The 576,716-nt window shown below is 43.2% G+C and overlaps 1 protein-coding gene across 1 annotated transcript; it reads left to right on the top strand.

Moving 5' to 3' along the window:
• Positions 1 to 164,112: 164,112 nt before the first annotated feature.
• NPFFR2 (neuropeptide FF receptor 2) lies at positions 164,113 to 435,821 on the top strand. The gene is made up of 4 exons (XM_077476443.1): positions 164,113 to 164,633; positions 390,573 to 390,898; positions 408,325 to 408,424; positions 434,689 to 435,821. Exons 2-4 carry the CDS (start codon positions 390,580 to 390,582, stop codon positions 435,545 to 435,547), a joined length of 1,278 nt encoding a protein of 425 aa, XP_077332569.1. The 5' UTR covers positions 164,113 to 164,633; positions 390,573 to 390,579; the 3' UTR covers positions 435,548 to 435,821.
• The last annotated feature ends 140,895 nt before the right edge of the window (positions 435,822 to 576,716 follow it).

Raw genomic sequence — 576,716 nt, 5'->3', positions numbered from 1 at the left:
ACCTGTCAGGAGTAGGGATGAGCTTGATGCTCCAGTCCAATTTGGACATTTTCACTTAAGGGTATACTCACTTTTGTTGCCAGCAGTTTAGACATTAATGGCTTTGTGTTGAGTTATTTTGAGGGGACAGTAAATTGACACTGTGAGCCCTTGTACACACGCTCGGACATTCCGATGGACAATGTCCGATAGGACCGTGTTGTCGGATAATCCGACAGTGTGTGGGCTCCATCGGACTGTTTCCGTCGGAATACGTGACGGACCAAGTTTGGCCGCGTACACACGCGCGGACTGTTGGCCCAACTTTGTCCGTCCGAGGCCGCGTACACACGGGCGGACTGTTCGCCCAACCTTGTCCGCTGAACAGTGTTTGGGCGGACAGTCCGCTCGTGTGTGGGCTTTCAGCGGACAGTTTCAGCGGACAGTTGGACGGACAAAGTCTTTCGGAAATTCCGAAAAACTGTCCGCTGAAACTGTGTTTGAGCGAACAGTCCGTCCGTGTGTAGGCTACTTTCGAAATGAGCAAACTGTTCCCGCTCGGAAAGTCCGCCCATTTCGAGCGCGTGTACAGGTAGGCGGGGCCCGCGAAGTAGACGTCGTGGGCTCCGCCGCCTGGAATGGGCTTAAAGGGGAACCCCAACGCCGAAAAAAATCGGCGTGGGGGTTCCCCCAAAGTCCACACCAGACCCTTGTCCGAGCACGCTACCCGGCCGGCCAGGAAAGGGGGGCGAGCGAGCGCGCCCCCCCTCCTGAGCCGTACCAGGCCGCGTGGCCCCCCCACCCCAAAGCACCTTGTCCCCATGTTGATGAGGACAAGGGCCTCTTCCCGACAACCCTGGCCGTTGGTTGTCGGGGTCTGCGGGCGGGGGGCTTATCGGAATCCGGGAGCACCCTTTAAGAAGGGGGCCCCCGGATACCGGCCCCCCACCCTATGTGAATGAGTATGGGGTACAATGTACCCCTACCCATTCACCTGTGAAATAAAGTACAAAAAAAAACACAACACAGGGAAAAAATATTTTATTGCACAGCTCCGGGGGTCTTCCGTCTTCGGGGGTCTTCTCGCCGGACTCCTCCGCTATCTGTGTGTAGCTCTTTTACTAGCGGAGGAGCCCGGCTTTCTTCCTCCCCGCCGCCGGCCTCTTCTCCCGACTTCGGGGGTCTTGTCCCCCTCTTCGGTTCTTCTGCCGGGCCACCGCGCCTTCTTGTAGCTCTTTTGCAGGCGGTGGCCCGGTCTTCTGTCGCCGCTGCCTTCCGTTCTTCTGTCGCCGCCTTCGGTTCTTCTGCCGGGCCACCGCGCCTTCTTGTAGCTCTTTTACAGGCGGTGGCCCGGTCTTCTGTCGCCGCTGTCGTCGCCGCCGTCGCCGCCTTCCGTTCTTGTTCTTCTTCTTGTTCTTCTTCTTCTTCTCCTGGAGATGTTGACTCGACGAGCTCTCCGGCCGGAATGCCAGAGCCGCGCTGTGCGGTCACTTATATAGTGACAATGGGGCGGTGTCACATGGTATATGTCACATGGGTTGGTCACATGGTGACCCCGCCCCCTTACGATGTCATAGTCCCCATGTGACATCAACCCATGTGACCAACCCATGTGACATATACCATATGACACCGCCCCATTGTCACTATATAAGTGACCGCACAGCGCGGCTCTGGCATTCCGGCCGGAGAGCTCGTCGAGTCAACATCTCCAGGAGAAGAAGAAGAAGAACAAGAAGAAGAACAAGAACGGAAGGCGGCGGCGGCGGCGGCGGCGACGACAGCGGCGACAGAAGACCGGGCCACCGCCTGTAAAAGAGCTACAAGAAGGCGCGGTGGCCCGGCAGAAGAACCGAAGGCGGCGACAGAAGAACGGAAGGCAGCGGCGACAGAAGACCGGGCCACCGCCTGCAAAAGAGCTACAAGAAGGCGCGGTGGCCCGGCAGAAGAACCGAAGAGGGGGACAAGACCCCCGAAGTCGGGAGAAGAGGCCGGCGGCGGGGAGGAAGAAAGCCGGACTCCTCCGCTAGTAAAAGAGCTACACACAGATAGCGGAGGAGTCCGGCGAGAAGACCCCCGAAGACGGAAGACCCCCGGAGCTGTGCAATAAAATATTTTTTCCCTGTGTTGTGTTTTTTTTTGTACTTTATTTCACAGGTGAATGGGTAGGGGTACATTGTACCCCATACTCATTCACATAGGGTGGGGGGCCGGTATCCGGGGGCCCCCTTATTAAAGGGGGCTCCCGGATTCCGATAAGCCCCCCGCCCGCAGACCCTGACAACCAACGGCCAGGGTTGTCGGGAAGAGGCCCTTGTCCTCATCAACATGGGGACAAGGTGCTTTGGGGTGGTGGGGCCGCGCGGCCCCCCCTTCCCCAAGGCACCCCCCATGTTGAGGGCACGCTGCCTGGTACGGCTCAGGAGGGGGGGCGCGCTCGCTCGCCCCCCTTTCCTGGCCGGCCGGGTAGCGTGCTCGGACAAGGGTCTGGTGTGGACTTTGGGGGAACCCCCACGCCGATTTTTTTCGGCGTTGGGGTTCCCCTTTAAGCCCATTCCAGGCGGCGGAGCCCGCGACGTCTCCTTCACGGGCCCCGCCTACCTGTACACGCGCTCGAAATGGGCGGATTTGCCTCCTCCTTACGTGGGCGAGTCCGTTCATTTCAAAAGTTGAGCGAACTGTTTGGCAAACAGTTCGCTGAAACAGTCCGCTCGTGTGTGGGCAAGTCCGCTCATGCAAATTTTGAGCGGACTGTTTGCCGAAACTGTTTGACGAACAAGGTTGGGCAAACAGTCCGCGCGTGTGTACGCGGCCCAACAGTTTGAGCGAACAGTCCGCTCAAACTTAGCATGGACGGACATGGCCACACACGACAAACGAACAGTTTGCTGAAACCGTGCGCGATGACGTGAACGGCACGTACGACGGGACGCAAAATACGACGTCCTATACACTGCATTATAACTTTCGGCTTGAAAATCCTTTCTGAGCATGCGCGGAACTTAGTTTGACGAACAAGCTTACACACGGGCGGACTGTTCGTTGAAACAAGGTTTCAGCGGACAGTTTTTCGGAATTTCCGTAAAACCTTGTCCGTCCAACTGTCCGCTGAAACTGTCCGCTGAAAGCCCACACACGAGCGGACTGTCCGCCCAAACACTGTTCAGCGGACAAGGTTGGGCCAACAGTCCGCGCGTGTGTACGCGGCCTTTGAGAGCTTGGCTATAAAATTTTCTGACAACATGATCCGTTCACGTCAGTTCCAATCGTGTGTAGCCTAGTCCGACGGACAAGGTGCCACGCATGCTCACAATAAAATTCTGAGACGGAAGCGCTCGGTCAGGTAAAACTACCACTCGTAATCGATATAGCACATTCGTCACACTACAATGTTAAAAATTCTTTCATGCAGCGCATTCTCTTTTTCTTTACAATGCTACAAGAATGAAGTTGTTTTGCTGCTCATATTCACACACACTTCTCCCAAACTTATTTCTTTATTCTTTTTACTCATTTCATCAATAAAATATTTTAATTCGTCACATCTCCCCAATCTTTTTTTTTGTTTTTTGTTTTTTATAATTTTGTGGTTGTTTTTTTAATCAACATCTCTTTTTTGAAAGTTTGCTCATCTTTTTTTTTTTTTGTGTGTTTTGGGTGTCAACTTACCACAACACCATTATTATCTTTTTAATTTATTGTTTTCTTTTTTAATCTACAGGAGGTTGTTTGGTGTTGGTGCCTTTGTTATTAATTTGACTTTGTATTTTTGAAATGTACCTGCCTACTCACACATAAACTGTCCTTTTTTAAGTAAAACACATACACAAGTATTTCTTCAACCAAAAAAAAACCTTTATTTAGGTGTCAGTAACAAATAAACAGGAAGGCAACGCTGAAGAAACTGGTCAATTTGGCGAAGCCTTTGGCCCCCAGGGCAGACATGAACTAATTTGAAAATGCAAAATTGGTGGCCTGAAGACTACATATCTCAGGGAGAGCAGTCTGGTCCAGAAGTCCAAGAGATCAGGAAGAGCAGATGACATCTATGTCCCCAGGCTGTGGTCCTAAAAGAGGCTGCATCTTCTGTCAGACCAGACTGAACCCAGGCCATCACTCTCTGGTCTTCCTTGGGCATTCCCTCCAGGCTTCCTTCCAGGCTGTGGCTCGGCTCCTGTAGTTGTGGCAGGAGGTGGAGGAGGAGGGCAATGGTCAACCTCCCGGCTGCCACTTGCCACAGTCTCCCTCCGGCTGAGGTCTTCCTGTGTATGAAAATGGGACATAGTTTTAGTTTTTTGGTCATCAATCACACAATTTTGTGCTCATGACTGTTGCAAATTGAATGTTACCAAATAGAACAGACTAGCATTCTGAGCCCAGCATTTTTCATTCTTGTCCCAATCATTTTTGGTCACTACTGTCTATTGATATGTAAACCACTTTGTTAAATCACAACTTACTGATCAATAATAACATCTAGTTAACATCATTAAATGTACAACAAGAAATATGTTCAATGCTATACCTGTCTAAAGCTGGGCCCCTCCACATGTTGTTGCTTGGAAGGCCCAGGTTGGACATCGGAAGCCTCAGCTGGGGGTGAAGGAAGCCTGGAAGGAAGACTGGAGAGTGGTGGCCTGGGTTCCCCCTGGTCTGCCATAAAATGCAGCCTCTCGTAGTACAACATCCTGGGGAAATAAATGTGATCTGGATCTCCTGATGGCCTATATAGAAGCAGTATAGGCTAGTGATGTACCAAATTAAAAATTGTACCTTCGTTTGCACGATCGGCGTGTCAGCTCCTCACTCTGCTCACAGATCGTACGTACGACACATACGTGTTGCGTTTTATATACAGTGCGCGTGCATGAAACTCCGCCCACCCCTGACGTTCTTTCTAGACTATTCCCCGCCCCTTTTCTTTCAGCGCAGTGGGGAGAGCACATGGCGGAGACACAGCAGGTGTGCAATAATAGTTCCACTAACGAGGAGGAGGGCGAGGAAAGCCCACAGCCTGAAACGTCCCGATCCTGTAGGAGAAGATTTAAGGCCTCAAATATGTCTTTTGGAGAGAGGTTGGAGATGGTGGACATATTGAAGAAGAACGACTATGATGGGAAGTATGGACCTTACCCAAACCCAAATATCAGAAAGGCCAAGATCATGACTAAAGTTGTGAAGAGTCTTCAGAAGAATTTTGGGGTACGACAATCCAAGGATCAACTGAGAAAACGCTGGTCAGACCTGAAACTGAGGGAGCACGATCAGTACAGAAGGATCAAGCGAGTTCTTTAAAAAAAGTAAGTAGTTGTCATGTGTTCATATTATTATTATTGCTTGCATACTGCTCCATGTGCTTTGATTTAATGTTGTACAGTTTAAAATGGCCACTTTCATGTTCATGGGTTCATTCGTTCGTACTAAACATTGTTCGTTAGCTCAGTCCAAAAACCATGTTTTCCCAAATTGCACTTCACTACATTTGTTCACACTACAGGTAAGTATTGCAGTTTTTGAAAGTGTCAAAAATAATGTTTTCACCTTTGAACTCTGCCAAAAAAAAAACAATTGTACAACACTTCCAAGCAATGTTTCATATTCCTATTTCTGCCCTCTGTATACCAAGTATTCCTTTTTTACATTCTCATAGGGGAGAGAAGACTCGGGACGTCTGAGGACACCAGGGACCCCACACCTCCCAAAGAATGGGAAAATACCAACACCAGAAGCAGAGGAGGAGAGGGAAGGAGAGATTATTGAAGTTGGCCAAATTGTCACCACAACAGGTGAGTGTCAGAGACCACAGCTTCTGGTAAGCTAATCAATGTATGTCTGCATATTTATAATACATGGTGTGTGTTTTTTTTTTAGGTGATGTGGAAGAAGAATCACATTTTACCAGTGAAAGTGCCCAGATCCTCATTGGGGAGATAATGGGATGCAATCGCGATTTAGAGAATATACAGAAAAACATCAATGATGTTCAACAAAAAATGAAGAACATCATTGATGTTTTGGGGAGAGTCTGAAACACCCCAAACTAGCTAGCATAGTTTTTACATTTTCTAAAACACTTTTATATTTTAAAAAAATGCAAATTTGGAAGATGCACACAGTGTGTCAACATGTACTATCTCCCATCATGGGGGATCAATGTACGTGCTTTGTGGGTGCATCCCCTTCCTTGCTACTAAAGTGGCTGAGATGAAGGGGTTGCACCCCCAAAACATGTACATTGATACCCCATGATGGGAGATAGCACATGTTGACATTAGGCATGGGATCAGGAGTAAACTGGCCACTTTTTGATTCTCAATTTGTGTGCATCTTCCAAATTTGGCTATTCCAGGGGTGACACCCCATCCAATGAAGGCAATATCAGCACAGTTTGTACATACTCATGTCTGATATTGTCTTCACTTTTCAAATTTGAACTGTAAGTTCCTCTGTTCTGTATGTTATGCTTTGATACATGCCTGCTTAAACAAAAACGCCAAGTTATAAAAATGTTACCCAAAATAATGTTTTCTATACACCAAATATGATGGTTTGTTGTAAACCCCTTTTCTAAATGCACATGTGAATGTGCTTTGTGTAAAAAGTGAAATTATCAACAATGTGTGGCTTCCTTTTTCAATGCGCAAAAGCAATATTTGTAGTAAAGTTGTTGTTTTCTGTGGCAATGGGTGTTATTTACTAAAGGCAAATCCACTTTGCACTCCAAGTGCAGTTTTTCAGGTGTACTTCTGCAGTGCACTTGTAGTGCATAGTGGATGTGCCTTTAGTAAATAACACCCACAGAGATGTTTAAATTTCCCCAATCACGCCATTTTCATGACCCCACATATTTCTGCCATGGTGCTGAAAATTAGCAATATTTTTGTCAGTAATGCACCACATACATTATCAACAAAAACAAGATGTGTGTGTGTAGCAGACTCACAACATAATAAGATTATCTGAAGAAGAGCCTGTCACCTCATCTTGCTTAGAACTTGGGTTTGCACTGTTGTTAAAAAAGGCCCAAAAAAAAGCCAGCAAAAATACTTATGAGACACCTAAAACAAAGCCAAGCAGTAAATGAAAACAAAGATTATTGTAGTTTCAAAGAAAAATGTATTAAAATAATGCCTCTCAGACATTGTCTGGCATATCAATGGCCCCCCTACCCACAAAGTACTTCATGTATTGGTTTCTGACCTCACGGGCGCTTTGGGGGGGCAAGCCAGGGCGAGCAGATTCAAGGGCCATGAGGTTGACATTTTTCGTCAAGTCTGCATCTGGGCCAACTGAGACCACATAGTTTGAGGAATGTTTTTTCAAAAAATTGTGCAGAACACAGCAGGCAAGCACAATGTGATTTAGTTTATATTCTGCCATGTGTATTGGCATCAAAAATAGGTGGAACCGGCTGGCCAGTATTCCAAAAGTGTTCTCCACGACTCTTCTGGCTGTGGCCAGCCGCACATTAAAGATCCTCTGATCTGGGGTGAGGGTCCTCATCGGGAAAGGCCACATCAGGTGGTTTGCCAGAGCAAACGCCTCATCCACGACTAAAACAAATGGGAGTTCTTCTACATTCTCCTCTGGAGGTGGCAAGCCCAGACTGCCACTCTGGAGACTGAATGAATGAATGAATGAAATACTTATATAGCGCACAATGCGAACTGAATCGCCTCTAGGCGCTGTGGCGAGCTTTGATCATCTGCTAAAAGAGGAAGGTCTTGAGTTTTTTCCTAAAAGCCAGGTGATTTTCTTCCAGGCGGATGTTTATTGGTAGAGCATTCCATAGCCGAGGCCCTTGGACAGCGAATCTCCGATCCCCCTTGGATTTATACCGGGCTTTGGGCACGAGGAGGAGGTTTTTGTTGGCTGATCGAAGACTGCGGTTTGGTGTGTAATGATTTATTTTCTCCATTAGGTATTGCGGAGCTTCTCTATGCACGCATTTGTGGGTGAGGCAAAGGGTCTTGAACGTGATCCGATTTTTTACGGTTAGCCAATGTAAGCTCCTCAGTGAAGGAGAAATGGATTCCCAGGGTTTTTTTCCTGTTATCAGCCTTGCCGCCGTGTTTTGGATCAGTTGTAATCGCGCAAGTTGATATTGTGGTAATCCTATGTAAAGCGAGTTTGCGTAGTCCAGTCGTGAATTAATGATTGTTCCAACTACCACTGCTTTGTCATTCTTTGGGATAAAAGGGATGAGTCTGCGAAGCATGCACAGCAGATGGTGAGATCGACTGACTACTGCTCCTATTTGCGCATCCATTGACATTTGTGCGTCTAAAATAACCCCGAGACTCTTGGCTTTGGTCTTTGGGGAGATAGTCTGCCCAAAGACGGTTGGTGGAGACCAGGAGGTTTTGGTTGCGGGCTTATGATTTGGGTGTAAGATAAGAAGCTCTGTCTTTGATTGGTTCAGCTGGAGGGAGTTGGTGGTCATCCAGTCCTCTATTGATTTGAGGCAGTTTTCAAGTTGTTGTTGGTGATCTTTTTTTCCATTGATCCGGAAATAAAGTTGCGTGTCGTCAGCGTAAGAGTGGAAGCAGAGATCTGAGCATCTGATGATTTGAAGGAGTGGGCGAATGTAAATGTTGAAGAGAACGGGTGACAACGGAGAGCCTTGAGGGACTCCGCAGGTGACTGCCCGAGTTTCGGAGAGGAATTTTCCTAGTTTCACTGTCTGTGACCGATTTCCTAGGAAGGACGCGAACCAATGGAGATCTATGTCTTGGACTCCGGCTACTTCTGTGAGGCGGACGAGTAGAGTATTGTGATCTACTGTATCAAACGCTGCACTTAGGTCTAGCAGTACGAGGAGACACGGCTCTCCGTCATCTGCCGCTTCGAGGGCGTCATCCCAAATCTTGAGGAGAGCTGTTTCTGTTCCATGACCCGGGCGGAAGCCTGATTGCAGCGGGTCCAGGAGTTTGTGAGTATCCAGGTGAAGTTGTAGCTGATGTACTACAGCTTTCTCCATGATCTTAGAAATGGTGTTGAGGCTTGTAATTGGCCTACGGTTGTTTGGATCCTGAGGGTCCAGGTTTGGTTTCTTGAGTAGAGGTTTGACGATGCCTTGTTTGAGGATGCTGGGAACAATTCCTTCGTGGAATGATCGGTTTATGAGGTGGGTTATGGTTGGAGCCACAATGTCGGAGCATTCTTTCAGTAGTTTTGTGGGGATGATGTCAATAGGTGAGGTACTGTCACGCAGTTTATTAATGATGTTTTTTGCGGTGTCTACGGTAATTGGGGATAGTGAAAATTTTGGCGGTTGCGGTATGTTGGTGCGGACATCCTCTTTATGTATTTGCTGGCTGAGGTCGGATGTTTTCTTCTGACAAATTGTTTCCCTGATGGTTTTGACTTTATCGATGAAAAAATCTGACAGTTTGTCACAGTAATCCTGGGATTCGCTTTCTGGGGGTTCTAGGCACACCGGATTCATTGATTGATTAACCAGTTTAAACAGTTCCCGTGGTTGGTTTGCGGCCGTTGAGATTGTATATGAGAAGTGATCCTTTTTGGCTTTGAAGATTGCTTTCCGATAATTCTCTGTCAGACCTTTGTAGTTAAATAGGTTTTCCTCGGTGGGATTTCTTCTCCATGTTCTTTCCGCTCTTCTGCGTTCTTGCTTTAGTACGGAGAGGGAGCTATTAAACCATCCAGCATTTTTCTTCCTGATGAGAGCCCTGCGTTTTGGTGCTACCGAGTCTGCTGATTGCAGTAATGCCTTGTTCAGGGAGTTGAGTGTTTCCTCCGTAGAGTGGTTTAAGGTTATTGTAGATATTTTTTTGGACAGAGTGGTTTTGAAGGCTTCGGAGTACAGTTTTTTATGCGATCTGGTCCAGTGCGTTGTTACAGGTTTCTGTTTTGCGTTGGTGATGTTGGTAGTGATTTTGAATTTGATGGCGTGGTGATCCGTCCATGGCAGAGTTATGTTGTCGCATATGTTGACGTCGATGTTCTGTTTGAAAATGAGGTCCAGGGTGTGTCCTGACCCATGCGTGGGAGTCTTTATCAGTTGCTGTAGACCCAGTTCTTCTAGTTGATTGATGCAGGCAGTCGCGATGGGGTCTTTAGGCTCATTTGCCCAAAGGTTGAAATCTCAGAGTGCCAGGAAATTTTTGAATTTTAGGGTGTGCATTGCAAAGATTTCCGTGAGGGGTGAAAGAAGATTGGACTTTGGTCCCGGTGGTCTGTAGCACAGTAGAATATGAGTGGTGTCATGGGGTGTTGGTTGAAAATGTAGCGTCAGGGTTTCCATAAAAGACACTGGGTTCTGAGATGATGGTTTAGTGAGATCCAGGTGACCTTTAAAGATCACTGCTAGGCCTCCTCCTTTTTTCCCTATCCGGTGTTCGGTTAGGATCCTGTAGTTTTCCGGCACCAATTCGGTGAGGATGGTGTTGCAGTCAGAGGTTAACCAGCTTTCGGTGATGAAGAGACAATCTACATTGTTCTCGATGATGAAGTCGTGTACTTCCAGTCTATGTTTGACTGCAGACCTGGCGTTAATCAAGGCGCAATCTAATTGTAGTGGTCGAGTAGATGTCTTCCTGTGGTTGGGAGCTGCTTGTCGTCCGGTTTTTAATAGTTGTTCTCTTTGAAGTATTTTTTGTATGGAAGATGGCAATGTGGTGTTGATGTTCCTTAGTCTGTGCAGAACTTCAGCTGAGTATTTGAAGTAGCACATGGTTTGTGGATGCTGTTGATGGTACTATGGGCCTAAGATGATGATCCTGATCAGGGTATTGATCCTGAGGTGGGGCTAGGTATCAGACTTGCCGCCGTGCTTGAGGCTATTAGCGCGCAAGTTGATCAGGGGATGCCTATATGGATGCGGAAGGAGTTGTTGTATTCGGTTGCTGGCTATTCCAGCTGCCTTTACTTAAGGTGGAGGTCTCCGCTTAGAAAAGAAGTCTGGCTGTGATCTGGAATAGTCGTCCTAGGATAGCGTAAAAAATGGAAAGGAGGCCCGAGGTAGGGGTATGCTAACCTATGGTTGTTCCAGAGGAAGGCAAAAAACCCCCTGACAGTAGCAGCCAAATGCACCAGTGGGGCAAAAATTCCTTCCTGATCCCCGTAGGCGGTCGGACAGAGTCCCTGGAACAATCACTGGGGGGGGGGGGGGAGTGGAGGTGCGAGCTTACCTGGCTGCGGTTGTCCCCTTAAAACACTCTGATCCGTTGAATCTGGCTTGCTGTCAGCCTGACATTTCTGGAAAGCTGTCTGGTTGCCCCTTGCAGTGGGATCTTTAAAATGGAGTGGAGGATGGATGTAGGATAGAGGTTAGAGACTCCTGTCTTAACTCCTGTTTTCAACTCCTGGTTATTAACTCTCCAGTTGAATTCCGTCTGTGCAAACACTCCACCATCTGACATCCGGCCATTTTGCCCCACGTCCACATAAAGGAAGTCATAGGTCGCTGACACCACCGCCAACATCACGATACTATTAGACCCCTTGTAATTATAATAGTACGACCCCGAGTTGGGGGGTGGGATGATGCGGACATGTTTCCCATCAATTGCACCTCCACAATTGGGAAAGTCCCAACGGCTGGCAAAGTGGGAGGCCACAGTCTGCCATTCCTGTGGCGTTGAAGGAAACTGTGGAGTGAAACACGAAAAAAAATTGTAATTTTGCACATCAACATTGCAAGCAGATTAGACACAAACATTTTTGGACAATATCAGTATAACATTTTGGCAAATGAGTATTTAAAGCCTAAAAGTATAAGGTCCCCTTATCAGATTCATCACCCCCCATCCCCCCATCTGATGGGCCATTGCAAAAAATGAGGGGGGGTGTTTTGGACATGTAACCCTCTCCACTTCATTGAGAGCTGAATGCATAAATAATGTGTGATATTTTGGCCAGCCCCTCCTTACTTACACTATTGGCAGCCCACTGGACAGGTAAGAAGTGTCATAATACAAAAAAAAGGAACAAATGGAAGCACATTTTGACATTCTGCTATTACCTATCAAGATAATAATAGAAGAAAAAAAAAACTTTAAACTGTTGCATTTGAAAGTATTAAGGCAGGCCCTTGCACTACATGCTTTGGTGAATTCATCCATAAATCTGACCAGAAAAAAGGTAGGTATAGTGTGTATTGGGTTTGGCAAAGTCAGCAGATAGAGGATTGCTATCAGCTGACCTAGCAGTTGGGGGGAGGGGGGGGTCCTAATGAGTTTGGCCCAACCAAAAAAAAAAATTTCTGGCACTCTGCATGAATTTAAGCACACACATAACATTTGTACACATTTTATGGGGTGTTTAGGGGAAAGCAATACTACGGAGCTGACAAAATACATTGCTGAGTGACTAGACTATAGGTTTATGGGCCCAGAAGAGCATGCTGGGGAAGTTAGTAAAGGCTAATATGTATAAAGGACAAAAAAGGAACTTGAAAAGCTTCCAGCATGCATGAGGACAAATGAGCACAGCATATCAATTAGAGCATATTCCAATCATGGTAATTAGGAAATGAGGAAAGAAATCCAATACATTAGCAATACATTAGCAATCATTAAATACATAGAATACATAGAATGGGATGTTAAAGGAGAAAACTTATCTTCATATAGTCCTTCTGCAGGACCTGAATGATGGCAGAACAGGTCTCTGGAATAATGATCCCCAGAGTCTGGGGGGAGATGCCTGTGGAGAACTTCAGGTCCTGAAGGCTTCTCCCTGTAACCAAGTAGCGCAATGTGGCGATGAGCCTCTGCTCCGTAGTGATGGCTTGCCGCATGCAGGTATCCTGCCTGCTGATATAAAGGGGACAGCAAAGCCAGCAGGCGGTGAAAAACGGGGTCCATCATCCGGAGATAATTCCTGAAATCATCAGGATTATTCTCCCGGGTCTCATAAAGCAAAGGCATGTGCGAGAACTGGAATGAAAAAGGGGAAAAAATGCGCTACGGAATACAAATGGTATTAGACGGAAGCTGCAATTCAAATGTACACCAAAAATACACCAAACAGAAATAGAAAAAAGAAAGAACTGCGCTAACCATAAATGCCCAAGGTGAGTAGGGTATGTATATGTGCCAGACCCACAATATGGGTCTTAGTATCTTAATGTCTCTAAGGCCACCTCCAAACTATAGTGCATACCGATGTATATACAAATAAATACAATTAAATACAAAAACAGAACATGAATACGTGTCAATAATGTGAATTCCCCAAACACAATATGAATATATAAGACTCTGTGCATATACCCCCAAAAGGTCAAAAAAAAAAAAAATAATTAGTATGGAAAACAATATGTTTGAAATTGTTTTACATAGAATGAACTATTAAAAAATATTCACAGACACTCTATATAATGTCCATATAATCATATGCCAAAAGTTAATGATAAATGTCCATATGGTAAATGAACACCGGTGAAGAAAAACTTCAAAAAGCTGAATTAAGAGTGCACAAATTAAGAATCTTCTCCAAAAATGTAATGTGCTTTTCCCATCACCGAATGAGTGAATTGGCTCCTTACCAGATCCAAGCGACCCCCCGTTACAGAGGGTCACCACAGGCGAAAACAGTCAAAGGATATCCAGATAGTAGTTCCACCTCAGGCGATCCCGAATCTTTCACGCAATAGGGTTATGGCTGTTAATCCACATATCACTCCCAACTCAACGTGGTATCACATAGGGAAAAACATAGGCTCCAGATAGTGTAAAACCAATGATTTTAATTGACAAAAACGAACGTGTACACTTACATAAAAGACTTTAAAAGCAGGTTCAAAACAAAAGCGTGCACCGGCCGGATACACGCCAACGCAGAGACCAACCCGTCCTTCCTGGTCCAAAAAGAACGAACACGACTAGGGGTGACGTCGACACGTTCGCACCGCCCTACGCGTTTCGTAATAATTTACGTCGTCCAGGGGCACGGGCGGCGTGCGACGTCACCCCTTTTATAACCAACAACTTAACCAAGCCTCGCTTTGGGTCAGCGGCCATCTTAGATATCGCATAAGCGTTAGGAGTCAATGACTATAAGCCAAGCCTCGCTCTCAATCACGTACGTCAGATGTACGTGTCCGCAACGAACGCCCTATGGTTGTGGACCATGCCTCGTTCTCATACGAACGTCATATGGACATAAACCAAGCCTCACTTCCAGGTAATAACTCTATTGGAAGAGAGACGTGGCAAGTGCCCCCATTTTAAAATACCCTTTCTATGTCCAGAGACAGGGCATAGTATAGGTCACACAGGAGGGTAAATTAAAACGGAAAGATCAGTAAAATGAAGAATAATAATAAAATATAATAAAATAAACTAAAATAGAGATACACTAAAAATTATGCATTTCTTAATGTATTCACATGTCCAGCAAATTCGATTAAGAAATGGAGCTGATATAGACATGTATTTCGAATTCTTTACTAACTCGCGTATTCCCCAGGGATTAGCCTAGGGTATCCCAAACAGATGTCGAGAAATGCAATTAAACATGAATCCCCAAATCCAGAGGGCCGCCTAACCCAAAGCTAGGCCTGCCATCCAAAATGGGGCCAAAAAAAGAAGAGAAAAAACAAGAATATGTTCTACAATAATATGTACCAAATTAAACAGCAAGAAAAGAGGTACAATGGAATAGTATTTTACAGTAACTAATGCAGGAACCATGGTAAAAAGGCATTATATCAAACAGGTCACCTCAAGAATTATTAATAAAGGCATTTACATCGGTGTCCACATTAAGGCCAAACGGAACATATGTTTTTAATTTATGAATCCAGGCCATTTCAAGTTTGGATATTTCCCTAACCAAGGACCCTCCCCTCCAGTGGGGTCTATATTTGTCTAAACCGACAAAAAGGGTGCCTGATGGGTCTCTCTTATGTGTTTGGTCATAATGTCTGGACACAGGGTGTTTATCAAACCCACGTCTGATGTTACCTATATGTTCGTTCAGCCTGACGCGAAGTGCCCTCTTGGTCCGCCCTATATACTGGAGGCCACAGGGGCACTGTAAAAGGTAAACCACAGCCTCCGAGGAGCAAGTAATAAAAGACTCTATTTCGTATGTCCTAGTGGTGCTTGAGGATACGATGCTAGAAATCTTAGAGCCCCTATGTGAATTCAAGGTGCAAACCTGACAGTTCTTACATTTATAGTAACCAATTAGATTTTGAAAAAAACATCTATTAGACCTAGGTGGGTCTTGTACGCTGGGGGCAATCTTGCTTCCCAGTGAAGAGGCCCCTTTAAAAATTATTTGAGGTTTAACAGGTAAAATTGGATTCAAAACGTGGTCACTAATGAGTAAGTGCCAATGCTTTTGAATCAAATTTCTCACACCGCCATGTTGGACTGAAAAAGTCGTGACAAACGGTACACCACCCTGTGTATTAGCCCTAACACTTTGTCTATCTGCCAATAGTGAAGATCTATCTCTAGTCCGGGCAGTCTTCATGGTTGCATCAAGGGAAACGGGATCATATCCCTTTTCCAAAAATCTGCCTGCCAGAATCGCTGCCTGTTCATCATATTTTGCAATATCCGAACAGTTCCGTCTGAGGCGTAAAAATTGCCCCAGGGGAACAGCCTTTAGCCAAGGTTGAAAATGGCAACTGTCGGTAGGGATGTACGAGTTCCTATCGGTGGATTTAAAATATGTAGATGTGATAAACTCATCTCCAACCCTCCTGATGTTGAGATCAAGAAAATTGACCTCATCCTGGCTAGCCTCAAAACTAAATTTGATCCCTCTGTTGTTCTCGTTTAGACTGGCCATGAACGACCGCAAGTCTGGCTCTGTTCCATCCCAAAGGAGGAGGACATCATCGATATACCTTGCCCACAGGACTATCTCAGACCTTCTAGGGGCATCGATGACGTCCTCCTCCCATTTGGTCATGAAGAGGTTGGCCAAACTGGGGGCATATTTTGCCCCCATGGCCACGCCCCTGTCCTGGCGATAAAATTGCTGGTCAAACCAGAAATAGTTGTGTCCGGCCGCATATTCCAGGAGTTCTATTAGGAAATCAATCTGAGGTGAGGGAAGACCCGACCCCCTCTCTAGGAATAGTCTCACTGCCTCCACTCCTAAAGAGTGGGGGATGATGGTGTATAATGAATTAACATCTGCCGTGACCAACCAAAGGCCTTCTCCAGGGGTGATACCGGACAAAAGATTAATTATATGTTTAGTGTCTTTGACATATGACGGGACCTTTTGGACCAAAGGTTGCAAATAGTGGTCTATATATTTGCCCACCCGGGACGTCACCGAGTCAATACCACTGACAATGGGTCGCCCCGGGGGGCAAACTTGATTCTTGTGTAGCTTCGGGAGGTAGTAGATAACAGGTGTACGGGGGGCACAAGGTATCAAAAACAGTTTTTCTTTTTCATTTAAAATGCCCCTCCGATGACCTCCCTCCGCAATCCTACCCAGTTCCTTCTTGTACTTGTCCACTGGGTCCCGGTTAAGGATAGTGTATGTTTCCCTATCCTCCAAGATGCGGTACATCTCTTTCATGTAATCGCATCGGTCTAGTACCACGATCCCCCCCCCTTTATCGGCAGGTCTAATGACCAAGGACTTGTTGTTACACAAAGTGTCTAAGCCCATCTCCAAGTCTCTACACATTTTAACTTTCTTCACCCTGATATCCTCCAGGTCACGTAGTACCACATCCCTAAATACCTTGATACTGGGTGCAAGGGATCCTGGAGGATTGAAGAGGGACGCATTTGAAAGGTTGGAGTGTTGAAACTTCGTTATTCTCGTAGTATTCTCTCTGATGGGGTTACCCAACATGTACCGTTTTATATTCAATTTGCGGACAAATTTATGTACGTCCATATAAGTTTGAAACTTGCTCAGACATCTGGGTGGAGCAAATTTCAAACCTTTGTCGAGTATTTTGGTTTCAGAAGCCGCGAGTTCCTGTTTGCTTAGGTTAAAAATTCCAGTTCCTATGGCCTCTTTCTTTTTTGTTGATTGGGCTCGCCTCCCCCCTCTAACCCCTCTCTTTGTTCGACGGACCTTTTCAGGCCTCTGTTGTCCCTGGGAAAAAAATGTTGGCTATTATTCCCACTGGTGTGGGGCCCTCCCTCATAGGCGGGCTGTTGGTATCCTTGTCTATATCCTGGACTCCCCTGGACATAGGAATTAGGATGCCGTCTAGGGTCCGCCCCCCAATTCCCTCCTGCTCGGCCCGATCCCCTGGGGGTCTCAGAGTCAGAGAGGGGAAAAAAACGATTTTGAATGGGGACATTATACTTATAATTCCTATCGTCTCTATTCTGATAGGGGAGATTCTCTTGGCGAGGACCCTGAGTCCAATCTGGGGGCCCATAGGTCCCCGAGTGGCTAGGTCGCCCTGTCCTCGGAGAAGAAGGTGCTCGGTAAGGGTACGGCCCATTCAACTTGGGGCCTTTCTTGGGGATTCTCTGTTGAGGAGCTCCCACATGTTGATTCCTAGTCTGGTTTGGAGTCTTTTGATTGTTCACAGGTCTCCTAAAACCATAACTGGTGCCGGGATTAGGTTGGGTGTTGTTCGGGGGTGGTTGTGCGGGGTTGCCTCCCACTGCGCCCAGTGAATTCAGTTGTTGTGATGTGTCCATCTGGACCTCCACCACCTCTTCCAAATCTAAATCCCTCTGCCAAGAAAAAAACATCCCAGTGTTGTAATCCTCCTTATCCCTATTGTATTTTCGTTTTTTCTTAATTTTCTGATCTTTTTCTTCTTTTTCAAGCACCTTCAACAGGTTCTTGGAACATTCCCTATACTCCTCACTATCCCTGAGGGGTAATAGGGAATCCCTAATGGCCTTAATCTCTATATCTAATCGGGCTGCTTTCTCGCTCTTTTTTTGAGCTAAAAAGCGTAATAAACTCACCCCTGATTCATTAAAATACCTATACCAGCCTTCTAAATCCGGTTCCCTGTGTCCAGACATTATGACCAAACACATAAGAGAGACCCATCAGGCACCCTTTTTGTCGGTTTAGACAAATATAGACCCCACTGGAGGGGAGGGTCCTTGGTTAGGGAAATATCCAAACTTGAAATGGCCTGGATTCATAAATTAAAAACATATGTTCCGTTTGGCCTTAATGTGGACACCGATGTAAATGCCTTTATTAATAATTCTTGAGGTGACCTGTTTGATATAATGCCTTTTTACCATGGTTCCTGCATTAGTTACTGTAAAATACTATTCCATTGTACCTCTTTTCTTGCTGTTTAATTTGGTACATATTATTGTAGAACATATTCTTGTTTTTTCTCTTCTTTTTTTGGCCCCATTTTGGATGGCAGGCCTAGCTTTGGGTTAGGCGGCCCTCTGGATTTGGGGATTCATGTTTAATTGCATTTCTCGACATCTGTTTGTGATACCCTAGGCTAATCCCTGGGGAATACGCGAGTTAGTAAAGAATTCGAAATACATGTCTATATCAGCTCCATTTCTTAATCGAATTTGCTGGACATGTGAATACATTAAGAAATGCATAATTTTTAGTGTATCTCTATTTTAGTTTATTTTATTATATTTTATTATTATTCTTCATTTTACTGATCTTTCCGTTTTAATTTACCCTCCTGTGTGACCTATACTATGCCCTGTCTCTGGACATAGAAAGGGTATTTTAAAATGGGGGCACTTGCCACGTCTCTCTTCCAATAGAGTTATTACCTGGAAGTGAGGCTTGGTTTATGTCCATATGACGTTCGTATGGGAACGAGGCATGGTCCACAACCATAGGGCGTTCGTTGCGGACACGTACATCTGATGTACGTGATTGAGAGCGAGGCTTGGCTTATAGTCATTGACTCCTAACGCTTATGCGATATCTAAGATGGCCGCTGACCCAAAGCGAGGCTTGGTTAAGTTGTTGGTTATAAAAGGGGTGACGTCGCACGCCGCCCGTGCCCCTGGACGACGTAAATTATTACGAAACGCGTAGGGCGGTGCGAACATGTCAACGTCACCCCTAGTCGTGTTCGTTCTTTTTGGACCAGGAAGGACGGGTTGGTCTCTGCGTTGGCGTGTATCCAGCCGGTGCACGCTTTTGTTTTGAACCTGCTTTTAAAGTCTTTTATGTAAGTGTACACGTTCGTTTTTGTCAATTAAAATCATTGGTTTTACACTATCTGGAGCCTATGTTTTTCCCTATGTGATACCACGTTGAGTTGGGAGTGATATGTGGATTAACAGCCATAACCCTATTGCGTGAAAGATTCGGGATCGCCTGAGGTGGAACTACTATCTGGATATCCTTTGACTGTTTTCGCCTGTGGTGACCCTCTGTAACGGGGGGTCGCTTGGATCTGGTAAGGAGCCAATTCACTCATTCGGTGATGGGAAAAGCACATTACATTTTTGGAGAAGATTCTTAATTTGTGCACTCTTAATTCAGCTTTTTGAAGTTTTTCTTCACCGGTGTTCATTTACCATATGGACATTTATCATTAACTTTTGGCATATGATTATATGGACATTATATAGAGTGTCTGTGAATATTTTTTAATAGTTCATTCTATGTAAAACAATTTCAAACATATTGTTTTCCATACTAATTTTTTTTTTTTTTTTTTTTTTTGACCTTTTGGGGGTATATGCACAGAGTCTTATATATTCATATTGTGTTTGGGGAATTCACATTATTGACACGTATTCATGTTCTGTTTTTGTATTTAATTGTATTTATTTGTATATACATCGGTATGCACTATAGTTTGGAGGTGGCCTTAGAGACATTAAGATACTAAGACCCATATTGTGGGTCTGGCACATATACATACCCTACTCACCTTGGGCATTTATGGTTAGCGCAGTTCTTTCTTTTTTCTATGTGCGAGAACTGGTCACGCTGGTGCAACCAATTCTTGGTCCACAAACGCCTCCTCGTCCTGTTCTTAGACCGGGCTTGTGTCAAAGCTAAAAGCCCAACACCAAGCCCCTGCACAGCACAAACTCTACGACAAGTACGTACACGAGACATGGCTTGAAAATAGTCGGCTGGTCAGAACGGACAACAGAAAGCACTGATAAACAGCAATGCCTGAAAGAAGGACCTGAAAACCAGAAACGAGCAGACAATAAGCAATGAAAATGAAAGCGTACTATACCAAGATATAGTCCACAATGAGCAACAAATGCTAACTGACTACACGCACTGATAAGCAGATATGCACCCACAAGCACTTCTACTAACACACGATAAACATGAGATCAGCAGAAGGAGCCCAAAGGGTGCCGGATGTGGTGCTGAACTTCCCTTTTCTAGTACCGTCGTGCACGGCTTACGTCACCGCATTCTTGGCAACCGGAAATTCCGACAACTTAGTCCGACCGTGTGTATGCAACACCACTTTCGGAATAAATCCGTTGGAATTTATCCAACGGATTTGGTTGTCAGAATTTCCTACCGTGTGTACAAGGGCTTATACAAGCTGTACACTCACTACTTTACATTGTAGCAAAGTGTAATTTCTTCACTGCTGACACATGAAAAGATATAATAAAATATTTACAAAAATGTGAGGGGTGTACTCACTTTTGTGAGATACTGTATTTTCTGGTGTCCGGACCACTTTAAAGATCACTGATAGGCATCTAAGCTCCACTCTCCATTCCGAGATGTTACTTCTATGGGGAAATGCGTCGGGAGGAGACAGGAGCTGTGAAGTCCTTGCGTTCTGTACTTAAAGCGGTTTGGTACCTAAAAATTAAACTTCATATTATTAAAATCACAAGATAGAATACTTACCTAAATGAACCCTGAAAAAAAAAAAAATTCTTTACTTACCTTTTATTTCAGATGTTTCTGCTGACTTCCAGGTTGTCCTCCCGTGGGAGTAGGCGTGGTTATCGTCCTCGCAATGGTCCCTGGGAAATTTCTAAGCTATTTCCCAAGAATCCATGGGGGGACAATGAAATTGCGAAATCTCGTGAGATTTCGTTAGGACGCCGGTCACGTGACGAGGGCGTGTCTGAATTTGCCATTTTTAAAGTGGGCAGGCAGCTGTATCTGCCATTACCACTGCTATCACTGAGCATGCGCGAGATGGAGCGGAGCATGCTGGGAGCCGAGCGTCATCGATATACAGGAAGTAAATGCCTGTGGGCTTCAGACGCCCACACTTAAAATGGAAAACGCCAGAGCACTTTTTTAACCACCTTCAGACCGGACCATTTTGCTGGTAAATGACCAGAGGTCTTTTTACACTTTGGCACTGCGCTGCTTTAACTGGTAATTGCGCGGTCATGCAATGTTGTACCCAAACAAAATTTGCGTCCTTTTCTTCCCACAAATAGAGCTTTCTTTTGATGGTATTTGATTGCCTCTGCGATTTTTATTTTTTGCGATATAAACGTAAAAAGACCGCAAATTTTGAAAAAAAATGATATTTTCTACTTTTTGTTATTAGAAAAATCCAATAAACTCAATTTTAGTCATACATTTAGGCCAAAATGTATTCAGCCACATGTCTTTGGTAAAAAAAAAGTCAATAATTGTATATTTATTGGTTTGCGCAAAAGTTGTCACATCTACAAACTAAGGTACGTTTTCTGGAATTTACGCAGCTTTTAGTTTACGACTGCCTATCTCAGTTCTTGAGGTGCTAAAATGGCAGGGCAGTACAAAACCCCCCCAAATTACCCCATTTTGGAAAGTAGACCCCCTAAGGAAATTGATAAGAGGCATGTTGAGCCCATTGAATATTTTATTTTTTTGCCTCAAGCGATTGAATAATGACAAAAAAAATTTTTTTTTTTTTTTTTTACACAAAGTTGTCACTAAATGATATATTGCTCACACATGCTATGGGCATATGTGAAATGACACCCCAAAATAAATTCTGCTGCTTCTCCTGAGTACGGGGATACCATATATGTGGGACTTTTTGGGAGCCTAGCCGCGTACGGGGCCCCGAAAACCAAGCACCGCCTTCAGGCTTTCTAAGGGCGTAAATTTTTGAGTTCACTTCTCACTACCTATTACAGTTTTGAAGGCCATAAAATGCCAAGATGGCACAAAACCCGCACAAATGACCCCATTTTAGAAAGTAGACACCCCAAGCTATTTGCTGAGAGGCATGTTGAGTTCATGGAATATTTTATATTTTGCCACAAGTTGCGGGAAAATTACAAACTTTTTTTTTTTTTTTTTTTTTTCACAAAGTTGTCACTAAATGATATATTGCTCATGCATGCCATGGGCATATGTGAAATGACACCCCAAAATAAATTCTGCTGCTTCTCCTGAGTACGGGGATACCACATATGTGGGACTTTTTGGGAGCCTAGCCGCGTACGGGGCCCCGAAAACCAAGCACCGCCTTCAGGCTTTCTAAGGGCGTAAATTTTTGAGTTCACTTCTCACTACCTATTACAGTTTTGAAGGCCATAAAATGCCAAGATGGCACAAAACCCCCACAAATGACCCCATTTTAGAAAGTAGACACCCCAAGCTATTTGCTGAGAGGCATGTTGAGTCCATGGAATATTTTATATTTTGCCACAAGTTGCGGGAAAATTACAAACTTTTTTTTTTTTTTTTTTCACAAAGTTGTCACTAAATGATATATTGCTCACGCATGCCATGGGCATATGTGAAATGACACCCCAAAATAAATTCTGCTGCTTCTCCTGAGTACGGGGATACCACATGTGTGGGACTTTTTGGGAGCCTAGCCGCGTACGGGGCCCCGAAAACCAAGCACCGCCTTCAGGCTTTCTAAGGGCGTTACAGTTTTGAAGGCCATAAAATGCCAAGATGGCACAAACCCCCCCCAAATGACCCCATTTTGGAAAGTAGACACCCCTAAATTTAGGGGTACACTAGTGAGACTAGGTAATAAATGGCGGGTGCCCTGAAACTATAAAAAAATAACTAACCAACCAGCGTCACCTGTAACAGTTATATGGTGATCACTGGTGAAAGGGTTAACTAGGGGGCAATCAGGGGGCTTTATGCGGTAGTATATGGGGGTCCCTGGCGCTATAAAAAGCTGCGGCGAACCTAAATACCTACCTGCCTAACTAGCGTCACCTGTGACACTAATACAGCGATCAGAAAAACGATCGCTTATTAGGCTGGGTTCACACTGGAGCGATGCGGGAACGCCACGAATGCGCGGCGGGTTCCCGCATCGCATGCCTCCCGGCGGCAGTTCACACTGCCCTATGCGAACTGCTGGGAGTGTCAGTGAAATGTTAATGACACCCCCAGATCAGTTCGCATATCGCAGTGCGATCTGCAAACTTGGATCGCATGGTGTGAACACCCATGCGATCCGATTCTGCTGCGGACCAAAAAAAGGGTCCCGTGCGAGTTTGCAGCGGGTGCGGCGGGTGCGACACGAATTCAGCCATACTATCTGTATAGCTGAACTCGAATCGCACAGAGATCGGATGTGATTTGCACTGCAGTGCGGTGCGAATCACATCCGTTCTCATAAACCGCTGCAATGTGAACCCAGCCTTAGTGACACTGGCGACGGGGGGTGATCACGGGGTTAAACCTTTATTGGGGGGGTTAGGGGGGTACCTTAGAACTAAAGGGGGCTAACCCTAACTGCCCTAACAGTTATTAGTCACAAATGACACCCGCCGGGTGATCAGGGGGTTAAACCTTTATTAGGTAATAAATGGCGGGTGCCCTGAAACTATAAAAAAATAACTAACCAACCAGCGTCACCTGTAACAGTTATATGGTGATCACTGGTGAAAGGGTTAACTAGGGGGCAATCAGGGGGCTTTATGCGGTAGTATATGGGGGTCCCTGGCGCTATAAAAAGCTGCGGCGAACCTAAATACCTACCTGCCTAACTAGCGTCACCTGTGACACTAATACGGCGATCAGAAAAATGATCGCTTATTAGGCTGGGTTCACACTGGAGCGATGCGGAAACGCCGCAAATCCGCGGCGGGTTCCCGCATCGCATGCCTCCCGGCGGCAGTTCACACTGCCCTATGCGGACTGCTGGGAGTGTCAGTGAAATGTTACTGACACCCCCAGATCAGTTCGCATATCGCAGTGCGATCTGCAAACTCGGATCGCATGGTGTGAACACCCATGCGATCCGATTCTGCTGCGGGCCAAAAAAAGGGTCCCGTGCGAATTTGCGGCGGGTGCGGCGGGTGTGGCGGGTGCGGCGAATGGCTGAACTCGAATCGCACAGAGATCGGATGTGATTTGCACTGCAGTGTGGTGCGAATCACATTCGTTCTCATAAACCGCTGCAATGTGAACCCAGCCTTAGTGACACTGGCGACGGGGGGTGATCACGGGGTTAAACCTTTATTGGGGGGGTTAGGGGGGTACATTAGAACTAAAGGGGGCTAACCCTAACTGCCCTAACAGTTATTACAGTCACAAATGACACCAATGAAAAAAAAAAAAAATGACATTGGTGTCACTGTGACTGGGGGGCAGGGGTAATTGGGGGGGTGATCGGGGGGGTGTGAGTGTGCCTGGCATGTTCTACTGTGTGTGTAGAGTGTTGGTGCAACTCACCGATCCGCTCTCCTCCGTGTCGGAACGAAAAATACCGACACGGAGGAGAGAATACATCACTTCCTCTCCTGTGTTTACATTACAGGAGAGGAAGTGATGTCACGGGGGATTCCTATTCGTCGGGAGCGATCGCGAGGGGGTGGCCATGAATGAATGGCCGCCCCCTCGTCCCGGATCGCTCCCGGACGAAAACCGACCGCCGCAGGCACCGGGCGGGGGCCCGATCGGGCCCCCGACCCGCGGGAGGCAAGGGACGTACATGTACGCCAATATGCCTGCCCGTGCCATGCTGTCGACGTACATCGTCGTGCGGCGGTCGGCAACTGGTTAAAAGTCATCCCGAGGAAAAGAATCGTTGCGCCGGGGGTCAAAAAAACACCGGACGTGGATGCTAAGCGAAGGTAGCAGTCGCCCACCTGTGACACAGGTAAGAAAAAAAAAAAAAAGAGCGGAATCCCGCTTTAACGGTGGAAGCCACGGTCAGACCCCTCTTTCTTGTGCTTGTTTTTAATTTATCTTTTGTAAGTGTCATTTTTATTTTTATCTTTTTTTGGACATACTGCACTGCATCAGTTCCCCCTCCTTTCATACATATACCAAGGTCCGAGATTAAAGGATAGCTAACTTGAGGCTTGTAGTGAGATCTCACATGGATGTGTGGAGGCTGAGGCGTTCATCGTTGAGGTTATAATCTGCCCCTGAACAAGTGCTGCGGTGTAGCTGGATTTGGGTGGATTAAAAAGACCCTTCTATCTCATGCTGTTCATGATCTCCTATAATATAGGCACTGGTGGAGCATGGATGCACCTTATGATTTGAGTATCAGGGACAGAGGGATGGTGGGGGGGGGGGGGTGTGATCTGGGGCAGAGGGATGGTGGTGAGGGGTGGGATCCAGGGCAGAGGGATGGTGGGGGAGAGGGTATCAGGGGCATGGTCAAAGTGGTGGGGAGAATGGAATCAGGGGCAGAGGGATGGTGGGGGGTGGAATCAGGGGCAGAGGGATGGTGGGGGGAAGGGATCAGGAGCAGAGGGATTATGGGGGGTGGAATCAGGGGCAGAGGGATGGTGGGGGGAAGGGATCAGGAGCAGAGGGATTATGGGGGGAGGGATGGGATTAGAAGTGGAGGAATGGGGGTGGGAGCAGGGCAAAGGGATGGTGGGGGAGGGGATCTGGGCAGAGGGATTTCTGGGGGGATGGGTTTAGAGGCAGATGGATGGTTGGGGGGAGGGATCAGGAGCAGAGGGTTGAGTGGGGGGTGGGATCAAGAGTAGGGGGGTGGGATCAGGGGCAAAGGGATGGTGGGGGGAGAGATGGGATGGGATCAGGGGCAGAGGGATTGTTGGGGGAGGGATAGTATCAGGGGCAGAGGGCAGTATTAGTGCTGGTTTCCCACATTAAAGATGGCGCTGCCGGTTTCAAGCGTGCATTACACCACGCTCCGGCATTGAGAATGACAGGGCGCATGCACGAACCGAGTATGCATAGTTTGTACGCAGCCCATTGCAATGAGGAAAATCTTTTTCCCCAGCAAATTAATTTATTTGATTCTATCTCATTATTTCAGGTATTCATGTTTAACTTGCCCAGTTTCAACACAATTTTGATTTATAATGTGTGTCATTAGATTATTGTCCTAATTTGATTGTTCTCTCTTTTTATAGAGGGCACATTATCCTTTTGTTTTCCTTTAGCTACATTAACCAGAGTTCCAGGATGTAAAATCTTATTGATGCCTTTGTATTTTTGATGATATTACCATTATTATTTCAACTCAATCCTATACCTGAAATTCTTTCGTTGGCAACAGGGGTAAGATATTATATGGACCATTACTAATATATTTGAAAATGTTCATGTAACTAACAATATACACATTTATATATTATATTATTATTGATTATTGTATGTTAATTTATGAAGACGTATCCATATCTCCCTATTGCTTTCAGCCCACCAATATAATGTACCTGAACTCCTGAGGAAGCTCAAATGAGCGAAACATGTTGAGTGTTATATTTTGAGTGGTATTTTCGGTGTCAACCAAGTGCTTTGCTCTGTATATGAAAAGTATTGATGTGGATAATTTTATTGTATTGTACATTTTTTGTAATAAATATATTTTTTATGGATATTGATTTAATATCTATGTTATTGTGACATCTTAAAAGTCCCAGGGTTAGTATACCCCACTGTCCCTTGTGTGTTTCTATATATTTGGGATGTGGTGTCTAGTTTGATGTCTCGGCCCTCATTTGTTAAATATGTTCTTTACAGATATACTGTATATACATGTGTGTGTTTCAGTTTGATTTGTTTGAGAAAGAGGCAATTTTTCTTTTTCTTCTTTTAATGTTTACATTTATATTTTATGTTACTCTAATAATATTACATTTGTAACATTTTATAAATAATAAATGTGAATTTGTTAATTTGTTTTCAAAGCCTGTTTCATTTAAAAAAAAAATATTATTGTATTATTTTTATATAAAAACCTTCAAACAAACATATTATTGTCTTTTTCTTTATAAAAACCTTCAAACATATATCAAATACATTTGGAAAATACGTTTTACCAACTTAACCTCCCTGGCAGTATGATTATGTCAGATTTTTGTGTCTCAGAGCTGTACATTGTTTTGCATAGAAATTTGGTGTTTTTTTTTGTAGGCCTGTAATTCTTAGGAATGGCTCATTTAAATCTGTCCAAACAAGAGTCTAGTAGACATTCGGGGTATGATAAAGTTTGAAACACGAAAATATAAATTATAATATAATAAATAACAAAAAATAATAATATAATAATAATAAAATGTATTCAATAATGTAATCAAATAAAAAAATACTGAAATTTGCTCAGTTGCAGAATTGTTGCTGTCGTTACTTTCGTTACTATATATATATGAGATATAAAACTACAAGCAGGACACTGGGCAAAAGGAATGTATGTGAAATAATTTGATACAGTAGACCGTAATCTTACAGATTACATTATTGTATTTGTTATGTTTTTCACTTTTTGAATTTGGCGCCGGGCTCTGTCCCCCTGCATTGTAACACTCGCAGGGAATGGAGCTTGGCACCCAGTACCTCGGGCGAAGGATCTGGCGGATGACACAGCCCACATACACAGCGGGGGAACATCACAGGATATTGGGGACAAGGTAAGAGAAGTAACTGAGTGTGGCTCTGGGTTAACACTTTTGGTAATGATGATTCACCCAAGCCACACTCTGGATTACCACCAGGGAGGTTAAAGGGGCTCTATGCATTAAGGTAAAAAACCTTCTGTAGTGCTGCAGCCCCCCAGCTCACCCCCCCTTTTACTTACCAGAACGCTGTCATCCTCCGGCTGGGAATGAGCACACCACGCGCACCACACGCTCTAGCTGGTGTCTTGTGTCCTGATTAGATAGATTGATAGCAGTGCAGCCATTGGCTCTTGCAGCTGTCAATCAAATCCAATTACGTGGGGCCGAGTCCTGCATTCTGTGTGAATGGACACAAATGGAGGACACTGGAGCACGCCCGCACAGATGTCCACCTTAGGAGAGCTTTTTTCAACATGGACACTCGATGCGGGAAGGAGCCACCAGCGCCGCTGAGGGACCCCAGAAGAGGAGGACCAGGGCCCCTCTGTGCAAAACTAACTGCACAGTGGAGGTGAGCAAGACATGTTTGTTATTTAAAAAAAAAAAACAAGGAATTACAACCCCTAAAAAAGTAACTAAGTAATAGGGCAGCACAGTGGTGTAGTGGTTAGCACCTTTGCCTAGCAGCAAAAGGGTCATTGGTTTGAATCCCAACACTACCTGAATATGAAAAAAGGCAAACAGTAGTGGTGCCCGGTACTAGATTAGGGAATTTTAGCCTGAAGGCCTATAGATTCGAAAGGCACCAGGTTATTAGGTGCTAGGTGTGCTACCACCCAGACTGAAAAGGTGGTGTATAGGGAGCTAATGTGTGTGTTTTATGAGGGAATGGTAGGAAACCCTCATTACTATAGCATAATAGTGTATAGTAATGAGGGTTTCCTACCATTCCCTCATAAAACACGCACATTAGCTCCCTATACACCACCTTTTCAGTCTGGGTGGTAGCACACCTAGCACCTAATAACCTGGTGCCTTTCAAATCTATAGGCCTTCAGGCTAAAATTCCCTAATCTAGTACCGCGCACCACTACTGTTTGCCTTTTTTGATCCTTAATTGGGGTTCAAGCATCCCTTTTTTCAGTGTGTGCAGCGGTACAAAAACTATATTTCTCCCTGATTAGGCGCAGGAATAACTTCTTTACATTTATCTTTACTACCTGAATATGAGTTAGGGATCTTAGATTGAAAGCTCCTTGAGGGCAGAGACTGATGTGAATGTGCATTGTATATGTAACATGCTCCGTAAATTGACAGTGCTATATAAGTGCTTGAAATAAATACATTAATGTATGTGTTTCTAACTTAAACTGGTAAAATGTAGTTGGCTTTACTTGAACCGATAGTCTATAAACTGGAAAAATTTTGTTGGATTTACTTGAACATATTGTCTATAAACTGGAAACATTTAGTTGGGTTTACTTAAAACGATATTCTACAAACTGTAAAAATTTAGTAGAACCAGCACAATATTTTTTACAGTGTACCAATAATAGCCCAATTTTAAAATTTCCCATTTACTGCTTAGGTTTTATATTTCTGGAGAAATCGAATCAACGCTCCAACAAAATTCTCATTTGCTGCTTCACATTCTGTCTTTCAAGTCTCAAGCTTTTGTTTCAATATTTTAACAGCGTATACGATTTTTTTTTTTATGGTTTTGGTGATTTCTAAACTCATGCACATGCAGTTTTTTCTAAATTACCTCTTTTACAGGAAGCTATTGCTGATTAAAAATGGGATGTTGATATTTTATGATTATCATAGCACAATTATGTTTTTACTATGCATTTCTTTCTGATAGCTTGAATCACAAGAATTCAGGAATTTCTTTAGGGAACAAATCTCCACAGCTACTTTGCCGAAAAGCGCATCAACTACTTTTGCTTTATTTATTCAGCTGCACTGTCAGCATAACAAACAATACTGACACATATGATGAGGGGCATTGATTGTTCTGAGATTACCTGATGTTTGTCAAGCTGAACATTTGTTTGGTTCGAGAAAGTATGAGAGAATAATCTAGAGGAAACTCAGTGATTTGTTTTATTATCAGGAGTGTTCTGTCTTCCCTATACATTCAGAGCATACCTATCCTTCCTTAAAATAGACTGCAATTTTAAAAATGACAGGATGGGGAAAACTGGATGATCAAATAAGAAATGTGCATCATTAAAATTTATTAGAGAATAGTAAATCACAGTGATACAGTGCACCGAGCAATTTGGAATAGCAATGTGATATTAGTCATAATAATTTAAAGGTTTAGTTAGCATTTTAAACATTTACATGCAATTTTTCAGCATCTAGTTAGGTTTTATTGTTTTAAGGGCCACACCATTTCTATTCATTTATTTAATAGTAAGGCACAGAACTGCTAGTGTTGGGCAAACAGTTCGGTTCGAGCATGAGTTCAGGCCAAACATTGGCTGTTCACCTGTTCGGTGAACACCCGAATTATTGGAGCGTTCGGCTGTTTATCCCACCTGCAGAGCACCCAACAATGCACTGCGCACCACACAGTGCATTAGAAGGCCTGATTAGCTGAAGCAATGAAGACTTTGTCCAATCAGGGCACAGAACACTGTCAGAGCAATGATTCGAGAAAGTATTGATGACTGTGCCCAATCATGGCTCACTCATCATAGACCCACCCCACACTATAAATTGTTCCTTCTCAGAGCAGTCATTTGCAGTGTGATATTGAAGTGGAGATACTAGTGAGTTAGTTTGCTATTGTAATTCTATTGTGATTTTATTGTGAGTTTTATTGTTTTAAGGGTCACACCATTTCTATTCATTTATTTAATAGTAAGGCACAGAACTGCTAGTGTTGGACGAACACTTCGGTTCGAGCATGAGTTCAGGCCGAACATTGGCTGTTCACCTGTTTGGGGAATACCCGAATTGTCGGAGCGTTCGATTGTTTAGCCCACCTGCTGAGCACCCAACAATGCACTGTGCACCGCACAGTGCATTAGAAGGCCTGATTAGCTGAAGCAATGAAGAGTTTGCCCAATCAGGGCACAGAACACTGTCAGAGCCATGACTGGAGAAAGTATTGATGGCTGTGCCCAATCATGGCTCACTGCTCATAGACCTACCCCACACTATAATCGATTCCTTCCCATAGGGATGAGCTTCGTGTTTGAGTCGAACATACGTTCAACTCGAACATCGGCTGTTCGCCCGTTCGGCGAATTCCGAACGTTATGGGCCGTTCGCACCAAATCCGCGTGGCGCTGACGGCCCACAATGCACTGCGTCATCGCAGTGCATTGCTGGCTCATGATTGGCCAAGCATGCACTGTGACCCTGCATGCTTGGCCAATCACAGCGCCAGCAGCGAGGAGAGCCATGATTGGCCACAGGCAGGATGCCTGTGGCCAATCATAGCTCAGGCTGTGTAGTACACGCCCCACACTATATAAGGCCGCCAGCGCGGCGGCCTTGTGTAGTGTGTTGGCATCTGAAGCAGTTAGTGGGTGTTCTGTGTACCTTCAACACAGTATACACCGATCGTTATCGGCCGATATTAGATCTTGCTCTTCTGTAGTGGTTGTTGTCTGCATGCCCTGACCGCAGTATACACCGCTATATTCACCTCACCTATATAGCTAGTGATCTATCTTTTATAATAGAGCTTGCAGTCAGTAGTGTTAGGAGCTTGTGCGTGCTGTCTGCATGCTCTGTACCCAGTACACACTGCTATATCCACCTACATAGCTCTTCTCTATTTGAGCCCACTTGCCATCTGCAGGAGTTATTGGAAGTTGTGTGTGCCTCCAGAACAGCACAGTATACATCTGTATATACCCCTTTATCTTTGGTTTTCTATAATAAAGGCATCTGCAGGAGTTAGTGGGTGTTTTGTGCCTCCAGCACAATATACACCTGTATCTACCCTTTATTGCTGTTCTCTAATAGAGCCATCTGCAGGGCTTAGTGGGTGTTGTGTGCCTCCAGTACAGTATACCCCTTTATCTCTGGTGTTCTATAACAAAGGCATCTGCAGGAGTTAGTGGGTGTTGTGTGCCTCCAGCACAATATACACTACCCAACTGCTGTTTTACCCAACTCCCTTCAGGCCATTATTATGTCTGGAAGGCCAGCAAGGAGAGGCAGACAGGCGCGAGCCGATAAAAGAGGGCAAGCAGGCTCTGTGTCTAGAGACAACAGTGCTGGTCGTGGACGCGGTGCATTGTCATCAGCACGTGGCCATGGGACACGCTTGTCCTTCTTTTCGGCAGCTGGACATGTTGAACCACAACATGCCAACGACTTGGTAGAGTGGATGACCAAGCCCTCTTCATCCTCCTCATCCTCTCTTACCCAGTCTCAGAGTACTAGCAAAGCAGCTGCCAACGCATCGTCTTCCCTCCTCTCAATGTCATCATCAGTGACTCCTTCCCTAGACCCACCACGTCCTCCTGAGGAGTCTCCTGAACTCTTTGAGCACAGTGTTGGGTACATGCTCCAGGAGGATGCCCAGTGTTTTGTAGGCTCTGATGATGACACTCAGCTAGAGGAAGGCAGTAGCATGAATGCAGAGAGAGGGGATGCTCAAGAAGGAAAGCAATCTGGCAGTCATGTTCCACAAGCTGCAGCATATTGCCAGGTTTGCTACAGCGATGAAGAGGGAGGGGATGATGAGGGCACTGACTCCACGTGGGTGCCTGGTAGGAGAGAGGAGGAGGAGGAGGAGGAGGAGGAGGAGGAGGAGGCACATGTCCAACGAGGCAGGATGCCCTCCGGGGGCCAGCTTAGGGGCAGCACACCGACTGAATCACACCGCAGAGCTCCGCCTGTGCAGGGCACTGCCTCTGCGCGTTATTCTAAAAGTTCTTTGGTGTGGGCCTTTTTTGAGACGAGTGCATCAGATCGCACCGCTGCTATTTGCAACATATGTCTCAAGCGTATCTTGCGTGGCCAAAACATCAGCCGCTTGGGCACCACATGCTTGACCAGACATATGTTAACCTGCCATGCAGCTCGTTGGCAAGCGTACCTCAAAGACCCACACCAAAGAACAAAGCGGACCTCTCCTTGTTCCTCATCAGCTGGCATCTCCAACCCCACTAGACCTTCAGTCCTCTCTGAAACCTGCTCTGAGAGGAATGAAGGTGTAGAATTAGGTGTGTCACAGCCAAGTGCTTCCGGGCACTCTGCTAGCAGTACACCCACGTCCGATTATAGCAGGCAAATGTCCCTGCCCCAGCTGCTGGACCGGCGAAAGAAGTTCACTCCCAGCCATCCACATGCCCAGCGGTTGAATGCTAGCTTGGCTTAATTGCTAGCACTTCAACTGCTGCCTTTTCAGTTGGTAGACTTGGCCCCCTTCCGTGAGTTTGTACAATGTGCGGTTCCTCAGTGGCAGGTCCCCAAACGCCACTTTTTCTCACGGAAGGCGATTCCGGCTCTCTACCGGCATGTGGAAGGCAATGTCCTTGCCTCGCTGGACAGGGCGCATCAGCGGTAAGGTGCATATTACCGCTGACTCATGGTCCAGCAGGCATGGACAGGGACGTTACCTGTCTTTCACGGCCCATTGGGTCACTCTTCTGGCAGCTGGGAAGGATACAGGACAAGGTACAGTAGTGTTGGAGGTTGTTCCGCCACCACGCCTCCAAAATGCTACTATTGGTTGTGACACACCTCTCTCCTCCACCCCCTCCTCTTCTTCTTGCTCCATGGCCTCTTCCAGTGCTCTGTACTCAGAACCAGCGGTGCTCCGTAGGCGTTCCAGGGGCTACGCAAGTACGCAGGCAAAACGATGCCATGCCGTGCTTGCGCTGGTTTGTTTGGGGGACAGGAGCCACACTGGGGCGGATGTTTTGTCAGCTCTGCAGGGGCAGGCCGAGAGGTGGTTGACGCCACGCCAGCTTAAGCCAGGAATGGTGGTTTGCGACAATGGCACCAACCTCCTCTCCGCCCTCCGACAGGGACAACTGACCCATGTGCCCTGTGTAGCTCACGTCTTTAACCTGGTGGTGCAGCGGTTCTTGGGCAGGTACCCCGGCTTACAGGATGTCCTGAAACAGGCCAGGAAAGTCTGTGTGCATTTCCGCCGATCATTTAATGCCTGTGCTCGGCTGACTAAGCTCCAAAAGGAGTTGAACCTTCCCAAGAACCGCCTTATATGTGACATGCCCACCAGGTGGAACTCAACGTTGGCCATGCTGCAGCGGCTGCACACGCAGCAGAGGGCCATCAATGAGTACCTGTGCGACTACGGCACCAGGACAGGGTCAGGGGAGCTCGGTTTTTTCTCACCACGCCAGTGGGGCATGATCAGGGATGCATGCACTGTCCTGTCACCGTTTGAGGAGGCCACAAGGATGGTGAGCAGTGACAGTGCATGCATCAGTGACACTGTACCTCTTGTCCACCTCTTGGAGCATACGCTGCGTGGAATAATGGACAGGGCACTTGAGGCCGAACAGAGGCAGGAAGAGGAGGACTTCCTTGCCTTTCAAGGCCCCCTTTATCCAGACAGTGTTCCTGCTGTGCCACCCATCACACAGGAAGAGGATGAGGAGGAGGAAGAGGAGGAGGAGGATGATTGTGTCAGCATGGAGGTGGAGCCTGGCACTCAGCATCAGCAGCAGCAGTCTCGTAGGGATGATTTACAGTCCCAAGAAACACGTGGACTTGTACGTGGCTGGGAGGAGGTAGCTGCGGATCATGTTGCCCTTAGTGACCCAGAGGACTCCGGACCGAATGCCTCAGCTAACCTACGCTGCATGGCCTCCCTGATCCTGCAAAGCCTACGGAAGGATACTCGTATTCTTCGGATCAAGGAGAGGGACCATTACTGGCTGGCCACTCTCCTTGATCCACGGTACAAGGGTAAGGTTGCCGACCTTATCTTGCCATCGCAGAGGGAGCAGAGGATGAGACATCTCCGGGAGGCCTTGCAGAAAGGTCTGTGCAATGCGTTCCCAGAGACTGGGAGGTTACAAACTCCTGGTCCTGGACAACGTGTTGCTGAGGCATCGGTCAGAAGGAGCGGTGGAGAAGGTGGCCATCTGACTGATGCTTTCAGACAATTTTTTAGTCAGCAGCCCCAAGGCATGATCGGTTCCAGCAACCATCGCCAGCGTCTGATTTACATGGTGCAGGAATACCTAGGGGCAAGGTCAGACTTGGACACCTTTCCCACCGAAAATCCTCTGGCTTACTGGGTCTTGAGGATGGATCACTGGCCAGAGCTTGCACAGTATGCAATTGAGCTACTGGCCTGTCCTGCATCCAGTGTTCTTTCGGAACGCACCTTCAGTGCTGCTGGTGGCTTTGTTACCGATCACAGGGTGCGCCTGTCCACCGAATCAGTTGATCGACTGACCTTCATCAAGATGAATCAGTCTTGGATCACCCACAGCTACCAAGCACCTGAAGCTGATGTAACCGAATAATTTTTTTTGAAATATCACATCCCTTCAAGACTGCCTATGCTGATGCTGAGTGACTGTCCTGTTATGTTGATTGTCTATCCTCTTCCTCCTCCGCTGATATGTTGGAAGAACATTTCTGGTTCTGGGTGATGCCATCAGCCCAATTTTTCTGCCCCTGTTTAACAGGGGCGTTTAATTACAATTTTTGATGCAATGCTTTGCAGCAGGGCTAATTCCTGCAATAAAAATAGAGTATATGGGAGATGTTGCAGTGTGGTGGCACCAGCACCAGTGCCTGAGCGGCCAGCCCAGAGAAGAAAGGGCTAAGCCAGCCCTGACAGTATCAATGCAAAACAACTTTTTAAATTAGCAGTGATTTTGATAATGCTTAAAGTAAAATAATAAAAATGAAATATTCCTTTAAATAGCGTTGCAAGGGCGGGGGGGTCCCCTTAGTCTGCCTGTAAAGTGGCACATCTGAGCCGTGTGTATTACAGTGCTGCAGAAAGATGAAATTTCTAAAGGAAGAATGCCATTTAAAATTGCTTGCAGGTACAGGGAGCCGAGATTTCCATGGAGCCAGTCAGGGCCGCTAAAAGAAATCATGGGGCCCTGTACAGCCTACCTGACAGGGCCCCCTTCAGCTCCACCCCTGGCCCCGCCCATGGTCTCTCCTTCAGCCCCACCCTGTCCCAGCCCCTCCCCAGACCCCACCTTGAAACAAAGTGCAGGTTTGTCTACAAGTGGCACTGTCTGCAGCACATTACGGCATTGGCGGCACTGTCTGTAGCACATTACGGCATTGGCGGCACGGGTGACACTGTCTCTGCAGGCAGCACATGCGTTATGGGCCATAAAGCATGTGCTACCGGCAGACAGTGCCGCCAATGCTGTAACGTGCTGCAAACAGTGCCAGCCGTGACACTAATGGCATAATGCATGTGCTACTTGCTGACAGTGCACCCATGCCGCCAATGACATATTGTGCTGCAGACAGCCATTGGCAGCATGGATGGCACTGTCTCTGCATGCATCACATGCGTTATGACATTAGCGTCATGGGTGGCACTGTCTGCAGCACAATATGGCATTGGCAGCATGGGTGGCACTGTCTGCAGGCAGCACATGTCTTATGGGCCATAACGCATGTGCTACCTGCGGACAGTGCCACCCATGCCACCAATGCCATATTCTGCTGCAGACAGTGCCACCCATGCTGCTAATACCATAATGTATATACGCTGCTGCATCAGTAGTAGATCTTGAATTCCCCCCCCCCCAAGCAAGCACACACCTGTGTCATTTTTAGCTGGGCTCCATGATGAGGCACTTCTTCCCTGATCTTGCTACTGCCTGGACTGGAGTGTCCAGGCAGTAGCAGGATGTCCACAACTGTCCACAAATGATTCCATTCAGATGCGATCATGTCAATGATGCCAGCTACTTATTTTTTGCGTTCTGCCACCGCCGCTCGCCTCACTGGCACTTATCGCAAGAGGAGGGGGAGGAATCACTCCACGGCGCCAAGGGGGACAACACGATAGAGGACGCACTGGCTGGGACTTGAGCCACAGCCAGCATGAAGAGCGGGTGCAGAAGATGTATTATTCCGCACCGGAAATCGAGGGGATCCCTCCCCTGCAGCCACCTAGTTTGCAGATAGCTATCTGCACAAAAAAAAAAAAAGTAAAAATAACCGGGGGGTGGTGGGGGCTATTTGGTTGGTAGTTGAGCCGGATCGGCCATGGCTGGAGGATTTTTTTTTTTTATATTAATTATTTATCTGCTCAGCTTGCCTGGGCCCCCCTGCTGGCTGGGCCCGGTACAACAGGGCCAGTCGTACTGGCCTATCAGCGGCCCTGGAGCCAGTGCTGCTGCAGACTACAAATTCCAGCCGGTTCGAGAGAGAAGAATGCTGGGTGAGGACATAAATAGCCTGGTCCAGTGGAGGAGCTTTTCCTCTTGGGATTACATCCTTCAGCTGAGAGCAGGGACCTGACCGCTCTGGGGGATGTAAGCAGGCGTCGCAGCCGGGATATCAAGTACAGTCTTTAATGAGTGAGCCATACACCTGCAGGAAGATCCACAATTACCAGCTCGCTGTCCCTGAGTGCTTAACAAGGGTCACTCTCATTGTCACCGTTACAGACCCAGCTGAATCCCATTGTCAACAGGTGCATGGCAAGGCACCCTTTACTGGTTGCAGATTCTGTAAGAGCTTGTTCCAGGAGATCCTACTCCCTTGAGTCTTGGCATCATCAGGATTGGTGAGCAGGAAGAAGACTACCATGTGTAAATCTTACAAAAGACACTGCATGCAGGCACCTTTACCCCATCTCTTTACACAAAAGCTTTTAGCAGGAAACAATTTGCATATTGTATCTACTGTATTCAGAATTTGATTATCATATTCTTCACACATTGGGGGTTATTTACGAAAGGCAAATCTACTTTGCATTGCAAGTGCACTTGGAAGTGCAGATGCTCTAAAGTGCAGTCACTCTAAATCAAAGGGGCAGATCTAAAATGAGTGGAAGCTCTGCTGATTTTATCATCCAATCATGTGCAAGCTAAAGCTGTTTTTTATTTTCCTTGCATGTCCCCCTCGGATCTACACCAGCTTTACTTCCAAGTGCACTTGAAAGTTTCAGTGCACTTTCAAGTGCACTTGCAGTTGCAAAGTGGATTTTCCTTTAGTAAATAAACCCCATTGTGTTCTTATAAATTGTGCTGTTTACTTTCTGGGCCCATGGCATCAGGATTTTAAGGGAGCGGCTTGACATAGAAAGGTTTTCTCCTCCCTTTTATACCTGGGGTCATAGGTTCTTCCAGGGCATATTGGTTATTGCCATTTTATGTATTATTCTTTATATACCTGCTAAGAATAAATTTTGTGTAACGTGGAGAAACCGCAGAACCCCTAATAAAAATTAGTGAAAATAAATATGTATAAAAATATATTAAATACTGGGTGATATATATATATATGAAGGCCACTCTGCAAGCATCAGGACACTGCAAGTCTACACTGTCTCCCGGAAGACTGACATACAGTGGATATTTCTTAAAGCAGAATCCATCTTGTGCTCTGCAGGGATATTTGAAATTGCCACTTTTGCCTGAATGATCCCTCCTGTCTGATCTCCGTAATAGAGATCCTACGGTTCTGGTAAGCAGCCATCTGGCATTTTTTATTCTGTGGCTATGGGGTGGGACTGTGTTGTGAGAAGAAATTCAGGTTTGGATCTCATGGCTAAAAATCTACCCATAATCAACCAAAAATTTTTTTTTTAGTTTTGGGTGGATTGTGCTTTAAAACAGATTTATCAACTAACAAAAAATATATATATATATATATAAATATATATATCAACACATGAAGCATAATTAACTATTTTATATAATTATACCAATATATAATATATAATATAATATTTATATATTTTAGTAGGGTACACTGATTATTACTATGTTATATAATATATATATACAAGTGACTGATCTTGTTCTAATCATTGAATAAAATGTTTAATCTTTAACAATACCATATAGTCTAGATCCGTTGATGTGCAACTTGGAAAATAAACATGTTTCCAATATGCCTAAATGATACCATTTGAGGTTTGCTTCAGGTAGTAAGATCAATAAGTAGAAGTATAATTAAAGATGTGCACTTGCTGTCTGTGTTTCTTCAGTCACATTGAAGGTCCCTCTGATGCGCATTATCGCATTGTATTGATTACCAGGATCACATGCTGTGTACAGGACAATGTCCTAGTCACTAAATACACGCATTATTGGAAAAAACACAAAAATAACATACTAAAAGCAAGCCTAACATTAATATTTGCACTGCACATGAATCTCCAGAGCAGCATTGCCATGAAGTATATTTTTTAAGCCAAAAAGTTCTAAGTAGTTTTAAAGTGTATTTCCACCTTTGCAGTCAAATTTGAGAAAGCACCGCTTTATTAAGTGTTATGTTTTCCCATTAGCACAGCATACCAAAAAACAAAAAAATATATATTTATTACCTTTTAGATGTTTCTCAGGAGAAGGTGTCATGGCTGAATGCAAGGATTTTTATTTGTAATTGTATTTTTTTTTTATTTTGCAAAAAAAAAGTTAAACCCGATATAGTTCACAAAACCGTAGTGGAAAATAGTCAATAGTTTGACTTAAGCAAGCAACACAAACAAGCTGAAGAGGGTACATAGGTAATATAGCTTTAGTGCAAGGATTATTAAACATGTCATAGTGAATCTGTCTCAAGGATAGGATGAGTTCATTCTCAATAACACACATTGCAAGAAGCCAAGCTTCCAAACCGTTAACCCTCTATTAGGACACAGAATGTACAAATCTAGTTTACAACTGATAATGAAGTTCGGCTGGCACAGTACAGACAAGGTAAATCTAGCAAACACAGCTCCCCATCACCCTCAAAAACAAAGAGAACTATATAGGATTTTACAGCACTAGATGTTCCAGAATAGAGCCTCTTAAAATGGTAAATTTTTTATAATATGTTTTTAAGTTATGCTATGTGAATGAGACCCCATAACAAAATGAAAGTAGTTATTATCCCAATTTTGAGGCAAGAATTTAATTTTAGTTATAGTAAAGATATACCCTGTTCTTGGCTTTAATCAATTCTAAGCAGACTAGATCACATGGTCATTGGCTATCGATAAATAGATATCTTGTGAAACAAGAGGCTCAAGAGTATATGTGCATAGAAAATAACGAAGGGGCGTGGCTTGGTGCCTGAGGAAGATGGACGCTCGCTTCTAAGCTCTCTCTCCCAGAGGTCCAGCTATCTGTTCATCGGGTATCTATCTCACCGAAAAACATGGGGAGCACACCGCAAAACCCTTCTGGTTTACCCCCCCGTTCGTCCAGGAGCCAAGACGCCCTTATAAACCAACACATACCGGAGATATTCCGCGCGCGGCCTAGAGGAGCGGCGTCTGACTCGCACGCAGCACCGCGCGACGATTCACCTCATGGCAGAGGGCCTAACAGATCCAGAAGCCGGAGCCCACAATCTCAACCCACGGATTCACCGTCGTCTCCATCGCTCAGTCTTGCAGATTTGAAAGCTATGACGGCGGATATCAAGGGAGCACTCGCGGCTGCGGTCTCCGAACTACGCGCGGACTTTCAGTCGATGATCCTAAGGGTGGAAGACATAGAAGACACACAAGCCCGCCATGACACTACTCTTTGCCGATTGCAACAAGTCTCGGAATCCCACGCGGTCCACTTCAGGGACATTAACCGCCACCTGGAAGACCTTGACAACCGTGGAAGAAGACACAACGTTCGAGTACGAGGTCTTCCTGAGTCCGTGGAACCTACACAGCTTGCCCGCTCTGTCACGGCCATTTTCAATGGCCTCTTAGAGAGGCCTCCCGATACGCCTATTGTTCTAGAGCGCATTCATCGAGCCCTACGACCCAGGGGAAGGGATGCTGATCCCCCTAGGGATGTCATATGCTGCATAGCCGATTATATCCTTAAGGAAGAAATTATGCGGAGGGCGAGGAATGGAGGACGGATGATACATCAAGGCGCTGAAATTAAACTTTTCCAAGACCTGTCGGCCATTACTCTACAGAGAAGACGAGAGCTAAAACTCTTGAGAGCCCGCGCTATTCCATACAGATGGAAATTCCCTCTTTGTCTCTCAGTCAACTACAATGGTCACTCGGTTAATCTCAGAGTTCCTGAAGACCTTGATCATTTTTGTAGTACTCTCAATTTGCCCCACGTTGAAGTGCCTGACTGGTACAGTGATTTTCGTCTCCCCGTGTTACGGAGAGCTGACTCCATGGAAGGCATTGCAGAGGCAGGCAACTTTAACATCGGCAGACGCAGGAGGAGCCATCCCCCTGCCTCATCACCGAGAGCTCAAGGCAACGTGCGCAATCTCAGCCCTACAGCCTCACCGGACCACCGAAAGCCCAGGAGATCGTAAAGTCTCTTCTTCATGGAAATCCGTCTCGTTGACACACAACCCCACGAACCTTGTTCTCTGTTTTCCCGGTTACCTGAGTTAAGTGCAGTCCCACATGTAAACTAGAACCTATACTGCTCTGAGGATTTCTACTTCCTTTTTTCATCCGACGACCACTATAGATGTATGAGAAGTCTTGCGGTTTACTGACCTAGAATGTACCCCGGATACACTCGATTAGAGTCTTTTACCACGAATGCTCTCCTGCATCCTCAACGCACTACCTACAGACTCTACTGCACTGCATTGGATTTCGTACGTCAAACCTATAGGTAAGCTGTCTGGCTGGACAATATCTATATCCACGATGCGATCCCTAATAGTTGGTGAACTTACACTTGGACTTTGTCATCATATCCTGCTTAATTTTTTCCTTTTTCCTTTTTCTTTTTGGTGGTGCAGTGCTATCTTACTTTTCCTTTTCTGATTATTGGTATATTATTTTTCAGTTTTTTCCCAAGTTTTCTTGGATCTCTGTATATCTGCTAAACCAACTGCATGATGAGTGTATCCGTTCAGTTTGACATGCTTTATAGATTTTCGTTTACTGTTGTTTGCTTAATAACCTTCTCGTTTGATTTATGCATGAATACCGCATAACACTGTATATTCACTGAATATTTGGCTACGAACACTTGTTCTCTCTGAGGCAACCCTCGCGAGGAGAATCGATCCCACTTCATTCATTGAATATACAGTTAACTTGCACCTCAGTAGGTATGCTCCCAGATCCTGATTACTCGCTCCAAGAGTTGTTATAAAGAATGCCTTCGGTTTTCATGCTTATGTTCTAGTTTGGATTTATAGAGTACGGTATTAAGAACTCACATCCGATCCTTCATAGCTGTATTATGCATCTTCCTGATCAGAAGTGCCTCTCTTCATGATCTCTTTATAGAATCTACCCACTCCCCGTACCTTTACATAACAATATCTCCATTTTCTTCCATGTTTGTGTATTTCCTCTCATGATATCTTTGTCGCCACAAACGAACTAATACCCCTCCTTCTCCCTCCTCGACCTCAAGGGAAATGGAGCATATCCCATCTTTGTCGGGTTACCGAACACTCTCCACCACAGGAATCTCTATGAGATCCATCTGACCTTCACTGGTATTATTTACTGTCGTGAAGTTTCTAATAATACTTCCGGACCCCAGTTGTATTTACACCCCAAAAACCCACTTTTTTTTTTGTTTTTTTGTTTTTTGTCACATACTATCTACAATACACTTACCTTTGATCAGTCCTTCTACTGTCGTATCTGATCCCTCACCTCCCCCCTTCCTCTTTTTTTTCTTTCTTTTTTTCTTTCTTTTTCTTTCCTGTAGTTTCTTATCCTGCCCTTCGCATTCCCTTTCCCAACCCCGTAGGTTTTCTGCTACTCGCCGTCTATTTCTCTGCTAGTCACTTACGATTTCGTTCATCATGCCCTCCCAGCACTCGATACGCACACCACAATTTAGATCTCTCAAGATAGTATCTCTAAATGCGAAAGGTCTTAACACGCCCGAAAAAAGATCTCAACTTCTGGCCCATATGAAATCTATGAAAGCTGATATCATTTTTATTCAGGAAACCCATTTTAGCTCTCAGGCCACGCCTAAATTCTCCAACCTACACTACCCTCAGGGTTATCACTCCACCACTCCGAATTCTAAAACGAAGGGTGTATCCATTCTCATATCCAAGCGGACTCCCTTACAAATTATTGATACCAAGATCGATGATCATGGTAGGTACATTTTTCTTAAGGGCTCAGTACACGACAAACCGATTACATTAGCAAATATATATAGCCCTAATTCGGCACAAGTCCCCTTCTTTAGGTTAATCTCGAACCAACTGGCTACTTTTCAATCAGGTATGCTGATCCTAGGGGGCGACTTTAATGTCCCCCTAGATCCTCTGATTGACACCTCGACCGGTTCCTCTACTCTCCCTTACAGGGCCCTAAAACAAATTAGACTGACGCTACAAGATTTACTTCTCCACGATACTTGGAGAACCCTTCATCCGACCGAAAAAGACTTCACCTTTTATTCTAACCCTCACGACAAATACTCTAGACTGGACTACCTTTTCTTAACCCAGACTGATCTACCCTATCTCAAGCATGCGACTATAGAACCTATGGTCCTGTCGGATCATCACCCTATTTCGATCACTCTGACATTTCCTGAGACTCATGACCACACATATATCTGGAAATTAGATCCAAGTATCCTGACTGACACTATTCACACTTCTCAACTCCGACAATGTCTCACAGATTATTTCACTGAAAACACTACCCCAGATACCTCTTCTGTCACTCAATGGGCAGCTCACAAAACTGTTATCAGAGGGAAACTCATGTCCATTTCTGCTGAGATCAATAGAGAACGAAAACGTCGCCTATCCGATCTTTTCATACGTCTTAGAAAGTTAGAGACAGCACACAAATGTACGCTGGCTGAGCAGACCCTCCACGATTTACAAGCAAATCGTTCCTCCATTAGTGAGGAATTGGGGAAATCTATCCGGAAAAAATATATGCTCTCTCAGAAACTCTTTTACCAGTTCGGCAATAAAAGTGGTAATCTTCTAGCCCAAGCCTTGAAAGCCAAACGGTCGAAGACGATTGTACATTCATTACACACTTCCACAGGTAAAAAACTCACATCGAACGAAGAGATAGCCAAAGAATTCGAATGCTTCTACTCTAACTTATACAATCTTAAAAACTCTGATGTACCCCCCTTAGCTAAACTTCACAGACAACGAACGATGGAGGGATTTTTACACCAATTTTGTCCCAAAATTCAAAACCCAGACATCATATCCTCTCTAGAGGACCCGATTACCCCTTTAGAATGGAAGACCGCTCTTAAGCAGACCAAAACTGGAAAGAGCCCAGGCCCAGATGGACTGCCCGTGGTTTATTACAAAACCTTTTCGGACGTTCTCTTAGATCCCTTCTGTAGAGCCTTCAACTCCATTTCAGACACTACCCCCCTTCATCAGGATATGCTAGAAGCCCATATAGTGGTAATTCCGAAGGGTGACAAAGATCCAACCAAAGCTGAAAATTATAGACCTATCTCACTACTTAATGTTGATTTGAAACTTTTCTCTAAAATTCTTGCTAATAGAATTCTTCCTCTTATCCCTAAACTGATCTCTTGTGACCAAGTCGGATTCGTCCCTGGCCGCGAGGCCCGGGACAATACGATTAAAGCCATTAACTTGCATCACTTAATCAAAACCTCTGGACAAAAAGGTTTGTTCCTTTCCCTTGACGCGGAGAAGGCATTCGATAGGGTAGCATGGGATTACATGCACTGTGTTTTGAAAACCATCGGATTAGGACCTCGCTTTCTCCGCTTTATTGATGCCCTATACATTAACCCGAAAGCGAAAATCAGAGTGAATAATACCTTATTGAATGCCTTCTCCATACGAAACGGGACCAGACAGGGATGTCCCCTGTCCCCTATTCTATATATTCTCACCTTGGAACCTTTCTTAAACAGCTTAAGATGTAACCCAGATATCACTGGAATTAAATCTAAAACAAAAGAATACAAAATCGCAGCGTACGCTGACGACATCTTACTATTTCTCACCAATCCCCTTATAACGATTCCATCCCTTTTAAAAGCATTTAGCTCATTTAATACCTTGTCCAACCTAAAAATTAACTTTAGTAAATCCTATGCCCTCAATATCTCTCTACCCCATGAATTGGCCGAACAATGTAAACTTAACTTCCCATTTCAATGGACAAATGAGACTATTACCTATCTGGGCATACAACTCCCAAGAAATTTAGACGACCTGTACGCTAAAAACTACCTACCCATCCTACATAAGATATTGTTGGACTTAAAACTATGGAACAAACCAATCTTTTTGTGGTTCGGTAGGGCTGCTATCCTCAAAATGAACATCCTCCCTCGCATCCTGTATCTTTTACAAGCCGTCCCGATTAAACTCCCCATAGCTTTTTTTAAATCGTACAAACGAGCATGTACGAATTACTTGTGGAATACGCACAGACCCAGAATTAGCTATCACCAACTCTCCCTACCCAAAGCCAAAGGTGGCATAGGTCTCCCTGACATCGCTAACTACTACAAAGCCACTCATATGACGAGGATAATTGACTGGAACATCCACTCACCTTACAAAGATTGGATTGCTCTAGAAGCTTCGTTCATGGACTCCCCTCTTCGACATCTTCCATGGGTACAGCGCTCACACATGTTCGCTTCGACTAAATCCCATCCTTTAATAGCCCCAACTTTACAATGCTTCTCTACCATATGCGCCCAAAAGGAAATTTCATCTAATCCTGGACCAATGACTCCACTGAAACAGAACCCACTCTTCCCGCCAGGCATGCACGAATCCTTCCTTGTTAAACATTGGACTAACGACCCGATTCTCATTAACTCCTTTTACAACAAAGGAAGACTGCTCACGGCACAACAAATCGCAGAAAACTTACAAATGCCCCCAATCCCCATGTGGACCTACCAACAAATTAGACATTACCTGCAATTCACAAATAAACAAAGTGACTGCACTAGATCCCTGACTCCCTTCGAGAAACTCTGCACCTCACAGACCCCCCTGACTCACCTCGTTTCTACGACTCATTCACTTCTATTTCAAAGTTACAATCCTGGCACTTCGTTGGCTTGCAAGGCTTGGGAGAAAGACCTGGAATCTTCCTTTTCACAGGAAGAATGGGAACGTATCTTTCTACATATTCATAAAGGTTCGCTGAACGTATCAACGCAGGAAAATGGATATAAACTACAATGCCGCTGGTACCGTACTCCTGCTCTGATCCACTCCTGGGATGCAAAGACTCCGGATACATGCTGGAGATGTCACAATCCAGGTGGCACCCTCCTACACTTGTGGTGGCTTTGCTCAGCCATACGTCCTTTCTGGCAGATAATACATAGGAAAATTGAAAAAATTACGAGCTCGACAATACCCTTCTCTCCAGCACTTTTCTTGCTCCATCACGATGCCCACTCTAGCACGCCTTACCGAAAATCTCTCACACTTCACTTAATCAGTGCAGCAAAGCAATGCATCCCAATCTATTGGAAGTCTCCTACCATCCCTTCCATTGCAGAATGGCTTTGTAGAGTTGATAAGATAGCAAACATAGAGGAACTGATCCACATTCATGCTGACACTCCGACGAAGTTTAGCTCCAGATAGGCACCTTGGATGCACTTTCGGACTACTGCTGACTTTCACGACCTGATTCAAAATCCCTCCTGACTAACCTTTGCATATTTAGATACCCGTAATTAGCACCGAGTACCCTCCGGGTTTCCTACCACACGACACCTCAACCGTTCACCCTAAAAGGGTGTTAGTTCGTAGATGGCGAGTAGCAGATCTCCTGAACCCCTGTCTGATTCTTTTACCTAAAGACACAACCTCCCCTCTCTCTGCCCTTTCTCACTCATTCATTATCCCGTCTCTCTTTTACATAGTTCCCTTTCCCCACCCTTCTCTCTACAAGGATACGCATCTCCAGAATAGAAGGTGTAAACCTATAACATCCCCCCTTACCTCCTTCTCGATCTTTCCTTACCTCGACACGTTCCTTGTTGTCACGGTCGGGCAATCCAACTTTAGACCTGTTGATCATAGTACAACTCTACACCTACGCAATCAAACGATCTGATTTTATCTGCATTTGGAATCTCTTCCATAGATTTCTACATATGGTTAACTGTTTACTTAGACCTAAGGTTCCATTCTACATCTACTGTATAATCATATCCAATTTGTTTGTATTATTCTTGCTCAACATGGATTGCCTGTTCTATATATATATATATATATATATGTGTTATTATTCTTCTGTATGATGTATATTGAAAACCAATAAAAACCTTTGGAAAAAAAAAAAAAAGAAAATAACAACACACAAAATATGTTTATAATGTCGCATCTCGCAATTTGAACTGACATGGTATGGTAGGCTGGCAGCCTTTAAAATGAATATTCTAACCTAACTTCTACCCAGTACTTAACAACCCTGCTGAGTATCCTTCATAAATATATGTGAAAAGGGAGGCAAGTAAGGTGTGCCCGCTCGTGTCTCATCAAGCAGAGATCCTTAGGAGGTGCAGGTCTCCCAGATTTGAGGGATTATTACTAGACCAAATGAAACACCATTTTTAATTGGAAGAAGCTCCCTTATGGGTAGATATAGAGTGCACCCTATCACCCACTGGAGACTTGCATATGCTCCTCTTAAGTAAAATGTGGAAGCCCTGGGATCTTAGCCTCCTGCCCTTGCACACGCAAGCATCACTGCAAGCTTGGAGACACTTAGACATATTCCTAGAATACATGATACCTATGATAGATACTAAACCTCTAACTCAGTGTGGACTGAGACCTTTATACCCAAAGTAACATCAAAACCCTGAGAGAGCTGGAAGAGGAAATTAATCTACCCAGATCAGCATTATTCACCAGTATACACATACTACATTTTCTTGCTAAATATTATATTCCTACATTAGTCACACACCCTAAAGTGTGGTGCTTTTACACCTCTGTTGGGCAGAAGGCGAAGGGGATCTCCTTGTTTTTTTTTTTACAACACCTTGCAAAGTAGAGGTATTTTCTGCAAACCTAACACAATGATTAAGTGGGAAAATGATCTTAGCTCTACATTTACCCCTAGCCAATGGTGAGTCACCTTCAATGGTATTACACCCCCTTCAGGATGGCAACATTCTCTTCTTCCTGCTCTCCTCTATGCTGGTGCAATTGTGGCCAGATATGGACTCTATTACACATTTTCTGGGAATGCCCCACCCAGACCAACTTTTAGAGTCAAACAGTCCAACTTATATCCAACTTATATCCACATGCACTGCTCACTTCCCCCTTTCCCGCCTTAGGACCTACTCCATATTGGTACAGACAAGTACCCACAAGCGTATCGATACGTTGTCAATGAGTTGTCATATAAATACACATTGCTCTGTAATTCTCAGACAATGGAAATCACTTTTAGCACCAAACCTCTGCTGAAGCAGTAAGCATAATTCACTTGAACTACACTTATGAGAGGCTATTGGCCATAAAATCATTGTCATATGATGCATTTAGCAAGTTGTGGAGCATATGGACAGATAGAGGTAATCGGTAAAATAGTACTGTTGGTATTATCTTGTAAACTGAGAATTGTGTGCGCATGCGCGAGGCTTCCAAGATGGCCGCGATCATCTAAAGCTCCGCTGCCTCGCGGAACGACGGAACCCCTACCGCACGACACGGCTACCCTTCCGCTTCCCGAGCTATAGGGGCGGACTCCCGAAGTGTTGGGGCACATTTCTGAATGACCGGTGGACTGGCTAAACGCAATCTGGGCCCGTTGTTCGCTTCATTGGACGTGAGGGAGAAATCCAAGATGGCCACCGCAGCACAGCTCCTGTCTCAGGATCACAGATCCGCAGGCACAGTGGATTTCAGGTCAGATACAGACTTTCCTCCTCTCCACGCCACCCCAGGCAACCCCAGGGGTCTCCCCAAGGAAGCCACACCGTCCCCGGCCTCCACGGTCTCTCTGCTGGAACGCACCATCCAGGAGTTCTCCCCCTCCCCAGCGGGGACCTACAGGGTTACCCAGGCCGCCATGGCCCCCCACGAGGCTGCTCATGCAGACCCAGTCTCCCACATGGATGCCCTGTTTGGCAAATTCTCTGAACTATTAGAGAGGGGCCTCTCCCAAACTGCCTTGCAAATCACGGGGGAATTGAAAGCTGATTTTATTAACCTAGGCTCCCGGATCGAAACGATCGAACATAAAATGGAGGATACCATAGCCAGATCCATCCAAAACTCCAGGCACATTTACTCAGTACAGGAGCAATTGGACATAGCCATGGCCCGTATAGATGACCTCGAAAATAGGTCACGCAGATATAACGTCAGAATTCGCGGGCTTCCAGAATCAATAACTGATGTGTCCAGGGCGGTGCAAGACCTCATTCAACAGCTAATCCCTGACATCCCAGCTACTAAGCTTGAACTTGACCGGGTCCATAGAACCCTCGGCCCCCCTAGGAAGGATGGCACCCCGCGAGATGTTCTGGCCAAGCCACATCACTTCTCGGTGAAAGAAGAAGTTATGAAGAGAGCCAGATCCCTGCAACACGTCAATTACCAGGGCCACCAGGTTCAGATCTTTGCGGACCTCTCCCCCTCCACTATACAGAGACGGAGAGCTCTAAAACCCCTCTTGCTTGCAATGTCACAAAAAGACATAAAATACAAATGGGCATTCCCATTTGCGGTCAGGTTCACGGACAAAGGGAAGTCTTTTGCCTTCTCCACTTTCCCCGAGGGGGAAAAGCTCCTCACCAGGCTGAAAATCATTTCTCAAGAAGCTGACATGGACACTTCTAACCCTAGCCAAGGATCCAACAAACGACCCACTCCTAACAGCCCACAATCCCCGTTGTGGACCTCCGGAAGAGCCAAGAAGGTCAAGGATAATGCACCCACCTGAGCAACTTCCAGTCCCATTTTCAGACTCTCCATTCTGTGACTGACCGTCCGAGGTCCTGGAGAGGGCCGGAGGACTGCTCCCCAAACATTGAAAGTTTGGCCCTCCAACCCTTTTTGCCCTCCCCTTGCCTAGGACTTGTGCTACCCTTGTGCTACCCTTCTCCCCATTGCCTCCAATATTCCGGGACGCTATGCAGTACTTCGTCCATCTACTGGACTGCCCGTAACCCCTCATATTTTTTTACATCCCCTCGAAATGGGCCCTAAGGTTGCTTTGAGGATTTCCCAGGGGGCTGCATTCCACAGCACCCCCCCTGGATATACCATCCTACCTTATGCCTAAAGAACAGCATTCATTGTTTAGCCCCAGTGTCTTCTAGACATTTTGTTTAGCCGTGCCTCAAGAAAAATTCCTTTTTTTGTATATTGCTGCTTATATGTTATTGCTATTTAAAGTTGATTTCACAGCTCGGGTAGTTACCCGACTAGGGGTCCCCAGTTCCGCGAGGGACCACATGTGTAACTCTCCCTCCCTCGGCCTATCCCAGGCGTCTGAGGGTCGGGACTTCTGACCTTATGGGTCGGTTGTCTTCATTGTTTTTTCTTGGGATTTCGGGGGGTGTCTCCTGCCCTGATCTCCTCTTTCTCTTCTCAGGAACCCTTTCTTTCCTTGCCCTTTCTCCCCCTCTCTCCCCCCTTGATGGTAAGCTACCCCCGTTGAATGTTTACATGACACTATTTTTTTTCTCCTCAGGTTGGGCTGAGCCAACCCAGTCGACATGGTATCCTGGGAGACAACCTCGGGCCACCGATCCCAATGCCCTTACCAAGAACCCCGCTATGGATTGGGTAAGTGAGGTCGCTTTCAGATGCTGGGCTCCCCCTCTGCTCCATGGCTGATTCACAGGCTGCTAGGCTTAAGATAGCCTCCCATAACATTCAGGGTCTTAATTCCCCCATCAAACGGAGAAAAGCCCTTGATTACTACAAATCCCTGAAACTAGATATAATTCTACTTCAGGAAACCCACCTTCCTATCCGGTATAGTCCCAAGTTCCTACATGCCCACTTCCCTCAGTTCTTCTTAGCCAACGCGGAATCCAAGACCAGGGGGGTAGCCATTTTGATTGCCAAAACATGCAAATTCAATAAAAGTTTTGAAAAAGCGGATCCGGAGGGCAGGTATTTACTTGTAAAGGGCACTGTGGGGGACCAACTTTACTCCTTGGTCTCCTACTACGCCCCGAACACGGGTCAGGCCAAATTCTTCGAATCCCTGCTGCGCACCTTAGCACCTCTTTTAGAGGGAACGGTTATTGTCGGAGGGGACTCTAACGTCGCCTTTGATCAAGGACTTGATAAATCCTCCCCCTCACGTTCCCGCTTAACCAGGCCCACGAAGGCAAGCTTACGGATCGCCAAATTGCTGCACGCTCATGGGTTATCCGATGTCTGGCGGGAATTAAACCCCACAAAGAGAGACTACACTCACTTCTCAGCGCCTCACCAATCATATGCACGCATAGACCACATACTTGTCCCCTCCTCGCTCCTTCCCAGGATGCTCAAAGCCTCCATCACTGACACAGTGATCTCGGATCACTCACTGGTAATTGTGACGGCCCTGGGGGGTTCGAGTGGGAGACACCCTAGGCATTGGAGGCTAAATGAATCCCTCCTTTCGGAGCCATCACGAGTTATGGATCTCGACAAAGCATTGCAGGAATATTTCTCTATTAATGCGACTCCTGATGTCTCCCCCGAAACCCTGTGGGCGGCGCACAAAGCATATATTAGGGGAAAATTCATGCAATTAGGTTCTCAAATAAAACGGGAAAGGCAATCAACCATCCTGAAGCTAGAAGAGGAATACTCTAAACTCAGAGCTCTTCACAAAAAGGACCCCCTCCGCACCCCCACCTCCATACTAGACAAGACTCGCTTAGAACTCAATCTCGCCCTCACCACGAAAGCTGAAAAATCGGTTAGGTGGTCTGGCCACAAATTTTACTCACAGGCGGACAAAATAGGCACACTCCTGGCTAATAGACTCTCCCCTAGAACCAAGCTGAGCACCCTCCCTCGGATCAGAAGCGCAGGACTCCCGCCCACGTCTAATCCGGTCACAGTTCTGAATGCCTTTCAGAACTTTTACACCTCTCTCTACAGTAGCTCCCCACCTCCCAAAGATAACCTCCTTCCAAAGTTTTTGGAGGGACTTCCCATCCCGGCCTTATCGGACGTTCACAAACAAGTTATGGAAGCCCCCTTCCAGGCAGAGGAGATACTGGAAGTCATAAAGGCTCTTAAAAAAAGCTCCGCCCCTGGACCCGACGGTCTTTCGATCCCTTACTATAAAGCCTTTGCCAACACGCTAGCCCCTCACCTGGCCAATCTCGGTAATCATAAAGCTAATGGAGACCCCCTGGATCCCCACCTTAACACGGCGTATATCACGGTCATCCCCAAACCTGGCAAGAACTTGGAAGATGTCAGCAACTACAGACCGATTTCCCTTATTAATAATGATCTCAAAATTCTCACGAAAGTTATGGCCAATAGGTTAGCCTCCTTTATCGGACGCTACGTCCACAAGGACCAAGTTGGTTTTATCCCCGGCAGACAGGGACCTGATCAAATTCGGAGGGCGATTGATATTATCTCCATTTTGCAGTCTAATTGGGAAGGGGGACCCGGACAATCTGGCTTCCTCCTTTCCTTAGATATTCAGAAGGCTTTCGACTCGGTCTCATGGCAGTACATCTTCCAGCTCTTTGACAGGTGGGGATTTGGGGCTCGCTTCCTGGGCTTATTACGGGCCTTATACTCCCAGCCGAGGGCCCAAATTCGAATGCAGGGATACCTCTCTGAGCCAATTCCCATCACCAGGGGGACCAGACAGGGGTGCCCCCTGTCCCCCCTCATATTTGCAATAGCCATTGAAACACTGGCGATCGCAGTCCGCCACAATATGGACATTGGAGGTGTCCAATGCGGTAGTCAAACGCACAAATGTGGACTCTTCGCGGACGACATACTGTTGTTCCTCACTTCCCCCCTCACAACCCTGCCCAACTTATCCCGGGTATTGGACGACTTTGCCAAGGTCTCAGGCTTGAGGGTTAATTACTCCAAGTCTGTGGCGTTGAATATTTCTCTCCCCACCCACCAAGTCCTCTCACTCAAACAATCCTTTCCGTTCCAATGGAGTGACACTGCCATCCAATACTTGGGTATCTCCCTTACACCTAAAATAGAGATGTTGTATGCCCACAATTACCCCAAATTATACAGACAGCTGGAAACTGATCTCTCCTCATGGTCTAAACACGAACTATCCTGGCTTGGCCGGATTAACTCCATAAAAATGACCCTTCTCCCCAAAATCCTCTACTATTTTCGAGCCCTGCCAATACCAGTTCGGAAGGACCACCTTTGCTCTCTGCAAAGCAAAATACTGAAATATATCTGGGGTAATAAGGGATACCGTCTACCGCAAAACACGCTCTTCCTGCACAGACGCAGGGGGGGGTTGGGTCTGCCTAACCTCCACAAATACTACCTTGCAGCTCGCCTAGCCCAACTCTCCTCGATCTACTCCAAATATGAGAAACCGGATTGGCAGTCCATAGAACGCTGTTCGGTACCCTCCTTTACACTGGATTTTCTATTATGGTGCCCGCCCAAAGCCAGGCCGCCCATCATGTCCCCATCCCTATCTCACTCCTGCGCCCTATGGGACGGTCTTCGCAAAGAGCCTTCCCTAGTCTCCACTTTAAGACCCCTTGCTCACATGTTCCGTAATCATGACTTCCCCCCTGGTCTGAACATTGAGGCCTTCAGATGGTGGTTGGACAAGGGACTATACCGGATAGGTCACTTTTTCAATTCCAGGGGTCCGATTTCCCTAGCTTATTGTATCGAACACTTAGAGCTACCAGATACAGAGAGGTTCCGCTTCCAACAAATATCTCACTTCTTGAACTCACTTTGGAAAAACAAACCCCTTCCTCCTTCCTTTACTGAATATGAAGCCTGGTGTGGTAGGATCGGGGAGCAGAGGGGTGGTATTTCAGTGATCTACGCGGCTCTCACTTCCCCAACGGGCAAATCCCCCTATATGACGGCTTGGGAATCTGATCTCCAGACCTCTGGCAGTCTCGAAACCTGGCAGCTGGCCCTAGCCAGATCCTTTCGTGGGATCCAGAACACCTCACTAATGGAGGCTAGCATCAAATTGATAACCAGGTGGTACCTCACTCCAGTAAGGCTAGCCAAAATATATCCCACGGCTAACCCCTTATGTTTCAGGGGGTGCCAACTTCGTGGCTCCATGATCCACATCTGGTGGGAATGCCCTAGACTTCGTTCGTTCTGGACTAAAATCTTCAACTTGATTTACTTAGTCACAGGCTGCCGGGTTCCGAGAACTCCAGAGGTTGCGTTACTCAATACCCCGGTTCCTTTGATGTCTGGTAACATTCAGAAACTAACTTATTTTATCCTATTAGGAGCCAAAATTGCGATTGCCTCCGCATGGAAGCAACCCAAACCCTCCTTCCTCGCAGTTAAGAGGAAGATATCGTGGATAATGTCCCAAGAAAAACTGTCAGGTATTCTGTCAGACACCACACCTAAATTCCGAAAGGTGTGGGACCCTTGGGCCCGTTACATGGGAATCTCTCTGCTGCCTGGGGTACCCCCAGGCTCTCCCCTAGTGACCAGACCTCACCCCTAAAGCGCCCTCTCTTACTTTGAATGCGAAACATTCCCCCGCTATAACCTTCCACCCTTTCAGGACATAGCTTACCTCCCCTTACCCCTCTGTTCTCCTCTTCTCCTCCTCTTTTCTTTTCTCTGTCCTTCTAGTCGTTCTATGTTTTTGGTTTGCTCAACAGAGCTGTAATTGACAGGTTCACCATACAGTCCAATTTAATGTTGCGGTACCCACTGCAGACGGTCCTCCAACTGCTTTATCCCTCTGAGAGGGAGGGGCCTGGGAGGATACTCCCCCATCCTGGCACAGCAAGTTCCCTATTAGGGGTGTCGGGATGGGGGCTCCTGGGAGCTACCCCTAATAGTTCTACTTGGTGGGCTCTCCCGGGGGGGTCACCCTCCGTTTACCTCTTTTTCATGTAGCCCCTCGATGAGGAAGGGCATGCCGACTGTACCCTTTTGATATTGTCTGTCTTTCACTAATGTCTCCTGTTTTCATTACTTACATTGTGACAGCAGGCCCTCCCTGCTGTAGTTAGTTTATGTACTGTTATACGTATGTAAGTGCCTTTACTATAAAATAAAATATTTTGAAAGTAAACTGAGAATTGTATCTTGGAATCTGCACTGTACTATTTACACTGGCTATACCTGTGATAACCATGTACTTTATTATAATCAATAAAAATGTATTGAAAAAAACAAACAAAAAAAAAAACATGTTCATAATGCATTATCACATATTGGGGAGATTTTTCATATTAAAATGTAAATATGGGCAAAATTATAGAAAATCTGTCTATGCATACCTGCCAACTTTGGAACTTGAGAAAGAGGGACACTCAAAATGAAGAAGAGATGCAGTGTGTTTTGCGCCAAAAAGGTTGCACTGAATATCAGATACGACTTAAGGGACTATGGTTAAGTAGAGTCGGAAGCCAAATAATGGGGACAATTTACTAAAACTGGAGCACTCATAATCTGAGGCAGCTGTGCATGGTAGCCAATCAGCTTCTAACTTCGGCCTATTCAATTAAGCTTTGATTTTGCATAATTCAGGTATAGTAACTCTGCCCCATTGTACACACTGTACATAGTCTGCAGTCTTGTACCCACAAAATACTCAATACAAGTACGGTAGTTGTACTCATGATGTAAAATCAGGACAACTTGTCAGTTTTTGTAATAAAACTGCTCTGTAAAGTGTCTAGCATTCCATCTAGATTGTATTGCACTACAGGCAGTCTGCTCAGGTTGTGCTGTGAATGTGCCCACCCAGACTCTGTTGATGTGCTATGCATAGCACCTCTTAGCCCTGTACACACGGTCGGACATTCCGACGGAAAATGTCAGATCGAACTGTGTTGTCAGATAATCCAACCATGTGTGGGCTACATCGGACTGTTTCCGTCGGAATATCCGACCGACAAAGTTTTAGAGCTGGGCTATAAAATTTTCCGACAACATGATCCGATTGGAACTTGTCTGATCATTTGTAGAGAATTCCGATCGGACAAAGGCCATGCATGCTCAGATCAAATTCTTAGACCAAAGCTATTGGCTACTAGCCTGAACGTAGTCCCATCGTAACGAAATAACGTCATCACGTTACGAACGATCAGATTTTCCGACAACTTTGTCCGACCGTGTGTATGCAACACCAGTTTCGGACAAAATCTGACGGATTTTGTTGTCGGAATGTCCGACCGTGTGTTCAAGGGCTAAGGATGGTTCCCAATCAATGGCTCTGCTTTTCTGCTGGTGTGCTGCCTTGTCATTTGAACTTGAAGACACTGGTGGTTTTATTGAAACAATATATACAACTCAAAAAAAGAAGCAAATAATACATCTTCTTAGTCAGAAGGTCATTCCACAAAATGTAGGTATATGTACATTATGATTATGAGATTGCTTGAAGCTGCCATGTTACTTCACCCACTGGTGACATGAAGAAGTGTTTAAATGTATCTCTGATAGCTGCAGCAGTGGTGGAGCCCCTGCTTGCAGTCCACTGTGCTCTTTCAAAATTGAGCATTATAGCTTCTTCAAATTGATTCCCATCACGCTCCCTTACAAAATTGTGGAGAACACATTTTGCTTTGATCTTGGATATGGCATTCTCCATCTTTAAATTCATTGGCGTATGTAGCAAAAGTCTATAGCCAAAACTGCATTCCACCACCCTTCTGCCCCTGGTTAAACGGTAATTGAATAGCCACACATTTAGGTTTTGATTGGAGAATGGCCTCAAGGTGTTTGTCCAGGGAAAATCTCCTCATCTCCTACAAACACATATTGGCGAGGAGGCCCATTTGTTCTGGGTAATGGTGAATTTTCAGGGAGGTCCAGTTCATTGTCACACAATATCTGGCCAAAGATAAGTCAGAGCTGCTCCCATCTGAGCCCATGTAAACATATGTGATGCGGTAGTTAGTATATGCTACTGCCATTAGAACAAAATAAAATCAATTCTTATATCTAAAATATCTACTGCTAGTAGCCACTGGCATCACAATTCTGATGTGCTTGCCATCAATTGCTCCAACACAGTCTGGAAAATTGCAACGATTGCAAAACACTTGGGCAATGTTGGGACCAAATTTCTTTCGTAGGCTTCTGCGTGACTAAGTCCTCTAGCACCTCCCATAAAACTAGACATGTGTCATGTACAATAGTACTGGCCGTGGACTTGCCCACCATGAATTCATAATGTGGACTAGCAAACAAATGTCCAGTTGCAAGGTACATGAAAAGAAAAATAATTTTATCTCATGGTTTATGTTTTGCAGTGGGTTGCTTACAAAGAAGATCGAGGCGCATTTGTGATAGCTTCAGCCGCTATCTCCAAAAACTGAGGGAGGGGAGAAGCAGGTCAGGCGGTCAACGTATAACTTCCTATACTCATGCTAGGGAGCTGGACTTTATAAAGCCCTTAATTGAAATGTGAGAGTAAGAAACATCTAAAATGTTTTGGTAGAAAAAGGGTTATAGGGATTATAACGGTGCCACATATACCAAAGGAAATTATGCAAAACTGATAAAAATATAGAAATTTATTTTATTACATAGAAACAATATACATAAAATATTAAAATAATCTTATAAGCAGAGTAACTATATAGTGTATATACTGGCCAAAGTATCCTTTTATGGAAAATAGTCACTAATGAGTATCATCTCCCTACATGTTTCGCCAACAATGGCTTCCTCTATTATACAAATCACTAGTGCTCAAGGCGGCTCTAATAACAATTGATACACAAAAAAGGATTAATAGTTCATCATAAAATGATTGGGTAATAAAAGCGATTCATATAACGTGGTTCAAGGCTCCTTTCATCCCACAATCCCCACCACATTCACCAAAAGGGACCCCCAAGAGAAGTGCACACCAAAGAGTTCAATTTTGGAGGAGGTTCTGTGTAGCCACAGAAGGCATACAGAGGCCAGGCTACAAAAAAAGTGTGGGGGCGTGGCCTAACTCCGGACGAAGATGGATGCCTAATCCCTGAGCTCCAGCACCCGGGAGAACAATCTACCTCAATCAGGGCTAATCCAAAGCCATCCACACCAGGGATCAGTGGATCGGAGCTCCCCATCGCCTCAGGCACTGATGGAGCATCAGCAGCAGCCGCCAGTTAGCATCCCGGCGATGTTCCGCACGTCGCACGGTGAAGGCCCCAAAGCCGCGGCCTCGCCTAAGACGTCCATGCCGCCCGGCGGCTCCACGACGATCGCGGACACCGCGAACGGAGCGAACGGTCCACAGAGACAAGAATCTCTCCAGCCCCAATCGTTCAGCCTAGCAGACCTTCAGGCCAACCTTCAAGCTATGTCTATGGACATAAAAGCCTCCTTTTCCGCTGCCATCAATGAAATAAGAGCTGACATACAAGGCATAGCAGCAAGAACTGGAGCAATGGAGCAGGCCTCAGCCCATCAGGCAGAAGCAATAAGGCAAGTACAAAAAAACGCTGACATACATCTAAATCACATTATAGATATGCACCGCCGCATTGAAGATTTGGACAATAGGGGGAGGAGACACAATATTAGAATCAGAGGTGTCCCAGAAATGACTGATCAAAACCCAGTAGAGCAGACTGCTGCTGCACTATTTAATGACATCCTTGACAGACCCCCTGACTCCCCTATTGAATTTGAAAGGATCCACAGAGCTCTGCGGCCCAGAGGTAGAGATGATGATCCACCTAGAGACATAATTTGTTGCCTGGTCAATTTCCCTTTGAAGGAAGCGATTCTTAAAAAAGCGAGAGAAAAAGGCAGAATCATCTTTAATGGAAATGACATTAAACTGTACCAAGACCTATCAAATATCACGCTACAGCAACGCAAAGCCTTACGCCCGATCACAGAACAGCTGCGCTCCAGAGGCATTCCATACAGGTGGAAATTCCCCTTTTGCCTATCTGCCACGTGGAGAGGCCACACAGCGCTGTTGCGCACACCAGAAGACCTACAGTCATTTGCCGAAGCTCTGGATCTCCCCAGAATTGAAGTACCGGACTGGTATAGCTCCTTCACACCGAGCGAATCGTGGATAGCGATTTCCAACAACCTCACTCCAAGAACCCAAAGAAATAGAGACCGTCGCCGCAGATCTCCGTCTCCGCACTACAACAGAAGAAATGCCTTCCAAAGAAGCCCCGGAATCTCCCCACCCAGACGCAGAGACCGCATAGATCACCGAGATCACCGAGAACAAATGGACACTTGATCTCATACCCTCCATGATAAGTCAAACCTTTAGAAGTTCTCATAAAATGTGACTTTGCCTACTCTGCGCTTCTAATACCCTATTCAGTTTTCTTTCTTCCTCCGCTCTGCTCTCACCTTTTTTTCTGATCACCTTTTTCCCCTCTGTTTTCTATCTTATAACTCCCTCCCTCCTGCAAAGAAGGACATTTCAAGGAAAACATGGTAAGAGACTTTGTGAGAGGAATGAAGGGCTGGAGAGGGGTCGCGAAAGAGTATGAGGGATACATTTCCTCTATGCCTACCTGCTTTGATCCATACAGACCTGATTTATGTATAGATAATCTCACAAAGTTAGCCCATTAGCACCCTCCACCCCCCCCAGTGTTGACATTTTGAGGCACTATAGTAATGAGCATCTTCTTTACTGTAACATAGTTTTTAAACATCCCTGATCAACCAAGTTGTAGATCACTTAATCATTCTTTAAAGACATGGTGCAACGCCAAGGGAGGAGGGGGGGAAGGGGAGAATAGAGTGGGGAAGAGTAAAAAGTTAGAACTTTAATATTCTTCAAGCTACTTCAATGTTTTAACAGATAGTCTTGTTGTTGCTTTGTTCGTAATTACAATTTGGGGTCAAAGTCACAAAATGCCACTTTTCTGGCTTTCTAAAGTTATCATACTTATTGTTTAGGACACAGCCTACTTGCTAGGCCTTTACATAATATAGAATGTTCGTATGTGTGTGTTCTCAATACTATAGATATGTCTATCTAGGTAATAGAAATGAGTATAAGATGATCAAGATACATGCATTGTTGATGCGGGTTAAAATAGTTTAAAGTTCAGAATTCTTGTAGAGTTGTTATTTATGGCGATACGACTGAGGGAGATCTCCTCCCCCTCAGAAGGTCGACGGTATATATTTTAGTAGTCAGATTGCAACCAATCTTTCACCCTCCTATATTCCGCCAGGAGAGACACATTGTTGGTATACGGTTCTTAGTATGAGGTACACCTGACACTAACCTCTCATAGGTTAGACAAAATGCCTTTTACCAATGGTTAATCAATCACTCCACTAGATTTCTGCAGACACTCGAAATACTTTATTGTCTCTTTCAAGCTATATGTCTTGGTACACCCTCACTGTTTCTGCCCTGTCGTGGCTCTTTGTTTATACATTAAGGGCTAAAATATAGTAACCCACCCATGAAACTTCCTAATGGATAATAGGCCTAATACCACCTACTACCCTGGCCCAGTCTATCAATAAGACGCCCTAATCTAATTAAGCACTATCTCAATTGACTTCTCCCGAGTGCAGGAAGTTATTCCAAAGCAAGAAGAGAAATCTTACAAAGAAAAAAGAAAGAAAGAAACTAATAAGAGAGAAGAGGGAAAACCTCCTTCTTCTTAGTATACCGCTAATCATTTAAGCACTCACAAGCATCCATTGACCCCTGAGTGGTCCCCGTTCTCACACAAAGGGCAACCACCTTTGCTCTTTGAACAAACCGGATCCCTAATAGGGTAGACTAGCAGGTCTATTTCTACCCCCGGTCTAATCCCCTTCACTCATCCCTCCCCCCCACCCCTATCACCCTCTACCCCCCCCCCCCCGTTCTTTTTTTTTTTTTTTTTAAACAATCCCATTCATCTAGAAGTATACACCCAAACTCTAAGATGACTAACTGTAAACAAAATACTACCCCACTAATGATCAAACTTCTCTCGATTAATGCCAAAGGACTTAACATACCTGAAAAAAGGACCAAATTACTCAACGAATTCCACAAACACAAAGCAAATATCATATGTATCCAAGAAACACACTTCAAAACCGAAAAATTCCCAAAACTACAAGACAAAAGATTCCCATATGCCTACCATGCCACAAACCCCGAAGGGAAAACAAAAGGGGTCTCAATTTTGATCTCCAAACAGACAACATTCCAACTCCAAGACTCTATGACTGATCCTGGAGGCAGATTTATATTTTTAAAAGGTAAACTTGGCCATCACCCCATCACTATTGCAAATATATATGCTCCAAACTCTAAACAGGTAGCCTTTTTCCGTAAAATCAAAGACCTTCTAACGACATTCGCGTCTGGTATTCTCATCCTAGGGGGAGACTTTAACATCCCGCTAAACCCCGCAATAGACACCTCGAGTGGAGCATCGAGTCTTCCATATAGAGCATTAAAACAAATTAAAATTCAGCTACAAAACCTTATGCTACACGACTCCTGGAAAACTCTCAATCCCCAAGCCAAGGACTTCACATTCTTTTCCAGCGTTCATCAAAAATATTCAAGAATAGACTACTTCTTTATGACACAATCAGACCTATCCCTCTTGACTAACAGTACTATCGAACCAATGACCATTTCAGACCATCACCCAATCACCATGACTCTAACCTTCCCTGAAAAAAACACTAGCACAAAAACATGGAGACTGAACACCTCCATATTGAAAGATCCCAAAGATATTTCAGATATTTCAGACTTTAACGAAACACTAAAAGATTACTTCGCACGTAATGATAAGAAACCTCATCAATCACACAGTGGGAGGCACACAAATGTGTTATTAGAGGAGAATTTATAAAAAAACTAGCCAAAATAAAGAGAGAAAAACAATCCAAAATAAATTCATTGATAGCGCTTATCCATAATCTTGAAACAACACATAAAAGAACTATTGCAATCTCAACATTTGAGGAGCTTACAAACGCGAGGAAACTACTCGCAGATGAACTAAATATCAAAACCAAAAGGCAATATATCTTAAGACACAAGATATACTATGAGCAAGGAAACAAGAGTGGGAGACTGCTCGCTAAAGCAGTACAAAACAAAAAAATCTCAGCAACAATCCACCAAATAATGGACAAACAAGGCAAATTACAATCCTCGAATGTGGAGATTGCAAAACAATTCGAATTATATTATCAGTCTCTTTATAATATCCCTTCCAATCCCAAGAGTCCGCTAAATTCAGACCTAAGAGCCAACCTTATCCAAGAATTTCTAAGTAAATATAGCCCACCCCGAATATCAGACGATACTGCCCAGAAACTTGAAGAACCGATCTCTGGCACGGAGTTAGACAAAGCTATAAAAGAAATGAAAATAGGGAAAGCCCCAGGCCCTGATGGTTTACCCCTACAATATTACAAGACTTTCATCGACATACTAAAACCTCAATTTCTGAAATCATTTCAATCTCTACACTCCGAGAAACACCCCCCCAAACAACTACTAGAAGCCCATATAACTGTAATACCCAAAGAAGGCAAGGACATCACCCAGGTCACAAACTATAGGCCGATCTCCTTAATTAACGTTGATGTAAAACTGTATGCGAAAATTCTAGCAAACAGAATACTACCTTTACTAACATCCCTAATTACCCTAGACCAAGTGGGCTTTATTCCTGGCAGAGAGGGAAGAGATAACACGACCAAAGCCTTAAACATTAGTCACTGGTTAACTTCAAAACAAAAACAAGGATTCTTTCTCTCCCTCGATGCAGAGAAGGCGTTCGATAGGGTGGCATGGGATTTCATAGACGCAGTATTGAACAATATAGGAATACTACCCCAAATGAGATCTTACATTAATGTACTATATTCCAATCCGACTGCACGAGTTCGTGTAAACAACCACCTATCGAACGCCTTCAATCTACGTAATGGCACCCGACAAGGATGCCCACTCTCCCCACTCCTGTTTGTCCTCACTCTAGAACCACTATTAAATAGAATCAGAGCAAATAATGACATTAAGGGAATAGAAATCCATAATAACACCTACAAAGTTGCAGCATTCGCTGATGATATGCTACTCTTCCTATCGGAACCTCACACATCCTTGCCTAACCTTCTCAAAGACCTGGAACATTTCCATCTTCTCTCCAATCTAAAAATCAACCACTCCAAATCTAACGCTCTTAATATCACTTTGCAGCCAAGCTCTGTAGAACTCTGTAAGAATAATCACCCATTTATCTGGGCTGAAAAGAGCATCACATATTTGGGCATCGAAATCCCCTCGGATTTAAAAAAACTATACCAATTAAACTATATACCCATTCTAAAAGAAACACGAGACGATTTGAGAAGATGGAACGCCCTAAACATCTCGTGGTTTGGCAGGGCCTCGCTAATAAAAATGACAATCTTACCCAGATACCTATACGTCATGCAAACTATCCCCATCAGAGTGCCACTATCCTTTTTTACAGCCTTTCGTAAAGCGTGCTCCATGTTTATATGGAGGGGCAAAAACCCCAGAATAAAGTATGCCAGACTAAACCTCCCTAAACACAAGGGTGGTATAGCTCTCCCTGATCTTAGGAAATACCACCAAGCAACACTCTTATCCTGTATAGTTGACTGGAATATCCATCAAGCTGTTAAGGACTGGGTGACGCTAGAGCAATCTCAGTTCACCTCCCCAATTAAGTCACTCCCGTGGATCCACCCTAAACACCACCCTAATCACATCAAAACGCACCCCCTAGTTGGACCCACGTTAGAAATTTTTCACAACACATTCAAATCCAAAATTCCCACCCCTTGGTATAGCCCTCTCACACCTCTGAGAAATAACCCTGACTTCCCACCAGGACTAGACAGAAACTTTCTTTCACTCAATTGGCCACATAAAGAAATCCTCGCCAAACACTTCTTCAAAAATGGAAAAATACTCTCTAGAGAAGACCTCCATGACACTATAACACCCTTCTAAATACCCCATTGGAACTATATTCAAATTAGACACTTCTTGACCAACAGACAGACAACACATCTTTGGACGAAACCCCTAACGACTGTTGAAGACCTTTGCATGAAGAAAGACCCACATAGACATATTATATCAATCATTTATAACTCACTATTTGAGGGGGCACCAGATTTCTCCATCAAAACATGTGAACATTGGGAAAGAGACCTTGATATCTCAATATCCGAAAAACAATGGGAAAAATTATATACTTACGCACACAAAGGGTCTCTAAATGTAGCTACCCAGGAATGTAGCTATAAAATCTTGTCCAGATGGTATAGGACCCCCTCTATTATACACAAGTTCTCCCCCACATCCTCAGAAAAATGCTGGAGCTGCAAACGAGAAGAGGGCTCGATGCTCCATGTGTGGTGGTCCTGCCCCTTAATCCAGACCTTCTGGATGGAGGTCCATGAAACAATTAACAAAATCTCCTCAGAACACTTGATCTTTAACGCGGCACAATACCTCCTTCACTTGAATGACATCCCCAAGAAAATTTATCTGAAATCACTGCCAATGTTTATGATCAACGCGGCACGTCATTGTATCCCCGTCCACTGGCGCTCCGAGGCCATTCCAACGAAGAAGGAATGGTTTCGGAGAATCAACAACATAGAGCAGATTGAAGAACTTATAAGTATATCTCAGGAAAAAATTACTAAATTCTTTGCAACCTGGCATGCATGGATAGAATATAAAAGCACTCAGGAATATAAATCAATTGTAAACCACTAGAAAATTACTTCTATAAGAGATAAACTCAGACAGAACTGAAACACAGTTTGTAATTATAAGTACTTTTCTCACTGTACTGCTTCCCCCCCCATTCTTTTTTTTTCTTTTTTTTTCTTCTCTTTCCCCATTCTCCCCTTACACCCTTTACCCTTCCCCTCCCCCCACCCCCTATACCTCCCCCCCCTACAATGGGTACAGTTAGCCAAATTACCAGTTGTCCTTCAGTTTTACGACGGAATATTATGCTGATTTGTTCATATATATATATTGTACTATCTACATGAATATTTTTTTTTTTTTATATATAACTGTACTCTACTATTATCACATGTATAATATGCGACAGTATTTGTATGACTACTATGTTATATTTCATGCTCTGGTTCACTCAATAAAATTTGTGAAACAAAAAAAAAAAAAAAAAAAGTGTATATTACAATCAAGAGAGAAAAAAAATCATACCATTGGACAAATATCAGTCCAATATTTCAGGCTAACATAGCCTCTACTACACTTACATAAGCTCTGCTGCAATATGGTGTAGGTACAGGGGCGTCAAATATTGAAACCAAATGATAAGAAAGTGTAGAAAAGTGACACCTTATAAACCACTATTGAAAATAAAAAAGGGGATTGATATATATGAGGTAGTATAGGAAAAAATGGGAATTATACTGGCATGGTGGATCTAAGCCCTTGTACACATGGTCGGAGATTCCGACAACCAAATCCGTCGGAGTAATTCTGACGGATTAATTCCGGAAGAGGTTCGGAAGTGATGTTGCATACACATGGTCGGACTAAGTTGTCAGAAAATCCGATTGTACATAACGTGATGACGTTATTTTGTTACGATGGGACTACGTTCAGGCTAGTAGCCAATAGCTTTGGTCTAGGAATTTGATCTGAGCATGCTTGGCACTTTGTCCGTCGGAGTAGGCTACAAATGATCAGAGTATGTCCGATAGGAGCATTTTGTCGGAAAATTTTACCGGCAAGTTGGAAAACTTGGTCCGTCGGATATTCCGATGGAAAGAGTCCAATGCAGACCACACACAGTCGGAATATCTGACAAAACGGTCCGATAGGAAATATTCCGTCGGAATCTCCGACCATGTGTACAAGGGCTAACACTGTTAATAGACTTACAATGCAATAAAACATGCATGCAAACTTTCCACAGTTACAGTGTTCTCAACTTAGCAATTCACATAAGCTAATAAACTTCTATAATAAATGTATTATAGCCAGACATATTTCCACTTAACACCAAAGTAAAGAAAGAGGGAAAGGAAATGCCCTCACATCAAGAAAAAAGGGTAAATTAAGCCATCTATCACATTCAAAGTACAATCTAAGCTCAGCACTCATTTCAACAGCATAGTCAAGCTAGGCTGTAACTTGGGAAAAGATGTGGTTGATAATTACTCAATATTCATATGGTCTGTAGCAGTGGTCGCCCCCGTTGTCCAGCTGATGGTGTGCTGTACAGGCTGGCCCCATATACCCCCCACTCGGTCAGCATCTAACATCACCGCCCGAGTGCGGACGTAACAGGGCTACCATGCATGTGTTGGGTGAGGTCCTCAGCTCGACTACAAACCCCACAATACAGAGCGACGCAAAAAGTGCAGTCACGGATACATCTGCGTCACGTGATGCAGATCGTCCAATCCAAATGGAGCAGAGGAGACCTAATGCTCCAGATATCTCGCAGCCAGGGATGATAAAGTGGGCAGAGCAGAGTAAAATGATTTACTCATAAGGCCTATGACAAGCCTCCCATTGGATAACGCAGGCAGCCGAAGTAGGCCGATGTCTGAATGGACAGGGGCCTGGGGCATCCACGTGGCCACATGCATTATCCATCATCCTCGAAAAGAACAGTGCAGGGCATCTCAAAAGTCCAAGTGGTAGAGAGGGGAGACAAGTGTCACAGGATAAAAGGGGGAAAAAGGATGATTGGGAAGGGCAGCCCAGAAGTAACCCAACCATTGGGTGCCCATCGTCAACATGAACCACGGTACATGAAGAAAACACGGTAACAGTAATAAAACAGTGAATTAAACATGGATACATAAAATATATATTTATCAAATGGTCTACAGGATTATTCTATAAACTTCTACATATTGCATTGAATTTAGATACAATTCAATTTAGATACATATAACAGAATTCGTCGACCAAACGGAAAAAGTGGGAAGGTATTCCCAGATGTAAAGAAAGAGAGAGAGGAGGGATATGAAGCAAATATCAATGAATTGAATTATAAAAAAAGATTTAAAACGTATGTATTCATTCAGCTCTGGATATGTGGTAGCATCCAGGTTGTGAATCCATTGAGTTTCTAGTTTTAATAGAGTACAATCAATACTGCTACCTCTCAAATGTGTAGGGCCATAAACATGATCATATTGGTGTCACAATTGTGTTGAAGCCCCACATGTCTACTGATGAAAGTGGTCATGAGGCGTTTGTAAATAGGAGTAGTTTGATCTTTTATTTTCTTATAAAAAGGGCATTTAGTCTTTCCTACATAAAAATATCTGCATAGATATTTGGCTAGGTATACAACTCCAACAGTATTACATGTGACTCTATGGATAATGATATGGACCATCAGGAAGAGTCAATTCATGGCTGCTGGAGATATACAGTATCTCACAAAAGTTATTACGCCTCTTACATTTTTGTAAATATTTTATTATATCTTTTCATGTGAGAGCATTGAAGAAATTACACTTTGCTATGATGTAAACTAGTGAGTGTACAGCTTGTATATAAGTGTGAATTTGCTGTCCCCTCAAAATAACTCAACACACAGCCTTAATGTCTAAACTACTGGCAACAAAAGTGAGTACACCTCTAAGTAAAAATGTCCAAATTGGGCCCAAAGTGTCAATATTTTGTGTGGCCATCATTATTTTCCAGCACTGCCTAAACCCTTCTGGGCATGGAGTTCACCAGAGCTTCACAGGTTGACACTGGAGTCCTCTTCCACTCCTCTATGATGACATCCCTGAGCTGGTGGATGTTAGAGACCTTACTCTCCTCCACTTTCCGTTTTAGGATGCCCCACAGACGCTCAATAGGGTTTTAGGTCTGGAGACATGCTTGGCCAGCCCCTTACCTTTACCCTCAGCTTCTTTAGCAAGGCAATGGTCATCTTGGAGGTGTGTTTGGGGTTGTTATCATGTTGGAATACTGCCCTGAGGCCCAGTCACTGAAGGGAGGTGATCATGCTCTGCTTCATTATGTCACAGTACATGTTAACATTCATGGTTTCCTCAATGAACTGTAGCTCCCCAGTTCAGGCAGCACTCATGCAGCCCCAGATCATGACACTCCCACCACCATGCTTGACTGTAGGCAAGACAAACTTGTCTTTGTACTCCTCACCTGGTTGCCGCCACACACACTTGACACCATCTGAACCAAATAAGTTTATCTTGGTCTCATCAGGCAACAGGACATGGTTCCAGTAATCCATGTCCTTAGTCTGCTTGTCTTCAGCAAACTGTTTGCAGATTTTCTTGTGCATGATCTTTAGAAGAGGCTTCCTTCTGGGAAGACAGCCACGCAAACCAATTTGATGCAGAGTGTGGCATATAGTCTGAGCACTGACAGGCTGACCCCCCCACCTCTTCAACTTGTAGCAATGCTGGCAGCACTCTTACATTTATTTCCAAAAGATAACCCCTGGATATGATGCTGAGTATGTGCACTCCACTTCTTTGGTCAACCATGGCGAGGCCTCTTCTGCGTGGAACCTGTCCTGTTAAAACGCTGTATGGTCTTTGCCACCATGCTGCAGCACAGTTACAGGGTCTTGGTAATCTTCTTATAGCCTAGGCCATCTTTATGTAGAGCAACGATTCTTTTTTTCAGATCCTCAGAGAGTTCTTTGCCATGAGGTACCATGTTGAACTTCCAGTGACCAGTATGAGAGAGTGAGAGCGATAACACCAAATTTAACACACCTGCTCCCCATTCACACCTGAGACCTTGTAACACTAACGAGTTACATATAACCAGGGAGGAAAAACGCCTAATTGGGCCCAATTTGGACACTTTCACTTTGGGGTGTATTCACTTATGTTGCCAGCGGTTTAGACATTGGCTGTGTGTTGAGTTATTTTGAAGGGACAGCAAATTCACACTGTTATACAAGCTGTACGCTCATTACTTTACATTGTAGCAAAGTGTAATTTCTTCAGTGTTGTCATATGAAAAGATATAATAAAATATTTACAAAAATGTGAGGGGTGTACTCACTTTTGTGAGATACTGTAAAATGTTTATTTTTCAGCATCTACAATTGTGGGATAATGCTATAAGTAAAAATAGTTTTTTGTTTCGGTACACAGTCTAGCCGGGAGGAGCGCCAAGACAGGAAGGCAGATCAGGAGCAAAGGGGGATGAATCCGCAGGTGAAGACCAGCAAGAAAGAGTGTCCCCGTTTAAGGTTCCTACTATATATATATATATATATATATATATATATATATATATATATATATATATATATATGCACCGATTACTATAGAAATGTCACTGGCAGGGAAGGGGTTAACACTAGGGGCAATCAAGCGCTTAAATGTGTTACCTAGGGAGTGATTCTAATGGTATGGGGATAGGACTGACTTGGGGAGACAAATCGGTATTCCTATATACTGACAGATCCAAGCTCCTGCTCTGTAACAAGCGATCGCGAGTACCCGGCAGACATCGCAGGTGCCGGGCACGCACATCGGTTCCTCTATGACGCGACGCGTGTCCCCTATACCACCGAGAAGCCAAGATAGTCATATGATGCCCACCCAGGATGGGAGATCCCATCTGCGGATGTCATATAATAATGGACGGGTAGAAAGGTGGTTAAAATTTATTTTTCCATTGAGGGAGGGAGGGAGGGAGGTTTCTTTTTTTGTAAAATATATTTGATATATTTTTTTTTTTATAATTTGCGTTGATATTTTAAAATAATATATTTCATAAATTAATTTTTTAATTGGGAGGTGGAGGAGGGAAGGAGGTTTATTATTTGGTTTAAAATTATATATATATATATATATATATATATATATATATATATATATATATATATATATATATATATATATATTTTTTTTCAATTTGTTATTGTGTTTTTGGTAACAAATAATGTATGTATAAATGTGATTTTTCTATGAAAATATTGTATTTGATTTATTTTGTACTACCGTTTTGGAGCCACTTGTTCCAATAGATTTTAAAATTGCTATCCGTGTTGTTTTTTTGTTTTTTTTTCGCTGAATGAAAAAGTTGACTTTTCTTTGTTTAGAAAGTGGAAAAGGATTACACTTAAAAACTTTATAAATGTCCCGGTTAAGATTCACCTTCATCTAGTGTCCTTTTTACTATGATCCTTGAAAACTGAAGTGACCAAAAATTTAAAAATTGGGTGCTGTCCATAGAAAACATAATGAAAAAATTCAGATGGGGACACTAATTATAGTGGTCTTGTGTTCACAAAATAATGATTTGCATTTCCTCACGCTTCATGTGGATAGGAAGTGAAGGTAACTTTACATGGTGGGAGACAGATGTTGAAAAATAAAGTGAAAGTGGTTCTAACCCTCTCTACACTCTCTTTTTCCCCCGACCATGCTAATTTCTTTGACTATAGTAAAGCGCGGCTAGAAAGGGTGCAATTGATCTCACAATTTCAACCTCAAGTTTATCAGTAGTCTTTCAGAGGGTGGAATACTAGCATGTAAGGTCGTGTTCTGATGCTCTATGTGGCTGGAGGCTAAATCCAGCAATTCATCAAAGCTGTCAAAAAAATTTATTACATTTACTTTTGTACAAGAAACTACTACGCCAAATAAACATTTAAGATAGCAAACTGCAAGAGCAAAATATGCTTTGAAAATGTATGTTTATTAGAAAATGTTTTTTTTTTTTCATTGGCATGTGTAGCAAATGTGCATTGATGCCAGTAGCATGTACACAACATGATGAGACATCTTAACCTCACACAATGGTTTAATTCTTAAGGTGAATCCCCATGCCAAAATAAAAAAATATGCGTGAGTCCCCCCTTCATGAGCCATACCAGGCCACATGCCCTCAACATGGCCGGTGGTTGTGGGGGTCTGCAGGCAGGGAGCTCATCGGAATCTGCAAGCCCCCTTTAACAAGGGGGCCCCCAGATCCCATCCCCCATGGGAAGGAGTAAGGGGTACATAGCATCCATACCCATTCACCAATAATGTGTTCAAAGAAATAAAAACAGAATGCAGTTTTTGACAAGTCCTTTATTAAAGCAGAACTCCGGCCAATTTTTTTTTCCATGTCCTTGTTGCTGATCACCTATCTTCGCCAACTTTTCCATCCATATTCTTCTGAGCTCTGTAATAGGCTGCTGAAATATTGCACTTGCACTGAACTTGCTTAAAAACTGTTATTGCCTGCTGACATCCTGTTTGTAAGACCGCTGGCTGCTATCCCTCTCCTAAGCTCAGCCAGCGGTCTGACACACCCCATTGTAGTCCTTTGAAAATTAGCAGGAAAGAAGCAAAGATGTAGTGAGCAGATGGGGTCTCACAGCCCCCAGTCTGTGCCACCGATGGAGGAGGTGTCCTCCTTCTCCTCTGGAGATAGAGGAGGTGTACTCCTTCTCCTCTGGAGATGGAGGAGGTGTCCTCCTTCTCCTCTCTCCTACCTCCTGCCAGCAATCCACCCCCCGCTGCACGACCCCCCCCCCTCTCCCGCATGCTATCTTCCGTGCAGAGCAGGGATTATCAATATAATATATTACTTGTATGACACAGTGGGGATCTCCTGTTGTGTCAAGTATTGTTATATGAGAACACTGATTGCTGATCTCCTGCCCCCTGCCATATAGTTCTGCTTTAAATATGATAAATATCCCCCGGTGATGCTCAACATCAATCATGATGTCTTCCTCCTACTCCACCGATGTCTCCGGTCTTCGGTTGCTCCCCTGTTATCTTCTGTCTCCCCTCCTTCTGTTTTCTTCCTCCATCACTGCCCACCGGTCACCTGGGGGAAAAACAACGCTCATTCACCGATGCTGGCTGCTGTCGTTCTGTGACCTCCTGGGTCTGACACCTTTTTTATAGCTATGGGGAGTGGCTGTGACGTCACCCTCAGACCCTACCCCTTGTGAGTTCATTGAAACAGAATGCCTAGGTCTGTGACATAACAAGGGGCTGGGTCTAAGGGTGATGGCAAAGCACGGCCGCGACCCATCAGTAAATAAGAGCTGACAGGAGATGAAGCTCACAAAGCAGCAACAGCGAGCGTCTATGAAGGAGCAATCATTTTTTTCCCGTAGGGACAGTGGCGGGCGGCAGCAGAGGAATAAAACAGAGGGTATTCTGGCTCCAATTGTTGTGAAGTGATCTATCCCTTGTGAGACCTCTATGCCTGGCCTGTATAAGCAGATATAATCACTGAGGACAATTCTCATCAGATAACTTGAACTCACCAATACCGATTTCCATCCACAGATGCTTTATTCTGAACATCAGATTACAGCAGATGACAGGATACAAAAAGAAGAATAGGTAGTGTTATTATGCAGTCAAAAGATGATATTGTCTGTAGCTTACAATGTAGAATACATGTGCCCTGCTACATGAGGCTTGTTACTCCATTGATGACACAGGAAGTACAAAAACACAGGAAGAAGGGTAGAGCATTACATACAAATGAAGTATGTCATACATAAGGGAAATAAATTTGAGAACACAAGTGCAATACCACAAAAGGTCACTAGATGGCAGCATTTGAACTAAATATAAACTTCAATAGAAAATGGTTAGGAAAACAATATATATATAAATGCTATGCCCAGTTGGGGCATCGCAGAGGGAGCTGATGATCCAGAGGAAGAAGACAGTGGAAGCAGAAACAGGAGCAACCGAAGACCGGTGATAGCGGTGGAGGAAACCAGCAACATCGGCGGAGAAAGAAGACATTGTGATTGACGTTGGTGCTATGTTTTTATTACTGTTTGACACTTTTTTTGGTGAATGGGTAGGGGTACTATGTAACCCATATTCAATCACATGGGGGCAGGATCTGGGGGCCCCTTTTTAACCAGTTCCTGACTGGCACACGACGATGTACGTTGGCAGAATAGCACGGGCTGGAAAACTGGCGTACAGGTACGTCCAGTTGAAATTGCCACCCTGCCATCACGTGCGCGCCGCCGACGGTGCACGCGTCTGGCGGTCGGGACCCCGTGAGTCCGGTCGCAGGTCCTGCGGACTCGATCACCATGGCGATCATCTCACGGGGTGGATGAACGGGGAGATGCCGATGTAAACAGCATCTCCCCATTCTGCCTAGCAACAAGTGACACTGATCTCTGCTCCCTGTGATTGGAGCAGAGATCAGTGTTCACCAGCACACAGCCCAGCCCCCTACAGTTAGTAACACGCCCCTAGGACACACTTAACCCCTACACTGCCACCCCCTGGTTAACCCCTTCACTGCCAGTGTCATTTACACAGGAATCAGTGCATTTGCATAGCACTGATTGCTGTATAAATAACAATGGTCCCAAAAATGTGTCAAAAATGTCCGATATGTCCGCCATAATGTCGCAGTCACAATAAAAATCGCTGATCACCGCCATTACTAGTAAAAAAAATTATTAATAAACATGCCATAAAACTATCCCCTATTTTGTAAACGCTATAAATTTTGCGCAAACCAATCAATAATCACTTATTGCAATTTTTTTTTTACCAAAAATATGTAGAAGAATACGTATCAGCCTAAACTGAGAAAAAAAATATTTTTTTTTAGATATTTTTGGGGGATATTTATTATAGCAAAAAGTAAAAAATAATGTGTTTTTTTCAAAATTGTCACTCTTTTTTTGTTTATAGTGCAAAAAATAAAAACCAGAGGGGTGATCAAATACCACCAAAAGAAAGCTCTATTTGTGGTAAAAAAAGGACGTCAATTTTGTTTGGGAGCCACATTGCATGACCGTGCAACTGTCAGTTAAAACGATGCAGTGCCAAATCGCAAAAAGTGGTCTGGTCTTAAGCCAGCAAAATGGTCCGGTCCGAAAGTAGTTAAAGGGGGCTTCCAGATTTTGATAAGCCTCCTGCCCACAAACCCCTACAACCACCAGCCAGGTTTGTGGAGATGAGGCCCTTGTCCCCATTAACTTCGAGCAAGGTACTTTGGGGTGGAGGGTGTAGACCCCCTGCCCTAAAGCACCCATCCCATGTTGAGGGCATGTGGCCTGGCATAGCTCAGGAGGGGGGTACTCGCTCATCCCCCCTTTCCTGGCCTGCTTTCTCAAATAAGAGTCTGGTATTGATTTTGGGGGGGGGGGATCCCACATCCTTTTTTTAAAAATTTTTAGTGCAGGGTTTCCATTTAAAATCCATACCAGACCTAGGGGTCTAGTATGGATTTGGGAGGGGACCCCACACCATTTAAAAAAAATAAATAAATTGGTGTGGGGTTTCCCCTTAATATCCATACAAGGCCCAAAGGGCCTGGTATCGATTTGGGGGGACCCCACACCATTTTTTTTATAAAAAAAAAAGGATTGTTTTGATTGGTAAAAGGACAAGTCAGACTATCACAAAGTCGTATCCCGTTCATTAAAGTCGGATAAAAGTCAGATTGATGTAAGGCTGAAGTTGCAGGGCAATGTTGGATTAACAGTGTGGTACCAGTGTGAACCTGGCCTAAGACCAGGTTCACACTGGTGCAACATATGCTCCAACTTTGGGACCACATGTTGCATGATGTGTATCATACAATGAGAGTCATCTTAACTGGTCCGATGCAAGTCAGTCCAACTTTGAGGCTGGGTTCACACTGATACTACACGACATACGACTGTCATCCTACTTTGCTCTGCGACATTAGTCCTACATTGGTTCTACATCCATCCAAATTGAATGAACAGGATACTACTTTAAGGCCGGGTTCACACTGGTGCGACACGACACTCATCCTACTTTGGATCTGATTTTGCCCTGTGACTTGATGTCAGAGACGCGTCCGACTTTAATTAACGGCAATCCAACTTGGATCCCCGCCAATACCAGGCACTGTGTTTGTTATGAATCTTGAGGAGGAACTCCACATCAAATTTTAAATAAAAAACTGGCATGGGTTCTCCTCTTGGAGTATACCAGATCCTTCAGTCTGGTATGCTCCTATGTCGTTGGCCCGGTCTTCTCCGTCGTCTTCTTCCCTCCGGTCTTCTTCCAATGTTGACACGCCGCTCTCTCCCAATGTAATGCCATGTGCGCAGTGCGCAACGACTTTTATAGGCATGGGGCCCCTTATGATGACACCACCCGGGGAATGATGGAGTGGTGGGGTCATCACCTGGTTACCAAGCCCCATGCCTATATAAGTCTTTGAGCACCGCGCACACGGCATTACAGCAGGAGAGAGCGTTGTGACAACATCAGAAGAAGAGAAGAGGGAAGAAGACAATTGAGAAGATCGGGCCAACGCTAGCAAAATAGCAGCAAAAGAGCAGAAGATAGCAGAGGAGCCCAGCAGAAGACACCAGAGAGCGAGAGAAGAGGCCGGAGAGCGGAAGAAGAGGCCGGAGAATGCAGAGAAGATCCAGGAGAGAGCAGAAAAGTCTTTTTTTATTGGCACTTTTTCCCCCCAGGTGAATAGGTAGGGGTACGATATACCCCATACTCATTCACATAGGGCCGCAGACCCCAACAACCAATGGCCAGGGTTGTCGGGAAGAGGCCCTTGTCCTCATCAACATGGGGACAAGGTGCTTTGGGGTGGGGGGAGGCCGCAGTATGCCCCCCTGCCCCAAAGCACCCACCCCACCATGTTGAGGGAATGCGGCCTGGTACGGTTCAGGAGGGGGGCTGATCGCTTGTCCCCACCCCTTTCCTGACCGGCCGGGCTGCGAGCTCGGATAAGGGCCTGGTATGCTCTTGGAGGGGGAACTCCCTGGAGTTCCCCCTCAAGATCATCAGAGCACAAGTCGCTTGCCAAAGTTGGATCAGGCTAGACGGCGATCTGACTTTGATCTGACTTTGATCTGACTTCAATGATATTTAATGGGCTGAATAGACATGTGCAGGATGAAAAAAATTGTTTTGTTGTGTTTGGATCCGTTATTTAACTAAATATGCTTTGTTAAATTTGTTGCATTCGTTACATTCATTTTCGGGATTCATTTAATTTCGTATTCGAATTCGAAAATATTCATCCGCATTCGAAAATATTTGACCACATTTGAAAAAAATCTACCAAATTTGAAAAAGTAAACTAGATATATATAACCATTTTTCGAAATTCGAAATTCATATACAATGAAATCGAATTCCAATAGAAAAGATTAGAATAGAATAGAAAATAATAGAAACGAATAGCATAGAAAAACAATAGAACAGAATATAAAAAAAAATAAAAAATATATATATTCTATTCTAATCTTTTCTATTCAAATTCATTCTGTACTAAATTTGAATCTCAGAAGATGGATATATATATATATATATATATATATATATATACACACACACACACACACACACACACATATATATATATATATATATATATATATATATATATATATATATATATATATATATATATAATATATACATAAATTCCTTTTACTGCTGCAGTAATCACCATGTCGGAAGTCACAAGTCAGATGGTTAGGATAAGGATCCTACTTTTACCAGACTTCAATGATATTCAATGGGCTGAAGTAGGACCAAAGTTGGATCAAAGTAGTGCAGGGAGCATTTTCAAAGTCGGACCAACTTATGAGCGACATGAGCTCCCAATGGGGAAGCGTTTGTCGTACAAGTGTGAACTCAGGCTCAGAAAGGTTTCTGCACTACTTTGGTCCATCGTGGGCACAATTTCAGCCCATTATTTTGAAAGCAAGTCAGATCCAAGTCAGATCCAAGTCAGATCATAATTTTAACGGATCTGACTTGTGGAATGGGACTTTTGCTCTGAGGATTTTGAGGGGGAACCCCACACCAAAATTGGAAAAAAAAAAAAAACTGAAAGACCACACCAGTCCATTTGGTCTGGTATGGATTTTGAGGGGAGACCCCCACACAAAAAAAAACGGTGTGGGGTCGCCCCCCCCCCCCCCCCGAAAATCCATACCAGACCCTTACCAGCACGCAGCTTGGCTGTCAGGAATCAGCAGCAAGGAGACCAGACACGTAGCTGCACCCAGAAACTGAGATCAAACAACGTACATATCCTTAAAGTGATATTTATTATTAGCGAAAACACACCAATAAACATACACAGCAACCAGTAAAAACATAAACCACTTAAACAAACAAGAACAAAAATAACTAATAAACCTAACTACTAACTATACAATATATGTACAATATAAGGGACAAAGGCAACAGGGATGCAAGGAAGGGAATCAGGACTGGGTACAAGAGCAGGGAGCAGGAACAAGGTTGAGGGGTGCAGGAAGGATCAGGATACAGGAAGCACAAGGATCTGGTTGCAAGGGGGCAATCAACAGGATAGTGACGCACTGGGGGAAGGGAGGAGCAGCCTTAAATATCCACCTGGCAGCTGAACCCTGGTGTCACTGATCATTCCAGCCTGCTGGCTCTTGGGAGACACCTTCTGGTGGACACTGGAGCTGCAGCAAACAGCCGAGAGCAGCACAGTACCACCAGCAAGTGAACTCAATCCTAACAGACTCCCCCCTTAAGAAGCGGCCTCTGGATGCTCCACAGCCATAGCTGAACCAGTTCATAAAAGACGGTCATCAATTAAATGAGCCCAGACCAAAAGTTCATCATAGGCTGAAGTGCTGAGTTCCAAGCGAAATGCCATAGTGCCAAGATCCATTGATAGGCAAAGTGTTCCACAGCCTGGGTCAGGTGAGCTACTGGGTACTCCACTGCTGGGGTCAAGCAACTGTCTGGGTCTCTTGCTGGCCAGATTCGCTGAGATGTACAGCATTCGGTACTTCAAGGCCCTCAAAACAGCAGGTACCCCTATGCTAGGATTCCACGGGTTATCTGCAAACTTAGCACTGGGGTCATGTGACAATACTATGGCCCAGACACTGAAGTGCCTCGTCATAACCAAGTAGCTTGCCTGGTTTTCAGGACTTGCTCTGCACATCAAAAGCCACTTAGGTCTCTCTGAGGCACCGGTTACCCAACCCGGGTCCCCTAGTTCACTCGGAGCTGTGGCAATGACATCGGGAGAATGGCAAGGCACAGATTGTACTCTGCCATTCCCTGGGAGCTTACCATGACCAGGGCCATGAAGGCAGGTGCAGCTACCAGTTGCCAAGGGTATGTCTGGCCACCAGGCTTTGGCACCATAGGAATAACACACTGCCAGAAGGACTCAACCGAGGCAACCGTCATATGAATCTCAGGCCAAAATGGTGGCCCATATAAGGTATGTAAGGACTTGGAGGAGCAGGCAGACACTGAGCTCACTTTGCATGACAATCCAACTGAGCAGCTCGCATAGAGTCAATAGAACCCAGCAGGGTGGTAGGGAGAAGATATCCAAGATCATCAATGGTAGACTTGTCATTGGATAGCAGACCCTCAGGAGGCAGGCAGGTTGTTGGACAGGAAATCCAGAGGCAGTCTGGGAAGCAGGCAGAGGCACATCAAGCTGGGCAGCAGCACAGGTATTGGCATAGTCCCGCTGGGCAGCAGGCTTTGCAGCAGATGGTAGGTCACCCACGGCAGGCAGCAGCATGGTTGAGGAATGGACACCACCAGAAGGAGGCATCACTATGGAGGACTGGACACCATCAGAAGGCGGCATCAACATGGAGGAGGACTGGACACTAGCAGCAGACAGTGTCAGCATGGAGGAGGACTGGATTACATTGGAAGAAGTCATCAGCATGGAGGACTGGATCACATCAGCAGCAATCATCAGAATGGAGGAGGACTGGATCACATCAGCAGCAGTCATCAGCATGGAGGAGGACTGGGCATCATCAGCAGGCAACATAGAAAGGGGCAGAGTTCTAAGAGCAGGAGAAAATGTTACTTTTTGGGCTTGGATACTGGATTCCTGCATGTAGTTGCATTGTGCTGACCAGAGTGTACTGCTGCTGGGAAGGTAGTAACAATACTGATTAAAATAGAGGGAAGAGTAGCAGAAGTACAGGAATAGGCCTGAAACGTTGCTATGGACAACGGTACTGCAGGGGGAACTTTCAATGGATTGCATACAGAGGAAGTGTGATTACTGGTGGCAGGGTACTGATCTACAGGAAGTAAGGAACACTCAGTAGCAGCAGAGGTTGCTAAGGATAACAGAGGCACAGCTTATTGATCTTAAAAGAATGAAAGGACAGGTTCCCCTTGGGGTTTTCAGGCAGCGACAAGAAGCAGAAATAAATTTGTAAAAATATATTTATTTTATTAGTTCAAAGGCTTAATCGCCGTCATAAATTTAAAATACGGACTCTGGTATATGTTAGTACAGCATATCGATGGGTAAAGGATATATGCAACATTTGGTACAAAGATAGTTACAGGAACAGTTTACAAATACATCAATATTTCAAAAGCTACAAATAGTACCCATGCTACCCCAATGCATTTCCACCTCCAGGGTCTTCTTCGGGGGGGGATAAAACCCAAGCAGAAGGGGTGATTATATCGTATATTCGTATAATAAAAACGTTTTTTAGCCTACAAATTAGCTGATTATTATACCTTATTTCAGTAATATTTACCAGTTCCACCAAACCGTTACTGTTCAACCAGAGACTTTTATTAAAATCTGAAAAAGAAATTAATGCCTTCTCTCGAAGGGTCATCCTGGTACCGCTGCCCTGCTGTTCTAACCCACTTCATCCACCCACCAAACTGGGGGAAAGAAGGGGGGGGGGGGAGAGGAAAATGACTTCACAGGGGCATCGATCGCTGACTTGCAAGAATTTACAGTATCTGGAGTTTATCCAGGGGAACCAGAGGAACAGAAGAGGAGGTTCTTGGCACACCCTAGGTCAGTGATGGCAAACCTTGGCACCCCAGATGTTTTGGAACTACATTTCCCATGATGCTCGGCTACACTGCAGAGTGCATGAGCATCATGGGAAATGTAGTTCCAAAACATCTGGAGTGCCAAGGTTCACCATCACTGCCCTAGGTGGCCACACCTAAAAATAATGAAATATAATAAAATATAAATTAAGTGTCCCACGTCAAGATATTCTAAGTGAATAGATAAAATATTGTGTTACAATATTGTACTATTATATAGGTGCATATATGAATATAAATAAGAAATAGAAAGTGGAAGAAAAGTAATGCTTAGTTGCCCAAATATTATATGTTTATACAAAAGCAATTTAGTAAAAAACTGTGGAGTCACCAGTATGATGATTATCGTTATTGTGAAGTGGTGTTACTATTATTCGTAAATGATTAACAGGAACCAAAATGTGTAGGTTGTGGAAAAAAAAAAAAACTGACACAGGAGTGTGTTTAAACCACTGACCCCATCTGCATATGGTAATGTGACTGTGATAGTATTAGTATAACAAATTTTTATAATCATCATATATTTTTTTTGTAAACATTGTATTCTAATTTACGATTGTATAACACATTTTGTATAATCATCATATCTTTTTTGTAAACATTGTATTCTAATTTACCCCATTGTTGTTAACCTGCCTCATCTATGATGAGTGCTTTTCAGGGGGATGAATGGACCCATCTTATGTTTGGTTACGAGACTGATCTCAAACAAGGTGACCAGGTAGAAACTCAAATTTCTTTATTAATACGTAAATTTACACGTTTATGGGAAAAAATCAAACCTTTCTTAAAAGGTTATACCTCAGGAAAAATGAGCTAAGGCATCAAGATGAGGGATTAAAAAGAAAAATGAAACAATATTAGTGAATGCAAAGAAATATATTCTTTGGTTGAATCTCAAAATGGAGCCATCATGTGGGCTCATCTATTATCCCTCTGTTTTCCCTCTATTTCCCCCTCCCCCTTTTCCGTTTTTTTTTCTTCTCTCTCCCGTCTCCCCTTTTTTCCAGGATCATAATTGAATTTTTACCATAAAAATACCATGGAAGAAGCAGTGGTGGTATCCATTACTCTGACAATATTTCACAATACTAGCAATATATGTATTATATTTATTGAGAGAAGGCACTAATTTCTTTTTCAGATTTTAATAAAAGTCTCTGGTTGAACAGTAACGGTTTGGTGGAACTGGTAAATATTACTGAAATAAGGTATAATAATCAGCTAATTTGTAGGCTAAAAAACTTTTTTATTGAAAGTCTTTTTTCTTTTGACTATTTGCAGAATATACAATATAATCACCCCTTCTGCTTGGGTTTTGCCCCCCCCCCCCCCTGAAGAAGACCCTGGAGGTCGAAATGCATTGGGGTAGCATGGGTGCTATTTGTAGCTTTTGAAATATTGATGTATTTGTAAACTGTTCCTGTACCAAATGTTGCATATATCCTTTACCCATCGATATGCTGTACTAACATATACCAGAGTCCGTATTTTAAATTTATGACGCGATTAAGCCTTTGAACTAATAAAATAAATATATTTTTACAAATTTATTTCTGCTTCTTGTCGCTGCCTGAAAACCCCAAGGGGAACCTGTCCTTTCATTCTTTTTAGAATATTTAGGGGTGTGCAGCCAGCTCGTTATTTTATTTCCATGCACTTTCTCTTTTTTCTTACATTTAGCTTATTGATCTTTAGCAACAGATCTGACTTTATGTGACTCATCTAGCACTGGGGATATGATCTCTGACCAAGATTGTAGCAGAGGGTGAACTAAAGTTAGTTTATCTCTCCCTTAATCACCCCTTCTGCTTGGGTTTTGCCCCCCCCCCCCCTGAAGAAGACCCTGGAGGTCGAAATGCATTGGGGTAGCATGGGTGCTATTTGTAGCTTTTGAAATATTGATGTATTTGTAAACTGTTCCTGTAACTATCTTTGTACCAAATGTTGCATATATCCTTTACCCATCGATATGCTGTACTAACATATACCAGAGTCCGTATTTTAAATTTATGACGCGATTAAGCCTTTGAACTAATAAAATAAATATATTTTTACAAATTTATTTCTGCTTCTTGTCGCTGCCTGAAAACCCCAAGGGGAACCTGTCCTTTCATTCTTTTTAGAATATTTAGGGGTGTGCAGCCAGCTCGTTATTTTATTTCCATGCACTTTCTCTTTTTTCTTACATTTAGCTTATTGATCTTTAGCAACAGATCTGACTTTATGTGACTCATCTAGCACTGGGGATATGATCTCTGACCAAGCTTGTAGCAGAGGGTGAACTAAAGTTAGTTTATCTCTCCCTTGCTCACATTGCTAAACAGTGCACACAGCAATGCAATCCAACCCCACCTGTTAGTGAATAGGCTGAATAATTCTGGAAAAAAAGAACCTGCACAATGTTTCAGCAGCCATCCCAAAAATTTAGCCTGGTGTATAGTAAATAAATGAGTAAAAATATCATGGGTCTGAGAGATACACTGAAATAGTAGCTCAGAACAGACCTGAATAAAGGGTTGCACATTACTAAGGGAAAACCTGCCCTCAATAGCTAAAGCATGTGCTGTCAGAATGCTTCCCAACAGCTCCTCCTCAGTGAGATCCTGCCAAAGTGAACGACTCAAATCTTTATCCCCTACCTATTGGCATAGCGTGGGTTGTCAGTGCCCGGAGCAAGGCAAGTAATTTGCGCCCCTAACTTGCGGACTTTTAGCACTCCCCGAGTCCTGTCCCTTCCCTTCCTACAATAGTACTAACCAACCTAAACTGACCACTACACGGACCATCATACTGTCCACTACACAACACTTACCACTATACTGTCCACTACAATACACTGACTGTCCACTATACAGACCACTACACTACACTGTCCACTATACTGTCCACTATACTACATTGATCACTATACTGTCCACTACATTATACTGTGCACTATACTGACCACTATACTACACTGACCACCATACTGTCCACTACACTGACCACTACATTATACTGTCCACTATACTGACCACTACACTACACTGACCACTATACTGTCCACTACACTGACCCCCATACTACACTGACCACTATACTGTCCAGTACACTACACTGACCACTATACTGTCCACTACACTGTCCCCTACACTATAGTGTACTGTCCACTACACTGAGCACTATACTGTCCACTATACTGACCACTACACTATACTGTCTACTACACTACACTGACCACTATACTGTCCACTACGCTATACTGGCCACTATACTGTCCACTACACTAACCACTATACTGTCCACTACACTGTCTACTACACTGACCACTATTTTGTCCACTACACTACACTGTCCACTACACCACACTGACCACTATACTGACCACTACACTATACTGATCACTATACTGTCCACTACACTATACTGACCACTACAATATCCTACCTACAGTATTCCTATACTGACACTACACTGTGCTGCTCTTCTACTCTCTCTCTCTCTGGCTGCTCCCTCTCCCCAGACCGTGTCCAACCCCCCCGCAATATGCCTCACCTTCTCGTCTTTGTTCTCCATCAGTCCGGAGGGGAGGAGGAGGAGGAGGAGGAGAAGACAGTGACGGCTTACACTCACGATTTCTTGTGTCCCCCGCGCTTCGCCATGTTCAAACTCTGGCGCCCTGTGATTGGGCGTATGGGGTCATGTGTGGCGGCGGGACTGGCCTGTTAACTTTGCTCCTGGAGTCCCGCCTCCCCACATGACCCCAGTCACCCAATCACAGGGTGCCAGAGACTGAACATGTGCAGAGGCGGGACTCCAGGATCTACCACGATCGTGGGTAGGGCGTCAGAGTTTGAACATGGCAGAGCGCAGGGGACACAGCAAAGTAAATTTAGGAGGAGGCAGACAGAATTTTGCCCCCCTAAATGTTGCGCACGCGGCCACGGCCCCCTTCGCACCCCCCACGCTACGCCACTCCCCCTACCGCAAGCTGCAAGCAACATATAACCTTTACTCTCAGCATTCTGACAAAGGCAAAAAAAAGCCAAGTAACTGGATCTCAGTTCCTAAGTGTAGCAGATCTGGTCGTTAGTGGGCATCACTATTACAGTATGTCAGGAATCAGCGGCAACAAGACCAGACAGGTAGCTCATGTAGCTACATGATATGCAACTTGTGCTCCCAGGATATTGAGGGGGGAATCCCACGTCAAAATTGAAAAAATAAAAAATGGCTTGGGGTCGCCCCCAAAATCCATACCAGACCCTTACCTGAGCATGCAGCCCGGCTGTTAAGAATCAGCGGCAAGGAGACTAGACACGTAGCCGCACCCAGAAACTGAGACCAAACAAACAACGTATATATCCTTAACCACTTCAGCACCGGAAGATTTGGCTGCTCAATGATCAGGCCTTTTTTTGTGATACAGCACTGTTTGGGTCACCATTGTTTGGATTGTGGTCCCTTTAAAAGGGACAACAAGAGAGGTAGCTTTGATTGCTCAGGTTAGACGGGTCTGAAAAAAATCAGGGAACAGTCAGCAGCAGGTGTCTTTGATGCATTCTGTGAACCTAGACACAGTGGGGCTGTAACATAGCGCAATTCCCCATTTAGTATTAACATGCCGGCGCACAGGAGGCGGCGATCTGTGCGCTGCTATAGACATGGCGCACGCATTCTTCAACTCAGAATTAAAAGAAGCTGGAAGTGTCAATATTATGGGGGTGATGTGGGTGATGTGAGGAAGTATAGTTATAACTGTCCAAGTAACAAATATGTCCACAATAGAATGGAAAAGTAACTTTCTCTGAGCAAGCTTGCTGCGCCTGCAAATACACTTGGAACGGCGCAAGGTCAATTTATGCTCTGCGCATGAGCATGCGCAAGCAGCATTTGCACATATTCAAGTGCTTTGGTTCACTGCGCCGGCAAAATCTTAGTAAATGTCAAGCCGCGTAGATTCATTTGCATAAGTTGAACAGGCGCACCTCTCAACTTGACTTTTTTTTTGCGCTGGTTCACTTCTATGGTTTTTTTGCACACAGGTCATGTTAGCATTAAGAAAAAAAAAATTAAGAAAAAAATGCGTGGGGGTCCCCTGAAATTCCATACCAGGCCCTTCAGGTCTGGTATGGATATTAAGGGGAACCCCACGCCAAAATTAAAAGGCGTGGGGGTCCCCCTCAAAATCCATACCAGACCCTTATCCGAGCATGCAACCTGGCAGGAAAAGAGGGGGGGCGAGAGACCACCCCCGTCCTCCTGAACCGTACCAGGCCACATGCCCTCAACATTGGAAGGGTGCTTTGGGGTACCCCCCCAAAGCACCTTGTCCCCATGTTGATGAGGACAAGGGCCTCATCCCCACAACCCTGGCCGGTGGTTGTGGGGGTCTGTGGACGGGGGGCTTATGAGAATCTGGAAGCCCCCTTTAACAAGGGGACTCCCAGATCCCGGTCTCCCCCTGTGTCAAATGGTAAGGGGGTAAGTACCCCTACCATTTCACCAAAAAGTGCCAAAAGTGTTAAAAATGACAAGAGACAGTTTTTGACAATTCCTTTATTAAAGTCTTCTTCTTTAATCTTCTTTCTTCTGGTCTTCTTCCTTTCTTCATCCTTCGGTTTCTTTCTCCATCTTCTTCCTCCATCTTCTTCTTCCTCCGATCCTCTGCTTCTTGCTCCGGTGTTCTCGTCCGGCATATTCCTCCACGGCGTCTCTTCTTCATTCTCGGGCCACTCCGCGCAATGGGAGGCTCCCACTGTGTGACGCTTCTCTTCAGAAGAAAGAAGATGAAAGAAGAAGACTTTAGTAAAGGAATTGTCAAAAACGGTCTCTTGTCATTTTTAACACTTTTGTCACTTTTTTGGTGAAATGGTAGGAAGTACCCCCTTACCATTTCAAACATGGGGGAGGCCTGGAACTGGGGGTCCCCTTGTTAAAGGGGGCTTCCAGATTCTGATAAGCCCCCCTGCCCGCAGACCCCCACAACCACCGGCCAGGGTTGTGGGGATGAGGCCCTTGTCCTCATCAACCTGGGGACAAGGTGCTTTGGGGGGACCCCAAAGCAACCTCCCAATGTTGAGGGCATGTGGCCTGGTATGGTTCAGGAGGGGGGGCGCTCTCTTGTCCCCCCTCTTTTCCTGCGGCCTGCCAGGTTGCGTGCTTGGATAAGAGGGTCTGGTATGGATTTTGAGGGGAACCCCCACATCTTTTTTTTTTTTGGACGAGGGGTTCCTGAAGGGCCTGATATGGATCTTGAGGGGGACCCCCACGCCATTTTTTTTTTTTATGTGAGGTTCCCCTTAATATCCATACCAGACCTGAAGGGCCTGGTATGCTCTTGGAGGGGAACCCATGCGTGTCTTTTTTTTATTAAAGTCGCCTGGTCTGGGGGAGACTTAAAGTCGTGTTGTAAGTCGCCCCAAGTCATGTTGTAAGTTGCCCAAGCCTGCCAAAGTTGCGCTGGAAGTCGTGTTGCCCCTGTGTGAATGGACTGTTAATGATACGGTGTGCACTATTATCAATGGGAGATTATTATCACGTGTGCCGGCATATTATCTGCTGCACTTATGCGTGCGCCGGTTCTTACGCTCACTTAATAATTTATCTGGAGCAAAAATGGAGGTATGAACCGGCGCAGCGCATTCATCTTAGCAAATCAGCCCCAGTGTGCTGTGTGCTGCTCTTTGCTAAGACTCTGCATGGCCCTGTGACCTTTTCGGAACCTGAGAGCAGGTAAGAACTGTAAACCCTGTTGTGGGATGTTGTTATTATGGTGGTGAGCCACATTTTTGTTTTGTACTAGATAACCAGAAGTATATAGCATGTTTTGTTTGTTTTATGCTGAGGAAAAGCTACATTGTTTTGCTCTTTGAACAATAACAAGACTGTTTGTAAAAAGTCGGCTGACTGGTGATCCCGGGCTGCCGCATATCACAATATATATATATATATATATATATATATATATATATACACACATACACACACACATAGTATCTCACAAAAGTGAGCACACCCCTCACATTTTTGTAAATATTCTTCTTGCAGAAACACTACATCAAACTTACAAAAAAGACACCAGTGGTCTAAAAAAGGTAGATAACATGTTTACCTTTCCCCCAGCGTCTACCCGCAGAGCCAAGGGGATGGTGACATTATCCAGTACGCGTGGCATGCTATGCCACGCGTACTGGATGTGTGGCATGCTATGCTAGGTGCTAATAGCCAAAACCCCTACCCAGCCCCCTTCTCTACCTTTTGTCCTGCTGTGGCTGTGTTCCAATTCATGCAAATGGGCTGCAAAGGAGTGCACAAGCGAAAAAAGAGCCACTGCTCTTGGAATTGTATATGCACAGATGCTGGTGGCAATGCTTTACTTAACTGATGAATAAGTAACACCTGCCCCCTTATGACTAAAGTACAGCAAGATTTAAATGCCCTACTCTGTCTAGGCATCCCAATGGGTATGCGAACTGGTTTCATTGGGCTACAAGATAGAGTTTCTTTCTTGTCCACCAAACAGATTTTTTCCCTCCAGCACACCTTTGCTCCTGGCTCGCTGGGAAGCCCTGTTAGGGGCAGTAAAAGACGTGCTCCTACGCAGGGTGATAGTGCCTGTTCCAAAGCTGGAAAGGTTTCAGGGATTCTACTCCAATCTGTTTGTAGTCCCCAAAAAGGAAGGGGTACGTCCAATCCTGGACCTAAAAGCCCTCAACTGCTTTGCTGTTCAGGATGGAATCTGTGGTCGCTGCACTCCATCGGGGAACTTCCTGGCGTCTCTGTATATCCAGGATGCATACTTGCGTATACTCATATGCTTCAGGCATCAGAGATTTCTGTGATTTGCAATTGAGGAAGAGCACTAGCAATTTGTGGCTCTCCCTTTTGGCCTGGCGTCAGCACCCTGAGTCTTTACCAAAGTGTTAGCTCCAATTCTAGCGCTGTTAAGGCAACGTGGGATCACAATCGTGGGTTACTGCTGCTGGACTCCGTGGAAGCGAGAGTTTTTCTCCCTTCAGACAAGCTGCAGACTCTCCGAGCCATGGTGAAGTTGTTGATGAACCACAGGTGGTCGTCGCTGCGCTTCTGCATGAGAGTTCTGGGCCTCATGGTAGCCTCCTTCGAGGCGATACCGAACGCCCAATTTCACACCTGAGTATTGCAGAAGGAGATCCTCTACAAATGGAACAAATCTCCATTATCCCTGGATCGTCAGAATCAGATGAGCCAGTTAGTCAGGTATTCTCTTCTCTGGTGGCTGAGGTCTCCGGACCCTTCGGTCCGGGAAATCGTTCCTTCCTCCCTATTGGACGGTGATCTCAACAGACCCCAGCCTGACCAGTTGGGGTGGAGTGCTGGGGGTACAGTCAACCCAGGGCCTTTGGTCCCGGGAAGAATCCCAGCTGCCGTTCAATGTGCTCAAACTTTCGGGCGATCAGGCTATGCCTTTCCACATGGCCAATGAGGCTACAGGGGCGTCTGATCAGGATCCAGTCAGACAACGCCACGGCAGTGGCATATGTCAACCATCAAGAAAGAACAAGGAGCTCAGGGGCAGCACGGGAGGACGCTCACATCCTCCAGTGGGCAAAACGATACGTGTCGGCCCTGTCGGCCATATACATACCGGGCGTAGAAAACTGGCAGATGGACTACCTATGTTGCCTGATGCTGGACCCAGGAGAATGGTCGTTGCATCCGGAGGTATTCAGGCTTCTTTGCCTGCAGTGGGTCACACCAGATGTGGATCTCTTGGCCTCTCGGGTCAATCGAAAGGTGCAGAGGTTTGTGTCCAAGACAAGAGACCCCTGGGTGGACGCGTCAGACGAGTTGGTGGATTCATGGGGGCAGTATCGGCATTTGAGAGGTCCGTATAATCCGTAGTTTCAGAGAAAAGAAAATCATTCAATTTCCAGCTAGGTTTTTGTTTGGGTGGACAGGGAAATTTCAAACTAATTGACACAGGAGTGTGATCCGAAATAGTACTAGTCCCAATATTTGCTAATTTATGGGAAAATTCCTCCAGGGTTTTTTGTTTTTTTGCAGCAAAATTAGTAATTATCAAGAGTAAATAATGTAATATTCTCATGGCAGTTAAAATATGAGCTCAGGAACCATTCCAAATACAAAAGTGCAAACACAAGATTATACACAGCATTACATATCAGAATGTCTGTAGTATAAAATTACTGCTGTGTTTCAACCAGTTTAATCAAGGTCTTCTTCAAAGGGTTGGTTTGCTGTAAAGAAATTACATTTAACATTTCAAGTTTTGAAAAGTAGTTAATGAGTAATTGTGTAAAAAATATATAAATGTAACACATAATTACCAATAGAAGGTGAATTTGGAAAAATCTCCTAACCAGGATTCCTTTAAAATCCGTAAAATGATCTCATATTCCCCGGCCACTCATTACTCTGAGGAGAGATGTCGCTCCACTGAGTACGACTTGCAGGAAGTCATATGTTTAAGCGCCCCCTAGTGAACGTGTGTGGAAAGGGAAAAGGGAAGAAAGTAGAGTGAGATGAAAAAAAGAGTTGTGGGGAAAAAGAAAGAAAAAGTGAAGTGAACCATAAGGAAAATTGGGAGAAAAATAGTGATGCAGGAATGACCTGAATGTGCAAGTATGCTGTGAAAAAATAAGTAAATGGTGCAAATGTGTAAAAAGAAATGTAATGAATAAGAAAGTGTGTGCTGACAGGAAACAATGAGCTACATAATTTTTCCTTAGGATTAAGTTTCACCTGGACATATTGAGATGTCCAGGTGAAACGTAATCCTGAGGGAAAATTATGCAGCACATTGTTCCGCAAGAGCACAGCTTGGGATATTGTGCTGCATGTGGATAGCTTCCACCCAGTACCATTAAAAAACTAAATTCCATATAGACAATACCTACACCTTCGTAGGAATTGCTTGAACTATACCCTTTTAAATGAGGAAGCCAGAAACCTCCAAAGCAGACTATTAGCACGCAGATACAGCTGATTGTGCCTACGGAAAGCATACAACAAAGGTGTTACAAAACCAAGATTTTATTTATTGTTCAAACACAAAGCAAAACATGACTCTAACCTCGATCCACCTAGGATAATCTTGCATTTCTCAAGACAACACAATGCAATTAACCACTACAGATCCGCGCTATTGCCAAATGACGGCATTAGCGCGGACCTACATTTCCGGGACTACGTCTATTGACGTCGTCCCGGTTACGAGCGGCCTGCGCGCCCCCTGAGGGGCGCGCGCGGCGCGCTCTGTGATCGGCGAGTCCGTGAGACTCGCCTGATCACCGATCCGTGTAAGGGGTCGATCCCGACCCCTTATCACGTGATCAGCTGTCAGCCAATGACAGCTGATCATGTGATAGAACGGAGCCGGTAATCGGCTATTATTCCTCCTCGCGCTGACAGCGCGAGGAGAGAAAAAAAAAGCCGATCACCGGCGGCCGTGATCGGGACATCAGTCCCGATCACAGCCATTAATACAAGGGACCACCTGCCACCTGCCTGTGCCCACCTGCCTCCCGCAGTGCCATCCTGAAGTAAAATAAAAGCAAAAGTAAGTGCCCCCCGTCAGTGCCCATAGTGCCCACAGTGCCACCCACAGTGCCACCCACAGTGCCACCCCACAGTGCCACCCACAGTGCCACCCACAGTGCCACCCACAGTGCCACCCAATCTGCCTCAAAGGTGCTGCACCCCAGTGCCGCCCATCAGTGCCCAGCAGTGCCGCCCATCTGTGCCCAGCAGTGCCGCCCATCAGTGCCCAGCAGTGCCACCTATCAGAGCCACCTATCAGTGCCACCTATCAGTGCCCATCAGTCCCATCTATCTGTGGTACCTATCAGTGCCCATCCGTGCCACCCATCCGTGCCACTTATCCGTGCCACCCATCCGTGCCATCTTATCTGTGCCCATCTTTGCCCATCAGTGCCGCCTTATCTGTGCCCATCGGTGCCGCCTTATCTGTGCCTATTAGTGCCGCCTTAACTATGCCTATCAGTGCCCACCGGTGCAGCCTATCAGTGCCCACCAATGCAGCCCATCAGTGCCCACCAATGCAGCCCATCAGTGCCCACCAATGCAGCCTATCAGTGCCGCCTAATCAGCGCACTTCAATGAAGGAGAAAAATGACCCGTTTGCAAAATTTTATAACAAACTATTAAAACATGATTTTTTTTTTTTTTTTTGCATCTTTTTTTGTTTGTTTAGCAAAAAATAAAACTCCGAGCTGTAACTAAATACCACCAAAAGAAAGCTCTATTTGTGGGAAAAAAATGATAAAAATTTCATTTGGGTACAGTGTTGTATGACCGCGTAATTGTCACTCAAAGTGCATCAGCGCTGAAAGCTGAAAATTGGTCTGGGACTGAGGGGGGTTTAAGTGCCCAGTAAGCAAGTGGTTAAAGAGCTAGTCCAAAAACATTGGATCATACTCACGGATGACCCCAGGGTAAACACTTTTGTGTCAACAAATCCCTCAATAACCTATAAACGAGCCACCTTAAGTAAAGACAAACTTGTTCAGAGTGAGTTAAAAAATGAACAAAAAAGGAAGAAACACTGTCCAGCTTTTGGTTCGCTCCCATGTGGACATTGTTCGCACTGTCCCTTCATAAGAAGAGAAAAAGTTTTTGTCTTCTGAATGGGGAAACCTTTAAGCCCTCACACTTTGCCAACTGTCAAACCCGCTGCGTGGTGTATCTCATGGTTTGTGAATGTGGTGCCTATAATATAGGTAAGACCAAACAAGAGTTTTGGTGTCACATGTCCAAGCATGTATATAGCATGTATTTCAAGAACCGCCTTCTCCCGCTTGGTAGACATGCCATGCTTGAACATAATTATAAAGTACCCAAAGTCTCCTTCACTGTACTCGATCAAGTCCATATCTCCAATCGGGGAGGAGATTAGAATAAGATCTTGCTCCAATGGGAGCAAAGATGGATCTTCAGACTACAGACCACTACCTCCCCAGGCCTAAATGAGTCCATATCTTTTGCCCCCTTTTTAAGAGGTTTCTTTCAATGGGAAGACCCATTAAAAGGGTTACACCTCAATACAGGATAAACATCACAAATTGCTTTATCGTGACATCCCTTGTAGTGCAAAGTGGATTTGCCTTTAGTAAATAACCCCCACAGTCTTAGATTTTTTCATATATTTATATAAAATATTAATATAGAATAAAATAATATTATTTTGACATTGTAACACTGTCTTGTACAATTATATGCACATTTAAAGTTTGACATTATGCTCTTCATGGATGTTCTCTTCATTTGCCTTTCAGATCCCTGTGATGCTCCACTGGTCACAGACGTTCCCCGGGTGAGGAGGTTCTCCCTAGACAACTTCCCAGCAAGGAAGGGAGCACTGCAACCTGTGCTCCCAAAATGCTCCACTAGGTGGCGCGGCCACCCTCGGCCATCTGTCAGAGCAGTCTCCTTGCTGGCGGTGTCCCTGATCACTTCTGGACGTGGATATGCTGTATGTGCATGCGCGGTTTCACCGCGAGTTCACGTGACGTCACGAAGTCACATAGTTAAAGCGGAAGGGACGATAGCAATCAGGGATTTCCGCCTTCTGGAATGCCAAAGGAGCCAAACAAGGCATGCTATCTAGGCAGCTGTAACCCCCATGGTGGGCAAGTTAAGAGGGAGGGTGAAAACACCTGTGGCTTATTCCAGGTTACTTCCTAATGCCGCGTACATACACTCTGAATTTTGTTCAGAAAAAGCTCAAGCTTGTCTTGCATACACACGGTCACACCAAGTTCAAACCGCCAAGAGCATGGTGATGTACAACAAAGCAATACGTGCTTTTCAGATCGTTTTACTGCTGTTCAGCTTGTGCTTGTGGGTTTGTATCTGATTTATTTTATTTTATTTTTTTCAAATATTTTTTATTGGGAAATAGATCAATACAAAGGCACATAAAAAAGAAAAATACAGATCCAATGCATTGTTTTGAGATACCGTAAGATAAAAGGTACAATAACAACAAAGACAGGGATAATAAGGTACAACATGGACCAGACTGGATGGATCAGTGTCTTAAACCCTAACAGTTGCAGGTGCTATCAACAGGCTCAAAAAAAAGATCGAAAGCATAGCCTAGAATTATTAAGCCAAGTCCTTGAACAAAAAATAAGGAAGGGGGTAAAACGGGGGGGGGGGGGGGATGGAGGGGGAAAGGGATGGATGAGGTATATAACATTACGCTGAGAAGGGTTCGTTGGTAATATCCAGAGAGAGAGTCCCAGGGAGGAGCTTCGAGAGGACCGAGCCTACGGAGGAAATTTTAGTATCAGAGGGTGTACGACCTGTCGTATGTAAAAGAAAAGTGTTCCAATGCATACTGATCAGTTGGTGACAGAGTCAATGTGATGACCAGTTGCCACCTAGAGATAAATGCTGATTTTCGTTTGACGTGGGTGAAGTCTGTAAGAAGCCTTTCTTTGTACAGTAGAGTAAGAAGTTCTTTGTGGAGTTGTTTGATAGGAGGGCCAAGTGGAGATAGCCAGTGTTGGAGAATAAGACGTCGGGCCAAAAGGAGGCACAGCAGAATCCAGTCCATAGAGGCGCGAGGTGAGGATATCCATTTGGGAGGGGTAATTCCTGGAGGTGCAGACCATGGCAGCAATAGGGGGTCCAAATAACCGAAAAATTAAGAGCAGAGGTTCCTTAGGTAATTTCAGTAGCGTGACATCGAAAATGAAAGCCAAGACCTGGTCCCAGAAGGTAGATATAGTCGGGCAGGACCATAGGCTATAGGCCCTGTGGGCAATCTTCAGCTGTGTTTCCCTCCAAGTTTCATTGAGGGTTAGGTGTAGTACCTTACGTTGCCCGAGCAGAATTTTGTGAACTAGGTCGGGATCCGGAAAGGCTGAAGTCCAGTTTGCAATGGAAGTTGAAGATGTGGGAGGTGATGATCGTTGCAGGAGAGGTTTATATACATCAGAAATGTTGAAACAGTCATCCTGGATCAACTGGCCTAGGAAACTAGGTTGAAATCTTAGAGAGTCCTCTTTGCAGGTTTGTGTAAGAAAGCTGATGTATTGCTGGTAGTAGAAGATATGTGATGGGAGAGAGCGAAGGAATCCACCAGTGCTTGAAAGGGTAATGGTTTGCCCGTGTCTGGGTCACATAAGGATGAGAACAGCGAAAGGCCCCGTTCACGCCAGTCCGAGAAAGGTTTACACTGAAGTCCTGGGAGGAAGCAGGGATTTCCCTGTATCGGCAGATGTAGAGAAACATAGGGAGGAAGCTTGGCCAGTTTCCTGGATTCCTTCCACGCTATTGCCGTATCTCTGAATAAGAGGTTGTGTTGGTGGGGGGGGGGGGGGGGGGACAGATTTCCATCTACCGTGGAGGAGGGCAGTCAGGGAGTAAGGATGTGCCATGGCAGATTCCAGTTCATAGTTAGAATACCTAGATGAGTGAGTGATCCAATCTAAGCTGGTTCTGAGTAGACAAGCTAAGTTATATAGGCGGATATTTGGTAGACTAATACCCCCATTGCCCCTGGGAAGGTGCAGTTTTTTATACGCAATGCGGGGTCGTTTGCCATGCCATAAAAATTTGGAAATAGAAGAGTTTAATGAAGTAACATCTTTGTGCTTTAGTAGTAGCGGAAGAGTTTGCATAGGGTAGAATGATCTGGCAAAGCTGACCATCTTTACCAGGTGGCACCTTCCCATGAGCGAGAGGGGGAGATCCATCCAGTTTGTCAGTTCCTGAGATATCTTGGCCAAGAAGGGAGGGTAATTCAAATGGTACAGCGAAGATAGTAATTTTCCAATTTTAATTCCCAGGTAGGTGATGTAGGAGGGAGCTACGGTGAATATGGATTGGCTAGCCCATGAGGGGGTGGTATGAGTGCCAATAGGTAAGATCTCGCTTTTTGAGTAATTTATACGAAGCCCAGAGCATAGTCTAAACTCATCATAAGTAAGTTTAATGGTGGGTGTGTCTGCAGAGGGGATGGATGAGAAAATAAGAACATCGTCTGCGAAAAGGGATGTGCAAAGTTCTCTATCGCCTATTTTAATACCGTGTAAAGGGCCTATGTGGGACAGGTACCTAGAAAGTGGTTCCAGGGCGATGTTAAAAAGGAGGGGCGATAATGGGCAGCCCTGCCTGGTCCCTTTGTGGAGGTGAAAATTTTGTGAAAGGAGGCCCGCCGCGACAAATTTAGCTGTGGGGGATGTATACATCGAATTGATGAGATGGCAAAAGGGGCCCGAGAACCCCATTTTGGAGAGAGACATGGAGAGCCAATCGAATCTAACGTTATTGAAGGCTTTTTCCGCGTCCAAAGTAATGATGGCATATGTACCATTGGGGTTCTGTCTAGCTGTTTCGAGGGCCAGGAGACTCAAAACACAGGCTTTACCAAAGATTATAATCCCTGGACAAGACCCCACAGCTAACCCTACGAAGATACTGGACTCATTCGCAGAGTTTTACAATAAACTCTACTCACCAACCCCGGCCCCTAATGATCACTCCATAGACGCTTTCCTAAACGGCCTTCCTATCCCACAACTTTCTTCGGACCATAGAGACAGTCTTAAAGCTCCTTTCACAACGGCGGAAGTTTTAGCAGCAATTAAAACCTTAAAACCGGGCTCGGCCCCCGGCCCGGATGGCCTATCTAATCCTTATTACAAAAAGTTTGCCGAAACTTTAGCACCTTATCTTTCTAAATTCTTCAACCATGCCTCGAGGGGAAACGCACTTGATCCCCAGCTAAACGCAGCGCTTATAACTGTCATCCCAAAACCTGATAAAAACCCGGAAGAGGATGGAAATTATCGCCCAATCTCTCTGAATAACTGTGACATTAAAATACTAACCAAAATCCTCGCCACCCGGTTGGCAGACTTCAATAATGCATATGTGCACAGGGATCAGGTGGCTTTCATTCCGGGTAGACAAGGCCCGGATCAGATAAGGAGAACCATAGATATTATGTAAATTCTCCAAACAAACTGGGATGGGGGACCTAAACAATCGGGTATGCTTCTCTCGCTTGACCTACAGAAGTCCTTCGATTCGGTCTCCTGGCCTTATATCTTTGCTATCCTCCGCAAATGGGGCTTTGGACAACGCTTTACTGGCCTAATACAGGCTCTCTACTCTACTCCTACAGCGAGAATCTGAATCCAAGGCTTCTATTCCAAACCCATAGACATAAGACAAGGAACCAGGCAAGGATGTCCATTGTCCCCATTAATTTTCGCGATGGCGATCGAGACCCTTGCTATAGCTATAAGACAAAACCAAGACATAAAAGGGGTGGTTTGCGGATCTCGTGTTCACAAATGTAACCTATTTGCGGATGATATCATGCTATACATCACTTCTCCCATAACTTCCTTGCCCAATCTAAACGTCCTGCTAGATTCCTTCTCCAAGATGTCAGGTCTCCAAGTGAACTACAGTAAATCCCAGGCTCTCAACGTCTCTCTAACTCCCTCCACTGTTGAACTTTTAAAGCAGAACTTCAATTTCCAATGGAACGATTCCTCCATCAGATACCTAGGTATAAACCTCACAGGTAAGATAGAGACTTTATACAGTCATAACTATCCCCCGATGTACCATAAGCTAGAAGCAGATCTGCAGAATTGGACCCAACTTCCCATATCATGGCTGGGCAGGATACACGCTGCCAAAATGACACTATTACCCAGATTACTTTATCTGTTTAGATCCCTACCAATCTCCATTCGTAAGGATCACCTCTCAACCTTCCAAAACAAAATCCTAAAATTCATCTGGGGTAAAAAAGGTTATAGACTAGCCCGCAATATCCTCTTTGCTCATAGGAAGAGAGGTGGATTAGGCCTGCCACATCTGTTCCGCTACTACCAAGAAGCCAGACTAACACAGTTATCCGTAATTGACTCCAAATATGAGAAGCCAGACTGGATCCATATTGAGAATCAGGCAGTCCCCGCTTTTACCCTAGACTTCTTACTGTGGACCCCCCAGAAAAACAGACCCGCTATCTTGTCCCCAACCCTCTCCCACTCATTTAAACTGTGGGATTCCCTGCGCTACTCTGCCTCCTTGGTCTCAACAATTAAACCTTTAACTCATATTTTTAATAATCCTCGCTTCCCTCCAGGATACAATGTACTAGCCTTCAAATGGTGGGTCGATAAGGGCCTTTATAGGATAGGACACTTTTTCACAGCAACAGGACCAATCACCTTACAATTTTGTATCAAGAAACTAAGCCTACCTAAGACCGAAATTTTTCGGTTTCATCAGATTCAACATTTTCTACACTCCCTTTGCAAAGGAGACTCAAACCCCCCGATCTTTACAGAATACGAACTTTGGTGCGGTCAAGCCATGGACCAAAAGGGGGGGATCTCCTTGGTGTACACGTCTCTCACCACCCCCAAAACAAAGGCGCCCTATATGGTTGCTTGGGAAACGGACTTATCTTTTCAATGGCCATTGGACAAATGGCACTCAATGGGGGCTAGATCCTTTCGGGGTCTGCTCAACACAAACCTTATGGAAGCAGGGACAAAAGTACTAACCAGATGGTATTACATGCCAGCCAGAATCACACACATGTTCCCAACAGCCAGTCCTCTCTGCTTCAGGGGCTGCATGCTTACAGGGACAATGTCACATATTTGGTGGGAATGTCCAAGAATTTGCCCCTTTTGGAAGAAAGTTTTTAACCTGATTGAAAGACTGATTGGTGCCAAGGTCCCCAGGACTCCCACGGTGGCTCTTCTTAATGATCCCATGGGGAATCTCTCTAAACCCTCCAGCAGATTAGCCCAATTTGTACTGCTGGGAGCCAAAATCTCCATAGCCAGGCATTGGAAGGAACCAGGGGTTTCTTTTACAATAGCCAAGAAAAAGATTTCCTGGATCATGTCTCAGGAGAGGCTGGCCAGTTTGCTGGAGGACACATCTGACAGGTTCGTAGCCACCTGGGAGCCCTGGGCCCGAGTAATGGGCCTGACCAACTTTCCATATGTATGAACTTCTCTTATTGAACCCGGTGCGAGTAGTGACGCTCTTCCCACCCCTACCCCCCCTCTGTCTCCCCCCCTCTTTCTCTTTCTTTCTCTTTTCTTTCCTCTTGTTCTTACATTTCCTCTCGGTATCTATACTGTGGACTAAGGCTAGCCCGGAAAGGTATATAAGTATCTGTAAACGTCTCTTAGGCAATGTTTGTTGGTTGGCATAAAGAATCTTCTGTGACTTGCTTTAGTTTGCTCCTCCCAGCAGAGGAGCTTCAGATCAGCTCATGGACTGATCAGCTGGCAGATTAGAAGTTCTTTGATACGAGATAGACAATTTCCTTTTATTTATCTTTTTTTATGTTCATAATTTGTGGGCGCCGGACTTCCCCGACACAGTGTGATCCCATTTGGGGTGCCGGGGGTTCTAGGCGGCGACCCGTCTTTCTTTTTTACATCACTCCCAATAGTCATGTCAATCCGTACCAGACATAGTTGGTTTCTTTTCCTGTCATTTTCATTTTCTTTTAACAATACAGCTGCCATACAGTCCTCGATCTGACCTCACCGGTTTATGCTGTTTGCCTATACTTTTTGACATGTTTACCACGTTCTTCATATATATGTGAGACGACATGTTGTCGCTGTCTATTGTATAGACTTTATTTTGAAACAAATAAAAATCTTTGAAAGTAAAAAGTTCAGAGCAAATCGGTTGGAAGGCTTTGCGTTTTTTGGATTCTTCGATGGAATAGTCCGCGAAGATCAATATTTTAATGCCATCAATTTGTAGGGAAGGTGATTGCCAGAATTTTTGAAAAATGAGGGCTTTGTCCGCATAATTAAGATACTTGGCAATGATAGGGCGGGGGGACTGGCGGTCCCCATTGAACGATCCCATACGGTGGGCCCGCTCCACCGTGAAGGGTCCCCTGAGACCCATGGTTTCTGGAATGCATTTAGCGCAGAAGTCATTCAGATTGGCTGTGGGGAGCGACTCAGGAACACCTACGAACCGCAGGTTGGAGCATCTGGATCTGTTCTCCAAATCATCCAATTTTTGGATAATATACTGGTTTGTTTTTTCCTGTGATTGCTCTGCAGCTTGGGATTGATATAATTTGTCTTCCACCTCAGAGACGCGGTGTTCTAATTCGTTTAGCCTGGTTGTATGCTCCGTTAGTTGAGCCTTAATTTGTTTCATCCCAGCATGTACAGCCTTCTCCACGGACGCTGCAATCATGGGGGAATAACAGGGCTGTGACCGCGTGGGCGATGCGGCTAGTATGTCCATCTTCCCCTGGGGAGGGTGACTGAATGTCCCCAGTCTGAGCTGGGGGAGTTGAAAATGCATGCCCAGAGAGTGGGGATGGAGCAGTGGATGCTAGGGATGTAGGGGAGGAGACCCCGCTCACCTCCATGGCTGCGTCTGGAATCTCCGCAGGAGAGGCCTGGGAAACTGGAGTGGAGCAGGCCAAAGCCGGGGGCTCGGTTTGCGGCCGGTCCGGAGGTGCCGCATTGGCCGCATACGAGCGGACTCCCATTTTCTCGATGAAGCGATCCATGGCAGCGGGGGATCGTCGGGAGGCACCCTGAGCCGATTTAGGGGTGTGGGGGCCGCTGAAGCCGGTGTTCGATGCCGGTTTGTGGGACACTGCTGCGGGAGCTAGGAGAGGGCGCAGCTAGCTCATGCGGCGCCGGAACTGGAAGTGTGTATCTGATTTTCAGTGCGTGTAGTCAGTTTGTGTCTGTTTTGTAGAATGTTTCCTTTCCGTTGGTTTCTGATTTTCAGCTCAGTCTTCACAGGCCTTGCTGTTCTTCAGTGCGTTCTGTTAGTTCGTTCTGACCAGCTGACCGTTTTGAAGCCATGTTTGGTTACGTACTCGCCGTAGAGTTCATGTTGTGAGGGGGCTTGGTGTTGGGCTTCTTGCTTTGACCCAAGCCCAGTCCATGAATGGGTGAGGAGAATTGGTTGCTCCAGCATGACCAATTCTCTCATATGCCTTTGCTGTGTGAGATCCAGGAGAATAACCCTTATGATTTCTGTAATTTTCTCTGGATGACGGACCCCATTTTTTCACCGTCTGTTGGCTTTGCTGACCCCTTATATTACGAAGCAGGACACCTGCATGCGGTAAGCCATCACTCCAGAGCAGAGGCTAGTCACCACGTTGCGCTACTTGGCAACAGGGAGAAGTCTACAGGACCTCAAGTTCTCTACAGGCATCGCCTCCCCAGGCTCTGGGGATCATTATTCCAGAGACCTGTCCTGCCATCATTCGGGTCCTGCAGGACTATATTAGGGTAAGTTTTCTCCTTTAACATCACATTCTATGTATTTAACCACTTGCCTACTGGGCACTTAACCCCCCCCCCCCCCCCCAGACCAATTTTTAGCTTTCAGTGCTTTCACGCTTTGAATGACAATTATTCAGTCATGTAATACTGTACCCAAATGAATTTTTTGTCCTTTTTTTCCTACAAATAAAGCTTTCATTTGGTGGTATTTGATCACCCATTAAAAATAACCCAAATTAGTGGATCTTATTTGGTCTTTGTGAAAGTTAGAGAGTCTACAAGCTATGGTGCAAATCATAAAAAATTGATCACACCTGAAGTACTGGTGGCCTATCTCATTTCTTGCGACCTGAACAAGTATAAATGCCTCCCAAATGACCCTTTTTTATAAAGTAGAAAATTTCCTTGAGTTTACTATTGTACTGAGAAAGGGAGGAGACATATGATTACATCCACACTTAGTAATACTAAAATAATACATAATAACACATTTGCCAACACTATATCAGAATAGGACACTTGATTGACGATTTTGATTTCACACCCTAATTTCAGTTACACAGGTACTATTCTTCTTAAAATATTCTCCTTTATCACTTAAAAAAAATAACAAAAAACAAACAATCTCCATTTTTAAGTGCACAATTTTTTATATCAAAGAATGTTTAGTAAGCTCATGTTAATTTATTACCACATAGACCTCCCCCTTGCATTTAATTTGGCATTCCTATTAAAGGAATACTTTTCTTTCAAAACAAAACAAAAAGGGTTATAATAACTTTCAGAAATACATAGACCAGAATATGACTTGCAATCATATCATGTTGTTTTACCTTATCAGGTCTCATCCCACACATTCCTTCCTTGGGAGGGGGGGGGGAGGAATTCTCACAAGTTTCAGGACTAATAACATCAGCATTCCCATTTAATCACACAATGATCTCTCAGATTTTAAATCACTTGCATTTTTCCCATTTTTTCTTTTTACACAACACATGTATAACATTCTCACATTTTCTGTTAGCTCTTATCAACATGTCACTGCTTGTGTTCGTTTTAACTCCCTAATTCTCAAGTTTATTTGCTCTGCTCTGAGATCCCTTGCACCCCATGTTCTATAATCCTTATAATGTGCTTCTGTTTCTCTAGTTCCTATGATTGGAAGGGCAGTCGTAGTGTTTGACCCATCTTCCTTCTCTGGCCACATATAGAATGTTTTATTTGCGCCAAGGCCAACAGTTCTGTTATTCCTTAACCCAGTTTGATTTTGCTTTCATTTATTGTGGTTTTAGATTTTCTAGTTGTGGTCCATTCCTGATCATATATGCATCCTATAACTTAACATCACAATACACTTTGCATCTAGTGTTAAATTATCTATCAGCATAGGTGTGCACAGATGGGGTGCCAGGTGTGCCTGGGCACACCCTAATCACCCTGTACTGTGCAGATTCCCCCTGCTGCCTGGCTGCAAAGAAAGAGACTGGGGAATCTCTGTCCCCAGTACCTTTTTTGGTCTCAAAAGTGAGACATCAGAGGTCTGTTTAGTACACCAAAGCGCCCCAACGGGGTTCCTAGAAAAAAAAAAAAAAAAAAAAAAAGAATAATAATAAAATAGTAAAAAAATAAATAAAACATAAAATATATCCTAAAAAAAATAAGATAAACTACTTACTCCATCTATTGCCCTACTGACACTGTCTACTGCCCTACTGACTTCATCCACTGTCCTACTGCTATATACAGTATGTGTGTTTGAGCGTTGGGGTACACACCCTAATGCAATAGGATGTGCACACCTATGTCTATAGCCTTATGTCCATCCTGTTTAAACAGGTAACTTCCATACTGTATCTTTCTTCCATAAATTCTCTAGCTCTAACCCTGTTCTACCTTAACCATTTATCTAAAAGGTATAGGCGGGACTGTATCTCTGGTTCATATATTCTTTAGCACTCCTCTTGCGCTGAACATTTTCTGAACCTCTTTTACCATTCATTTCCTTACTAAACTTAATGTTCATAACAATTGGTCAGTCTTCTCACGTCTCTACTTGTGCCTCTAAACTAATTTTACATCAGATGTATTCTTTATAGACTGTACCTGCTAACAGCACTATTCTTCCTTTTCTTATCTATAACAGTTTGATGGACAGTGGACATTGATAATAGAACATAAAACCCACCAATCAATACAAGTTGATTAACAGGGGGTAAAATAGGTACCATTGCTCAGAAATAGCCTTATCAATCAAGGCAATCGAATAACTCAAATGTAAGCAAACAAGGGGCTTACCTTGCCGGCTGAGAATCAAAAAGATTGAGGTTCTACTCCTGGCTGACTCACCAAATATATTGGACATTTTATAGATCAGCAACTCTTATCCTGATATTGAACAGTGATTCTAAAGTGAAGCAATATTAAACCCAAAACCAAAAATTTAATTTATTGCACATTATCATGCGTTAGATGTGGTGGCTGCATTCCTTTTCATTTTTTTAATCTTTTTTTCCCTCTCTGTGAATTCAACTGCTCTGGCCAGTAACACACCTTTTTTATTAGAGTGCCTATACCAGTGATGGCGAACCTTGGCACCCCAGATGTTTTGGAACTACATTTCCAATGATGCTCATGCACTCTTCAGTGTAGCTGAGCATCATGGGAAATGTAGTTCCAAAACATCTGGGGTGCCAAGGTTCGCCATCACTGGCCTATACGCTGGATGAAGGAGCGACAAAGACACCATTGGGCAGCAGCATTATCAGTTTGGGGTGGGGGGGGGGGAGTGCACAGATTTAGATACACTAGCAAACTGAAGGCAAACTCCAGCTAATATTTTTTAAGAAGTTACAACATATTTTTTTTCTTTTGATATAAAGGCTTTACATAAATAAATCAGAGATGTTCGTTGTAAGCACCCCTGTCAGTGGTTAAGTGGTTAAGTGGTTTGCCCCAGCCGTCTAAATGGTAAAACAGCTTTTTCCTTTGAAAACAACAACAAGCTTACTGGCTGGATCATCTGGTGAAAATAAAAGAAAGAAAGCATAAAAAATTTAATTATAGCAGGCACCATATCTAAGAATTGGTAAGCTGTAATATAATAAATGTGTGCTTTCGGGTTTAATACTGCAGTAGGGAACAGACACACATATCTTTTTATTACATTTATTTTCCCAAAATGCTGTTAGGTTTATTTGGTGCATGTGAGGTTTTTTTTAAACAATTATTACGTAGGTTCATGCTAATATTAAAATTGTAGGCAATACATAGTCAAGTTAGTTTATTATCATAGTCTTGGGAATGTCCCTCATTTTGGTCTGATATAAAAAAAAATGCCTTATCTAGCTACAAAAAGTGTTTCCCAGTGCTAAACCTTTCATCCAATGTAATAATGTGACCTGACACAACCTAATCAAAGCGGTGGCAAACCTCCATCCCTAATATAGGTTTAAACAAAAAAGGAAAATGAAAGAATGCGACTTTATATGAGGCATGCCACTGAATAAATATCTAGTTTATTTTGATCAGTAAATAGTTTATCAATTCCAAATCAAGTTAAAAAGTATCAATAATCTTTGGTAAAAGACATGATATGCTGTAAATAACAGTTCACTTGTATACACATACAATTATTATACAAAGTAAAATACACCATGATTAGCAGTACAATTTCATAGATCATTCATCCATTAATAATAAACATAAGCAATTGTTCTTAGTGAGCCAAACTTGTCTGGGTTCAAAGTGTACTCAACGTACGTTTCATGGATCACGCCACTTATCAGGAGTAAAATGCTCTTAAATTAAATCTATAACATATATATAAATATATGATACCCTTTAAAAAGAGAACCATCTCTCAAAAAGGGGGGTCTATAACATACAAATGGTCCAATAGCAACGCCCAATCTATATCCAAGGGAAACAAGGGTCCCTTGTTTCCATTTTAAAAAGTTGGGAGGTATGTTAGTTTAATGCCAAGGCTATTGGCTGCAGTGGACAAAGCATGCAAAATAAAGTATATGTATATACAGAGTTTAAAATTTCCTTCACACCCCAATTACTGCTTAACTTGAATTAGCCTTACTAAATCTTGAAATTGAAGGTATCCCCTATCTTCCAAGACATATAATTACTCATATTCTCCTAGCGACTAGACTAACCATACACACCTCCCAACTTTTTGAGAATGGAACGAGGGACATCTATTAGCAAAATTATGTAGGCATAGGACACACCTCCTGTCATGCCCCCTTAAAGGAGAATTATACATTTACTATTCCTTCATATTAGCTATTGAAATTTACAAATGTAGCAATTTCAAAATTGGATGAAAGATTTAGCAACAATTTTTGAAAGATAAAAAGTACATTTTATATACAACTATATCAGACCAAAATGAGGGATAGATGAGGATGAACGAGGGACACACAGGGACTTTGTTCCATATCACGGACAACCCCTCAATATCAGGGACATCTGGGAGCCATAGTGAGGCACTGGAAAACTGCAGATACCCTTCTTTGTACGGATAAGATCAACATAGTACAAACTTATTGTACCTATGAGCTCATGCTAGCCTCTAGCAGAGGAAAACTGATATCTACTGTAACTATGTTGTGACCTTGGGTTACCCAGTATAATTCTGGGCTTGTATTCTGAGACCTGACACAGCGTATTTAAGTCTGCTGCTTTGAGATGATTTCAGTAATATCTTATATTGATTTATTTCTTTATCTGTATTACTGTAAAGTTCAATTAATCATATTGGTCATGCATGCCTTCACGCCCAGGGTGTTTGTGGAGTTAGAAAGTACAAGTTAATTTTCTCTGCTTTTGTACATGTATTGAAATTAAAATGTATTTCAGAGTAGAAAGGGACCCTGACAGAAATTGCGCTGGCACATATAATAGAAAGCAGGTCTTTTTTTAGATGTAAATTAAGGCATATATAAATCTAAAAACAAAATGTAATATTTTGAAACTTACCAGTTCTTAAATGTGGTGGCTGTACCAGTTTTGCTTTTTTTTGGGCGTTTTTTCCTTTATTTGGACCTAGTAATCCAACCAGTAGCACACTTTCTGACTTAGGGTGTCTCCACTCTATGGAGGAGCAATGGAGCCACAACTTTGTTTATCTAGGAAGAGCATAGTATAAATGACTTAAAAGGACCTAAAGTGAACTAAACTCCACCAAACTCACCTTTGCAGTTATGGTCCATTGCCTGCAAGGATCCTCGCTGGTGCTGCCACTCCCACGCATGTATAGAAGTATAGTCATTCCGGTGCAGAGGCACTGTGATTTAATGTAAACTGATCAGCAAATGCGATCCCTTTTAAAGCGGGAGTCCACCGGGACTCCGCGTTTTTTTTTTCTTTTTTTAAAAGCCAGCAGCTACAAATACTGCAGCTGCTGACTTTTAAAATAGTGATACATACCTGTCCAGCGCGCCCGCGATGTCGGCACTCGAAGCCGATCTGTAGGTCGTCTGTCGGGTCCTGCCGCCGCCATCTTGGGTATGGGAATCAGGAAATGGAGCCTTTCGGCTTCATTTCCCGGTTCCCTACTGCGCATGCGCGAATCGCGCTGCGCAATAAGGACGTTCCCCGCTGCCTCTGGGATCTGTGTGTTTCCCAGCAGGCAGCAGGGCACTTGCGGGAAGGGGCGGGCACTTGCGGAAAGGGGCGTAAGTTATGCCCCTTTCCGCAGAGAGCTATCCCGGAAGTGGGTGCAGTTACCTGGATTATCCAGGTAACTGCACCCCCCTCCCCCCTGAAAGGTGCCGATTGTGGCACCGGAGGGGGGAGGGTTCCGATGAGCGGAAGGTCCACTTTAGGGTGGACCTCCGCTTTAAGAAAGTTTGTGCTGACAAAAAGCGTCAGTAGGAGGTCTAGTGGTATGTGTGCCTGTCTGTCAAGGTACTTTGTCAAGTGGAAGAGTTGCCTGTATGGTGACCAGCCTTAAGGTTGTCCACCTGAAGGTGGCTACATGCATAATGCTGATTATATGCTTTGTAAGTATCTCTTCTTTAATAAAACATTTGTTTTTAAGTTATTGCACTATCAAGTTTCTTCTTTGTTTTATTGTGATGGTTGATGTAACACAGGTTTCCGTTAGATGAAGAAAAGAAGAAGGAAGAAGACCAGAAGAAAGAAGATGAAAAAAGACTTTAATAAAGGAATTGTCAAAGACCATCTCCTGTCGGTTTTAACACTTTTTTGTCACTTTTTTGGTGAAATGGAACGGGTTACATTTGTACCCCCTTACCATTTCAAACAGGTGGGGGGCTGGGATCTGGGGGTCCCTTTGTTAACGGGGTCTTCCAGATTCTGTTAAGCCCATCTGCCCGCAGACCCCCACAACCACCGGCCAGGGTTGTGGGGATGAGGCCCTTGTCCCCATCAACATGAGGACATGGTGCTTTGAGACGTCACAGACCCCCAAAGCATCCTCCCAATGTTGAGGGCATGTGGCCTGGTATGGTTCAGGTGGGGGGGGCGCTCTCTCGTCCCCCCTATTTTCCTGCGGCCTGCCAGGTTGCATGCTCAGATAAAGGGTCTGGTATTGATTTTTAGGGGGAGCTCCACACCATTTTTTTTTTTTATTTGGCGTGGAGTTCCCTTTAAAATCCATACCAGGCCTGAAGGGTCTGGTATGGATATTTAGGGGGAACCCCACGTCATTTAAAAAAATTAAAAAATTGACGCGGGTTTTCTCTTAGTATCCATACCAGACCTGAAGGGCCTGGTAATTGAATTTGGGGGAACCCCACGCTTGTTTTTTTTTTATCAATGACTTTCAATTACTTCTCTGTATTATGGGGAGCCGACAATTCATTATAGCCGCAAGTGATTTTAAATTACTTTTTTTCCTTCAGAAATGACACTTTGTGCAGGGACAGTTCTAAGCACAGGAAACATGCGCCCCTTTACAGGCATACTATACACACCCCCAGGTACGAAATTTAAAGGAATATTACACTTTTATTGTTTCACTTTAAGCATTATTAAAATCAGTGCTCCCGAAAAAACTGCGGTTTTAAAACTTTTTTTTGCATTGATACATGTCCCCTGGGGCAGGACCCAGGTCCCCAAACACTTTTTAGGACAATAACTTGCATATTAGCCTTTAAAATTAGCATTTTAGATTTCTCCCATAGACTTCTACAGGGTGTTCCATTGCTTTTCGAATTTGCCGTGAACATCCCAAATTGTTCACTGTTCACTGAATAGGCGAACAGGCAATGTTCAAGCCGAACATGAGTTCGACTCGAACTTGAAGCTCATCCCTCATCCATGCGTCAGAGGGGGGCGGAGTCAGTGGGTGGAGCCGCCCTCCATTATAAAAGAACTGTCAGAAGAAGAGAAGCTTCACACAGCGGGAGCCTCCCATTGCGTGGAGCGGCCCGAGAACCAATAAGAGATGCCGTGGAGGAAGATGCCGGACGAGAACACCAGACCAAGAAGAAGTGGATCGGAGGAAGAAGAGGATCGGAGGAAGAAGAAGATGGAGGAAGAAACCGAAGGATGAAGAAAAGAAGAAGGAAGAAGACCAGAAGAAAGAAGATGAACGAAGACTTTAATAAAGGAATTGTCAAAGACCGTCTCCTGATGTTTTTAACACTTTTTTGTCACTTTTTTGGTGAAATGGTATGGGTACATTTGTACCCCCTTACCATTTCACACAGGGGGGAGGCCAGGATCTGGGGGTCCCCTTGTTAAAGGGGGCTTCCAGATTCCGATAAGTCCCCCACCCGTAGACCCCCACAATCACTGGCCAGGGTTGTGGGGATGAGGCCCTTGTCCTCATCAACATGGGGACAAGGTGCTTTGAGGGGCTACCTCAAAGCACCCTCCCAATGTTGAGGGCATGTGGCTTGGTATGGTTCAGGAGGGGGGGCGCTCTCTTGTCCACCCCTCTTTTCCTGCGGTATGCCAGGTTGCGTGCTCGGATAAGGGTCTGGTATGGATTTTGAGGGGGACCCCCACGCCATTTTTTTTTGGTGCGCGATTCCCCTTAAAATCCATACCAGACCTGAAGGGCCTGGCATGGAATTTCAGGGGACCCCCACTCATTTTTTTTCTTAATTTTTTTTTTCTTAATGCTAATGCTAATGACCTGAGTGCAATGCAAATAAAAAAAAACCCCATAGAAGACGTACAACATTAGAATCCTACTATAGCTTATAGTCAAAATATTTGACCGGGAATGTATGATTGCAGCATCATAAGTGAGTTTCGCTGCTCCGTCGAATCTTCTTTAAACATTCCGACAGACACCATAAGCCTTCAATGACGGATTCAACCGTAATTCATTTGGATTTTTGAACGAATGCTTTTTTTTTAACGAAAAAAGAAAAACAAATTTCGGGAGTAACTAAATAAATTTATTTTTCGCACGAAAACAAAATTCCGAAACTAAATATTTCAGTCTGCACATGTCTACTGTTGCATAGTGTGTGTGGGGGGGACTCTCTCATCTATTTCCTGGCAATTTGCATTCTGGCTAAGAATAGTGTTTCTAGTAAAAATATGTTTAACGCAGTTGTAAACTCTTACAATATACTTTTCAGTACAGGTAAGCCTATAATAAGGCTTACCTGTAGCTATCCTGGATATCTTCTAAACCTGCACGGTTTAGGACAGCATTTCTCAACTGCAGTCCTCCAGGTGCCCCAACAAGTCATGTTTTCAGGCTTTCCATTATTTTGCACAGGTGATTTGATCAGTTTTACTGCCTTAGTAATCACCACAACTGTTTCATCTGAGGGACATTCTAAAAATATTACCTGTTGGGGTGTCTTGAGGACTGGAGTTGAGAAACACTGGTTTAGGAGATATTCCCTTTATCAGCAGGTGCCGACATCATTAGCACATGCTCACTGACGCAATGGCTCGTACATGCTTCAGCTAGTGTGCGATTACCAGCGGCTTCCACGCACATGTAATGTTATTGCAGCTCCGGCCATACACAGCACTGGTGGCTGCGATACCAGGAAGTAACTGTCACAAGCTGGAGCAGTGTACGGAGACCGGGTATGGGTGAGTATTTTATAATGAGCTAGTATGCTATGCATACTAGCTCATTATGCCTTTGTCTTACAGTTTTTTTTGTGGTTTGACAATCACCTTTAGGCTACTTTCACACTGAGATGCTTTACAGGCACTACAGCGCTAAAAATAGCACCTTAAGGAGCCTCTCCTGTCTGAGGGCTTTCACACTGGAGTGGTGCTCTTGCAGGATGGTAAAAAAAATAATTCCTGCAAGCAGCATCTTTGCAGCGCTGTAAGAGAAGTGTATACTCCGCTCCTAAAATGCCCCTCATTAAAATCCATGGAGCAGCGTTTCTTTAGGGGTGCGGTTTTAACCCATTTTTGTCCGCTAGCGGGGGTTAAGAGAGCCTTTAAAAGTAGCAGCGCATTACTGCTGCTGCCCACCCACCCCAGTGTGAAAGTAGCCTAAGTATTTATCACCCTCGGAGAGAGAGAGAGCCCCAATGTACATTAGTGGGGGCCACAGGGTCAGGGGGGAAACCAAACAATTGTGGAGGAACTTGACAACCTGTGACCAGTACCCCTGTATAGACAGGAGCCACTGGGATCACCCCACCTAGGACATGCAGGACTGTGCTCTGGCCTATACCTGGAGAAGCAATGGGATGTTAGATAGGACCTATGGAGGACATAGATGTGTGAGGCAATCAGGTAGCTAGTACCTCCTCTCAGTCCTCATCCATCACATAACCCAGGTCAGGTTTCCAGAGGGGCTTCAGCTGATAGGCAAAAGCACTGGCCATAGGTAGCATGAAGTAGTTATAGAACTGAGAAATAAGTCTTTTAGGGTCCCAACCTGTGATGATGTCTACCGAGAATATTATTTCAAGGTTAGGGATTGAGTCACGGAATTGAGTATTAAGTGCATATTGGAGTGGGAGGTAGTGAAGCAACATACAGTTGGGTATTTAAAAACAGTCTATTAGTGTTTGAAATGATTTAACTGATCCATTAGCTACAAAGTGTGAAAGGTATATAACCCCTTTGTCGATCCACAAACCATGGTTAGGGATGAATGATAGTGCAGACAGATGCAGATTGTTCTACGGTGGCGTATGGGAATGGAATATGGGGGCCTTGCTATGATGCATGACCAACTGCAAAATCTTACAGTGAAGGAATAGCATGTGGCTCCTATTGCCCATTTGAGACACTCTGCAGGTACCACAGAGTAGGATCTGGAATGGACAAACCACCGGGTGAGAAGCCTGGGAGCATACTAGGGTGGAGTAGATTTCCTTGTCATCTTGATTGAGGTAAAAGAAACAGGAGAGTTGGGAAGCAATGTAGTATAGGGATAAGTCCGTTAATGCGGTTCTATCCAGATCAATTGGACACTTCAGAGCTCTCCATGACAGTTTGTGATGGGAGGAGCCCCAGATAAATGTTTTGAGAATAGATTCCATAGATTTAACTATGCATGGTGGGATGATGTAGAGTGGGGCTTGCCAGAAAATGTAACGTAATTTGGGAAGGAGGATCATTTTTACTAGGTTGATTTGTCCCATAACCCCAAGGGGAAGACGGGAACATGATTGTGTTTTGTTTTTTAAGATGTCACATAAGGGTTCGATGTTAAGGTCTATGTAGTCCGTTAGAGATCGGGAGACTTGGACGCCCAGGTATTTGATCTTGCCCGCCCTAACCAAGGGGAGTGTGGCTTGCTCCACTGTGGGGGCACCTAAATCTAGAAGTAGAATTTGGGACTTGGAGACAGGAGAATACCCCAAATTGTTTAATTAGCCACAGAGCAGCCTGAAGTGATGGGCCCACATCTTTCAGATACAGGAGCAGGTCATCAGCATACAGCATAGATGGAGACCCCTGATGTTCAGGTGGGCTCTGAGTGCAATGACAAGGGGTTCTACAGCTATAGCATATAGAAGTGGGGAGAAAGGGCAGCCCCGACATGTGCCGAGGGAAAGAAAAAAGGGATCCAAAAAACTCTACCATTGACCTGGATACGAGCAGTGGGAGCCTTATAGAGGAGTTGGAACCATTTAGTCAATTTTGGGCCAAAGCAAAACCTGCGGAGGTACTCCCACAGGTAGCTCCACTCTACGGAATCAAAACACCCTAGCGGAGTCAAGACTGACCACTACTCTGGACTACTACTAGGCTGATATTGTCGGGATGGGTTTGAAAATTCATAAAGAGCATCCTGAGATTAAACGCTATATTCTTATTGGGCATACATCCGATCTGGTCTGGTCTGGGTTCATTAGGCTAAGGATTACTTTGAGATGCAAGGTTAGGATTTTAGCAAGCATCTTAGCATCTAGTTGCAGGAGAGAAATGAGGCGGTATGACTCAGGGAACACTGGGTCTTCACCCATGGTGAGTGGGAGTGTGGCAGTATCGAAAATGTGGGTATACAACTCACGTAGTTTAGGGATGAGAACCTCCCCAAATTGACTGTAAAACTGAAGAGGAAGCCTATCTGAGCTTCGCGGCTTAGAGAGTGGAAGATGTGCTAGGGCCTCCTCTATGCAGTCCATGGTAATTTAAGTGGAACAATCACTTCCAGTTCCGGCGCCGCATGGAGTGACTGCTCTCCTCCTCGGCTCCCGCATCACGGCCCCCAAATCTGCTATTAAATCCCGCTGAGCGGCCGGGCACCTGCGGAACACCCCCCGGAGGCATCCCACACGATCATGGACCGGTTCCTGGAGAAAACCGGACCGCAAGCACACGCGCCGTCCGTGACCGCGGCGCGGCCGCAAATCGAGGCCCCGGCTTCGGCCTACTCGGCCCCCTTCTCTCCACAACGCGCAGCAGACATGGAGGTGAGCGCTGATACTGTGCCCCCCCCCTCTCCACAAGCACTACCAGCCTCTCCAGCCCCTCCATCACAGAGCAGCCTCTCCACGCAGCCTGCAGGGGACTCCACCACAGAGCGCATTGCCCAGGCCGTGGCCGCACTATTATCCCCCATGATCACGGCATCGGTGGAAAAAGCTGTAAATGCTGGCATGCAGCAGCTCAAGGCCCAAATAGGCGAACACCACACCAGACTGAATGATTTGGAACACCGTCTGTCAGACATAGAGGAAGAACTTTACCAGGCCCAAGCCACGGAACGCTCCCAGGACAGAACAAATCAATATGTTCTACAGAAGCTTGATGACCTGGAAAACAGGGCCAGATGGAGCAACCTGCGATTCGTAGGGATCCCCGAGTCGCTTCAGTCCTCGGAGCTGTCTAACTTCTGCGCGGTGCGCATCCCAGAAGCCCTTGGCCTTCCCGGCCCTTGTACGGTCGAACGCGCACATCGTATGGGTCAACCGGCACCAGAACGCAAGTCACCTAGACCTATCATCGCAAAGTACCTAAACTACTCAGACAAGGCCCTGATCCTGCAGAAATTCAGGCAAGCACGCTCTCTACAGGTCGATGGGATCAAGGTCCTAATCTTTGCCGATTATTCCATCGAGGTTTCCAAGAAAAGAAAGGCATTCCAACAGGTATGCTCGGAACTCTTTAATATGCAACTTAAATTTTCCCTGGCCTTCCCGGCTATTCTTCGCCTAAAGGCCCCGAATGGTGACCAACTATATTTCCAGGACCCCTCTGAAGCCGAAGCTTTTCTCCGCTCCCTACACCAGGGTACACACCCTCACACCCCTTCCAAAGCATCACCGCTCAACCGCGCCCTGGATCAGAGGAGCCCCCGGAAGGACTCACCCAAACGCTTCAGGTCTGCTGCCCCTGATACCCGCCATCGGGACGTCCCTCGTTGATGACATTTCAGCCCTCCTGGATCCATCTCTCCTCACCTTTTAGGTGACCTTCTCGCCAGGTCCGTCAACCTGACATATTTCTGTGAGTTACTATGTTGTTATTTTTTTCCTTTTTCTGTTATCACCCAAGCTTGCTCACGGTCCAGCCTGTTGATACTTGACTACCTCGGCCTTCAGCACTGCCCCCATCCAATGGACACACCATCAGTGATACTGGCTAACTATGTTCTATTTGACGCCCTGGCCTAACTATACCAGGAGTTCCCACCGCTCCTGATCTCGCTGCTCCTTTTTCTTTTTTATCTTGCGGCCACCTGCCTTAGCTTTATTTTTTTTCTATATAATACCGTATTTTTGTTTTTCTTTTTTGTGATAGTGCACTCTGCCTTTCCTTTTATTATTCAGTTTTTTTTTCTCCACCCTTGGGTCCTCATATATGTACTGTTTTACACTAATGTGGGTTTGTTGCTTTATTACGTATGTTTATTACACTGTGCCTTACTCCTCCTGGAATCACTGCGTATGTTTACTGCCGCAACATGGCACGCGCCCTTTTTGGCTCTAGGGGCGTACCCGCACCCTTGCTCGATTTTTCTTTTTTTTTAGACCCATTGCCCGGACGCTCGCGTCCTATACCTTTGGGCCATGCACTGGGGGCTGGCCTACACAGTGACTCCATGCGGAAAAAAGTGAAGTTCTCTCCAGTGTATATGTTTATGTTTTTGTTTATATTTCAATTTGCTCCACTCCTTTACTGCCCCCCTCCCCCTCCTTCCCTCAGTGCCAGTGTCTCCTTCCTGAACATCCTAGTTCCCTTGTCCCACATTACTTCCAGGTCCATTTTCTCCCAGCAACAATTTCTTCTGCCTTGCCCACCGGCTGGCGATTATTTTCTAAAGCCTGCTCATTTCTTCTTCTCGTCACCCCTGACATAAGAATAGTCTCATGGAACGTGAAAGGCCTCAGATCACCCAATAAGAGAATGAAAGTACTCCGACACCTAAAAAGGTTGAAAACAGATATCGCCCTATTGCAGGAAACCCACTTGTCCGCCCCAGATTTTCATCGCATGCGGAAACTCTGGGTCGGCAAAGTCATAGGCTCCGACGCCGTTAGTCGCAAAGCGGGTGTTCTCCTATTAATCCACAAGAACCTCCCGTGCGAGGTGCTGTCCACGCACTCAGATTCCCAGGGCAGGCTCCTCTCGCTCTACGTCCGCTTAGGGACTAAGGAACTAGTGATCACGAATGTTTATGCTCCCAATAACCCTACTAAGACTTTCTATAGTGACTTGACTTCTTGGCTACTCCAGACCTCCCAGACCCCCCATTTAGTCGGCGGTGACTTTAACGACATCTTGCACCATACAGACGACAGGTCCTCCCCCCCACGTCGCAGGGCGACTAGTGCTCCGTCTACTCCCTCCCACTTTGCTTCCACCATGGAATCTCTCCGTCTTCGCGACCTATGGCGTCTATCTCACCCAGCGGACAGGGAATACACCTTTTACTCACACCCCCATAACATGTTCTCGAGAATCGATTATTTCTTTGGCTCTGACGATCTTATACCAAATTTGTCTGAAACTGAAGTGCTCGATATTGCTATCTCTGACCATGCCCCAATCTCTGTTAGTCTTGCTAACTTAGATCTCCCACCTCACCCAAGACTGTGGCGCTTCCCCTCGTATCTCCATGACAACCCAGACTTTCAACATTTCATGGCGAACTCCTGGCGCGAATACTCGGAGGCAAACTCCCCCCATTCGGACTCCCCCAACCTCTTCTGGGATGCCGGCAAGGCGTTCCTCAGAGGTCAGATCATCTCTTATGCCTCCTCCTTCAAAAGGAACGCACTATCCCATTACAAACGGGCTAGTGCGCGACTACATTTAGCCCAAAGGTCCCTCTCTACTAACGACTCCCTTGATAACAGAACCGAATGGCAGGCGGCCAAGAACAGTTTCGACACTTGGGCAAACACACTTGAACAAACTAAAAGATCCCAACTAGACGCGACGCTCCACAAGTTTGGTAACAAGGCGGGCAAGCTACTGGCGAGGCTATGTAAGGGCCCATTCCACCCGACGCACATCACTTCCCTTAGAGACGCTAAGGGTGATGTACAATCTACCCCACAAGCGATTAACAAGGCGATGTTAAACTACTATACGTCCCTCTACGCCCCAGACCCCATAGATAGTACTGCGGCTCGTTCTTTCCTCGATAAGGTATTGTTACCTAAAGTTACCCCTGAACAACTAGAAGCGCTCAATGCCCCCATCTCCCTTGTCGAAGTTTCCTCCACTATTCGTAAACTAACCCCGTCCAAAGCTCCAGGCCCCGACGGGTTTACCAGTAAATTTTATAAAACCCTCTCCTCCATTACAGAACCCACTCTCCTAAAGGTGTACAATGGCATCTGGTCTGGTGGCCCATATCTCCCCTCTGGAAACCAAGCCGTCATCAAACTCTTATCAAAAAAAGGGAAAGACCCGCTTGACCCAGGTTCTTACAGGCCGATCTCCCTTCTCAATCTGGATGTAAAAATCCTTTCCAAGATCATAGCCACGAGATTAGCTGCCATTGTGCCCTCCCTCATACACCCTGCCCAATCTGGCTTTGTGAGAGGCAGAACTGCCACCTTGAACATACGTAAGGTTATGCTTGCTCTGGAACATGCTAAGAACAATCCGAATGGGGACTTTGCTATTATAACTTTAGACGCGGAAAAGGCCTTCGACAATGTCAGTTTTGAATGGCTCTCTATGACTTTATCTGAAATGGGTTTCTCGGGGCATTTCTGCCATCTCATCAAAGCCATGTACTCATCCCCTGCAGCCAAATTAGTCGCGGCTGGAGTTCTCTCCGATGAATTCCTCCTGCATAAAGGCACCCGTCAGGGCTGCCCACTCTCCCCTCTCCTATTTAACATCGCCCTAGAACCTTTATCCAGATACCTGTCCCAATCGGCTCCTCTCCACGGGATTCGTATTGGTCAACACGACCTGCGCACCTCTCTTTTTGCCGATGATGTGCTCATCTTCTCATCAGACCCCGCCTCTGACATGCCCGTTATCAAAGAGGTCTTTGACGTTTTTAGATCATGCTCAGGGCTACGTATAAATTATGGTAAAAGTGAAATCCTCCCGATAGGGTCCTCTCGCAAACCCCCCTGGACACAACATTCTATCTTTTCAATCGCCAACTCACATATCACCTATCTAGGCATTAAAATTGGTAAATTACCTTCCTCCCTTTACCATCTCAATTACCCCCCCCTGATCACGAAAATCTCTCAAGAAATGGTGAACTGGATGGATCTGCCTCTCTCGCTTCTGGGAAGATGACACCTGCTAAAAATGGTTAGCTTTGCCAGGCTATTGTACCCACTTCAAACTATTCCTTTGCTCCTTCTCCACAAGAAATAGGGAGGGGGAGGGAAATAGGATTGGCGCTAAACCCTTTAAAGGTTGGAGACTAAGGTATACAATTAGCAAGAAATTTCCAGCAGGCTGGATAATAAAATAAAAGTAAAATAGATATATGTGTCAATAAGTGTCACCAATTATTGTGTCCTTTAGAGACCATAAGTGTCATACCATATCCTAAATGCATAAATCATTAAACAATTGTAACAGCATAAAATTATATAAAGTGCAAGGTGCTAGTGAATAAATTCTGGTAATTGTGACAAATCTATATAAATGAAAAGTAAAGCTTAGTATATAGAAGAAATATGTATACAAAATATATATATATAAATATAAAAATAAAAATAAAAATATATAAAAAATTGATTTATCTGTTACACGTATCAAGTCCTCATGTAGTGTAACTGTGATGAAAGGTACATATTACATAAGTGGAAAGATACAAAAAGGTGAAAAAATGTGGTAAAATTTAGCAGTAAAAAAAAATAAATAAAAAAATGGAAATAAGAATGATAATTAAAAATATTAAAAAGTTAAAAAGTAGTAAAGAGTGTCCCTCAAAAAGGTGATTATAAATTAGTGGGGTGTCCACTGCGAGTGAAAGTGAAGTAAAGGGTGGAGGAAATTTCAGTTGTTGTTTCCGGTGCTCTGTGGCTATTTTTATGCAGTTGCTCTCACCAGAGTTAAGGCCCCTTCCGGGGTGGATCGACCTTCACAGTATCAGCCACTGTGTAGCTCTCTGGCTGGCCTCTGTTGCAGTTCCGGGAAACCTTCGTTCCTCCGTTCTTATGCCGTGTTAGGTTATATGTAATGAATAAGAGGCATATCCATGGTGCAGTACGTCTTATAAAACTTCGTATTTATTGTATAGGCAAAAATATTACTCACAAACATCCGTTCATATGCTTATATTGAGAAGGAAAGATTCCGTTCGGCTAGCACGCTTTCTGGGTTAGTAGTGTATGCTTCGTGGCCACGCCCTACGCGTTTCGTCATCAAAGACGTCCTCTGGAGCGGCCATTTGCATACACCTTTTCCCCTTTATAGGGTGTAGTGTGTCACCACGCATGTGCGGATAATCCCGCGGCCATTTTAATTGAGGGAATGCCCTCTGTTGGTTTTATACTGAAAATTTAAACTGAAAATTTAAACCACGCATGTGCGGGTAATCCCGCGGCCATTTTACTTGAGGGAATGCCCTCTGAAGATGTAAACATAAATGTAAAAGTATGTATTGCCGGGACACACTATTCCCTAATGTATAAGGGAAAATTAACATTCCAAATATTGCATATAGTTTAAAAACAAAAACAAAAACAAAAAACAAAAACAAACTCCAATTATATGAAATTAGTTAAAACGAAGCGAGACCAATTTAAAATGTACATAATTTAAGTGTAACGAACAAACCTCAATGTTATGATACCGATATGTATTAAAATTATTAATATTAAAATTAAAATTAATATTAAAAATATATTTTATTTATTAGAGATATTCTACCAAAAGTGTGTGTTTGTTACTGGAGGAGGTTATGTGAATATTAAGATTGTGGGAGGAGAGTAAAAAATCTTTAATAGGCTAAAAATATTAGAACTGGAGAAAATAAGATATAATTGGAAAAATATAATTGGTAAAAATTATAATTGGTAAAAAATATGAAAATATAATATCAAAAATATATATATATAAAATATATATAAAAAAGAGTATAAAAAAGAGGGAAATGTATGTGATAATAATAATAGTAGTAATACTGTATTAAGAAGTAGGTTAAAAAGTAGGTTAGGAGAAAATGTTGAAAGGAACCAAACACCAAAATGGTGTGTACTTAGTACTTATTTGTTACGTTAAGGGGATAGTTTGAAGAGAAGGAGGATGGACTATGCTTTTGTAGATTATTTTTTATTCTTTATTGGGAACTTTGAATGAATAACATTCGACCCGTTTGTAAAGTGGATGAAATAGGTCCAGGGTGGGGGTAAACTTAAAGATGGATATAGTGGGAATGAATATACCTTTAGTAAAATTAACAGTTAAAAGATGCAGGTGTTCTAAGATTTATGGTTGAATGTATTACATTCGACCTGTATAGAAAATCAAGTAATTAAACATTAAAAATTAGTTAAAAAGCAATTAAGATCTAAATCGATATTCATTCCTGCAGGATGTAAAGTTTCCATGTTAAAAATCCATCTAGTTTCATTCTGTGAGACTTTTATGGTTTTGTCTTCACCCCTCCAATGACCTTTGATTTTGTCGATTGCGTAAAAAATCATTTGTCTGGGATCCTTATTGTGATAGTCTCTGAAATGCCGTGAGACACTATGTTTGTCAAATCCATTCTTAATGTTTGTAATGTGTTCCCTAATTCTTTCGTGTAGTTCTCGCGTGGTTCTTCCCACATATTGCTTGCGGCAGGGGCATTCTATAACATATGTGACGTGGGTGCTTCTGCAGGAAATAAGTTCTTTTATGGGGAAAGTCCTACCATTGGTAGTAGAGGTGAAAGTGGTGGTTTTCCTATTAGTTTTTCTACTTTTACGGCAGGGGAGACATTGACCGCACTTGAAAAATCCTTTCAAGTGTTTTGCAATCTTTATTTCTCTTGGTGGGTCAATTGTGTTTTTGACCAGTTTATTTCTTAAGTTAGGAGCTTTTCTGTAGATAAAAGAGGGATTATTGGGTAGAAATTGTTTCAGAGTGTCGTCTACTTTCAAAATGGGCCAGTGTTTTTTTATTATTCTTTCTACTTCCTTGTGTTGTCTACTGAAACCCGTGAGGAAAGCTGTCTCTATATTCTTTGTTTTTTTCTTGATTGTTGCATTTTCTAACAGTTTTTTCCTTTCCATTCTTGTTACACTCTCTTTGAGGTTCCGTAACTGTGATTCTTTGTACCCTTTCTTCAAAAATCTTTCAATAATCACTTCGGCTTGTGTATCAAAGTCCTCTCTATTTGTACAGTTTCTATATAATCTCAGGAGTTGCCCTTTGGGTATGTTGCTAATCCAACGTGGATGATGGCAACTTGAGGTGGGTATGTACCCATTCCGATCTGTAGATTTGAAATAAGTCCTTGTACCCAAAGTACCCCCTGATTTAAAAATCTGTAAATCCAGGTAATTGATGCTCCATTCATCCCAGTTTCCTGTGAAAGTAATGTCATATATATTCTGGTTAATTTCCTCTAGAAAAGATTGTAGTTCTGATTGTGTGCCACCCCATATGATGATGATGTCGTCTATGTACCTTTTGTACATTTTAAGGTTTCTTCTCGGTATGCCGTAAATCTGCTCTGCTTCCCAATGGTCCAGGAACAAGTTTGCCACGCTGGGTGCATATTTGGCACCCATGGCTACACCTTTTGTTTGTACATAGTATTTGCCTCTATACCAAAAATGGTTGTGGCTCATTGCGAGATCTAATCCTTCCAATATGTATTCAATCTGTTCTTGCTTGAGTTTGGACTTGCTATGTAGGGCCCACTCTACTCCGTTTAGTCCATCCTTCTGTTTGATGTTCGTATATAAAGAATTCACATCGATTGTTACTAATATGTCCTTCTCTTCGATGTTAATGTTTTGGATATCCTTCAGCAACTGTCTACTGTCCTTTAGGTATGACTTGCCTTCAACCACTAATGGTTGAAGGAATCCATCAATGTAGGCGCCCAGTCTTGAAAATAAAGAATCTATGCCACTCACAATGGGTCTCCCCGGAGGATGTGTTTGATTCTTATGAATCTTTGGGACATAGTATATTACTGGGGTTTTAGGTGCATTGGGTACTAAGTACCTTGCTTCCTTTTTATTCAGTATGCCTTTAGTAAGTCCCTTGTTGACATAGTTGTTCAGCTTCCTATTGTATTCTTCTTTTGGATTTTTCTTCAGTACTTTGTATGTGTCTGGTGTGTTGAGGAGCCTGGTCATCTCTTCTTCATAGTCTGTTTTATTTAGTATGACCAGCCCTCCTCCCTTGTCGGCCGGTCTGATGACTATGTCTTTTTTCTTTTCCAGTTCTTTAATGATCTTCCATATTCCCTTTCCTTTTGTAGTTCTTATTGTCAAGTTCCTTAAATCTTTTTCTACCATCTTCTTAAAAACTTTTATTCCCTCATTCTGTTGTTGGTTGGGGTTAAAAACAGAGTTATTTTTCAATTGGGAGTGTTTAAATTGTAACTCCTCTTTTTCTTTCTTATCCGAGTTCTTGGAAGCAAAAAATTTTTTAATGTTTAATTTTCTAATAAATTTCTGTAAGTCTATAAAAGTTTCAAACTTGTCCAGGTCCTTGTCTGGGGCGAATTTGAGGCCTAGATCCAAGACTCTCAGTTCCTCTTCATTAAAAATGGCTTGGCTTAAATTATAGATGCCTTCTCCTAATACTCTCTCCTTCTTTTTCTTGAGGCCTCCTCTCTTACCTCTCTTTCGCTTTCTCCTGCCCATCTTGGGGGCCTGTATTCCCTCCTCTGGTTTTCTCGATGTTCCGAATATTCCATGTCTTCCCTGGGCACGTTTGATGATCCTGTCCACCTGGGGTTCCAACCGCCATTTCTTCTGGGTTGCCACTGGTATTGGTTTCTTATTGGGTACCGGAATGGTTTCCAACCTCCTCTCGGACCGTATGGGGGGATCCCTGGTGGTCTGTGACCTTGGCCTTGACTCTTATTCATTACATATAACCTAACACGGCATAAGAACGGAGGAACGAAGGTTTCCCGGAACTGCAACAGAGGCCAGCCAGAGAGCTACACAGTGGCTGATACTGTGAAGGTCGATCCACCCCGGAAGGGGCCTTAACTCTGGTGAGAGCAACTGCATAAAAATAGCCACAGAGCACCGGAAACAACAACTGAAATTTCCTCCACCCTTTACTTCACTTTCACTCGCAGTGGACACCCCACTAATTTATAATCACCTTTTTGAGGGACACTCTTTACTACTTTTTAACTTTTTAATATTTTTAATTATCATTCTTATTTCCATTTTATTTTTATTTTTTATTTTTTTTACTGCTAAATTTTACCACATTTTTTCACCTTTTTGTATCTTTCCACTTATGTAATATGTACCTTTCATCACAGTTACACTACGTGAGGACTTGATACGTGTAACAGATAAATCAATTTTTTATATATTTTTATTTTTATTTTTATATTTATATATATATATTTTGTATACATATTTCTTCTATATACTAAGCTTTACTTTTCATTTATATAGATTTGTCACAATTACCAGAATTTATTCACTAGCACCTTGCACTTTATATAATTTTATGCTGTTACAATTGTTTAATGATTTATGCATTTAGGATATGGTATGACACTTATGGTCTCTAAAGGACACAATAATTGGTGACACTTATTGACACATATATCTATTTTACTTTTATTTTATTATCCAGCCTGCTGGAAATTTCTTGCTAATTGTATACCTTAGTCTCCAACCTTTAAAGGGTTTAGCGCCAATCCTATTTCCCCCCCCCCTCCCTATTTCATTTTATTCCTTCCCTTACTGGGTAGGAATTTAAATAGGGGCTGCTCTTACCCAAACCACTATCCATAGCGCGACCTACAAACCCCCTTACCTTCTCCACAAGGACATAAAAATTCTAGAATCAGCTTTTTCCTCCTTTTTATGGAAAGGAAAACGCCCACGCATAGCCCTAAAAAAGTTGCATCTTCCCAGACGCGAGGGGGGTATCAGCCTACCTAATGTAAGACTGTATAACCTGTCATGCTTGCTACGTACTAGTCTGGACTGGATCTCTCAATCCTCCAGATACTCCAACTACTCTCTGGAAGCTGCTATGGTCTCTCCACTCTCATTGGCAGCACTCCTTCACTGCAGGTGGAAGTCAGTACCGTCTCTGTTTCAACACAACCTCCTACTCAGGGACACTGCCATAGCCTGGAGGGAAACCAGAAAATGCCTTAAGCTCCCCCCTTTCATCTCCAGACACCTTCCGATTCAGGGGAACCCTACTTTTTCCCCTGGCCTACTCCACAAACCGTTCCACATCTGGAAAGAGAAGGGCATCATCAATTTTGCCACCATCTGCGATCTTGAATCTGGGCACCCTCTACCCTTTTCTCTTCTGGCTGAAAGGTTCTCCCTCCCGTCAGCTCACGCCTTCCACCACAGGCAATGTGTCAGCTATTTAAAGGATATCTGCAACGATGAACGTAAACGTTTCCCCCTAACCTTCCTGGATCGCCTGCTCAAGGATGATACTTATAAAATTTCTGACATCTACACACCGCTACTCCAGCAGGCCGCTCCTCAACTGACATCCTCATCAGTCGCCAACTGGAAGAAAGACTTCCCTGATCCAGATATAGTGGATAAAATCCTACATGGACTCAACAAAGTTTACCGCCTAACCCCGAACGAGCTCTGGAGAGAAATGCAACTAAAAATTGCCCACAGGGCCTACCTTCCCTTCCTGCCCTCTAAGGCCGACCAGGACAGCACCAAGTGCCCCCTATGTCTTCAGAACAGGCCCTCGCTGGCCCACCGCTTCTGGTCCTGCTCCTTCATCTCTTCCTTCTGGGATCAGATCCTCTCCTACATCTTTAAAGTCACCCTGCTGAAATTGCCAAAGGACCCCCTCCTTCTCATCTTTGGATACTGGGACCCTCTCCTGCTTCCATGGTCTTCCACCACCAACCGTGCGCCCCCAAACGGCGCGCCCTCCAAGCCCCCCCATGTGGACTGGTCTCTGCTGTGCCTTCTCCTTGCCAGGAAATCCATTCTAAAGAGCTGGACTTCTTCTCTCCCACCCTCTGTCGCCCAGACGCAGAAGGAACTCCTTTCACTCCTCTACAAAGATCGCTTCAATACAAACTACAGGGACGAAAAAGCGAAGTCTCGTTTTTATGCGAGATGGCTTCCCTTCATATCTGACTCTCTCCCTCCGGTGGACATCCTCAACTTGGACAACTTCACCTTCTCCTATTTTGGCACTAATCTCCCAACCCCGGGGTTGGTTTCCCCCCAATCTACCACTTGTGCCTCGCCCAGCAGCCAACTAACCCCTGGACCATCTTTCTGAAACCCTCCTACCCTAGGAACTCTACCTGGGAACCCCGTATCCCTCGTCCCCCCCTCCCTTACCTGTTTATTTCTCCTTCATGTATCTGCCTGCTTTCCCCTCTTCACCTCCCTCTCCTCTCTGTGTTTCCTTTTTATTTCTCTTTTTTTTCTGTTCTTTTCTTTTTTTTTTTTTTTTCCTTTCTTTTGATAAATCTGACCTATTACTCCCTTTCCTACGATCTGTTATATTGTTATTTTTGGTAAATGATATTCCTGCTGTTATACATTCATATTACTTTTGCAACTGTCTTTTTATAAGATCCATCCAGTCGCTGTTAGTACGCCGCTCTATCACACTAAATTCACTACTATCCTCTTGGTTTTATGTATTTATGTCTATGGTCTTAGTTTATTACGATACAGTCGCATTCTGCTCCAGTTTTCTTATGCACCTCATCTGCGATGATGGTTCCGAATTCTCGCACTTATTTACTGTTGCATTTGTATTGTTCTCTTTGTCTATTTCTCAATAAATACTCTTTAAAAAAAAAAAAAAAGTGGAACAATCTGAGAGGGAGTCAGCATGGGGACAGCAACATCATGCAGGAATGCAGACAGTTCCCCCTGAGAGTATTGAGATGTGGAGTTGTACAGGTCAGAATAAAAAGTTATGAATTCCCCAGCCACCATGTCAGGGTCTGTACTCTTGGCCCCAGAGGCAGATTGAAGTGTAACCACTGCAGAAATAGTGCCCGACCCTGAGGGTCCGACTGCAAAGTGTGGAGCTGGAATTGTACCGATTTGAATGGCAACTCCGTGGGAATTAGAAGTGAATTGCGCTTGGTATAGCCAGCCTACCCAGGGCTTTAAGAGCCATTTTCATTTAGCATTTAGATGGGTGAGATGGGTCTCCACAAGGACATCACCATCCACCTGTAGGGATTTTAGATGAGAGGGGGTGTTGACCCGTTTGGTGTTAGCACACAGTCCCCTGACATTCCAGGTCATGAGTTTGAGGGAGGCCATGGTAATTGAAGGGGGTGTTATGACATGCAGTCAGACCTGTAGGGAACAGCCAGCAATAAGCCAAAGGTTATGTAGCTGCACATCTGTGTGACAGGCTAGTGTGTTCTAAGAATGTATTATGAACAGTAATAATGTATTAATTACCTACACTCACTCCTATGTCTTAAATGGATACTGCACATAGTGTAATTTCAGGTATCATTAATTATATCTATCACACACTAATCCTAAATAGCTGAATGATTGCATTTTATAAAAGTATACTTCTCAATTTTATTTTCATAACTTATCTGCATACCAATGTAGATATTTTAGTCCAAGACTACTGTGACCCATTGACCTCAAGTGACAGAATCTTATACATTGGACAGTTTTTGTTTTGTTTTGCAACCCGTTCATACTTAGCACTTTCTAATTTGACTTTTGCTGACTTTTTTAGATGTAAAGCACTGTGTGCCTAAAAAAAAAAATGAAACTTCTAATACAGACCGAGAACATTTTGGGGATGCCAAAACATGTGCAATTAATGTACAGTTGTGCTCATAAGTTTACATGCCCTGTCAGAATGTATGATTTCTTGGCTATTTTTCATATTTTTCAGAGAATATGACCGATAACACAAAAAAATTAATTCATAGTTAATAAATGGCTTCAGCCAAACACTATCAATCGTGTTAACTTTTTTTAAACCATAATGGCAACAGAAACGACCCAAACTAACCTGATCAAAAGTTTAAATACCCTGTTGATTTTGGCCTGATAACATGCACACAAGTTGACACAAATGGGTTTGAATGGCTATTAAAGGTAACCATCCTCACCTGTGATCTGTTTGCTTGTAATTAGTGTGCATGCATAAAAGGTCAATGAGTTTCTGAACTCCTGACAGACCCTTGCATCTTTCATCCAGTGCTGCACTGATGTTTCTGAGTCATGGGGAAAGCAAAGGAATCGTCAAAGGATCTGCTGGAAAGAGGTAGTTGAACTGTATAAAATAGGAAAGGGATATAAAAAGATATCCAAGGAATTGAGAATGCCAATCAGCAGTGTTCAAACTCTAATCAAGTGTAAAATGAAAGGTTCTGTTGAAACCAAACCCCGGTCAGGTAGACCAACACAAGTTTCAGCCACAACTGCCAGAAAAATTGTTTGGGATGCAAAGAAAAAGCCACAAATAACTTCAGGTGAAATACAGGACTCTCTGAAAACATGTGGTGTGGCTGTTTCAAGATGCACAACAAGGAGGCACTTGAAAAAAGATGGGCTGCATGGTCGAGTCACCAGAAGAAAGCCATTACTACGCAAAATCCACAAAGTATCCCGCTTACAATATGAACAACAGCATAGAGACAAGCCTCAAACCTTCTGGCACAAAATCATTTTGAGTGATGAGCTTTTTGGCCACAACCATAAACGCTACATTTGGAGAGGAGTCAACAAGGCCTATGATGAAAGGTACACCATTCCTACTTTGAAACACGGAGGTGGATCGCTGATGTTTTGGAGATGTGTGAGCTACAAAAGGCACAGGAAATTTACGCAAAAAAAATGTATGGCAAGATGAATGCAGTATGTTATCAAAAAATACTGGAGGAACATTTGCATTCATCAGCCAAGAAGCTGCGCATGAGACCTACTTGGACATTCCAACATGACAATGTCCAAAACACAAGACCAAGTTGTCCTGTCATTGGCTACATCAGAATAAAGTGAAGGTTCTGGAGTGGCCATCTCAGTCTACTGACCTCAATATCATTGAGCCACTCTCGTTAGATCTCAAAACGTGCAATTCATGCAAGACAGCCCAAGAATTGACAGGAACTGGAGGCTTTTTGCTAAGAGGAATTGGCAGCTTTACTATCTGGGAAGATAAAAGAGCCTCATACACAAATACCACAAAAGACTTCAATCGGTCATTGATGTTAAAGGGGGCAATGCACGGTATTAAGAACTGGGGTATGTAAACTTTTGATCAGGGTCAATTGGGTCGTTTCTGTTGCCATTATGATTTAAAAAGAGTAAACACACATGGCCAAGAAATCATAAATTCTGCCAGGGTATGTAAACTTATAAGCACAACTGTGTAAATATTTCACTATAAATGCAGAACAGCTACATGGCTCTAACAATGTTTTCCACAACCAAGAAAATATACCAACATGTGTCAAAAAATGTATACCACGTAAATATGCACGAAAAAAAAAAACTCATCTAGTGTGCTGAAAAATGTGATTGCAAAATGAATGATGATAGGAAGTGTGTGTGTGTGTGTGTATATATATATATATATATATATATATATATATATATATATATATATATATTATTTATTTATTAAGGGATCGGAGGGGTGGAAAAATCGCATCAGACAGTCCAGTAAAATAAAAAAAATTATATATATATATATATATATATATATATATATATATATATATATATTTTTTTTTATATTTATAATATAAAATAATTTTCAACAAAACATCAAAACAAACAGAAGAAACAACAGGCTTGTCTTGCAATCCAGGTGCACATATAGGAAAAGTTCAGTCTCTGCAGCCACAGGCACGGTGCACAGCTCTAACCAGAGCAACAGTCTTGTATGCAGTCAAGCTCACCCCAGCAGGTACAAAATCCAGCAAAGGACCTTTTCACACAGCGTGCTGCAGTGTCTCTCATTCCTACTCAAACAGTTCTCCCAGCAGGATCAACTCAGAGGCAACAGGTGTCTTTCTAGCATCAAGCTCTGATAGCAACACACCACTTCCTCTCTGACCAGGTGTCTAATAAGCAGGCCTGAAAGGGAAGTACTTGCCCTGTTTTATTAACCCTCTCCAGGCTGACTCTCCACATCCCCCCCCCCCCCTGTTCCAGGCCTGAACAATATACCACAATGGCCAAAGGCCTGGGAAAGGGCATTTATTTTCGCTCTCTCTCAATGCATGCTCCCAAGTCTATGTCCTCTTCCTACTCTGAATCCACTGCAGCTCTAGACCAGATTGCTGCTGTAAACCCAGCATAGTCATTTCTATCCGGTCCCATTAGACAATATACTCCTCTGTGAGGAGCGGTTGCACAAGTTCAGCTCAGTGGCTTCTGGGCCACCTTTTAAACAATGCCAAGTTTTCAAATTCAGCCAGGCAGTCCTCAATGTGGTTGTCCGGTAGCATCGGCAAGCTTGGCCTTCTCAAAGTGCCAACCATGGACTCGGTTCACCCTGAATGCAACAGTCACTCCCAGCCTTGCTAGGATTTCTGTTTTCAGCAGCTTATAGTCCCGTGCTGATTCCATGGCCAAGTCACAGTATACCTGTTGAGGGTCTGCAGTCAGGAAAGGAGCCAGCACATCTACCCAGTCTTTATCAGGCAGACCTTCCCTTGCTACAACCCGCTCAAACATTACTAGGTATGCGTCAACAGTGTCTGTGTTTGTCATCTTTTGCAGGGTTCTCTGCACTGCCTTCCACTGGTCACTCTTTACAGTGGGGTCACCTTTCATCATTTCAGCCTGCTGGGTCATCGTGGTTTGCAGTCCGGCTAGCTGTTCAACCAGTAAGCGGTTTGTTTCCTGTTGCACAGCGACTGCCTGGGCATTAGCCATTGCTAACTGTTTAATTAGCTCCTCCATGGCTTGATCAAAAGACTTCACAGCCTTTGCAGCTTTTCTCCCAGGGGTTGGCCTGCAATGCCTGGGATGGCTTGAACTTGTATTTTTTGTTTACCGGTTGGGGCCATTTTTGAATTACCTCAATCTTATTGGTCTGAGGCTTGACCAATCCCCGGCCAATAACGTATTCAAGGTATTTGGCCTCCTCCAGGCCTATGGCACACCTTTTTGGGTTAGCTGTGGACCTGCTTCCCTAAGGGAATCTACTACTGCTTGTACTTGGGCAGGTGCGATTCCCAATCTGGGCTGTGGATGACCACATCATCCAAATAAGTGACTGCATATGGGCTATGTGGTTTCAAAATTTTGTCCATCATTCGCTGGTATGATGCAGGGCCCCCATGCAGACCAAAAGGCATCTGCTTGTACTGAAATGGGGGAAAGGCAGTCTTCTCCTTGACCGATTCAGTTAGCGATATTTGCCAATAGCCTTTTGTTAGGTCTAGGGTTGTTATCTAGCAAGCATGTCCCAACTTGTCCACGAGTTTGTCGACCTGGAGCATTGGGTAAGCATCGAACTTGGACACATTGTTGAGTTTCCTAAAGTCGTTACAAAACCTAATAGTGCCATTGGGTTTTGGGACCAGCACTATGCGCCTCGACCAATCACTGTGGGACTCTTCTATCACGTCCAACTCTAACAAATGTTTTATTTCTTTGTGACTGCCTCTCGCCTGGCCTCTGAGATTCTATATGGCTTTACATTTACGCAAATCCCAGGTTCCATCACTATATGATGCTGGATCACCTTGGTCAGTCCAGGTAAAAGGGAGAAAAAGTCTCTATTTTTGTGCACATACGCCCTAATGTCACTTTGTTGGTTGAGGGACAGGGAATCTAGTTTTGGGGATGTCAGGTGTCATCGGTAGCCGGGCTCTAGGAGGCAGGGATGCAGCCAGTAAAGTCTCTCTGTCCTTCCAGGGCTTTAAGAGATTCACATGATAAATTTGTTGTGGTTTCCTTTTCCCTGGCTGGTAGACTTTGTAGTTTACCTCCCCTACCATTTTGACAACCTCAAAGGGACCCTGCCACTTGGCTAGGAACTTACTTTCCACCATGGGAACCAGTACCAACACTCTGTCCCCAGGGCTGAAAGTATGGACCTTGGCACCCCGATCATAGACCCTCCTTTGGACCTCCTTGGCTCGCTTCATATGTTCTCGCACCAGGGGCAGGACAGCTACGATTTGATCTTACATCAAGTAGACATGCTCTATGATGCTTGAATATGAGGTGGCCTCTCCTTCCCACATTTCTCCTGCGACATCTGACAGCCCCCTGGGATGCCTATCATACAAGAGCTCAAAGGGGAATATCATGTGGATGCCTGTGGAACCTCTCATATCGTAGCAAAAAAATCCCAATTTGTCCCATCTTTGTTGACCACCTTTTTCAGCATACTTTTCAAAGTTTTATTAAATCTTTCTACAAGACCATCCGTTTGGGGGTGGTAGACAGAAGTACGGAGATGGGAGATTTTGTATAACTTACACAGTTCCTTGGTGACCCTGGACATAAATGGGGTGCCCTGATCGGTTAAGATCTCTTTTGGGATCCCCACTCGACTAAACACCTGGATTAACTCCTTGGCGATAGCCTTAGTGGAGGTGTTACGCAAGGTTATGGCCCCAGGATAGCGCGTTGCAAAGTCCAGGATTGCCAAAATATGCTGGTGACCCCGGGCAGACTTCACAACCGACCCCACCAGGTCCATGCCAATCCTCTCAAAAGGGACCTCGATTATTGGTAAAGGGACAAGGGGACTACGAGAATGGGGCGACGGTGCCACTATTTGGTACCTTAGAGCACGATTCTCAGTACTCTCTGACATCTGCATATTACCCTGGCCTGAAAAATCTTGGGGTGATTCTCTCCCTGGTCTTTTAGATACCGAGATGTCCCCCCATTACATGACCATGGGCCAGGTCTAGCATTACCCTGCAGAAGGATTTGGGAACCAGTAGCTGTTCTACCTCATTCTGTTTGTGTTTTACCACCTGATACAATAAATCGTTTTTAAGGGCCATGTAGGGGAAAGACAGCCCCCCGTTAGGTTCCACTGGTTCCCCATCCACCATCTTAATGTTTTCTCTGGCTCTCATGAGAGTGAAAGGGCACAGTTGCTCGGTACAGAAATCCTCTCTTCTGACCTCTAAGTCGGGTACCACATTCTGGCTACTCTCATTGTCAGGGTCAGAGATGTTCTCCTGTTCGTTACCCTTGAGCTGGGGGCTAGCTTCCAGGTCCTCCAGCTCCCCAGCCAGACAGGGAAAGGAAGCTTCCTTGATCCCCCCAACAGCATCCCCTTACCTTTGGCAAAAGGGTCTGGTGAGAGTTCCCATTCTTCCCCAGCAGGGGGAGCTCTATCTACAAGCCTCCCTTTGCTCTCCCATAAACTCCAAAAATGGGAAAAATCTCTCCCCAATAAAGCTTCATGGAGCAGTGAAGGTACCACCCCCACTGAATGTGTTACACTGCCCCACGGGGCATCAACCTCAGCCACCACTGTCTGGCAGTGCCGAGTGTCCCCATGGATGCAAATGACCACGATAGTACTGGGGTGTAGTTTTGTGGGGTTTACACAATCATTTTTGACTAGGCTCACCACACTACCAGAGTCTAGCAGGGCTGTGAGTGGCTTTCAATCCAATGAAATAACACACATTTTGTTTTTCAATACGACTCTGACATGATGCAGTACATGCATAAAAGGTCAATGAGTTTCTGAACTCCTGACAGACCCTTGCATCTTTCATCCAGTGCTGCACTGATGCTTCTGAGTCATGGGGAAAGCAAAAGAATCGTCAAAGGATCTGCAGGAAAGAGGTAGTTGAACTGTATAAAATAGGAAAGGGATATAAAAAGATATACAAGGAATTGAGAATGCCAATCAGCAGTGTTCAAACTCTAATCAAGTGTAAAATGAAAGGTTCTGTTGAAACCAAACCCCAGTCAGGTAGACCAACACAAGTTTCAGCCACAACTGCCAGAAAAATTGTTTGGGATGCAAAGAAAAAGCCACAAATAACTTCAGGTGAAATACAGGACTCTCTGAAAACATGTGGTGTGGCTGTTTCAAGATGCACAACAAGGAGGCACTTGAAAAAAGATGGGCTGCATGGTCGAGTCACCAGAAGAAAGCCATTACTACGCAAATGCCACAAAGTATCCCGCTTACAATATGAACAACAGCATAGAGACAAGCCTCAAACCTTCTGGCACAAAATCATTTTGAGTGATGAGCTTTTTGGCCACAACCATAAACGCTACATTTGGAGAGGAGTCAACAAGGCCTATGATGAAAGGTACACAATTCCTACTGTGAAACACGGAGGTGGATCGCTGATGTTTTGGAGATGTGTGAGCTACAAAAGGCACAGGAAATTTACGCAAAAAAAATGTATGGCAAGATGAATGCAGTATGTTATCAAAAAATACTGGAGGAACATTTGCATTCATCAGCCAAGAAGCTGCGCATGAGACCTACTTGGACATTCCAACATGACAATGTCCAAAACACAAGACCAAGTTGTCCTGTCATTGGCTACATCAGAATAAAGTGAAGGTTCTGGAGTGGCCATCTCAGTCTACTGACCTCAATATCATTGAGCCACTCTGGGGAGATCTCAAAACGTGCAATTCATGCAAGACAGCCCAAGAATTGACAGGAACTGGAGGCTTTTTGCTAAGAGGAATTGGCAGCTTGCATAGATTCATAATTTATAGGACAGTTTGCAGCAATATGCCCTAACGCATGGCAATGAAAACACTGTATGTGCTCTACGCCCAGTCCTCTTAACAGTCCCAAAGACCTTCCTGGCTTCTTTGGCCAGTCTACAATTCTAGGACCCACAGTCTCATTAGCTGTAACAACAGTCTTATCTAACTTCCCCATGCTCTTGAACCCCGGAACAGTCTTACTAGAATCGCTGGGTGATCTTGCAACCCTAGACACACCAAAGCGAGGCACAGACAAGTTCACCAAGTTCTCAGTAGCATTGTACCTCTCCACTAGGTCCACCAATTGGGTTGCAGTTTTGAGGTCCCCTGTCTGACCCACTTCCTCAGAACAGCAGGGAGCGCACACAGGTACTGGTCCATTACTACACGCTCCACGATCTGAGGGCTTGTCAAGGTCTCTGGCTGCAACCACTTCCTGGTGAGATGGACCAGGTCGAACATTTGAGAATGGGGTGGCCTGTTGCTGGAGTAGGTTCACTGATGCACGAGATGGGCCCAGACTGCCATGGTGACACCCAGGCATGCGAGTATCTCTGTCTTCAGTTTCTCATAGTCCTTGGCCTTATCTGGTTCCAGATCAAAATAGGCCTTTTGAAGTTCTCCTGTCAGAAATGATGCCAACAGACCGGCCCACTGTTTTTTCGGCCATCCTTCGCAGACAGTGTCTCTTTCAAAAGTCGTAAGGTATGCCTCGTCATCATCGGCAGGTGTCATCTTCTGTAGGTGGTGTGAGGCACGTACCAATTTTGATTCCACTGGCACAGGAGGTGCAAACCCCTTTTTCAATTCCACCAGAGCCTCTTCAAACTTCCAGGTCATCTCTTGCTGGGCTGCCTGTTGTGCTGTAGCGGCCTCAGCGACTTGGCAGTTAATCTCCTGCTGGACCACCTGTTTTGGTGGTTGGTTTCCCACTGAGCTGCATTGGCCTGTAGCAGGGCCTTTAACATTTCCTCCATCTTTAGAAATTGCCCGCTGAGTCCACCACGTGTGGGATATTAGCTCCTGGGGATCACCTTTTCTGGAAATTAAGGTCAGCGTGCAGGCAGTTTCTTTAAAATCTGGTGGTTTGCTAGCTTTATTTAGAAGAGGTTTGCAAAGTCATGAAAACAAACAAAAGCAGTAAAGTAAATCTTTGCAATCCAATGCTAAACTAAACAGTAGACTCCTCTCTATACAGTGAGGGGCTGGTCAATGTCATCCACAAAACGTGGTAAAGCAAGCCTTTTTTTTAAATCCAAACAGAGCTACTCTCTCTCAGATTCCCTTCTGAGTCTCAGGCCAGAGCTCTCCTGTGCTCTGTTCCTGCTCATTTAAAGTCCACCTGAGCGTGGACTCAAGTGGACCAAAACATTCGGACCAGAACCAAGCCTGCCTCAGAGGCTGGAAAAACCCAGGCCGGATTCCAGTTCAGTCTGTTACCACCGAACGCATGCGAGGTAAATTATACCGATTATCCATTATCTCACCACGCATACTGTCATAATATATATGTAGGGTAAGTCACCTTCTACGTCTCCGGTTGTATGACAGAGATGGTATCAATGGTGGGCTCCTGTTTATCCACCTTGAATCAATATAAAAAAATTAAAGATTCGATCTCCAATGCAATTACATATACATGTATTATTGATGGCAGTAGGAGCAGCTGTTGCTACTGCCATCAATAATACATGTATATGTAATTGCACTTTAGAATTAAAGGACATTGCATTGGAGATTGAATCCTTTGTTTCATATATATATATATATATATATATATATATATATATATGAAGGCAAGTATGGTGACCTGATTTTATGGGAGTAGCCCGGGGGGTATTTAACCAGCCCGCTCGCCTGTGGTCTTTGTCAGTTTCCTTTGCGCGGTATGACGTCACTAGGCCGACTCTTTGAAACTCATTAGTGTACGTGCGTTCCCGCGTTCGTAGTTTTTCGAGGCTCTCGTTTCCGTTCGCAATTCACATACAACACATCTGGCTTGGCTGTCGCAGGTAGGGTTTTCGGTTGACTTTTCATTTCTCGCATTCTTAGATATCTTGTCAGTCACTAAACCTCGATATCAAACTTAAGAATCATTCGTAAAACCCTACACACAGCCGCAACATCTGCCTATAACTCATAACGTTATCATACCAAACATTTCTTTGTTTTTACGTACCTCACACCGACGCAAAGACACAGCTTCGTTTAAGTGGGTCTCACTGTTTTATGCTCCACAGGCAAATCAATGTCACGTGTGAATTTACTGGACATCCGTGATGCACCGATTAGTTCCGGTGTGCCCCAGTTGTTTTGGGCTCATTTCAGTGCATGCTCCAGAGTCCAGTTCCTTGTCAGTCGCTGTTGCAGCACGACCGATTTGTGCCTCTGTCATGACAAACATTTAATTCACTTCACTGTTACGTATCACACTCCGATTCGAATCCAGTTGCATTCGCGAGGCACTGATTCATCCCGCTATGCCCCAGTTGGCTTGGTCTCATTTCATTCCATGCTCCACAGTTCGACTCGTAGCTTGTTGTCCGACTCATCGTTTATCGCAGTCACTACAGATCGAATCCTTCGTGCATTTTCTATTTTTTTGTAAACACAACTCCACGGGTGTGCGACCTCTGATGCCTGACAAAAAAAAAAACACCCTTCCCTTCTTCGAAGTTCAGCCAGTGTCTCGATTCATTTGTTAAAAACCTTCGCCTCACTGCTACTTCTCCTTATAGTCACGCAATCCGATGCGTGTTGGTTTAGTTTCATACACTTTACAACCGATTCGTACCAGGATTCGTTACATACAGTTACAAAAGTTTCGTATCGGTTTCATTTCATACACGATACAGCCTGATTCAAAATCCAGTCACGTCAGCGGCACAGTGTTTCGTACCGAATTAATTTCGTACTCTCCACGGTCGGATTTATATTGGATTCATTTCATATACTCTACAACCGGTTCATGTCAGATTCATTCCATGCAACTGATTTGTATAGGATTCATTACATTCTTACAACTGGTTCATAACGAATTCATTTCATACACATGTAAGAACAACTTCATGTAATCACTACAAGCACGCATCCATCCACAACTTCTTCCAATCGCTGCAAGCATGCACCCAAGCATAAACTCTCTGCAATCATTGCAAACACATATCCAAGCACAAACTTCTTGCAATCGCTGCAAGCACGCATTCAAGCATAGACTTCTTGCAATCATTGCAACCATGCATTCAAGCATAGACATCTTGCAATAGTTGCAAGCACACATCAAAGTATAAGCTTCTTGCAATAAGTGCAAGCACACATTCAAGCATAAACTTCTTGCAATCGTCGCAGGCAGATGTCCAGGCACAAACGTATTACAATCATTGCTATCACGCAGTTCTGGCTAGCTCAGTAGATTGCTTTAACCGGTTCCCGACCAGCGCACGTCGATGTACGTCGGCAGAATGGCACAGGCAGGCATATTGGCGTACAGGTACGTCCAATCTTCAACGCCGCCTTGCCATCGCTGGCGGCGCGCTCAAGTGCTGGTCGGGACCCCCGTGAGTCCGGTCGCGGGTCCCGCGGACTCGATCGCCGCGGGCATACACGAGATCGTCTCACTGGACGGCTGAATGGAGAAATGTCGTTGTAAACAGCATTTCTCCATTCTGCCTAGCAACTAGTGACACTGATCTCTGCTCCATGTGATTGGAGCAGAGATCAGTGTTCACTAAATGAAAGCCCAAACCCCCACAGTTAGTAACACACCCCTAGGAACACTTAACCCCTACACTGCCACTCTGGTTAACCCCTTCACTGCCAGTGTCATTTACACAGGAATCACTGCATTTATATAGCAGTGATTGCTGCATAACTGACAATGGTCCCAAAAATGTGTCAAAAATGTCCGATGTGTCTGCCATAATGTCGCAGTCACAATAAAAATCGCTGATCGCCGCCATTACTAGTAAAAACAAATAATAATAAAAAATTATTAATAAAAATGCCATAAAACTATCCCTATTTTGTATAACTTTTGTGCAAACCAATCAATAATCGCTTATTGCTATTTTTTTTACCAAAAATACGTAGAAGAATACATATCGGCCTAAACTGAGGGAAAAAAATGTTTTTTTATATATTTTTGGGGGATATTTATTATAACAAAATGTAAAAAATAATGCGTTTTTTTTTCAAAATTGTCGCTCTATTTTTGTTTTTTAGTACAAAAAAAAAACACAGAGGTGATCAAATACCACCAAAAGAAAGCTCTATTTGTGGGAAAAAAAGGACGTCATTTTTGTTTGGGAGCCACGTCGCATGACCGCGCAATTGTCAATTAAAGCGACGCAGTGCCGAATCGCAAAAAGTGGTCTGGTCTTTGACCAGCAAAATGGTCCGGTCTGTAAGTGGTTAAGGAAAGGCCTGGATACTTTCCTAAATGTACATAATATAGCGGGGTACTAATATTTATAGGTGAAGTTGATCCAGGGAAAAATCTGATTGCCTCTCGGGGGATCAAGGAGGAATTTTTTCCCCTGCTGTAGCAAATTGGAGTATGCTTGTTTATGCTGGCTCTATGCTGGTTTTTTTGTCTTCCTCTGGATCAGCTGTGGGTGTAGAATTGGGTATGTTGCATTGTACGATGTTTTATTTATTTAATTTTATGGTTGGACTGGATGGACTGGTGTGTTTTTCCACCTAGCTAACCATGCATCCTACCATAACTTCTTGCAATCTTTGCAAGCACGCCTCCTAGCATAACTCCTTGCAATTGTTGTAAGCACGCATCCAAACATAACTTGTTAATTGTTGCAAGTACAGTATACATTCAAGCACAACTCCTGCAGTCCTCGCAAGCACATTCAGTAATACAAACTTCTCACAGTCACTACGAGCACATCTCCAGTGACACACTCCCTTGCAATCGTTGCAAGCACACATTTAAGCACAACTTTTGCATTTGCGGCGAGGCACGCAACTTAGCATAACTTCTTGCAATTGTTCTTCTTGCAAGCCCATTCCCAGTGGCACACAAACTGGCTACACATCATTTTCAGCGGCACTTATTTGGCCACTTATCTCCAGTGGCATTTTCATATGGGCCGCTCATAATTTCCTGTCTGTATTTGTTCCTTTAGGACAGTTAAGTTCAGCTTCCGTCCTGCACCAGGTATTGTGTTGCCACACGCAGCTGGCTTCTTCTTGTAATACTATCAGGCTATACCTAGCCAGCTTCCAGCATTTCCTATCCTTACAGGACCCGGAGAGCCGTCTGTCTTTATAGCCCATACAGTAAGATCTCCTCTACATGGCATTCAGAAGCATCAGCCCATAGCCAACGGCAAACGCTCACCCATCATAACTGCCATCTTTAGGGACATGTAAAAAATCCTCGCAAATTCTCCAGTCTAGTCATCCAAGTGGCCATCTACCTAGCCCTTTACGGTTTTCTACGGCCTAGCCAATTTATCATTAGTGGCACTGGCAGCTAGGTACTATACAGACACCACCTGACTTTTAAAGACCATTATGTCCTTCAGCTTACAGTCTCCAACTCCAAGACTTCACCCATACACGGGGGCGTACCAAGAAGCGGCTTCAGTCTCTCTCTCCAATGCTCAATTCCGCAATATGGGTCATTCCCCAGGGTCGATCTTTATGTCACGCTTCCTGATCTTCCTTTCCCAGACACACGACCCCTTTCAGATCCTTAATTTAGAAGCGGCCATAGCAGACCTATCAATGTCGGAAGGTTCCGTACTACATGGATCGGTATAACGGTGTTTATACCATATATGTCGCCCCTATCACCCCTGGTAGTGACAGATGCCGCAGCCTCCACAGACTTCGCTGCAATTTTTGGCCACCATTGGTTTACAGGATCATGGCCTCAGAGATACTTCTTCCTCTTCAAGCTATACCCAGTCATGACAGCCGCTCAACTCTGGGGTCATATCAGGACAGTACAGGCCGTGACTTTCACAGCGACAACCAGGGCCGAGGCCGATCTTATTGATGAAGCCAGGTCTGGATCTCTCTCAGTTATGTCCTTCCTGCGCAGGCTGCTGCAATTATCTTGGCAGCACCAGTCTGCCATCTTCCGGGACATGTCTACTATCTTTACTATTTTGCCATTTGGCCTTTCCCCAGCCTGCTCATACAAACAGCCATTTACCTACTACGCATTCTGATGGCCTAGCAAGTTCACCTGCAACAATCCCGCAGGCCAAGTTCTGCGTAGTCGTCACTTGGCTCGCTACCAACACCGTTTCATCCTCCACCTTGCAGTGTTTAAAACCCAACAATCAGGCTCCAGGATAGACATCCATCTCTATAGAACAAACAATGTCTGGTGTCCAGTAGGGATGAGCCGAACACCCCCCGGTTCGGTTCGCACCAGAACTTTCGAACGGACCCCGCGTTCGTAACGAACGTTAGAACCCCATTGAAGTCTATGGGACTCGAACGTTCGAAATGGAAAGTGCTAATTTTAACGGCTGATATGCAAGATACTGTCCTAAAAAGGGTTTGGGGACCTGACTCCTGCCTCAGGGGACATGGGTCAATGCAATAAAAAGTTTTAAAAGCGGCCGTTTTGGCGGGAACACTGATTTTAATGACGATTAAAGTGAAAAAAAAAATGAAATATTCCTTTAAATATGGTGCCTGGGGGGTGTCTGTAGTATGCCTGTGAAGTGCCACGTGTTTCCCGTGTTTAGAACAGTCCCTGCACAAAATGACATTAAACGGAAATAACACCATTTAAAACTGCTTGCGGTTTTAATGTTATATCTGCAATATGGTTGAAAATCATTCAGAAAAATGGCATGGGTAGCCCTCCCTGCCCATTACCAGCCTATTTGGGTCTTGTACGCATATTAAGGGGAACCCCGTACCCATATTAAAAAAAGGAAATGTGTGTGGCCCCCAGGCCCTATATACTCAGAACAGCAGTATACAGGTGGTGCAAACAAGACAGGGACTGTGTAGGTTTGTTGTGTTAAGTTGAATCTGTTTGTAATTTTCAACTGGTACATTTTTAAAGTGTAGCTCCAGTCAAAAAAACTATTTTTAAGCTTTTTGGAAAACATAGGGAAGGGTTATCACCCCTGTATAATTTGTTTTGTCGTCCATCTTTTTTCATCTCACTTGCTGTTGTCTCCTTCCGTTTGCAAGTAGGAGATGTTTGTAAATTGGATGTTTGAAAGTAGGGGCCTGCCCTATATGCTCTGCAGAAATGGCGGAACAAGGTGTTGGTTTTGCCACAACATTGTAAGCCCTCAAAGTGACTCTTGGTGGGCGCTGGAGCGCCCTGCTGTGAACGATTATATCAAGAATTGTAATTACATGCCATTGTTGAACAGTGGTAGAAAAATTGACCTTTGGTGGTTGTGGTGCTGGTGCCACAACACTATAAGTCCTCACCGTTACTCTGGGTGGGCACAGGAAGGGGCCCTCCTGTGAAATATTATATCAAGAATTGTAATTACATGTCCCTGTTAAACAGGGGCAGAAAAATTGGGCCTTAGGCACTGGTGCCATCACACTGCAACCTCTGCCATATACTCTAGTTTTATTGCAGGAATTAGCCCTGCTGCAAAGCATTGCATCAAAAATTGTACTTAAACGCCCCTGTTAAACAGGGGCAGAAAAATTGGGCCTTAGGCACTGGTGCCATCACACTGCAACCTCTGCCATATACTCTAGTTTTATTGCAGGAATTAGCCCTGCTGCAAAGCATTGCACCAAAAATTGTACTTAAACGCCCCTGTTAAACAGGGGCAGAAAAATTGGGCCTTAGGCACTGGTGCCATCACACTGCAACCTCTGCCATATACTCTAGTTTTATTGCAGGAATTAGCCCTGCTGCAAAGCATTGCATCAAAAATTGTACTTAAACGCCCCTGTTAAACAGGGGCAGAAAAATTGGGCCTTAGGCACTGGTGCCATCACACTGCAACCTCTGCCATATACTCTAGTTTTATTGCAGGAATTAGCCCTGCTGCAAAGCATTGCATCAAAAATTGTACTTAAACGCCCCTGTTAAACAGGGGCAGAAAAATTGGGCCTTAGGCACTGGTGCCATCACACTGCAACCTCTGCCATATACTCTAGTTTTATTGCAGGAATTAGCCCTGCTGCAAAGCATTGCATCAAAAATTGTACTTAAACGCCCCTGTTAAACAGGGGCAGAAAAATTGGGCTGCTGGCATCACCCAGAACCAAAAATGTTCTTCCAACATATCAGCGGAGGAGGAAGAGGATAGACAATCAACATAACAGGACAGTCACTCAGCATCAGCATAGGCAGTCTTGAAGGGATGTGGTATTTCAAAAAAAATTATTCGGTTACATCAGCTTCAGGTGCTTGGTAGCTGTGGGTGATCCAAGACTGATTCATCTTGATGAAGGTCAGTCGATCAACTGATTCGGTGGACAGGCGCACCCTGTGATCGGTAACGAAGCCACCAGCAGCACTGAAGGTGCGTTCCGAAAGAACGCTGGATGCAGGACAGGCCAGTAGCTCAATTGCATACTGTGCAAGCTCTGGCCAGTGATCCATCCTCAAGACCCAGTAAGCCAGGGGATTTTCAGTGGGAAAGGTGTCCAAGTCTGACCTTGCCCCTAGGTATTCCTGCACCATGTAAATTAGACGCTGGCGATGGGTGCTGGAACCAATCATACCTTGGGGCTGCGGACTAAAAAATTGTCTGAAAGCATCAGTCAGATGGCCACCTTCTCCACCGCTCCTTCTGACTGATGCCTCAGCAACACGTTGTCCAGGACCAGGAGTTTGTGACCTCCCAGTCTCTGGGAACGCGTTGCACAGAGCTTTCTGCAAGGCCTCCCGGAGATGTCTCATCCTCTGCTCCCTCTGCGATGGCAAGATAAGGTCGGCAACCTTACCCTTGTACCGTGGATCAAGGAGAGTGGCCAGCCAGTAATGGTCCCTCTCCTTGATCCGAAGAATACGAGGATCCTTCCGCAGGCTTTGCAGGATCAGGGAGGCCATGCAGCGTAGGTTAGCTGAGGCATTCGGTCCGGAGTCCTCTGGGTCACTAAGGACAACATGATCCGCAGCTACCTCCTCCCAGCCACGTACAAGTCCACGTGTTTCTTGGGACTGTAAATCATCCCTATAAGACTGCTGCTGCTGCTGATGCTGAGTGCCAGCCTCCACCTCCATGCTGACACAATCATCCTCCTCCTCCTCTCCCTCCTCCTCACCCTCTTCCTGTGTGATGGGTGGCACAGCAGGAACACTGTCTGGATAAAGGGGGCCTTGAGAGGCAAGGAAGTCCTCCTCTTCCTGCCTCTGTTCTGCCTCAAGTGCCCTGTCCATTATTCCACGCAGCGTATGCTCCAAGAGGTGGACAAGAGGTACAGTGTCACTGATGCATGCACTGTCACTGCTCACCATCCTTGTGGCCTCCTCAAACGGTGACAGGACAGTGCATGCATCCCTGATCATGCCCCACTGGCGTGGTGAGAAAAAACCAAGCTCCCCTGACCCTGTCCTGGTGCCGTAGTCGCACAGGTACTCATTGATGGCCCTCTGCTGCGTGTGCAGCCGCTGCAGCATGGCCAATGTTGAGTTCCATCTGGTGGGCATGTCACATATAAGGCGGTTCTTGGGCAGGTTCAACTCCTTTTGGAGCTCAGCCAGCCGAGCACAGGCATTAAATGATCGGCGGAAATGCACACAGACTCTCCTGGCCTGTTTCAGGACATCCTGTAAGCCGGGGTACCTGCCCAAGAACCGCTGCACCACCAGGTTAAGGACGTGAGCTACACAGGGCACATGGGTCAGTTGTCCCTGTCGGAGGGCGGAGAGGAGGTTGGTGCCATTGTCGCAAACCACCATTCCTGGCTTAAGCTGGCGTGGCGTCAACCACCTCTCGGCCTGCCCCTGCAGAGCTGACAAAACATCCGCCCCAGTGTGGCTCCTGTCCCCCAAACAAACCAGCGCAAGCACGGCATGGCATCGTTTTGCCTGCGTACTTGCGTAGCCCCTGCAACGCCTACGGAGCACCGCTGGTTCTGAGGACAGAGCACTGGAAGAGGCCATGGAGGAAGAAGAAGAGGAGGGGGTGGAGGAGAGAGGTGTGTCACAACCAATAGTAGCATTTTGGAGGCGTGGTGGCGGAACAACCTCCAACACTACTGCACCTTGTCCTGCATCCTTCCCAGCAGCCAGAAGAGTGACCCAATGGGCCGTGAAAGACAGGTAACGTCCCTGTCCATGCCTGCTGGACCATGAGTCAGCGGTAATATGCACCTTACTGCTGACCGCCCTGTCCAGCGAGGCAAGGACATTGCCTTCCACATGCCGGTAGAGAGCCGGAATTGCCTTCCGTGAGAAAAAGTGGCGTTTGGGGACCTGCCACTGAGGAACCGCACATTGTACAAACTCACGGAAGGGGGCCGAGTCTACCAACTGAAAAGGCAGCAGTTGAAGTGCTAGCAATTTAGCCAAGCTAGCATTCAACCGCTGGGCATGTGGATGGCTGGGAGTAAATTTCTTCCGCCGGTCCAGCAGCTGGGGCAGGGACATTTGCCTGCTATAATCGGACGTGGATGTACCACTAGCAGAGTTCCCGGAAGCACTTGGCTGTGACACACCTAATTCTACACCTTCATTCCTCTCAGAGCAGGTTTCAGAGAGGACTGAAGGTCTAGTGGGGTTGGAGATGCCAGCTGATGAGGAGCAAGGAGAGGTCCGCTTTGTTCTTTGGTGTGGGTCTTTGAGGTATGCTTGCCAACGAGCTGCATGGCAGGTCAACATATGTCTGGTCAAGCATGTGGTGCCCAAGCGGCTGATGTTTTGGCCACGTGAGATACGCTTGAGACATATGTTGCAAATAGCAGCGGTGCGATCTGATGCACTCGTCTCAAAAAAGGCCCACACCAAAGAACTTTTAGAATAACGCGCAGAGGAAGCGCTCTGCGCAGGCGGAGCTCTGCGGTGTGATTCAGTCGGTGTGCTGCCCCTAAGCTGGCCCCCGGAGGGCATCCTGCCTCGTTGGACATGTGCCTCCTCCTCCTCCTCCTCCTCCTCCCTCCTTCCAGGCACCCACGTGGAGTCAGTGCCCTCATCATCCCCTCCCTCTTCATCGCTGTAGCAAACCTGGCAGTATGCTGCAGCTTGTGGAACATGACTGCCAGATTGCTGTGCTTCTTGAGCATCCTCTCTCTCTGCGCTCACGCTACTGCCTTCCTCTAGCTGAGTGTCATCATCAGAGCCCACCAAACACTGGGCATCCTCCTGGAGCATGTACCCAACACTGTGCTCAAAGAGTTCAGGAGACTCCTCAGGAGGACGTGGTGGGTCTAGGGAAGGAGTCACTGATGATGACATTGAGAGGAGGGACGACGATGTGTTGGCAGCTGCTTTTCTACTACCCTGAGACTGGGTGAGAGAGGATGAGGAGGATGAAGAGGGCTTGGTCATCCACTCTACCAAGTCGTTGGCATGTTGCGGTTCAACATGTCCAGCTGCAGAAAAGAAGGACAAGCATGTCCCATGGCCACGTGCTGATGACAATGCACCGCGTCCACGACCAGCACTGTTGTCTCTAGACACAGAGCCTGCTTGCCCTCTTTTATCGGCTCGCGCCTGTCTGCCTCTCCTTGCTGGCCTTCCAGACATGGTAATGGCCTGAAGGGAGTTGGGTAAAACAGTAGTTGGGTAGTTTATATTGTGCTGGAGGCACACAACACCCACTAACTCCTGCAGATGCCTTTTTTATAGAACAGCAGAGTTAAAGGGGTATATACAGATGTATACTGTGCTGTGCTGGAAGCACACACAACTTCCAATAACTCCTGCAGATGACAATCGGGCCCAAATAGAGAACAGCTATGTAGGTGGATTATAGCGGTATGTACTGGGTACAGAGCACGCACACAGCACGCACTATCTCCTGAGTGACACTACTGACTGCAAGCTCTATTGTTAAAGATGGACCACTAGCTATATAGGTGAGGTGAATATCACGGTGTATACTGCGGTCAGGGCATGCAGACAATAACCAGAAAACAGCAGAGTTAAAGGGGTATATACAGATGTATACTGTGCTGTGCTGGAAGCACACACAACTTCCTATAACTCCTGCAGATGACAATCGGGCCCAAATAGAGAACAGCTATGTAGGTGGATTATAGCGGTATGTACTGGGTACAGAGCACGCACACAGCACGCACTATCTCCTGAGTGACACTACTGACTGCAAGCTCTATTGTTAAAGATGGACCACTAGCTATATAGGTGAGGTGAATATCACGGTGTATACTGCGGTCAGGGCATGCAGACAATAACCAGAAAACAGCAGAGTTAAAGGGGTATATACAGATGTATACTGTGCTGTGCTGGAAGCACACACAACTTCCAATAACTCCTGCAGATGACAATCGGGCCCAAATAGAGAACAGCTATGTAGGTGGATTATAGCGGTATGTACTGGGTACAGAGCACGCACACAGCACGCACTATCTCCTGAGTGACACTACTGACTGCAAGCTCTATTGTTAAAGATGGACCACTAGCTATATAGGTGAGGTGAATATCACGGTGTATACTGCGGTCAGGGCACGCAGACAATAACCAGAAAACAGCAGAGTTAAAGGGGTATATACAGATGTATACTGTGCTGTGCTGGAAGCACACACAACTTCCTATAACTCCTGCAGATGACAATCGGGCCCAAATAGAGAACAGCTATGTAGGTGGATTATAGCGGTATGTACTGGGTACAGAGCACGCACACAGCACGCACTATCTCCTGAGTGACACTACTGACTGCAAGCTCTATTGTTAAAGATGGACCACTAGCTATATAGGTGAGGTGAATATCACGGTGTATACTGCGGTCAGGGCACGCAGACAATAACCAGAAAACAGCAGAGTTAAAGGGGTATATACAGATGTATACTGTGCTGTGCTGGAAGCACACACAACTTCCAATAACTCCTGCAGATGACAATCGGGCTCAAATAGAGAACAGCTATGTAGGTGTATATAGTGGTATGTACTGGGTACAGAGCACGCAGACAGCACGCACTAACACTACTGACTGCAAGCTCTATTATTAAAGCTAGATCACTAGCTATATAGGTGAGGTGAATATAGTGGTGTATACTGCGGTCAGGGCACAGACAGTAACCACTACACAAGAGCAAGATAGTAAATCAGCCAAAAACGATTGGTGTGTAACTGTGTTGAAGGTACACAGAACACCCACTGCTTCAGACGCCAACACACTGCACGAGGCTGCCTTAATGGCGGCCTTATATAGTGTGGGGCATGCACTACACAGCCTGAGCTATGATTGGCCACAGGCAGGATGCCTGTGGCCAACCATGGCTCTCCTCGCTGCTGGCGCTGCGATTGGCCAAGCATGCGGGGTCACAGTGCATGCTTGGCCAATCGTGAGACAGCAATGCATTGCGCCATCGCAGTGCATTGTGGGCCACACGAATTTTGCCGCGAACGGCCCAAACGTTCGGAATTCGGCGAACGCGCGAACGACCGATGTTCGAGTCGAACATGCGTTCGACTCGAACACGAAGCTCATCCCTAGTGTCCAGTAACCATACTCAACCACCTACTGTCACTCCTACCGGAACGCTCAAACTCTAGTCCCCTATTACCTTTTCCATGCAAACCCTTGAGTGCCTGGCAGTTTGTCAAACACATGAGGGTTCTTCTACGCAGCCTACATCTCGTCCCCAGTCAGTACCACGGTCACTCTTTAGTATTGGAGCAGCCTTGGTAGCATCTCAGCATGGGTCCCAGATCACTTTATTAAGAGACTAAGCAGGTGGAACTCTGCCTACCTCGCCCGGTACATCCCTAATCCTCGGGTGGAAATGGCACAAGCATTCACCAAACTTGCTCAATAAATAAAGTTAAAACTAATAAAACTACACCCCTACCTGAATGTTTTTGCCCCCTTATTTTGTTATACCGACCATCAGACCAGGGCACACTTCAGGTCTATTTCATGTTGTAAGTTTTATGGTAAGTCTATTTGTTCATATCCATATCAGCTATAGGGCTTCGACCATAAGTAGGAAGGCCAGTATGGTGGCCTGAATGGGAGGAGCACGGGGGGTATTTAACCAGCTCACTCGCCTGTGGTCTTTGTCGGTTTCCTGTGCGCGGTAAACACCTTCCCATCCCCTTTTCAGGGCTCAAATTAATTTCTCTTCACAAATAGGGTATGCCCCCTTATTTTGGTATACCGACCATCAGACAAGGGCACACTTCAGGCCTATTTCATGTTGTAAGTCTTATGGTAAGTCAATTTTTTCATATCCATATCGGCCATAGGGCTTCGACCATAAATATATATATATATATATATATATATAATGTATATACGAGGGAGAATCTTCCTTCTTATTTTCTACTCCAAAAGGGAATCACACATGTATCCTCTACTGTTCACACTACAGGCAGTCCTCGAGTTACGAACAGGTTAGGGATTGCCTGTTTGTTCTTAAGTCGGATTTGTTCATAATTTGGACACACATGTGCAGAACAGTGTTTTCCAATGTTTTCCGCAGTTTTTCAATGTAATTTTCCACTGTTTTCCGATGTGCCCGCCGGCGCTGCCTGCCGGTCGTAAGTAGGAGTTGTTCGCAACTCGGAGGTTCGTAAATCAGGGACTCCCTGTATATTCTTACCTTCTCTGCTGACCTATGGGTTACATGGGTCAAAACGCGCCTTTTCCTTTATGACATAACACAATTCCAGGATTCAACTCTATCACACTTGCAAAGAAAATGGCTTCTCTCCACTTCTCCTCTGTTCCCTGTTTGTACCTCCCGAAAGTGACTTTTAATAGGACACTTTTATTCTTTCCTTCATCTGCTCAAAAACATAAAAACAATCATAGTGCTTTCTGCTAAAATCATCCAAAGTTTATTAACCACTCGCTTACTGGGCACTTAAACCCCCCTCCTGTCCAGACCAATTTCCAACTTTCAGTGCTGATGTATTTTGAATGACAATTGCATGGTCATACAACGCTGTACCCAAATGAAATTTTTATAATTTTTTTCCCCACAAATAGAGCTTTCTTTGGTGGTATTTGATCACCTCTGCAGCTTTTATTTTTTGTTAAAAAAATGTAAAAAAAAACAATTTTTTTAAATAATTTTTTATATTTTTATATTTTGTTATAAAATTTAGCAAACAGGTAATTTTTCTCCTTCATTGATACAGTATATGCTGATGAGGCGGCACTGATGGGCACCAATAGGTGGCAGTGATGGCCACTGATGGGTGGCAGTTGTGGGCACTGATGGGTGGCAATAATGGGAACTGATTGGCACTGGTTGGTTACACTGATAGGCAGCACTGCTAGGTGGCACTGATTGGCACCACTGGTGGGCATTGATAGGTGGCACTTGTGGGCATTGATAGGCGGCACTGGTGGACACTGTGGGCACTGGCAGATGGCAATGGCAGGTGGTAGTTGCAGGGGGTACTGGTGGGCACAGATGAGGCAGAATTGCCTCGTCCTCTTCAGGACAGATGTTCCTAAGCCGGTGATCAGCTTTTTTTTCTCCTCACATTGTCAGCGTGAGGAGAAAAATAAATGATTACCAAGCTTTTGTTTACATCATGTGATCAGCTGTCATAGGCTAACAGCTGATTACATGGTAAGGGGCCGGGATCAGTGACTCGGTGATCACAGCGCGCAGTGCGCATGCAAAGGGGAGGACATCATATGACGGCCTCCCGGAAATTCAGGTCCACGCTGTGGCAGTCATTTGGCTATAGCGCGGACGCCAAGTGGTTAAAATTCACGTGCTTAAGAATTCACTCACAAGAGATTGAGCACAAAGCTGGTGCACCACAGCATATACACATGCACTGTTCCCTCAAGGGATAACATTTAGCTTGTAGCCATCTGAACAAAGCTGTACTTACTTACTGTCCTGGTGTCCTGACATCAACTGCGTCATGGTCATGTGACTTCCTCGGGGGATACGGAGTGGCGTGACATCCTGTCAGTTTTTATATCCCACATTTTGTTTACTGCATAACCATGGAAACAAATAACTATGCCCTGAACTGTAAAAATAATTTTGCACTTGTATAATTCTTTATTCAAATCCCTCCCTGCCTTTATAAATTTATTAAACACTATAACTCTGTGCAGATTTCATCTGCTTCATACATTTTATACTACAATCCATACAATATTTCAATACCTAATACATATAATAAATCCCCCTAGAAGCATATTAAATACTGTATAAGTTAATAAAGGGTTACTTCACATATAAAAAAGCACTAATAAAAAATTTAATTAAAAGTTAAGTTAAAAATATATATAATTGTTTATATCAAGGAACATATTAACTTTAGCAACACCTTTTGCCTCTTTGAAAAATACCCCATATTTTACCATTAAAAATCACATAAAATACAATGCATGTTTAAGGAGGACTGGAGGACCTCAATTACAAGGAAAGACTACAAACACTAAACTTATTCTCGCTAGAGAAAAGACGCTTGAGAGGAGAAATGATAGCGATTTACAAATACCTCAATGGCGATCCCAGCATAGAAAAAAATCTATTCAGTCTCAAGGAGTGTAAGAGGACATGGGGCCAGACATTGAGATTGGAGGAGAAGCATTTTTGTTTTTTAAATATATATTTATTCAATTTTCGTATAAAAGTATAACATTTGTTTAATCAGGAGTAGTCTGCCAGCAAATGCAACAAAGTAAAATACATAATACGATATAGTAAGCAGGATAAAGCTGCGAGGTTTGGAGCCTACAAACATTCATGAGATAACTACTAAGATAGTATCTGGTCCAACAAGAGTAACTAACTGGTGGTTCTACCAAAGTGGTGTCCTAAGGAGTGGAAGCAAATGAACATTCCACCGGGAAATGGGTATAAAGGTTAATAAAGTTATGAAGAGATAGTGAACATTTCACATCAAATAATGTACTACTTGATCACATAGATTAAGTGGAATGCCTAGGGGAGGGGATATGAAGGGTTAAGGAGTTGTAGGTGTCCTGGATAACTAAGTTTGCCCAGTGTATTAGCAAGGTCTGCACGCAGGTACCAGTTCATATAGTGGAAGGGAGTCATGTGAAAGAGATTTTTTCTGGAGAGAAAGAATGTTCCATGAAGCGACGCCATCTTGTAATAAAGCATTTTAGTAATATAGAATGTTGGGTGCTAGTGTCCAATTTGTCAATGTGAAATAGGGTTAGTTGTGCTTGTTTTGAGGCAGGAAATGGTGGACGCAAGCTTGCATTTTTTCCCTACGGGCTGTCAGAAGTCCAATATGGACCATTGAGGAAGAGAGTCACAGGTAGGCGTTGATGAGGAAGCCTGGGAGGTATCGCACCTGAAAAGGTATAACAAACAGTCCTTAGGTATAAGTAATTGCTGAGTCTTATCAATGTATTTCAACACCTGATCCCAAAAGGTGGGATTGCTTAACAGGTCCATAGTCTGTGGAAAAGGGATGGTCTGGGAGTTGCACACCAAGGGCATGCGGAGAGAGTGGAGTCAATTTTGCTGTGACGAAACGGGAAATATGCTCGATGGGTGATTTTGAACTGGGTTTCTCGCCATGTTTTGCAGATTACCAGAAAGCAGACTTTTTGATACCTCACAAGGATCTTTTCCGATGCGTCTTGGTTGATAAGGATAGATATTCAGGATTTGAAAGGAACAATGTGGTATTTCAAAGCCTGGTAGGTGGTGAGGTTGGAGTATATCTCTGATTTGGAGTACTGGTCCCGATCTATTAGGGCATCAATAAAAGAGCGTTGACAAGAGTTTTTCACTGTCAGGGCAATAAAGATATGGAACTCTCTTCCACAATTGGTGGTGGAAGAGGGGAGTGTTGATATTTTTAAGACTTTTAGATGTGCATCTTAAGGAACACGACATGGGATATGGGAAATAGTTAATAACACTGACACCTACAAAGATTGAACTGTAAGGACTATTGTCTTTATTCAACTTTACCTACTATAATACTATGATGTCAACGTCTATATTCCTTGGGAGGTAATGTCTTTTGTTCATATATTCATCTTGACTCCTTTTGGCCCAATGATTTTAACTTATTGCTCCCCTCCAAATATTATATTTTTCAATACCCCAGAATGTCAATCCCGCTGGGTCCCTATTAGGAACAAGATAGATATGGTTGAACAAATTATGTTTTTTAAAATCCACAGGTATGTTTTTTTTTTTTTTAATATATGCTTTTGTATTCTCTTGGCTAATCTTTTTGTCATACTGATGTACTGTAGCCCACATGGGCATTGTATACCATAGACAACACCTTCGGTCAGACATGTTATACAATCTTTAACCACTTAAGGACCAGGCCTCTTTTTTAGACTTGGTGTTTACATGTTTAAAACATTTTTTTGCTAGAAAATTACTTAGAGCCCCCAAACATAATATATTGTTTTTTTTCTAACACCCTAGAGAATAAAATGGCGTTCATTGCAATACTTTTTTTCACACTGTATTTGGTAAACATCCCTTGTAATAGAAAAAAGCATGACAGGTCCTCTTAAATATGAGATCTGGGGTCAAAAAGTCCTCAGATCTCATATTTGGACTTAAATGCAATAAAAAAAAATGTCATTTGAAAAAATTACATTGAAAAAATGTTCCTTTAAGTGGTATGGGCGGAAGTGACTTTTTGACGTCGCTTCCGCCCTCCTATGGTATAGAGACGAGTGGGAGCCATCTTAGCCTCACTCGTCTCTATACCCAGCAACAAGAAGGACCCGATCTCCGTTGCTTACCGGAGCTGTCGGACATTTTTTTCCGATACGGCACCGCGTTACTTTAGCTGACAATTAAGCAGTCATACCCATATAAAATGTATGTCCTTTTTTCCCACAAATAGAGCTTTCTTTTGGTGGTATTTGATCACCTCTGCAGTTTTTATTTTTTGCGCTACAAACAGTAAAAAAGACCGATAATTTTGAAAAAAAAACAATATTTTTTAATTTCTGCTATAAAACACAGCCCCAAAAAAAATCGAATTTCTTCATCAATTTAGGCCAATTTGTATTCTGCTACATATTTTTGGTAACAAAAAAAAAAAAAGCGTATATTGATTGGTTTGCGCAAAAGTGTCTACAAAAATGGGGGATAGATTTATGGCATTTTTATTATCATTTTTTTACCAGTAATGGCGGTGATCAGTGATTTTTATCAGGACTGCGACATTGCGGCGGACAGATCAGACACCTAACTGACATTTTTTACACTTTTGTGGGAACCAGTGAAATTATTACAGTGATCAGTGCTAACAATATGCACTGCCATTCTACTAATAGCACTGGCAGGGAAAGGATTAACATTAGGAGAGATCAAGAGCTTAACTGTGTTCCCTCAGTGTGTTTATAACTTGTAGGGGGGTGGGCTGCCTGGGACAACACACAGATCTGTCTTTCTGCATAGCAGAAAGACAGGATCTTTATGTGATTCCCTGACAAAACAGAGATCTGCCTTGTTTACTATGGCAGATCCCTATTTTGTCTCTGTGGGGAACGATCGCAGTCGGCTGGCGGACAAAGAGTCCGCTGGACCCGCTGATTAACTCCAACAGTGGCCAATGGGCTAATGGGCGTACGCACACACAGATTGCCAGGTACACCTATGGAGATTTACGCTGAACCAACCTGCCGCAGTATAACGGCTTGTTGGCAAATGGCTAATACAAATGTCTTTCTTCTTTTAAGGCCATTTCACACCATAGAAGTGTGCAGATGCGCTTCAGATGCTTTTCTGCATGCACATTTTTGATGTGTTCCAGTGCATTTTTCATGCGTTTTTGGTGCTTTTTGGTGCAGTCAGGTGCATTTTTTTCTTAACCACTTCAATTCAGGGCACTTATACCCCCTTCCTGGCCAGACCAATTTTCAGCTTTTAGTGCTCTCACACTTTGAATGACAATTACTCAGTCATGCAACACTGTACCAAAGTGTTATTTTTTTTTTCCACACAAATAGAGATATCTTTTGGTGGTATTTAATCACCACAGTTTTTTTTTTTTTTGCAATATACGTAAAAAAAGAGTAAACATTTTGAAAAAAACAAACACTTTTTTTTAGTTTCTATTATAAAATTTTGCAAATAAGTAATTTTTGGTCATAAATTTGGGCCACAATTTATATTTATACATATCTTTGGTAAACAATAACCCAAATTAGTGTTTATTATTTGGTATGAGTGAAAGTTACAGTCTATATGCAATGGTGCAAATCATTAAAAATTTATCACACCTGATGTACTGACGGCCTGTCTTATTTCTTGAGACCCTGAAATGTCAGGACAGCACACACAAATACAACTCAAATTACCCCTTTTTGGAAAGCAGACAGTCCAAGGTATTTAGTAAGAGGTGGTAGGTTTTTTGAAGTTGTATTTTTTAAAACAATTCTTGAGAAAATTAAGATTTTTTTTTTTTTTTTTTACACAAAATTGTCATAACAAGTTATTTATCACACGCGGCATAAGCATACTTCTAATTACACCCAAAAATATATTATACTACTCCTCCTGAGTATGGTGATACCACATGCGTGAGACTTTTTCAATGCCTGGCCACATACAGAGGCCCAACATGCAGGGAGCACCATCAGGCATTCTAGGAGCATAAATTACACATCTAATTTCATTCCTATCTATCACGTTTTTGAAGACCCTGGAGCACCAGGACAGTGGAATTACCCACAAAATTACCCCATTTTGCAAAGTAAACACACCAGCGTATATTCTATGAGGCATAATGAGTCTTTTGAACAAGTTAATTTTTTCCACAAGTTTTTGGAAAATGTGGAAAGAAAATTAAAACTTATTTTTTCTTACACAAAGTTGTCAATTTATACGATTTTTCTAACACATAGCATGTAAATAGCAAAAATTACACCCCAAAACACATTCTGCTACTTGTCCCAAGTATGGGGATACCACATGTGTGAGACTTTTACACAGACTGGCCACATAGAGAGGCCTAACATGCAGGGAGCACCATCAGGCGTTCTAGGAGCATAAATTACACATCTCATTTCCTGATGAGCTATCACACCTTTGAAGGTCCTGGACCACCAGGGTAGTGGAATTACCCACAGAATTACCCCATGTTGGAAAGAAAACATCCCAACTTATATTCTTTGATGCATAATGTGTCTTTTGAACATGTAATTTTTTTCCCAAAAAATTTGGAAAGAAAATGAAAACTTTTTTTGTCAATTTATATGATTTTTCTAACATATAGCATGTACATAGCAAAAATGACACCCCAAAATACATTCTGCTACTCCTCCTGAGTATGGCGATACCACATGTATGAGACTTTTACACAACCTGGCCTGGCCACATAGAGAGGGGTACTCTGGGCTGATGACAGATACTCGGGGTACTCTGATGGGCTGGTGACCGCCAGGTACTCGGGTACTCTGATGGGCTGGGGATAGGTACTTAGGTACTTTGATGGGCTAGTGACAGGTACTTGGGGTACTCTGATGAGCTGTAGATAGGTACTCGGGTACTCTGATGGGCTTATAATAGGCACTCTGGTATTCTGATTGACTGGTGACAGGTATTCGGGTACTGATGGGCTGGTGACAGGTACTGGGGCACTCTGGGCTGTAGACATGTGCGATTAGTTTCGTATGAATCAAAAATTCGTACGAATTTCCGGAAATTCGTACATTCGTACGAATTAGAAATACACATTTTTATGCTTACGAATTTCATACGAAATACGAAATTTCGTTAACAAATTTCAGATCCAAATTTACAGAAACATGATTGGTGTTTTGTTCACCAATCAGAGAAAGTCAGCACAGCACAGGGATGGTGGGAACCCCTCATAATGGACACACAGCAGGTGTACAGACCTGGGAAGTGGGAACTCAGCACAGGGACATAATGCTAAATTCATCATAACGAACATTCGTAATTGTTACGAAAAGTTAACAAACCTAAAAGTTAAAAAAACAGGAAGTCAGCACAGCACAGGGATGTTATTTTAACGAAAAGTTTACGAATCTAATGAAAATTCGTATTTCGTACGAATCCGAATTAAATTTCATACACAAATTACGAAATACAATTTTTTTTCATACGGAACAAAACTAAACACATTTTTGACGACGCCCATGTCTACTGGGCTGGTGACAGGTACTCGGGGTACTTTGATGAGCCGGAGATAGGTACTCTAATGGGCTGATGACTGGTACGCGGGTACTCTGATTTGTTTGTGACAGGTACTCAGGTACTCTGATGGGCTAGTCACAGGTACTCTGGTATTCTGATGAGCTGTTGAAAGGTACTGAGATACTATAATGGGCTGGTGACAGGTACTCTGATGCTGGTGACAGGTACTCTGAGGCTTGTAACAGGTACTCTGATGCTGGTGACAGGTAATCTGTGGCTGGGGACAAGTACTCTGGGGCTGGTGACAGGTACTCTGATGGTGGTGACAGGTACTCTGGAGCTGTTGACAGTTACTCTGATGGGCTGGTGACATGTCCTCTGATGTGCTGGTGACAGGTACTCTGATGAGCTGGTGATAGGTCCTCTTTTTTGGGGGAGGGCAATTGGGGCACATCACTGTAGTGCAGCACATTTTTTAACGCCGATCTCCTTCTCACACACTGAGGAGAATCCGGAAATGGCACTACACCTGCTTGTTGACATTTGTGGCCGGCTGTGAATGGACACAGCCGGTCACATGGTAAAGAGCCAATTTCACTGGCTCTTTACCCTGATCAAGGGACATGCCCCATCTTGCCGCGCTGCGTGCCCCCAGGGGCACTCATGAGCAGCCCGAACGAGAACATCACATGTGCCCGGCTGTGATTGGACATAGCCAATCACGTGGTAAAGAGCAATTTTTATTGGTGCTTTACCCTCATCTGTCATTCACCACACAGAACAGATCGTGTCATGCTCCCCAGACTGACATACACAGGAAACTGAATCCAGGATTGGGGATCCAGGATAGCCCAATCCTAGATTCAGTTTCCTGTGTATGTCAGTCTGGGGAGCATGACACGATCTGTGTGGTGAATGACAGATGACAAAGCCTGTGTGGCAAGGACTTTTTTTTTTGCTGCCACTTGTCTGGGAAAGAGCTGGTTCCTCCAAGACTGTTAGCCAGGGATCTTGTGTTCTAGTTCACCTGCCCTAAAGACATCTGATACAAGAATGAGGAAACCCCCATTGTGACCAATATATGTTGCTATACGCTGTAACCTTACAGCGGTAAGGTAAGGGAACACCCATCTATTTATCCCACGAAAGGGAAAGAAGGAGTGTGGCACTGAATTGCCTGCATGATTTGCACAGCACAATAAGTGGATATGCTTTTTGCCTGAACGCTACGTCAGCAACTTGTTTCACCATGCAGTTCATCCATATTATGTGATTAATTGCTTGGACTTATTGGCACTTAGCACTTTATTTTTACGAATTTGATTCTGAGTTTAATTCTTTTGTTTGACTATTTCATATATATGGTGTGTGCACCAGTCACTTTATTTGTTCATTTTTTGCACTTCAGTTTTTAGCACTTGGTGTTTTATTTTATAGTGTTATTACATGTTTAGCACTATTGCACTTTGATCCACATATGACAAGTTGTTATTGTCATTATTTTATTTTTTGATTTTTTGATATCAGTATAAATTGTTATTAATAGGGCATATATAGCGGACCTACAATAGCTATAATTCATGGTGTAACACTTAATATATTTGGCATTTCCCCACTCATCCCATATTACTATCCCTACCCCCCCCCCCCCTTTTGTTTCCCCCTTTCCTACGCAGCGCAGCACTACCATACACATACGATTCCAAGAATGCGTGTTTGTACTTTCAACTTTTGTGTGACGGATTTGCGTAGTGATCATACGAAAATCTGAAACCGTTGTTCGCCAAAAATTTACTAGCCTGCCAGCCAACATTTGTTGGCTGAAATTTGGACAACAATTGTCAAAAGGAGCATACAAATGGGAAGATTTTAGGACAACAGTCTGTCAACAGACAATTCCCTGCCAACAATGTAGCATGTGTACAAGGCTTAACAGTCATGGCATCTACCACATGTTTAAAAACCTGTTCCCTTGGCCTGCTGGAAGCGCCTATTTATTCGGGAGGAGTCAGGTGATAGGGGTTCTGTGCCACCTGGACGGCTGTCTGGGTGGACGTGTGTCACAAGGCTCCAGGTTGCTAGGCCAGAAGCTTGAGGCCTATCTCAGGAGCACCTGGCTGCTAGGCCATCTGAGGCCTATCCAGGTTTGAGAGAGGCAGCGCAGAGTTGGGGCTTCAGACTGGAAGCCCAACCAAGTTGCAGAGGTTACACTGGATGGGGAGAACTGGATCATTGCCAGAGGTGAGGGAGAAGCAGTTACCACAAGGGACGATCACTCCTGTCACCAGGGAAAGTGATGATCAAGGCCAGAGGTAAAGGGAGGGATAGTCACCAGCACGGGACAGCCATTCCTGTTATCAGAGGCCAGTGTACGGAAGTCTGAAGGAGTACCAACGCAGCCTTTTCACCAGCCAGGAATGGTGAAAAAAGTGGGAAAACTTCTGCACAGTGCCAAGCCAGGGAACCAGTGGGTTAGCGTGAGTGAAGCTTAAGGAGTTTACAGCAGGTTAGCTGTGGAACAGCTCAGAGGATCCAGTGAAGTCTGGGATCTTGAAGTCTAGTGAGGGACCGGAAGCTCAGTGAATGAAGATCTACAGTAAGATACTGTGAGATGTGAGAGAAGATCTATAATGGGTTACTGGGAGTTACGTATATGGATCTCTGTTGACTTTTCAAAGTTCAGTTACCATTGGAGACAGCAGTTCTATAAATACAGTTGCTGCATCCAGCTTAAAGGCCCTCTACCTGTATAGCTGTCTGGCTATTATTTTGTCTCTGAGTCTGCCAATTACTATTGCATCTGCCTAAGAGTGTCCTGGCCCTAACCCTCTCTCCCCCAGTTCTGTTTAAGAGAGACAATAAATCTATTTTTCTTGTATTCAAAACGTGACTGGCCCCCAATCATTCTTTTTTTTTTTTTTTTTTTTTATTAAATTCATACAGAAAGAAAGTACATTGTCACTTGTACATAGTTTTTTTTTCCAAGTTTGTTACAATGCATACGCGGACGCAGCCGCTATCGTATGTAAGGCAGAATAACATCAATCTATGACAATGACAGGAACAGTGAGAACATTTTCCGAACTTTTCTCAACGTCAAGATACTGATCATAATAGTAACATCGATATTGGGAATGGTAGGCGGTGTAGCGGTAGTTGTCTGTATCTTGAACCTTGCATATTATCTAATATATCGCTCGGGATCATCTAATTTCTGTTCGGTAAGTATCCGGTGATGTGTGAGTTTGTGGGGTATGGGGGCAGGTATGTCGGATGAGGGGTATTTCTGTTCCCTCTTCTATATGGGGAAGAAGATGTTATGGGCTTTAAATGTACCCTTTGGATGAGGTTGCATCAGAAAAGGATCAGTAGGGAAGGGAAGTCTGTTGGGGAAACAGACCCTTGCTGTGTGTAATGCTTTCTCACATCATCTCTTGCTGGTTCATGTCAGCATGTATTGTTTAAAGGTATCTGTGGTCGTAAAGTGCATCCAGCATGACCATGTGGCCTTTTAACCTTTCGGGCGTGTCTTTCGTTTGGTGCATAAGGTCCTCCATCGCCATCGTAGTGTTAATGCGTGTAAACCAATCCTTTATGTGAGGTGGGTTTGGGGAGCGCCATCGGAGCGGAATGCACATTCTGGCTGCATTGACCATATACATGGCCAGAGACTTGTAGTAGGTGCGGCTGGATGTCTCGGAATGGTGTAGTAGAAATTGGGCTGGGGACAATTCCAGGGGGTGGGTGGTTACGTCTGTGATTATTTTGTGGACTTCAGACCAGTAAGGTTGTATGATTGGGCATGTCCACCAGATGTGGAGCAGCGTTCCCACTTCACTGTTGTACCTCCAGCAGGTCTGGGGGGTGGATGGGTTAATTAGGTGTAGTTTATAGGGTGTGTGGTACCATCTTGAGGTTATTTTGAAGGCGTTTTCCTGAGTTTGTACATTGACCATTCCCTTGTGGACGAATCTAAATATGTTTTCCCAGTCAGCGTCTGTAATTTCAATTTGAAGGTCTCGCGCCCATTTTTGCCTTTTTTGATCGTTAGCTTGTGTTTGTTCCAAGAATAATAATGAGTAAATGGTTGATATCATATGGCGCTGTGGTTCCTCACTTGAGCATATGGTTTCAAAGGTCGTTAGCGGTCTGGACCACTGTGGTCTGAGTCTGCGTTTATTGAAAAAGTGTCGAATCTGCAGATATGTCCAAAAGGGAAATGATTCTTTTGATGTAAGCGTTGCTAGTTCTGTTTGGGACATAAGGTTATCATTGACAAAGAAATGGTGCGCTCTCACCGTTGGGTGAAGCCAACCATCAGATGGAAAGGAGGGGTGCATGCTGGGTGTGAATTCTGGGTTCCATCTAAGTTGGCACCCAATCATTCTATTGTGCATTACACACACCAAGCCTGCCTAGTAACCCACACTACAAGGAAGGATGTCAGCTCACCCTGACTCTGGGGGTTACCATTAGGCCTTTGGTGGTCGGGGATGCTGCTACACCTATATCAGTTCCTTCACATCCTTCAATCAAACCTTTTCTATCTGCTTCTTAATAAATTATTTTCTATAGCCCTTCTTGATGAAAATCTCCTCAATTCTGGAAGCCTGCTCTAAATAGTCATCTTTTTCTGTGCGTCTCCTAATTTTTAATAGGTGTCCTTTTGAAATATTAGCCAGCCATAAATTAAGATGACAGCTATCATTAGAAATGTAGCTTTTTTATTCATTAGCTTAAGGAATGTAAACGTTTTATTCCTATCTTTATCCACCATAAACTAGAAATACAGAAACATTTTTTTCATGATTCACTTCTCATGTCAGGACAATGTTCTTCTGATTATCAGTAAGACTGGCCATGAACGCATTACTCTTTTCATCCCCTTCCCATATGACTAGAATGTCATCTATAAATATCCAGTACAGCAATAATTGTTACGGTTTTTGTCTAAATACCACCTGATCTTTCCATTGGGCCATAAGTAAATTTGCTACACTCAGTGCAATTTTGGCCCCCATAGCAATTCCTATATTCTCCTTATAGTATTTATCATCGTGCCACAAATATCTATATCTAGCAAAACAATAAACACGCCATGAGACATTTCCTTTGCTTTCCTTCAGTTTTGTAATCCTTTCTGATGCCCATCTCACCGCCCTCTACTGTTTCCTGGCGGTTAATGATGGTATACGACGAGCCTACATCCGATGTTGCTAGAATTATGTCATTTACATGCTCCACTTCTTCTAGTAATTGCAATAGACGTTTAGTATCGCTAAGGCAGGCCTTAGTGTCCTGTATTGTAAGTTGTAAAATTCCATCAATATATTCTTTATGTATGGAACCAATGCTATTTACTATAGGTCAGGGATATGCAATTAGCGGACCTCCAGCTGTTGCAAAACTACAAGTCCCATCATGCCTCTGCCTCTGGGTGTCATGCTTGTGGCTGTTAGATTCTTGCTATGCCTCATGGGACTTGTAGTTCTGCAACAGCTGGAGGTCCGCTAATTGCATATCCCTGCTATAGGTCATCCTGGGGAATGCTCCCTTTCTGTATTTCAAATTAACTGTATAGCATGTGCACTCTTCTTGAGGGTGGGGCTAAATATTTTTCTCCTTTTTTGTTCAATATACCTTTCTTCGCTCCTCTTTTTACTCCAGTTGATTCCTATATTTAGTTGTGAGGTTCCCTCTTAATATTTGGCATTCTCATCACTTACAAATGTATCCATCTCTTTCTTGGAATTCTCCTATGATAATTCTCCTATGATAAAATCAAGATACCCCCACCTTGATCTACGGCACTTATGCTGCACTTATGCTGATAATTACTATATTATTTCTTACTTCAATCTCTTTAATCCCTTTACTTAAATATGTAGGATCCTTTATTTTCCTCACTTGTAGTCTATCCAGATTCTGAATCACCATTTTCCTAAACACTTTCATATGTTTATTGACATTGATTTGTAGATTAAAAATAGATTTATTTTTTTAATGAACTATGTACGATGGAAGTATCTTGGTTTCTCCTTAATCAATTTCCTTCTTAAGTGGTTATCATCATCTATTTTTTTATATGTAAAGCAGACTTTCACTGCATCTGAGCATCGCACACCAAAAACACTATTTCATGTTTGATATTCAAAGCAAACTCTCCCACTCTTCCATGCCTCTATGCTTTATTTTGTTGAGAAATCACTTTTAAAAACAGCCCCTAGCATTTTTGTTAATAGCCATCTTGAATAAGGAAAAAATTGTGTAGCATTTGCTTCCTAGAATCCATCTGCTCTTAACTCAAGCATGCATGCAAGGAGAGTGTGTTTCACTAAGAAACGTAGAAACCCCCTCCTCCTCTCCTCCTCTCCTCCCCTTCTCCCCTTCTGAGGACTCCTGGGGTGTATGACATAATTTGCCTAGGCAACAAAACAGGAAGTAACTAAGGAAATGTTAAAAAAAAAAAAAGGTTTAAAACAAGTAAATATGGTATATATTCCTAACTATTTACTAATGCTGGCAGGATGAGGATTAAAAAATAATCAATGTTTATTGGGAGAGTTCCAGTTTAAATCCCTTACATATTTTTGTATGCCCACATATGTATCAAATGTATTCAGATATTTTACAGAAGCATATTTTAAACCTATGTTCAAGACCTGAAAGAATTATTTTTCTTTAGTTCCATACTACTTAAATTGTAGATACCTTCTTCTAGAACTCTTTTTATTTTGGTGTTTCTTCCCTCCTCTATAACCTCTCCTATTTCTGAGTAACCTTCTTCTGGTTCCGAATCTTATTTGTCAAGATTTTTATTCAGTTCCTTGCTCAGTGCAATTAAATCTGAAAGTTTTTTTTTTTTTATAAGGTTCAAGTCTATACTTATATTCTTTTATTTGTTTCTCTATTTTGGCCAACTTTCTCTGTTTCCTCTCAAGAAGGAAGCAAAACTATTCTTGGCCCTTCCTATTTAAGAAAATTAACTATTCCTCAGCTGATTTGATGGGGTCAAGAAACGAAACCAAAAAAACACTACCTTATGTGCTATTTCTTGAAGTGAGCAAGTTTTTTATAGTCCTTGACCGTATTTTAGTGTCCTTAATAACTATGATTCATCTGCTATCGGGATGATTCTGTACTGACAGCAGAATGTAAATAAAAGAAGGGCTAGTCTGGTATGGATTTTGAGGGGGGCCCACATGACAAAATGAAAAGAAATGGCATGGGTTCCCACTCAAAATCTATACCAGTCTCCAAAGCTCCCTGCTTTTAACGCATGCTTATTACCCACTTGCCGCCCGCCCACCATCAAATGACAGGTGGGGGGTGCGGCTCTCGTTCTGGGTGAACGTCATATGATGGCTTCCCAGAGTTTCCCAGAGCGACCGCTTGGCCACTCCGCGTTGCTAGGACCGGATCTCTGTAAAGAGCTGTGGTTCTTTAACCAAGTGATCGGCTGTGTTCAATCACAGACGGTCACATGTAAACACGGAGATGCCGGTAATCGGCACTCCTTGCCTCACACTGACAGAGTGTGAGGTGATAAGAGCCAATCAGTGGCATATCCTCACAGGGGGACATCTAGGTATGTAATCAGTGCCCTGATTACAATTAAGTGCTCACCACTGCCAACAATCAGTGCCCACAAGTGCCACTAATCAGTGCCCACAAGTGCCAGCAATCAGTAGCCATGCTGGCTATCACTGCTGCTCATCAATCACATCACTGGTGCCCATCAATACCCATTACTGCTGCCCATCAATGCCACCCATCAATGCCCATCAGTGCCCATCAGTGCCACCTATCTGTGACACCTATCTGTGCCCACCAGTTCCACCTATCAGTGCTCATCAGTGCCACATATCAGTGCCACCTGTCAGTGCCCATAAGTCTTCTCATCAGTGCCACTTAATCAGTGTCCATAAGTGCCTTCTCATCAGTGCCCATAAGTGCTGCCTCCTCAGCGCCCATCAGTGAAGGAGAAAAATTACTTATTTACAAAATTTACTAACAGAAAAACTCTCTGAATAGTGTTAGGTACCACAGATACCAGGGTGCCTTGACAAAGCTCTGTGGCTTACGCATGCATTTGCAAATGTGTGCAGACTAAACCCCTGCTTTTAACGCATACTGTTAGACAGGTTTACTTGGTTGTCTGCATGCTGGTTGGTAAGTTAAGCTTGTTTTTCTCCTTGAATTTGTCCTTGGCCTTGTTTATATGTGATATTAGAATTCGCCTATCGGGAGGTACATTCTCTTTGAAAGTGGAGTGGAGTGAGAGCCTAGAGTTGTGTTACTCCATAAAGGGGAAGTCGCATTGTAATCTATTTAACCCATAGGTCAGAAGGCAAGATCTTGAATCGATCGGCAGATATGTGTTTTTTTGCACACTCCCAGCCTCTATACTGAATGGGAGTGTGTGTACTTCAGTAAAGCCGACTGTTGGCTTTCATGTGGAAGTGATACAAGCGACAGTGAAGCCTCCTATCACTTCTGCAACTACAGCTGTGACGTGCTGCCCCCCCTACCTGTGGCCCCAGTACAGTCATGGCGGGTGTCCCTGGGAAGGGTGGCGGGAGCTCAGCGGACCTTTGTCCACTAAGCTTCTCTCCTCTGCACAGACCAGGAAGTGATGAGGAAGTTTCTCTCTTTCTTTCTCATTCTCTCTTGTTCTCTCTTTCACTTCTTTTGCTTGTTTCTCACCCCTCTCTCTCTTCTCTCTGCCCCCTCTCTCTTCACTCTCTCCCCTCTCTCTTTTCTCTCTTCTCTCTCTCTTTTCTCTCTCTCGCTTTTCTCTCTCTCTCTTCTCGTTCTCGCTCTCTCTTCCCGTTCTCTCTCTCTCTTCTCGTTCTCTCTCTTCTCGTTCTTCTCTTCTCATTCTCTCTTTTTCTCTTCTCATTCTCTCTCTCTCTCTCTCTCTCTCTCGCTCTCTCCTAGTTCTCTCTCTCTCTTCTCGTTCTCTCTCTTCTCATTCTCTCTTCTCGTTCTCTCTCTCTCTCTCTCTTCTCGTTCTCTCTCTCGCTTCTCGTTCTCTCTCTCTCTTCTCGTTCTCTCTATCTCTTCTCGTTCTCTCTCTTGCTCTCTTCTCATTCTCTCTCTCTCTCGCTCTCTTCTTGTTCTCTCTCTCTCTCTCTCTTCTCGTTCTCCCTCTCTCTCTCTCTCTTCTCATTCTCTCTCTCTCTCTCTCTTCTCATTCTCTCTCTCTCTCTCTCTCTTCTCGTTCTCTCTCTCTCTTCTCGTTCTCTCTCTCTCTACTCGTTCTCTCTCTCTCTTTCTCTTTTTCTTCTCTCCCCCTCTTCTCTTCTCTCTCTTACGTATATACTGCATATATACAGTATCCCTGATTCTAACAGATCAGGAACAAAGCAGTACATTACCAGTCAGATATAACTGATCCCATGGACCCGTCAGTGCACTATAAGAATTGTATTATATTCAGATCAGCCCCTCGTTCTCTCTCTTTCACTTCTTTCTTTTTTCTCTGACTCCTCACTCCCTCTCTACTCTCTCTCTCTCTCCTCTTTCTCTCTTTCTTTCTCGTTCTCTCTCTCTTTTCTCTCTCTCTTTCACTTCTTTCTTCTCTCTCACTCCCCTTCTCTCACTCCCCCTCTCTCTTCTCTCTCTTTCCACCCTCTCTCTCTTCTCTCTCTCTCCCCATCTCTCTCTACTCTCCCTCTCTCCCCCTCTCTCTCTTCTCTCTCTCTCTCCCTCTCTTCTCTGTCTCTCTTCTCTCTCCCTCTCTCTCTCTTATCTCTCTCTCTCTCCCCCTCTCTCCTCTGTCTCTCTTTCCCCCCTCTCTTCTCTCCCCCTTCCTCTCTTCTCTCTCTCTCCCCTCTCTTCTCTCTCTCCCCTCTCTTCTCTCACCCCTTCTCTCTCTCCCCTCTCTTCTCTCTCTCTCTCCCCTCTCTTCTCTCATTCTCCCCTCCCTTCTCTCTCTCCCCCCTCTCTCTCCCCTCTCTTCTCTCTCTCTCTCTCTCTCTCCCCCCTCTCTTCTCTCTCTCACCCCCTCTCTCTCCCCCTCTCTTCTCTCTCCCCCCTCCTCTCTCTCTCTCTCTCTTCCCTCTCCTCTCTTTCTTCTCCCCCTCTCTTCTCTCTCTCTCCCCCCCTCTCTCTTCTCTCTCTTTCTCTCTTCTCTATTTCTTCTCCCCCCTCTTCTCTCTCTTACACATCTACTACATATATACATTATCCTTGATTCTAGCAGATCAGACACAAAGCAGCACATTACCAGTATGATATAACTGATCCCATGGACCTGTCAGTGCACTATAAGAATTGTATCATATTCAGATCAGCCCCTCATTATAATGTCTTTGCATCGCTGGATTTAGTAGTCAGGCAGGCAGGCAGCTCGTGTTCTTTGTGCAGCCAGTGTGCTGTGACTTGTCCCGTATTAGTATTAGCTGTAGCAGGCAGACAATGGTGTGTCTGGATGTGACAGCTCGGCAGAAGTATATAGTGAGATGTCGCCTGTGTGTGCATGGCCAGTGTCATCCTGATCAGGACTCTAATTATAAGGGGAGGTGCAGTGATGAGGACAGCCCTGATTCTTCACAAAGCAATGACGTGCCTTTTTTCTCATCATCAGCATCCCTCCAACATATAAAAAAAAAGAAGGGAGGTGAAAACGTGCTGATGTGCTATGCTGTGAGTGCCTGCTTCTATTTGGATGATAGGAGCTGCTGGGTCAGCCCGTTGCTCTGGATATAACACCTGCTCCCTCTGCAGCTGACAACCTGGAAGTGTCCTGTGTCAGCCAATCTACTCATCATCCCTAAAGACATCAGCTGGAGCTTTATAACACTTCCAGGACTTGTGTTCTTGGCAGAGCATCTCTGGTTCCTGAGTTCAGGACTTCTCCTCCACTGGTAAGTCTTCCTGCACAAGGGGTATCTAGCTCATAGAGGGACATAAGGGAAACAAACAGCTTTTAACTTCAGCTTCTTCAGTTCAGCTTTGAAAATGATAGCTAGAATTTAATTGGTTGCCATGCACAGTTTTGATAAATCCCCCTCTTTAGTCTTGGATTTCAGCACAGTTTAATTCCAGGAAAGTACTTGAAGCAATGAGTTGCCTGCACTTACTGTCAATCAATAATTAGCTTTATTGACAATCTTGTGGTCCTTATACATACTCTGCATTAATGCCACGTCTGCTTGCACTCTAATGGAGAAGCCCTCTGATGTTTGCAGACACTTTGTTCAGAAAGTGCACTTTATTGTCCTTGAATCTTCATTTTATTCTTTGAAATATTAAAGGGCAAATTGGGAGAATGATGTGTAAATGATGTTTTCTTGTGCTAACATGAGGGGGACCGCTGATGTCTGACACATTCTATTCTGCAGGTTGGCTTTAGAAGTAGGGAAGAGACCTATTTAAGACTATTAGCCAATACAGCTGTTAGGATGTCATAAAGCATTTACATGGTCAGGCAGAGAAGTTTAAGGGATTCTTATTTGATCTAGCAATGCGGTTATCTGCAAGGTATGAAAACCCGACGAAGGGCCAACTTTGCTGGAAGTCCAGTGTTGGATCTGTGATGATAACATAAATGGGATAACATTGGAATAACTGTGATCAACTCTTAGTTTTGTCTTTTGATATTCTGGAATTATTTGAGCACCTAGCGTGTTTCCTCCCATTACTAATAGTACATTACCTGACCACACTGTTTGTATTGCACAGTGATAGCCAATAGCAACTTGTTCAAAATTTACTTTCTCTGCTGTGCAATGGGCAATGATGTCCAAAGTGCAATAGCCCATAGTAACCCATCCAACATCTACTTTCTCTGCAGTGCAATAAGCAATGCTGTCCAAAGTGCAATAGCCCATAGTAACCCATCAGATAATTACTTTCTCTACAGTGCAATAAGCAATGCTGTCCAAAGTATAATAGCCCATAGTAACCCATCAGACATCTACTTTCTCTGCAGTGCATTGAGCAATGATGTCTAACGTGCAATAGCCCATAGCAACTTATTATAAATCTGCTTTCTCTGCAGTGCAATGAGCAATGATGTCCAAAGTGCAATTGCCTAAAGCAACCCATCAGAAATCAAATTCATTTGCAGTGCTATGAACTATGGTGTTCAAAGTGCAAAAAGCAAATGTAACCCATCAGAAATCTACGTTCTCTACAGTGCAATGAGAGATGGTTTACAAAGTGCAACAGCTCATAGCAACCCATCAGAAATCTACTTTCTCCAGAGTGCAATGAGCATTAATTTCCAAAGTTCAATAACCCATCAGAAATTTTCTTTCTCTGCAGTGCAATGAGCAACAATGTTCAAAGTGCAAATGCCCATAGTAACCCATCAGAATTCAACTTTCTTTGCAGTGCAATGACAAGTGGTGATATGCATAGAGGTTTATTTACTAAAGGCAAATAGACTGTGTACTCTGCAAGTGCAGTTGCTCCAGAGCTTAGTAAATGAGGGGAGCTCTGCTACTTTCCTTCATCCAATTTCGTGTAATCGTATCGGGAATCAAATTTCTCTGCAGTTTAATGAGTAGTGATGATACAGGAAGTGCAATATCTTGTAGCAACCCGTTAGAAATTAAAGTGATAATAGGATTCATACATTTCCCCTACCTAAAGCAGTGTTCCACCCTAAAGTGGAACTTCCGCTCATCGGAACCCTTCGGTGTCACAGTTGGCACCTTTCACGGGGGAGGGGGGGTGCAGATACCTGTCTAAGACAGGTATTTGCACCCACTTCCGGGCATAGACTCCCACGGGAGTCTATGCTGTTTCCTGTCTCGGCGCGCTGTCTGCTGGGAAACACACATGGGTCCCAGAGACAGCGTGGACCATTCCTATTGCGCTGCGCGGCTCGCACATTCGCAGTATGAAACCGGGAAGTGAAGCCGCAATGCTTCACTTCCTGATTCCCTCACCGAGAATGGCGGCGGCAGCAGCCGAGAGCCGATCGATCGATCGGTCTCGGCTGCCGACATCGCTGGACCCTGGGACAGGTGAGTGTCCATTTTATTAAAAGTCAGCAGCTGTAGTATTTATAGCTTCTGGCTTTTAATATTTTTTTTTGTAGGTGGAATCCCACTTTAATGGCCCTGTAAACTTTTGTGTACATGAAATTGTTTCTTACTGTGTTTTCTACCTCCTTGTGATGTCCTCTGTGAACTCCTGAATGTCTCCTTTTCCCCTTACTTCTGTATTTTTGGAACAAGCAGTGCACATTCGTTGTGGTCATGTGCACTGCTCTATACACACTACAAATACCATAGCCCATAGCCCATCTAGGAAGTGAACAAGAAGAAGGTGGCTACATTCCTACACACAGTGGGACCATGAGGATTGAACGTAGCCACCCTAGCAGGACGAAAGTTCAAAGCAGCAAAAATGGAATTTGGAGATATGGAGGAGGCTGAAAGCAATAAAGGTGATGTTTTTCAGCTAAGAATACATACTTAAACAGATTTATTTTTTAATGTCACTTTTTCTCTGCAGTGCAATGAGCATTTATGATATTCAAAGTGCAGTAGCCCAGAGCAATCAATTAAAAGTAATCTTTTTTCTGATCATGGGCTACTGCACTTGGCATGTCAGCTTTGTTCTTTTTTTTACTATGGCTTATTGTGTAAGCAGAGGAGAACAATTGGACATGTAGCAGCTCATTGATTAGATAAAGTGACATTACTTTGTGGGTCAGTGACATGACTATTGCTAAATTAGGTACGGGTGCAGTAATTTTTATTTAATTATTGCAATGTCTAACTAAAGAACAGAGTAACCACGAGCTCCTGACCTTATCCTGCGTTCTATTGTAGAGTCGGTATTTTATAGAGAAGGAGCTGAAACCGCTTTCTCTTGCACTGTTGCCTGATCTTCAGCAGTGAAATTAATTTAACTAAGAGATAAAAGCAATTTCAATCTGCTCTACAATACTATTTTGCTGCTTCACATATGACAGATTCTTATTAAGGAGCTCATACACATGGCTGTAATTAGATGATCTGTATGCAGAATCTTGCTGGTAGAGGCTGGTAAAAAGATTCTGCCTTAGAACACATGTAAGGGTTAGGAAAGGCCAGTTCACACTGAACCACGTGCGTTCTTGTGCATTCGGTGCAGTTTTAACAGACCATTCAGCCCCCCCCCCCCCCCACAACAGCCCAGTTCTCCAGTGAGCACTGGAGGGGCCACATTTTCTTCAAGCCAAACCCAAACAGTTTAGTGGCCTGGGACACCTTTTGGTACCCCAAGGAGAGTAGTAATGCGGTACGCATAGCGTGCTGGAGCAAACAGTGGGTGTGGCCAAATTGCTATTGCTGACATCATCGCCCTGCCCCCCAGTGATTCTGAACCTGCCTCCAGACAGCTGCACACAGCTCCCGGACGGCATCAGATTTGTATGTGACTATCTTGGCTACTTGGGGAGCCATAGTTCAGTCTAAATAATGTGTCTGGGTTTTCGTCTGCCTGAAACCTGAACACATGATTCAAAGCCTGGACTGTCTGAGTGAATCCCAGACAGGTGGCAACCCTAGGCAGAGCACTAATAGTCACCGGCTCTCTACTAACTGAAGCGATCGCTCAGTCTTTGTGGTGGTGAAGGACAGATGAATACCTCTCAACTTTTTGATATTGGAACAAGGGACACCTATTAACAAATGTATTTAGGCATAGGACTCACCCTCTGACATGCCCCCTTAAAGGAGAATTATGCAAAAAAAAAAAAAAAGATTGATTAAACCCATTAACCACTTCAGCCCCGGAAGGATTTATCCCCTTAATGACCTGGCAATTTTTTACAATACGGCACTACAGTATGTCCCTTTTACTGACAATTGTATGGAATCCGGCGACACGCCGTGTGCACCTGCTGTAGCCTTTAAAGGGGCTGATGTACCAGTATGGCGATTTGCACAGCCAAGCCAAGCCAACCTTCAGCAGTAGCTGCAGCAGCTGGTCGGCAAGTTAAAGCGGAGCTCCATCTCATAAAAAAAAGTCAGCAGCTAAAAATACTGTAGCTGCTGACTTTTATTGTAAGAAGACTTACCTGTCCAGGGAACCCATGATGTTGGCACCCCAAGCCGATTTAGCCAATGGCTTCGGGTGCAGACGCCAACATTTCAAGTAAGGGAAACTGGCAGTGAAGCCTTAAAGCAGAGTTCCACCCAAAAATGGAACTTCCACTTTAAGTGCTGGTGACCCCTTGACATACCACATTTGGCATGTCATTTTTTTTTGGGGGGGGGGGGGGTACCTGGCTCCCACTCCCTCCCCTGGTGCCTGAAGGAAGATCACTCCCCCCCCCGCAATCTTCTGGGGCACATCATTGGTCCCAGAAGTTTGCCCGGCCATTCCCAGCATGCAGGGCGGCTCACGCATGCACAGTGCGCTCCCAGCTGTTTAGCCCCAGCCAGGCGCCCGCATTGTAACTGTGGATAGGAGGAGGAGAGGAGCCGGGCTTCGTACGCCCGCATTGCTAGACCATGAGACAGGTGAATGTCCGATTATTAAAAGTCAGAAGCTACATTTTTTGTAGCTGCTAACCTTTAAATGGGTGGAACTCCACTTGAAGGCTTTACACCCAGTTTCCTATTGCGCATGTGTGAGTCGCCCTATACTTTTTGAATGGTCCCGCTGTCTTCTGGGACACACACAGGTCCCAGAAGGGAGGAAAGAAGAGGGGCTGGATATGTCATAGATCGCTGTGCGGTGATCTTAAGCGGAAGTGGAAGCGGCTACTTGTCAAAACCAGGTACCTGTTCCCCCCCACCCACCTTTTGGGTGGCATTCCACTTTAAAGTGTTTTTTTTATTCTGTGAAGTATTACTACTACTCGTTTTGAATATTACAAATGCAGCAATTTAGAATTTGGATGAAAGGTTTAGCACTGGGAAACACTTTTTGAAAGATAAAAAGTGCATTTTATAAACAACTATATAGATCAGAGTAAAATTAGGGACAAAGGATGAGGGAGGAGAAACTTTGTTCCAAAATCGGGGACAGTCCCAGTAAATCAGGGACAGTTGGGAGTTATGCAGATGTAGCATTGGACCGATGCTGCATCCACTTGTATGTTTGTTTTTTTGAAAATCCCATACTTCTCTTTTGATCCTAGCTGCATTAATAGGGCAAAGAGACCCTGTATGAAGTGTATGTCCTGTATTTTCCTCTTCTAAACACTTTAGAAAATATATATGCACATTATGTCATTTTTATAGTCAAGTGAATAGGCTGACCTAACACTATAAAATTAAATTTTCTGTTCCACAGTAAAGCTGTGTTTTGACCCAATCTAGATAGAGGTCACATCGTCAGTGGTACTGAACTGAACACTTTAAATGCTTGGCATTACTAATACTAGAAAAGGAATAAGAAATACCTTATTGACACAACTACCCATGTGCGGCATGACGTGCATGTTGCAATTATGTGTAATCTGTATGTCAATAACCATACACTGTACTAAAAATGTCCAGGTTCCATTATAAAATACATACAAGGTTATTTATAGTCCATGAGCTAGAAAACTGTTAGATGTGACATTGCTGTAAATGTCCATTTAGAATGGTCAATAGCTTTGTGTCAAAAACAAAAAGATTCACAGATTGTACCCTCCACCTCCAGCTGCACTGTAAAAATAAATAAATACATGTGTTCAACTGTTATACTTTATAATGTATATTCATATTTTAATTTTTTTTGTAAGCGCATGCTTGCTGTATATTTCTGATAAAATGTCTAATTTAGGGCATGTTGTAATAGGCAGTTATTTTGATAATGGAACAAAAGCAAGGGGCAAGGAAAAGTGCCCAGCAGTGCATAACCCAGAAGGGATACTTGTGAATCCCACTGCAAAGCAAGTAGTGTTAAAAAAAAAAAAAAGTGTGAAAATGTTAAAACGGGCCACACAACATTTCCTCAATCCTCGTCAACTACCCTCTGAAAGAATGATACACTGCAGAGGGTAAAATCTGTATAAATGTGCCAAATGTGGTGGCCATGCCCTTATTGGTGGGAATGAAAGGGTTTTAAGGAAATGTATGCGTGACAATGTAAGAAACCATAAAGGATGATTACAAAAGTTGCAAAGATAAAAAATATAAACAATAAGGCGGGTAGCCCAATGAACTATACACATTGCTACTGATTACTAGCTAGAAGGTGCAGCTTGAAGCAGCCATGGATGATTGCTGGGACACTGTAAAAATAAAAGGGAAAAGACAAGTGCAACCTCCATAGTGCAGTAAACAAGGTGAACAATATTTATGAATGATTAAAAACACACTCTCAAAGCGAGGGCTCCCCCATTGTGAGTGTGTTTTTAATAATTCATAAATATTGTTTACTACACTATGGAGGTTGTACTTGACTTTTCCCTTTTATTTTGACAATGGGACTAGCATATGACTATAATGGAACTCGTATAATTATCCATCTATGTTATTGAGATAAAATGATCAAATTAAGTTATGCACACATTGTTCTTGGTATCACATGCCTTGTAATTTGTAGTATAACTGCTGGGTAAAACGCGTGCTCCCACTCCTGGAGTCTGTAAGGGATTAAAAAAATGTTAGCATTCCACATTATTATGCTTGTAGTAACAGTTTTCTGCCAGTGGATGTCAGTATTGCTTTAACGTGTCACCAAGAATGGTGTCTTCATAAGAAAATAACATTAACTATATAACTTTGAAGTACAGTGAACAGTATACAAGAGGTTTTTTTTACAATTTGTTGTTTTTATACCTAGGTACAAATGTTATTCAAAGCATATGGTTTATTATCCATAAAAGCTGAAATCCAAGAATTATCTGTACTGCATACTACATTGGTCCAGATTGGCACACTATAAGTATGTATATCTTATACTGATGGGTTGCTGGGGGAAGCTGACAATCATTGTAATAGCTGATTTGATCTTCCAGGTCCTGCTCAGGTTTTATGGGAGCAACTTCCCCACTGTACACTGGGGGAGGCTCACTCAGTACTGCTAATAGTCACAGGACACCTTGTATGTTTTTTCAATGTATACAAGGTATTCTCTGATTGGCCAAGATGGAGATGAGGGGCAGTGAGGTCATGATCTCCACCTTGTTCAATCACACAATGTCCATCTAACATTTTTTTTTTTTTTAACAAACATTTTATTAATTGTTTTCAACTGACTTTGGAAAATGGATATAAAAGAGAGCTATAAAAAATTGCTTTATTTAGAAAATGTATCATATGTAAAACAGGTCATGAGGAAGAGCAACATTTGAAGAAATGGAATCAATGCTGGGCTCTATACATAGAGAATTTTTTAACAGTACAACTAAAAGCTATGTTATTGCCTAAATAGGTTTATACACATTGTAAACCTGGAATAGGATTGGTGAGATTTGAGATAGTGAGATGAAATGAATGGGAAATTAAATATATAGGAGTTTGGGGGATTTAATGTGCTTAGGGATGGGTTATAAAGAGGTGGAGCTAGGAAAACATCGGCATAATGGAAATGAACAGGTTTATTTTTTTTTATGTTTAATAGTGTAAAATATAATATCCTGTGATTGATATCTGATATTGTATTATAGATACTGTACTCCCTTGTTTTAATGTCTAATGTATGTGTTCATTAATGTTTTTTTTTGTAAAGAATTTTGTTTAAAAAAAATTAAAAGCTAACACTATACATCTACAGTATATCTATATCTATCTATCTATATCTATCTACAGCAGCACTGAAAATTGGCCTGGGCATGGAGGGAGGGGGAGAAATGCCCAGTATTTAAGTAGAGATTCTAAACAGAAATGTGTTAATTGGCATAATTAATTTGCATAAATCATATATATCATGCCACTGTACAGGTAATCCCCGGGTTACGAACGCATTAAGGACTGTTTGTTCTTAAGTGGAATTTGTTCGTAAGTCGGAATACTGCTTGTAAGTGTAACTTTCGCCTGTGCAGGGATGTGTGATGTTCTGGGCACTTCTGGGGCTCTTCTGGCCAAGTACTGCTGTGTGGAATGGGGCAAAATAGCTGCTCGGAGGTATCCAGGACCAGCATGGAGCACAAGCAGCCGGCATTGAGGCCGTTTGGAAGTAGGAGTCATTCGTAAGTAGGGTGTTCGTAAGTCGGGGACTGCCTGTATTTTGTAAAAAGATCAAAAAACAAATCTGCTAAGTACCTTATTCCTGCAGCACTATTGTGTGGTCACGTGACCTTTCCCTCTTCTTTGGCATCTTCAGGGAAAGATCCTTGGGAGTGGTTTCTATCCCCCTACTGATATATGTTCTCTACAGTGTGAGTCTGTGTCTTGTCAGCCCTGATTGTTGCTGTGCCAGTCACATGACTAAAAAAAAGAAGAGCGATTCAAATTAATTATAAAAAATTTTAAAATATTTTTACAACTCCCTATAAATCCTTATTGAATGTGAACAATGCATTTTTGGGTGTATTAATATTGTGTAGACAAAGTGAAAGATGATGGACACTAGCTTTTTATTTGGTTTAGACAGTACTGCATCCAAGGCTGTTTTTTTTTACTTTATACATATAAGTAATTACATTTAATATAATTAATATATTATACATTAATACTAAGTGTTTTTGTGAGTTTCTTAGTGAAATGTAAGCAATTAGCATACTATATCCAGCTCCCATAGTGTTTAGCAATTAGAGGAAATGGAAGAGGAGGGAAAGAGGGGAATGTCATGTATCACTATGTACTGTAAATGCCCACATGTATCACCCTATGCTTGTGTGGGCTGCATAGATAAGAAAAGAGAGGAAATTAAGAGCTTAGAAGGGAACTGAAACCGGAGCATGCTCAGTAGTTGACAACAGCTGGCCCTCTGCAATGGGGATACAGAGAAGATGGGAGGGAGAGCTGAAGACAGGATCAATCAGGTATATTTCACAATACACAAAATGCTTTAGTGGCTTTGTGAGTATTCACCCGCTGTTGTATAGCATGTTATGCACCAGACCTTGGGCTAGACAATTTGTTTGTTTGATCAGAGCCTGGTTAAAGTTATGGTATACAGATAGGGAGTATTTTCTTATTCATGGTTTATTTCTAAATTGTTTGACATGAAGAAGCTGAATGTAACAAGTTTGGCACTCTATATAATTTTATGTAAATGTATTAGCGATGTTTAGGAGGAAGGTTTTCTTTTGTGTAGCCAGGTGCTTTGCTACAGTATATAAGAAGAAGACATTATTTTTAGCTGTTTCTCCCCATATAAATCATCTAGTGGAACAATTTCTCTCTTTACCAACAAGGGAGAGCAAGTTAATCTCCTAGAACACAATTTAAAGAGCTGGGAATGTTGGGAGATGTAGTCTGGGCTATAACCGCTTGAGTGTAATGAGTGCAGGTCAGTGTGGCTTTCCCACAGGGGAAACTGTGGGAAAGAAAATGTATAATGAGGAGGCCCTGGTACTTAATACAACTGCTGAGCCTGCTGGCAGAACTGTGGGCCCTGCAAGTCACAACAGTACTACACTGCTAATTTGATACAACTGCTGAGCCTGCTGGCAGAACTGTGGGCCCTGCAAGTCACAACAGTACTACACTGCTAATTTGCAAGTGAACACCAGGGAGTCCATGTTTTCTGCACATCCTTCTGATATGGCTACATTGCCACGAGGATTGTCACAGCAGGACCAGCGCAAACAGGTCAACAAGTCAATCTTGCTCCACCATACACCATGTTGTTATAGGGATACCAGCGCTTCTGCACTCTGGGCCATGCTGCATGCCAGGTTCCTATGAGGAGGTCAGCACTCATTGCCACATCAGGGTGCTCCCCATCGCTACAGCCTGCTACTACAATCCAGGTAGTTGGTGAACAGGTCTCTGACCCACTTTTGTTCTGTAAGCTGGCAGAGACACACTGTAAGATTAATTAACTTTTACTCACTCCTTCTTCAACCCAGTTAAATACTTTATGTACTGTTATCAGATCCTATCTGGCTGCTTTGTTGTTCAAAAAATAACTCTTCAGTTGGCCCAGTCTATTGCCCTGCTCCCCGAACAGAACCCAGTCTATAAATATCCATCTTAATGCAGTAATAATAAACACCTCCAAGTGCACCAACGTTACCAATGGGCCCCAATGTTAGTTGGCAGAATTGTTTTTGAAGAACTGTGAATTAGTTCCCTTTCTTATGCAGATATTGGTTTGCTGCTTATATTCAAATATTCAAAGTTAAGTGGGGGCCTGGGCCTAGCTTTTCTGTCACCAGTGTGCACCAGCAGCATAACTCTGAATATTGTTAGTACTAACTTAAGGCTGTCTGATGTCACACTAGGGGGGGAGGCTATAATTGATGCTGACCCAGGAAAAGTACACTTTTTTTTTTGCATGCATGTCTGCTGTGAAATCAGTTGTAGAGCTGAAAATTGTTATTTCTTTTTGGGTCATCATTCCTAATTGATAGTATATTTAGTTATAGTTATAATTTGCTAACCTGTTTCATGTCTGTCTTTAATATTGACTACTCAGTGTCAAAAAGTTGTGATTTGCCACCTGTTTTTGTGAGTATAACCTGGAGTGTCAAAGGGGCCTAGGCCTTTAGTGGGGTCAAGGCAGGAACAGAGGACCTGATACAAGTACAACCCTGCGGCAGTAGCCCTAGTTGTGTTAAAGGGAAGAATATATGTAGGTGGGCTGGGGTAGGCAATGGCAGAAGTAACTAGCTTCTACAGTATTAATATTAATATTATTGGATTTTTGTTCAGTAAATTATACAGTGTGTTACAGGACAGTGGTTGTTTTAGTGCAACAATTTAAGAAGCACTGTATAAAATTAGCAACAGGCATTACAATTTCCTTATGCATCCTGACATTTTCAGCAGCACTTTCTAAAAACAAAAGGAGAAAAGTTTAAAAAGTCATTATACTAACCTTCCCCACTCCTGAACCTCAAATCTATGATCTCCTCAACACTGTGACCTCTACTATGACTGTAAGTGAGTAAACAATTTCATATCTATCAGATAATGGATGGTTGTGGTTATGACATTTATTCCCAATTAAATACCTATAAAATCCTGCTCTGGGCTTTCTTCAGTGCTCCGTACATGCACCACAACCACTTATATGAACTGCTATAGTGGGGCATTAGAATTCTGACTGTTTGAGTTGTTTTTTTTTAGCAAAAATCATGTGAATAGGCCTTCAAACATGTGACCAGCGCCAACGAAAGCTCATAGCAGAATTTTCTCCAGGAAATTAAAAAATTGCAGTCCTTCTATTATTTTTTATCTATCTTTCTATGACTTTTTTTTACCTAAAAATGTTCAATTCACAAACATAAATATCACTTTGATGTTTTTCCACATAACAATTGCCATTTAATTGCTAAAAGCCTTGTTGTCATACTTATACTTTATACTTATAGAATAAAATTGTGGCAGTTGCAATTCTTTATGTGGCACAAAATTAGTACAATTGTTTATCAAATGCATATTTTCGGCAAAAACAATACACCAACAGGAATTTTAGTGTAAACAATATAAATCACATCACATTTTTTTTTCTTTTTGTAAAATATAGAAGATGGGTTTGTGTCACTAAAAAAACATCCGAACATGTCAAGCCTTAAAATTGCAAAAAAATAATAATAATAATTGCAAAAAATTATGGCACCGAAAATTGTCCATAGGTGACTCTTTAGCCTTTACCAGTAATCAGTTAATCTTGAATTATGGCCCTATATTTATTGTGCAAACTCCAAAATTTATAATGGCACTTCACATGTTTATTGTGTGGCCTACAAGCACACTTGTATTTGTGTGTGTACAGGGGCAGTAAGGGTTCTGTTCAAATTTTTAAACATTTTTTTTTACAATTAAAAAAAAAAAAAATTCATAAAAATGTATTGCAATCAGAAGGGGGCTAACAAGTGACTAATGTGATAGTATGGGTCTATTGGACCCCTAATGTCTTGTGTGCAGTTAATCAAACACAGATTGAGCTTGATTGGCTTCCAGGGAGTAACAGCTCTAAACTTGGACTTGACATATTGTATGTCGCGCTTGGGTATATTAGTTGCACAGGAGATCAGGGAATGGACATTCCCAGCGTTCTTCCTGCTCTCAGTGTTGCAGCATGTTATTGTGGTCCCAGGCTCCCCAGAAGAACTGAAAGCTCGGGAAACCACCACAGGCATCAAAGGCAGCGAGAGTGGCACATTGCCATGTAAAAGAGATCTGCATGATCATTTTAACTGAAGTCCAATTGACATTTGAAAAAAATGAATACCAAGCTTATGGCTGCAGCAGCAGCTATGAGCTTGTATTAACCCCTTGATGAGCAGAACGTTTATAAACGTACCTCGGTAAGCAATGAGTTAAAGGGGTTAAAGTGTATGTCAAAGCAAAAAGAAAAAACTATGTAGCACCTCTCTGCAATGCATGTACACAAAAATACCTGTTAATGTGGCAGAAATGCACTCCTAATTTCCTATTGTTGACTGACAACACACAGGATCTTTGTAGACTGAATGGTGTTAGCCCTGCCCAGTTTATTTTGCTAAACTACACAACCACTCCCACTGTACTCATCTTCAAAGCATAGGTGTTAATTAGTCCTAAAATAACTAGAAAAGCTAAATAGACTCTTTGACATAACACAAGCAGGGAACACAGGACAACACGTGACAGGAGCTCTAAATTTTTGACAAGATCAACAGTTTTTTACACTCATATAATACATTTACAGTATAACTAAAGGCAAAACTTTTTTGTGTGTGTTTTGGATAGAGTGGAGGTGGATTAGAATACCTGTCAGGCTTTTATTGCTGTCACATTAGGGAGATCCACCCTCTCTATTTGTCTTGTTTACCATTGAAAGTAAAAGTACCCCCATATTTTGGGCTGAAAGAGGGACATTTTCTAATGTGGACAATCATTTTGGTGACCTGGGGGTCTCCAAGGAATTCCCCTAATCTGCAAGGATTTTCTCTCACTTCCTGTTTTGGTTACAGGACAGGAAGTAAAGGTAAGAGACACAAAAAATGAACTGACAAGAGTTATAACTCTCCCTTACTCTATCCAAAAAGCCCTCAAAGCACCCCCTCCATGTTGAGGGCATGTGGCCTGGTATAATTCAGGAGGGTGGTGCTCGCACCGCCCCTCCCCCCCTTTCCTGACCTGCCGGGCTGCATGCTCGGATAAGTTAACTTTTGCGGCAGACTAGGTCCGGCGGACTTAGTCCACCGGATTATCTGCCGTACTTTTGAAATGAACGGACTCGCCCACACCCACGGAGGAAAGTCCGTTAATTTTGAACGCATCTCCAGGTAGCCAGAACCAGCGAAGAAGGCGTAGCTGGCCCCGTCACCTGGTATGGAGTTAAAGGGGAAGCCCTACACTGAAAAGACGGTGTAGGGGTCCCCCTCTAGGTCCATATCAGACCCTTATCCGAGCTATCTACCCCGCCGGTCAGGAAAGGGGGTGGGGACGAGCGAGCGCCCCCCCTTCTGAGCCGTACCAGGCCGTGTGCCCTCCACATGGGGGGTGCTTTGGGGAAGGGTGGGCCGTGCGGCCCCCCATCCCAAAACACCTCGTCCCCATGTTGATGAGGACAAGGGCCTCTTCCCGACAACTCTGGCCGTTGGTTGTTGGGGTCTGCGGGCAGGGGGCTTATCAGAATCCATGAACCCCCTTTAATAAGGGGGCCCCCGGATCCTGGCCCCCCCCACCCTATGTGAATGAGTATGGGGTACAATGTACCCCTACCCATTCACCTGTGAAAAAAAAAAACACAGGGGTTAAAATAGTTTATTGCACAGCTCCGGGGGTCTTCTTCCGCTTTTACTAGCAGAGGAGCCCGGCTTTCTTCTTCGCCGCCGCTCTCTTCTTCCGACTTCGGGGGTCTTGTCCCCCTCTTCGGGGGTTTTGTTCCCCTCTTCGGTTCTTCTTGCCGGGCCACCGGTCCTTCTTCTAGCTCTTTTACAAGCGGTGACCCGGTCTTCTGTTGCCCCCTTCTGTTCTTCTCTCCTGTTCTTCTCTTCTTCTCTTTTTGAGCTGTTGCCTTATCGCTGTCTGTCTGAAGAGTATGTTGAGGGTCCTTGTACATTATTTTTTACCTTTTCTTTTGTATTTTATAATTTTTTCAGAGAATATATGTGTTTCAGTGTATGTATTTCTTTGAGCTTAAAATATTCTGAATGCAGTAATAAAAAAGTATGTAATGGCACTGCATTAGTTGGGACAGAATGTACTTTGTGTTTGTTGTGTGGTTTCTACGTGACAGGAAGGTGCATTCATCCACAAAGAAAACACAATTGTGAAGAGAACAGTAGCAGGGATCTCACATGCGTGTATTCCTGTTGCATGAGTAATCTTTTAGTAAAAGTCATTGGACTTTGATTTAATGCTAAAGTATTCATTTGTTGAACATTGAATCACACATGATGATTACAGATATCTTGCAAACAGCTATTTACTTGGTGAGCTTGGTACCAATGGATCCATGGATGCAGAGTCAGCTAGGGCTGCTATCATCTTTATGTTTTACCACTGTTGCCTGCAGTTTTGGTAAAAAACAGAACAGGCTGAAGTGAACTGATTTACTAATCGGGCACAATTGAACAAAGAAAAATTGACATCGGTTCTGATGTCATCTTAGACACTTCCTGCCGCTATGGCAAATGCAAAGATTCCAGATTGCCACTTTGTGCAAAATTTACCTTTTAAGAAATGTTCTCAGTCACTGAAATACGATTCCATATGGTATTCTTAAAGAAGTATAGCCAAAAATTTGTTGGCTGTACTTCTCCTAGGGATTACAGGCATTCAGTTCATTTTCAGCCTAAAGCCTGATGTTGGCTGACATCACAGAGTCGGCCCAGGTGAGATGCTGAGGGCCTGGGCCAGCCACTCCAGCCCCCTCCACAACTCAGCATAAGAGCTGGATGAGGCAGAACAGAGAGCTGGTTACTAACAATCACCAATTCTCTGCAGCCAGAAGACCGAGAGCTGAGCAATCAGTGGTGTTTGATCACTCAGTTCTTGGTCTTAGAGCTGGTGGGGGACAGATGCAGGATAGGACTGCTGCATCCACCTAGGTGAATATACATTTTTTAGATTTTCTTGTCAAATTTGTTTATTGAAATTTAACAATTAGTATACATAAGTACATATGGTGGCAGCAAAAGAAAAGATCACATATATGGTAATATTGAGTTGTAATTCCAACATAAACTAAAAGTAGTTTAACTAAAACCATTTTAACATGGATCTAACTACTCAAAAGATTGTGTAATACATCGTATAAGAGAGGATAAAACCAACTTAGACCAGGTTAATATAAGATGACCTCAGATAAAAAAAAAAGTCTTAATTATTATCAAGTATTGCTTTTAAATAAAAATTTAAAAAAAAAGAAATTATTTAATATAGAATTTAAAATTGTATACTACATATTAGAACAATCTACAATTGGTATAATGATACTCAAGGAAATAAAAGTTCTGCTACCAGAACTATATAAAGAGTACATTGAAGGAGGAGAGAAAGAATAGGGGGAAAAAGTAGAACACAGAAAGAAGATAAAAGAAAAAGTAATCTTGATAGGAGAAAAAATAGATAGGGAAGAAAGAAATGAGAGGTAGTGTGGTCCCCGGGGTAATACATCTTAATAAACACATACCGTGAATGTAGACAATGGATGAGATAGGATTGAGTCATTAATATGTCATGTAGAATCTTGTGTTTTGGGTGTTAGAGAAGTGAAAGTTGAAAGTACAGCACAGTGGTCAGTCCATGTAAAAGGGATAATAGATGAAGAACGGAGTTCAGTGGTCATGCCTATTGAGAGAAAAATATGATCAATACGGGAAAATGATTTATGGGGATGAGAATAAAAAGTAAGATGGTGCCTAGCAGGATTGATTTCATGCCAAGAATATAATAAAGAGTGTTGTTGAAGAAGTTGTTGGAATTTACGAGATTGAGACCTAGAGGCAATAGGAGTTGGGGATTTATCTAAAAAAGAATAAAGGACTTGATTCAAATCTCCATGGATTAAAAGTGGGCCTGTTGTATGAGTATCAATTACCTGTAATAAATTGGAGAGGAATGAGGATGGAGTTTTGTTCGGAGCATAGTAGGATACCACTGTCATTAGAGAATCAAATAGATATCCCATGATACTTTCTGTGTCTTTTATCTCTGTCAGAAGGGAAAAGGGTGTAGTATGATTAAATGCTATTAGCACCCCTCGTTGTTTCGTTTTGGTAGAGGCTGTGAAAACATGGGGATAAGCTGAACCAAAATATTTAGGGGTCACCTTATCTGCGAAATGGGTTTCTTGGAGGCATACAACATGTGCTTTTGAGGAAGCTAAGGAGCGAAAAACTTTAGTTCGCTTTTGTGGGATATTTAGACCTTGTACGTTTACCATCGGTAAATCTTAAAGGAAATATTGTAGTATACCGCATTTATAGATTGTGAGTCTACAATTACCCCGAGGGGGGGCAAGACCCAAGAGGGGAGTAGAGACAGAATAAAGAGGAAGAAAGAGAGAGTAAGAGTTATATAGTCAAATAATAGTACCGGTAAGTAAATTGTGTGAAGAAGAAAAGTAAAAAGGCGGCATACTGAGTGCGTGAAAAAACTCAGAAGCCTAGTATCTATCTGAGGAGGTCCTCCAATAATAGGTCAGAATGATAGGGGTGACAATCTCTCGAGACCCACATGGCCTAGATCTATATACAGAACAAGAGAAATACTTGGACACCCAAGTTTGCCGTTGAGAAAAAAAAAGAGGGAAGGGGGAGGGAAAAAGGGGGTAAATAGATAAAACATAAAATATGTTTAAAAGAGAAAAAAAGATTGATCGCACACTTGAATCCAAAAGATGCATTGAAATGTCTTTATTGGCATGAGCCAGACAAAATTGCAATGATGATCAGTTGACGCGTTTCACGCGAAAAGAACAATGCTTGTTCACAATACAAGCTATTTAAAGGAATATATCATATCAAACACCTAACACAAAACACCTGTAGTTAAAGAGCAATCAACACAAAACTTCACTGACATAAAAAAATTTCTTAAATGCTAAAATATCTGATTACAAAATGATCAAAACAAAAAATAGACATGTAAACATGTGAGCAAGAAATGTATTAAAAACAAAAATAGAAAAATTAGCAAAAAAAAACATGTATCTATACCAATATAAATTACATATATCACTGTGTAACAAATTGAGTCTAATTGTGTGATTTAATGCTTATTATAAAAGACTTTGTAAAAACTGTTCAAGGATAAGAGGAAACAATGAGATGCTAAACCATATACACGATGGAAAGAATGTGCATACACATGAAAATCAACCATGTCCACATATATGTAAATCATGTGGAGGCAAAGTATTGTGTATATAAATGTATATATATATTGCAAATGTTCCACACAGAAGCACCCTAGAAAGCATTCAATATTTATCGAATTTACCTTTCTTATGAGATCACTTATGAAATCAAAGGGAGTGTTCTCAACACTCAACTAGAGGAAAATAAAAAGAACAACCAAAATCACTCGCCTTTCAAAGGAAAAAATTACGACAAATTACCAAAATCACTTGTTTTTCAAAGGAAGAAAAAAAAATTTGCAATTTCTACAGCATCTTTTGGATTCAAGTGTGCAATCAATCTTTTCTTCTCTTTTTGATATTGCCTACGGTGAAAATCCGGATTAGCACCTTGGACCGGGTGTGTCCATTTTTTGCCTGAAGCGGTGTGTGCACCCTTGTTCTGTTTCCTAATAAAATATGTTTATCTGAGGTTGTGAGGGTTAAAAGGGGGAAGTTCAAAACTTAATAGAACAGTAATATTTTAAATAAGTTTAGTCAGATTATACTGAAGGTGATAAATTACTTAGTGACCAAAAAAAGGCAAAGCCTTAGGATTGAATAAGCTTCAAGATGAGGAGTAAAAGTCATTCAGTTCATTGTGTCTACATCATCTATATCAGGGGGATTGAATCAACGTCTCTTAAAGGAATTGTGTCGGCTTCTATTTTTTCAGATTTGGAGGATTCTTGAGGGGAGCTGGATGTTGTGACTCGACAAGGGCTAGTTGAAGATCTTTCCATAAGATGTAGTTCTTGCAGAGTGTTTTGTAGTTCATCTGAGGATCTACAGGAATGTTTGACACCTTGCTAGGTAAAATGGATAGAAAATGGGAATCCCCATTGATAAGGGATCTGGCGTTGCTGTAGATTATGAAATAAAGGTTTCAGTGGACGTGATTTAGCCACAGTAATTGGGGAAAGGTCAGCAAGGTCAGGGAAAGGTCAGCAAAAAGCTGATAAGGATGATCTTGAAAGATGAGGGGATCTTTTCCATTAGCTGCAGAGATAGAAGGGGAATTTCTCAATAATATCATGAGGGGGACCTTCTGTTGTTAAAGATCTGTGAATCTTATCCATCTCCAAATGATAGACTGGGATTGACTGTAGTAGTTATTGTAAAAGTGTAGTCATAGTAGAATGAAGGTCAACAATAATGTCAGGTATTCCTCACATACGAAGATTTGAGTGACGTACTCTATTTTTATAATCCTCTAAGCGTGTTTGCAGAATAAGGTTTTCTTCCTTAAGAGCCTCTTATTCAGTATCATGGGAGAGTACAGTCGTTTCCATGTCATCCACTCTGATTTCTAGGTCAAAAGTGCACTGGCCTAACTCAGCGCACTTCTCAGCGGATTTCTTTTGTGAGACTTTCAGTTATATAGTCTGAGGTCCACTTTTACGCCCGTACACACAATCAGACTTTCCGACAACAAAACCGTGGATTTTTGTTCGAAGGGTGTTGGCTCCAACTTGACTTGTATATTAACGGTCACACAAATGTTGGCCAACAATTACCAACGCAGTGACATACAAGACGTACGTGTTATATCCATTATGAATGCTAGTTATATCTCCAGCTTGTACTTGATTCCAAGCATGCGTGGACTTTTGTCTGACGGACTTGTGTACACATGATCGGAAAGTTCGACAACAAATATTTGTTGGTGGAAAATTTGAGAACCTGCTAGCCAACATTTGTTGGCCTAAAGTCCGCCAACAAATGTCCGATGGAGCATACACATGGTCGGACTTTCCTCCAACAAGCTCACATCCAACATTAGTTGGCGGAAAATCTGATCACGTGTGTGGGGCATAAGCCTTTCTGTAACATTTTTTCTATCTGTCTCAAAATATTTAGATGTAGGGAATCTGTTTGTTTTTCATGTAAGATAGCGCTGTATTCGGAGTCAGAGTAATTATAGGAATCCTGAGGTAACTGCTGTTGCTTAGCAGCACAATGTGTGCTTGTGTGTGAGGAAGGAGGCTGTGCCATTTTACATAGGCCTCTTGACTGTGTATCCTTGGCACTCTTTCGTTTTTTTATTTTTCCCTTGGGCGGCACCAAACACCATTTTATTTATCCCAGGGTCACTGAGGAGGCTTATGGTAAGATTAGTTTCAGTTTACCATGCTTTGCAGGTGTCTTTATCAGTCGCACATACATTTAAGAGTCCCAAGAGATGTGGAGCTTCAGCTGGACATGTCTGTCACCGGCTACTCTGCCTCCTCCATCCATTTTTTAGATTTTAATGAATCCCTAACTTCTCTTTCAAATTTGATTTCTATGACCAATGATATACACTGTTTCACATAGGGCATAGGGGCCCTGTGGGCAGACATTTGGAGAGCAGGAAAATAACTCATTGACATTTGTGATCCAACCTTTGTAAAATATAGCACGCCAGTCACACTGCTCTGTGAAAATGTACTGACAGGCTGGAAACTATTTTCTAGGTGGCATAATGATGTCTGTTCTTTGTAACAGAAGCTTAAAAAGCAGGTAACAGTGTATGTAATCCTGAAGGTCACTTGCTAAGTGCAACATGAAGTACTTTTAGTGGTCTTTTCATGACAGAAGGGGGATAATTAAACTGATACTGTTGATAATATGTCACAACGGAGGGATCAGTGAAAGTCCAGTGCACATGTTAATCCTCTATTACTGCTGGCATTTTTTTTAAACGCATTACAATTCTATTGATTCAGTCAATGGTATACAGTATGTGTGTTCTATTATGTCTTGGCAGAGTAGGTCTTGACTAGCTTTTATATGTATATTTTTTTTTTTCAAACAATTTTTATTGGGAAAAGATAATACAAGTGTGTTAAAGTACAGATCCAATGCACTTTCTTGAGATAACAAAATACAGTAATAGCAAAATACAATACTACTGACATTAAACATAAGCAGGGTCAATGGCTAGTATTATTGCAGTCATATAGACGTACATGCAAGAAAGAATGATAATGGTAATGGAGATCCATCAATGTGAAGACTAGAAGTAGGGAAATAGACTAACTGGATGGATCTATACCATAAACCCGATCAATGGCAGGTAAAATAAAGAGTTAGGTAGTATAACCTGGGGTAAATAAACAAGGGGATGGAGCGGGAGAAGAGGAGGGGAAGGGGACGGGTGATGGGAGGGGTAAGGAGAATGTTATCGTGATGAGGAGGGTTTGAGAGATCCAGAATGTCCAAGGGGGAGCGTTGGAGGTACCGAGTCTACAAAAGAAATCAAGCTTCATCCGTTGGTGGGTTGCTTGTCATATGTGAAAGAGAAGTTTTCCAGTGCAGATTGATCAGTCGGTGACAAAGGATGAAAGGTTGCCACCTGGAGATAAAAGATGTTTTGAGCTTGATTTGTTTGAAATCCGCAGGAAGCCTTTCTCTGAACAATAGAGTGAGAAGTTATTTGCGTAGTTGTTTGAAAGGAGGGCCTTGAGGGGAGAGCCAATGTTGGAGAATGAGTCATCGAGCAATAAGGAGACATAGCAGGATCCAGTGTGAGTGTGGGATGTGTAGGGGTCCCTTTGAGAGGGGCATTCCCCGGAGGTGGAGACCACGGCAATAATATAGGGTCCCAATATTCAAAGATTAAGAGTAAGGGGTCCTTAGGTAACTTCAGTAGTGTGACTTTGAAAATAAAGGATAAAACCTGGTCCCAGAAAGTAGAGATGGCTGGACAAGACCAAAAGCGATGTGAGAGAGATGGCTTTGGTTGTTGATAAAGGGGGCAGCGTGCTCCGTCTTGGTTTGTTTTGGGAGAGAGAAAGGGGATATAGGCCCTGTGGCCAATCTTGAGCTGAGTTTCTCTCCAGGTTTCGTTGGGAGTGAAACGTAATACTCTGCGTAGTCCGAGAAGGATTTTGACCACTAGGTTGGAAGGCGGACTTCCAATTGGCAAGGGGGGATGAAGATACGGGAGGTGATGATTTTTGTAGAAGAGGTTTGTATATATCAGAGACTTTAAAGTGGTCGTCTTGAATTAACTGGTCCATGAAGCTGGGTTGGAATCTCAGAGATTCCCCTTTGCAGGCATGTGAGAGGAAGCTGAGGCATTGTTGGTGATAGAAAAAATGGGTCGGGGGGAGAGAAAAGGAGGTCGCCAGGGCTTGAAAAGTTAATGGTTTGCCAGTGTCCAGGTTGCACAGGGAAGAGAAATGTGAGAGACCCCACTTACGCCAGTCCGAGAAGGATTTATACTGTAGTCCTGGGAGGATACTTGGGTTCCCGTGTATCGGCAGATGGGGAGAAACAAAGGGAGGAAGCTTGACAATTTTCCTGTATTCCCTCCAAGCTATTGCTGTGTCCCTGAGTAGAAGGTTGTGCTGGAAGGGGAGAGGAACAGATTTCCAACTACTGTGTAGGAGGGCAGTCAGGGAGTAAGGATGTGCCATTGCAGATTCCAAGCTGTGATTGAAGTATCTGGAGGATTGGGTAATCCAATCCAAGCTGGTTCTCAACAAGCAAGCCAAATTATACAGACGAATATTCAGAAGACTAATACCCTGTTGCCCCTGGGAAGGTGTGATTTTTTAAAAGCAATGCAAGGTCGTTTGCCATGCCATAGAAACCTAGATATAAAGGAGTTTAAGGAAGCTATATCCCTGTGTTTTAGTAGTAGCGGTAGAGTTTGCATAGGATAAAGTAGTCTGGCAAAGATTTGGCCCCCTGACCAAATGCCTGAGTAAACAGAGTGGAGTGTGGGGACTATGATGTGCACAAGAGTCTTGTAAAACTCACTAGTAAAACCATTGGGGCCAAGGGCCTTAGATGGATGTAGGTTGCGGATAGTATTATAAATAGTGATGGACGAACTTCCGACGGGACGTTTCGCGAACGCGAAACGCGAACGGACACAAACGTTCGCGAAAACGACCGTTCGCCGCGGGCTCCATTGACTTCAATGGGAGGCGAATTTCGCAAACCTTTAGGTCGAATTTGCGGCCACGGGGTAATTATTAGGGGGTAGCACGTAGTCCCACCACCTGGACAATAGCATAATACATGTATGAGGTGAATTTGGGATCGATAACTACAAGCATTTTTTTTTTATTTGGGAAATTGTTCTGACAATTCAGGACTATGGAGCTAATGAAGGCAATGGAGGAGAGGGAAGGTCAGGGACCAGGGTAGGCAAACAAGAGGGTGCAGGAGATACAGAGCACTGACAGCAGCACCGTAATACAGAGCACTGACATCAGCACCGTGACATACAGCGCTGACAGCAGCTCCGTGACATACAGCGCTGACAGCAGCTCCGTGACATACAGCGCTGACAGCAGCTCCGTGACATACAGCGCTGACAGCAGCTCCGTGACATACAGCGCTGACAGCAGCTCCGTGACATACAGCGCTGACAGCAGCACCGTGACATACAGCGCTGACAGCAGCTCCGTGACATACAGCGCTGACAGCAGCTCCGTGACATACAGCGCTGACAGCAGCTCCGTGACATACAGCACTGACAGCAGCTCCGTGACATACAGCGCTGACAGCAGCTCCGTGACATACAGCGCTGACAGCAGCACCGTGACATACAGCGCTGACAGCAGCTCCGTGACATACAGCGCTGACAGCAGCTCCGTGACATACAGCGCTGACAGCAGCTCCGTGACATACAGCGCTGACAGCAGCTCCGTGACATACAGCGCTGACAGCAGCTCCGTGACATACAGCGCTGACAGCAGCACCGTGACATACAGCGCTGACAGCAGCTCCGTGACATACAGCGCTGACAGCAGCTCCGTGACATACAGCGCTGACAGCAGCTCCGTGACATACAGCACTGACAGCAGCTCCGTGACATACAGCGCTGACAGCAGCTCCGTGACATACAGCGCTGACAGCAGCACCGTGACATACAGCGCTGACAGCAGCTCCGTGACATACAGCGCTGACAGCAGCTCCGTGACATACAGCGCTGACAGCAGCTCCGTGACATACAGCGCTGACAGCAGCTCCGTGACATACAGCGCTGACAGCAGCTCCGTGACATACAGCGCTGACAGCAGCTCCGTGACATACAGCGCTGACAGCAGCTCCGTGACATACAGCGCTGACAGCAGCACCGTGACATACAGCGCTGACAGCAGCTCCGTGACATACAGCGCTGACAGCAGCTCCGTGACATACAGCGCTGACAGCAGCTCCGTGACATACAGCGCTGACAGCAGCTCCGTGACATACAGCGCTGACAGCAGCTCCGTGACATACAGCGCTGACAGCAGCTCCGTGACATACAGCGCTGACAGCAGCTCCGTGACATACAGCGCTGACAGCAGCTCCGTGACATACAGCGCTGACAGCAGCTCCGTGACATACAGCGCTGACAGCAGCTCCGTGACATACAGCGCTGACAGCAGCTCCGTGACATACAGCGCTGACAGCAGCTCCGTGACATACAGCGCTGACAGCAGCTCCGTGACATACAGCGCTGACAGCAGCTCCGTGACATACAGCGCTGACAGCAGCACCGTAAGCAGCCCCAGGAGGAAGTCAGCACAGCACAGGGATGGTGTGATCCCCTCATAATAAGAACCCCCAGGAGGAAGTCAGCACAGCACAGGGATGGTGGGAGCCCCTCATAATAAGAACACCCAGGAGGAAGTCAGCACAGCACAGGGATGGTGGGAACCCCTCATAATAAGCAGCCCCAGTAGAAATATGACACCGCTCAACCTCTTCAAAGAGGAGGGTAGGGGCATATAGTACGGTGTGCTTTTTTGGGTCAGGGAAGTGAGCCAAATGAATTAAGAAGGTCTGTGTGCTTGATTCCAAAAATTGTTTATAGACATATACATGGTCTACTGATCACATGTGTTGAATTCCTCCGAGATCCATGCCTCATTCATTTTTAGAAATGTGAGGTAGTTAACACTGTGGTGAGCTAGGCGAGTACGCTTATCGGTCACAATCCCCCCTGCTGCGCTGAACGTCCTTTCGGACAGGACACTGGATGAGGGGCAAGCCAACAGTTCGATTGCAAATTGGGCAAGCTCTGGCCAGAGGTCAAGCCTGCCCACCCAGTAGTCTAGGGGTTCATCACTCCTCAGAGCGTCCACATCGGCCGTTAACCCAATGTAGTCGGACACCTGACGGTCTAGGCGTTCCCTGATGCTGGATCCGGATGACACCTGTCGATGGGTCGGCTGAAAGAATGACCTCATATCCGAAGTCACCAACACATCTTCAAACCGGCCTCTTCTTGCAGGCGCTGTTGGATTGGTACCCGCAAATCCTTCTCTGGGAGTGGGAATTGCTCCTCTGCCAGCGCACGCAAAAGCAGAATGCAGCATTTCTCGAAGCAAGGCCTGGAAGTGCTGCATTCTGACAGCCCTCTGCGACGGCGGTAACATTTCCGCCATTTTGTGTTTGTACCGGGGGTCTAAGTACGTTGCCACCCAGTACTGGTCCTTGACCCTCATGCTTTTTATACGGGGGTCCCTATTAAAACACTGGAGCATGAAGGCCCCCATTTGCACTAAAGTGGAAGCGGTGTGGTGGCCTGGCTCCTGCTCATCATCCAGGATAATGTCGTCCTCTTCATTCTCCTCTCCCCATCCTCGCACAACAGGGATCCCAGAAAGGTTTAAAGCATGCTCTTCTTGCTCCTGCTCATCCGCCCCGGCACCATCCTCCTCTGACTCCTCATCAGACTCCTGTTGTTGACTTGTCTCAGATAGAGTAGCCCCCCCTGGGAATTCATCCAGCATTGCGACTTCCTCATCTTCCCGCTCCTGCTCCTCCACAGCCTGATCAATGACACGACGCAATGCACGCTCCAGAAAGAAGGCATAAGGTACCATGTCACTGATGGCGCCATGGCTGCGACTGACCAGTTTGGTGATCTCCTCAAATGGCCGCAGAAGTCTGCATGTGTCGCGCATGAGCAGCCACTGGCGCGGTGAAAAAAAACCCAGCTCCCCAGAACCGTTTCTTTCGCAGAGTTCATACAGGTAGACGTTAACTGCACGTTTCTGCTGGAGCAGCCTATCAAGCATATAGAAGGTTGAGTTCCATCGCGTCGGGCAATCGCAAATAAGACGTCTGACCGGCAGATGGTGTCGCCGCTGAATGTCAGCAAGGCGAGCCATGGCCGTGTAAGATCTTCTGAAATGGGCCGAGATTTTCCTTGCCTGCCGCAAGATGTCCTGGACCCCAGGGTATTTGACAAGGAATCGCTGCACGACCAAGTTTAAGACGTGTGCCATGCACGGCACGTGCGTGATTTTGCCCTGTTTCAATGCGCTAAGCAGATTGGCACCGTTGTCACACACCACTTTACCAACTGTCAAATTGAGCGGTGTTAGCCACTCATCTGCCTGTGAACGCAAAGCTGAAAGGAGTGCCGGGCCAGTGTGGCTCTTTGCTTCCAGGCACAACAGACGCAGCACGGCATGGCAACGTCTCACCTGGCATGTGGAATAGGTTCTGGGGAGCTTGGGCGGTGCAGTGGAAGAGACGCTAGCAGCGGAAAAGGAGGAGGCAGCTGAGGAGGAGAGGGAGGAGGATGGAGTAGGAGGAGGAGAAGAAGAGTCAGGCCTGCATGCAATCCGTGGCGGTAAAACCAAATCTACACGGGTGCCACGGGTTACATGCTTGACGGCCGTCAGAAGGTTCACCCAGTGGGCAGTAAAACTGATATACCTTCCCTGCCCGTGTTTGCTAGACCACGTGTCTGTGGTCAGATGTATCTTGGCACCGACACTGTGTGCCAGAGATACATTCACTTGCCGCTGAACATGGCCATATAGCTCTGGGATGCCCTTCTCTGAGAAATACTTCCTTCCTGGGACCTTCCATTGTGGTGTTCCAATGGCCACAAATTTGCGAAAGGCCTCCGAGTCCACCAGTTTATATGGCAGTAGTTGGCGGGCTATGAGTTCTGACAAGCCAGCCGCCAACCGTTGGGCAAGAGGGTTATCCGGCGTCATCATTTTTTTACGCTCAAACATTAGGCCCACGGAAGCCTGCCTTTTTGCAGAAAAATGTGAGCTTGGCGTGATGGAAGGTGGAGTGGAGGACAATTGTGAGGAGAGAGGAGAAGGAGAAGTAGAAGACGAGGCTGGACGGTGAGAGCCTGCAGTGTGGCTTTGTGTGTTCCGTTGCTCCCACTGGGCTCGGTGATGGCTGCTCATGTGCCTTCTTAAGGCGGTCGTCCCTAGGTGAGTATTGGGCTTACCGCGACTAACGCGTTGACTGCAAAGATTGCAGATGGCAACGCTATTGTCAGCAGCGGACACGTTAAAAAAAGCCCACACTGCGGAGCCATGTGCCGGTGTCCTGGGAGCGCCAGATGTGACCGTACATGGTCGATGACTCGCTCCTGATACATTTGCAGTCTGCTTTGTCCCTGCTGTGCAATGTAAGTCATTGCTGCTTCTCCTCCCTATCTGCTGGTCCATATCTCCCTCTGAACTCCCCTCCTCTTCCTCTCTTGTGGGCACCCACGTGACATCACTAGACACGTCATCATCAACGTCACCTTCCCCACCGCTATAAGTAGAGTAGGCAGCAACACCGGGGACCAACCTCCTCCTTGGGCTGATCTGGGTACTGGCGTCAGACTGCTGAGTAGCGCTTGTTGCTACCTCCTCTTCCTGATCCAATACCAAGAGTGGCTGCGCATCAGAAATGTCCTCTTGATATGGATCGGAAAATAATTCCAGTGACTCAAGCGGAAGGTATGTGGTGGTGGTGGTGGTGGTCGTGTTGTTGGTGGTAGTGTCTTTGGGGGTGCACATAGCAGAGAGTGAAGAAGAGGGTGCAGATCGAGAGGATGAGGAGGGTGCAGAAGAGTAAGGCTGAGCGAGCCACTCAACCAAGTCTGGTGCATCCTTTAAAGTAATTGAACGCACCTTCTGCAACTTCCCACTTTGGCTCAAGCCTGTTGCTCCTGCCCTACCCCTACCACCCCTGCGGAAGGGCCTGCCTCTTCCTCTGCATGTCATTTTTTAAATGACCCTGTGACAAAACTCTTAGTCCCTATACCGCTGAAGGACTGCTGCAGTATAGGTGAGCGGTCAGCAGTGGTGCACGTCAACCCTATCTATTGTGGACCTATAGCGGTCCTTACAGAACAGCAGACTGTACCGCACTCAAGCCTATGTACCGTAGCACCCTATACCAAGTTACCAGTCCTTATAAGAACTTTTGTGGACCAAGCAGGTTGTGTATTAGTGTTTAGCAGACTGTACGTCAGTCCCTATACCGCTGAAGGACTGCTGCAGTATAGGGCAGCGGTCAGCAGTGGTGCACGTCAACCCTATCTATTGTGGACCGATAGCGGTCCTTACAGAACAGCAGACTGTACCGCACTCAAGCCTATGTACCGTAGCACCCTATACCAAGTTACCAGTCCTTATAAGAACTTTTGTGGACCAAGCAGGTTGTGTATTAGTGTTTAGCAGACTGTACGTCAGTCCCTATACCGCTGAAGGACTGCTGCAGTATAGGGCAGCGGTCAGCAGTGGTGCACGTCAACCCTATCTATTGTGGACCGATAGCGGTCCTTACAGAACAGCAGACTGTACCGCACTCAAGCCTATGTACCGTAGCACCCTATACCAAGTTACCAGTCCTTATAAGAACTTTTGTGGAACAAGCAGGTTGTGTGTTAGTGATTAGCAGACTGTACGTCAGTCCCTATACCAATGAAGGACTGCTGCAGTATAGGGCAGCGGTCAGCAGTAGTGCACGGCAACCCTATGTATTGTGGACCGATAGCGGTCCTTACAGAACAGCAGACTGTACTGCACTCAGGCCTATGTACCGTAGCACCCTATACCAAGTTACCAGTCCTTATAAAAACTTTTGTGGACCAAGCAGGTTGTGTGTTAGTGTTTAGCAGACTGTGCGTCAGTCCCTATACCGCTGAAGGACTGCTGCAGTATAGGGCAGCGGTCAGCAGTAGTGCACGGCAACCCTATGTATTGTGGACCGATAGCGGTCCTTACAGAACAGCAGACTGTAACGCACTCAGGCCTATGTACCGTAGCACCCTATACCAAGTTACCAGTCCTTATAAGAACTTTTGTGGACCAAGCAGGTTGTGTGTTAGTGATTAGCAGACTGTACGTCAGTCCCTATACCAATGAAGGACTGCTGCAGTATAGGGCAGCGGTCAGCAGTAGTGCACGGCAACCCTATGTATTGTGGACCGATAGCGGTCCTTACAGAACAGCAGACTGTACCGCACCCAAGCCTATGTACCGTAGCACCCTAGACAGACCAAGTTACCAGTCCTGATAAAGAGCTTTGTGGAACAAGTGAGTTGTGAATGATTAGCAGACTGCAGCAGAAGGGCAGCAGTCAAGTATAATATTCTTTCTATATTTGGAAGAAAGAATATTATACGTGTACAAGCCTATTACCGTACCACTGATACCAGTCCTGAAAAGAACCTTTGTGGAACTAATAGTAACAGCAAGTCTTTAAAATTATCCTCACTGCCTGACACACTGCTTCCTGCCTGTCCCTATACAAATTGGCAAAAAAGAGTAGGCTGGAACGATTAGCTGGAACAGCTCTTTTGTGGACCTGATAGTAACAGCTAATGATGATGATGATGATGATGATGAAGAAAGACTAATCTGGCTGAGCTGTCCCTAAAATAGCAGCATACAGCGCTCTGTCCCTTTATCTAAACTGACAAAAGAAACTCAGGCTGCTGACCTAACACCTATACCAGTCCTGAAAAGAACTTTTGTGTACCAAATAGCTAGCGTTTTCTCTGTCCCTACTCCACACAGGATCCTTTCCCTACAGTGACAGAAGAAAGAATGTAAAATGGCCACCGGATCGGGTGTATTTATAGGTTAGGGGGAATGTCCAAGTGTCCATGAGCTGTCATGTCTCAATTGGTTGTCCTGTAACACATGATAAACGTGTCACGAAAGGTTAAAGTTCTTGTATACATTAAACACGTAAGTCCGCCGGGGCGAACGACGGAAAAAGGCGTTCGAACCCGCGGACGGCGAAAGTCGGAAATTCGCCGCGAAACGACCGCCGGGCGAACCGTTCGGCCATCACTAATTATAAATTCTGAGGGAAACCGCGCTACTTATTCACAGGTAGAGGGGAAAATGGGTGGAAATTTTTTTTTTTTACGAATAGAAAATGTCCTTACGGTAAGGACTAGACAGGTTGCAGCCCCCCACCAAAGAAAACCCCAATCAGGGTTTTACTTTTTCACACTCAACTGGATGAGTTCACATGCACCAACATCTATGCGATTTCTGGCATAAGTTGCATGTGAGCACCATATCACATATTTCTATATACTTTTGCACATAAGCACCTCTTGGAAGCTGAGGTCTAGGTCCTTCTGATACAAGTGTGTATTATTTCCAGACCAGGCCACATAGAGCTCCTGGCGCCCAGCAGTCTTTGGGATAATTGAAACTTGTCCCTGATAGAGGCTAATATTCCCATTAGTGTGGGAATAGGATATCTGATATAGGCCTTTGAGATATAGAGCGCATTTTATGAGATTGCTGGTATTTTTAGGGACTATAAAAATACTCACTTTGTATCTCTACTCTACTCTATACTTTATCTAATTTTTACTTAATCATAGGTAGCACCAGATACCCCGGTTTTTAGGTTATAAGGTTGCGGATAGTGTCTTCTATTTCATTAAGGGTAATAGGGGCGTTGAGAGATTCTAATTGGTCTGGTGATATAGTGGAGAGTGCCAGCTTTTCCAGAAAGGATCATGCTTGGTCCTTGATGATGGGATCAGGAGCATACAGGTTCGTGTAGTACCACAGCATGATCTCGTTGATGGCTTGGAGGGTAGAGTGGGTTTACCCTGTGTGGTCGCATAAGGAGGTGATATGTGTCAGACGGTGGATTCCCTTACAGAGTCTGGAGAGGAGTTTCCCAGCTTTGTTGCCGAACTTATGGAGGGTGGCATCCAAGTGTGCCTTCTTGGTGAGTTTGAGGGTGTCTGCCCAGGCATCGAAGGCAGACTTGGCGGCCAGCCATTCGTCTCTATCCATAGGGGAATCAGAGGAAGTAAGCTTGCATTGGGCAGCGTGTAACCTGGCACTAGCTGATTTGTAGTGTCGCAATGCATTTCATTTGAAAGAGGTGGCGTAGCATATAATACAACCCCTGAGGTAAGCTTTCCCAGCATCCCAAAAGAGATGTGGGTCCTCCACGTGAGGGGCATTTGTAATGGAATAATCTGACCACACCTGATCCATGTATTTCTGGAAGTCTGAGTTATTATGAAGGAAAGATGGGAAATGCCAGAGATTAGGGTGGGGAGGTAGATCCAACTTGTCTAGGGAGATCGCTATCGGGGCATGGTCGGAGATGGCTATGTCGCAGATCTCTGAGTCTGAGGCTATGGGGAGGAGGTCGTCGGAGCCAAAGAAGTAGTCAAGTCTAGCCAGGGATTTATGGGACGCCATAGGTCTGTAAAGTGGAGGGAGTCCATGGTGGATGCAAACAAAGTGAGGGTGGATGGAGCTGGACCCATTGTGGGACGCTTAGGGGAAGACCTGTCCTCTGAAGGGTGCATGACATCGTTGAAGTCCCCCCCGACTAGGTGGGGTAAATGAGTATATTTGAGCAGCCAGGAAAAAGGCTTGCTGTAAAATTGTTTAGTGGGGTTGTTGGGGACATAGATGTTAGAGATCAATATTTCCTTAGAACCTATCTTAACCCTCGCCTTGATAAACCACCCGTTGTCATCTGTATGCGTAGAGAGGATTGTGCAGGGGAGATTCTTATGAATCAGGAGGAAGGCACCGGCTTTTTGTCCTGCTGATTCAGCTCCAAGGACCGTTCCAACCCACATTTTTTATATACAGCGGAAGTCAGGAGCTTGGAGATGGGATTCCTGTAATAGGGCTATGTCTGTTTTGAGTCTTTTAAGGTGTCGGAGGACCTTCATTCTCTTGTGGGGAGAACGGAGACCCTTAACGTTCCAGGAAATTACCTAAGATTGTGGGGGAAGACAGATGTGTATAGTGAGAGATGTGAGCATTAAAAGCGAGATATAGGCGGCATAAGTATAGCTCGGCAGTGGTTCAGTGTTGGTACCCTTTCTGGAGACCCTTGTATGGAGGAGTGCAAGATAAAGTATAGAGCAGGAACATGGGAGGCAAGGGGAAGAGGGAACAGGGGGTATGTGACGGGATAAGGAGAACGAACAGTTTAAACAGTTGAATGAACTTCTCTTTTTTCCGCATGAGTTCACTGTGTAAAGTAGCTCCCCATGCAGGACCGAAATGGTGGGGTGTTTGTGCGGCCCCGAGAGGCCAGAAGGCCGTTTGAGTGTCTAGGGTGCGGCAGATATACAGAGAGCGGGAAGGTGTTACACAGTGGAGTCATGTAGGAGCACAGTCGTAATCTGGATTCAAAATTAAGGCAGAACATAACATCAACATAATGTATGGAAAATGCGGAGCAAATCATAAACTGAATTATCAGGTCAAGTTAGACAGGAGAGGGCCGAGAACCCACACCCATGATCACGGGTCAGGTGCACCCCAGCATGGGGAAACTCTTATTTCTAAAGGGTTAAAGCTGAAAGGAAAGAACACTGAAATAAGCAACAAAACAGAGCCTGTCATATGACCTGAGATAGCTTGGTAGTCAAATCGCGGTGTCAGCAGGGTCTTCAGCAGAAAGAGTTGCAGTTGCGGTTATCAGATACCGAGGCCTGGAAGCGTTTGGGAGAGTCCTTTCTAGGGTTCCTCTGTTCGAGAGATCGGAGGCTGGAGGCGGATTTGGATGGTGTAGCGGGGTTCGTGTCTGTCATTAGAAACCGTAGAGATGTTTCTGCTTCCGCGGGATCCTGGAAGGAAAGTTGCTCCCCTTTTGGGGATTTGAGGCGGAGTATTGCAGGAAATGCCAAAGAAAACTTGATTTGTAGCTTGAAAAGTTCTGAACAGATTGGTTGAAAGGCCTTTCGTTTTTTGGATACCTCAATGGAGTAGTCGGTGAAAATCAAGATTTTAACGCCATTGATTTGTAGAGATGGAGATTGAAGGAATCTTTGAAGAATGAGAGCCTTGTCAGCATAGTTGAGATATTTGGCAATAATGGGACGGGGAGATTTGCGGTCTGCATTGTAAGATCCCATGCGGTGGGCCCGCTCGACCGTGAAGGGGCCTGTGAGGCCACAGAAATCGTTTAGCACAGAAATCGGTAAGGTTCGCAGATGGTAGCGATTCAGGAATGCCCACAAACTGCAGATTGGAACGTCTAGATCTGTTCTCCAAATCGTCAAATTTCTGGATAATATACTGGTCTGTTTTATCCTGTGATTGCTCTGCAGCTTGGGATTGATATAATTCGCCTTCCACCTCAGAGACGCGGTGTTCTAATTCGTTTAATCTGGTGGTGTGTTCAGTCAATTGTGCCTTGATTTGTTTCATCCCAGCGTGAATCGCTTTTTCCACAGAAGCTGCTATCATGGGGGTCAGAAGGGCTGCAACCGCATGGGCGATGCGGCTGGTATGTCCATCGTCCCCTGGGGGGAGTGACAGATTTTCCCCTGTCAGTGCTGGAGGGGAGGGTGTAGATGCAGGCCCAGTGAGTGGGGATGGAGCTGCTGTGGCATGGGGTGTGGGAGAGGAAACCCTGCTCACCTCCATTTCTGTGGGCTGTATCTCCACCAAAGAGGCCTGGGAGGCTGGAGCCGAGTAGGCCGAAGCCACGGGCTCAATTTGCGGCCAGTCCAGAGGTACCGCCACGGCTACGTAAGATCAGACTCCAGTTTTCTCCACGAACTGGTTCATACCTGTGAGGGGACTGTCGGGAAGCACCCAGGGCTGGATTGCGGTGCGTGTTTGGTCGCTGCTGCGGGAGCTAGTGAAAGGCGCAGCTAGCTCATGAGGTGCCAGAACCGGAAGTGGTATTATATTTTAATTTACATTTTTATTTATACATCTTAATTTCTTTGGTTTATGTTCTATGTTAATTTATTAGTTTCCCAAGCAACTTTATATGTTTACTCTCAATTATGGTTTTTAATAGGAATTTTTCATGTTCATATATATATAGGCTATAGAGTATATTTGTCGGATGGTGTGTATGACCTTCTACAAGAAATCAACCATACTATTATATATTTAATAATATTTAAATAAAAAATGTAACTTTAGGAATCCTTAATTTATATCATTCCAAAAACAGAGACTAAGTTGATTATATATTTTATTGTGTGTGTCCCTGAAATGTATTTGCATTTCTCTTTTAACACAAATAGAGCCAGTTCTGGATTTATACCACTGGAGTGCCAAGCTGTTTCTTCCTCTTTCTTTCCACAATGCCACAGGGACTGCTTTAAAGGGTCCCTAGGACTAAGAGAACCTCCTTCCATAATCCTTTTTACACCAATGTGAAAATAATAGTTCAAATTGAAGGATAGAAAATTAAATGGAATATATATGTACATACTGTATATACACACTATATTAACTAAAGTATTGGGACACCTGCCTTTACTCACACACACATTTTAAAGGCACCCCAGTCTTAGTCCATAGGGTTCAATATTAAGTTGGCCCATCCTTTGCAGCTGTAACAACTTCAACTCTTCTGGGAAGGCTGTCCACAAGATTTAGGGGTGTGTCTATGGGAATGTTTGAGCATTACTGTGCAGACACTGATGTGGACGAGAAGGCCTGGCTCGCAGTGTCCCTTCTAATTCATTACAAAGGTGTTCTACCAGGTTGAGGTCAGGCCGTTGCTATTTAAAAATGCTAGGTGTAAAATGCTAGGTGTAAATAGGGCCCAACAGCAACCAATCAGAAGCCATTACAGTAGCTATAAAAGAAGAAAATACAGGCGCCTCTGAGTGTAGACTGTAACACATTTAATAATCGAACAAAGGAATAAAACTCACATGGAAGACATACGTTTTAGGCATATATGGTGATCCAGTGGTGATCCAATAGAGGAAAACTGCACTGGTTCATGCTGGAGAGCTGTTACAGGCCACTCGTGGAGCTAATCCTGGCCGGCAGTATGCTAGGAAGATTGCAGATCATTGAGAACTGAGGCTGGAGTGCAAGCTGGAACTTGAGTGAATAGAATCCTTTCTCAAGCTGCCGTATTGAGGCTAAGGAATGCCTTATATATGTATGGTTACACTGCCATCTAGTGGAGAGAGTTCTAATCTCCATTTAGATGCTTTAGTGCTATTAACCACTTCAGCCCCGCAAGATTTGGCTGCTAAATGACTGGGCCATTTTTTGCGATTCGGCCCTGCATCGCTTTAACTGACAATTGCTCGGTCATGCAACGATGCACCCAAACAAATAGAGCTTTCTTTTGGTGGTATTTGATGGCCTCTGCGTTTTTTTTTTTTGCGCTATAAACAAAAGAATATCGTCAATTTTGACAAAAACACAATATTTTGTACTTTTTGTTATAATAAATACCCCCCTTTTTTTTTTAAAAAAAAAAGCTATTTTTCTCACTTTAGGCCTTTAAGTATTCTTCTACATATTTATGGTAAAAAAAAATCACAATAAGCGTATATTGATTGGTTTGTTAAAAAGTTATAATGGTGGATAGATTTATAGAATTTATATTATATTTTTTTACTGGTAATGGCAGAGATCTGCCATTTTTATCGGAACTGCAACATTTTGGTGGACACCTCGGACACTTTTGACACATTTTTTAGACCATTGGCATTTATACAGCGATAGTGCTATAAAAATGCACTAATTACTGTAAAAATGTCACTGGCAGGGAAGGGGTTAACACTAGGGGCAATCAAGGGGGTAACTGTGTTCCCTGTTTGTGTTTCTAACTGTAGGGGGAGGGGACTGACCTAGAGGAAGTGATGGATCATGGTTCCTAGCTAATGGGAACTCACAATCTGTCACGCCCAGGGCCGCCATCAGGGGGGTACAGCCCATACACTTGTACCGGGCCCCAGCGTCTGGATGGGCCCGGCCGACTGGCAGGGATATGAGAAGGCAGGGTCGGGTGCAGAGGAGCTCCTGTATGTGTGAGAGGTGCCAGCTGCCTGACATTGGGCTCTTTGCTGCCACCTCTGGCCATTTCCTGCATGTGCACCCCTCTGCATGTGGAAACAAGAGCTGGAACTAGGACCACCCTATAAGGGCTGTTGTTCGGGGGGGGGGGGGGCTGTGTCTGTCATGCCTGTGTGTGTACATGTCTTGAGTGTGTATATCTCTCTTTGTGTACTGCACATGCCTATGTATGTACATGTATTGTATGTGTGTGTGTACATGTATGTGTGTGTGTACACGTGTGTGTGTACATGTTTGTGTACGTGTGTGTACATGTCTGTGTGTGTGTGTGTGTGTGTGTCTCTGTGTGTGTGTACATGCCTATGTATGTGTGTGTGTGTGTGTGTGTACATGCATGTGTGTATGTGTGTGTGTGTACATGCATGTCATACATACACATGTGAATGGTGCTGGGAGCGTAGAGGTGTGGGGGGGGGGGGCTGGGAGCGGATAGGTGTGAGGAGGGGCTTGGAGTGTACAGGTGTGAGGAGGGGCTTGGAGTCTACAGGTGTGAGGGGAGCTGAGAGCGTGCAGGTGTGAGGGGGGGGCTGGGAGCGTACAGGTGTGAGGGGGGCTTGGAGTGTACAGGTGTGAGGGGGGCTGGGAGCGTACAGGTGTGAGGGGGGCTGAGAGCGTACAGGTGTGAGGGGGGCTGAGAGCGTACAGGTGTGAGGGAGCTGAGAGCATACAGGTGTGAGGGGGCTGAGAGCGTACAGGTGTGAGGGGGCTGAGGGCGTACAGGTGTGTGGGGGGCTGAGAGCGCACAGGTGTGAGGAGGGCTGAGAGCGTACAGGTGTGAGGGGGCTGAGAGCGTACAGGTGTGAGGAGGGCTGAGAGCATACAGGTGTGAGGGGGGGCTGAGAGCGTACAGGTGTGAGGAGGGCTGAGAGCGTACAGGTGTGAGGGGGCTGAGAGCGTACAGGTGTGAGGAGGGCTGAGAGCATACAGGTGTGAGGGGGGGCTGAGAGCGTACAGGTGTGAGGGGGCTGAGAGCATATAGGTGTGAGGGAGCTGAGAGCGTACAGGTGTGAGGGGGGCTGAGAGCGTACAGGTGTGAGGGGCTGAGAGCGTACAGGTGTGAGGGGGGCTGAGAGTGTACAGGTGTGAGTGGGGCTGAGAGCGTACAGGTGTGAGGGGGGCTGAGAGTGTATAGGTGTGAGGGAGCTGAGAGCATACAGGTGTGAGGGAGCTGAGAGCGTACAGGTGTGAGGGGGACTGAGAGCGTACAGGTGTGAGGGGGGCTGAGAGCGTACAGGTGTGAGGGGCTGAGAGCGTACAGGTGTGAGGGGCTGAAATTGTACAGGTGTGAGGGGCTGAGATTGTACAGGTGTAAGGGGCTGAGAGCATACAGGTGTGAGGGGCTGAGAGCGTACAGGTGTGAGGGGGGCTGACAGTGTACAGGTGTGAGGGGGGCTGAGAGTGTACAGGTGTGAGGGGGGCTGACAGTGTACAGGTGTGAGGGGGGCTGAGATTGTACAGGTGTGAGGGGGCTGAGGCACTGAAGAACTTGGTGGGACGGCCAGTGGGTGAGACCCTGGGGAATGTTGGTGGTCAGGCTCGGGGGGCCCAGGCTTAAAGCTGTATAAGGGGCCCCACAATGTCTGATGGCTGCCCTGGTCACGCATCTCATCACAGAACAGGTATTTGTCTGTTTACACACACACTTCCCTGTTCAGCCTCTCGTGCCCGCGATTGCTCGTGGCAGGCGGTCATCTCGACCATCGGCCACGATTATCGGCAGCCCTGCTGTGCAGCATGCGCGTGCCTGCTATAGCAACGTATAGCTACAACAGCTCGTGGGAGTAAGATGACAGTGGCTGGTCAGTAAAGGGTTAAGATTGTAGCATTACTAGAATTATCCAATAGATTATACAATATATTCTACAGTATAATTTAAAATATGTATAATCAGACACATGCAAGTATATGGATATCTAGGGTAAAAAAATTATTATTTAAAACAATATATGAACCAACTTACATATTAAGTATATGAATCAAAGATATAGAGGGGATTATATATAAATCTAAAAAACATTATTATGTCAGACTGTAGTGTAAAATAGATTGTGCATATATGTATATATTCAGAACTGTATGCGTTTTCTAATTTAATCATAAATATAATTAGGAATAAATAGATTTAATAAAAAATGATAACTAATCAATATATAGAAATAAATATGGATATGAATGAATAGTGCAAATGCATAAATAAACATTTAGTATATAATGTGTAACATTATGAAATAATTCAGCTTTTATAGCTGGGGATAGGGTTATGGATGCTACTACCAGAGGGGCAAGTTGTACTGAGCTGCTTAGGATAGTAAAAAGAATAGAAGCAGTCTGTCTGTACACTCATTAGTTCCTAAGTGGGTGGTATAGCGTGTAACAGCTCCCCGGCGTGGACCAGTGCAGTTCCCCTCTATCGTATCACCACCGGATCACCGAATTTATGATTTCTTAGCCATTTTTCAGAGAATATGAATGATAACACAAAACTTCTTTCACTCATGGTTAGTGTTTGGCTGAAGCCATTTATTATCAGTCAACTGTGTTTACTCTTTTTAAAGCATAATGACAACAGAAACTACCCAAATTACCCAGATCAAAAGTTTAATACCCTGGTGATTTTGGCCTGATAACATGCACAATAGTTGACACATAGGGGTTTGAATGGCTATTAAAGTTAACCATCGTTACCTGTGATCTGTTTGCTTGTAATTAGTGTGTGTGTGTGTGTGTGTGTGTGTGTGTGTGTGTGTGTGTGTGTGTGTAAAAGGTCAATGAGTTTCTGAATTCCTGACAGACCCTTGCATCCAGTGCTGCACTGATATTTCTGGATTCTGAGTCATGGGAAAAGCAAAAGCATTGTCAAAAAATCTGCGGGAAAGGGTAGTTGAACTGTATAAAACAGGAAAGGGATATAAAAAGATATGCCAATCAGCGTGTTCAAACTCTAATCAAGAAGTGGGAAATTAGGGGTTCTCCTCACCTGGTTGCCGCCACACACGCTTGACACCATCTGAACCAAATAGGTTTATTTTGGTCTCATCAGACCACAGAACATGGTTTCAGTAATCCATGTCCTTAGTCTTCTTGTCTTCAGCAAACTGTTTGTGAGCTTTCTTGTGCATCATCTTTAGAAGAGGTTTCATTCTGGGGCAAAGCCATGCAGACCAGTTTGATGTAGTGTGTGGCGTATGGTCTGAGCACTGACAGGCTGACCCCCCAACCCCTTCCACCTCTTCAGCAATGATGACAGCACTCATGCATCTATTTACCAAAGACAACCTCTGGATATGACGATGACCATGTGCACTCCACTTCTTTGGTTGACCATGGCGAGGCCTGTTTTGAGTGGAACCTGTCCTATTAAACCTTTGTATAGTCTTGGTCATCATGCTGCAGCTCAGTTTCAGGGTCTTGCCAATCTTCTTAAAGCCTAGGCCATCTTCATGTAGAGCAACAATTCTTTTTTTCAGATCCTCAGAGAGTTTTTTGCCACCATGTTGAACTTCCAGTGACCAGTAGGAGAGAGTGAGATTGATAACACCAAATTTAACACACCTGCTTCCCGTTCACACCTGAGACCTTGTAACACTAACGAGTCACATGACACCGGGGAAGGAAAATGGCTAATTGTGCCCAATTTGGACATTTACACTTAGGGGTGTACTCATTTTTCATGCCAGTGGTTTGGACATGGCTGTGTGTTGAGTTATTTTGAGGGGACAGCAAACAGTACACTGTTATGCAAGCTGTAAACTCACTACTTTACTTTGTAGCAAAGTGTAATTTCTTCAGTGTTGTCACATGAAAAGATAGAATAAAATATTTACAATAATGTGAGGGGTGTACTCTTTTTTGTGAGATACTGTGTATATGTATATGTATGTATGTTTGTATATATATATATATATATATATATATATATATATATATATATATATATATATATATATATATATATATATATATATATATATATATATATATATATATATATATATATACTGTGCTGCCTTGATATGTGATCAACCTCACCCTGTACGGATTAATACATAAACATTATATATCAGTGTTGAGTGTACATTTTTAACATAAATAACCTAAAATCTTTCAGGTTATTTATGTATTATTATTAGATGTACACTTGACACTGATAAATAAGATATACAATATATGTATATACCGTATTTATCGGCGTATAACACACACTTTTTTCCCCTTAAAACCAGGGGAAAATCGCGGGTGCGTGTTATACGCCGATCCTCCGCGATTTCTGTACGATTTTTTTGGGCTCTGGGCAGCTTTCAGCCGCCTTCGGCCCTTCTCGTGGCTTTCGCCCGCCTTCGGCCCTTCTCTGCGGCTTTCGGCCGCCTTCGGCCTTTCCTCGGCGGCCGAAAACCGCCGAGAAGGGGCGAGAGCAGCCGAAAGCCACTGGGTACGGCCGAAAGCCGCCGAGGAAAGACTGAAGGCAGCCGAAAGCCGACAAGAAGGGCCAACGGCAGGCCGAAAACTGCCCAGTACGGCCGAAGGTGGCCAAAAGCCGCCCAGTACGGCTGAAGGCGGCCGCGAACTAACAGGCGCCGCCGATATACACAGGACATCTCGGCGGCGCAATTTTTTAAAATTAAAGCTGACAACAATGCACAAGGCTGCAATGATGGAAAGGCTACATCACGGACAGGCTGCATGACAAGGCTGCAATGACGGACAGGCTGCATGACAAGGCTGCAATGACGGACAGGCTGCATGACAAGGCTGCAATGACGGACAGACTGCATGACAAGGCTGCAATGACGGACAGGCTGCGTGACAAGGCTGCAATGATGGACAGGCTGCCTGACAAGGCTGCAGTGACGGACAAGCTGCATGACAAGGCTGCAATGACGGACAGGCTGCATGACAAAGCTGCAATGATGGACAGGCTGCATGACAAGGCTGCAATGATGGACAGGCTGCATGACAAGGCTGCAAATGACACTGACGAGGCTTCAGATGGACACTGATAAGGCTGCATTGATGGGCATTTAAATGTAAGTTTTTTTCCTTAAATTTCCCTCCTAAAAGTTTTTTTCCTTAAAATTCCTTCCTAAACTTGGGGTGCGGGTTATACGCCGCCACGTGTTATACACCGGCTCGTGTTATACGCCGATAAATACGGTATATTTTATATTTCATTTTCTTTTTTCTAACCTTCAGGTTGAATGGTTATTCTCACATGTGGTGTAAAGGGAAGCAGTGAACTTGCATTTGAGCATTTATCCCATATATACAAAAAAATTATATATACACATATATATACTTACTTGAAAGAAGAAAGAAAGCTGCTATCCAAACTTCTTGCTGCCATATATTTTAATCCAAATACTGGGTCAAAGACAATCCATCTGAGCTCCTTCCTCACACGCTTTTCACTCACAAAGCACTTAATGATAGCACACTACGGTACTTGGTGATGCAATAACATACATTGAGGCAAAAAGTTATTCTTCATTCATGTGTCCTGTGAGGTAAGGGTAAGTCAGGCTGAGAGGCACCAAGTGAGCTGAGGATGTGTTATTGAGTGGATTGTTCGGTAACTTGCAGCTAGTAGTATTTTTAGGGGAAATAAAGTTGAAAAAAAAATCTTCTCCTTGCAAGGAAAAATAATTTTGTGCTATTAGGCAATGCTAGCACATTAAGGTGGTGAAGTACCTTTCAATTCATCTGTCTCCTTGTCGTAACTGTTCTCTATTACTGTTTTGTGACTTGCTTTTCCACCTTTCACAAAATACGACTCTAAAAGTTTTGCAAATAGGTATTGATTGCATTACTAAACTAATGTCAAAAGCCTCACTGTACATTTAAGAGTTAATAAAAATTTAAGTAAGACATATCACATGGTGTAGTGGTTAGTACTCTCACCTACCAGTAAAAAAGGGTCACTGGTTTGAATCTCAACCACGACTCTACATGCCTGGAGTTTGCATGTTCTCCCTGTGCCTGCGTGGGTTTCCTCCGGGTACTCCCGTTTCCTCCCACACTCCAAAGACATGCTGGTAGGTTGATTGGCTTCTGTCCAAAATTGGCTCTAGTATATGAATGGGGACCTTGGATTGTGGGCTCCTTGAGGGTAGGGGCCAATGTGAGTGTGCAATGTACAGGGATAGGGACAATTGCAGACACATACTCAGGTTGAACTGGATAGACTGGTGTCTTTATTCAACCTTGCTAACTATAAAACTAAATGAACGGACTTGCCCGCACACGGAGAAAAGTCTGTTAATTTTGAACGCGGCTCCAGGTAGATGGGACTAGCAAAGGAGGTCAATGTTGCCGCCTCCATCGGCGAGATTGCCATGTCGCTGGCCCCGTCACCTGGTATGGACTTAAAGGGGAAGCCCTACGCCGAAAAAACGGTGTGGGGGTCGCCCCAGAGTCCATATCAGACCCTTGTCCGAGTACGCAGCCCGGCCGGTCAGGAAAGGGGGTGGGGACGAGCGAGCGCCCCCTTCTGAGCCGTACCAGGCAGCGTGCCCTCAACATGGGGGGATACTTTGGGGAAGGGGGGCCCTGCAGCCCCCCACCCCAAAGCACCTTGTCCCCATGTTGATGAGGACAAGGGCCTCTTCCCGACAAGCCTGGCCGTTGGTTGTCGGGGTCTGCGGGCAGGGGGCTTATTGGAATCCGGGAGCCCCCTTTAATAAGGGGGCCCCCAGATACTGGCCCCCCACCCTATGTGAATGAGTACGGGGTACAATGTACCCCTACCCATTCACCTGGTGAAAAAGTGTAAATACACAACACAAGGTTTTAAAATTATTTATTGCACAGCTCCGGTGGTCTTCCATCTTCGGGGGTCTTCTCGCCAGACTTCTCCACTATCTTCTGCTAGCTCTTTTACTAGCAGAGGAGCCTGGCTTTCTACTTCTTTCCGACTGCGGGGGTCTTGTCCCCCTCTTCGGGGGTCTTGTCCCCCTCTTCAGTTCTTCTTGCCGGGCCTCCGCTTTCTTCTTCCAGCTCTTTTACTAGTGGTGGCCCGGTCTTCTGTCGCCCCTGTCACGGCCTTCTCTTCTTCTTCTCTTCTTCCTTGAGATGTTGACTCAATGCTCTCTGGCCGCAATGACAGGGACGCATGGTGCGGTGATTTATATAGGGACACTGGGCGGGGTCACCGGGTAATGTCCCCGCCCCTTATGATGTCACAGTCCCAGGGGATGCTGGGACTGTGGCATCATAAGGGGCGGTAACATCATGTGACATCACCTGGTGACCCCACCGATTGTGCCTATATAAGTCACCGCACAACGCGTCCCTGTCATTGCGGCCAGAGAGAGTGTCGAGTCAACATCTCAAGGAAGAAGAAGAGAAGAGAAGGCGGCTGGGGGAAAAGAGCTGGGAGAAGAAAGCGTAAGCCTTGCAAAAAGAACCGAAGAGGGGGACAAGACCCCCGAAGTCGGAAGAAGACCCCCGGGCCACGGCAATGAAGAAGAAGAAAGCCAGGCTCCTCCGGTAGTAAAAGAGCTAGCAGAAGATAGCGGAGAAGTCTGGCGAGAAGACCCCCCAAGACGGAAGACCACTGGAGCTGTGCAATAAATTATTTTAAAACCTTGTGTTGTGTTTTATTTACACTTTTTTCACCAGGTGAATGGGTAGGGGTACATTGTACCCCATACTCATTCACATAGGGTGGGTGCCGGTATACTGTGCTGTTAGGTGTGTTTTACCACGTTACCACAACATCCTTCTGCAAACAGCCCTAAAGCCCCATACACACTATCAGTTTTTTTGCCGAGTTTTTCCTTCAGATTTACCAAAACCATGTAGTGCAAGGGCCTGCCTGATTGCATACAAATTGAAACTCCTAAGGTTTGACCTCATATTATATGATTTTGGTAAATGTGAAGGAAAAACTCAGCAGAAAAACTGATAGTGTGTATGGGGCTTTAGAGTACTTTGCACTGAAAACATCTGAACTCAGTAATTTGTAGGGTTGTTCACATACTTTGGCTATATAGTGTAGGTGTGATGATTAGTTGTCTACAAACCTTTGCCCATATACTGAATGCTTACAGTTTACTAGACAAAATCATTTTCTTTAAAAATCCACCAGGTATGTAACATTCTTACAGTATTTCTTAATTTATCAGTGCAGCTTCCTGTATCCCCTCTCTAACATCAGCCAGCCTTATTGGACAAAAGCACCATCTCTCTCCAACATCTTGAGAGATGTCCCAGGAAGCAATGATGCTAAACCAGTAGTAGTAGAATGATCTTGCTGACTATCAGAGCTGTGCATTTAGGTTTTTGCTTAGAGTTCCACTTTAATAAACCTTACAGCCTCTGCTAAGCAACTCCAAATTATTCAGTGTTAATGTAAAGAAATGATTTCCCCCATGTTACTAATTGATTGGCGAGCATTCAAACACCTTTCATATTGCTAAACATGGCAGTTTCATGCAGTCAGCACCATACTGAGCCAAATATGTGTTATTTTTACACTGTCTTCGGAATTTCACATTTGGTATAATGAGATTTGAGGTTGTCCTTGGAGATAGTAGAACAAACTTTATGTTCAGCTGCAGAAATGACACAAAACAAATATAAAACAAAGTCTGCAAAATGTTCCTTCATCCTAGTGTAACTTAAAAAGCCAGAATGCAATTATTGTTAATTCATTTGTACTTGCAAATTGTTCAATGCACAAGAACCTGAGCCTACATACGGTAAAAAAAAAAAAAAAAAAAAACATATGCAATAGCTTTATTGAAATGAGAAGGGGACTGTGCCTATCATATTAAAGCTAACCTGTCACAAAACCAAACAGTCTTTAGAAGCCTTTAATCAAGGGTTTGTAATCTTTTATGATTGTAGATCACTTAAAATGGCCTAAAATGCCCTCATACCTCCTTAGCCAATTTGTTGAAATTACAGTCATCACTAGTCTTATTAGGCACTGGCCTCATTCACACATAGCCTACAACTGCATACATTCGTGCGAGGGCTGTGTTTACCTGCACAAGGGATGCACAGGTGTTCTGTGCTTCCCAATGCAAGAATTCCCCTTCATCTCAATTAGCACACAGTGGCTGCATGAACACATCTGCTTCTCTCAAAATGACATCCGTGTGGGTGCACAGCCCCAATCTCACGGATGTCTGTATTCGGGGCCATGTCAAATTGGGAGCATGTCCCAGCTGAGTTTTACCTATGGCTAGCTAGGAAGTAGGGATGAGCTCGGTGTTCAACTCAAATGCATGTTCGACTCGAACACGGGCCGTTCGCCTGTTTGGCGAATTCAGAACTTTGTGGACCGTTCACACCATATTTGTGTGGTGCGCATAATGCACTACACTATCGCAGTGCATTGCTGGCTCATGATTAGCCAAGCATGCACTGTGACCCCGCATGCTTGGCCAATCACATCGCCGGTAGTGAGGAGAGCCATAATTGTCAGGATGCCATGGCCAATTATAGCTCAGGGGTGTTTAGTACACGCCCCACACTATATAAGGCCGCCAGCTCAGTGGCCTTGTGTAGTATGTTGGCATGCAGGGAAAGAGCAAGATAGGCAGGGACAGTGTATTTTTGCTTGGGAACCTAGCGATGGTAAAGTGGGTGTTGTGTGCCTCCTGCACAGTATACACCTGAAGCTACCCCTCATTGCTGGTGTTGTTCTGTTTCTGTAACACAGGCATCTGCAGCATTTACAGTGGGTGTTGTGTGCCTCCTGCACAGTATACACCTGAAGATACCCCTTATTACTGGCGTTGTTCTGTTTCTGTAATACAGGCATACTATAGACACCCCTCAGGCATGATATTTAAAGGAATATTTTAATTTTTTTTTTTTCACTTTAATCGTCATTAAAATCAGTGCTCCCGAAAAAATGGCCATTTAAAAAAAAAAAAAATTGCATTGATCCATGCCCCCTGGGGCAGGACCCAGGTCCCTAAACCCTTTATAGGACAATATCTTGCATATTAGCCTTTAAAATTAGCACTTTTGATTTCGAACGTTTGAGTCCCATAGACTTTAATGGGGTTCTAAAGTTTGTACAAATTTTAGGTCCGTTCGAAGGTTCTGATGCGAACCGAACCAGGGGGTGTTCGGCTCATCCCTCCTAGGAAGGTACAACTAAAAGAGAGTCTTGTGAATTTTATCATATTAGCAAATAAGCGCAATAAAAAATAGATGAGATTTTTGCCTCTTTTCTGTGATCAAAAAAATACTGACAATGTTATTCTCTTGTCTTTTTAAACATCAAGTTAGTTTCTGTACTTTGATTTCAACTTCAATAATGCAGATAAACAAGTTTTTTTTTTGTTTTTTTATTAATTCAAAAATTAAGTCCCATAAACCCAGTTAAGAACCTCTGCCCTGTCAACATTTTATAAAACATAAACAACTTCACTATGGATAAAGTTTCTGAACTTTAGGAACCTTAGTAAAAACTTTTAAACCCCATGTCATCTTTTTTGGAATCTGTGTTCCACCTGGGCAGATCTTTTCACATCTGGTACTTTAGATAAAAAATGTTTGGATTTTCCCACACTTGTAGTCCTGGTGAAATTGGAGGGTGAATCTCAATAAATAGGCACACCGACAGCAATAAAAACCTGTTAAAGGTAGGTAAGGGTGTTGCTCCAAGAAAAAAACTTTTTATTTTTCAATTTGTCTCTAGTTGATGTCCTGACTTGAAAACCTGATATTAGCAAATTCAAAGGAGAGCCTAGATACAATAACCACAAAAAACACAAAAATTCTAAGAAAATTGCAAAAAACATAAAATAATGTATGAAAAAAATGGATAAATACTAAGGTATGAAAAAACTATTTAAAAAAGTAGGTAGAAAAGAAAGGGAGGTAATAGGACCTAATTTGAATGCTGGTGGCACAGTGGTGCTCTAGGCAAGAAGCTGCAGTTTTAGTTCCACTAGCTGATGTCTTCGAAGCAGCCAGCATGTTCCATCGAGCAGTTCCACCTGAACACACCCGCTGGGAGGGTACTTAACCCCTTCAGCTCTGGAAGGATATCGTGACTGCAACATTGTGGCGGACACACTATTTTGGGACCATTGACATTTATACAGTGATCAGTGCTATAAAAATGCACTGATTACTGTGTGTAAATGACACTGTCAGGGAAGGGGTTAAATACTAGAGGGCGATCAAGGGGTTAAATGTGTTTCCTCACTATGTTCTAACTGTAGGGGTTTGGGCTCACTAGAACATGACAGAGTACACTGCTCCCGATCACTGAGAGCAGTAGATCCCTGTTATGTTGCTAGGCAGAACAGGGAAATGCCTTGTTTACATAGTGTCACGATCATGGACCACCGATGGCCATCGAGTCTGCAGGCACGCTCACGCGACGCGCAGAGCATGCCCACTAGCATGCAATTTAAAGGGGACCTACAGGTCCACCCATTTGTACAGATGTGTCATTGTGCTGATCTACATCGTCGTGCGCTGGTTGGCAAGCGGTTAAGTTCCACTTTTTGCTACTGCTCCTTGTCTCAATGTTCTGTCTGTTTCTGCTTGTACCCTGTTTGTTGTGCTGCTGCCTGACTCTGTAGCCATTTTCTCTTGATCTAGCTATCCTGCGCCCCTTGTTCCCATCCCAGCTTTGTTTTCTCCCTTCTCATCTGCTCCCTGCTCTCCCCTGCCTTGTGTGTTTCTCATTTGTACATTTGTATGTATATAGTTAGTTTGTTAGGTTGCTGGTTAGGCCTTTTGTCATTTAGTTTTGATTTTCATGCGTTCTCATGTTTATTGCTGTTGGTGTGTGGTTATAATTAACTATAAATAAATCTCACTTTAAAGATTTACATACATGGTCTGGTCCCAGTTTTCTTGGTGTAGCTACATATACAGTTAGGGACATATAAATTTGGACACAGGCACAGAAAATGTAAATTTCCCAAGGCTACATATAATCAGATACTCCTATTTTAAAAGGATGCTTTGTTTTTTTCTTCAAAATAACCTTTACACTTACATAAAAACAAGTAAAAGTAAGAACTGAAAATTAGTGATTTTTTTGATATTATTGCACATGGTGCATGTTTCACATTTATAGGTGCCACTTGGTGGACAACATGGGAAATTACATTTCTGGAAATGTGCACTAGAACGTCTCCTGTTGATTTAGCTCTTCTAAGGTGACTAATGGGTGAAATACATTTTGAAATTAAATGTTACTCCCTAAGCTAATACCAATGCTGATTAAGATTTTTTTCTCATCAGAACACTGAGTATATCTCATGATCACTTTAATCATTGTCTGGGTTTGGACTTAGCAAAGTCATTCCAATTCTGTTCCACTGTTTTGGCTTTTTGATAGGCCCTCCTAAGATCCCTGTCCCTATAGTGCCTTTTCCTTAATATTTTACATAATTTTTTTAATTAATATTCAAAGGATTATTTTTCAAAATGATTTCTGGAAATTCTTTAGTATTGACCTAGAAAATCCTGTATGATAATATTCAGTGGTGGCTCATCCATAGGGGGCGCCCCAGGTGATGGATGTCAGAACCTGGTATAACGGAGGAAGTGGATGGTTGATTGTATTTTCTGGAATTTGTTTAGGATACCTAGATTTTCCCCTTTTTCTTGTACTTGTGATCCTTGTTTTCAAAAGGTTTACTCTTTGTAAAGAAATGTTTAAATACTACAATTTTTATTTAAAAAAAGATGAGTGACCTATGTCTGAGAAGGGTTTGTATATTTCTTAATCTTTATTTTGGGGTGTTAAAGCCACATACAATTGGCATCATTTGTTTTCCCCAAGACTCCATCTAAGTCTACCCTAATAACTAGTTTCCTAGTTTTGCATAATTGGGGAAGTATTCGAAACTCCTTGTTTTTTTTAACCCTCTCTTCATGTAGTTCTGACAATGGTCCCACTATACAGAAAGTGAGTGAAAACCTGCAACAGGGATAACATTCAGGGAGGGGTTTTATCCTTCCCCTACTCTACTAAAGCAAAGCAATTTTATTTTTGTTGTGTTGAGGTTGGAGAGTTACCCTCACTTGTCTGATAAAACACAGCAGGCCAGGAAGTGAGAGTAAATCTCTTTCCTGGAACCCCAGACTACAGTAAAAGCCTGAAAATCCTGCTCTTCCAAAACTAAGACAAAACTTTTTGGTGAGTCAGACAGTTTAAGAATTATTGTGCTGAGGGTTAAAATTTTGCATAAGCGTGGTTGTTTATATATATTGAGGTTTAACCATTGCTTACAGGGCACTTAACCCCCCCCCCCCCCCCCCCCTCCTATCCAGACCAATTTTCAGCTTTCAGCGCTGTCACACTTTGAATGACAATTGCATGGTCATACAACACTGTACCCAAATGAAATGTTTATAATTCCCCCCCCCCCCAAATAGAGCTTTCTTTTGGTGGTATTTGATCCCCTGTGCGATTTTTCTTTTTTTTTTTTATGTAAAATGACTGAATTTTTTTTTTCATTTTTATATTTTGTTTTAAAATTTTATAAATGGGTAATTTTGGGCACTGATGGGTGGCAGTGATGGGCACTGATCGGTTACACTGACAGGCAGCACTTCTAGGTGGCATTGATAGGTGGCACTGGTGGGCATCGATAGGTGGCACATGTGGGCAATGTTACTGTTATACATGAGGCATAATTGCCTCTTCCTTTTCAGGGCTGATGTCCCTCTAAGGTGAGCCGGTGATCGGCTTTTTTTTTCTCCTCCGCTGTCAGCGTGAAAAAAAAAAGATCACCAAGCTTTTGTTTACATCATGTGATTAGCTGTCATTGGCTGACAGCTGATCACATTGTTAGGGGCCGGTACCAGCCCCTTACTAAGATCGGTGATCACCAAAGTCTCAGTGACTCAGTGATCACAGCGCGCTCCTCGTTAAATGAGTCTGTAAGACTGGCTTGTGACACAGTACTTAATTAAAGCAAATGATGTAGATACAACAACTGTGGCACATGAGCTGTGTATACAGCACGTAGGTTCAGGTTCTCCTTAACTATGTCCCTTTAAGCCCCTCCCACTTCCAGCACAGTGTGGCCACTCCCACCATTTACTGAAGCACTCTATACATACCACATCATTTTTCTTCTTAGAGTGCACAGGGGTGCCCCAGGTTTCCAATCCTAGCAATTCTCCTGGCCAGCCCAGAACCATTTTCATCCAATGCCAGATGTCTGGTGGAATCTAAAGGAGGCCACTGAATGACTTTGCACCCCCTGTACTTGTGTAAACCTGTACGCTTTATTGCATCAGAGTTTGCCCATTTTTTTTTTCAGATCACAGAAAAATACATTAAACATGAACGTGTAGGTTACGTAATACTGATTGCGTGAAGTATTGGCATTTACAGGAGTACATGGCCATACAATCATTGAACTCTATGAATGGCTCCTGCTGAATTTTTTACTCTAGGCATATTTAATACTTAAAGCTGTCCATGTGCATTAACCCTTATAGTCCTCTACACAATCATGTTATGATTTGTGATTGATTTTAACTGTAAAATGTCTTTTGAAAAGTTGTTTCCTGCCCACCCTCTTCTAGTGCTAAATAGCATAATGGGGTACTAGCCACACTCCTCTTCACAAGTGCCCTCACATATACTTGTATTGCAATAAAAGAGGGTTGTGTGTTTGACCGGTTCTTTGCTGGGTGCTAATCATTAAATTCATTAGCTTAATCTTAATCTGCCAATGCGCCACCAGGACGCCGCATATCCGGCATGAGAAGAGTGACGTTGATGCACAGTGGTGAAGCACCCACCAACCCCCACGTCAAAACAGGGCAGAGGGGAAGCCCCCAGTGGGCTGCGCAGCTCCTGAACAGAACAGGAAGGGCATGGTCCATTGAAATAACACGGTCCAGACCACCAGTGTACACATGTTAAACAAATAACCAGATTGACAAAAAATATAGGAAAATTAGCAAATAACCAGCATAAATGTATAAACAGACGTTTTTGGCTGGTCTGTGATTCTCATGGCTGCAACCACCATTGCACAGATGTATACGTAAGTCTGTAGGTTAAATGTATATATGTGTGGGTTTCTCATATCTTACATTTGCCCACTTGCTCCCATAATCCCTTCAGATCATTTGAATATGACTTCCCTATCTTTAGACGATCACTACGGTTTTCCCCTGATGAGTGGCTAAAAGGCCCCGAAACGCATAGAGCCTACAACTACAGATATGTGTATATAATTATTAACTTGGTATGGATGTTCCTTTTTGATTTATCTCCATTGTTTCTCATTTCCACTAAGTGACACTTTAGTGTGTCACTAATCTGTATAGTATGTGTGTAATGTATACATTAATTTCTCCATGTATCTGTAAATATATGTTATTTCTTTGTTGTAATATTTACTACTGTGCAATATTAGGTTCTAATGAAATATAAAAATATTGATATATAGCAAAATGCATTAAAATTTAATATGTAAATATATGACTATTTGAACCAATTAAAAGCTGTCTTTTACCCAATTCATTTATTTGCTTCCGTGTGCTTCATGCAAAGTCCTACTTCTTGCTCTTTTTTAAATTTCTAATATTGAACCGGGATGGAAGAGGGGACATGAACGGCCCCTTTTACCTCATTTAAAGTCCCAAATATCCTTCTTTTTTCTTCTTGTTGAAATATTTGGGAGGATAACACAGTCATGTATGCTTAAATGTGCAGGCATAATTGTCTATACTATGACTCTCTAAAATTTGCCAACATAGAGGCAGACAAGTGAAACACACATTTGCCTAGTGGCACTATGAATGACACAAAATTCTGAGCTAAGGTTAAGGCTAAAATATATGACGTGATGCAAATTCATCAAGTGCAGCACATTTTTTCCAACTTTGGAACTTTATGACAAGCAAAAATGTTTAACAAAGAAACAAAAAATATGGTTCATATGGCATAGTTTAGCAGAGAAGGCTCAATTTGTCATCATATATCAATAAAACAATATTTTCAACAAATTTGCTTTTAAATAGGTCATTGAGGTCCTTGAGGCTTGCTCTTGTAACATTGATAGACAGACAAGGTGAAGAGTTCAGGGCAGGCAATGTGATGATTAGCGCAGCAGACAGAGACTGTCTGGGTGTGCGTCACATTTCTGAAATGATTGTCTCTATTGCTCAGTCAGTCACCTTTGCCCTGAATCTTGTTTTTTTTATTTTTTATTTTTTCCTATTTTAATTTTCCAAGATGTATTTTATTTTTTTTTCTATTGAACTGGAACTTGTTGCATGCAGATGCTAAGAGTATGTATGTCTTTTGTGAACACGTCTATTGGACATATAGGAGAACAATGCCTTATTCTCCTAACAAGTGCAAAGATACAATGAACGCATTCGATTTGAGTTAGCTGTTGGGTGAGATGTGGTTTGGATTGGGAAGTAATCGGAAATTAAATAAACATCAGTTTAATACAAAGTGCTACAGTCACATTGAACAAAAAAAAAGTTAAACCAAAAACATACTGTTTATCGGAAAACCACCATGGTCTCAATTGAACAATCAAGATAAAATCAAACAAAACAAAAGACTTGGGATCATTAATGGTGGGAAAATATATAAAACAATTTCCTTTCTTAAGCTCACACCTCAAATTAAAATATACATTGATCAGGAAACATCTTGATATTGGGGATCCACAGATGGCAGCAGATGTTGAAAAAGTTGGATTGTCCATTGATCATATGGTTTTATATTTAGAGGACTTAGACCTTTCACTTAATACTGATCTGATGGTTATTAATGTTTTTAGTGGTTATTCAGGTCTAGCCATTATTAAAATGCTCCCAAATAAGGAACCGATGTATGACCACAGGGGTTCTCTGAAAACTTTTCAGAAAGTTTGGGGTATGTCGTCTCAAGTTATAAATACTACTAATTTCCAAATATCCCTGTATTTGACACAGCACTCAACACTTTTGGTTTAGGTTTTTCATAATTTCTCAACTGATTATTCTCAAATTATTTGGGTGTTGCTATATTATTGTGAACTTATTCCTGTAAACAGTCTATGATGTTATCTCTCATTTAATTTGTCTTGAAAGTGGTATATGTAATATATTCCATGCATGCCCTATTGCAAAGACCATGTTTTATTTATAATTTTGCCTGAATATATAAAACTTAGGTACACTTTTTTAGCAACTTTTTGCCCATTTCAATACTAATAAAAACAGTTTTGGATTTTAAAAAAAGTCTAAATTTACCATGGGGGGACCCATGTTTAAAAAAGTTGATATTACAATGTGCATATACAGTATAATATAGAGCTGTAAATAACTCTGCCTATTGCACAAACAGACGTTTCTCATTGATTTGCATTGCATACTAGCACATCATTAGAGACTTACCCTAAAATGAAGCCCTCCAGTGGCACACTGTCACCGCTGACAGGGCTTCCATCTTGACCCAGTCTTGTAGTATGATAGAGAGCTTATATCAGATATATAGAAACCATATACTTCTAAAGGTCTTCATAAAAGTGTCAAGTCATATTGTATTATCCTGCAGATACTCCTGAATTGAACTAGGCCGAGGTAATTTGTTCCATTGTTATGACCAAAATCCAAATATAATCATATGCATCCTTACCTTGTTGGTGGATTATTAACCCCTTCCTGACCAGCCACTGCACATACTGCGGCAGGTTGGCACTGCTGCGTGAGCTGTCGTAGTTGTACGTCGACTCTTGAAGGCCCGGTAGCAGGCACGAGTGCGCATGTCTCCGGAGTCGATTTGCAGGCGCGATGACAGCCGGGCACCGTGATTGCTCGTGACAGAGTGAGAACTGGGATCTGTGTGTGTAAACACACAAATCCCGGTTCTGTCAAGGGAGAGGAGACAGATTGTGTGTTCCTACCAATTAGGAACAACGATCTTTCTCCTCCTCTAGTCATCCACATTCCCCCCACAGTTGAAACACACATAGGGAACACATTTAACCCCTTGATCCCCCCTAGTGTTAACCCTTTCCCTGCCAGTGACATTTATACAGTAATCAGTGGCTATTTATGGCGTCGATCGCTGTATAAATGTCAATGGTCCCAAAAAAGTGTCAAAAGTATCCGATTTATCCGCTGCAATGTCTCAGTCCCAATGAGATTGCCACCATTACTAGTAAAAAAATAGACATAAATCTATCCCCTATATTGTATACGCTATAACTTTTGCGCAAACCAATCAATATACGCTTATTGCGTTTTTATTTTTTTTTTACCAAAATAATATAGAAGAATACATATTGGCCTAAACTGATGAAGAAATTCATTTTTTTTGGGGGGGGGGGGGGATATTTATTATAACAAAAAATTGTGTTTTTTTTCAAAATTGTCGCTCTTTTTTTGTTTAAAGCCCAAAAAATAAAAACCGCAGAGGTGATCACATACCACCAAAAGAAAGCTCTATTTGTGAGAGAAAAAATGACATACATTTTGTTTGGGTACAACGTCACACAATGCGCAGTTGTCAGTTAAAGTGACGCAGTGCCGTATTAAAAAATGGCCTGGTCAGGAAGGGGGCAAATACTTCCAGGGCTGAAGTTTTAAAAGTGGCATACAGTATTTCTTTTGACTTGCATTTGGTAGTAATGAAGCATATTTTCAACATATGGTAATGTTATGATTGCGCATTTACCTACGGAACAAATAATTGAGCCTAGTGCAAATAAAGAGTATCTAATGATGACACTGTGTGACTCATATCTTTAGAAATATTTGCTTTCTATATTTCCAAGATATGCTATCTTATTGACTGCCCATTAGAATCTTCTGGTTGCTTAATAGGCGGTGTAATTTTCAGCTGTATGTTATATATGACACCTATGTGATATTATTAGATACATAATACAGCCTTCTTAGAGTGCCGTGGTGATGTTAGGCAACTGTATTTATTTTAATTTGAGGTGTTGGTCTAATAAAGGATATTGTGCCGTATATTTTTCTACCATCAATGGTCCCAGATTTCAGTTTTGCTCAGCTTATATTGCACATCTTTGGAAGTCTTTACATAACTTTAAACACTATCAGTCAATTGGTTGAATTGGAGTTCTCCAATCAAATGTAACTCTAAAGCCTCATACACACAATTAAAATTTCCTCAGATAAAACCTCAGACTTTTGTCTGAAGGGCGTTGGCCAGGAACTTGTCTTGCATACAAACGGCAAGGAATTGTCGGCCAACAAACACGAACGTAGTGACATACTACATGGTTTTTCAGCTCTTTTATATCACCCTTTGGGCTCTTTCTGCTAATTTCGTGTTAGTAGAAGTTTGGTGAGTGTTGATTTGCGCTTTTCATTTCACACTTTTCTTTTCGCGCTTTTCAGTTCCTTTCTGAACAGCCATTCGTCAACCTGCCATGTTGCAGAATCAGAGGAGATAATGTATTATTTATTATTGGCCTTGCAGTTATTGCTTTGACCCAAGTCCAGTCCAAGAACAGGAAGAGGAGGATTTCTTTGACCAAAGATTGGACCAATTATGTCATATGCCTTTGCTGCAGGAGCTCCAGGAGAATAATCCAGATGATTTTCGGAATTATCTCTAGATGAAGGACCTCCGCTTTCACCAACTCTTGGTATTGTTGACCCCATATATTAAGAAGCAGGATACATGCATGAGGCTTTTATTTTATTTTTTTGGTTGAATAATGACTTGATTTGGTATGTTTTCTAAATTTTTGGATGCATAGAATATACTTTTTGGTTAAGTTCTATTGGCAGATATCTAATTTTATTTGTTTTCTTTTTTTAAAGCACAATAAAAAAAAATGGAGAATGCTACTTGGCTATGTGTTTTACTTCAAATGACAGTTTGGGAGTAGACAGTTACATTTTAAAAAATACAATGTAAAATTAACAAGGGACACCAACATAGTTATATGTTTGATCTTAACAACTATGAGCTACGAGATAATGGTGCTGTGGTAACTTGCACCAAAAAAATAAATAAAAAATAACAAGCATAATAATATTATTCTTGATATCGCTAGAAAAAAAAGCCTTTGAAAATTTGTTTGCCATAACTCCATCAGCATCAACAGCAAAGCAGCTTCATTATTATCCCATTAAAGAATAAGAGAATGTGTGTAATGTTAATTCTCCATTACGAATGCTAGTTTACAAGATTGACTGCTTCCAGCTCATCCTCGCTACCGAGAATGCGTGTTTGTACTTTGGACTTTTGTCTGATGGACTTGTGAACACACGCTCGGAAAATCCGACAACAGACATTTGTCCGCAGAAAACCAGACAACAATTGTCCAATAGAGCATACAAATGGTCGGATTTTCTGCCAACAGTCATCACACAATTCCAGTCAGAAAATTGGATCACATGTACGAGGCCTTAAATTGTGCCTGCACGTTTGCTCGTAACATAATATCTATGACTGGCATAATGCATATCTGTACACAGGAATGTGTAAAAAAAAAAAAAAAAAGAGGTTTCTGTGGTCTGATGATTTACTAAGATGTAAGTAAGGATGAACCGAACACACCCTGGTTTGGTTCGCACCAGAACCTGCGAACAGACTTCGTGTGAACTTTAGAACCCTATTAAAGTCTATGGGACTCGAACGTTCAAAATCTAAAGTGCTAATTTTAAAGGTTTATATGCAAGTTACTGTCCTAAAAAGTGTTTGGGGACCTGGGTCCTGCCCCAGGGGACATGTATCAATGCAAAAAAAACTTTTAAAAACTGAAGTTTTTTCGGGAGCAGTAATTTTAACCACCTCAATACCAGGCACTTAAACACCTTCATGCCCAGACCAATTTTGAGCTTTCAGCGCTGTCGCACTTTGAATGACAATTGCGTGGTCATGCTACACTGTACCCAAATGAAATTTTTATCATTTTTTTCCCATAAATAGAGCTTTATTTTGGTGGTATTTGATCACCTCTATGGTTTTTATTTTTTGCTAAACAAATAAAAAAAGACCGAACATTTTGAAAAAAAATGTTTTTATTTTTGTTTCAGTTTCAAAACACTGTAAATAAGTATGTTTTCTCCTTCACTGATGGGCACTGATGGGGCTGCACTGATGGGCACTGATAAGGCGGCACTGATGGGCACTGATGAGGTGGCACCAATGAAGTGGCACTGATGAGGTGGCATTGATGGGCACTGATATGTGGCACTGATAGGCAGCACTGATGGGCACTGATAGGTGGCACTGATGGGCAACACGGATGGACACTGATAGGTGGCATAAATTGGCACTGATAGCTGGCACGGCTTGGCATGGATAGGTGGCATGAATGGGCATGGATAGGCGGCACAGATGGGCATGGACAGGCGGCACAGATGGGCATGGGTGGGCACTGATAGTTGGCATGGATGGGCACTGATAGTTGGCATGGATGGGCACTGATAGGTGGCACGGATGGGCACTGATAGGCAACATTGTATTGTATTGTTTTGTATTGATGGATGCCAATCAGTGCCAAACAATAATGCATGACAATCAGTGATGCCCATTGTAGGCACTGATTGGCATCCATTGTGAGCACTGATTGGCATCCATTGGGGGCACTGACTGGCATCCCTGGAGGTCTAGGGTGGCATACCTGGTGCTGGGCATCCCTGGTGGTCTGGTGGCATCCCTGGTGGTCCAGTGTCAACATCCTCGGGGGGGGGGGCTGTGCTGATAATCGATCAGCACAGACCCCCCTGTCAGAGAAGCAGCCGATCGGCTCTCCTCTATGCGCGTCAGACAGACGCGAGTGAGGAAAAGCCGATCACCGGCTTTTCCTATTTACACTGTGATCAGCCGTGAATGGATATGGCTGATCACGTGGTAAAGAGTATCTCCGTCGGAGACTCTTTACTGAGATTGTAGTTGCGGGGTGTCAGATTGACACCCCGCAACAACGTTCGCAGCGATGCGCGCCCTGGGGGCACGTAGCGGCTCAAAATCCTGAGGACGTCATATGACGCCCAGTCAGGATTTTGAAACCACTTTGCAGCCGTCATTTGCCTATAGGAGGGGGCGGCAAGTGGTTAATAATGATTAAAGTGAAACAATAAAAGTGTAATATTCCTTTAAATTTCGTACCTGGAGGGTGTGTATAGTATGCCTGTAAAGGGGAGCATGTTTCCCGTGCTTAGAACTGTCCCTGCACAAAGTGTCATTTCTGCAGGAAAAAAAGTCATTTAAAATCACTCGCGGCTATAATGAATTGTCGGCTTCCGTAATACAAAGAACACTCATTGAAAGTCATTGATAAAAAAAAAAAAAAGCGTGGGGTGATTTTAAATGACTTTTTTTCCTGCAGAAATGACACTTTGTGCAGGGACAGTTCTAAGCACGGGAAACATGTGCCCCTTTACAGGCATATTATAGACACCCCTCAGGTACGAAATTTAAAGTAATATTACACTTTTATTGTTCCACTTCATCAATCGCTGCTCTCGAAAAAACGTCCGTTTTTAAAACTTTTTTTGGCGTTGATACATGTCCCCTGGCGGCGACTTAAAGCCGTGTTGTAAGTCGCACTGTGATTCACACTCAAGTCGTGTCCAAGTTGCCTCCCAAAGTCGCACTGGAAGTCGTGTTGCCCCTGTGTGAATGGACTGTTAATGATACAAGTTCAATAGACACAGATTGTTATTGTCAGAGTCACGTTGAATCTCCTATTCTATATCGAACTGTGTCACAACGAAAACCAAAATAAAGCATTTATTTATGTCAGATCTTTTGTTTTTCTGATTCTGTGCTTTCATTATCGTTTGTCAAAATGATAACGAAAATACCTGAAATTCCGACAAAAATGCATTCGGACAAAAACGAATGCACATGTCTACTGCTTTCAGATCCGTATCACAGAATCCAAAAATCTGTGTCTAAGAGCATGCGCTTTATGTGCTTACCCGTATAAACGCATGAATACATATCTGTAACAGCGTAAATTAAGTCTAAACAAAGGGGAAAAATAAAGTCTTTATGCTTTTAAATGCGTCTATATGCAAATATGTTACTGATCATTACGCAGGAATTTTTCTCCTAGAAAACACATGTATAATAACAGTAACATTTTTATGGCCGTGTGAATGAAGCCTTATGTGTTATTTTTTTATCTCAAAGCTACAGTAAAACCTGTTCTATAAATCCAATAAATGTTATATCTCTCCTATTCAAAATATTGTACAGAAAAACAGTTTGATGTTTAATTAAACTATCTATTTTAGTATTTTAGACAAGAGAAAATAATTAACAATTAACCAGAACCAAACTCAATTTGTGAAGCTTTCAATCTGGCTTCCCATACTCTGTTCACATTTATATATAAGTCCGTGTCTAAACTAGCAATTACCCGACACAATCTCTGCTTATTACCGTGCAGGCTAGAACATATGACTTATGACGATTATACTTTCATCATTTAGTATATAACAGGTTTCTGCACCTAAACATCCAAAAGTAGAACATTTTAATGGGTCTCTGTTAACATTTGATTCCTATTTTCCTAATAAATGAAAAATTGATCATCCAGTCAAAAACATATTATTGCACATATTTCATATTGTACATTTATGGAATATTTTACGTCTTAATATTTCTGCCGCATGCCAGTATGCTAGAGGTTGATTATATTGTTTCTCATTCCAATCAATTTATTTACAGCTGTCATTTTTACAGCCTGGGCTTAACAAAAGGAAGGAGAATCTTTGATTGCTATGGTCAGTAAAAATGAAAATCAGGATTATGTAAATTCTCATTTCTGTTTTATAGCCCAGTTGAAATCATATAAAAAAATATGCAGTCAGATAAATGTTGTACTGTATCATCAATTTTCATAGTCATACCTCCACTTTCCTAGATTTTGGCACCAGCATCAATCCTGTTTTCTAATTAATTTATACAGACCTGATCAGATACCCTCCTCCTTTTCTACAATGCAATTCTATGTGAGTACTTGTAATCAAGGGAGTGGCTGTTACACAGCTCTGCCAGCATAGAGTAATGGAGAGATACACAAGAAATAGCATTTTAACTGAGATAAAAAAGGTATTTTGAAACATTTGCAAGAAAAAAGAAACACATAAATCATAACATGCAAAGGTACAAAACCATAAAGTGATAAAAGTTGTAAGACTTCAATTTAGCTTCTACATTAACCACTTCAATACCAGGCACTTAAACACCTTCCTGCCCAGACCAATTTTGAGCTTTCAGCGCTGTCGCACTTTGAATGACAATTGCGCGGTCATGCTACACTGTACCCAAATGAAATTTTTATCATTTTTTTCCCACAAATAGAGCTTTCGTTTGGTGGTATTTGATCACCTCTGCGGTTTTTATTTTTTGCTAAACAAATAAAAAAATACCGAAAATTTTGAAAAAAAAATATGTTTTTTTTTTTGTTTCAGTTTCAAAACTTTGCAAATAAGTAAGTTTTCTCCTTCACTGATGGGCACTGATGGGGTTACACTGATGGGCAATGATAAGGCGGCACTGATGGGCACCGATGAGGTGGCACCAATGAAGTGGCACTGATGAGGTGGCATTGATGGACACCAATATGTGGCACTGATAGGCGGCACTGATGGGCATCACTGATGGGCGACACGGATGGGCACTGATAGGTGGCACAAATTGGCACTGATAGCTGGCACGGATTGACATGGATGGGCATGGATAGGTGGCACAGGTGGGTATGGGTAGGCGGCACAGGTGGGCATGGGTAGGCGGCACAGGTGGGCATGGGTAGGCGGCACAGGTGGGCATGGATGGGCACTGATAGGTGGCATGGATGGGCACTGATAGGCGGCACACATGGGAACTGATAGGCGGCATTGTATTATAATATATTGTACTAATGGATGCCAATCAGTGCCAAACAATAATGCATGCCAATCAGTGATGCCCATTGTGGACACTGATTGGCATCCATTATGGGCACTGATTGGAATCCATTGTGGCACTGACTTGAATCCCTGGTGGTCTAGGGTGGCATACCTTGTCCTGGGCATCCCTGGTGGTCTGGTGGCGTCCCTGGTGGTCCAGTGTGGGCATCCTTGGGGGGGGCTGTGCTGATAATCAATCAGCACAGACCCCCCGTCAGAGGAGCAGCCGATCGGCTCTCCTCTACTCGCGTCTGACAGACGCGAGTGAGGAAAAGCCGATCACCGGCTTTTCCTATTTACACTGTGATCAGCCGTGATTGGACACGGCTGATCACGTGGTAAAAAGTCTCCGACGGAGACTCTTTACCGAGATCGTAGTTGCCGGGTGTCAGACTGACACCCCACAACAACGATCGCCGCGATGCGCGCCCCCGGGGGTGCGCAGCGGCTCATAATCCTGATCACGTCATATGACTTCCGATCAGGATTATGCAACCACTTTGCCACCGTCAATTTGTTATAGGGCGGGCGGCAAGTGGTTAAATAAAGGGGGAAATTAACAGAGTGACAAAGTTAAAATGTATCTAAACTCAAAACCAAAAAAGTAACATATTAGTTCTAGTTCTTGGTGTGGTGGGTGTATTTGCATTCTTTTTTCATGCTACTTTTGCTTTAATTTCACCTGGTAATCCTACAACCATCACACTTCCTCTTCCTGGGTTGCTGCCTCACTCTTCTATTGTATCTATGGAGGGAGCCATTGTTGTCACCCTAGGCTGATCTCCTGATATGGACAATAAACATGTCCATATCTCTTCATCTCAATTATATGAAGGGCAGAAGAATTGTTCATTTACAGTGGACATCTAGGAAAGAAGATATTCTTTGGTGCAGGTAACAGAAAGTCATAAGGACACATTTCTGGCAAACAACCCTGAAATATTCACCTAACCAGTGTAAGAATTAGCAAGCCTCTCGCTACAGCTTTTAAACATGTTACATTTTGTAGCTAGTATTTCCTCAGCACAACGCTTGAAACGCTTGATAAAATAATCTGCATCACTTTAAGTGGAGATAATTAAGCGGGGTAACCCTCTGTCTCTCTGGCTGGGGGGACACTGGGGATCCCATCTATTTTGCCTACCATATTGGGGTGGAGCCTGGGAAGCTCGCGGAGGAGGGAGGGCGGGGGGAGCCCCTGGTCGCAGCAAGATCCCTTTAGGGGCGGCTGGGGAGGTCTCCTGTCATTTGCTCTGCCGTGTTGCATAGGGGGATGGTGGGGAGGGTTGTTTCTCCCCTGACTGTACCACCTCCTTGTTTCCCTTCACCCTGATCACTTGTACGGTCCGATAACTAGCTCTTATGACATGGGATTCTCCGAAATTCCTGCTCAAGCAGTCTATTTCTACATCCACTCTTGCCTCATCCATGTGCTATTTTCTTGATGTACTGAGTTACTTTTGGCCTTATGGCTCGATAGGTATATCTCTGTACCCTTTTTCGTTTATCAAATTCACCCTGTACTTTACTGTATCTTTATTGTTTTGTACTATTGTGCTCAAAAATAAAAAAATTTTTCAAGAAAAATAATCTGCATCTTACAAAGCCATTGTCCACGACTTATTTACTTCTATCATTACAATGACATTAATAATGAATTTCATGTAGTAAAGAGTATGTGATTATAAGTTAAACATTTCCAGAGAAATAGGAGGCTGTCAGCTTGCAGTTTCTTTGTTGTGGTTAGTTGTAGGTCTAGCTACCTATGTGAGTTAAATGTTTTATGAAACAATGCTGATTCAATGAACTATAATATCATGGTGATCCCGTTGTTCTGAGAACAATGCGTGTTATCCCTGTTTGTTTTTTACCAGATATTGGTTGCTAACATTTAGGCTCCGTTCACATAAGCTGCAGCTGTGGCTTACAGCATGGGGTCTGGAGCATCCTTGTTCACCAATTTAGGTGTGAATCAAGTTCAAATTTTTGCCTGAACTCAGACCTGAAGACGCACAGGACCCTTCTTCAATGCGTATCGTGGCCGCCCCAGAGCTGTGTGAACCGGCTCTAATAAGAGCCAGTCACGCTCTCCTGCCACGCGAATTGGATGCAGGTCAAACCTGCATCTAATTTGCATATATGTGAACCCAGCCATAGGGATATAAGTTGGAAGCCAAATGAAATCCTGCATAGTAAGGGATGTGAGTGTTGGCTCACATTCCATTACACCACATCATAAAGGGCTCAGCCAGGGCTTCTGGACTTTACCATAGTATCAGTTAGATGTTAAGTATATAAAAGCTTTGTTTTTACAAATTAACATTTATTCCAGGTTGCACCCATAAAACGGATGTGGCCAGAGCTTGATTAAGAACTGATAGAGCCCTGAACAGATTACCATTTTGGGTTCCCTTCCTATGCTCTTCTCCACTTTCCCACTGTATATCTTCCATAAAGAAATCTATATGCTACTACACAGATTATCTACAAGTAGGAAAGCAGCTGGAATATTAAGAGGGACTCAAATGCAATCAGTGCTTAAAGTGAACTTTCGCTTTGACCTTTAGGCCAGGCTAGAGTCCACTGAAGTGAATACTACTACACCTTGGAGTGAATATGCCATATATGAGCGTGCCCAGCAGGGCAGAACTGAAAGGAGGGACATTGGGAGAGACTGATAAACTAATGATGGTACCTTGATTTTACTCTGTGATGGAAGCTGAATGCTGTGGACTTAGCATACTGTACATTGGGGAAGTGGTCCCAACTCTGTGGTGCTCTCAAGGAGAGGATGTGATAAAGGAAGATAGCTTACAATTATATGCTGACATTCTGCTCCTAAATGATAACCACAGAATATCTGCTCCTGTGTATGGAATTCTGCACTAAAGAATTCTGTCAGTATGTCAATGTGACATCAGAAGTCGTGGTCATCTTTGAGAAGTTACAGTAAAGTGCAGAAAATATATTTAATGTGAGGACATTCTTGTATTTTTTAATACAATAAGATTGTATAGTGTATGTCCAGCACTCTGGAACCGACTCCCACCCCACCTTCCCTGGCATTCCTGGTCCTGGTCGGCTGCCCACAGAGGAGATGAAGGAACATCTGTGAAGCTGGAAGCGGTGAGGATTTTGTCATTTCCAGGCTCAGTGCTGTCTTTCATGCTGTCTTTGGTCAGGGAAACATGTGATCAAACATGATCTGTATTTGGTTAGATGTTTTGAAGGGCATAGGAGGTATTATGGGTCTAATATACCCCTTATGTCTCCATTAACAGTTCATGTCACTGCCCAAAGCTATCGCAATAGGTCTTGTTCACCCTTGTAATAGCAATAAAGTTAAATGAATAAAATATGTAAAAAAAATATATTTGAATAAAATCAATTAAAAATACCTACCATAAAGAAATCTATATGCTACTACACAGATTATCTACAAGTAGGAAAGCAGCTGGAATATTAAGAGGGACTCAAATGCAATCAGTGCTTAAAGTGAACTTTCGCTTTGACCTTTAGGCCAGGCTAGAGTCCACTGAAGTGAATACTACTACACCTTGGAGTGAATGTGCCATATATGAGCGTGCCCAGCAGGGCAGAACTGAAAGGAGGGACATTGGGAGAGACTGATAAACTAATGATGGTACCTTGATTTTACTCTGTGATGGAAGCTGAATGCTGTGGACTTAGCATACTGTACATTGGGGAAGTGGTCCCAACTCTGTGGTGCTCTCAAGGAGAGGATGTGATAAAGGAAGATAGCTTACAATTATATGCTGACATTCTGCTCCTAAATGATAACCACAGAATATCTGCTCCTGTGTATGGAATTCTGCACTAAAGAATTCTGTCAGTATGTCAATGTGACATCAGAAGTCGTGGTCATCTTTGAGAAGTTACAGTAAAGTGCAGAAAATATATTTAATGTGAGGACATTCTTGTATTTTTTAATACAATAAGATTGTATAGTGTATGTCCAGCACTCTGGAACCGACTCCCACCCCACCTTCCCTGGCATTCCTGGTCCTGGTCGGCTGCCCACAGAGGAGATGAAGGAACATCTGTGAAGCTGGAAGCGGTGAGGATTTTGTCATTTCCAGGCTCAGTGCTGTCTTTCATGCTGTCTTTGGTCAGGGAAACATGTGATCAAACATGATCTGTATTTGGTTAGATGTTTTGAAGGGCATAGGAGGTATTATGGGTCTAATATACCCCTTATGTCTCCATTAACAGTTCATGTCACTGCCCAAAGCTATCGCAATAGGTCTTGTTCACCCTTGTAATAGCAATAAAGTTAAATGAAAAAAATATGTAAAAAAAATATATTTGAATAAAATCAATTAAAAATACCTACCCCCCCCCCCCCCCCCCGTGCTCACACATAATGGAAAAATGCACGCAAGTCAAGCACACATATGTAAATGGTGATTGCAGCAAATGTGAAGTATTGGAACATTGCAGTGAAAGCCATAACTCACATTTAACTCTAAAATTATAAACTGTAAAGGTTTTTAAAGTATTGCGTATGGATAGTTTTAGGTATCATAGCTGGTCACCCTTTCACAGGCCTGCAGAATTTTAAATCTTGACATGTTTAGTATCTATTTACTCAACACAACATCATCCTTTAAATTCTATCCAAAAAATGGGCATTATATTGTGTTTGTGCCCACTAAAATTATTTTAAAGTGTATTTGTTTGTGAAAATTTGCAGTTTATAAATGGCTATATATTAATATATATGTAGCCAGGAGCTGGATATATACAAATTCACACAATCATGAGACACTGTGCGGCGTTGCAGCAGGGGGAGCCATTTCCCTCTAGTGCTGAGTGGGATGCTGACCTGTTACCATTTTATTCAGAGACAATGCAGAGCAAAGCATCTTAGGATATGTAATCCAAATGGATATGATTTGCCCTCTGGCTGTATCATCAGGAACTACAATTACCAGCTGGTAATTACCAGGGAAGAACAGACTGTAGGGAAATACTTTAAGAGGGATGGATTGAGGCCTAACACACTCTCTTGGGACCCAGCATGGATTTGTGTGCAGGGATTCTATGATAGTGTGAACTGCAGCTGAGTCACGGCTTGCACCAGCAGAATTATCCAGTGGATATCCGGAGAGACATCTACAGACAGCTCCCTTTAACCTTAGCTGTTCGGTGGCAGCCTGGAGGCCGCTTCTATTCCTTTTTTTTTTTTTTTTTCCATAAAATGTTTATTTATTTTCAAAGAAAAAAGAGTAACAAGCAAGACTTAATGTACTAAATAAATAAAGTACAAGTAGATATCACAGACAATAACAATGTAAATACTAGTACAGGTGAACAGTCGGAACGAGCTTAGTTTCGAAGTGGAAATCGGAGGTGAGACCTCCCCAGCATCTCCTGTTCAAACTTAACACAGTGCTATGACCCCTACGTCTCAACTCCATTCCGTTTCCTTTCTAAAATTGCAATCACAATAAGTGTCAGGGGGTAGCTGATCATTGGCAAATTGTTCGTCTCGGGGATATTTAGTCGTCCATAGCAATCGGGCTGTCGGGCCAATTCCCTAGGGTATGATGGAGGGAAGTGGAGGGTGGGCGGTAAAACTGCAGCCAGAAGAGAGGCGTAGGGGGCCGGGGAGGGGTTCACTCCGTCAGTAAGAAGCTGGCAACCGTCCTTAGGGATGGGTGTCTGTGTCAATGTTAAAAGTCTAACCCCCGTGCGGGGGGGTAGTAAACTCAAAAAGAAAGAAGGAAAGAGTAAGAACGGGGGAACAGCAAAAGAGGGGATGGGGGGTAAATAGTGGGTACAAAGGTTAGGAAGGGGGCCGCTTCTATTCCATTCACCCTGCAGTGATATCAGATTCTGGTGAGCTGTTGAGCGGTCTGGTGGAGGCCAGACACTATCCCCTGGGCCACCTTCCCAAGAGACAGCCATCATCATCATCTCTTGTTCCAGTGTGGTGAGCGGGCAATAGCCCAACCTTATAGACACTGTATATAGACACCATTGTCTCCTGCATAATTTATCATCCTTAATGGCAAGGATCTAGACCAAATATCATAGACACTACATACAAATATCTTTACTTTCTATTGCCCTGCTGCTACTTGTAGTTTCACAGAAAGCTACATCTTTAAGTCAGCGATCACTGTGAATCCAATTACAGTTTTTTTACACAGGAAGATTGTTTGCAGTTTATCCACAATTTATTGATTCAGTTGCTTTGCATTGCCATTCAAAAATTCCTTGCATGCAATTAAACATCAAGGGCTAGCTGAAGATTAACTGGACTGCTGTACAGCAATACAGGACTACTTTTCACCTCCTCCTTCACTTCATGGATTTGTTTTATTGAGCTCATAGAGCTATAATTCACCAAAGAACTCTCTGAAAGACCAGGTTGAATTTTAAGACAGTTTTCTAATTTCTAAAAATTATAACTTGTAATTTACTGTTTCTGCATTTGTGTGTAGGAGCAGTAGAGAGGGGTCTGACACTCATTAGAGCCATTCCTCTGCGCTCCTGTAGCCTGTTCACATAGGCATTGAATGCATTTGGTTGTATACAGAGATTATAGCGTTCACTGTTGAATGTTTAAATCTGATAGGTGATTGTCGTTTAGTTACTGATAACATTACTATAGGAAATTAATTTTGGAGTGTAAACTTGAGTTGACTCTCTAATTTCTTTTTCATCGCATTAGGTAAACTTTACAGGTTTAATCAATACTGGTGTATTTACTTCCTTCTTGTTGTCATTTAACAAAGGAAAATATATGAACACAGGGTGTCAGAGGTGGCAGAGGACTCAGTGTCAGGGCAACCACTGATTTAATTTGTGACCCTCAAGTGGGCAGCGCTACATATATAGAAGAATATATTTTTCTAGCAAATGTGGGCACCAACAAGGGAGCTTTTGGACAGTGCATCATTGGAGGTTTTTAGAGTATAGTTCTACTTTAACCGCTTGCTGTCAGGGGCAACTTTAACATTTTTCATATACAGTTGTGCTCATAGGTTTACATCATTCCAGGGTATGTAAACTTTTGATCAGGGTCATTTAGGTAGTTTCTGTTGTTATTATGATTTAGAAAGAGTAAACACAGTTGCTTGATAATAAATGGCTTCAGCCAAACACTAACCATTAGTGAAAGAAATGTTTTGTGTTATCATTTATATTCTCTGATAAGTGGCTAAGAAATCAAAAATTCTGCCAGGGTATGTAAACTTATGAGCACAACTGTATATAAAAAATTTCAAAATTTCCCCTGACAGCAAGCGGTTTAAGTAGAACTATATTCTAACAGCCTCCAATGATGCACTGTCCAAAAGCTCCCTTGTTGGTGCCCACATCTTCCCCCAGTCTTCTTCTGGGTTCGGGATCTTCTCCCATCTATATTAGCCATGCTGGCATGGCTTAGGTCCCTGGCATGTATGGAAGTTCATTCACCCAGCAAATTCTGATGTTGTGTGTTTAACTGCACATGCACAGCTAAACAACCAGAAGATCGGGAAAAGACAGGTAAGAATCCTTTATTTCAGAAGAGCCATAGTATGTCTCTTTTGCAAAATATAGCCAACCTGTTTCCACTATTTAATTATTTCCACTGTAATTCTGAAAATGCTGGAAGCAATGACAATCCTTAAAGCACAGCATGCAATTAGATGGAAAGGCAATGATAAAATTTAATCAGGAAAAAATATATAGTAATATTATACAGTAAAGGCTGAAAAGGCCAGTTAGAGGTTTTAGAGAACATGGTAATTATAAACAATCAATTATCAACATCAGTCCTGTCAAAGCATGAATACATCCACTTAGAGTGGGAGGAAATGTTTTTAATACCTGCATAATTACTGTGCATGCACTTAGAAAACAAGAAATGTGGGGTCAAGTTTGAGTTTTATGAAAAATCAGAAGCGACACACAACAACGCATCCACAAAGGAAGTGAAAAAATATTAGGTGATTACAATGGGACATAAAAAATACAGATCATGCATACACATCAAAAGCTTACTTGACGAAAGCAATGATAATGGGGCAAAGGCAACTACATTTGCCATATAATTCAAACAGTCATTGAAAGCGGATCTGCAGCCTTGTAAGACCAAGAACGAATAAAGAGGACTACATAACAGCAAACAAGAGAAATAGCTAAAATAATGCTAAGAATAATGGGTAAAAAGAATTGGAAAATTAAATCAAGTGCTGAAAGCATCAGAAAAAATAAATAATGCAGTGAATTTTTTTAGGGCCAGTTGAAGGGATGAGCTCAGGCTCATTCTCAACTCATGTTTGAACTATTGGGAATCGAACTAAGTGGGTGTTTAGTCAAGCTGAACCTCTGGCTGCAGTGATATGTGAGGCATCTAATACAGGCATCTAAGGATGTGAACAAATAACTGTAATGATCTCTAATATGCCAATTTATGGATGAATTCTGGTCTGTTCTGGCAGGAAAAGCTTTAGCACTTCTTTCTTGATAGCCTCCTGCACATTCCTGTTGAGTTTTGAGGCTGCCCATGTTAGTTGTGTGCCAATAGAAATGCAGGAGGCAGAAAATTGTGACTGTTTCTGACACTCCTAGAAACATTTTCCCTGTCAAAATGGTATGAAATTTGAAGCTTGAGGAAACATGCAGATGAGGATACTGTTATGGGCCATACAAATGATAGGATTTTCCCCCAACAAATGTTGGATGTGAGCTTGTTGTCGGAAAGTCAGACCGTGTGTATGCTCCATAGAACATTTGTTGTCGGAATTTCCACCAACAAATGTTTGAGAGCAGATTCTCAAATTTTCCAACAAACAAGACTTGTTGTCGGAAATTCCGAGTGTGTGTACACAATTCCGATGCACAAAAGTCAATGCATGCTCGGAATCAAGAAAAAAGAGCCACACTGGATATTGAAGGTCATTTTTCTCGGCTCATCGTACGTGTTGTACGTCACCACGTTCTTGACTTTGGTAATTTATGACAACATTTGTGTGACCGTGTGTATGCAAGACAAGTTTGAGTCAACATTCTTTGGAAAAAAATCTGCGGTTTTGTTGTCGGAAAATCTTATCGTTTGTACATAGCTTTATGCTGTCTACAGATAATCGGAATTTCCGACAACCAAACTGTGGATTTTTTTTCCAAAGAATGTTGGCTCAAACTTGTCTTGCATACACATGGTCGCACACAAATGTTGTCGGAAATTCAGATCGGCATTAACCCGCTGACGTACAACGCACACGACGGCACTATAAAAAGGAAGTTCAATAGCCAGTGTACCACCCTTTGGGCTCCTTCTGCTAAACTCGTGTTAGTAGAAGTTTGGTGAGAGACATTTTGCGCTTTTCAGCCTCGTGCTTTTCAGATCGTTACTGCTCTTCAGTTTGTGTTTGTGGGTTTGTATCTGTTTTTCAGTGCATGTTGTCAGTTTATTTCTGTCTTTCAGTGCATTCTATTTAATAGTTCGTATCTGTTTTTCAGTGCGTTCTTGTCTACTTTATTGACAGCGCTAAAAATCAAAAACAAAATAATATATTTAAGAGGGTGACAGTTTCGTAATTAAAACAGAAACCACAGAAATGTTCATGAAAGTCCCAAACATATGAGAATGAGTTTTCAGTTAAAACATTCACACGCTGGAAAAACAGAACGGCGATGTGTCGTCTCTCTATACTATTATACAACATGAGGATGCCCTGTTGGCTCTCAACTGGGCATTCTCTCAGAGAGACGACCTGCCTTACATCCAAAAGAAGTTTTTGCGAATGGCTTTGGAATTTTGCCTTTCGCACAACTACTTTTGGTATGATGGTAAATTCTATAATCAAAAGAAAGGGGTAGCGATGGGTTCAAAGTTTGCGCCGAGTTTGGCTAATTTATTTATGAGTCAATGGGAGGATATACGTATTTTTGCGAACCGGAGATGTGAATTACGTTTCTACCAGAGGTATATAGACGATTTGTTTTTTATTTGGCAGGGCACAGAGGAATCTTTGAAATGTTTTTCTGATGGTTTGAACAACAATAATAATAACATCAAATTAGATTTTAGTTGGAGCAAAAAGTCAATCCATTTTTTGGATGTGACAATAGTGAGGGAATCGACTCATTTGTCCACAAAAGTGTTTTTCAAGCCAACGGATAGAAATAGTTTCATTCCGATTCCCCGTAGTACATCATCCGCTTTGGCTACGTATACCGAAGGGACAGTTTCTCCGTGTTAGAAGAAACTGTACCTCTGATGATGATTATTTGGTACAGGCATCTCTGGTCAGAGATAAATTTGTGGAAAAAGGATACTCTTCTGAGATTTTGGATCAGAAATTACATCAGGTTCTTCGGATACCCCAGGAGCAGTGTTTACAACCCAAAGAAAGGATAATGGGAAGTGCACATGAATGGGGTTTTATTAGTACCCTACATGGTCAATATAAGGAGGTAGAGGAGATTATCCAAAAATACTGGAGTATCCTTAAATTAGATAGGACGCTTAAGGAGGTAATTCCTGAGAATCCTAGATTTATATACAGGCGTAATTCCTCTTTTGGGGATAAAATTGTTAAAAAGGTTTTAGATCCTCCATCTAGGCCTCTTATGTTTTGGGATAGAGCCGGCTTTTTTGCCTGTCGAAGGTGCAGAGCCTGTAAGTCAGTACATAACCATATGCGGGGGATTGATCAATTCACCTCTACTGGTAATGGACATAACTTTAAAATTGATCAATTCATCACGTGTGTAACTACACATGTGGTGTATGTTCTTCAGTGCCCATGTGGGCTGATGTATGTAGGACGAACGAAAAGAAAACTGTGTACTAGGGTGGCAGAACATATTTATAATATCTCCATTGGTTATAGAGATCATAGTGTCTCCCTGCATTTTAGACTTAAACATGACAGGGACCCAACAGGCCTAAAGTTTTGGGGTGTAGATAGGGTTCTTCCTGCTTGGAGGGGTAGTAATTTAGTTCGGGAGATATCAAAACGTGAAACCGAATGGATTTTTCGTACTAATACTTTGAGTCCCCACAGCTTAAATATAGAGGTGGATGTTAACTGCTTCATCAGTGACTACTGACGTTTAATTTGAGTGCACTGAAGAAGAGGTCGGTTTTTAGTTCATAATATTCTTGGTATAGCATATTTATTTCACTTTATGAGTACGTGTTGTGTGAATACAGCATATATATATATATATATATATATATATATATATATATATATATATATATATATATATATATATATATATATGTTTTTGGTTCACTTTATAGGTACTCATTTTGTGAATATCTTAGGTACAGTAGATTAGGATGTACGTATTTTATTTTAACCTAAGGCCATTTTTGCATTTTTTTTAACGTCATCTAGTTTCATTATTATTTTTATTTTTATTTATTTTTATTTTTATTTTTACGTTTATTTTTATCTTTACTTTATTTTATTTTATTTATTTTTATATTTATTTTTATTTTGTATTTTTATTTTTATTTTCATTTATTTTTATTTTTATTTCTATTTTTATTTTATTTTATTTTATTTTTTCATTTATCATTTTCTTTTCATCATTATTGTTTTTTGTTTTATTTATTTTTTGGTTGATTTGTGGGTCCCCTTTTGAAGAATTTATTTATTTATTTTTTATTGGGTTAGATAAGATCTGCGAGATAAGATAATTTATTTTGATAATGTGGATATGTATCATGATTATCAGTATACATTTATAAATTTTTTATTGTATGAATTCACTTTATTGTGGGTTATACACATTTGGAATGTATGTGATTTTTATACATTTTACTTTTTATTTATCTTAGGAGAATATTTACAGCATTTGGAGTACCTAAGTTTTACATTGGATGATGATTGGTATTTTCTATAGTAATGAGATGGCCTGTCCGATGTATATATGGTATTCGGTGACCCAGCGGCACATTATTGATGAGTTCGTTAGATGGAAATGTCCTTCTGGGTCACTGTTTATTAGGCTCGTTGGCATGGTGACGGCTTGCACGGCGTGGCCTAATTATGTCCGCATTGTGTACAAATGAGGGAGTTGAGGGAGCCGGACGGAGGAGTGTCCATGAGCAGGCTCTCCGCCCCTTTGTATATTTAAACGTATGAGCTTTGCTGCTTGGCCACGCCCACAGACGAAGACGTAGTGACGAAACGCGTGTGGGCGTGACCAAGCAGCTATACGTCACTACAGAGCAGTCGGTTTGAACGTTCGGCCGGGACCCGCCGTGGACGCTGAGCCTGTATACGATCTGAGACGCTCAAGACTGCGGTGAGACAAATCCGATCGTACTGCTAGTGATATCTTTGGGAACAATTTTATTAAACAATGATTGTGTACGTATGTTTTATATGCGCATGAGAATTTTAAATTAATAAAGCAGTTTGCACTATGGAACATGTTTTTTGTTGTTTCCTACATGTGAATCTGCTGCTGTGAGTGAAGCACAAAAAAACAAGAAAGGTGTTGCTGTTAGGATATCAACCTGTGTTATCGCTGTTGAGAACCTCTAGATTGTTGGTGTGATAAGAAGATTCTCCATAGAGGAACCAGTGAAATAATTATAATTATTAGTGACGATGAGCCTGTTAACCCTCAGTGTTCTGGTGAGTTCATTACCATAAGGGGTGTCACCGGCTGTCAAGTTTCTACGCACTGGTGGTTTTATCTTGGAGATGGACTTTCTTTTCTGTTTTACCAGCGTGTGAATGTTTTAACTGAAAACTCATTCTCATATGTTTGGGACTTTCATGAACATTTCTGTGGTTTCTGTTTTAATTACGGAACTGTCACCCTCTTAAATATATTTTTTTTTTTTGATTTTAGCGCTGTCAATATGGTATATATGGGATAATAGGTTAATGGATGATATATACTATATAATGCTGTGATTTATTTCTTGTATGATAGCAGCTTGTAATTATTATTATTTTTGACTTACCTTTGTGGGCGCTGGGATCAGTGGGGAATATTCTGAATATTTTATGTTTTGTGTGTTTTCCAGTGATATCAGTACTTGTTCTTGTCTACTTGTTTCTGATTTGAGATCGTTCTTCTCAGGTTCTTTCTGATTTTCAGTGCATTCTGTTAGTTTGTTTTGACTAGCTGTCCATTTTGAAGCCATGTTGCGGGTATGTACTCATCATAGAGTTCATGCTGTGCAGGGGCTTGCTGTTGGGGTTCTTACTTTGACCCAAGCCCAGTCAATGAACAGGGGGAGGAGCAGTTCATAGACGAAGAACTGGTTGCTCCAGCGTGACCAATTCTCGCACATGCCTTTGTTGCGGGAGATCCAGGAGAATAATCCTGATGATTTTAGGAATTATCTCCGGATGACAGACCTAGTTTTTCACCGTCTGTTGGCTTTGCTGTCCCCTTATATTACTAAGCAGGATACCTGCATGTGGCAAGCCATCACTCCCAAGCAGAGGCTCGTCACCACCTTGCGGAACTTGGCGACGCGGAGAAGTCTCCAGGACATCAAGTTCTCAAGAGGTATCTCCCCCCAGGCTCTGGGGCTCATTTTTCCAGAGACCTGTTCTGCCATCATTCAGGACCTGCAGAAGGGCTATATTAAGTTAAGTTTTCTCCTTTAACATCACATTCTATGTATTTAATGTTTGCTAATGTGTTGTATTTATTTCATTATTCCATAATTACCATAATTATAATATGCTGTGAATTTCCTCTTTGTCCTCATGCATGCTGGAAGCTTTTAATGCTCCTTCATGCATATTATGCCTTCGCTAACCTCCCCAGCATGCTATCCTGGGCCCCTACACACCTAGCCTAGTCACCTAACAATATATTTTCTCAGCTCCATTATAGTGCTTACCCTAAACACCCCCTAAAATGTGTTTAAATGTTATTTTTGTCCTTAAATTCAGGCAGAGTGCAAGTTTATTTTTTGGGGGGGCACAAACTCAATTAGAACCCCCCCAACTGCTAAGTCAACCAAAACCAATCCTCTAACTGCTGACTTTGCCAAACTCATACACACTATACCTACCTCTTTTGTGGTCAGATTTATGGATGAATTCACCAAAGCGTGTAGTGCAAGGTCCTGCCTGAATACTTTCAAATGATACTGTTTCCTATTATCTTAATAGGTAATTGCAGAATGTAAAAATGTTCTTCAATTTGTACAGTGTGTATTCCCATTTTTGTATGATGAAACTTCTTACTTGTCCAGTGGGCTGCCAGTAGTGTAAGTAAAGGAGGGGCTGGCCAAAGTAACACACATTATTTGTGCATTCAGCTCTCAATGAAGTGGAGAGGGTTACCTGTCCAAAACATCTCCCCCCCTAACATTTTTACACTGGCCCCTCAGAGGGGTGAGGAATCTGATAAGTGGACCTTATACTTTTGTCTTTAAATACTAATTTCAATAAATGTTATATTTATGTTGGCCAAGAATGTGTCTAATCTTCTTGCAATGTTATGTGCAAAAGTACTTTTTTTCCTTGTTTGACTCCACAGTTTCCTTCAAACCCACAGGAATGGCAGACTGTGGCATCCCACTTTGTCCAGCGGTGGGACTTTCCTAACTGAGGAGGGGCAATAGATGGGAAGCATGTCCACATCGTCCCATCCCCCCAACTCGGGGTCATACTATTATAATTATAAGGGGTTTACTAGTATTTGATGTTGGCAGTGGTGTCGGCGTCATACAAGTTTTTGTATGTGAACGTGGGGAAGAATGGCCAAATGTCGGATGGTAGAGTCATTGTCCAGACGGAGTTTTACAGACGTCTCCAGAATGTTGGCTTGGGCTTGCCACCTGTGTAAGACAACATGGCTGGTCTTCCCTTTGTGTTTGTCGCCGATTAAGCATTTGGGTTAGGTGAACATCTGATGAGGCCATTTCCTATGATGACCCTCACCCTGGACCAGAGAGTTTTTAACTACTGGCTGGCCAAAGCCAGAAGAGTGGTGGAGAATGCTTTCGGCATAATAGCCAGCTGGTTCCACCTATTACTGACACCAATCCACATGGCGGAATATAAACGGAACCATATTGTGCTTGCTTGCTGCATTATGTACGCAATAATGCAATGAACTATGTGGCCTCAGTTTGGACTGAGGCCAGCTTTCTTGATCATTCAACCCTGATGCCACTTGAAGCTGGTCATCCTGGCTTGCCCCCCCCAAGCGCCTGCAAAGTGAGACAAAAATATCTGGAGTACTTTGCGGGTAGGGGGGCCATTGATATGCCAGAAAATGTGTGAAACATTGTTAAAATACATTTTTATTTTAAACATTCTAAAATTTCATTTGATTTACTGCTTGTGTTTCTTTTAGCTGTTCCCTAGGTTCTCCAATGGGCTTTTCTTTTTGGCCAATTCCAATAGTGCAAACGTTATTTATTTGATACATGAGGTGACAATCTCTTTTTTGTTGTGGGTCTGCTACACACACACACCTTGTTTTTGTTTGTAATGTATATAATGCATTAATGATAAAAAGAATCATCCTTTTCAGCACCATGAATTCATTGCTTTGAGTACCTAAAGTGGCCTGATTGGTGCCAATTTTAGAGCACTGTGGGGGTTATTTACAGTGATAATGGGGGTATTTACTAAAGGCAAATCCACTTTGCACTACAAGTGCACATGAAAGTGCACTGAAAGTGCACTGAAAGTGCACTTGCAGTGCAAAGTGTATTTGCTTTTAGTAAATACCCCCATTGTCACTGTAAACTACAATAACTCCAAAAACTGGTATTGAGCATTGAAATAAGAAGCCACACATTGTTGAATATAAATAATTTTACTCCATGCACATTCACATGTGTGTTAGAGTTAGGGTTTTTTAACAAACCAACATCTTTGATGTACAACATTTTTATGGTTGACATTAGAAATAGCATTTTTTTGGGTAAACAGGCACACTGAATCCATCTTCAAAATTTGGCTTTTTAAACACTTTAAAACTGGATTTAAAATAACAAATTCCATGACAAAACGGTACAATTTTTTTGTGTTTTAGATTCTGCCTAAAACATCAATGATGTTCTTCATTTTTTGTTGAACATCATTGATGTTTTCCTTTATCTTTTCTAAATCACGATTGCACACCATGATCTCCCCAATGACGTGTGCACTTGCACTGGTGAAATTCGTTTCTTCTTCCACAACATCCACATCACCTAAAAGAATAAAATACACCATGTATTATAAATATGCATACATCTATTACCTATAGCTGTGGTCTCACCTGTTGTGGTCACTATTTCAACCATGTCATGAACCTCTCCCTCTATATCCTTAGGTTGTGGTGTGGTGACTTCCCCTTCTTTAGGAGGTTGGGGGTCCCTGATGTCCTCAGATGTCCTGAGTCTTTTCTCCCCTATGTGAATTAAAAAAAGGTATACTTAGCAGACAGATATTTGAAGCATGAAATAGGAATATAAAACATTGCTTGGAAGTGTTGTACAATTGTCTGTTTTGGCAGAGTTCCAAGCTGAATACATGATTTTTTCCCTTTCTTCAAGCTGGAATACTTACCTTTTTTGGTAAAGTATCACACATGTAGAGAACCCTAGTATCCACTGGAGCACCTATGTGGGACAACCTAAAAAGAGTGTTCTGGTGTCCCACACTAGTGCTCCTGTGTCCAGATGTGTAAACAGCTGCTGAGTCTCCTCTCCTTACACTGAATCAAGTTTGCATTTCATTCTGGTTACAAACACATCTAGACAACAAACTTCTTTTAATAAAAATAGGCATGAACAAATGTATTTAACCTGCATCTGCCAAAAACATTGTATTAGTGAGAGAACGAACAATGTTTACTACGAACGATTACTGTGCCCACAAACCTGAAACATGCCATTTTAAATGCCATTTTAAACTCTACAACAGTAAAGAAAAGCACATGGAACAGCACAAAACTAATAATAATAATAGGAACACCGGACTACTTACTTTTTTTGCAGCACTCTCTTGATCCTTCTGTACTGATCCTGCTCCCTCAATTTGAGGTCTGACCTGCGTTTTCTCAGTTGATCCTTGGATCGTCGTACCCCAAAATTCTGCAGACTTTTCACGACTTTAGTCATGATTTTGGCCTTTCTCACATTTGAGTTTCTGTATGGTTCATATTTCCCATTATAGTCGGCCCTCTTCAAGATGTCCTCCATCATCTCTACCATCTCAACAAAGGACATATTTGAGGCCTTACATTTTCTGGATCGGAACGTTTGTGGCTCCGGGCTTTCGTCATTGCTGCTACTCTCATGCACCTGCTCTGTCTCCGCCATGTGCTCTCCCACTGCACTAAAAGAGAAGGGGCGGGGAATATACTAGAAAGAAGGTCAGGGCGGCGTTTCACACATCCGCAGTGTATATAAAGCATAGCACATGTACGTCGCATGTACGATCTGTGAGAGCGGAGGACGGAGTAGCGTAAGCTAAGATCATGCTAACGAAGGTAACATTTTAACGTGGGGCATCAGCGGCCTATACGGCTTATAGATTGAGGCCTATATTGGGACAAGATTAGTAGAGTTTAGCCTGACATTAGGGTTTGTCTTGTGTTGTGTCTTGCAGAGAATATGGATAAATTCAATAACCATGACTTCCTCCCCAACTTTATTGAGATGCCCTGTCTGTGGCAAGTGAAACACCCTTTTTATAATAACAAATTAAAGAGGAAGGCAGCACTTAATCAACTGTTGAAATCAGTGAAGCCGGTGATTCCCATAGCAAACATCACCTATTTAAAGGCCAAAATTGATGGCCTGAGGAGCACATATATTAGGGAGAGCAAAAGGGTCCAGGATTCCATGAGATCAGGAGCAGCAGCATATGACGCTTATGTCCCCAGGCTCTGGTACTACAACAGACTGCAGTTTTTTTCAGACCAGACTGAAATCAGGCAATCACTCTGAACCCTTCCTTCCACTCTTCCTTCCACAGTTCCTTCCAACTCAGATGAGGCTTCCGACGTACAACCCAGCTTGAGCCAGGTATAGCATTGTTCAACATATTTCTTGTCAAAAATGTAATTATGTTGACTAGATGTTATTATTATTGATCACTAATTTCAGATTTAACAAAGTGGTTGACATATCAATAGACAGTAGTAGCCAAAAATTATTGGGACAAGAATGAAAAATGCTGGGGTCAGAATGATAGACTTTTCTATTTGTTAACATTGAATTTGAAACAGTCGTGAACTCAAAATTGTGTGTGATTGATGATCAAAAAACTAAAACTATGTCCCATTTTCATACACAGGAAAGTCTCAGCCAGGAGGAGGCTGTGGAAATTCTCAGCCAGGGGATGGCGGGGGGAAAGTGACAGCCAGTGGGTGGCCATGGAAAGTGGCAGCCAGTAGGTGGCGGAGGAAAGTGGCAACCAGGAGATGGCTGGGCCCAATAGCCTGACCAAATCACAGGTTCCTCCCCTCCGCCTTCCAACAAAAAGGCCCAGGAAAGAGAGGAATGTGGAGGAGTCATCTCTTGGTTTGAGTTGGCAGGCTACTGCGGTCCTCAAACACCCCCAGTGTTCAAGAGGCCTTTGCCTGTATGACGGCCAATAAGATGCAGGAAATGGAGGTGGGCCAACATATCATCAGTAAGGAGCTCCTATTTCAGGCCCTAAATAAGGGGGCGATGGGTGGACCCACAAAAAAAGTCACATATGTGAGTTGGACCATACTCCTCCACCTCCTGCCACAACTCATACACCACAGAGTGTGATGGTCTTCGTTCGGTCTGGTCTGGCAAAAGAAGTAGGCTGTTGTAATACCACAGCCTTGGGACACATATGTCATCTGCTGCTACTCCCGATCTCTCTGAGTCCTGGACCGGACTGTGCTACCTATTAAATGGACTTCTTAGGTTACCAATTTGGCTTGTCAAATAATTGATGTCTGTCCTGGGGTACAAAGGCTTCACCAATTTCAACAGTTTATCCAGCGTTGCCTTCCTCTTTATTTTGTTATGACCCCAAATCCTTGGCTATGTGTTTTACTTCAAAAAGGACAGTTTGTGAGTAGGCAGGTACATTTCAAAAATACAATTCCAAATTAACAAGAGACACCAACACCAACCAACCTCTTTGAGGTTCAAAAATACAAGATAATAATGGTGTTGTGGTAACTTGACACACAAAATGACAAAAAATATTATGGAGATCACTAGAAAAATTGTAAAAAATCAGAAGATTAAAAAAAAATGTAACATTATTCAGGAGATCGGGCACTACATTAACCACTTCGCGCCGGAGGGCCGTCCTGGGGCGTGCTTGACTTTGCGGGGTTATATCTGAATGATGCCTGCAGCTACAGACATTGTTAATTGTTAACAGAGTATGGAAAAAACAGAAGAAATACCACAATACTAGGAAAAAAAATTATCTTTTTCCCTATACATAAAAAGAAGATACAATAATATAAACAACAGGGGTTTAGGCTGATCAGAAAAAAAAAATAAAGGCCAAAATAATAGACTGAAGCAGGAGCAGGTGATAGCTGGTTACCAGTGTGAAATCACGAACACTATAAAGAAATTAACCATATTTGTACAGTAAAACAAAACTAAAGTAACATATATAAAGGTATGCTGTATTATGGAGTCCATGAACCAATAAAGTAATAAATATATCCACAAAAATTACATAGCAAGCAACCCAGAAGCTGCTTCTCAATAGTTCTCAATAAACAATAGTTTATAAAAAATTGTTTAAAAAACATGGTAAATACTCATTAAAACAAAACGCCTCCTGCTCCATGCAACAGTTTTAAATGTGAGGATTCAATATATTATATACTATGTGCGTATGTATCTATTTTCACCAATATTGGCTGTATCCATTGACACCAATGCTTGGGGGTATTTTTGCATCCACCGACACCAGTGCTGGGAGTTATTATTGTGGCCACTGACCGCAATGCTGGAAGTTATTGTTGCCGCTGCTGACACCAATGCTGGGGTTTATTATTGCATTGCCTGACAACAACGCTGAGGTTTTCATAGCTGCCACTGACACTAATGATTGGGCTTAATGAAAGAACTCCAACCCTTTCTTCTGCACGCATTGTGGTATGCTGAAAAAATGCAGCAGGACTGAAATTTTCGAGAATAGGGTTCCGGGTAAAAGCTTGCCATGGTGTAAACCCTCCATAACAATGGAATTAAGATCCCACCAAGTCATTGGCCTGGCTCTAACTGCTTACCAAAGGCATTTGCAAAATATGCCCTGGCACCTTTTACCTCTCTTTCCCATTTGCGAGTACCCACATATTCTCCCAGGTTATTCCAACCCTCATTTAAACTTAGAGAGGAGGGATTCATTGGGTGGCTAATTTCCTAATTTCCTGATGGGGATGAACTGGCCATCAATTGCTCAAATGACATCCAATGAAGGTCCTTTCCGGTCATCTTTTTTTAATGCCCTTCAAATTAATCATTTCCAGATTACCCTCCCACGATCCCATGGGATTCATCACAAGCTTTTGGCATTCAAAACTCGGTGCTCAGAAAAGGGACTACTCAGACACTCCCTTTCAATAATATATTCCTCTCTCATTACTTTAAAATTGGATCTTTATCCGCCATTCATTACTACATAGGGAAAGTGACCTGAATACTATTTTCACCAGCTAAGATTGACTGTCTTCTGAAATGATTCAGTGTGTGTGTCTCTCTCTGCTAGCAATCGTAAGTGAAAGTAAGTTGGCTGTACATGTGTACTAGCTATTTTACTGCTCCCCCTCTTTGGTTACAATCAGCCAATAACATTCATCATCATGATTTTTATTTTACTTCCCCCACCCAAATTCCAGCAGCGATCCTTTCTCTCTATGGCAAATTATTTCTCTCTATGTAGAATAATCCTGGACTAATAGAGCTAAGGTTAGGCACATTCGACCACAGGTTCGATAGACACAGATAGACACAGAGCGTCATGTCGAATCCCCTGTCGAATCTCCTATCTATATCGAACTGTTGTCACAATGAAACCGAAAATAAAGCATTTGTTTATGTCGGATCTTTCGTTTTTTGGATTCTGAATAACAAACGATAATGAAAATACCTGAAATTCGGACGAAAATGAATGCACATGTCTACCCTGGATATCTTTCATAAAAAAATGGTTACTCTGGCATACTTTCATTTTCTCTGAGGAAGGGAAATATTGGTTAGAAGGAGTTGAATGTGTAGGGATTACACATCTCAAGAACTGTCACTGCTTCTTCTTTATATTGATAGCAGCTTTGTTCGCCCAGAATTGCTCTCCCCCTTTTGTTTCTTCCTATCCTCTTCCTTCAAACCCTAACAAGGCACTTCCCCCCTATTATCATCATTCTCTATTCTATTATTTAATGTCACTCCATTTCCCATCACCATTTCCCCCATATTTAAATGTGGGATATATCAGGTTGAGGATTTCTTCTGGTTGGTCCCCCTTAGATACTACAACCACATTCCATTTAATCCACTTGTACTTGTTTGGTTATAAATTTTAAACGAGTAAGTCATAGAAAATATACAACTGTGTTTTCTTTCTGATCATCCATTTTCTATAGTGATAAACTAGCACAATAAAAAAAACCTTTTAGTTAACATATAATAATTAAAAACAAATATGCACATACAGGACCCCGGGGCGGGGGTGGGGTGGGGGGGGGATGTGTTGCACATTTCACAGCCTGTCAAAAATGTATTGCTATAGTCTTGGCCAGGCTCTGAATCTCCTGCATGGCTCCTAGCAGGACAAACAGAGCACACAGTGAGGTGCTTGGTGGGAAGTCAGGTGGCCAAACAGGACATTGAACCATCCACATGCGCTGCCATATTGGTATATATATATTTTTTTATTTTTAGTTACTATATTACATAAGCATGTTTACCTTTGCAGCTGTCCTGTGTTGCACTCAAGATAGCTATTTACAATTTTGCAGAATCATTTTACAGCTAGGCTGTGACTAGCTTGACAAGCCAGCTATTCAATCCTTTTTAGAAAATAATTGAAACCACTAAAGTTGAAAATTAAAAGACACTCAGTAATCAAATAAAAAAAAAAAAAAAACATAGAATGCATACTGGGCACAAAATGTATAAGTCTAGAGTATAGGTAATAGTAGCAAGTCACATTCCATTGGACCTGCTCTGTAATCTTGACGTGGTGTGTCAAAAAAATACCCCAGCATTTATATTCACATAGGTAGCACAAAAACTTTAAAAGTGCTTTAAAAGGTAGTAAACTTTTAAAACAACAAAAAAATTACTTTCTCCCTGCAAGGCAAAGGCATAATGTGCTAGTATGCACATTATTTAAACACTTCCGGACCTCCGCACGCCGATATAAGTCCTTACTTTGACGGGGGATATCGTTGTTATGGCAGCAGCTAGCTGCCATGATCCCAGTATCCTCGTGTTCGTCCGGCGGTCCGGTTTCTGATAAGAGTGCTCTCTGCAGTGAATTCACCACGAGATCACTTTTATTGACAGGAGAGGGCCCAACCTTCGCACTCCGGTGCCCTCCGCTGCTTACCGGGTCCACCGGCAGAGGCAATCGGATCTTCACCCTTGCTGGGTATGGAGACGAGTGAGGGGAAGATGACCCCCACCCATCTCCATAACAATGTAGGGTGGAAACAATGTCAAAACATCACTTCCACCCAAAGCTCTTAAAGGGCTATTTTTTTAAATTATTCTTTTAAATGACAATTTTTTTTTTCATTTAAGTGTAAATATGAGATCTGAGGTCTTTTTGACCCCAGATCTCATATTTAAGAGGTTCTTTCATGCTTTTTTTCTATTACAAGGAATGTTTACATTCCTTGTAATAGGAATAAACATGACACATATATTTTAAATAGTGTAAAAATCTAAAATAAAAGGTAAAATAAATACGATTGTTTTTTTTTTTTTAAACAAGCTCGTGTGCAGAAGCGAATGCATACGTGAGTGGTGCCTGCATATGAAAACGGTGTTCAAACCCCACATGTGAGGTATCGTCGCAATTGGTAGAGTAAGAGAAATAATTCTAGCCCTAGACCTCCTCTGTAACTTAAAACATGCAACCTATAGAATTTTTTAAATGTCACCTATGGAGATTTTTAATGGTAAAAGTTTGTTGCCATTCCACAAGCGGGCGCAATCATGACACATTGGCTATCAATTTACTCTGCGTAACATTATCTTTCACAGTATAAAAATAAATTGGGCTAAATTTACTGTTTTATTTTTTAATTAAAAAAGTGTATTTTTTCCAAAAAAAGTGCGCTTGCAAATACGGTGTGACGGAAAGTATTGCAATAACCGCCATTTTATTCTCTAGGGTGTTAGAGAAAAATTGTATAATATATGGCGGTTCTAAGTAATTTTCTAGCAAAAAAAGCCTGTTTTTAACTTGTAAACAACACATCTCAAAAAAAGGCTCGGTCCTTAATTGGTTAAAGACACCTTGAAATTAAGCCCTCGAGTGGTACGCTGTCCCCACTGCAGAGGCTTCCATCTTCACCCCGGTCTCCTTTCCGCATTTGCAGCTTGCTTGAATGGCCAAGCCACAACAAAGTCACTTCTGCATGCATGCGCAATGACTTCATGACCATGGCACAGCGCATGTTTAGGAGATATTCATTTAACCTACAGGTAAGATTTATTATAAGCTTACCTGTAGGTAAAACTCTAAATCCAGAGTTTACCACCACTTTAATCCAATCACCATGGAAAGGCAGATGTTATTGTCAAAGGACAATATAAGAGGTGTAAAAATTGTAAAACCACCCTGTTCTAGTTACACTTGGTGTCTGGATGGTTTCAAAGGTTTTAATCCTTTCATTTATATAGCTAAATTTATACATTTTGGTGAAAACCAGGGTAGGGATCCTAAAACTGCATTATTCTTTATGTGGAAGAGTTATGAGGCTGACACAAATAGTTGCTTTCATGCATTTTGCAAACTAGTTGTCCTCTGTTTTGAAATATACACCTTACTGTCCTCAAAAGAAAATCCCTTTTGCTTAAAGTGAAAACTTCTGAGTCTTGATCTGTAGATTTTGCTATGTTTGATAAATTGTTTGTTGAGAGGTTGTTGCTTTTTTTTAGCTCCCTTCTTAGCCCCTGTTTGATCTGCAACTGCCAAAATGCTGCACATGTGATCAATTATCACACCAGTCATTTGATAGTTTGACAGTTTGGTTGACTGCACAAGGAAATATGAAAGTTGGAACTATATGGGAGCAGGATTTGTGACTTTATATGAAACATGCAGCCATGGAGACCTCACGACACACTGTAGATATGTCTAGTGGGTATACCATAATTACGACCATATATCATACATAATATAATAACATAATACGTCTAAAATAGTAACATAAGAAAACTTTATTCCAGTACATAATACATAATAATATGATGGCATAATGGCATAACAATGTAATGGTTCACAGTAATAGCTTCATAAAAAATGCCAGAATCATTATAACGTGTCTCCACAGTAAATAACATAATTTAAATTGGTATGATCCAAAGAAATATAATGTTGGTAATAATCTTAAGATGTAAAAGGAGGAACATATAATAGCTCAACGCTTTTCTTGATTAAAGTGCCACTCTTCAGGAGCAGATGCAGGATAGGTGTCTATAAAAATGTTAAAAAGTAAATATAAAATGGGTAAGTTACATAAAAATATAAAGAAAGGGGTAGGGGTAGGTCCCCCACTCATACTTACAAGCCAGCTCTGAATCTGGGCATGGGCATGGGAATCTGAAGGCCGGCCAGGTGATCCCCATAGCATGGATGAAAAAAACAACAAGATAGAGCAGTCCCCAGGGATAAATCCCCCATGGAAAGTCAAAGGTCGTGTGAGCCACATCAAGATAGCCCATCTATGAAAAATGTAAATCTGTATATATGTATTAATTATTATGAATGTGCTGGTGTATGACCAGGTGATGTTAAGTGAATAGTGTGGCGGGCCCTAGATAGATAACCAAACAGGTGAGTGGTAGAAGCAAGCTACTGTACCCCAAGCCAAGGGGGACTACTAGCAGGATTTGGAACTTTATATGAAACACGCAGCCAGGAAGACCTCACGACATAGATGTGCCTAGTGCGTATACCATAATTACAACCATATATCATACATAATATAATAACATAACACATCTAAAATAGTAACATAAGAAAACTTTAATCCATAATGGTTCACAGTAATAGCATCATGAAAAAACGTCAGACTCATTATAACGTGTCTCCACAATAAATAACATTGGTATGATCCAAAGAAATATAATGTTGGTAATACACCAGCACATCCTTTATCTAGTAATTAGCCACTATGATATACACCTTTATGTTGTAATACATATATACATATTTACATTTTTCATAGACGGCTATCTTAATGTGACTCACACAACCTTTGATTTTCCATGGGGGATTTATCTCTGGGGACTGCTCTATCTTGTTGGTTTTTTATCGATGCTATGGGGATCACCTGGCTGGCCTTCAGCTTCCCATGCCCATGCCCAGACTCATAGCTGGCTTGTAAGTATGAGTGGAGGACCTACCTTTGTATCTGTTTATCTCCCCTTTCTTTATATTTTTATATATTTACCCAATTTATATTTACTTTTTAACATTTTTATAGACACCTATCCTGCATCTGCTCCTGAAGAGTGGCACTTTAATCAAGAAAAGCATTGAGCTATTAGATGCTCCTCCTTTTACATCTTAAGATTATTACCAACATTATATTTCTTTGGATCATACCAATTTAAATTATGTTATTTACTGTGGAGACACGTTATAATGATTTTGGCATTTTTTTTTATAAAGCTATTACTGTGAACCATTACATTGTTATGCCATTATGCCATCATATTATTATGTACTGGAATAAAGTTTTATTATGTTACTATTTTAGACGTATTATGTTATTATATTATGTATGATATATGGTCGTAATTATGGTATACCCACTAGACATATCTACAGTGTGTGGTGAGGTCTCCATGGCTGTATGTTTCATATAAAGTCACAAATCCTGCTCCCATATATTTCCAACTTTCATATTTCCTTGTGCATCCAACCAAACTGTCAAACTATCAAATGGTTGGTGTCATAATTGATCACATGTGCAGCATTATGGCAGTTGCAGATCAAACAGGGGCTAGGATGGGAACTAAAAAAAACAACAACCTCTCAACAAACGATTCCTCAAACATAGCAAAATCTACAGATCAAAACTCTGAAGTTTTCACTTTAAGTAAAAGGGATATTCTTTTGAGGACGGTAAGGTGTATATTTCAAAACAGAGGACAACTATTTTGAAAAATGCATCAAAGCGACTATTTGTATGGAGGCACATTCAATGGCTGCATATAAAGTCCCACACCCTTTTCTTATACTCATTAAAATGTGAACGTTATCATTCTTGGCATGCCAGGAACAGAACTGTTTATTGAAACTGCTAAATTGATGGGTTTAGCTCCGCTTTATTAACTGAAAATCATTCCTCAGGATTGCAGGATTTCCCTTTTCCCCAGTGACATCTATTGGAGGTTTCTTATCTCTCTTATCATTATCCTTTGACTCGCCTCCTTTCATGCCCCTCCATTCCACTCCTTCGCTGTATCAAGTCCTCCTCACCCAACTTTCCCCTCTGACCTTTGCCTGTCTCCTTTTATATGATCAGGAACTTAAAGTGTTACTAAAGCATGCTTGTTATACTTACTGTAGTACCTAAGGGGTTAATCCTTCACATTGTGTAAAAAGGCTGTTTGATCATGTCTTCTCTGATCCTCCCCTTCTTTTTACTGTCTCAAATCCATCTGCCCTATGAGGCACTCTGCACGTGCTCAGTTTGGTGTGTATTGCTAGAGAGTTTTTTTTCTTCTTTTTGTGAGGGTGCATGTGATCAGCACAGCGCCAATCGGCACTGTTCAGATAGAGGGTCAGTGATCATGCAGGCTCATAGGACTGTCAGAGGAGAATGAAAACTCCTCCTTCAAGCTTTAACCAGTGCTACACTGATGCAAGTCACAAGACTGTTATATACTGCTGATGAGAAAAGGTATTTAGCATTTTATATTTACTAAATAATTGCATTTCCATGTTCTGTGTACTGTGGGAGATCCGATATAGTAAATGCTAGGTCCTGGGTTTAGTAACACTTTAAGATGTAGTTATCAGTTAAGAGATGAGTTCCTCCTTACTTATTCACTTATGTGTGTCAGCTACTGTGTTTTCTGAATAACAAACTAAAAATCTACCCACCAGTGGTAAGGAGCTAATAGGTGCCTATAAGCATGCAAAATATTGATATAAATATATAATATTAACTTTTTGACCAAAGGAAAAGGAAAAAATATATATTTATATATTTTATTTTTTAGCCTTGACCATATTAAATATATTTGAAAACATATACATTTCCTTTAAATTGGTCACAGAGGAAAATAATAAATGAATTTTCATTCATTAAATTGACAATATTTTTTTAATACAATAGATTAATAGATGATTGGCTTAATGGCTGGTCTTGCTTTTTTCTGTTTTAAAAAAAAAAACAGGAAAATATTTTGTTTGAAAAGAATTAACAATAAATATACCTGGTCAGATCCTAAAAGCTGCAGTCATTGCATGTTTCTAATGATATGTGTAATTTGTGTCAGGATATTGATTAAAAGAAACAGGGTTAAAGGTACACAATGAAGGTTTAAAGTCCATTGATTTAATTTAGATAAAAGAAAAAAGAAAACATATCACTTCATGCAGTATCAGAAAATGCTAGGCCAGTCATCAATACTCAGCTTGCAGTAATATGAGATTAGCCATTCTAAACCTAGGGCTCATTCAGAGGTTCCAAGGGGTTTGTTGAATTGCAATTTGATGATGCCTGCATAGTTTCAGAGCCAATGCCACTTGCAGAGTCAGAGACATGACACCCAATATAATTTTAGCTGTATGTAAAGGAAACATTCTTCTCAATGAACAACACTATATGGGGCATTTCCCCACTGGCCCACAATTGGGTTTAGCAGGGGTTCTCTGAAACCAGGAAATTATTTAATGGGTTCCTATGGAATAAGCAGTTGAATACAGCTGCACTAGATGACCCATACTTAGTTGAATGGAAACCTCACTGCCTTATTGATTCTAAAAGTAAGCTGGGAAGCTTATACAAGTATATTTATAGCAAAATGGTTTCCAGCTGTAGTCAGTTATTTGTCACATAGCTTCTTCACATCAGAGAAAAGTTCATCAGACTTCGCCATGCATCATATTAATGTGAAAGGTGGACTTCTTTTTCATATGGCACTCTTACACATCTAGCCAGCACAACAAAAAACGTGCATTTTAACGTGCTACAAAAGTGAGCCTTTTGTGCATTGGGATTCGCTGCATTGAACAAAATGTTGCTGATCCATTTTAAAAAATTGTGTTTTGGCAGCAAATTCAAAATTAACACGTGCTTGAATGGAACGTAGCGGAATGGTGTGAATGGGCTCTTAATGTTTTGAAAATACACACAATACAATGGGGTTGATTTACTAAAACTGGAGAGTGAAAAATCGTGTGCAGCTCTGCATAGAAACCAATCAGCTTCCATTGTCAAGACTTTACTAAACAAGCTGAAGGAAGTCAGAAGCTGATTGGCTACCATACACAGCTGCACCATATTTAGCACTCTCCAGTTTTAGGACATCAACCCCAAGTGTGTTATTGCATGAATGAAGCCGCATTTTTGATCCCCTTACCTCACTGTTAACACTGAAAACAATAGATTGACTCTCTGGATCAATGAATGGCAGCCAGAGATAATGTCATCTAGACCAGTGGTCATCAACCCTGTCCTCAGGGCCCACTAACAGGCCAGGTTTGCAAGATAACTGAAACACATCACAGGTGATATCATTTGCTGCTCAGTGATTGCAGTATTCTAGTCTGCATCTTCACAAGGTAATACATAAAACCTGGCCTGCTAGTGGGCCCTGAGGACAGGGTTGATGACCACTAATCTAGACTGTCTAGGGTAGGAGCTGGGAGTCAGCAGTTTTTATTATATCTATGGCAAGAAACATGTTTTTTTTTTTTTTATATTATAATATGATTTGGTAAAACTGACATGCCCCACTAATTCATTTGATGTATGCATTTTATTGATTGGTCCACTTTAGGATGTAAAGGATAGTTTCTCTTATAAACCACTCTCCTGTATTGTTCATTCTACAAATTCCTCCAGGGTTGAGCATTCTCTACAACATGCACTGTTTTGCTGATGTTGCACATTCACTGGCAGAGAATACAAAGAGCTTGCTGTTTATTCTCTATTGGGAAATTGTGTACCTGTTAAAGTTGGGTTGTCCCTCTTTAATAATGGTCTGTATGTCAAGCAATGTAGTCTGTACTCAGATCGGGAGTCATTATTCTCTGTGGCTGGCACCACTGCATTTTTTATTTTTTTTTAAACACCCCCCCCCCCCCCATGTAGTTTGCACATAATCCAATTTCAGTTGGCGTTATTAGTTAATATAGCTTTTACAAATGTTATGTATTTAAAAAAATGTACTTAGCAGTCGCCCTGAGCATTCTCCCATCTTCAGTGTGGGCAGCTGAAGCCCACTGGTATCTTGTTCCAGGATACAGTGCTGCTAGCTATTCATGCACCTCCCAATCTCACACATGCGCATAAACTACAAGAAGTGGCGATGGTGGAGGTGCCTTGACTCCTGGGATTGGTGACACTTATATCCCAGGAGCCAATGGATGGACACACATAAGGTACTGTGGGAGTGGGGAATACAACAAAAATACAACAAAAAATAGGTATCTTTAAGGTTATAGTACGCTAAATTATTATTATTTTTTTTTAGCTTTTTGTATAGTATGCACATCTGTCTATCTGACAAGACCATAACAAGGTTGACTTTCAGTGACAACCGATTTTACCAATTATTTGTGATATCTATGTAGCACCCTGATGTTCAGACGGGGTTGCTCCTAAATTTACCTGGCAGGTATAGCTACCTTGGCTCATTGTTAGGGATCAATTGATTTCACTCTAAGTCTAGAATTGCTGCACTTCTTTCTTCTGCCGCTAGGTGGCCAGGTACCTGGTGGCATTAGATAAGACAAGGACAAAGCAAGGACAGATTAGGAGTATGTGGGATATCTCAGCCAATGGGAAGGGGTTTTCTTGAATCCCTTGGCCTGCTGGGATAACCTATATATTTGGGTGGAGTCAGGTGATAGGTGTTCTGTGCCACCTGGACAGCTGTCTGGATGGAAGTGTGTTGTACTTCCCGGGCTGCTAGGCCAGAGTGTGGGCCTATCCTGGGCACATCTGGCTGATAGGCTGTCTGAAGGCCTATCCAGAAGCAAGAGAGCAGCGCAGGGTTGAGATTGCGGATTGCAGTCCAACCAGAAGTGACAGTTCTGCCGGCCAGAGAACCTGACTTTATCGGAGGTAGAGGGGAAGCTGTCACCACTAAGGGACCATCAAACTTATTACCAGGGACCACAGCGAGTAGCTGAAGCAAGTACCGGAGCAGTAGTCTCACCAACCAGGGACAGTGAAGAATCTGGAAACTTCAGCAGCCTTGTGTCCCAACCAGGGACCGAGCAGGCCAGTGGGGCGAAGCTTGAGAAGTATCTGGAGTGCCAAGCTAGGGACCCAGCAAAGAAGCAGGGGTAACACTTGAGGAAGATACTACAATGAAGAATGGAGAAGCTCAAGGGATTCAGTGGCAAGTGAATCATCTAGTCTAGTGAGAGAGACTGGGAGCTAAGTGGGTTGAAGAACTACAAGAAGTGATTGTAGTAGAAGTGAAGGAACTGTTACACCTTGTGTTAGAAACTGTTAAAGACTGGTGCCATAGGAGACTGCATTCCTATACATGCTGATGTGGCATCTTGCTGGATGCCTTCCCCTGCATGGCTGTCTACCTGTAGAGGTCTCAAAGTCTGCCAAATTAACATTGCAACTGCCTAAGGGTGTTCTGGCCCTAAACCTCTCTCCCAAAGTTATGTACAAGAGAAATAACATCTCTTTGCATTCAAAAAATGTCTGGCACCCATGAATATACCTTACACTACACCCACTATGCTTTACAACCCACTCTATACAGAAGGATGTCAGCAGCTCTTGGCTCTGGAGACTCTCATTAGACTGAAAGAGACCTAGGACCAGGGGTGGATCCAGAGTCTAGTCTCGGGAGGGGCACTGCCAGAAAATGTTTTTTTTTTTTTAGGGCAATTTATCGGGGAAATGGCTGATGTTGGCGCTTCAATCATCCCAGCACCATGGTTGTTATGGTGTCAGGATGATTGAAGCGCATTATTTCTATTGTTACATTGTTATATAAAATTAAATAGTTCAACTCACCATAATGCAGAATCAGTGGGAACCCTAAGCCTGTCACTTGCCACTGTCGCCTGCCACTAGATGTGGATTGTCACTTGCCATGTCGCCTGCCACAAGTTGCGGATTGTGACTTGCCAAGTCACCTGCCACAAGTTGCGGATTGTCACTTGCCACATCACCTGCCACACGTTGCAGATTGTCACTTGCCACATCACCTGCCACAAGTTGCAGATTGTCACTTGCCACGTCGCCTGCCACAAGTTGCGGACTGTCACTCGTCATGTCGTCTGTCACTCGTTGCCGATTGTCACTTGGTGCTAAGGTGGGGATTGTCTCTTGATATTTGTCCCAAAGTCAGACAGCAGAGAAATTATGTAATCTCTCTGCGGCCTGTGGCTGCCTGTACAGTGAGGGCGGAGAGAGATAATGTGGGTTTCCTCTACAAAATCTGTTTCCCCTGGCTCTCAGCTGAGATTGGAACGCGGGTGGGGGGCAGTAGAAGGATGATTAGCATTCAGGGGAGAGACTGAGTAGGAAGTGCAGCCATGCAGAGGGCTGGAGGTTCGGAGTTCCGATCACAGCTGAGAGCCAGGGGAAACTGATCTCAGCACAACAATGGCCCACCAGCTCTCTCACCTGCATCTAATTTTTCGAGGGGGTGGGGAAACGATTGCCACATTGCCCCCCTGGATCCCCCCCTGCCTTGCTACATCTACATTACAAAGAACCCATCTTGGGAGTATAACATCTTCATTTGTTATTGTTTTGGCAGTGGAAGTTGACAGGCACTAGATCTTCATGTGGGGTAAGCTAATCACTTCACAGAGTACCTCCCCAAAACAAACAAAAAAAAATGATATCAGAATAGGATTATAACTTCAAGCAGCTAAGCAAAGTTGAGATATCAGTTTTGGGCAGAGTTAAACGTTAGTTTTGGGAATATGGTTGTTTAAGGTAGCCAAAGCAGCTAAAAGCAAGTGATAGCCTTAAGTATATGTATCCTTCATTTGCAAGTAATTTCTTTGGAGGCAGTCAAGTGGAGTGTCAGTTTCCAATTTTCCACTGCTTAGAACCCTCTAAAAGTATCTGACTGAACAAAGTTTTTTCATATATTAGAATCTGACACACTGGAAACACATCTCAGGGCCTCATTTTAGCATAGTTGAAAGTGTCTTGTCGATTTAGGCAGGGAATCAGCTATTCATCTCCAGAACAAAGGACATCAATTTAAAAGGATTTTAATATGCCTGTAATTTTGGCTTCCCTGCAGCTATCAGCGATTTGTGGAAAATAAACGTTGTAGCTCCAATATGGAATTGGCCCATATTTAAAGAATAATATGCTGTGTCAAAATACATTAGATGTTCTGGAAATATTAGAGCTGCAAAGTGCAAATGTAACTATAATCTCAAAGCAGGGTATTTTATGATACTTATATCCTATCTGAAGATATAATAGTTTTACTTTTATCACCACTTAAAAAAGTACCTTAAAATGTATTTCCACTTTTGCAGTCAAATTTGAGAAAACCCAATTATATGTTTATTATGTGTTCCCATTTACACAGCATACATAAAACGAAGTAAAAATAAATATTTTTTACCATTTTGGTGTTAGTTTGGAGCAGGCCTCTGGGCAGATTGAAAGCTACTCTGAACAATTTCACAGGGGATCTGTTCTGGGGGGGCACACTGAGCATTCCCTCATTAACATATAATGAGAGAATCATAACTTCTATACCTTTAACCCTTCGTTAGGACCAATAGTGTTCCAATCTAGTTTACAACTGAAAATGAGATCCACCAGCACATTAGGTCCCCAGTTTCTCTGCAAAAACATTACAGATAAAGGACACAGTTTTGCAGTAAAGGAACATTTAAAAAGGTAAGCAGCAGCAGTTTTTTTTTTTTTTTTAAAGGTATGCTATTTCAATAGTAACATGTAGAAAGTTTAACCATTTGACCTCCAGAAGGTTTACCCCCCTTCCTGACCAGGCCGTTTTTCTGAGTTACTTTAACTGACAATTCGACATTCGTGTAAAGCTGTACCCAAATACAATGTATGTTCTTTTTTCCCACACAAATAGAGCTTTCTTTTGGTGGTATTTGATCACCTCTGTAGTTTTTCGTTTTTTTTCGCTATAAACAAAAAAATGCTGACAACTTAAAAAAAAACAATATTTTTTACATTCTGCTATAAAACATATCCAATAAAAAATTTGAAAAAAAATCAAATGTATGCATAAATTTAGGCCAATATGTATTTTGCTGCATATTTTTGTGGCCACAATACCACCAACAAAGGGGTGAGGTGTTTGGAAAGAGTTTTGCAAGTCTACAGGGAGTGTATTGCCATCTGTTAGTGACCGTGATCATAATTTCCCAGTGACTTACACAGTGTGATGATTTTTGGATTGATTGGACATCAAACTTCCATTGGTCCTCCGTAAACATGGTACCAATATCTGTTTCCCACTTCCAAATTGCTGCCGTTTTTCTGAACACTTTTTTGTCTTGTAGGAGGTTCTAGTGTTATACCTTTGCAATTAGATTTTCCAAGTGTGAGGTGTTGCCATGCTATGGATGGTATTTTTATTATGGCAATAGGATGGACATTTAAAAAGTGTGCAGCTCGAATACATGTGAAGAGCATGTAGCTCGGCAGATCATGTTCTTTCTTTAAGCATTCTGCCGATTTTGGGGTGGTGTTTGTTATTAGATCTTGTACAGATCGGATCCCGTGGGTTGGGAATTGTTTCAGGGATAACATTGGTATTTTGGCCTCAAATAAGTTTAAAGGGAATTGGTACTTTATTGTGTGAATATAGCCGTGGTGTTGGTTGTGGAGGAAAATCCATGCCTGTAGGGAGACCCTTATAGTAGGAGGAATGTCTCGAGTGTCCCAGGGTTTCCAGATGTCACCCATGAGGAGAGCTGTGAGATCAGATGTTGGTGCTAGTGTTTTTTCAATTTCTACCCAAAGTGGGATATTGACTGTAAACCAGTATTTGAGTTGATCTGGTTGCCCACATATAGTCATGGCTATCTACTAGGTCCACCCCTCCTACTTGTTTGTGTGGGATTAGGTTCATTTGTGAAAGGATTTGTGAACAACTTGCCTTTTTTTCTCCCCATCTGAGTTTCCACAGAATCCTAGATAGAGATTGGCTCAAAAAAATGAGTCTCCATAATATTTTATTAAGGATATTCGAAGCAAAATTACAGAAAAAAGAAAAACACAGATAAACAGAAATTACAGAGACCTAAGGTAGACACCTACGGTAACCCTGGAGGAGCTGCAGAGTTCCACAGCAGAGGCTGGAGTAGCTGTACATAGGATTACAATAAGCTGTACGCTCCATAGCGCTGGGCTTTATGGCAGAGTGTCCAGAAGAAAGCCATTCATTTCAGCAAAAAACAAAATGGCACGTTTTGCATTTGCAAAAAGGCATGTGGGAGACTCCCAAAATGTATGGAGGAAGGTGCTATGATCTGATGAGACTAAAATTTAACTTTTTGGCCATCAAAGGAAAAACAAAGAACACCATCTGCACAGTGAAACATGATGGTGCCAGCATCATGCTGTGGGGATGTTTTTCAACAGTCTGGACTAGGAAAGAGTTGAGGGAAAGATGGATGGTGCTGAATACAGAGATATTCTTGAGCAAAACTTATACCACTCTGTGTGAGATTTAAGGCTAGGATGGAGGTTCACCTTTCAGCAGGACAATGACCCCAAACACACTGCTAAAGCACCACTTGAGTGGTTTAAGGGGGAAAAAAACTCTGAAATGTGTAAATGTGTGTGAATGGCCTAGTTAAAGCCCAGACCTCAATCCAAAAGAAAATCTGTGGTCAGACTTAAAGATTGCTGTTTACAAGAGCAAACCATCCAACTTGAAGGAGCTGTAGCATTTTTGCAAGGGGTAATGGGCAAAAATTGACTTTTTCTCTTATTTTGTCCTATTTGTTGTTTGCTTCACAATTAAAAAAATAAATATATATACAAAGTTGTGGGCATGTTCTGTAAATTAAATGATGCAAATCCTCAAACAATCCATGTTAATTCCAGGTTGTGAGGTAACAAAATGGCAAGAGGGGTGAATACTTGCAAAAAGCACTGTATATTTCTGTGTAGAAAAAGTGGTACACTCTGTGCCAGACAAATTAACAATACATAAAACATAACAAATTTAAAGAGAGGAAAAAAGTTCCAGCTGCACCTCTGATCAAGTAGGGATACTATAATATAGCTAATGTAAAAAAGTGTAGAGAGAGCTGTGTATCTCTGCTCCTACCCACCTTCCAGCACTGCCACTTGTCTTCTTCCTCCTACTCACCTTCTAGCGCTGCCCCTTTTAAAGAATACAGAACCATGTATCATTTTGTGTTTATGTGTTTCAAGTTTATGAAATTAATTAATAATAAAAAAGAAATGCAGTAAGATGTACAAAATGTAGAAAACATATGAGATATACAGCACTTAACAAAGTAATCTCAGAGGCAGGTCCAGATCTGTCAATGCATGCATGCACTGCAAACCTCCAACAAGCTCCAATGCATGCATGTACTTCAGAACAGTCTCAATGCATGTATGCATTTCCGATCTATATAAGCTCCAATCAATATGCTGTTGACCTTGAATCAGCACCAGTTCATAAACTTCACGCCTCAGATCAGCCTCAAACACTGTACCCTTTAACCATTCTTGAACAGTGCCGAGCCAAACTTTCATCTCTAAAAGGTAAGCACGGACAACATGTGGCAGCCAAGTAAATGGGTGGTGCACTGAGGGCATATAGTGTGCACTGAGTGTATTATTAAATCAGTTGGGAGGCAACAATAATCAAGCACAAGCTGCAATGATAACATAACACCCACTGCCCCCATCAATAATAGATGCCCAGCATTAAAGATAGACTCCCAACAACAATAACTATCCCTAAGCACAGCAGTAACAATAAACATGAACAGTCTCCCAGTGTTTGTAGGGATAGTACCTAAAGGGTTAATAATTCAGCCAGAATTAGCCACCAGCCAAAACACAGGCACATAGAACAGCCAGCTCAACAGTCGGTCAGAAATTGCCACACTTTTTCACAGAACATTAGGAGGGAGAGGTGGTGGGGATAGTGCTCATATCACTCCACCAGGGACTTACTGAGCCAGTCAGTCAGAAACTTAAAAGAAGTATTGGAAAATGTGGCTGCAATATTGCCATTCTGTCCAACTAAAATTAAGTAGTCCCACTGCCCTATGGTAATAGTGGCACACCAAGTATTAGTAGGGTGTATTTAAAGCATACCATTAGTATTTTTTTCATCTTTCCATCTATTAAACCTTCTACCCTTGTTGTTTTAACTTTGGATAATTAAACATTTTCTTTCTTACAGTAAAACCTAGGTTTAAGAGTAACTTGGTTTGAGAGCGTTTTGTAAATAATAATAAACAAGCAATGTATTAATATACAAGTAGCGTCATGTCATAACTGAGTTTAAAAGAGACGAGAGGTGCCTCTATGTGTAGCAATATGGTTACATTTAATGAAGGTACAACATTTAGCAATTCACATGGTTGATAATTAAATCAGGCACATCTAAGTATACAGGGATCCGGGGTAAACCTACCCACATAGACCATCCTCCGTATCGTCATTGACGTCATCCCTTTCACACTGCTCTCCTCGACCGCTTCAAGCCTTGCTTTCAGATCACTCTACTAGAGGGGTGGTCTTACCGATCATGATTGCAGACTGACAGCAGTGAGAGCTGGCGGTGCGAAGGATGGTCTATGTGGACAGCTTTAACCCGGGTGGCTGCATACTTAGATGTGCCTGTTTTAATCATCAACCATGTGACTTGCTAAATGTTGTACCTTTATTAAATGTAACCATATTGCTACACTTAGAGGCGCCTCTCTTCTCTTTTATACTATGTAGCTCCTGCTGGATTTTGCTTCTAATCCCCTTGTAGAGGCTGCCATTTGTGGATGGACATTTTATGGTTACACAACCTATCACATTGCTATAATCTTTTTATATGGACTATAAACTGAAAAAGCTATGAATAAATGGTTGAGGAACAAATTATCTGAGTTTCCATTATTTCTTATGGGGAATTTCTCTTTGATATACAAGTGCTTTGGATTACAAGCATGTTTCCGGAACAAATTATGCTCACACACTAGATATAAAATACTATGCAAAGTGGTTGGAGGGAAGCTTTAGAATGGCAAAGATGTTTTTATTACAAATTAGGTGAGCAGACTGCAGTTCCCCTTTAAGAAAAAGGAAGGGCAGCTGCTGTTTGGAAATAGTTGTAACAACAGCGATGATATGGAACAGAGCCGCTCAGCTTGGCTCAGTACACTGTGCCTGTGATCCGAGCCATCTAATGACAGCAATGACTGGCCTTTGTAGGTTGTCTCCAATGCTGTTTATCAATAGCAAAGGAGAAATAACAGTCCTCCAAATTCCTTGTTCAAAACTGTAGATAGTAGTTAAAAAGACTGTCATTAAAAATAACAATAATAACAATAATAACTTAGCTGCTGACAGGTATGAAGTGCTTTCAATAATGCCTGCTTTACCTGAATATTGGGTGTCTTGACAAACACAGGTTTTCCCCTTCCTGTCTGCTGCACATTCTTGATGAACAATGAGGCAGCCTATTGTCATGGTAGGCCAATAGTAAACTAGAGTAGATACTAAAGCTATCCATACATTGAGCAGTTGTTGTACGCTTCCTAAAGAAACAACCAACATTTGCCTTGTGAGTGGCCTTATTGGCAACTTTCAGCCCAACATCCTTTGAAAAATTTAAGGAACCAGGCAGAAAACTGAGTGTATGTAATCAGATGTTTTGGTATTCAGAGAATTGAAGGTGCCAAGTATCAGAATGCAATAGTTACACTGTGGACTAATCTATGGGTACTGTATAGTGTGGATAGAGGAATCTTTTACATTCAGCCTGCAGGTTGATCAGCGTACAGCCAGCTTACGCGAGCTCTCACATTCTCTAGAATTGTTGGAGCTTCCCCTGTGAGAAAAATAATAGGTTTTAGTCAAGACAAATATTCCTCTAATTTCCTTTTTGCCTATGTGTTTATTCATGTTTTTACTTTACTCTACCCTCTGGCAGGGAAATTGAAATGTATTTCTAGTCAAACTTCAAAGCCCTAAATATGTACATGCTTTATGTTTTACTTTGCATTAGAATTACCCCTTCAGCATTTGTTGATAGAAATATACATTTGTCATTTATGTAGCTATAATGTCAAATCTTAAGGGAAAAAAAACATATCAAACTAACAACATACATTATATAATTTACATAAAAAAAGACAAGAATATGTTTCTTTTGCACATTACTGGCAGCCTTATAATCTATTAATTAGATTATGGGAATCATTTGTCCTATTTATGCTGGGGAAATTGAGGTTATGGTTTGACTTTGGGCCTTTGCATTTGTTTTCCTGTCATTTACATTAATACCGTTGGCAATGGAAAGAATTATGGTTTTTTTCAGTGATGCATGCAGCTTTTAACGTTTTTTTTTTTTTTTATGTTTTCCTTACTTCATATTCTTTTATATAAGTGTGACTGAATGACTGACTGTTGTAATCAAGTGCATCATCACCATTGGCTTTTACAAGTTAGTGTTATTCTTTTCAAGCACTATTAAACCCTAAAACAAAAATGCGTTATATTTCAGTATAGAAATCCTTGACCTTGGTGGCTATATTAGTTTTTTAGGCCTTTTTCCTTTATTTTTACCTGGTGATCCAGGAAGTAACACATTTCTGGTCTTATGGTGACTACCTTTGGATTGCAGCAATGTCAGTCTAGGAAGGGGGTAGTGTTAAATGTACTAAATACCAAAAAATAGTGCATATGGACCTGGGATTATTCAATGTGTCCAATGGTACCAATATCCCGAGCATAAAAATATATAGGAGAAAAATTGTAAGGGACTTTCAAAGGTACCAGAATGATTCATAAAGTGCACATTGTATAAAAAATTGGGAGTTTTTATTTAGACAATCATAAAATAGTAATCAAGCCCATTAAAACCAGAGCCGGGACAGGGTCATCTAGGGCAAAGACGCCAAATGGTGCACTCCCCACCCAAATAAGCATTATGTGTCAGCCCCCCCCCCCCCCCCAAGAAATTTAGACATTTGAGCCCTAATCTTCACACTTACACCATAAATTCTCTTTGCAAGCCAAAATCCCCCCCCCCAAAAAAAAATTCCCCTCTTCCCCCCAATCATCTCTACTAGCACAACTTCTACAACTCTAACAACTCTAACTTCAACTTGTTCAATTAAGCTTTGACAAAAAACCTGGAAGCTGATTGGTTTCTATGCATAGCCGTGCCAGGTTTAGTACTCTGCAATTTTAGTAAATAACCCCCACTGTCTCCATTTGTAGCATAATTGCAACATTATTGGACAAAGATGAGCAATCAGCTCTACATTTTTCATTGATTTCCAACTTCTTTCAAGAGTTAATGGTGGGTTACCCTGTAATTTTGCCCACCTATAATTTTAACTACGATGAGGGTCAAATGGTGTTGTCCCAAGGCATTGGTACCTGGAGCAAATGCTTCAAATCCCCTGCTGTGTATCCTAGGTCTCAGGTTGCTGACTTTATTACCTTTGGCCAGTTTGGACATGCACAATTTTAGAATGATTTTTAGTACAAAAAGTGCTTTCAGCAATCAGAGTGTAAATACAAATGTGACCTCAGTCTACTGCCTTTAGACACCTTTGGCTACATTTGGGTCTTATATGATGTAAGAAGCCTTCAGAGTAAGCAGAAGCTGGGATTGAAAAGATCTGCATGCCTGCCTAAATTATTGATAAAAAGTTATAATAGTTAAAAATATTCTTGAGTTCTTAATTATTCCCATTAAAAAACATTGCATTTATTTTAGTATTTTAAAAAGGTGTAAATCAGGAGTAGTCAATCTTAGAGGTGGAGATCTACCTGAATAACACCAGAAGAAGTTAAAGATCACTGGGCACAGTGTCGCCTCCTCAGACCTGATTTATACCTATAATTGCCACATTACTATGTCACAAGCATGCACACTGCATGGCAATCATGGTTTTAAATCAGGTGGTGAGGAGGCAACATATCGCTTCCTCACCACCTCATACACTCGGATCGCTTTTCAGAGCAGCAGCAGTGCCTGCTGTATTTGTGAATGAACCCTTAGTTGCATTCAGCAGCAGCACCTTTAGGGCTCATTCACACCTAAAGTTGGGGGTAGTAAAACAGCAGTATATAGTAGAAGTCTATGACTAAGAGCAGGAAAGTTGCAGGTACACTGTACTGTACCCATGGTGTGTATAAACCACAGTGCATCAGTGTGAAAGCAGCCCTATACAAATATGCCCAGTGTATTGCTTCACACTGACCTGAAGATCTCTTCTTTTCTGCTGCTGGCATCACTCATGAGACCGCTAGGCAGGATAAGAGGTAAAGTGCAGTTGGTATCACTCCACTTGGAACAGGAGCCAGCACTACAGAGGAGGCATCAACTAATGTGGCTCTTGCTCCCTACTACAGCTCCAACTTTACAAGTAATTACTCTGCATTGCACTCTGATGCTTTGGAATGGTGGGTTAGCAAGCCCAGACCGAGATCTACCAGTCACCTGATCTACAGGTTGCGGCCCCCGGTGTATATGATTTATTGTATATAAATATTTTGTATCTACTATTTTCAGTCAACATGGGCAGCTTGAGATGGCCATACGTGGGTTTGTTTTTTCGTTCAACCAGCGAGTTGACAGAAAAAGACTGTACTGATTTCCCTATATGCACATTTGAGGTGGATGGGGAGAATCTTCTCTGCTGTGTCATTGTATTCTGGCAGCAGGGAGACCCAACCACTATCAGAATACACAGATCTGTGCTGTAGCCTATTGCATGCAGTGCTAATCAAACAGAAATATACCAACAGGTCGGTTGAACAGAAGTTGATCTGTAGATCTGCTTCTGTTCAGTGACAGTGGCCACACATTGATCAAATTTCTGCTGGTCCCTACTGGGCTGACCTAATTTTGAACCATGTATGGCCAGCTGTATTCAAGAAACCCACCATCCATCCTCCCAGCAAAGACAGAAATATTATAATTAGTCAGTCTAGAGTGATTATCACGTATGTAGGCAGTGCTGGGGTTTCTTATAAAAAATCCAGCATGTACACTTTAAAAACAATGAAAAAAATTAAAACAGTATAATTTGTCTTTATAGATTGTAAAACTACAAGGGAAAAAAAGGGTTATATGACTCTGCACAGATAATTACTATTAGAGATGATCCCGATGTTCGAGTCGAACATAAGCTTGTCTCGAACATCTGGTGTTTGCCTGTTTACCGAACAGCGAACCATTTGCGATGTTTGTGTCAAAATTCGAAAGCTGCCGGAACACGGTTAAAGTCGATGGGATACGAACATGAAAAATCAAAAGTGCTAATTTTAAAGGCTTATATGCAAGGTATTGTCATAAAAAGTGTTTAGGGGCCCTAGTTCTGCCCCAAGGGACATGTATCAAGGCAAAAAAAAAATCTGCCCCCCGCTAGTGGCCCAGAAAGGGTTAAAACCACTGCAAAGCGCTGCTGCAACATCGCTATTGTCATGGTTATGCAATAGAGTTCGTCTGCTTACCTGTCTCCATGTGTTCATTTCTAGAGACCAGCCGACCCTCACCGGACTGCTTTTATAATCCATCCTCTGGCATGGCTGCACCCTAGTTCCTATCAGAGAGCTCTATATTAACCTGTGCACCGTAGGCCAGCCCTGCTCATCAATCTTTGTGTGTTAGCTTCCTGTTACCTGCCGTGTGCTCTGCTGTTATTCCGTTACTGACTTTGGCGTGTCCTTGACCATCCCTGTTTGCCTGTGATCCTGACCTTTTGGTGTGTCCCCGACTATTCCTGTCTGCTTGTGGCCCCGACCTTGGCTTTGTCCCTCAACATCCCTATCCTCCTGTTGCCTACTGTGGGTGCGAGCTGGGAGACCCTGGGGGTCGCGACCTGGAGCCAGTTGCAGCCAAGTCCATCCTCAACACTCGAGGCTCTGGTGAACACCTGCTGGCTCTTAGACTCCGCACCCCAGGGAATCTTACGCTCTATCCCCGGTGGGATCCATCTTGGTGTTCTGGCGGCCCTGCCATCCTATCACCTTGACCTCTGTCAGCAGCAGTCAGCCGTAGGGTCCACAACCTTGCGGTGCACTCCTAATCCCTATGGTGTGCATCAAGGTGACCTGACAGCTATGCCAAAGGTATAACCGCGCTGCCCCATTGATTTAAATACATTTTTGGCTCCAAATATGCTGCTAGCAGGACTTTTTTTAGCGTCAGGCCAGCACACCGCTCCAGTGTGAAAGCTCTCAAGGCTTTCTCATTGGAGACACAGCAGCAGCTCTTTCACGGCGCTTTGCAGGTGCTATTTTTAGCGATGTAGCGCCTGCAAAGCGCCCCAGTGTGAAAGAGGTCTAAAAATAGCAGTGTTTTACCTCCGCAACACCCACTACCCCTGTGTAAAAGGGGCCTAATTTGAGCTATTAAAATGTAAATTATTACATTTCTGACCTATAGCCACTTATGTTTTTACCAAGCTGTTCATGTATTTGTTACTAATACTGTACTTGATTGAAAATTGAACGCTTGAATATTAAGTAAAAAAGTTATAATTGATCAAAAATTTGACATTTCTACATGCTTTTGTTATGTGACCCACATTCATTTTTATCAAGCCTTGCAATGGAATTGCCATCATTAAAACTGCACAAATGATTGCTACAAAAAGACTGAAAATATCAGTAGGCAATGGAGAATTGTTGTACTTATAATTTTAAACTTTCAAGGCTGTAAAATGTATAATTTGTTCACAATACATGCTCATAATAGTCTCTTTTATTTAAGTATTAAAACAGTATACTGTAGTCTTTAAAACATGCTACTAAGGTTGTCAATCTGTTCCCCACTAAATCATGACATCTTGAAATCTATTAATCCTTCTACACTCCCTTCAAAATAAAAAAATAAAAATAAAAATCAGTTGCTAAATGTAACCAACTACAACGCCAGTCAATGTTTTTTTTTCCTTACAAGATAGGGAAAATGTTGGAACCTTTGTAATTTTTTGCCATCTGTATCCCTACCTATCCAACCATGACAGTAACATCAGAAATAACCTGACAGAGCTTCTTATCCTACCCTACTCTGTTAAACTGAAATGAGCTTTAAATATCTGAAAACTTCACATTCTTTAAAGTGAAACGTTAGTCAATAAATTAAGTCCTGATAGATGACTTCATGCTAGCCCTATTTGCAAGTATAGCCATTTAAAACATTAAAAGAGGTGCCTATACTATATGTAAAATCTCTCTCATTCTGCTCTGCACAGCCTCTATTGTTCTGGATTCTCTGCACTGTGCCCATTATCAGAGCAGTTAGGCAGTCTCACTAGAGGCTGATCTTCTGACAGTTTTAAGATTTACTGCTTCTGAGGAGGGAGGAAGCAACAAGAATGAGACCAACCAAGGAGGCTCAGATTAGGCAGGGAGAAAAAAAACCAGTAGAAGTGGCAGGATGAATTCTGCTGCCAGGGAGACGCAAAGGCTGGTGTCATATACTCCCTGCCAGCAGGGGTGTGAACATCAGCACTCTAAGGCCCCTTTCACATGTGCAGACTGTATGTCCGTATTTCAGCCATCCGCTTTCGGATGAAATACGGACATACATGCATCCCTATGGGATGAACATCCGCTGACACCCAATATCATCCATCCCCGCTATGGTCTGATTCTGCAGACGGAGGAAAATCCTATTTTTCTATCCGTCTGCAGGGCAGATCAGATGAATATGGACAGACGGTCCATGTTCAACTGATCCCCCCATAGGGGAGAACCTATGCAGTGTGCAGGGACCGCTCTGTCATCCGCTGGTTCAGCGGGTATCAGTGGAGCGATCCCCGCTGAGCAAGTGCCATTATGTCATGCCGTTATGTCACCACTCAGGCATTGCAGTTGTTGTCAGCATGCTCTCCTCTCTCTCGGGAAGCAGGCCACTGGGGAGATCACTTGACCAGACAAGAAAGCATTCTGAATAGGAAACTATACATATCTTCCTTTCACAGGGTAGTTTGAGGAGTAAGGATGAGCCGAATACCCCCCCCGGTTCAGTTCGCACCAGAACCTGCGAACAGACCTAAACTTCGTGTGAACTTTAGAACCCTATTAAAGTCTATGGGACTCGAACGTTCAAAATCTAAAGTGCTAATTTTAAAGGCTAATATGCAAGTTACTGTCCTAAAAAGTGTTTGGGGGGCTGGGTCCTGCCCCAGGGGACATGTAACAATGCAAAAAAATATTCCTTTAAATTTCGTACCTGAGGGAGTGTATAGTGAAGGGGCACATGTTTCCCGTGCTTAGAACTGTCCCTGCACAAAGTCACTTAAAATCACTCGCAGCTATAATGAATTGTCGGCTTCCGTAATTCAGAGAACAGTCATTGAAAGTCATTGATAAAAAAAAAGCATGGGGTTCCCCCAAATTCAATTACCAGGCCCTTCAGGTCTGGTATGGATATTAAGGGGAACCCTACCTCAAATTTTTTTTTTAAATTGACGTGGAGTTCCCCCTAATAATCCATACCAGACCCTTTATCCGAGCACGCAACCTGCCCGGGCGCAGGAAAAGAGGGAGGATGAGAGAGTGCCCCCCCCATCCTGATCCACAGGTTTCCGTTACATCAGAGGGGGCGGGGTCACCCACACGTCATTGGGGAAGCCAGGCTTCCCCACTAGCATCAGAGGGGCGGGGTCAGGTGATGGGTGGCCCCGCCCTCCTCATATAAGAAATATCAGGCTGCCGGGATCCCACAGTGTCTCCGCCAGGGGAGACAGAGGAAGGATGGATGGACTGCGCTGTGCTGGACTGAGAGATCACCCATCGCTGGATCAGATCAGCCATCGCTGGACCCTGGAGAGATGATCATCCGTCACTGAATAGCAAGAGTGAATTACCACCGCTGGAATCTTTAAAAAAAAAAAATTATTTTTAATAAAGGACTTTTTCAAAAGTGTGTTTGTCTTATTTAACAATTTTTTACACTTTCTTTGTGAAATGGTAGGGGTACTTTTGTACCCCCTTACCATTTCAAACAGGGGGGCTGGGATCTGGGGGTCCCCTTGTTAAAGGGGGCTTCCAGATTCTGATAAGCCCCCCGCCTGCAGACCCCCACAACTACCGGCCAGGGTTGTGGGGATGAGGCCCTTGCCCTCATCAACATGGGGACATGGTGCTTTGGAGGGGACCCCAAAGCACCCTCCCAATGTTGGGGGCATGTGGCCTGGTATGGTTCAGGAGGGGGGGCGCTCTCTTGTCCCCCCCTCTTTTCCTGCGGCCTGCCAGGTTGCGTGCTCGGATAAAGGGTCTGGTATGGATTTTTAGGGGGAAACCCCCATGTCAATGTTTTTTAAAAATTTGACATGGGGTTCCCCTTAATATCCATACCAGACCTAAAGGGCCTGATAGGTATGGATATTCCTTGGACACGGCTTGTACCACCACGTCAGAATGGGTGAGAAAATCGTTACTGTCCGATGCGAGATGAAATGATGTCTCATACATGGAACCATAAAAGCAGAGACCCGACATAGCGCAATATTGTCACGTAGAAATTTTAATAATTAAAAATGAAAGAACTCACATTTTGCTGGTATCAAACAGCGACATGTACATGAATATAGAGATAGCGGTGTCTGCAGAGGAATCCACCCGACGTGTTTCAACTAAGGAGTCGTCATCTGGGAGACATTATAGTTTTGGGACTTAATTTCCACAAGCACTTTTTTCTGAATATCATTTGTTAACGATTATTTTTCACTTATATTTTTTTTACTTAAGATTAGATGCTTCATTTGTTTGGTAATTGTTGAATGTATGTTTTAAAATATAAAATAAAGAGAAATTTGAAAGATTAGATGCTTACCTACTTATATCTCTGAAGAATAGTACATCCAACATGCCCATATATCTTTAAACTTATATTACATAGTTACAAGTCCATAAAGTCCAACCTGTGTGTGTGCGGTTTTATATCACTAATACATTGTATATCCCTGTATGTTGTGGTCGTTTAGGTGCCTATCTAATAGTTTTTTGAAATGATCTATGCTCCCTGCTGAAACCACTGCTTGTGGAAGAGAATTCCACACTCTTACCACTCTTACCATAAAGAACCTTCTATGCAGTGTCTGGTTAACCGGTTCCCAACCAGCGCACGCCGATGTACGTCGACAGAATGGCACGGGCAGGCATATTGGCGTACAGGTATGTCCAATCTTCAATGCTGCCCTGCGCTGGTCGGGACCCCGTGAGTCCAGTCGTGGGACCCGCGGACTCGATCGCCGCGGGCATACCCGCGATCGTCTCACGGGATGGCTGAATGGAGGAAATGCCGTGTAAACAGCATTTCTCCATTTTGCCTAGCAACTAGTATGCTGATCTCTGATCCACGTTATTGGAGCAGAGATCAGTGTTCACTAAATGAAAGCCCAACCCCCCCACAGTTAGTAAAACACCCCTAGGAACACTTAACCCCTACACTGCCACCCACTGGTTAACCCCTTCACTGCCAGTGTCATTTACACAGGAATCACTGCATTTATATAGCAGTGATTACTGTATAAATGACAATGGTCCCAAAAATGTGTCAAAAATGTCCGATGGGTCCCCCACAATGTCGCAGTCACAATAAAAATCGTTGATCGCCGCCATTACTAGTAAAAAAATAAATAAAAAATTATTAATAAAAATGCTATAAAACTATCCCCATTTTGTAAATGCTATAACTTTTGCGCAAACCAATCAATAATCGCTTATTGCGACTTTTTTTACCAAAAATATGTAGAAGAATACGTATCGGCCTAAACTGAGGGAAATTTATTTATTTTTTATATATTTTTGGGGGATATTTATTATAACAAAAAGTAAAAAATAATGTGTTTTTTTCAAAATTGTCGCTCTATTTTGGTTTATCGCGCAAAATATAAAAACCGCAGGGGTGATCAAATACCACCAAAAGAAAGCTCTATTTGTGGGAAAAAAAGGACGTCAATTTTGTTTGGGAGCCACGTCGCACGACCGCGCAATTGTCAGTTAACCCGACGCAGTGCCGAATCGCAAAAAGTGGTCTGGTCTTTGACCAGCAAAATGGTCCGGTCTGTAAGTGGTTAAATCGATTTTCCTCTAATTTTAGTGAATGGCTGCAAGTCTTTTTAAATGCCTTTTCGCAGAAACGTTTTATCACTATTGTGGGGTCACCAGTATAGTATTTGTACATTCACTCAATCATATCCCCTCTCAAGCGTCTCTTCTCCAGAGAGAATAAGTTCAGGGCTTGTAATCTTTCCTTATAACTAAGATCCTCCAGTCCATTAGCTTTCTTGCCCTTCTCTGTACTGGAGTCTAGAACTGGACAGCATACTCCAGGTGCTGTCAGACCAGAGTCTTGTAGAGTGGGAGAATTATCATTTTATCTCTCGAGTTAATACCCTTTTTAATGCATGCCAATATTTTATTGGCTTTGCTTGCAGCAGCTTGGCATTGCATGCCGTTGCCGAGACTGTCATCTACTAGTACCCCCAGGTCCTTTTCCATCCCAGATTGCCCCAGAGGTTCTCCCCCTAGTGAGTAGATTGCATTCATGTTTTTGCCACCTAAATGCATTATTTTACTTAATTTTTCTACTTTAAACCACATTTGCCATGTAGTTGCCCACCTAAATAATTTGTCCAGATCTTATTGCAAGGTTTCCACATCCTGTGGAGAAGCTATTGCCCTGCTTAGCTTAGTATCTGCAAATACAAAGGTTGAGCTGTTTATCCCATCCACCAGATCATTTATGAATAAATTAAATAGTATTGGTCTCAGGACAGAACCCCGAGGGACCCTACTTTCTACATTGTACAATTCTGAGTACTCCCCATTTATCACTACCCTCTGAACTCGCCCTTGTAGCCAGTTTTCAATCCAGGTACTCACGCTTTGGTCCATGCCGACAGACCTTAGCTTATATAGTAAACATTTGTAGGGAACTGTATCAAATGCCTTCACAAATCCAGATACACTAAGTCTACCGGTCTTCCTTCATCAGGTGGCAGCTCACTTCCTTATAGAAGGTTAATAAATTTGTTTGGCAAGAATGATTTTTCATGAATCCATGCTGAATACTGCCAATGATACCATTTTCATTACTAAAATCTTGTATGTAGTCCCTTATCATCCTTTCCAATAGCTTGCATACTATTGATGTTAGGCTAACTGATCTGTAGTTCCAGGGATATATATTGATCCCTTTTTAAAGATTGGGGCTACATTGGCTTTTCTCCATTCAGCTGGTACGATACCAGTCAGTAGACTGTTCGTAAAAATTAAGAACAACGGTTTGGCAATAACTTGACTGAGCTCCTTAAGGACCCTTGGGTGCAAGTTATTTGGTCCCGGTCACTTATTTATGTTAAGTTTATCAAGTCTATTTCTGTTTTTATCCTCTGTTAACTATGGGGGTGCATCCTGTCAAGTGTCATGAGGATAAACATTGCAGTTTTGGTTACTGAAGCCCCCCGTTTCTCTCGTGAAGACTAAGGAGAAGAATACATTCAAAACCTTCACCATCTCACCATCCTTTGTAACCAGAATCTCTTTATCATTCTTTTTGGGGCCAATATGATCTGTGCTCCCTCTTTTACTATTTATGTACTTAAAGAATTTCTTGAGATTTTTCTTACTCTCCTCCGCTATGTGCCTTTCGTGTTCTATTTTATCCGCCCTGATTACACCCTTACATGTCTTATTGCATTCTTTGTACAGTTGGAATGCTGATGATGATCTCTTAGCCTTGTATTATGCGAGGGCCTTCTCCTTTGCCTTTATTAGCTCTTTTAAATGTATTACCCTTTGAGATGCACTGGCTAATACCCTTATCTAATATGCTCCTAAAGCACATCCATTGTTCCTCCGTGTTCTTTGTTCCTAGGATTTCATCCCATTTAGTATCTTCTAGAAAGTAGTGTAGTTTATGTAAGTTGGCTCTTTTGAAATTCAGTGTCTTTGCATTCCCCTTATGTTTCCTATTTGTATGATTTATGCTGAAACTAATTGACCTGTAATCGATGTTTCCTAAGCTGACCCTTATTTCTACATCCATGATCAAGTCTGTATTGTTAGTAATCAGTAGGTCTAGTAACGCATTGTTTCTTGTTGGTACATTTACCATCTGACCCATGAAATTGTCCTGTAAGACATTTAGGAAATAGTGCGCCTTAGATGAATGTGCGGTTCCTTCAGCCCAGTCTATGTGTGGATAATTGAAATCCCCTATTATAAAATGACACTTCCCATTCTTGCTGCCATTCTAAACTGTGATAGGAGGTCTATTCCCCCCCCCCCCTCCCTCGGGTTAGGGGTCCTATAGCATACTCCCAGTATTACTTTTGATCTTTGACCATATGGACCCACCTCCCAGCCTCCATAATTGTATCTACTTCCCTTTTCCAGTCCAATAAAGTAGGACATATGGACTGTGGCGTAATACTTTTTTTTAAATAAAACTTAATAGAGGATGGCATCCCATGCAAAAGGAAATGTAGAGGAGAAAATTCTATGGGTCTACCATGGGGAAACCACCTCCCAAAATAGTTTGATCTTAACTGCTTCCTGATCACTGCATGCGGATGTACGTCAGCAGAATGGCACGGGTGCGCAAAAACCCATACATCCCTTCGTAAACCCAGGGTAGTGGGTGCATGCCCGCCAGTCCCGTGGGCTTGATGTCTGCCAGTGGCCCATGATTGTGATGAGGAAAGGCAGAACGGGGAAATGCCTATGTAAACAAGGTATTTCCCTGTTCTGCCTAGTGACAGGACAGGGATCTACTGCTCCATGTCATCGGGAGCAGTGATCTCTGTTATGTCCTAGGTAGCCCTACAGTTAGAACACGCTGAGAGAACACATTTAATCCCTTGATCGTCCCCTAGTGTTTACCCCCTTCCCTGCCGGTTACATTTACATAGTAAATGTGGCTATTTTTAGCTCTGATCGCTGTATAAATGTCAATAGTCCCAAAATAGTGTCAAAAGTGTCCGATCTGTCCACCACAATGTCACAGTTCCAATAAAAATCGCAGATCACCATTATTACTGATAAAAAAAAATAATAATAAAAATGCCATAACTCTGTCCCCTATTTTTTAAATGCTATAACGTTTGCGCAAACCAATCAATATACATTTATTGGGATTTTTACCAAAAATATGTAGAAGAATATATATCAGCCTAAACTGAGAAAGAAATTTGTTTTTTTATATATTTTTTGGGGATATTTATTATAGCAAAAAATAAAAAATATTGCTTTTTTTTTTCAAAATTGTCAGTCTTTTTTAGTTAGTGCAAAAAGAAAGCAGAGGTGATCAAATACCACCAAAAGAAAGCTCTATTTGTGGGAAAAAAAGGACATCATTTTGTTTGGGTACAACTTTGCACGACTGTGCAATTGTCAGTTAAAGTGACACAGTGACGAATCGCAAAAAAAATGCTCTGGTCATTAACCACTTAACAACCGCCCATAGCCGAATAACGGCTACAGGGCGGTTGCTTAACTCTGAGAGGCCGTTATATAACGTCCTCCCAGAATTCCCCTGGGGCGTGCACTTGAGAGCATCCATGACCGTGGGTCCTCAGGACCCGGCACATCACGGATCACGGTAAACGGTCGCTCATCACGGCTGTTTACTACATGATCGCTCTGTCAAATGACGGAGTGATCACTTGTAAACAAACCGGCGTCATGTTATGACGCCGGTTCCTCCCTCCCCTCTCTGTACCGATCGGTACAGCAGAGGGGGGAAGAGATCAGTGTCAGCAGCGCTGTGTGCTGCATCTGCAGTGCCCACAATGCTGCTCACTGAAAATTAACCCCTCAATTCCCTGCCAATACCTTGCAATACCCTGCCAATACTCTGCAACACCCGCCAATACTCTGCAATACTCTGCAATGCCCGCCAATACTCTGCAATGCCCTGCCAATACTCTGCAATGCCCTGCCAATACTCTGCAATGCCCTGCCAATACTCTGCAATGCCCTGCCAATACTCTGCAATGCCCTGCCAATACTCTGCAATGCCCTGCCAATACTCTGCAATGCCCTGCCAATATTCTGCAATACCCTGCCAATATTCTGCAATACCCTGCCAATACTCTGCAATACCCTGCCAATATTCTGCAATACCCTGCCAATACTCTGCCATAAATTGCCATACCCAGCCATATTCGGAGATACCCAGCCATACTGGGAGATACCCTGCAATACCCACCAATACTCTGCAATACCCAGCAATACTCGGTGATACCCTGCAATACCCAGCCATAGTTGGTGATACCCTGCAATACCCAGCCATACTCGGTGATACCCTGCAATACCCAGCCATACTCGGTGATACCCTGCAATACCCAGCCATACTCGGTGATACCCTGCAATACCCAGCCATACTCGGTGATACCCTGCAATACCCAGCAATACTCGGTGATACCCTGCAATACCCAGCCATAGTCGGTGATATCCTGCAATATCCAGCCATACTCGGTGATACCCTGCAATACCCAGCCATACTCAGTGATACCCTGCAATACCCAGCCATAGTCGGTGATATCCTGCAATACCCAGCCAGCCGTCATATGATGTCCTTGACTTGTGCGGGGGTATCTCAATCATGCCTGTAGCTACAGGCATCATTCAGATATCAGCTTTTTCGGCTGGCGATTCCCTACACCATAAGAACAATCATAGCGGCTGTTCCGCTGCTTGATCATTCTTACAGGAGGCGAGAGGGGACACACCCCCTCCCGCCGCCCTCCGGTGCTTCTACCGACTCGCCAATATGATCAAAGCCAGAATATGTTTTTTTTATTTTTTATTTTTATTTCAGGCTTCCCAGCCTAAAGGTGAGATGCGGGGTCTTACTGACCCCATATCTCACTATAAAGAGAACCTGTCATGCCATATTCCTATTACAAGGGATGTTTACATTCCTTGTAATTGGAATAAAAGTGATCAAAAAAATTATTTTTGGGGAAAAAAATGTCAAACTAAAATAAAGTAAAATGAACAATAATAATACATTTTTTTTTAAAGTGCCCCTGTCCCCATATGCTCGCATGCAGAAGTGAACGCATATGTAAGTCCCACCCACATATGAAAACGGTGTTCAAACCACACGTGAGGTATCACTGTGCACGTTTGAGTGAGAGCAATAATTCTAGCCCTAGACCTCCTCTGTAACTCAAAACATGTAACCAGTAAAAAAAAATTTTTCGCCTATGGGGATTTTTAGCGACATTTGGCGCCATTCCACCAGCGTGTGCAATTTTGAAGAGTGACATGTTAGGTATCTATTTACTCACCATAACTTCATCTTTCACATTATGCAAAAACATTGGGCTAACTTTACTGTTTTTTTTTTTTAATACAAATCAGTTTTTTTTCCAAAAAAAATGCGTTTGAAAAATTGGTGCGCAAATACCATGCGAGATATAAAGTTCCAACAACCACTGCTGTATTCTCTAGGGTCTTTGCTAAAAAAAAAAATATAATGTTTTGGGGTTCTATGTAATTGTCTAGCAAATAAATGATGATTTTTACATGTAGGAGAGAAATGTCAGAATTGTCCTGGGTGCTCCAGAACGCCTGATGGCGCTCCCTGCATGTTGGGCCTCTGTATGTGGCCACACTGTGTAAAAGTCTCCCGCATGTGGTATCGCCATACTCGGGAGTAATTGCAGAATGTGTTTTGGGGTGTAATTTGGGGTATGCATATGCTGTGTGTGAGAAATAAACTGATATTATGACAATTTTGTGAAAAAAATAAATAAAAAAAAAGGAAAAAAAAATCTTGATTTTGCAAAGAATTGTGAGAAAAAATGACAGCTTCAAAAAAACTCACCATACCTCTTACTCAATACCTTGGAATGTCTTCTTTCCAAAAAGGGGTCATTTGGGGGGTATTTGTACTTTTATGGCATGTTAGGGTCTCAAGAATTGAAATAGGCCATCAGTCCTTCAGGTGTGATCAATTTTCAGATATTGGCACCATAGCTTGTGGACTCTATAACTGTCACAAAGACCAAATAATATCCACCAATTTGTACTTATTTTTACCAAAGATATGCAGTAGTATAAATTTTGGCCAAAATTTATGAATAAGAATTATTAATCTGCTAAATGTTATAACAGAAATTAAGAAAAATTCATTTTTTTACAGAATGTTCGGCCTTTTTTCTTTTATAGCACAAAAAATAAAAAAAACAGCGGTGATTAAATACCACCAAAAGAAAGCTCTATTTTTGTGAAAAAAAGTACAAAAATTTCATATGGGTACAGTGTTGCATGACTGAGTAATTGTCATTCAAAATGTGAGAGCACCGAAAGCTGAAAATTGGTCTGGTTATTAAGGGTGTTTAAGTGCCCAGTGGTCAAGTGGTTAAGGAGGTAAAATCTTCCGGGGCTGAATGGTTAAGAAAAGACCACCATAAATGGAGGAAAGTGCCCTGCTGATCACATCCCCTCCAGCAACAGGCATCTACCATTGAATACATCCGATACGAAATTATAAGACAATTCCTATATATTGGAACTTACAGAAAGGTAATGCATCGATTTAATCAGTCTTTGGATTTGTTTCGATGTAAAATTGTGACCCATCTCTCTCTCCCATTCTCTAATAAAATAACGGACTGAGGTATATTGGCCACTGAGTGTATACATTCAAGATAGCAGATGTCTAGATTATGGGATGTAAACACATAGAGACTGTGTTGGTAAGGTGGTAAGAGTACTCAAAGGCATCACCCGGGGTTTCAATTTGTTAGAAAAATCCGCCATTTGGCGGTATCTCCAAATGGGTAAGGGTATAGCCCCCCAAGAAAACACTAATTCCAATAAAGGAGATAAACTTGGCACAAATTTGGCACAAGTAGTATTCCCATCAGAGCCCCACAAGTCAAAGCATCCAAGCTCTTCCCCTGGGGGGAAACAAGGATACCCTCTCAATGGGGTTAGAGGGGATGTTGGAGGAGCTTGCCCAAAATATTCAACCTATCCCATATTGACAAAAATGTCCGAATTAATGGTGACACCAATTTTGGCCCCTAAAAGCAGCCGGAATCCACGGACTCCCTCCTAATTCCTACCTGCCAGTGTTTTCTTTAAGGGAACCCACAAGTTATTCGAAAAATCATGGCATCAATTCATAATGCGTACCAAGGCCATGGTCTTATAGTATAAAGCTACATTAGGGAGCCCCACTATACCCTCCAACTTATGTCTACATAACACATCATAAGCCAACCTAGGATGTCTATCCCCCCACACAAAGTCAAAAATGCCCTCCATATACGTTTAAAGAAAACCTGTGGAAACGCTATAGGTACTGTATATAAAGTATAAATTATTCTGGGTAATATACTCATTTTGAGCACATTCACTCTACCAAACCACATCAAAATGTGGTCACTCCATCCCTGCTTTGAATCTGAAGTGATGTGAATCCCCAAATAAGGTAGGGAATCAAAGTGCCAGATGAAAGGAAAGGAATGTTGCAGGGAGGTTGCCATTCTTAAAGGGACGTGGCTAGGCAGCAGTAGAGACATCTCAAAATTTATTTTTAAATGGATAAAAGGACACACTTACGTACTTTGGACATTAATGCGGTTAAAGATTCCTGAGGGGAGGAAAGATAAAATAATAGATCATCCGCATAGGCTGAGATCTTATTTTCCATAGACCCAATGCGGTTCCCTGAGAACTCCGTATTTTTCCTAACTGTACAAAGAAAAGTCTCCAAAACCATAGCAAATAATTATGGGGAAAGAGGGCAACCCTGTCTAGTCCCATTACATATATTAAAGTAGACTGATAACATACCATTACCTTAACCCTTGCTCTCGGATCTGTGTATAGCGCTGAGACCAAACCCACCATCTGCTCACCTAGGCCCATTTCCCTCAACACTTCAGTCATAAAGACCCAATTCACCCTATTGAATGCTTTTTCAGCATCCATTGATAATACCAATTGCGGAATTTGGTGGCTATTGTTTGGGTGTCTACTATCTGTTTATTATGAAGGGTATGAACATGACGTGAATCTTGTTGCTTCTTTAGTTTTCTGGCCAACAGCATACCACATTTATTCCCCTGTTCATAAAAACGGTGATCAAAATACCTGTGCTTTTCTTTGACCCTGCGATCCAAACACTGAGAGAGACACATTTTTTGTGTCTCCAGCCCTTGGGCATCAGCAGGGTTCAAGTGGACCTTGGGTCTCAAGATTATAAATTTGATTATAAATTTGTCTAATACAAGAGCCATGTACAATCAATTCAACTTTAGTAACTGCCTTATTGGCTTCCCAAACTGCTTGACTAGACACCTCCCTGGGTATATTTATTTCAAAGTATGATGCCAATGTACAAAATAGAGTTTCCAAGACCAACTTATCATCCAAAAGGGACTCGTTCAATGGCCATGTCCGTTCCACCCTATAGGCAGAAATCGGTCGGAAAGTCAGAGTTATGGGAGCATGATCTGATATAGTAATAGATTCTATGGTGAAAAAACAAACATGGTTCAAATAAAATTGGTCCACCAACAATAGATCAATGTGTGAATATGTACTATGAATTTTAGAATAATAGCTATAATCTCTATCTCTACTATGTAACGCACGCCAACTATCCACCAAATGTAAAGAGCATAGAAGTTGTTTAAAGTGCTTTAGAGCTCTGAAAGACAGTGGGGTTTTACCCAATGAGGTGTCCAGGCAAGAGTCCAAAGTAAGGTTGAACTCTCCTCCCAATACCAAAAAACCCTCTCTAAACCTCCCCAGCATTCTCAAGGTCTTGTACTTCCGTAAATGACAGAGGAAATTAATTACAAAAAGCTATTGTCACTCTCATAGCCCTTGGCATAAGCAATTGTGCATGAAACCATTTATTAAAGGGAAAAAGAGGCATACGAGGGTTGGACCCTGCCATGAAGTGCATCTCCTGCATGAAAACTACATCTGCCCCCAGGTTACACAGTTAATGCCAAGGACGACCCCTTTTATGAAATGAGCAAAGACCTCTCACATTATATGACACAATCTTCACTATACCAACCATTGCCTAAATCTAATCTGGACATCTACCTCAATAAGCATATTACCGCACCACTCCATTGAATAAACATCTGTCCTCCCAGCGAGGAACCCAGCTTTACCCTGGATATCACCCGTAGATGCACCTAGCGAAAAAAAGAAAGAAAAGAAAACATAAAAATAACACAAATCTGAATAAAAAAATAAAAAAAGGGAGAAAAAAAATCCCACTATGTGTGATATACCACCCAAGGGGAAGATGAATCCAGGAAGGGGTAAACAACTCGTACTCTGATTCATTTTCCCTTCTGCAAATATGCAGAATACAAAGTCCCTTGTTTCAGGACCAACCTATTGGGGCAAAGATGATTAAGGCCATAAGTATTGTGCTCCCTGTGCAACCATAGATACATGTACACATTAGTATCAAATCTTAAAGTGATTTTAAAGGATAATATTTTATTTTTTTTATGTCATACTTCCCTCCACTCTGCAGTTCGTTTTGCGCCCTCAACATCCTCTTCTGGGGTCCCCCGGCGGCTCTCGCTGCTCATCCCCGCATCAGATAAGAAGCGCTCTCCCAAGGGGGTTACCTTGCGGACATGCTCCTGAGTCCAGAAATTGCATCCACAGACATGAATGCCGGACTTGGCCCCCGCCCCCTGGGCCCATGCCATTGGATTTGATTGACAGCAGCAGGAGCCAATGGCTGCACTGCTATCAATCTGCCAAAGAGATGACGGGGCTCAGGTAAGTAAAATGGGGGGCTGTAGGGCCAGTGACTGCCAAGAATTTTTCACCTTAATGCATAGGATGCATTGAAGTGAAAAAAAGGGTTTACAACCCTTTTAATACTTCAAAACTAAACAAAAGCCTATACCCCAATTAAATCTATGTAGTACGAAGGCAATACAAAAGGGCAATAGGTAAATCCGACCATGCAAAAAAAAAAAAAAAAAAAAAAGTGCCCATATCCCAAATATGTATTTATACAATCTATTCTATCAATTCTCCTCAACCGATATCCCGCTCTGAACAGTGGGCTCTCATTATACTAAGCCCAAACAGAGGTTCAGACAGGCCTAGCTGGAGTTGGACTTTGATTATGTCTATCTGGATGGTTCTATCTTCAAGCTCTGACCTCTGGACCTGATGCCACCTTTCCGGATGTTGTAAAAGAGGTTTGGAGCTATTCAAACTCCAGTCTGGAAAATCCACTACAGGCAAGTCCAACATTTCTACAAAATATTGCAAGTCGTCCTTGGTTTGAAGAACCACCATTTTATTAATACAGGTAGCCGTTAGGTGAAAAGGGAAACCCCAATGGTATTTAACATCAACATCACGCAAATCTTCTAGCAAGGGTCAGACACTGCATCAGAGTACGATGTAATAAGTCCGGAAATAAAGAGAGCTGAGCTTCATCAAAATCAACAATAAATTTTTTACAGATTGCTTTCATAATGACTTCCTTCACTGAGTATCTGTGTAATTTACAAATAACGTCTCTTGGCTTATCTGCATTTTGGGGAGCATGGATTAGTGCGTGATTCACCCTATCCACCTCGATAATGTTGATTGCAAGTTCTCCCAGAATTTGGCGAAATAAGGCTAGCACAGTCTGAAGCAGGTCTGAGGTCCTGGTTGCTTCAGGTAAGCCCCGCATGTGTGTATGCTGCCAGCGATCTCTGTTTTCATAATTATCAAGCTGATCCATAAGGGAGTTAAAAACCTTCTCATGATGTTTAATAATATCTTGGGTATCAGCCACAACTTGCCTAATGTCATCCTCCTGACTCTTCTCCACTTCTTCATCTCTATGTTCCAATGCCACTGTATCCTCCCTAAGCCCCTCTACAGCTTGCTTACAAGATAGTTCAACAGCAGTTATAAGTGGCTAGATACCTTCTTCAGTAGGAAGGACTCTTACATGTTCTCCGAGATCCCAATCTATGTCTTCCGCAGTTAAATCCGGATGAGATGTAACTTGCCCACTAGTAGGTTTATAGGCCAGTGGGCTAGAACACTTCATCTGAACTGTAGACATTATACCTAAGGAACCAGCATTAGTATTTAGATGGCCACTGCTGGAAGCTGGCGAGCCATGGCTGGGCATTGTAGTGCCCCAGCTTGATCCTAAAGAACCGCAACAAGAGGGCTCACCAGGTACCAGGTTATGTGCAGGAAACTCCTGTCTGGGCCCTGGGGAGCCCAGGTCTCTCTCTAGGGAACTACGCCCAGGAGCTGGAGGATCATCACCAGTTATTGGAGAACCACAGTTGGCTACTGGAAAGCCCCGAACCTGAGGTTAAGAAGCTGTGGCTGGGCATTGTAGAGCCACGTCTGGGTACTGTCAGGTCCCCCTTGAGATCTGGAGAGCTGCGCTTCATTTCCTTGCAGCCTGACAACATCTTAGCTGAGAGTCCGGGGTCCGTGCTCTATGAGGACAAGTAGTCTCGCAGTCCGCCTGCTTGATTCTTACCACCGCTGAGTGGCCGTGAAGCTGCCCAGCAGCATGTGGATATAGTATATCCGGGAGGGATGAGCTATGGAACGCCGCTACTTACTTTCCTGGATTCCGGGAATCCTAGCACACTCAAGCAGCATGTCTACTCTCCATGCCATGCCCCCCGGTTAATCCATTATTAACACAAATCTTTAAAAATTCTATTATTCTATTATTCCATTATTCCATTATTTAAAAAAGAAATAAGCCTTTTTTTTTACTCATTGTCAAACAAGACTAACACTGTGATTATAATCTTATTCGTTGGAAGGTATAGTGGCAAAATAGTTATGCTATACTGGAAAAGAACACACTGCCACGAAGGGCTTGGAGAGTGCTGCTCACCCCACACGAATGAAAAAAATGGAACAAGTTCCCCCACAATCGGGGTTTTTAGGCAGCAAAAAACAATAATAAATGCATATCAGAATAATATGAAACATATTTTAATGTTTATTACCATGAAAAAATGGCAACATGGCACAGAGGTAAAAACGTGAGCTCCACCTGAACAGTTAAAAACGGACTCCTATGTAAAGAGTACAATAATATGAATGGATATGCACAAACAGACACAACTATAAATGACACTGTATAATATAACAACAGTAGAAGTATAGTACTAACGCGTTTCAACCCACTCAGGGGGTCTTCTTCAGAGAAATGGTCTGTTATAAAACAAAGATGCAATAAATAAATATATCGAATGTTACTTATACTGGGAATACCTTATATTTGTTAGTATAATTTACCCAATAGTGCACTTCCAAGGAAGTAAAATAAATGATAGTGCTTTTAGTGGAGTTCCCCCACAAGGTGGTGCCTCAATTTCCTTCACATATCCAGAATGTTACCAAGTCCAAAATTACCACCAAGATGCCAGGGGGAAAAAAGGTCAGAGGCGTGGCTCACGAGAGGTCACACAAATACCTCACCACCCATAGATATAGGGAGTGGGTGCGGACGTAGGTAGCCGGACAATATGGTGAGTCACACCTATGATAGAATCCCAATATATAAATAAAATTAGGAACATATATTTTAACATATGGACATAGGGTATATATACGGCATGAAATTATTATCATACCTATAATCTATGTATATAGAGGATAATCACCCCTGAGTGTTTAGATATATATATATATATATAGAATACTTTGAAAAGGAAGAGAAGGAGGCAAGAAAACAACGCTCACAGATTCGGTTTCTGATAAAAAAAAAAAAAAGGAGGGGAAATGGGGGGGGGGGGGAGGGGAACCCTGAAAACAGTGCGCGTGAAAAGGAAAGAAAAAAAAAGGAAAGGAAAGGAAAAAAGGTGAAATACCAAAAAAACAATTAAAAACTGTATAAATGAATAAATAAATAAATAAATACATACATCAATGAGGAAAAACACCAAAACAAAAACAACAAAGGATACGTGCAATAGAGAAACACTGAGTGGGAAAAGTGCCAGTGAGGAAGTGACAAGTGTGTGTGTGAGTCAACGTAAGCTATATGTATGCTAAAGTGAATGGGTGTGGAAAATGCATGAGTGATGTGGGAGATGAGTATTGACAAGGTGCCTAAAGAGAACCAGGTGTATGTGGATGGACATGATACTAGCGTGTGCGTGAAGAGTTACATAAGAAGAGGGGAAGTGCTGGAGAGGTGAAAAAATGTTGTCATTTAAATAAATAAATGAAAGAAATAAATAAATAAAACAAAAAATAACAAATAACAGAAACCAAAGTGGACATGCTAACCTGATTAGGGGAACAGTGTCCATAGTATCAAGGCTATTACCTGAATTAATAAGATTGATAAGGAAATTCCCAAACAGGGAAGGGGGGACTGTGACCAGAAACTTAGCCCGGGAAAGGTGACAGACGCAGTCGCTGACTCGTATTGTATGGAGTCACCCAATCTGTAATTTGATAAATCAAAGTATTATTCTACAGAAATTTCAAAATGTTACTTAAATATAGTAAATAGATAAGCACAGGTCAAGAAGGAAAATAGCCAAGCATACCATCTGAGAGCTGGAGGTTCCTAAGTCCTTTCTCATGTAATAGTAGACAATGGGTGTACACTTCCTATAGGGAGGGATATTTATGTTGAGCCCTGGGATTCCTCACAGGTGTAGACCACCTGTCTAATGGGCGGTATTTGCCTAATTCCGCATGGCCGCCTAATCAGGCCGGCCATGTGTGGCCACCCCGGCGCCCCGGAAGGCCGCAAAGCGGCCCCGAAATGACGTCACTTCCGTCGCAACTGCATGACGTCAGTACGTCATGCGTGTCCGCTGAAGTGCGGGTGCGCGTGAGGTATGCGTCCGGAGGTGTCCAAGGATGCTGCCGGCAAGGGAATAAGTGTCCCTCATAACCGGGCGGGACCAGCCCGCCCATAAAACAAAGGGAGGCATACGGAGGGGCTCGTGTAAATAACCAGAGCCCCTCCTACCCTTGCCGGGGAGTCACGACAGAGCACCAACCCCCCCCCCCCCCCAAAAGCAACTAGCGGACAGACCATGATAGTGGGGAATGGCATTCACCCGGGGGGGGGAAAGACCATGTAGTGCCAATGCTGAGGTACACCACGTCAGTCCAGACCCCCACTAAGCCTCCGAGGTTTGGATAGGGCAGGGAGTGTGGGAGTGAGAGGAATGGGAAGGGAAAAAATCATAATAAAAATTATAATAATAAATAAAATAAAAATAAATATAAATAATCTTAATGAAAAAAAAAAAAAAAGAGGAGGGGGAGGAGAGGACATGGGGGGGGGGAGGACATAGACGGTAAATCAAAGCATGACACCACATTAGCACACATTTGTTTCACCGGTCATGTTACATAATTTCAAATTGTTTCACATATATAACATGCATTTACTGACATACAAATGCATGCATTTACTTAGAGCACGGCCACAGTGAATATGCAGCCACAAAGAGTATATAATAGCAAAATAAGTATTTCTAGAAAATTAACCATATAAAAGGTACAATCTTTAAGAGTTAGCCATATTGGGTACATTATTTTTTAGGACCCAAATGTAATAACAATGGCTGAGATGTTTATGACAATTTAAAGAGACATAGCCGGGAAGTATCACTCAGAAATTATTTGAGAGGTGATAGGGAAGAAGAGACCGAATGAGAAAGGGGTCAACAGGTGGTCTCTACTGTGTCTTTCCAGAGGTAAACCCCTTTAAAAAAGGAGCAAAGGAGACCGACTCGTTGAGTCCTGGAAAAGAAGTGGCATCCAATTTATGTATCCACCTCTGTTCGTGTTGGAGTAGAGTCTTATTCCAATCACCCCCCCGAGCTGGTATATGTATTCGATCTAGGGCGGTGAATGTGATCTTGGGCATTCTATAGTTGTGTACTGTTACAGCATGTCGTCCCATTGGCAAATAATAATTGCCAATTTCCATGCTGTAAACATGTTTGGACATTCGACGATGGAATTCTTGTTTGGTTTTACCAACATAGTATGCCCCACATTCACACTCCATGAGGTATACCACACCCCGTGTTTGGCAATTTGCAAAATGGATGGGTCGAAAAGTAGCACCATTCGGTAAGCGAAAGATCTTATCACGTCTGATGTATTTGCAGCACGAGCAATGATTGCAGGAAAAAGAGCCAACAACCGAGCAGTGTTTAGATCTTTTAGTTTCACTTTTATATTCGCTCTGCACCAACTTGTCATATAACGAAGAGGCCCTTTTATAAGAGATGGGAGGGCGTGCAGGGACAAGGCATCCCATTTTAGGATCATCCTTTAAAATGGGCCAGTATTTCTGAATAATATTGCGAATAATATTGTGTTTAGTGAAACGCATAGTGATCCTAGGTGGATCCAAAGTAGGATCGTCACGTTCCTTTTTGGAGAACAGGAGATCCCTGCGAGGCAATATCACCACTTTATTATAAGCCCTGCGCAGGCATGAGCGGCTGTAACCTCGTGCAAGGAATCTAATCTGTAGCTTATAAGCCTCTTCTTTAAAGAGACTATCATTTGAACAGTTCCTACGGAAATGCAAGTATTGACCATAGGGTATGGACCGTTTTAAGGGAATGGGGTGGAAACTATCCGCGTGCAGTACCGTGTTGCCCGCGGTACTTTTACGGTACAACGAGGTGAAAATTAGGTTCTCTGGGGTGCGGCCCATCACAACGTCCAAAAAGGTAATGCTCTGAGTGTCATATGTCATAGTGAACTTCAAATTGTACTTGTTTATATTAATACAAGATTTGAATTTCAATAAAGCAGCCTCCGATCCCTCCCAGATGATGAGGACATCGTCGATATACCGCCGCCACATAGAGCTGTGACGCGTGTACCCGACGAGATCCCCATCACCCAGGAGGGACTTCTCCCACTCCCCCAGGTACAGATTGGCGTAGGCCGGAGCACAACAGGTGCCCATGGCCACGCCCTGCACCTGGAGGTAGTGGGAGTTATTGAATAGAAAAAAATGATGTAAAATATAATTCAATCCATCCACTATGAATTCGTTCACTTCATGTTTGCAACCCTCACTCTGTTGGAGTAAGCTCCGTATAACCTCGATCCCCTTAATATGTGGGATTGAGCTATAGAGCGCCTCCACATCAATAGCCACCAAGATAGAGTTTTCTGTCAAGATACAATTTTCAATTGTCTGCAATAAATGTGTAGTATCCTTCACATAGGAAGGCATACACGTAACAAATGGTTGTAAAAAGGAATCGATAACTTTGCTGAGATTCTCAGCTATTCCTCCTTTCCCTGAAACGATCGGTCGGCCTGGGGGTCGTGATTGGCATTTATGGATCTTTGGTAAACTATAAAAAGTGGCTGCCCTTGGGTATTTGGTTCTAATGAAGGTATGCTGATCCTTTGTGATACCACCATTGGCAAGGGCTGTATCTATCAAAGCATAGAATTTATTATAAAAGGTCTGTATTAGCTTACTTGAGATGATCTTGTACCACTCCTTGTTGTCTAGTATGTCTTGACACATACGTACGTAGTCCGTATTGTCCATAAGGACCACGTTTCCCCCCTTATCGGAGGGTTTTATTGTAATATTGACATTTTTCATCAGCGTGTCAAGGGCTTTGGTTTCATCTTCACTCAAATTGTCAGGGTGGGATTTCCCACATGACAACTTACGAATGTCCCTCGAGACTTGTTTTACAAATATATCAATATTTGAATTAAGACTCAAGGGTGGAAATTTGCCAGAGGGTTTTTTAAAAACCGACGGAGTAGTGCATGTGGATTCATTTGCATTGTCCAATAGCATCTCCAGATCTATCTGATCTATCAGGTCCAAAGTGTTGTTTTCTTCATATAGAAGTGTCAAGTCCCGCAGGGCCTTGAATTCTCTCATACTAAACTTAGACCAGTCGGTGACATCGATATCAGTGGAATTATTGGCATGCAGGCTCTTCAATAGAAGCCTGCGTGCAAAAAGTTGTATGTCTGTGATGACCCCAAAGGCGTCAAAACTTTCTTGTGGGCAGAATGTTAGGTCGCGCACCAGAACCCTAATTTCAACCGGGGACAGAGCGTGGGACGAAAGATTAATTACACTGAGGGATTCACTTGAATCCGTGTAACAAATGCGTCCAAATTTCCTACTCCCCTGTTCGGTCGGGGTGAGGAAAGTCCCCGCCTCGGGTTTAAAGAATTCTGACATGTTTCCAAACAGGGTACTGCAATTTCCCTTTCTGTCTCAGTACGTGTCCCATTGCCAGGGGTGGCATCAACCATCTCATCAGAGTGCTTGTATGGAAGGTCATCCGATATGATCACACCGTATGGATCTGTTTGCAGATCCCTACGGTTGTCAGGTCTCTCTGCTATATTGCTGTCAGTGATACGTTTCTTAGTGTTACCCTCCGGGGAGTCCTTACTGGTACGGTTTCTTTTAAACTTTCCCCGCAATTTCTGCGCTTGGGTAGATTTTACACTAGAGTTGGGCGTGGCCTTAGATTTAGTTATATTTTTAGTAGTGGAATATTGTTTCCCACTGATGTTCTTCTGGGATTGTGTGTTAGTATTCCATTTATATGCGCGCCCTTCGGAGAAGGCAAATTTGTCCCTCCAATATTTAGACTCCTTTTTGCGCAGAATATTCTTATTGTGGGTTGATAGATCATCACGGAGTTTAGTCCGGGATTCCACAAATAGAGTATGTAGCGCAAAAGGTTGTAGAGCCGTTTCTAAAGTATGAATTTCTTTGTCTAAGAGTGCAATTTGCCTAGTATATTCCTTGGTAAGGATAACCATCATTTGCTGGGAACAAACATTCAAGTTTTCCTCCCGTTCCATTTTACATTCATTGCTAATTGATTCCATATTGGGAAAAATTTGAACCAGGAGGCCTAAAGGGTTGATCTTTTCATTACTGTACCCATCAAATGATTTTATGTGCCAGAATAGTGCTGATTTCTTCTTGAGTACTCTCGTCAATTTGGAGGTCAGGGTAGTAATCTCTGTATCTATTCGATCATTCTTCTCAAACTCGGTTTCATAACCTAGCATCAAAGCATCCCAGTCATTGCCCTGAAACATATTCATATTCACTGTGAGCATATTACATACAAATATACAGAGAAAATACAATTCCTCAGTAAGATTTTACTAGGCCAAGCTCATGTTTAAACCCTCCTGTGTTCAAAGACGGGGGAAAAGGAGCAAGAGGAAAAAATGGGGGGAAGGGGGGAGGGGGGGGGAAAGGAAAGGGTGTTTACCCACCCAATATTAGTGATACTGGAAAAGAACACACTGCCACGAAGGGCTTGGAGAGTGCTGCTCACCCCACACGAATGAAAAAAAAAATGGAACAAGTTCCCCCACAATCAGGGTTTTTAGGCAGCAAAAAACAATAATAAATGCATATCAGAATAATATGAAAAATATTTTAATGTTTATTACCATGAAAAAATGGCAACATGGCACAGAGGTAAAAACGTGAGCTCCACCTGAACAGTTAAAAACGGACTCCTATGTAAAGAGTACAATAATATCAATGGATATGCACAAACAGACACAACTATAAATGACACTGTATAATATAACAACAGTAGAAGTATAGTACTAACGCGTTTCAACCCACTCAGGGGGTTTTCTTCAGAGAAATGGTCTGTTATAAAACAAAGATGCAATAAATAAATATATCGAATGTTACTTATACTGGGAATACCTTATATTTGTTAATATAATTTACCCAATAGTGCACTTCCAAGGAAGTAAAATAAATGATAGTGCTTTTAGTGGAGTTCCCCCACAAGGTGGTGCCTCAATTTCCTTCACATATCCAGAATGTTACCAAGTCCAAAATTACCACCAAGATGCCAGGGGGGAAAAAGGTCAGAGGTCCAGAGGCGTGGCTCACGAGAGGTCACACAAATACCTCACCACCCATAGATATAGGGAGTGGGTGCGGACGTAGGTAGCCGGACAATATGGTGAGTCACACCTATGATAGAATCCCAATATATAAATAAAATTAGGAACATATATTTTAACATATGGACATAGGGTATATATATGGCATGAAATTATTATCATACCTATAATCTATGTATATAGAGGATAATCACCCCTGAGTGTTTATATATATATATATATATATATATATATATATATATATATATATATATAGAATACTTTGAAAAGGAAGAGAAGGAGGCAAGAAAACAACGCTCACAGATTCGGTTTCTGATAAAAAAAAAAAAAAAAGGAGGGGAAATGGGGGGGGGCTGAAAACAGTGCGCGTGAAAAAGGAAAGAAAAAAAGGAAAGGAAAGGAAAAAGGTGAAATACCAAAAAAACTATTAAAAACTGTATAAATGAATAAATAAATACATACATCAATGAGGAAAAACACCAAAACAAAAACAACAAAGGATACGTGCAATAGAGAAACACTGAGTGGGAAAAGTGCCAGTGAGGAAGTGACAAGTGTGTGTGTGAGTCAACGTAAGCTATATGTATGCTAAAGTGAATGGGTGTGGAAAATGTATGAGTGATGTGGGAGATGAGTATTGACAAGGTGCCTAAAGAGAACCAGGTGTATGTGGATGGACATGATACTAGCGTGTGCGTGAAGAGTTACATAAGAAGAGGGGGAAGTGCTGGAGAGGAGAAAAAAAATGTTGTCATTTAAATAAATGAATGAAATAAATAAATAAATAAAACAAAAAATAACAAATGACAGAAACCAAAGTGGACATGCTAACCTGATTAGGTGAACAGTGTCCATAGTAAAAAATCAAGGCTATTACCTGAATTAATAAGATTGATAAGGAAATTCCCAAACAGGGAAGGGGGGACTGTGACCAGAAACCTAGCCCAGGAAAGGTGACAGACGCAGTCGCTTACTCGTATTGTATGGAGTCACCCAATCTGTAATTTGATAAATCAAAGTATTATTCTACAGAAATTTCAAAATGTTACTTAAATATAGTAAATAGATAAGCACAGGTCAAGAAGGAAAATAGCCAAGCATACCATCCGAGAGCTGGAGGTTCCTAAGTCCTTTCTCATGTAATAGTAGACAATGGGTGTACACTTCCTATAGGGAGGGATATTTATGTTGAGCCCTGGGATTCCTCACAGGTGTAGACCACCTGTCTAATGGCCAGTATTTGCCTAATTCCGCATGGCCGCCTAATCAGGCCGGCCATGTGTGGCCACCCCGGCGCCCCGGTAGGCCGCAAAGCGGCCCCGAAATGACGTCACTTCCGTCGCAACTGCATGACGTCAGTACGTCATGCGTGTCCGCTGAAGTGCGGGTGCGCGTGAGGTATGCGTCCGGAGGTGTCCAAGGATGCTGCCGGCAAGGGAATAAGTGTCCCTCATAACTGGGCGGGACCAGCCCGCCATAAAACAAAGGGAGACATACAGAGGGGCTCGTGTAAATAACCAGAGCCCCTCCTACCCTTGCCGGGGAGTCACGACAGAGCACCAACCCCCCCCCCCCAAAAAGCAACTAGAGGATGGACCATGATAGTGGGGAATGGCATTCACCCGGGGGGGGGGGGGGAAGACCATGTAGTGCCAATGCTGAGGTACACCACGTCAGTCCAGACCCCCACTAAGCCTCCGAGGTTTGGATAGGGCAGGGAGTGTGGGAGTGAGAGGAATGGGAAGGGAAAAAAATCATAATAAAAATTATAATAATAAATAAAATAAAAATAAATATAAATAATCTTAATGAAAAAAAAAAAAAAGGGGAGGGAGGAGAGGACATGGGGGGGGGGGGGGAGGACATAGACGGTAAATCAAAGCATAACACCACATTAGCACACATTTGTTTCACCGTTCATGTTACATAATTTCAAATTGTTTCACATATATAACATGCATTTACTGACATGCAAATGCATGCATTTACTTAGAGCACGACCACAGTGAATATGCAACCACAAAGAGTATATAATAGCAAAATAAGTAATATTTCTAGAAAATTAACCATAAAAAAAAAAAATAAAAAAAAAAATAAAAAGGTACAATCTTTAAGAGTTAGCCATATTGGGTACATTATTTTTTAGGACCCAAATGTAATAACAATGGCTGAGATGTTTATGACAATTTAAAGAGACATAGCCGGGAAGTATCACTAAGAAATTACTTGAGAGGTGATAGGGAAGAAGAGACTGAATGAGAAAGGGGTCAACAGGTGGTCTCTACTGTGTCCTTCCAGAGGTAAACCCCTTTAAAAAAAGGAGCAAAGTTATGCTATTGCTTAATGCTTATATGTGTTAAACAAAATCTCAGAAAAAGATTACTATTCACAAGATCTCTAAAATTAAAGATGGTAACATAGAGATAGTGGTCACACATTGCATATTAATCTGACCATGAATAGACCCTTTTATCTAGGTGCAGGCATAGTATGAGTTTGTCCTTTGGGACTTAGGGACACCATTCTTAGCCTCGTAAGCAAAATGAAGAATACGATTGAATTGTTCAAATCTTGCACTGTGGCTAATACATATTTAAGTAAAACTAAAGTCTTCCAGGGTTTGACTACTCTGTATACTGTCTAGTATTTGTCTAGACTGCCTAAATATCAAGTACAGGATGATAGGTATAATAGATTGACAGACTGGAAAATAATCATATTATGGACACGCCTGGAATTTATGTTATTAATTCTACCAACACACTTGGTTAAATGAAGTCAAGGAAAAAAACAGAATTCCAAATTGAATTGTTTTTAGACTGACCCATATTATTTCACAATAATAGTGATTATATTATGAATAATGTTCAGCTCCCTTTTCCATGTTCTTGGTTATTCATGTAGCTGTACTGTCACTGGTATTAGATGCAAGAAATCTTTGAAATCAATCTTATTCGTTGGAAGGTATGGTGGCAGAATAGTTATGCTATTGCTTAATGCTTATATGTGGTAAACAAAATCTCAGAAAAAGATTACAATTCACAAGATCCCTAAAATTAAAGATGGTAACATGAGATAGTGGTCACACATTGGATATTGATCTGACCATGAATAGACCCTTTTATCTAGGTGCAGGCATAGTATGAGTTTGTCCTTTGGGACTTAGGGACACCATTCTTATCCTCGTAAGCGAAATGAAGAATACGATTGAATTGTTCAAATCTTGCACTGTGGCTAATGCTTATTTAAGTAAAACTAAAGTCTTACAGGGTTTCTTGACTACTCTGTATACTGTCTAGTATTTGTCAAGGCTGCCTAAATATCAAGTACTGGATGATAGGTATAATAAATTGACAGACTTGAAAATAATTATATTATGGACACACCTGGAATTCATGTTATAAATTCTACCAACACACTTGGTTAAATGAAGTCAAGGAAAAAAAACTGATTGAATTGTTTTTGGACTGACCCATATTATTTCACAATAATAGTGTTTATATTATGAATAATGTTCAGCTCCCTTTTCCATGTTCTTGGTTATCCATGTAGCTGTACTGTCACTGGTATTAGATGTAAGCAATCTTTTAAATCATCTTCATCAAGAATGTATTACAAAATTAGTTAATATGGGTAAAAATAGAAACATTATTATACAATGCATGATGTTTTCTTTTAGTAATCAAGAAAACTGATTGGAGGCTTATTTGTTGACCTTGTTTTTTAATGCAAGGGCTTTTCAGTCTAACCAACTGTATATTATTATTATTATTATTATTATTACTATTATTATTATTATACACGATTTATATAGCATTAATAGTTTACTCATCGCTTTACAATGTATGGGGGGGGGACAACACAATTACAGTACAGTTCAATACAATAGGTACAGGAGGGCCCTGCTCATAGAGCTTACATTATAAAAGGAGGGGGTGGTGGTGGTACAAAAGGTAATAGCTGCAGAGAATGATTTGATGGGGGTGACTCGGGGACAGTTAGGTGGGTGTGGGATAGGCTTCCCTGAATAAATTAGTTTTCAGAGATCTCGTAAAGGTGGGCAGGGTAGGGGCTGATCGGACAGACTGGGGCAGGGGGTTACAGAGGATGGGAGAGGCTCTGCAGAAGCCTTGAAGGGGAGCATGGGAGGAGGAAACAAGGGATCTAGAAAGCAGGAGGTCCTGGGAGGAACAGAGGAGATGATTTGGGCGATATCTGCAGATAAGGTTGCTGAGGTAGATGGGGGAGAGGTTGTGCATGGCTTTGTATGTTATGGTTAGCATTTTGAATTTTTCACGGTGGGGTAAGGGAAGCCAGTGAAGGGATTGGCAGAGAGGGGTGGCAGTCACAGATCGATTAGTGAGGTGTATTAGTCTTGTAGCATCATTCATAATAGACTGAAGGGTGGATAGCCTGCTTAAGGGTAGGCCATTAAGGAGGGAGTTGCAGTAGTCAAGGCGGGAAATAATCAGGGAGTGAATGAGTTGCTTTGTGGTGTCATTAGTCAGGAAGGGTTGAATTCTGGAGATATTGCGGAGGTAAAGGTGGCAGGATTTAGCCAGTGATTGGATATGGGGGCTGAAGAAGAGGTCAGAGTCAAGGATTACACCCAGGACTCTGGCATGTGGGGAGGGACCAATGGTTGTGTTGATATTAATGGTGAAGTCACAGGGGGATTGTGAAGGAGAAAATATAACAAGCTCAGTTTTAGAAAGATTGAGTTTGAGGAAGTGGTGTGACCTCCATACTGATATGTCATTCAGTAAGTTTTAGATCTGTGAGGAGATCGAGGGGGTGAGTTGAGGAGTGGAAAGATAGATCTTGTTGTCGTCGGAATCACAGAGGCCAAGGGAGTGTGTTCTGAGGAGGAGCAGGTGGTCAATTGTGTCAAAGGCAGCAGAGAGGTCTAAAAGTATGAGTATGGAGTAGTGGCCGTTTAGTAGTTAGTAGGTCATTGGTGAGTTTTAGTAGGGCATTTTCAGTAGAATGTTGTGGGTGGAAGCCAGACTGTAGGGGGTCGAGAAAGTTGTTGTCCATGAGGTAACGACTCATTTGGTCATGGACAAGGCATTCGATGAGCTTGGCAAACAGGAGCAGGGAGATGGGTCTTAAGTTATTCAAACAGGTGGGGTCTAGCGAGGGTTTTTTGAGTATGGGGGTAACCAGTGCATGTTTGAGCGGGGAAGAAAAGGTGCCGGAGGAGAGTGGAATGGACAGTATTTCAAAATATTTTTAAGTAACTGTTAATGTAAAAGTGATCTACTTGAGTAAATAATCATATAGTGTGTTAAACTTTTTAAATGTATTTCCAAATTCAACTTGTAGTTATATTTGTGTATGGATGCAGCAATATTTGCTGTATGTACTGTATAAGCGTACTCTTACATTACAGAGTTATACAAGGGTCGTGTTTTACTACTCCTCCTTACATTGCAAATATATGTGTTATCTCAGGTGATAAGATGACACTTATCTCATCCATTTTTAAATTGTTGCACTATGGCCGGCAATACACAAAGTACATTTATTTCCAGCAACCACGGGTTGCAGGAAAGATATTCGCTCAACTCCCCCATCAACACAGACAGTATTGATGTGGGAATCCATCCTGCTGGGCCATTGTTTTCTACCAAACAACTTGGGTACAACCAGTCTGCCAGATTCACTTATGATCATAGCAAGCGACTGCTATATCCACAGGCGATAATCACTGTCTTCTCCTGGCTCCTGTTGCTGCCAAAAGCCAAACAGGAGTGCAAGTCCCTGGAGAGGCAAGGCTCTCCTGGACATCGCTGGATTGAGAAGGGGCTTAGGCAAGTATTGGCGAGGGGGGGGGGGGGGGCGCTGGAGAGACTGCAGCACACAGAAGGTTGCATGAAGGTAAAAATCATTGTGCCTTTCGCAGTCATGATAAAAAAAAAAAAAAAAAAAAAAAAAAAAAAAAAATCGCCACCATTACTAATAAAAAACTGAATAAAAATGCCATAAATCTATCCCCTATATTGTAGACGCTATAACATTTGTGCAATCAAATCAATATACGCTTAGGGATTTTTTTTTTTACCTGAAATGTAGAAGAATACATTTCGGCCTAAACTGAGAAAGACATTTTTTTTTATATATATATATATATATATATATATATTTTTTTTTTTTGGGGATATTTATTATGGCAAAGAGTAAAAAATAATGCTTTTTTTTAATTGGCCCTCTTTTTTTGTTTATAGCGCAAAAAATAAAAACCACAGAGGTGATCACATACCACCAAAAGAAAGCTTTATTTGTGGGGAAAAAAAAAAGGACGTCAAGTTTGTTTGGGTGCAACGTCACACAAACGCGCAATTGTCAGTTAAACAACGCAGTGCCATATTGAAAAAAGTGCTTTGGTCAGGAAGGGGGCTGAAATGGTTAAAGCTCACTTGGCCCCAGAGTGACTTCACATATGCATCAGTAGTTAAAAAAAAAAAATCTTCCTTCATTTAGTAAGGGGATCGATTCTGCTGGGTGTGCCTGGCAGCAAGCGCATTTGAATTGATTTACAAAAGGCAAACAGACTGCATGTGCAGTTGCACTTTTTCAAAGTGCAGTTGCTCTAGAGCTTAGTAAATGAGGCAAAGCTTCACATTGCAAAGAATATCTAATCCCATGCAAGAAAAAAAAAAAATGTAATTTTTGCTTGCACATGATTGCGTGATGGAAGTCAGCAGAGCTTCACCACAGAGAAGATGAAACGGTCAGCTGCAAGCAGGATCAGCCAGGTATATTTTACTCTGCACAAAGCACATATTCCAGTGGCTTTGGGAGTATGAACACTCTGCTATGTAGTGTGCAATGAGAGTTTTCATATACACTTTAAAGAGACGGAACACCTTATATTATCAGTTTCCCAAGATACTTTAAAAAATGCCTTGGCAACATGTGACCTGTAAGCCGATCCTATTCTTTTATTGTATGCAAACTTTTTTTTTTTTTTTTTTTTTTGGCCTTTGAAACTGATTTGACTTTCAACAAAGATCAAATGTAATTTACAAACACAACTATATGCGTAATCAAAAACATAAAATGAAAACATTTGTTCCTATTTCATCTTCACGAAAAAAGATATTTTAAAGTTTGAAATCCTGTCTGCCAGATTAAAAGGTTCATTTTGTAACATCAGCCTCCACAGTATGCACTGATAGCATCACAATGATAACGTGCCAGCATAGATTCCTTTATAAATAATGAGCAGCTTTAATCAAGTTCAGTAGCTAAGATAACTTTTCATATGTTTTCTGTTTGGTGATGTAATTTTGAAGTGAGAATTAGACGTATTAGAATTATTATCATGGTAAATGTAGGTTGCACTATACTAAAAATTGAGTATAATATATATAAACTAATGAGCAGCTTTAAACGAGTTCAGTAGCTGTCCACCGACAATGTCACTAAAACTTGACCTCAAAATGACTTGAAATCTGAACTGAGAGAAAAAAAAAACAGAGGATACCATATCTGACCTGCCCCTTCAAAAATACTAATTACCTGGCTGTTATCTCAATCTAAATAGAGCCCTACTTTTTACAGCCAATGACACAGAACAAGAATGCAAATCAGCAGTTCTAACACCACTTCCTGCATGTTTAATCCAGGTCAGAAATGCAGAAAGTACCAAAGTCAAATTCACATAATAGCTAGACAAATATTCAGTAGATGGCAGCGTCTATATGTCTTTCCGCTCAGGTTTACAATAAATCTTCCAAATTTCCATGCAAGTAATGACAGGCAAATCTGTCCAGGTTTGATCCTGTAAGGCAGTGATGATGAACCTTGACACCCCATATGTTTTTGAACTACATTTCCCATGATGTTCAGCTACACTGCAGAGTGCACGAGCATCATGGGAAATGTAGTTCCAAAACATCTGGGGTGCCAAGGTTTGCCATCACTGCCCTTGTTTGAAATTTGATGCATCTGTACGAGGAGGTCAATCTCATTGAAGTCAATGGGGGTGAATCTTGTTAACTTCTGCCCATTTTTATGGCTAATGCCGCATACACATGACCGGACTTTTCGACAGCAAAAGTCAGACGGAATGAATCCGTCGAACAATTCAAATGTGTGAGCTCCATCAGACCGTTGCTGTCCAAAATCTGACGGACTTTAGAAATAGAACATGTTTCAAATTTTTTTGGCGGAACTCTGCCGGACCCAGTTCCTATCGAGAAATAAGCTCATGTGTTTGCTGGTCCGACGGACAAAAACCACGTGCCCACACCTGCCAGGAAGCTGGCACTCCACAGCGCCAATCACAGGTAGTGAGACATTTCCCGATCCGCGGCTGCACAGATTGAGAAATGTCTCACTACCTGTGATTAGCGCTGTGCAGTATCAGCTTCCTGGCGGGCTCGGGCATGTGGAGTTGCAAACACAACTGAGCCAATCCTTAATAATAATATATAGTTCAGTGTAGTGCAGTGCATTATGTTTTAAAAATATTCCCTTGGGTGAATCTGCACAGAAATTTGCTGGGACCATGTTTCCGCAACACACAGGATTTTTTTCAAACCCATGGTTACAGTAAACTCAAACCTCATCCCTTAGTGGAAGCAAAGCACTTATATGAAACAGACATACAGAATTGAAAGTGACTAGGAATAGGTCAAGGGTTTGGTCCTAGGTATGAACAGTATTTATGCCCATCCAGCCCCTTGTTCGGCGGGAGCTCGTCCTTAGAAACCATCTCCGTCAGGGGAAGCCCCCGCCACATATGCAAAGGGCCAGGGATAGCCATAAAATAGCTATGGCCATATTTGGTCACCAATGCCACCATCATATCTTATGACCCCTTCCCTTATATAGCTGATGACAACTCGGAGAGCTGTCATTCAGCTAGTGGTACTGTCAGGATAAGTCATGCTTTCGGTAATTTTTTATTTTTTTGGTGGGCATAATTGACCATGAATTTAAAATAATAGATTTTTTGGAGGATTTTTATTTTGCTAATGAAGATCTTGTCAAATGTTTGGGTTTCTTTATTTAGGTTACAATTTTGTTTCTTTTGTGCATAAATATTATGGAGCACTGGTTCTATGTACCCCATACTCATTCACATAACATGGGGTGCTATTTAAGGACCCTCTAATTATAAAAGGTTCCTTGCAACCACTGGCCAGGGTTGTGAGGAAGAGGCCCTAGTCCTCAACAGCATTGGACTATGTGCTTTTCCATGTGCATATTAGGACACCCCCCGGGCATGTCATTTAAAAGAAGTGGGCATTTAAATGTTCCACTTGAAGCATTTAAAGAATCATTGCTCCTGGCTGAATGTACTTTATTTTTTGATAGATCTGTTTCTAATTGATTTCAGTGGGATTCGAGTTTGGCATCCAAGCTTCTATGAAATTCACCGAACACTGCTTGAACCAAACCCAGGGAAGTTTGGCTTATATCTACCATTGCAATTTTATTATATGCTGGTAGGTCTTTTAAAAACACATGAATGGAAATACACCAAATAAAATACATAATGAAGGTAATTCTAGAACCACAACAAATACAAGGACTTTGTTCTATTATGTTGTACATGTTCTTTTTTATTGGTAATTGTTAAATCATTGAAAGTATCTTAATGTAAATAAATGTCTTTTTTGACCATTGTAACAGGACAGGCTAACAAAAGCCTAATATTGGCGCCGACATTCTTTTCTTATTTCTGTGGTGACCTTTTGCCTCTCCTGTTGTCATGGTTTATTTAAAGAGATGACTACTGCAGAGCATGTTCAAGTAATAATAACTGATCTTTGCACTAGAGCACGTTCTGTAAACACCCTTAATAAATAAGCCAAATTCATAAGTGCAAAACAACAACAACAGATTTTTGATCTTTCATTATAATTTTTGTATTTTGCACATATGCATCCTGTGTTAATTAAATGTCAGTGTATAAAAATGGCCACTATCAATAAATAGTTTACCTTTTCTGAAAGGAGGACTTGCTAGGACATTATTAGGATTTGGCTGGGTTGTACTTGGCTGGATTGTTCAAATACATTTTGTTAAATTATTCCATTATTAGCAAAAAATTACAAAAGAAAATTGCAGTTGCAGATTTACAGAGGTTGAAAATGCTGCATGATTTTAAATATATCTAAATCCATTAACATTTCTCCTTCATTTTCACCTGGTGATCTGGCCAGTATCACACCTCCTGTCTTAGCCCTTGTACACACGGTCGGAGATTCCGTCGGAATGTTTCCTATCGGACCGTTTTGTGGGATATTCCGACTGTGTGTGGACTCCATCGGACTGTTTCCGTCGGAATATCCGACGGACCAAGTTTTCCAACTTGCCAGTAAAATTTTCCGACAAAATGCTCCTATCGGACATATTCCGATCATGTGTAGCCTACTCCGACGGACAAAGTGCCACGCATGCTCAGATCAAATTCCTAGGCCAAAGCTATTGGCTACTAGCCTGAACGTAGTCCCGTCGTAATGAAATAACGTCATCACATTATGTACAATCGGATTTTCTGACAACTTAGTCCGACCGTGTGTATGCAACATCACTTCCGGACCTCTTCCGGAATTAATCCGTCGGAGTTGGTTGTCAGAATCTCCGACCGTGTGTACAAGGGCTTAGACTAGCTTTTATTTCTCTCATTTAGTAGATTCTTCATGTAGATGAACATCATGGATGGATGAATATCCCCTGCTGGCTACTGAATTCTAACAGCCATAGAACCCACAGTTGCCAGAAACAAACAGTGATTGCATCTTAATTATGAGTGGCAACGTATGTATATGATTTCCTAGTAAAAAAAATTACTTACATTTTTGTCTCAATTTTATACCCAAATAATGAAACATTTGGCAATAGCTTTATGATCCAACAATTACAATTGGGGACTAAATGTGGGTTGGCCATCAGTTGGGTTTGTTTACTGATGTTTGTCTTCTGCCGCTGACTAGTCTTCCTTACATAATGCGAGAATGTAATCAATTTGGCTTATAAAGCAATTTAACAGTGAAGCTAACCAAATCAGAAATCCTGAATATCAACTCAAACCTAACTACAAAACTTGCCCTGTAAATGGAGAGCTGACTCCATAAAATAACTGGGCTCATAAACCCAATTTAATTTACCCTCACTATACTCTCTCAACTACACAAAACTATTGATGGGGATCTCTCATGACTCCCCCAAATGGAACAGCAAGGGGTTGTCCTGATTTGGTTGCATCAACACTCTAAAAAGGAACATACTACCTCTCTTCCCTTATATATTTAATGCAGTTCCAGTCAATCCCTCAGGGATCTTTTTCTCCCATTTCAGATCCCTCACAATCCACTTTGTCTTAGGAAACAAGAGTCTCTGAATACAATATCTGATCCTCTTTAAGACCATGCCTAAGGTAGGGTGGGACTTTTAGACTTTGAACTGTACCACAAAGCTACCCTCATCAACCATATAGCAGACTGGTTCTACTGCCACTTAGACAAACTTATGACATATTGTAGCTGGTGTATGACCTAAGTCCTCCAGATATGTGGATGCTCCTGTGGATCCCCCCTTGGCATGTATCTTTTTTGTAACCTTTCCGATTTAGCTTTACTTCATTTTAATCTTCCTCAACTCTGGCATGCTTTGGATTTCTACACTATGATTCCAGATTCTGCAATTATCTCATCCACGACTCCACTTATGGGTTCATGTCCAGAGAACTATAGAGGTTTTTTTTCTTGCTCTCAAGCCACGCTTATCCACCCCATTTGAACTTCTCTAGAAACATTTTTTTCATACACAGACTCAACACACACCATTTCCTCACTATGTGGGGTATTCTGATGCTACTGGTAACTATCTTCACACATGGTGGAATTGCCCCCAAGTAAGCACATTTCAGACAAAGGTTTTTCAACACATACTAAAATATGTACATCTCCAATATTCTGCCCTCTCCTCAGGTTGCCCTCTTGTACATGATAGCAATGGCCTCTATTCAAATTCTAGAGAAGCGTTCTTTGTCATTGCATTCTAGCTGCAAGAGAGGGACAATAACCAGATACTGGAAATCACCTCATTCTTTAACCCTAGCTGAATGAGCATGAATGCTGTATGAGATCTATATGATGGAGACCCTGGTGGCATCTGACCAAAATCCAACTGGACATCCCAATTGAAGTCACGGGAAGTGACGTAACGCATAGGATATGGAGACCGGAAGCGACGCCTGCACCAGAGCGATTCGCTTGTAGCTTTGTTGTTACTGCCTGACTCACCTCGGTTGTTTGTGAGTAATTTTAAGTTGTGAATACATTTTGTAATTTTAAAACTTACTACACTATGGTCGCCCTCATACTTATCTTTTGAGCCATATTGGAATCTACATATGGAGCGATTACATGGATGATGACTAAAGAGTGGCTTTTTGAAGCTTACCCCCCCCCCCCCCCCTTTGATTCCCTGGGTACCTCTGAGAGGCTGCAGATACACTGTATACCTTACAGCGATGAGGTAATTAACCTAGTGTGTGTACTAACACGTGGAATCACCGGAGTGGAGGAAGAGTCTTCTTGCACTTTACATGGAGCCACTTTATAATTGCATCTGATACTTTCACTGGACTTTGTTCACTTAGCCGGATTAATGTGTGTTTTAATTTGTTCTACGTTTATTATATGCACTCAGCACTTTAATGCAACTTTGATCACTATTTACACTTTGTTGTGCATGACACTCTGTTGTCCATGAAGTTATTGTTTTATGTATATACACATTAGATTTATATGAACACCTTAGCTGGGGATATTCCTCCTGATTACACCACGTTTTGTTTGGCTATTTCACTTATATGTGGATTTATTTTAATTATAGATGTATATATGAGTAGTTTTCATTTTAGAACCTTTTGGGCTGGTCCCAAGGGTATTTGAGGTGATCACGCACTATTAGGTTACACATATTTATTTTGCAATAAGTTCCTTCTAGTGTTTGATAACGTTTTTACTTTTTAGATTAACTTCACTTTGGAAGCGCAGCACCATTGTTTTTTCTATACCTATTTTTTTTACATGAGTACGTGTCTCATGGAAGTGTTTGCAGCATCCAGCTAATTAGACAAATTACCACTCCTTATTCCATACACAGCACAGGAGCCTAAGTTAACCTCCCTGACGGTATTCCCGAGTCTGACTCGGGGTGGATTTTTTATACCAAGAGCGGTATCCCCGAGTCAGACTCGGGACTGCATCGCTGGATCCAGGAGGAGGATTACTTACCTTCTCCCTTTGGATCCAGCGTTGTCTCCCCGCTGTGCGAGCGAGCCGTGTCTCGCCGATCTCCGTGCCCTGCGAGCGTTGCGACGCACGGGCACGGAGATCGGCGCCAAATTCAAAAAGTGAAACAAACAGTAAACATACAGTATAATGTAATCTTACAGATTACATTGCTGTATGTAAATATTTCACATCCCCGTTGTCCCTAGTGGTCTGCCCAGTGTCCTGCATGCAGTTTTATATAATAAAAACTGTTCTTTATGCCTGGAAACTGGAGATTGCCCATAGCAACCAAAACTGTCATTTTACATCAAAAATGATTTTAGACCAGCTAGAAAACAGCGATAATAAATTAGAATCACTCGCAGAATTGAGCGATAGCGATTTGTGGGGAGATCCGTCATCAAATACTGAAAAGTAATGACAGTGACAATTCTGCAACTGAGCAAATTTCAGTGTTTTTGATTTGATTACATTATTGAATAATTTTTATTATTGTTATATTATTATTTGGTACAATTATTTATAATTATTTATTATATTATAATTTATGATTTAATTTTTCAAACTTTATCATACCCGGGATGTCTGCTAGACTCTGGTTTGGACAGATTTAAGAGAGTTATTCCTAAGAATTGCAGGACTACAATATAAAACGCCAAATTTTCATGCAAAATAATGGTACCGCTTTTAGCACCTAAAATCCAAAATAATCGTACCGCCAGGGAGGTTAAACACTATCTGACCAAAATAAGTATCCCCAAGCCTTCAAGATATGGCCTTGCTGGTTTTCCCACAAAGACTTGCCCATATTCATATGTTTAGTTTAACAATAGCTTTATGCTTAGTGCACACAATGAGAAAATTGGACTGAAAAAAAAACAAAAAAAAACTGTATTCTGATTGATCAACCATTAATCTATTTAATAGTACCCAGTTATTGAGAGACAATCCCAACAGTTGATGTGGAAATATCCAAAGGGACAAGCACGTAAATGGTTCTCATAAGATAACAGAACAAACATTTTTCATGTAATTGGTATAGTATTTGTACGAAAAAAAATCAAGTGACCAAGACCATGCGTGTTCAGACACAAAAGAATACATTACAATACAATAAATTACATCCCTTCCAAATTTGTTTTCCGTCTAACAAGAAGGAGCCAAATATACAGAAAAACAGACTGATAGTCTCATCATGTGTACGAGACTAAAGACACCTTTTTTATTATTGGAAGGTTTTAAACATTAAATTCCTATTTGCAATTACCCCTCCCAGACAAATGTTGTTCCACCTCAGATTAGATCGTCTGCTTTTTTTTTTACATGTAATATAAAATATGTGTGTACATAATATAAAAATATGTCATAGGGAAGTACTACCTATTGCAGTCTGACCCCAGTTCCCCCCCTACCTACCTTCAACTCCTCCACATATTCTATCACTGTTGGACACTGGATGGTACTTAACTTTCCCATGTTGGTTGTCAGAATTTATATTTACATATGGTGACAAGGACAAACTTCTGTTAAAGCAGAGGTCCACCCTAAAGTGGACCTTCCGCTCATTGGAATCAGTACAGTACAGGTATCTGCACCCACTTCCGGGATAGCTCTCTGCGGAAAGGGGCGTAGATTACGCCCCTTTCCAAAAGTCCCCTGCTGGGAAACACACAGATCCCAGAGGCAGCGGGTCCATCCTTATTGCGCAGCGCGACTCGCGCATGCGCAGTAGGGAACCGGGAAATGAAGCCGAAAGGCTCCACTTCCTGATTCACATACCCAAGATGGCGGCGGCAGCACCCGAGAGACGATTGAGAGATCGGCTTCGGGTGCCGACATCGCGGGCGCGTTGGACAGGTAAGTGTCACTATTTTAAAAGTCAGCAGCTGCAGTATTTGTAGCTGCTGGCTTTTAAAAAAAAAAAAAAAAAATGCGGACTCCCGGCGGACTCCCGCTTTAAGTGATACCAAACACACACAGTTTCATTTACATTATCCCTTCTCTTTCTGTATGTGGATGATGGCACTGTATGTATTTGAATATTATTAAAAAAAGAAGAACTGATGAAGAAATTAATGTGTGTGTCAACAACTAAAAACTTTCCATGACATACCATTTGGTATGATTGGTTGATCAAACACTTTTGATCGTGTTGTTAATCAAGATGAGAAGACCCCATTTGAAATTACTAAAACTAGTAATTAAGGTCACTATAGTGTTTACTAGGTAAACAACTCACCCTTCCAACCATTGTTACGAATACCCTCTCAAGTCTAATTACCATCAATAAATACTTTTTGTATAGTCAAATCAAATTTTTTTTATCATCCTTATGTATGTAAACAATGTACCCTTTAAAAAAATGCTATTTACTATTAACAAATACTCAATAAATATTTAAGGCCCCTTTTCTTGTCATCATTAGATACTGGCCAAATTGCATTCTTACCAAATTGCATTCAAAACTCCCATGGACCTTTACTATTCCTTTCAAGTCTAATAAGACAAATCTACAGTACATTCCCCTGTAGAAAACTTACTTTGACCCTTTTGAAATGTAAAATGCTAGCCTCACATACCTATGTACACATTAAAAAACATATATACTGTATGTGTGTGTTTGTATATTTATACAGGGGCATATTTACTGGGAAGCAAACAAGGCGTTTGCCTGGGGTGGTATTTTTTAGGGGGCAGCGTCTATACCAGCTACAGGCATCACTCATCAATATCATTTTATAGAGTCGGCAGTCGGCTCTATTGTAATAGCAATCAGAGTTACTTACTAGCCTGTTGATTGCTATTACAAGTGGAGGGATGGGATGGGATGTCCCCCCCCCCCCCCCCCCCCATCACCCCCTTCCATTTCTCTCCCATCCCACGACGAGACACGACGGAAAAGTATGGCATGCATTTGTATTCAGCCCTCTTTACTCTGATACCCCTAACTAAAATCTAGTGAAATCAACTACCTTCAGAAGTCACCTAATTAGTAAATAGAGTCCACCAGTGTGTACTTTTATCTCAGTATAAATACAGCTGTTCTGTGAATCCCACAGAGTTTTGTTAGAGAACCTTAGTGAACAAACAGCATCATGAAGGCCAAGGAAGGAATACACCAGACCGGTCAGGGATAAAGTTGTGGAGAAGTTTAAAGCAGGGTTAGGTTATACAAAACCTAACCCTGCTTTAAACTTCTCCTCAAGCTTTAAACATCTCGTGGAGTGCTCTTTAATCCATCATCCCAAAATGGAAAAAGTGTGGCACCACTGAAAACCAGAACATGGTTGCTCACCTAAACTGACAGGCTGGGCAAGGAGAGAATTACCCAGAGAAGCAACCAAGAGGCCCATGGTAACTCTAGAGGAGCTGCAGAGATCCACAGCTCAGGTGGGAGAATCTGTCCACAGGACCAGTTTTAGTCCTGCACTCCACAAATCTGGCCTTTATGGAAGAGTGGCAAGAAAAAAGCCATTGTTGAAATAAAGCCATAAGAAGTCCCATGTGTAGTTTGCAGAAGCCATGTGGGGACACAACAAACATGTGGAAGAAGGTGCTCTGGTCAGATGAGAACAAAAATTAAACGTTTTGTCCTAAAACTAAAATCGCTATGTGTGGGGGAATATTAACACTGCATATCACCCTGAACACACCATCTCCATCGTGAAACATGGCAGTGGCAGCATCATGTTGTGGGGCTGCTTTTCTTCAGCAGGGACAGGGAAGCTGGTCAGAGTTAACGTGAAGATGGATGGAGCCAAATACAGGGCAATCTTAGAAAAAAACCTGTTAGCGTGTGCAAAAGACATGAGACTGGGACGGAGGTTCACCTTCCAGCAGGATAACGACCCTAAACATACAGCCAGAGCTACAATGGAATGGTTTAGATCAAAGCCTATTCATGTGTTAGAATGGCCCAGTCAAAGTCCAGACTAAAATCCAATTGAGGATCTGTGGCAAGACATGAAAATTGCCGTTCATAGACACTCTTTATCCAATCTGACAGAGCTTAAGCTATTTTGCAAAGAAGAATGGGCAAAAATTTCACCCTGCTAGATTTGCAAAGCCAGTAGAGACAAAAACAATTGCAGCTGTAAATACAGTGAAAACGTTTTCTAGTTTTGGTTAGAATGGGAAAGGTTTTGACCCCCTAGCAAGTTTGAAACTGGCCATGCAAGACATTTTATTTTTTCAGCCTGTGGGCTGATTCAAAAAAAATAAAACTAACAGATTCATCCATCCATACTAACCAGTTAAATCTACTGTATTGTGACAACTGCCACCTCCATCTGAATAGAGTGGACATTGCCAGTCAGTGACTTCAATTGATTGGCTGAAGTCGTAGTTTGGTCGAGATTTATCTGCCCACCTCCTTCGATTTTCACATCAAAGGATGTTGGGTGATAAGCAGTGGTAAAACTGTCACTGGAATGTAAAATATTTATACATCAGTGGGGTTGGTGGAAACATGGCACTACTTCTGTGTCAGTGGGTAAAAATATCCATGCATCTCTGGTGTCAAAGGATGATTGCTTTGACATTTATTTCAATGAGATGAAAGAGGGGAGGGGAAAAAGGAGGTGGGCTCTGTGGGTTGCATGTAACTCAAGGGATCTGAGAGGGTTCTATGGCAAAAAAGGGGCTTTGGGGTTCGTGGGAGGTTCTAAAGAGGAGAATGGAGAAGGGAGGTCTAGCAGTGAGTTTCCTCTCTGTGTAACCACTCAGTTCACACCTCTTTCCCAGCACAGCTCCCACAGGGATTGAAGAAAGCTTCCCCCTGAGCATGTTATATGTCACATGACAAGAGGAGACAGGAAAAAAAGCAGTTTGTGCCCTTCTGAGATGGAGGTATATCCTCAGTGGGCTCCTGCTCTTTTCCACACACAGAAATCTGATATCAACAATGTGTCCATACATATCCCATACATACATACATATCACCCTTCTGCCCCCCACCCCTTGTCCTGGTCCTAGTGGTATTATGCCATCAAATTGCCCAAATTTCTCCCAGTTCATCAGAAACCAGCTGAAATGTATGACCAGCTTTTCTGCCCTCTGGGGCTCCATTAGAGAGATTTACCCTTGTTTTGTGTCCTCCTGACAAGGTTTTACCACTCCGAAACTAGAAAAAAAGGTTTTTGGCTTAACTTAGTGATTGTAAAGGAGTTTTATTTTTTATTTTTTTAAACAACAATCATGTTATACTTATCTCCACTGTGCAGCTCATTTTGCACAGGGTGGCCCTGAACATCCTCTTCTGCAGCTCGCGGGGATCCTCCCCACATCAGATAACCCCCTAGTAGAAGCGCTCTCCCGAGGGGGTTACCTTGTGGGTACGCTCCCGAGTCCAGCATTTGCATAGACACAAATGCCAGACTCGCCCCGGCCCCCAATGCCCGCGTCAATGGATTTGATTGACAGCAGCGGAAGCCAATGTTTGCGCTGCTTTCAATCTATCCAATCAAGTGTCAGGACCCCGTGGAGAGAGAGACAGCGTGTCCCCGCCGAAGAGATGAAGGGCTGGGGTCCGGTGACTGACTGCCAGGTGTTTTTTCACTGTAATGCATAGGATGCATTACGATGAAAAAACACGAGGGTTTACAACCGTTTTAACCTTTTACCTCTAACCTAAGCTGAAAAATTCGATTTATCCTAAGACTCAAAGAAAAAATGGTGGTGCTGCGCTTCCAAAAAAATGAAACCTTACACGAAAATGTTATAGAGCTAATTATTCAGATGGAGATATGTCAGATGGTATATATTCAAACTAGTATGGTAAAGTAGCAAGGGAGAACTCTTATCCTAATGTAGAAATTCTATCAATAGTGAGTCACGATCTGGAGTCAGGCTCAGAGGCCAGTAGCTATAGCAGCAGAGCAGATATTCACACAGGTCACCCTGGCTGATAACACGGGTTCACCTGAGGTGCGGAGTCTAAGTACTAACCGGTTTTCACCAGAGCTCCAGATGGTAGAGATGTATTTAGCTGCGAGTTAGTACCAGGTCGCGGTCCTCAGGATCGCCCCACCAGGAGGTGAGCAAGCCGGGGTTCAGTAGCGGATGAGCAGGTAAGGATCAAACAGAAGCGTGGTCAGAAAGCAAGCCAAAAGGTCGGTAACGAGTTGTTGCAGATTGGGATCAGGCAGAAGCGTAGTCGTGGAACAAGCCAAGGGTCGATAACAAGCAATAGCAAATATAAGCGGCAGCAGAGAAGACGGGAGCGAGATACAGGCTGGAGATGGCACAATATTCTGGCAAGGAGGAAGTGCAGAGACATGGCTTATATCAGGAAGTTCATGGGAGGAGCAAAGAGTTCAAGGTTCAGCTGAAATCAAGGTACAAGGCAGGGTTGTCAAAAGGATCTGACAAGGAACTGTCCAGCATCTCAGATAGCTCAGAGAGAAGATTCTTTGCCAAACACAGCTGAGGTCCCAGGTTCAAGTCCAGGTCCTGACGTAGTGCCTGCAACAGTGTGTACACAATAATAACTGTCACAATCCCAAGTGCAACTTATATCTCTATGATATAAAAATAGTGCTAAGTGCAAAAACACATACAGTGGTCTAACTATAAATCAGACTTCTATGACAGAAAGTCCAATTTTTTGCACTCAGCACTTTCTGTTTATGGAGTTTTGTTCTATAGCTCGATTATTATATGTTTTTTATTAATATTTTGTGTTACACTAAGCACTTTGCTTGCAGTTTTTTGCACTTTATTTTTGCTTGCTTGCATTTTTTGCACTGTAGTTTTGCATTTTTTGCACTTTATTATTGTCACTAGTTTGTGCTTACGTAGCCAGTAACTGTTTATATTTCAGTCACTTTGGTTTTGCTATGATTAGTGATGGACGAACTTCCGACGGGACGTTTCGCGAACGCGAAATGCGAACGGACCCAAACGTTCGCGAAACAGAACGTTCGCCGCGGGCCCCATTGACTTCAATGGGAGGCGAACTTTGCAAACCTTCATGTCGAATTTGCGGCCACGTGGTAATTATTAGGGGGTAAAACGTAGTCCCACCATCTGGACAATGACATAATACATGTATGAGGTGAATTTGGGATCGATAACTACAAGCATTTTTATTTTATTTGGGAAATTGTTCTAACAATTCAGGACTATGGAGCTAATGAAGGCAATGGAGGAGAGGGAAGGTCAGGGACCAGGGTAGGCAAAGAAGAGGGTGCAGGAGATGATCACCAGCAGCGTGACATACCGGAATGACACATGCACCGTGATAGAGGCATCTGACAGCAGCACCGTAATACAGAGCACTGACAGCAGCACCGTGACATACAGCGCTGACAGCAGCACCGTGACATACAGCGCTGACAGCAGCACCGTGACATACAGCGCTGACAGCAGCACCGTGACATACAGCGCTGACAGCAGCACCGTGACATACAGCGCTGACAGCAGCACCGTGACATACAGCGCTGACAGCAGCACCGTGACATACAGCGCTGACAGCAGCACCGTGACATACAGCGCTGACAGCAGCACCGTGACATACAGCGCTGACAGCAGCACCGTGACATACAGCGCTGACAGCAGCACCGTGACATACAGCACTGACAGCAGCACCGTAAGCAGCCCCAGGAGGAAGTCAGCACAGCACAGGGATGGTGTGATCCCCTCATAATAAGAACCCCCAGGAGGAAGTCAGCACAGCACAGGGATAGTGTGATCCCTTCATAATAAGAACCCCCAGGAGGAAGTCAGCACAGCACAGGGATATCATAAGCAGCCCCAGTAGAAATATGACACCGCTCAACCTCTTCAAAGAGGAGGGTAGGGGCATATAGTACGGTGTGCTTTTTTGGGTCAAGGAAGTGAGCCAAATGAATTAAGAAGGTCTGTGTGCTTGATTAAAAAAATAGTTTATAGACATATACATGGTCTACTGGTCACATGTGTTGAATTCCTCCGAGATCCATGCCTCATTCATTTTTAGAAATGTGAGGTAGTTAACACTGTGGTGAGCTAGGCGAGTACGCTTATCGGTCACAATCCCCCCTGCTGCGCTGAACGTCCTTTCGGACAGGACACTGGATGAGGGGCAAGCCAACAGTTCGATTGCAAATTGGGCAAGCTCTGGCCAGAGGTCAAGCCTGCCCACCCAGTAGTCTAGGGGTTCATCACTCCTCAGAGCGTCCACATCGGCCGTTAACCCAATGTAGTCGGACACCTGACGGTCTAGGCGTTCCCTGATGCTGGATCCGGATGACACCTGTCGATGGGTCGGCTGAAAGAATGACCTCATATCCGAAGTCACCAACACATCTTCAAACCGGCCTCTTCTTGCAGGCGCTGTTGGATTGGTACCCGCAAATCCTTCTCTGGGAGTGGGAATTGCTCCTCTGCCAGCGCACGCAAAAGCAGAATGCAGCATTTCTCGAAGCAAGGCCTGGAAGTGCTGCATTCTGACAGCCCTCTGCGACGGCGGTAACATTTCCGCCATTTTGTGTTTGTACCGGGGGTCTAAGTACGTTGCCACCCAGTACTGGTCCTTGACCCTCATGCTTTTTATACGGGGGTCCCTATTAAAACACTGGAGCATGAAGGCCCCCATTTGCACTAAAGTGGAAGCGGTGTGGTGGCCTGGCTCCTGCTCATCATCCAGGATAATGTCGTCCTCTTCATTCTCCTCTCCCCATCCACGCACAACAGGGATCCCAGAAAGGTTTAAAGCATGCTCTTCTTGCTCCTGCTCATCCGCCCCGGCACCATCCTCCTCTGACTCCTCATCAGACTCCTGTTGTTGACTTGTCTCAGATAGAGTAGCCCCCCCTGGGAATTCATCCAGCATTGCGACTTCCTCATCTTCCCGCTCCTGCTCCTCCACAGCCTGATCAATGACACGACGCAATGCACGCTCCAGAAAGAAGGCATAAGGTACCATGTCACTGATGGCGCCATGGCTGCGACTGACCAGTTTGGTGATCTCCTCAAATGGCCGCAGAAGTCTGCATGTGTCGCGCATGAGCAGCCACTGGCGCGGTGAAAAAAAACCCAGCTCCCCAGAACCGTTTCTTTCGCAGAGTTCATACAGGTAGACGTTAACTGCACGTTTCTGCTGGAGCAGCCTATCAAGCATATAGAAGGTTGAGTTCCATCGCGTCGGGCAATCGCAAATAAGACGTCTGACCGGCAGATGGTGTCGCCGCTGAATGTCAGCAAGGCGAGCCATGGCCGTGTAAGATCTTCTGAAATGGGCCGAGATTTTCCTTGCCTGCCGCAAGATGTCCTGGACCCCAGGGTATTTGACAAGGAATCGCTGCACGACCAAGTTTAAGACGTGTGCCATGCACGGCACGTGCGTGATTTTGCCCTGTTTCAATGCGCTAAGCAGATTGGCACCGTTGTCACACACCACTTTACCAACTGTCAAATTGAGCGGTGTTAGCCACTCATCTGCCTGTGAACGCAAAGCTGAAAGGAGTGCCGGGCCAGTGTGGCTCTTTGCTTCCAGGCACAACAGACGCAGCACGGCATGGCAACGTCTCACCTGGCATGTGGAATAGGTTCTGGGGAGCTTGGGCGGTGCAGTGGAAGAGACGCTAGCAGCGGAAAAGGAGGAGGCAGCTGAGGAGGAGAGGGAGGAGGATGGAGTAGGAGGAGGAGAAGAAGAGTCAGGCCTGCATGCAATCCGTGGCGGTAAAACCAAATCTACACGGGTGCCACGGGTTACATGCTTGACGGCCGTCAGAAGGTTCACCCAGTGGGCAGTAAAACTGATATACCTTCCCTGCCCGTGTTTGCTAGACCACGTGTCTGTGGTCAGATGTATCTTGGCACCGACACTGTGTGCCAGAGATACATTCACTTGCCGCTGAACATGGCCATATAGCTCTGGGATGCCCTTCTCTGAGAAATACTTCCTTCCTGGGACCTTCCATTGTGGTGTTCCAATGGCCACAAATTTGCGAAAGGCCTCCGAGTCCACCAGTTTATATGGCAGTAGTTGGCGGGCTATGAGTTCTGACAAGCCAGCCGCCAACCGTTGGGCAAGAGGGTTATCCGGCATCATCATTTTTTTACGCTCAAACATTAGGCCCACGGAAGCCTGCCTTTTTGCAGAAAAATGTGAGCTTGGCGTGATGGAAGGTGGAGTGGAGGACAATTGTGAGGAGAGAGGAGAAGGAGAAGTAGAAGACGAGGCTGGACGGTGAGAGCCTGCAGTGTGGCTTTGTGTGTTCCGTTGCTCCCACTGGGCTCGGTGATGGCTGCTCATGTGCCTTCTTAAGGCGGTCGTCCCTAGGTGAGTATTGGGCTTACCGCGACTAACGCGTTGACTGCAAAGATTGCAGATGGCAACGCTATTGTCAGCAGCGGACACGTTAAAAAAAGCCCACACTGCGGAGCCATGTGCCGGTGTCCTGGGAGCGCCAGATGTGACCGTACATGGTCGATGACTCGCTCCTGATACATTTGCAGTCTGCTTTGTCCCTGCTGTGCAATGTAAGTCATTGCTGCTTCTCCTCCCTATCTGCTGGTCCATATCTCCCTCTGAACTCCCCTCCTCTTCCTCTCTTGTGGGCACCCACGTGACATCACTAGACACGTCATCATCAACGTCACCTTCCCCACCGCTATAAGTAGAGATCTCGGAGTAGGCAGCAACACCGGGGACCAACCTCCTCCTTGGGCTGATCTGGGTACTGGCGTCAGACTGCTGAGTAGCGCTTGTTGCTACCTCCTCTTCCTGATCCAATACCAAGAGTGGCTGCGCATCAGAAATGTCCTCTTGATATGGATCGGAAAATAATTCCAGTGACTCAAGCGGAAGGTATGTGGTGGTGGTGGTGGTGGTCGTGTTGTTGGTGGTAGTGTCTTTGGGGGTGCACATAGCAGAGAGTGAAGAAGAGGGTGCAGATCGAGAGGATGAGGAGGGTGCAGAAGAGTAAGGCTGAGCGAGCCACTCAACCAAGTCTGGTGCATCCTTTAAAGTAATTGAACGCACCTTCTGCAACTTCCCACTTTGGCTCAAGCCTGTTGCTCCTGCCCTACCCCTACCACCCCTGCGGAAGGGCCTGCCTCTTCCTCTGCATGTCATTTTTTAAATGACCCTGTGACAAAACTCTTAGTCCCTATACCGCTGAAGGACTGCTGCAGTATAGGTGAGCGGTCAGCAGTGGTGCACGTCAACCCTATCTATTGTGGACCTATAGCGGTCCTTACAGAACAGCAGACTGTACCGCACTCAAGCCTATGTACCGTAGCACCCTATACCAAGTTACCAGTCCTTATAAGAACTTTTGTGGAACAAGCAGGTTGTGTGTTAGTGATTAGCAGACTGTACGTCAGTCCCTATACCGCTGAAGGACTGCTGCAGTATAGGGCAGCGGTCAGCAGTGGTGCACGTCAACCCTATCTATTGTGGACCGATAGCGGTCCTTACAGAACAGCAGACTGTACCGCACTCAAGCCTATGTACCGTAGCACCCTATACCAAGTTACCAGTCCTTATAAGAACTTTTGTGGAACAAGCAGGTTGTGTGTTAGTGATTAGCAGACTGTACGTCAGTCCCTATACCGCTGAAGGACTGCTGCAGTATAGGTGAGCGGTCAGCAGTGGTGCACGTCAACCCTATCTATTGTGGACCTATAGCGGTCCTTACAGAACAGCAGACTGTACCGCACTCAAGCCTATGTACCGTAGCACCCTATACCAAGTTACCAGTCCTTATAAGAACTTTTGTGGACCAAGCAGGTTGTGTATTAGTGTTTAGCAGACTGTACGTCAGTCCCTATACCGCTGAAGGACTGCTGCAGTATAGGGCAGCGGTCAGCAGTGGTGCACGTCAACCCTATCTATTGTGGACCGATAGCGGTCCTTACAGAACAGCAGACTGTACCGCACTCAAGCCTATGTACCGTAGCACCCTATACCAAGTTACCAGTCCTTATAAGAACTTTTGTGGACCAAGCAGGTTGTGTATTAGTGTTTAGCAGACTGTACGTCAGTCCCTATACCGCTGAAGGACTGCTGCAGTATAGGGCAGCGGTCAGCAGTGGTGCACGTCAACCCTATCTATTGTGGACCGATAGCGGTCCTTACAGAACAGCAGACTGTACCGCACTCAAGCCTATGTACCGTAGCACCCTATACCAAGTTACCAGTCCTTATAAGAACTTTTGTGGACCAAGCAGGTTGTGTATTAGTGTTTAGCAGACTGTACGTCAGTCCCTATACCGCTGAAGGACTGCTGCAGTATAGGGCAGCGGTCAGCAGTGGTGCACGTCAACCCTATCTATTGTGGACCTATAGCGGTCCTTACAGAACAGCAGACTGTACCGCACTCAAGCCTATGTACCGTAGCACCCTATACCAAGTTACCAGTCCTTATAAGAACTTTTGTGGACCAAGCAGGTTGTGTATTAGTGTTTAGCAGACTGTACGTCAGTCCCTATACCGCTGAAGGACTGCTGCAGTATAGGGCAGCGGTCAGCAGTGGTGCACGTCAACCCTATCTATTGTGGACCGATAGCGGTCCTTACAGAACAGCAGACTGTACCGCACTCAAGCCTATGTACCGTAGCACCCTATACCAAGTTACCAGTCCTTATAAGAACTTTTGTGGAACAAGCAGGTTGTGTGTTAGTGATTAGCAGACTGTACGTCAGTCCCTATACCGCTGAAGGACTGCTGCAGTATAGGTGAGCGGTCAGCAGTGGTGCACGTCAACCCTATCTATTGTGGACCTATAGCGGTCCTTACAGAACAGCAGACTGTACCGCACTCAAGCCTATGTACCGTAGCACCCTATACCAAGTTACCAGTCCTTATAAGAACTTTTGTGGACCAAGCAGGTTGTGTATTAGTGTTTAGCAGACTGTACGTCAGTCCCTATACCGCTGAAGGACTGCTGCAGTATAGGGCAGCGGTCAGCAGTGGTGCACGTCAACCCTATCTATTGTGGACCGATAGCGGTCCTTACAGAACAGCAGACTGTACCGCACTCAAGCCTATGTACCGTAGCACCCTATACCAAGTTACCAGTCCTTATAAGAACTTTTGTGGACCAAGCAGGTTGTGTATTAGTGTTTAGCAGACTGTACGTCAGTCCCTATACCGCTGAAGGACTGCTGCAGTATAGGGCAGCGGTCAGCAGTGGTGCACGTCAACCCTATCTATTGTGGACCGATAGCGGTCCTTACAGAACAGCAGACTGTACCGCACTCAAGCCTATGTACCGTAGCACCCTATACCAAGTTACCAGTCCTTATAAGAACTTTTGTGGACCAAGCAGGTTGTGTATTAGTGTTTAGCAGACTGTACGTCAGTCCCTATACCGCTGAAGGACTGCTGCAGTATAGGGCAGCGGTCAGCAGTGGTGCACGTCAACCCTATCTATTGTGGACCTATAGCGGTCCTTACAGAACAGCAGACTGTACCGCACTCAAGCCTATGTACCGTAGCACCCTATACCAAGTTACCAGTCCTTATAAGAACTTTTGTGGACCAAGCAGGTTGTGTATTAGTGTTTAGCAGACTGTACGTCAGTCCCTATACCGCTGAAGGACTGCTGCAGTATAGGGCAGCGGTCAGCAGTGGTGCACGTCAACCCTATCTATTGTGGACCGATAGCGGTCCTTACAGAACAGCAGACTGTACCGCACTCAAGCCTATGTACCGTAGCACCCTATACCAAGTTACCAGTCCTTATAAGAACTTTTGTGGAACAAGTGAGTTGTGAATGTTTAGCAGACTGCAGCAGAAGGGCAGCAGTCAAGTATAATATCCTTTCTATATTTGGAAGAAAGAATATTATACATGTACAAGCCTATTACTGTACCACTGATACCAGTCCTGAAAAGAACCTTTGTGGAACTAATAATAACAGCAAGTCTTTAAAATTACCCTCACTGCCTGACAACACTGCTTCCTTCCTGTCCCTATACAAATTGGCAAAAAAAGAGAACGATTAGTGGTTACTGGAACAGCTCTTTTGTGGACCTTGATAGTAACAGCTAATGATGATGATGATGATAATGATGATGAAAGACTAATCTGGCTGTCCCTGTAGCATACACCGTCCTTTCCCTTTCTCTAAACTAACAAAAGACACTCAGGCTGCTGCAAGAATCAGCAGCACAGCAAACCTATCAACACCTAACACCTATACCAGTCCTGAAAAGAACTTTTGTGTACCAAATAGCTAGTGGTTTATCTCTCCCTACTCCACACAGGAACCTGTCCCTATCGTAACAGAAGAAAGAATGTAAAATGGCCACCGGATCGGGTGTATTTATAGGTTAGGGGGAATGTACAAGTGTCCATGTGCTGTCATGTCTCAATTGGCTGTCCTGTATCACATGATAAACGTGTCACCAAAGGTTAAAGTTCTTGTATACATTAAACACGTAAGTCCGCCGCGGCGAACGACGGAAAAAGGCGTTCGAACGTGCGGACCGCGAATGTCGGAAATTCGCCGCGAAACGACCGCCGGGCGAACCGTTCGGCCATCACTAGCTATGATGCACTCAGCACTTTCTGTCATAGAAGTCTGATTTATAGTTAGACCACTGTATGTGTTTTTGCACTTAGCACTATTTTTATATCATAGAGATATAAGTTGCACTTGGGATTGTGACTTACTTAGCAAAGTTGTAGCAACATCCTGGGAGTATTTAGGTCATGCTTCATGAGGTACATAAATGGCTTACCCCTATAGAAAGGTCATTATTCAATCAGTCAAGGCTGCACATTTATTTATTTTTTTACGCTCCTCATCTGCATAGACAATTTTTTGGGTAAAGGTGAACTAATGCTTTAAAGATTCTGTAGTAACCAAATTACATTTTTGGTTTTTCATATATGCAGAATTAATTCCAGAGCCGTGAGCTAGCCAAGCCTAAACATTCTGAGGCCTTTTGAACACTCATGTCATATTTATCTGGTTATTGCAGCAAAATAGCAAATCAATAATAATTGTTTTCTGCAATATAGCTGTATTGTTGCCTAGGATTCCTGTCCTCTTTCTAATCAAATTAGGAAAAACTTTAGTCATGAAATTTCCTCATTATCAGTGCTTTTTTTTTGACAAGCTAATAGAAAATTCTTGTTCCGCCGGGAACATGAAGACAATTTTACACTAAGCTCAGCTCATTTGTATCCACTCATAATGGATAATATGAAAGTAATTTAAAGCTAATTTAAAATAACTATTCATAGCAAAATGTGTGGAATGTTGTTATATAATTGGACAGTCAAAATAATTTTTATAATACCACTTTATTATTTTTTTACATGAAGAGCCAAACATGAAGATGTATGAGTTGGCATAATCAGTAATAACATTATTTGTATTATCATTTGCCATAATAGAGTTAGATATTATGTTCCCTGTATTCAGTAATGGGGAAATAGCACTGTAACATTTCAGCTACCCCCCCCCACTCTCAGCTCACAGATCCATCCCCACAGGAGGAAAAAAAAAAAACATCTCAGGACTAATTAACAGCAGCCCAGCTACCATCTGGGCACACCTCCTCAGCTTAATATTCAGTCTGGACACTTGAATTCTCCCTCTCTAAACTCTAGAAACATCTTTCAGAGGCAGGGGGAAGCAGTCAAACCCTCAGGCTATGAAGCCCCGAACAGACCAGATCAAACAATCACTGCTCCTGTGATTACAGCAGGAGTCAAAAACAAAATCTACCTAGCAGCCTATCTAGGAGAGCGCTAAATAAAGGTTTTATTTAAAAATGTCTTTGGCACATTGATGAAGGGGAAAAAGAGGCAATAGGAATGGCAAAATATAGGCAGATTAAGCTTCAGATTTAGACCCCTTTCACACTACCAGCGTTTTTCAGGTGCTAAAGCACTAAAAATAGCACTCCTGAAGAGTATGTGCTATGTTTGTAAATTTTGTTTTTCTTTAGACTATAGTTTGGTCTTTTGGGGTTAATTTCACTAAATTGTGATTCTGGCATCAGTTTGGCTGGACTGTACTATGTTCTGCCTGGTCATGTATCATCTCTGACAGCCATTGGAACACAGTCTGATTGGACGCATTGGGTACCAATCTCTCTCTCTGAGGCAATCAGTGGGTGCGTTGTCTCGCTGTGTATTCCGGGAGAGGGTACTTAAGGTGCTAAAGTCACATGGTTCTGGGTTCCGGTCCAGAAGTATGTTCTGACTCCAGGGTCCTGATCCTCCTGACCAGCCCCCAGAGGCCCTCATGGCCTGGGGTGTGGATCCATCCGTTTTCCGAGTCTCAGGCTGGCTAGTCTATGGCACAGTAACTGGAAGGAGGATTTCAAGGTAGTCCGGTGCTGTCTCGGGTTTGGAGAGGCTCAGCAACTCAAAACGCAACCAGAGGAGGACTCTCCAGAAGAGGGTCATGCACGAGGCTGGCTGCTCGGTAAGAGCCTGGAAGCTGAGCTGTAAGGACACCAAGTAAATCCACATTCTTATGGTATCGCCAGACTGGCTGAAAGATTCTGGTACTGTAAGAAAGTTCCTAATTTCATCCTTCGGTTACAACTAAGTCCCTGTGAGAGACTTTCTGTGTTCATCTAAAGTTTTACAACCAAGTCTGTGGAAGAGAATTTGCTAAGTTTCAATCACTTGTCGGCTGCTAAATCCATGAACCAGGATTTATCCAACAGTTGGAGTATCCAGTTGCAAGTGGCTATTCCCTGGATCTTCTAGAGAGAGACATTTCATGTGTCAGCAGTAGGGATGAGCCCGAACACCCCCCGGTTCGGTTCACACCAGAACTTTCGAACGGACCCCAAATTCGTACGAACTTTAGAACCCCATTGAAGTCTATGGGACTCGAACGTTTGAAATTAAAAGTGATAATTTTAACGGCTAATATGCAAGATACTATCCTAAAAAGGGTTTGGGGACCTGGCTCCTGCCCCAGGGGACATGGGTCAATGCCTAAAATGTTTTTAAAAATGGCCGTTTTGGCAGGAGCACTGATTTTAATGACGATTAAAGTGAAAAAAATTGAAATATTCCTTTAAATATGGTGCCTGGGGAGTGTCTGTAGTATGCCTGTGAAGTGCCATGTGTTTCCCGTGTTTAGAACAGTCCCTGCACAAAATGACATTAAACGGAAATAACATCATTTAAAACTGCTTGCGGTTTTAATGTTATATCTGGTTCCTGCAATATGGTTAAAAATCATTGAGAAAATTGGCATGGGTAGCCCTCCCTGCCCATTACCAGCCCCTTTGGGTCTTGTACGCATATTAAGGGGAACCCCGTACCCATATTAAAAAAAGGAAATGCGTGTGGCCCCCAGGCCCTATATACTCAGAACAGCAGTATACAGGCGGTGCAAACAAGACAGGGACTGTGTAGGTTTGTTGTGTTAAGTTGAATCTGTTTGTAATTTTCAACTGGTACATTTTTAAAGTGTAGCTCCAGTCAAAAAAACTATTTTTAAGCTTTTTGGAAAACATAGGGAAGGGTTATCACCCCTGTATAATTTGTTTTGTCGTCCATCTTTTTTCATCTCACTTGCTGTTGTCTCCTTCCGTTTGCAAGTAGGAGATGTTTGTAAGTTGGATGTTTGTAAGTAGGGGCCTGCCCTATATGCTCTGCAGAAATGGCAGAACAAGGTGTTGGTTTTGCCACAACATTGTAAGCCCTCAAAGTGACTCTTGGTGGGTGCTGGAGCGCCCTGCTGTGAACGATTATATCAAAAATTGTAATTACATGCCATTGTTGAACAGTGGTAGAAAAATTGACCTTTGGTGGTTGTGGTGCTGGTGCCACAACACTATAAGTCCTCACAGTTACTCTGGGTTGGCACAGGAACGGGCCCTCCTGTGAAATATTATATCAAGAATTGTAATTATATGTCCCTGTTAAACAGGGGCAGAAAAATTGGGCCTTAGGCACTGGTGCTGGTGCCATGACACTGCAACCTCTCCCATATACTCTAGTTTTATTGCAGGAATTAGCCCTGCTGCAAAGCATTGCATCAAAAATTGTAATTAAACGCCCCTGTTAAACAGGGGCAGAAAAATTCGGCTGATGGCATCACCCAGAACCAGAAATGTTCTTCCAACATATCAGCGGAGGAGGAAGAGGATAGCCAATCAACATAACAGGACAGTCACTCAGCATCAGCATAGGCAGTCTTGAAGGGATGTGATATTTCAAAAAAAATTATTCGGTTACATCAGCTTTAGGTGCTTGATAGCTGTGGGTTATCCAAGACTGATTCGGTGGACAGGCGCACCCTGTGATCGGTAACAAAGCCCCCAGCAGCACTGAAGGTGCGTTCCGAAAGAACGCTGGATGCAGGACAGGCCAGTAGCTCAATTGCATACTGTGCAAGCTCTGGCCAGTGATCCATCCTCAAGACCCAGTAAGCCAGAGGATTTTCGGTGAGAAAGGTGTCCAAGTCTGACCTTGCCCCTAGGTATTCCTGCACCATGTAAATCAGACGCTGGTGATGGTTGCTGGAACCGATCATACCTTGGGGCTGCGGACTAAAAAATTGTCTGAAAGCATCAGTCAGGCGGCCACCTTCTCCACCGCTCCTTCTGACCGATGCCTCAGCAACACGTTGTCCAGGACCAGGAGTTTGTAACCTCCCAGTCTCTGGGGAACGCGTTGCACAGACCTTTCTGCAAGGCCTCCCGGAGATGTCTCATCCTCTGCTCCCTCTGCGATGGCAAGATAAGGTCGGCAACCTTACCCTTGTACCGTGGATCAAGGAGAGTGGCCAGCCAGTAATGGTCCCTCTCCTTGATCCGAAGAATACGAGGATCCTTCCGCAGGCTTTGCAGGATCAGGGAGGCCATGCAGCGTAGGTTAGCTGAGGCATTCGGTCCGGAGTCCTCTGGGTCACTAAGGACAACATGATCCGCAGCTACCTCCTCCCAGCCACGTACAAGTCCACATGTTTCTTGGGACTGTAAATCATCCCTACAAGACTGCTGCTGCTGATGCTGAGTGCCAGCCTCCACCTCCATGCTGACACAATCATCCTCCTCCTCCTCTTCCTCCTCCTCATCCTCTTCCTGTGTGATGGGTGGCACAGCAGGAACACTGTCTGGATAAAGGGGGCCTTGAGAGGCAAGGAAGTCCTCCTCTTCCTGCCTCTGTTCTGCCTCAAGTGCCCTGTCCATTATTCCACGCAGCGTATGCTCCAAGAGGTGGACAAGAGGTACAGTGTCACTGATGCATGCACTGTCACTGCTCACAATCCTTGTGGCCTCCTCAAATGGTGACAGGACAGTGCATGAATCCCTGATCATGCCCCACTGGCGTGGTGAGAAAAAAACGAGCTCCCCTGACCCTGTCCTGGTGCCGTAGTCGCACAGGTACTCATTGATGGCCCTCTGCTGCGTGTGCAGCCGCTGCAGCATGGCAAACGTTGAGTTCCACCTGGTGGGCATGTCACATATAAGGCGGTTCTTGGGCAGGTTCAACTCCTTTTGGAGCTCAGCCAGGCCGAGCACAGGCATTAAATGATCGGCGGAACTTTCCTGGCCTGTTTCAGGACATCCTGTAAGCCGGGGTACCTGCCCAAGAACCGCTGCACCACCAGGTTAAAGACGTGAGCTACACAGGGCACATGGGTCAGTTGTCCCTGTCGGAGGGCGGAGAGGAGGTTGGTGCCATTGTCGCAAACCACCATTCCTGGCTTAAGCTGGGTGGCATCAACCACCTCTCGGCCTGCCCCTGCAGAGCTGACAAAACATCCGCCCCAGTGTGGCTCCTGTCCCCCAAACAAACCAGCGCAAGCACGGCATGGCATCGTTTTGCCTGCGTACTTGCATAGCCCCTGAAACGCCTACGGAGCCCTGCTGGTTCTGAGGACAGAGCACTGGAAGAGGCCATGGAGGAAGAAGAAGAGGGGGTGGAGGAGAGAGATGTGTCACAACCAATAGTAGCATTTTGGAGGCGTGGTGGCGGAACAACCTCCAACACTACTGCACCTTGTCCTGCATCCTTCCCAGCTGCCAGAAGAGTGACCCAATGGGCCGTGAAAGACAGGTAACATCCCTGTCCATGCCTGCTGGACCATGAGTCAGCGGTAATATGCACCTTACCGTTGACTGCCCTGTCCAGCGAGGCAAGGACATTGCCTTCCACATGCCGGTAGAGAGCCGGAATCGCCTTCCGTGAGAAAAAGTGGCGTTTGGGGACCTGCCACTGAGGAACCGCACATTGTACAAACTCACGGAAGGGGACCGAGTCTACCAACTGAAAAGGCAGCAGTTGAAGTGCTAGCAATTTAGCCAAGCTAGCATTCAACCGCTGGGCATGTGGATGGCTGGGAGTGAACTTCTTTCGCCGCTCCAGCAGCTGGGGCAGGGACATTTGCCTGCAATAATCGGACGTGGGTGTACTGCTAGCAGAGTGCCCGGAAGCACTTGGCTGTGACACACCTAATTCTACACCTTCATTCCTCTCAGAGCAGGTTTCAGAGAGGACTGAAGGTCTAGTGGGGTTGGAGATGCCAGCTGATGAGGAGCAAGGAGAGGTCCGCTTTGTTCTTTGGTGTGGGTCTTTGAGGTATGCTTGCCAACGAGCTGCATGGCAGGTCAACATATGTCTGGTCAAGCATGTGGTGCCCAAGCGGCTGATATTTTGGCCACGCGAGATACGCTTGAGACATATGTTGCAAATAGCAGCGGTGCAATCTGATGCACTCGTCTCAAAAAAGGCCCACACCAAAGAACTTTTAGAATAACGCGCAGAGGCAGCACCCTGCACAGGCGGAGCTCTGCGGTGTGATTCAGTCGGTATGCTGCCCCTAAGCTGGCCCCCGGAGGGCATCCTGCCTCGTTGGACATGTGCCTCCTCCTCCTCTCTCCTACCAGGCACCCACGTGGAGTCAGTGCCCTCATCATCCCCTCCCTCTTCATCGCTGTAGAAAACCTGGCAATATGCTGCAGCTTGTGGAACATGACTGCCAGATTGCTGTCCTTCTTGAGCATCCCCTCTCTCTGCATTCACGCTACTGCCTTCCTCTAGCTGAGTGTCATCATCAGAGCCTACAAAACACTGGGCATACTCCTGGAGCATGTACCCAACACTGTGCTCAAAGAGTTCAGGAGACTCCTCAGGAGGACGTGGTGGGTCTAGGGAAGGAGTCACTGATGATGACATTGAGACGAGGGAAGACGATGCGTTGGCAGCTGCTTTGCTAGTACCCTGCGACTGGGTGAGAAAGGATGAGGAGGATGAAGAGGGCTTGGTCATCCACTCTACCAAGTCATTGGCATGTTGCTGTTCAACATGTCCAGCTGCCGAAAATGAAGGACAAGCGTGTCCCATGGCCACGTGCTGATGACAATGCACCCCGTCCATGACCAGCACTGTTGTCTCTAGACACAGAGCCTGATTGCCCTCTTTAATCGGCTCGCGCCTGTCTGCCTCTCCTTGCAGGCCTTCCAGACATGGTAATGGCCCGAAGGGAGTTGGGTAAAACAGCATTTGGGTAGTGTATATTGTGCTGAAGGCACACAACACCCACTAACTCCTGCAGATGCCTTTATTATAGAACACCAGAGATAAAGGGGTATATTGTAATGAAGTCACACAACACCCACTAAGCCCTGCAGATGGCTCTATTAGAGAACAGCAATAAAGGGTAGATACAGGTGTATATTGTGCTGGAGGCACACAACACCCACTAACTCCTGCAGATGCCTTTATTATAAAACACCAGAGATAAAGGGGTATACTGTAATGGAGTCACACAACACCCACTAAGCCCTGCAGATGGCTCTATTAGAGAACAACAATATAGGGTAGATACAGGTGTATATTGTGCTGGAGGCATGGGGTATATACAGATGTATACTGTGCTGTGCTGGAGGCACACACAACTTCCAATAACTCCTGCAGATGGCAAGTGGGCTCAAATAGAGAAGCGCTATGTAGATAGATATAGCGGTGTGTACTGGGTACAGAGCACACAGACAGCACGCACAAGCTCCTAACACTACTGACTACAAGCTCTATTATAAAAGATAGATCACTAGCTATATAGGTGAGGTGAATATAGTGGTGTATACTGCGGTCAGGGCATGCAGACAACAACCACTACAGAAGAGCAAGATCGAAAATCGGCCGATAACGATCGGTGTATACTGTGTTGAAGGTACACAGAACACCCACTAACTGCTTCAGACGCCAACACACTACACAAAGCCGCCGCGCTGGTGGCCTTATATAGTGTGGGGCGTGTACTACACAGCCTGAGCTAATCATGGCTCTCCTCGCTGCTGGCGCTGTGATTGGCCAAGCATGCGGGGTCACAGTACATGCTTGGCCAATCATGAGCCAGCAATGCACTGCGATGACGCAGTGCATTGTGGGCCTTGAGCGCCACACGAATTTGGCGCGAATGGCCCATAACGTTCGGAATTCGCCGAACTGGCGAACAGCCGATGTTCGAGTCGAACGTATGTTCGACTCGAACACGAAGCTCATCCCTAGTCAGCAGTTTTCCAAAAAAGTACCTGTTCTTTTCCTACCCATACCCTCTATTCTTAACTGAGACTGTGTTTTGTTCAACGTTTTATGCAAATAAAAATTCCTCAAAAGGGATTTAAGTGTCGGTCTCTGCAGTTATTGGGCCATCAACCTCGGGAACCCCTAGATAAGAAAAACGAGGTGGAGAAGGTAAACGGTAAGCCCAGAAAACCAGCCACTCCTTTGGGGGTCAGTGTTACACCTGTATAGTGCCTGTAAAGTGGTTCCATTCACTCCAGTTTGAAAGTCCGAGGCCGCTAGTGGGGGGTTAAAACCACCCCGCTATTGGCCGAATAGCGATGCTAAAATGACGATAAAGCGGCACTAAAAATAGCGCCGCTTTACCACCGACGCCCCCTCGGCTCAATGTGAATGCCATCTTAAAGTGGTTTAAAGTCAAAAGTTTAACTTTGCCCTACAGGTAAGATTATAAAAAGTCTTATCTGTAGGTGCCTTTGAAACAGCTTGAACTTGCACCTCTTAGAAGATAGTGACATTGGCTCCAGCTGATGATGTCACTTGGGTACGCGCAGTAAACTCTGCATGCACGGAACACTGAGTGTACCATAAATGCAGAGGGTGCTGTGCCATGATAGTGGGAGTGACATCTTTGCAACCCGACCATTCAAACAGCTTGGCAAACCAAGAAGGAAGAATGGAAGAAAATAGAAGAACCAGATGAGTGATGAGATGAGAGCTCACGGCTGGAGGGCTCTGTTTATAAAGTAAGTTTGTTATTATGTGCTAGTGTGCAGCGCATTAGCCTACAGGGGACCATTTACATTTATTTTCAGTTTACTGCCTCTTTAATGTTGGAGCTGAGCAGAAAGAAAATTAAACTATCAAACCCACACAAGAAGTCAAGAGCTAGTAAGATTGTTACCTTGCTGTGACCCAGGCTTCCATCTTCTCTGCACAATGACTGATAAGTGCTTGCTGTGCTGTGCCTGACAGATGCACAATTTGAATGATTTGCTCTACAGCATGCTGTACATGTGAGTTATGTGGTACAGTGTGATCAGAAGAAAGTACAGTTTTTCAGCCTGTAAAACAGGACAAAGGGACCTTACCATACCCCCAAAAACTGTAGGCTGTGCCTTCCTCCCAGTAATTAGTATTGGAACATACATTTGTTACATAGTATATTTGTATATGTAATTATCAATAATTAGACTTTTTTTAGAAAATCCAATTACAGGCAGTGGAAATCATAAGATGAATTGGACACTTTCAGTTGTGTTCATTTCCTTTCTACCTGGCTGCCTACTTCTTAACCTCCCCCAGGCTGCTATGTTACTCTCTTCTGACAGTGGGTATGTAAACTGACGTTGTAATGTGATCAGAGTTACTCTCTCAAGCACAGCCTCAGAGCTGTCAGCTTCCAAAGGCAGAGGCTGTATTCGTTCTGGATCTCTTTAACATTAGTATCCTTGGCGCCTGGTCTGACCATTAAAATATAAAGACTGTTTGCAACTCTCGCTGGGCACATGTACCAAAATTGGGCAACATTCTTTGTATCTGGAGCTGGCACAGCAGTGACTGCTTTAGAGTGACTGTTCTACAGAACACTGAACACAGAAGAGGAAATAAACAATGCCCAATTCAAGATTGACTACACTGTATTGGGAGATAAAGCAGAAACACAGGAATTTTAGCACATACAAATATGGTGGTTTGTAAGGGGTTAAAACCAATGAGGTGTATGCCACCTCATGGACTTATCTCTTTTATGTAGTATGCTCCTGGATGACATCTTATTGGATGAAATGAGTCGAGTGTAGCTACAGCTTTTATGTAATCATGCCCACTGGGGTGCTGATTGTGCACATCTGATTTATATGCAATTTTCTACCTGCCTTATGTGAGTAGTTTTTTAGTTTCATAAATGGTGGAATTTTTTTACTACTACACTACAAGTTCCTCCTTGGCCTCTATCCCTTTTTGAGCTTCATCTGTGGAAAGCCTTGGTTATTTTGGAAAACACTTTCCTGAGTCCTGGATTGGGCCATCCATCCCAGTGGGATTTCATCCTTGAGGTTGTACTTGTTGGTAAGCGGCTTGTGAGTGGGATTCGCACTCGGGTGTGGAGTGGTGTTCATTCACATGGGATTATTGGATTTTAGTGACACATGTATCTATTGTTGGACTGTTTGCACTGAGCATTTATTGATGGACCGTTTGCACTGTGCACTTTTCTCTCTGGATACTTATGAATTACTTTATTTATATATACGTTTATGTTAAGCATACTTATTCGAGCAATGTATCTGTTTTATCACTTGATTGATTGGCATTGTTTGAATTATTGATGCACTAGCACTTCACTTTGATAGTGCAACGCTGTTTTATTTGTATCTGTTAATTATGTGTGTGGATATATAATGAGTGCAGCTGATATCACTATTTAATTATTTTTGACACTTAGTGCAATCATTTTTATGTGCTATTTACATTTCCCTGAATCTAGGAACACTGCATCCTGCTGCCCAGGCCTCAGACTACTTATGGGCTCTCCCTCCACCTTCTGAGCACACCTTCCTAGGGATTGTCTGGAGTCCCATAAATATTCAGGCTACTTGTTCTACTCTTCCTCCCTCTATTCTTCTAGAATCCTCTAGAAGACAGGAAGAAGCAGTAGATGCGCAGCCTGTGAAACACAGAGCAGCCCTAAATAACCAACCCCTGCTCCACTGAGTACAGGGGCCTAAACTAGGAAGGGCTACATTAGTAAATAAAACATCTTAAATCACTTAAAGTAAAACTAAAGGCTATTTTTTTGTTTTGTAAAAAAAAGGTTTTACTTACGTACTCTGTGCAGCTATAATACACAGAAAGGTCACTTTCCTCTCCTTGCAGTCCCCTCCCCCCTTCAGGTGCCTCCTGTAACAAGGAAAGGCTCACGCTCCCAAGCCATGCTGTATGTGTCTATAGACACACAGAGCACTGGTAAGCCACATCCCAGCCTGCTCCCCACAGGAGTTTGATAGACAACAACAGGAGCCTTTGGATCTGCTGCCCTCAGTTTCTTCTGTGAAAGCATGTAGTGACGGGAGCAATGCTGGAGCCAAAAGCAGCGTGGGAGTGGTGGCATGGAGCTGGGTAAGTGTTTAGAGACAGGGGATGTAGGACAGGTAGTGGGGCATTTTCATCTTAATTGGCAGAATGCATTAACCCATTAGCGCCAGCCATACGTAGATATGCAGCCTCTCGGCGCCTGGTCCTTAGCGCCAAGAGGGCACATATTTGCATGAATTGCTGCCAATACACCTGTGCTGAGAGTGCAAATGCTGTGCGCTCCTGGCACAGTTACCTTTGCCTATCCGAAAGCTCCCACTTGCAAAAAGGAGTTTTCAGATCACGTGACCGTCGTGACAGCCGATCACAGTGGTCATGAGATCTTAATGCCCGCTTATTCATTCATCTGTTCAGCTGAGGCTGTAGAGAAAGAGACTGATAAAGCTATGTCCTCAGTCACTTTCAGCCCGGGGGGGGGGGGGGGGGTGTCAGGTAGGTTTCATAGTTTCATAGTTAGTAAGGTTGAATAAAGACACCAGTCGATCCAGTTCAACCTGAGTGAGTATCTGCATTTGTCCCTGTCCCTGTACATTGCACACTCACATCAGTCCCTACCCTCAAGGAGCCCACAATCCAAGGTCCTCATTCATATACTAGGGACAATTTTGGACAGAAGCCAATTAACCTACCTGCATGTCTTTGGATTGTGGGAGGAAACCGGAGTACCCGGTGGAAACCCACGCAGGCACAGGGAGAACATGTATACTCCAGGCAGGTAGTGTCATGGTTGGGATTCGAACCAGCGACCCTTCTTACTGCTAACCACTACACCACTGTGCTGCCCAAGGTTGAATGGAATCCTGTGATTTCTAACAGCTACCATGCCTGTACGTTAACAAGCTCTAGTTAGGGATGTCTATCCCTATGCTCTCCCTGTCCCTTAGAACCACCATTCATCCATGCTGATAATAATAAAGGTTCAAGAGACATAAATATGCACCAATCCTATCTATTAACTAGCCATTTACATGGTGAAGATGCTGATGGTACAGTTCCTGTTGTACCAGCTGTTGTTGGCAGGCTCCTTTCATAAAGCTATGGAATCTGCACAGCAAAGATGGAATATACCAATCTTCTGCTATATTTCTAACAAGACTGTCTCCGTGTTGCATGGTATTATTGCTAGAAAGATAGTGATATCCTTGAACTTCTTTCTATGTAACCAAATACCAATATGTGTCAGACAATAGTGAAACCTTGAACAGCAATTGTGGTTTGCAACAATGCTTATGACCTTTTGGATTACACAGTAGCTTATCAATAAAGGTGCTTCTATCTCATGGCTTAAACACCTTGAAAATATTTTATTTCTACCCCCAGAAATACTTCTTAAAAAAATTAATCTTTTCAATTCCATAGCCACTTTATCTGCTTAATGCGTCAACTCATTCAATCATGGTGTGCTGCTGTTATTAAGAAAAAAATAATTTATGCATTTCACGGCCTTTCTCAAAAAATCATTCATTGTTACTGATGCTTTGATTTGGTTTTATTGTTCTCTCCTTCCTTGAAAAATCATTTTTCTATATAAAAGGAACAGTGATATTTCATAGTGATTTACCCTGCTGCATGGGTAAAAGTCCATCACTAATGACTGCTGAAGAACTACAGTATCACACCCTCACAGCAATCACTTTTTTGTGTATTGTTATGTTCAACATTGGTTAACATAGTCTAAGATGCTTGGTTGTGCAGTTTCCACATAAAAATATCAGTTTCTTTACCCAATTTCTGAGGTTAGTTGTCCTCCAAGGTTGGCACTGTGATATGATGCTCATATTTAAAAAATCTTCTTTAGCTCCCTGCCCTAGGCTTAATAAATTTAGGTTTTGGGCTCTGCTGTACTCAGCTGTGCAGTAATTTATTTTCTAGGTCTGCCTAAACTAGTGGTTGATTTTTTCTGCCTGCATCTGGAAGAAGCTTCCAGAAATAGAGTAGGAAGATCACCACTGAGTTATACATTATTTTTATCTGACCTAGCCAATCTCTAGGCAGTAGGCCTAGAAGGTGTGGTTTGGGGAAAAGATAAATGTTTGGGAGGGCCTGTTCAGAGTTCTCTTTTCTGGGGTCTCTGACCTTGGAAGGCACCCTGTATTACTGAAGAGCTGTTGTTATCAGGCCTCAGCATGTGCTTGGCTGAGGGTCCAGAGGAACCTGGATTAACCACTTTCTGACAGTATACAGTACATATACAGCGGCAAAGTGGCTCCAATGTGCAGGATCACATACCTGTACGTGATCCTGAACTTCTGGGTGTGGGATGCGCACTGCCAGCGACCTGCTCCTGCTGTGATTGGCCACAGCGGAGCTAATCAGCGGGTCCGGCGGAGGTGATGTGCACCTGGACCCACTGATCATTTGGGAGACAGGAAAAACTGCGGTCTGCCTATGTAAACAAGCCAGTTTGCTGTTCTGTGAAAAGGGAAGGGCTTGGATCCTGTGTTTCTGCTAAGTAGGAACAGGGATCTCTGCCTTCCCACAGTACAACCACATCCCCCACAGTTAGTAAGCACTCCTAGGAAGACATTTAACCCTTTGATCACCACTGATGTTAACCCCTTCCCTGCCAGTGTCATTAGTACAGTGACTGCTTATTTTTCACACTGATCACTGTATTAGTCTCACTGGTCCCCAAAAAGTATCACTTAGCCTAGGTTCACACTGACTGTGGGTTAGATTCAGCTGAATTTGCACGATTTCAAACCGGCATGATGTAAATATTGGCTTGGTGTCAGATTTGTCTGCTGCAATGTCGCATTCCCTCTATAAGTCACTGATCAACACCATTACTAGTAAAGAAAAAAAAATCCATAAATCTATCCCATAGTTTGTAGCGCTATAACTTTTGCACAAACCAATCAATTTACGCTGATTAGGATTTTTCTACCAAAAATATGTACCAGAATACATATTGACCTAAATTGATGAAGAAATTTGATTATTTTAATAAAAAAAATTTTTATTGGGTATGTTTTATAGCAGAAAGTAAGAATTATTGTTGTTTTTTTTTTCAAAATTGTCAGTCTTTTTTTGTTTATAGCACAAAAAATAAAAACCGTAGAGGTGATCACATGCCACCAAAAGAAAACTCTATTTGTGGAAAAAAAAGGACTTCAATTTTATGAAGTGGGTAAACATTCCGGAGCTCAAGTAGTTAGGGAGAATTTGCTGGAGGACACTACCTTAGGAAGCTGGGCTGGAGAAGGACCTCTTTTATTGTAGAGTGTTACAGGGAAGCTGGTTGGGGAGCTGTCTGTGGACATTATGAGAGCTCAAGGTATGCTTGTGCTTTGAGGGTAAGATGTTGGACTTCAAGGACTGCAACTGCCTTTACAGAGTTTCAGATTAGCTGGCTTCCCTTGTACCCCCAGTAATACTTTAGGCTGCTACTGAAGAACTTTGCCTGAGAATCTACCCTTTCATACCTGTGTGGAACTTTGGATTATACTGCACCCTCATCCATCTACCTACCTGTGCTCAACTACTGCGATAAATCTTCAAAAAGACCCCTAGACTGAGCCTGAATTTTGTTGGTGTAATCTGGAACTGGTAGCTGGGCTGGTAGCCTCCGAACAGGTAAGGAGACCTGGGTTATTTCCACTCCTACACTCCTAATTTATTCTATGGCTATACAGGGTGCTAATGCTGTGTCAAGGCATCCTTTAAAATTATGGACAATCTCGAGACAATCTCCAAAATTATGGACAGTCTTGAGGTGCCCCATTCTCAAAAGCAAAAACTTTTCTAATGCCGTGTACACATGGCTGGACTTTTCGACAGCAAAGGTACAATGGAACAAATCCATCAGACAATTCGATGTGTGTGGGCTTCATCGGACCATTGCTGTCAAAAAATCAGATGGACTTTAGATTTAGAACATGGTTCAAATCTTTCCGACGGACTCGAGTCCGGTCGAAAAATCCATTCGTCTGTATGTTAGTCCGACGGACGAAAACCGACGCTAGGGCAGCTATTGGCTATGAATTTTCGATCGTACGTCATCATGGTCGAATCCATTAGACTTTGGTGTGATTGTGTGTGGCCAAGTTCGTTCATTCTGAAAGTCCGTCGGAAGCGCGCCGAAAGTCCATCGGGAAGACCGTCTGCCGGAAGTCCGGTCGTGTGTATGCGGCATAATAGTTTTACATAATGCAGCAACATTATTACACATAGGACTTCCAATGTTGGTAGGTGACTTATTCTTCCAAAGTAAATACACTTTTGCAAACTGGTACTGACTAGTATTCCAATATTTCTCTTCTCCGTCCGTTTTCCCCAGCACTCAGCTAATTTAACCCCAAAGCTAATGGAGAGAGGCATGGGAGGGTCAAACAAGGATGATATATAGGCAACGGACATCCTCCTTATCAACTGATGATGTCATTGGTTGTTAGAAGGTTGACAGCTAGAAGGTTGTAATGGTGTTCAATGAAAACCTGTGGCTTTGTGTAACTAAAAGGCAGGTTTCATTCACCCATCAGCTTGTATACATTTTTGGGGCAATTTTTAGGCATAATGCCAAGGCCTCCCTGAAGAAACCTCAAGGCACCCCAGGGCTGATAAAGGCTGTGCTAATGTGATGGCATATGATTAAACAACTAGGAAAACATACTGATCCATTTTTTCATTTTTTTTTAGCAAAACACTCTTTTCAAAATTTAAGAAAAGAAAAACTATATTAACATTGCAAAAACCCATATAGGAACATACAGTATATGATTTACAACAGGTCCTCCAGCTGGGGAAATTGCAGGACAGAAATGGCAGAGCAGGGGTAGAGGACTTTTATTTTCTACTCTGCTGTGTTCTCTTATCTCTGACACTCAGTGGATCCAGGGCATCTCTTTTCATTATCCAAGCAAAATAGAATTGATTAACACTCAGTCAATGACACTGCTTGTCATTACTCTAGCTCCCACCCCAGCTGTATCATGTTATTACTGCAGAGTAAGTACTTAATGAAATCTAAGCAATGACAAAAGTGTAAATCCATAAAGAAACATACTTTGTTCTCATTTATATCCCCATTTAATCATGCATATATGTACATATACTACAGAATAACCTCAAATTGCAGTAAATATACAGCTGCACTTTCAGTCCCAGTAAATGTTTTATATTTTGAGCTAAAAGTAGTTACTTGCTTTGGACTCCTTGATAGTAATGGCTACAGTAATGGAATATTTAATAGCTGCAGCTGTCTGACTCTGATTTATCATCATGTTAAAGGTTATGTAAAAATGTATGGGCATTGAATATTATCTCATTAAATATTCAAAAAAATTTTTTTTGATGTGTGAATATATGTGACTGCATATGTGGACTTTTGTGTGAATATATGTGACTGCATATGCGGATTTTTGTATGCATGTATTGTTTACAATGCACATATATCAGCTCTGCATTGCGCATCATACTAGAAGTTCTCTTTTTTTTGTTTTGTTATTTTTCCTGGACTTTTTAAGTTTCATATGCGTGAAAAAGCAAAAAAAGTACTTTCCATTCCATTCACTAGATATAAATGCATGCAGAAAGTGAAAAACTAAGTATACCATTACAGTGCGGACTCTGAAAATCACTGTATAGTTACAATATTATGCATGAATTTAATTTTATACAGTATCCCACAAAAGTGAGTACACCCCTCACATTTTTGTAAATATTTTATTCTATCTTCTAACACTGAAGAAATGACACTTTGCTGCAATGTAAAGTAGTGAGTGTACAGCTTGTATAAGGGCCGGTTCACACAGCGAGGCGAGGCGAGGCGACACGGCTCGCCTCGCCTCGCTCCCGCAAGTCGCCCCCGTTCTGTACAATGGAACCGTTCTGAGAGGAGCGACTCGAGTCGCTCCGACTCAGAAAAAAGGTTCCTGTACTACTTCGGGGCGACTTCGGGGGCGACTTGCATTGACTTCTATACAGAAGTCCTCTGCAAGTCGCCGCTGAGCTCCCCGCAGGTCGCGGCGAGGTAAGTCGGAGACGCCTCGCCGCGCCTCGCTGTGTGAACCGGCCCTGACAGTGTAAATTTGCTGTCCCCTCAAAATAACTCAACACACAGCCATTAATGTCTAAACTGCTGGAAACAAAAGTGAGTACACCCCTAAGTAAAAATGTCCAAATTGGGCCTAATTAGTAATTTTACCTTTACGGTGTCATGTGACTCACTAGTGTTAAAAGAGAAGAAAGAACAAAAGGGCACACCAACATTGTGCATTATCCTTGGATATCATTTTATTAAAAATTAAGTTAAGCCCAGTGGCCCAGTGGAAGAAGGCATTCTTTGAAATGCGTCAGCTGGCAGTGGCCCCTGAAACCTCCTCTGTTACCAACTGGAATCTGTTGTCATAGACCAATTGCTGTCATCTGGAGATTATTTGTATCGTGAGTTTTCTTCCATACGTTTGTGAGTAGCTTTTAAACTTAATGTTTAATAAATTTATATCCAAGGATAATGCACAAGGTTGGTGCGCCCTTTTGTTCTTTCTTCTTTTTTTGACTGTTACGATACCCCTATCCCTGAGGACAGCAAGGCCTGAGGCATTATCCACCAAGAACTCTAGTCCACCTGGTAACTCACTTGTGCGCAGGAGTGTTTGTTTTCTGCTATCAAAAACTTGTTAGTGTTACATGGTCTCAGGTGTAAATGGGGAGCAGGTGTGTTAAATTTGGTGTTATTGCTCTCACTCTCTCATACTGGTCACTGGAAATTCAACATGGCACCTCATGGTAAAGAACTCGCTGAGGATCTGAAAAAAAATTATTGTTGCTCTACATAAAGATGGCCTAGGCTATAAGAAGATTGCCAAGACCCTAAAACTGAGCTGCAGGACAATGGCCAAGACCATACAGTGGTTTAACAGGACAGGTTCCACTCAGAACAGGCCTCGCCATGGTCGACCAAAGAAGTTGAGATCACGTGCTCAGCGTCATATCAAGAGGTTGTCTTTTGAAAATAGATGTATGAGTGCTGCCAGCATTGCTGCAGAGGTTGAAGGGGTGGGAGGTGGGGTCAGCCTGTTAGTGCTCAGACCATAGGTTGCATCAAATTGGTCTGCATGGCTGTCATCCCAGAGGGAAGCCTCTTTTAACCACTTGCTTACTGGGCACTTAAACCCCCCTCAGTCCCAGACCAATTTTCAGCTTTCAGCGCTGATGCACTTTGAATGACAATTGCGCGGGCATACAACACTGTACCCAAATGAATGATTTTTTCCCACAAATAGAGCTTTCTTTTGGTGGTATTTAGTTACAGCTCGGAGTTTTATTTTTTGCTAAACAAACAAAAAAAGATGCAAAAAAAAAAAAAAAAATCATGTTTTAATAGTTTGTTATAAAATTTTGCAAACGGGTCATTTTTCTCCTCCATTGAAGTGCGCTGATTAGGCGGCACTGATAGGCTGCATTGGTGGGCACTGATGGGCTGCATTGGTGGGCACTGATAGGCTGCACTGGTGGGCACTGATAGGCTGCACTGGTGGGCACTGATAGGCATAGTTAAGGCGGCACTAATAGGCACAGATAAGGCAGCACCGATGGGCACAGATAAGGTGGCACTGATGGGCAAAGATGGGCACAGATAAGATGGCACGGATGGGTGGCACGGATGGGTGGCACGGATGGGTGGCACGGATGGGCGCTGATAGGTACCACTGATAGATGGGACTGATGGGCACTGATAGGTGGCACTGACAGGTGGCTCTGATAGGTGGCACTGCTGGGCACTGATGGGCGGCACTGCTGGGCACTGATGGGCGGCACTGCTGGGCACGGATATGTGGCACTGGGGTGCAGCAACTTTGAGGCAGATTGTGGGCACTGTGGGTGGCACTGTGGGCACTGCTGGGTGGCACTGTGGGCACTGCTAGGTGGCACTGATGGGGGGCACATACTTTTAATAAGGGTGGCACTGCAGGGGGCAGGTGGGCACTGGCAGGGGGCAGGTGGGCGCTTGCATTGCTGGCCATGATCGGGACTGATGTCCCGATCACGGCCGCCGGTGATCGGCTTTTTTATAATAATAGCCGATTACCGGCTCCGTTATATCACATGATCAGCTGTCATTGGCTGACAGCTGATCACGCGATAAGGGGTCGGGATCGACCCCTTGCACGGATCGGTGATCAGGCGAGTCTCGTAGACTCGCCAATCACAGAGCGCACCGCGCTCGCCCCTCAGGGGGCGTGCAGGCCGCTCGTACACGGGACTACGTCTATTGACGTCGTCCCGGAAAAGGAGATCCGCGCTGTAGCCGTCATTTGGCTATAGCGCGGATCTCAAGTGGTTAAAGATGATGCACAAGAAAGCCCACAAACTGTTTGCTGAAGACATGCAGACTAAAGACATACTGGAACCATGTCCTGTGGTCTGATGAGACCAAGATAAAAGTTTTTGGTTCAGATGAGGTCAAACGTGTGTGGCAGCAAACAGGTGAGGAGTACAAAGACAAGTAAGTCTTGCCTGCAGTCAAGCGTGGTGGTGGGAGTGTCATGGTCTTGGGTTGCATGAGTGCTGCTGGCACTGGGGAGCTACAGTTCATTGAGGGAACCATGAATGCCAACATGTACTGTGACATAATGAAGCAGAGCATGATCCCCTCCCTTCAGAGACTTGGCCTCGGGGCAGTATTCCAACATGATAACCACCCCAAACACACCTCCAAGACGACCACTGCCTTGCTAAAGAAGCTGAGGGTAAAGGTGATGGACTGGCCAAGCATGTCTCCAGATCTAAACCTGTGGGGCATCTTCAAACGGAAGGTGGAGGAGCGCGAGGTCTCTAACATCCACCAGCTCAGTGATGTTATCATGGAGGAGTGATTGCTGATAGGAGGAGAGAGCAGAGCAATGGACTCATCGTGTGTGGCTTTTTCACTGTCCAGTCATAGGCTGCAGGAGTCACAAGGCCCATATCCGTATGAAAGATAAATATGGTATTCTGCCTGGAAACACAAATCCTTTGGCACGCAACAGCTCCCATATGCTGTATGTTTTATTTGTTTTTCATCTGTGTATTTAGCAGCTTGCTGGGAGTTTAGCTTTAAGTGTAGTAAACCTGTGGCACTGATGGAGTTTTATTCATGCTAGAATAAATACATCAGGCATGCTCTGGCTTTCCTTCCAGATGGATATTTATGAGTCCCCTGACAACAACTCATTGTTTCTATGGCAAAACAGATGAAAACCTTAGTTTCTGCACCACAAATGCTTTATCTGTATGTATTTTATTTCAGTGTAAACAACCAGGAGCTACATTTGATGCAATTAGTTTTACATTTCATTTTTCAGCACAAAGTAATATTTGTTCAAGGACAGTTTTATGAATGCATTATTCCAAAGTGTGTATTTTAATACTGTTATCCACCTTAAAAAATGGAAATTGTTGTAATTGTTCTATGATAGCTGATCTCAGGAAAATAGCATTGATAGCTTTGTGCAGTTGTGGTTGTTGATATTCCTTCTTTCTAATGCCCCATACACACGGCCGGAAATTCGGAAATAGTCCAATCGGATTATCTGACTTTCTCTGTCGGAATTTCCAAAAAGTTTGAGAGCTGGATCTAAAATTTTCCGACAACAAAATTCGATCTGACTTTTTCCGATCGTGTGTAGAGAATTCTGACGCACAAAGTGGCACGCGTGCTTAGAAAAAATTTGGAGACAAAAGCTATTGGCTACTGGCCTCCACGTAATCCCATTGTGCATTTTGTTTGTGACCTTGTTCCGAACGATCGGAATTTCCGACAACTTTGTGTGACCGTGTGTATGCAAGACAAGTTTCGGCCAAAATCCATCAAAATTTTTTTTTTGTGGCTGGAATGTCTGACCGTGTGTATGGGGCATTAGAGAATTTAACATATTAAATATTCTTTATACCAGCCTTTCTGAATCTTTTGCTACATAGTAATTGGGATTTCGGGTGTTAGGCAACCTCTGTTAAACTTTATATCTATGGCTCATGGTATATTAACCACTTGACCTCTGGAAGGTTTTACTCCTTTTATGACCAGGACATTTTTTTGCCATTCAGCACTGTGCTACTTTAACTGCCAATTGCTTGGTCATGTAACACTCTACCCAAGTGAAATGTATATAATTAATCATTTATATTTTTTCACACAATTAGAGCTTTCTTTTGGTGGTATTTAATCACCACTGTGTTTTTACAAAAGAATACAGAAAATTTTGAAAAAAAAAACATGTTTTTGTTAGTTTCTGTTATAAAATTTGGCAAATAAATAATCTTGTATTATAATCAGATAGTCCAATGTACTTAGTAGGAGGCATGGCGAGTTTTGTGAAGTTGTAATTTTTTTGTCACAAAATGAATAAGATATGGGTTTTTTTTTCACATTTGTTTTACATACTGTGACCAGTGCAGTACAACGCTATCATATGACTGGCATGGCTTGATGAGGGATACTGACTGGTGACAGTAAATAAACTAAATAAATAAATAAAAAGAATGTATTACATTTTTATTTTTTACAATATTACATACTGTCATCAGAGTAGTTCATTGTCAACATATTGGCATTGTACTACACTGGCAGGGGGGATTTTTGTATTTTAAACTGTTATTGCTTATAAGCAATTCATGACAGCTTGCTTACTATTGTGATGCTGGGATTAGCTACTATTGGCTAATCACATTGCACAGGGTGCATGCCATGTGATAGTTGTCAGCCAATGACAGCATCACAATAATATGCAAGCTGTCGTTAATAGATGCTATTCATGACAGTTTTTCTTACAGGTTATCGTGTGTTTGCTATGACTGGTCATAGCGATCAGATAATACCCCAGCTGCTCACAGTGGCTGGGTACCAAGCACGAGTCATAGGATTGCACTACTGCAGTAGCAGTAAATGTAATGTTAGCGTGTGACACCCGCAGGTGGCGGGTAGCAGGTCTACACAGTTAGTTGTACATATTAAATGAAAGATTAAAGAATGTGGCATACTTTCCAGTTGAACAATTTGTAATACCCTACTGCTCTATATACTGTATAGTGCTCCCTCTGTAAAACCCCAAGTCTGTCTAGAGATAACGGTTCCACACCTTCCCCTGAAGCACTCAACAACAAGTCAGCAGCAACCAATCAATGGACCTCCACTCCATCAGTGTTTGCTTGATGAAAACACTATTTAAATAACTGGGTCCACGAGATGCCAAATGGGTCCTGAAAACAAAATCAGGAATTTTATTCAGCCTCATTCACAGACTGGTAGTGTGCCTTTAAGCCTAGACTAGAAATTTTTGATTGTGAGCCTTCAAGCCTAGAGTAATATTTGTTTCCAAAGTGTGCAGTTCAGGTTTCCTGCAGGGTCCACTAATAGTGGTTTGTGCCCAGCGAATTGCCTTCTACTGGATGCAGCCATCCTTCTCTTCCCCTCCTGGAGTCACCTTTCAGAGAGGCTGCAATAAATGTCATGCCTGTGGAGCCTTTTGCCTAGAAGTTATTCTCTCCAGATAACAGTGTTGGGGGGCCCAGAGAAACAACACACATTCTCCCAAGGGCAGAGTCTTGGAGGCAAGAGAGATTTTTGTAAATTTCACCAAGTTTTCATAGCATCAGTCATTGACCATAAACCTTCAAGTGGGTGGCCAGGGTGAATATAAATATTCACAACTTGTCGCTTCCCATATTATTACCAGGTACACTTCTTTTGTATGCAGGAAACACATTTTTGCAATCTCCTCCTGCCTGTTCCCATAGAAGTTTCCCCCACATATTCAATGCAAATGTGGATACTAAGTCGAGAGGTGTTCTCATAGCAATCAGTAGGGATGAGCTTCGTGTTCGAGTCGAATGTACGTTCGACTCGAACATTGGCTGTTCGTCCGTTCGGCGAAATCCGAACACTTGGTCCGTTCGCATCAAAATTCGCATGGCGCTCACGGCCCACAATGCACTGCGATGGCGCAGTGCATTGCTGGCTCATGATTGGCCAAGCATGCACTGTGACCCCGCATGCTTGGCCAATCGCAGCGCCAGCAGCGAGGAGAGCCATGATTGGCCACAGGCAGGATGCCTGTGGCCAATCATAGCTGAGGCTGTGTAGTGCACACCCCACACTATATAAGGCCGCCATTGAGGCGGCCTCGTGTAGTGTGTTAGCATCTGAAGCAGTGGGTGTTCTGTGTACCTTCAACACAGTACACACCGATCGTTTTTGGCTGATTTCCTATCTTGCTGTTGTGTAGTGGTTATTGTCTGTGCCCTAACCGCAGTATACACCACTATATTCACTATTCACTTCACTATATTTATATATCTTTAATAATAGAGCTTGCAGTCAGTAGTGTTAGGAGATAGTGCGTGCTGTCTGCGTGCTCTGTACCCAGTACATACCGCTATAATCCACCTACATAGCTGTTCTCTATTTGAGCCCAATTGCCATCTGCAGGAGTTATTGGAAGTTGTGTGTGCCTCCAGCACAGCACAGTATACATCTGTATATACCCCTTTATCTCTGCTGTTTTCTGGTTATTGTCTGCGTGCCCTGACCGCAGTATACACCGCGATATTCACCTAACCTATATAGCTAGTGATCTATCGTTAATAATAGAGCTTGCAGTCAGTAGTGTCACTCAGGAGATAGTGCGTGCTGTGTGCGTGCTCTGTACCCAGTACATACCGCTATAATCCACCTACATAGCTGTTCTCTATTTGGGCCCGATTGTCATCTGCAGGAGTTATAGGAAGTTGTGTGTGCTTCCAGCACAGCACAGTATACATCTGTATATACCCCTTTAACTCTGCTGTTTTCTGGTTATTGTCTGCGTGCCCTGACCGCAGTATACACCGTGATATTCACCTCACCTATATAGCTAGTGGTCCATCTTTAACAATAGAGCTTGCAGTCAGTAGTGTCACTCAGGAGATAGTGCGTGCTGTGTGCGTGCTCTGTACCCAGTACATACCGCTATAATCCACCTACATAGCTGTTCTCTATTTGGGCCCGATTGTCATCTGCAGGAGTTATTGGAAGTTGTGTGTGCTTCCAGCACAGCACAGTATACATCTGTATATACCCCTTTAACTCTGCTGTTTTCTGGTTATTGTCTGCATGCCCTGACCGCAGTATACACCGTGATATTCACCTCACCTATATAGCTAGTGGTCCATCTTTAACAATAGAGCTTGCAGTCAGTAGTGTCACTCAGGAGATAGTGCGTGCTGTGTGCGTGCTCTGTACCCAGTACATACCGCTATAATCCACCTACATAGCTGTTCTCTATTTGGGCCCGATTGTCATCTGCAGGAGTTATAGGAAGTTGTGTGTGCTTCCAGCACAGCACAGTATACATCTGTATATACCCCTTTAACTCTGCTGTTTTCTGGTTATTGTCTGCGTGCCCTGACCGCAGTATACACCGTGATATTCACCTCACCTATATAGCTAGTGGTCCATCTTTAACAATAGAGCTTGCAGTCAGTAGTGTCACTCAGGAGATAGTGCGTGCTGTCTGCGTGCTCTGTACCCAGTACATACCGCTATAATCCACCTACATAGCTGTTCTCTATTTGAGCCCAATTGCCATCTGCAGGAGTTATTGGAAGTTGTGTGTGCCTCCAGCACAATATAAACTACCCAACTGCTGTTTTACCCAACTCCCTTCAGGCCATTACCATGTCTGGAAGGCCAGCAAGGAGAGGCAGACAGGCGCGAGCCGATAAAAGAGGGCAAGCAGGCTCTGTGTCTAGAGACAACAGTGCTGGTCGTGGACGCGGTGCATTGTCATCAGCACGTGGCCATGGGACATGCTTGTCCTTCTTTTCGACAGCTGGACATGTTGAACCGCAACATGCCAATGACTTGGTAGAGTGGATGACCAAGCCCTCTTCATCCTCCTCATCTTCTCTCACCCAGTTTCAGGGTAGTCGCAAAGCAGCTGCCAACGCATCGTCTTCCCTCCTCTCAATGTCATCATCAGTGACTCCTTCCCTAGACCCACCACGTCCTCCTGAGGAGTCTCCTGAACTCTTTGAGCACAGTGTTGGGTACATGCTCCAGGAGGATGCCCAGTGTTTGGTGGGCTCTGATGATGACACTCAGCTAGAGGAAGGCAGTAGCGTGAGCGTAGAGAGAGGGGATGCTCAAGAAGGACAGCAATCTGGCAGTCATGTTCCACAAGCTGCAGCATACTGCCAGGTTTGCTACAGCGATGAAGAGGGAGGGGATGATGAGGGCACTGACTCCACGTGGGTGCCTGGAAGGAGGGAGGAGGAGGAGGAGGCACATGTCCAACGAGGCAGGATGCCCTCCGGGGGCCAGCTTAGGGGCAGCACACCGACTGAATCACACCGCAGAGCTCCGCCTGTGCAGAGCGCTGCCTCTGCGCGTTATTCTAAAAGTTCTTTGGTGTGGGCCTTTTTTGAGACGAGTGCATCAGATCGCACCGCTGCTATTTGCAACATATGTCTCAAGCGTATCTCACGTGGCCAAAACATCAGCCGCTTGGGCACCACATGCTTGACCAGACATATGTTGACCTGCCATGCAGCTCGTTGGCAAGCGTACCTCAAAGACCCACACCAAAGAACAAAGTGGACCTCTCCTTGCTCCTCATCGGCTGGCATCTCCAACCCCACTAGACCTTCAGTCCTCTCTGAAACCTGCTCTGAGAGGAATGAAGGTGTAGAAGGTGTCACAGCCAAGTGCTTCCGGGAACTCTGCTAGCGGTATACCCACGTCCGATTATAGCAGGCAAATGTCCCTGCCCCAGCTGCTGGACCGGCGGAAGAAGTTTACTCCCAGCCATCCACATGCCCAGCGGTTGAATGCTAGCTTGGCTAAATTGCTAGCACTTCAAATGCTGCCTTTTCAGTTGGTAGACTCGGCCCCCTTCCGTGAGTTTGTACAATGTGCGGTTCCTCAGTGGCAGGTCCCCAAACGCCACTTTTTCTCACGGAAGGCGATTCCGGCTCTCTACCGGCATGTGGAAGGCAATGTCCTTGCCTCGCTGGACAGGGCGGTCAGCGGTAAGGTGCATATTACCGCTGACTCATGGTCCAGCAGGCATGGACAGGGACGTTACCTGTCTTTCACGGCCCATTGGGTCACTCTTCTGGCTGCTGGGAAGGATGCAGGACAAGGTGCAGTAGTGTTGGAGGTTGTTCCGCCACCACGCCTCCAAAATGCTACTATTGGTTGTGACACACCTCTCTCCTCCACCCCCTCCTCTTCTTCTTCCTCCATGGCCTCTTCCAGTGCTCTGTCCTCAGAACCAGCGGTGCTCCGTAGGCGTTGCAGGGGCTACGCAAGTACGCAGGCAAAACGATGCCATGCCGTGCTTGCGCTGGTTTGTTTGGGGGACAGGAGCCACACTGGGGCGGATGTTTTGTCAGCTCTGCAGGGGCAGGCCGAGAGGTGGTTGGCGCCACGCCAGCTTAAGCCAGGAATGGTGGTTTGCGACAATGGCACCAACCTCCTCTCCGCCCTCCGACAGGGACAACTGACCCATGTGCCCTGTGTAGCTCACGTCCTTAACCTGGTGGTGCAGCGGTTCTTGGGCAGGTACCCCGGCTTACAGGATGTCCTGAAGCAGGCCAGGAAAGTCTGTGTGCATTTCCGCCGATCATTTAATGCCTGTGCTCGGCTGGCTGAGCTCCAAAAGGAGTTGAACCTGCCCAAGAACCGCCTTATATGTGACATGCCCACCAGATGGAACTCAACATTGGCCATGCTGCAGCGGCTGCACACGCAGCAGAGGGCCATCAATGAGTACCTGTGCGACTACGGCACCAGGACAGGGTCAGGGGAGCTCGGTTTTTTCTCACCACGCCAGTGGGGCATGATCAGGGTTGCATGCACTGTCCTGTCACCGTTTGAGGAGGCCACAAGGATGGTGAGCAGTGACAGTGCATGCATCAGTGACACTGTACCTCTTGTCCACCTCTTGGAGCATACGCTGCGTGGATTAATGGACAGGGCACTTGAGGCAGAACAGAGGCAGGAAGAGGAGGACTTCCTTGCCTCTCAAGGCCCCCTTTATCCAGACAGTGTTCCTGCTGTGCCACCCATCACACAGGAAGAGGATGAGGAGGAGGAAGAGGAGGAGGAGGATGATTGTGTCAGCATGGAGGTGGAGGCTGGCACTCAGCAGCAGCAGCAGCAGCAGTCTTATAGGGATGATTTACAGTCCCAAGAAACACGTGGACTTGTACGTGGCTGGGAGGAGGTAGCTGCGGATCATGTTGTCCTTAGTGACCCAGAGGACTCCGGACCGAATGCCTCAGCTAACCTACGCTGCATGGCCTCCCTGATCCTGCAAAGCCTGCGGAAGAATCCTCGTATTCTTCGGATCAAGGAGAGGGACCATTACTGGCTGGCCACTCTCCTTGATCCACGGTACAAGGGTAAGGTTGCCGACCTTATCTTGCCATCGCAGAGGGAGCAGAGGATGAGACATCTCCGGGAGGCCTTGCAGAAAGCTCTGTGCAACGCGTTCCCAGAGACTGGGAGGTTACAAACTCCTGGTCCTGGACAACGTGTTGCTGAGGCATCGGTCAGAAGGAGCGGTGGAGAAGGTGGCCGTCTGACTGATGCTTTCAGACAATTTTTTAGTCCGCAGCCCCAAGGTATGATTGGTTCCAGCACCCATCGCCAGCGTCTGATTTACATGGTGCAGGAATACCTAGGGGCAAGGTCAGACTTGGACACCTTTCCCACCGAAAATCCTCTGGCTTACTGGGTCTTGAGGATGGATCACTGGCCAGAGCTTGCACAGTATGCAATTGAGCTACTGGCCTGTCCTGCATCCAGCGTTCTTTCGGAACGCACCTTCAGTGCTGCTGGTGGCTTTGTTACCGATCACAGGGTGCGCCTGTCCACCGAATCAGTTGATCGACTGACCTTCATCAAGATGAATCAGTCTTGGATCACCCACAGCTACCAAGCACCTGAAGCTGATGTAACCGAATAATTTTTTTTGAAATACCACATCCCTTCAAGACTGCCTATGCTGATGCTGAGTGACTGTCCTGTTATGTTGATTGTCTATCCTCTTCCTCCTCTGCTGATATGTTGGAAGAACATTTTTGGTTCTGGGTGATGCCAGCAGCCCAATTTTTCTGCCCCTGTTTAACAGGGGCGTTTAATTACAATTTTTGATGCAATGCTTTGCAGCAGGGCTAATTCCTGCAATAAAACTAGAGTATATGGCAGAGGTTGCAGTGTGGTGGCACCAGCACCAGTGCCTAAGGCCCAATTTTTCTGCCCCTGTTTAACAGAGGCGTTTAATTACAATTTTTGATGCAATGCTTTGCAGCAGGGCTAATTCCTGCAATAAAACTAGAGTATATGGCAGAGGTTGCAGTGTGGTGGCACCAGCACCAGTGCCTAAGGCCCAATTTTTCTGCCCCTGTTTAACAGGGGCGTTTAATTACAATTTTTGATGCAATGCTTTGCAGCAGGGCTAATTCCTGCAATAAAACTAGAGTATATGGCAGAGGTTGCAGTGTGGTGGCACCAGCACCAGTGCCTAAGGCCCAATTTTTCTGCCCCTGTTTAACAGGGGCATTTAAGTACAATTTTTGATGCAATGCTTTGCAGCAGGGCTAATTCCAGAAAAAAAACTAGAGTATATGGCAGAGGTTGCAGTGTGGTGGCACCAGCAGCAGTGCCTAAGGCCCAATTTTTCTGCCCCTGTTTAACAGGGACATGTAATTACAATTCTTGATATAATATTTCACAGGAGGGCCCCTTCCTGTGCCCACCCAGAGTAACGGTGAGGACTTATAGTGTTGTGGCACCAGCACCACAACCACCAAAGGTCAATTTTTCTACCACTGTTCAACAATGGCATGTAATTACAATTCTTGATATAATCGTTCACAGCAGGGCGCTCCAGCGCCCACCAAGAGTCACTTTGAGGGCTTACAATGTTGTGGCAAAACCAACACCTTGTTCCGCCATTTCTGCAGAGCATATAGGGCAGGCCCCTACTTTCAAACATCCAACTTACAAACATCTCCTACTTGCAAACGCAAGGAGACAGCAGCAAGTGAGATGAAAAAAGATGGACGACAAAACAAATTATACAGGGGTGATAACCCTTCCCTATGTTTTCCAAAAAGCTTAAAAATAGTTTTTTTTGACTGGAGCTACACTTTAAAAATGTACCAGTTGAAAATTACAAACAGATTCAACTTAACACAACAAACCTACACAGTCCCTGTCTTGTTTGCACCGCCTGTATACTGCTGTTCTGAGTATATAGGGCCTGGGGGCCACACGCATTTCCTTTTTTTAATATGGGTACAGGGTTCCCCTTAATATGCATACAAGACCCAAATAGGCTGGTAATGGGCAGGGAGGGCTACCCATGCCATTTTTCTGAATGATTTTCAACCATATTGCAGGAACCAGATATAACATTAAAACCGCAAGCAGTTTTAAATGGTGTTATTTCCGTTTAATGTCATTTTGTGCAGGGACTGTTCTAAACACGGGAAACACGTGGCACTTCACAGGCATACTACAGACACCCCCCAAGCACCATATTTAAAGGAATATTTCACTTTTTTTTTTTTTACTTTAATCGTCAGTAAAATCAGTGCTCCTGCCAAAACGGCCATTTTTAAAAACATTTTAGGCATTGACCCATGTCCCCTGGGGCAGGAGCCAGGTCCCCAAACCCTTTTTAGGACAGTATCTTGCATATTAGCCGTTAAAATTAGCACTTTCTATTTCGAACGTTCGAGTCCCATAGACTTCAATGGGGTTCTAACGTTCGTAACGAACGTGGGGTCCGTTCGAAAGTTCTGGTGCGAACCGAACCGGGGGGTGTTCGGCTCATCCCTAGCAATCAGAGATTCTGTGGCCAAGATTCTGTGGCCGAGATTTGATCAAAGTATCCCAGCTGAATCGGGTGATAATCAGACTGTCTTTAGGTGGATTTAGGTACTTGAGCTGCTTGCGTTCAAATAAAATACATATAAAAAATATAAAATACATATAAAAAAAAGGGCTGCAATATTTATTTTTCTTTATGTCTGCCTGTAGTTCAAGTAGTTCTAAAGTCACAAGGTTTTTTTTTTATCTTAATGCATTCTATGCATTAAGATAAAAAATCTCGTATGTACAGCTCCCCCCTCAGACCCCCTAATAATTACCTGTCACATCTCTATCCAGCAATGTTGCACAAGAAACTTGGCTGTCCGGTACTCTCCCTCCTCATTGGCTAAGACACGCAGAGGACGCTATTGGCTCCCACTGTTTTCAGTCGAAGTGCATACAGCAGGTAAGTATAACATGGATGTTATTTTTAAACAAAAAGAAAACAAGACTTAAATATCACTTTCAGCGTTAACCGCTTCCCGACCGCCTCACGCTGATATACTGTGGCAGAAGGGCACAAACAGGCAGATTAACGTACCTGTATGTTTATCTTTAAGAGGTGGCTCGTGGGGGCGTGCACCCGCCGGGAGCTTCGTGACCATAATTGCGGGTCCAGTGGACCCGATGTCCATGGGGATTCCCGTGATAGTCTCACGTGAGGAATAATGGGGGGTAAACAAGCGTTCTGCCTAGTGACACTGTAACTGATCAGCTCTCCCTGTAATCGGGAGCGCTGATCAGTGACCTTTTTTTTTTACCAATAATGTGTAGAAGAATATGTATCGGCCTAAACTGAGGGAAAAAAATATTTTTTTAAATATTTTTTGGGGATATTTATTATAGCAAAATGTAAAAAAGAATGCGTTTTTTTTTTCAAAATTGCTGCTTTTTTTTGTTTATACCGCAAAAAATAAAAACCACGGAGGTAATCAAATACCACCAAAAGAAAGCTCTATTTGTGGGAAAAAAAGGACATCAATTTTGTTTGGGAGCCACGTCGCACACCTGCGCAATTGTCAGTTAAAGCAACGCAGTGCCTAATCTCAAAAAGTGCTCTGGTCAGGAATGGGGTAAATTCTTCCAGGGCTGAAGTGGTTAAAAGCTAGGAGTTATACTGGGGTTTAGGGGAAATCAGGAATTTTGCAATACATTTTCAGTCCTGCAAATTCATTACATTTACAGCATTGAAAATGTTATTCTTTTGATTTGATAATTTAGGGATTTGTCTAGAAAAACCATCCTGGCAAAAAAAAAAAAAAAATCCACAAAATAAACAACTCCAAATTAATTGCACTTGAAAGGCAGAAGTTGACAAGACATATACCTGTAGTTGTGTGTTGTGAAACACTTTGGAAATAGTACTGAAAAGCATCCTGGACTGCAGAGCTGAAAAAATTAAAACACCAAAAAGATCAAAAGAGTTAGCTCTTGTACACACGGTCGGACATTCTGCCAACCAAATCCATTGGATTTTGTCCGACCGATTTTGTCCGACGGATTGTGTCCGAAACTGTTGCATACACACGGTCGGACCAAGTTGTAGGAAAATCCGATCGTTCAGAACGTGATGACATTATTTCATTACGACGGGACTACGTTAACGCTAGTAGCCAATAGCTTTGGTGTAGGAATTTGATCTGAGCATGCGTGGCACTTTGTCCGATCAAAATTCTCTACACATGATCGGAGTATGTCCGATCAGACCAGTTTGTCGGAAAATATTTCCAAGTTGGAAAATTGGGTCCGACGGATATTCCGACGGAAACAGTCCGATGCATACCACACACAGTCGGATTATCCGACAAAACGGTCCGATAGGACACATTCCGACGGATTCTCCGACCGTGTGTACAAGGGCTTAGACATTTTTCAGTATGTTAGTTTAGAAGAGGTAATAGAAGAGAACAAAGTGGTGTTAGATATGCTGGATCACTGCATATATATATATATACGTGCAAAGGTTTTCTTGGAGCAGTAAGGAAACTTTGCCACAGCAGGGACTTTAACCTGATGGAATTGCCAAGGCCATAGCTAATAGGTTCAGTAAATTTAATCATGGCACAGAAAATGAGCCAGTTCAGAGAAAAGAGCGGTAAAAGGCTAATGCAGCACACAACCAGACAGCTGGAGAGAACTAGAAAAGATCAATGCTGACACCTTTTTGACCAGTTTATTTTAATGTGCCATTCAGCATTAAATACAAGTTAATTCATTAAAATAAAGAGTCAGGAGGGAAAGACAGAAAACTGGAAATCCTTCTTAAATCCCCTGCCATATCTGTATATGCCTCTTGTCCTCTTCAGTGCAATGGCACATGACTCCCTTTCATACCATTGTCCCCATACAGAAGTCCTTTAGGGCATTAGCTGACATTCCAGACACTCCCTACTAGGTGGAATAGGGTTTCTAAAACCACCTCTGTTATCCTTTTCTACACACAGATTGTGTTCCCCACCACCCTGCTATTCGCCTGCTCTGTTTCTATAACCCCTAATCTATTGCTTTAATTTTCCCCCTTCCACCTTCCCCTACCCCTCACATCCGTCCCCCTTTCTCTCTCCCTTATCATCTCCAAAGCCCCCCTCTCTGCTTCTTGGGACTGCTCTCACTTTCGATACACTCAGCTTACTACACTATGCAGAAAGAGCCAATAGTCAAAAAAATCGCTGTCCTTGAAATGTGTCTCGCTCAATGTAAAAGGCTTAAACCTACCAGAAAAATTATCACAGGTCCTATCCGCACTTACTAAACACAAGACCCATTTCCCTCTCTTTCAAGAACCACATTTTCGCTCTGACGTCATACCCAAACTTACCAACCATGTATACCAAATAGCATTGCATGCCACAAACCCAGGTTCTAAGACCAAAGGAGTATCCATCCTCATCTCCAATCACACTGACTTGCACCTATCTCTCGTAGACACAGAGGGCAGATACATCATTATCAAAGGTATCTTTGCATCCAAACCAATCACACTTGCAAACGTCTACTGCCCCATTGAACACCAACTCTTCTTTAGGAAAAATTGGGACCTTCTGTCCTCATTCCAAGAAGGTATAGTCTTGTTAGGAGGGGATTTCAATGTGTCATTGAATCCTGCCCCTGACACCTTTTTGGGTACAACCACGCTTACATACTGGGCACTCAAGCCAGATTAAATTGCAACTACAAGGCCTATCACTACATGACACCTGGCTTACCATGTGCCCGACTGACAAAGACTACACTTTCTACTCACCCCCACATCAAAAATATTCTAGAATAGATTTTTTTTTTCTCACCCAAGCAGATCTATCACTTTTCACACAAACCTCAATAGAGCCAATGTTCTTGTACGATCACCATCCCATTAAAGTAACCCTTAGCTCTTGTACACACGGTCGGAGATTCTAACGGAATGTGTCCTATCGGACCGTTTTGTCGGATATTCCGAATGTGTGTGGTCTGCATCGGACTGTTTCCGTTGGAATATCCGACGGACCAAGTTTTCCAACTTGCCGGTAAAATTTTCCGACAAAATGCTCCCATCGGACATACTCCGATCATGTGTAGCCTACTCCAATGGACAAAGTGCCACGCATGCTCAGATCAAATTCCTAGACCAAAGCTATTGGCTACTAGCCTGAACGTAGTCCTGTCGTAATGAAATAACATCATCAGGTTATGTACAATCGGATTTTCCGACAACTTAGTCCGACCGTGTGTATGCAACATCACTTCTGGATCTCTTCCAGAATTAATCCGTCGGAATTACAAAGACGGATTTGGTTGTCGGAATCTCCGACCGTGTGTACAAGGGCTAACATTTCCTGAATCGACACATATATCCAAATCTTGGTGGCTAAATCCTTCCCTACTAAAGGACCCAGAAACAGTAGCGCAGATACACTACCAAATTAAATTGTACTTCACGGAGAGCTCCACCCAAGATATTACACCCGTCAAGCTATGGGAAGCTCACAAATGTGTCATTAGGGGAGTAACTTATATCCCTAGCAACAAAAGCAAAAAAAGAAACAGCAGGGATGGATCAAAACATTAATTGACAAAATTAAACACTTAGAAATCTCCCATAAACAATCGTCCTCACAAGCTACCCTATAGGACTTTATATATATATGCTCCACGCTGCTGGAAGAATTAGGAAAATACACAAGGAAACGTTATGTTCTCAAACAAAGAGTGTTCTATGAACACGGCAACAAGAGTGGGAGGCTACTAGCGCACATGGTACAGGCTGCTAAATCTTCACCTATGATCCATCATATACGAGATAACCAGGGCACGCTTTTCTCCAAAAATGAAGATATAGCTAAACAATTTGAAATCTTCTACTCAAAGCTTTTTCTGACAGAATTACGATCAAGCTTGGCTTGCATACACATGGTCACACAAAAGTTCTTTGAACTTTCGACCATCAAGAACTCGGTGACGTACAACACTACGACGAGCCGAGAAAATGAAGTTCAATGCTCCCGAGCATGCGTCAAATTGTTTCCGAATTTCCGGAATTTGTGCAGATGATCGGAATTTAGGATCGGAACTTTTTCCGACCGAAAAATAGAGAACATGCTCTCAATCTTTTTCTGGAACATACACACGGTCCGAATTTCCGACCAAAAGCTCTCATTGGACTTTTTCTGGCGGAATTTCCGATCGTGTGTTCGCACTACTGTAGATGTGATGGCTAATAGTTTCCTTTTTTAGCCTTTCTTTCTTCTCTTTTCATCTGTTGATCCAGCCAGTAATTCTTTATTTTTATTTTTCAACAGAAAAGCTCTCTTGCAATTAAAAGGATGAAAAATTATCAGATTTGATTTATTCATGTAAAACCTTTATCCCAAAAGGAAAAAAACATGTTTGCTGTAACTGATCATAAAGTATTAGGTGGAGTTTGGCTTCAGCGTGTTACTGTATTTAAATCTGCTAGTACTTCTAACACTCTCCTACTTCTAGGCAGACAATGCTGCTGTCCAAATCTGCTCCCTGTGCTCATTCATCCAGAGTTGTGTCTGTATACAGGAGATATGTTAATGGCCAGATCACCAGGTGAAAACAGAGGGAAAAAAGTCTAAAAAAGAAAACGAATACAGTCACTACATCTAATGATTGGTAAGCGGCAATATTTTTGGCTTTGGGGTTAACACCACTTTATTTATTTAGTAATAGATCACCAAAATATGAAATGCCAAGAGGGCCAAGCAAGGCAGTAAAATAACAAGCTTGGAAAGTGAGGGGAACTAATGGTTAAATATTTTATTGAGAAAATAGAAAATTCAGAACACTAAATGTGTTACAGTTCGAATGTAAATGTCAACTTGTACTTAAAACAGTTACTACGCCCAATAATGAAAGCACTAAAAATAATGCTGACAACTATGTATGCAAAAGTACCCACACTTGTAGATACATTAATATTTTCTTATTTATTGCTCCGTACTTGCTCTATGTGAGCTGCCAGTGTGGGCGAAACAAAACAAGAAAATGACAGTTGGTATGTTTCTATAGGATTGCTGAGCATGAATTCAGCCTTCAGCTGTGTGCTGGAATATAACCACCTTTGTTTTTAAATATTTCCTGCTCTAATATTTAAAATAATCTTCTACTGTGAAGTTTTTAAAGATACAGTAAAATCCTTTACATAAATCAATTCATGATTATTTAGTAATTTATTTGAGTGGAACACCAAATCCTGAAACTCCTGAAACTTTCTCTTAAAGGAGAACTAAGCTCAGCTCCCCTCCAACAATGTGCAATCTGCAAGCTCACCCCGCTGGCACTGACAGCTTCACTCGGTTTTCTTCGGCCATCTTGACTGGCCAGGCGGGGATATGTCACAATTTACCGCATTCATGAAAGTTTATTCACGCTGGCAAATGCCAAAATGATATACAAATCGGGTCGGGTGCAGCTCAGTGTACATTGTCTGGAAGATTGCACACAGTCAGGAATTAAGATTGCACACAGTAAGAATTATTTAATGCAGAAGAGACTTACTATATCTCTTCTTTATAACGAAAAGCCTGCCTCCAGAAGTGTACTCACAGGGTGTGTCGGGTACTGCTGAGCATTGTGAATGGTTCCGCAGTCTTCTGGGACCTGTGACGTGTCCCAGATGACTGCGGGGAGGGAGGCGAGAGAAGAACTTCTGGTCGGATCACCTAGTCAAAACCAGGTAAAAGCTCCCCCCCCCCCCCCCGAAAAAATGTGCCATTTGAAGAAGAGGAGAGAGGGAGGAGGCCTTAAAGTGAAACTTTACCTTTTGGGTGGAGCTTCACTTTCAAGTTGATGTAAACCAAAACTTAGCACATATATCTGTAGTGTTTTCTTATTTCTCTCCAAAGCACTAAGTCCTATGTGCCTCTGCTGTTTTGTTGCTCTGTTATCAGTCTGATAACTTCTGACAAGTTCTCTGTCAACCAAGATAAAACCAGTCTGAAATTTGTGTCGTGGGAGGTTGCTATAAATAGATTAGCAGAGAGTTTGTCTTGTCACAGCTCTGCAAGTCTCTGCCTATGTGGAGGGGGGAGGGTGTGTATATGTGTGTGTGCCTTTCCTCCAATCAGCTGTCTTTGTTGTATGCCAAGAATTCACTCCCAGTGCTGAACAGGAAGAGAAAATCTCTAACATGATGTGCACTTTCTAAAGAATATATAAAGCTGAAGACAGCAGATATACATGTAAATCGATATATGTAAAACTAACTGTAAGGAGATTTATTTCAGCTCTGTGTATCATTTGAGGCTGTTCACTTCACTGGGTGTAGGAGAGGGTTTACATCCACTTTAAGGGCTTGCTCACAGGGGCAGCCAGGGGGTGGTGGGGTGGTAAAAGACCTGATCACCCACTTGAACCATTTGACCTGTGGAAGATTTTACCCCCTTCATGACCAGACAAATTTCTTGCTAATCAGCACTGCGCTACATTAACTGGCAATTGCATGGTCAGTGCAACACAGTGAAGCCTTCTAAGCTTTTCATAATTCTGAAAAATAATAATATATAATATTTTCTAATTACTGTTATAAAACATATCCAATAAAAAGAATACAAAAAAAACAAACACATTTCTTCATAACTTGAGGCCCAAATGTATTCTGTTAAATGTCTTTGGTAAGAAAAGAAATCCCAAAACGTATATATTTATTGATTTGTGCAAAAGTTATAGCATCTTCAAACTATGTTATATATACTGGGATTTACACACCTATAGACTCTATACTGGTAATGGCGATGATCAGCTGGTACTAACATCTGATACTAACAGACACTAATTGGGAGGGACACTGACATCGCTAATGATACCAATACAGTGATCAGTAATAATATTGTACACTGACACTGTACTAATGACACTGGCTGGGAAGGTGTTAAAGCGGTAGTAAACCCGCTGAAGTTTTTTATGTTTTTTTTTGACCTGCAAAGGAAAAGGCATAATGAGCTAGTATGCACCGCATACTAGCTCATTATGAAATACTTACCTTAGAACGAGGCCCCCAACATCTGGCCCTATCCACGCCGAGGGAGCTGACATGTTCCCTCGGTGTGTCTTCCGGGTATCGCGGGTCCGGCGCTGTGAGTGGCCGCAGCTGCGATATCGTCACTCTCTCGCATGCGCGCGTGAGATTTCTTTCTGGCAGGGTCCGGCGTCTGCCGGACTTTCAGCCAAGAATCCCCTGTGTGCATGTGCTGCTGCAGTCAGCGGCGCATTGCGAGGGGAATATCTCCTAAACCGTACAGGTTTAGGAGATATTTTTTTTTACCTACAGGTAAGCCTTATTATAGGCTTACCTGTAGTTTAAACTTATAAAAATGACTATGCAACACACTTTAACATCTAGGGGCAATCAAGGGGTTAACTGTGTGCCTAACAATGTGTAATGTTTGTAATGTGTGCTGCTTTTACTTTACTACCTGGCTGTTTCAAATCCCTGCATTGCAGGGAGAAGAAATAGCCAGTTCATTGCTCCCTGTACACAGAGTTTTGTGTTTTTGTAAACACAAAACTGTGTGCGTGATTGGACAAAGCCAATCAGCTGACTTCAGCCAAAATCATTGGCTGAAAGCATCTTACAAACTCGTACTGTGTCCAATCACAGTACAGGTCGGCAGGTGACACGCGCAATCCAAACCCGGAAGAATAAGCTGACGTACAGGTACGTGATTGTGCCTGCAACTGCACCCGCTTGCAGTATATATACTGTGAGCGATCATTGGGTGGTTAAGAAGGGCATGCAACTGCTCAGGGCTGTACATATTTGGCAGCTGTGTTAAGTGTATGGGAGTGCGCTGTAACTGTCCAGCAGGTGCGTGCATTGCATGTGTTTGCGGCACAGTGGTTCAGCCTTTTTTAGAGTTAAAACAAGTAGGGAAGAGGCAAACACTCTCTGAAAGATTATTCATTGTAGATCACTTTTTAGAGGGGTTAGAAGGGCTGTCAGGTTACCACATTCCAGAATGAGCCTTCAGAAATATGCACTAAGGCTGGCACTTTTTTTGGGTGAAGATTCAATTAATATAAGGTTACCAAATTAAATCTAGGGGCACTAGCTATCCCCACTTTTAACCACACCCACACATCATGCCCCTTAGTTAGAGCCACACCCACAAAACCACATCCCATTTTTTTATACGCCATTAAACAATTGGTTACAGAACAAGAGGCAAACATTAACCACTTCCATAATTGTACTGCAGGTAGGCAGCACAATCAGTCTGGATCATATACCTGCCTGTAGGTCATCCAGCCTGTTCTGGGTTAGGGGTTATTGCTTATACCGTGGTCATCACTGTATAAGCAATAACAGTGTAAAAAAAGAAAAAAATCCCAGATTGCCCCCCCCAACAATCAGGCCCCCAACGCCCTCCATCGCCTTTTTTTTTTTACATAAAGTCACCAGTCGGTATGCTTAATTACCACCACAAAAGTCATATGATGATGCTGTACTCCACTGGTGACAATATAAAAAAAATTTAATTTCTTCTTTTTCCAAAAAAAGTGGCAAAAAGATTACAACTTCAAAAAACTCATAATGCCTCTTACTAAATAACTCAGACTGTCTACTTTCCAAAAAAAGGGGGGCATTTGCAGATGCTATAAATTTCACTTCTTGGGATTTTTTTTCTTTTTTTTTTACCAAAGAAATGTAGCAGAATACATTTTGGCTTAAATATATGAAGACATTTGATTTTATGTGATATGTTTTATAACAGAAAATAGAAAAATACCACCGAAAGAAAGCTCTGTGTGAAAAAATTATGTAAATCTCAATTGCGTACAGTGTTGCATGACCGCGCAATTACCAGTTATATTAGTTATATTATAATAGCAAAAAATATCCTGGTCATTAAGGGGGAAAATAAAGACAAAATAAACAGATTTCAAAAAGGAGGCACCAAGATATGCCTGCATAGTTAGAAGAGATGCCTTGAAGGTCTCAATAAGAAAAATGCTGCATGCATGGCACATAACGTGCCCACTTGTTCTGTACTGCCTGGGACAGTCCTGCAATTAGCAAGTCTTTCCCAGGTCCCGAGCACCTTCATTCTGGGACAATACAGTGTCTCAGAATGATACTAACAGAGAGAGCAAACCCTGCGATATCGCTGGTGCTCACTCCGCCTCTGCCGCCACCTGATACACTACTGCCCACTGGTTGCTAGAGCCGCCTGGCGTCTAGCAACCAGTGACATCATGGATGCGACTTCCTGCTCAGCACTCAAAGCAGAGGAGGTGTTAACTTCTAGGCTCTCCACCATGATGGATGCCCTCCCACCTCCTCTATCTTCTGGCAAGTGACACTGCATCTGGGCCAGGTGTCAGTGGGGGGGGGGGGGGGGCACTCACGGCATCCCAAAGAAGAGTCTCTGTTACTTCACTTCCAGTCTCCATGGGGATATCTACTGGGCACCTGACCCTTCACAGCAGGGAGCAGCCAACAACAGCGATTTTCCCAAACAGTGTGATCGCACAGTGAGTGTAATGCACCGTACACACAATCCAAAAATCGGATGACAGATCATCTGACTTTTTCGCTTACTAGTCGCAAGTAGTGATTAAAGTCATGAAAATTCTTGTACAACAGAAAAAAAAAAAAAATGGGGAGTGATGTCGTGTTGTAGTGTATTTCTATTGTATTTTTGGACGACAACTGTACTGACTGAACAAAAATCTTACGGTCTGGTATCGTACGAGGAAAATTCTCATGCTTGTCCGATCTAATAATATTGGATGAACTGTCATGATCGGCTTTCAAAAGCTCTGTACTAACAATCTGATTATCATACGACCACGTCGAAAGCGGTATTTTTCGTCTGATTTTTGGATCGCGTGTACGGGCCTTTATTCTTGTAGGGGGGAGCTGCAAGCCTCTGCCCACACCAGAAGGAGAACTGCCGGGGACACTCTGGATTGTCAGAGAGTTGTAGGAGTCCTATAGAGCTGTCTGTTGGATGGATGAGCCTGTGCCTCCTTGTCTGTCACTTTCTTCACCTTCCCCCTCCCCTGCCCAGTAGGACTGCTCCACGGTGGCCATGCTAGAAGAATCATAAATCACTGTGAGGGGATTATGAACGAGCAATCAGGAGGGAGGGCAGAATGTACAGCTGACAGTGTATTTGTACATGTCTACTGCCTGTGTGTGCTACACTGAGACATGAGACATCACTGGCTGTGTGCAGAGAGACTGCTCATCCACTTACAGCATGTCACTGTACACAGACAGACTGCTCACCCACTGTATAGACAGCATGTCACTGTACACAGAGAGACCATCCCTGACTTGGAGACCAGTCTCTCTCCTTTACCCACTATGTGTGGCATTGTCCCTTATTAATAGGGACAGTACCTGTTTTATAAACCAACCCCTCTGTCCTTTTATTGCCTTCTGTCCCTCTACCAAGTGTAACTATCATAGTTCTAGTCCCTGTTTGGTAAGGACAGTCCCTGAAGTATAGAGAAAGTCCATGTTCTAGACAGTCCATTAAAGAAATGGTCCTTATTATCCACTTGCTCTCTGGAAGATTCACCCCCCCCCCCCCCCTTCATGACCAGGCCATTTTTTGCGTTACGGCACCGCGTTATTTTATCTGACAATTTAACTTTCTGCTATAAAACATCCAATAAAAAAAAAAAAATCTTGCTACATATTTGCATATTTGGTGGTATCTGCAGCGGCTGGGGATCCTGGACAATCTGGTGTGTATCAGTTCTTTCCTTTCTTCTGGTGGTGCCTTTTCCTATTATTGGTGGGGGGGGGGCGTGGTCAGGGCTTTACTTGGCTGCTTAGGGCATGGGCAGGCGCAAGTTGTAGCGGGCCTTAAGGACTTTATTTTGTGGCCTGTGTCCTTTGAGGGGCTGGTGACCTGCTGCTTAGGCTCCCTTAAGTAGATGCACATTTTGGCCATTTGATGACAACCCTTCATTGCCTGTGACTCTGGTTGTGATGTTTTTTTCTGCTGCAGCAGAGGTTGCGGGGGTCTCTTTATAGGGGATGGAGGTGTTGCAGCAACAAGTTGGCTGATTGGGTACTGATGAAGAATTCCGCGATGTGTGTGGGGATTTGGTGTTTTTGGGGCCCAGTAGGTGCACACTGAGAGTTGGCGGTTCAAAGACAAATGGACCTGTGACAATGCAACAAATGTTTTCATGGCTGCTGCCTGAGCAGCTTTCCATAGATGGGGGGTATGACTGAGGCAGGAAGGGGCAGTGAGCAGCGTGGGTATTTGTGGCTTATGCGCTTACAGTGTTGGACTGACCAGGGACATTTGCTATTCTGGCTGTTGTTAGTGGGGAGACTCCCCGAGAGCATTTTCTGCCCTATTTCCTTTCCTTTGTTGGAGTTTTTCATTTAGGCGGGGAACTGGCTTGGTTGTGCCTTAAAGGTAAATTCCACCAATGCAAGCAGTCAGTCTTCCTGCAATGGGGTCCCACGAACATCCGCTTTTGGCAGCATATAAGTGGCCTAATTGTTTTTTTTCAGTGGGAAACCGGGATCCAATAATTCGGGACTAGGGATGAGCTTCGAGTTCGACTCAAACATTGCCTGTTCGCCTGTACGGGGAACAGTGAACAATTTGGGGTGTTCACGGCAAAATCGAAAAGCCGGTGGAACACCCTGTACAAGTCTATGGGAGAAATCTAAAGTGCTAATTTTAAAGGCTAATATGCAAGTTACTGTCCTAAAAAGTGTTTGGGGACCTGGGTCCTGCCCCAGGGAGCAGTGATTTTAATAATGCTTAAAGTGAAACAATAAAAGTGTAATATTCCTTTAAATTTCGTACCTGGGGGTGTCTATAGTATACCTGTAAAGCAATTCATTATAGCCACGAGTGATTTTAAATAACAAAATGGCCGCTTTAAAACCTTTTTTTGCATTGATTCGTGTCCCCTGGGGCAGGACCCAGGTCCCCAAATACTTTTTAGGACAGTAACTTGCATATTAGCCTTTAAAATTAGCACTTTAGATTTTGAACGTTCGAGTCCCATAGACTTTAATAGGGTTTTAAAGTTCACATGAAGTTTAGGTCTGTTCGTAGATTCTGGTGCAAACCGAACCGGGGGGTGTTCGGCTCATCCTTATTCGGGACCAATGGGGAATTGCTGAGTGTGTAATGAGGGAATGTGTCTGTTTAGATCGGGGTGTCAATTTAAGTAGAAGGACTCTGGCTGATGTCGTTCCCACTCTTGTTTGGTTTGTGTCTTAATGGATCTCAAGGATGATCGGTGAATTGGGGTCGGTGTCCTGTACCCCAAACATATGGTTAGATACAATGTACTCTTGGGAGCATGGTGGTAATTTTTCACACATTGGATATTTTGGTCGATACCCCTTCAAGAGTCATCCTCAAAGGGTAACCTAACACCTTTTGGTCTATGCGCCCCATGTCGTCTCCTGGGGGCGGGTTGAAAAACATATCTTGACAGAATGTGTTACATTGTGTCCTGCATCGAGGAGCCATTTTGGCAAAAAGCAATGATATTGATTTGCTGCTCATGCATGCTGGTAGTCTCTCTTTAGATTCATAGGACAATGGCTGGGTCATTTCCAGCCCAGGGGCATGGTCTGTGTCTTTTCGTTGACTGTACTGGGGTGCGAGAGTGTCTGGTATCATTTCCGCCATACATTAGACATGTGCAGAGTAAAATATTTCGTTTCGGAATTTCGTTTTCGTCCGAAAACTTAATTTATTTAGTTACTCCCGAAATTCGTTTTTATTTATTTCGTTTTTCGTTAAAAAATTGCATTCGTCCGAAAATCCACATGAATTACGGTCGAATCTGTCTTGGAAGGCTTATGGTGTCTGTCGAATGTATAAAGAAGATTCGACGGAGCTAACTATATAGCATACTTTAGAACCCTATTAAAGTCTATGGGACTCCAACGTTCAAAATCTAAAGTGCTAATTTTAAAGGCTAATTTGCAAGTTACTGTCCTAAAAAGTGTTTGGGGACCCGGGTCCTGCCCCAGGGGACATGTATCAATGCAAAAAAAAGTTTTAAAAACGACCGTTTTTTCGGGAGCAGTTATTTTAATAATGATTAAAGTGAAACAATAAAAGTGTAATATTCCTTTAAATTTCGTAGGGGGGGGTTGTCTATAGTGTGCCTGTGAAGGGGCGCATGTTTCCCGTGCTTAGAACTGTCCCAGCACAAAGTGTCATTTATGCAGGAAAAAAAGTCCTTTAAAATCACTCGCAGCTATAATGAATTGTCGGCTCCCGTAATACAGAGAACACTCATTGAAAGTCATTGATAAAAAAATAAATAAATAAATAAATAAAAAAGCGTGGGGGTCCCTCCCTTCAGGTCTGGTATGGATATTAAGGAGAACCCTGCCTCAAATTTAAGAAAAAATTTGACGTGGGGTTCCCCCTAAATATCCATAACCAGACCCTTCAGGTCTGGTATGGATATTAAGGGGAACCCCGCGTCAAATTTAAAAAAAAATTGAAGTGGGGTTCCCCCTAAAAATCCATACCAGACCCTTTATCCGAGCACGCAACCTGGCAGGCCGCAGGAAAAGAGGGGGGGACAAGAGAGCGGCCCCCCCTCCCTCCTGAACCGTACCAGGCCACATGCCCTCAACATTGGGAGGATGCTTTGGGGGTCCGTGACCCCTCAAAGCACCTTGTCCCCATGTTGATGAGGACAAGGGCCTCATCCCCACAACCCTGGCCGGTGGTTGTGGAGGTCTGCGGGCGGGGGGCTTATCAGAATCTGGAAGCCCCCTTTAACAAGGGGACCCCCAGATCCCGGCCCCCCCCCTGTTTGAAATGGTAAGGGGGTACAAAAGTACCCCTACCATTTCACAAAGAAAGTGTAAAAAATGGTTAAATAAAACAAACACACTTTTGAAAAATTCCTTTATTAAAAATAAAAAAATAAAAAAAAGATTCCAGCGGCGGTAATCCACTCTTGCTATCCAGCGATGGACGGTCATCTCTCCAGCGATGTCTCATGTCATCCAGCGCAGCGGTCCTCCATCCTTCTTCTGTCTCCTCCACGGAGACACTGCAGGCATTCCGGCGGCTGACGTTTCTTATATACGGAGGGCGGGGCCACCCGTCACCTGACCCCGCCCCCCTCTGACGCAAGGGGAAACCCGGGGTTCCCTGTGACGTAGGGGTGACCCGCACCCCTCTGATGTAACACAGGCAGGTTTCCGTTACATCAGAGGGGGGCGGGGTCACCCATACGTCACGGGGAACCCCGGGTTTCCCCTTGCGTCAGAGGGGGGCGGGGTCAGGTGACGGGTGGCCCCGCCCTCCGTATATAAGAAACGTCAGCCGCCGGAATGCCTGCAGTGTCTCCGTGGAGGAGACAGAAGAAGGATGGAGGATCGCTGCGCTGGATGACATGAGACATCGCTGGAGAGATGACCGTCCGTCGCTGGATAGCAATAAAAAAAAAATTGACGTGGGGGTCCCCCTAAAAATCCATACCAGACCCTTTATCCGAGCACGCAACCTGGCAGGCCGCAGGAAAAGAGGGGGGGCGAGAGAGCGGCCCCCCTCCCTCCTGAACCATACCAGGCCACATGCCCTCAACATTGGGAGGATGCTTTGGGGGTCCGTGACCCCTCAAAGCACCTTGTCCCCATGTTGATGAGGACAAGGGCCTCGTATGGGTGACCCCGCCCCCCTCTGATGTAACGGAAACCTGCCTGTGTTACATCAGAGGGGTGCGGGTCACCCCTACACCACAGGGAACCCCGGGTTTCCCCTTGCGTCAGAGGGGGGCAGGGTCAGGTGACGGGTGGCCCCGCCCTCCGTATATAAGAAACGTCAGCCGCCGGAATGCCTGCAGTGTCTCCGTGGAGGAGGCAGAAGAAGGATGTATTCGCTGCGCTGGATGACATGAGACATCGCTGGAGAGATGACCGTCCGTCGCTGGATAGCAAGAGTGGATTACCGCCGCTGGAATCTTTTTTTTATTTTTTTATTTTTAATAAAGGAATTTTTCAAAAGTGTGTTTGTTTTATTTAACCATTTTTTACACTTTCTTTGTGAAATGGTAGGGGTACTTTTGTACCCCCTTACCATTTCAAACAGGGGGGGGCCGGGATCTGGGGGTCCCCTTGTTAAAGGGGGCTTCCAGATTCTGATAAGCCCCCCGCCCGCAGACCTCCACAACCACCGGCCAGGGTTGTGGGGATGAGGCCCTTGTCCTCATCAACATGGGGACAAGGTGCTTTGAGGGGTCACGGACCCCCAAAGCATCCTCCCAATGTTGAGGGCATGTGGCCTGGTACGGTTCAGGAGGGAGGGGGGGCGCTCTCTCATCCCCCCTCTTTTCCTGCGGCCTGCCAGGTTGCGTGCTCGGATAAAGGGTCTGGTATGGATTTTTAGGGGGACCCCCACGTCAATTTTTTTTAAAATTTGATGCGGGGTTCCCCTTAATATCCATACCAGACCTGAAGGGTCTGGTTATGGATATTTAGGGGGAACCCCACGTCAAATTTTTTCTTAAATTTGAGGCAGGGTTCCCCTTAATATCCATACCAGACCTGAAGGGCCTGGTAATTGAATTTGGGGGACCCCCACGCTTTTTTTTTAATTTATTTATTTATTTTTTTATCAATGACTTTCAATGAGTGTTCTCTGTATTACGGAGCCGACAATTCATAATAGCTGCGAGTGATTTTAAAGGACTTTTTTTCCTGCATAAATGACACTTTGTGCAGGGACAATTCTAAGCACGGGAAACATGCGCCCCTTCACAGGCATACTATAGACAACCCCCCCCCCCTACGAAATTTAAAGGAATATTACACTTTTATTGATTCACTTTAATCATTATTAAAATCACTGCTCCCGAAAAAACGGCCGTTTTTAAAACTTTTTTTTGCATTGATACATGTCCCCTGGGGCAGGACCCGGGTCCCCAAACACTTTTTAGGACAGTAACTTGCAGAATCTTTTCTCTCTGTCAAATCTTTTTTCTCTGTCGAATATTTTCTCTATATAATCTTGGACTAATAGAGGTAAGGTTAAGCACATTCGACCACAGGTTCTATAGACACAGATTGTTGTCAGAGTCATGTCGAATCTCCTATTCTATATCGAACTGTTGTAACAATGAAAACGAAAATAAAGCATTTATTTATGTCGGATCTTTCGTTTTTTAGGATTGTGTGCTTTCGTTATCGTTTGTCAAAACGAAAACGAAAATAGCTGAAATTCGGACGAAAATGCATTCGGACGAAAACGAATGCACATGTCTACCATACATTACTTGGCTGATTTCTTGCATGCAGGCCCTGTTGCCTATAATAGTTGCACAGTGCTTTTGACTAGTTCTGGACATAACAGGGGGCCTTCCTCAGTTGATAGCTTGATAGCAGCTGCAGTCGCTTAAGAAATATCTGTAGCCGTGTGGCTTTTTACAGTGGCTATTTATGGCGCTTGGGTATCTGGTCAATGTATTCTGTTTTCCTGGGATAGTGAGGCGTCCTGTGGTATGGGGAATCTTTTACCAATCCTGCGGTAGTAGGTTAGTGGGGCTGGCGGCCACCATGTTTAGTTTGGGCTTTATGTTGCCACAGGATCTGCCGGTTGCCTGTGGAGTGTGGCTCCTTGGCTGACAGTATGGCGGGGTGTTGGTTTTTACTGTAATTGGTGTCTTTTGTGATGAAATAGAGGGCGCTCGTGGTATTAAATCTAATAAATCTAATAAATGAAACTAAACAGCAATAAATAGTGAATTTATAAACATGCATATAAATAAAACAAATAACTAGTTCTGATGACAGTGAAGCCACCCGTGGTGGAATAAATAGATCAATAAAAAGTCCCAAGCAAAGAGTTCATTATAATCTAGAAAAAATTCTTCTGTGTAAAAATTCTTCCAAACAAATTAGTTATTGATTCTTCCTTTTTTTAGAAGAATTTTTTCTCGTTTATAATGAACTTCTTGCTTGGGACTTTTCATTGATCTATTTATTCCACCATGGGGGGCTTCACTGTCATCAAACCTAGTTATTTGATTTTTTATATGCATGTTTGTATATTCACTATTTATTGCTGTTTAGTTTCATTTATTAGATTTAATTTCCACGAGTGCCCTCTATTTCATCACAAATTGCTTTATGAATATCACACTACTTATTGAAGGGGAGCAGCTATATTTAATCAATTAATTTTAGTTTTGAGTTTTACATTTTACTATTTGGCGCGGAGCATTCACTTATTCTCTAATTGGTGTCTTTTGTTTCATTTAAGATGGTTCTCTATTGCATGGTGGGGTTTTTCATTTCGCAATAAAAGGTTTGTTTTCACTGTGACAATTTAGGGTGGTTATGGCAATGAACGTCATTCCTGGGGTGCAGAATATGCAGCCGGGCATTTAGAGTTGGTTTGGTTTTGTTGGCATTCTTTCTGCGGTCCTTGTGCTTGGTTGTCTTTCATCTGCTAGCTCCGTGAGTGGTGTAACTGTGAGTTTCTTGATGGCACTGGTTGTAGAGGGTTGCGGTACCCCTGACTTTTGCTTTTCAGTTCGACAGGGTTCTAGTGGGTCATCATGCTTCTCACATAAGCATTAGACCTTTGTTAAGTCTATCTCTTGATTTAAAACAGTCAGCCTACTTGGAGCCTGAATTAGCATTTCAAGGAGACACAATATCTGCTCCTCACTCCAAAGACAATAATGTACATACACACACACATATATATATATATATATATATATACACATACACACACACACACACACACACACACATATATATCTGAATGCAGAATATATATATATATATATATATATATATATATATATATATATATATATATATACACATATATACATATACAGTGCATTCGGTGGGTGGTGTATACTACTCTAATACACTTCAGGCGGTGTACACAGTATCTAATACAGTGTGTACAGTTTCCAATACACTTCAGGAGGTGTATTAGTATATATACAGTCTAGTATGTGTATATATATATATATATATATATATATATATATATATACATATATATATATACTCTGCATGCAGTGTAGCCTATATGTACAGTGCATTCGGTGGCGTATAGTTTCTAATACACTTCAGGTGGTGGTGCACACAGTATATAATACTGTGTGCAATACCACACAGTATTATATATTGTGTACACACAGTATATAATACAGTGTAGTGTAGTGTTGAAAAACAAAAAATACTTAATGTCCGGAAGGCCACCAAGGAGAGGCAGACACTCACAGGCCACTAAAAGAGGGCAAGCAGCCTCTGTATCTACAGTCAACAGTGGGGGTCGTGGACATGGTGTATCCTCTGTAGGTGTCTGTGGGGCACGCTTGCCCTTTTTGTTCTGCTGCTGGCTGTGTTATTGAGCCACAACATGCAGAAGAGTTGATGGCGTGGATAACAAAGCTGTCCTCATCCTCTGTCACCCAGGCTCAGAGTAGTCTGCCTTCCAACGTAGCTGCCAAAGGGGCCTATTCCACTGGATCCTTGTCCACAATCACTCCTTCTGTAGCCCCACCATCATGCACAGAGGAGTCCCCAGAATTATTCCACCATAGTGTCGGTTACATTCTACTAGAAGATGTACAGCGATTCGAAGGCTCCGATCTTGGTTCCCAGGTTTAGGAAGGGAGTAATGTGAGCCTAGAGAGAGGGGGTACCACAGAAAGACAAAAAACTGGCAGTCATGTTCCCCCAGCTGCAGCATACTGCTAAGTTTGCTCCAGTGACAAGGAGGGAGGAGATAATGAGGTCACTGACTGTACTTGGGTGCCTGAGAGAAGTGAGGAGGAAAATGAAGAGGAGACACAAATCCAACGAGGCAGGATGTACTCTAGGGGGCAGCTTAAGGGCAGACACTCTATTGCATCACACTGCAGAGCTCCGCAGGTTCAGAGCACTGCTGACTCCTCACTGACTTTTAAAAGTTCCTTGGTGGGGGCCTTTTTCAACATGTGTGCAGCAGATCACACCATTGCTGTTTGCAACCTATGTCTGAAGCGGATCAAGCATGGCCAGAACAGCAGTCCATTGGCAACAGCACTTGGAAGACCCACATCAAAGAAAAAGGCAGACTTCTCCTTGCTCCTCATCTAGGATCTCCAACCCCACCATACAGCCAGTCCTCTCAAAAACCTGCACTGACAGGAATGAAGGTATAGTAATAGGTGTCCTAAGTACTTGCAGCCAATCTGCTAGCAGTAGACCACCAATTTATTTTAACAGGCAAATTTCCCTACCCCATTTGCTGAACCGTAAAAAGAAATTTGGTCCCAGACATCTACATGGTCAGCGTCTAAATGCAAGCTTGGGCAAATTGCTAGCACTGCAACTGCTGCCTTTTCAGGTGGTAGACTCTGCCCCTTTTGGGATTTTGTGGAATGTGCTGTACCTCAGTGGCAGGTTCCAAAATGCTATTTCTTTTCACGGAAGGCCATTCCGGTTCTCTACTGACATGTGGAAGGCAATGTTTTGGCCTCGTTGGACAGGGCGGTCAACAGTAAGGTTCATATTAACGCTGACTCATGGTCCAGCAGGCATGGGCAGAGACGTTACCTTTTCTTCACCCTTCTGGCAGCTGGAAAGGATGCAGGACAGGGTTCAGTGTTGTTGGAGCTTGTTCCGCCACTACGCCTCCAAAATGCTAGTGGTGATTCTGTCACAGCTCTCTCCTCCACCCCTCCTCTTCTTGTTCCTCTATGGCTTCTTTTGCAGATTTGTCCTCTGAACCAGCAGTGCTCTGTAAGTGTTCAAGGGGCTACGCAAGCAGTCAGGCTAAAAGATGCAATGCAGTGCTTGAGTTGGTCTTCCTAGAGAACAGGAGCCACACTGGGACAGAGATTCTGTCAGCTATGCAGGGGCAGGCTCAGAGGTGGTTGACGCCATGCCAGCTTCAGCCAGGAAAGGTTGTGTGCAACAATGGCACCGACCTTCTCTCTGCCCTCCGACAGGGACACTTGACCCATGTTCCATTTGTGGCACACGTCCTGAATTTAGTTGTGCAGCGGTTCTTGACTAGATACCTAGACTTACAAGATCTCCTGAGGCAAGCCAGAAAATTCTGTGGTCATTTCTGCTGGTCATACAATGCCAGTGCTCAGCTGGTTGACATTCAAAGGGAATACAACCTGGCCACCAACTGCTTCATTGGTGACATGCCCACCAGGTGGAACTCAATGTTGGCAATGCTGCAGCAGCTGCACACACACAGCAAAGGGCCATCAATGAGTGCCTGTGTGTGTGTATGGCACCAGGACAGAGTCAGGGGAGCTTGGCTTCTTTTCACCACATCAGTGGCTACTGATCAAGGATGCATGCACTGTCCTGTCACCATTTGAGGAGGCCACAAGGATGGTGAGCAGCAACAATGCATGCATCAGTGACGCTGTCCCTCTAGTCTGCCTGCTGGAGCACACGCTTCGTGGAATCATGGACAGGGCACTTGAGGCAGAACAGCAGGAGGAGGAGGAAGACTTCCTTTCCTCTCAAGGCCCACTTTATCCAGATAGCATTCCTGCAGGCCCGCCAAACACACAGGAAGAAGAGGAGGAGGACAATTGTGTCAGCAGGAATGTGGAGGATAACATTCAGCAACAGTCTTCAAGGGGTGGTTTTCAGTTCCCAGAAAGGAGTTGTACATGGCTTGGAGGAGGTAGTTACGGATAATGTGATCCCTAGTGACCCAGAGGACTCAGAGTTGAATGCCTCTGCAAACTTACGCTGCATGGCCTCCCTGATTCTGCAAAGCCTGTGAACCTAGGATTCCTGGTATCAAGGGATCATTACTGGCTGGCAACCCTTCTTGATCCACGTTATAAGGGTAAAGTTGCAGAACTCTTCTGGCCTTCGTAGAGGGAGCAGAGGATGAAACATCTTCAGGAGGCCTTGAAGAAAGTGTTGTGTAATGCATTTCAAGACCCTGGGAGGTTACTATTTCCTGGTGCTTGACAACATGTCCTGAGGGTTTGTTCAGTCAGAGGAAAAGCAATGGAGAAGGTGGCCGGCTGACTGATGCCTTTAAACAATTCTTCAATCCTCATCGCCAAGGTCTAATTAGTTCAAGCAACCATCGCACGTCTGCATTATATGGTGCAGGAATATCTAGGGGCAAGAGCAGACTTGGAGACCTTTCCAACAGAGCATCCACTGGGTGGACCACTTGCTAGAACTTTCTCAATATGCAATCAAGCTACTAGCCTTTTCTGCATCCAGTGTGCTTTCTGAACACACATTTAATGCTGCTGAAGGGTTTGCCTGTCCACAGACTCCGTTGATAGGCTCATATTTATAAAAATGTAACTGATTGAATTTGCTATGTATCTGTGATCCCTTGAAGACTGCCTATGTTGCCTAGTCCACCACCCAAGGCCCAATTTTGTTGCCCCTGTGTAACAGGGGCATGTATTTAAAAATTTTGATATAATTTTTCACAGCAGGCCCGTTCCTGCACCCAACAAGAGTGTCTGTGAGGGGTTACAGTGTTGTGGTACCACCACCACAAAGGCCCAATCTTTCTGACCCTGTTTAACAGGAGCATGTAATTACAATTTTCGATATAATATTTAATGACAGGGCCCATTCCTGCGCCCCAACAAGAGTAACTGTGAGGGGTTACAGTGTTCTGGCACCACCAACACCTAAGGCCTAATTTTTCTGCAGAGTATATAATGAAGTTCGTATAGTATATACTGCTGTTCAGAGTATATAGTGCCTGGGGGCCTGGGGGACCCCGCTCCGTTTAAAAAAAATTGTTCTGGGGTTCCCCTTAATATTCATACCAGACCCAAAGGGCCTGGTAATGGACTGAAGGGGGGATGATTTGTATCTATATTCCCGGGATCCGACAATACATTACAGCCACCAGCAGTTTTAAATGACATGTTTTCCTTTAGAAATGTGCTTTTGCTTTGGTACTGTTATAAACATGAGACAGGAGCGCTACTTTACAGACAGACTAAGGAGACCCCCCAGGCACAGTACTTAAAGGAATATTTCATTTTTATTATTTCACTTAAGCATTATTAAAATCACTGCTCCTGAAAAAACGTCTGTTTTTAAAACTTTTCTTTGCATTGATACATGTCCCCTGGGGCAGGACCCGGGTCGTTAAACACTTTTTATGGAAATAACTTGCATATAAGCCTTTAAAATTAGCACTTTTGATTTTTCACGCTCGTGTCCCATAGACTTTAACGGTGTTCGCGTGTTCACACAAATTTCTTTTCCTGTTCACATGTTTTGCTGCAAACCGAATCAGGGGGTGTCCGGCTCATCCCTAATCAAGAGCAAAGTTGGAGTTTTGTGGAGTTTGACAAACCTGAGAACATCAAACATATGTGTGGTGGCATCTGGCACTTGGGGACTTGGTCAGGATTGATTAAGGAGGGTAAGATGTCAAGAAGACACAAAGCTATTGCCTTTAATGTCATATTTAAGAAGTGAAATTGACCTATAATTACGGAAGAATTGGATCCTTATCTGACTTTGGGATACTAATTTAAAACTCAGTTTTTCCTTAAACTGATTGTAAACGATCACCTTGTAAAACAACCTATTCAGTTTAAAAATGTTTGTATAGATATACAAAAAGATTAAAAATACCCTTTTCCCCTATTTTATGAGACCACATTCCCTCTGTTTTCAGCTGCATAAGAGCTGGGGGGAGAAGCAGCAGCACTCTGAGCTTCCCAGTGAATAACTGTGTTGTGGGGGTGTGTCAGGACAAGTCTGATCATTGAAGGAGAGCAGCCTTAGTTCCCAGCATCTTGAGAACTGACCTGCTTAGTGTGGTCAGTGTTTAACAGAAAAGCAGAGGGACTAGCAGGAACACCAGGGATGTTACAAAAAAGAAGCAATATAAAGAGAACAGGATACTTTCTCATACAAGTACGTTGTACAGAAGGCACATATCAGGAATATGGAGTGTTGGGGTAACAAACGCTTTAAACCTAAGACACATGGGCAAGTGACATTCGACCTGTGTGTACTCCAGCCGGTCCTATCGATGGGGCATAAGAACGCTGACCGGAGTGTTCTAGTGGGGGCTGTCCCCCTGTCAGAACAGAATAGCACAGCAGGGGAGATCGCTGTGCTGACATTGGATAGCTAGTACAGCGACTCCTACTGAGCTGTCAGGTTTTTTTTGTTCAGCCCTGCTAGATTGAATAAAAAAAAAAAAATAACTACTAGTGTGTACTAGGCTTTAGGGAAGTGGCTTGATTGCATGGCAGGTTATATACTGTATTTTTAGTAGGTGTGGGGCTAGGGTGCTACAGAACCAGAAGTTTTGGCTAAGGGAGGGCAGTCTATTACCTTTGTAATTTCCAATACAGTGAATGGCTAAGATAGTAAGTTAAAATGATACTAAAGTCTTATTTCTTTTTCTTTAAAAATAACAAACATGTTATACTTACCTGATCTATGCAGTGATTTTGCACAGAGCAGCCTGGATCCCCCTCTTCTTGGGTCCCTTGCCGGTGCTCCTGGCCCTGCCCTCCAACTTGCTATGAGGGCATCCGAGCTGAGCCACAGCTCTGTGTGTCCATTCAGACATGGAGCTGCAGTTCGGCTCACCCCTTCTCATTCCTAATTGGCTAACTGACTTTGATTGACAGAAATTGATTGACGCCAATGTTGCCGCTGCTCTATCTCAGCCAGTCAGGAGGGAGAGTCCCGGATGGCCGAGGCACTCATGCACATCGCTGTATCGAGAGGGAGATTAGGTACGTATTAGGGGGATGCTACATACAGAAGGTTTTTTTTTTTTATCTTAATGCATAGAGATTAAAAAAAAAAAAAAACCTTCTGCCTTTACAACCACTTTAAGATGGGAAGTAGCTAAACATGGTAAAGCTAATGGGGATAAAAAGTTATGAATTTGGTCATGGTATGGTCTTCTCTTAGGTTGAAAAGGGCGGCACAGTATTTCCTAAATAATTCAACAATATGTTTGGGGCTCGTTATTTTATTTTGAGTATCCATGTCTATTAAGTGAAAGCTCCTAGTCGCCTTCTATCTGGCTTTAATCTGTTTCAATAGCTAGGCACGGGCCTTGTTTTTCAATAAATAAGGGAGGCTTTGAGGATTTTGATATGTTTTTCATTTTGATATAGCAACAGATTCTGACAGGCTTGCCTGTTATTAAGGAGTTGTATTGCCTGTTGAGGCGTAAAGTTGCATTTTGTTATGTTCTTCAAGGTCTCTAATGATCTTAATTAAGCTATTGAATTTCTGGGAGCATGAGCACTGATTTTTATGGGAATACCCCTCATGAAGGCCTTATGTGCGGTGATTAACTTCATCTGAGTCATTAGTGCAGGGATATGCAATTAGCGGACCTCCAGCTGTTGCAAAACTACAAATCCCATGATGCATAGCAAGACACTGACAGCCACAAGCATGACACACAGAAGCAGAGGTATGATGGGACTTGTAGTTTTGCAACAGCTGGAGGTCCGGTAATTGCATATCCCTGCATTAGTGGATGAATTAGACTTGAATCTTTAAGTCTCCATAGGGGAGGTGGTGTGAAGGCATTAGACTCAGAGATGTTTAAACAGGTATGTGATTGGACCATGTGATCAATTTGATTGTAGATAAGGTAATGCATTGCAAGGTCCACTTCTTTGTTGAGAACATGTCAGTCCCAGAGTATGAGCAATGAGAAACTGAATAGTAAGTGCAGTCACCCCTTCCCAAAGTATCAGTTCCTGACAACAATTTTTTTTGAGAAGCTTTCTGAGAAATTTGATCTGTTTAACCCCTTCAATACCGAACATATTCATCCCCTTCCTGCTCAGGCCAATTTTCAGTTTTCATCACGGCCACCGGGCATACACACCGGCTCCCAAGTGACGTGGCGTGCACGCCATTGGCATCGCGCTTGTGCCCCCTAGAAGCCCAGAACATCATATGGCACCCACCCAGGATGGGTGATCCGTCCTGCGGACATCATTTGACTATAGGTGGGGTGGAAAGTGGTTAAAATTCAGTGCATAGGCATTGACCAAGGTACACAAAATATTATTAAGTTTATATATCAAGATTAGATATGGACTATTAGTTTATGGCAATGAGCACACTGGCTTTTGTTCTTTTTGGGGAACTGGTTGTAAAAACATGAGGGAAGTTCTGGAGATTGAAATTAGTTTCCTGTATAAGTAACACAGTAGGTGTTTGGCCTCTTTCATGGTCAATTACCTTATTTATATTCCTGGAAGCTCATCCCTAACCAGGAACTAAACTTCTATATTATGCGAGGAATCCATGACAAAATGTATATTTTTTCAGAGTACTGCTTAGGCACAATTAATATTTCTAGAGATATTCCCTCTAGAAATGGCAGTGATGGCAAACCTTGACACCCCCGATGTTTTGGGACTACAATTCCCATGATGTTCAACTACACTGCAGAGTGTATGATCATCATGGGAAATGTAGTTCCAAAATAGCTGGGGTGCCAAGGTTCGCCATAACTGCCCTAAAACGTAGCACATCCCCGCTTTTTGAGTTCAAGTCCATTTCAAACAAGTTTTACTTTGCACATAATATTTTCATCTTATCCCTCCAATTCCTCAGTCACGGTGTTCTCCTTGCAGCTGATTCTCAAAAGTTTTCTCATTTCTTTTTCTTCTGATGCTATAGAATCATTATTTCTTTTTTTTAAAAGGCAGAAAAAAGAAATGAAATATTAGAAGAGTACAAGTTATAGCATTTGTTCATGGAATCCTATCCTAACAGTCTGCTAGGTCATTTAAACCGTAGAACTGCAATTTTTCAGGGTTGGTTTATAAAGAAGTAAAAAGATGTAAGCTGGAAATTCAGGATACATTTGCTACCAAATATAATTTTGATTTTACTTAATACATACACTATATTGTCAAAAATATTGGGAAGGCTGCCTTTACATGATCTTTATTGGTATCCCAGTCTTAATCCGTAGAGTTCAATATTGAGTTGGCCCACCCTTTTCAGCTATATCAGCTTCAACTGTTCTGGAAAGGCTGTCCACAAGGTTTAGGAGTGTGTCTATGGGAATGTTTGACCATTCTTCCAGAAGCACATTTGAGAGGTCAGGCACAGATATTGGATGAGAAGGACTGGCTTGCAGTCTCCTCTAATTTATACCAAAGGTGTTCTATCAGGTTGAGGTCAGGACTCTGTGCTTGCCAGACATGTTTCTCCTGCCCAAACTCGCTCATCCATGTCTTTTATGGATCTTGCTTTGTGCACTGCTCCAAATCATTTGGACAATTTTGTGCTCCCAACTTTGTGAGAACAGTTTGGGGATGGCCCCTTCCTGTTCCAACATGACTGCGCTCCAGTGCACAAAGCAAGAGACATAAAGACATGGAAGAGCGAGTTTGGGGTGGAGGAACTTGACTGGCCTGCACAGAGTCTTGACCTCAACCCAATAGAACACCATTGGGATGAATTAGAGCAGAGACTGTGAGTCAGGCCTTCTCATATAAGATCAGAGCCTGACCTCACAAATGCTCTTCTGGAAGAATGGTCAAACATTCCCATAGACAAACTCCTAAACCTTGTGAACAGCCTTCCCAGAAGAGTTGAAGCTGTTATAGCTGCAAAGGGTATTTTAAACCCCTGGCATCCAAATGCTAGTCCATATTGCATATTAAACCCTATGGACTAGTATTTGAATGCCATTACAATTCATGTGCATGTAAAGGCAGGTGTCACAATACTTTTGACAATATAGTGTATATTAGCTTTCTATTTGCTAGTTATTTTTTTTAAAGTAAAACTTAACTGTGCCTAAGCATTACAAATTGAAAACACAATTGAGTTTATAGTTAGTACAGAGAAAACTCACTCATCCGTCCAGCCATATCTCAATGCTTTGTTTTGTTAATAAATCACTTTGAAAAACAACCGTAGCATTTCTAGCTGTGGCAATCTTGAGTAAGGGCAAATGATTTTTGCAACATTTACTTCCTGGAATTCAGCTTAGCTGAGAAAGCCCCTTCTCCTCTCCTCCAGATAATAAAAAAGATCAAAGAAAAAAAAATACATGAAGACTCCTGGGATGTAGGACATCATTTTGGCCTAGTCTGGAAACCAGGAAGCAACTGAAAAAATGTTTAAAAAAAGTTTAAAACAAGCAATAAAAAGTACCTTTCTATGTATCTACTAATGTGAGCAGCATAAAAATTAAAACAGTTATTGCTGTTTGAGAGAATTTAGTTGGAAGGTGAAATAATGGCAAGTGATATTTTCAAACTTCTTCCACAGTTACTGTTCAGTAATACCATGAACAAAACTACCAGTTATCTTTTTAGTGTAATTTTTTGCTTAAAATAGCTATTATAGATCAATAGCTGCATAGCACAGCTGTATAAATGTCAAGTATCTCATTTTCTGTATTACATTTTTAGTAGCACTTAGACATGTGCGATTAGTTTCGTACGAATCGCTAATTCGTACAAATTTCCCTAAATTCGTACGTTCGGAAGGATCCGAAATACGAATTGCCATGCGTCCGAATTTTGTAGGCAATACGAACTTTTGTTTACGAATTTCGGATCAGTTGACGTTGCATCGACGACTCAGTCATTTTGCTTATTATGAGGGGCTCCCACCATCCTTGTGCTATGCTGACTTTGTCCTGGGGCTGTACCTCTGCTGTGCTCATTATGAGGGGTTTCCACCATTCCTGCACAGGGATGGTGGGAGCCCCTCATAATGAGCACATGGCTGCCATGCACAGCTGCTTCAGTTTTGACCCCCCACACTTTACGGGGTCACCGGGGATGTGTGGGGTCACTGGAAATTGTTTGGTGTTACCAAGCATGTGCTCTCCGCACATCCCCGGTGACCCCAAACAGTGTGGGGTGATCAGGCGAAAACTGGACCAGCGATGCATGGCAGACAATCCACTTCTCTCTTTTATTTTCAAATCTTAACGGAACAAACTGAAGAGAAGCTGATTGGTTGCCATGGGCAACTGCTCCAGATTCTGTTCGCTCCAATTTTGATCAATTTCCCTAAATGTCTTTTTATCTGTTCTAACAGTCATATGTGTAAATGAGAAGAATGGTGGGGGCACATCAGGGCACATTGGAGCACATCAGGGCACATTGGGGCACATCAGGGCATATTGGAGCACATTGGGGCACATCAGGGCACATTGGGGCACATCAGGGCATATTGGAGCACATTGGGACACATTAAGGAACATCAGGGTACATTGGGGCACATCAGGGCATATTGGAGCACATTGGGGCACATCAGGGCACATCGGGCACATCAGGGCATATTAGAGCACATTGGGACACATTGGGGAGCATCAGGGCACATTGGGGCACATCAGGGCATATTGGAGCACATCGGGGCATATCAGGGCATATTGGAGCACATTGGGACACATTGGGGAACATCAGGACACATTGGGGAACATCAGGGCAGAGCGTTTACCAGCCAGCATGCAGAGTAGCGCAGGAAGCGTGTGTAATAAGTTCTCTCTCCGCTCCTCCCTGGTGGCACCTCCTCTCTTCTCGTCCATCCCACATGATGTCACAAGCAAATAGGGGTAGATGAGAAGAGAGGGGAGGGATTGTGTGGAGGGACAGGGACCAACTACTAAGACCAAATGGCCATCTCTGCTGCAGACAATCAGTTCAAGGAATGTTCAGAGTGAGGGAGGGGTACCCCAGCTTTGGCAAATTGATTTTCAAAAATGCTAACTGCTCCATTAGCTGGGGGGACAACTGGGATCTTTGGGGTGACAGGATGTTTCCCATCACAGAAAACACCCGCTCACTCTGGACACTTGTCGGAGGGCAGGACAGTAGCTCCTTGGCAATATCTGCGAGGGCAGGCCACTCCTCGCTCTTCCCCTGCCAAAAAATCATTGGATCTGTGGTGGGGTGCACTGGTGGGGCTGACAAATAGGACATGACAACCTCCTTTGCTGATATGGGTTTCTTGGGGTGCACTATGCTGGAGGTTCCCATTAGGGTGTCAAGTGCCTCAGCCAAGACAGAAGATGCTCCACTGGCAGGAGCTCTCACTTCACTAGATGTAGATGATGCATGGGAGAGGGGGCCTTCAATATATTCTTCCTCCTCTTCCTCTTCTCCCAGACTTACCATCTGCCTTTCCCTCTGACGCACCCTGTCGATTAGTCTGTCCCGCCATGTCAGAGCACTACACTGCACAGCCATTTTGCCCTTGATGCGAGGGTCAAACATGGCAGCCAGCATCAGTTCTGGGCAAGAGGCGGTCAACTCCTGCGTGTGTCTGTCCAACTCCATCAGGAATGTGTTTAGCAGAGCCAACACATCAGGTTGAGGGCCACCACCAGGCAAAGGTTCCTCAGCCGACTTGAACCGCTCCAATTTGCTCTGAAGGTGGTTGAAGAGTGGGAGCACATGACCAATGCTGGAATCCTCGCGGCTTAGGTGTTCTGTGACAGAGAGGAAAGGTTTGAGGACTGCCACAATCTGCCCGATTATGGCCCAGTCCTCCCTGCCTAAAGGTCTCTCTATGCCAGTGTTATGATCACAGGCCATGGCATGGAGAGCCTTCTGCTGCTCAAGGATGCGTTCCAGCATTGCTAGGGTTGAATTCCACCTAGTCCCCAAATCCTGTTTTAGGCAGTGTTCTGGAAGGCCTGCCTTCCTCTGTTCCACCCTGAGGAGGTGGCTGTCCCTCACACTCCGATGGAAGTGGCCAGCCATCTTCCAACAAGAGTCCACCACTTTGGACAGCCTTCCATCGCCGCCAGAAATGGTCTCCACCAACCGAAAAGTGTCAGTTACCACCTGGTGGAGAAGGTGGGCTGAGCAGCGCACACCCACAAAGCTGCCATCCCTTACAGCCTTGACCATGTTGCTGCCTCCATCAGTGACAACATAGCCAATCTGGTAGTTGCTGTCTGCCTGTCCAAACCCCTGCAACAACATTTTCTGCAGGGCTTGCAGGATATTTCGCGCTGTGTGCTTTTCATCAACCACCTCAGCGTGCAGGAGGAAGGAATGGTACCCATGTTTGTAAACTGTTGACGAGGATCCAGATGTTTGAACTACATCATGGGACACCTTGGCCTGCCACCAATGTGCCATCAGGGACAGGAAGGCATGCTGGGCACTACACGCACTCCACAGGTCAGTGGTCAGGTGCACTGCCTGTCCACCTGCCCTTCCAATCTCCTCCTTGAGCACCCCGACACAAGACCTGTATAAGGCTGGCACCACAGTTTGGCTGAAGGTCTTACGTGATGGCACACGATACTGTGGTGCAACAGCCTGCATCAATTGCTTGAAGGGCTCACCTTCCACCATGTTGAAAGGTGCTCTTCCAACTGCAATGAGCTGGCCAATCAGGCGTGTTATTTTATGCACCTGCGCCCGAGACATACCCTTACTCTGAAAGCCACCAAAATCTTCCAAGGTGGTCTGGCTGGTATGGATTGGATGCGGGATGGTAACAGCATTCTTTTCTGCCTTATACTGGCTGGTGGTGCTGGTACTCATGGTGGCTGTGGCGGTGCCACTATTGGTTCCCCTTTTGGTGTTTGGAGGAGTGGCCATAATACTTTTCTCCCCTAACAGCACTGCATGGTGGTGCACACGCATGTGCTGGTTCATGCCACAATTACTGAGATGCCCTATGTCTCGGCCCGGCTGACCTCCCTGCCACAGTGATTGCATTTGGCCTTCTGACCGACACCAATTCTTTTAAAATGCTGCCAAATGCTGGAACGGCAGCCACCACCTCGGACACTGCCTGATGGAATCCCTTCCACTGCAGTGGTCACACTCTCTTTCTGAGGTTCGGCAGGAGCGAAAGGAAGAGACCTGAACATCCCAGGTATTTTGGGTTCTGTGATGGATTGAGGTCTAATGGTTGCATTGGCCAATTCTGATGCTGAAGGCTTAGAAAGCACGTGGGCAGGGGTCTTTTCAGGAGAAAAAAGTAGTGGGGACTGAGGGGAGATACTTTCTGGGCTGTCGGTGGTGCCAATATGGGTAGAGGGCTGGAAATTAAATTTGTCTACAACAATGTCAGGAAAGCCTGCTTCCACCTCTTTCACATTGCCAAGGGAACAGTGATCATTAGAAGCAGTAAACTCTGTCTCCTTGCTGACCACTGCGAAGCTCCCTGTAGTGCTGATGGTGATGGCACTGGCAGCAATCGTGGTGGTGACATCATCATGAGCCTCGGCCTCCTGACATGTTTCCTGCTGCATGGCCAGGATCTCCAGCTTTGGCTGCACAAATGTATGTGCACTGGGAACCCCTTTGGCCTGCCCTCTTCCATAAAAGGTACCAATGGGCAGCATGTTACCAGCAGCAGTGGCAGAGGTGGTAGCGTCACTTATGCTATGAATTGTGCTGCTGGTTCTAGGAGGTAAATCCTGGAACAGCTGGCGACATGCAAATGTCTGCTGTTTGCCAGGCTCTTTACCACCAGCAGTCTTCACTTCCAGTCGCCTCAGCTTTATGGGAGGTGAGCTGAGCTCAGAGGGCGCAGAGACAGAACGTCCCACCTGCTGCTCATGTACACGGCTCATAGCTCTCCCTCTCCCAGCAGCACTCTTACTGCTTTTTTGGCCTTGTTTGCTGCTAATTTTTCCTTTAAAAGTTAGAAAAATGTAGACAAAAAAAAAAAATGATTTTGATTGCAGCAAACTAACACCAAAATCACCAAATGTACAAAAAAATATTCTACCAACAGAAAATAACAAAATATTAACTAAATGAAACAAGAAATGAAAAAAAAAAATGATCTCTCAAAACCAACCAAAAAACAAATAAAACCAGAAACTAAACACTTAGAGATGATACACTTGCAAACTACAACAGATATAAACTAAAATGAACAATGAAAAACTAAGGATTGCAAAGATATTCGCTCAGATGCACAGACAAATAATCGTGTGATCTGCTCCACTACACTAACTAACCCACAAAGGGAAGTCACATGATTGGGCCTGCCCTGTAGGCCTCAGCAGCAGAAGAAAACCTCTGCTACCAAGTCACATGTTGTTTCCGTAGTGACGAAATTTGGACATTTTGTCATATTGAGGTATATATTTTTTCCTTTAAATTCATCGTAAAGAACATTCGTACAAGTTAACAAACCTAACGACAATTCGTATTTCGTACGAATTGAAATTGAATTTCGGACACGAAATACGAAGTACGAATTAATTCTAACACGAACCGGAATGGAACGAAACAAATTTATTGACGGCTCCCATGTCTAGTAGCACTCAGGGGGCGAGCAGGCCGCTCGTGCATGGGACGACGTCAATAGACGTAGTCCCGGCAAAGGAGGTCCGCGCTGTAGCCGTCATTTGGCTATAGCGCGGATCCCTAGTGGTTATAGAATACATGATAATACGTATTTATGTATTATGTCAAGGACAAAAATAGGTAAAAAAAAAGTAACTATAGCAGAACTATAACTCCACTTGCTCTTTAGATACTTATCTTCTGCTTTTAATGTTCATATGGAAATCTTTATCTGCTTTTACATTATCTTTTTCATACCATGGCCTGCTTGGATTAATCAATTCCACATATTACATCCACCACAACCTGCTTGTGAAATCAGGTAGTAAGCTACTCTACTTGGATATCATGCTATGAATGTATTATTATAGACAGAAGGACATTCAGCTCTCAAGACTTCAAAGCAGCAGGAGAAAAGTCCAGCTGTTAAGAAATAGCTGAGAAAGAAGAGACGACTCCATATTATTATACTTAGACATCAAAAACTTTAAACATAATTTTTCTTTTAACAACATAATACAAATTTGTTGATCTGAAGATAATCCAATTGCGGGGATCATTCAGAAATGTATCTTTCCCCTGCTGGAGCAAATTGGGCCATGCTTTATATAGATTTTTTTTTTGCTATCCTTTGGATCAACTATTGGTATAAAATTCTGTATATATTTATCCTGTTTATTTATTTTGCTATTGATTGAACTAGATGAACTTTTATCATATATTGTTTTCAACCTGACTATGTAACTATGAATGTCAGCATTGTTTAGTTCATGGCAAAAGAGAGAAATAGTTCAAAACACTATTTATTTCAAGGAAAAATATTTTTTTCATTCCTTTTCACTTCTGTTCAAAACAGTGGCTTAAAGTGGTTGTAATCCCTTTTTAAAAAAATCCTGAAAAAAAAAATCCTGCAAGACAAAGACATAATGAGCTAGTATGCATAGCATACTAGCTCATTATGAATAACTTACCTGAGAAGGAAGTCCCCGAAGCGGTCCTCCGTCTTCCTCTTCGCCGCTGCCATGGATCCCGGAGCGACTTCCGGGTCTCGCGGCTCCGGCGCTGTGATTCACAGGAGCCGCGATGACGTCACTCCCGCGCATGCGCACGGGAGCCGACACTCGCGGCATATCGCCGCGATCTGCGGCCTGCCCCAGTGCGCCTGCACGCCGCTGTCTACGGCGCATGCACCGTAGACAGCGGTGGCTGTCTTCAGGTAAATATCTCCTAAACCGTATAGGTTTAGGAGATATTTCTTGGACCTACAGATAAGCCTTAATCTAGGCTTACCTGTAGGTCAAAGTTGGTTGTAAGGGTTTACAACCACTTTAAGAAGAGTGGCTGAATCACTTACTGGACTCTAAGGGATTAGAAAGCTGACAACGTATCCTTATGCCCCAGAGCCTTGCCAAATGTTGCCTCCAGATGTGACATTAAATGCGTCCATAGGGTCCGTTTTCCAGGGATCTGTTTAAGCGATTGTGGACCAACCACCCAGTGGCATAGTGTGGGCTGTCAGCACCCGGGGCAAGGCAACTAATTGGCACCCCCTAACCTGCGGACTTTAAGCACTCCCCGATTCCCTTCCAATACAGTAGTACTGACCTACCTGATTCCTATACTGACCACTACACTAACCTACTTGATTTCAACACTGACCAACCTGATTCCTTTACTGACCATTACACACTACACTGACCACTCTACTATACTGTCCACTACACTATACTGTCCACTACACTATACTGTCCACTACACTGACCACTACACTGACCACTACACTACACTGACCACTATACTATACTGTCCACTACACTGACCACTATACTATACTGTCCACTACACTATAATGTCCACTATACTGTCCACTACACTATACTGACCACTACACTACACGGACCACTACACTACACTGTCCACTACACTATACTGACCACTACACTACACTGACCACTACACTACACTGTCCACTACACTATACTGTCCACTACACTGACCACTATACTATACTGTCCACTACACTATACTGTCCACTATACTGACCACTATACTGTCCACTACACTATACTGACCACTACACTGACCACTATACTATACTGTCCACTACACTATACTGTCCACTACACTGACCACTATACTATACTATCCACTACTCTATACTGTCCACTATATATGATAGACTTCTACTAGATCCAGTGGGTTTTTTTGGTGCATTTTCTGAAAGAACACCAAAAGTCCTACATACTGCATCTTTGGTTTGCTTTCTAAAAATGCACCAAAAATGCCCAATTCAATAGAAGTCTATGGTAACCCACTGTGTGCACCCGCGCTGTGGCCAAACTGCAGTACAGTAGTGTGAAAGCTCAGTAAATCCTTTAGTGGTGTACAAGGTGGTGGGAAGAACCACAGTAGCTGGAGTTGGAGCAAATGTTCTACACAACTGGAAGTGGAGTTTTTGACTTTTGAATACACGGGCCACTGGAGAGGTATAGTAGGTACAGCTATACTTCTTTTATAGGTGACCTGTTTTGGTTCAGTTGTGACATGGTCACTTTAAAGTGGAGTTCCACTCAAAAGTGAAAGCTCCACTTATCTGTCTCCTCCCCTCCACTTTTGGGAAATTGTTTTTGACAGGTAGCTGTCCTCACTTCCTGGAGACCTTGCCGCAGGAAGTTTGGCCCCCTTCCTCCTTCCCCCACCACCGGGCCATTCAGAAAGTGCAGTGCTCTTGGCGCATGCACAGTAGGGAACCAGCTGTGAAGCCGCAAGGCTTTACTGACGGTTTCCATTACAAAGAATGTAAAAAAATAAAAAACTGGCTGAGATGCCGACATCGTAGGACCACTGGACAGGTAGGTGTCCTAATATTAAAAGTTAGCAGCTACAGTATTTTTAGATGCTGACTTTTCATTTTTGTTAATAGGGTTGTAGCTCTGCTTTAAATGTAAGTTATCTTTTTACTAGTTTTACTTTATTTAAATCTTTGACACACTAAAGAGACTTGCCACCCACTCAATCCTTTTCAGGGCCACCATGATATTTTTAAATTGTAAAAAAATTCATTATTCAAAAGTACTGAACATATTCATACACATTCAATCAAACATACATTATACTTCTGACAAACCACCAAGGGAAAAATTCAGTTCTGCAGACTGTCATTAGCTGAACTACTAAACAAACAAGAGAAATACCGGTAATTGCAATAAACATGAATTTTGCAATACATTTGTTTTCAACGCTAGCAGATAAATGCTGGTAGTTTTCAACATAGAGCTCTTACCCATGGCCCCATTACACTAACCTTCTTGATAGCCATTAGGCTTTATTTACACAGATACAGCGTGAATTAGCTGTTGGTTTATGCAGTTGGAGCTGTCTGGAGCTGCGTGCAGGTAGCCTGTGTTACTGAATAGAGATTAATGAATGATTCCAGCCATTTGTCTACATTTACCTCTGAGGACTAATGCCCTGTACACACGGTCGGACATTCCAACCACAAAATCCGTCGCATTTTTTCGACGGATTTTGTCAGAAACTTGTGTTGCATACACACGGTCGCACAAAGTTGTTGGAAAATCCGATCGTTCTGAACGAGGTGACGTCAAACACATATGTCGGGACTATAAACGGGCCAGTAGCCAATAGCTTTCATCTCTTAGTTTATTCTGAGCATGCGTGGCACTTTGTCTGTCGGAATTTTCTACACACTATCGGAATTTATGCGACTGGATTTTGTTGTCGGAAAGTTTTAGATCCTGCTCTCAAACTTTGTTCGTAGGAAAATCCGACAGAAAAAGTCCAATAGAACCCACACACGATCGGATTTTCCGACACCATAATCCGATCTGACTTTTCCCATCGGAATTTCTGATCGTGTGTACAGGGCATTAGACATATCATTGAGTGCAAGCAGTCAGCAGGTGTGTGTGTGTTGGTGTTATTTTCTTTTGACATATTGGCAGGCGTTACTCTTTGTGATTTCTAGAAGTCATGAATTGAGATAAAATCTTAGGAACAAAGAACACGGAGGAGAGATGGGTTCACTTTAAGAGCGTATTAAATAAGGGCATTAGCCAGTGCATCCCATTGGGTAATACATTTAAAAGCGCAAACAAAAGTCCTGGATGGCTTAACGCCAATGTAAAAATGTAAAAGCAAAAGTGAAGGCCTTAAAAAAATACAAGGTTGAGGGATCATCATCAGCATTCAAACTTTATAAAGAATGCAACAAGAACTGTAAGGGTGCAATAAGGATGGCTAAGATAGAACACCAAAGACACATAGCAGAGGATAGCAAAAAAATAAAAAATCCCAAGAAATTCTTTAAGTATGTAAACAGTAAAAAAGGGAGGGAAGTCATTTTTGGCTCCATAAAGAATGATGAAGGACATCTGGTTACAAAGGATGGGGAGATTCTCCTCAGTCTTTACAAGGGAATCGGGGGGCTTCAGTAATCAAAACTGCAGTGTTTATCATCGGGACACATCACAGGAAGCACTCTAATGGCTAACAGAGGACAGAATTAGAGTTAGACTTGGGATATTAACATTAATAAATCACTGGTACCGAATGGCTTGCATTCGAGGAAATTCAGTCAAGTAATTGTCAGACCATTGTTCCTAATTTTTACTGACTAGAATGGTACCAGCAGATTGGAGAAAAGCCAGTGTAGCATCAATATTTAAAAAGGGCCCAAAATACATCCCTGCGAATTACAGACCAGTTAGCCTAACATCAATAGTATGCAAGCTCTTGAAGGGGATGATAAGGGACTATATACAAGATTTTAGTAATGAAAACGGTATCATTAGTAGTAATCAGCATGGATTCATGAAGAATTGTTCTTGCCAAACCAATCTATTAACCTTCTATGAGGAGGGGGGTTGCCATCTAGATAAAGGAACCCCCGTACACATGGTGTATCTAGATTTTGCAAAAGCATTTGACCATAGGCTGAGTACATGGATTAAAAACTGGCTACAAGGGTGAGTTCAGAGGGTGGTGATAAATGGGGAATGCTCAGAACGATCAGGGGTGGGTTGTGGGGTCCCACAGGGTTCTGTGCTGGGACCAATCCTATTTAATTTGTTCATAAATGACCTGGAGGATGGGCTAAACAGTTAAATCTCTGTATTTGCGGACGATACTAAGCTAAGCAGGGCAATAACTTCTCCGCAGGATGTGGAAACCTTGCAAGAAGATCTGAAAAAATTAATGGGGTGGGCAACTATATGGCAAATGAGGTTTAATGTAGAAAAATGTAAAACAATGCATTTGGGTGGCAAAAATATGAATGCAATCTATACACTAGGGGGAGAACCTCAGGGAGAATTTAGGATGGAAAAAGAGGCCATAGTAGATGACAGGCTCAGCAATGGTATGCAATGCCAAGCTGCTGCTAACAAAGCAAACAGAATGTTGGCATGCATTAAAAAAGGGATTAATTTAAGAGATACAGCGATAATTCTCCCAGTACAAAGAAGGGCAACAAAGCCAATAAAGGGTCTGGAGGACATTAGTGATGAAGAAAGGTTGGAAGCACTGAACTTATTCTCTCTGGAGAAGAGACGCTTGAGAGGGGATATGATTTCCATTTACAAATACCGTACTGGGGACCCCACAATAGGGATAAAACTTTTTTGCGGAAGGGAGCTTAACAAGACATGTGCAGGCTCATTAAAATCAGAAGAAAAGAGGTTTAACCTTAAACTACGTAGAGGGTTCTTTACAGGCCGTGATCTCAGCGGGGAGCATCGATAGTTTAAAAAAAACTATTAGATAAGCACCTGAACGACCACAACATACAGGGATACAGGGATATACAATGTAATACTGACATATAATCGCGCACATAGGTTGGACTTAATGGACTTGTGTTTTTTTTTCAACCTCACCTACTATGAAACTATATGTAACTATGTAACTATGTGGATCTGCATCGCTGGATGATGTAACTGACAGTGGATTTGCATTGTGGGCACACATGCTTGTCATCCCCTTTTCATGACCCCTCCTGACCTGAAGAGCTGGTATGGAATTGGGGGGGGGGGGGACAAGTTTAAAAAAAAAAAAAAATCCATACCCCTTTTTTTACATTAACCTCTCTGCTGGCAATTCCCAGTTGAAAGGTGAATGGGCCAGACGGGGATGAGTACTAGTTGACAGGATGCTGGTAGTCAGTAGTCACCAACTCAATAACTAATAACCAGTAGCCCTGAGTAGGAACTGTACAATTTAGCAGTGGTAGTATTACTGTTGCCAAATACTTCACTTCCCACTTCAAAAGCAGTATTTTTCTGATTGTGTGTATGAGCTTTAAAGCTTCAGTTAAATAACACACAACAAAGCACATTCATTAATTAGAAAGTGTTTTTTAGTGAAATTACTACTTTAGGAAAAAAAAATTGTATGAGTTATTTTAAAGTGTTACTAAACTCACAACAATAATAGCAGTATGTAAAAAAAAATAAAGCATGCTTGTAAAACCTTAAACCTAAGGGGTTAGCCTTCCATATTATGTAAAAAGGCAGTTAGATCCTGGCTTTTCTGATCCTCCCCTTCTTCCACTGTCCCCAATCTATCTGCTGATAGAACGAAGCCTTTGGAGTCACTCTGCCTAGTTTGATGTGTATTGCTAGAGAGTTTTTTTTCTCTTGGGAGAGTGCATGTGATCAGCAATGTAGCCTCATAGGACAGTAAAAGGTTGAAAACCTTGAAAAAGTATTCATACCCCTTGAAATTTTCCCCATTTTGCCATGTTACAATCAAAAAGGTAAATATATCTTATTGGGATTTTATGTGATAGACTAACACAAAGTCATGGGCGTCTGAAGGATAGGGCAAGGGGGGTCAATTGCCCCCCCCTGGAATCGTAGGTGTTAAAGACAGTTGCCCTGTGTTGCAATGGCCGCCGTCACGGCCGCTGTGGACTTTTTTCTGAGTCTGCTGGCTTGGGGCTGCTCTCTTTTCTGACTTATCACAGATACAGACATCCGTCCCTCCCTCCCTCACCCCCGGCCCAATCATCGCATTGGCTCTGCCTCTCGGGCCTCTGCTGGACATCTCGGCTATTCCGTGATTGGCTGCCTACCTGCATATGTACGTCGCTATGCAGATTCAAGCAGCGTGGCGCCAGCTCCTCCCACAGGTGCATGCAATCAGTCAGTGGCCAAGAATACGAAGCCAGTGCCTGGGCCTATCACATCACAGGAGAAAATCCTGAATAACCACAGGTAACAGCAGTGCCAGTTAGGAGGAGAATTTATATATATATTGCTTGGAAAGTTGGACAGCTGGGCTATTGCTGGAAAAGATATTTGTGTGTTATATAATTTTCTTCACTTTATATGGAAGTTACTCAGTCTCAGGCATACCATGCCCATATAAATATAGCCTAGAGAATGTACATCTTTGTATATTGCAATGTATTGCAATACATCTGTTGTGGCCATATTTTGATTTTGATAAAAACAACCTATACTGTATTGCAATATAGAAAGATGTACATTCTCTAGGCTATATTTATATGGGCATGGACTGGTACGCCTGGCCTGAATAACTTCCAATGCAAAGTGAAGCTGAATTATCTCAAGAGATATTTCGCACTGCCATCTGGCCGCGTTATCGTTAAAGCAGCGCTGGTTTTACCATCGTTTTTGCAGAGCTATTCGAGGTTAAATGTGACTGTGTATCGCCGCTGCCGAAGCGCCCCTCCCTGAAAAAGTTCTGCGGACACCCATGCACAAAGTGGCACATAATTGTGAAGTGGAAGGAAAATGATAAATGGTTTTCATTTTAACATTTCTTACAAATAAATATCTGAAAAGTGTGGTGTGCATTTGTATTCAACCCCCCTGAGTCAATACTTTATAGAACCCCCTTTCACTGCAATTACAGCTGCAAGTCTTTTTGGGTATGTCTCTACCAGCTTTGCACATCTAGAGAGTGAAATGTTTACCCATTCTTCTCTACAAAATAGCTCAAGCTCTATCAGATTGGATGGAGAGAGTCTGTGAACTGCGATTGTCAAGCCTTGCCACATATTCTCAATTGGATTTAGGTCTGGACATTGACTGGGCCATTCTAACACATAAATATGCTTTGATCTAAACCATTCGATTGTATCTCTGGCTATATGTTTAGGGTCATTGTCCTGCTGGAACATCTGTGCCAGTCTCAAGTCTTTTGCAGACTCTAATGCCCCATACACACGATTAGAAATTCTGCCAGCAAAAGTCGGATGTGAGCTTTTGGTGAGAAATTCCAACCGTGTGTATGCTCCATCGGACTTTTGCTGGCAGAATTCCAGCCAGCAAAAGATTGGTTCCACTAGATTTTAGTTAGGGGTATTAGAGTAAAGAGGGTTGAATACAAATGCATTTCACACTTTTCAGATTTTTTTTTGTAAAAAATTTTGAAAACCATGTATCATTCCACTTCCACTACACAGCTACTTTGTGTGACCACTTTGTTTTGGTCTATCACATAAAATCTCAATAAAATACATTTACGTTTTTGGTTGTAAAATGACAAAATGTTGAAAATTTCAAGGGGGTTTTTTGGGTTGATACCTGTGCAGTTTTTGGCTGACACAGATTTGTAGTTTTTCTGCAGCCTCTGTTTTTAATAAAAGTTCAAGCTTATTTTTAAAAAAGATCTGAAAACATATTTTTGCTATATATTGTGATATGTAATATTGTGATATATTCATGTAAAGTTTATGAAAGATTTACTTTATTGCCTTCAGGATTTTTACTTTTGCTTATTTTATCTTTTAGGTACATCATGAATGAAAAACTGGATGTAAATGTGTCTATGTGGAATCCGAGGAAAGCCATGAACAGGACACATCCTAACATAGACCCAAACATAACATATGTGGACTTCTACCTACATCGGCCATCAGTAGCTGCAGTTTTCATAATTTCATACCTGTTAATCTTTATCCTGTGTATGCTTGGCAATGGAGTGGTTTGTTTTATTGTTCTCAGCAGCAAACATATGCGAACAGTCACTAATCTTTTTATTTTGAATCTGGCTGTCAGCGATTTACTAGTTGGGATTTTCTGCATGCCCACAACCCTCCTGGATAACATCATTGCAGGTAATGCTCTTACCTATTATTGCATAATAAAAGATAATAATGGCATTTTTATAACTTGAAATCAAAACTGGATGTCTGTACTGCCAAAACCAGGCTATGACAAGTGTGTCCACAGACTGACCTGTCAAGAAATGGCCTTTAAGAAAAGAACAAGTGCACAGATATACAGTATAATGGGGAAATTAGTAAAAAGTGTTTCTAGCTAAATTGTCACCATTGTCCATAGCAACCAAACAGCTTCTATCTTTCATTCTTTCCACACGGTTTTAAAAAATGTAAAATTGAAAGTGGATTCCACTTGAGACAAAGATGAGACAACGTTTTTAATAATTCCCCCTCAGTTTGCTTATATTTGCTTAATACCCTTTACTTACTGTAGTGTTCATTGCATTTAAAAGTGCATTTCAAAATCTGACCCCAAAGCACCTTGTCCCCATGTTGATGGGGACAAGGGTCTCATCCCCACAACCCTTGTCCGGTGGTTGTGGGGGTATGCGGGAGGGGGCCTTATTGGGATCTGGAAGCCCCCTTTAACAAGGGAACCCCCAGATCCCACCTCCCCATGTGAATTGGTAATGAGGTACATTGTACCCCTACCATTTCACAAAAAAAAGTGTCAAAATGGTAAAAAAGACAAGAGACAGATTTGAGCAAGTCCTTTAAAAATGTTCAGCAATGTCCATTCATCTTCTATCATGCCGCCCAATGGACCAAAAAAAAAAAAGCCAGAACCGTTCCGCCTCCATGGGAGGCTTCCGCCGACTGACGCGTCTTCTCTGGGACAGTTGTTATATAGCTGAGGGAGGAGCCACCCGGTAATGTAATTGGGTGACCCCGCCCACCTCTGATGCCATGGGGAAGCTTATATGTCCCCTAGGGCAGGACCCATGTCCCCAAACACTTTTTATGACAATAACTTGCATATAAATCTTTAACATGAGCACTTTTGATTTTTCATGTTAGTTTCCCATAGACTTTAATGGTGTTCCAGCGGCTTTCGAATTTGCCGCAAACATCGCATATTGGGGGTTATTTACGAAAGGCAAATCCACTTTGCACTGCAAGGGCACTTGAAAGTGCACTGAAAGTGCACTTGGAATTGCAGTCACTCTAAATCAAAGGGGTAGGTATGAAATGATTGGAAACTGATGATTTTATCATCCAGTCATGTGCAAGCTAAAATGCTGTTTTTTATTTTCCTTGCATGTCCCCCTCTACAGCGACTGTACTTGCAAGCGCACTTTTAGTGCACTTTCAAGTGCACTTGCAGTGCAAAGTGGATTTTCCTTTAGTAAATAATCCCTATTGATCTCTGTTCGGTGAACAGGCGAACATGGGACTCATCTCTAGTCTCCACTGACCATCAATATAAGTGAGCACTTTCATTTTCATGGTCTGCATTTTTTTGTGGAAATTACTAATATTTGTTTAATTTCAATAATATTAACAAAAAATATTTTCTTATACAGAGCAGCCAAGTGTGCCAAATATGCAAAATATACCCCATTTATTATTCTTTGTATCCTTTTTTTTTTCATTCTTACATCCACAATTTGCTATTCACCCTAATGTCCTGTGAGTGATAGATATACAGTAATAATTTTTAGCAGACCTGAAATCTCAATATTGATATGTTTAAGAAAGGCAAATTCTGATTAAGAAGAAACTTTGAACTGTGATTTGAAAATAAACTTTACTATAAGCTCCACAAAGAACATAATTTAGCAATATACATAGAGTATAGCGTTAAGTCTTTTCAAACTTCTGCATGGCAACTTTTTCACTATGTCAGCTGTAAAATAGCAATCACATGTAGGATGAAAGCTTCATTAACAAAATAAGCCTTCTCCCTGCAGATAAACACCTCTACTTTCTGGCTTTGGTGCAATCAATATGCAAGTGTCATCTATTTAATATTGTATAAGTGTAGCAGCCACAACCGTTGCAGGGTGGCCTTGAATTAATGGGCTTACCAGTTACCTTCTCCTGGCCTACTCCTCCACTTCTAGGGGTTCCCAGGGTTGATACCCAATGACTTGTACACTGACACCGATAAAGTCCTTTCAAAAAGGTTTATTTTGCAGTAGAACTCTCACAAACACTGCCTCTTGGGGAACAGAGGGCACGGGTGAAGAACTCAGGCACCTTGAACTGCGGGTTTAGCAAAGTCTCTATTTCCACCCAGAGAGTAGCCACTCGCAGCTGGGTACTTCAAGGCTGAACAGATCTCTAGCCAGAGATCATGGCAGTCAGCACGTTGACTCAAAAACTTCAAGAACAATCAACCGAGGGTATACAGGAACCTTTTTCCAACTGTACCTGGAACGTTTCCTGCTTCCTTTATGGTACTGGAAAATTGTGAGTTCGTCAATGTCCTTCCCAACTCAGTAACCAGGCACTTCTCAGGATGCCACTTGCTGGCCTTCCTCCGAAGAGTCTTCCCCCGGTCACTTCCATGAGCTGTGGTGTCCCTCCAAGCCGAGAGCACACCCGGACACTTTGAATCCTCCCTCAGTTACAGCGCCTCCGACCAGCAGGCTCCGAGACTCAGGAACAGACGGATCCCTTCCCCAGACCAGGTGGGTCTATCAGGGGCCACTAACAGGAACATGGAACATGTTGTGAGGTGTCGAACACCCCGTGACCAGAACCCCTCATGGGGCTACCCCGGTCCTGGAACCAGACCAGACCACACAGGTCTCACAAACAACTCTGGAACCTCGAACATGTGACCCACACATGTTTAAGTACCTCTGCCCAGACTCCTCAGCGGGCCCTGGCACTCCCGCTGATTGGCTCCGAGAGGGCCAATACTAAAACATCCAACCAGAATTATTTCTGGCCTGTCATGTGCACCTCACCGCTCACATGATCAGAACTTTTAAACATAGCCTGGCCAGACTGGTGTTAGGCCTACCTACAATAATTAACCCTCAGGACCTTTATTGTCCTGAGGCCAAAAACTAAATTTACAATGCGTGTGACATTTGCTCCCAAATGTCATCCCCTACATAAGTATAAACCTGTTTGTTATTTAAAAAAAAAAAAAGCATTTTCAATTACTAAGTTCTCATGTTTTTCTTTAACCATTTCCCGACCAGCGCACGACGATGTACGTCGACAGAATGGCACGGGCAGGCATATTGGCGTACAGGTACGTCCAATATTCAATGCCGCCCTGCCATCGGAAGTGCGCCGCCGGCGGCGTGCTCCCGCGCTGGTCGGGACCCCCGTGAGTCCGGCCGCGGGACCCGCGAACTCGATCGCCGCGAGCATCCCCACGATCGTCTCACGGAGCGGCCGAATGGAGGAAATGCCGTGTAAACAGCATTTTTCCATTCTGCCTAGCAACTAGTGACGCTGATCTCTGCTCCATGTGATTGGAGCAGAGATCAGTGTTCACTAAATGAAAGCCCAACCCCCCCACAGTTAGTAACACACCCCTAGAAACACTTAACCCCTACACTGCCACTCACTGGTTAACCCCTTCACTGCCAGTGTCATTTACACAGGAATCACTGCATTTATATAGCAGTGATTACTGTATAAATGACAATGGTCCCAAAAATGTGTCAAAAATGTCCGATGGGTCCCCCACAATGTCGCAGTCACAATAAAAATCGCTGATCACCGCCATTACTAGTAAAAAAATAAATAATAAAAAATTATTAATAAAAATGCTATAAAACTATCCCTATTTTGTAAACGCTATAACTTTTGCGCAAACCAATCAATAATCGCTTTTTGCGATTTTTTTTTACCAAAAATATGTAGAAGAATACGTATCGGCCTAAACTGAGGGAAAAAAATGTTTTTTTTTATATATTTTTGGGGGATATTTATTATAACAAAAAGTAAAAAAGAATGCGTTTTTTTCAAAATTGTCGCTCTATTTTTGTTTATAGCGCAAAAAATAAAAACCGCAGGGGTGATCAAATACCACCAAAAGAAAGCTGTATTTATGGGAAAAAAAGGACGTCAATTTTGTTTGGGAGCCATGTCGCACGACCGCGCAATTGTCAGTTAAAGCGACGCAGTGCCGAATCGCAAAAAGTGGTCTGGTCTTTGACCAGCAAAATGGTCCGGTCTGCAAGTGGTTAATATATGTCAAAGTGTTTGGTTATGGTAGGTCCTCACTTTCCATTGATGCCATCATTTGGGATCTGACTTTCACACAGAGCATATTTGCAAATGTATGCAACTGAGACCCCTGTTTTTATTAAAATGTTAACAAACACTTTAAATACCGTATATACTCGAGTATAGGCCGACCCGAATATAAGCCGAGGCCCCCAATTTACCCCCAAAAAAACTGGCAAACTTATTGACTCGTGTATAAGCCGAGGGTGAGACATGCCTGTCCATCCCTGTGTGTGTGTCCGTCCCTGTGTGTCCGTCCATCCCTGTGTGTGTGTGTGTCCATCCATCCATCCATCCCTGTGTGTGTGTGTGTCCATCCATCCATCCATCCCTGTGTGTGTGTGTCTCCATCCATCCATCCCTGTGTGTGTGTGTCTCCATCCATCCATCCATCCCTGTGTGTGTGTGTCTCCATCCATCCATCCATCCCTGTGTGTGTGTGTCCATGTGTGTGTGTCCGTGTGTGTGTGTGTGTGTGTGTGTGTGTGTGTGTGTCCAGCCTACCTGTGTCCCGAGCCTCCGTCCCGTGCCTTGCCTCCTTGCCTCCGTCCCGTGCCGTGCCTTGCCTCCTTGCCTCCGTCCCGTGCCGTGCCTTGCCTCCTTGCCTCCGTCCCGTGTCGTGTCGTGCCTTGCCTCCGTCCCGTCCCGTGCCGTGCCTTGCCTTGCCTCCGTCCCGTGCCTTGCCAGGATCGCCTCGGCGGCCATTCTAAAATTCAAAAGCCCCGCCTCCGCCTCCGCCTGTGATAGGCGGAACACTGAATTTCCCAGCAGCCTGTGTTCCGCCTATCACCGATATCGTCTCATCCTCGTACTACGGACGAGGATGAGACGATGTCCGTGATAGGCGGAACACAGGCTGCTGGGAAATTCAGTGTTCCGCCTATCACAGGCGGAGGCGGAGAAGGAGGCGCGGCTTTCAAATTGTAGTATGTCCGCCGTCTGTCTGCTCGATACGCTGATCGAGCAGTCAGACGGCGATGACTCGAGTATAAGCCGAGGGGGGCACTTTCAGCCTCAAAAAAGAGGCTGAAAATCTCGGCTTATACTCGAGTATATACGGTATGTATCTCTGGCTAGCAGACTAAATGCTAGGATTTTCTTCTACTTTTTTACTTGTGATTTGCTTTTTGTATGTGCACTTTCCTTTTTATTATGATTTGATCTTTCAAGTAACCCACCTTGCAAGTTCAAGGCAAAGTAATGGGATTTTGTACTCATGTCTCCAGAATACCCCCGCCCTTTCCTGTGTATTATTACATGTTTTGTGATTGGTAATTGACACCATATTTGTGCAGTTTTGTATTTATTTTTCCTGCGTGTATAAAACTGAAGTTTAGATAAAAAAAAAAAAATCTTGACAAGTTTTAGTCACATCACTTACCTCTAAGGCCGCGTACACACGAGCGGACTGTATGGCCTACTTAGTCCGTCATACAATCTGACGGACAGTCCGTCATACTTTCGAATGAACGGACTTGACCACACACGGATGCACAAACAGTCCGTCGAAAGCTTGCGCGATGACGTGTACAGCACGTACGACGGGACTAGAAATAGGAAGTCCAATACACAGCAATGCAACCTTCCGCCGTGTAAATCCTTTCTGAGCATGCGCCATTCTTAGTCCATTGAACTAGCCTACTGACGAGCGGATTGTCCGCTGAAACCAAAGTATGACAGACAGAATTTCGAAAAATCCGAAATACTTAGTACGCCAGACTGCACGCTGAAAAAGTCCGCTGAAGCCCACACACGAGCGGACTGTCCGCTGAAATGTGTTTCGACGGACTAAGTAGGCCATACAGTCCGCCCGTGTGTATGCGGCCTAAGGCTGCATTCACACCTATGCAGTTTTAGTGCTTTTTGAATTTTGCAGATTTGCACTGCAGTCCATTTAACATTTTTCCCTATGGAACACGCTCTGTAGTGCAAATCTGCAAAACGCAAAAAGCACAAAAAATGCATAGGTGTGAATCCAGCCAAATAAAGTATATTCCACATTGTGCAGGCAGCTTGGTCCTTAAGAAATCGTCACTGCAGGACTAAGTGCCTGTTCACACTACAGCAACTTGGGGTCAGACCTCAAGTTGCCCCAAGTTGCTGGACATAAGAAATGCCATAGAAGTTAATGAGAGCCGTCTTAATGCACACTACTGAAGTTGCTCCAACTTCAGAAAAGGTTCCTGTACTACTTCAAGGCAACTTCTAGGCAACTTGTACCCATAGATTTCAATGGAAGTTGCCTCCAAGTTGGATCTCCATCTATATTGAAGCGACTTTACTGGAAAAAGAAAATAATTTACACAGGTACTTCCCACGTTTGCCCAGGCAACCCCCTCCCTCCCACAGAGCTTATTATTCTGTGATTGGCCACAGCCAAAGTCACCTGTCCTGGAGGCAACTTCAAGTTGCATTGTAAGTTGCGCAAAGTCGCACTGAGGTCGCCTCCAAATCACCTTGCAAAGTCACGCTGTAAGTCGGGTTGCCCCGGTCTGAACCGAGCCTAACTCAATCTCTTCCTGTCTCTGAATTTCTGAGCTGCAATGTTAACAACATCGGGCAGAACAGCAGTACAGATGGTCAGATGAGGACACTCCCCCTCCTTCCTCCTCCATTGAGAAATGTTCTTTCATTGATTACGTAGCCTGTAATATGATAAAGTGGTTGTAAACCCTTTACAACAACTTTATGCTACAGGTAAGCCTATAATAAGGCTTACCTGTAGCTGTCCAGGATATCTCCTAAACCTGCACGGTTTAGGAAATATCCCCTGTCCCCTGCACGTGCCGATGACATTGGTACATGCGCACAGGAGTAAATTGAAGCAACGGCACGTATGTGCCGTTGCTTCAGTCTGTGTGCCTTTACCGGTGGCCCCCGCACGCATGCTTGGGAGCGACGACATTGAGGCTCTGGCCAATCACAGCGCCCCCTTATGACGTCAGGTCGACGGTTCATTTTTAGGATTTCTGAAGACAGAGGTAGCAGAGGAACTGGCTCGGTTAACCACTTGCCGACCAATGTTGGCATATATACGTCGGTAGAATGGCAAAGTAACGTACCCGTACGTTCCTTTGAAATTCCCACCCTTTCTGCCTAATGACAGGACACTGATCGTCTGCTCCCTGTCTTCAGGAGCAGTGATCAGTGTCACACACAGCCCATCCCCCAGACAGTTAGAAACACTCCCCTAGGACACACTTAGCCCCACCCCGTCCCCTAGTGGTTAATCCCTTCACTGAGAGTGACATTTTTACAGTAATTAATTAATTATAGCATTGGTCCCAAAAATGTGTCAAAATTGTCCGATGTGTCCACCATAATGTTGCAGTCATGACAAAAATCGCTGATCGCCGCCATTACTAGTAAAAAAATTATTAATAAAAATGCCATAAAACTATCCCCTATTTTGTAGACGCTATAACTTTTGCGCAAACCAATCAATAAACGCTTATTGTGATTTTTTTTGATTTTTTTAACCAAAAATATATAGAAGAATACATATCAGCCTAAACTGAGGAAAAAAAGTTTTTTTTATATGTTTTTGGGGGATATTGGGGAATTGTCTCTTTTTTTGTTTATAGCTCAAAAAATAAAAACTGGAGGGGTGATCAAATACCACCAAAAGAAAGCTCTATTTGTGGGGAAAAAAGGACATCAATTTTGTTTGGGAGACACGTTGCACGACCGTGCAGTTGTCAGTTAAAGCGACCCAGTGCCGAATCGCAAAAAGTGCTCTGGTCAGAAAGAGGGTAAATCCTTCTGGGGCTGAAGTGGTTAATGCTTAATAAAGCGATGGCTCCCACTTCCAGGGAAAAGATTGCCACAATCTGTGCGGCGAACTTCGCAATGTCCGACCCACCCCCCCCCCCCCCCGCTGCCTTCTTGGAGACACACAGGTCCCAGAAGACAGCAGGGACCATTCAGAAAGGTCAGCGCGACTTGCGCATGCGCAATAGGAAACAGGCTGTGAAGCTGCAAGGTTTCACTTCCTGTTACCCTTAGTAGGGATGCCAATGCCTGCACTTGGAGCCGAGGGATGGGTCGACTTTGGGTGCCGACATTGCGGGTTCTCTGAACAGGTAAGTGTCCTTATATTAAAAGTCAGAAGCTACTTTTCATTTTTGTTTTTTTCCCCAGGTGGAACTCCGCTTTAATGACAGTTTTGAGATAATTTGGGTTGGATATCTAAACAATCAACAAAACAAATAAAGCTTGATTTCAAGTATTTAATTACAGTTTAGCAGAAGAGACAGATCATTTTCCTGATTTTGAACTAGGCTGATTCCTAATTTTAACGCTACAAAAAAAAAAAAAAAAAGCGAGTTATGGGTTTAATGATCAATGAAGCAACCGCATTCAATGTTTTCCTTTTTCTTATTTTTAGAAAACAATTCCAGCCTTCTTTATACCTGACATTGAACGTGGTTTGAAAATACTAGAGTCTTCCTGAAGGGCGTTTGTCATTTATGACTCACTTTTTACTTCTGGTTCTCGCTCTGGCATAAAGACATTAGCTAGTCATCATGTTTATTAGCCGTCAATTTTTATTTACTTCTGCTTTGCTGGAAGCATACAAACCTATTTACCCACTGCAAATTTTGTTCTTAAAGTGTATGTGAATCCTAAAATTATTTTTGTAAATGTTGATGCCATTTCTAAAAGAAATCAGAGTCTATGGGTATTGAAACACGATTGCAGATTTGTAATAATACCTGTTGATCCTGACAGCTTTGTAGAACCTTTCGGATTTCCTTTATTATGGTGATTTTGTTAACTCTTCAGTTCCCATGGTCACATTACAGTTTATATACATTCCAGTGCAAACTACAGGAAGTCGTTGTCAGCCAATCGGTTAACTCCCCCTGCAGGGATTGATTGACATTGGCTCATTTGGTAGACAAGGCTTGGACTCCTTTTGCAGCACCACCGCTGGCTTCTCTCCTCTTGCAGCCGTGTAACCACTACCAAATAAAAGGTTATATGCATTTCTTTACCGTACCACATAGAAAATATTTATCACGTTTATTTATCACATTTCTTTGTTATTTATTGTTGTGAACCACATACAGTATAGTTAGGCTCACACCTGGGTATAGGACCTGGTTCACACTAATGTGATTTCAAATGTGACTTGTGAAACCTAGGTTTGAGAGTAACTTGGTTAAGAGCGTTTTGCAATACAGGCAGCATTTTTAAATACATTTTGACTTGATTAACCAGCGATGTCTTGATATACAAGTCGTGTCATGTCAAAACTGAGTATACAAGAGAAGAGAGGGGCCTCTAAGTGTAGCATTATGGTTACATGTAATAAAGATACATTTAGCAATTTGCGTAGTTGATGGTTAAAATTGGCACATTTAAGTATGCAGGCATCCGGGGTAAAGCATAGACCATCCTTCCGCACTGCCACTGATGTCATCCCTTCCATGTTGCACTCCATAAGCGGTTAAAGCCTTGCTTTCAGATCGCTCTACTGCAGGATAGTCTTCCAGGTCATGATGGCAGACTGACAGTGATGAGAACTGGCGGTGCGGAGGACAGTCTACGTGGACCACTTTACCATGGATGCCTGCATACTTATATGTGCATCTATTAACCATCAACCATGTGAGTTGCTAAATGTTGTACCTTCATTAAATGTAACCATATTGCTACACTTAGAGGCACCTCTCTTCTCATATATACTTTGTAGTTCCTGCTGGATTTTGCTTCTAATCTCCTTATGGAGGCTTCCATTTGTGGATGGACATTTTATGGTTACACAACCTATCACATTGATATAATATTTTTATATGGATTATAAACTGAAGGATTTATGAATAAATGGTTGTGGAATGAATCATCTGAGTTTTCATTATTTCTTATGGGGAAATTTGATATACAAGTGCTTTGGATTACAAGCATGTTTCTGGAACAAATTATGCTTGCAAGCCAAGGTTTTACTGTATCTCATAATAGTGAGTACACCACTCACATTTTTGTAAAAAAAATATTATATCTTTTCATGTGTCAACACTGAAGAAATTACACTTTGCTACAATGTAAAGTGGTGAATATACAGCTTGTATAACAGTGTAAATGTGCTGTCCTCTCAAAATAACTCAACACAGCCATTAAAGAGGAGTGCCACCTGCAAAAAAAATATTAAAATTCCGCAGCTACAAATACTGCAGCTGCTGACTATTAATAAATTGACACTTACCTGTTTCAGGGTCCAGCGATGTCGGCAGCAGATGATGAGTCGGCTGCCCCTGCCGCCATCCTCTGTCAGTGAATCGGGAAGTCAAGCGTTGCGGCTTCACTGCCCGGTTCCCTACTGTGCATGCACGAGTTACGCAACACAATGAGACTGGTCCCCTCTGTGTCCTGGGAACTGTGTGTTTTCCAGAACACAACGGGGGAGGCGGGGCATCTGCAGCTAGCTGCGGCTAGCTATTCCCGGAAGTGAGTGGAGATACCGGGATTATACAGGTATCTGCACCCCCCTCCCCCCTGAAAGGTGCCAATTGTGGCATCAGAGGGGGAGGGTTCAGATGAGCGGAACTTCCACTTGAGAGTGGAGGTCCGCTTTAATGTCTAAACCTCTGGCAACAAACGTGAGTACACCCCTAAGTCAAATTGTCCAGATTGGGCCCAATTAGCCATTTTTCCTCCCAGGTGTCATGTGACTCATTAGTGTTAGAAGGTCTCAGGTGTGAATTGGGAGCAGGTTTGTTAAATTTGGTGTTATCACTCTCACTCTCTCATACTGGTCACTGGAAGTTCAACATGGCACCTCAAGGCAAAAAACTCTCTGAGGATCTAAACAAAAAAAATTCATTGTTGCTCTACATAAAGATGGCCTAGGCTATAAGAAGATTGCAAGACCCTGAAACTGAGCTGCAGCACAGTGGCTAAGACCATACAGCGGTTTAATAGGACAGGTTCCACTCAGAACAGACCTCACCATGGTCAAGAAGTTGAGTGGATGTGCTCAGCGTCATATCCAGAGGTTGTCTTTGAGAAATAGACATATGAGTGCTGCCAGCATTGCTGCAGCAGTTGAAGGGGTGGGGGGGTCAGCCTGTCAGTCCTCAGACCATACGCCACACACTGCATCAAATTGGTCTGCATGGCTGTAATCCCAGAAAGAAGCCTCTTCTAAAGATGATGCACAAGAAAGCCCGCAAACAGTTTGTTGAAGACAAGCAGAATAAGGGCATGGATTGCTGGATCCATGTCGTGTGGTCTGATGATACCAAAATAAACATATTTAGTTTAGATGGGGTCAAGCGTGTGTGGGGGCAACCAGGTGAGGAGTACAAAGACAAGTGTGTCTTGCCTACAGTCAAGCATGGTGGTGGGAGTGTCATGGTCTGGGGCTGCATGAGTGCTGCCTGCACCGGGGAGCTACAGTTCATTGAGATTGAGGGAACCATGAATCTCAACATGATGGCCACACAAAATATTGACACTTTGGGCCCAATTTGGACATTTTCACTTAGGGGTGTACTCACTTTTATTGCCAGTGGTTTAGACATTAATGGCCGGGTGTTGAGTTATTTTGAGAGGACAGCAAATTTACACTGTTCTACAAGCTGTACGCTCATTACTTTACATTGTAGCAAAGTGTAATTTCTTCAGTGTTGTCACATGAAAAGATATAGTAAATTATTTACAAAAATGTGAGGGGTGTACTCACTTTTGTTAGATACTGTATATATTGTATATATTATCACATGCCTGATGAAGGGGTCCTGTGTGGCTCCAAAACATTGCACTATACTATTTTGTGATGTGATCATTCTTTGAATAAATTTGTTTGGACGAATTTGATGATCTTTGGTGTGCTGGCGAATATCTATATATTACATTGTAAGTAGGTAAATATCCGCGCTCAGTTAAACTTAAACAACTAACAGAAGCTGAACACCAAAACCCAGATACTGGACACAGAAATGCAATGAAAAAAAATAAAGTGCAGCGTTTGTTCAATAAATAATGATTAAATAATCACACAAGTGAAACGTGCAAAAAATGGTGACAATCGAAAACCAAAATAAATTGCCGTTCAAACAAAATCAATGTTAACATGTAAATGTGCTATAAAAAATTAATAAAAATTAATTCATATCTGAGTCCATAAATCATAAATAAATGTCCATAGAAATATCAAAAAAATCCAACAGATAGTGTGACTTGATTGAATAAAAATATTATACTTGACCACGTGGGACCCGTCACCTTTAATAACCACTAATAAGATGGGGGCTTACCAGATCACCAGCGACCTCCTGTTTAAGGGAGGTCAGTCAGCGCGTATAATGTCACAAATCCTGGCTCCAGACGACCAGATGTGAAAAAAGATGTCTCCTATCTGCAGATTCCGCAGCTCAGGTGATCAGTCACCGCAAATTTCCCAAATATTTGCCAGCGCGAAGGCCCGATTGTTCAGTACACAGGCAGATTGCTGTTCTGTCAGTAGGGAAGGCGTTGATTCTGGAACATGGATCAATGCCTTCCCAAGTAAAAACACTTCCCTTGCGGTGAGAAAGCACAGACTAGGCACACAGTTAACCCTTTGATCGCCCCTGTTGTTAACCCCTTTACAGCCAGTGTCATTAGTATAATGACTACATATTTTTAGCACTGATTGATGTCACTGGACCTCAAAAAGTGTCAAAAGTGTCAGTTAGTGTCCAATTTGTCCACCGCAACATCACAGTCCTGCTGTAAGTTGCTGATCGACGCCATTACAAGTAAAAAACTCAAATAAAATGTAAAAAATACATAGTCTTTAGATGCTATAACTTTTGCACAAACCAATCAATATACCCTTATTGGGATTTAGTTTGCCAAAAATATGTAGCAGAATACATATCAAACTAAATTGATGAAGAAACGTGATTTTTTTCTATTTTTTTATTGGATGTGTTTTATACCAGAAAGTAAAAAATATTGTTTTGTTTCTTTTCCAAAATTCTCTTTTTTTGTTTATATATATTATATTTATAAATGGCCTGTTCATGAAGGGGGTAAATCTTCTAGAGGTCAAGTGGTTAAATGTATTTTTAAAGTAAAGACCACAATCTGATATTGGCCTCTAAAGCCTAGTACACACCCTCTAGGTTGAACAGAAAAAAAAACTGACAGTTCAGATCGGAGCCGCTGTACTAACAGCCTGATGTTAGTACAGGGATCTCCCCTGCTGTGATATTGTGTTTTGACAGGGGCACAGCCACCCCATCCTGAACACTCTGGTCGGGAGCTGGTCAGAAGACCATTTTCAGTCATGAGCCTTCACGCAGGCTGAATGTCAGCTGGTTTCTATTGAACCAGCCGATGCAGGCCAAGATTTGGCCTGGTTGTACTAGGTGTTATGCCACATTCATATAACAGTTTAGCCGCAGATACTTTGGGTCTAAGTGGCTAATTGCTGCTTGTGGACACAGAAAAACTCTGTGCTTATGGCCACATACAAAGTGGCTGATTAACCATGGTTGGTTTGTGTATGGCCAAACAAAAATACTGACCCTGAAAAGCGCTGGCTGTGTCCACGGTCATTTAGAGGCTCTAGTTGCATGTAACCGCTTTGACAATTATTATATATTTTTACATTTTTGAGTTTAATACCACTTTAAATAAAAGACATAATGCTGCATAAAAGGCATAGGGCAGTATTTCCAGTAAAACAGGAATCCTCTTAATTTTACGATCACTCTAACCTAATTGAGAAATAGAATTTGCATTAACACCTAAACCATCAGACAACTTAACACTTTCAGGTTTGTTAGTAACTTTATCACTGCTCAACTGAATTCTGAAAGGTGCTAATTTCTGCTAATTGTACATGTGTTCACATAAAGGATGCAAATGTATTATGTGTCAATAATATTTCTGTTCAGGTTTAGGTGAATGCAGAGTTTCGGTAACATTAAAGTATTAAATATGAATATGTGTTTTTTTGTATATTCAGACAGCAGTTGGAGTTCTTGATTATGTCCAACATGCTTCCCAGTCTTGTTTAGCTCATTTGGTAATGAAAAGCCACCTATTTACAGAACTCAATAGCTTAAAGTGCATCTAAACACAAAAGCAAAAATGTAATATATTCAGTTTACCAGTTCTTAGATGTAATGGTTGCATTTGTTTTCATTTTTAGGCTTTCCTCCTTTATTTTCACCGGATGATCTTGTCCTAGGGTGACACCACTCACTTACTGTACTGTATCTATGAGGGAGCAGTGTTGTTTAGAGCAGGAAGTGGTTTAGGACTACAGAACAATCCTTGCTCTTCTCCATATTAAAGGACAGGTGTTTTATAATTCATGGTGGGAGTTGGGAACAAAGCTAACTAATAAAACAGCAACACAGGCAAAGAAAACAGAAAGTTATCAGCCCACAAGATTTCTGGCAAGATCAAAAAAAGAACTAATGCCTGGTACACACGATGAGATTATCAGACGAATGGTCTTTTTTTTTGCATGCTAATCTCATATCGAAAATGAAGAGTTTACTACAGATTAAAAATTCAGAATGTAATGTGTTGTAGTGTATTTGTATTGTAATTTCAAACAACAACTGTACTGATTAAATTAAAATCGTAAGATCTGGTATCATATGAGAAAAATGTTCATGCTTGTCCGATTGGATAATGTCACGTGAACTGATCGGCTCATGATCGGCTCTCGAAAGCTCTGTACTAACGATCAGATTATCATACGATTGCTTTGAAAGTGGTATTTTTCGTACGATTTTCTGATTGTGTGTATGGGCCATTAAGCTGCCCATAGATTTTTTTCATTCAACCAAAGGGCCCAATGGTAAAAAAAAAAAGAAAAGAACAGTGGATGAAGGAATCCTCGCAGCTGCAGCATTGTATTCTGAAAGCAGGACTCCTCTGCTGTCAGAATACACTGATCCTGCAAACAACATTAATGTACATTGTTTGCAGAGGACATACTGCTTACCACACTTCCGTTCCATCATTACTGGAGCTGTTGAGACATTTTGGGCGCATATTGGACCTAATCGTTAATTGGGATAAATTTGAAGTTTTAAAAGTTAACTTGGATGAGGATGCCCTTCAGAGCCTTATACATCAGTATAATTTCATACATCAAAAGGCTTCCTTGCTTTATCCTGGAATTAAATTGACCCTCTCTATAGCATCGCTCTACAAAGCTAATTATTTGCGTGTTTTTGAACAGTTATTACTGGATGTGGTCTTCCTATGCTTTATCCTGAATGGGTAGAATTGCCTCCATTAAAATGGTACCATTACCTAAAATGTTATATTATTTTTGCATCTTGTCGGTAGCAATCCTGGCTACTGAGCTTCATAAATTTCAAGCCCAGTTACTAAAGTTTGGTTGAGGTCCCAAAGGCCACAGAGTGGCTTGGCATACACTTTATACATGAAGAGAGTCTGGGTGGGGGTCCCATATCTTAAAAAAATATTATAGGGCAGCACAGATGGCCCAATTGACTCAAATATATTCTATAACATACATGACAGAGTGGATTACTCTAAAAGCACAGGCGTGCACTCCACTGCCCATAGATCTTTTGATTTTTCAACAATGAAAAGTGTTCCTGTGGGTCTGACACTTGCCCACTGTCTGCAATTATGACAATCTTCTTGTAGTTTGACCCTGCTTCAGTCCCCACACACTTCTGTAGCACCAATATTTCATAAACCCTAATTTCAACCTAGCCTACACCCTCTTGAATTTCAATGGTGGGTCAACAAGGGACTATATCAAATAGTAATTTCCTTGGTCATAGGGCAAACGCCCATATTTCTGTTTTATCCAACAGTTGGAGATGCTGATCTTTGAATAATCATAAACATTTGCATTGCAGGGTGGTCCCAGTGCAAGGGTAGATGTTTTCCAATTTATGGAGTTTAGCTTTAACTTTCTAGGTGCATTATAACAGATTCATATAATTAGGGTTTCTCCTCCTAATTAATCCAGAGGGTGTACAAAAAAAAAAAAAAAAGAGAGCAGGGCTGTTTGAGATCATGATAAAGATGCACCTGACAAAAAAAGGAGAGTGCTTTACCAAGACGTTCTGGGAGACCAAGTATTTTATACACTTGTGCATCCCATTTTTGGACCCATTCGTTGCATTTATGTTTCCTTTAAAATTTTAGACTTGGAGAAGTAGGAAGGAAGTAGCATCCAGTGTCCAAAAGAATGCAGATTTGAAAGTAGTTTAAAAGGTATTTATTCCTAATATCAACAAGTACATAAAAGCCAACATGTTTCGGGGGAAAGAGCTCCCCCTTCTTCGGGGCTATCAGACAAACATGAGATAAATACACAATAAACAATACTGTATATATGAAAAGGAGACATGAAAGCTAAAATGCAACACCATGAAAATGTTTATATGTTATGATACTTATAGAGAACCCTAAAAATCATGTTGAGTGTTAAAGGATAATACTAATTATAATCATCATAGTAATCATAACCATAGTAATAATAATCTGAATCAACACAATCATAATGGATACTAGTAATTGATAAAACTCAAATAAAAATGAAAACACAGATAGATAAGATAAATAATAATAGAAAAAAAATTCAAATTGTTAAAGCACATCACATCCTTAGAGGGCATATATATATCTACCTCTATGTTTCAATGAAATGACTTATTTCATAGTCTTAACATCTCTAGGAATAATTGGGAACTGAGTGGATAGTATTGGATAATTACAACTATGCATGGATGAAAGGCAAAAATAGATATACAGTAGACTGACCTGTTGCTGCATGCTATTTCAATGGGAAAATGTATTTGCATTTTAGGTCTACATAGTAATTATGGGTACTGCACTGAGGATTTTTTTCCACACACACATAGTAAAGGAAATTAGTTAATTTCAAATAAGCTACAAGAACATATGTGCTGTTGCAAATACTGTATACTACTTGTAGATTTAGATTTTAAAATCATAATAAACATAAATGAAATTGGAGTCCTTATTAAATGTGTAGGCTGATGTAATATGTACATAAATGTAAATCAAATAAAGACAAGTGTACTATTAGTGTTACTGTATATGTTTTGAGAAACATTTGATGAAAACCATTTGTAGCACTTACACAAGGTTATTGTCATTAAAATGGGATTTAGAAGCTTTAGTGTTCTCGGCATCAAGGTTATGTGCAAAATGCTGTTTATGAAAGAATACTTAATCCTGTAATGCGTTTGTGAGTGTCACCTTAAATGTTCTTTCTCATTTAATGGATTGTTCACACTCTAAAGTGCTTTTTGGTTTCTGAACAGGTTGGCCATTTGGCAATACGATCTGCAAAATGAGTGGCATGGTGCAAGGAATTTCTGTGTCTGCATCTGTATTCACATTGGTGGCAATAGCCGTGGACAGGTAAGTGGAGAATAGGTATTTAAAGCTGAATTTCAAGGATATAAAAAAAAACAGTAGATGAAATTATGTAATTTATTAAAATCGTTACATTTATATTTAAATGCAACTACTGTGAGTAGCATAATAATATCAGTGTCATGTAATCCTCAGCAGATAAGCACTGACTGGGAAAAAGAGAGGAGTACCAAAAGCCAAAAAAGGGCTTTCCTTAATACACATGTTCTGAAAGTGAAAATGAGCAGAGAGATGACCCTTCATTGTATATTCAACAGGATGGGGTATGTTTTTGACCAGTCCAGGTGATGTTGCACTGGAGGTCAAGAATCTGGTTTCTACAAAATTATAAATTATTAGGGGGGTAAAATGGTTTCCACATATGTAGTTCATCTGTGCATTTGGCTAAATGGTCTGAGCCATTGTACACACGGTCGGATAATCTGTTGGAATGCGTCTTATCGGACCATGTCGTCAGATAATCCGACTGTGTGTGGTATGCATCGGACTAATTCCGTCCGAATCTCCGTCTGACCCAATTTTCCAACATGTTGGAAATATTTCCCGACCAACTGGGCCGAACGGACCTAATACGATCATGTGTAGAGCATTTTCATCAGACCAAGTGCCACGCATACTCAGATCAAATTCCTACATCAAAGCTATTGGCTACTAGCCTGAATGTAGTCCCATCGTAACGAAATTACGTCATCACGTTCTGAAAGATCGGATTTTTCGCCAACTTGGCCCGACCGTGTGTATGCAACAGTTTCGGACACAATCCGTCGGACTAAATCCGACGGGCAAAATCCGACGGATTTGGTTGGCAAAATCTCCGACCGTGTGTACAGGGGCTTACAAGCTCTGCGTAATGCTGTAGAAAAAATAAAAAAGAGCTTGTAAGACCAATTACCCAAATGCACAGATGAACTACATATGTGGGAATGTGGGAACCATTTTTCTATAAAAAAAATAAATAAAAAAAAATATATATATATATATATATATATATATATAATTTCTAAATATATTTCTAAAACATGTTTATATGAGAAAATATGGAGTTGTAAATATAAAGTTTTTTTATATATCCATTGGTCCAGTCCCCAGTTGCTGTTTTTAGACTAAAGTAACAATGAAGAATGCAGAAATACCAACTAAGGTATTCCACTTCATACTAAAATATCTCTTTTGAGCTTACAGGACCTCACTGAAAATTATTCTTCATAGAACGTTTGCCACCGTATAAATCTCAAAAACTAAGGATAGCCAACACGCTTATTGTTTAATTGGGAACAAAATGTTTTACTATACACTATATTACCAAAGGTATCAGCTTCTACTTTCGTTTTGTACACCTCAATCATATCACACAAGTGGCATTACCGCAGTTTAAAGCTGAGTTCCACCCAAAAGTGGAACATCCGCTTTAAGGACTCCTGACCCCCTGACATGCCACATTTGTGCCTGAGAAGCTGTTATAGCTGCAAAGAGGGGGCCAACTCAATATTGAACCCTATGGACTAAGACTAGGATGCCATTAAAGTTCATGTGCGTGTAAAGGCAGGTGTCCTGATACTTTTAGTAATATAGTATATGTGCACAAGTAAATCATATCTTCTGTATTGCTAACTACATTTAGCGCTTGTACACACAGGTGGTCGGGGGGATAGTTTTACTGCCCCCTTACAATAACCTAACACAGTGGTTAGAGGGGGTTATGGCAAACATGATACTCTGTCATGTTTGGCAGGCAGTACCACTGGTGAATGTGACATATTCAAGTGAATAAAGCCACACTGCATCCACGTGCATGGCATATGCCATTGCATTGCATAGTGGTGCAGTCTTTTCAAGGGTAAAACAGCAAGTGGCGAGGCAACATATGATCTCCCATCCACCTGTCAACCACCCTCTAAATAGTAATCCCCAATGGATGCCCCATGTAATATAAGTAAGACATTTAAATATATTCTCTTTTAAGAAAATGCTGTTATTTTTTTCACTGGTTTTTGAAATTGGAACATATATTTTTAAACCCATTTCAATATTGGTGTTAATAATATTTTTTCTAAGGTTTTTAAGATTTTAGGTTTCATCTGCCCCTTCAGTTTTGCTGAAGTTTTGAGAAATCCTAAATGTGTGGACAGGGCTTACTGCACCCAAGTGGAGCAAGCTTTCCCCAATGGCCCCAGTGGTGGGCTGAGGTCGCCTTTCACACTGATGCAGAGTTAGTGCAGCACTGCACAGAGTTAATTCTTTGTAATCCATGGCCAACTTTTGCAACACTTCACATTGTTTACTATGGGCACAGTTCCTCATTATACTTCAGAGCACTTCTCTGACTTATATTGTACAGTATTTCTGAGCTGGTACTGCAGAGTTTGTACCGGACTCAACAAACCCAGTAGCCTGTCACCTTACTACCAGTGACATTGATCTGTATGTTTTATATGGATCCTAGGAAACTCGTTTGTGCATTTCCCATTCCTTATTCTTTTCATGAGGCCTCACTACCTACTCCTCTGTGACTCCCAGGCTAGGTCCCTAGGGTGCCCGTGCTTGTGAGCTCAGTCCCAGCAAGTGTGGAACTGGGGAAGAAGCCTAAAGGCTAAGTTAAGTGGGGTACACACTATAAGAAAATCAGGTAAATGATCATACAATTTTCCTCATTCCTCATTTGTACGAAAATTCTTACATGACAAAGGCTTTTTTTTTATTGCTTATTGTTTCTGATCATGCGCAGTCTTTCTATTCTGGTTTTACTTGTACGAAAATGGTACACATTAAACGTAAATCGTGGCCCACATGGTGACATAAATGGGTGCCCCCACCCCCTCTGATGTTACGTGATGTCACATGACGTCAAAGGGGGCGTGGTCAATCATTTATGTCACAGGGTGGCCCCGCCCTCAGCTATATAACAGCTGTCATTGCAATAAACCTGCAGTTGCAAGATGCCTCACATCGAGGCAGAGTTTTTCCTTTTTTTTTCTTCGATGCTGTCATCAAAGTGGAGTTATATTGTGGGCTACTCTTTTTTTTTTTTTTAATAAAGGACTTGTCCCAAACTGTCTACTGTCATTTTTACCATTTTGACACTTTTTTTGGTGAATGTGTAGGGGTACAATGTACCCATTCACATAGGGGGTCTGGGATCTGGTGGTCCCCTTGTTAAAGGGGGCTTCTAGATTCTGATAAGCCCCCCACCTGCAGACACCCACAACTACTGGGCAAGGGTGGTAGGGAGGAGACCACACGGGGACAAGGTGTTTTGGGGGTGACCCTAAAACACCCTCCCCACATTGAGGACATGTGGCCTGGTATGGTTCAGGTGGGGGAGTGGTCTCTCACCCCCCCTTTTACTGCAGCCTGCTCTGATAAGGGTCTGGTATGGATTTTGGGGGGCCACCATGCAATTTTTTTTATTTTGGTATGGGGTTCCCCTTAAAATCCATACCAGACCTGAAGGGTCTGGTATAGATTTTGGGGGAACCCTCACAACATTTTTTTTTTTTACATTTCAGCACAGGGTTACCCTTAAGATCCATACCAGATCTGGAGGGCCTGGTATGGATATTGTGGGGGGGGGGGGGGCATGCATTTTTTTTTTTGGTGCAGGGTTCTCATTAATATTCATAGCAGACCCAAAGGGCCTGATAATGGACTGGGGGGAACCCATGCCGTTTTTTTCAATAATTTTTATCTATATTGCCGGGATCCGACAATTCATTACAGCCGCAAGAAGTTTTATATGATATTTTTTCCTTTAGAAATGTAATTTTGCTGTGGTTGTTTATTGTTCTAAACACTGGAAATATGGACTACTTTACAGGCATACTAAGGAGACCCCCCCCCAGGCACGATATTTAAAGGAATATTTTATTTTTATTGTTTCACTTTAAACATTATTAAAAGCACTGCTCCTGAAAAAACTTTTTTTTTTATTAAATTGTTTTGCATTGATACATGTCCCCTGGGGCAGTACCCGAGTCCCCAAACAATTTTTATTGGAATAACTTGCATATAAGCCTTTAAAATGAGCACTTTTGATTTTTAATGTTAGTGTCCCATAGACTTTAACAGTGTTAGCACAAATTTTTTGCCTGTTCGCAAGTTCTGGTGTGAACCGAATCGGGGGTGATCCCTAACAGTCTCATCCCTACTGCCTATGCCACATGTGGGGAAAATGCCAGTAAGCCTCTTACAGTGCAGTATGTTGATATTGTAAAGATGTATTAACAACAAAAAATCCACTAGCACTTTCAATTCTTTAAATGCGCTTCAATACATAAAACATTAACTAAGCAATGCAACTCACACAGCAGAAAATATACTTAACTCAGGAGGAAGATGATTAACACAGACAACAACAATAGCTTATTAATCACCTGCTTACAAGTATGTTTGTAAAATGTCTCCCACAATGCTTTTATATGAGGGTTATGTGTGATAACAGAAGTTCCATCAATGGGCTGCAGGTGTGAATAAGTATGCATCATGTCAAATCCCAGTTTGCTTACCTCTCTTTAAGTCCCGGTTCACACTGATGAAACAATCGCTCGAACTTTGGAGCACTTGACACATCAGTAGTCAGTCCCCAGTGAGACTCCATGTTGTGCAATGGAACCATTTTAGTCGTGGGACTTAAGTCGCTCCGACTTATGCCACGTACACATGACCGTTTTTTCCGTCAGAATAAACTTTGGCGTTTTTTCCGTCGGAGTTTTGACAGAGTTCCTCTGAAACGGACTTGCCTACACATGATCACAACAAAGTCTGATTGTTTAGAATACGGTGTAGTACAACACGTATGACGGGACTAGAAAAAGGAAGTTCAATAGCCAGTAGCCAATAGCTGCCTTTGCATCGTTTTCGGTCTGTTGGAAAGGCATACAGACGAACATTTTTTCCGATTTAAATCTTTCCGATGGAATCAATTTCTAACATGTTCTATTTCTAGGTCTGTCAGAATTTTCGGGAAAAAAAGTTAGCTGAAGCCCACACACGATTGGAATATCCAATGAAATGATTCTGTCTGACTTTTTCTGCCGGAAAGTCTGTGTACACGGCATTAGAAAAAGGTTCCTGCACTACTTTTGGTCCGACTTTGGTATGACTTGCAATGACTTCTGTTAAAGAAGTCCCATGCAAGTCATGCCGAAGTCGCATTGGGGGTCCGACTTCAAAGTCGCACAGAATTTGTGCAACTTTGAAATCGCTGGCAGTGTGAACCCAGGCTAATTTCTGGTAACTTGTGGTTAATAATCCAGCCTGATTCTTCTAATTTTGTGGTATGCCCTTTCAGAGATGTCTTTATTGCTGAGCGCATAGAACTCAGAATGGGATTATCAAATCCTGAAAGAGCTCATCTGCCCAAACACTGAGAGAGTGCCTAAGCCCTATCAGCTTCTACTTTTGTTTTGTACACCTCAAAACAGGAGGCTGTCGATGCTTAGTCAATCTGTTCAAAATTAAACTGCATGAATTATAGCGGAGGCTGCGATCCAGGCCTTCTTGTCCAACATCAGTGCCTGACCTCACAAATAAGCTTCTGGAAGAATGGTCAAACATTCCCATAGACACACTCCTAAGCCTTGTGGACAGCCTTCCCAGAAGAGTTGAAGCTTTTATATCTGAATATGGTGGGCCAACTCAATATTGAACCCTATGGACTAAGACTGGGATGCCGTTAAAGTTCATGGCTGTGTAAAGGCAGGTTTCCCAATACATTTCACAATATAGTGTATCTGCTTTTCTCTCTAAAAGGATGGCATTGTCTTTGTTCAGGCATCACCCAAACATTTACTTGCTGAACTGAGATACTGGCTTAGAGCTGACACAGCCATATAAATTCTGATGCTTGTGCAGCTTTGGCTGTGTTTACAATTGTCTGACACGGTTCTGCTCCTCATATGTAATAAATTCAGGACGCTCTTCTCTTAGTGTCAACCAGATCAAGCAGTAAATATTCCTGTTGCAGCCACAGTGTGGTAGATTCAAGTGCAATTTATTAAATTAAATGATTCTGATTAAACAACTGGTCAATTGCCAGGTGATATTTGTTGTGTATGTCATCTCCTCTATGTTTTGTAACGTACAACATGGACTACCAGATGACTATGAGACCCCACAAGGGATCACCAATCCAATATCAATATTCAAGAGAACACAAATGTAGCAAAACATTTCGTACATAACCATAGATCAAACCTAAGGTCTTTAAAAATACAGATTATATATAATTATATAAGAAGATTGACCCTCCCAAGAGGGGAGGCAATTCCGTCTCAATTCTCAGCAGAGAGCTCTTTTTTGGATTTTTAAGTTGAATCCCCAAGGGATTGAACCACAAGTGAGACATCAACCATTAATATGAGTAATGCACCATGTCCCTCCTCTCTTGTATTCCTTCTCTTTTTCCTTTTGCCCTTTGTCTTTCTTTCCTTCTTTCCTTCTTCTCTTTAAGAGAAACAATGTCCTTTTTGAATTATTTAGCTTTCCTATAAAAAAGTTCCTTGTAAGGTTTACCATAAGAGAGGCAGTTGATTTAGCTGTGTTGCTTAGGAAATGGTACAGGTTTCATTGAATGTGAAGACATATGTAGCATGCAGATGAAAGTACTTTTGCAAGGTAATCACAGAACAGTACTATAAATCAAGAACACCAATATATTTGATAAACTATGTAAGCAGTTTAGGAGTAGCATAAGCAACATTAAAATTCTTTAGATCTTTAAACAGAAATATTATTTAGCCATATTCTATGTCAGTTCAGGTACATGTCATGTGCTACAATTAATGGCTTCTGAAGCAATAATCTTCACCAGATTAAAAGCAATGTTTACAGTGTGTTTTGGATCAATTAGAAGTAAATGACAAACTGCTCAAAGTGCTCAAAGTGAGGATTTCTGAGTTCTTTTTTTCTTTTAATTTTGAATATATAAGAGATTAGACAGCAAATGCAGTAAACATTAATAACAAACTACAACAGATATTTCAAAGCATGCCAACAATCAACATATTAAATAAAGCCCAGCGTAAATAAAGAAACCATGTAGAACACATGGTTGACCCTACATTGATCAAATAGCAATTTTAACTCTGTAAGTGACTTTATAATATTAAAGAAATAGAACTTATCAAAAAATTACCAAGCCTATCTTTTATACTCGTTGTTTACAAGTTAAAATAATTTGTGTTTGCTAGAAAATTACCTAGAACCCCCAAACATTATATATATTTTTTCAGAGACCCTAGACAATAAAATGGAGGTCATTGCAATACTTTATGTCACACCATATTTGCACAGTGGTCTTACAAACTCAATTTTTTGGGAAAAAATACATTTTTCTGAATTACAAAAGAAAAACAGTAAAGTTGGCCCAATGTTCTTTATTGTGAAAGATAATGTCGCCCTGAGTAAATTGATACCCAACATGTCATGTTTCACAATTCTGCCCGCTCATGGAATGGCGACAAACTTTGACACTTAAAAATTTCCATAGGTGAGGTTTAAAAAATGTTAACGGTTACCAATTTTGAGTTACACAGGAGGTCTCACTGTAAAGATCGCAGAGATACCTCACATGTGTAGTGTGTAGTGAACACTGTTTACATGTGGGCGAAACTCACGTATGCATTCATTTCTGCACATGAGCACGGAGGGACAGGGCACTTTTGTTTTTATTTTTTCTTATTTATTTAACTTTTTATTTTTTATTTTTACACTGCCCCTTTAAAAAAAAAAATTGGATCACTTTTATTACTATTACAAGGAATGTAAACATCCCTTGTATTGGAAAAAAGAATGACAGGACCTGCTTAATGTGAGACCTGGTGTCAAAAAGACCTCAGATCTCACATATACAATTAAAAGCAATAAAACATAAATAAAAAAAAGTATTTTTTTCCTTCAATAAAAAAAAGTCTTTTTTTTTTCAATAAAAAAAAAAAAAATCCTTTTTAAGTCGTTTGACGTCGCTCCGGTCCTCCAAGGGCATAGAGTCGAGTTGGGCCATCATGCCCTTACTCAACTTCCTGGCCATCAGGCCAAAGGACCAGATTGTATCCCCCCTTCTAACGGCTATGGTAAGCGACGAATACCACTGGAACGCAGCGGGAGGGGGGGCACCTCTCCCGCCGCACAGAAAAGTGATCTTGAGGCGAATCCGCTGTGGAGACCACTTTTATCTTATCTTCCATCTTCATTTCTTCATACAGCACTAAAAGAAAGAAAAGACGGATCTGTCTGGCTGATTATCTGCAAAATACATAATTTCAGATTAGCTAAACTGGACTAATCTGAAATTGTGTATTCTATAGAAGATTGTAATTTCTTAGAATATTAGAGGTCAGAAACCTGTTATTTAAAAATTATGTATTTGCTGTGTGCTGTAAAAATGTATTGGAGAATGGGATCTTGGCTATACCAGTGTTCATAAAAATGCATGTGATTTTTCATGCTTTCTAAAAGACCTAATTTATTCGAGCCAAACAAGAGTTTACATGCAGAGTATAAATACAGCGCAACTGCCTTTATCATTTTCTAATCTTGTGTGTTTTTCTACATAAAATTCAATTTAGATGTACTTAGAATCACATTAAAGGGTTTGTGCTAAACACAAGAAGAGACTTGACAAACCCCTGTGTTAAAAGGAAAGTGTAGGGTATTTTAACTAGTAGCTGACCGCCGGCCGTCAAATGACGGCCAGGCGGCGCAGCTATTGTGGCGGGAGGCCGTCATATGACGGCCTCCCGTTTAAACAGGGAATGCGCGCGATCGTGCGCGCATCCCTGTTTCTTCGGTGGCGGCGTGTCATGGAGACACCGCTCGCCACCGAAGGGGGTGAACAGCCATTCGTTATGGCTGTTTACCACGTGATCGGCCGTGATGAAGTCACGGCCGATCACAGATGGTAACACCCCGAACGTGCACGGCGCATGCGCGCGATCGCGAGTGCGCTGCGCGTGCACGTCGGTGGCGGCATGTTCCCCGGGAACACTGCTCGTCACCGACGCTGGTAAACAGCCATTGGCCGGCTGTTTACCCACGTGATCGGCTGTGATCCTTTCACAGCCGATCACTCAAATGTAAACAAACCGGCGGTAACGGGATGTTACCGGGTTCTCCTCCTCACACACCGATCGTGTGTGAGGAGGAGATTGCGGTAACATCTCGTTACCGCATACAGTGTACACCAAACATACTGATTGCCCCCCCCCCCCCCAATAAAGAGGACCTGTCACCACCCCTCATAGTACCTGTCAATCACAGTCCATCAGAGTACCTGTCACAGCCCATCAGAGTATTTGAGTACCTGTCACAGCCCATCAGAGTATTTGAGTACCTGTCACGGCCCATCAGAGTACCCGAGTACCTGTCCCGGCCCATCAGAGTACCCGAGTACCCGTCCCGGCCCATCAGAGTACCCGAGTACCCGTCCCGGCCCATCAGAGTACCCGAGTACCCGTCCCGGCCCATCAGAGTACCCGAGTACCCGTCCCGGCACATCAGAGTACCCGAGTACCCGTCCCGGCACATCAGAGTACCCGAGTACCTGTCCGGGCACATCAGAGTACCCGAGTACCTGTCACTGCACATCAGAGTACCCGAGTACCTGTCACGGCACATCAGGGTACCCGAGTACCTGTCACGGCACATCAGGGTACCCGAGTACCTGTCCCGGCTCATCAGAGTACCCGAGTACCTGTCCCGGCCCATCAGGGTACCCGAGTACCTGTCCCGGCCCATCAGAGTACCCGAGTACCTGTCCCGGCCCATCCAAGTACCTGTCATGGCACATCAGAGTATCCGAGTACCTGTCACTGCACATCAGAGTACCCGAGTACCTGTCACTGCACATCAGGGTACCCGAGTACCTGTCACGGCACATCAGGGTACCCGAGTACCTGTCACGGCACATCAGGGTACCCGAGTACCTGTCACGGCACATCAGGGTACCCGAGTACCTGTCACGGCCCATCAGGGTACCCGAGTACCTGTCACAGTCCATTAGAGTACCCGAGTACCTGTCACAGTCCATTAGAGTACCAAGTACCTGTCACAGTCCATCAGGGTACCCGAGTACCTGTCACAGCCCATCTGAGTACCCGAGTACCTGTCACAGTCCATCAGGGTACCCGAGTACCTGTCACAGTCCATTAGAGTACCGAGTACCTGTCACAGTCCATTAGAGTACCGAGTACCGGTCACAGTCCATTAGAGTACCGAGTACCTGTCACAGTCCATTAGAGTACCGAGTACCTGTCACAGTCCATCAAGGTACCCGAGTACCTGTCACAGTCCATCTGAGTACCCGAGTACCTGTTCCAGTCCATCTGTGTACCAGAGTACCTGTCACAGTCCATCTGAGTACCCGAGTACCTGTCACAGTCCATCTGAGTACCCGAGTACCTGTCACAGTCCATATGAGTACCTGTCACCGCCCTTCAGAGTACCCAAATACCAGTCACCAAACCATCAGAGTACCTGTCACCAGGCCATCGGAGTACCCGAGTACCTATCACCAGGCCATCGGAGTACCCGAGTACCTATCACCAGGCCATCAGAGTACCCGAGTACCTGTCACCAGGCCATCAGAGTACCCGAGTACCTGTCACCAGGCCATCAGAGTACCCGAGTACCTGTCACCAGGCCATCAGAGTACCCGAGTACCTATCTCCAGCCCATCAGAGTACCCGAGTACCTATTTGCAGCCCATGTCTCATAGAATATACGTTGGGGTGTTTGCTTTCCAAAATGGGGTCATTTTGTGGGTAATTGCACTGTCCTGGTGGTCCAGGACCTTCAAAAGTGTGATGGGTAGGAATGAAATAAGATGTGTCATTTATGCTCCTAGAACGCCTGAACGTACTACTTCAATGTTCGGCCTCTCTATGTGGCCAGGCTGTGTAAAAGTCACACACATGTGGTATTGCCGTACTCGGGAGGAGTAGCAGAATGTATTTTGGGGTGTAATTTTTGCTATATACATGCTATGTGTTAGAAATATCTTATAAATTGACAATTTTGTGTAAAAAAAAATGTGTTTTAATTTTTTTCCACATATTCCAAATTTTTGTGAAAAACGTGTAGCGCTTATTTGTTTTTACCACATTACAATGTGACCAATGTAATCAATACATGTGTTAGACTGTGCACAAAACACATAAAAAGAAATATATAAACATTTAAACACTCAATTGCTGTATATGTAAAGCTAGAATGTCCAAGTAAATATATATGAAAAAAATATGTCCACAAAAGTGGAAAAACAGCATGAAAACAGATGAAGAGTTCTCCAGATTTTCCAAGGTTACTGTGTGTGACACGATGAAGTGAAAAACAGTCCTACACCTTCTCCAAAGAATAATCACACAATCACCGCGTGAACCCTCCACCACATAGAATGGGGGCTTACCAGATTTAATGGATCCTACTCAAAATTATATTTGGAGGATCATATGTGCTTGTAGGTATACATAGGCTATTTTTGGAGTGTTGTCTTTTTCTGGAAGGCTTTCAAGTGTAGCTATTTTCTCTGCGGTATGTCTCCATCCACATAGATCATCATAGGTAATGGGATAGATATAAAGGAAGAAAGCAGGGACCACAATAGTGTAACTCCGTTTTTCGTTTCAAACAATTTAATTAAAAATTATCAAACTCACGTGTACAAAGAACATAAGCGCTTTTTTCAGTAAAATCTCAGGCTGCAGTGAAGTCCCAAGGGACTTCACTGCAGCCTGAGATTTTACTGAAAAAAGCGCTTATGTTCTTTGTACACGTGAGTTTGATAATTTTTAATTAAATTGTTTGAAACGAAAAACGGAGTTACACTATTGTGGTCCCTGCTTTCTTCCTTTATATCTATCCCATTACCTATGATGATCTATGTGGATGGAGACATACCGCAGAGAAAATAGCTACACTTGAAAGCCTTCCAGAAAAAGACAACACTCCAAAAATAGCCTATGTATACCTACAAGCACATATGATCCTCCAAATATAATTTTGAGTAGGATCCATTAAATCTGGTAAGCCCCCATTCTATGTGGTGGAGGGTTCACGCGGTGATTGTGTGATTATTCTTTGGAGAAGGTGTAGGACTGTTTTTCACTTCATCGTGTCACACACAGTAACCTTGGAAAATCTGGAGAACTCTTCATCTGTTTTCATGCTGTTTTTCCACTTTTGTGGACATATTTTTTTCATATATATTTACTTGGACATTCTAGCTTTACATATACAGCAATTGAGTGTTTAAATGTTTATATATTTCTTTTTATGTGTTTTGTGCACAGTCTAACACATGTATTGATTACATTGGTCACATTGTAATGTGGTAAAAACAAATAAGCGCTACACGTTTTTCACAAAAATTTATTATGTCACATTTGTACACCTAGATGTTGTGTTAGCTGCTGTTTGTATACTGGTTACACATTCGAATAGCGCAGTGTTTTTGGTTCTTTTTGAAATTTCCACATATTCCAAAAACTTCTGGAAAATAAATAACCATTCAAAAGACTCATTATACCTCACAGATTATACGTTGGGGTGTTTGCTTTCTAAAATGGGGTCATTTTATGGGAAATTCCATTGTCCTGGTACTCCACGGCCTTCAAAAGTGTAATAGGTGGTTGAGAAACGAGATGGGTAATTTTTGCTCGTAGAACGTCTGAAGGTACTACATCAATGTTAGTGCTCTGTATGTGGCCAGGCTGTGTAAAAGTATCACACATGTGGTATTGCCGTACTCGGGAAGAGTAGCAGAATGTATTTTGGGATGTAATTTTTGCTATATACATGCTATGTGTTAGAAATATCTTATAAATTGACAAACTTGTGTAAAAAAAAAAATGCGTTTTAATTTTTTTCCACATATTCCAAAAACTTCTGGAAAAAAATTAACGATTCAAAAGACTCATTATGCCTCACAGATTATACGTTGGGGTGTCTGCTTTCCAAAATGGGGTCATTTTATGGGAAATTCCATTGTCCTGGTACTCCAGGGACTTCAAAAGTGTAATAGGTGGTTGAGAAATGAGATGCGTCATTTTTGCTCGTAGAACGTCTGAAGGTACTACATCAATGTTGGGCCTCTGTATGTGGCCAGGCTGTGTAAAAGTCTCACACATGTGGTATCGCCGTACTCGGGAAGAGTAGCGGAATGTATTTTGGGGTGTAATTTGTTGTATGCATATGCTGTGTGTGAGAAATAACCTGATAATATGACAATTTAGTAAAAAAAAATAAAAAAAAATAAAAAATCTTCATTTTGCAAAGAATTGTGGGAAAAAATGACAACTTAAAAAAACTCACCATGCTACTTACTTAATACCTTGGGATGTCTACTTTGTAAAAAGGGTCATTTGGGGGGTATTTGTACTTTCCTGACTTGTTAGTGTCTCAAGAAATGAGATACACCTGATATACTGAAGGCCTGATCAGAAGTGATCAATTTTCAGTGATTGGCACCATAGTTTGTAGACTCTATAACTTTCACAAAGACCAAATAATATATACTAATGTGGGTTATTTGTACCAAAGATATGTAGCAGTATAAATTTTGGCCAAAATTTATGAAGAAAAATTACTAATTAGCAATAATTTATGACAGAAACTAAGAAAAAGGCATTTTTTTCACAAAATTTACGTTTTATTTTATTTATAGCACAAAAAATAAAAACCCCACTAGTGATTAAATACCACTAAAAGAAAGCTCTATTTGTGTGGAAAAAAGGACGCAAGTTTCATATGGGTACAGTGTTACATGACTGAGTAATTGTCATTCAAACTGTGAGAGCGCTGAAAGCTGAAAATTGGTCTGGTCAGGAAGGGGGTGTAACTGCACTGTACTGAGGTGGTTAAGAGAGCACATGTTTTATATATATATATATATATATATATATATATATATATATATATATATATATATTTATATATGACATTTGTGCATGTTCTGTTCTTGTTTTAACCACTTTCAGACCGGACCATTTTGCTGGTAAATGACCAGAGGTCTTTTTACAATTTGGCACTGCGCTGCTTTAACTGGTAATTGCGCGGTCATGCAATGTTGTACCCAAACAAAATTTGCGTCCTTTTCTTCCCACAAATAGAGCTTTCTTTTGATGGTATTTGATTGCCTCTGCGATTTTTAGTTTTTGCGATATAAATGGAAAAAGACCACAAATTTTGAAAAAAAATGATATTTTCTACTTTTTGTTATTAGAAAAATCCAATAAACTCAATTTTAGTCATACATTTAGGCCAAAATGTATTCAGCCACATGTCTTTGGTAAAAAAAAAGTCAATAACTGTATATTTATTGGTTTGCGCAAAAGTTGTCACATCTACAAACTAAGGTACGTTTTCTGGAATTTACGCAGCTTTTAGTTTACGACTGCCTATCTCATTTCTTGAGGTGCTAAAATGGCAGGGCAGTACAAAACCCCCCCAAATGACCCCATTTTGGAAAGTAGACCCCCTAAGGAAATTGATAAGTGGCATGTTGAGCCCATTGAATATTTTATTTTTTTGCCTCAAGCGATTGAATAATGACAAAAATTTTTTTTTTTTTTTTTTTTTTACACAAAGTTGTCACTAAATGATATATTGCTCACACATGCTATGGGCATATGTGAAATGACACCCCAAAATAAATTCTGCTGCTTCTCCTGAGTACGGGGATACCACATATGTGGGACTTTTTGGGAGCCTAGCCGCGTACGGGGCCCCGAAAGCCAAGAACCGCCTTCAGGCTTTCTAAGGGCGTAAATTTTTGATTTCACTTCTCACTACCTATTACAGTTTTGAAGGCCATAAAATGCCAAGATGGCACAAAATCCCCACAAATGACCCCATTTTAGAAAGTAGACACCTCAAGCTATTTGCTGAGAGGCATGTTGAGTCCATGGAATATTTTATATTTTGCCACAAGTTGCGGGAAAATTACAAACTTTAATTTTTTTTTATTTTTTTTTCACAAAGTTGTCACTAAATGATATATTGCTCACGCATGCCATGGGCATATGTGAAATGACACCCCAAAATAAATTCTGCTGCTTCTCCTGAGTACGGGGATACCACATGTGTGGGATTTTTTGGGAGCCTAGCCACGTACGGGGCCCCGAAAGCCAAGAACCGCCTTCAGGTTTTCTAAGGGCGTAAATATTTGACTTCACTCCTCACTACCTATTACAGTTTTGAAGGCCATAAAATGCCAAGATGGCACAAAACCCCCACAAATGACCCCATTTTAGAAAGTAGACACCCCAAGCTATTTGCTGAGAGGCATGTTGAGTCCATGGAATATTTTATATTTTGCCACAAGTTGCGGGAAAATTACAAACTTTTTTTTTTTTTTTTTTTCACAAAGTTGTCACTAAATGATATATTGCTCACGCATGCCATGGGCATATGTGAAATGACACCCCAAAATAAATTCTGCTGCTTCTCCTGAGTACGGGGATACCACATATGTGGGACTTTTTGGGAGCCTAGCCGCGTACGGGGCCCCGAAAACCAAGCACCGCCTTCAGGCTTTCTAAGGGCGTTACAGTTTTGAAGGCCATAAAATGCCAAGATGGCACAAACCCCCCCCAAATGACCCCATTTTGGAAAGTAGACACCCCTAAATTTAGGGGTACACTAGTGAGACTAGGTAATAAATGGCGGGTGCCCTGAAACTATAAAAAAATAACTAACCAACCAGCGTCACCTGTAACAGTTATATGGTGATCACTGGTGAAAGGGTTAACTAGGGGGCAATCAGGGGGCTTTATGCGGTAGTATATGGGGGTCCCTGGCGCTATAAAAAGCTGCGGCGAACCTAAATACCTACCTGCCTAACTAGCGTCACCTGTGACACTAATACAGCGATCAGAAAAACGATCGCTTATTAGGCTGGGTTCACACTGGAGCGATGCGGGAACGCCACAAATCCGCGGCGGGTTCCCTCATCGCATGCCTCCCGGCGTTAGTTCACACTGCCCTATGCGAACTGCTGGGAGTGTCAGTGAAATGTTAATGACACCCCCAGATCAGTTTGCATATCGCAGTGCGATCTGCAAACTCGGATCGCATGGTGTGAACACCCATGCGATCCGATTCTGCTGCGGACCAAAAAAAGGGTCCCGTGCGAGTTTGAGGCGGGTGCGGCGGGTGCAACGCGAATTCAGCCATACTATCTGTATGGCTGAACTCGAATCGCACAGAGATCAGATGTGATTTGCACTGCAGTGCGGTGCGAATCACATCCGTTCTCATAAACCGCTGCAATGTGAACCCAGCCTTAGTGACACTGGCGACGGGGGGTGATCACGGGGTTAAACCTTTATTGGGGGGGTTAGGGGGGTACCTTAGAACTAAAGGGGGCTAACCCTAACTGCCCTAACAGTTATTACAGTCACAAATGACACCCGCCGGGTGATCAGGGGGTTAAACCTTTATTATTAGGTAATAAATGGCGGGTGCCCTGAAACTATAAAAAATAACTAACCAACCAGCGTCACCTGTAACAGTTATATGGTGATCACTGGTGAAAGGGTTAACTAGGGGGCAATCAGGGGGCTTTATGCGGTAGTATATGGGGGTCCCTGGCGCTATAAAAAGTTGCGGCGAACCTAAATACCTACCTGCCTAACTAGCGTCACCTGTGACACTAATACAGCGATCAGAAAAATGATCGCTTATTAGGCTGGGTTCACACTGGAGCGATGCGGGAACGCCACGAATCCGCGGCGGGTTCCCGCATCGCATGCCTCCCGGCGGCAGTTCACACTGCCCTATGCGAACTGCTGGGAGTGTCAGTGAAATGTTAATGACACCCCCAGATCAGTTCGCATATCGCAGTGCGATCTGCAAACTCGGATCGCATGGTGTGAACACCCATGCGATCCAATTCTGCTGCGGACCAAAAAAAGGGTCCCGTGCGAGTTTGCGGCGGGTGCAGCGGGTGCAACGCGAATTCAGCCATACTATCTGTATGGCTGAACTCGAATCGCACAGAGATCAGATGTGATTTGCACTGCAGTGCGGTGCGAATCACATCCGTTCTCATAAACCGCTGCAATGTGAACCCAGCCTTAGTGACACTGGCGACGGGGGGTGATCACGGGGTTAAACCTTTATTGGGGGGGTTAGGGGGGTACCTTAGAACTAAAGGGGGCTAACCCTAACTGCCCTAACAGTTATTACAGTCACAAATGACACCCGCCGGGTGATCAGGGGGTTAAACCTTTATTATTAGGTAATAAATGGCGGGTGCCCTGAAACTATAAAAAATAACTAACCAACCAGCGTCACCTGTAACAGTTATATGGTGATCACTGGTGAAAGGGTTAACTAGGGGGCAATCAGGGGGCTTTATGCGGTAGTATATGGGGGTCCCTGGCGCTATAAAAAGTTGCGGCGAACCTAAATACCTACCTGCCTAACTAGCGTCACCTGTGACACTAATACAGCGATCAGAAAAATGATCGCTTATTAGGCTGGGTTCACACTGGAGCGATGCGGGAACGCCACGAATCCGCGGCGGGTTCCCGCATCGCATGCCTCCCGGCGGCAGTTCACACTGCCCTATGCGAACTGCTGGGAGTGTCAGTGAAATGTTAATGACACCCCCAGATCAGTTCGCATATCGCAGTGCGATCTGCAAACTCGGATCGCATGGTGTGAACACCCATGCGATCCGATTCTGCTGCGGACCAAAAAAAGGGTCCCGTGCGAATTTGCGGCGGGTGCGGCGGGTGCGGCGGTTGCGGCGCGAATTCAGCCATACTATCTGTATGGCTGAACTCGAATCGCACAGAGATCGGATGTGATTTGCACTGCAGTGCGGTGCGAATCACATTCGTTCTCATAAACCGCTGCAATGTGAACCCAGCCTTAGTGACACTGGCGACGGGGGGTGATCACGGGGTTAAACCTTTATTGGGGGGGTTAGGGGGGCACATTAGAACTAAAGGGGGCTAACCCTAACTGCCCTAACAGTTATTACAGTCACAAATGACACCAATGCAAAAAAAAAAAAAAAATGCAATTGGTGTCACTGTGACTGGGGGGGGGGGGCAGGGGTAATTGGGGGGGGTGATCGGGGGGTAAAGGGGGGGTGTGAGTGTGCCTGGCATGTTCTACTGTATTGTGTAGTGTTTGTGCAACTCACGATCCTCTCTCCTCGGTGCCGGAACGAAAAATACCGACACGGAGGAGAGATTACATCACTTCCTCTCCTGTGAGGAGAGGAAGTGATGTCGTGGAGCATTTCTATTCGTCGGGAGCGATCGCGAGGGGGTGGCCATGAATGAATGGCTGCCCCCTCATCCCGGATCGCTCCCGAACGAATGCCGACCGCCGCAGGCACCGGGGGGGGGCCCGATCGGGCCCCCCACCCGCGGGAAGGCAGGGACTTACATATACGCCCATATGCCTGCCCGTGCCATTCTGCCGACGTATATCGTCGTGCGGCGGTCGGCAAGTGGTTAAATAAAGAGATCTGTAGAGAAGCCAATAGAGGGAGCTTTCAGTGTATTTGTGCAACTTCTCAGGTGGTCTTTTAACCATCTTACACAGGCCTACTGTTCATTTCTTCTGGAGGCTGAATGAAGCATTAGGTGAGTGAAGGATGGCAGGTCTGAGCTACTGGGGACCGAGCCTCTTTCTGAAATTTGGTGTTTACAAGTTAAAAACTGTTTTGTTTTGTTTTTTGCTAGAAAATTACTTATAACCCCAAACATTGTCTATATTCTTTTTCTAACACATTAGACAATAAAATGGCGGTCCTTTCAATACTTTTTGTCACACCGTATTAGTACAGAGGTCTTGCAAATGCACTTTTTTGGGGAAAAAAAACACTTTTTTGAGTTAGAAGTTAAAGTTAGCCCAATTTTTTTATACTGTGAAAGATGTTACGCCATTCAGGCATTCCTGAACATCCTTTTGCATCAGAGGCTCCTGCGTGGCTCACAAAGAACACACACGGGGGGTACACAGTGATTGGTGTGTGTCCCTGACACATCGGTTCACATTACCGCTGTGTCCGGGTGATCATATGGCCCTGTACCATGTGATTGCTGTGTCCAATCACAGCAATCACATGGTAAACAATAGAAATCAAAACGAAACTTCCATTCTCTCTGCTCTCACACAGATTGGCTTGAAGGGGGGGAAAGTATCCAGACTTGAAGTGGTTAAAAAACCCATACAAGAAGTATTTGTGAGAAGGAGCAAAAAAGCAATTATATTGCAAAACAGGAAGCAAAGGCTGCATAAGTAATGATCATATATATATATATATATATATATATATATATATATATATATATATATATATATATATATATATATATATATATATTGTGAGGGGTTAGCTCGGCAGCGGGTGTGTGTGACCCCCTGGATGGGTTCACAACACAAAGTCAGGCACAGCAGACAGCGGTGTAGGTTAAAAAAACAAAAGATCCGGTTTATTTATGCTCCATGCAGTGATACATATAACAGCCAAACAAAATAAAACAAGAAAATAAATCCTGGTCAGCTTGACCTCTAACTACACACATAGACTCCCTGTCTAACAACTGGGTACAGCCTTGTGCTGTACCAGTCCCTGCCTTTGTTGTAAAGGTTTTGCCACACAGGCGTTAACTCACCGCACAGTACAGGTGACACACTCCCCAGTCTATACAACACAAAACTGGTTCCAGGATGGAGCATCTCCCTATGCATGCTGGGGTTTTTTGTAGAGGCCTTAATGAGCCCACTTGCTTCAGCTGGGCTCATTAACTCTTCCCCTCTAATTGTAAAAGTCTGCATAAAGCCTGAATCTAGGACACACATATTTACCATCCTGGATACAACCAGGTGACTTCACCTGCCTGCTGCCACATACCCCCCCCCTCTTGTTTCAACCTTGGGGTTGTAACACCAGCAGTCAGACACGCATGTATCCGAGACAAAGCATCCACATTCCCCATTTTAACACCAGGGCGATGCTTAACTGTAAAGTTAAATTCCTGTAGGGCTAGGAACCACCTATTTACTCTTCTATTGGTCTCCTTGTTCTGAGCCATCCACTTTAAAGGAGCGTGATCAGTCACCAGGTCAAAGTGCCTACCTAGCAGATAGTACCGAAGGGAATCTAGAGCCCACTTCACTGCTAAACATTCCTTCTCAATCGTGGAGTAATTTTACCTCATGGGACTTTAACTTCCTGCTGAGGTAAATGACTGGGTGCTCTTCCCCGTTCCAGACCTGGGATAACACTGCTCCTAACCCAACGTCTGATGCATCAGTTTGTACCACGAAGTCCTTAGAGAAGTCTGGTGAGTACAACACTGGCTGGCTACATAAGGCTGTTTTTAAGGACTGAAATGCTTCCTCAGCCTCTGGGGACCATTTAACCATGACCGACTCTTTCCCTTTTGTCAGTTTGGTGAGGGGCACAGCCTGAGAAGCAAAATGGGGAATGAATCGTCGATAATAGCCAGCGATTCCCAGAAAGGCTCGTACCTGTTTCTTGCTGTTGGGACGTGGCCAACTCTGTATGGCCTCGACTTTATTGACTTGGGGTTTTATCACCCCCCTCCCAATAGTGTACCCAAGATATTTGGCCTCCTCCTGTCCAATGGTACACTTCTTTGGATTGGCCGTAAACCCAGCTTCCCGGATAGAGTCTAGGACTGCTTGTACTTTTGGCAAATGTGAGACCCAGTCTGTGCTATGGATAATCACATCATCCAGGTAAGCTGCAGCATATTTCTGATGGGGCCTCAGAATCTTATCCATTTTCCGCTGGAATGTTGCCGGTGCATTCTGTAACCCAAACGGCATTCTCTTATATTGGAATGCCCCATCTGGGGTTACAAACGCAGTTTTCTCCTTGGCCGACTCGGCCAGGGGAATTTGCCAATACCCTTTGGTGAGATCAAGAGTTGTCATATATCGGGCTGTTCCCAGCCGGTCAATCAACTCATCTATACGTGGCATGGGGTAGGTGTCAAATTTTGTAACTTTATTTAATTGTCTAAAATCGTTACAAAACCGCCAGCTCCCATCAGGTTTGGGCACTAGTATGATAGGACTGGACCAGTCACTCTGGGACTCCTCTATCACACCCAATTCCAGCATCCTTTGAACCTCCCCACGTATTGCCTCCCGTCGGGCCTCTGGTATTCTATAAGGTTTTAGTTTTACCCTTTCTCCTGGCGGGGTGATAATGTCATGCTCTACGCCAGATGTTTGTCCCGGAAGCTCAGAGAAAATCTCTTTGTTACGAAGTACAAACTCTTTAACCTCCTGTTGTTGGGGTTTCGATAAGGTGTCTGCTATTCCAACCTCAGGAACTAAGCAATCAGGCTGTACTTGTGACAAAGTCTCTGCGACTAGGGATTCCCTATCCCTCCAGGCTTTCAGCAGATTGACGTGATAGATCTGCTCCGGCTTTCGCCTTCCTGGCTGTCTAACCCTGTAGTTCACCTCACTCATTTTTTCAATTACTTCATATGGACCTTGCCATTTGGCCAGAAATTTGCTTTCAACCGTAGGGACTAGCACCAAGACCCTATCCCCCGGGGGAAAAAGTACGGGTCTTGGCCCCACGGTTGTACACTGTCTGCTGTGCTAACTGCGCTTGGGTTAAATGTTCCTTTACAATTGGCATTACCTGTGCAATTCTATCTTGCATCAGGGCGACATGCTCAATCACACTCCTGTGAGGAGAACTCTCATTTTCCCAAGTTTCCTTGGCGATATCCAGCAGCCCTCTTGGGTGTCTCCCATAGAGCAACTCGAAGGGTGAGAAACCCGTAGAGGATTGGGGTACCTCCCTAATGGCAAACATCAGATAGGGTATTAGACAATCCCAATTCTTTCCATCTCTATCCACCACCTTCTTTAACATTTGTTTTAGGGTTTTGTTGAATCTTTCAACCAACCCATCTGTTTGGGGGTGATACACAGATGTACGCAATTGCTTCACTTTGTACAACTTGCATAATTCTTTCATAACCCGGGACATAAAGGGTGTACCTTGGTCCGTAAGCAGTTCCTTACAAATACCCACGCGGCTAAAAACAAGAGATAGCTCTTTGGCTATGGTTTTGGCCGAGGTATTTCGGAGAGGAATTGCTTCCGGATAACGGGTGGCATAGTCCAAAATAACCAAAATGTACTGATGCCCCCTAGCAGACTTCATTATCGGACCTACCAAATCCATTGCGATCCTCTCAAAGGGGACCTCAATGATAGGAAGAGGTACCAGTGGGTTACGGAAATGTGGCATAGGTGCCGACTTCTGACACACAGGGCAGGAGGAACAATACTTTTCTATTTCCTTCATGACCCCAGGCCAATAGAATCTCTGCAGTACCCTCTCTCTGGTTTTCTCTGTCCCCAGATGACCTCCCAGAATGTGTCCATGAGCCAATTCTAACACCAACTTCCTGTAAGGTTTGGGCACTACAAGTTGCTCAATGGTTTCTTCTGCCCTTTGAGCCACTCGATATAGCAGGTCCCTTTCCATAGTGAAGTAAGGATAAGGGCAAGTCTTATCTGGGTTCACTAACTCGCCATCTATTTCACCACATTTTCCCGTGCCTTTATTAGGGTGGGGTCTTTTAACTGTTCTGTGGCAAAATTTTCCCTGTGAACCTCAAGATCCGAAAACTCCACAGACGGCATGTTTTCATCTGAAGATGTTGGCTCCTCCCCAGTTTCTCGAGTTTCCCCCGCCAATACCGACAAGGGAAATTCAGGAGAGTCCTCACCACTCCCAGAGGAATTCTGGTCATCTTCCTGGTTTATAGGGGCACCAATGGGGGCCTCAGGACAATCCCAGAGTTCCCAGAATTTTGGAAAATCCCTTCCCACAATAGCATCATGTGGTAAGTGAGCCACTAACCCCACCTGATGAGAGAGGTTACCTTTGGGGGTCTCAAAAAACACTGAAGTTACAGGATACTCTCGGGTGTCCCCATGCACACAAATAACAGCCACCCTGTTCTTCCCAGAGACCTCTGTAGTAACTAATTCAGCTTTTATCAATGTTACCAGGCTACCTGAATCTAGCAACACATCAACATGTCTACCATTAATACACATTTTACATAAATGTTTCTCAGGTCCCCGAATGGCAGTGCATGCAACTGTCGCAAACAGCGACTGACGTCTCTCCCTTATAAAGTCACATTGCATAGGCTCGTCCACAACTGGGCAATTGGCTGCAATATGTCCCTCTTGCCGGCAGCGGTAGCAAATAATCTTTTTCGCTGTCTCTTGCAGCATGGGCTTCCTGGGCTGCTCCCGCCAGACCTTAGGTAGAACTCCCACCCTCTCACTCTCTCCACCCTCACCCCTTGGAGTCATCTTACCCGCCACTGGGGATGATCTGGTCTTAGGGGGGAAAGTCCGTGAGTCCCTGGAAGAGGTGGTCAGGTTCTCTGTAGCCAAGTACCTCTCAACCAGATCCACAAGTTTATCTGCATTTTCTGGGTCTCCATGGCTCACCCATTTTTGGATGGCAGTAGGAAGAGCTCTCAGGAAACGATCCATAACCACACGTTCCACAATGTTTGGTGCAGTCAAAGTCTCTGGCTGCAGCCACTTCCTGCTCAGGTGAATGAGATCATACATTTGAGACCTGGGAGGTTTTCCAACCTGAAAAGTCCAGTTATGCACACGCTGAGCCCGGACGGCCAGGGTGACACCCAGCCGTGCCAATATTTCTGCTTTTAGCACCACATAGTCTTTTGCTTGGTCAGGCTCTAGGTCATAATAAGCTTTCTGCGATTCCCCAGTTAACAGAGGGGCCACCAGTCCAGCCCATTGCTCCTTAGGCCACTTTTCCCTTTCAGCAGTCCTTTCAAATGTGGTCAAAAACACCTCCGGATCATCCTCTCCAGTAATTTTTGTCAGTAAACGGCTCACACCAAAGGATGCGGTATTATTGTAACCACTTGCTTCATTGGTCTGCGGACGTTGCTGTATTAATGTCTCTATTTTCTGTTGAAAATTCTGCTCTTGCTTCTGCAACAGGTCTATGAAGCGGGCTTCAGATCGCTGCTGGGCTTGTTGCTGAGCTTCCAAACTCTGCTGGTGAGCCTTCTGCTGATTTTCCAAACTCTGCTGCAAAGTTGCATTTGTCTGCTGCTGGGCTGCAAGGCTCTGTTGTTGAGCTGCAAGGCTCTTTTGTAAAGCTGCATTTGTTTGCTGCTGATTTGCATTTGCTTGCTGCTGGTTTGCATTTGCTAAAGCCAGCTGTCTCAGTATCTCCTCCATGCTGGCCTTAACAAAAAAAAAGTGCCAAAATTCTCCACCAACTGTGAGGGGTTAGCTCGGCAGCGGGTGTGTGTGACCCCCTGAATGGGTTCACAACACAAAGTCAGGCACAGCAGACAGCGGTGTAGGTTAAAAAAACAAAAGATCCGGTTTATTTATGCTCCATGCAGTGATACATATAACAGCCAAACAAAATAAAACAAGAAAATAAATCCTGGTCAGCTTGACCTCTAACTACACACATAGACTCCCTGTCTAACAACTGGGTACAGCCTTGTGCTGTACCAGTCCCTGCCTTTGTTGTAAAGGTTTTGCCACACAGGCGTTAACTCACCGCACAGTACAGGTGACACACTCCCCAGTCTATACAACACAAAACTGGTTCCAGGATGGAGCATCTCCCTATGCATGCTGGGGTTTTTTGTAGAGGCCTTAATGAGCCCACTTGCTTCAGCTGGGCTCATTAACTCTTCCCCTCTAATTGTAAAAGTCTGCATAAAGCCTGAATCTAGGACACACATATTTACCATCCTGGATACAACCAGGTGACTTCACCTGCCTGCTGCCACAATATATATATATATATATATATATATATATATATATACATATATATATATATACATATATATATATATATATATATATATATATATATATATATATATATATATATATATATATATATATATATATATATATATATATATATATATATATATATATATATATATATATATATATATATATATATATATATATATATACATATATATATATATATATATACATATATATATACATATATCTATATATATATATATATATACATATATATACATATATACATATTTTACACATATAAACTTTACCTTCTGTTTAAAGAGATCTTCTAGATAACACAAAAAACACAAAAGTTAGCTGATGGCAGAAGCTGTCAAAACATAACTGTTCATTTAGAAACTCAAGTCATGTGATCCTCCCATGCATCTGGCAAATTTGCAAGTGCACACAACCATAACAATTCTTGATCCTAATGATAGGTTGCTTATGCCCTGAGCAATTCACTGTGAAATACAGATGGATGCAAGGACTTATCTCCATTACGTGGGGGGCAGCAACACTGCAGGGCATTCTGACCGCAACACATTTTTTAGGCTTGCTTCACTGCCCCACCCTGTGACTGTTCTAGACATAACTGATTGGCCTTTTCTTCTCCTTCTGCCTCTCCCAGTCTGAAGCTTTTCTGTATAGAAGGTTACAAGAAGCTGATACCATGTCAGATTTTGATACTGTATCAATTTAGAATAATATTGCATTATTCATGAATGCAGAGTTCTCATATTTTTTTTTTTATATCTACAGTACATTAAGTTCAGCTTACATTTTGTTTTTAAGGTAATTTTAGATTCTGGAAAAGTTTCCATCAACAATATTTTATTTCATTCAACAGAGCTTACATTAAACTTAACCCATTACTAGCCCCCGTTACCAAGACCTAATAAAATATAAAGCAGACATCAGGTTTTGTTGGGGCTTTTTGTTCATAAATGGAAAATGCTAAATCTGTGGGGTCATGTGGAGTAGGGAATGGTGTCACTAAAGGAGTGGTGTGGGGGAGCTATGTGCTTTGTATCCCATGCTTTATCTGTTTGTCAGTTTAAACAAGAACATCCATCCTTTGTAGCCTTCATAAATAGCTGGATATGAACTCTTAGTTATTTTATGAACTCGCTTGTAGAACTTCTCAGGCTACACAAAGCTTTCTCTTTTTCCATCAAGAGCCGTCTCAGATCTTTTAAAATGCATTAGTGTGAGAGTACCCTGAGGAATACATAATTATCATGATATAAATATACTTTGTGTAAGAAAATGAAGTGTTTTTAAGCTGTTCAGTTTCATTAACCTAATTACCTTTAGCAAGTAAAATGCTTACATTTCAGTTGTAATAGACTAACTACAATGTCTTTCTGCTTTGATATTTGTCATTGCAGGTTTCGCTGCATCGTTTATCCCTTCAAGCAGAAGCTGACCATCTCTACTGCTGTTGTCATTATCGCAGTCATATGGGTTTTGGCCATCGCTATTATGTGTCCATCTGCAGTTATGTCACATGTTAAAGAAGATAAACACTTTCGAGTTGTTCTAGGCAACAGCAATCAAACCACTCCTGTATATTGGTGCCGTGAGGATTGGCCTAACCCACACATGAGAAAGATATATACCACAGTACTGTTTTCCAACATCTACCTTGCTCCTCTCTCCCTGATTGTTATTATGTATGCCAGGATAGGCATCACTTTGTTCAAGAGTGAACTGAATGTTGATAGTAAGAACCACCAACAGCAAAGGCACGCTGTTTCCCGAAGGAAGCAAAAAGTTATTAAAATGCTGATTATTATTGCTTTGCTGTTTATTTTATCTTGGCTACCTTTGTGGACACTAATGATGCTGTCAGACTACGCCAACTTAAGTGAGCACCAGTACCAAATAATCAATATTTACATTTACCCTTTTGCACACTGGTTGGCATTTTTTAATAGCAGCATCAACCCCATCATTTATGGTTTCTTTAATGAGAACTTTCGCCGTGGGTTCCAAGCTGCCTTCAAACTTCAGCTATGTTCAGAAGAGATGGAGAGGAGAACCATGTACTCACATCGAGCACAAGGCAATGCAATTTTACCAGCCACATCCCAAAATGCTAGGCGTCAAGAGTCAGCTTTTGAAAAGCAGAGCAGTGATGAAAAGGAATCTGACAAACGAAAGCCCCTAACAAGTGACCAGGATTTAATCATGGAGGATTTGGAGAAGATGTCAAATAATAATGGGATCCAGAAAGACATGGTTTAAAAAAAATATGTTAACACTTTAATAATCAGCGCATGTTTTGCATTTGGTAAAAAAAGAAAAAAAAAACTTACCACCATATTTGCCATGACAAACAAGTTACACCCACAACTATTGCCACATTGACATTATTCCATTGACTAGTGCCATACTTTTTTGTAAACAGCTTTGTACAGCCATTACATTGAGTGCCTGTATATAATGTCAGTTTTTATGTATTGCAACAGTTTTGAAGCACTTGTAAATAAAGCTATTGCTTTTTTGTGAAAATCCGAAATTTGTACATGACATAAGATAAGTAAGTACTTGCACAAAGATATAAAAGTTCATTGATTTTTAGAAAGTTGGCACCTCTCAATGTGCCATTCTAAATCAGTGCCCTGAACCTGTTATGTGTTTCCTGGGTGGCATTTAAAACTGCCATACACGGCGGAAAAACAGCTATTAACCTCTCTGGCGGTATGATTATTTCAGACTTTAGGTTCTGAAAGCGTTACAATTATTTTGCATGAAAATTTGGCGTTTTATATTATAGGCCTGTAATTCTTAGGAATAACTCACTTAAATCTGTCCAAACCAGAATCTAGTAGACATCCCGGGTATGATAAAGTTTGAAAAATGAAATCATAAATTATAATATAATAAATAGCTATAAATAATTATACCAATTAATAATATAACAATAATAAAAAATATTCAATAATGTAATCAAATCAAAAACACTGAAATTTGCTCAGGTGCAGAATTGTCGCTGTCATTACTTTTCAGTATTTGATGACGAATTTCCCCACAAATCACTATCCCTCTATTCTGCGAGTGATTCTAATTTATTATCGCTGTTTTCTAGCTAGTCTAAAACCATTTTTGATGTAAATGGACAGTTTTGGTTGCTATGGACAATCTCCAGTTTCCAGGCAGACAGAACAGTTTTTATAATATAAAACTACATGCAGGGCACTGGGAAGACCACTAGGGACAAAGGGGATGTGAAATAATTACACACAGCAATGTAATCTGTAAGATTACATTATACTGTATGTAATGTGTGTGTTTTACTTTTTAAATTTGGCGCCGTTCTCCGTCCCTGTGCGTCGCAACGCTATCAGGGAACGGAGCTTGTCTCCGTGATAGATCGAGCGGAGGACGGATCGCTCATACAGCGGGGGGACATCGCTGGATCCGGGGGACAAGGTAAGTATACTCATCCTGGATCCAGCGATGCAATCCCGGGGTTACCGCTAATGGTACAACATTTTCACCCCGAGTCTGACTCGGGAATACCGCCAGGGGGGTTAATACATATGGAAAGGCAACTAAAAACAATGGGCTTGCTATCATGGATGATTTTGGTTTTGACGATATTTGATGAAAAATTTATTGCTTTATCAAAGGAATGAGATATTTTTGTCAGAGTCAAAAGATAGTTAACTAACAGGTTATGTAGAATCTGCTATATTATTGGTCTTGGTGTATCTTGATGTTTCTAAAGTGGAACTTTATTCTGAAAAGTCCTGTTAGATCACTTCAGGCCAGCCCCTTTTTCAGGTATAGCTATGTAAAACTTTACAAATAAGCTGCTTAACCACTTTCAGACCGGACCATTTTGCTGGTAAATGACCAGAGGTCTTTTTACACTTTGGCACTGCGCTGCTTTAACTGGTAATTGCGCGGTCATGCAATGTTGTACCCAAACAAAATTTGCGTCCTTTTCTTCCCACAAATAGAGCTTTCTTTTGATGGTATTTGATTGCCTCTGCGATTTTTATTTTTTGCGATATAAACGTAAAAAGACCGCAAATTTTGAAAAAAAATGATATTTTCTACTTTTTGTTATTAGAAAAATCCAATAAACTCAATTTTAGTCATACATTTAGGCCAAAATGTATTCAGCCACATGTCTTTGGTAAAAAAAAAGTCAATAATTGTATATTTATTGGTTTGCGCAAAAGTTGTCACATCTACAAACTAAGGTACGTTTTCTGGAATTTACGCAGCTTTTAGTTTACGACTGTCTATCTCATTTCTTGAGGTGCTAAAATGACAGGGCAGTACAAAACCCCCCCAAATGACCCCATTTTGGAAAGTAGACCCCCTAAGGAAATTGATAAGAGGCATGTTGAGCCCATTGAATATTTTATTTTTTTGCCTCAAGCGATTGAATAATGACAAAAAAAAAATTTTTTTTTTTTTTTTACACAAAGTTGTCACTAAATGATATATTGCTCACACATGCTATGGGCGTATGTGAAATGACACCCCAAAATAAATTCTGCTGCTTCTCCTGAGTACGGGGATACCACATATGTGGGACTTTTTGGGAGCCTAGCCGCGTACAGGGCCCCGAAAACCAAGCACCGCCTTCAGGCTTTCTAAGGGCGTAAATTTTTGATTTCACGCCTCACTACCTATTACAGTTTTGAAGGCCATAAAATGCCAAGATGGCACAAAACCCCCACAAATGACCCCATTTTAGAAAGTAGACACCCCAAGCTATTTGCTGAGAGGCATGTTGAGTCCATGGAATATTTTATATTTTGCCACAAGTTGCGGGAAAATTACAAACTTTTTTTTTTTTTTTTTTTTTTTCACAAAGTTGTCACTAAATGATATATTGCTCATGCATGCCATGGGCATATGTGAAATGACACACCAAAATAAATTCTGCTGCTTCTCCTGAGTACGGGGATACCACATATGTGGGACTTTTTGGGAGCCTAGCCGCGTACGGGGCCCCGAAAACCAAGCACCGCCTTCAGGCTTTCTAAGGGCGTAATTTTTTGAGTTCACTTCTCACTACCTATTACAGTTTTGAAGGCCATAAAATGCCAAGATGGCACAAAACCCCCACAAATGACCCCATTTTAGAAAGTAGACACCCCAAGCTATTTGCTGAGAGGCATGTTGAGTCCATGGAATATTTTATATTTTGCCACAAGTTGCGGGAAAATTACAAACTTTTTTTTTTTTTCACAAAGTTGTCACTAAATGATATATTGCTCACGCATGCCATGGGCATATGTGAAATGACACCCCAAAATAAATTCTGCTGCTTCTCCTGAGTACGGGGATACCACATATGTGGGACTTTTTGGGAGCCTAGCCGCGTACGGGGCCCCAAAAACCAAGCACCGCCTTCAGGCTTTCTAAGGGCGTTACAGTTTTGAAGGCCATAAAATGCCAAGATGGCACAAACCCCCCCCCCCAAATGACCCCATTTTAGAAAGTAGACACCCCTAAATTTAGGGGTACACTAGTGAGACTAGGTAATAAATGGCGGGTGCCCTGAAACTATAAAAAAATAACTAACCAACCAGCGTCACCTGTAACAGTTATATGGTGATCACTGGTGAAAGGGTTAACTAGGGGGCAATCAGGGGGCTTTATGCGGTAGTATATGGGGGTCCCTGGCGCTATAAAAAGCTGCGGCGAACCTAAATACCTACCTGCCTAACTAGCGTCACCTGTGACACTAATACAGCGATCAGAAAAACGATCGCTTATTAGGCTGGGTTCACACTGGAGCGATGCGGGAACGCCACGAATGCGCGGCGGGTTCCCGCATCGCATGCCTCCCGGCGGCAGTTCACACTGCCCTATGCGAACTGCTGGGAGTGTCAGTGAAATGTTAATGACACCCCCAGATCAGTTCGCATATCGCAGTGCGATCTGCAAACTTGGATCGCATGGTGTGAACACCCATGCGATCCGATTCTGCTGCGGACCAAAAAAAGGGTCCCGTGCGAGTTTGCGGCGGGTGCGGCGGGTGCGACACGAATTCAGCCATACTATCTGTATAGCTGAACTCGAATCGCACAGAGATCGGATGTGATTTGCACTGCAGTGCGGTGCGAATCACATCCGTTCTCATAAACCGCTGCAATGTGAACCCAGCCTTAGTGACACTGGCGACGGGGGGTGATCACGGGGTTAAACCTTTATTGGGGGGGTTAGGGGGGTACCTTAGAACTAAAGGGGGCTAACCCTAACTGCCCTAACAGTTATTAGTCACAAATGACACCTGCCGGGTGATCAGGGGGTTAAACCTTTATTAGGTAATAAATGGCGGGTGCCCTGAAACTATAAAAAAATAACTAACCAACCAGCGTCACCTGTAACAGTTATATGGTGATCACTGGTGAAAGGGTTAACTAGGGGGCAATCAGGGGGCTTTATGCGGTAGTATATGGGGGTCCCTAGCGCTATAAAAAGCTGCGGCGAACCTAAATACCTACCTGCCTAACTAGCGTCACCTGTGACACTAATACGGCGATCAGAAAAATGATCGCTTATTAGGCTGGGTTCACACTGGAGCGATGCGGAAACGCCGCGAATCCGCGGCGGGTTCCCGCATCGCATGCCTCCCGGCGGCAGTTCACACTGCCCTATGCGAACTGCTGGGAGTGTCAGTGAAATGTTACTGACACCCCCAGATCAGTTCGCATATCGCAGTGCGATCTGCAAACTCGGATCGCATGGTGTGAACACCCATGCGATCCGATTCTGCTGCGGGCCAAAAAAAGGGTCCCGTGCGAATTTGCGGCGGGTGCGGCGGGTGTGGCGGGTGCGGCGGGTGCGGCGAATGGCTGAACTCGAATCGCACAGAGATCGGATGTGATTTGCACTGCAGTGCGGTGCGAATCACATTCGTTCTCATAAACCGCTGCAATGTGAACCCAGCCTTAGTGACACTGGCGACGGGGGGTGATCACGGGGTTAAACCTTTATTGGGGGGGTTAGGGGGGTACATTAGAACTAAAGGGGGCTAACCCTAACTGCCCTAACAGTTATTACAGTCACAAATGACACCAATGCAAAAAAAAAAAAAAAAAAAAAAAAATGACATTGGTGTCACTGTGACTGGGGGGCAGGGGTAATTGGGGGGGTGATCGGGGGGTAAAGGGGGGGTGTGAGTGTGCCTGGCATGTTCTACTGTGTGTGGGATGTGTTGGTGCAACTCACTGATCCGCTCTCCTCCGTGTCGGAACGAAAAATACCGACACGGAGGAGAGAATACATCACTTCCTCTCCTGTGTTTACATTACAGGAGAGGAAGTGATGTCACCGGGGATTTCCATTCGTCGGGAGCGATCGCGAGGGGGTGGCCATGAATGAATGGCCGTCCCCTCGTCCGGGATCGCTCCCGAACGAAAACCGACCGCCGCAGGCACCGGGCGGGGGCCCGATCGGGCCCCCGACCCGCGGGAGGCAAAGCACGTACATGTACGTGCTTATGCCTGCCCGTGCCATTCTGCCGACGTACATCGGCGTGAGGCGGTCGGCAAGTGGTTAAAATCCAGTATTATACTGTTTCACCCTGCTTAGTTGCTCTCTATTTTTAGGCATTTTAACCAGGTATGTAGAGACCGATATGCTGACAGCCTTAAATCAGAATTAAACCCTCCTATCCTTTACAGCCAAGTAAGCTGCTTCTGTTTGATCTGCAACTTCCATGGTGCTACCCATGTGATCACTTAGGACACAAGCAAATGTGACAGTAATGTTGGAATTCCTGGAATGTAACTGTTTTTTGAAACCGTTAAATCGTGTTTCACCCTATGATTTACAGCTACTCGGACTTTGGGTTTCAGCAAAATGGCAGCCTCCAGCAAGAAGAAACAGGAGCAATGCTGGAAGCAAATTACAGCACGCACTCATTTTGTTAGCATAATTATTAATGTGGAATATATATGTTCCTTGTTAAATAACATTATTTTTTATCAGGTTGTTGTGGGTAAAATTCTACTTTAACCTGATTCCATATCTAAATTGCAGGTATTGAGATATTCAGGTAACCAGGACCTTTACTGACCTCCTGTTAGCCCCTGTACACACGGTCGGAGATTTGGACAACCAAAATCCGTTGGATTTTGTCTGTCGGATTTTGTCCATCGGATCTTGTTCGAAACTGTTACATACACACTGTCGGACAAAGTTGTCGAAAAATCCGATCATTCAGAACGTGATGACGTAATTTCGTTACGATGGGACTACGTTCAGGCTAGTAGCCAATAGATTTGATGTAGGAATTTGATCTGAGCATGCGTGGCACTTGGTCCGATCAAAATTCTCTACACATGATCGGAGTATGTTCGATCGAACCAGTTGGTCGGGAAATATTTCCAACAAGTTGGAAAATTGGGTCCGACGGATATTCCGACGGAATCAGTCCGATGCATACCACACACAGTCGAATTATCTGACAACACGGTCCGATAGGACACATTCCGACGGATTCTCCGACCGTGTGTACAAGGGCTAATACTTATTTTCAGTAAGAATGGTTTTGAATTTTTCTACCACCATTTACTGTGCAAATTCAAAGCAGAACTAAACCTCTCTATCCTTTTCAGCCAAGGACATGTGATCAGTTATGACACCAGCCATTTGATAGTTTTACAGTTTGGTTGAGAGCAAATGCTGTGACTGTTAGCATACAAGGAATGTAACTGGTTTTTGAAACCATTAAAGTGGAACTTTAGTCAGAAAGATAAAGTGGTGGTAAAGTCAGAAGTTTTTTTTTTTTATCTTAATGCATTCTATGCATTAGGATAAAAACCTTCTGTGTGTAGCAGTCCCCCTAATACTAACCTGAGCCCCATCTCTATACAGCAATGTGCACGAGTGCCTCCTGATTAGCTGAGACACAACAGTTGTGTAATTGGCTCACACTGCTGTCAATCAAACTCAGTCAGCCAATCAGGAAAGGGACGGGGTGGGGCCGAACCACGGCTCAATGTCTGAATAAATACACAGATCTGCAGCTCAGCTCGAATGCCCCCATAGCAAGCTGATTGCTGGGGGGGGGGCCCTTAACAGGGGGGAGGGGCCAGGAGCTCCAGCAAGGGACCCAAGAAGAGGAGGATCTGGGCTGCACAAGGTAGATAAGTATAACATGTTTGTTATTGTAATAGAAAAAAGCTGAGGCTTTACAATAACTTTAAGTCCTGCTAGATGACTTCAGGCTGGCCCGTTGTGCAGGTGTAGCTATGTAAAACTTTAAAAATAAGTGCCTATACTGTTTAAAATCCAGTAATACACTGTCTCACCATGCTCTGCACATGCTCAGTTGCTTTCCATTTTTAGGCATTTTAAGTACTGCTTAGTTATTAGAGGCCAATCTGCTGACAATCTTAAAGCTGAATTTAACCCTCCTATCCTTAAAGTACATTCAAGGAAGCTGCTTCTGTTTGATCTGCAACTGCCATGGTGCTGGACATGTGATCAGTTATGACACCAGCCATTTCATGGTGTGACAGTTTGGTTGAGGACACAAGCAAATGTGACAGTTAGCAATCCTGGCATTCCAGAAATGTAACTTTAAACCAAATACGTATCACCACAGAGTGGTGCTGTGGATACGGTATAAGATAAAACATGCCATGTCCCGATATTTGAAGTCACTAGAAAGAACAATTTTGTTGAAAATGATGGTCTTTGTAGACGTAACACACAAGTTTTTAAAGAAGTTTTTAACACAATTTATTTACAAAATAAAAAATACTAAATCCAAAAAACATACAGAGATTTGCATAAAACACTAATTGCCACAGAGCGTAACGATTACACTGTCAATGTAGTCTACTTAGGTTATGTACGAATCGAAAACTCTAATAATTACACTTAGATATGGCAAACAATAATTTGACATAAAAGATTTTGGCATTTTATTCCCTCATACGGGTAAAGCAAGCGTGTATACGAGCGGGGGATAATGATATAGACCTTGGGATACCGCCAAGGACAGAAAGGATTGAAAATACTTCTTGATCCTAGTCAGTGATCTAATAAATAGTACGTTGAGGTGGTCACTGCCTCTAAATTTACCCGGGATTCTCCAAAGGTATTAAACTATAAGTACAAACAGTCCCAGGATGTTCCCAAAAGCGGGAAAAAATAAAACCTTTTGCTGATAGAAGACCACCGCAATCTCTAAGGTATAGGTTTCACACGTTCCCTCGCTCAAAGACAGCACCACATCATATAGGGGCTATATGACGTGGTGCTGTCTTTGGCACTCAAACCGAACTTTCTGGCAGACCAGGTCCGCAGGGATTAGTCAATCGGACAATCCGATCGTGTGTGGGCTAGTCTGATCATTTTGTGTAAAATAAACCCGATGGACCTAGAAATAGAACATGTTTCAAATCTATCCGACAGACTCAATTCTGACAGACTAAAATCGGGAAAACCATTCATCTGTGTGCTGGTCCGACGGGCCAAATACGACGCAAGGGAAGCTATTGGCTACTGGCTATTGAACTTCCTTGTTTAGTCCCGTTTACATCATCACGTTAAAAACAAATGGACTTTCAAAGCGAACGGACTAAGTCAGTTCGTGTGTGGCCAAGTCCGTTCGTTCAGAAAGTCCATCGGAACTCTGCCGAAAGTCCGTTGGGAAGACCTAGTCTGCCGGAAAGTCCGGCCGTGTGTACGCGGCATTACAGATGAAAAACAAGCTGGGAGTGCACGTCTGGATACTGACTGGGCAAACTTGCTTGGGATCTAGCAGATGTAGTACCAGTATTTAAAAATTGTTTACTGTGAGAGCTTGGAAATCACAAACTATAAAGCCCGACAGCAGTTGTTTTCAGAATATTTGAAGGGTTTTCAAAGGAATGTGAATTATAAAAGTATTGATTAAAGCAAAGTTACAATGCAGCTGTATCATAAAGACTTAGCTGTGCCTGTCCAATCATATTATTTTTATGAGGTGGTGTGAGGTTTGTCGCTGCCAGGGTTTCCAGGTCAATCGATATTTGATATGATATATTGACATATTTCATCAATTGTGTTCTGTATGTTTTTTTTTTTTTTTCTATTTATTTTTTTCTTTTAGGTTTGGTTTATATCCAAGCACATGAAAAACACACGTTTGACTTGATACTTAAGCCAGCCATAGGCGGCTCCAATTTCGACTGGTTCAGCAGGAACTGTATGTATGGGCAAGCTGAATGTACCCAAGTTGATCAATTGATTAACTTGGGTGCAACCAGCATGTTGGGTTTTACATGTGATTATTGCTAGCCGCTGTTAGAGCCATTACTAATAATCACTGTGTTCTCCCAGAGGGGATGGCTTTTCCAGACCCCCTCACCGGGAGAACATAATGGCTCCATGGAAGGGAATCAAGCAATTTTCTTTCATGCAACCTGTGGTTACAGGAAATACATTTGCTCTGTCTATGGCCAGCCTAGAGAGTCCATACTAGTAGATGGTTAACCAACCTACAATTAAAACAGAGTGCAAAATCTAGCGCACCTGTGCATAGAAACCAAAGAGCTTCCATGTATTTATTTATTTTTTTGTCACAGCTTAACAGAACAAACTGATTTGCTGCCATGCACAGATGCACACGATTTGGCACTCTTCAGTTTTAGTAAAACCACCCCATTGTATTGAGTTAGTAAAGAATACGAGGATGTTCAGTTAGCAATCTACAATGTTCACTGATCTTAGTAAAAATTCATATTTCATTTTTTCATATTCATTTCAATATTCAAATTATGTGCAATGCTATTATTCTGCCTGTGATTGGACATCTAAGTGAACAGAGATCAATTTTATTTACTAAATAAACATTTACTTCTTTACATGTATATTCTTTAGTAAACCAACCCTATTATAATGTCACTAAAAAATGACCTACAAATTAGAAATTTAAAAACTGATTATGAAATTACAAATGACATCTAGTACAGATAAATATAAAATGATCTGGCGATAGTGATACTAGTGACTACTACTTGATAATTAGAGACAAGATCATTAGAGACTAAAGGACCTATTTCTGAAGATTGTCAAAATCATTTTTAAATTTTAATTTAATCTTTAAAGCGGAGTGCCACCCAAAAGGGGAACTTCCACTCATTTGTCTCCTCCCCCACTGCGGGGCCACATTTGGCACCTTTTGGGGGGGGGGGGGGCAGTGGATACCTGTCTTTGACAGGGATCCTTTCCCCACTTCTGGGAGACTGGGCCACGGCACATTACGTCAGCGACTTGGCTCCCTCTTCCTCCTCCCTCCTCCTCCCCCTGCCGTGGGTCCAGTAGGTGCCTCGTGCATGTGCAATGAACAATAGGACCGTGGCGTGAATCCGTAATGCTTCACTACTGGGATCCCTCACCGGCAATGGCCGCGACAGCAACCGGCTGATGGTAACATGTGTAGCTGCTGGCTTTTAATTTTTACAGGGATGGGCGGACCTCCACTTTAAACTGTTCTGCATTTTATGTTTTTTTTTTTTTTTTATGAAAGTTAAGATGTTTAAGTGGAATGTTGGAAAGTATGAAGATTGCTGAAAAGTAAAGTGAAATGCAGGAAAATAAAATATCTATGCCACCAAAAGTAACAACATCTCTCCATTTAAAGTGGTTGTAGACCTCTGAAATGAAAAGCTCTGATTCAAAGCACCTACTGGGATTTCTGTCTGCTCTGTCATTATTCTGCTATCTGAATGAGTCACTTCGAAACAGGCTATGCTGACACCAGACAATCTCGGGAGACAGCCCACCCCCCTCCAACACACAGCAGATGATTGACAACCTCAGCTATGTATGTTTCCCTAAGAGACTGTGTAGAGAAGGATGCGTCCATTCCTTCCACTCAGGTCTCAGATTACACTCTGGAGATTCTCTAGTTAAAAAAAAAAAGTTGTGTAAAATGTGTGTTTTGGCAGGCTGTAGAGAAGAGAGGTCTTTCAGATAAACAGGTACAACCTATATAGGATGATTTTTTTCATTTCTGTGAATCATCTGAGGCTAGTCACTTTAGTGGGAATATATAAGGGTTTACAACCATGGATCTCCCATTATTTAGGTTTGTGTTAATCATGGTTTTATAGGCATAAAAAAGGCCATAAATATATCAAATTGGGACAACCATCAATAAACAGGAATTATCCGATCAGACAAATAGTTTCGTTTTTGTGCTACATGCTAAATTTGATGTGTCAAAACTATATTCATAGTATATGTATGGGAATTTAAAGGCACAGCATTGATATTTGCAACGATTGCATATAGTAGTCTTTACAGCTCAACATGTTTCTTGGACAAGGTCCTCTTCATCAGGATCTATCAAGATAGAATTTCTATAAATGCCATCTAGACAGAATGACAAACTTTTAGTGATCACATTACAACAATAGTATAACAGAATATAGTTTGACATGTTATGTAATGGTATTCCCTCAAGGGTGGAAGTTCCACCCTAGCAACCATTGCAAATATTGATCAATTGGTTTTATAACATTATTTTTTTTACCGTGGTCGTCATAATATAGATTGAATAGTGTTTATTTTATTATATTTTGAATAAATGTTACTTTTTATCAAAAATGCTGTGCCTGAAAAGTCCCATACTATCAATATAGTTTTGACACATCTCTAAACAGGGGTAGGGGCCATTGACACTATCTGTCACCCATAAATAATGAAGTTTTAATACTGTATTTCCACCCAGAGATTTGACAACAATTTACATCTTCAGCCATGTAATTCAAAAAGCTAACTAATTCAAACCAAGAAAAAGACATTAGTAAATCCAAAGCCAGGAAGTAAGAAAGTGTGCATTGACAGTAGGGATGAGCTTCAAGTTCGAGTTGAACGCAAGTTGGACTCGAACATCAGCCGTTCGACCGTTCCTCGAATTACGAACATTATGGGCCATTTGCACCAAATTCAAGTGGCGCATCACGGCCCATAATTCACTGCAGCTTCACAGTGCATTGCTGGCTGATGATTGGCCAAGCATGCACTATAACCCGCATGCTTTGGCCAATCACAGCGCAGTAAGAACAGAGAGCCATAATTGGCCAAAGGCAGGGTGGCTTTAGCAAATTATGCCTTAGGGGATTTAGTACATGCCCCACACTATATAAGGCCGTCTGGAAGTCGGCCTTGTGTAGTGTGTGTTCCGGCATGCTGAGAGATAGAGAGAGAGAGGAAGAGAGAGAGAGAGAGAGAGAGAGACAGTGTCATTTCATTTGAGTTAGATAGAGCAGGCAGACGAGTCAGCTAGCTGCAGTCAGTGTATTTAGTATACATATACATCCCAGGTGTATATATATATATATATATATATATATATATATATATATATATATATATATATATATATTGTAGGGGATCAGAGGGGTGAAGAGCTGGCTCAGAGGCAGTCCAGTAAAATAAAATTGGCTGTTATTCAGTAAAACAGCAAAACAAAACATAAGATCAGACAGACTTGTCTTATCAAACGGATGTGCACACAGGTACAGCTCACAGTTCCTCAGCCCACAGGCTTAGAGATAATAGTTCATAGCTCCAAACACAGCTAAAGTCTTTTTGTGGTTTAAGCTCACCCAGCAGGTACACTTTCCAGCAATGGACGTTTCCACACAGCGTGCTGCTGTGTCTTTCTCTCCTACTCAACAACTCCACACTGACACTTTCAGCACACCTGATAATAAGCAGGCATGAAGGGGAAGTACTTGTCTTCGTCAATTAACCCCCTCTTAACCCTGCCCCAGGCTGACCCTCTACATATCCCCCCCACCTCTGTTCCAGGCCAGGGGTCTGGATACCACAACTCCAGTGGCAGTAGACCCGGGAAAGGACATCCGCATTTTGATGTACATTTCTCGGTCTATGTACCACTACAAACCTGAAGTCCTGTAGAGCAAGGAACCACCGGGTGATTCTGGAGTTTTTATCTTTATTTTGGGCCATCCACTTAAGGGGAGCATGATCTGAAACTAACATGAAGGGTCGGCCCAACAAGTAGTAGTGGAGTGTCTCCAAAGCCCATTTTATTGAGACCCTCCATTTCCACAATGGAATAGTTCCTCTCAGCTGGTGTGAGTTTCCGGCTCAAGTACACAACAGGGTGCTCATCGCCCCCAATCATCTGGGACAGTACTGCACCCAGACCTAATTTTGAGGCATCTGTTTGTACCAGGAATTCTTTTTGGAAGTCGGGAGCTACCAACACTGGTTCCTGGCACAAAGCTTGCTTCAATCAGCAGAACGCTGCTTCTGCTTCTGCACTCCACTGAACAACAGTTGCATTCTTTCCCTTGGTGAGATCAGTCAGAGGTGCTGCTAGACTGGCAAAGTCGGGGACAAACCTCCTATAATAGCCCACAATGCCAAGGAAAGAACGCACTTGTTTCTTTGTGAGTGGACGGGGCCATTTCTGAATAGCCTCCACCTTGTTTAGTGGAGGCTTAATCACACCCCTGCGTACAACATACCCCAGGTAGCAGGCCTACTCCAACCCAACATTACTCTTTTCCGGGTTCACTGTGAACCCCGCCCTTCGGAGGGCATCCAAGACCAACTGGACCTTTGGTAAGTGACTCTCCCAGTCCTTACTAAAGATGACAATGTCATCAAGATAGGCTCCTGAGAAATCTTTATGAGGTCTCAGGACGAGGTCCATGGCCCTCTGGAAAGTGGCTGGGGCCCCATGTAACTCAAATGGCATTCGGGCATACTGCCATAAGCCCTCGGGTGTGGCAAATGCAGTTTTTTCTTTAGCCTCTGGGGAAAGTTGGATCTGCCAGTGTCCCTTGGTCAAGTCTAGAGTGGTGATGTACCAGGCCGGTCCCAATCTCTCGATTAATTAATCGACCCGGGGCATGGGATACACGTCTGGCTTGGAGACTTCATTTAACTTAGTCATTGCAGAACCGCCAGGTTCCATTCGGCTTGGATACAAAAACTATAGGGCTAGATTAGCTACTTGAAGACTCCTCAATGAATCCAAGGTTCAACATGCTCTTAAGCTCGGCCGAGACAATATTCAGGCAAGCTTCGGGTATGCGGTAGGTTTTGAGGTTTACTCGAACGCCAGGGTCTGTAATAACATTATGTTCAATTACCGAAGTTAGGCCCGGTAGGTTTGAAAAAATGTCTCGATTCCTCTGCAAAAATTCCCAGGACTCCTGTTTTTGAGAAGGGGAGAGAGCCTTAATCTGAGCATCAGGGTCTTCCGGAACTTTCAGATTGACTGTCAAAACCTGTCTATCTTTCCATGGTTTGATCAAGTTGACGTGGTAAATCTGGTAGGGTTTACGTTTGGTGGGCTGATGGACTTTATAGTTGACCTTGCCCACCCTCTCAACTATCTCAAATGGTCCTTTCCACTTGGCGAGAAACGTACTCTCGATGGTAGGCACTAAGACCAGTACCCGATCCCCAGGTTTAAATGCTCTAATCTTGGCAGATCGGTTGTATACCCGACTCTGGGCGTTTTGTGCAGCCTGCAAATGTTCCCGTACTAGGGCATAACTTTTGTTATTCGGTCCTGCATTTGAGACACGTGTTCGACCACACTCCGATAGGGGGAAGCTTCTTGTTCCCGCGTCTCTTTCATTATATCCAGTAGTTCACGGGGGTGTCTCCCATAAACCAGCTCAAAGGGGGAGAACCCTGTGGAGGCCTGGGTTACCTCTCTTATAGCAAACAACAAGGGAGGCAACAAACCTGACCATCCTCCTCAACTGCTTTCTTTAGCATTCCCTTTAAGGTTTTGTTGAACCGCACCACTAATCCATCAGTTTGTGGGTGATACACTTGAAGTCCGTAAGTGTTTAATTTTAAACAGGTTACAGAGTTCCTTCATCACTTGTGACATGAACGGGGTGCCTTGGTCTGTCAAGATCTCAGATGGGAGCCCTGTTCTCATGATCATCTGAAACAACTCCCGTGCGATGGCCTTGGATGAGTAATTTCTTAAAGGGACCGCTTCCGGATACCTGGTAGTGGTACCAGCGGACTGAGAAAATTGGGTATTGGAGCAGTTCTTTGACAGGTAGGGCAGGACTCACAGTAGTCCTTAATTTCTCGATATACACGGGGCCAAAAAAACGCTGTAAAACCCATTCCTGAGTTTTAGCTGCTCCAAGGTGACCCCCAAGTACATGACTATGAGCCAAATGCAACACCTTAGACCTAAAAGGTTTGGGTACAACCAGTTGTTCCAACACTTCTTGATTGACCTTAGTTACTCGGTACAACAAGTCATGATTCACAGAAAAATGGGGGAACTTCACATCCGCCCCAGGATGCTGAGGTTCACCGTTTAAGACTGTGGCCTGTTCCCTGGTGGGGATCAAAGTGGGGTCCCTCATCTGAGCACTAAGGAAATCTTCCCGGGAGACCCCGAGATCTGACATGTCTGGCTCAGAGGAGGTACTTTCTGCTTCCAATCCCGCAGACACCCCCAGGGGACTGGGCTCACTTTCTGCAGGTTCAGCAACCTGGTACTGATCCTTAGTAACAACCTCCTGCAACACAGTATTATTCCCCACCTCTGTGGGTTCTTGCTTTTTGGGGGAAACCCCCGAACCTTTGGGCTTTTGCTCATACAAGTTCCAAAACATGGGGCAGTCTCGCCCGATTAGTAAATCATGAGGTAGTCCCGGAACCACCCCCACTTTTAGTTTAGCCGCTCCTGCTGGTGTACACAGGGTCACACGGGCCACCGGATAGTTTGTAACATCACCATGCACACAGATGACCCCAACCTGTTCCCTTGGTACCAGCTTTCTTGGCAACCCTTCCGATCGGAGCAGGGTAATGACACTCTCAGAGTCAAGGAGTGCTAGCACCTCCTGTCCATTAACCCGCACCACACACTCATTTAGGTTGGTTGCAGCACATAATGCATGGATATACATGGAGCGATGGCGACCCATGTCGCACTCCATTGGTTCTTCCCGACTTGGGCACTGGGCCGCCAGATGACCCAGTTTATGGCAGGACCAACAGCGAACCTCACGGGGGTTCCCCATGTCGGTTCCCTGGAAGCTTAGGTCCTGTGGTGCTCTTGGTAGTTGTATTATCCCTCCGAGTAGCCACTATGCGATCACCGGGAGGCACTCTGGTGTTGGAACGCACTTCTTTGAAATGGGCCAGATCTCTTGTGACAGAGGGACTCTCCTGGAACTTTTCCACACAACTGTAGCTCTCAATAGCTGTAGCCATCTCATCCAGTGACTGAGGCTCGGACTGAGCCACCCATCGGTGGAGCTCCTTGGGTAATCCATGCAGGAAATGATCGAGTGCGACTCTTTCCACAATCTGAGTGGGCGTCTTTTCCTCAGGTTTCAGCCAATCTTGGAACAAGTGCATCAGGTGGTAGAGCTGCGCACGGGCAGGCTTAGCCTTGTCAAAGTACCAGCCATGGACTCGGTTTGCCCTTAAAGTGACAGTCACTCCCAGCCTTGCTAGGAGTTCTGCTTTCAGGAGCTTATAATCGCGTGCTGATTCTGGGGCCAAGTCACAGTACGCTTGTTGGGGGTCTGCGGTCAGGAAAGGAGCCAGAACATCTGCCCATTCTTTATCAGGCAGACCCTCCCATGCTGCAACCCGCTCAAACATAGCTAGATAGGCTTCCACATTGTCTAAGGCTGTCATCTTTTGCAGGGTCCGCTGCACTGCCTTCCGGGGGTCACTCTTTACAGTGGGGTCACCTTTCGTCATTTCAGCCTGCTGGGTCACAATCTTTTGTAACCCCACTATCTGTTCACTCAGTAAGCGATTTGTTTCCTGTTGTGCAGCGACTGTCTGCAACAGGAGCTGCTCCTGCCGAACCTGTGCGGGCCTGTGCTTGTACCAGGGCCTCCTGATGGCCTCCTGATGGCGGGCCTGTGCCTCCTGATGGCGGGCCTGTGCTTGTGTATTAGCCAGTACAAGCTGCTTAACCACATCCTCCATGGCTTGTTCAGAAGATTTCACTGTCTGTGCAGCTTTAACCCAGGACATGGGATTAGACTGGACCCCTCAAATTGCCCGATGCACGCTCCACCAATTGTAGAGGATCAGAGGGGTGAAGAGCTGGCTCAGAGGCAGTCCAGTAAAATAAAATTGGCTTTTATTCAGCAAAACAGCAAAACAAAACATAAGATCAGACAGACTTGTCTTATCAAATGGATGTGCACACAGGTACAGCTCGCAGTTCATCAGCCCACAGGCTTAGAGATAATAGTTCATAGCTCCAAACACAGCTAAAGTCTTTTTGTGGTTTATTTTTTTTTTTGTTTAATATATGTTTATTGAATGGAAAGAAAAGACAGGTAGCACAGAAACAGTAACAGAAAACTTGCCACAATTATCATCAAGTGCAAAATAGAACAGGGATTGCAGAGTTTAAGTAACACGGTCAATGACATATAAGCTCTCCACAACTCACAAATAGAAAGAAAAAAAAGAAATATTTAAAGTAGATAAATAATAAACAAAATAACCGAGTATATTCTATGCCTACTAGCGTAACACAAGCAGACTCTACCTCCCCACGTGTGGGGTTGCGGCTGTTAGACTGCAAGGTCCCCAAATGCAACAGCCAGACGCTGCTGTACCAATTAACTGACAGGAAAGCGTGGGGAGAAAAAAGTGGAAAGCACAGCAGGAGAAGAAAGAGCAGAAACCAGAAGAACAGAAAGAGGGGGAAAGAGAGGAGAAGGGAAGGGTCTACCTCGGTCCTGCATCCATCAGCAAAAAAGGTAACCTATGAAGGTACATTTACTTTATCCACCTGTGACACAATGTCCGTGTACTCCTTTGTACATTTGAAGGCTAACCAGCAGGACCAAATCCTTTTCCCCAAATCTGATTTATTTTGTAAAGAATAGGTGAGATCCTCTAAATAGTACACCCGGTCCACCTCCATCAACCACTGTCGCAAAGAGGGAGCCGCAGCTTGCTTCCAATTACGGGGAATGAGAGCCTTTGCCGCATTGAGCAGATGCGGAGTCAAGGACTTCCTATAAGGCCCTGCCGGAGAGCCTGCACCATGAAAGAGCACGACCCACGGGTCATTAGGTAACTCGTGTCCCAAAATAACCTTTATCCAATATAAAATAGTTAGCCAATATGGCCGTATGAGAGGACAGAACCACCATACATGAGCATGAGTGGCACGTTCCCCACAGCCTCTCCAACAAAGATCCGAGGCCTGCGGGAACAGCCTATGTAGAACGGCTGGGGTGTAGTGCCAACGTGTAAGTAATTTATAGTTCACTTCAGCCGCTTGGGATGCTGTGGATGATAGATGAGCCATCGACAGGACAGTTAACTTCTGTGCCTCTGAGATCTCGCTGCGTAAGTCTATCTCCCAGTTGGACAAGAAAGAGGGGAAGTTCTTAATCAGCATAAGTTGTAGGGCATGGTAAAAAAAGGATAATGGTCTTTCAACTGGCTGATCCTCAACAAAAGCGGATTCAACCAGCGTCAACTCAGCCATTGAGCGCAAGGGCTTCTGCAAAGAGCTAACAAATGCAGACAATTGGCGATAAGTCCAGTGGTCCATAGGTGTTGTCTGAGCGGGAGGAATCAGTTGGGGTAACGGCACAATGCCATCCTGGTTAGTAACGTGGTGCAGCAAAGGAGTTACACCTAAATTCCATGAGTAAATCCTGGGGTCCATATTGCCTGGCGGAAAGTAATTGTGTCCCGTTAGGGGCATAATGGGCGAGAGAGACAACTCTCTATACTGTTTGCAGATCGAGTCCCATATCCGCAAAGTAGAGTAGGTAAGTGGCGAGGAACTGGGAGCCAGTGACCTAAATTTTCTGGGGACCCATACCTGGGTGTAAAGGTCCGTGCCACTGAGAGCCAGTTCAAGCGCAACCCATAATTTAGAGTGTCTATGATATTTCCAGTCTGATATCCTGTTTAACACAACAGCTAAAAAATACAATTTCACATTAGGTAAAGCCAAGCCACCCATCCGCTTAGGTCTGGACAGGAGTGCTCGGGGCAATCTCGGGCGCCTTCTGTTCCATACGTATTTGCAGATCATTGAATCTATGAGCCTAAAAAAACTAGCTGGGATACCCACAGGGATCATCTGGAATAGAAACAAGATGCGCGGTAAAATATTCATTTTGATCACGCTGATTTTCCCTAGCCAGGAATGCGCAGCTTGGGACCATTTCTGTAAATCGGCTCGAATAGTGTTAAGGAGGGGCATATAATTAGCCCGAAATAACTTCAGTGGGTTTGATGTGAGAAATATGCCTAAATATTTCATCTTGTGCGGTTGCCAACTGAAAGGGAAGGATTCTTTAAGATGAGCTACAGTTGCCCGGGGGGTCGAAACATTAAGGATCTCTGATTTAGACATGTTAATTTTAAAATTCGAAATACGACCAAATTGCGAGAAGGCAGACATCAAGTTGGGGAGTGTGATCCGGGGCTGCTGTACATAGAACAGAATATCATCTGCGTAGGCAGCGTATTTATTTTCTCGAGTGCCAACTGTGATCCCATGAATGTTTGGATTGTGTCTAATTGTAGAAAGGAAGGGTTCTAGAGAGAGGGCAAATAAAATAGGTGAAAGGGGGCAACCCTGGCGAGTACCATTATAGAGTGTGAAGGAGTCACTTAGAGTGCCGTTCACACGGATCTGAGCTGTCGGGGAATGGTATAGCGCTGAGATGCGGGACAGAAAGGTCCTACTGATGCCCAAATGTGCCAGGGTTGCCATAAGATATTCCCAACCCACCCTGTCAAACGCTTTTTCTGCATCCGTAGAGAGTAACAGGGTGGGTTGGGCAGTCCCCCTAGCGCAAGCCATCAAGGACAGAGTTCTGAGAGCATTGTTGCGCGCCTCCCGAACCCGGGATAAACCCTGTCTGGTCGCTAGAAACCCATTGGGGGAGTAGGGGAAGTAGACTATTCGCTAAAACCTTGGCGTATAATTTGACGTCTAAATTCAGGAGGGATATAGGTCGGTAACTCCCGCAAAGACTGGGGTCCTTCCCCGGCTTGGGCAGCACCAAAATGTGAGCATGCAACGTCTCCGGGCGAAATGTTCCCCCCTGAGAGATCGCATTGGCATAAGCAGCGAGGCGCGGAAGCAAGGTCTCCGCGAAGGACTTATAATAAAGTGCCGTCAGGCCATCCGGTCCCGGAGCCTTGCCACCAGCCATAGCCTTCAATGCTACCTTGAACTCCTGGACCGAGAACTCCCCGTCCAGTGAGGCAAGGATCTCCGAGTCCAGCGCGGGCAGATTTGCCTGCGTCAGGTACTCCTGAATCAGTGCACGTCTAGCCCCGGGGTCAGGGACCGCAGGGGTAACATGGTACAAGCGTTGGTAAAAGGCGTGAAATTCCCTGGCAATAGACGAGGTTTCATGCGTAAGTGTGTCCGAATTTGTCTTAATTTTCTCAATGAAAGCCCTGGTCTTTGCCTGCTGCAAGGAACGAGCTAGAAGCTTACCCGGCTTATTACCCCATTCGTGGTACTTTTGTGACACCCTGCGAGCCTCCCGTTTCCATTGTGTATGGTACATAGCTTTCAACTCCTCCCTCTTAAGTGTCAGAGTATGCAATGTTGTGTGGGCGAGGCTGGCCTTGTGTTGCGATTCAAGGGAACTAATTTCTGCCAATAAGGTAGAATGTTGGTGCGCCAATTCCTTTTTCCTTCTGGACCAATTTTATAAATTTACCTCTCATGTGGGCTTTATGGGCCTCCCATAGCACTCCCGGGGAGATATCCGGGTGGGCGTTATCCAAAAAATATTGATTTAGTTCCCCTTGCAGGTAAGTTTTGTCTGCCTCCTCGCATATCAGGTTCTCATTTAACTTCCAGGAGGCTGATTTACGGGGCAACGAAGAGATATTAATGGTGAGCAATATGGGGGCATGGTCCGAGATAGGAGATGAAGCAATTTCGGAGCGTGATACTAGGGAGAGGTGATGGTGGTCTAGAAAAAAAAAATCAATCCTGGAGTAGGAGTGGTGAACGCTTGAATAGTGCGTAAAGTCCCTCGCTCTTGGATGCATTATCCTCCATACGTCCATCAATTGGGCATCATGCAGGCGCTTGCGAATGTAAGCAAGACGCCTGCAGGAGACCGAAGACCGGCCCAGAGAGGTATCCAGCGCCGGTTCCAAAGGGACATTAAAGTCTCCCGCCAGGACAACACATCCGGTAGCAAAGTCCCGCAACCTCTCAAGCGTGGCAGCAATAAAAGAGGCCTGATCTCTATTAAGAGCATAAAGGGTCGCCAACGTGCATTGCATTCCACCCAGGCTGCCCTTGAGAAACAGAAAGCGCCCGAGAGGGTCACACAACATCTCAACCATATTAAACGGAGTACCTCTTCGGAACCCAATGGCCACGCCCTTAGCCTTGTGCACATCAGAGAGACTATAGTACCAGGTTGGGTAATGGGGGGAGTATAACTTCACCGAAGTGGTGTGGGTAAGGTGGGTCTCCTGCAGGAAGACAACATCCCCCCGCAAGCGACCCAGCTCTCTATAAAGGTTATGTCGTTTGCCCGGGGCATGTAGGCCCCGCACATTCAATGATAACAATTCCAACGCAGCCATTGGGGTCCGGCAGAAAACTCAAAATACAACACACTATTGTGGAACAGGACCTGAGGTAGAGGAGATAGAGGGCAGAAGGGAGGCAGAGAGAGTGGGAAAAGAGAAGGAAATAAGAGGAAAGCAGAGAGAAGATAGTATGTACCAATCATGGCCCGCAAACCCTGCAGCACACGCGCCCCAGGCCCCATGGGGCCTAATGGAGCGCACGCAGACAACAGGGTGGGCGGTGACAAGGAGGCAATCGACCAGGCCCCCACCCCCGCACCCCCAGCCATCAAAACAGCCGGGGCCCGAGGGCCACGACCCAACCGACGCCCCCCAGGGGAAAAACACATGTGGCCAGGCAGCAGCGACCCGCGACCGTTCAGAACAGAAGTCACAGGTCGCAGCTCCGGCTCCAACCCCAAATTACAAAACACATATCAACCATTAAGGAAAAATAGCTAGCACAAACATCATGTACAATTATACATACAACAGAATTAATAGCATTGATCGCCTTTGCACTCCACATAAAATCCCACCGGTATGAAGCTGAGGCAGGCGAAGGCAAAACACCGAACTCAACTCAAGCGCCCCAGTAGATATCCGCACGCCGACACACCCTCAAGATGGTTCCAATAAGGCATGTCCCTTAGGAGCAGACAGGGAAGCATAACGGTGGCCGCCAAAACAAAAAATAAAAAAAATGCAAACAAAAGGCGACCAAAACAGCGCGGCATACTTGCGGGATCCAGGGGGCCTTATCAACAGTGTGGATTGCTAGGTCGCAGAATAACAACCAGAGCGCCATCTAAGCGTGCGAATTAGCCAGGCCAGCAGAAGAAACACGCTGCTTGCGGGACACACGCTGCCATTGCTCCTCAGGATTGTTGGGCACGGGCGGTATGCCCTCTTGCCATCCAGGTAATTCCGGCGGGTTAATGTTCACGTCCATGCAAAATTTCTCCAGATCTTCTGGGAACCGTAGAACCGCCGTCTTCCCATCTCTATGTGCAATCAGGGCAGCGGGGAAACCCCACCGGTAGCTGATGGAAGATAGGCAAAGCTTTTCCGTAAGGGGACGCAAGGCCCTGCGCCTTTCCAGTGTTTCCCTGGCTAGGTCAGGAAAAAAAGAGAGCGATGCACCATCAAAATCCAAAACCGGAGTCGCCTTGAGCTTTTTCATGATGCGTTCCTTCTCCTCATAGTAATGCACTCTGCAGATCATATCACGCGGAATGTCCGCCGTTAGGTTACGAGGGCGGAGGGCTCTGTGCACCCGATCAATTTTCAAAGGGTAGTCCGCTGCGTTCCCCAGTAGGCCGTTAAAGATACCCCTTACGGACGGTAGAAGATCTTCGTCTCCGGTGGCCTCCGGGAGCCCTCGAATCCGAATGTTGTTCCGCCGATCGATGGGCCACAGCAAGAGAACGTGTGGTAGCTTGCAGTGACCTAATGGCAAGAGCGCGTCGGTCTAGCTGCTGTTCGGACTCCTCCACACGATCCAACACCTGCGCGAGATCCGAGCGTACTGCAGACACTTCCTTTTTAATGGACTTCTCCAGCCCCTGGAGCATCAATGCCAGCTCCGATTTCGTAGGGAGTCCGCTCACAAGCGCCGCCACATCCGACCGGTTCGATTCACCTTCATCTCCGTCAGAGCCCACCGACGAGGACCTGTGTATAAGCCTGGAGCGGGGGGCGGGGCCCGCGGCCGTGCTCGTGGCGAGCGGAGAGTGGCCTAGGCCATCCATGTCTCCCACCTCGTCAGGCTCAGCCAGGAACCGTTTGATCGATCCCTCCGGTCCGCTCTTCCTCGGTAGGGGCTTGCCAGTTCTCCTCCCCATCCTTCCCGGACGAGTGGAGTGGATCCTGCGGTAAATAAGTGCTAAAATACCGGGGTCAGCGCCGGAGCTCAGGGACAACGCGTCCTCACTGCTGCATGCCGAAACCACGCCCGTCTTTTTGTGGTTTAAGCTCACCCAGCAGGTACATCTTCCAGCAATGGACGTTTCCACACAGTGTACTGATGTCTCTTTCTCTCCTACTCAACAACTCCACACTGGCACTTTTAGCACACCTGATAATAAGCAGGCCTGAAGGGGAAGTACTTGCCTTCTTCAATTAACCCCCACTTAACCCTGCCCCAGGATCACCCTCTACAATATATATATACACTGTATTCAGTTTAGCTAGATCCATTCCTGTTATTCTCTTCCTAATATATTTACAGGCAGGCAGCTGCAGTATTTTCAGTCAGTGTACTGTATCCTGTGCAGTGAGTGTGCAACTAAAGCTGACTGCAGACAATTGCTGGTGTTCTCTTCCTAATAATACCACAGGCAGGCAGCTACAGTATTTTCAGTCAGTGTACTGTATCCTGTGCACAGTTTGCAATTAAAGCTAACTGCAGACAATTGCTGGTGTTCTCTTCCTAATAATACCTCAGGCAGGTAGCTGCAGTATTTCCAGTCAGTGTACTTTATCCTATGTACAGTGTGCAACTAAAGTTTACTGTAACAACTGCTGGTGTTCTCTTCCTAATAATACCTCAGGCAGGCAGCTGCAGTATTTTCAGTCAGTGTACTGTATCCTGTGTACAGTGTGCAACTAAAGCTAACTGAAGACAATTGCTTGTGTTCTCTTCTTAATAATACCTCAGGCAGGCAGTTGACTCAGCTAGCTGCAGTATTTTCAGTCAGTGTACTGTATCCTGTACACAGTGTGCAACTAAAGCTAACTGCAAACAATTGCTGGTGTCCTCTTCCTAATAATACCACAGGCAGCTGCAGTATTTTCAGTCAGTGTACTCTATCCTGTGCACAGTGCACAAATAAAGCTAACTGCAGACAATTGCTGGTGTTCTCTTCCGAATAATACCTCAGGCAGGCAGCTGCAGTATTTTCAGTCAGTGTACTGTATCCTGTGCAGTGAGTGTGCAACTAAAGCTGACTGCAGACAATTGCTGGTGTTCTCTTCCTAATAATACCTCAGGCAGGCAGCTGCAGTATTTTCAGTCAGTGTACTGTATCCTGTGCACAGTTTGCAATTAAAGCTAACTGCAGACAATTGCTGGTGTTCTCTTCCTAATAATACCTCAGGCAGGTAGCTGCAGTATTTCCAGTCAGTGTACTGTATCCTGTACACAGTGTGCAACTAAAGCTAACTGCAAACAATTTCTGGTGTCCTCTTCCTAATAATACCACAGGCAGGCAGCTGCAGTATTTTCAGTCAGTGTACTGTATCCTGTGCACAGTTCACAAATAAAGCTAACTGCAGACAATTGCTGGTGTTATCTTCCTAATAATACCTCAGACAGGCAGCTGCAGTATTTTCAGTCAGTGTACTGTATCCTGTGTACAGTGTGCAACTAAAGCTAACTGCAGACAATTGCTGGTGTTCTCTTCCTAATAATACCTCAGGCAGGCAGTTGATTCAGCTAGCTGCAGTATATTAGTGTACTGTATACTGGGCACAGTGTGCAGCTAAAGCTCACTGCAGACAATTCCTGTTGTTTCTTCCTAATAATACTACAGGCAGGCAGGCGATTCAGCTAGCTGCAGTATAATCAGTATATAAATGATATATATATATATATATGCATCCTTTGTATATATATATATATATATATATACACAGTGGGGATCGAAAGTTTGGGCACCCCAGGTAAAAATGTGTATTAATGTGCATAACGAAGCCAAGGAAAGATGGAAAGAGATCAAATTACAGATTAGACATTCTTATAATATGTCAAAAAAAATAATTTTATTTCCATCATTTACACTTTCAAAATTACAGAAAACAAAAAAATGGCGTCTGCAAAAGTTTGGGCACCCTGCAGAATTTATAGCATGCACTGCCCCCTTTGCAAAGCTGAGACCTGCCAGTGTCATGGATTGTTCTCAATCATCGTCTGGGAAGACCAGGTGATGTCAATCTCAAAGGTTTTAAATGGCCAGACTCATCTGACCTTGCCCCAACAATCAGCACCATGGGTTCTTCTAAGCAGTTGTCTAGAAAACTGAAACTGAAAATAGTTAACGCTCACAAAGCTGGAGAAGGCTATAAGAAGATAGCAAAGTGTTTTCAGATGTCAATATCCTCTGTTCGGAATGTAATTAAGAAATGGCAGTCATCAGAAACAGTGGAAGTTAAAGCAAGATCTGAAAGACCAAGAAAAATATCAGACAGAACAGCTTGCAGGATTGTGAGAAAAGCAATTCAAAACCCACGTTTGACTGCACGATCCCTCCAGAAAGATCTGGCAGACACTGGAGTTGTGGTACACTATTCCACTATAAAGAGATACTTGTACAAATATGGTCTTCATGGAAGAGTCATCAGAAGAAAACCTCTTTTACGTCCTCATCACAAAAATCAGCGTTTGAACTTTGCAAATGAACATATAGACAAGCCTGAGGCATTTTGGAAACAAGTTCTGTGGACCGATGAGGTTAAAATAGAACTTTTTGGCCCGGAATGAGCAAAGGTACGTTTGGAGAAGAAAGGGCACAAAATTTTATGAAAAGAACCTCTGTCCAACTGTTAAGCATGGGGGTGGATCAATCATGCTTTGGGGTTGTATTGCAGCCAGTGGAACAGGGAACATTTCACGAGTAGAAGGAAAAATGGATTTAATAAAATTTCAGCAAATTTTGGATGGTAACTTGATGCCATCTGTGAAAAATCTGAAGTTAAAGAGAGGATGGCTTCTACAAATGGATAATGATCCTAAACACACCTCAAAATCCACGGGGGATTACATCAAGAGGCGTAAACTGAAGGTTTTGCCATGGCCTACACAATCTCCTGACCTCAACATTATTGAAAATCTATGGATAGACCTTAAAAGAGCAGTGCGTGACAGACAGCCCAGAAATCTCAAAGAACTGGAACACTTTTGTAAGGAAGAATGGGCAAAGATACCTCAAACAAGAATTGAAAGACTCTTGGCTGGCTACAAAAAGCGTTTACAAGTTGTGATACTTGCCAAAGGGGGCAGTACAAGATATTAACTCTGCAGGGTGCCCAAACGTTTTCAGACGCCATTTTTTTGTTTTCTGTCATTTTAAAAGTATAAATGATGGAAATAAAATCTAACTTTTTTTGACATATTATAAGAATGTCTAATCTGTAATTTGATGCCATTTGGAGATTTTTCCATCTTTCCTTGTCTTCGTTATGCACATTAATACACATTTTTACCTAGGGTGCCCAAACTTTCGATCCCCACTGTATATATATATATATATATATATATATATATATATATATACAGCTTTGTGCAACTACATCTCACTGCAGGCCATTCATTGTGTACCTATTTCAATACATCAAAGACAGTATGTCTGGAAGGCCAAAAAGGAGAGGCAGACAGTTCCAGGCCAATAAAACAGGGCAAGCAGGGTCTGTGTCTAGAGGCAACAGTGCTGGTCATGGACACGGTGAATCCTCATCAGCATGTGGCCGTAGGGCACGCTTGTCCTTTTTCTCAGCAGCTGGCCATGTTGAGCCACAACATGCCGAAGAGTTGGTAGAGTGGATGACCAAGCCCTCATCCTCTGTCAGCTAGGCTACCTTGGCTGCCAATGCAGGTGCCAACGCGGCCTATTCCTTGGACTCAAGGTCATCATCAGTTACTCCTTCCCTAGCCCCACCGTAGGAGTTCCCCTAACTGTTTGACTACAGTGCCGGGTACATGCTGCAGGAGGATGCGCAGAGTTTTGAAGGCTCTGATGATGGTACCCAGCTTGAGGAAGGTAGTAACGTGAGCCCAGAGAGAGGGGTTGCCCAAGAAGAACAACAAACTGGCAGTCATGTTCCCCAGCTGCAGCATACTGCCAGGTTTTCTCCAGTGATGAGGAGGGAGGGGATGATGAGCTCATTGACTCTACGTGGGTGCCTGATAGAGGAGGAGGAGGCGGAGGAGAAGGCACATCTCCAACGAGGCAGGATGACCAGCCAACTGACTGCATCACACCGCAGAGCTCCGCAAGTGCAAGGCTCTGGTGACACCGTGCATTATTCCAAAAGTTCTTCAGTGTGGGCCTTTTTTGAGATGTACGCAGCAGATCGCACCATTGTTATTTGCAACGTATGTCTGAAGTGTATCAAGCGTGGACTAGACAGCAAGCGCTTGGGCACCACTTGCTTAATCAGACATATGTCAAGCTCCCATGCAGCCTGTTGGCAACACTACTTAAAAGACCCACACCAAAGAACAAGACGGACCTCTCCTTATTCCTCTCCATCAGCTGGGATCTCCAACCTCACTATACCTTCAGTCTCAGAAACCTGCACTGAGAGGAATGAAGGTGTAGAATTAGGTGTGCCACTGCCAAGTACTTGCAATCTGCTATCGGTACACCAACGTCTGATTCTAGCAGGCAGATTTCCCTACCCCAGTTTCTCCACCGGTGAAAGAAGTTCGCTCCCAGCCATCCACATGCCCAGCGGTTGAATGCTAGCTTGGCTAAATTTCTAGCACTTAAACTGCTGCCTTTTCAGTTAGTAGACTCTTCCCCCTTCCGTGAGTTTATGGAATGTGCAGTACCTCAGTGGCAGGTTCCCAAACGCCACTTTTTTCACGGAAGGCGATAACAGTTCTCTTCCAGCATGTCGAAGGCAATGTCCATGCCGCGCTAGACAGGGCGGTCAGTGGTAAGGTGCATATTACCGCTGACTTGTTACCTATCTTTCACCGTGCACTGGGTGACTCTGCTGGCAGCTGGGAAGGATGCAGGAAAGGGTGCAGTAGTAAGCATGGTAAGGCTGTGATTATGGGCACTGCAAACATTCACATCAGTCCCTGCCATAAAGACTCTTACAAAGGTGCCTAATTCACAATCTTACATACTAGGGCCATTTTAGACCAGAGCCAGTTAAACTACCAGCATGTCTTTGGAGTGTGGGAGGAACCCCACAGAAGGACAGGGGTAACATGTAAACTCCATGCAATTAGTGCTGTGTTTTGAACCAACAACCCTGATGCAGCCAGGCAGAAGTGCTAAGCACTTAGCCACTGTGCTATTTGGGTGCTATAACTAGGGTTTTTATAAGAGGGACAGTAGTTTAGTGAGATTGCCTACAATCAATATTTGACATTATGTCATCTTTAGGTAAGATTTTATGTCATGAAAAATGTCTCACTAAGAAATCTAAATTAATTTTGCAAATGTGAAATGACCAGTGGGTCAGAAGTGTCCTACTCTATGCATTTTTCTGGCAGAGACCACATCCCGTCTGCATTTATTTGATGTTAAGAGCACATTTTACCTTTCGGTCCCAATTGCTTGCAGCAGGAACCAACACTTCCCTCCTTTATTTACCTTTATCCCCTTATCATTTTGTTCACCTTTTGTTTCCACTAGGCACAACCTCCATTCAATCCTCCAAGTGCTCCACCACCTATGTGTGCAATAAGGACTCTTACCAGAGTTGGTGGACTCTTTAATAAAAAAAAAAGGTCAAAAAGACATTGCTATCATCCAAAAAACTCAACTTTCATGGGTCAGGAAAATAGCAGCATTTAAGATGCAAATATTACCCAAAATACTATATTATTTTCACACTTTTCCAATTCCGTTACCCTCCAAATTCTTAACACTAAATTAAAAAATTACATATGATATGGAAAAATACCAAGAGTAGCATTCTCAATACTAACTGCCAACAAAGACCTAGGATGAATGGGACTGCCAGACATTAGAAACTACCATTATGCTTCTTTATTAGACCAAATGAAATATTGGTTTACCTCTTCTAATGATAAACTATGGTTAAATATAAAAAAATGTATTACTATAGGTCATGACCTATTCGCCCTTTCTATGGCGAAGCATGTAATAACCAAAAAAATAATTGTTCCAAACCTCCTTTCTATTAAATCAACTTTTATAGCTAGGAAACATATTCAATCTAAAACTAAAAAGAGAAATCACATTGCCCACAAGAATAATAGACTACTGTTAAATACGTAAATCAACAAAAGAATGGACCAAACAAGGCTTCCAAACTTATAATTGCCTACCAGCACACTTCAAAAACATAGCGGAAGGGAAATTCAGCAAATGTGCACATGTAAAAAATATAATCCTTTCTGACAAAATTTATATCCCAACAGAAATATGGCAATATTTTACACACCACAAATTTCAAAAAGCAAAAAGAATTAGGCTTTCCTACAACCTTCTCTCACCTTCTTCCCCAGAAGGAAAAAATCCCAACGTGTTAAAATGGGAAAAGGACCTTTTACAAACCTTTACATGGGAGCAATGGCATAAAGCCCTATTGATCACTAATACAGCATCCTCATGTATAGAACATTGGGATAATTCACAAAAAATTCTTAACAGACGGTACCTGACACCTTATAGATTATCCAAAGTATTCCCTTCCACCTCTCCCATATGCTGGAGGTGTGAGGAATTAGTGGGAACCCTATACCATATTCTTAGGTCATGCAAGAATCTTTCAAGTTTTTGGAACTCAGTTTCCTCCTTTATTGCAGAACTTACAGGTAATTTGACAGAACTGACACCAGCAACAGCATTATTAGGATTAAATATAGATATATACACATATTGCTATAGAACAATAGTATCACATATCCTGATAGCAGCGAGACTTAGCATTGCCAATATGTGGAAATCCACAGAGGCTCCTAACATGTTAAATGTCATTATAAGGCCCCTTTCACACTGAGGCGCTTTGCAGGCGCTAAAGTGCTAAAAATAGCGCCTGCAAAGCGCCCCGAAAGAGCCGCTCAGTGCACTCCAATGTGAAAACCCTACTAGTGTCCGATCAGTGCCGCTAAAATGACGGTAAAGCGCCGCTAAATATAGTAACGCTTTACCGCCAGTGTGCTGAGCTCCCCAGTGTGAAAGTAGCCTTAGACTAAACACTCAGGCCCAATGCAAATTGATACTAGCATTGAAAAATTTCTCTACCACTATCTTAAAATAAAAAGACAAGTTTGGATAAACAACTCAAGAGCTTCCAGAGTCCAGCTACTTGAAGAATAGCGATATATGATACATCAAGATATTGAATTTCTTACAGACTTCTCTTCTTCTTTTTTTCATTCCTAAAAGTTAGAATATTTGGTGACCAGCTCCCGCCTACAGTATGATCCCATTTGGGGTGGGCAGTAGCGGGATATCAAACTCCAGTTATTGTACCCTAAAGTTATTATTATTTCTTGTTATTCATTCCCCAATTTTTGTTATTATCTGTTCTATGCAATATGATAAGTAATATAAATTAATTGTATTCGTTTATATTGGAACGTATTTTGTCAAAAATAATAAAAATGTAAAAGTAAAAAAAAAAGACATTGCTATATTAATGCACTCTATTGCAGTGGATGGACATATTACGGGGGATAGAAATCTGGATTACCACTCCATCCACATAAGTCCCTCATTGGCAAGTGAAATGAACCAGCATGAAAGAAAAGCCAGAAGGGACACTTAAGGGGTTATTTACGAAAGGAAAATCCACTTTGCACTACAAGTGCACTTGGAAGTGCAGTCGCTGTAAATCCGAGGGGGACATGCAAGGAAAATATAAAACAGCATTTTAGCTTGCACATGATTGGATGATAAAATCAGCAGAGCTTCCCCTCATTTCAGATCTACCAATCAGATTTACAGAGACTGCACTTCCAAGTGCATTTGCAGTGCACTTGTAATGCAAAGTGAATTTTCATTTCGTAGATAACCCCCTTAGTGTAAAACTGTATGGAATTATTATTTAAAACAAATACAGACTACTTACAAAGCCATTAAAGATTAGCACTTGTAAAGACAAACAATCTTGGAAATCGGAAGACCACTCCCTGGTTGCGGAATACGTTATGACGCCATGAGTGGTAGCTCCACCCACCTTGTAAGCTCCACTTAGGTCATGGAGCACCCATGTCACGAGCGGTAACTCCACCCTTATCACTAATTAACTAAAGATTCCACCAACTCTGGTTAGAGTCCTTATTGCACACATAGGTGTTGGAGCACTCAGAGGATTGATGGCGAATACCTAGGATCTGCTTCACTCATTCACACATTTTTGGGACACTTTACATCACTGCCCTTGCTTTGAGACTATTCATCAATCTTTTTGGGACTACTGTTTACTTATTATTTTACTCACTATATATTTATATTGGATACAATTTTTGTATATTGCTGTTTAGAGTATTTTAGCGTGGCATTTCTGTTTTATTTCACTTGTACACAATTCATATTGATTGTCTTGTCAGCTGCTCATAAGTTTTTCAGCGTGATTTTTTACATTTTTTTTGGTTTTACCCTCCCTATTACTTAGTTTACACAGACTTATTTTTTCTAAGTCTCTTACTTTCCTGCATTTTTTTTTCACTGCCAGCCTTAGCTGAAGCTACTAATCTCCTCCTCCTCTCAACCACAACTTTCCTGTCAAAGACAAGGTAGTATAATCCCTATTAACTCCCAGTACCCTGTCCTGATAAGAGCCCCTTTAAACATTAAAGTGAAGCAAGCTAAATAAATCTGTGCTCAGAGTGCAGTTATACCCCCAGCAGGGCTGGTGCAAGGATTTTTGACACCCTAGGCGAAACCTCATTTTGCCGCCCCCCCCCCCTTGGTTCCACCCCTGACTCCACCCCCTTTGCCCTACCCATGTAATCCCCACCTTTTTAACCACCTCAATACAGTGCAGTTACACCCCCATCCTGACCAGACCAATTTTCTGCTTTCAGCGCTCTCACAGTTTGAATGACAATTACTCAGTCATCCAACACTGTATCCATATGAAACTTGCGTCCTTTTTTCCACACAAATAGAGCTTTCTTTTAGTGGTATTTAATCACTAGTGGGTTTTTTATTTTTTGTGATATAAATAAAATAAAACGTAAATTTTGTGAAAAAAATGCCTTTTTCTTAGTTTCTGTCATAAATTATTGCTAATTAGTAATTTTTCTTCATAAATTTTGGCCAAAATTTATACTGCTACATATCTTTGGTAAAAATAACCCACATTAGTGTATATTATTTGGTCTTTGTGAAAGTTATAGAGTCTACAAACTATGGTGCCAATCACTGAAAATTGATCACTTCTGATCAGGCCTTCAGTACATCAGGTGTATCTCATTTCTTGAGACACTAACAAGTCAGGAAAGTACAAATACCCCCCAAATGACCCCTTTTTACAAAGTAGACATCCCAAGGTATTAAGTAAGTAGCATGGTGAGTTTTTTTAAGTTGTCATTTTTTCCCACAATTCTTTGCAAAATGAAGATTTTTTATTTTTTTTTATTTTTTTTTTACTAAATTGTCATATTATCAGGTTATTTCTCACACACAGCATATGCATACAACAAATTACACCCCAAAATACATTCCGCTACTCTTCCCGAGTACGGCGATACCACATGTGTGAGACTTTTACACAGCCTGGCCACATACAGAGGCCCAACATTGATGTAGTACGTTCAGACGTTCTACGAGCAAAAATGACGCATCTCATTTCTCAACCACCTATTACACTTTTGAAGTCCCTGGAGTACCAGGACAATGGAATTTCCCATAAAATGACCCCATTTTGGAAACAAACACCCCAACGTATAATCTGTGAGGCATAATGAATCTTTTGAATGGTTAATTTTTTTCCAGAAGTTTTTGGAATATGTGGAAAAAAATTAAAACGCATTTTTTTTTACACAAAATTGTCAATTTATAAGATATTTCTAACACATAGCATGTATATAGCAAAAATTACATCCCAAAATACATTCTGCTACTCTTCCCGAGTACGGCGATACCACATGTGTGAGACTTTTACACAGCCTGGCCACATACAGAGCACTAACATTGATGTAGTACCTTCAGACGTTCTATGAGCAAAAATGACGCATCTCATTTCTCAACCACCTATTACACTTTTGAAGTCCCTGGAGTACCAGGACAATGGAATTTCCCATAAAATGACCCCATTTTGGAAAGCAAACACCCCAACGTATAATCTGTGAGGCATAATGAGTCTTTTGAATGGTTAATTTTTTTCCAGAAGTTTTTGGAATATGTGGAAAAAAATTAAAACGCATTTTTTTTTACACAAAATTGTCAATTTATAATATATTTCTAACACATAGCATGTATATAGCAAAAATTACATCCCAAAATACATTCTGCTACTCTTCCCGAGTACGGCAATACCACATGTGTGAGACTTTTACACAGCCTGGCCACATACAGAGCACTAACATTGATGTAGTACCTTCAGACGTTCTACGAGCAAAAATTACGCATCTCGTTTCTCAACCACCTATTACACTTTTGAAGGCCCTGGAGTACCAGGACAATGGAATTTCCCATAAAATGACCCCATTTTGGAAAGCAAACACCCCAACGTATAATCTGTGAGGCATAATGAGTCTTTTGAATGGTTATTTATTTTCCAGAAGTTTTTGGAATATGTGGAAAAAAATTAAAACGCATTTTTTTTTACACAAAATTGTCAATTTATAAGATATTTCTAACACATAGTGTAAAAATTACACCCCAAAATACATTCTGCTACTCCTCCCGAGTATGGCGATACCACATGTGTGTGACTTTTACACAGCCTGGCCACATAGAGAGGCCGAACATTGAAGTAGTACGTTCAGGCGTTCTAGGAGCATAAATGACACATCTTATTTCATTCCTACCCATCACACTTTTGAAGGTCCTGGACCACCAGGACAGTGAAATTACCCACAAAATGACCCCATTTTGGAAAGCAAACACCCCGACGTATATTCTATGAGACATTGGCTGCAAATAGGTACTCGGGTACTCTGATGGGCTGGAGATAGGCACTCGGGTACTCTGATGGCCTGGTGACAGGTACTCGGGTACTCTGATGGCCTGGTGACAGGTACTCGGGTACTCTGATGGCCTGGTGACAGGTACTCGGGTACTCCGATGGCCTGGTGACAGGTACTCGTGTACTCTGATGGCCTGGTGACAGGTACTCGGGTACTCTGATGGTCTGGTGACAGGTACTCGGGTACTCTGATGGCCTGGTGATAGGTACTCAGGTACTCTGATGGCCTGGTGACAGGTACTCGGGTACTCTGATGGCCTGGTGACAAGTACTCTGGTACTCTGATGGCCTGGTGACAAGTACTCAGGTACTCTGATGGCCTGGTGACAAGTACTCAGGTACTCTGATGGCCTGGTGACAAGTACTCAGGTACTCTGATGGCCTGGTGACAAGTACTCTGATGGTTTGGTGACTGGTATTTGGGTACTCTGAAGGGCGGTGACAGGTACTCATAGGGGCTGTGACAGGTACTCGGGTACTCAGATGAACTGTGACAGGTACTCGGGTACTCAGATGAACTGTGACAGGTACTCGGGTACTCAGATGGGCCGGGACAGGTACTCGGGTACTCAGATGGGCCGGGACAGGTACTCGGGTACTCTGATGGGCCGGGACAGGTACTCCGGTACTCTGATGGCCCGGGACAGGTACTCCGGTACTCTGATGAGCCGGGACAGGTACTCGGGTACCCTGATGTGCCGTGACAGGTACTCGGGTACCCTGATGTGCTGTGACAGGTACTCGGGTACCCTGATGTGCAGTGACAGGTACTCGGATACTCTGATGTGCCGTGCCAGGTACTCGGGTACCCTGATGTGCCGTGACAGGTACTCGGGTACCCTGATGTGCCGTGACAGGTACTCGGGTACTCTGATGGGCCGGGACAGGTACTCGGGTACTCTGATGGGCCGGGACAGGTACTCGGGTACTCTGATGGGCCGTGACAGGTACTCGGGTACTCTGATGGGCCGTGACAGGTACTCGGGTACTCTGATGGGCCGTGACAGGTACTCGGGTACTCTGATGGGCCGGGACAGGTACTCGGGTACTCTGATGGGCCGGGACAGGTACTCGGGTACTCTGATGGGCCGGGACAGGTACTCGGGTACTCTGATGGGCCGGGACAGGTACTCGGGTACTCTGATGGGCTGTGACAGGTACTCGGGTACTCTGATGGGCCGGGACAGGTACTCGGGTACTCTGATGGGCTGTGACAGGTACTCGGGTACTCTGATGGGCTGTGACAGGTACTCGGGTACTCTGATGGGCCGGGACAGGTACTCGGGTACTCTGATGGGCTGTGACAGGTACTCAAATACTCTGATGGGCTGTGACAGGTACTCTGATGGACTGTGATTGACAGGTACTATGAGGGGTGGTGACAGGTCCTCTTTATTGGGGGGGGGCAATCAGTATGTTTGGTGTACACTGTATGCGGTAACGAGATGTTACCGCAATCTCCTCCTCACACACGATCGGTGTGTGAGGAGGAGAACCCGGTAACATCCCGTTACCGCGGTTTGTTTACATTTGAGTGATCGGCTGTGAAAGGATCACAGCCGATCACGTGGGTAAACAGCCGGCCAATGGCTGTTTACCAGCATCGGTGACGAGCAGTGTTCCCGGGGAACACGCCGCCACCGACGTGCACGCGCAGCGCGCTCGCGATCCCGCGCATGCGCCGTGCACGTTCGGGGTGTTACCATCTGTGATCGGCCGTGACTTCATCACGGCCGATCACGTGGTAAACAGCCATAACGAATGGCTGTTCACCCCCTTCGGTGGCGAGCGGTGTCTCCGTGACACGCCGCCACCGAAGAAACAGGGATGCGCGCGCACGATCGCGCGCATTCTCTGTTTAAACGGGAGGCCGTCATATGACGGCCTCCCGCCACAATAGGTGCGTCGCCTAGCCGTCATTTGACGGTCGGCGGTCAGCAACTAGTTAATGACCGCTACTATTTTGCATGCAACACTTTGCTAGACCAGCTAAATTTTACAGTTTTGCCCCAAACCAGGTTTTGGATCAAATAATTCAAAACAAATTTTTGCGCCCATCAAATACAGACTCACCAGCACCCATCAATGCCACTTTACCAGCGTCCATCAAATACAGACTCACCAGCACCCATCAATGCTACTTTACCAGCGTCTATCAAATACAGACTCACCAGCACCCATCAATGCCGCTTCACCAGCGGCCGTCAAATACCATATCACCAGCGCCAATGAAATACAGACTCACCAGCGCCCACCAATTCCGCTTCACCAGTGCCCACCAAATACAGACTCACCAGCGCCCATCAATGCCACTTCACCAGCACACATCAAATACAGACTCACCAGCGCCCATCAATGCCACTTCACCAGCACACATCAAATACAGACTCACCAGCGCCCATCAATGCCACTTCACCACCACCCGTCAAATACCATGTCACCAGCGCCCATCAAATACAGACTCACCAGCGCCCACCAAATACAGACGGATCAGCGCCCATCAATGCCGCTTCACCAGAGCCGTCAAATACCATGTCACCAGTGCCCATGATCCAATAGAGACCCAGCAGTGCCCATTAAATACAGACTCGGGGGGGGGGGGCATTTTAGCAGATCAGTCAATATATAATACATATACACTCACACACATTTTAAAATGATATTTCATATACAATCTCATTAAGAGAGAAAGCAACAGTTTTTACTTATTCCACCAGTGACACCTGTTTCTCACTGGCACCCACTCTGCTGTGTTGTCTGGGTACGGTGTACCTGCTGCTTCTGTTCTGTGTCCTGTGGTGCCTCTTCCTGTTACAGCCAGCCCAGGCTGCACCTGTCCCAAAGCCCGAAGAGCTGCCGCCAAGCGCCACGCAGCCATGCACCCCATGATGCTTGCATCCTCCATCCATGATCCATACTCCGTTCCAGGAGTGCATGGGGGGGGGGGGGGGTGGGACCGGGGGAACTGTGCTGCTGGAGTCTGGAGAGTGGCCTCGGCGATATATGAGTCATGACGTCACGTGACAGACTGAGACTGACAGACAGTCAGAGAGCAGAGAGCGGAGAGCAGAGGCGGAGGGGGAGGGGGAGGGTAGGTGGAGGGCGCTACTGCTGCCTGACACAGTGACACTGACACACACAGAGAGCACCCAGGGGTTTACTGGCTGGCTCGCTGCAGAGCAGAGAGGGGGGATGTCTGTGTGGAATGTAATGTGTGTTTACATCAGCGGAACGGAGGGGGGCGGGGGGGTTGGTGGCGGCGCTGCTTCACATGGCAGGATAATTACAAGGACAGTGCACTGTGCAGGAGTACAATAACCAGCGGCTGGGCGCCCTAGGCGGCAGTGCGCCCTAGGCGGCAGTGCGCCCTAGGCGGTTGCCTAGTCCGCCTAGTGGTAGCACCGCCCCTGACCCCCAGATGAAAATCTGTTAGCACAGTAATATAATACCTACTACAATGAAAAGTTTAAAGAGACACTGTCACCTTGCCCATGCAAGAAAAAGTGACAGTTTTCTGGTAAAGGCAACCCCAGAGCCCCTTATGCTCACCTTGCCTGTGCCCCTTTGCAGCTCCTTGCTCCTCCACAGTCAGCAAAAATATGAATGCTAATAAACATTTCTTACTATGTACCCCTTACTAATTCACATGAGGGGGTGAGGCATCTGGGGCCTTCATATTTTTAAAGGGGCCTTAGAATTCTAATAAGTCTCCTACCCACAGAACTCCACATCTACAGGCCAAGGTTGTGGAAGAGGCCCTTGCCCTCATCAAAATAAGGAAACGGTGCTTTGCCAGGGGGATAAGGCGCCTTGTTCTTATGTTGATATTGCTGGGTAGGGATGAGCGGAACACCCCCCTGTTCGGTTCGCACCAGAACTTTCGAACGGACCCCAAATTCGTACGAACTTTAGAACCCCATTGAAGTCTATGGGACTCGAACGTTCGAAATTAAAAGTGCTAATTTTAACGCCTAATATGCAAGATACTGTCCTAAAAAGGGTTTGGGGACCTGGCTCCTGCCCCAGGGGACATGGGTCAATGCCTAAAATGTTTTTAAAAATGGCCGTTTTGGCGGGAGCACTGATTTTAATGACGATTAAAGTGAAAAAAAAGTGAAATATTCCTTTAAATATGGTGCCTGGGGGGTGTCTATAGTATGCCTGTGAAGTGCCACGTGTTTCCCGTGTTTAGAACAGTCCCTGCACAAAATGACATTAAACGGAAATAACACAATTTAAAACTGCTTGCGGTTTTAATGTTATATCTGGTTCCTACAATATGGTTGAAAATCATTGAGAAAAATGGCATGGGTAGCCCTCCCTGCCTATTACCAGCCCCATTGGGTCTTGTACGCATATTAAGGGGAACCCAGTACCCATATTAAAAAAAGGAAATGCGTGTGGCCCCCAGGCCCTATATACTCAGAACAGCAGAATACAGGCGGTGCAAACAAGACAGGGACTGTGTAGGTTTGTTGTGTTAAGTTGAATCTGTTTGTAATTTTCAACTGGTACATTTTTAAAGTGTAGCTCCAGTCAAAAAAACTATTTTTAAGCTTTTTGGAAAACATAGGGAAGGGTTATCACCCCTGTATAATTAGTTTTGTAGTCCATCTTTTTTCATCTCACTTGCTGTTGTCTCCTTCCGTTTGCAAGTAGGAGATGCTTGTAAGTCGGATGTTTGAAAGTAGGGGCCTGCCCTATATGCTCTGCAGAAATGGCGGAACAAGGTGTTGGTTTTGCCACAACATTGTAAGCCCTCAAAGTGACTCTTGGTGGGCGCTGGAGCGCCCTGCTGTGAACGATTATATCAAGAATTGTAATTACATGCCATTGTTGAACAGTGGTAGAAAAATTGACCTTTGGTGGTTGTGGTGCTGGTGCCACAACACTATAAGTCCTCACAGTTACTCTGGGTGGGCACAGGAACGGGCCCTCCTGTGAAATATTATATCAAGAATTGTAATTACATGTCCCTGTTAAACAGGGGCAGAAAAATTGGGCCTTAGGCACTGGTGCTGGTGCCACGACACTGCAACCTCTCCCATATACTCTTGTTTTATTGCAGGAATTAGCCCTGCTGCAAAGCATTGCATCAGAAAAATTGGGCTGATGGCATCACCCAGAGCCATAAATGTTCTTCCAACATATCAGCGGAGGAGGAAGAGGATAGACAATCAACATAACAGGACAGTCACTCAGCATCAGCATAGGCAGTCTTGAAGGGATGTGATATTTAAAAAAAAATTATTCGGTTACATCAGCTTCAGGTGCTTGGTAGCTGTGGGTGATCCAAGACTGATTCATCTTGATGAAGGTCAGTCGATCAACTGATTCGGTGGACAGGCGCACCCTGTGATCGGTAACAAAGCCACCAGCAGCACTGAAGGTGCGTTCCGAAAAAACGCTGGATGCAGGACAGGCCAGTAGCTCAATTGCATACTGTGCAAGCTCTGGCCAGTGATCCATCCTCAAGACCCAGTAAGCCAGAGGATTTTCGGTGGGAAAGGTGTCCAAGTCTGACCTTGCCCCTAGGTATTCCTGCACCATGTAAATCAGACGCTGGCGATGGTTGCTGGAACCGATCATACCTTGGGGCTGCGGACTAAAAAATTGTCTGAAAGCATCAGTCAGACAGCCACCTTCTCCACCGCTCCTTCTGACCGATGCCTCAGCAACACGTTGTCCAGGACCAGGAGTTTGTAACCTCCCAGTCTCTGGGAACGCATTGCACAGACCTTTCTGCAAGGCCTCCCGGAGATGTCTCATCCTCTACTCCCTCTGCGACGGCAAGATAAGGTCGGCAACCTTACCCTTGTACCGTGGATCAAGGAGAGTGGCCAGCCAGTAATGGTCCCGCTCCTTGATCCGAAGAATACGAGGATCCTTCCGCAGGCTTTGCAGGATCAGGGAGGCCATGCAGCGTAGGTTAGCTGAGGCATTCGGTCCGGAGTCCTCTGGGTCACTAAGGGCAACATGATCCGCAGCTACCTCCTCCCAGCCACGTACAAGTCCACATTTTTCTTGGGACTGTAAATCATCCCTACAAGACTGCTGCTGCTGATGCTGAGTGCCAGCCTCCACCTCCATGCTGACACAATCATCCATCTCCTCCTCTTCCTCCTCCTCATCCTCTTCCTGTGTGATGGGTGGCACAGCAGGAACACTGTCTGGATAAAGGGGGCCTTGAGAGGCATCTGTTCTGCCTCAAGTGCCCTGTCCATTATTCCACGCAGCATATGCTCCAAGAGGTGGACAAGAGGTACAGTGTCACTGATGCATGCACTGTCACTGCTCACCATCCTTGTGGCCTCCTCAAACGGTGACAGGACAGTGCATGCATCCCTGATCATGCCCCACTGGCGTGGTGAGAAAAAACCAAGCTCCCCTGACCCTGTCCTGGTGCCGTAGTCGCACAGGTACTCATTGATGGCCCTCTGCTGCGTGTGCAGCCGCTGCAGCATGGCCAACGTTGAGTTCCACCTGGTGGGCATGTCACATATAAGGCGGTTCTTGGGCAGGTTCAACTCCTTTTGGAGCTCAGCCAGCCGAACATAGGCATTAAATGATCGGCGGAAATGCACACAGACTTTCCTGGCCTGCTTCAGGACATCCTGTAAGCCGGGGTACCTGCCCAAGAACCGCTGCACCACCAGGTTAAGGACGTGAGCTACACAGGGCACATGGGTCAGTTGTCCCTGTCGGAGGGCGGAGAGGAGGTTGGTGCCATTGTCGCAAACCAGCATTCCTGACTTAAGCTGGCGTGGCGTCAACCACTTCTCGGCCTGCCCCTGCAGAGCTGACAAAACATCCGCCCCAGTTTGGCTCCTGTCCCCCAAACAAACCAGCGCACGCACGGCATTGCATCGTTTTGCCTGCGTACTTGCGTAGCCCCTGGAACGCCTACGGAGCACCGCTGGTTCTGAGGACAGAGCACTGGAAGAGGCCATGGAGGAAGAAGAAGAGGAAGGAGGAGAGAGGTGTGTCACAACCAATAGTAGCATTTTGGAGGCGTGGTGGCGGAACAACCTCCAACACTACTGCACCTTGTCCTGCATCCTTCCCAGCTGCCAGAAGAGTGACCCAATGGGCCGTGAAAGACAGGAAAGGTCCCTGTCCATGCCTGCTGGACCATGAGTCAGCGGTAATATGCACCTTACCGCTGACCGCCCTGTCCACGGAGGCAAGGACATTGCCTTCCACATGCCGGTAGAGAGCCGAATCGCCTTCCGTGAGAAAAAGTGGCGTTTGGGGACCTGCCACTGAGGAACCGCACATTGTACAAACTCACGGAAGGGGGCCGAGTCTACCAACTGAAAAGGCAGCAGTTGAAGTGCTAGCAATTTAGCCAAGCTAGCATTCAGCCGTTGGGCATGTGGATGGCTGAGAGTGAACTTCTTTCGCCGGTCCAGCAGCTGGGGCAGGGACATTTGCCTGCTATAATTGGACGTGGGTGTACTGCTAGCAGAGTGCCCGGAAGCACTTGGCTGTGACACACCTAATTCTACACCTTCATTCCTCTCAGAGCAGGTTTCAGAGAGGACTGAAGGTCTAGTGGGGTTGGAGATGCCAGCTGATGAGGAGCAAGGAGAGGTCCGCTTTGTTCTTTGGTGTGGGTCTTTGAGGTACGCTTGCCAAGGAGCTGCATGGCAGGTCAGCATATGTCTGGTCAAGCATGTGGTGCCCAAGCGGCTGATGTTTTGGCCACGCGAGATACGCTTGAGACATACAGTGGTGTGAAAAAGTGTTTGCCCCCTTCCTCATTTCCTGTTCCTTTGCATGTTTGTCACACTTAAGTGTTTCGGAACATCAAACCAATTTAAACAATAGTCAAGGACAACACAAGTAAACACAAAATGCAATTTGTAAATGAAGGTGTTTATTATTAAAGGTGAAAAAAAATCCAAACCATCATGGCCCTGTGTGAAAAAGTGATTGCCCCCTAAACCTAATAACTGGTTGGGCCACCCTTAGCAGCAACAACTGCAACCAAGCGTTTGCGATAACGTGCAATGAGGCTTTTACAGCGTCCTGGAGGAATTTTGGCCCACTCATCTTTGCAGAATTGTCCTAATTCAGTTACATTAGAGGGTTTTCGAGCATGAACAGCCTTTTTAAGGTCATACCACAACATCTCAATAGGATTCAGGTCAGGACTTTGGCTAGGCCACTCCACAGTCTTCATTTTGTTTTTCTTCAGCCATTCGGTGGTGGACTTGCTGGTGTGTTTAAGATCATTGTCCTGCTGCAGAACCCAAGTTCGTTTCAGCTTGAGTACACGAACAGATGGTAGGACATTCTCCTTCAGGATCTCTTGGTAGACAGCAGAATTCATAGTTCCTTTTATCACGGCAAGTCTTCCAGGTCCTGAAGCAGCAAAACAGCCCCAGACCATCACACTACCACCACCATATTTTACTGTTGGTATAATGTTCTTTTTATGAAATGCAGTGTTCCTTCTACGCCAGATATACTTGGACACACACCTTCCAAAGAGTTCCACTTTTGTCTCATCGGTCCACAGAATGTTGTCTCAAAAGTCTTGGGGATCATCAAGATGTGTTGTGGAGAAATTGAGACGAGCTTTGATGTTCTTTTTGCTCAGCAGTGGTTTTCTCCTTGGAACTCTGCCATGCAGGCCATTTTTGCCCAGTCTTTTCCTGATGATGGAGGCATGAACGCTGACCTTAACTGAGGCAAGTGAGGCCTGCAGTTCCTTGGACGTTGTTGTGGGGTCTTTTGTGACCTCTTGGATGAGTCGTCGCTGCGCTCTTGGGGTAATTTTGGGCTGCCGGCCACTCCTGGGAAGGTTCACCACTGTTCCATGTCTTCGCCATTTGTGGATAATGGCTCTCACTGTGGTTCGCTGGATTCCCAAAGCTTTGGAAATGGCTTTATAACCCTTTCCAGACTGATAGATCTCAATTACTTTCTTTCTCAATTGTTCCTGAATTTCTTTGGGTCTCGGCATGATGTGTAGCTTTTAAGGATCTTCTGGTGGACCTTACTGTGTCAAGCAGCTCCTATTTAAGTGATGCCTTGATTGTGAACAGGTGTGGCAATAATCAGGCCTGGGTGTGGCTAGAGAAATTGAACTCAGGTGTGGACAACCACAGTTATAGTATGTTTTAACAAGGGGGGCAATCACTTTTTCACACAGGGCCATGATGGTTTGGATTTTTTTTCACCTTTTTATAATAAACACCTTCATTTACAAATTGCATTTTGTGTTTACTTGTGTTGTCCTTGACTATTGTTTAAATTGGTTTGATGTTCCGAAACACTTAAGTGTGACAAACATGCAAAGGAACAGGAAATGAGGAAGGGGACAAACACTTTTTCACACCACTGTATGTTGCAAATAGCAGCGGTGCGATCTGATGCACTCGTCTCAAAAAAGGCCCACACCAAAGAACTTTTAGAATAACGCGCAGAGGCAGCACCCTGCACAGGTGGAGCTGTGTGGTGTGATTCAGTCGGTGTGCTGCCCCTAAGCTGGCCCCCGGAGGGCATCCTGCCTCGTTGGACATGTGCCTCCTCCTCCTCCTCCTCCTCCTCTCTCCTACCAGGCACCCACGTGGAGTCAGTGCCCTCATCATCCCCTCCCTCTTCATCACTGTAGCAAACCTAGCAATATGCTGCAGCTTGTGGAACATGACTGCCAGATTGCTGTCCTTCTTGAGCATCCCCTCTCTCTGCATTCACGCTACTGCCTTCCTCTAGCTGAGTGTCATCATCAGAGGCTACAAAACACTGGGCATCCTCCTGGAGAATGTACCCAACACTGTGCTCAAAGAGTTCAGGAAACTCCTCAGGAGGACGTGGTGGGTCTAGGGAAGGAGTCACTGATGATGACATTGAGAGGAGGGAAGACAATGCGTTGGCAGCTGCTTTGCTAGTACCCTGAGACTGGGTGAGAGAGGATGAGGAGGATGAAGAGGGCTTGGTCATCCACTCTACCAAGTCATTGGCATGTTGCGGTTCAACATGTCCAGCTGCCGAAAAGAAGGACAAGTGTGTCCCATGGCCACGTGCTGATGACAATGCACCGCGTCCACGACCAGCACTGTTGTCTCTAGGCACAGAGCCTGCTTGCCCTCTTTTATCGGCTCGCGCCTGTCTGCCTCTCCTTGCTGGCCTTCCAGACATGGTAATGGCTTGAAGGGAGTTGGGTAAAACAGTAGTTGGGTAGTGTATATTGTGCTGGAGGCACACAACACCCACTAACTCTTGCAGATGCCTTTATTATAGAACACCAGAGATAAAGGGGTATACTGTAATGGAGTCACACAACACCCACTAAGCCCTGCAGATGCCTTTATTATAGAACACCAGAGATAAAGGGGTATACTGTAATGGAGTCACACAACACCCACTAAGCCCTGCAGATGGCTCTATTAGAGAACAGCAATAAAGGGTAGATACAGGTGTATATTGTGCTGGAGGCACAAAACACCCACTAACTCCTGCAGGTGCCTTTTTTTATAGAACACCAGAGATAAAGGGGTATATACAGATGTATACGGTGCTGTGCTGGAGGTACACACAACTTCCAATAACTCCTGCAGATGGCAAGTGGGCTCAAATAGAGAAGAGCTATGTAGGTGGATATAGCGGTGTGTACAGGGTACAGAGCATGCAGACAGCACGCACAAGCTCCTAACACTACTGACTGCAAGCTCTATTATAAAAGATAGATCACTAGCTATATAGGTGAGGTGAATATAGCGGTGTATACTGCGGTCAGAGCACACAGACAACAACCACTACAGAAGAGCAAGATTGAAAATCGGCCGATAACGATCGGTGTATACTGTGTTGAAGGTACACAGAACACCCACTAACTGTTTCAGACGCCAACACACTACACAAGGCCGCCACGCTGGCGGCCTTATATAGTGTGGGGCGTGTACTACACAGCCTGAGCTATGATTGGCTCTCCTCGCTGCTGGCGCTGTGATTGGCCAAGCATGCGGGGTCACAGTGCATGCTTGGCCAATCATGAGCCAGCAATGCACTGCGATGATGGAGTGCATTGTGGGCCGTGAGCGCCACACAAATTTGGCGCGAACGGCCCATAACGTTCGGAATTCGCCGAACGGGCGAACAGCCGATGTTCGAATCGAACGTATGTTCGACTCGAACACGAAGCTCATCCCTATTGCTGGGCAGGAATGAGTCATTGTTTTTTAGGACACTGACTTGCTGATTGCCTAACAATCACTAGCCCTGAGTAGGAAATTGTCACAATTAGCAGTGGTAATAATACCACTGCTAAATACTTCACTTCCTATTGCAGATGGAGGTTTGCTCAATGGAACACCAATTATTATGGAAGTTTGCACAGAAATCTCCATACACTTTGTGCACAGTGCGCTCATAATATTTCTCTTTTGGTTAAATGTTCTTAAGGCTCTTTTCTCTTTATATCAAATGATAGAGACTATTACATTTACCGGGCAAAAGGCAACAAATAGAAACTAACATTAGTCACATATTACAAATATTACAAGTATTATTTGTGACTTTTGTGTGAGACTTTCAAAATGGAAATTTTTCCACATAGATCCACATGTACTGAGCTCTCCTCTCAATACCTCCTTAGTACAGAGCTCTCTCCCACACCCCAGTACAAAGCTCTCACCTCAACCTCTCTGTCAATGGTGGCTGCTCCAATAGGGGTGCACAGGCCACTCAGCTGTCGGCTAATAGCCAGCTCCTATCTCTCAATAGTTACTCAGATGTTGATGATATTCTGCTCGTCAGTCCTGCCTACTTAAGCTGTCCAGTCCAGAGGAGCTCTGCCTTCGCCTTGGTCAACATCACAGAAACTATCTTCTGCGATCCTGTTCAAGACTTGCTTTGCTGACATCCCTTCTGGCTCCAGATCCTTCTTGCTGTTCCACCACATTGATCCCTGACCTCTGGCTTGGCTGACTATCCATTCCGGTTACTGAATTTTTACTATGTTTTGACTACTGCTGAAAAACATGTTTCTTTTCGTTTTCGGATCATTATTTTTTTTGTTTATCGGATCATTTATTATCATCCGCATTTGTTACTTCGAATCATTCGTAACTTTGGACGCATTCATATTCATTTAGTTCCATTTGTTTAGATGTGGCATTTGTTACTATAGACTCACACTGGAATTAATTTAGTAGGCCTCAGACAGCTACTAGCACATGTATTTAAAGTGCATTCATTATTTCTTTATATTCAGCAATAACGAATAGTCGTAAAAAAAAAAAAAAATATGAAAAACAAAATTATCTGAATGTAATAGATTCAATAAACTCGTAAGTTGAATCGTTTTTCATTCTTTCTGACAATTCATTTTCGTACACATTCAAAGAGTCTTTCGTTCATTCGGATGTTTCTGAATGAACGAATATGCAGAATTTCGTCCAAAAAACTGAAGATTGTATGAAATACTTACCGTAATTTTCCTTTCCTAACGCCAAACCACGGCAGCATACTAGTGATAGAGCTCCGCCTCTTTATCACTCCCTCAGGACCAGTGAATAGCATAAATCAAAGGCCTAGTTAAGCCCCATCCCATTCTCTGTGTTCAGCTACATACCGAAACGTATAAGGGTGGGAGCGTATGCTGCCATGGTCAGGAAAGGAAAATTACGGTAAGTATTTGATACAATTTTCTGTTTTCCTGACAATGGCAGCATACTAGTGATAAATAACTAGATGACAGGGTGGGATCTACTTATCAATCCAATCTTCTAATTAGGATGAGACAGAGGACTGAATAATCCTTCCTACAAAGTCCCCTGATAACAAGGCACCCCTGTACAGATGGGCAACATAGATTCTCTTTAATGTGTTGTCTATGAGGCTTTAACCGCTCTGGTAGAGTGCTCTGCCACTGCTGATGGAGGCTCATGACCCCTAGTCCTATATAAACAACCAAGCCTGCTAGGATCCAGGCAGTAACCTCTTTCCCTTGATGATTCCCAGTTGGAATAACAAAAGGTTTATTTAAATGACCTGAAAGGGACAATTGTGGAGAAATACTCCTTTAAAGTTCTGAAAATGAACAGTGCGTGTGACTTTCCTGTGTGAAGTTCTGGAAAGTTAGGCAATGTCCAATACGGTGGTCCTCACCCTAGTTGTTAAGGGTCTTTATATGAGCGGTAACTGACTTTTGATCTGTGGAGAAATGGGACGGCCAGCTGAGGTGAGGATAGCTGAATAGCGACATAAGGATCAGGACTAGATATAGGAGACACACACATACACACACATATATATATATATATGTGTGTATATATATATATATATATATATATATATATATATATATATATATATATATATATATATATATACACACATAATACATACATACACACACATATACTGTGCTGGATTATGTACCTGCTGGGGTAAGCAAAAGCATATCAGAGACTGTATCTCTGGCTAGAGCCATGTACTTTGTCTATATATCAGCCTGTTGGTTAAAGAGACTGAACTTTTCCTATATCTACACCTGTGTGACAAGACAAGCCTGTCGTTTTCTTCTGTTTGTTTTTCTGAATAAAGCCATTTTCCTTTTACTTAACTGTCTGAACCAGCCTTTCACCCCTCTGATCCCCTACAATACATACTTGTATTTACATAGACCCCCACACATCCACATACTTTTTTTTCAATTTTTTTTAAACATGTATATACATATACACACACACCCATATCACATATACATACATACATACCTACACCCACATGCAACACCTGCAGAGGAAAGCAAGGAATGGGAAAGGTAATGAAAGACAAAAGAGGGAGACATAGGTAAAAGCATAGCTGGCCCCCCACATTCCACAAGCACTGCAGATACCAATTTTAAAAGCAGATTTTGTTCCTAAGGCTGGATTCACACCTATGCATTTTTTGTGCTTTTTGCATTTTGTAGATTTGCACTACAATCCATTTAATATGGTTTCCTATGGAATAGGTTCTGTAGTGCAAATCTGTAAAATGCAAAAAGCACTAATACTGCATAGGTGTGAATCCAGCCTAAAGAGGAAACACTGCAGGGGTCCCAATAAGACCCACAGAAGGTGCTCCCAGACTATAGCGCATGTTAGCAGCCTGAGAGCTGTGACTTTTCACTGGGAGAGGCTTGAACCCAGCCAGATGCTGCACAGAGGCAGTGGGGGGACATAGTATTGCTTATGCCGCGTACACAAGATCGAATTGTCTGGTGGACTTAGTCCGCCGGACCACAGTACCCCAGACAACTCGATCGTGTGTGGGCTCCAGGGGACTTTTTCATCGTAAAAGTCTGGCGGACTTAGAAAGTAGTTTTGACTCAAAATTTGTCCGTCGGACTTGGCTTTCAGCGGACAATCCATTCGTCAGTGTGCTAGTCTGGCGGACTAAGAATGATGCATGCCCGAAGCAAGTACGAGAAGGAAGCTATTGGCTACTGGCTATTGAACTTCCTTTTTCTAGTCCCGTTGTACGTGCTGTACATCATCGCGTTAGAAATCGCCAGACTTTCAGAGTGTCCATGTGTGGCAAAGTCCGTTCGTTATAAAGTCCGGCGGATTGTTTGCCGGACCAAGTCCGCCGGACAATTCGATTGTGTGTACACGTCATTACTCTTCACTGGTGCATTGAGGTATGAGGAAAAAAAGAAGAAGGGGGTGGGGCCTAACTAGGCCTTTGATTTATGCTATTCACTGGTCCAGAGGGAGTGGTCAAGAGGCGGAGCTATATCACTAGTATGCTGCCATGTTGGCGTCAGGAAACAAATTTGTAACAAAACAAATTGCACATGTCTACTTACTAGAAGTCCTTTCTGTAAGGGTTCCAAGAAGAATAATTTCTGCTGCGGGGCTGGTGGAGGTGACTTCCTCTTGAGTTTCCTGTGATAGGAAATATATGGGCCTGCCTGTCAGTGAGGTGGACTGTGATTGTAAACACAGAAGCTGGCAGAGGAAGTGAGTACCTTCTTCTGTGCTTACATTTAAGAAGTGTCCAAATTTGGCCAGTGCTACCAAGCCCCAGCCAAAAAAAACTGCAGTTTTCATACTAATGAATGTGACATTCAGTGGGATTAATATACTAAAGAAGTTGAGGCTGCTTGCTCAGCGAATATTCATTTTGCAAAGGGTATATTTACTTACCATATGTAAAGTCAACTGTGTTGGAAAAGGAAATTAAGAAAGCAGTATTTTTATTCACATATGATTTTATGACTGCAGTAAACATACCTTCACTTTAATTACTAACTTCAATAAGTGAAACAACCTACATTCCTAATGACGAAGAAAGCAAACATGGAATAAAATATTCATGAAGGAGGCTAATTAAATTACAAGATAAAAAAAGAGCAATGTGGAAAAAAAACATTCTATTCTAAAAAAAACTGAAAATTTACATAAACAGTGTTGTATATTTTTTGCTAATATGTTGTCATGTCATTCAATGTCATCCTTTGCTGTAGATTGGTTTGCTAACTATCATCTCTGCAAAACATTTTGTATAAAAATTGTAAAAAGAAATGGTTCATTTGTCAAGAGGAGATTGTGGCACGGTGCACCTGCTGCCACTGTGCAGCAACATTCAGAGCAAAGCTGGCTTTAATAAAATTAAAATCAGTCAAGGATGTTGCTTTGACAGCGCTACAATGTGCAAATACTCAAATTAATTACTGGCTAATTAACATCCACTGTTTTCTCCATTAAAGAAAATATTAGTAGAATAGAATGCACATTTGGAATTGTGTTTCATATCATAAGACGTAATACTTTTTATATCATAATGATGCAAACCTTTATTATTAAGTGCTTTTAACAAGCAAACAACGTAAGAGAAAATTAACAGGGTGGTTTGTTTTAATTATTTTTTTTTAATTGTGTTGGGTTCAGAATTGTGGAAAGAACACTGCTACATTTAGTCATCTCCTTTTGGTAGTCATGTCACATCCTGTCTTTCCCTCACTGCTGTGCATAAAATAAACAAAAATGGAAATTCATAAGAAGGCTGACACTATGTATAGGCAACAGAAAATAATTTAAAGATGCCAACCATTCTTTAATGATATCTGCATATGCTTTACCATTCCACAAATGCTTTACTATTTATTTATTTTTTTATCAGGGAATGCTGGAATCAGAAGAGTTGCTAAGGTTACACAGACATATGTAGTATGTGATGTTCCAAAAATAGGGTCTGCTATATTTTGTAGTAGTTTATTAAGATATGTTATAGAAAATATATGAAATGGCAACAGTTTCTGGCAAAAGCACTTTATTAAGCCAGTATTCAGATTCAGAATACTTTATTAACCTCAGTAGGTAATCTGTCACATCTTGGGTACATAACATAAATATTACCAATTGCCACCATTGCCATTTGGTGTCACTGCCAAGGTAGAAAGGTGTCCCACTTTTAGAAGAGCTGAAGTTTTGTCTGCATTCTTAACTTTATAACCTCTGAGATTCTTGAGTATCATACTCACTGTCACCAGCTGCTGACTGGAAGGGGTAATGGGAAATATATTTATATGGACTATATCATTTATTTTACTGCAAAAGAAGATATATTTCCAAAATATTTTTATGCACAATCGCAAACATAAAAAATAACAAAAACAGTATACATTTCCAAAAAGTCTGAGAAGTTTTAAGGTAACAAATATTTAATTAGCAAACATTTAGGATACTAGGGAACGCAGGTATGTTTAGATAGTGAGACATATTTTTCGAAAATATTCCATCTTTATTAGAATTGTGGCAGACAATATCCACTGGACACAGCAGACAAATCAGTGTACTAAGCTGCTGCTGGTACCATGTGATCGCTGTGACCAATCACAGCAGATCACATGACAATTGTATGCAATGGATTGCTTCCATTCATGTCATTCATTGTGTACTATTGTGATGATCTCTGTGATTGGTCAAAGTGATCACATTGTACATGAAGGGCCAATCACAGCCCATCTGTGTCATGTGATTAGCTGTGGCCAATCACAGCTAATTACAATAGTACACACTGAATTAATGGATTTCATCAGTAAAACAGTTGTTTCTAACAGTGATATTCACTGTTATAAGCAATCATAGTGTGTAGTAAAAAAGAAATCTTGATCACCTCCCCAGAGTAGTAACACTGTATTGTTCTGAGCACACAGGTTTTTTTTTGTTTGTTTTAAACTCCTGCTATCCAGTTCCTATCTCTGTGGATAGCAACATGAGACTCTATTAAACCAGTTCTTTTTTACTTCTTTTTTTTTTAACTCCTATTTTAAATGGTAAGGGCTTATAAATGTGGTTACTATAAATGTTTGTAAATGTGCTGTTTTGGCAACAATTAGATCAAATACTAATTATAGCATTTTTTTGTGTATTTTCAAGCCTTTGCACGTATCACAATATTCTAATATAATAATGTTATACTAATCCATTCTGAAATTATTCACAGAATGTTTTTCATGACAATGTTGAGAAGAATGCAAATACATACCTGTAGCCAGGTGCAGGCCTACAAAGAAATGGAGGAGAGGGGACATTGCCAAATAAACCATAGACTGTTTACTTCCCCCTCATGCTCATTGACAAAGTCATCACATCATTTCTGGTCTTAAGGAGATTGCTCTTCCTGTCATGAGCAGTGGCTTTTGGGATTTGCAGCCCCACAGTAACATTTACTGAAGCCTGAAGCTATTTTGGAACTACAACTCCAAGCCAGAGCCAGGACAAAGGGTGGGCAGGAGGGGAAGTTGCCATGGGCACAGACGAGAAAGGGGGCAAAGAAGAGACACAGACAACCAATTCTATGGCTTGTATTAACAGTGAGGGAGGGGGTGCAATTTTGGATCCTTGCCCGGTACTGCTTTCAGTGATCTAGAACTATAGGGGCTTATGGGAGAATCTATACATTTGACTGTTACTGGCAGACTAACTCTCTTGGTATGGAAATATCTGAGAGGTTGGTCAGGTGCCACTATTCTGCCCGCAGGTGTCCAGAAAGACAGTGATCCAGCCTCACACATGCTGCAGCTTATTATTCAATCTGCACCACATGTTCAGTAACACCGTACATCCCAGTTCAGACCCCCAGCTACACTGCTTTCCCCAGCAGCCGGAGGATGCAGAGAAATCTGCACTGGTTGCTATCCTTGGTGTCCCCACCAAGGCAAACGCAGCCTGCTGTGCACACATCACCCGATCCAAAGTTTGGTTATCTCACCTTCTTGCAACAAAGTCCTATCTTCACTTGGGAACAAGTAGAGGGCAGTTTGCCCACCCTTTACTCTGTTTTTCATACATGGGCACTGTTAGCAGACATCTCAACCCCATCTCAGTGACTGAGACCTTTGCTACCCTATCCTTGCTGTATTCAGATCTGACTCGATCACTAGCACATATACCTCATTTTAAAGGACCCCAACCATTGCCAGCAAAAGATTTAACCTGAACAAATCTTTCTATACTCACATACAGATTCCCCCACCCAGAGGTGTCTCACCTGCAGCCATATAGAACTGCTACTTTTCTCCCAAATACTGCACCAGTAGCAGGCCTCCTTCCCACAACCAGTGCTGTATCCTCAGAAATCACTGCTATCGTCTATAGGGCTCTACCCAGTGGTTCGTTGTTATCTGTGTCAAGCTGACTGTTAATTATTACATATGCTAAATTTGCTAACTTTTTTTGACTGTGTATTGCTGCAAACCTATTGTTTTTATTATTAACCTGAACTACTTTGAATTATACTGTACAACAGTGTTTATTGAAGTCCAGAGGCTTTACTTTGCGCTGGGTACTGTTTGTGACACTGTTACTGAACAGTGTTTGCTAATTCATGTCTGAACCTAGAATGTCAAGAGGGCCGAGTGTTTGCAAGGTCAAGGCATTGGCAGAGGACAAGCACCACTCAGCAGCCCACATGGGGGTAGCGCTACATATATAATATATAGGATTTGTGCAATTGTGTTGTTTCTTAAACAAGAATAAAATCAGCAAATGTTATCTTTCTGTCACAAAATGCCTTGCCTTCTAGAAATTTATATAATGAATAGCCACACAGTCACAGGAACGATCTAAGCTTGTGCTACCAGGACCTGATTCTAAAGAAACATTTCCTAATTAAAATACAACACAAAAGGTGCAGCGAGGTTGGTTTTACTTAAATCTAAAAATAATCAGAAAAACAATTCCAAACATCAAGTAAAGTAGTATTTTACAGATGCAGTTAAATCTTCATTCAGTATGTTGTAATTCCAAGCTAGATGGCTAAAAAAAACAATAAACAAAAATAAAACTAGGCTCCTAACCTGCATTTGCTTAACAAAATTGGCATAGGAGACCTAATGCATAAAGTCATTTCAGTCATTATTATACAGTGAGATAATAACACCTTCATCAAGAAGAGAAAAGTATTGAAAACCTAGATTTTTCAAGGGAACGGTTTAATATATATGGCATGTGTGATATTGGGGGATGTCTAGCTCAGTGGTAGATGCATTTTCAGTGAGTTCACGGCCAACAGGAACTTCAGTTTAAGGGCATGGTAATCCACTTTTATTGAAATAACAAAAATGAAAGTTCATACATGCATGGGTTGCCCACACAGCGGTTCTTCTCCCAAGAATTACAACACAAGCAAAAATGCCAAGCCACCTGGCTCTCAAGGCTCACTTAAGCCTTGGTTGCAGTACAAAGCTGTGCAGGCCCACTACTGGCCTCCTAGGAAGGGGTTCTGCTGACACTCCAGGCTTTCACACTCCTCCAAGACTTACAGTCCCTTCTGGTCCCCAGGACTCTCTCTTCCAGTTGTCTCAGCTATGGTCTCCCTTACTTTCTCAGCTGGCCCAACTCTCTCAGTCCTACACCAACTCCCCTGAGCTATGCTCAGATTTGTCTTATAATGAGTGTGTGCACCTGGAGACACACACACACACACACACAACCTGCAGAACTTCTGGAAAGCCCGGACACAAGACTCCATCCCTCCCAATGCTCTTTGAATTCTTCAAGTTTCTAGCCCCAATCCAGACTTACAAAATCCAGAGAAGACTTAAAGTATAGTTTTCTCTGCTCACCAATCTTCTGCTGGAACTTCTCAAACTGCCTCTTTGAGAGTCCTGTGTCCATTTTACACTCATTTTCAGGGGCTCTCACTCTCACACATGATATATTTTATTTTATCATTTTGACAAGAGCAACAAACTAGCAACAATTAAAAGGCAATTTACTTTCAAAGTATTTTATTTTCATAGTTTGTAATACAGAGTAACTGAAACAGCATATTAACAAGTTGAACTTGTAAAACAATAGTGTGCTATAGAGAAATATGCCGGCCTCCTTGTTTGCCGGATTTTGAAGGGCGCTCGCACATGCATCATGAAGTAAAGCAGCTCTAAAGGTAATGAGCTATCAGCCCTTCTTCTGCTGGGAGAGAATGTGACCAAGAGCAACTGCCAAAATCAAGACAGTATTCCTCTATGTCGTGGCTGTAGAATATCAATCGGCCAGGCTGAGCCCATCAAGAGCCGGACTTGGAAGGAGCCCTCACCCCCGCGCCCCTCTTGGGATCAAACTGCGCAAGGATAAGGCCCCTCCCAAATAATGCGGATGCTCCCGGTCACACCCCCCAAACATCTAAGACCGACTATGAATTATTGCCTTAGAAATCGATCAGTAACCCTGAGAGATTGAGGGGATAGACCCCCAGAGAGTAAGGAATGAAAAAGAGGGGAGAGAGGAGGATAGAGAGAGAGAGCAGGGGGGGGGGGGGGTTGTTAGGTTCTCAGTGATCAATATTGGTTTTGACTTTGGGCCGGGGGAATCCCCGGAGTAATGGAGATACCCATAAACTGGTCCCAAGGTTCCCAGGTCATCTCAAATTTTTGTTAAAAGGCAATTTAATAACACTATTAAATACTAGGTATAGAGTGGAGAATGTGTCTCCGCCCCCCCCTGATGGGAGCAGACTGTAATGGGGGGTTGGGGGGGATCCACATCTTGCCATAGTTACAGATTACCTAAGGTTGAGCAGTGAACATTGATTGCACTTTCCTCACCACTTTCCTCACCACTTTCCTGATCGTATCAGCAAGGCCGATTCGGACATATTAATATGGGGGATTTCTCACCATGAATTTGTGACCTCTATCTGTGATGATTTGAGGAGCTGTATTCTTTATTCATTAGGATCTAGACCCACCTTTTGGCCCTAGTAGCAGGTGGAGACATATCCTACTATATACAGTATGTGGGGTTTCCATTTATGTTCCTCAAAATTCAGTATGTAGCAATTTGGGTGTGAATATCATTAATTGCTGTCAGTATGGTTAGGTTGGAAGTAGGTGTAATCGTACCTTAGCTTGGGTATACACATATGTTGGGAATGCGCAGGTAAGAGTTCATGTAGTTGAGTATTGGGATTAGAGATTGTGAAGGGTAGTAGGGAAGGGGATGGAACTGTAAAGGTATGGTACGAGTAGGAGGAAGGAGGTATTTTTTATGGGTATCCAAACCAGCTGACGGCAGGATCTGGGGTATGAATTGAGTGATGGGGGTAGCGCTTTCTGCCTTCTCTTTCCCCTCTGCCTTCTCTTTCCCCCTGTTTTTAGATGTGGTTCTGAAAATTTAGGGCAGATATTTTTTGATAATTGTCTGTTGTTCTGAAATATTGCCAGCAAGACCAGGTTGACCTATACTTGTCAGAATTGTCTCCCAATTGGCAGATGGGTTCCTCCATATCAGCAATTCTTTGTATGCGTTTGAACGATTCTGGTATGTTTGGGGGATTTGAGGAGCGCCAATGTGACAGGATGCAGAGTTTGGCAGTATTGACTAGGTGCATGGCAAGGGAGTGAAAGTAGTCTGATTTTGAAATGGTGGAGTGAGTCTGTGGACCTCTTCCCAAAATGGTCAAATTGGGGGCATGCTCACCATATACAGTATCTTATAAAAGTGAGTAAACCCCTCACATTTTTGTAAATATTTAATTATATAGATTCATGTGACAACACTGAAGAAATTACACTTTGCTGCAATGTAAAGTAGTGAGTGTTCAGCTTGTATAACCGTGTAAATTTGCTGTCCCCTCAAAATAACTCAACACACAGCCATTAATGTCTAAACCGATGGCAACAAAAGTCAGTACACCCCTAAGTGGAAATGTCCAAATTGGGCCCAATTAGCCATTTTCCCTCCCCGGTGTCATGTGACTCATTAGTGTTACAAGGTCTCAGATGTGAATGGGGAGCAGGTGTGTTAGATTTGGTATTATCACTCTTAATCTCTCATACTGGTCACTGAAAGTTCAACATGGCATCTCATGGCAAAGAAGTCTCTTAGGATCTGAAAAAAAGAAATGTTGATACATAAAGATGACCTAGGCCAGTGATGGCCAACCTTGGCACCCCAGATGTTTTGGGACTACATTTCCCATGATGCTCATCCACTCTGCAGTGTCATTGAGCATCATGCGAAATGTAGTTCCAAAACATCTGGGGTGCCAAGGTTCACCATCACTGACCTAGGCTATAAGAAAACTGCCAAAGAACCTGAAACTGAGCTAGAGCACGGTGGCCAAGACCATACAGTGGTTTAACATGACAGGTTCCACTCAGAACAGGCCTTGCCATGGTCGACCAAATAAGTTGAGTACACATGCTCAACGTCATATCCAGAGGCTGTCTTTGGGAAAGTGGGGGGTCAGCCTGTCAGTGCTCAGATGGAAGCTTTTTCTAAAGATGAAATATAACTATATAACAAAGGAAATATAACAAACATGTACATCAATTATTGGGAATGAGTAAACTATAGTGGCTAAGGTCCCCCCCATGACACTACGCGCATTATTTAGAGGGATTATTACATGGGGGCTATTGACACATTTTAATTTCAATTATATTTGTTATTAGAGGAATTATAAACAGGCTCTTATTGTAATTACTAGTTGTTGAATGGGGAATATATTATATGTATTGTATTTATTTATTTAGTTCTCCACAGGTGGCTTCCTTATTTTGCATCCTCCCCATCCTGTATTTAGTGATGTTTTCCATACTATTTGTAATTAGCTTTGTTACTGGTGTTTTTTATTAATATGGCTGCGGATGTGATTTATCTTTCGGACAGAACCACAATAAAATGTTGCCTATGGTAGCAACTTGCGGCTTCATTAATATGGCCACAGTTGTGGTTATCATTTGAATAAACCTACAACAAAATGGTGCATATCATTTCTACACTTCAATGGCCGCCGGCATAGTATATATTCTAGCAATCTCCACCATCCAATCAGATCCCCCTGAGGAAAACAAGTGATTAGCCCTGTGTCGTCACAGGGCCAGGATGGTGGAGGAGCTCGGATACATGCTTGTTTGTACAAGCTGCTGACGCATACAAGTTAGGAAGTCGTTTGGAGAGGAATCCTATGCTTAATAGACATGTGCATTCGTTTTAGTCCGAATGCATTTTCGTCCGAATTTCAGCTATTTTCGTTTTCATTTTGACAAACGATAACGAAAGCACAAAATCCGAAAAACGAAAGATCCGACATAAATAAATGCTTTATTTTCATTTTCATTGTTACAACAGTTCGATATAGAATAGGAGATTCGACATGACTCTGACAACAATCTGTGTCTATAGAACCTGTGGTCGAATGTGCCTAACCTTACCTCTATTAGTCCAAGATTATATAGAGAAAATATTCGACAGAGAAAAAAGATTTGACAGAGAGAAAAGATTCTGCAAGTTACTGTCCTAAAAAGTGTTTGGGGACCCGGGTCCTGCCCCAGGGGACATGTATCAATGCAAAAAAAAGTTTTAAAAACGTCAGTTTTTTCGGGAGCAGTGATTTTAATAATGATTAAAGTGAAACAATAAAAGTGTAATATTCCTTTAAATTTCGTAGGGGGGGGGGGGGGTTGTCTATAGTATGCCTGTGAAGGGGCGCATGTTTCCCGTGCTTAGAATTGTCCCTGCACAAAGTGTCATTTATGCAGGAAAAAAAGTCCTTTAAAATCACTCACAGCTATTATGAATTGTCGGCTCCGTAATACAGAGAACACTCATTGAAAGTCATTGATAAAAAAATAAATAAATAAATTAAAAAAAAAGCGTGGGGGTCCCCCAAATTCAATTACCAGGCCCTTCAGGTCTGGTATGGATATTAAGGGGAACCCTGCCTCAAATTTAAGAAAAAATTTGACGTGGGGTTCCCCCTAAATATCCATAACCAGACCCTTCAGGTCTGGTATGGATATTAAGGGGAACCCCGCATTAAATTTAAAAAAAAAATTACGTGGGGTTCCCCCTAAAAATCCATACCAGACCCTTTATCTGAGCACGCAACCTGGCAGGCCGCAGGAAAAGAGGGGGGGGGGGGACGAGAGAGCGGCCCCCTCTCCCTCCTGAACCGTACCAGGCCACATGCCCTCAACATTGGGAGGATGCTTTGGGGGTCTGTGACCCCTCAAAGCACCTTGTCCCCATGTTGATGAGGACAAGGGCCTCATCCCCACAACCCTGGCCGGTGGTTGTGGAGGTCTGCGGGCGGGGGGCTTATCAGAATCTGGAAGCCCCCTTTAACAAGGGGACCCCCAGATCCCGGCCCCCCCCTGTTTGAAATGGTAAGGGGGTACAAAAGTACCCCTACCATTTCACAAAGAAAGTGTAAAAAATGGTTAAATAAAACAAACACACTTTTGAAAAATTCCTTTATTAAAAATAAAAAAATAAAAAAAAGATTCCAGCGGCGGTAATCCACTCTTGCTATCCAGCGATGGACGGTCATCTCTCCAGCGATGTCTCATCTCATCCAGCGCAGCGAATACATCCTTCTTCTGTCTCCTCCACGGAGACACTGCAGGCATTCCGGCGGCTGACGTTTCTTATATACGGAGGGCGGGGCCACCCGTCACCTGACCCCGCCCCCCTCTGACGCAAGGGGAAACCCGGGGTTCCCTGTGACGTAGGGGTGACCCCGCACCCCTCTGATGTAACACAGGCAGGTTTCCGTTACATCAGAGGGGGGCGGGGTCACCCATACGTCACGGGGAACCCCGGGTTTCCCCTTGCGTCAGAGGGGGGCAGGGTCAGGTGACGGGTGGCCCCGCCCTCCGTATATAAGAAACGTCAGCCGCCGGAATGCCTGCAGTGTCTCCGTGGAGGAGACAGAAGAAGGATGGATTCGCTGCGCTGGATGAGATGAGACATCGCTGGAGAGATGACCGTCCATCACTGGATAGCAAGAGTGGATTACCGCCGCTGGAATCTTTTTTTTATTTTTTTATTTTTAATAAAGGAATTTTTCAAAAGTGTGTTTGTTTTATTTAACCATTTTTTACACTTTCTTTGTGAAATGGTAGGGGTACTTTTGTACCCCCTTACCATTTCAAACAGGGGGGGGCGGGATCTGGGGGTCCCCTTGTTAAAGGGGGCTTCCAGATTCTGATAAGCCCCCCGCCCGCAGACCTCCACAACCACCGGCCAGGGTTGTGGGGATGAGGCCCTTGTCCTCATCAACATGGGGACAAGGTGCTTTGAGGGGTCACAGACCCCCAAAGCATCCTCCCAATGTTGAGGGCATGTGGCCTGGTACGGTTCAGGAGGGAGGGGGGGCCGCTCTCTCGTCCCCCCCCCTCTTTTCCTGCGGCCTGCCAGGTTGCGTGCTCAGATAAAGGGTCTGGTATGGATTTTTAGGGGGAACCCCACGTAATTTTTTTTTAAAATTTGATGCGGGGTTCCCCTTAATATCCATACCAGACCTGAAGGGTCTGGTTATGGATATTTAGGGGGAACCCCACGTCAAATTTTTTCTTAAATTTGAGGCAGGGTTCCCCTTAATATCCATACCAGACCTGAAGGGCCTGGTAATTGAATTTGGGGGACCCCCACGCTTTTTTTTTTATTTATTTATTTATTTTTTTATCAATGACTTTCAATGAGTGTTCTCTGTATTACGGAGCCGACAATTCATAATAGCTGCGAGTGATTTTAAAGGACTTTTTTTCCTGCATAAATGACACTTTGTGCTGGGACAGTTCTAAGCACGGGAAACATGCGCCCCTTCACAGGCACACTATAGACAACCCCCCTACGAAATTTAAAGGAATATTACACTTTTATTGTTTCACTTTAATCATTATTAAAATCACTGCTCCCGAAAAAACGGCCGTTTTTAAAACTTTTTTTTGCATTGATACATGTCCCCTGGGGCAGGACCCGGGTCCCCAAACACTTTTTAGGACAGTAACTGGCAAATTAGCCTTTAAAATTAGCACTTTAGATTTTGAACGTTGGAGTCCCATAGACTTTAATAGGGTTCTAAAGTATGCTATATAGTTAGCTCCGTCAAATCTTCTTTATACATTCGACAGACACTATAAGCCTTCCAAGACAGATTCGACCGTAATTCATGTGGATTTTCGGACGAATGCAATTTTTGAACGAAAAACGAAATAAATAAAAACGAATTTCGGGAGTAACTAAATAAATTAAGTTTTCGGACGAAAACGAAATTCCGAAACGAAATATTTTACTCTGCACATGTCTAATGCTTAATGCTTTAATAGTTTGGTGCGCTGGAAGCACCTAAAATATATGAGTATCCTGATGTTATGTTTCCTAAATAAATGTTTAAACTAGCAATAATGCTCTATCCAGCCTCTTTCTTGTTTTAAATTGAGGACAACTTCTCTGGATTTTTCTGTGGATTTTTCTTGCTGAGCCAGTTTCACTAATGTCGCGTACACACGATCAAACAATCGAGTGGAAAAGTTCGGCAAACTCAAGTCCGCTGGATAATCCCCCCATGTGTAGCCTCCGGCGGAATTTTTTTATCCGAAAGTACGGCTGACTTAGAAAGTAGTTTTGCACTCCAATCTTCCCGCCGGACTTGCATTTCGGCGGACAATCCGGCCGTGCGTATGCCAGTCCGCCGTACTTTTGAAATGAACGGACTTTTCCCACCTGAAGAAAAGTCCGCTCATTTTGAGCACGTCTCCAGCTAGGCGGGGCCCGCGACGGATACGTCGCTGGCTCCGCCACCTGGTATGGACTTAAAGGGGAACCCCAACGCCGAAAAAATCGGCGTGGGGTCCCCCCAGGCCCACATCAGACCCTTGTCCGAGCACGCTACCCGGCCGGCCAGGAAAGGGGGGTCGAGCGAGCGCCCCCCCCCCTGAGCCGTACCAGGCCGCGTGCCCTCAACATGGGGGGGTGTCTTGGGGAATGGGGGGCCGCGTGGCCCCCCACCCCAAAGCACCTTGTCCCCATGTTGATGAGGACAAGGGCCTCTTCCTGACAACCCTGGCCGTTGGTTTCCGGGTCTGCGGGCGGGGGGCTTATCAGAATCCGGGAGCCCCTACAATGTACCCCTACCCATTCACCTGTAAAATAAAGTAAAAAAAAACACAACACACAAGATAAAATAGTTTATTGCACAGCTCCGGGGGTCTTCCGTCTTCGGGGGTCTTCTCCCCGGACTCCTCCGCTATCTTCTGCTAGCTCTTTTACTAGCGGAGGAGCCCGGCTTTCTTCCTCGCCGCCGCAAGGGGACAAGGTGCTTTGGGGTGGGGCGCTCGCTCGTCCCCCCCTTTCCTGGCTGGCCGGGTAGCGTGCTCGGACAAGGGTCTGATGTGGACCTGGGGGGGGACCCCCACGCCGATTTGTTTTGGCGTTGGAGTTCCCCTTTAAGTCCATACCAGGTGGCGGAGCCAGCGACGCATCCTTCGCGGGCCCCGCCTACCTGGAGATGCGTTAAAAATGAGCGGACTTTCCTCCGCGTGTGTGGACGAGTCCGTTCATTTCAAAAGTACGGCGGATAGTCTGGCGGACTTAGTACGCCGTATTAGTCCGCTGAAAAAGTGCCGTGTGTGGGCAAGTAGCCCGTTCGGAAAGTCCGGCGGACAGTCCGCTGGATAGTCCGCTACGTGTGTACGCGGCATTAGAGCCCAGGAGTGGTTCAACTACTTATGTGGACAAAACTTAAGTGTGCGGTCACAATGTTGGAGGTAAGTGCATTCACACGGGGGGATGGGGAGGAAGACACGTGTGTGTGTGTGTGTGAAGTCACCCTTTTCTGATCAGGATTATTATCACTAGAGTCACCTTTTTGGACATTATTACCTATAATACCCCAGTTTGCACTTTTATCTCTGTGGATTGATGTAATTTGGGAGAAAAAAAATCTCTTTTTTTTGGGCTCTTGATATTAAGAAATAATACTACTTTTTCTTTACTGTGAGCTTGCTTGTGTAATGGAAATTTGTAGGTTCTGTATATAATTGTATTCTATTTTATATGTATTGCATAATGCCCTCACTGTGCACACGGCACTAACAATGTTTTCAGTACATGTTTTGCATTCTTTCAAGTCCTGATTAGAATTAGCCTGCCTATGTAACGCCCCTTGTTACCATAAACGTACAATTGTAATATTAATGTGATACCTACGTAATCATGTGTATAAAAACCTTCACATGCGTCATAATAAAGGAGAACGGTTATTTGGAAAGATGCTGAGCGTATCTTTTGTGTCTGTTCCCTACTGCAGTAGTTATTAATTTGGAACCACTAATCAATATGAGGATAGGAGTTGCCTATCATCAAAATATCCATTTCACTTGTTACACAAAAATATATATTTTTGTATTCATAGTTACATTTTTTAGCAATATTGATTTTCATTGTTTATGGCACTATTTATGCATTTGTAAGGTTCAGTATCACACAGATCTGCATTTTTTTAGTTTTTTGTATATATTGCAGCTTCAAGGCCAGGTCCCTACTGCTCATGCACGAAGCACGCTGCGTCCTCTTACTTGCCCGACAGCGGGGGAAGGAGGAGGAGAGAGCAGGTCTTCTGACGTACCTCACCGTGGTGAGGTCTGGCGGAAGTGGGCACAGGGTACTGGCTCCACCATCCCCTCTGAAAGGTGCCAAACGTCGCACCAGAGGGGAGAGGAAACAGATGAGTGGAAGCTCCACTTTTGGGTGAAACTTAAGCTTTAAGATGGGAAATTATCTGAACTGGTGGGAAAGGAGATAATCTGCACTGGAGAGGGGGTCTGTACTGGGGGAGTGGATCTATACTGGTGGAGGGTCTGTGCTGCTGGGGAAGGAAGGGTGTCTGTACTGGGGAGGAAATCTATACTTGTGGAGGGTCTGTGCTGCAGGGGAATGAAGGGTGTCTGCAGTAGGGGTGGGGATCTATACTGGTGTAGGGGGAGGCTATTGACTGAGGAGGTTTATTATGAGAAGGGGCTGGGAGGATATGTGCTGTAGGGTTGATCTGTAAAGTGGGATTTGTACTGATAAGGGGATAGGAGGGGAGACTGTGCTGAGGGGCATTTAGAGATGTGGGGAGGGAACCACCTGTATATAAATTTTATGAAAGCAGTCACCTTGTACAATTAAAAATAAGTAGTTGCAATTGTTTATATTACATGAGTCTCACACAAATGCATATTTTCAGGAAAAACTATAATAAAATTAATTTTGGTGCACACAAAAACAATATAATACCCTTTTTTTATAAGATATAAAAGATAGTTATAAAAGTTAGACCACCCTGGGAGAAACTCATATTATGTTGCCAACATCCCTTGAATCAGAGCAAATTTTTTTTTAAAAAGATAGGGTTGAATTGCACAAATAACTAGCAAACATACCGAGTCTTAAAAGTGTGCGCACACATGAATTAGTGAAAAACAATGGTACCCAAAATCCCCAGGCATCTCATCAGTTTTGAGTTAACTATGACCTGCAAAGATCTGCTTGGTTACATGCATCCTTGACTGTATCACCCAGAAAAGGAGAGTTTCGAAACCGGAATTGACAAAATCATTGTCACTTCTAGTTTCATTATAGGCAGAGGAGATGGGGGAGGGACGACTGCACAATTTGCTCTGTGAAAATGATCGGCGGCTGTACAACCATATAATTTTCATTTTTACAGCTGGGAGCTGTATAAATATTGTTTTTATAAACATCAGCGCGAACATCACGGGGCCTAAAAAATAAACACCTTCTTTTTATTTTATAGGTCCTATGCTTTCAGAAAATGTATAGTTTATGGGGTCTTTCACAAACTCTTAAAGCATTAGGTGAAAAAAAAATAAAGAAAATTGCAAAAGTGGTCTGGCCACCTGAGCTTAAAAGAGGAGCGGAGGGCCTAGCAGTGAAAAGGTTAATAAACTAGTTTGTGTCATCTCCCTGGTGCTGATAATTCCTAAGCCCTTCCTAACTATATATGTTTTGAACAAAGGACCTCCTTGATCATCATGGCTGGACAGTGCAGAATTCTCTCCTCCTATGGTACCAGGATCACCCCCTCCCTGGAATCAGGGGCTTCTTTGTGCATATGGCTGCAGGGTTGTGTGATCACTTTATTCACCTTCTTCAACAGGGGGGAGCTGCCTGCACTCCTATATTCCTTCTGACCAGGGGTCTCCTTATTCTGGCCTTTAGAATGCATTATTGTGCAAACGCGCCTAAACATGTCTAGTGTTGTATGTTATGCAAGTTTTTTCTACACAAAAGCATCTCTCCTGAACGTACTGGTTATTGATTGATTTTTTCAACCTGTAAACGCTCCTTTTCTAATACATCTTTAAACACCTATGTGTGCATAGACACCGGGCTAAAGTGTAAAAAAAAAAAGTCAAACAGGCATTTTAAGCCCTGGATGCATGAGGCCTTAACTGGAGAAGGGTGGACTGAGGGTTCCTGTATTCCTGGATGGGTAGCCCCTTGGATTAACCCTGTACTTCTCCTGGATGGGGGTCTCCTACTGGATGGAGGTTACTATATTCCTGGATGAGGTCTTCCTGTACTTGTCTATATTTCCTTCTACTAGAGGTGGGGGGTCCTCCATTCCTAGACAGAAGTCCTCCTGTACTTGTCTGTATTCTGGATGAGAGGAAGAAGTCCCCTCTGATCTCCCTCATGCACTCCTTAGTAGTAGGCAATCTCTGAATATTTTGCTTCTACACCTGGAAGTGTATTTGGAGTGGGATGTCTCTCTGTATTTCAGTTGCAGGTTTTTGATTACTCCATGTACTTCTGCATGGGGGCCCCTAATTACTTCTAGACCTTCATTAGTGGTTGAACTTTGTAGGGAGTGTTGAAGTTAACTCAGTGTACCCAAAGCAAGACTTATCTTTGTTAATACTACATTGTAATGATGAGCCATGACAGGCCATTGTTTGCTTAGGTGTTTACTTTTTCCTGTATTGTCTTTAATTGAAAAAACAATAAATATATACAGTATCTATAAAAAAATATATACTATTTCCATTGCACCACTATGGGATGTACATAACAAATAGCAAAAAATTCCCAGCACATGTACCAGCTAGCTTCATCTTTGGGGTGAGTGGGTGGGGGGGTTTGTCTTAAAGGGGAAGTAAACTCCCCTATTTTCTTTTTACCTATAGGTAAGCCTATAATAAGGCTTACCTGTAGATCCTGCCAGAAATGTGGTGCCTTTGTAACCTTCTGTGCTCTAAACCAAAGTCTCAAACAATGGCATCAGCTTACCCAGTTCCCTTTTGTGAACAACAGAACACCTCTCCCCATTTTATGCACACTTGTACAGTGGAAGGGTTTAGTAGTCTAAATCGGGAGAGCAGCACAGGGAGAAAGCACTGTTACCCTGGGCAAGGAAGTGCGTTACTGGCAGGATCACCATGGAAATCCCTGTAAAAGCCTTAAAAATAATCCTAATGCGGCCATCACATCAATTGCATCCACCACATAAATGGACTGGTAAGATGGGAAATGTAGATACATTTTCTTTTTTTTTTTTTTAAGTACATGGAAGTGAGTCCAGCTTGAGAAAGTATATATTAAAGACCATATTTGGCAAATGTGCTGCTTCTAGAAGATTTTTATGTGAGACAACAACACGGTGAATTAGTCAAACCAGTATAAATTAATTGCCTGATTTTCATTATGAGAAGTCATAGTATACTAACGCTAATAATAATACAACATTGGTGAGATTTTCTAGAAATCAAACACAAATGTATTGTAAGTACCATAGTAAGTAGCATAACATTTTGAAGAAGTGTAGTTTGTAGTAATATATGTCAGTAAAATATATGATAAAAACCATGGGCACAGAAACATGGTATACTGTGTGCTCTCCATGTAAAAACTAAAACTTTAAATAAGTAGGTTATTTACAATACACCAATGCAAAATCATCTGCATACAACTTCATTTGCAAATGTCTACAATCTGTTCATCTGACAAAGATAGTTGACACAACAATACAAAGAATACAATTTTTAATTTTCTGTGATAATTTCAACTCACATGAAAACGGTAATCTGGATGTATTACTGGATTGTTACTTAAAATTAAATTGACATATAGAGAACCCAGGAAATCTAATCTTACCTAAGGACCAAGAACTGAGAGATCAGCAGTCATGTGATCCCTCAGTTCTCAGTCTTAGAGCCGAAGGGGAACAACTGCAGCATCACACACCTCTTTATTTTATTTACAACTCAAAATTTTATATTGTTATTATAGGGGATATGCTATATTAGATTATGTAACATGTTGTAGTTGGAGTTCCCCTTAATAATAAAGTATTTATTATGCACATACAGAGATGAGAGTGTGGTACAGTATGTTGCACCCTTCGTGTGATTAGGCTGCTATCCTTAGTTCTGGGTGACCCCTAGTGCATTGTACGTTTTTTTTAAGCTGGATTTGAAAACTTTTAATAAAACTATTTTGAGCTATGATGGTTTCCTTTTTTGCCCTTTGTAGTGTATTGTTGGAGTCTTTATTGGTAGCCCTGGTAGAGGAGTAATGCCTGGATTGAGCAACGTCCGCTGTTTTACAATGGTCTTATGACCTGCTTAATATTTTCAGTGGTCATTTTGGATCAATTTGTTTTTTTTATTTTGGGGAAAGTGTTTGGAGTTAATAGATCGGGCATCTTTTTGTATTTGGGGAAAGGTTTTAAAGACAAACACTAAATTAATTTCAACCTGTGAATCTTTTCTGAACTTGCCTGTGCCTTTGGAACTGTGAAAAAGATTGATTGCATTATACAGACTGCACTTTGAATTACTTGTCTGCACCTCTACAACTGTGGCAAGAAATGAATGTGATATATACACATAGTAGTTGATTTGAGAATAGAGTTGGGTGAATGGTCCAGCCTGAACTTTGCCTGTTCACAGGTTCGGTGAACACCCGACCTGCAATGCACTGCACAGTGCATTCTGAACCCTGATTGGGCAAAGCTTTGCTCAATCAGGACACAGTGAATAGCTGGTTGTTAAGGAGCCGGCTGGGAAGTTCTTAACAACCGATGAGCCATCTGCTGTAAATGGGCTTCCCCACTGAAGGCTGAATTAAAACATTGCCGGCAATAAAAAGGGACCACAAAATCTATACCAGACGCTTATTTGAGCATGCAGTCTAGCAGGCCAGGAAAGGGGGGGGGGGGGTGAATGGGCACCGCCTCTTAAGCATACCAGGCCACATTTCCTCAACATGGGGGGTGGATGCTTTGAAACAGTGGGCTCTGCCCCCCCCACCCCAAAGCACATTGTCCCCATGTTGATAGGGACAAGTGCCTCATCCCCACAACACTGGGCTGTAGTTGTGGGGGTCTGCATTCAGAAGGCTTATCAGAATCTGGAAGCCCTTTTTAACAAGGTGGTCCCCAGATCCTAACCCCTCCTAAGTGAATGGGTATGGGGTATAAATAAAAAAAATTATGTAGATCCATCATCAATCATGACACCACCGCCACACCAGACCCGAAAAATAAAAAAATATCTCTGCTGTCAGCCCAATGGTCATTTGATGGTTATTTTATAGGTAAAGGGCAGAGCCACCTGGCGATGTCACATGGTGGCACCTCCACTTTGTGATGTCATGGACTGGTGCATGCTGAGTCTGTGATTTTTTGGGTCCGGGGGTGCAGCGGGAGTTTTGATTGATGATGGATTTACATCAGAAGACACTGTATTTTTACTTTTTAATAAAGGAATTTTCGAAACTGTCTCTGTGTTTTTATTACTTTTTGACACTTTTTTGGTGAATGGATAGGGGTACTATTGACCCCATACTCATTCACATGCAGGGTTGGGATCTGGGGGCCCCCTTCTTAAAGGGGGCTTTCAGATTCCAAAAAGCCCCCCTGACTGAACACCCCCACAACCATAGCCCAGGGTTGGGGGGAAGAGACCCTTGTCCCCATCAACATGGACCCCAAAGCACCCTCCCCATGTTGAGGGCAAGCGGGCTGGTATGGTTCAAGAGGGGAACAGTAGTGCTTGGGGGGTCCCCTTAGTCTGCCTGCAAAGTGATGCATCTGTGCAAAGTGTAGAACAGTGCTTCAGCAAAATGAAAATGAAATTTATAAAGGAAATAATTTGATTTAAACATGGAGACAACCCTGCTTTGGGGTGGGGAAGCTCCCCCCCCCCCCATGTGGTTAGCATGTGGCCTGGTATGGTTCATGCCGTTTTCTTTTTAAATTTTTCTATTGCCGGAAATGGTGTTGTATTGCCAGCAATTTGTTGTCTTTATAAATGTCATTTTTGCTGCATCATGTTCTATACATGCTACAGATGCACCACTTTACAGCAGACTAAGGGGACCCCAGGCACTATATTTAAAGGAATTTTTCATTTTTATTGTTGCATTTTAAGCATATATAAAATCACTGCTGCTGTATAAATGATCTTCTTTTTTTTTGTTTTGTTTTTATGTGCATTGATACATGTCCCCCAGGGTGGTACCCGGTCCCCATACCCCTTTTATGACCAATTACTTGCATATAAGCCTTAAAAAGAGGGACTTTTGATTTTTCAAGTTCGGGTCCCCCAGACTTGAATAGGGTTCACCGTTCGGGTCAGAACTTTTTCTCTGTTTGGAAGTTTTGCAGGGGGGTGTTCGGCCCATCTTTATTTGATAATGTGGTGAAAATTCACTTTGCAAAGATTACTGTCAGGAACCATGAAACAGACTGAGACAGAAGTACAATCAAATCACACTTGTTTATTAATAAAAATAAAAAGGTAAATAGAAAAAAGCATAGTCAAGAATAGCCAGAGTCCAGTAGCCAGACCGGGTAGTCAGCCAGTCCAGAAATCAGGGATCCAAGGAGAGCAACTGCAAGCAGGATAAGAAGCCAGGAGGGATGTCAGCAAGCCAGCAGGAGATGGTTCCTTGTGATGTGACCAACGCAAAGGCAAAGGAACGAGTGAGCTGAAAGGCTTTAAATAGGCAGGTCAGATGAGCATCATCAGGAACAGCTGGTAATTGTGGAAAGAGAAGAGAGCTGGCAATTAGCCAACAGCTGAGAAGCCAGCCCAGAGGTGGAAGGGCTAAGCCAGCCCTGACAGTACCCCCCCTCAATGACCCCTCTCCCTCGGAGGGCCACCAGGCTTGAGGGAAAACTGTCTATGGAACTCGTGGAGGAGGACAGCGGCATGTATGTCAGAGGATGAAACCCAGGAGCGTTCCTCCGGACAGTACCTCTTCCAATGCACCAGGTACTGTATGCGCCCACGGAACCTACGGGAGTCAACAATGGATTGTACCTCATACTCTTCATGGTTCTCAACCTGAATAGGGTGAGGACGTGGCAGTTGGTAAATCGGTTACAGACCAACGGTTTCAATAAGGAGACATGAAACACATTAGAGATGCGCATACTAGGAGGAAGGTCCAACGTGTAAGCTACTGGGTTAATCCTGCAAAGGATACGGAAAGGCCCAATAAACTTCAGTGAGGGAACACGAAGCCGGAGGTTGCGAGATGACAGCCAGACCCTGTCCCCAACCTGGTAGGAAGGCACAGGCAGGCATCTACAGTCAGCATGGAGTCTGTACCTATCATTAGCATGACACAAAGCCTCCTGAACTTGTACCCAAGTGGAACGAAGACCACAGAGATGCTCCTCTAACACAGGAATACTCTGCGGAACAAACGAGTCAGGCAATATGGAAGGTTGGAAACCATAATTCGCCATAAATGGAGACAATCGGGAGGCAGAATTCAAGGCACTGTTGTGAGCAAACTCTGCCCAAGGTAATAGGTCAGACCAGTTGTTATGATGGTCAGAAATATAGCAATTTAGGAATTGCTCCAAGGACTGATTGGCTCGTTCTGCGGCCCAATTAGACTGCGGGTGATACGCAGAAGAGAACGCAAGCTGGATTTCCAACTGTGTGGAATACAATGACACATCTTAGAGAACCAGTCAACCACCATAAGGATAACAGTGTTGCCTTGGGGGTTGGGCAATTCCACAATTAAATCCATAGACAGGTGAGTCCCGGGCCTCTCTCCATTGGGTATGGGTTGTAGGAGGCCCTCTGGAAGGTGTCGTGGAGTCTTACTCTGAGCACACATGGGACAGGCAGCTACGAAGGCAGTAACATCAGCCCGTAGACTAGGCCACCAGAATTGTTGGGAGATGGCCCAAATGAGTTGATTATTCCCAGGATGGCCAGCTGCCTTGGGAGAATGGTAAGTCTGGAGCACTGCAGTATGGAGACTCTCTGGGACAAAGCAGCGGTCACAAGGTTTCTCAGGAGGAGCATGGACCTGAGCAGCAAGAATTTTGTCACCCAAAGGAGAAGTAAGACTGGTGCGAACAGTAGCCAAGATACGATCAGGAGAAATCACAGGAACCGGAACCGACTCCGACTTGGAAGTGGAGGAAAATTGTCGTCACAAGGCATCAGCCCTTACATTATTAGTACCGGGTAAGAATGAGACAATGTAATTAAAGCTTGACAAGAAAAGAGCCCATCGCGCCCTTCTGGAGGAGAGTCGCTTAGCCTCAGACAAGAATGTAAGATTCTTATGGTCAGTAAGAATAAGAACGGGCACAGTGGTACCTTCAAGGAGATGTCTCCATTCTTTCAGGGCTAAAATGATCGCCAACAGCTCTCTGTCACCAATCTCATAATTGCATTCAGCAGGTGACAATTTCTTGGAAAAGTAGCCACACAGATGCATAGCGCTCTCAGAGTTAGGACATTGAGACAGAAGGGCGCCAACTCCAGTCTCAGAAGCATCAACTTCTAGGATAAAAGGCAATGTAGGATCAGGATGTGCCAACACAGGAACAGAAACAAAGGCAGCCTTGAGAGTCTCAAAGGCCTTAATGGACTCCAGAGACCAACTCTGTGGGTTACCGTCCTTTCTGGTCATATCAGTCAGAGGCTTGACCAGAGATGAGAAGTTACAAATAAAATTCCGATAGTAGTAGGCAAAGCCCAGGAAATGCTGCAGAGGACGTAAACCCACAGGTCAAGGCCACTGTAGGACTGCCGACGTTTTTTTCTGGGTCCATCGAAAAAACCAGCAGTGGAAATGACATAGCCCAGGAATGTAACCTGTTCACGATGGAACTCGTACTTCTCCAGTTTACAATAGAGATTGTTCTCTCTTCGTTTCTGAAGTACACGACAGACATCTGTGTGGTGGCTCTCCAGGGACTTGGAAAATATGAGGATATCATGGAGATAAACCACCACACACAATTGCAACAAATCTCGGAGGACATCATTAATAAATTCCTGGAAAACTTCCGGGGCATTACAAAGGCCAAAAGGCATTACCAGGTATTCATAATGGCCTGTTCTGGTATTAAACACAGTTTTCCACTCGTCGCCCTCCTTAATGCGCACGAGATTGTATGCCCCTCTCAGGTCAAGCTTTCTGAAAACCGTTGCTCCCTTGAGGCAGTCAAATAACTCTGTATTCAATGGAATCGGATAGGCATTCTTAATCGTGACACGATTGAGACCCCTATAATCTATACAAGGTCTCAGTTCACCGCTCTTTTTTTTCACAAAGAAGAAACCCGCACCAGCAGGAGACGAGGACTTGTGGATGAAACCTCGAGAGCAGCATACTCCTCCATGGCCTTATCCTCCAAGACCGACAAAGGGTAAACCTAGCGACGAGGAGGTATGGCACCAGGTTGAAGGTCAATTGCGCAATCATAAGGCCGGTGTGGAGGCAAACTACCGGCTTGACCTTTATTAAAGACATCGCCAAAATGACGGTACTGCTCCGGCAGGGAGGGGAGTGAAGCGGTGCACAGGACCTTGGATATCTTCTGGAAGCATGTCTCACTGCATTGTGGTGACCAGGAGAGAACCTCAGCATGGAGCCAATCAAAAGAGGGGTTGTGCCTCTGTAACCAAGGATAACCAATAACCAGCGGAAATCTGGGTGAGGAAATAACTTGGAATTGGATTATCTCATGGTGAAGAGCCCCTATGGCCATGAACAACGGAACCGTCTCATGAGTCACATGGGCAGGCTGTAAAGGTTTCCCATCAAGAGCCTCAATGGCAAGTGGAGTGTCACGCAGCTGCAGTGGAATCGAGTGCTTCGAAACAAATGCAGCATCAATGAACAGGCCTGCAGCCCAAGAGTCGATTAGAGCCTGTATCTCGATGGACGACTCAGCCCAAGAAAGGGTGACCAAAACCAGGTGCTTATCCTTCTGGATAACTGGGGACAAAACAATGCCACCTAAGGTCTGTCCATGACAGGACCTCAAGGTTTGGGCGTTCCCTGGACGGGAGGACAAGACTTCAAAAAGTGACCTGCCTTGCCACAATAAAGGCACAATCTCTCCCTCCTCCTAAAGGCTCTCTCATCCGCAGAGAGACGCGTGAAGCCCAGGTGCATGGGTTCATCTTCACTAACCAACTTGGTACCAGGAGAAATGGGAGGTGAGGGAGGCATGGGTGGGGCTACAAAGCTCGGAGGCAAACGTACATGAGGCTTCCGCAAGCGCTCCTTAAGAGAAAGTCTTTCTCTGAGTCTGGAGTCAATGAGGATGGCAAACGAGATCAAGCTCTCCAGCTCACTGGGTATATCTCGGGCTGCTATCTCATCCTTGCTGGAATCTGAGAGACCATGAGAAAAAGCAGCCACGAGGGCTTCATTGTTCCAAGCAACCTCTGCTGCCAGAGTACGGAATTCAATGGCGTAGTCGGCAACAGTTCTCATACTCTGTATGATGGATATGAGGCACTTGTCAGCAGAAGCGGAGCGTGCGGGAACGTCAAAAACCCTTTTAAAGGAGGCCACAAACTGAGGGTAACTCAAGACAACATGTTTTTACATCTCCCATAGAGGGTTAGCCCAGGCCAAGACTCTCTCAGAAAGCAAAGATATGACGAAAACCTACTTTGCTTCTGTCTGTGGGAAACGCTTGGGGCAGCATTTTGGAAGTATATCTCAACCTGATTGAGAAACCCTCTGCATTGAACTGGATCACCCCCAAATCACTGGGGAAGCGGAGCATTACCAGACATTCCTCTTATCGAGGTAATACTCGAGGCGGGTGCCTACACAGAGACTGGCGCAGCAGCAGGGACAGCCTGCAACTCAGGTTGTACCGGAGCAGCCACCATTGGGGATTCCAGGTGATCCGTGTGATTCAGGAGCGTTTGTAACGCCAAGGCAAACTGATCCATGCAGTGATCTTGCTCATCCAATCTGGAAAAAATATTACCAACAAGTGGATTGACTGTATCTTCTGAATTCATGGCCTTCGCGTACTGTCAGGAACCATGAAACAGACTGAGACAGAAGTACAATCAAATCACACTTGTTTATTTATAAAAATAAAAAGGTAAGTAGAAAAAAGCGTAGTCAAGAATATCCAGAGTCCAGTAGCCAGATCGGGTAGTCAGCCAGTCCAAAGTTCATAAACCAGATCGGGTAATCAGCCAGTCCAGAAGTTAGGGATCCAAGGAGAGCAACTGTAAGCAGGATAAGAAGCCAGGAGGGATGTCAGCAAGCCAGTCTTGAAACAAACAGCAGGAGATGGTTCCTTGTGATGTGACCAACGTGACGGCAAAGGAAAGAGTGAGCTGGAAGGCTTTAAATAGGCAGATCAGACGAGAATCATCGGGAACAGCTGGTAACTGTGGAAAGAGAAGGGAGCCGGCAATTAGCCGACAGCTGAGCGGCCAGCCCAGAGGAGGAAGGGCTAAGCCAGCCCTGACAATTACCCATTCACATGCAAGGAAAATATATAAAAAATAAAATAAAAAAAAACTGCATTTTTTTCTTGTGCATGACTGAATAATGGAACTCAGCAGAGCTGCACTCTCATTCACTAAGCTAAGGCAAATGGCCATGCAAAGTGAAAATTCTCTTGCAAAGTGAACAGTCTATTTGTCTTTATTAAATCACCTCCATAGTATGTTGGCTATTTATTTGATTTAGTACTTAAATTCTAACAGAAGTTCTAATTATACTGTAAACAAAGTGCTATTGTTGCTGTCTTTGTCCTCATTGGCATCTCTAAGACCCCTTTCACAAATTCAGACCGTTCATTTCATCAGTTCAGTTACGTCAAAACTGATTAAATATTCATCAGTTTTTCATCAGCTGCTCAGCAGTTTTTCTTCAGCTGCTCATCCGTTTCTCATCACTTCTTTTTTACATCTGCTACCAATACAAAAACGGATGAAAAATGGATTGTTTGTCAGTTTACATCTATTTTTCATCTGATCTTTCTTTTTAGCCGAAGAAAAATAGAGCTTTGATCCGTTTCAAAAAATGGATGTTGACGAATGTGGATGTAAACTGATGTAAATGGATGATCATCCATTTGCATCCATTTTCCATAGAGATGCCTTGATGCCCATTTTTCATCCATCAATGGATGGATGAAAAACAGTCAAATGGTCCACATGCATGTAAGGGGCCTAAGTCTGGCCATATATGTTTAATTGTCTAGTACAAATTTCCTTTAGATTTACCGAAAACCATATAATATGAGGTCAAAACTAAACACTTTCAACTGTAGCCAATTAGGCAGGCCCTTGCACTACAAAGTTGAAAGTAAATCTAAAGAAAATTGTACAGAAAATTGTGCAGTAAATTGTACAATGTATGGCCAGCCTAAGGCACCATTTGCATGGGTTTTTTGCCACTCTGTAAAAAATTTTGTTTTTCTCAAACTTTTTTTTTATTGATACATGTCCTCCAGGGCAGGACCCGGACCCCTATAACCACTGTATGCCCAATCACTTGCATATAAGCCTCCAAAATGGGCACATTTAATTTTTGACGTTCGGGTTCTATTGACTTTAATAGAGTTCATTATTCGGGTCCGAACTGTTCAGCCCATCCCTGATCAAGAGCAACTTCAGGAACTTAATATGTACACAGTCTGGAGGAAAGAAGTGAACGTATTTTTTACATTCACTAAGAGGCAAGTTTGAAAGGAAATTCCAATACCTATAATTTAATAGTTAGTAATAGTTAAGTTATTATTAGTTAGTTGTTTCAGATTTTAGAATTTTCCGGTTTTAGAATTTTTGGATTTTTGTTCTTATTTTCAGACTTTCGTTCTTTTGAATTTTTTTCATTCTTATTTTTTTGGGGGGGGGGGGGGGTGATGAACAAATCCTTTTACATTGATCAGCTGACTGAATGACCTTTTGGGGAGATAATATCACCTATAAAAAACTGGTGTCGGACCCCACAGAGTGCCCTTAATTCCAAAGAAAGACGGTACATGGTGCCTAGCGCGTGTAGGATTCCCATCATCTACACGTTACCCAAGATACATAAGAATACACAAAACCCTCCAGCACGACCTACTGTCAATGTCATAGGGTCGGTAACAGCACGATTAGGGGAGTATCTGGACAAATTTCTTCAACCCAGTGTTAAAGTGACCAGGGCTTATTTGAAGGATACATCAGACCTGCTACAGTTATTGGATGAGGTTCAACTGAGCACTACATCTGAAACATATTTGGTAACAGCTGATGTGTGCTCGCTGTACACCATTATCCAACATGAGGAGTCAGCTTTGGCGATAAATTGGGCAGTAGAAGAGATGACATTCCACACTCACAAAAGCGATTTTTTAGGACATGCACTTGATAACTGCATGTCACATAACTACTTCTGGTGGAATGGGCAGTTCTTCTCGCAACAGGTTGGTGTGGTTAGGGGAGCTAAATATGCTCCCAGCCTAGCCAACATGTCCATGGCAGAATGGGAGTATAGGCATGTTTATAAGATGTCTATATGTCTATAAGATGTCCATAATTAAAGTTTTATTTGAGATTTATAGATGACCTCCTGTTCATCTGCGAGGGGTCACAAGAATCTGCTGTGGAATTTTTAGATTTAAACTGGAACAACAATAATATCAAGCTGGATTATCAAATCAGCGAGAATAGTATTAACTTCCTGGATGTAATTATTGAAACAAAGTAAATACCAAAGTATACTTTAAACCAACAGACCGCAACAGTTATTTGTCAATTAGAAGTGGTCACCACACTTGATGGATTAGAAATATACCTAGGAGGCAAATGCTAAGGATCCAACCTAACTGTACTAAAGTGGCTGATTATCATCAACAAGCACAGGTGTTTAAAATTAACTTTTTGCAGAAGGGATATACAGAGGAGTCTTTAAATAGAACCATCCAAGAAGTGTCCGAGATCCCAAGAGAATTATGCCTAAAGAAGAAACCTGAGGTCCAGATGCCAAATAACCAATATCAACTGGGTTTCACTGCCAATATAAAGAAAGTATCTATAAAAAAATAGGCACATATTGTGTAGGGACAGACATTCTAGGGGAGGTATTGAACAACCAACCTACATTTATTTACAGGAGGGCCCCAAATTTTGGAGATCAGGCAGTTAAAAAAATAATGGATCCTCCAAATCAACAGGCTTTAAAAATCAATCTAAAAGGATTTTTTGCTTGTAGAAAATGTATATGCTGTAGGATTAGTAATAGTGGTAGAACAGAAATCTCTAACAAGGAGGGTGAATCCTTTGACATGAAGGAATTCATTACCTGTAACTCCTCACATGTTGTATATCTAATGTGGCGTCCATGTGGGTTACTATATGTGGGAAGAACAAAAAGACTTTTAAAAATCTGTATAGTGGAACACCTGGCTAACATAAAGAAAGGCTTCCGCTATCACAGTGTATCATTGCACTTTAAAGAAAAACATAACCAGGACCCCTCTTTGTTACAATGTTGTGGGATAGACACCATTCAGCCATCTTGGAGGGGTTCTAATAGGGTAAGGGATTTGCCCCAGAGGGAAACTCGATGGATTTTTTTGATGAAGTGTCTTGCTCCTAGCGGGTTAAACATTGAGGTAGACCTCAATTGCTTTATTAATAATTTTTGATTGACCCATTATTCGTGTATCATTTACTGTATTTTACGTGTATAACTGTATTTTATTAGACATACTTTGCTATGTAGGAGTTATTGACTCAGTACTAGCTACAGTACACTTAGCTTCTAAACACATTATAGCATAGTTATGCCACTAGTTTTGGGTTATTCGTAACTACTAATTAATGTGGGGGGTGTATGCGATTTTATTTTTATTTTTATTTTTTGCGATTCACTCCTGCATTTTTGCAGCTCTAATCATCATGAGACATGAATGAGTTACAATTGACCCATTTAGACATAGGTTGGGTTTGTGTACTTGAACATTAATTATTGCTGTAGTAGGATTGTGAGATGGATGTGAGATGATCTTCTTCACACTGGTGGACCTCACTAGTGGATCCTCACCAATATTAATGTGATGTAAGTCATCTCCGTCTGGAGAGAGAAAAAAAATGTTTTCTGAATTTGTTTACATAAGCCTAGTTATGCTTTAAACTATTGGATGTCTTTGTCACTATAGACATCAGATGGGTTTGCAGTTTTAACCTTTGTTTTAATGGACAGATCATCCACTGTCAGATTAGATTGAAATGATAAGCAGTTTTAGTGTTTAGTATATGTTGCATTTCTTTTCTATAATGTTAAATTTTAATGGCTGTGGTATTATCTATAAAAAGATGGGGTTAAATACTTCCCAGTCAGGCACCTTTGAATCTGAGCTTGTTGGTGCTTTGCGGCTGCGGGAACACAATGTGTGCGCATGCGCAATATCGGAAGGCACATGATCTGTAGAGGGAAGAATATAAAAGAGATGATTGATGGGCCATGTAGCCAATCCCATGAAGAAGTCAGAGTGATGAAACATGTCGGGGCGTGGCTACACGGCAATCAATCCTACTGACGTGAGACGCCGCTTGCTGAGAAAAAAAGCACTGATACCGAGAGCAGGGACTTTGGAGTGCGTGAGAGATACATTACGAGCGCACACTTTAGGTCCGCCGCAGTCACAGTGCACCGCTGAGCCATCTTTATTCATTTGCTGTGGTTAATCATTTGAGGTCATTTTTTATCGTTTGAAATGTAAGTGCAAATATTGAAGTGTGGGTGTGATTTTAAATAAATTGGTTGAAACTTTATCACGCTATGTGGAGCACTTTTTTATTTTTGACATATGGAGAAATCACATGGATATAGTGGATGGTCGTTTTTAACCCAGGTGTGGTTAAGCTACGCTTCAGCCGAACACGAGAGTGGGAGGCAATAGAAGTTGGTGAGTGCATTTTTCAGAGGGAGAGGTGTCACAAGCACGTTGGTGTGGTGGAAGATTTAAAGACTTAAGAAGATTGAATCTTTATTTTATTCAGCATTTAATTATGGACTGCATTTTTTTGTCACATGTCACTGGGTTATATATGTCATATTCACATCATAAGAATCATTGATTCAAAGTCGTGATTTTATTTCACTAGCGCCACTAGTTTTTCCTATTTCTTTATGTGTATGGTTATAGGTTTAATTTCTGTTATTATATATACTTTCTTTGAAGTCGCAGCTTTGTTCAAATTTTTATTGGTGCAGTGGTGGTATAGGATATCAGGGATGGTTATATATCTATTACCAACAGTTTATTATTTTTGGATTTCTGAATTTTCTGAATTTTGAATTTCAAATTTCGAATGTTTGGATTTTTGCATTTTGAATTACTGAATTTTCGAATTTATGAATTTCCGAAAGGAAAGGAAATAGGCTGGATGGGAGGCAGTTAAAGGGGTTGTAAAGGTTTAATTTTTTTTAAAATAACAAACATCATTACTTACCTCCATTTTGCAGTTCGTTTTGCACAGAGTGGCCCTGAACCTCATCTTCTAGGGTCTCTCTGCGGCTGTCTTGGCTCCTCCCTGCAAGAGCTAGCCCCCCCCCCCCCCCCTCAGTATGCATTTGTTGTATAATGGTTATACTACATATATTAAATTAGAATAAGTTAAAGTTACTGACACAGTTAACATTTAAAGCATATGCGTAACCTTTTCATACTTCCACAGGGCCTTTATTTATAAGTTGTAGGATCCTGTTTGTGAACAGTTAGAAAAGTGTGAAAAGCTATATGCTTAATATGTGTTTAAAAATGTACAACTTCATGAAACAAAGCAAAAAAATACATTTTAGACAAGCTAATCATAGAGAGTGATGGATGAAATAGACAAAAAAAAAATTATTCTGCTTATGGTAGTTGATCCTGTTCATGGTATTGAAAAGGCTGCTAATCATTTTTTTCTTTTTAACCACTTCGCACCCGCGCTATAGCCAAAAGACGGCTGCAGCACGGACGCTATATGCCGGGAGGGTGTCCCCTGTCCTCCTTTTAACTTCCCCTCTGCTCACCACTGCAGGTGTGCATCGGAGAAGTTCTGTGCTGGCCGTGTCCCCCGGACACAACCAGTCACAGATCGCTGTAAACGGCCAATCGGCATGCCCAATGAGAGATGATCTCATATGTAAACATATGAGATCACCTCTCATCACCGGCTCTCCCTCCTCACACAGACAGCGTGTGAGGAGGGAGAGATGAACCACTGCAGAGATGCAGCGGTTAGTATAAAAAAATAAAATAAAAGGAAAATAAAGTGCCCATCTGTCCCCACTGCCCCCACTGCCCCCACTGCCATCTGCCCCCACTGCCATCTGTCAGTGCCATCTGCCCCCAGTGCCATCTGTCCCCAGTGCCACCTGTCCTCAGTGCCATCTGTCCCCAGTGCCATGTATAAGTGCCATCTGTCATCAGTGCCACGTGTCATCAGTGCCACATAGTGCCATCTGTCATCAGTGCCACGTGTCATCAGTGCCACATAGTGCCATCTGTCATCAGTGCCACATGTCATCAGTGCAACATAGTGCCATCTGTCATCAGTGCCATAGTAGGAAAAAGAGGGGAAAAACTGCGCTACGGGAAAAAGAAGCAAATAGTGTTGAACGGAAGCTGCAATTCAAATATATACCAAAAATATATCAAACAAAAATAGAAAAAAGAAGAACTGCGCTAGCCACAAGATACCCAATGTGATTAGGGTATATGAAAGTATCAGACCCACACTGTGGGTCTTAGTATCTAGTGTGTTAATATTGTGAATTCCCCAAACTCAATATATGTGTATCAAACTCTGTGCATAAACCCCTAAACCATAAAGATAAGAATATAAAGAATATATATTTGCTATTAAGCATAAATGACCTATCGAAAAAGTACTAAATCTGTGTTCAGAGACACTCTGTATAATGTCCATACAGTCATATATCAAAAAATTGAAAAATTAAATAAAAAATAAACATAAAAAATAAATGTCCATATAGTGAATGAACACCAGTGAAACAAAAATTTCAAATGAGGTACGGCAATAAAGAAAAGTTCCAAACGACTGAATTGCAAATGCACGGATTGAAAATCTTCTCCAAAGACGTGGTGTGCTTATCCCATCACCGAAATAAATGAATCAGCTCCTTACCAGATCCAGACGACCCCCCGTTACAGAGGGTCACCACAAGCAGTAGTAGTCAAAAGGGTGTCCGGATAGCGCCTCCTCCTCAGATGGTCACGAATCTTCCACACGATGGGGTTATGGCTGTTACTCACTCCCAACACGACGTGGTGTCACATAAGGGAAAACATAGGCTCCAGATAGTGTAAAACCAAATGACTTTAATTCTTAAAAAGCGAACGTAAACACTTACATAAAAGACTTTAAAAGCAGGTTCAAAACAAAGACGTGCACCGGCCGGATACACGCCAACGCAAAGACCAACCCGTCCTTCCTGGTCATAGTAGTGTCACGTGTCATCAGTGCCACATATTAGTGCCATCTGTCATCAGTGCCACGTATCAGTACCATCTGTCATTAGTGCCACCTGCCAGTGTCACATGCCATCTGTTATCAGTGTCACGTGTCATCAATGCCAGGTATCAGTGTCACGTGTCATCAGTGCCACGTATTAGTGCCATCTGTTATCAGTGCCACGTGTCATCAGTGCCACGTATAAGTGCCATCTGTCATCAGTGCCACATATTAGTGCCATCTGTCAGTGTCACGTGTCATCAGTGACACGTATTAGTGGCATCTGTCATCAGTGCCATGCATCAGTGCCATCTGTCATCAGTGTGACGTCGGTGTCACGTGTCATTGTCCTGGTGCTCCAGTGCCTTCAAAAGTGTAATAGGTAGTCAAGAAGTTAGATGTGTAATTTATGCTCCTAGAACACGTGACGGCGCTCCCTGCATGTTGGGCCTCTCTATGTGGCTAGGCTGTGGAAAAGTCCCACACATGTGGTATCGTAATACTCAGGAGGAGTAGCAGAATTTATTTTGGGGCATTATTTGTGGTATACACATGCCACGTGAGAGAAATAACCTATTACAATCACAATTTTGTGGAAAAAAATAAAAAATCTTAATTTCGCAAAGAATTGTGGGAAAAAATTACAACATCAAAAAGCTCACCATTCCTCTTACAAAATACCTTGGAGTGTCTACTTTCAAAAAAGGGGTAATTTGGGGGATATTTGTACTTTCCTGGCTTGTTCGGGTCGCAAGAAATTAGATAAGCCACCAGTACATCAGATGTGATCAATTTTGTGTGATTTGCACCACAGCTTGTAGACTCTCTAACTTTCACAAAGACCAAATAATATCCACTAATTTGGGTTATTTTTACCAAAGATATGTAGCAGTATAAATTTTGGCCAAAATGTTTGAAGAAAACTTAATAATTTGCAAAATTTTATCACAGAAACAAAGAAAAAAACAGTTTTTTTTTCAAAATGTTCTGTCTTTTTGTCATTTATAGCGGAAAAAAAAAAACCCCAGAGGTGATCAAATACCACCAAAAGAAAGCTCTATTTGTGGGAAAAAAAGGACAAAAAATTAATTTGGGTACAGTGTTGCATGACTGAGTAATTGTCATTCAAAGTGTGACAGCACCGAAAGCTGAAAATTGGTGTGAGCAGGAGGGGTGTTTAAGTGCCCAGTAGGCAAGTGGTTAAAGATACACTAGGACAACACCTAAAAGCTACATTATGCTTCGAAACTATATATCTTATCAAATGCCCAGTAGCTTTAAAAATGTTTATACCATCTCCAATTCAACTGGAGATTTTTTGTGTCTTGACATCCTATTTTTTTAGCATTATTAGTAAATTTTTGTTGGTAGCGTAGTTTGGTGTTTAGCTGGCAAAGAAGAGACAGATACAGAGACACTGGGCTGCTGCTTCTCTATGTGTCCACACAGGACCTTTATGCTAATCTAGCCAGTGCCATTCTGTTTCCATCAATCAGACTACTACCCACTGGCCAGTAGAAGAAGCTGTGAGCTCCGAGCGCATAGCCTGTACATTTTCTGCATTGCAAATCCTCAGCTTGAATGCCCGCCCTGCCGTGGTGACGTCACTTCTGCTTCTGCATTACAGACTGGTCAGCATGGAGCTTCCTGTCAAGTGAACACTGCACAGAAGCCTGTGACCGAATTCAACACCCATACCCCACAGAGGGATCGATACCGGCTCTTCAAAAATTTGTCATACCCAGGAAGGACATAATTTGTCTTTGTCTAAGAACCATGTAGTCTACATTATTTCATACCTTCCTTTAATGTTATAAACTCTAAAATACTTCTAAAGGTTCAATTTTGTACTCATTCATGTAATCAGTAGACACACACCCCATAAAAAGGAACTCGCCTCATTCTTCGGTTGTATAGAAGGAGGGGGGTGGGGGGGTGTCATATCTGCACTTGAATTGGGGCTGGGAAAATGGATACTCTTTATCTAACATGAATGAGCACAGGATCACAGATCAAACTACCAAACGCCTTCCTTACCTTGAAGTTGTTAAAACAATATTCTTTAATTTATTCAAATATATATATTACACACACACACACACACACATACATATTTTAGCAGAATTTAAGAAAACTTGAACCCCCTTTGTATTGTTCCCCTTATTCTCTGGTCCCAAGTGAAATCCACAGGGTCCCAAAATAGAACTTTCTTTCTTTTTAATTAATATTTAATATTCTAATTCAGAACTAAATGTACCCAAATATAAACAGCATTGTATCATTAACACTTCACAGTTGAAAGTCTGTGAATTCTAAAAATAACACATGCAAGAAATATTTACTTTAAGACTGTTATTCAGACTTTCTTTCCCACCGAAAGTCCTAATATTTTTACAGATGCACAAATTAACCTCTGTGTGCTCAAAGGGTTAATGCTGCCCTACTAGTCACCCATCGTCATTTCCCTCGGTACAATCCATCCATTTATGTACATTTCTCACAGCTTTCTTGGTTTGTTCCTATACCGTCTAACCCTTAAATCCCTTTCCAACTTCAACCCTCCACCCTCCCACCCCCCCTCCCCCTCCTGGCCTGTTTCTCTAGGGGTTCATGATTATTTCGTTTCAATCAGAAGTTACTTATTTTTCGTGCTATTGAGTTATTTCTTCCATATATCGCCATGATTTTTTTAATTTTTCCCAGGGTTCCCATTTCCCCAGTCCCTCCTCTTTGGCTGTTAAATCCTCTCCCTCTTCCTCATAACATTCCAACTGTTGTATTTGGTTTACTCGGGCGATCCAATCCTGTATTTTAGGACTCTCCTTCTCTCGCCATTTTTTTGGGATTAGGCTTTTTGCGGTATCGAGTAATATGGGGATTATCGTGGCGCTATATTGTTTTATTGATTCCTCTGTCCCATGAAACAAGATGATCCATGGATCTTCTCTTACTTCTTTTTTTGTTACTACTTTTGTTATATCAATAATCTTCCTCCAAAAATCTTTAATTATGGGACAGTCCCACCATATATGACCCATATTCCCAATTTTCTTACAACCCCGCCAGCACTCTGAGGATTGGTCAGTTCCGAACTTGCTCAGTCTGTCAGGGGTGACATACCATCTTGCCAGACACTTATAATTTGTCTCTATCAATTTATTCCCCCCCCCCCCCCCTGTGTACTAATTTAAATATTTTCTTTCTAATTTGAGTGTTACATTGTGACCTCAAGTCGTTTTCCCATTTTTTGATGAATGCCGGGTCCTCCAGTTCGTCTCCCTCTGAAAGTATTTTGTAAATTTTACCAATGTTATTTTTTGATTTTACTCTCTGACAGAGGCGTTCAAAGGGCCTTAATGCTTCTTCGTCTCGTAAGGGTTGAGGCAATCTTGCTACAAACTGACGTAGCTGGAGGAACCGCCAGGCATCGATCCTCATCAATTCAATATCCTCCCTTAGTGCTTGAAAAGTGTTTAATTTATCTTTTACAAGTATATCTTTTAATTGTGCATTTTTTTTTTAAATCCAATTCCCCCCTATTTCTTGTTTTCCCGATGGAAAATATTCGTTTTCTTTTAAATAAATCAAAGGTGAATTATACCCCCATTTATTTTGTGTGTGTGTTCGATCCCAAATTTTAAATACGTGCCGTGTTATTTCATGTGTGTTAGGTCCTACTGTCCTATATTGTGGCGGATTCCATATTACTCTCCCTAATTGGGTTTGACATAGTGTATTTTCTAAGCTAACCCATCTCTTTTCATTTGATTCTTTCGCCCACTCTACCACCCGTGAAAGAACCACTGCGTTATAATATCTTTTCAAGTCCGGAACCACAAGTCCCCCTTGATTTTTCCCCCTCCTTAATGTCGCAAATGCAATCCTCGGCTTTTTATGTTGCCATATAAATTTCGAAATTAGTTTTCCTTAGTATTTCAAAAAAGGCCGCAGGGAGTGGGATAGGCATCATTTGGAACTTATATATGATCTTCGGAACCAGAATCATTTTAACCACATTTATCCGTCCTAGCCACGAGAGGGGATTGAATGATATTTTTTTAATTTCTCTCTTTATTTCCTCTAATAGTGGGATATAGTTTTTCATATATATTTTCCTGATGGTATTTGAGAGAAAAATTCCCAAATATTTAATCTCTTTACGCCAGGGAAAATGGAATTCCGCTCGCAGTCTCTCTGCTTCCTGGTTACTGATGTTAATGTTTAAGATTTCGGACTTGCCAAGGTTAATCTTCAAGTTTGAGATTTTTCCAAACGTTTCCAGAATCCCTAGCAAGTTCGGAATCGTTATTCTTGGGTTTGTAATGAAGAAGAGCACATCATCCGCATATGCTGCGAGTTTGTGCTCCTCTTCTCCCACCCTAATCCCTTTTATATCTGGATTATTACGAATCGAGGCCAGCAAGGGTTCAAGAGAGATCGCAAACAGCAGGGGTGATAATGGACACCCCTGCCTAGTACCGTTTCCCATTTGTAGCTGTGTAGATGTTTCTCCATTAACCTTAACCGCCGCCTGTGGGCTCTTATATAAAACTTTAATCCAGTGGATCATCCTCGGGCCCACCCCCATCACTTCCAGGGTTTCTAACAGTCTACCCTGTCAAAGGCTTTCTCAGCATCCATTGACAGGAATAGCCCTGGGGACCCATTGTCTTTTAAGGCCTGGATAAGGAGCAATGCCCTCACCCCGTTATCCCTACCCTCTCTCTCGGGTATAAATCCGACTTGGTCTGGGTGTATCAGTTCTGTCATTTTTTCTTTTAACCTGGCCGCCAATACTTTGGCATATAGCTTTATATCTGTGTTCAACAAGGCTATCGGTCTATAATTCGAGCAGAGCGTATGATCTTTGCCCTCCTTCGGAATCAACGTTATAGCGGCTCGCAGGGCATCTCTACCCGCTCCATATTCTGTGCCTAGACTATTTATATATTTACAGAAATTAGGTACTAATATTTCCTTATATTTTTTATAATAAGTGATCGTAAACCCGTCCGGGCCCGGGCTTTTACCTGAGGCCGTTTCTTTTAAAGCGTTGTAGATTTCCTCTTCTGAGATCGGTCTATCCATGCTCTGCCCGTCGCTGACTGATAATCGCGGTAATTTAGCCTTATATAAAAATTCTTTAATTTTCTCAGTTTTCCCTCTACCTTGTTCCCCTTTCTGGTCTACATTATACAGAACTTCATAATATTGTTTAAATACTTCCGCTATCTCCCTAGAGGTGTGAACCATTTTGCCGTTCTTATCTTGGATTTTATCAATGAAATTGCCCACCCTTTTATTTTTCACCTGTCTCACTAAATATTTTCCTATTTTGTTTTCCCCAAAATATTTCTCTCTAGCTCTCCCCTCTAGTGTCCTTCTTGCTTCCCGATCATATATGTCTTTCAATTCCTCCCTCTTAGTGATCAATTGATGAAAGAGGTCCTGTCGTTGGCCCCTTTGTTTCTTATGTTCCTGTTCCAACCTGTAGACCTCTCTCGCCAATTTCTCCTTTTCCTCTGCTTTTTCCCTTTTTTTTCCTGCCCCAATGGAGACGAGGATACCTCTAACATATGCTTTATGACCCTCCCATAGGGAGACGCCAGTCACCTCTCTTGTATCGTTTGTCGAAAAATAAAATTCTATTTCATTCTGTATTATTTCCGCAGTTTTTTTATCCTGTAAAAGGTCCTCATTTAACCGCCAGGTGAATGGGTGCCTCTGTATTCCTGGTATCCTCATCTTCATTATCACCGGAGAGTGATCTGACAGGGATACTATTCCTATCTTTGTTTCCAGAATGGTCTCCAACATTCTATGTTCAACCAACATATAGTCCAGTCTAGAGTACGTCCCGTGCACTGGGGAGAAGAAGGTGTAGTCTTTTATTTTTTCGTGTTGTATCCTCCATACATCTATCAATTGACTTTGTCTTAGTCTGAGTTTAATCGTTTTCAGACCCCCCCCCTCCTCCCCCTTGCACAGGACGTACTATCGTATACCGGGTCCATACAAAAATTAAGGTCCCCTGCCAATTTTACTTCTCCTACTTTAAAATCCGCAAGTCTCCTCAAGACTTGCTTCAAATATCCTATTGGATTTTTATTTGGACTATACACATTTGCTAAAGTAAACATTTTTTCCCCAAGGTACCCCTTCAGGAACAGGTATCTACCCTCCGGGTAGTTCAGCCTGTCAATTACCTTAAATTTTATCCCTTTCTTGAACCCAATTGCCACTCCCTTAGCCCTCCTTATTGGCGAATCTCCGTAAAACCAATTCGGGTAGTTATCGGAGTACAGTTTAATATTCGTGTCTTGTGTTAAGTGGGTCTCTTGAAGAAACACTACTTCAGCTTTATATTGCTGTAATTCCTTTAAGAGCTTAAATCTCTTATCAAGAGAATTCAAACCCTTTATGTTATATGACACAAACCTTATCTCTGTCATCCGAGGCTACTTGAAAGAAACATTAATCTACACCTTCTATAACTTATTTGCACCCCCTCTTCTCTTTTTTTTATTTTCAACTGCCAGAAATAAATTTTCCCCTTTTTTCTTCCCAGATCCCCCCTCACCCTCTCCCCCCCTCCGGCCCATTCCTGGCCTTTGCTTTGCATTGTGAGATTTACCCCTTCTGCAAGCCCTTTCTCCCAGGGTTTGACCCCGACTGCGGCATCCCCCTGCTGGGCCCCCCTCTCCCCTTCCCCCCCAGAGAGCAGGAATGCCCTCTGCTGGCAAGGAGCATTAGAGCCCAGCTCCCCCCTAATCTCTTCAGCATCCATCCCCTCCTCCACCCCCTCCCCCCCTCTCCCCCCCCCTCAATCAAGAAAACACCATATCATAGAGTAAACTTCTTACCCCCCCCCCCCTTCACCAATAAAATTACATTTCCCATGGATCTAAAGGAATCGTGGGGGTTGGAACTCCTATTTTGTTGCAAAAGTCCTCCAGTTCGTCTAAGAACTTAAGCCTAACAGTTCTTCCCTCCCTCTGAACCACGAGTGCTGCCGGGTATCCCCAGCTATATCTTATGTTTGCTCTTCTCAATTGTTCCAGTAGAGGTTTTAATCTTCTTCTCCGTGCCAAAGTCCCTGAAGATAAATCCATGAAAACCTGTAGCGTTTCCCCTTCGAATTGAACTGATGGTAGTCCTCTAAGTTTACTCCAGATCTTAGCTTTATCTTCGTAGAGATGGAATTTTATAATCACGTCTCTCGGTACCTCTTCATTTAACCCTGGGGGTTTCCGAACTCTGTGCACCCGATCTATTTTTAACTCTGCACCTTCTGCTCTTCCCAAAATTGGGTTGAATATCTTTCCCATTTTCACACTCAGGTCTTCTCCCTGTTGTTCTGGTAAGGATCTAATCCTCAGGTTTTGGCATCGGTTTTGATTTTCCTGTTCCTCCATCTTGTATATTATCTCCCTGTGTGCCTCCTGCATTTTCAAAGCTTGCATTTTTAAATCTGATATTTCTTTGGACTGTCTTCCTGTTTGTTCCTCCACTTCTTCCACTCGCCTCAGTAAGTGTCCCAAGTCCGTCCTTACTGTTAAGATCTCCGCTTTAATAGTGTTTTCTAATTTCGCAAACATATCTAACATTTCACTTTTTGTAGGTATTTGCGAGGAAACCCTTAACTCCCTCCTTCTGCTCTCCAGATCCGAATCCGTCTCCTCTCCGGAGGTGTCTCCCCGTGCCCCTTCTGATTTTCCCGTGTCTTTCTTCCTCTCTCTTACTCCTTTTTGATTTCTCTCTAGGCCAGGGCTTTTTTGAGTTGTTTCCTTTAGATATTTCTGAATTGTACTTGTATTTAAACCCTCCCTCGGGGCTTTCGGGTCATTCATTTTGGGGTTTCTTCCCCTCATGTTGTCTTTTATTTTTCTCTTCCCCAGGATTCCCCCTTTTGCTTTTGGAAATAAAGGGGGCGGGGCGAAAGTGGAGTAACTACTCCTGCCAGATATCTTCCGGATGAGGCGTATGATAGTAACTTTAGGGATCCACTCCTACAGTTCACTCCACCAGCATATATTCATACGTATAAGTTTTCCACTGTTTTCTTGGAGTTTATCTCCTGCAGTCAACACTCGGTACACGGCACGCCACTCATTTATTTCCTGAGAAACAGCTTCTTGACCATCATAGTAATGAAAACATCCTCAGCCTTTTCTTTTCTCACATTCATCAAGCCACCTGATAATAATTCTACAACATTCTATTCACTCCACAGTGCAATCCATCTTCATGTCTCCCATCAACCTCCAAACCATCAACAATTTCTGCCACTTGCTTCCTTTAACACCATGGCGTGCTAAAATAATAAAGCAACCTGGTGTTATCAGTGTTCCTTTTTTTTAATGCTAAGTTTCACTATTTGCAATATAACCCTTCTGTATTGTCATAGCTGGTCAAGAGTTAACTTTTTTACAGACACAATCTTTCACACAGGAATTTGCAGAGCAATTCTCTCTCCTTACGGGAGGGGGAGAGTGAGTTCAGTGTCTAACTTTTTTTTACAGACACACAGAACATGAGAACTAGAAGAATGATTTCTTATCTCCTTCTAATGGCATATTAGGAATACAGCATCAGCACAAGACATTTTACAGAGACTGTTCCCCATTGTCAGCATTAGTCGGGTCTCTCATTAACCTATAAAACACTGGGATGGTGACCCTCGATCCACGGTAACAATAGGAATACAAGAGTAAAAATATCAGCACTCCCCACACTATAGAGAGAATCAAAAAAGGTTAAACATGAGCAAAGATAAAGTAAACACACAGAAGAAAGTTAGCCTTGCGATCTTTCTAGATCACTTAACTACAGGACTTCTATGGGCAGATAAATATATTTTCTGGCTCTGGAATAGGGCAGGATGTTAAGCACAGCGCATCGAGATTGGGCGTATAATCAACCAGGGGCTAAATAGAGTGGAATAAAGGAAAGACTCATAATTAAAAAAGCGGTCAACTCCCCCTGCACAAATAGTAAGAACTGTAACCAACTATTAATAACATTAAAGGAGCCGAGGAAAGAAGATCAGCGGTTGTATGCTATGGGAGCATAGGTGTCAGGAACTGATCCCTCAGGCAAATTTTTCCTCGAGGTATTACCACCTAATAAAACCAGAGAACAGGAAAAGGTAGACTCAGAAGGGAAAGAGGAAGGCCATACTAAAATAGAAGTTCTGAGTAAAACGATAAGATTTACTAACCTAATAATAGAAGATGCCATAGCTTTGGAGACGGCTACCAAAGAAAAAAAAATGAAAATGAGTGGTTAGAATGGTTGAGGTACACGGTTAAAACGCTAAAAAAGGAAAACTGTTTAGTTTGTGCTGGAGCCAGACCACATTTAGCAACGGTCCCTTTTCCTCTAGATCACAATACAGATTCAGAAGGTTTAAAATGTATGTTGTGATTATATAATACGAGCTATAAACCTGAAACAAATTCTACCTGTCACACATTGAGTTTGTTGTTTCCCCCAGTACAGAGACCTCAGATACCTCCAGCGGTTACTGCTTATCTGGGCAATTTTGCTTGTTTTACACTCCCATGGAACCGTAGCGGGGTGGAGCTTGGGTCACTACCCGATGACTACTGTGTGGAGAGGATTAACACGGACAACGGTGACTGGGTTGAACATGACATTCAGAGAGCTGATGTCTGGTGGATGTGTGAGGATAAGAAACTGCGAGCTAGACTACCGGCGAATGCCCGCGGGGATTGGGTTATGGTCCAGCTGAGAATCCTGTCAGAACACCCATGGACTAAGAGTCACCAACGGTATCGGAGGGACACCTCTCCCATGGGGTGATTTGACTCTCAGATCTACATAGATGAGATTGGGGTGCCGGATGAGTTTAAGGCCAGGAATCAGGTGACAGTTGGGTTTGAGTCTCTTCTCTGGTGGGTGACTATAGATAAAAATGTTGACTGGATTAATTATATATATATTATAACCAACAATGATTTGTAAACCATACTAGGGATGCTGTGAAGGGCCTAGCAGAACAGTTGGCCCCCACATATCTAATGGCATGGCAGAACCGAATAGCTTTAGATATGGTCCTAGCTGAAAGAGGAGGGGTATGCAAAATGTTTGATAGCATGTGTTGCACCTTTATCCCTAACAATACAGCTCCTGGAGGGACCGTGACCAGAGCCTTGGAAGGACTGACTGCTCTATCGAATGAATTAGCAGAAAACTCAGGTATTAATGATCCATTCACAAACTGGCTTGAAGGATGGTGCGTAAATGGACTGGACTTATCACATCATGTTTGATTTCAATCGCTGTGGCTTTGGTTGTTTTGGTCACTTGCAGATGCTGCTGCATTCCCTGTATTCGAGGACTTTCACAAAAACTGATTGAAACAGCAGTCTCAAGAACAATGCATCAAACCCTTCCTACTTTTGAGGAGACTTATGTGGACATTGAAGCTCAACTTAAGGACATATAGTCGGAAAGTGTATAACACAGGGACTATCATCGAAATGTGTTGAGATAAAATAGTCACACAAAGAGGAGGGAATGTTAGAAAAGTTTTAAATGTTTATTGTGTGACTATTAGAAAAAAAAATAACCGAGACTGATTTTTAAAATGACTTCTGAGCACGTTGTTGTATTAACTTGCTGTATCGTTTTGTTTTAATTAACTCCATAGTAAGTTGTAGGATGATTATGCTTTACTATATATGGCAGCATGAGATTGTACAGGAAACCCTGATCAGCCAAAATAAAGTACCATTGTGTACCAGGCAAGCTATCTATGTTTCCTCAGCCAATATAAGAGTAGAGGCTGTATTATTGTAGGTATTAGAAGGGGGGATATACATTCCTTTGTGTGATTCTTACTGCATCTTTTGGCTTGTAAGCTTCTCCCTGTTGTGTGACACATCAGAAATAAATTGTCGGATTCTCAATACACCTGGAGTTTGACTGATCACAAGAGAAGAATATTCCTAACATTTTGTCAAGTGGGCATTCCATTAATTCCTATCCCCATCCAAGCTATCAACCTCTAATAAAACATCAAAACAAAGCTCAAGGCCTTTTTTCTGTGGCTGAATGCAAGTGTGCTTGGCTGTGTCTGCAGCTATCTCTTGCCCAGCCAGGTGCGTCAGAGAGTACTGAGCTGTTTGCAGGGTCATAGAAGAAAAACAAAGAACCCAATACTTAAAAAGAGCTGCTTTGGGGGTAAATGCTACAATAGCAATGAGCTCTGGGATAATTCATTTGTTTTGTTTCAAAACATTTTGGTTGCATAAAGAATGTAAAGAAGTGTAAAGAATGAATCAGTAGATTTGTGTGTCGGTAGGTTTTTCCAGAGAATAAAAAGTATAAAAGCCTGTGGGTTTTTAATTGCTTTGCAAGGTTTGCATTTTTGTTTTTGGCTATAATTGATGTCATTTAGTATAAGGTGAAAAAAAAATTGCTCTTTTTCTCCATACTCCATACAGACTGTTTCAATGTTCTCTTAGCTTAGTAGATAATTTGAAGTTGTCAACTTGATTACTCAATTTTATGCAAGGGATCTAAGTAAAAATAAATAAATTACAGAATATGCTTTCATACATGGCAAACTAAGGCAAAATCCAGTTCACGTTTTCAAGGTCACCTTGGCATTGTGGAGTCAGTGCTGGGTTTTGCTTCCCACTTTTGACCAGCAGCAGGTGATATAAAGAAGGAAAGGCTGTAGCAAGAGAGTGCTCAGGTCTGGGACTCAGGAAAGCTACCTGAGAGAGATTTGGTGACTGGGAAAAGCCCTTCATCTGTCAGAGAGAAATTTGTTCTGTTTGATTAGTGCCTGGATGGCAATCGTTTTAGAAAAACTGACTACAAGTCAGACTTTTAAGAAAGATCTGCCATTTGCACTGCCCTTTTCCCACAGAAGGTGATCCTCACTTCAGCTACTGGTGCACGTTATTTGGTGCATGTACAATTTTTTCACCTTATGAAAGAAGATTGTGGATAATTATGGACATTTGCACATTCCATATGGACCTTAAAATGTATATGTTATGGTATACACATTTTTGCTGACATTCATTTCTTACATGATATTAGTTGATTGTATACCTTCATGGCATAATGCGCTTTATTTTGTTTATTATGTAATTAATTGATTAATATTGCACTTATTTGTATGTGGACAGTGCACTGGAGAATAATTCTTTCTTTTGTTGGTTACACATACCCAGATAGATGTCTTGATGAGTCAGTCATGTATTTGTATTGTATTTTATTACAATTATTTTGTCACTTAGCTATTAGTGACACCTAATGAGTAGATGAGGGGATTAATTGTCACTATCTATTCTTATCATTTTTCAGCAAGCGCACAATATATATTTTGGTTTATAAACATTCTTGCAAGCCTGAGTGTCCTACAATATGGACAAGCCACCCCGCTTTCAGATGTTTGTTGTGGAATGCATGCTCATGGACTGCTACCTGTGAGCACTTCCTGTCATCCTAAGGAAATGGGTCAGCCATTGGGACCCTAAGACTGCATACCAGCTAGTGGACCTGGTGAAGAGAAATACTGCAGCTGAGGGCCTACTGAAAGCATCCGTGCCCAACCCAAATGTCTTGTGGGGTGAAAGAGAATGATGGACATGTTGTGTATATATATTTATTCCTTAATACTTTGAAATGTATTTTATTAAGAAGCTATCGAATAATGTTTTAAATAGAATAGCAATCAACAAGTTCACTGCCATATCTTTACTTATGGTGGAATGATGTGTTATATAAAATATCACACATCCCCAAAACAAATTTGTCTCTTTGAAACTATTATCACCAGCTTCTATTGCTGTATCAGAAAATGCACAGAGTAATTTGAAGCTGGCTAGGTTAAGTGCCAGGGCAAGGTCTACTACCACCCAAGAAAAAGATGTTAATGTGCTCTAGCCTGGAAGCATGGGAAGCATGGGTTTTTAGTACTTCCTTAGGAAATGGTAATGAAACTCTAAGATGAATATTTTTATTTTACTTTCATGTTAGGGCAATGGAGATTTGCATATGAGAGCTGTGGTTTTATACTGAAACACAAATTTTTATTAGATCCACACTATAGTAATACAGTCCATAAATTGCAAAGAAAGTGTCCTGATGTTTCCTATAAAAGCTTCAACAATTCTGCTAATGGCAGAAATGTAATAGAAAAAAATATGTTCTGTAAAGCCTGAAACTGAATAGGTATATTATTTTTATTATTTTTTTCATACAGAGATCTGCAACAGCATACAATGTCATAAAATATATGAAATGAATGGAAGAAAGGCTTTTGTTCTTTTTTTTATAATTGATATGCAGTTTAAATTATAATGAGTAACATATCTAGTTCCCTAATGGCTTTCAATATTCAAGGTTGATGGTTAATATTGCTTTTATTCTGCTACAGAAATAATGCATTACACTAAGGGAAAATGCTCTATGCATTAGATATGTAGGGATAATGCATGTTGCACAAGAAAGTAAGGTAAATATCTGAGTTATTTGCAAAGATAGGTTAGGCAGCAGTAAAAGAGAAAGGAATTGGACTTTGTGTATAGTTATTATACAAAATAAAATACAGCATAATTAGTGGTACAGTTACATAAAAACACTCATCCATTCATAAAATTTAATGAACATAAACAATTTTTCATGGTGAGCCAAACTTGTCTGGGCATCAGTTCGATGTATACTCGATGCACGTTTCATGGCTCATGCCAATCATAAGGTGTAAAATGCTCTGAAATTAAATCAGTGATATCTATAAATACAGGATACCCTTTAAACAGAAAACACTCTCTCAAAATAAAGGTATGACACTTACAATATGGCCCATTGGTGATGCCCAACCTATGGCCAAGGGAAGACGGGACAGGGATGATCTGATGTATGCTTAACGGAAGATGGAACCATGTGAAATGAATGTATTATTTATTGGGATGAACCTTTGCCTGTGAGTGAGTGAGGTGATGAATGATGATGATTGCTATAGTGATATGAAGTATGTTAGCTAAGGGAAATACAGCCAGAAAAATTATGTATACATATACCCTCAACAGATGAAACCAAAAACAGAACCGCCATGTAGTGGTGGACTGTAAAATGTGAAATTAAAATGAACCCAAAAGGTGTTGTAGTGGGTATGAGTGAAACTCAATTACCTTGTGTATGATTCTGTGGCCATAGGCATGCCTGGAATCCTGTTTGTGTGATCGGTCCTTGTGAAATGGTCAGCTGGCCAGCCCGAGCAGCTTATATCCCCAGTAAGGGGTGGGTCCCCACCAACATCATGAGCCCCAACTAGATGGAAAGAGGGAATCTGCTCCATGCTCAGGCGTATTGACGTACTGAGCAGAGCATTCAATCATGATGCCGATGCATAGGAGGAAAGACCCCGCCCCTCAACCTGTTTAGGTGGATAGTGGGGGAAGGGGAGAGACTGCCATGCATTGCTGCCCTGGGGTCAGAAAGCCATCCCCTCACCCCCTCCCCCCAGCATGGGATTTCCTAGCAGCTGTGGAAGTCAGTGGTTTACAATAGAAAATATTTTATATTCTAACAGTAACTTTAGGTTTTAGTCCATGTTTTGTTTTGGACCAATCATGTCGGCTGGTCTGTTATTTAAGCTAAGAAAATCTGTGTCAGACCCACTTCCTGATGATGCGTGCTGGAACGCGAAATGCATAGAAGCTAGGTCTGACACACACTTTACGTCACTTCCGCTGGGGAGTTGCCTAATGCATAGCATATACCGCTGGTCAGATAGCGCTGTCTGAACGGACTTCCACCACACTAGGTGTTTCCGATATATTGATGCACTCCCCTGCTAGAAATATTGTGACATTTTTTTAACAATAAACAAACAATACTACACTATATCTGCCTTCCCTGGCTCTTTTTGGTGGAGCTTGATTTTCAGATGTGGGAGATCAGAGTAGAAGATAGATAACAAAGATTTGATCTGGCTGTTCCCAGGCTCATTCGACCAAGTTCACCATACATGTGAACGATCGATTGGAAAAAGATTGTTGAATGGTTTCCAGGATTCGAGGAGGTACTTCATGTATTATGGTCACTTACTGGCCAGGACCATCTGGTGAGCGCAATTTGTTGTCACTTTGGGTGAAAAGTCATGAATATTATTTGGCACACTGATTTTATTTCTCACATGGTATTGGAGTGGAATCATCTAGAAAGAATTTTGGAGCTGTTTTGAACTTTTCATGATATATTTGTTTGACATTTGTGCACATGTATAAAGTGAAGCCATTCACTAATACACGTTTATACACGTTTTTGAATGCATACATACTATTTGTATAAATCACTTTTTGCCTTTTAATGATTGCATTGGGAGCGCCCTTTACCACAGAATTCATTCTTCATTAGTCTTCACTAATTTCAGGTGCAGCAACTCTTTTTTCCTTTTTGTTTTATTATTGGCACCAGTTCCATTTGTTTATTATTCATTACTATAGATATATATATGGTGATTTAAAAGTTTTAAAGACAGGTGGCTCATTACAAAAGGGATGAAGGAATGTAAATATGTATGAGTACTGGACTCATTGAGACGTATTGTAAATTACATACCTTTATTTTGAAAGATTGTTGTCCGTTTAAAGGGTATCCTATATTTATAGATATCACTGATTTAATTTCAGAGCATTTTACTCCTGATGATTGGCATGAGCCATGAAACGTGCGTCGAGTATACATAGAACTGATGCCCAGACAAGTTTGGCTCACCATGAGAAATTGTTTATGTTCATTGAACATGTTCATTTTTATGTAACTGTACCGCTAATTATGCTGTATTTTATTTTGTATAATAATGATATATTCATACAAGTGTATTATAGTACATTGTGTCCTGTATCACAGATTAACACTCTTTACAATGTGATTTGTAATTAATAAATAATTTTGTGAATGATATGAATAAGGTAACCATTCAGTCACATGCCTCATACAAAGTCCTATTCCTTTCTGTTTTTCTGCTGTTCAATACATATTAGGGATGGATCCTTGCCACTGCTATAATCAGGTTGTGTTAGGTCGCATTAGTATAAAGATAGATTAGGGTTAACAAGAGTCATTTGGTAATACTGATACCTTGTGTTTGTTTAAAAAAAGTCACCCACGAACCCCCCCCCCCCCGCCCTTCCCTGCTTCTCTCTCTTCTCGTTTCCCCCTCTACTCCTCTTCTTGTTTCCAATCTAGCTGCTATCGCTATCCTATTTCCCTATTTCCGAAAAACACTACACTCGCAGTACCTGTACTCCCCAGTAAAACATAGACCTTACTCCTGGGAGTAACTTACTTCTCCATCCCCGGCGACTCCGGGCTCTAAGACACTTGATTGTCTAAACAGATAATTACTCTCTTTTATGATCTGAACTGCATGATCCCATTTTGTATTTGACTATGTTATATAGGGACTAAGTCCCAACACTACTGCTTACATGCTGTTTACCAAATTGCTTTAATTACCTTATGACTGCATTGTACTGTGTAATTATTTTGTTTATTGCTAATAAAAATGTTGAAACAGAAAAAAAGTCACCCAGTGGAAATTATATGAAACCAACCAACTAGCCTTGTTGTTTTCCTCATTTACTTTTCTAACATATAAAAATTGAACCTGTACCCACTTTGTTGTATTTGCCGTACAAAAATATGTTATAACTACAGAAAAGAAAAACTACATTTAATCAAACAAGAGATAAAATAAAAAATGTTTTCATGTACTCACTTAATCTGAGGTTATTGTTCATAACTGTTATGAGAGAAAAACCTTATTTTTGTAATCTTTGAAACAAGCTTTGTGCTAACTAGTAGACATGTGCATTCGTTTTCGTCCGAATGCATTTTCGTCCGAATTTCAGGTATTTTCGTTTTCGTTTTGACAAACGATAACGAAAGCACAGAATCCGAAAAATGAAAGATCCGACATAAATAAATGCTTTATTTTCGTTTTCCTTGTTACAACAGTTCGATATAGAATAGGAGATTCGACGTGACTCTGACAATAACAATCTGTGTCTATAGAACCTGTGGTCGAATGTGCCTAACCTTACCTCTATTAGTCCAAGATTATATAGAGAAAATATTCGACAGAGAAAAAAGATTTGACAGAGAGAAAAGATTCTGCAAGTTACTGTTCTAAAAAGTGTTTGGGGATCTGGGTCCTGCCCCAGGGGACATGTATCAATGCAAAAAAAGTTTTAAAAACGGCAGTTTTTTCAGAAGCACTGATTTTCATAATGATTAAAGTGAAACAATAAAAGTGTAATATTCCTTTAAATTTCGTAGCTGGGGGTGTCTATAGTATGCCTGTGAAGGGGCGCATGTTTCTGGTGCTTAGAACTGTCCCTGCACAAAATGTCATTTATGCAGGAAAAAAAGTCCTTTAAAATCAATCGCAGCTATTATGAATTGTCACCTCCGTAATACAGAGAACACTCATTGAAAGTCATTGATAAAATAAATAAATAAATAAATAAAAAAGCCTGGGGGTCCCCAAAATTCAATTACCAGGTCCTTCAGGTCTTGTATGGATATTAAGGGGAACCCCGCGTCAAATTAAAAAAAAAATTGACGTAGGGGGCCCCCTAAAAATCCATACCAGACCCTTTATCTGAGCACGCAACCTGGCAGGCCACAGGAAAAGAAGGGGGACGAGAGAGCGGCCCCCCTCCCTCCTGAACCGTACCAGGCCACATGCCCTCAACATTGGGAGGATGCTTTGGGGGTCTGTGCCCCCTCAAAGCACCTTGTCCCCATGTTGATGTGGAGAAGGGCCTCATCCCCACAACCCTGGCCGGTGGTTGTGGGGGTCTGTGGGCGGGGGGCTTATCAGAATCTGGAAGCCCCCTTTAACAAGGGGACCCCCAGATCCCGCCCCCCCCTCTTTGAAATGGTAAGGGGGTACAAAAGTACCCCTACCATTTCACAAAGAAAGTGTAAACAAATTGTTAAATAAGACAAACACACTTTTGAAAAATTCCTTTATTAAAAATAAAAAAAGATTCCAGCGGTGGTAATCCACTCTTGCTATCCAGCGATGGATGATATCTCTCCAGCGATGGTTGATCTGATCCAGCGCAGCGAATCCATCCATCTTCTGTATTTTTTTGTTATTTTTTTTTATTTTTAATAAAGGAATTTTTCAAAAGTTAGTTTGTCTTATTTAACAATTTTTTACACTTTCTTTGTGAAATGGTAGGGGTACTTTTGTACCCCTTACCATTTCAAACAGGGGGGGCCAGGATCTGGGGGTCCCCTTGTTAAAGGGGGCTTCCAGATTCTGATAAGCCCCCCGCCTGCAGACCCCCACAACCACCAGCCAGGGTTGTGGGGATGAGGCCCTTCTCCACATCAACATGGGGACAAGGTGCTTTGAGGGGTCACAGACCCCCAAAGCATCCTCCCAATGTTGAGGGCATGTGGCCTGGTACGGTTCAGGAGGGAGGGGGGCCACTCTCTCATCTCCCCCTCTTTTCCTGTGGCCTGCCAGGTTGCGTGCTCGGATAAAGGGGCTAGTATGGATTTTTAGGGGGAACCCCACGTCAATTTTTTTTTAAATGTGACGCGGGGTTCCCCTTAATATCCATACCAGACCCGAAGGGCCTGGTAATTGAATTTGTGGGACCCCCACGCTTTTTATTTATTTATTTATTTATTTATTTATTTTATCAATGACTTTCAATGAGTGTTCTCTGTATTTACGGAGCCGACAATTCATAATAGCTGCGAGTGATTTTAAAGGACTTTTTTTCCTGCATAAATGACAATTTGTGCAGGGACAGTTCTAAGCACCAGAAACATGTGCCCCTTCACAGGCATACTATACACACCCCCCAGCTATGAAATTTAAAGGAATATTACACTTTTATTGTTTCACTTTATTCATTATTAAAATCACTGCTCCCGAAAAAACGGCCGTTTTTAAAACTTTTTTTTGCATTGATACATGTCCCCTGGGGCAGGACCCAGGTCCCCAAACACTTTTTAGGACAGTAACTTGCATATTAGCCTTTAACCACTTAAGGACCACCGTATTGCCATTGTACGTCATCCCAATGGCACAGGCAGGCACAAGCACGTACATGTACGTGCCTGCCTTCCAGCGGGTGGGGGGTCCGATCGGACCCCCTCCCGCTGGATACGGCGGTCCGTTTCCCTCCGGGAGCAATCCGTGATGAGGGGATGGCCGTTGGTTTCTGGCCACCCCCTTTCGATCGCTCCTGGCCAATGACGAACTTCCTCCCACTGTGTATTGTTTACACAGGAAGGAGGAAGTGATGTCATTCTCCTCGGGGCGGTCTTTTTGACCGGACTACGAGGAGAAGACTAAAAGTAAGTGCACCAAAACACTACACTGACACATAGGTACACATAGGTACACAACCCCCCCCCCCCCGATCCCCCCCCCGATCACCCCCACTCCCCCCCCCCAGTCACAGTGTCACTGATTGCATTGATCATTTCTTTACTGATCAATGCATTCAGTGTCAGTTGTAAAAGTAAAAACTGTCAGGGCAGTTAGTGTTAGGTCCAGGGTAGCCCCCTATCACCCCCCAATAAATATTTAACCCCCTGATTGCCCCTAGAGTTAACCCTTTCACCCCCTTTTGCCAGTGTCAGTAAGCGATAATTTACTGATCGCTGCATCAGTGTCGCTAGTGTCGCTAGGTAGCTAGTTATTTTTTTAGGTTCACCGCCAGGTTTTTATATCGCTAGGTACCCCGATATACTACCCAATAATGGTTTTAACATCCTGATTGCCCCTAGTTAACCCTTTCACCCCCTTTTGCCACTGTCACTAAGCGATCATTTTTCTGATCGCTGCATCAGTGCCGCTACTGTCGCTAGGTAGCTAGTTATTTTTTTAAGGTTCACCGCCAGGTTTTTATAGCGCTAGGTACCCCGATATACTACCCAATAATGGTTTTAACATCCTGATTGCCCCTAATTAACCCTTTCACCCCCTTTTGCCACTGTCACTAAGCGATCATTTTTCTGATCGCTGCATTAGTGTCGCTACTGTCGCTAGATAGCTAGTTATTTTTTTAGGTTCACCGCCAGGTTTTTATAGCGCTAGGTACCCCGATATACTACCCAATAATGGTTTTAACCCCCTGATTGCCCCTAGTTAACCCTTTCACCCCCTTTTGCCACTGTCACTAAGCGGTCATTTTTCTGATCGCTGCATTAGTGTCGCTACTGTCGCTAGGTAGCTAGTTATTTTTTTAGGTTCACCGCCAGGTTTTTATATCGCTAGGTACCCCGATATACTACCCAATAATGGTTTTAACATCCTGATTGCCCCTAGTTAACCCTTTCACCCCCTTTTGCCAGTGTCACTAAGCGATAATTTTTCTGATCGCTGCATCAGTGTCGCTACTGTCGCTAGGTAGCTAGTTATTTTTTTAGGTTCACCGCCAGGTTTTTATAGCGCTAGGTACCCCGATATACTACCCAATAATGGTTTTAACCCCCTGATTGCCCCTAGTTAACCCTTTCACCAGCGATCACAGTTTAAGTGTCACTGGTGACGCTGGTTAGCCAGTTTGTTATTTAGGTTCCCCGTCAGGTTTTTATATAGCGCCAGGGACCACCATATACAACCTAATAAAAATTTAACCCCCTGATTGCCCCTAGTTAACCCTTTCACCACTGATCACCGTATAAGTGTTACGGGTGACTCTGGTTAGTTTGCTTTTTATAGCATCAGGGCACCCACCATTTATTACCCAAAAAAGGTTTAACCCCTGATCACCCAGCGGGTGAAATCAATTAGGTTTTAGGGTCAGGGTCTGCGTCGCCCCAGGCAGCGCTAGGTTAGTGCCAGTACCGCTAACACCCACGCGCAAAGCATACACCTCCCGTAGTGGTATAGAATCTGAACAGATCAATATCTGATCTGATCAGATCTATACTAGCGTCCCCAGCAGTTTAGTGACAACTTTTTGTAAAAAAAAAAAATGTATTTTTTTTGTCATTATTCAATCCCTTGGGACAAAAAAAAAATATTCAATGGTCTCAACATGGCCCTCAGCAAATAGCTTGGGGTGTCTACTTTCCAAAATGGGGTCATTTGGGGGGGTTTTGTGCCATCTTGGCATTTTATGGCCTTCAAAACTGTGATAGGTAGTGAGGAGTAAAATAATATATGTATGCCCTTAGAAATCCTGAAGGCGGTGCTTGGATTTCAGGGTCCCGTACATGGCTAGGCTCCCAAAAAGTCCCATACATGTGATATCCCCGTACTCAGGAGAAGCAGCAGAATGTATTTTGGGGTGTCATTTCACATATGCCCATAGCATGTGTGAGCAATATATCATTTAGTGAAAACTTTGTGCAAAAAAAAAAAAGTTTGTAATATTCCCGCAACTTGTGGCAAAATATAAAATATTCCATGGACTCAACATGCCTCTCAGTAAATAGCTTGGGGTGTCTTCTTTCCAAAATGGGGTCATTTTGGGGGGTTTTGTGCTATTTTGGCATTTTATGGCCTTCGAAACTGTGATAGGTAGTGAGGAGTTAAATCAAAAATTTGCACCCTTAGAAATCCTGTAGGTGGTGATTGGTTTTCGGGGTGCCGTGCGCGACTAGACTCCCAAAAAGTCCCACACATGTGGTATCCCCATACTCGGGAGAAGTAGCGGAATATATTTTGGGGTGCAATTCCACATATGTCATTATTCAATCCCTTAGGACAAAAAAAAAAAATATTCAATGGGCTCAACATACCCATCAGCAATTTTCTTGGGGTGTCTACTTTCCAAAATGGGGTCATTTGGGGGGGTTTGTACTGCCCTGCCATTTTAGCACCTCAATAAATGAGATAGGCAGTCATAAATTAAAAGCTGTGTAAATTCCAGAAAATGTACTCTAGTTTGTAGACGCTATAACTTTTGCGCAAACCAAAAAATATACGCTTATTGACATTTTTTTTACTAAAGACATGTGGCTGAATAAATTTTGCCCTCAATGTATGACTAAAATTTAGTTTATTCGATTTTTCTTATAACAAAAAGAAGAAAATATATTTATTTTTCAAAATTTTCGCTCTTTTTCCATTTATATTGCAAAAAAAAAATCGCAGAGGCAATCAAATACCATCAAAAGAAAGCTCTATTTGTGGGAAGAAAAGGACGCAAATTTTGTTTGGGTGCAATATTGCATGACCGCGCAATTACCAGTTAAAGCAGCGCAGTGCGAAATTGGAAAAAGACCTCTGGTCCTTAGGGTGTTTATTGGTCCGGGGCTGAAGTGGTTAAAAATAGCACTTTAGATTTTGAACGTTGGAGTCCCATAGACTTTAATAGGGTTCTAAAGTTCACACAAAGTATGCTATATACTAGCTCCATCGAATCTTCTTTATACATTTGACAGACACCATAAGCCTTCAAAGACAGATTCGACCGTAATTCATGTGGATTTTCGGACTAATGCAATTTTTGAACGAAAAACTAAATAAATAAAAACAAATTTTGGGAGTAACTAAATAAATAAATTTTTTGGACAAAAACGAAATTCCGAAACAAAATATTTTACTCTGCACATGTCTACTAACTAGCTGGTGAGAGTTCTGATATACCCTAAATGAATGCAATATAATATATGTCCGATAGTTGAGAACTAAGATAGCCTTGAATTGGTGACCACACTTATCAGAGGTAGGGATGGCCGAACGGTTCGCCCGGCGGTCGTTTCGCTGCGAATTTCGGCTGTTCGCCGTCCGCCCGATCGGCGTACTATTGCCGCCGTTCGCCCGGCGGACTTCCATGTTTACTGTGTAAAAGAACTTTGACCTATGATGACACATCCATCATGGGGTACAGGACAGCCCATTGAGACATTACAGCACATGGACACTTGGACATTCCCCCAACTTATAAATAGACCTGATCTGGCGGCCATTTTACATTCTTTCTTCTGTCACTATAGGGAGAGGTTGCTGTGTGGAGCAGGTAGAGACTGCAGTGGCCCAAATCGCTAGCTATTTGGTCCACAAAAGTTCTTTTCAGGACTGGTATAGGTGTTAGGTGTAGTTCAGGATATAGGTTTGAGGCACTGCTGTGCTACTGATTTTTGCAGCAGCCTGTCTTTTGTCAGTGTAGAGAGAGGGACAGGACGCTGTGTGCTGCAGGGACAGTCAGTTTAATCAGTAGCTGTTACTATTAGGTCCACATTCAGGACTGGTATGGTAATAGGCTTGTACACGTATAATATTCTTTCTTCCAAATATAGAAAGAATATTATACTTGACTGCTGCCCTTCTGCTGCAGTAGTCCTTTATCAGTATAGGGACTGAGGTACAGTCTGCTAATCATTCACAACCTACTTGTTCCACAAAGGTCCTTATAAGGACTTGTAAGGTATAGGGAACTACAGTACATAGGGTTAAGTGAGGTACACTCTGCTATTCCTTAAGGACTGGTATAGGTCCACAATACATAGGGTTGAGGTGCACTACTGCTGACTGCTGCCCTTTTGCTGCAGTAGTCCTTTATCAGTATAGGGACTGAGAGTTTTGTCACAGGGTCATTTAAAAAATGACAGGCAGAGAAAGAGGCAGGCCCTTCCGCAGGGGTGGTAGGGGTAGGGCAGGAGCAACAGGCTTGAGCCAAAGTGGGAAGTTGCAGAAGGTGTGTTCAATTACTTTAAAGGATGCACCAGACTTGGTTGAGTGGCTCACTCTGCCTTACTCTTCTGCACCCTCCTCATCCTCTCGATCTGCACCCTCTTCTTCATTCTCTGCTATGTGCACCTCCAAAGACACTACCACCAACAACACCACCACCACCACATACCTTCCGCTTGAGTCACAGGAATTATTTTCTGATCCATATCAAGACATTTCTGATGCGCAGCCACTCTTGGTATTGGATCAGGAAGAGGAGGTAGCAACAACCGCCACTCAGCAGTCTGACGACAGTACCCAGATCAGCCCAAGGAGGAGGTTGGTCCCCGGTGTTGCTGCCTACTCCGAGATCTCTACTTATAGCGGTGGGGAAGGTGACGTCAATGATGGCGTGTCTAGTGATGTCACGTGGGTGCCCACAAGAGAGGAAGAGGAGGGGAGTTCAGAGGGAGATATGGACCAGCAGATAGGGAGGAGAAGCAGGAATAACTTACATTGCACAGGAGGGACAAAGCAGACTGCAAATGTATCAGGAGCGAGTCATCGACCATGTACGGTCACATCTGGCGCTCCCAGGACACCGGCACATGGCTCCGCAGTGTGTGCTTTTTTTAGCGTGTCCACTGCTGACAATAGCGTTGCCATCTGCAATCTTTGCAGTCAACGCATTAGTAGTAGTAAGCCCAAAACTCACCTAAGGACGGCCACCTTAAGAAGGCACATGAGCAGCCATCACCGAGCCCAGTGGGAGCAAGGGAACACACAAAGCCACACTCCAGGCTCTCACCATCCAGCCTCGTCTTCTACTTCTCCTTCTCTTCTCTCCTCACAATTGTCCTCCACTCCACCTTCCATCACGCCAAGCTCACGTTTTTCTGCAAAAAGGCAGGCTTCCGTGGGCCTAATGTTCGAGCGTAAAAAAATGATGACGCCGGATAACCCTCTTGCCCAACGGTTGACGGCTGGCTTGTCAGAACTGATAGCCCGCCAACTACTGCCATATAAACTGGTGGACTCGGAGGCCTTTCAAAAATTTGTGGCCATTGGAACACCACAATGGAAGGTCCCAGGAAGGAAGTATTTCTCAGTAAAGGGCATCCCAGAGCTATATGGCCATGTTCAGCGGCAAGTGAATGTATCTCTGGCACACAGTGTCGGTGCCAAGATACATCTGACCACAGACACGTGGTCTAGCAAACACAGGCAGGGAAGGTATATCACTTTTACTGCCCACTGGGTGAACCTTCTGACGGCCGTCAAGCATGTAACCCGTGGCACCCATGTAGATTTGGTTTTACCGCCACGGATTGCATGCAGGCCTGGCTCTTCTTCTCCTCCTCCTCCTACTCCATCCTCCTCCCTCTCCTCCTCAGCTGACTCCTCCTTTTCCGCTGCTAGCGTCTCTTCCGCTGCGCCGCCCAAGCTCCCCAGAACCTATTCGACATGCCAGGTGAGACGTTGTCATGCCGTGCTGCGTCTGTTGTGCCTGGAAGCCAAGAGCCACACTGGCCCGGCACTCCTTTCAGCTTTGCGTTCACAGGCAGATCAGTGGCTAACACCGCTCAATTTGACAGTTGGTAAAGTGGTGTGTGACAACGGTGCCAATCTGCTTAGCGCATTGAAACAGGGCAAAATGACGCACGTGCCATGCATGGCACACGTCTTAAACTTGGTCGTGCAGCGATTCGTTGTCAAATACCCTGGGGTCCAGGACATCTTGCGGCAGGCAAGGAAAATCTCGGCCCATTTCAGAAGATCTTACACGGCCATGGCTCGCCTTGCTGACATTCAGCGGCGACACAATCTGCCGGTCAGACGTCTTATTTGCGATTGCCCGACGCGATGGAACTCAATCTTCTATATGCTTGATAGGCTGCTCCAGCAGAAACGTGCAGTTAACGTCTACCTGTATGAACTCTGCGGCAGAACAGGTTCTGGGGAGCTGGTTTTTTTTCACCGCGCCTCATGCGCGATGCATGCAGACTTCTGCGGCTATTTGAGGAGATCACCAAACTGGTCAGTCGCAGCCATGGCGCCATCAGTGACACGGTACCTTATGCCTTCTTTATGGAGCATGCATTGCTTTATGTCACGCTGCTGATGTCAGTGCTCTCTATCATGGTGCTGGTGTCAGTGCTGTATATCACGGTGCTGGTGTCAGTTCTTTAAGTCACGCTGCTGATGTCAGTGCTCTCTATCATGGTGCTGGTATCAGATCACTCTATCACAGTGCATGTGTCATTGCTGTATGTCACGCTGCTGATGTCAGTGCTCTCTATCACGGTGGTGCTGTCAGTGCTGTATATCACGGTGCTGGTGTTAGTGCTTTATGTCACGCTGCTGATGTCAGTGCTCTCTATCACGGTGCTGGTGTCAGATCACTCTATCACGGTGCAGGTGTCATTGCTGTATCTCACGCTGCTGATGTCAGTGCTCTCTATCACGGTGCTGGTGTCAGATCACTCTATCACGGTGCATGTGTCATTGCTGTATGTCACGCTGCTGATGTCAGTGCTCTCTATCACGGTGCTGGTGTCAGATCACTCTATCACGGTGCAGGTGTCATTGCTGTATGTCACGCTGCTGATGTCAGTGCTCTCTATCACGGTGCTGGTGTCAGATCACTCTATCACGGTGCAGGTGTCATTGCTGTATGTCACGCTGCTGATGTCAGTGCTCTCTATCACGGTGCTGGTGTCAGATCACTCTATCACGGTGCAGGTGTCATTGCTGTATGTCACCCTCTTCTTTGCCTACCCTGACCTTCCCTCTCCTCCATTGCCTTCATGCGCTTCACAGTCCTGAATTGTCACAATTTCACATATAAAAAAAGAATGCTTGTAGATGTCGATCCCGTTATGTCATTGGCCATGTGGTGGGACTATGTTTGCACAGCTAGTAATTATTTTGTGGCTGCAAATTTGACCTGTAGGTTTGCAAAGTTCGCCTCCCATTGAAGTCAATGGGGCCCGCCGCGAACGTTCGCGAACTATCGGCCGCGTTCACGGTCCGCGTTCGCGAAACGTCCCGTCGGAAGTTCGTCCGTCACTAATCAGAGGTACATTTTTTTATAATTGATATGCAGTGGAAATGATAATGAGTAACATATCTAGTGCCCTAAAGGCTTTTAATATTCAAGGTCGATAATTATGTCAGGAATAGGGATGAGCCGAACACCCCCCTGTTCGGTTCACACCAGAACCTGCGAACAGACCTAAACTTCGTGTGAACTTTAGAACCCTATTAAAGTCTATGGGACTCGAACGTTCACAATCTAAAGTGCTCATTTTAAAGGGTAATATGAAAGTTACTGTCCTAAAAAGTGTTTGGGGACCCGGGTCCTGCCCCAGGGGACATGGATCAATGCAAAAAAAGTTTTAAAAGCGTCCGTTTTTTCAGGAGCAGTGATTTTAATAATGATTAAAGTGAAACAATAAAAGTGTAATATTCCTTTAAATTTCGTAGCTGGGGGGTATCTATAGTATGCCTGTGAAGGGGCGCATGTTTCCCATGCTTAGAACTGTCCCCGCACAAAGTGTCATTTGTGCAGGAAAAAAAGTATTTTAAAATCACTTGCGGCTAAATTGTCGGCTCCCATAATACAGAGAACATTCAATGAGTGTTCTCTGTATTAGCCGACAATTCATTCATTCATTCATTAAAAAAAAAAAAAAGCGTGGGGGTTCCCCTAAATTCAATTACTAGGCCCTTCAGGTCTGACATGGATATTAAGGGGAATCCCGTGTCAAATTAAAAAAAAAAATTTATGTGGGGGTCCCCCTAAAAATACATACCAGACCCTTTATCCGAGCACGCAACCTGGCAGGCCGCAGGAAAAGAGGGGGGGACAAGAGAGCGGCCCCCCTCCCTCCTGAACCGTACCAGGCCACATACCCTCAACATTGGGACGATGCTTTGGGGGTCTGTGACCCCTCAAAGCACCTTGTCCCCATGTTGATGAGGACAAGGGCCTCATCCTCACAACCCTGGCCGGTGGTTGTGAGGGTCTGCGGGCGGGGGGGCTTATCAGAATCTGGAAGCCCCCTTTAACAAGGGGACCCCCAGATCCCCCCCCGTTTGAAATGGTAAGGGGGTACAAAAGTACCCCTACCATTTCACAAAGAAAGTGTCAAAATGGTTAAATAAGACAAACACACTTTTGAAAAATTCCTTTATTAAAAATAAAAAAAAAGATTCCAGCGGTGCTAATCCACTCTTGCTATCCAGCGACGAATCTCCGGGGTCCAGCGATGGATGATCATATCCAGCGATGGGGGATCTCTCAGTCCAGCGCTGTCCATACATCCATCTTCTGTCTCCACTCCGGAGACACTGCGGAGATCCCAGCGCTGACGTTTCTTATATTAGGAGGGCGGGGCCACTCGTCGCCTGACCCCGCCCCCTCTGACGCTGGTGAAGGGAGCCAGGGGTTCCCCAGTGACGTGTGGGTGACCCCGCCCCCTCTGATGTAACGGAAACCTGAGTTTCATCAGAGGGGGCGGGGTCACCCACACGTCACTGGGGAACCCCTGGCTTCCCTCTCCAGCATCAGAGGGGCGGGGTCAGGTGACGGGTGGCCCCACCCTCCTAATATAAGAAACGTCAGCGATGGGATCTCCGCAGTCTCCGCAGTGGAGACAGAAGAAGGATGTATGGATAGCGCTGGACTGAGAGATCCCCCGTTGCTGGATATGATCATCCATCGCTGGACCCCGGAGATCCGTCGCTGGATAGCAAGAGTGGATTAGCACCGCTGGAATCTTTTATTTTTATTTATTTTTTAATAAAGGAATTTTTCAAAAGTGTGTTTGTCTTATTTAACCATTTTCACACTTTCTTTGTGAAATGGTAGGGGTACTTTTGTACCCCCTTACCATTTCAAACAGGGGGGGGGTGGGATCTGGGGGTCCCCTTGTTAAAGGGGGCTTCCAGATTCTGATAAGCCCCCCGCCCGCAGACCCTCACAACCACCGGCCAGGGTTGTGAGGATGAGGCCCTTGTCCTCATCAACATGGGGACAAGGTGCTTTGAGGGGTCACAGACCCCCAAAGCATCCTCCCAATGTTGAGGGTATGTGGCCTGGTACGGTTCAGGAGGGAGGGAGGGGGCGCTCTCTCGTCCCCCCCTCTTTTCCTGCGGCCTGCCAGGTTGCGTGCTCGGATAAAGGGTCTGGTATGGATTTTTAGGGGGACCCCCACGTCAATTTTTTTTTTAATTTGATGCGGGGTTCCCCTTAATATCCATATCACCTGAAGGGTCTGGTATTGATATTTAGGGGGACCCCCACATCAATTTTTTTTAAAAAATGTGACACGGGGTTCCCCTTAATATCCATGTCAGACCTGAAGGGCCTGGTAATTGAATTTAGGGGAACCCCCACGCTTTTTTTATTTTTTTTAATCAATGAATGAATGAATTGTCGGCTAATACAGAGAACACTCATTGAGTGTTCTCTGTATTACGGGAGCCGACAATTTAGCCGCAAGTCATTTTAAAAGACTTTTTTTCCTGCACAAATGACACTTTGTGCAGGGACAGTTCTAAGCACCAGAAACATGCGCCCCTTCACAGGCATACTATAGATACCCCCCAGCTACGAAATGTAAAGGAATATTACACTTTTATTGTTTCACTTTAATCATTATTAAAATCACTGCTCCTGAAAAAACGGTTGTTTTTAAAACTTTTTTTTGCATTGATCCATGTCCCCTGGGGCAGGACCCGGGTCCCCAAACACTTTTTAGGACAGTAACCTGCATATTACCCTTTAAGATGAGCACTTTAGATTTCTCCCATAGACTTGTATAGGGTGTTCCGGCTTTTCGAATTTGCTGCGAACAGCCCAAATTGTTCACTGTTCGCTGAACAGGCGAACAGGCAATGTTCGAGTCGAACATGAGTTCGACTCGAACTCGAAGCTCATCCCTAGTCAGGAAGTTTGAGTGATCGATTAAGTCAGTGATATTGATAATTTAATTGAATTTATAATTTGATTTATGTATGACACTGCCTCCAATATGAAAATTAATAAATATATTTATGCTGACCAATTATGTATTCCCTGAGTTATATGCAGATATTCTTAACCACTTCCCACCTGGCCAATGCCCATATACGGCCGGGAGGGAGCCATCTACTTCTGATAGGACGTTCAGGAACGTCCTTCAGAAGGAGCGGGATCGCGCGCGTGCCCGCACAGCGGCACAATCCCGATGTGCTCGTGTCACCCGGACACGGCGCATCTCAGATCGGCAGGAGGGCTCTGTGATTGGCCCTCCTGATCACATGACGGCCGTGTCCAATCACGACCGTCATGTGATGTACACAAACAGCCGGTTGCTAGGCAATCGGCTCCTCCTCTCCTCACACAGAAGTCATCACTGAGGAGAGGAGAGCAGATCGCTGCAGCCGGCTGATGATCAGTGAGTATGAGCTATTTTTTACAGCTTTTTACTCACTGATCACCAGCCTAGTGTAAACACACAACACACCACACAGTATAAACACAATGTCCCCACATATGTCCCCAAAACACACATGTCCCTAAATAATAAAAACACATGTCCCTAATAATAAAAACATGTCCCCCACATATGTCCCACTAAAATCACATGTCCCAATGATTATCTGCACACATATGTACGTGATCACCTGCACACATATGTACATATGTCCGTGATCACACAAACCAATTATTATACACTTAACAGAATTTTTTTTACCAAAAACATGTAGCAGAATACATTTTGGCTTAAATTTATGGCAAAATATGATTTTATTGGATTTCTTTTAAAATAGAAAAAAGAAAATATAGTTTTTTTTCCAAATTTCTGCTTTTTTTGCGCTTATATCGCAAAAAATAAAAAGCGGAGTCGTGAATAAATAACACCAAAATAAATCTCTATTTGTGCGAACAAAATGATAAAAATTTCATTTGGGTACAGTGTAGCATGACGGTGCAATTGTCACTGAAAGCGCTAGAGCGATGAAAGCTGAAAATTGGGCTGGGAAGGAAGGGGGCGAAAGTGCCCAGTATTGTAATGGTTAAGCACAATAAAGTTGTGTGAAACAATGGACTACAAAACTAGAAAAACAAATGAAAATGTATTTTAAAGTAGAGTTGCTAACAATAATCGATAGCCGTAGGATCATTAAAATTACATAGACACAGCAATTATATTTAACGAATTTCCTCAACTTCTACTGCTAAAAATATATAGATTAAGTTTACTAATTCAACTTTCATCCATAGATATCATAATCAATACTAAACCTAGCAAACAATAAAATCTGCCTTTTACAGATTGCACCTGTAACTCCCTTATGCCGCGTACACACGACCAGACTTCAACATCAAAAGTCTGATGGAATGATTCCGGCAGACTATTCGATCGTGTGTGGGCTGCAGCGGACTTTTGATTTGCAAAAGTCTGACAGACTTTAGAAATGGAACATGTTTCACATTTTTCTGCCAGAACTCCGCCGGACCCAGTTCCTACCGAGAAATCCGCTCGTGTGTGTGCTAGTCCGACGGACAAAAACCGATGCGAGGGCAGCTATTGGCTACTGGCTATGAACTTCCTTATTCTAGTCTGGTCGTAGGTCATCACATTCGAATCCGTTGGACTTTGGTGTGATTGTGTGTGGCCAAGTCTGTTCATTCGGAAAGTCCGTCAGAACTCTGTCAGAACTCCGTCAGAACTCCGTCGAAAGTCTGCCAGACTTAAGTCCTGTTGTGTGTACGCGGCATTAAAGTAGTAGCTAGTATCAGTATCAGTACCAGTAGCTGGGTCTGTCATATAGGATATACCAAAACTGTTAATGTAATTATCGAATCCCTAGGATCATCTGCTACCAGATGCGCCTCCTGAAGAAGGGCTACATCTGCCCACAGATGTTTCAAGTGTCTTAGGACCTGCATATGTTTATTAGGAGAACTGAGCCCCTTAACATTTCATGATACTATTGGTAAGTAATCTCCAGTGCACAAAGGAGCCATGTCTGTGATAGTAGAAGTCAGTGGAATAGCAGAAGCAGGGTGATATCACAGCAGGCAACGTCCCTCTGAATCTAGGATAACTGCAATAATGGTAACTGTTAGGGGAAAAGATATTAAAAAAAGAACATGCATATAACCAAAAATAACAAGCATAAATAACCAGGGCTAAAAATCTCCAGGCAAACCTCGTGGACTTCGCTTTGTTCAACATGGAGCTCATCTCCATCAGGCTCCCACCTAAATATAACTCCTTTACTGAAGGATGCCATGGTAGAACTACAGGGGGATGGAGAGTAGGGAGAAATAAATGAGAAGAGGCATAAGAAAAAAAAAATAGAAGGGAAGGAGAGGAAGGAAAGGAAACAAGAAAGGGGAAGCTGAAAGAAGGGAGAAGGAGTCTCCATGACCAAATTGACAGCACATCAGTAGTAGGAGACGGCAACCTTGTGTAAACATAGTGCTCCACTTCTGAGGGAGAGGTGAAGGATATACATTCACCCATAAAGGTTGAATGTGTAGGAGAGCTGGGTATGCCAGGGTGAACTTTATGTGCTTATTATAAAGAGTAGAGCAGATAGACAAAAATGCCTTGCACTGGCGCATCACCTCAATAGAGTAATCATCAAAGAGCAATAGTGGGTGGTTATCTATAGGGAGGTTGTGAGCCCATCTGAATCTTTGTAGGATAGAATATTTGTCTGCATAATTGAGGTTGTGAACAATCACTCGCCTGGGTTTAGTGTGTCAGTGAATGCGATGTGCGTGTTCCTCTATGCAGGGTGAGCGGAGTCCTAGCTGGGATGGTGTTTGCATTGAGAGTGACCCGCATAGTAGCAGAACAGGACTCTGGTTCCCCTAGAGAGTGGCAAGGCTGTTGGGGTAGGTACCCTGAAGTGTACTGGGCTTTGATAACTGATTTTCATGAGCATGGCGGGAGCTACAGCTGCCTAGCTCCTCTCCATGTGGCACCGGAACTGGAAACTTGTGATTTCAGATACATTCTAAGGTCAGCAAAATACATAGCAGTCCCTTAGGGAACCTTTGGGGCCGTGTGCAATTTTTTCTTTAAAAAAAAAGAAAAAAAAAGAAAAAAAAAGGAAGCTGGGAGAGAAATCTTCTTTGCCGACACCCAGGTCAGTTCGACTCATTCCTAATCACTATTAGGTATAGGTATTACAAGCTTTCCAATATAATTTGTTTTAACACTGATTGGCAATTTGTATGAAGTTGTGACTTTAGCTATATTATCATTGCTATCTATACTTCCACCTTTGAATTATTATCCTTTGAATTATGATATCACTGCCACACCAAAAAATGTTTGTCTTTGAAAAAAATACCTAAGCATTTTTTGTGGAAAGCAAACCTGCTGGCTTGCTGTTACAGTGCGTACAGCCAAATAATAATGTAAACGTAAACTAAATGATTACATCATTCATGTGATAACAAATATGATGTCATTGATACTGTCCCTGAGAATTTTAATGTTCTTTGAAAGAATGTACAGCTTTAAGGCATCTGCAAACCAAGTAATTTAAAGGATTTTTGTGGCGTGACCTGTGTTTGTAAATGTATGCACCTCAGCCTCCATAGAAACATTTTAGTTTTTTTTTGTGCTGACAAGCTGGAGATTGTGCTAAGAATTTTTTTTTTTTATTGATCTAGCTTATTTGTATCATTTGCTTTTGAACAGCAAACCCCCGATAAAAAGATGCACTTTTGAAATATTATGTGTAATCTTTTTTTTATTTTTCTAGATGTTAATAATTTCAGTTATTACTTCAAATAAACTAGTGGATGTATGAAGGTTGTAATGCTCCACAAACAAGCTCTTTACACCTGTGCCATTTGAAGATTACACTAATTCCTGAGCAGAACTATCTTTACCAAGCACATGGGCATGCTTTTATCTGGGACACCACTAATCTAGGCCATTACAACTATTTAAGACGGCTATGTTCACTGCTTACTTTTACATGTACTCTTTTACTATTTGCTAATCATATATTTTTCAGTCATATGATTGGTAGGCTGAAATAGCTTTGTGGAGTTTCATATTGCAAATTTTATGACGTGATGATTTCAAATGTTTAATAAACATTCATTTAAAGAACAATATGCTGTATGTGCTGTAAGTGTTGTAAAAAAAAATAGTAAGAAATGGTATTTAATTTTAATTTAATTTTAATTTAATAAAATTTTTAATTTAATGTATTGCATTTTACCGTACCTCTGTATGTCTGTTTATGACTAAAATGTACAATCATGGTAATCTCCTCCAGATCAATGTAAGGGTCAGCACATTAAAAATTCATATAATCATTTTTGGTGGCTACTAATAAAATAAATCGTGTATCACCTTTTTATACAGTATCTTCTTACAACTGGGACAATGTCTTGTCTGTGCTCCCAGATCAGGAGAAGTGAGATTTTCATTTATTGGATGAAAGAAGTCACGAGTAGATTCATCAAATGATATTCACTAGTGTGAAATTTGGACAGTTGTGGAGGCAACATGGATTCTCGTGGTACGGTATAAACTTACAACAGTCAATTTACAAAAATATATACATTTATTATGCACAAACACACACATAATAAAAAGCCTTCAATAGTAGATAAATTGCTACTAATCATGGAGTATCCACTTGTCTGACACAAATTGGAAGAACTTAGATATTTATAACAATGATCCTGCACTGTTATACGTGGAGATTTGTTCTTTCAGTTGCACACTCTACATGTTTCGAGGTTATCCCCTTCTTCAGGAATATATATTAGGTCAGAAAATTATTATCTTAATTATATTTATTAGAATTTTCTGACCTAATTTATGATTTATAATCGAGGCATAAAATACTTCCATTAAAAAAAAAACACCTCTTTAAAAACTACAATGGCATTTACATCCACAAAGACAACTGCCTGCCTAGCTGCAAACCCAGGAGCTATCCCCGCCTACCATATGTTGTTAAGATTTAATCATATCAAACCTACTCTGTTCAGTCCAGGGAAAAGTTTGCCTATGATGAGTTGTACAGTGTTATGGCTGCTACATAGAGGTTTTATTGCTTTATAACTTTCAAAGCTGCTGGTTGGATGTTCCTCTTGCATCAAATTTTGGGGTTGTTTGATTGATCAAAGTAACTACAGTTCAGAAGCTGAAGCCTTTCTAGCAGAGAGCTTCACATGTCCAGTTTACAGATTTTCTTTGGCATTATGGCTTTCCTATGACATGCTGATATCCTATTATCAGTAGTCATGTGGCCCTGGTGTACATGCATATTGACCTAAAGATTTGTTCGGGTAGCCTGTACAATAAAGCATAAAGTCAACTGAAGAAGCCGTATTCTGGTAAAACATGATGAGCAAATATCATTGTATAGTACATTTTGATCGCAGTTGACTCTCTCATCTTTGTAAAAATTATTTTTTTGAGAATATTTTAATATATTTTTTAATGTATGGAATAAATGTACTATATTTTAAAATATGTTATAAGGCAATTATCTTGTCCCCATTCTCCATTTTCCTGTGTAATTTATAATTATTGGGATGTGGTGCCTTGCTCCCCACATCCTTGGCAGACATTGTACTAATCTAGCACAAACACATAGAAAGTTTGAATTTGATTGCTTAGTGTGACAAAGTTAACGTCACCACAAAATCCTTAGTGATGTATCCTTTGTTCTTTTACGTTCAACATTGTTATTGTTGGATACGATATGAAAACTGTAACCAATGTATCTCTTACTTATATGTGTGAGTAATGATATTGTCAGGGGGTGATATTACTATTTGATTAATGAAACCCTCAAAGAAAATAAATAAAGGAGATGCATAAAGAAATTGTTAGGGTGTGGCTAAAACTCTTTGAGATACTAATCTTATCAACATTTTATATTTATAGACAGATTTTCAGTAGATGCACTAATTTACTACATATCTGACACAACAGAATACATGTTCTTAATTCTTAATTATGCTATAAATAGACTAAAACTAAAATCATTTTCATTTTAAATTATGTACGAAATATTCTTTGCACCTGTGTATTTTGCTGTGACTATAAAAATATTTTTAGGCTGATCTGATGAACACAGATTTTGTGATTGCTGCACAGATGTTCATTATTTGTGCCAAATGTAACTAAAATATGTGACTCAAAAATGGGATTAAACTAGCTGCCATAAATAAGAGATAATTTCAACATGTAATATATTTCATTATCAATTGAAAATATATATAATATACTATATTTATTTTTATAAATTCATTTTCTTGAATGGTGTACTGATGTGCCTAGTGCAAATTAAACTGTTCAAAAATGGTGAAAACTCATGACTGCTTTAAACACTTCCCGACCAGCGCACGACGATGTACGTCGACAGAATGGCACGGGCAGGCATATTGGCGTACAGGTACGTCCAATATTCAATGCCGCCCTGCCATCGGGAGCGTGCCGGTCGGGACCCCCGTGAGTCCGGTCGCGGGACCCGCGGACTCGATCGCCGCGGGCATCCCCGCGATCGTCTCACGGATCGGCCGAATGGAGGAAATGCTGTGTAAACAACATTTCTCCATTCTGCCTAGCAACTAGTGACGCTGATCTCTGCTCCATGTGATTGGAGCAGAGATCAGTGTTCACTAAATGAAAGCCCAACCCCCCCACAGTTAGTAACACTCCCCTAGGAACACTTAACCCCTACACTGCCACCCACTGGTTAACCCTTTCACTGCCAGTGTCATTTACACAGGAATCACTGCATTTATATAGCAGTGATTACTGTATAAATGACAATGGTCCCAAAAATGTGTCAAAAATGTCCGATGGGTCCCCCACAATGTCGCAGTCACAATAAAAATCGCTGATCGCCGCCATTACTAGTAAAAAAATAAAATAATAAAAAATTATTAATAAAAATGCTATAAAACTATCCCTATTTTGTAAACGCTATAACTTTTGCGCAAACCAATCAATAATCGCTTATTGCAATTTTTTTTACCAAAAATATGTAGAAGAATACGTATTGGCCTAAACTGAGGGAAAACATTTTTTTTTATATATTTTTGGGGGATATTTATTATAACAAAAAGTAAAAAATAATGCGTTTTTTTCAAAATTGTTGCTCTATTTTTGTTTATAGCGCAAAAAATAAAAACCGCAGGGGTGATCAAATACCACCAAAAGAAAGCTCTATTTGTGGGAAAAAAAGGACGTCAATTTTGTTTGGGAGCCACGTCGCACGACCGCGCAATTGTCAGTTAAAGCGACGCAGTGCCGAATCGCAAAAAGGGGTCTGGTCTTTGACCAGCAAATTGGCCCGGTCTGCAAGTGGTTAATGAATATTAAACAAAATGTTAATTTCAAAATGTAGGTAGAGAAGGACATTTTGGGATAGGACCATGTACTGTGGCATTTTGAATGTAACTTTTATTGGCTATGACTAATGCCACGTACACATGAGCGGACCTTTTGACGGACTAGGTCCGATGGTCTTTCCGACGGACTTTCGGCAGAGTTCCAATGGACTTTCCGAATGAACGGGCTTGGCCACACACAATCACACCAAAGTCCGACGGATTGGAACGCGATGACGTACGACTGGACTAGAATAAGGAAGTTCATAGCCAGTAGCCAATAGCTGCCCTAGCTTCGGTTTTTGTCTGTCGGACTAGCATACACACAAGCGGATTTCTCGATAGGAACTGTGTTCTATTTCTAAAGTCCGTCAGATTTTTGGACAGCAAAGGTCCGATGGAGCCCACACACGATTGAATTGTCCACCGGATTCGTTCCATCAGACCTTTGCTGTCGAAAAGTCCGGTCGTGTGTATGCGGCATAAGAATCCTTCACAAGTCTGGACCACCTCAGTGATGGCTATTTTTTTTTCTTTTTACCCTGAAAACAGATGTGCTTTCAGCATGATGGAAAGCATTCAGCCTCTTATACCATTGTGGAGTGTTCCAAAATGACACATTAAAAGACAAACGATGTTATGTAATTTAAAAAAAAAAAATCAGTGCTGAAGTGTATTTTGGATACAATTTTTTATCTTTGGATGACTGCTTAGATACTGCAGTTCGATATTAGTATTACAGTGTACACATTACTTGGTTGAGATTAAGTTAAGATTGAATTTGAGAGACCTTGTCACCAAATCATTCATTTTAACAACATTTTTCCTAAAAGTTATATGTGTATTTAACATATGTTATACACCTCCATCTGTAAAAGCTTATATTGTGTAGACATCCAAATGTCCTAAAAATATTGCTGGGCTTTGCCATCTTGGATTTCATATCAGCCGCCCCAGGAGATTCAGAGTTTTCATCTGATACTCTATAGAGTTCCCTTTTGCTCCCCCCCATGAGAGCCACATAAAAGGCTGTGTAGGGAGGTGATCTGGGCCAACACAGAGAATAACTGGACACTGAAAAGATAAATGCATGCAGGGCCAGGACAAGGTTTGGGCAGGAGGGGCAGCAGCCATGGGCACTGTGGTATCATTTCAGGTGGAGGGTGCCACAAGGAGATTGGGGGGAGAAAGTTGTGTTGGGAGGGGAGATTTGGAGGGGGCAAGAATTGTTCTAGGAGAGAAAGTTTGGGGGTGGTGTGCTAGGGGTGATGATTTGGGGGGATTTGTGTTGGAATGGGTGATTGAGAGAAAAATAATTTGTGCTAGGAGTGGCGATTTTTGGGATTTGTGCTAGAAATGCTGATATGATAGAAGGGGAAGGGAATTTGTGCCAGGAGGTTTTTTTTTCTGGGGGGGGGGGGGATTTCAGCCTGGGGACAGATTTGAACTGAGAGGAGGGGAATTTTAGGGGTTAATGCAGATATGTGCTTTTTTTGGGGGGGGGGGGTTGCTGACACATAAAGCTCATACATCTTGTGGAGGTGGAAGGGGCAGTTGGCATGTTTGCCCTGAGCGGTAGATGACCTTGTCCAATCACTGAATGCATGTATCTGCACAATTCCATGATAATATTAACTAATGATGTTATAGAGCAGTGGTCATCAACCTTGTCCTTGGGACCCACTAACAGGCCAGGTTTGCAAGATAACTGAAATACAGGTGATATAATTTGCTTTCTTGGTGATTGCAGTATTCTAGTCTGCATTTCCCCAAGGCAATACATAAAACCTGGCCTGTTAGTGTGCCCTGGGGACAGGGTTGATGACCACCGCTATAAAACGCAACCTACGCTGTGTAATCGAAAATCTGCTATGGAAACAAAAGATTTAAAGGAGCTTAATACTAAACTGCTCATACATATCAAAAAAAAATCGAAGTATCCTATAACTAATTAGGCTATTATATATTAAGTACATATAAAAACAAAATGTGAAAACCCAAGTGCAAAACATAAAAAAGGAAAAAAAAAAACACATTGAAATACATATACATCTAGGTTCTCAGACTGAATAGCTGTGTGATTGTTCTCACAGAGACCTGGCTGGATGATTTTACACCTGATGAAGCCATTGAGTTGGCAAGCTGCTCTGTCTATTGAGTGGATAGAATTGTGTGTTGAGTTATTTTGAGGGGACAGCAAATTTACACTGTTATACAAGCTGTACATTCACTACTTTACATTGTAGCAAAGTGTAAATTTATTCAGTGTTGTCACATGAAAAGATAAAATAAAATATTTACAACTCACTTGTGTGTGTTACTGTAAGTTGCAGTGCAAAATCATCTACAGTCTCAGATATTTAAAGTGTTTGTTATCCTTAAAAAAAAGAAAAAAAAAAAAAGAACTGACAGCATGGCCAGTTTACGTGCCACCCCTTCTAGAACCATTCTGAGCAGTGAAAAATGACTGCTCACAATCACTGCTAGCCCCTCTGCTAGGATAATCCGTAGTATATAGTGTATGCCATTTTTAAAATTCATCTTCTAAATACCTTCTTCTCACCGATCAGTGGTCATGTGACTGCCCATCGCTGTCTTCCTTCCAATGTATACACTACAGATGGAGATCATGTGATCGCCCATCAGACGTTAGAGGGAAATCTCAGCCCCTCCCTCCATAGTACATACAGTGCATCGGAGGAAGAGAGTGACGAGCACTCATGTGTCCGCTGATCAGCAAGACAAAATAAGGTATTTAGAATCTGAGTTTTAAAAAAACTGCATACACTATATAATACAGGTTATTCTAGCAGAGGGGTCTTAACAACCCCTTTAACACATGTAAATGTGTCAAATGTGTAATTGGTAATCTACTATATTGTTGTGTTATCAGTTTGGAACACAGTAGCAATAGTACTATTCATTATATGTGATAAGGTATTGAGTAGGCATTCAGTAGTTTCTATTTTCCAAAGTGCTGGACCCTGTTCCTTCTCAAATACTACGGTCACCATCTGACTCAATCCTACACTCCTTAACTCATATCTTCAACCTCTCACTCTCTACTGGCATCTTCCCCAACCCTCTAAAACATGCACTAGTCACTCCCATACCAAAAAAGGCCTCAGACCCCACCAATCTTAACAACTTAAGACCCATCTCTTTACTCCCTTTTGCCTCCAAACTCCTCGAACGTTTAGTCTATAACCGACTGAGCAACCACCTCACTGAAAATAACCTTCTCGATCCTTTTCAGTCTGGATTTCGCCCACAGCACTCCACAGAAACTGCCCTTCTAAAACTCACCAACGACTTACTAACAGCCAAAACCAACGGTCATTATTCCATACTCTTACTCTTGGACCTTTCTGCTGCCTTTGATACAGTTGACCACCCCCTCCTCCTCAAAAAACTCAATTTGCTTGGTCTCCATGACTGCACTCTCCGTTGGTTTGAATCTTACCTATCTCATCGCACCTTCAGTGTCACTTACAACTCCACTTCCTCTTCTCCAACTCCTCTTACCGTTGGGGTCCCCCAAGGTTCTGTCCTTGGACCTCTACTATTCTCGATCTACACGTCCTCCTTGGGTCAGCTGATAGCCTCCCATGGCTTTCGCTACCATTTATATGCTGATGACACCCAAATCTATCTCTCTACCCCTCAGCTCACCCCATCAGTCTCCTCACGCATCGCTGATCTACTAACAGACATATCAGCCTGGATGTCACACCACTTCCTCAAACTTAATCTATCTAAAACCGAGCTCTTAATATTTCCTCCCCCACGTACCCCTTCACCTGACTTCTCTGTCAAGATCAATGGCACATCTATCAGTCCATCCCCACATGCCAAGGTGCTAGGGGTAACCTTAGACTCCGAACTGTCCTTTCAGGCCCACATACAAGCCCTGTCCAAATCATGCCGCCTTAGCCTCCGCAACATTTCCAGAATACGCCCCTTTTTAACTAATGACACCACCAAGCTTCTAATTCACTCCCTGGTCATCTCTCGCCTCGACTACTGCAACTCCCTCCTCGTTGGATTACCTTTACATAGGCTATCCCCCCTCCAGTCCATAATGAATGCCGCTGCCAGACTCATCCACCTTACCAGCCATTCAGTGTCCTCCACCCCTCTCTGCCAATCCCTGCACTGGCTTCCACTCACCCAACGAATAAGATTCAAAGTACTAACAATAATTTACAAAGCCATCCATAACTCTGCCCCCAGCTACATCACTGACCTGGTCCCAAAATACCAACCAAACCGCCCTCTTCGGTCATCTCAAGACCTCCTGCTCTCTAGCTCCCTTGTCCCCTCCTCCCATGCTCGCCTCCAGGATTTCTCCAGAGCTTCTCCCATCCTCTGGAACTCCCTACCCCAATCTGTCCGACTGTCCGCTAATCTATCCATCTTTAGACGATCCCTGAAAACCCTTCTCTTCAAAGAAGCCTATCCTGCTTCTAACTAACACTGTTTTACTTCCTCCATCAGCTCCTCCCCCACAGCTATTACCTTTTGTATCAATTGACCCTTCCTTTTTAGATTGTAAGCTCTAACGAGCAGGGCCCTCTTATTCCTCTTGTGCCAAATTGTAATGTAAATGTAATGTCTGCCCTTATGTTGTAAAGCGCTGAGCAAACTGTTGGCGCTATATAAAACCTGTATAATAATAATAATAATAATAATAATTAGTCTGAAATACCAATTGCATCTTTCCTTGTATTCCGCAGAAGCAAGCTGAAATGCTGTATCTTTAGTTTATTACACAGTAGTAGTCATATCATGCTTTGTGTGCAGCAGAAACATAATTTTCTTTCATATTGTTTTTATTAAACACAATACAGATATGTAATATCGATCAACATATTTATAAGAGGAACACACAGGTACCTCTGATTCCACATAAGGAAAAAGAGAGAAAAAAGACAATATACATGAACTTTTTAGAAGTTGCATATATGTCATGCCTTATCCGCTAGTCAAAACTCAACTCTTAGCCCTTTTACACACGGTCGGAGATTTCGACAACCAAATCCGTTGGATTTTGTCCGTCGGATCTTGTCCGAAACTGTTGCATACACACGGTCGGACAAAGTTGGCGAAAAATCCGATCTTTCAGAACGTGATGACGTAATTTCATTACGATGGGACTATATTCAGGCTAGTAGCCAATAGCTTTGATGTAGGAATTTGATCTGAGCATGTGTGGCACTTGGTCCGATCAAAATTCTCTACACATGATCGGAGTATGTCCGATCGGCCCAGTTGGTCGGGAAATATTTCCAACATGTTGGAAAATTGGGTCCGACAGATATTCCGACGGAATCAGTCCGATGCATACCACACACAGTCGGATAATCCATCGACACGGTCTGATAGGACACATTCCGACGGATTCTCCGACCGTGTGTACAAGAGTTAACATAGATAAACTGTCGGTTTATCAAGCGGATAGTGCGATTTTAAAGGCGTATGCCATACTTACAGTATATCCCAAGAGATAAAGTGTAAATTAGGGGACACATAAAACAACTAAAACTAAAATTAGAACAACTAAAACTACCTCACCAGGTTATGCAAAAAGCCCACTAATCCAGTATATTCAGAACCATCAGAAGACTTGGTTTTAAGTTTCTGATAATTTAAAGAGAGAATCACATTAGCTCCACTTAGTTTGGAAACGTTTCAAGCCTCGATTGTTAAATGCAGCGAATTTCTCATAAAAGTAGTGGGAATTGACCCTTCTGATTACTTCTGAAACATTTAATGCTTTAGAAGACTTCCATGCAGATGTTATTGTCAGCCTCACTGATATGAGGATATGGGACACTATAGTTGTATACTGTATGGGAAAGGAGTCAATTATAAGACCTAGAAGGGCTTGAATGGTGTAAAACTTCTATACAGAATTTTTTTTATTAGCATTATTAGCATTTATTATTATCCCAGTGATTTACGCAATGGGATATACTTATATATACTTATATTATTAGTTAACTACTTCATACCCAGCCAATGTACATATACGGCCGGGAAGATGGCCTCTCCTTCTGAGTGGATGTTCAGGAACATTCTTTAGAAGGAGGGAGATCGCGTGCACGCATGCCCGCGCAGCCCCGATGTGCTAGTGTCACCCGGACACGGGCACATCTCCAATCGGCAGGAGGGCTCTGTGATTGGCCCTCCTGATCACATGATGGCCGTGTCCAATCACAGCCATCATGTGATGTAAACAAATATCCGGTTACTAGGCAATCGGCTCTCCTCTCCTCACATGGAAATTGTTGCTGAGGAGAGAAGAGTGAGAGATGAGCTGTTTTATACAGGTTTTTACTCACTGATAACCAGTATAGTGTAAACACACATGTAAAACACACATATCCCCACACAATGTCCCCAAAACTCACACATGTCCCCAAAAAATAAAAACACCTGCCCCCCATATATGTCCCACTAAAATCACATGTCCCAATGATTATTTGCACACATATGTCCGTGATCACCTGCACACATCTGTACATGATCATTTATGTACATATGTGCGTGATCACACAAACCAATTATTATACACTTAATGGAATTTTTTTACCAAAAACATGTAGCAGAATACATTTTGGCTTAAATTTATAACAAAATTCGATTTTATTGGATTTCTTTTAAAATAGAAAGAATAAAATATTGTTTTTTTCCAAATTTCTGCAATTTTTTTGCTTATATCGCAAAAAATAAAAAACAGAGTTGTGAATAAATACCACCAAAATAAAGCTCTATCTGTGTGAACAAAATGATAAAAATTTTATTTGGGTACAACGTAGCATGACCTCGCAATTGTCATTGAAAGAGCGAGAGCGCTGAAAGCTTAAAAATGGTCTGGGAAGGAATGGGGCGAAAGTCTCCTGTATTAAAGCATGTTGCCACTCCCTTACTGAGAAGAATTTGAAACCTTTTTTTCATTTAGGATAGAGTAAGGGAGGATTATATGTCAGATTTTTTTTTTGTCACCTGTGTCCCATTGCGGAGATTTCCCTTCATTTCCTGTCCCATAGCCAAACAGGAAGTAAAATGAAATCCCTGCAAATTAAGTTAATTTCTTGGGGGAACCCCAAGGTCATCAGAACTAGTGTCTCCATTGGATGATTTCCTATCTATTACTTTTCTGGGGACAGAACAAAATTTAGGATTTTCTTTTACTCTTACTTTCAATGAAAATGATAAACAGGACAAATAGAGAGGGTGTATTCCAAATAGGGGCACAGACAGCAATAATGACGTTCAGGTGTTCTAATCCCTCTCCATTCTATACAAAATGCTCCATACACATACAATGCACACATAAGGTTGCACTCTGATTACTAGACATGTGCATTTGTTTTCGTCGGAATGCATTTTCGTCCGAATTTCAGCTATTTTCGTTTTCGTTTTGACAAACGATAATGAAAGCACAGAATCCGAAAAACAAAAGATCCGACATAAATAAATGCTTTATTTTCATTTTCGTTGTTAAAACAGTTCGATATAGAATAGGAGATTCTACGTGACTCTGACAATAACAATCTGTGTCTATAGAACCTGTTGTCGAATGTGCCTAACCTTACCTCTATTAGTCAAAGATTATATAGAGAAAATATTCAACAGAGAAAAAAGATTTGACAGAGAGAAAAGATTCTGCAAGTTACTGTCCTAAAAAGTGTTTGGGGACCCGGGTCCTGCCCCAGGGGACATGTATCAATGCAAAATAAAGTTTTAAAACGGCCGTTTTTTCGGGAGCAGCGATTTTAATAATGATTAAAGTGAAACAATAAAAGTATAGGATTCCTTTAAATTTCGTAAGGGGGGGGGGGGGGGGGTGTCTATAGTATGCCTGTGAAGGGGTGCATGTTTCTGGTGCTTAGAACTGTCCTTGCACAAAGTGTCATTTAGTATGCCTGTGAAGGGGCGCATGTTTCTGGTGCTTAGAAGTGTCCCTGCACAAAGTGTCATTTATGCAGGAAAAAAAGTCCTTTAAAATCACTCGCAGCTATTATGAATTGTCGGCTCAGTAATACAGAGAACACTCATTGAAAGTCATTGATAAAAAATAAATAAATAAATAAAAAAGCGTGGGGGTCCCCCAAATTCAATTACCAAGCCCTTCAGGTCTGGTATGGATATTAAGGGGAACCCCGTGTCAAATTTTTAAAAAAATTGACGTGGGGTTACCCCTAAAAATCCATACCAGACCCTTTATCCGAGCACTCAACCTGGCAGGCCGCAGGGAAAGAGGGGGGACGAGAGAGCGGCCCCCATCCCTCCTGAACCATACCAAGCCACATGCCCTCAACATTGGGAGGATGCTTTGAGGGTCTGCGACCCATCAAAGCACCTTGTTTCCATGTTGATATGGAGAAGGGCCTCATCCCCACAACCCTGGCCGGTGGTTGTGGGGGTCTGCAGGCAGGGGGCTTATCAGAATCTGGAAGCCCCCTTTAACAAGGGGACCCCCAGATCCCGCCCCCCCTGTTTGAAATGGTAACCATTTCACAAAGAAAGTGTAAAAAATAGGTAAATAAGACAAACACACTTTTGAAAAATTACTTTATAAAAAAAAAAAAAGATTCCAGCGGTGGTAATCCACTCTTGCTATCCAGCGACGGACGATCATCTCTTCGTGGTCCAGCGATGCTCTGAATCAGCGCAGCAAATCCATCCATCTTCTGTCTCCACGGAGGAGACACTGCGGGGATTCCGGCGGCCTGACGTTTGTTATATACGGAGGGAGGGGCCACCTGTCACCTGACCCCGCCCCCCTCTGACGCAAGGGGAAACACGGGCTTCCCGTGACGTATGGGTGACCCCGCCCCCTCTGATGTAACGGAAACCTGCCTGTGTTACATCAGAGGGGAGTGGGGTCACCCATACGTCACAGGGAACCCCAGGTTTCCCCTTGCGTCATAGGGGGGCGGGGTCAGGGGACGGGTGCAGACCCTCACAACCACCGGCCAGGGTTGTAGGGATGAGGCCATTCTCCACATCAACATGGGGACAAGGTGCTCTGAGGGGTCACAGGGGTCACAGACCCCCAAAGCATCCTCCCAATGTTGAGTGGCCTGGTACGGTTCAGGAGGGGGGACGCTCTCTCATCCCCCCCTCTTTTCCTGCGGCCTGTCAGGTTGCGTGCTCGAATAAAGGGTCTGGTATGGATTTTTAGGGGGACCCCCACGTCAAATTTTTCTTTAAATTTGACGCAGGGTTCCCCTTAATATCCATACCAGACCTGAAGGGCCTGTTAATTGAATTTGGGGGACCCCCACGCTTTTTTATTTATTTATTTATTTATTGTATCAATGACTTTCAATGAGTGTTCTCTGTATTACGGAGCCGACAATTCATAATAGCTGCGAGTGAATTTAAAGGACTTTTTTTTCCTGCATAAATTACACTTTGTGCAGGGACAGTTCTAAGCACCAGAAACATGCGCCCTTCACAGGCATACTATAGAACCCCCCCCCCCCCCCCCTACGAAATTTAAAGTGAAAAAAAAAGTGTAATATTCCTTTAATCATTATTAAAATCACTGCTCCCGAAAAAACAGCCGTTTTTAAAACTTTTTTTGCATTGATCCATGTCCCCTGGGGTCCCCAAACACTTTTTAGGACAGTAACTTGCATATTAGCCTTTAAAATTAGCACTTTAGATTTTGAACATTGGAGTCCCATAGACTTTAATAGGGTTCTAAAGTTCACACGAAGTATGCTATATACTAGCTCCGTCGAATCTTGAATGAATGAATGAATGAAATACTTGTATAGAGCACAATGCGAACTGAATTGCCTCTATCTTCTTTATACATTCGGCATACACCATTAGCCTTCAAAGACAGATTCGACCGTAATTCATGTGGATTTTCAGATGAATGCAATTTTTGAACGAAAAATGAAATAAATAAAAACGAATTTCGGGAATAACTAAATAAATTATTTTTTCGGACGAAAACGAAATTCCGAAACAAAATATTTTACTCTGCACATGTCTACTGATTATTTCACTAACATTATTCAGCTAGTAATGGCAAAAGATATAACTCCACCTGAATGCCACACATGTTCAACACATTTCACAAAAGGGTTTAATGATCTCTGGTGGTCTTTTGGTAGGGTTATCTCTATTGCGTTTATGTCTGAATAAACTTAGATGTCAGTGAGGTCAGCAGAGTGCAATTTTTTTGTGTGTAAGCTGAAAAAACTCACTACACAAGTTAAAGTGCAACAAACACCACTTTCTATTGATTAAAGTTTATCCACATACACATTTCCACATCTTTACTACATTTTGTTAATAAGAGCCCTCCCCATCATGTCTGGGTTGCCAACAAGGAGAGGCAGACATTCTCATGGCATTGTGAGGGGGCCGGCAGCGTATATGTGTCCACAGGCAAAGGTGGTTGTGGCTCGTCCTCAGACTGGGCATCATTTCCTCTGTTTAGTGATTTTTCCCGTACCATCCAGCCACAGAATGCAGAGGAGGTGGTGGACTGGCTTACTAAACCATCATCATCCTCCTTATCCCTTGCCACCCAAACAGACACTAGTGTGCAGTGCACTGCAGCTGCCAGAATAGCTTATTCTGCCTCCTTGTCCACAGCTACTCCTGCCATAGCCCCAGGCAGCATCAGGCATGCAGGAGTCAGCTGAGGTATTTGAACACAGCATCAGCCACTTGCTCCTTGATGATGCACAACCATTACTTGATTCAGATCTTGGTTCTAAGGTTGAGGAAGGTAGGAACACATGCCTACAAAGAGGAGATAACATTGGTAAACAACAAATTGGCAGTCATGTTACCCCAGCCGCAGCGTATTGCCAATTTATTGCTAGTGATAATGAGGATGGAGGGGATGATGATGATGATGATGAGGTCACTGGCGGAAATTGGGTGCTGGATAGAGCAGAGGAGAAAAGTGAGGGTGAGGCACAACCCCAAAGAGGCAGCTATCATGGAAGAGTAAAGAGCAGCCATGCTTTCCGAATGGGCATTCGGTGCTGTCGGATGTTTTGTGACAGATAAGAGAGCACGCCTGTCCACAGACTCTGTGGACCAGCTGGCATTTATCAAAATGAATCAGTCCTGACTTAGCAGCAGCTATCAAGCCCCTGATTCCAATATTGCTGATTAAGTGCTATCCAAAGTCTGCTAAAGAGACACCAGAATTTATCCAAGCCCCCCCAAGCCATTGCTCATATAATATAGAATGCTTGAATGGGGAATGTTATTTTTTTTAGCTTTATATATGTCAGTATTGCTGCACCAGGCTCTATACATGGTACAGATGTGCCACATTACAGGCAGACTAAAGGGACCACCCAGGTACTATATTTAAAGGAATCTTTCATTTTTATTGTTATTTTTCATTTTGATGGTTTTACTTTAAGCATCAGAAAATCACTGCCCATTTAAAAATTATGTTTGTTACAAACTTTTTTTTTTCATTGATACATGTCCCCCTGGGTAGTACCCGACCCCCATACCATTGTATGCCTAATTACTTGCATATAAGCCCTCAAAATAGTCACTTGATTTTTTGGAGTTCGGGTCCCATAGACTTCAATAGGGTTTGTGATGTTTGAAAGTTCTGCTGCAAACCAAGCTGGGGGTCATTTGGCCTATCTCTAGTCACAAATAAAACAGCAGATTGGTACATCTACATAATAGCACATGATCACAACAGCTTTTAGTGCATTATTTGGAGTGTAAACAATAGATGTCCACATGAGAGGATACGCCTCAAGTGACCAAAAATAATTATGAAGAGGCGTAGCAGACTAAGTCACTTGAGGGCTCTAAAACAAAGGGGCTAGGCTTAGACCTTCCCATCAATAACAGCAACCTAGTTCTGCCCTTAAAAATGGAATGACACGGACAAACCTTTATGGTGTAATTCTGTTGGCTATGTTGGGGCCCTTTAAATTTGTTGGCACGCAGAATGATGAAATGACTAAGAGTGTTGTGTTCAACAACAGTCTAATGTAAATATGGGCTCACTAGAAATGTAGACTAATTGAGGCAGCAATGCAGAAAGTGGAGCCAGCTCAAAGGGCAATTGAGAGGGTATAAGGACTAGGATACTATGTAGCAATGGGAGGCAGAGGGGAAGCAGGGAAAATCAGTGGTCCGGAGTACTAATGGCCTTATGCTTAATAGTTGGCTTTGATAGTCACTGCTTAGTGGAGGATACAACAGCAAGCATAATAGATCTCTTGTCAATGGCGAGAAATGGTTACATAATTACATAGTAGGTGAGGTGAGGTTGAAAAAAGACACAAGTCCATCAAGTCAAACCTATGTTTGTGATTATATGTCAGTATTACATTGTATATCCCTGTATGTTGTGGTCATTCAGGTGCTTATCTAATCGTTTTTTGAAACTATCGATGCTCCCCGCTGATGCCCCCGCCTGTGGAAGGGAATTCCACATCCTTGCCTCTCTTATGCCGCGTACACATGATCGGACTTTCCGACAACAAACTCGTGGATTTTTTTCTGACAGATGTTGGCTCAAACTTGTCTTGCATACACATGGTCACACGAATGTCGGAAATTTCAATCGGCAAGAATGCAGTGACGTACAACCCTCTATGTAGTTTAAGGTTAAACCTCTTTTCTTCTAATTTTAATGAGTGGCCACGTGTCTTGTTAAACTCCCTTCCACAAAAAAGATGTATCCCTATCAAATCATGTCCCCTCTCAAGCGTCTGTTCTCCTGAGAGAATAAGTTCAGTGCTCGTAACCTTTCCTCACATCTAACATCCTCCAGACCCTTTATTAGCTATGTTGCCCTTCATTGTACTCGCGCCATTTCCAGTACATCCTTCCTGAGGACTGGTTCCCAAAACTGGACAGCATACTCCAAGAGTCTTGTAGAGTGGGAGAACTATCTTTTTATCTCTGGAGTTGATGCCCTTTTTAATGCATGCCAATATTCTGTTTGCTTTGTTAGCAGCAGCTTGGCATTGCATGCCATTGCTGAGCCTATCATCTACTAGGACCCCCAGGTCCTTTTCCATCCTAGATTCCCCCAGAGTTTCTCCCCCCAGTGTATAGATTGCATTCCTATTTTTTCCACCCAAATGCATTATTTTACATTTTTCTACATTAAACCTCATTTGCCATATAGTTACCCACCCCATTAATTTGTTCAGATCTTTTTGCAAGGTTTCCATATACTGCGGAGAAGTTATTGCCCTGCTTAGCTTAGTATCATCCACAGATACAGAGATTGAACTGTTTATCCCATCCTCCAGGTCATGTATGAACAAATTAAAGTACTCCCCATTTATCTTCATCCTCTGGACCCGCCCTTGTAGCCAGTTTTTAATCCATGTACTCACCCTATGGTCCATGCCAATGGACCTTATTTTGTACAGTAAACGTTTATGGGTCCCTTATGCACCAGTACAGTAGATGGCAGCAAATGCAATGGGGACTTAGGCAGTGACTCTGGATGCAGATATTCCTACACGGATCAGCCTCCTGATTCCAGTGTCCAACCTGCTATCTGTCTGGCACTGCACAGCTTGATACAGTACGGCTCAGCAAAGTGTGGCTTAGCACAGCACAGCTTGACACAGCACAGCTCTCCCTCCTTTCTGGGCTTTTACTTTTATATGGTCCCTCCTGTTCCCAGATGACTGTAGTTAGAATCCGTCTTCAAGACTATATCTCCCAGACTCCCGACAACCTGTATTTCAGACACAGTTGGACAAGACTAATTGGCAATGCCATCTTGTGGACAAATAACCTTCTGCAAATCAGTAACAATGCCAAGTGTTACAGTTGCATGAAGCTCTTACAATTTCCACTACGGGTGTGAAGTATGGGTAGGTAAAACAGTCATCAGAAATAGGGTCACGTGCTTTGAACACACATTAAATCTTGATGCAATTCACCACACTGCAAAACTTCTTCATGTCGACCATTACCTCAGAACAAAAAATGTATTATAAGTGTGTAAATGTCCCACCTACCTCATTGCATCACTTCAAACCAGAAGTGTACCAATAATACACAGCCTACAAAAGGCTAAACCACTAATCAGTGCACATTGACCGAAATAAAAAGTTCCAGTGACATAAACAACATTACATACTGAGCACAAATAAAGAAATCCAGTAGACAAAAGTGTCAGTGAACCAAAGGCATAAACTGCCTAGGCACAATTATATTGCCCCAACTGGGTCCATAAATAAACAAATAAACCAAATAAACAAATAAACCAAAGACAAAAGAAAAAAGCTGGCAGATGTACAGCAGAGATGAGAGAAGGAGGAACAGAAATCTAAAGGAATAATTAAACTTGCAAACTAATACAATACATAAATTACACAATATTGGTATATAAATCATACATTATTTTAATGAAATATCAAAATGTAATGCTTCTTTAGAAGACCTGTCTTCAATTGTTGGCAAAAAATAAATACATAAGTAAAAATATATCCAATGGTTCTCTAAATGGAGCAATTTATTTTCCAGATTGCCCCATGTTTCCTTTGTATGTACATGTTCAAGGACCCAAAATGTAATTGTATTTTGTCATTATGAAATTTGAGAATATGCTGAGCTACAGGAGATTTAAGATTATCCGTATTGTTGTCTGAACTTTTCCACATATGTTTAATTTTACCTACAGGTATATAAAAGGAATTACACTCATATATGAGTAGGCAAATAATTAATGTAATGTTGCAATTTAATACATTTTAGACCATAATTTATAACCCATAACTAGATCCAAATGGCTGCCACAGATGATGTGTTTGCACACAGTGCATCAACTGCACATATATGTACCTTTGTATTTACAAAAATTCTTTTTGGAGCTCAATTAAAGTGCACCAATGCTAATATTTAAAAAAAGATGTCCCTAAATGTATTATTCTTATTAGGGAATGTGTAATGAATCTATTTTTTTTCCACAATATATTTTTATTTATTAATTTTTATTTTTTTAAGTTTAAAAGTATACAAATATACAAGTATTGCATCAAATATAGAAAAGTATCGAAAGGTTTTGCACATTAAGCTATATTTACCAGCTGTGGTGTCTCATTGTCATTAGCTAGGTACTTTTCCTTGACCTTCTGATAGGCTTTTCCTAAGGTTTAGAGGCTCTATTTAAGAAGTGAGTTCTTAGCTTTTTTACTTTTGCCTTGAAGTCTTCTAACCTAGAGCAATTTCTGGATACATGCAGACTATTGGTCAGCTTTTCTCAGGCTATACGAATTAAAGCTGCTTGCATGCAGTATGCTATCCACAGATCTATGATATGACAATGTAAAGTATATAAATATTTACATTCAAAAAGTAAGACATTTCTTGCCTTAATTCAAAGTAAATTTTAAGTTATCATTTATATTCAAGGCTCCAACAATGTTCAAGGTTTCTGTACCTGTCCATAATATTGTCTATGTATATTGACAAATCTTTATGTAAAGAAATGGAATGTTCCCACCCCTCAGGTACAAGTGGAGGTAAAGGAATCAACTGAACATGAATATTTTATGAGCCAACAAAAAACTGCAATAACTTTGAAATAAACATATTATCATCATTCTGCATGGTATCACATTAATTCAAGAACATTCTAGTTTCAAATACTCTATCATGAAGGAAAATAAACATCCCCTATACTCATCTTTCGTTGAGCCAAGATTTTTTTTTTCCTTCAGTTGTATACATTTTCTACACTAACTGAGATCAGTTCATGAAAGAATACTCTCCAGATGTTTAATTGCTGCATACATGACTTTTTTTTCAGCAACTTGGTTGAATAGCAAGCATTAAGATGTACGTTTTGCATGCTTTGCTTTTCCGTTTGCATCATTTGATCCTCTCATCCTTACATGGGCAATACATTTGTAAGAAAGACTACTGTTCATCAAGTTTAACCCCTCACAACTCCTGCAGCTGTGGCCCAAAGGAAGCAAAACAAATCTCCTCTGCATGCGTTGCAAATTTTGACAAAAAGTGGAAAAGTAAAAAAAATCCTTTATTACACACAGCATATATGTAGCGCTACCCAGGGAGCAGCTGCTGGCAGATTTGCGTCCCCTGTTTCTGGCTTCGACTCTGTGGGCCACTTCGGCCACTCAAACACACAAGGTTAAGTAGTTATATCTTGCTATACTGTTGAGTGCATAGAGATGAATATCCTATACCATTGATGGCAAACCTTGGCACCCCAGATGTTTTGGAACTACATTTCCCATGATGCCCTGGCACTCTGCATTGTAGTGCAGCATCATGGGAAATGTAGTTCCAAAACATACCCAAGTCTAAGCCCTTGTACACACGGTCGGACATTCCGATCACCAAATCTGTCGGATAATTTCCGACGGATTTAGTCCGGAACTGGTGTTGCAAACACGGTCGGACAAAGTTGTCGGAATTTCCGGTCGTCAAGAACGCCATGGCGTAAGCGGCGTATGACAGGACTAGAAAAATACATTTTTCTTTCAAACTGCAATGATCTTTGTTTTCATTTACTGCTTGGGTTTGTTTTATTATGGTGTTTCCTAGCTTCTTTTTTTTTCCTTTTTCTTCAACAGTGCAAACCTTGTTTTTGTTGTTAATGTATGTAGTGCATTACTGACAAAAATGTTGCTTATTTTCAGCACCATAGCAGAAATGTGTGGTCATGAAAATGGCGTGATTGGGGAAATTTAAAAAGCACTGTGAGTGTTATTTACTAAAGGCAAATCCACTATACACTACAAGTGCACTGCAAAAGTGCACCTGAAACTGCACTTGGAGTGCAAAGTGGATTTGCCTTTAGTACATAACACCCATTGTCACAGAAAACAACAACTTTACTACAAATACTGCTTTTGTGCATTGAAAAGGGAAGCCACACATTGTTGATAATTACAATTTTTACTCAAAGCACATTCACATGTGCGTTTATAAAAGGGTTTTACAACAAACCAACATATTTGGTGTATATAAAACATTATTTTTTGTAACATTTATATAACTTGCAAACTTCAACTTTTAAAAGTGAAGACAATGAGTATGTGCAAACTGTGTTGATATTGCCTTGATCACATGGGTGTAAAAGCCAACGTGTTTTGGGGGTGCAATCCCTTCATCTCAGCCACTTTAGTAGCAAGGAAGGGGTTGCACCCACAAAACACGTACATTGATCCCCCATGATGGGAGATAGCACATGTTGACACGCTACGTGCATCTTCCAAATTTGGCTTTTCTAAAAATGATAAAAGTGTTTTTTAAAAATGAAAATGGATGCTAGCTAGTTTGGGGTGTTTCAGATTCTCCCTAAAACATCAATGCTAATCTTAATTTTTTGTTGAACATCATTGATGTTTTTCTTGATAATATCTAAATCACGATTGCACCTCATTATCTAATAATAACAATAAGGATCTGGGCACTTTCACTGGTAAAATGCGATTCTTCTTCCACAACATCTACATCACCTAAAAATAAACCAAAAAAAAACACTGTGTATTATAAATATGCAGGAATACATTGATTAGCTTACCTGAAGCTGTGGTCTCGGACACTCCCCTGTTGTGGTGCCAATTTCGCCAATCTCTACAATCTCTCCTTCCTCCTCTGCTTCTGGTGTTGGTATTTCCCCTTCTTTGGGAGGTGTGGGGTCCCTGGTGTCCTCAGACGTCCCGAGTCTTCTCTACCCTATGAGAATGTAAAAAAGGAATAGTTAGCACACAGATATTTGAGGGAAGAAATAGGAATATGAAACATTGCTTGGAAGTGTCGTACAATTGTGTTTTTGGTAGAGTTCAAAGCTGAAAACATTATTTTTGACACTTTCTAAAGCTGGAATACTTACCTATTTTGTGAACAAATGTAGTCAAGTGCAACTTGCCAAAACATCGTCTTTGGAGTGGGCTAATGAACGATGTTTATTACGAACGATTGAATCCATGAACATGAAAGTGGCCATTTTAAACTGTACAACATTAAATCAAAGCACATGGAGCAGTATGCAAGCAATAATAATAATATGAACACACGACAACTACTTACTTTTTTGAAGAACTTGCTTGATCCTTCTGTACTGATCATGCTCCCTCAGTTTCAGGCCTGACCAGCATTTTCTCAGTTGATCCACGGATCGTCGTACCTCAAAATTCTTCTGAAGACTCTTCACAACTTTATTCATGATCTTGGCCTTTCTGACATTCGGGTTTGGGTAACGTCCATACTTCCCATCATAGTCGTTCCTCTTCAATATGTCCGCCATCTCCAACATCTCTCCAAAAGACATATTTGAGGTCTTAAATCTCCTCCTCTGGGATCGGGACATTTCTGGCTGCGGGCTTTCCTCGTCCTCCTCCTCCTGTTCCTCCTCGTTACTAGTATGCTTTGTGATCACCTGCTGTGTCGCCGCCATGTGCTCTCCCCACTGCGCCAAAAGAGAAGGGGCGGGGAATAGACTATAAAGAACGTCAGGGGTGGGCGGAGTTTCACGCATGTGCACTGTATATAAACTGCAACACGTGTGTGTCGTATGTACGATCTGTGAGCAGAGGGAGGAGCTGATGATCATTCAAACGAAGGTACAATTTTAACTTAGTACATCACTGCTTCTAGATTGAGGCCTATATTGGGACAAGATTAGGAGAGTTTAGCCTGACATTAGGGTTTGTCTTGGGTTGTGTCTTGCAGATAATAATATGTATGGGTTTTAAGACCATAGCTTTCTCCCCCTGTTCATCGACAAGTACAGGGAGCTGCCCTGTCTGTGGCAAGCTAAATATCTCCACTACAGAAACAAATTGAAGAGGCAGGCAGCGATGAAGAAACTGCTGGAGTTTGTAAAGCCGGTGGTCCCCAAGTCAGACATCACCTATTTAAGAACGAAAACTGGTGGCCTGAGGAGTACATATCTGAGGGAGTGCAAGGAGGTGCTGGAGTCCATGAAAACTGGAGCAGCAACAGATGAAGTTTATGTCCCCAGGCTGTGGTACTATGAGAGGATGCATTTTCTGTCTCTACTCTTCCTTCCATTCTTCCTTCTACGCTTCATTCCACCCCTGCTGAGGCTTTTGACGCCCAACCTGGGCCTTCCAGTCAGGAAGGTGTGGAGGAGCCCAGCTTGAGCCAGGTATAGTATTGTTCTACATATTTTTGGAGTAAAAATGAATGATGTTAACTTGATTTTTGCTCACTAACTGCTGATTTTAGAAAGTATTTCACATATCAATAGACAGTAGTGGCCAAAATATTTGGGCCAAGAATGAAAAAAACTGGGCTCAGAATGATAGTCTTTTCTATGTGTTAACAATTTGCAACAGTCAAGAGCTGAAAATTGTGTGTGTTGATTAACCAAAAACTAAAACTAGAAATAGATTTGTCTCATCTACAAGCGATATCCACACAATTTGATTTTAGATGGCCGAATTCATATATAAGTTATTTAGGAACAAAAATGTCAAAAAATCTAAATGAATTGTTTGAACTTAACTATATCCCATTGGTAAGACAGATTAAAAGTGATCTTCAAAAATGGGACAAAGAGATCTTTACGTGGTTTGGGAGAACCAATATTATTAAGATGAATGTGATGCCAAGACTTCTATATTTAATACAAACTATACCGATTAAGATCCCTCCAAGCTTTTTTAAGGATCTTAGATCAAGATTTATGAAGTTCATCTCAGCTGGGAAACCAGCAAGAGTACATCGAGATATCTTAGTACTCCCCAAAGGAAAAGGAGGGATAGGACTCCAAGACCCAATAAAATACCAGGAAACTTCACATTTAGCTAGAGTAGTGGAATGGTGTAGGCTCAAAAACTAAAAACTGTGGATACAGACAGAACAAGCAGCGATAGATATCCCATTGGAAGGACTAGTGTGGATCCCAGATACAAAAGTGCCAGCAGGAGTGAGAAAACATCCAACACTAGGTGAGACATTACAAACAACTAAAAGAGTATTTAGAAAAACATCTATTTCAAGAATTTCCAGTCCGCTCCTTCCCATCCTGGGTACCCCAGCATTTCAGCCGGGAATAACGGATCCAAAATTCAAAACAATACGAGACAGAGGTATGAGCAGAATTTGTCATTTCTCGGTAGGTAATCGGTTAATGACAAAAAAGATATTGAAAAAAAAAATGACATTAGAGTTAGATCCCTTCAGAATGAGGCAATTGGAAGCCTTTATTAGATCTAAATCACAAGAATATATGTAGAAATAAGGGCACTGACTGAGTTTGAAGAGATCTGTTTGAAAGGAGATGAACTGAGACATTTGATGTCTTATTTTTATAGTATGTTAACCACTTACCGACCAGCGCACGACGATGTACGTCGACAGAATGGCACGGGCAGGCATATTGGCGTACAGGTACGTCCAATATTCGATGCCGCCCTGCCATCGGGAGCGCGCCGCCGGCGGCGCGCTCCCGCGCTGGTCGGGACCCCCGTGAGTCCGGTCGCGGGACCCGCGGACTCGATCGCCGCGGGCATCCCCGCGATCGTCTCACGGAGCGGCCGAATGGAGGAAATGCTGTGTAAACAACATTTTTCCATTCTGCCTAGCAACTAGTGACGCTGATCTCTGCTCCATGTGATTGGAGCAGAGATCAGTGTACACTAAATGAAAGCCCAACCCCCCCACAGTTAGTAACACACCCCTAGGAACAATTAACCCCTACACTGCCACCCACTGGTTAACCCTTTCACTGCCAGTGTCATTTACACAGGAATCACTGCATTTATATAGCAGTGATTACTGTATAAATGACAATGGTCCCAAAAATGTGTCAAAAATGTCCGATGGGTCCCCCATAATGTCGCAGTCACAATAAAAATCGCAGATCACCGCCATAACTAGTAAAAAAAAAAAAAAAAAATTATTAATAAAAATGCTATAAAACTATCCCTATTTTGTAAACGCTATAACTTTTGCGCAAACCAATCAATAATCGCTTATTGCGATTTTTTTTACCAAAAATATGTAGAAGAATACATATCGGCCTAAACTGAGGGAAAAAAATGTTTTTTTATATATTTTTGGGGGATATTTATTATAACAAAAAGTAAAAAATAATGCGTTTTTTCTAAATTGTTGCTCTATTTTTGTTTATAGCGCAAAAAATAAAAACCGCAGGGGTGATCAAATACCACCAAAAGAAAGCTCTATTTGTGGGAAAAAAAGGACGTCAATTTTGTTTGGGAGCCACGTCGCACGACCGCGCAATTGTCAGTTAAAGCGACGCAGTGCCGAATCGCAAAAAGTGGTCTGGTCTTTGACCAGCAAATTGGTCCGGTCTGCAAGTGGTTAATAGAACAGGAGACTCCACAAGAACTTCCTTTTCTTCAGGCCTGGGAAAGAGATTTAGGGACTACATTCTCCCCAGAACAAAAGGATAAGATGTTGCTGTTTAATCAAAAGGCCTCAATGGCAAGCTGACATCAAGAAGGGGGATATAAGATCCTTACTAGGTGGTATAGAACACCAAAAGTGCTACATCAAATTTACCCCCAGATATCAGAGACATGTTGGAGATGTCATGGAGCGGAGGGAACATTATTACATATTTTTTGGGAATGTCCAAAAATTAGAGTGTTCTGGGAGATGGTAGCTGATACTATTGTAATGATAACAGGAACTGACCTTGGAGATAAACCAGCAACTTTTTTGTTGCTGGATATTCCAATGGCAATAGAAAGATTAAAAAATAATTTTTTGATACACCTATTGATAGCAGCAAGGGCATGTATTCTGGCTCTGTGGAAAAAAGCAGCCCTCCAGCTAGAACACAGTGGTTTTTGAGAATTGCAGAAATCCAACAATGGAAAATTTGACAGTGACAATGAGAGATCAAGATAAGAAATATCAGAAGATTTGGGCACCATATCTAAATTATAGAGAAAGTATGATGCAAAACATTTGAAATATGGTAGAGCTGGCGGATCGTGGGGGGGGGGGGGGGGGAGGGCGAGGGATGGAGGAGGATGATGTGGAATTGAGGTATAGATTGAAATATTGTAAGATATAGCTGTTAAATAAGTTGTAGGTATATAACGAAATGTAATGTGAAATTTATGGAAATAAAAGATGGAAAAATAAAGAATAAAAAAATAAAAATAAAATAAAAAATAAAACCATGTCCCCTTTTCATACACAGGAAGACCTCAGCCAGGAGGAGGGTGTAGAATGTGACAGCCAGGAGGTGGCTGTGGAATGTGGCAGCCAGGAGGAGCCAGGGGTAAGTGGCAGCTAAAAGGTGGGCAGGCCTAGGAGCCTGACTCAATTACAGGTCCCTCCCCTCTGCCTTCCACCCAAAAGGGCCAGAAAGGGGGGGAATGTGGAGGAGTCAGCGCTCAAGCTAATTGGAGAGGCTTCTGCGGCCCTCAAAGCCACCCCCACATATCAGGAGGCCTTTGCCACATTGGCTGCGTGCAAACTGCAGCAAATGGAGGAGGAGCAACATCTCATGTGTGAGGAGCTAATTATACAAACTCTGAATAAGGGGTTGAAGGGCCAAATGACACAAACAAAACACTTTTGTGACTTGGACCATGCTCCTCCTCCTTCTGCCACACCTGAAAGGAAGCATGGAAGGAAGACCAGAGAGTGATGACCTGGGTTCAGTCTGGTCTGACAGAAGATGCAGGCTCTTGTATGACCACAGCCTGGGGACATAGATGTCATCTGCTGCTCTTCCAGGTTTCTTGGACTTCTGGACCAGACTGTTCTCCCTCAGATATGTACTCCTCAGGCCACCAATTTTTGCATTTAAATAGTTGATGTGTGTCCTGGGGGCCAACGGCTAATTTCCCCAGTTTCTCCAGTGCTGCCTCCCTCTTTATTTGTTTATGTCACCTAAATAAAGTTTTTTTTTGGTTCAAGAAATATTTGTGTTTTACTTCAAAAAGGACAGTTTATTTGTGAGTAGGTACATTTCAAAAATACAAAGTCAAATTAATAACAAAGGGCCCCAACACCA

This window comes from Lithobates pipiens, unplaced genomic scaffold (assembly GCF_037356315.1).
Source record: "Lithobates pipiens isolate NorthernLeopardFrog02 unplaced genomic scaffold, aLitPip1_a1.2 Scaffold_13, whole genome shotgun sequence".
Taxonomy (NCBI): Eukaryota; Metazoa; Chordata; class Amphibia; order Anura; family Ranidae; genus Lithobates; species Lithobates pipiens.
This window is presented reverse-complemented; position numbering and strand designations above follow the sequence as displayed.

Coding starts and splice junctions, on each gene's coding strand:
- NPFFR2 (XM_077476443.1), top strand. CDS start 390,580: ATGAATGAAAAACTGGATGTAAATGTGTCTATGTGGAATCCGAGGAAA. Junction 390,899..408,324: donor CCTGGATAACATCATTGCAG/GTAATGCTCTTA, acceptor GTTTCTGAACAG/GTTGGCCATTTGGCAATACG. Junction 408,425..434,688: donor GTGGCAATAGCCGTGGACAG/GTAAGTGGAGAA, acceptor TTGTCATTGCAG/GTTTCGCTGCATCGTTTATC.